Here is a 558,932-nt window from a genome sequence, read left to right as displayed (position 1 = left end):
CAGACAATATTGCTACTCATGTTCCATAATCCTAACGACCCCCTTTCCCATTGTATTATGGCACTAAGTCTATTTCTCAATATGGTGTACAACAACAGTGAACAGACTTCTAAGCACTGTGGAAACAAGGGCAAGATTCCAGAAAGGAAATCAGAAGACTGATGACAACAAGCATGGGCCACACCCTGCCCCAAATGATTAAAATGCTCCCTTATAATAAAGAGGTCATCTGAGAAGTTCTGTGCAACAGCGGTGGAGGCCTGGCTCTTGGGCCAACTCTGTTTTCCCCTGGGATGGCTCCTCACTCATAAAATGAATTTTGCTTGTAATAATGAAAATGCTCAGACCATTTCCAGAAAGAAGAAACTGGGAAGAACCCAGACACTGTTCTGGAATCTCCTTTACAAAAGTAAGGTAAACAGTAAGTACACAAAGACCACATAGACTAGACCTGATTTATTGCTTCCCCTCTGAATGCTTTTTCCTTGTCCACTCCCTACACACACCCACTTTGGATGTTTGAGACTTAAGATCAATGCTCTTTCTTTAAATTCAGTGATCACTGGAAAGAGTCAAAGAAGACCCAATAACTGGTCTGAGTTACTCATTTTCCCAAAAACCTAGAGATAATGCATTAATGGAATCAAAAAAGAAAAGGGGAAAATGGGATGGAGGCACCAGCAGAGCCAGACACGATGCCTCAGGATGAACTTGCAGAGGGCCTCTCCTACCAGGGCCATCTGTTTCCCCTGATGTCTGTGTCCCTTGGCCATCAGGATGGGGCCTGTGGCTGAAGAAGCAGGGCATGAAGAAGACACTGGCTCCAGCTCGATACTAAGGCAAAGATGGAAATGAGGAAATGCAGGGCTAGAGCAGCTCAATACAAACAAGATGCTATGATTATGTGCCCTTAAAACGTAATAGTCATGTTTTCCACAGCAAAAAAAGAAGTCACACTAATCCCATTAGCACCAATGCTTTCTCAATATCCTTCATCCAACTTCTCCTTAACATGAAATTTAGTGCTAAACATATATATGGATTTACTCACACGAGTTTTAAACACCCCACTGAAAGTTAAAGAATGCCATAATTGTACTGAAATAGCAGAATTAAGTGTAGTATACACATACAATGGACTATTATTTAGCTTTAGAAAGGAATAAAATTCTGATACATTCTACAACATGAATAACTGAGGGCATTATGCCAAGTGAAATAAGCCAGTCACAAGAACACAAATACTGTATGACTCTACTTATGTGAGGTAACTACAGCGATCAAATTCATAGAAACAGAATGTGTAATAGAGGTTACTGGCAGCTGGGGGAGAAGAAGTTAGAAGGTACAAAATTTTCTGTTTAGGATGATAAGTTCTGGAAATAGGTACTAGTGATAGTTGTACAACATTGCATATATTCTTAGTGCCACTGGATTTTCCCTGACTCCATCAGAGACAGTTTTAACCTCGAGGGCTTTTTATTTTTTATCCTCTTGTTATTTTAGAAAGATGTAGCTGGCTTACAACTTTGCTAGATACCTTTAAGGTTGGTGAGCACAATCAGACAAACAATGTTACTTAGAAGAGGCTTTTAAAATTAACTTAGTTCCTGGCTGGTGTGGCTCAGTGGACTGAGTGTTGGCCTGCAAACTGAAAGGTCGCCAGTTCAATTCCCAGTCAGGGCACATGCCTGGGTTGTGGGTCAGGTTCCAGTAGGGGGTATGCAAGAGGCAACTGATCAATATTTCTCTCACACATTGATGTCTCTCTCCCTCTCCCTGCCCCCCTCTAAAAATAAATTAAAATATTTTAAATAAAACAAATTTAAGAAAAGACAGACATTAAAATAATATTTAGGGAGGTGTGATCCCAGGTTGTCCGAAAACAAAAAAAGGGGCGGGGGACTTTTAGAGTTTAGTGTCATAAAAATCTTTAGCTAAACAATGATCATCTGTCTGGTTTCCTCTCAAAGACTAGTGAATTTCTTCCTGCCTATGTGACTTTTCCCACTTCCTTCAAATATGAGTACATAATAACTGACTTTGGAATTGGAAAAAAATACCTGTCCCCTAAGGCAGTAGAGTTCATTTGCAGAAGCTGACCTTGATAAACTTGAACAGAAATTTATCTATTTATGCACACACAAAAACAAGTTCTTTTAAAAGGAACCTTCAATCTCATTACCACTGCAGGCCAAAAATGACTTATCAAGATCTAATTTTCACTTTAAAATTCCAGACAGAAGAGTAATAAATTTTTTCTTTCCTTTTTAAAATTTTAATTTAATACTAGGTAGTTTATAATACAGAACAGAACACCATAGTTTTATGAAAACAGAATTTTACATATGAAAGGTAGTTAAAGTTCACTTTGTCCATTCTTAATTTTCAAGATAAGGACACTAGAAGTTATGTAGTTAGAAAAGTCACAAGGTCAAGAACAATTCTTTAGCAGAGAATACCCTCCTCGTTTGATTAGTAGTGATTAAAAACCTGTAAAGCACTAGCAGTGACTGGCACACAACAGTTACTCCATGAGCCTGAAATATCACCATCTCTTCTTTCAGCACTTAATTCCCCATAACCATCTCTGTGAACAAACCCACGCATGTGCTTGGTGAACTCCTAGTACTGGGGGTCTAGTCTTGGGCTTCTTACCCTCCACCATCTGCCCACACTGCTCCCTGGGCCCAGCTCAGGCTTATTCAATGGGAAGTCCAAGTATTTCAAAATCCACTCCCTTCCCCCCACCCTCCACCCCCCAAATGTAGGGAAGTATCTTGGATGCTTTTGTTAAATGTGCCTTCAGGCTCATAGGCTTTTCCAGATAAGGACACTACAGTACAGTACTTAAATGCTCCAAATTATAGTGTGTCAGGGACTGTACCGTGAATTCAGAGCACTCTGTGTTGGGTCTTAGAAGATATCTATACAGAAACCCAAAATGACTAGCCTCATATTGGGTGATTCTCATCCTGTCTTTATGATTGCCCTCACCTTTCTTAACCTGTCTGCACTTTGTCTCCACACCTGTGCACAAGAGGGATTGGCATCAGGAGATTTCCCAGCTCCTGAGTGACAAAGCACTGTGCTATTTTACTTAGCAGAGGGGTGATGGACAGGGACAGGGGAGGCTGAGTAGTCAGGAAAGTGGAGGATGATGGGGGAGCCCTGCTACAAGACAAAATACTAATTAGACAATATTTCCACAAGTGTGGGACAGGACTCAGGGTAGGACTCCCCAAGATGTGCCTTTTCGGCATGTGAATTATTTTGAGCTAAAGGCAAGGGAGATGCCAGTTTCCTGAGAAACTTCCACCTCTCCCTTAGAATTTAAATTAGGGGACTTTTATCGCCAGATAATATTTTATGACCCAGCTGCAGGACCGTACAAATAACTAATTAGTGAACATCTGTTCTTCCTCCTCTCTAAAGCTCCAAAGTAGCCTACCTCACCCCTAGCTCAAAACGCCATATATACACCTCATTTTTCCATTCTCTCTCTGAAGCTCTTACATATGTGGGGTCTCTAACTCTCTCATGTCTGAGTTTCCCATACATACATATGTTATTAAATTTGTTCATTTTCTCTTTTATTTCATTATTAAACCAGCAGGAAGAACCCAGAACATTTCTTCCTCTCTCACACATGAAAACTTAACTTTTTCTTATACTGACATTTTTAAGTTGATAGGCATTTGATGCACTGATATAATATGTGTTCGTTACTATGGTGGTGTTGCTTTTTCAAAAAAATTTCCTTAAAAGTTGATATTAAATTGATGGTGCTTTTATAATCAAAGTTATCTCAGAATTAAGGATATTGTTAATGTTAGCAGTTAGCACACACTTTGCCAAACATTTTACATATATTTTCTCTTTAATTTGCACAACCCTGTGAGTAGCTATTTTTATTCTCACTTACCAGTAAGGAAACTGAGACTTTCAGCTGCTTTGAAAATGGTCATTTGCTCCAGTTTACCAGCAGGAAAGAAGTGGGGTGGGGTTCAACCCTGGACTGACTCCCCAGGGGACAGAGGGAACAGGGCAGTCTCACTTTCTGGCCAGGAACAACACTGGATCCAGTTATTAACACCTTTGAATTATACCTCACCCTACCTCCTAACCTGTCAAGGAGCCTCAGAACCTTCCAAACCATCCTGAGGGTATAAATAAGACAGACTCTCCTCCTGAAGGCTTCAGCCTTAAGATACATCACAGCAACTCCTTTAACCCTTTAAGAAGCTTCACTTAAGTGGCAAACTTTAACATTTTCATTTTATCTAAATTACACTTAGGCATACTGTTTGAATTTAAAACACTTGCTAAGGCCAAGAATGAAGGAATTCTCTGTGTCAAGGTTCTGGAGATGAAATAGCATTCAGAGATGAGCTGCATTTCAGTCTGTACAGAATAAAACAAAACAAGTCTCCAAATAAATTGTAACATTTTCATACTATTTGAATTTTTAATTGTCACTTCATGAATTCTTTTTAATTGCAAATTGAGATAAAATGGCTCCAATGTTCCAAAATAAGCTCCAGTGAAATATGTTTGAAAGCATTAAAGATTATTTCCAAACAAACAGAAAGCCATTTACAGCCCGGGTCCAGAGACACTACCGACTTACATTTGTGCTCAGATTTCAGAGCAGCAGGGATTTGGTTTTCTATTTTGCTTTTTCCATTTAACAGATATCTAAGTGTCGTCTTTTTTCTTTTCTTTTCTTTTTTCTTTTTTTGCCACAATTAGTTTGCACCTCAGTATTTGGATACGATGGGTATTTCCAAATGTATTGTTATAAACATGAGCCACAAACACTTTTCAATATACTCATTGCTTTGTTTCCTTTAGGTTTTTAAAAAATTTCCTTGGGATTCCCAGGAAAGGGATTCTTGGATCAAAACATATAAATTTCTAAGCTCTTGATTGCTTTCTAAATGTTTGAGTACCATTTTCTCTACATTCACTATATAATTATCTTAATTATGTACTACATATTTATATACCATATAATTATTTCCATCATTATTGCAACAGTAAAATTATAAATAACTGAGGTTTCATTCTTTGTTTTTTTGATTACTAGTGGCTCAGTATTTTCTCTTAATTATGTTTATAGAGAAGAGGAAAGATGGTTTGTTAGCAATGATTTCAGTTCTAGCACCAGACAGCCTAGGTCAAAAACTGGCCTCTTCCCAAGCTTCAGCTTCTTCATTGGTTAAGAAATTAATTAATCAACTAATTAATTAATTTTAAGTTATTTGTTATCCACTCAGACCTCTCTCAAAGCTTCAGCTTCTTCATTGGTTAAAAAAATTAATTAATTAATTTTAAGTGATTTAATTGGAATATGGGTCATATATATCTTAGTTTTTATAAAGAATAAGTGAGCCAACCTGTAACATGCTTACACTGTATTTGATACATAAAGAGTTCAAAGGATCAGTAGCAATTTATTCATTATTATTGTTCATATTTTCTCCTTGTCTGGACTTTGTTCAAATCTTTAATTCATGTCTTAATGCAACTTTTTCAGACCCCCAAAATGAGAAACTGTATTTCAGTTTACTAACAAAAATACCTGTGTACACACAATTTAATTCCACACCAAGCATCTACTATACAAAACAGAATCCTTGGTTGTGGGGAAAAAACTCAGTCATAAATAATGCATCTCCCAAGTATCAAGGAATTCACACAATGGTTATTTCCTGAGCCTTCTCGGAGAAATTACAGGCTTGGTCAATATAATTAAAAATTATTTTCGGAACAATGCATCTATTGTAAAGCAGAAGGGAACTTTGGAGAATATCTAGTCCTGCTAGAAACAGCTCTGGGGGTAGTTACTAGGTCGTGGGGGTGGGGTGATCCAATATTAAGAGAAATGTGGTCATAAAGAAAGAGAATTCTGCATTCATGGGTCTCTTATTTCTTGGCCTTTAAGACAATAATGCTCACTGTGAGTAAAGACAGGTACATGGTATTCAGCATTTCTCAAACTGATTTGATCAAGAAAATACTTTAGAGAGGAGCATATTACTAGACCATACAGGAAAACTTCATCTAGTCCCAAGTCCTCCTCTCCTCTTTAACTCATAAAGAAGCTGCAGCCCAGGGTGGGTCCAAGCAACTTTTCTCAGGGTCAACAATGAGTGAGAGGCTGATGCTAACCAGAGCCTGAAACTTCAGCCAGTCAGAATGTCAGAATGTGTCCTTTCACAGTATATGGCATTGCATTGCCTCAACTTAATTCTTATTTTTTTTCCTGGGGTGTGGAGGGTGGGAGGACTGCCCAAAGAACCCCAGGCAAGAAATCTCACATTCCTTAGTGGTCCACGTCCATCAGCTATTGCTTCCCTTTACCCCACTCCCTCTTTCAATACAGATCAAATTTCATAACCAAAAAGAAAAAAGAAAAAAAAAACCTGTATGGGTCAAATATAAAATCTAATATTGACACTTAATTTTTAACCCCTTCCCCAAAAAGGCATGACTGAGCATGATCAATCTACCCTTTAAGGCTGACTAATGCTGTGTTCCAAAAATCACACCCTGCATCAAACACTGGCCCCTTTCCTAATGGGTCCAACTTGGCACAGAAGACAATCCTCAAAATGGTCAGAAATGTCTATACCAAACAAGTGTTTACTTTGAAGGCACTTCAATTTGCACTTTTTTTAAAAAAAAATCCTGTACTTTTAACAGCAATGTCTCCCACTTTCAGGGAATTCAAAAGTTCTTTGATAAAAGGCAATCAGAACAACACTGTGAGGTTGTTTATAATGCGCTTTTAAAATGCTTCCACATTCAGTAAGATGTAAGTGTGTCAGGTTTCATCTATACCCTGGGGGCTGAGAGACTGAGAGCCCCAAACAGGAACCCATGCTTGGGATCCTGGGACAGCCGCACAGCCCAGGCAGCTACTGCTGTAGCTGTGCCTGTGCCTCAGGTCCTTTCCCTGCAAACCAGATATTTAATCTAATTAGCAGGAGTGTTATAACTAGATCTCCTTAGGTGATTTTAATGACTTTGATTAGCGTAACAGATGTGAGAAAAGAGTGAAAGAAGGTGAGATCACGTGTTCCATCCATGTGGATGGGTTAGGGACATTCTAGAAGCACATCCTGAACTTATATCAAAAGAACAAACAAGTCCGTCAAGTCTAATAGCTTGGGATGGTGTCCTAGGAGCACACCTAGGTGAAACTGCTGATTCCAGAAAATTCATGTTTATCTGCCTCCAACCCAATGGTCAGCTGACTCTTGCTGCTGGAAATACGACCTGGATGCCTCAGGTGAGCCTTTGGTGGGAGAAGCAATCCAAGCTGCTAGGCAGAGCTGACCTGAGAAATATGTGCCCTGAGAACCGTGGCCCTCACCAACCTGTTTACCAAAAAACCCAAATTGGCTTGTGCAGGTTCATAGGCAAGAGCCCCGAGGTGGCTAGCAGACAAAAGACTGAGAAAGCACGTGGCCTGTGTTTCAGTGACTTATAGCATTTATTCACCTGTCTGGGAACAAAGGCCTGACCACCTGAGCTCTGGAAGTTACTTCTTTAAAGTAGCTTATTTAAAGGAAGTTTACATGCACATTTCAAAAGAAATCACACACGCACGCACTGTATTCATTACTTTTCAGAGTGTGAGTACTGATTTTTATTCTAGTAGCAATTTTATTTTCAGCTGAATGAAGCACAGGAGCATACCATGGGGAAGAGGCAGTTTTAGATTAAATTTTATGAGGAAAACAAGTTCTCAAATTTTCATATCTATAATGTTTCTATTAAAGGTGCTTTGACTCAAAAATTTTAATGATAAGCTTGCAAAAGTTTTAGTATAAACAACTAAGCTTTGAGGGAGTACCCTCAATATATGTATATTCCTTTAACTACTATATGTACTACTGTACATTTGTACTACGATGCTAATAAGTTATATGCATTACAAAACAAAAAGATGGGGGAAAGAGGAAATGAACTTATTAGTTTAAATCACAGTACAAAACTTGCTCACTACAAATTGTTAATATTTGTAATAAAAGCAGTATATTAAATATGCTTTATTATTTTTGGAAACTCTTCATTGTTACTTTGAGCCTCCTTCCAAACTCAGTATATTCTAGCATTTTGTTTCAATGGGACAAACAGTAAGGCACCCTTCTTTCTACTACCTAAATACGTAAGTGTTCAATTTAGCTACCAAGTGTACAAAAATATGTGGTAAATTCAGATGGTAAGTTTCAATTACCCATTCTTACAAATTAGTCAGTAGGTGTTACATCTTTATAAATTAACAAATGGATTCAAAAGTCATTAATACTCCTTACTTAAAAGATTGTAATAGACAATTCTGTTCCCAAGTTTTTAAAGGGATTTTTTTTAAAGAATTTTGATGAATCACAAATGTACTATATTTCTTGGCAACACGTTCACATCACTATGAAAACATCTTCAAACAGCTTTTCCGTAGCAAAAATTTCTTTAGAAAAGCTGTCACTCTCCCTCTCACCGTGAGAACTTCACATTTATCTTGGAGTGTTACTTTCTCCAAAGTGTGACTGCTAGTAGGCACGGCAATGTATTGAAAGAAGACAGTGAACTTAGAAAACTTACTATTAAAGAAAATGCTTGTTACCTGTAAACTCAACTGCTCTTGGGTGCTGCCTACAAGAGCACCAGGGATGCTCTGGGCAGTATAAAAAATGGCCATGCTTCCTCCTGAAGCATTACAAAGGACTGGACAGTTTTCTACCGTCTGAAGCAGCAATTTTCATGTCACGACCTACATCCCAAAAGGCTACTGTTAAACTTCAGCTTGCCTGGTTGAATGGAGAGGGCTGAGAAAGAATCAATATCTCAGTACGCCTATAACTCTTTCAGGAACATGTCTAAATATGCCAAATGAGAGATGCTCTGATTTAAAGCCTTTCTAACAAATTAAAATCGTTCAGTGCTACCCTGCACTTTTTAAATTGTTAAGCATATTGTAACATTTCACAATACGCTTAACAGCCAGATGAGCAAGGCCTCACCTGGCCAAAGAATTTCCACTTCCTTCTCTGCCTCAGGAAATCACTCACATTACAGTACACAAGACTGAGGAGCTACCACTGGCAATAGCCTTTATTTATTGATTTCATGCTTTAATGCTTATAAATGACCAATAGAAGATCTTATACTTTAAATATTCCAAAAGATTTTCATTTACACCCTGCTTTGAATGTCAATGTATTTCATTCACAATGATCTCAATCTCACTTTCATACATAGTTGGCAAATACAGTCAACTCCACATAACAAGCTAGGGCTCCATAGGGCAGAATGGCCTTAACAGGTCCCGGGGCCACCCCCGGGTGAGTGGTTCTAACCTTGGCTGTACATTGACACTACCAAGGAGCTTTCAAAAAAGACCACTACCTTAGTCCCCCTACCAGAGACATGATAGACTTGGTCTGGATCTTGACTTGAATAGCAAGAACTTTAAAAACTCCCAATGTGTGTAGTCAACATTGAGAATCTGGACTTGCCAACCTGTGTGGTGAGGAGGGAGTCTGAAAATGCTCTTCTCTTCTAAAGGCTTTGACATACATCGGAGAAGTAAGCTCTCAGTTCAGCATTACTGCCTTAGTCTTCAAGTGCAAGGTCAAAGGTGGGAAATAATTATAGAAAAGATGGTGAGGGGCTTTCAGGTGTATAGAGCTGAGCTGTTTTTACAACACTTGACACCAATGGGGTATCCCACCATCCAATTCCATTCTGTCACTAACTACCCAGATATAGCGCAGACTCCACAGATTAAGGAACCAATCACAGTCACAGTCACATAAGGCTGCCCCCCTTCAGATGTCAACTGCAAATGAGGTGCTCATTACCCCCCTCCCTTAAGGTCAGATATATTTGCTAGCACAGGTAAGACTCCTGAAATCACTTTAGTTACTAATACCAGTTTATTAGAAAGGATATAATTCAGGAACAGCCAATGGAAGGGGTTGCATAGGGCGTGGTATGGGGAAGGGAGCACAGGGCTTCACAGCCGTCTTGTGGCACATCACGCTCTCAGCCCTTGAGATGTTCATCTACCCAGAAGCTCTGCAATTAGGACTGTTCAAGAGTTTTTATAACCCAATCTCTAGGCACACCCTCCCCTTTCCAGAGATCCTGGGGTAGGGCTGAAAATTCCAACCCTCTTATCTGATGACCAACCTCATCCTGAGGCTACCTTGGGGCCCCCACACCTAAGTCACTTCATTAGCTTAAATTCAGTTATGGAAAGGGGCTCCTTTATGAATAACAAGAGATGTTCCTGTCATTCAGGAAATTCCAAGGGTTTTAGAGGCTCTGTGTCAGGAACCAGGGACAAAGATCAAATATATCACAAAGGCCAAGCCTACTTGTAATGAACACCATTTGTAAAACTTTCCAAGGTGCCTACCACAATGTTTGGCACTCAAAAATGCTCAATAAACATTGGTTGATGAAATACCTGAACGCACACACACATACCCCAAACTGAGATGATTCTGCCTCCTCCTTCAGAAAAATGAGAAGTCCTTGAAATTCTGGTCCCTGCATCTAAGACTTCTTCACCCAATCTTTCTCTCCTTCTTTCCATCAAAGACCAATGCCCCCAGCTATATTCTGAAATCCATCCACTTTCAGCTTCTCTGAAACCTGGACCTATCATTTATTTCTCACTCCCAAATTTTTAACCTTGTCCTCTCTACCAGAAACTTTCCAGCAACATTAGAACACATGCAAGTCTCTCCAATGTCAAGTGGGGTAAAAAAAGTTCCTCCCTATCCGGCATGCATATCTGGCTTCTAAGTAGCCTTAACCAGCTTCTCTTCTTCCAAATACAATGCTCTTACTGTCTGTGATCAGCCCTCTGTCTTCTCTGACAGCCCAGTTTGGATAATCATTTGTTATATGTATATTTTTATGTAACAGCTCCCAAACATGTATCTGCACCAATTGCCTACTCCTCAGTTCCACTTGGATGTCTCCGAGCAAACATGTCCAAGTGGATTTATCTCCCTCGCCACCTCTTGCCAACCTGCTCCTCCTCCAGTGTTCTCTAACTCTATAAATGGTTTTACCACTCTGTCCCACTCAGTTATTAACGCCAGAAAATTTTGAATCATCCTTGATACCTCCATCTCCAACAACTACAGCCAAATAATCACTACCTTCTTACTAAGTTAAACTACAAACTTAAGCTCTCTCTCTGCCCTCGACAGATTCAGTGTCACCCACGATTTCTGGATGACAGGGAAAGCCTCTGCGCTCTTGGCCTACACCCCATTCTCGCCCTCCCGGGGTGGCAGCATATAATTTCACAGGCTATGCCTGTGCAAACTGACTGGCTCAGGGGGCTGAAGCCTTTGGCCTGGCCTAGTTGGGACAAAGCAGGGCATCTTTTCTCATTGGTCCACCCAGAAGGGAAGCCTTTTTCTAGTTTGCAAAGGCACTGTGTATGCTAACACAGACCTGCCCCTCCAGTCCCTTCTCCATAGAGCAATGATGTTCATTTAAAAAACCCAAACCTAATCATTTCATCTCCCATGGAAAACTGTTCAATGGGTTCCCATTACCTTTTTGTTAAAGTCCAAAACCCTGAAAAAAACGCAGGCAGTCTCACCCCTAAGCCACATTCCTGCCTTGGTCTCAACCCCTTCAGCTAGGAACGTCAACCCCTAATTCACCTATGTCTTACTCACTTTTCAGGTCTCATTTTAAATATCTATTTTTAGGGAGACCTACACTGAGTAATCCCTTCCCCTGAACTAGGTTAGGTTCCCAGGTTAAATGCTCCCTAGACAACGTGTGCTTTCCTGAATTATCACTTCTAATGTGATAGCCTGTGTGACTATGCACTTGTCTGCCCCTCCCTCCTGCCACTAGACTAAATTTCTCATAAAGGTAGGGACCTTCCATCCTGTTCCCAGCTGTAACCCCAGAGCTGACAATGTGTGACATCTAACAGGTGCACGGTAAATAGCTGTTTAATGAGTGCATAGTAGGTCACTCAGATACCCAGGGCCCTCACAATTTAGCTATCTCATTAACAAAAAAAAAAAAAAAAAAAAAATCATGAGAAATTTCTAAGTATATTTAGTGCATTGATTACCAAATACATGTAGGGCTCCTGGTTGGAAATATTAGTAATGATCAATGCATTAGAAACTCTGGGTGCTTTGTGGCAGCAGTAACATTTCCTTCTTTGGATTTGCATTTGAGATCACAGTCGTCTTTTGAGCTGTGGACACAGAGTTTTACCAAGGCCAGCTTCATGGGTCTGTACAGTCACATAAGACCCTGCACTTTGCTTAATGCTCATCTGTCTGTTGCCATCTTGAAATTCTTATTAAGTTTTAAACAAGGGATCTCACAAATTATATAACTTGTCCTGAGCCTTACAAATTAGTTTTATTTCTAGAAGGGACACAATGGATAGGCAATCTCTAGTTAAGGATGCATCTTTTATAACCAGGGGTATGTTTTTAGCCTCCCAAGTTTAAGGTCTAAATAAAGAGGGTTATAATTTCAGGATACTTTTTCTTTGGAGGTATTACCATGTATTATGTAGGGATATATTTAATAAACTTAGGATTTTTAAGGTTACAGAAATACATGTTTGTCTTTGTTCTTACTGTTAGGTAAAAAGCTTTTTAATTTTTCCTACAACTAAATTCTAGGCTGAGCATGATTTACACTAAGTCTCATTATTAAAATTTTTGCTTAGAATTTTTTGTTTGAGATTCTAATGTCAGAGATTATGTTGTTTCCCAAATCAACAGGCATGGCCCACTGATACTCCATCCATCACCTTAAAAAAATAGGAGGACATCAAGTATACTAAAAGCAGAAAAATGAAAACCACTGTAGAATTCCTTCTCAGTTTCCAACATTTTAAACTTTAAAAATGCCATAACAAAATTTCTTTGGAGATAAAATCTGGCTGGACACATGTGGCCATTCACAAGGAACACTGCTTTAGTCATCTTTCTTGTAAAAATATTTTTAAATGTCAGGTGTTCGGTTAAACTTTACAAAAAGTTCCTCTAGTCATTAGAACTTTAAAGTTAATTGTATGTACTTAATGTTTAGTTCATAAACGTCTAGAGCATTATAAATATTGTCTCTTTTCTTTTTTCTCAACTGGATGACTTTGTCTTGCAGGGGACATTTGCCAATGTCTGGAGACAGTTTTAGTGTTATAACTGGAGGGAGAGATCTACTGGCAGCTACTGAGGCGAGGTCATGAAAGCTGCTACACATCTTACAATGCACAGGACAGTCTCCACAACAAATGGTTATTCTGGCCAAATGTGTCAAAAGTGCCAAAGTTGAGAAGCGCTGGTCTAAACATACATGGCGTTTGCCACAAATAGGCTACAAGGACACATGACAACCATTAAGCCATGCCTCCTGTGTCAAAGCCAGTCCCCAGGAGAAATACACTTGATTTATATGAAAGCAATTTGGGAACTGATTTATGGGAACTGTCATTTGGGAACTGATTTATATGAACAGCCATTTGGGAACTGATTATATGAACAGTCATTTGGGAACTAGGGAATTAGGTATTTGACATCCTGAGCTAAAATTATAAATACATTTTCATTAGACGGAATATTAAAAACATTGACACAATTCCTTGGGTAGACCATAAAGGACTCAATGCACTGAAAATAATGTACACATCGAGAATCAAAAGATCATTTTCTGAGTGGACAAAACAATTAGGAAACATTTACACAATGGAATACCACTCAGCCATAAAAAAGAAGTTTTACCCTTTGCGACAGCATGGATGGACCTGGAACACATTAAGCTAAGTGAAATAAGCCAGTCAGAGAAAGACAAATACCATACAAGTTCACTCATAAGTGGAATCTAATGAACAAACTGAACTAACAAGCAAAACAGAAGACAGACTCAGATAGAGAGCAGGATGACAGCTAACGGTGGGGGGGGGGGGGGAGTACTGAGCAAAGAGGAAAAAGGACTCATGGACATGGACAACAGTGCAATTGTGGAGAGGGAGGGAAAGGGGATATAAGGGGACTAAATAACAGAAAAAATACAAGTAAAAAAAAAGAGATCACTTTCAATAGTATTAATTTGTTTCCTACCACCTCATTTCATGAAAAAGTGTACATTACCTACATTATAGGTCAGAATTTTTCATTTGCCCAAGAATGCATTTACCAGGTATAGCAGTTTCTAAGAGAGACATTTGAAGATGGATGATGCCCCTGGGCCAAGTAGCTCAGTAGGTCAGAGTGCCATCCTATAGGCCAAGGTTGTTCAATTCCCAGTCAGGGCATCTATAAGAATCAATAGATGAACACATAAATAAGTGGAACAACTAAAATCAATGTTTCTCTCCCTGTCTCTCAAATCAATAAATAAAATTTTTTAAATGAATGATGCACGAACCAAATTTGATTTGATTCCTTGTGTTTAAAAAAAGAAAAATTGAGTCAATATTTATATTAAATCAGGTTTTACATTTTTTGACATTTTTGTTTTATTTTGCTTAAATTAGTTTTATTATTTATCAACTTAAGCTTTTTAATATAATTTATGGATGTGAAATTTACCTAACAACAAATTAACCATTTTAAAGTGAACAATCCAGTAACATTTAGTACATTCATAATGTTGTGCAACTACCACCTTTATGTAGTTACCAAAAATGTTTCCATCACTCCAGAGTAAAAAACTGTCCCCATTAAGCAGTTTCTCCCATCCCCCCTCCTGGTTTTACTTTATTTTTAAAATAAAAGTTTTTCAGCTATTTTTGGGGAGGAAAGAAAAAAAGCTCTGGGCCAAAGTTCCTGCATGGTTATGTGGAGGAAATGACTGAATGAAGCCCACTCAGATTTTAGCAAGTCCTCTGTAGGTCACCAGAGACCAACCATGTCCCATTCAGCTCTCTAGTGCATTCCTCAGTCCCTGTAGATAGCTGATTTTGTAGATGGTTAATAAGTCTCAGGGAAAACATTTTTCTTAGTGTTTAGCAACTAAATTAGAAATGGGAAGAAGCAAATTGTGACTAGAAGTATTCACATAATCAAGAGTTTACTACAATTAGTGAAGGATGGAATCTAGTACATATTCTGGGCCAAGGTTAAGGAGGTTCTTGCCAGTGACAGGCTGAAGGAAGGGCAGGAAGCTGACAGATAATCTTCAAACCCTGACCATAGAATGGGGGTGGGGGGAATCTTATCTGATCCACCAAAAAAACTTTGTAAAAGTAGAGAAGTCAGCCATTTCTAAGATCTCAAAGTTTCCCAAGACTACCAACTTGAAGGCTTGCCTGCACAAAACTCATTAAGCAATAGTCAGATATTCACAGGGCATTTCCTTCTTGCCAGAACTGAAATCTGTTACCAAATCCTCTGGCAGAGGGGCTTGCCTGGAACTGTCCGGGCTCCTCGCAGATAATTTACACTGATCTTTGAAAACCATTCACTGCTCCACCTCCCCTCTATAAAACAAACCTGCCTTTCAGAACAGCTCTGAAAGGGGGGCAGAACGCCCAGAGGAGGGGAGCAGTCCCTGACCAAGTCTCTCACCTACCACTAACCGAATTCAGGCCACAAATAGCTGTGGCAGTTCTCATCAGACACCATTCCTTTCTCTCAACACCATATATCTTCCTCCCAATTCGTCTCTTGTACTATTCATGAAACTAAGACTCTCCTCCCTCCCTATAGAAAGAAATAACAAAGCAAAGACTGCGAAGGATGTCAGGTGACTACAAAACTGACCTCCACTGGGCCGCCCATTAGGTTGAGCCTGGATCTGCAGGCGACCTCATCCACCATGAAAGATGAGAAGTGTGTGGAAGGCAATGTTGCCTGTATTTTGCTCTGCAACTGATATAAATCGCTACACCAGGAGGAAAAGTGCTCTCAGTGAGAGCTAACACCTCAAAAGCTAATGGCCAAAAGCTGGAAGAATTGGAATCAGAAATTGGGTGGGGGGAAAAAAAGGAAGGAAGGGAGGAAAGAAGGAAGGAAAAGAGAAAAAAAAGGAAAAGAAAAGGAAAGAAAAAAGAAAAGAAAAAAAAAAAAACATAGGAAGAGAAGAGGGACTGTTTAAGAAGGATCACCCGATCACCTGTTTCCATAAAAGACCCAGCAGCGCGACTTGCCTAGCCTTGCGCGTTAAGGACAGGGAAGAAGCAGGAAGACTGGGAGAAGCCTAAGGGCTCCTGAGCTCTCTCCCACCCCCTCACTACCGTCTCTTTTCCAGCGATTCCAGTCTCCCAGAGTGAACCATTTGTCATCCTGACGTCGGCTTCTTCACCAGTAAAAAGAGGGTAAAGTTTTTTCGCAGGGCTATGGTTACAATTAAATAAAGTTAAAGCCGCTAGTACCCCGGGGACCGCAGTGAATGACTGCTCGCTTCCAGCCTATCCACGCCCGCAGCCAACTCTTCCGATTTCTAAGCTTATACTCCCCTTGCGAACCAGGATTAAAGGGGCCAGGAAAAGGGGCTTGCAGGTGAAACTGGGCACTAGCGTGTTGTCCCCCACGTCACCACTGATCGGACCGAAGAGTAGGATCGATGCAGTGTGCCCTGCGCCATCCCCGGCCCTCGGCACACACGCTTGCAGTGGGTTCCCACCGCGCGTCCTCTTTTCCTGCCCCAACTCTGCTTCCTCTACCCCGGCGGAGCCCAGTTGGCGCTGGGAAGCGGGACTCTAGCTAGGTAGGAGCCGGCTACTCTTCCCATCCTTTTCATCCCTCTCCGGCCGCCCGGCAGCGGAACAGCGAAGTCGGTAGGGAGTTGGTAGGGAGTTGGTTACCTGCACCGAGAGTCTCGCCCCGGGGGCGCAGGAGAATACGGTCCAGCGTGGCACCCCAGAGAAGCCAAACAGTGTCGTTACTTTCCAGGGGCGCACTCCTCCGGTTCTGGGCTGAGTTCAGGTTGGTCTGGTACCTCAACCCCGGCCTCCCGAGCCCAACCCGCACGCCACGCCCCTGGAGCCGCCCCCTAGGCTCCGCCCCCCACCTCGTTGCCTAGCCTACCTCAGCGAGTGCTGGGCCTGGGGCTAGCTACTCTTGGCGAAGGTCATTGCGCCCTCTGGGCGTCACCACCTTTCCGGAGGAGTCTCTCTCCTTGCTTCCTCAGGTTCGTCTTGGTTCTTAGTTACGCGAAGGGCATAAGGTCTGGGCATATGAGTGGGGTCATTTTCAAAATTTTATGTCCCTTTCCTCAGAGGCAGGAAATGCAAGAAGTACTGCCCTTTCTGTTTTTAAAAATGAAAATGTCTTATAACAACAACAACAAAAATATCAAAGTTCTTTATATCATACAATGTTAAGAGATGACCACATATTTCCTGCCCCCCACCCCGCATGAGCCTTGTGTACCAAATGTAGCATTTGATAACTCATTACGTTAGCTTTAACTTCTGTGGCTCAGTTGGGGGGCATGGGTTCCCGTGGAGCACGTGCTAGGGGCAACCAATCAATGTTTCTCACACATACATGTTTCTCTCCCTTTCTTTCTCCCTCCTGTCCCCTCTATAAATAAATAAGCATAAAGTTAATGTGTATGTTCACGTAAAAACTAAGATTAAGTGTGAAACAAGCCATAGTGCCATGCAAAGTAGTAAATACCTCTCTCCCGCCCTTGCAGCATAGAGCACTGTGTCATTTACAAGAGTTGACAGTCACCTTTGTAACAAGAGTAAGGTTGTGTATTTGTCTTCTGTCGGATTTGTTACCTCTGGTAGAGCAAAACAGATTCTTCTTCGTCTTTGTATCATTTATGTAAGAAACGCTCACAATAAAAACCGGGACACAGGATTTGAGCAGCAAATCTAGGCGGTTATTCACGAGTCTGCAGAGTCAGGTGCACCCTCAACCAGGAGAATGTGCGCGCCAAGTACACAAAGAAAGCTGGTTTTATAGTAAAGTGCCCCACCCTAAAGTGAAATTGCCACTCTAAAGTGAAATTGATTAGCTCTCCCAACCCTTTCCTACTTCCCCATTTCTCCATTACTGGTTACTCTGGAGTTACAGTCTCACCGCTCATCTAAATGCCCCTATTGTGATTTGTAAATATGCTAATGCTGTCAACTCCCTTCTCAGAGATCCTCTAATTACATTTGCTCCTGAGACCCTTTAATTACATTTGCCCTTTGTTACTAATGACTTTCTACTGGTTTGGGAGTCACTATGTCCTTGTTTCTTACATTTATTAACTTAACGTACATGTCTTGAATGAAGGAACCTACACAATACTCACCCACCATGTTTGGCTGGGTCTGTAGGGTAAAGCTGAGACCCTGTGAGTAGGTGGGTTTCTCTGTAACTGGAAGCTTACTTGCTGACCATCATTCTAACAAAAGAAGGTCATTCATTGCTCTAGGAATGCAGAAAGCAGGGTTGGGCTGGTCTGGAGGACACCACTGAGTCTCTGAATTTCACCGTCTTGGGCTTTGTACCTGATGAAGTTAAATGGCATTCTTGGGTCCACACTGAGGAGAGGTTGACAGTGCCACCTAAGTGGAGCTGTTACAGAGCTGAGCCCCAAAATTCCCCAGAGCCTGTGGTTGGGGGATGGGAGAACGGAACACCATTCAAGATGCCTTTGCATGTCTATGGCTGGTAGCTAGTGCCTTAGTTATGCAAATAGTTGGTTCTTCCAAGGCCCCAAGGAGATGGGAGGGGTTTTAACTATAGACTGGAGAGGAAAGAGCATATGGGGCCCGTGCAAGGCTCTGTGAATGGTCAGAACAGGTTACCCTGCCCACTGCGTCTCAGGCCATGGTCAGGGATTTAAAAATAAGGTGGCAGCCATTTTGCAAAGAGAGCACCACGCAGTTTTATGAGGAAAGGAAGCACCGTGTGGCTTTGAAAAGGAAAGGGAGCTACATGGGGCTTTGAAAGGGAAAGGTGAGAACCATGTGGTTTTGAAAGGAAAATAGAGAACCATGCAGCTTTGAAGGGAAAGGCAGTAGAGAACCATGTGTGATCCAGTGCAGCATAGAATATGTTTTCCTGGACTGTTATATGGAGGCTGATGACATCGTACCCCAGATCCTGAAGGAGAGAGCTGACAGATCAGGAATGGAGGGCTATTGGGCTTGGTTTTGGCTTATACCCTTTTGAGGAGCAAGGGAAGTGCTGGGTCCCAAAGGAGAACAGAGCTTTGAGCTAAAGTGCTCACTGCCCTCCCCAGGTTGGAATATTGTAAATAAAGACCTGTTTTCCTCAACACTAATTGTTGGGTTTTACACCAAGGCACCATGTGAACAAACTCCCTTTTGATAGGTAACAGAGCTAATGAAATATTGGTGGGTGAAGGTAAATCTTGCCTCTTTCCCAAGGAGATTTCTCCTCCAATGACAATCTTGGAACATCTAAGAAAACAGTCTGATAATACATTATGTGTAGGACCTAGAACACATCAGCTACTTTTAAACTGTGATTTTTCTTTTTCTGTCATGGAAATAAAAGTGTGAACCCAAAATACCTTCGGAAAATATACACAGAATTTGCATTTCAATTGCAATTTGTTTTCTCCATCTATTGCTAATCCAGATGACCTTTTTGACTAAGGGACATAATGAAATATTAAAATTCCTTAAATAAAGACATTGTGAAGTCAAGTATGTTGCAAAAACCTTCACAAAGCATTATGAAATCAGATTCATGAAGTTTATTCATTTGATGTTTGAAACTAAGCCTTTCACTTCTTTCCACTAGACTAACTATATTTCCTCCATTCTCACTTGATCAGTTTTTTGTTTTTTGTTTTTCCCTTCCTGGGTTTATAGCAAGGATATTTTAAGTTTTTTTTAACCATCAATACTTTGTATGCCTGCAAGAATACTCTTGTTGATTTCTAAAGGGGTGTTCAGAATTGCTTGCTTTTGGTTACCTCAGTGGTTCTCAACCTTCCTAATGCTGCGACCCTTTAATACAGTTCCTCATATTGTGGTGACCTCCAACCATAAAATTATTTCCATTGCTACTTTATAACTGTAATTTTGCTACTGTTATGAATTGTAATGTAAATATCTGATATGCAGGATGTATTTTCATTGTTACAAATTGAACATAATTAAAGCATAGTCATTAATCACAAAAACAATATGTAATTATATATGTGTTTTCCAATGGTCTTAAGCGACCCCTGTGAAAGGGTTGTTCAACCCCCAAAGGGGTCGCAACCCACAAGTTGAGAGTTGCTGGGTTACCTACTCATATTGTTAAACATTTGCATCTGAAAAAAGAAAAGAAAGTGTGCACATCCTATGCTCTTTGGCATATGCTCAACAGTTGTATTGTCTCATGAAGTAGCCACTAGACATATGCAGCTATTGAGCCAATGAAATGTGCCTAGACGGACTTCCGGCCAAGATGGAGGCTTAGACGGACACGCTCGGTCTCCCTCTACAACTACAGAGGAATACAACTACTTCGAAACAAACGATAACTAGAAATTCCAGAAAATAAAACTACACAGAAGCCCAATGTACAAAGTTATAAACCAGCGGCGCCCTTTGGGCAGGTAAGAAGAGCGAAAGTGGGTGGTGCTGTTTGCGGTCGCACCAGGGACAGCGGCAGGGAGGACAATCCCGGCTGCAGTCAAACCCCGGCAGCTTGCAACCCCAACACTGGGGAAAGCAGCCACCACATCACCTTGAACAGTGAGGCCCAGAGGGCGGGAGGACGGATCCCGGTCTCCTAGTGGAATAACTGTGTGAATCCATCTTGGACCCCTGCTCCCACACAACACGCCACAGCGCTGCGAAATAGGTTGCGGAACGGCGCTGGTTGCTGGGTTGTGATGACAAAGGACCACAGTGCAGCAAGAAAGGTTGCGGATTGCCGCCGGTCACTGGGTTGTGACAAGTACACAGGCACTGCCCCCTATAGCCAGCCCAAGAAAACAAAACGCATCTGTCAAAATGAGGCAGACAACTATAGAAATCCCGGTGGCGCAGCTCACCAGGCAGCAGATGAAGAACCTGACAGATGAACAAATAAGAAACCTGTCAGAGGCTCAGTTCAGGGCCATTGTTATCAGGTGACTTACAGAATTAACAAAAGATCTGGAAAAAGATGAGAAAGAATTGAAAAACACTCATACTGAAAGGAACAAAACCACATACGAGACAGATGGTGAGGAAATAAAATCCAGAGTTCAAATCAATAAACCAGAACACAGAGAAGGAACAAACAGTCAACCAGTGCAGAGAGAAAAAACGGGAAGCAAGGAAAATGATGAGAGGATCAGAAACCTCTGGGACAGCTATAAAAGGCCCAACATAAGAATCATTGGTTTGCCAGAGGGCGAAGAAGATGAACTAGAAATTGAAAAATTAAGTGAAAATATAATAAAGCAGAACTTCCCAAACTTGGGGAAGGAAATAGACGTACAGGTCCAGGAAGCACAGAGAGTTCCAAAAAAACTGGACCCAGGGAGAACCACTACAAGACACATTATAATCAAAATGTCAAAAGTTAAAGATAAAGAGAGAATCTTAAAAGCAGCAAGAGAGAAGAAAAGAATCATGTATAAAGGGGTCCCAATTAGACTATCAGCTGACTTCTCAAGGGAGACCCTGCAGGCAAGAAGGGACTGGCAAGAAATATTCAAAGTAATGAAAAGCAAAAACCTACAACCACAAATACTCTATCCAGCAAAATTGTCATTCAGAATAGAAGGGCAGAGAAAGTGTTTCCAGGACAAAACAAAACTGAAAGAGTTCATTAGATCCAAACCACTGTTATATGAGATGTTAAAGGGACTGGTTTAGAAAAATGAGGATCAAAACTATGAAATCTAAAATGAAAACTGCATCACAAGAAACAACAACAGAAGCTAGGGAATTGAAACAAAGGCAAACTAAACAGGCAACGAGAGTGGAAAAAGAATTATAGGTATGGGGAACATATTGAGGGGAGGTCAGCAGGGAGGGGGAAGGGAGAGAGGGAGGGAGATGATATAGGAATTAAGATCATGGTAGGAGGGAATGGAATAGACAGAGAGAGGTTGAGAAGAACTATATGCGTAACTAATGGACATGGTCTAAAAGGGGGGGGACAACTGGAGGGAGGGGGGGGCCACTGGGTGGAGGGGAGAAGAGGAAAGGGAAATTGGAACAAATGTAACATTATAATCAATAAAACACATTAAAAAAAAATAAATAAATGTGCCTAGACCACACTGTTAATGTGTAGGAAGTGTAAAATACACAGATTTTGATGGTTTCGTATAAAAAAAGAAAAAAAAACTTATTTAAATTTATTTTAAATTTTTTATTGTAGTTAAAGCAGTAATATTTTATAAATAATTTAATAATTTAAATATTATTAAAATTTTTTAATCAAAAATGAGAAAGTAGAAAGGTGAATACAATTTGTCCCTGTAACAGTAGAAAATTGTAACAGTAGGAAATTGTAACCCATCCACCGTTCTTTTGCATTGTTTCTGTAAGTGCCGACTCTGACTAACATGTAGGTTGTAGATGAACAGCATGCTTGTATAAGAATCCTAGGAACTAACTTCGAAAGATACAGACCCTGACCTTCAAGCATCCTAGCTCCAGGAGATTTGCTGACCTTCATCCTTGGTGCCAGGATGATGTGAAGCCAGGATGATTGTGAATCCAGGATGCATAAACCAGGATGATGCACACTGGACCATCACTTGCCTTATAGGAATGGAATGTGCTCATCTTCACATAGAGAACTTAGCAACCCCCTCCTTTGATCTCTTTGTTCTGTTCCCCTCTCCCTCCTTATAAAAAGCCTTTGTTTCCAATGAGAGGTAGAGATGGGCTTTGTGACACGGGTCCCCCATCTTCCAGATGACCAGCATCTGCAAATACATCAGCACCTGCCTCTCAAGTATTGGCTTTCTTAGCGGCAGGCATTGGATCTGCTTTTAGTTAGATTATTAGCACAGTCATTGAAAATTTGAATATATGTTGCTGTTAGAAAAAGAAACAAGCCACCCTGGCTGGTGTGGCTCAGTGGATTGAGCACTGGCCTGCAAACCAAAGGGTCGCCGGTTACACGCCTGGGTTGCGGGCCAAGTTCCCACTTGTGGGCGCGTGAGAGGCAACCACACATTGATGTTTCTCTCCCTCTCTTTCTCCCTCCCTTCCCCTCTCTCTAAAAATAAATAAATAAGATCTTTAAAAAAGAGAAGAAAGAAACAAGGCAAATGGAGTCATTTTACTAAGCCATGTCACCAAACCAAAGCTTAATAACTAATCTAATTGTGGTTTCAGCCTCTCCCAAAAGTGGAATTTTAAACCAATCACTCTGTAATTTCCTGGTGAAATAGTGAAGTAAGTTGTCTGATCAAATCTACCTTCCCATTAGGGAAGGTGTCCTTGCCTGAAATAATCTACTCTTTTAGCTTCTTTCTGCCTATAAAAACCTTCCATTTTATACATCTCATGGAGTTCCCCTTCTAGTTGCTGGGTGGGATGCTGCCCAATTCATGAATTACTTTAATAAAGCCAATTAGATCTTCAAATCTCTTTTGATTTTGCTTTGTTGAATTCTGTTCTTTAACATTACCAAAACAATGTTAATTCTGTTCCCTAACACAATTTGTACCATATTGTGCTTCAGATATATTGTGAGAATTAATGGCTTCAGCTGATCACCTAATTTTAATGTGTAATATTGCTTTGACAGGAAAATTAATTTCAAGATCCAAACAATGGATTTATAAATTAACTTTTAGAATACTATATATCTTTTGTCAGTTGGATACTGTGTGTATCCCATAAATGTGATTTAATTGCCACAGTAACATATACCCATCATAAATCTATACAAGTGGTTCAAAAGTTATGTGGGTTTTTGTTGTTGTTGTTGTTGTTGTTTTAGGAGGGTCAGCGTCCAGTCAGAAAACAAATCTCAGCAGTTACTTTTACAGACTTTAAGGAATTGCTTAAACAGGCAGTGGAGGGTTGGAAACGCACGAAGGAAAACATTGCAACAGAGAGATAGTAACTGCAGGAAGCATCTGGCACAGAGAGATCTGGAGGGAGAAGTATTCAGATTATCAGAAACTAAGAGCTGGAAAGGGTACCCGAGGGAGCTGGGAAGGGGCTGTACCCAGCCAGATTTGAGAAGGTAGATTAAAAACTAGAAATTGGAACCAACTGCTGCAGCCAGGTTAAAGAACCATTGCTGGGTGACGCTGGCAGTTAATGGCACAATAATATTAAGAAGCAAGTCCTTTCTCCCTCCTCCGGGCTTTCTGTCTCCTCAAACACCCACTAATGGCAAAACCTAATAGGAAATTTGGTTTGCTGAGTCACAGCCACAGCATCACCAAACGGAGTACAGAAGAAGGGGTATGAACTTCAAGATATGCCATATTAACCAGCATAGGGCGTAAACTCATGATTTAGAATACCAAGTATCCTAATATTATAGATGCAGGGAAGTACTGGTAAACACTGCTATTATAGTGATAATTGATAGGCTTATAATATATTTTTTAAATGTCATAAAACTGTGGCTAAAAGTACAACTCAAGTAAGAAGACAATGTTGAACTTGACCCAAGCCCTGTGTTCTCAGAAGATAGTGATGGCTAAAGAAACCCCCACTCTCACACCATTTTGTGTTCCAGAAAACAGCTTACTGCAGGAAAACCACCACCTTTGCTCAAGTGACTTAGAGAAGATTCACAGAGAGCCCACTTGTTCATCTGTGACGAGGCTAGACACAGACCCTCCAAATTATCTTTTTGGTCTCATAAATAATTAGCTGAGCTATTTGTGCCCCCTGACCAATATGCACACAAAATACCTGCTAACTTCACTTGATCAATGTTTATTCTGGCTTCCCTTCTTCCCTAAGCCTTTGGGCTTTTATACCACCCTCAGCCTAAGCCAACATTGGGTGACAGAATAAACTCCTAATGGTTCCTCTTAGGCATAAGACCTGGGTTCCTGGAATTCAGGTCAAATTTTAGCAAGCCCCCAATAGATCTGTTGCCCGACAGTAACTGCTGGCACCAGTGTCTGCCTGTGCCCTTCAAAGTTATCTTTATCTGCAGACAGGAATTTAGCAACGTCTCTGTTCTCAGAAGCAACTCCCACCCCTAATCAACTCCCCCATCGAATCATCTGCAAGGAGTCCTGCCAACTCCCACTGCCCTTAAAAACCCCTGCCTTGCCCTGGCTGGTGTAGCTCAGTGGACTAAGTGCCAGCCTCAGAACCAAAGGGTTGCCGATTCAATTCCCAGTCAGATCACATACTTGCATTGCAGGCCAGGTCCCTCGTTGGGGGCATGCAAGAGGAAACCACACATTGATGTTTCTCTCCTTCTCTTTCTCCCTCCCTTCCCCTCTCTCTAAAAATAAATACAATCTTTAAAAAAAAAACAAAAAAAAAAACCCTGCCTTGTTGCTGTTCAGGGCTGACAACATTTTGGTCTCAGCCTGCCTATTCACAGCTGGCCAGATAAATCTTAAACTCATTGCTTGTTCTCCTGTCATTTCTCCTCTCACTTTGTTGAACCTTAGAGCCCCTTCCTTGCTGATCTCAAAGAAAATCAGTTCTGTCCAAACTGTCTGATCATAACACCTGCTCTTCCCAGTCCCTGAGACAGGTTCTTTCTAGCCATTGGACTCCTACCTATAAAAGAAGAGCACTTTTCTGCCTGACCTTTCAAAATCTTGCAGATCTTCCTTGATTGTTGAGTTTTTTAAAAGAGAGAGAACCATTGATTTGTTGTTCTACCCATTTATGCATTCATTGGTTGCTCCTGGTATGTGCCTTGATGGGGGATCGAACCTTCAACCTTGGCATTTTGGGATGATGCTCTAACCCAGAGGTCCCCAACCTTTCTGGCACCAGGGACCGGTTTCATGGAAGACAATTTTCCATGGACCCAGAGTGGGAGATGGTTTTTGGTATGATTCAAGTGCATTGCATTTATTGTGCACTTTATTTCTATTATTACATTGTAATATATAGTGAACTAATTATACAACTCACCATAATGCAGAATCAATGGGAGCTCTGAGCTTGTTTCCCTGCAACTAGATGGTCCCATCTGGGGGTGATGGGAGATAGTGACACCCGAAGTGTGTTCCTGCATCCAGTCTACCCTGTAATCTTGTTTTGGTTGCTGTCACTGCAGAAAACCCTGCTCCACAAAGATAGGATGTTGGAAATGGAAGCAGAATTTTCAGTGCTTTTGTGGCAATCTCAGGGTATTCTATCTTGACTTTAATCCAGAATGTATGGAGATTTGAAGTTGGCTCAAACACACTTTTAAGGCCACCATCATTTGTGATCTCAAGCAGCTGACCCTCTTCTAGCACAGACAAAGTGGATTCACCTGGGAACTTATTCACTAATGGGTCATGGGTCCATTCCTTCCCTGTTCAGGGGTCTTTTGTGGTTGGGAAGTAATGCTCAAACTCTTTTGAAAGCTAAGATTGTAATGGAGTGCAGAGGGGCATCCCTAAAATAGAGTATATTTTCCACTGCCCTTGGTTGAGGGAGGCAGAAACAGATGATATGGCTTAAGATACCTTGCATATAACTATGGCAAGTTGGTAGCTAGTTGGTAGCTGTGCTACCACCCTCGGCAAAAGACCTATGTGACTCTGAAAGCATTCAGTGGCTTGTGATGTAGCCAGGGGTTTATATAGTACCTATTCAAGAGGCAGAGATATGGAGGTCCATGTATCACTGAGAACACTTGCCCTGACTGAAGATGGCAGCTGAAAGAAGGTAAAAGATATGGGGGCGGGGGGACTGGCAAAAGTAGCTTAGTGTAGGAGAAGCCAGATTTGAGGTCATGTAGTAAGCTCTGGGTCAGCATTTAAAATAAGGGCAGGCAGAGGGAGACAGACGGTCTGGTCCACCAAGAGGGCTGAGAGGGAAACAGATTCTGCCATGCTGCCTGCAGTGAGGAAGGACCTACATCTGCTCTTCTGAGGATTCAGCCATGCGGCCTGGGCTAGCAAGAGAGAAGAGGGCCATGTGGAAAGAGCCATGAAGTAGGGGGATTCAGCCATGAGGTCTGAGAGAGGAAGCAGCAGACAGCTGTGCAGTTTGTCGTCAGGATTCCGCCATGCGGACTGCTGTAGTGAAGAAGGTGGGAATTCCGCCATGCGATCTGTAGTGAGGAAGGCAGCCATGTGGGCTGAGGAAAGTGTGAAAGAAGAGAGCTGATGGAGCTGTGCGAGAACCTGCCCAACCAAGCATGGATTCATGGGAGATGCCTGGAATGCTGCACTGTGGCTGGAATGCTGAGAATGCTGACTGCAACTTCTCTGAAGGGCGTACTGTCTTGGGACTTGTGCCTTCCTAGACTCTGCCATGATCCAGTGTAACATGGTACATGTTTTCCTCGACTGCTGCATGGAGGCTGAGGACAACACACCCCAGATCCTGAAGGAGGGATCTGCTGCGAGAGGATGGTGACTCTGAAACCCACAAGTGCACCTTTCAAAGGGAATGGAGATCTGTTTGTGCGGCCAGCTTAAGAACAGATAAAGATATAAAGAACTTTTGGGCATGGTTTTGGCTTATTGCCTGGTGGGGCATAAGGGAAGTGCTGGGTCTCGTGGGAGAGCAGGGCTCCTAGCAGAGTGCTCCCAGCCTTCCTGAGGTTGGAATCCTGTAAATAAAAACCTGTTTCCTTCAACACTAGTTATTGGGTCATGCATCAATGCGACACATGAATGAGCCCCAGTTTGCTTGGTTACAAGATAAATGATCATGCACTGGCTGGGAGAAAGAAGGCCCTGGCTCAGTCTCTTTCCAAATCTCTGCTAATGTTTGAAACATGTCAAAAGTCCAAATGTTCCTTCATCGCACCACAATTCCCGTTTGGCTTTGAAAGCAGTCACTTTGTCTGCCGACTTGAACACACTCGTCACTCTCCCCTGAGGTGACAGATGGAATTCATTGAGCAGGTTGAATATGTCACACAAGTAAGCAAGTTTTGTGACCCATTCTGTGTCACTGACATGTGCTGCCAGTGGTGACTGTTCTTCTAAAAGAAATCTCTGGAGTGGCTCTCATAACTCAAAAACTCTGACCAGTGATCTATCTTTAGAAAGACATCTCACTTCTGTGTATTAGAGAAGACGTGTGTGCTCTGCGTCCATCTCCTCACAGAGCTGCCTGAACAGACATGATTTAAGGGCATGTACTTACCAGTGTTGGTAATTTTAATCACATCCTGCAAAACATTAAGTTCAGGTGACATTTTTCGGCTAGCCAGCATTTTTCTACAGATGACAAAGTGCATAGAGTCACATTCAGAAGTGACCTCTTTGATCCAAGCAGTGAAACCAGAAAACCATCCAATCATGGCAGCAGCTCCATCTGTGCATATACCGACACAAAATGATCAATTCAGTTTTCCTGATATGTAGTCAGTCATTCAAAGACTTGAATCATTGGATAGCCGGTCACCACATATTATACAAAGAGGGCTTGGAGAATGTGAATCACCTGTTGAAATGAACCTGTAATTTAAGCAGGACTCTTGGTATTTTCTTTTAAATGCAGCTTTCCTTTTGTTGAGAGTCTTAGAGTCTTCTGCTGTCTCATCATTGGGTCTTTCCTCCTTTTCAAAGAAGCTCTCCAGTGACATTTGTTTTTAACTCATTTGGGCTGGGGTTAGCTTGTGGGCTCACCAAAACTGTGACTGAGACAAGTGCTCAGTGCAGGAAAGAGGCACGGATGGAAGTGGTAAATAAAATAATAGGTGGGCCACGTGCAAGCTAAAATAAGTGTCAGGTTCTGACTTAAAGCCTGCCACCAGATGCAGCTGTACCATTGAAGTACATCAACTTATTTGCCACTATAAAGCCTGTCACCAGATACAGCTTAATTGTCACTTAACACACACTGATAAGGTTTTGAGATGAGTCTGCAAGCAATTGATTTATTATGGTCTCTGTGCAGTCAAACCTCTCTGCTAATGATGCTCTGTATTTGCAGCCGCTCCCCAGCGCTAGCATCACCGTCTCAGCTCCACCTCAGATCATCAGGCATTCGATTCTCAGAAGGAGCATGCAACGTAGATATCTTGCATGAGCAATTCACTGTAGGGTTCATGCCCCTATGAGCATCTAGTGCCACTGCTGATCTGACAGGAGGCGGAGCTTGGGCAGTAATGTGAGCAATGGGGACCCGCTGTAAATACAGATGAAGTTTCACTCTCTCACTTGCCACTCACCTCCTTCTGTGCAGCCTGGTTCCTAACAGGCCACAAACCGGTATCAGGTATATGGCCTGGAGGTTGGTGACTTCTGCTCTAACCAACTGAACTACCTGGCCAGGGCTCAAAAGCTTGAAGCATTTTCCTTATTACACTCCCCTTCCCTTAGACCAATACACCTCTCCCCTGGTTGCAATAATCCTTTTGAACAAGTCTTCCCTTTACCTAAATCCAGATTTGGTTTTTATTTGACAGTTTAATGGTGCTGTGACTTGGATCAAGATTGGACCACACCTAGGGATGGACCTCCATCACCCCCACATAGGTAATGGTACCACGTTCAGCCATTCGAGGGTCCATTGGTGAGCTCAGTTCTTGAGCTAGTGCTCTGGGCATCTTGTCTGTTGAAGTTACTTTAATTCTTTCTAGAAAAGAGAGAATATTTTCCAACAAAGATTCTTTCTTCGGCCCTTTCGTAAGACCTCTTCTGTTTTTCCTTTGTTCCTCAACCCAGGGATTAGGCCAGTGAATTAATTAAGTGGGACTCTCCTTTAAAGTTTATTTTGGGGGGTTAACTGTCCATTAACTCTTACTCTATCAGGTACTCTCCCTCCTTTTCTCCCACTGGTTGCCTGCCATTATGGCACTAAGTTAGTTTAATATCTTCAAGATCTGGCAACATTTACTAAAGGCAAGTCAGGACTTCAAAGGCCATTTTGGAAAATTTGGTATCTTCCCAAACTGGCTCATCTGAGACCTTTCCCTTCCCACTATGTCCATTTCTCCTTTTCACCACCTTAACCTTCTCTTTAGCTGTCTTGAATCCTGTATTCTGTCCACTTTCAACATCTCTCTTGATTCTGCCTCCTATACACACCTGTGCTACCCTTTCTTGCCCACTCCAGCCCCTTGAGATTTAGGCCCCTCTATTATGATCACCTCCTCTTCACCCCACTGGTGAAGGAAGAATGATCCCCTGATGTCAAAGTGTATGAGATGGTAGAACACACAACACTGACACTGGACAGATGAGACTGATAACAGTTCATTAGTCACAGAGACTCACAGCCTGGGGAGGAGGACACTGCCCGCCTTCAGAAGGGCCACCTGGGAGTTACCTTCATGGGCAGAGTGAATCAGCAGGGCCTGTGGGAGGCAGGCTTTATAGTAGTGGCACCAGGGGTGGGTGACTCTTGGCTCCCACGGGAACAGGTGATAGCTCACTGAAATAACTTTGTGGGTTGGCAGAAAAGTAAAACTCCTTAAATTGAAAATCAAGAGGGTGCCTCTGATCTGGCTGATAGGGGAACCAGGTAAGTGGGAGCCATTCTTACTGGGTGTGGGCATCTCTGGCAAGAGCAAGGTAACTCACAGTAAGCCTTTGGAACCCTACAAGGATCAAAGATCTCAAGGCAGCACTTGAAATTTCAGGCCTTACAATATACCCTCCCATGATCAGGGGCTCTTGAGGGCTCAGGGATCTCATCAACAACCTATTGAGCCTGAAAAAGCCATTGGAAACACAACAGATATTTTAGGATATTTTATCCACTCATATAGGCTTTGGAGACACATGGATGGCCACTATGCCTGTCTTCAATTCCTTGCCTAAATTCAGTCCACAGACTCTAAGATCGCAGAGGAAATCTTAGAGTCTGCTCCGTAAATATTGGTGGAGACGCTTATGCCTCATGATGAACAAGTAACCACCTACCAGAAACACAAGCCTGGTAAAAATATAAAGATGGCAAAAGGATGAGCAAGCCAGCTCTTTTATATAATCAATGGGTTGAAATTTCAAAGTTAAAGTTATAAACTTTCTATCTATGTCCGCCTCTGTTTATGTACGTATGTTTATGTATCTGTATGTATATATGTTTTATGTATGTAACATTTTCCTACTATGAGATGGTATCACCAAATTAAATTATAAAATTCCTTAAAGGTCTTCAATTCTGATAGACTTAGAGATAAGTACTTATATAAATTAAATATTCCTAAAATTCTCAGAAGTTAAGGAAATTAAACTTCTAATTTTTTTTGTTAATTTTTTAACTTTTTAAATGAACTGCTAACACTTTCAAAAGTATTTTCATGGAAACCATCCCAAATATTTAAAAAAATCAAGTTCACATAATTTAGGTAAATGTTTGGCAGATGAGAATAGCATATATAATATTGTTGGTTTAATAAAAACAGCTACATCTTCTGTGTTGTTAGCATTAAGTATAAGACAAGGATACAGTTTTTATACCACTTGGGTATGTTCTTCCTAAACTTATACAAGTTTACTGATCAATAAGCTAGTGTTACACCTACTATATGTTTAACATTATAAAAAATTTAAATTTGGTTAATTGAACTGAATCATTATTTGGACAATAATTTTAACAATAATTATATCTTGTTACATGTCAGCTTAAATATAGTTTCCAAGATCTTTTATGTATTTTAAAACCTTAGGCTTATGCTATATAAATTAACTGATTAATATTCATTAAATACCTAGATCATTTTAAGTTTATGTAAATTTAAACATTTTTGTTTTATGTAAACTTAAAATTTTTGCCTCTTATTTTATGGTATGGAAAGGCTGACTATATTTTTAATCTGTTAATGAACACGTTTCTTTTCTGCCATATTGCATAATTAATTGTATAAGGAAGTGTATGACTATAAAAAATAATCATGAGAAGTATATATATATTTAATCCTCACCCAAGGATATGTTTATTGATTTTTAGAGAGAGTAGAAAGGAGAGAGAGAGAGAAAGAGAGAGAGAGAAACACCCATTGAGAGAGAAACATCAATCGGCTGCCTTATGCATATGCACCAACTGGAGGTCGAACCACAACCTAGGTATTGTCCTGATCAGGAATCAAACCCTCAACCCTTTGGTACAGGGGACGATGTTCCAACTAACTCAGCCACCCAGCCAGGGCAAGCAAAGTATATTCTTAAGCGTCATTAACCTGCTACAATATGCAGGTATATAACAGACAGGTCACAATTATGTACCTTACAGTTTTCTTGGTGAGTGTATTGGTTTGCTAGGGCTGCCATAACAAAGAACGAGACACTGGATGGCTTAAAGGACAGAAATTTATTTTCTCACAGTTCTGGAGGCCAGAAGTCCAAAATCAGTGTATCAGCTGGGTTGGTTTCTCCTGAGGCCTCTCTCCTTGCCTTGTAGATTACTGTCTTCTCCCTATGTTTTTGCATGGTTTTCCCTTTGTTGTATGTGTGCTCTTTTCTCCTCTTCTTATAAGAACACTTGTCATACTAGATTAGTGCCCACCTCAATGACCTTATTTAACTTAAGGACCTTTTTAGAGACCCTATTTCTAAGTACATTCACATTCTGAGGTACTGGGGGTTAAGACTTCAACATATGAATTTTAGAAGGACACAATTTCAGTCCATAACAGTAGATGAGACTCTACTTGGAGAAATACGCCAGAAAGGAACAACTTTGTATGCATCGGAAGCTATTCAGTTAAAAAACAAAAACAAAAAACGGATTCACACAACGGTGTGGATGAATCTCACAAACCTTATGCTAAGGGAATGACACCAAACATGTAAAAGCACATAGTGTTTGATTCATATTTATATATTTGGAATTCTGAACTGGTAAATCTAATCAGCAGCGACAGAAAGGAGAGCAGTTATTGCCTGAGGCTGAAGGGGATGGACTTACTTTTGGGGGTGATCTTTATCTTGCCCTGGCCAGCATGGATCAATTGGTTGGAGTGTCATCCTGTAAACCAAAAGGTCGTGGGTTTGATTCCTGGTAAGAGCACATGCCTGGGTTGGGGTTCAGTCCCAGGTTGGGGTTTGTGTGGGAGGCAACCAATTGATGTTTTTCTCTCACATCAATGTTTCTCTCCCTGTCACTCTTCTTTCCTTCCCCTCTTTCTAAATCAATAAGCATATCCTCCAGTGAAGATTTTTAAAAACGTTTATCTTGATCATGGTAGTAATTACATGGGTACCTACATTTCTCAAAACTCAGTGAACTATACACTTAAAATGTATACATTTTATTGTATGTGTTGAGGAGAAAAAATAATTTAATCTCTATCCTTCTAGGTTCTTGGTTGATATACCCCTGTCAAAAAAAAAAAAAAAAAAAGACAAATTAACAGGAGAAAAACAAACAGAAGTGTAATGACATACCTCCTGTAGATGTGAGAGATGCCCAGGGAAACTGAGGAACTCCCTGAAATGGCCCAAGCCACCACCTTAAATACCAACTCCAGCTAAAGACAGAAGAAGATGGGTGGACAGAAGAGTTATGAGAGGTTACAAGAAAAGCACAGTAAACTGGGTTATGGTTGTTATGCAGAGTTAAGTCTTTAAGTTGTTATATTCTCCACTGATAATTGTTTCTAGAGTTGTAGTCACCCCCTTTTCCTGGTACAGAGGAAACACTTTTACAAATGGACGTTTTGTTACCAAGCAGAAGGGGGTTCTTTCGTGTGGTGTATTGGTGTAAAACCCAACAACTCGTGTTGAGGAAAACAGGTCTTTATTTACACTATTCCCACCTGGGGAGGGCAGTGAGCACTCCCGCTTATATCCCTGTTCTCCCACGGGACCCAGCACTTCCCTTGCTCCCCAAAAGGGTATAAGCCGAAACCAAGCTCAATAGCTCCCCATTCCTGATCTGTCAGCTCTCTCCTTCAGGCTCTGGGGTACGATGTCATCAGCCTCTGTATAACAGTCCAGGAAAACATGTGCCGTGTTGCACTGGATCACGCATGATTCTCTCCTGTCTTTCAAAGCCGCATGGTTCATTCTTTCCTTCTAAAACTACATGGTGCTCTCTCTGCTAAATGGCTGCCATTTTATTTTTAAATCCCTAACCATGGCCTGTGATGCAGTGGGCAGGGTAACTGGTTCTGACCATTTACAGAACTTTGTGCAGGCCCAGGTCCCATATGTTCTTTCCTCACCATTCTATGGTGGAAAGCCCTCTCAACTCCTTGGGGCTTTGGAAGAACCAAAGTCATTTGCATAATAAGACACTAGCTACCAGCCACAGGTATGCAAAGGCATCCTGAAAGCTGTCCCCTTCCCCCACCCCGCAACTGCAGGCTCTGGAGAATTTTGGGGACCTCACTCTATCACAATTTCCCTTGCAAATTTAAATATTGTTACAAAGGGATAACTTCTCCTCAGTTTTTAGAACTTCTCCTTTTTATTGTTTCTTAAAAATAATGAGCTCTGGATTATCCTTATGCCAAACAGGCTTATTTTGGGGTGGCAAATTCTGTTCTCCTTCATATGTAAACTATACCTCAATAAAATTGAGTTTTTAAAATGTCTTTAAAAATATTAGAAGGGTTAAACAGAAAAGAGAGAGCATATGTTGGGCAAGATCTGGACACAATGACGATGAACTCCTAAGGAGCGGGGGAGCTCTAGCTTTTCCTACATATGCCTGGACTCCAGCAATTCCTGCCTGAAAGCCACCTGGGAAGGGATGGCTGGTACAGCAAGGACACAAAATGCACTTTTTGAGGGTTAAAAGGCCTAGGAGAAACCGTGGAGTATGTTTAGTTATGAGGCACTGAAAGAGCCAAGGAAGGGGAAAGCGTCGGAGAGGGTGGAGGAGAAACGCTGAGTGCTGGACAGCAGGGAGAGAGGGCCGAGTGTTCCAGGGCGCGGAAGTCAGGTAGGCTCACAGAGCATTTCAAGCTGGGCACTAAACTTCTCATGCTGAAGTACAGACGTGCTAGATACAAACAGATTTAATACGGACTGACTTAAAGTAGAGGTGGAACTGTGGCTGAGGTGCCATCTTGTGGTGGAATCCAAAACCAAATGTATAAATGGAAAATAGTTGAGAAACATGAAAATCTGCTCTAGTTTTTATACACATTAGATGGGAAACGTACATATCATTCATTTGTACCATGGGAAAAACCACTACAATTATCTAGCATTATCTAAAATAAACATAACAGATAGACTTACATGACAAACTTTCATGTCCAGTCAAGAGGGAATAATAGGAATCAGATTTACCTTCTCTTAAAAACAAGACAATAGGCCCCAAATCCAGTTTTTATGCTAACTCCAAGGTCATTAAACCAAGACTTGATTTCAGTTCTCCCAGCAGTGGAATCTTAAACAAGTATAGAGCTGGAAAATTCTTCTTTCTACCCTCTTGGTTCTTTAGCTGGTCTAATAATCAAATTGGCATAGGACAGATAAAAAGGAGAAAGACAAATTTAATTCCATACATAATAGACCCAAAGGGAGCCAGGTAATTGAAGCTTATAGAACGTCCCAGCTAAGAAACTGAGTGGAGGTATGGGGATACAAAGGAGAGGAAGGTGATTCACAGGAAGGGGAAGAGATATTTGGAAAACAAAGGTTACTCTGTCATGCAGGTAAGACTCTTAGGTAATAAGGTATTTTCGGTAATAGCTTTCTTCTTGGTATAGGTTCCCTTTCCAATGTAAATTTAAGCAGTTGAGGGAGAGGTCAAGAGCTTTCTTGAATCTGCTGAGTTTTGATTTCCTTTAGCCCAAAATAATCCCCATGCCAAAGAGCTGTATTTGGGGGGTAGCAAATTTGTTCCCTTTCACTCATCAATCAGGTATTAACAGATCAGCACTAGTTAGGTAATCTGTCTGATACATCCCTGCCATCCCCTAAAGCAGTGGTTCTCAACCTTCTTAATGCCGTGACCCTTTAATACAGTCCTCATGTTGTGGTGACCCCCAACCATAACAAAAGTATAGTGATTAATCACAAAAACAATATGTAATTATATGTGTGTTTTCCGATGGTCTTAGGCGACTCCTGTGAAAGAGTCATTTGACCCTCAAAGGGGTCGCGACCCACAGTTGCTGCCCTAAAGGAAAGCAACTTTGCAATAACCAATCTGCTTTTATGTCTAGTATACCTTTCTTGTTCCTCCTCCCTTCTGCCTATAAATCTCCCATTTTATACACCTCTTTGGAGATCTTTTTATGGAAAAAGCCAGAGAGTAAATATTTTAATCATGGTGGGCTATGTGGTCTCTGTTGCAGCTGCTTAACTCTGCCCCTGCAGGGTGACAGCAGCCCCAGAAAACATATAAGTAAGTGGGCATGGTCATCATTTGCCTTAGTTTACTGACCCCTGCTTTGCAGAGAGTTGCCCACCAGTTCACCCTCACAGGGATCATCAGGACAGAGCACTGCGCAGGCATCTAGCTGGGATCTCCAGCACAGTGCAGAGTCTCACGGGGCACAAACCTCCTGTGAGTACCGCCAGGGGAATTTCTGGGAGAAACTTTCCAAATTCTCTTAAACCCTCCCTAATCTAGCGCTTTGTGGCGTGCTGCTACAAAAACTGTTCTTAATAAATTCAGCTTCAGTGCAATACATCCAGAAGGCATTTATCTGAACTCATCTTACTTGTCATCTCAGCAACGTTTCAGACAGTCACTTTGTCCTTGAAAACCTTTTGTTAACTGGACACTGAACCCTCCCGGACTTTCTCCTGACACCCGATCTAAGCCTGCTCCTTCCTGGTCTTCCGGTCTCTTATGCCGCAGAGCCTTGAGACTCGGGCCTCGGCTCTCATCTCCTTTCTCTACGCTGTTTCCTTATGACCTCATCCAGCCTCATGCTGTTAAATAGACCTCTACTTCTCATTTATATTTTTAACATTGACAGTACCTAATTTCCATCTCTGGTCTGGACCTCTCTTCTGACTCCATCTTCTCCTTTTAAGGACCCTGTGGTGTTACCGGGCCCAGACAGATACCTGAGGGTAACCTCTCAATGTTAAAGTTAGCTGATTAGAGACCTTAGTTTCATCTGCTGTCTTAGTTCCTCTTAACCATATAATGTAATGTATTAACAGGTCCCAGGAATTAGGACGTGGGCGTTTTGGGGGACAAGGTATTATTCTGCTCACTGCAGGCAGGAATCTGTAAGAATTCCCCAGGAGCCAGAGCTCCACCCAAATCAACCAAGGGCGTAGCAGACTGAGGTTACTAAGAGACCAAAGGTTTGTGAAGGAGGTTTTCCTGGAGGAGCAAAATGCTCTCAGTGTCTTCTGCGGGCAGCTCATTCTACTCCAGACCAATGGCACATCCCAGTGGTCACTCAATCAAAACTCCCTCTCAGTACTGTCAGCTGACAAGATGGTAACAGATGCCTTCATATCAAGATATGGATAATAAGGTTCCCTCTTGTGAGAAACGCTCACAATAAATCACCAGGACACAGGACTTCATCAGCAAGATGAGGCGTTTATTCACGAGTCTCCAGAGTCAGGCGCACCACCAGCCAGGAGCATGTGTGGGCGAAGTAGAGAAAGTAAACTGGTTTTATAGTAATGCGATTAGCTCCCTCTCGCTAACATGATTAGCTTGCCCTCTCCTTTCCTTCTCCCTTGTTTCTCTATTACTGGTTAATCTGGGTTCACAATCTAATGTGATTAACTAAGGGTAATCTAGTTATAGGTCTATCTGTAACTTATTTGCAAAGTTATCTAGCTACATCTTCCCATTTCTCTGTGTTTGGTGACAACAATCTTCCTCCTTTTCATCCCAGAGATATGTGTGAGGAGCTGTGGAATGTCATTTTCTCACCCCTTTTCCACGATTCATCTATTAATTATCTCCTACTGGTTCGAGAGTCACTGGCTTCTTTATCCCTAACACTCTCCCATGGGAAGATGAGTTTTTTCACCTGTAAGCCACAGAAAATATGTGGTTTGTACAACTAAACATTTTGTTTTCACAGACAAGACCTCTGGAGGTAGCAGCGGCTGGCTTGAGGACTTAATGGCAGTACCAGTGTCAGCAGTTGTCTTGGTTTGTCCTCGTACTCAGGAGGGGCTCCTGCGCCCCAGCATCACATCCACATTCTAGGCAAGAAGGGACGCAGCAAAAATGGCAGCACTAGTCATGTCTCTCTCCCTTAATGTCTCAGTTGCCTGAACTAGTCACACAAACACTCCCAGCTGCAAGAAATTCTGGAGAAAATGAGGGACTGTTTTAGTTTTTTTTAGTATAAGTATGTAATATGTTGGACATATTTATGCTCACAATTATCCACTGTTCATTTGGAATTTAAATTGAACTGGGCATCCTGTGTTTTACCTGGTAAAACACTAAGTTAGCCAGAGAAAGGGAGGATGTTGAGTGGGGAACTCACACAATCTGTCATGAAGGAGATGGCATTTTATCCCAGTTATGTTGGAAGAATTTCAGGCCTCAACCACAGGCCAGTGGAAAAAGTCTTCTGTGACATAGCGTTTAGGCGCATGTTGGCCTTGCATTTATATGGTTATAGAAGATCCTGTGCAATCTCCAGGCAAGACAGGTCTCCAGTGGGATTGACAGGAGGTGTCTACTCTGATCACCCCAAATCACATGACTTCTCCTTTCTAGCAAATGTCTGTCCTGCCCATCTCAGTGCAGAAACTGTTCAACAGTGGAAAGCAGAATAGAAAAGTGACAGAAGCAGCCAACATACAGGTCTGCTCATATTAATCTATGCCTTCTTTTGACTGATTTACCTTCCGGTAATGATGGAGTTAGTAATTTCTAACTTCAGCCCTCAATTAATCAGAAAAAGGTCAATTAAAAAATATGAAATTTAATTTAAAACATTAGTTTTTAGAATAAAAACTCTTTCCCTATCAACGCCTTTCCTCCTATTTTTCCCCACTGCAATTTAAATATTCTTTAAACACCAGGATATGGGTTTTGTAGCCTGAAAGTGCCTTCTGTCTGATTTGTGTTGAGTCAGAGCTGTGAACAGAAGTATCTCCAGAATCACACAGTGTCAATTGCTGCAGAACAAGGTTAAACTATTTTGATGTTGATTCTGACCACAGGTGGGCATTTCCCAGAGCTCTGAGTCAGATTTTATTATTAAAACCCAAACCATATTATTACTTTTTAAAAATAGCCTGATCATTTTACCTCTTCAAATTTCAGGTTTCTCAGATGTAAAACATTCAGAAATTAATACATAAATTAAATGAATACATGGTGATTCCATTCAAATTGCCTGTATCACCCATTAAGATTCTCGTTTTGGTCCCAGGAAACCTCAGAGAATAATACAGCATTTACCAGGACTTGTGCTTTCATGGGAACATCATCTTTGGAGCATGACGCCTCCTCCACACCTTTATTTAACAGTTCGTCTGTGGTCTTCCTTGTATGAGTCACATTTTCTCTTTGGGTCTCAAATTTATCACCTGTTGAGGCAGAGGGTGTAATGGAAACATAACCCGTTATTTGAAGCACTTTGAACAAAATAGTTCTAACATCTTAGCATACTGTGTGACTTTATCCACCATATAGCCCAGCAGTTCCCAAATGGCTGCACATGGGAATTAGTTAGGGACCTTTAAAAAATACTAGTACCCAGAGTCTGCACCAAGGATTCTGATCTAACTGGTGTAGGGTGTGACCTCGGTGTTGGCATTTTTAAAAGCTTCCCAGATGATTCTAATGTGCCACAAAGTCTGACACCAGGGAACACCAGGTAGCTATAAACAGGCTTCTTTGGGATGTGCTGCCTCCTGGACCAAGTCCCTGAATCCTCATTGCCAGCAGGGAGGCAGGTGAATGGTGTACAGGACCCGAGCCGTGCCAAGGGGGACTCAGGTTGGAACTCCGATCTAGAAGGGACCCTGGAATCTGACCCAAACGAATTGGAAACATGATACCATTGTAACTTAGGTTTCCTCCCTGCCAAGATGTGGAAATATAAATTGATGTCACCTTCACTCAGCACAGCCTTGGTGGGGTCTGGGAACAGGCGATGCTTTTGTTCACAAGACAAACAAAGTCTTCAGCCACAATATAAGTTCTTTCAATTTCTTTCAAGAAGGTATTGCCTAGTAGGTGGAGTAAAGACTTTTGAAACTTTTGTGGAACTTGAACAGTTTTGAGAAGAAAAGATCAGAGAGGTGTGGAGTCAGGGGCAGGAAGAGGACAGAACAGCTGCCCAGCCAGTGCCAAGTCAAGAAAAGGGGTTCCAGAGAAGAGAAATCTCAAGTCGGGGGAGGGTATGTTTTTAAAAGCAAAGTCCTGATAATATTTTATCCAGCCACTCTCCTCTGGCTCCCCTTTAAAATCCTGAGTAAATTATATATTCCTCACTAATATACTAATACTAGTACAAGGAGAGTATTGTTTTCAAAGAGCTCAAAAAAGAGATGAGACTACCAGAGTATGAGTCACACTATAAAAAAAGGGGTACACAGCTTTTTCAAAAAAATAAAGGTGTTTGCCCCCATCTAAGGACATGCTGACAAATAATAAAAGACTATCTCCTTGAAAGGATACTAGGCATTAGCCTGCTTAGACACCAACATGTTTCAATTCTGCAAAACAAAAAGAGGAGAGGGAAGTTTGAGTTTTAAGAAAGCTTCCAGCGCTGGTTCTCAAGCTTTAACATGCATCAGAGTCCCCAGGAGAGTGGATTAAAACATATTGCTAACCTCACCCCCAGAGTTTCTGGTTTAGTAGGTGGGGCCCATTTCTAACTAGTTCCCAAGTGATGCTGATGTTGCTGGTCTGGGGACCATCCTTTGAGAATCACCATTTCACAGTGCTCTCATAGAAACTATTTCCTAGTCTAATGCTTAGTATGGTCTGTTCTTTAAAATTTTAACAGGTTTTATGAGAAAAGAAGAGTGACATGGTTGAATGAGTTGGGAAAATACTGGATTAAATAAAATTAAAGGAGGTTTCTTATGAGAAATTAAAGTAACTTACTGTTATCTGATGTAACTGTTCCAGGAAATTCTTACCCAGAAAGATGAAATGGCAAATAATTGGGGTGTTTGTTCTAGGAACTTCCTGAAAACCTATTTATCTGAATGCTAGACTATTCAACTCACCCGCATTAAAGTAAATATAGTTCCCCAGGAAAGACTCACGTGGAAATTGTAACCTTGCTGTGTCCAAGTGTGTCAGAATCTTGCCCAGTATTTATCAAGCTCTACATCAAAATAGTCACCTTAATCTAGACCCCAAACCCTCATAAGTAATCTGCCTTTGCCCTTATCCTTCTGAGAAACTGTGAGTCTGTGATGATAGTGATCTCCCTTATCTCAACAAGTACTGATCTTAATAGTTATTTTGGTGGCATTGTGAGGCAGCCAGCATTCAACAACCTAGTTTGAACATTCCTAAAAGATTAAATCTCTCTAAAAGTTTATTTATTTTTAGAGAGAAGAAGGGAGAGAAACATTGATTTGTTGTTCTACTCATACATTCATGAGTTGATTCTTGTATGTGCCCTGACTGGGAATTGAACCTACAACCTTGGTGTACCAGGATGATGCTCTAACCAACTGAGCTACCCAGCCAGGACTCAAGAGAATAAACCTTAAAAATTGCAACTATGTGAGGTAATGGATTAACTAAACTCATTGTGGTAACCATTTTGCAACATATACATATATCAATCATTATGTTGTATTCCTTAAACTTATACAATATTGTATATCAATCGTATCTTAAGAAAATGGAAAAAGAGAAGATTAATAACAACAACAAAGTCAACTTGTTGCCTTAACTTCTTACACTAGGTTAAGTATCCCCCTTGTACTCCCTGTCTTATTCACAGCCTAGCATAGTGCCCAGAAAATAATAAACATCCAATGAATATTATTTGAGTAAATAAATGTACTTTTTATGCTATTCTGCATTGTGACTTTCTAACTAGGAAAAGATGTAACTGTCCCAGTCATCATGGAAGTAGTACTCCTCAGAATACTTTCTGGAAAATTCTGTCCTAATTTTGTCTCACAGATGTCTTTTTTGAAAGACATGGGAACTACTGATTAAAACTGCCATTCTTTTTTTTAAATTATTTTAAGTTAAGGTATATTATATTTAAGCTCTTCCATCCAGCAAGATACACCCCTTGCCTTTTTATTTACATGAGCCAACAAATCTCCTTTGTTCTTTTTTTAATATTATAGATTAAAAAAATGATTTTCCAATTATAGTTGACATATATTATAGTAGTTTCAGATCTACAATGTAGTAATTAGACATTTTAATACTTTACAAAGTGATCACCATAAGTTTAGTACCCACCTTGCACCACACATAGTTATAATAATATTATCCACTATATTCCTTATGCTGTACTTTCTATCTCAGAGAAGGAAAACTCTGACTCCAAAAAACCTCCGCTGCCTTGCGGCACACCTCTTCAGAGGAAAGGCTAAGGGAGTAAACCCCGACAGAAAATCCGGAGCCGGAGTCCCCAAGGCGGTTCGACGTTGTAGTCAACACCGGCAACTCCTGCGGCGCACCTGAAGCCAAGCTGTATTGACTCCGTCTTTCCCTTGGACCCTTCAGCTGCGAAGAGAGGGGGGGGTCTGCTGCATGGGCAACAGCAGACCCTCCATATCACCCTGCCCAGGCTCTGTAGCTTCAGCTTCACTGGAGAGGACACTCCAGCGTCATCGCAAGATGTCGATTCAACACGGGAGGAGACAGATACCGTGTCACTCCCAAGTCGGACTGCACAGCCATTCTCGGCGGTGCAGATAGACTCTTAAGAAGCTACACCATCGTCTCTCGAGACGGACGGCTGCCGACTCGACTCTCGACTTTCTATCCTCATGACTATTCTGTAACTACCAATTTGTACTTCTTAATTCCTTTCATCTTTTTCACCCATTTCCCAAACCCCTCTCCCATCTGGGAACCAACAGTTTATTCCCTGTATCTATGAGTTTGTTTCTGTTTTGTTTATCTTGTTTTGTGATTCCACATAGAAATTAAATCATATAGTATTTGTCTTTCTCTATCTGACTTATTAACATAATACCCTCTAGGTCCATTTTGTTGCAAATGGCAAGATTTCATTCTTTTTTGTGGCTGAGTAATATTCCATTGTATATATGCACTACTTCTTTGTACATTTGTCTATCAATGGACACCTAAGTTGCTTCCGTATCTTAGCTATTGTAAAAATGCCGCAGTGAACAAAGGGGTGTACATATCTTTTTGAATCAGTGTTTTTTATTTTTTTTTGGATAAATACTCAGAAGTGGAATTGCTGGGTTATATGTTAGTTCTATTTTTAATTTTGGGGGGAACTTCCATACTGTTTTTCATAATGGCTACACCTACATACATTCCCACCAACAGTGCATGAGAGTTCTCTTTTCTCCACATCCTTGACAACATTTGTTGTTTGTTGAACACTGCCATTTTTATTCCTAAAAGCAGTGATATGGAGGTTGAATTTAATGAAAAATTTAAGACCCTCTTCTGTTTGAAAACCCAGATCTCAGTAGCTTCTTTCCACTTAAGATTACAGTCTTTATTATGGACCAAATTGTGACCCCCAAAATTAATATGTTGAATCTCAAACCCCTAATGCGACTGTATTTTGCGATAGGGCCGTTAAGAAGATAATTAACATAAAATGATGTAATAAGGTTGGGGTTCTAATTCAACAGGACTGGTGTTTTTATAAGAGGAAGATCAACAACAGAGCTCTCTCTGTTAACATACAGAGGAAAGGTCATTTGAGGACACAGCAAGAAGGCAGCTCTCTACAAGCCAGACCGAGAAGATCTTACCAGAAACAGCCTTGGCAGCACCTGATTTTGGACTTCCAGCTTCCAAACTGTGAGGAGATAACATTTCTGTTGTTTAAGTCAACTAGTCTGTGTGTATCTTGTTGTGGTGGCAGCCTAAGCTGAAACAATTTTCTTTCTTTGCTATTTTTTTCTTTTTAATATCATTTCTTAGGGCTGAACTTGGAACCAGTGAGTCATGAACATGACCCCTGACCTAGACGGTTCAGGGAACGCCTTTTACTCCAGTTTATCTTTGGTGTTGTAGTTTTCGTCAATGATGATAATTATATTACTTTTGTTACTTCGCATTTTACCAAGTTCTTCCACAGTCACAAGCTCACTGGTACTTCCCAACAATTGAGGAATTTAAATAGTTTTACCAATGGACTGGAAACTGAAGACTTACTTAAGAATCACAGACACTAGAAATGGAAGGGCCAAACTCCTGTGTTGTTTAAAATCTATCACACATCATCCTGTCTGGTACATGAAAGGGAATATTAAACAAGATACTAAACATTTGAAAAACAATTGCTGGTATCTTTACTAGGTAATTTAGTTTTGATTAACCACATCTGGGGGAGGTGGCAGATGTAATTTATGTTATGTTATATAATAAATAATTTGTCTAGTCTTTATCCCAGGTTCCTGGCACAGAGCTTCTAAAACCATTGGAATTTCTGGGTTATAGAAGTATCTTTGTTATACTAATGATATGACTCCTTCTTTATTTAATATTATAAATTTTTAAAATTTTATTTTTTAATTATAGTTGACATATATTATAGTAGTTTCAGATCTACAACATAGATCTGATCTCCAGTGAGGAGCGAGGGGCTGCAGATTAAGTTCAATCATGTGATTAAACCAGTCATGCTTCCATATTGAAACCCCAATAAAAACTTTGGATGTGGAAGCTCAGTGGAGCTTCCTGGTTGGTGAACACATTGATGTGCAGAAAGGCTGACATGCCTTGATTCTACAATGAGAGGGCACAAAAGCTCCGTATTCCCTCCCATACCTCACTCTATGTGTATCTTTAATAATAGAACTAAAATAATAAATAGAGCTTTTTTTTTTTTTAGTTCTATGAGTCGATCTAGCAAATTATTAAACTTAAGTGGGTCATGGAAACTTGTAAATATATAGACAGTAGGTCAGAAGTGAGGGTGGCTGAGGACCTTGTTTGGGACTGGCATCTGAAATTAAGCAGCCTTGTGGAGACAGAGACTAATTTGTGGACTCTGATGCTAACTCCAGGTGATCAGTGTCGAAAATAAATCGCAGTATACCTAATTGGTATTAGTCCAGTTGGGGACTTTACCAAAATATTTTAACATGCAAATTTACTTTCCTAACCATTTTTCCAATGTTAATTTTAGAAAATACAGACAAAAGAAGATAAAAATAATTTGTAATTTCACTACCCAATTGGAACTATTTTAATATATATATATTTTTAATAATGTTATAAAAAGATGTAAAACCTCACTAAGAATCAAACAAATACAAATGAAAATGGAAACTGATAGGATCCTACTTTATTCTTCTCATATTGGCCAAAAATTAAAAAGTTACATAACACAAATGCTGTTAAGAATGTGGGGAAATGGCAACTTTCATCCACTGCAGTAAATTGCAAAAAAAAAGAAAACACAAAAAACGCTACATATTTATCGCATTCCTGTATGCATGACCCTTTTCAATGTAACTTTGCTACTCCTCCCATCAGGTGATAGAGTATAATTCTCCATGCCTTGAATCTGGACTTGGTCCTCTGACTTGCTTTGACTAATGGGACGTTCATAAATGTGATGAAGGAAGAAGCTTGAAAGTTTCTGTTCTTTAGGACTTGCCCTTTCCTGTTGCCAGGAACCTAGTTCTGCCTCTACGTGAATAAGCTGGAGCTAGCCTCTTGAATGATGAGAGGCCATGTGAAGAGACGAAACAGCTTCTCCAGCTGCCTAGTCATCACGGATGTGGACTTGGACATATGAGTAGGTCCATCCTAGAAAATCCAGCCCCATCCAATTTGACCAGAACAGAAGAACTGGCTGCCAACCTAAAGAATCAGGGGGGAAAAAATAAATGTTTGTTTCTAAGCCATTGAGTTAAGGAATGGTTTGTTACACAGAAAAAACTAACTGATACACAATGGGAGTGTAAATTGATAGAACTGCTTTCAAAAGCCTTGAGGCACTATTTAGTGAAGTTAAAATACATTATTCAATGCCCTAGAAGTTCAAATATTAAATATACACCTGAGAAAAACTTCACAAATGTATCCAAGAAGATATATACAAGAATGTTTATTGCAGCCTTGTATATGTCATAGGAAAAAAGTTAGAAAAATTCAAGGGATTCGCCAAAAGGAAAAGACAAATTTATATTATAACATATTCATATAACAAAACACAATGTCACAACTGGAAGGACTAAGTTAGAGCTAAATAAAAGTTGAATGAAATTAATTTTTGAGAGTGGTTACCTTTCAGGGGATGAGGATGGTGGTGGGTAGGAATTACTATTGAAGAGGGGCAGAAAGATCATTATCCCTTTGAAGACCTTATCTTCAGGTTGTCTCATTCTAGGGTATGGAGGTTTAGGACTTCAATATATAAATTTGGGGGTGACACAATTCAGCCTATAAGAGAGAGTCATTAGTTTTTCATAATTTTATTATCCAAATGAATTTTTCTATCACAAATTTTCATATTTGTGTCCTTTGACCTTTTATTGAATCCTCTTATTGGGACTTTTGCTTATTGACTAATAAGAATTTATTATATATTAAACTATTTATCATAAAAAATGAATGTTATAAAAAATTATCAGAGAAGACAATTTAGGCGATACCAACAAACTTTATTTAACAGTCATGAAGTGGACAGTCTCCTTTTGGAGAAATGCAAACAGGGACAAAAGCAGGAAGTTTTTACAGAATATAAAGAATAAAGAATGAGAGAAAAAGTATCTTCTTGACTGGGGTCACATAGTCAAGCTTGTTTGGGGCAACAAGGAAGAAGGCAGGAAGTATAGAACCCAGTGTGGGCTTGGCATTCAGGGATTGGCTGACTGGTTATGCTGAGTTCCAAGTTATATCAGTTTTGGTTTGCAAGCATGGCACCCAGGGCAGGAGTGGCTCCATCTGGGCCTAGGAAGTTATTTCAACAATGTATTTTTTGCAGCTTGTCATTAGTTATTTAATTTACATAAGAGAAAGTTTAGGATTTTGTTTCTTGACAGAGTTTTATGTAGTCAAATAAAACAATCTTTTTCCTGCAGTGAGTATCCCAAAATTTTAATAGATATCTATAGACTTAGCATACACTAAGAGAATTTTACTTATAATTTGTAGATACATTTTACATATAATTTACATTACTTTTATAGTTTTTACATGTAAACACTTGAAATTTTGATATTTAAATATTTCATCCACATGGAATTCACTTAGTATAACTTACAGAGTATGAAACTAATTTTATTTTTTTCTAAATTTTTAGTCAGTTGCCTAAACTTGGTAGCCCAGCTTTTCAGTAAATATTAAGTATATTAAAAATAAAATTAAAATAAAATTACTCTCCCTTATTAGTCTTTTGATAAAGTTTTTCATGTGAACTTTCATGGTGATTCAATGTCCTTTTTTCATTACATGTTCTGGAAAAAAGTACATTTTACTGTTGATTTTACTTGTAGTTTGGGCTGATTTCACTTTTACTGTTTTCTGAGATGGGGCAAATGAATCACGTTTGCCTTAATACCAATATGTAACTTTTGGCCTTTCATTTTGATTAAGGCACAAAAACGAGATCTAGCTACCTATCACCCAGTTCTATATTATTCATAGAGCTCTGGAACACACAAATGCTTCATTTTATACGTTCTGTTTAGCTTTTAAAGAAAGGAAGGACTTTTTCAGAACTGAAGTATTGTATACTTCTCATAACATTAAACAAGATAGTAAAGGCTGGTTTTTTCTACGATGAAGATGATTATTAATTTCACTCAGATGAGAAAGCACCCCTCCATTGCTCATGCCCTCCAGGCCCCCCACAAGTGGCTCTTAGAAACCACCACAGTTCAGAAAATATGTACGCAGTCCACTGCTATCACCTTTGATTCAAAGGTAAACCACTTTTTGAAATCTCTACCACCTAGCGTGGAATGCAAGGAAGAGAGGAAAATGTCCACAAGTAGTTCTAATGAGGTAAATTTCACTGTGAACCTACTGTCAGAAAGCAAACCTTTGATCAAATTATTTCAGAAACAAACAAACAAACAAGTATTCTAGCTCCATAAACACATTGCCATTCTACACTGGAAAGTTTAATGATCACCTCACATTGATGGTTTTCACTGAACTGCCTTAGAACTTATGTTATTCTTAGAAGAGTTGTTGAACCCTCATCTCATTGAGGCATGAAAAAAAAAAAACAAAAACCAGTCACATTATCTGTCCCTTTCTTGTTGGAGATCTGCAAGGAACATGTTATGTTGGGGGACAAAGCTCATAATTCATTAAGATCTTTTTGAAACTGGCAAGTGTGATGACCCTGAAAGAGGAAAAGGGTGTCTAGAGGCAAGGCAGTAGTGGTGGCGGGAACTTCCTCTTCACTCCATACCTTCTGTACCTTTTCAATGTTGTACCTTGTGCATGTATCATATATTCAAACTAATTAGCTCTTTTATTTATTTATTTTTAAAGATTTTACTTATTTTCAGAGAGAAGGGAAGGAAAGGAGATGGAGAGAAACATTGATCGGTTGTCTCTCTCACACCCCCACCCAGAATCCTGACCCACAACCCAGGCAAGTGCCCTGACTAGGAATCAAACGGGCGACATTTCGGCTTGCAAGATGATGCCCAACCCACTGAGCCGCACCAGTCATGGCTGTCACGTATTTTTATCTGCTGTAGAGATGGCATTTTTCATCCATATGCTTCTTTTGCTGTTGCCCTAAATTATAATCCTTGTTTTATAGTTTGAAGAGGGATACAAGTGAGGATTCAAATTATTTTACTAACAGTTTTCAAGGCAATGAATTTCATAAGTCACTTTTTATTAATGATTCATTTAATGAAAATTGTTTTTTACCTTTTTGTTTAGATTTGAGGCAGATAAAGAACAAATTCATGACATTTTCCTCATACTCAATTGTTAAATGCTAAAGAAGCATTCTCATTCTCTTTAGAACCTAAAAAAAAAAAAAACCCAAGGTTTACAATTCCAGTGTAAACAAGCAGAACACTCTGCAAGGCTTCTTTTAGTTAAATACTGAGTAGTTGCTATTGCTTCAGTAACTGTTATTGCCAGGATACAGAAGGTTAAGCTTGCAGATGAAACTCAAAACACTGAGGAACAATGATTTGAGGGCAGAGCATAGTAAATCACAATGGAAAGACAAACAGGAAATCTCAGGGTTGGTTTCCTTCTTTTATTTTAGTATCTGTTTGTCTTACTCAATAATTGTTAGAGTTTATCTTCTATTTGTTTTCAAAACCAAGACACATTTCCATTTCATTAAAAACTGCTCAATCTTCTAAGCAAAGCCCAAAGGCTCTGAATGAAATTTTTAAAAAGGATTTTTATTTTTATTTCTTTTTAGAGAAAAAGGAAGGAGGGGAGAAAGAGAGGGAGGGAAATATTGACATGCGAGAGAAACATCTATTGGTTGTCTCTTGCAGTCCCCAACTGGGGACATGGCCTGCAACCCAAGCATGTGACATAACTGGGAATTGAACCAGCCACCTTACAGTTTGCAGGCTGGCACTCAATCCACTGAGCCACACCAGCCAGGGCTCTGTATGAAATTTGACACATTTTTTTCACATTTTAATAAAATTCTAAAATTCAGAACAGTTAGTTAAGTAAACTTTTTAGACAAAATTTGCAGAAATTTTACATCAAAAGGGTCTTTTGATAGCATAATATAACTTTATTTTTTTTTTAAGGTTACAGATTTAATAGGGATCTCTTATCCATCCCAGTAATACAAGGAAACTAATTTACTTTCCTTTTATGTATTAGAGTTTGCATTTCAGTACCGATGAGTCACATTACATTGCCAGCTGAAGAATTAGAACAGCTTGGTATGTACTATAGGAACCAAATAAAGTAAAAAAGGGCCAAGTTCTCAACTAAGCATCTAATATTAATAATATGAAGATATTAACTATATTTTTTCAAGCCAGAGCTTTTCTTACTCTAAAGTAGAGAAACAGAAGTGGTATGATTTGCAAAACACAGTGTTGCTAAATACAATAAGTATTCCAATTCCATTCAAGAAGAAGCTTAGTTTGCTTCAGTCAAATGACAAAAATAATACAGTTTAGTAAAAAGTTTGATTTCCCATATTCAAGGGAAAACAATCCATGGGCTGGGGGAGCACAGTGTCTCCACCTTCAGTGGAACACTGGCGGATTTAGGGCAACAGCGAGTTGTATAGAGCCCCAGAAGGGGCAAAGAAGAGATGGTGTGACTGGCTAGGAGGTCAAGGATTTCCTTATAAGGCTAGCAGGTCCTATTTTCTAGGGTAAGGTAAGATAAGTAAAGCTGAATTGGAGGATTGTGACTGGTCTATGTTGTGTTTTCTTGACAGGTGTTTCCTGTTAAGTACAGGTTGACTTTAGGCTTAGATTTGTGATGTGGGCTGGGACACTGAGCCTCCACATTTTAGGTCCCTATATACAAATTAACTTTATCACTTCAATGTTTACTCGATAACAACCTACCTTGTGGTATTAGCTGTCAACATAACATAAAGAGCAAACAATTTTGGGGACCCACACAAAACTCTGTAACAATGCATAAAATTTTATAGAATGTTTACTCTCATATATTACATATTTAAATATATCCTTAATACAGTTTATTTTCAGAGCTATATTTTGAAAAATAATCAAAGTTTTTAAAACTAACTCTGATAGGAAATACCTGCTCAGGGAAAAATTCATTTTCCACCTCTTTTCCTTCCCTCTCCACCCTGCTCTGGTCCTCAATACAACAAGTGTTTTGTGTAAGAAGTTCTACACATATCTAAGTATGATATATGTATCTGACACCATGGATTCTGGGGCTCTGATTAAACTTTGTATCTGCCTCCTCTTGCCCATTTAAAATGAATTCAACAGGGTTCACTTTCCAGCTCTAGGAGAACCCTTGACAGGTTTGTGAAGCTCAGCCCACATGTAGCTAACATGGGACACACCCTCAGGTCAGTAATTTGCTTGTTCAGTCACATGCATTAACAAACTCCAGTACTAATTGAAGGCTTCTCACTGCCACCCCAATTCCCTTTGGAAGTAGTAGTTTCTGAGAGGACCACTATAGCCCTCTTCAAACAAACTATACACCCTCCCTTCTCTCAATATTCTACTTTTAAACTTTGGTTTACCTAAGGGATCCAAGGGTTGTATAACTGTCGACAATTTCCTTTGTGATTTCTACATAGTGGGAGGGGGATGAGAATAATGTTCCACCCCCCAAATGTCTCTGGCATATGCATTATTTTGAGCTAAAGGCCATTGAGAACCAGCAGATGCAAGAAAAGCTTTAAAAACTGGGCACAAGTTTCCCTTTTGTAGAGGAAATTTACATTTGCAAAGGAAATTTTCATTCACAAAAAGTGTCTCCCTCTCCTTTGCTAGGAAGAAAAAAAGTCTTGAGAATTCTTATCAATGGAGAAAGCATTTTCATAGCCTTGTTTATGGTACTTTTCTTGGTTCACCTTTCTGTAACTTGCCTCTCCAGCCAGAACCCCCAAACTCCTTTTTCTTTACCTTAGCCTGAGATTGTATAAAAACCTGAGTTCTAACCACCCGTTTGGGTTACTCATTGCTGGCTACTCTCATGGGGACCTGTGCAGCAAATATGTTGATAAACTTCTGTTTGTTTCTGTTGGTAATGGGTCTTTGGCCACTCTCACGTGTGTTCCTCAGATGAAGAACCTGAGATGGGTAGAGGAAAAAAATTTTTTTCCTTCCCTACAATATAGAAGGTCTATTTCACATATGCTTTTGTATTGAATAGTTTATTGATGGTTCATTTAAAAAGAGACAGAGTTCCATTTTTTAATAGTGTTATGTAAACAGAAAACTGTACATACTGTCCTGCATCTTGCTTTGTCATTTAATAATAAAGCCTTCAAAATTATTTGGAGGTTGAAAACACTTGGGGTGGTGTAGTTCTAAGCCTTAAGCAATAATGGAAGTATCATCTTTTTTTTTTAACCTTTAAAAGTCATAGAAAATTATTACATGGCACATTGTAGAGAAAATCCCCACCTGCCTCCTGTCCCCTTTACCCCATTTGATCTTTTATAGTAACTGAGTTTATGTGTCTGTAGTCAGAATACTACATTTTAAACACAAGTGTTGTCATTCACAGGTCCATGTAGGGGAATTTTTCTTACCTGACAATCTTTGGCCCCATCTACTAAAATAGACTTCTTTGTGTTTTGGAATGAAGGGTGGGGCAAGGAGAGCTAAACCCTGCATTGATAGACTTCAAATTTTTTCACAACAGCATCACAGCTACTCTGGGTAGAGTTGGAGGAAAAGGAGATGACGTAAAGATTCTTAAGAGATACACTTTATAATGATGTATATTCACAATGTTCTTCTGCAGTTGCTCACACAGTGATATTAGGCACTGAACATGAATTTGACTAACACTACTTCGGCCACACATCACATTTCCATTCTATTTTAAAAAATATTGAATCATCAGAGAGACTTTGGTTTCTGGTCAGGCACGTAAGTAGATTAGAAGTTGCCATTCCACCTGATCAACAAGTAAAAAGCTAAACAAACTGAAGATTAACTAACTCTTCTTAGATCTGTCAGAGAATTGAGGTTACAGTGGCAAATGACTGCTCCCAAAATTAGAAGAACAGATAGGCAAATACAGACGATTACAACTTACTGACTCAGAAACCTCTTCAGAACCCTTGCTGGGGTAGAAAAATCTGAACTGAAATTGATGAATTGCTAGAGGCTCGGTGTGGAAAAGACTGAGAGATAATCTCCAGTAGGAGAGGAGAGTTTTTCCTGGAGTTCTACAGGGAAGGTGTTCACAGAGAACATCAGAGAAAAATCCCCTTGGGCTTTGTCAGGGTGAGAAAAAAGTATCAGTTTTAAATATGACAGAGAAGTCTGTTCTTCTTTACAGGGTCTGCCCTCAAGAGAAGCTATTTTACCAGAAGTCTAACTTATTGTGATTTTATCAGAGTCCCACTGACCTGGGTGTCAGGAAATACCCAACTCCATCACTTTCTAACCATCCTGACTCACCTACTGGGGAAAAATCTAAGAGGCAATTCTGAAAGTCATACCCTTTGGGTACAGGTCACCAAAACGTCAGAGATCTAATCATAGAACTATAAAATGCCCCGTCTTACCATTACATTACTAAAGGCCCATTTACAACAGTTTCTTTTACTCAGTATATTATGTCTTACTGTCACCCAAGGGGGGGAAAAAAAGCAAGGAATACTAAAAGGCAACAAACAATAAACAAAAGAAGTTTGGAGAGACAATACAATCATCTGAATTAGACTGAAGGCAGGAATGTTGGCATTATTGGACTGTGAATTTAAAACAACTGTGATTAATATGCTAAGGGCTATAATAAAAAAGGTGGACCGTATGTAAGAGTAGGCAGGCAATTTAAGCAGACAGATGGAAACTCTAAGAAGGAATCAGAAAGAAATAATAGAGCTCCAAAAAACTGATTAGAAATGAAGAATATCTTTCATGGCCTAACGAAAGGATCCCTGTGCTTGAGGATATGTCAAAAGAAACTTCCAAAACAGAAAAGCAAAGAAAAAAAAAAAAAACCGGAAAGAACACCCCAAAAAGGGGGGGGGGAACAACTACAAAAGCTGTAACATATGCTTGATGGGACTACCAGAAGTAGAAGAAAGGAAAAGAAGAATATAAAAGAATAGATAATGGCTGAGAATTTCCCAAAGTTAATGTCAGACACCAAACCACAGATCCAGAAATCTCAGAGAGCACTAGGCAAGATGAACATCAAAAGAACTAAGCCTAGGCATGTCACATTCAAAACCCTAGAAAACCAAAGACAAAGAAAAAAACTGGAATGAAGCTAGAGGGAAAGACATCTTACATATAGAGGTGCAAAAATAAGAATTACATCCAACTTTTCAGAACCATGCAAATGAGAAGATAGTGGAGTGAAATATTTAAAGTGTTAAAAGGAAAAACCACCAACCTAGAATTCTGTATCCTATGAAATTATCTTTCAAAAGTGTAGGGGAAATAAAGACTTTCTTAAGCAAATAAAAGTTGAGGAAATCTGTTGTCAGTACATTTGCCTTTTAAAAACTGTTAAAATAAATTTTTAAAGAGAAGGAAAATTATATACATCAGAAACTTGCATATGCATAAAGAAAGGAAAAGCATTAGAGAAGGAATAAGTAAAAGTAAATAATTCTTAATTTTTAATTGATCAAATAGATAATAGTTTGTTTCAAATAATGATAACAACAATGTATTTAATACATATGTGTGTAGATATATTTATTCATGTATAAGTGAAATAAATGACAGCAAGGATACACAGGACAGGAAGGAAGAATAATTAGAAACATTTTGTTCTTATATAGTACTTGTGCTACCAGTGAAGAAATATAGTGTTATTTGAAAGTGGACTTGAATTAGTTGTTAATGTATATTACAAACTCTATGGAAATTGCTCAATTTTTTAAAAGGCATATAATAGCTATGCTAAAGAAGAAGAAAATGGAATATAAAATTCTCAACTAAAGCTAAAAATGGTAGAAAAATGCAAGGCAAATATAGTAACAAAGAATGGATACAATAGAATAGAAAACCATCAAATATAATAGATTTAAAGCCAACTATATCAATAACCACTGTAAATATCAGTAGTCTAAATGCACCAGCTAAAAGATTATCAGAGCAATTAAAAAATAAGATCCAGTTGTATGTCTATAAAAACCCAGTTTAAATATAAATACACACATGGATTAAAAGTAAAAGGATAGAATCCTGGCTGGCATGGCTCAGTTGTCTAGAGCATCGTCTAGTAACTGAAGGCTTGTGGGCTTAATTTCTAGTCAAGGCACATGTCTAAGTTGTGGATTCGATCCCCAGACTGGTGTGTATACAGTAATCCCTGGTCAAGGCACATATAGGAGGCAACTGATTGATGCTTCTCTTTGCCATTGAATGTTTCTCTCTCTCCCTTCCTGTCTCTTTAAAAGCAATGAAAAATGTCCTTGGGAGAGGGGTACAAAAAAAAAAAAGGTAAAAGGATGGAGAAACATATATCATGCAAATACTAATTAAAAGAGAGTGGGAGTAGTTAGATTAATGTGAGACAGAGCAGACTTCAGAGCAGGGAAAATGATCAGGGATAACGATGGGTATGACATAATGACAAAGGGGTCAATTTTCTAAGAAGACCTAACAATCTTTAATGTATATGTAGAGAATTTTTATGAGGTTATTTGAGCCAGATGGACAACAATTGCCAGAAAGCAAAATCTCAAGGAATTGAGAAAATGTTCTGGTTGAATGGAAATTTTACAGCTCATTTTTTATACATTAGAATAGAAAGAGGCGACATCAAAGGGAAGGGGTGTTACATAACATTCATTGGTGGTAGAATAAGGAGGTGGGAGAAAGCGAATGGGTAATCTCTGAGATTGGATCAAGAGTAAAATAGAGATACACACTTCTTTTACATTGGTGGGTATAAGATAGTTAACAGTTACTATTTACAATCTCTGAGATTGGATCAAGAGTAAAATAGAGATACACACTTCTTTTACATTGGTGGGTATAAGATAGTTAACAGTTACTATTTACAAATGTCCCTGGCTGGTTTGGCTCAGTGGATTGAGCGTCGGCCTGCGAGCCAAGTGTCGCTGGTTCGATCTTCCAGTCAGGGCACATCAGAGAAGGAAAACTCTGATTCCAAAAAACCTCCGCTGCCTTGCGGCATACCTCTTCAGGGGAAGGCTAAGGGAGTAAACCCCGACAGAAAATCCGGAGCTGGAGTCCCTAAGGCGGTTTGACGTTGTAGTCAACACCGGCAACTCCTGCGGCGCACCTGAAGCCAAGCTGTATTGACTCCGTCTTTCCCTTGGACCCTTCAGCTGCGAAGAGAGGGGGGGTCTGCTGCATGGGCAACAGCAGACCCTCCATATCACCCTGCCCAGGCTCTGTAGCTTCAGCTTCACTGGAGAGGACACTCCAGCGTCATCGCAAGATGTCGATTCAACACGGGAGGAGACAGATACCGTGTCACTCCCGAGTCGGACTGCACAACCATTCTCGGCGGTGCAGATAGACTCTTAAGAAGCTACACCATCGTCTCTCGAGACGGACGGCTGCCGATACGATACGATACGATACGATATGATACTATTTACAAAACACAGAAATGGTATTCAGGGAATGAGATAACAATGTGTGGGGTTCTGTGGTCTCATACTCTGGTTTGGTGGGTGTGCCTAGAAGGGTCTGGAAAAGAAGATTACTTTGACATTTTAAAGTTATGTTATCTTAGATGCAAAAAGATAACAGACAGGCTCACTTAAGGTAAAGACTGACCTTTGTCACAAAAGCTACAGGCCCAGGACATGACTACCTGTCGTGGTTGCTTTTAGTTAGGAATTTTTATGTTCAGACCACCCTGTGTGGTTACTTTCAGTCTGAGTATGTAAGGCTGCCGTGCAGGCCTCCCCTGAGCTAGTCAGGTTTCACTTTTGAAAAAAAGTGAAAGTTTTTCTCCAGAATCTGAGAAGTACTTACTAATTATTGTGAAAATATTCCAGTGCCCTAGAAAGGTTTTTTGTTTTTTTTTTACTTCTTCTCACAATTTTTTGGCATATTTTTTTCCTATGCCATCTTTGCACCAAGTATAGAGTTAAAAACATTTTTTTAATGGGAAAGAAGTCTGCATTTTTCCATTGTATAATTCTGACTTCTCTTTTCTCCCACTCCATCTTTGTTAATCAAACATATTTTTCAAAGAAAGCTTCAAAAATCCTAACTTTTCAAATTAGAACAATCTATTATCAAATACTTTTGTATTGAGAACAGGTAGTGAGCGATGATCACGCCTCACCAATAAAACAAATCTAAGTGCATGAAGCAGTGAGTAAAATAAACACTTCTACTAAGTGTAGCATTATCCTCTGCCTTGAGAAGTGCCCGAAGTGACATTATTCCTTAACTGATTTTTCAGTTTGCCTTTCTAATTTCAAGCATCAGTGAAGTAAAAATAAAGTGTTAATGTGCCACCTTGTGGATATATGAAGAATGGATTTATGTAGGGTTTTTCATTTTGTGGTGAGAATTTAATTGTATTTTTATGTTTTCTTCCAATATTGCAAGCAATAATTGTCCAGTGAAAAATACACTGGAAAAACATAAAGAACAGTGAATACTCAAATATTACTGGATTATGCGAAAAAACATTAGTAATCATCTTAATCTTGGTTTGGAGTGTACCTTATTGAAGGCGCACAATGAATTAACAAATAACTTTTCCTAAAAATATCTTATTTTTCAGGTCATCTGTTGGCCTCAAGGCCTGGCCTAACAGGATCTTTCAGAAATATTAATGTTCTATTTGGCTAGAATGTAACAAAATTTTATTTATATTTCATACAGGTATAAAAATTTTTTAGTCCCAACATGTGTGGCTCAGTTGGTTGGGCATCATCCCTCAAAGCAAAATGTCACTGGTTAAATTCCCGGTCAAGGCTGGTGCCTGGGTTGTGGGTGGGGTCATGTACAAGAAGCAAATGGTCTATGTTTCTGTCTCATACCAATGTTCCTCTCCCTTTCTTTGTCCCTCGCTTCCCTTCTTTCTAAAAATAAATAAATAAAATCATCTTAAAAATTTTATTATACCATTGACAATAATTTTATTTCTGTATGTGGAGTGCATTTATTAAACACTCAACCAAAAAATCATTTCACTATGGATTATTTTGAGGTAGTTTGATACAGAAGACCAGGAGATCAGTTAACTCTTCCAGTAAAGGTTATCATAGGTTCACTGTCAAAGACAGAATATAGTCTGGCACCCTAATATTTTATAGATTTTCATGTTCTTTTGGGTTTAGTAAGTCTCAGGCTTTAGAACTCAGTTTTATTTTCTGTAAAATGATAGTGTTAGACTAGATTAGTAGTTTTCCAACTGTGTGCTTCAAGGGATTCCAAAAATATTTATCCAAATTTTATTGTAAACATATTTTATAAATTTATTTTATATACTACAGTACTAAAATGTATATTTCCTGAATTTAGTATGTTAAAAACTTATATACAGTGATATGAACCAAAAGAGGATGTATTAGAGACTGTCTATATATTGTTAAAGAGGAAAATCACAGGCCCAAAAAGGCATCACTGGTGCTAAAAACATATGATTCCAAACTTAGATTTAATATCTGATCTAATTGCACTGTAATCTTAATCAATCAGTCTGGAATTTTCTGATCAAGCACCAGTAAATTAGTATGTGTCTATGGGCCTCCTATCTTGTGTTCTCTCAACTTCCTGTGAAAACCACAACAAAAATATCGTTACCAAACATAATTAGATATTTAATTATTTCAGTTTGTTTCTAAAAGTACTGGTATTTCCTCTCTCCTTTTTCACAATTAAGATATGAAACTTTAGAATCTGTCATTTTTTTTCCTGCCCAATATATAAATAATACAGCTTGTTTATGGCATGGACTGTAAGAAACAAGGACATAGTGACTCCCAAACCAGTAGAAAGTCATTAGGAACAAAGGGCAAATGTAATTAAAGGGTCTTAAGGGGACATCCTGAAGAGGGAAAGATAGTCATCACCAGACAAAGGAAAATTGGGAGAAGAGAGTTGACAGTAGTAACATATTTACAAATCACAATAGGGGCATTTAGATAATCCTGTTAGATTGTAACTCGGAGTAACCAGTAATGGAGAAACAGGGAAGAAGGAGAGGGGAGGGGAAGCTAATTGCGTTAGGGAGGGGGAGCTAATCACATTGCTATAAAACCAGTTTCCTTTGTCTACTTGGGGCGCACATTCTCCTGGCTGAGGGTGTGCCCGACTCTGCAGACTCATGAATAAACGCCTCGCTTTGCTGCTCAAGTCTTGTGTCCCGGTTTTTATTGTGAGCGTTTCTCACATGGACTATAGCTAGATTTTGAAGAGAAGAAAAAAGTATATGTGGTATGGTTTAAATTGAGAAGTTGTCACTGGTTCAGTAAAAGATAGTGTGGTCAGTTTAAACTGTTCACAAATTCTTTGCCACTACTTCTGTTGAGGGTGGAACCTATTTCCTCTTCCTATTAGCTGGCCTGGGCCTGTAATTTTAGACCATCCTCTGTGGCTATTTTAGATCTCCAAGTTTGCAAGGCTGTCACACAGGTATCCCACCGAGCTTGCCAGGCTTAGCACCTTTGCCCCTTTTCTTTCACTGTAGTATTGAGGAGAAAAAGTTTCCTCTACCCTCTAAGGTTCTTCTGGCTGGTCTAATGATTAAATAGACATGAGACAGATTAACAAGGGAAAAATTAAAAATTTAATATAAACAATCAAATGGCAATAAATACGATCTATCAACAATTGAATCTAAAAAACAAAATAAGCAAGCAAAACAGAAGCAGTATCACAGATAGAGGTTTCGATGGTTGCCACATGGGCAAGGGGGTTAGGGGGAATGGACAAAAAAAGGTGAAGGGATTAAGAAGTACAAATTGGTTGTTACAGTATAGTTACATGTATGTAAAGTACAGCATAGGGAATATAGTCAATAATAGTCTAACAACTATGCATGGTGTTGATACAGAGAGTTCTGATCAGACCACTGGGGAGGAGTAGAGTGGGGTTGTAGGAGGCAGTTGCCAGAGGCAATGGTAGCCAGAGGCAATGGTAAACAGTCTAGGATGGGATGAGCTGAGAAGCTGAAAGCCTCCAGAGCTCAGGGAATTATGTGCCAGAAATTTTAAAATGAAAGGAGGCAGATACTGGCTCTCTTGCTTTGTTTTCTTTGGAGATTCTTGGATGATCACGCTGCAGCTGCCTGCTGAGGGTATTTTTTTGGACAGTAGAAGGAAGTCGGGGCACAGCCTAGGATCGGGCTGACCTTGCGGAGGGTGGCAGGGTTATTCTTTGGGTTTTCTAGAGGGGACAGGCTCTGAGGCAGAAGCCTACCATTCTAAAATTATGTAGCTTTTGTATTTTATGTTGTTTTAGTTTGTAAACCTATCCTATAGAAGTAAGGTAATTAAAAACTAACATGGGGAATGATAGGGGAAGGAGTTAAAGAGTTTAGCCTTAATCGATGGACTTAAGTGATTAAAACTGTAACTAAAGAGTTAAAGAGTTTACCCTTAATTGACAGGCTTAAGTGATTAATGCATGTGGGAAGCTGTTATTCCAAAATTGTGTAGCTTTGAAAAAGATTTCTTTCCTTATCACCACACATTTGCCTCTGGAATTTTGCCTAAAGGGTGACGGCAGGGGGCAGTGGGACCTCACTTGCTGTTTGCGAACAGTGTCAGATGGGTGGAAGACTTTGCTGGATGATCGCTTATTAATTTATGTAATATCTAATCACTGGGGTCATATGAGTCCAAATTTTTTACATTACTTTTCAGTGAAGATCAGTAGAAAATAAAAAATTAATGTTAGTGTGCTTATATGATTTATTTTTTCTTACAATTTACATATTTAATTTTTATAAAACCAGTGAATAAATAAAAAAATTTATACCCCTGTATTCAAGGAGGTTCATCCTTCCCATTTTGTGCCTATTGCTTTCTGCTATATTGCTTGTTATACATTTAATATATACTGGCTCACAGTATCTATTTATAATCCCCAAATTATAAAACTCCAAAAATCAAAAAAAAAATTGACTTATTTGGTAGAAAAACCAATTTTAGCCAAATAAATCATTTGATTATATTTGATTGCAAAACATGATCTGAAATAACATGACATTTATGGTCATTTTTTGTTCACTTAGTATGAATGCTTATGTGTATTATTAGGATGAATTAGGTTATGCTGTGTAGTATTAAACAGCCTCTAAATACAGCAGTTTAAATTAACCTGTCCACTACAGTTGGGCATAGTCACTCAAGATCCTGGGCTGATACAACATCCACCATCTCAAATATTACTGCTAGCTGTCATGACAGAGGGGTAGAGGGCTTTCATGAGCTTGTATTAAAAATTAATACTTCAAGCTCTAGCCACATAACTCACTTGGTCAGAGCATCATTCCAATATGACAAGGTTGCTGTTCAATCCTCAGTCAGGGCACAAACAAAAATCAGCCAATGAATGCATTAATGAGTGAAACAAGAAAGTGACACCTCTTCTCTCTCCTTCTCTCTCCCCCTCTCCCCATCCTCTCTCTCTAAAACAAACAAAACATCTGTAAAAAAAAAAAGAACTTCAATTTAGAAATAACAGAAGTTATTATACTCAAAAAACATCTTATACTCAAAAAACTACTGGCTACATGGCTTCTCCCAACCACAAGTATAATCCTACTGTATGCCTGGAAGAAAGAGAACTGGAAATATATTTTGCAAATAGCACTAATGACTACCACATTATGTTTCATTGCAGAAATATTGTGGTGATTATCCGGTGTGGTCTTATAGATTATGTGTCATACACACCATAATATTTTTCTAAAATTCAAAAGATTTTTGGATTGCACCAAAAGTGTTTTAGATATATAATTAAGAATTAGTATATAATAAGCTCTATGGTATTAAAAAAAGATAAATCATGATCCCCTTTTTATACAACTCACAGCCCAACTAGAAAGAAAGACATGTAGCCATAAATTTTCAATGCAATAGATAAAGTATTATATTAGAGATTTCATGGCAGTGTGATTAAGCATGGAGGAGGAGGTGAGTAATTAGGCCTAGACCAAATGGAATGGCTTCAAATAGAGGCTGTATTTAGGCTGAAGTTTGAATATGATCAATAGGTCAGTAAGCATTCAAGGGGATAATAAGCAATTCTGATAGATTTTAATAAAAAACATTTTTATTATTGGTAGGCTTTACTCCTTGCTTGTACAGCATGCACATAACTTGATTGCAAGTGGCATGTTTGGGGTATAGCAAGTAAATATAATGGTGGTCCCACCATGGGGAAAAGATAAGAAATGTTTGAAATAAAAATTCATACCTGATCATGAAGGATTTTGGATGTGGTAGTAAAGCAGTTTTAATGTCCATCTGTGGGTTGCAAAGGCAGTCAACCAATTTTTTGAAAGGAACCACGAAATGTTCTGTTTTATGAAGAGATGCTTTTGAACCAAAGGATGGGCTCTAGGAATGTCATATTCATTGGAAACAATGATTTGTGAAAAGAGAAGTAAATTTCCTGTTTTTATCGTTTTTTAAAAAATAATGTCTTTTCGATATAGAGCTTATATTCTATATTAAACCTAGCTGGGAACTAAAATCTTAAATATCCATACACTCATTTGAACAAAGGTCATACAGAGGTATTCCTCATATTTATTTTAGATGTGGTTGACTTCAACCTTTCCTTATGTATGTTGCATTTCTGGAGCCCTATGCTGTGTCAATGAATTTACCACTGTTATTCTATATTTTAATTCTTGAAATGTGTGAGTAGAATATGATGGAAAAACTCTGTACAAAAAGTGGTGTAAACACCTCCTTAAAAACCACAGCTGCACTTGCATCAATTCTTGAAGTGAAATTGCAGGAATATCTCTGAAAATGAGGAAAACATGAAAAAAAGTAGTTTACATTTATAGAGGAAACACTTCATTTAGAAAAAGATGGAATATTTGACAAATATTTAAGTCAGAATTTATTATTATATTTTGCACATTTTATATAATTATAGCATTTAAAAATCTATAGTGCAGTAAAATCATGTGTTACTAACTTATGGAGACTATTTCAAAGTATTTATGAGTTTGTATATATGTGTGTGTGTGTGTGTGTATATATACATATATATATATACATATATATATATGTGTATATATATATATATATATGACCCTGGCTGGTTTGGCTCAGTGGATTGAGCGTCGGCCTGCGAGCCAAGTGTCGCTGGTTCGATCTTCCAGTCAGGGCACATCAGAGAAGGAAAACTCTGACTCCAAAAAACCTCTGCTGCCTTGTGGCATACCTCTTCAGGGGAAAGGCTAGGGGAGTAAACCCCGACAGAAAATCCGGAGCCGGAGTCCCTAAGGCGGTTTGACGTTGTAGTCAACACCGGCAACTCCTGCGGCGCACCTGAAGCCAAGCTGTATTGACTCCGTCTTTCCCTTGGACCCTTCAGCTGCGAAGAGAGGGGGGGTCTCCTGCATGGGCAACAGCAGACCCTCCATATCACCCTGCCCAGGCTCTGTAGCTTCAGCTTCACTGGAGAGGACACTCCAGCGTCATCGCAAGATGTCGATTCAACACGGGAGGAGACAGATACCGTGTCACTCCCGAGTCGGACTGCACAGCCATTCTTGGCGGTGCAGATAGACTCTGAAGAAGCTACACCATCGTCTCTCGAGACGGACGGCTGCCAAAGAAAGAAATCACTGGGGTGTACACCTGAAACTATTATAACAATATATGTCAACTGTAATTGAAAATAAAAATGATTTTTAAAAATTTAATAACATGTATGCCTCCGGTGTACACAGGAGATACTCAGGAACACCAAGTAACTCAGCAAACTGGTAGAAGTCATCACCTTAAATGCCACCTTCAGCTAAAGACAAAAGATGTTGGGAGTAGGGAGTCAGTTATGGGAGGTTACCAGGAAAAGCACAAGTTAACAAGGGGAAGATGCTTATGCAAAGTTCTTCATCATTAACAACAGATGCCTGGTACAGTGAGGGAAGCATCCTTGCAAATGGAGCTGCCCCTCACAAATGTGAATGTCCTTTTATAAAGGGGAACTTGTACTTGGTTTTCAGAGCTTCTCCCACCTCTGCTGTTTCTTTATATTAACCAGCCAAAAATAATCCGTATCCCCAAGAGGCATCTTTTGGGGTGGCAAGCTGTGCTCCCCTTTGATAGAGAAAGGTAAAAGAATAATTAAAACTTCTTTCTCAAAACCAAGACAGGAGGGTGACCTTGTGATCGACTCCCATACATATCTGGCGAGCTATACGTCCGGAGGTAATGTTTGCAGTTCCAAGGGTCAGAAGGCGCGCTAGATTGCAGTGCAGTGGGGATGGAGCCTTTAATCGGGTTTATGAGGTTCTCGGGAACACTCACTGCCTAGGGCGGGAGGGTGGGGGGGCTGCTTCCCTCCTGGGGTGGGAGGGTGATTACATCATTGCAACCTTCCGCTGGACACAGACAAGGGTTTCTATTGTGATATAACATTAGACCAAGGTCAAATGGAGGGTCTCTTCCGGCAGGCAGACATGAAAAGCCTCTAGGTAGGGATGGTGTCTGAGCGGAAATTTTGGAACTTTAATAAATGTTTAAGAGCAGAATGAGTGATCAATGACAAGCAACCTACCGATTGCCAAGTACCTAAGAAGGTTTCGATTTGGCCTCAGGAACTTACTAAAAACGAGGAAGGGAAAAGAAACACTTAGGAAAGCCCCAAGGATGGCGCTTTCATAGACCCTAGGCTGAAAAACGGGTTGCCCTTCATTGTTCAAAACGCCTGGGCCGGTAAAAATCCAAGGGGTGATGGACCGGTCAGGGGCGGGGCCACGCTGGGGGCGGGGCTACGGAAGCCGAACGACCTCCGGGTCAATGAGCCGAGGAAGTGAGCGCAGGCCCGTGGCGTTCGGAGGTTTGGGGGCCCTTCCAAGCCAGTCCCGCCCCATCACACTCCACGCCCACAGTCGCGTCTATTTCCGCCCTCACCGCTACCCGCCTTGATTCCAAGGCGGAGACGCATCCTCCGAGTTGCCAGGCAGCTTCTGTTGGGTCAGCAGCGTGAGGAGATAGCTTCAGCGTGTTCCCGACCGTTGCTGGTCTGTTGTGCTCCCGCCCGGCGCGCCGGCCGAGCTCCTGCCCGTGTGCCCCGGCTGGTCCGGGGGATCCGGGCACTACCTCCACGGCGGCTCCGCCGGACCTGCGGACTGGGCCGCAGCCCGTACCCCGAGCGGACGGTGCCATGAAGCATCTGCCGTATTTCTGCCGTGGCGAAGTGGTGCGGGGCTTTGGCCGCGGTTCCAAGCAACTGGGCATCCCCACAGGTGAGCGCGGGAGGGCGCGGAGCCGCAGAGGCCGGGCCACGTGGGGCGGGGACGTCAGCCGGGGCTTAGGACGCGGGTCTTGGGGCTGCAGACAGAGGGAACACTGTCCCCTCTGCCCGTTCCTACTCCGTGGAGGCAGAGGATCTTCGATCGGGCTGAGGGAGCAGGTCCTGGCAGGTGGCTTCGAGTTTCCAGGGAACTGCCTTGAGAAGTTCTGCGGGTAGGAAGCCGGAGCCGAGTTTGCGGGCCTCGTTTGCCGCCTCTACCCGGCTGTGATAGAACTGCCAAGCTTGGCCCGAGGCTTGCCCATTAGAAAACGTAATGTGGGCCGATTGGCTAAGTTTTCATGCCAACGGTAGGGTTTAAAAAAAATCTTATTAGATTGTGTCCAAGTGATCACACAGGCAGCTGAATGAGAACCAGATCTCTTTTTTGGTTTGTCTACATTCGTTTTAGTAGTCCGAACTTGAAGGTAAGCGTAATTCATTCTTAAAAATGCATCCAGGGCTGACCCGAGATGTGTTTAAGCAGCTTTGAGTTTGGGGACCAGTTGTGTGTATTTCCAAAACAAGAATCTTGCCAAGTGATTCCAAAAGACCAGGTCTAATAATTCCAACTGTTCATATACTTGTCGTCTTCTGCCTGGAGAGTGTGATCTGGTACCTTGTTTCTAAGCTAGTCCCATAAAGAGGAGAAATTCGATCCAGAATACGGAATGGTGGGATCGATTATCATAGGAGAAGTCCTAGCAATCTTGTGAGTCCAGTTATTTAGACTAGCTGTGCGTGCTCTGTTCTGTAAGTAATATGGCACTCTTAACACTTAGAGTCTTTACTTCTGTTTTTAAGCTAACTTTCCTGAACAAGTAGTAGATAGCCTTCCAGCTGACATATCCACTGGCATTTATTATGGATGGGCCAGTGTGGGAAGTGGAGACGTCCATAAGATGGTGGTGAGCATAGGATGGAACCCATACTACAAGAATACAAAAAAGTCTGTGGTAAGAATGTGTTTTGCTTTGTAACTGAAAATGGGATGATGATATGCAGTACATATTAGAAGTACATACATGGTATAGATTACATCAGTGGCAATCACAACATAGTCTAAATTCTAGAATTTTTTTGCAGCATACTTGAAGGATTTTAAAGTGAAGTATTTAGTTACTATTGGAATGGAATAACTTTCCATCCTTTCACTTTCAATCTGTTTGTGTCTGAATCTAAAGTGAATCTCTTTTAAGTGTATAGTTGAATCCTTTCTATTTAATCATTCTGCTAACCCATTTACATTTAAACTAATTACTGATAAGGAGGGAGTTACGCTATTTTTCTATTTGTTTTCTATATGCCTTATAACTTTTTCGTTCATTATTTTCTCCCATTACTGCCTTTTGGGTTGAATTGATTTTTTTTTTTTTTTTTTTGGTAGAGACATTTGGATTCCCTTCTGATTTCCTTTTGTGTATTTTCTATAGATATTCTTTGTGGTTACCATGGGAATTCCATTTAACATCCTAAAGTTATAAAAATGTAATTTAAATTTATACCAACTTTAATAGCATATACAAACTTTTTTTGGTAAATCCTCACTGGTGGTATAACATCTACATTATTCAGTAATGTTTACATGTAAGGTCAGGGGCAGGAATGGGAGCAATGGAAGAATTCAGGAAAAGCTGCATTTAGATTTTAACCTGTCTTTCAAAATTTCACAAGGGTTGATTATTTCATATACATGTATACTTCAAATTTTAAGGTATTCTGCAATCTGATGGTAGTCTGCATTTTTTTTTAAACATTTCTTCACTGTAGGAAACTCATATCATGCATACTTTCAAAGAGGACTTTTATGGAGAAATCCTCAATGTGGCCATTGTTGGCTACCTCAGACCAGAAAAGAACTTTGACTCTCTAGGTAAGTTCTTAGTTAGATGATCTTAAGTATTACTGTAACTACTTTTGCTTCTACTAGTAACAACCATAGCAGTACAGATAATATTTGAGCATTTAATGTGTGTCAGGTACTGCTTAAAGTGCCTTAAATGAATTAACTCATTCCATCCCTACAACAACTTTGTGAGGAATTATTCTGCCCATTTGACAGCTGAGGAAGTTGGCACAGAGAGGTTACATAATTTTCCCAGGATCACATAGTAAGTGATGGACCATAGATTCAAACCCAGCAGGCTGGCTGCCTGCCTCTCCAACAGCATGAAGTTAATAAAATCTTTATTTCCTTTTCATATTTTAAGGAACAAGTAAGAATTAATAAACTGTAATGAATAAAGGCTGCTTTGCAGTCCTTGGTGTAAGAAACAATCAAAACATTGTATCAGGTATGTTAATGTGGTGTGATAGTTTTACTTGTAGAGTTTTGTTTACAAGTGTAAATGCTGAAGAGAATTAATAGTGAATATTTGTTTCTTCCATTGGGTATTTGCAATGTACTTTTTTATTCATCCCTTTCTCTAAGAAATTGGAATAAGATTATAGACATATTTTGTGTGCTATTGACTTTTTTACTTAAGTCTCTGAGAATGATAGAACAATTACTGAATAACCACTCTGTTCCAGAAACACTGCCAGCTTTGGAGGTGTCTTTAGGACAGGGTGAGCAAAGGAGTAGTAAACGGCATAGCAGCAGTTCCATCATCTTTACCTGGTATTTTCTCTCTACAGAGTCACTTATTTCAGCAATTCATGGTGATATTGAGGAAGCAAAGAAGCGGCTAGATTTACCAGAACATTTGAAACTCAAAGAAGACAATTTCTTCCAGGTTCCTAAAAGCAAAATAATGAATGGCCACTGATGAAAAGTCATTTCCTTATTCATTCACTGTTTTCTAGTATTTTACTGCTAATAACTATGCAGTCTCATCTTGGTTAAAACCCAAACATTCTCCTACAGCTGTAAACTAAACACTACAACGTAATTATCATTATGCTTTAACTGTCTAGTACAATGTAATTGTCATTATGCTTTAACTGTTTGATTAAACCCATCATGTTCTAGTACTAAAAAGATTCATTTTAAAAATCAAGATTCTTTTTGTGTAATATGTTGACTAAAATTTAACACTAGAAAGATCTTAAGTATCTTATAAGGGAAATGAAATGTGCATAGCTATGGGTAAAAAGGCAGGTCACTAGTTTGAAATGAAAACTAATTCTCATGGTAAAATACTAGCATGTATGTACTTGTATAGCATGTGCTGCTAAACAGAAGGCTTATGAAAGTGAATGTAATAACCAGAGGTTTGATAGTTTATTATAAATCTAAGGGGGAAAATTCATACTTTGTGTTTTTGATATTTTGTGCATTAATATATTACTACACACATGAAGATTTGTGAAATTTTAATAGTCATTTTCTTTATGGGGTTAAATCATTGTATGTAGAGGGTTTTGTGTTTGTTTTTTTATAGCTGCCTTGGTTCTAATTGGTCTAGATTCCCTCTGCCTATCTTTTCTTTTTCTTTTAGTTTGTCTTTTAAAATGAGTGTTTTTTGAGTTTATAGTTTTGTTTTTGTGTTGTATATAGCACTTTTCTCTTTTTAAGAGTAGATAGTTGTCACCATTTAAAAAAAAATTGCCTATGTCAAGTTTTTTTTTTCCATTTAAAATATCCTATGACTTAAAAAGGCCTGGATCTATCTCTACCATTCCATCCCTTCACTATATGAAAAAACCCTGACAGCTTCATCTTTACGTTTCATCAAAGTTTAAATGAACATGTAGCAGTTCACTTTTATATACCAATTCTTAAAGAACAAAAAATACTTGCCTCCCCTCCCCCAGAAAGTGTTTTAAGAGCCGATTAAACAGTGAAATAGAAAATTATTTTTAATGTGATTGTATGTTCCTGGCAAACAAACTGTTGTAGTTATGTATGCACAATATAATTTAATGTAAGAGTTCTTGTAGCTTGGGAGAAAGGTGTAAATAATAGTTTTAGTTAATCTTCATACTATGCATTTTTTTCTTCCTGCCAACTAAGAAGTGGTTTTTGGCCACTGGAGACTTGTTTGTATAGGCAGGAAGTTGAAATCTTTGGATACTTAGGAAATTAAGATTACATGTTCTTTTGGCCTCTGAAGTACTACATTGTATTATTCACTTTGACACCAGATTTGATTTGGGGGATGGAGACAAATATATAGAGGGTATTTTTTTTCCCTCATCAGTCTGTTCCATGTATCCATTCCTCTTTTTTTTTTTTTTAATTGTACTTTTTTCCATTACCATTTAGTTCCCTTATATCCTACCCCCCCACCCCCCCGCAGTCACCACAGTTGTCCATGTCCATGTCCACGATTCTTCTTTTCCTTTTGGCTCAGTTCCTTCACCCCCTAACCTGCCCTCTTCCTTAGCCGCAGTCCTGCTCGCGTGAGTCTGTCTCTATTTTGAATGTTAGTTCAGTTTGTTCGTTAGATTGCACCTATGAGTGAAACCATGTTATTCATCTTTTCCAGACTGGCTATTTCACTTAGCATAATCTTCTCCAGGTCCATCCATACTGTCACAAAGGCTATTTAGTAGAAGGTAATTTGAAAGATAACGTATTACAAGTCATAACATATCTGCACAAATAGGGAACTGATTTTAACCAAAATATAAGATATTTAGAATAACATATAAAGTTAATCTCGGGGGAGGGGAAACATGGAAAAATTCAGTGGGATTGTTTTACTTTTTGGTGTATGAATTTGTGGCAAATAATGTAGTGTGTCTTAATTTCTTCTCTATAACAATAATTAGGAAATGTTTAATGTTAGAAATCCTATACTTGAAAAAAACCTCAATTATCAGTGGCTTTATGAAGCAAAGGTGAAAATAAACATGTTTGAATAGATTGCTGCTAGTTATGTCCTCAGTGTGAAAGATTTTTGATATTTTGTCACCTTACATTTTGTGAAATTGCCATCACTTTTGAAAGTCATATAGTGTGTGGGTTAGGAGTTAGGTAATACCGCCTAATGTTTTAGTTTAAGTATTGATGTATTAAAAGAAATTACAATAGTACTATTTTTGATTGGTCCAAATGATTTCAGGCTTTGAAATAAATCTTGACTAATTGATGTCATAATTTTGCTCACCTGTCTTATTCATTAATTCATTTACTAACAGTTGACATTTTATATTTATTTCAGGTGTATAGCACAGTGGTTAGACATTCATATAATTTACAAACTGTCCCCCCAACCCCCATCAGTCTAGTGCTCACCTGGCAACATACAGAGATTCTGGTGTTACTGACTGCATTCCCTATGCTCTGCCTTACATCCCCTTGACTGTTTGTAACTGCCAACTTCTTAATCCCTTCACCTTTTTCCCCTGGCTCCCCAACCCCCCTCCCATCTGGCAACCAGCAGTTTGTTCTCTGTATGTGTAAGTCTTTCTGTTTTGTTTGTTTATTTTGTTTCCTAGATTCCACATATAAGTAATCATATGGCATTTGTCTTTCTCTGACTGACTTATTTCAGTTAGCATACTACCCTCTAGGTCCATCATGCTGTTGCAAATGTTAAGATTTCATTTTTATGTATGTACCACATGTTTATACAATGATGGGCACTTAGGGGCACATATATCTTTTGAAGTGAGTTTTTTAGATTTTTTCAGGTGAATAACCAGAAGTGGAATTGCTGGGTCATAAGGTAGTTTTACTTTTAATTTTTGAGGATATTGCAGCGGTTCTCAACCTGTGGGTCGCGACCTCTTTGGGGGTTGAACAAACCTTTCACAGGGTCGCGTAAGACCATCGGAAAACATATATAATTACATATTGTTTTTGTGATTAATCACTATGCTTTAATTATGTTCAATTTGTAGCAATGAAAATACATCCTGCATATCATTATTTACATTATGATTCATAACATTACCAAAATTACATTTATGAAGTAGCAATGAAAGTAATCTTATGGTTGAGGGTCACCACAACATGAACTGTATTAAAGGATTGCGGCATTCGGAAGGTTGAGAACCACTGCTCTATTGTGTTTTCCATAGTGGCTAGGCCAATTAACAGTCCACCGGCATTGCACAAGAGTTCCGTTTTCTCTGTGTCACCAACACCTGTTGACTTATTTATGAGTCATTCTGACAGGAGTGAGGTGATTTTTCATTGTGGCTTTCTTTTGCATTTCTATGATTAGTGACAGTATCTTTTCAGTCATCTGTTGGTCATCTGTATGTCCTCTTTGGAGAAGTGTCTAGGTCCTCTGCCCATTTTTTAATTGAATTTTTGTTTGTTTGTTTTGGTGTTAAGTTGTATGAGTTCTTTATAGATTTGGGGCATTAATACCTGATTGGATGTATCTTTGGCAAGTATGTTCTCTTCATTTTTTTATTTATTTTTGGTGGTTTTCTTTGTTGTGCAGAAACTTTAGTTTGATATAGTCCCATTTGTTTATTTTCTCTTGTTTCCCTTGCCCATGTTGCTCACCTTTATAAGTAGTATGATGTAATCTCACTGTCCACTTGGAATGTGGATCATCCCTTAGTTCAGTGTATCCACACTGTATTGGCTCCTGGCCTGTTTGTCTCTTACTAGCCAGCAGTTTTCAGAGAGAGACATTCACATAACTTATTACAGTATATGGTTATAATTGTTCTATTTTATTATCAGTTGTTGTTAATATCTTACTGTACCTGATTTATCATTTCAACTTCATTGTCCTGACTGGGTAGCTTAGAGCATTGTCCCAATACACCACAGTTGTGGATTTGATCCCTAGTCAGAACACATACAAGAAGCAACCAATAAATGCATAAATAAGTGGAACAGCAAGTTGATGTTTCTCTCTTTCCTCCCCCACCTTCTCCACCCTCTCTCTTGAAATTAATACAAATAAATTTTAAAAATAAATGAAATGTTATTGTCAATAGGAAAAAAAAATGTAGCATATATAGGATGTGGTACTATGCAATTTCAGGCATCTGTTGGGTCTTGGAACATACTCCCCACAGATGAGGTGGGGAGGTCCTACTGTACAGTATTCAGTTAGATTGAAAGGCACTTAACAGAAGGGTGATGGGTAGATTTAAGTGACATTCATGCATACACGAACTCAACAATTCCATAATGGTCCAAAGTCTTGTATTTTTATAATCACCTTAATTTTTAGAGTATAAGCTTCCAGAGGTCTTGAACTGTATTTTAATTTCTTGAATACCTATGTATGCATAGAAAGTTCTCTGTATACATTAATTAGAAATAATTTATCTCTGATATTTGGATGTGACTACATCGATAGAATTAGAGCTTCACTAGGAAACAAGCTTGTGGGACAAATAATTTTTTAGTTTCATTTATTTTTCAAGGCAAAAATCTATGCTGTGTATGAAACCTCTAGGGCTGAATTTTGTTATCTTTTGAGGCCTAGTTAAAAATCATGGGTATTAAATGATGTTTTCCTTATGGAAAATTGTGCTTCTAAACATTCTTTTTCTAATTTTTCATGAATTAGTACTTCAAAAATATAATAAATCAGAAAAAGTCACATTTGAATACCTTGGCAATGTCAAAATGCTATAAAAGATTAATTTTAAACATTCTCAATATCAGTAGGGGACAGTTTACAGGGCCAGTAGCAGTCTATAGACCATATTTTGAGTGGCCCTGTGCTCAAGACCACAAGCTTTCCCTTTAGCTGTAGCAGGGTGGACAGATTTTTGTGTGTGTGTGTTTGTGTTTATTTTTCGTAAAGGGCCATAGAATAAATTCTTTGAATTCTGCCATGGTGGAAAAATGACCACAGACAATACATAAATAGGCATAGCGAGGTTTCAAAATTTTATAGAGGTGGCTGGAAGGATTTGGCCTACAGCTCTGTAGTTTGGCAGCTCCTGAGTTAGATTTTTAAGTCTTTATTAGAACATAGTGAGATAGTAACCTTTTTCCTAATAACTGTGCAGGTTTTATGATCATGTGCACATTTTATTTTGATATATAGGTTTTTAAATTAGGGAGGCTAGCTATGGATTTAAAGTGGTATTGGTATTTTCAAATCTGCAGTGTAGGTGAATTTAAAATGTTCACTGTTTTTTTATGCTAACACTGGATGAGAACTAAATGTGTTCCCTGCAAATTCACAGGTTGAAGTCCTGATACCCAGTATGTTAGTGGGTGGGGCCTTTGGGAGGTTATTAGGTCATGAGGATGGAGCCCTCCTCATTGGGATTAGTGTTTTTATGAAAGGACTCCAGAGAGCTCTCTAGCTCCCTTTTCACATGGGAGGATACAATGAGAAGGCAGCAGTATGAGAGGGGGAGCAGAGTTTTGCCACCCTAAAATATGCTTTTTAAATTATTTTTATTATTATTTTATTATTTTTAAAGATTTTATTTATTTGTTTATTTATTTATTTATTTTTAGAGGGGAAGAGAGGGAGAAAGAGGAGAGAAACATCAATGTGTGGTTGCCTCTCAAATGCCCCCAACCAGGGACCTGGCCTGCAACCGAGGCATGTGCTCTGACTGGGAATCGAGCCAGTGATCCTTTGGTTCGCAGGTTGGCGCTCAATCCACTGAGCCACACTAGCCAGGGCGGGGATATTTTAAATGTTATGTTTAAGAAAAGAAAGACTCAGGAAAAAGAATTTAGAGGACCTGCTCCAGAAAGGGATATATCATCAAAGATAACTATAGTTTAATGTGAACTACGTGTGGTAGACGGGAAGAAACCTAGCAAGACTCTTTGGTCAAAACGCTCCCTGTGTCCCATTTCAAGATGGCCCAACAAACATTTGTTTACTAAACATTAAGCATCTCCTTGTAAATTGCCTTACTTCCCTTTGTCGCCCTAATCCCTGGCTTCCCCTTCCTTAGTCCAGAATGAGATAGATACATACCTAATTTTGCCTTACTGTCTTTGGAATTTTCATGCTTATGTGACTCCTTGTACACACGTGTTAACACTTGATTTTCTCCTGTTAATCTGCCTAATGTCATTTTGGTTATTGGTCCAGCCAGAAGGAATTTCTAAGGGTAGGAGGAAAACATATTTTTCCTCTTCTACATCTATAGCCCAGAAGAGGGTTGTCACCAGAACTTGATCACTGGCAGCCTCATCTTGGACTTCCAGCCTCCAGAACTGTGAGAAATAAATTTCTGTTGTATATAGTCACCCAGTCTATGCCATTTTGTTATAGGAGCCCGAACAGGCTAAGACAGAAACGCTGATGTCAAACTAGACGATCTCTTCCCTCCTGTCCTCTCCCTTTCCCTTTCCTTCGTTTTCTTCTCCCTTCCCCCTCTGCTTTCCCCTCTCTCTCCTCTTTTCTCTCTAATGGAAACAGGTAAGAGCAGTGAATTAGGAGTGAAGAAAATAATTATAAAGTATATGTAATTTTCCTCTTTGGAACTAGATTTGAGATGTCAAATTGCCTGTCTCCAGGATATTGGTATTAACAGAGGTTGTTTTGGTTTTTTTGTGTGTGTTTAAAAAAAAAAAAATATCAGCACTCTAAACCAGTGCTATTTCCCTGGGTTACCCAGGACAACGAGAGGAGCCGAGCTGCTGTTTAGGGGTGTGTGGGAAGGGGGTGGGTACCAGTCCTTATACAGTTAGGAGTCTTGAGCACTCACTGTTGCTGTCTGTAGTGGAGCCTCATCCTAGGACGGGCAAGGATAACTGAACAAATGAAGGAATATTACTTTTCTCTCTTATCCTCTTGTCCAGTGAGCCCATATAGTAGAATTCTCTTAAGTTCAATATAAGTGTGCAATACACTGTGTTATCTTTTGTCTTTTCCATGGCAGATCTAAGCCTCATATGTTACCATTTGGGTTAGAAATCTAACGTTGCATGTAACACAAATGGATTTTGGCCAATTTAAGCAGGAAAGGAATTTATTGTGAGATTCATGGGTAGCTCAGAGAATGGATGGGAAAGCTGGAAACAGGATGAGAAAAAGGGACCTCTGAGCCAAAAGGTTAGAACCAGAGCCAAAAGCACACCACAGACCAGTTCATGGAGGACAGTGCCACTGGTAATGAGTAAGGAGGCTAGAAATCTACACCAAAAGCCACCAGAACCACATCCTCCACATGATTAGCATATGGCTGGCTGAGCTTCAGGCACTTGTCCATTTGTTAGCTATAAGACTGGAGAGGGTGGGGTGCTGGAAAACTGAGTACCTGGTTGTTTCAGCTTCTATACAGAGATATGCTTTTCCACCGAGATTTATATAGTGGGAAATAAATCCCTAAACATAAGGAAGGGTCAGATAACTGGGCAGTTAAAAAATGAAAAAGGACAAATATCTAGTACCATTATCTAACTAAAGGAAGTTATAATCTGAGTACATGCTGTCCATGCACTCCTTCAGCCATTCACTTATATTAAGCACCACTTACACTAAGACTGTTCCAGAGACTTGATTTGCAGGAAGCTCAGGGCTAATGTTCAATCACAGTAGCTCTAATAATCACTTAGAACTGTGATTTCTAAACGTTCTACAGAGATCTCAGGGGCCTCTTGAAAGTGCCCTGGGTGAAGCAAGGGGACCTTGGCCCCTTCCCACCCTTTAAGGTAGCTCTCTTAACTTTTTTTTTAAGATTTTATGTTTTTAGAGAGAGGAAGGGAGGGAGAAAGAGAGGGAGAGAAATACCGATGTGAGAGAGAAACATTGATCAGTTGCCCCTTACATGCATCCCAACGGGGGACTAAACCCACAACCCAGGCATGTGCCCTGACTGGGAATTGAACTGGCGACCTTTTGTTTTGCAGGACGATGCCCAACCAAATAAGCCACATGGTCAGGGCCTCTTTTAACTGTTTTATACCTTTGGGTTCTACTGAAGACTACATTTGATTAAAGGCCTCCATTGCTAAGTAATACTTAAATTTGATTAGCTCACTTGCCTCTTCTCCCTCGAGGTTCCTATTCTTTATTTCCCTGTCAACAATTTCATTTTGTACACATAATAGCAGCATAAGCACCTTTCTGGAAGCAAGTGGATATAAATTCTAAAAGAGTCGTTCCCCCTGGGGCACTGAGAAGATTTCTTGGTGTGGCTTCTGCTTGGGTCCAACTAAAATACCTGCTGCTGAGTCACTCGTAGGAATTCCTGGTGAATCTCAGGGTCCCTCTAGGCTTCTCTGAGCCTTCAAAATATTTTCTGTTGCTGCCCCAGGAATTGTTTTGCTTACAGACTTGCTGGTGTTCCAAATTTATTAAAGGTTCCCCATCTAGTACAGTACTTCTGTCAAATAGTTATTTTTTAAATTATGTTTTTGAATCTGTCTCTTGAAATCAACAAAACTTAATACTAATCTCCTGAGGTTTCCCCCATATTTTAAAACCAGGATTTTCACCTGACTCTTAGCCTGACCAGCCAGACCTGTTCTCTACTATATCCTGTAGACTTAATTTGAATTTTTTTTTAAAGTTTTAGAAGATGGAAGAAAGTGTTATCTTGGATTCAGCCCTTTTGGGACATTTTTTTTTCAGACAGTCTTGCAAAGGGATGGGTAGTATAAAATATCTATTACTGCAGCAGCTTAACTACATTGAAGGTATCATTCACATTCTTTGTAACAATACGGCTTTAGAATTCAAACAGATAACTAAGTGCACATTGAACATTCGAAAGAACAGTACGTGTCCCAAAGTTTCTGTACAGATTCAAGATGTAGGTGGTAACTGTACATCCTCTCCATTTCATCTACAGATCAGCAGTAAGCTGTAGAATTTGTAGCAACAGGAGCTTCAGTGTGCTTTTGTTTATGTCACTAGATGTTACGGTTACCACACTTGAGGTGAAGAAACTGAAAGTCAAAAATAACTCAGTGACTCAAACTGCAAAGGTAGAAAAATTCAGAGCTGAGTTGAAGCCCAGGTCTTCAGCCTATTTCAAGAGGAAAACCATCTTAGCAGCCTTAGGCTTAGCTGCCTGGCACTGTTGACATGTTACACATGGGCCCCTGGGGGCTATGGAGGTTGGGTGGTGGACAAGGATAATCCCTAGGCCTACTGTCGTCGGCAGCAGTCTGTCTCGAGAGACGATGGTGTAGCTTCTTAAGAGTCTATCTGCACCGCCGAGAATGGCTGTGCAGTCCGACTCGGGAGTGACACGGTATCTGTCTCCTCCCGTGTTGAATCGACATCTTGCGATGACGCTGGAGTGTCCTCTCCAGTGAAGCTGAAGCTACAGAGCCTGGGCAGGGTGATACGGAGGGTCTGCTGTTGCCCATGCAGCAGACTCCCCCTCTCTTCGCAGCTGAAGGGTCCAAGGGAAAGACGGAGTCAATACAGCTTGGCTTCAGGTGCGCCGCAGGAGTTGCCAGTGTTGACTACAACGTCGAACCGCCTTAGGGACTCCGGCTCCGGATTTTCTGTCGGGGTTTACTCCCTTAGCCTTTCCCCTGAAGAGGTATGCCGCAAGGCAGCGGAGGTTTTTTGGAGTCAGAGTTTTCCTTCTCTGATGTACCCTGACTGGAAGATCGAACCAGCGACACTTAGCTCGCAGGCCGACGCTCAATCCACTACCAGTTAGCAGCTTTTACAGGACATGGCAGCTCATCCTTTGCTTGTCTCTGGTCCCTACTGGCTGGAGTGTGTCAGGTGCAGGGATAGAGTTAGCAAAGCTGGAGCTCCAACTTCTAGTAGAGGCATCAAAAAAGCAGAAAGTTTGCAAACATATAAACCGTAACTGGACAACTGTGGGCAGGAATGAGGTCTCTGACCCTGGAGCAATCGGGATGTGACAAGGATCCAGTAACACAGACTGGACCAGGAGAGTCAACTAATGTCCAGAGAGAGGGCCCAGGCTTAAGCCCTAAGCCCTGGCAAGCTCCTTGGGCTACTTGTTATTTCATTGGCATCCATCTTTTTTTTTTCCCCCTGTAGAGTCCATCATACACAGATTCTCCACAGCAAGCACATGCTCCCTAGTAATCTGGAAACTCCAGGCTTTGCTCATTTTCTCCCTGTTCCCTCCACCTGTCCACAGCCCACCCATCTGTTCAGTCATGCGAATATGGAACTCTTCATATTCCTGGAAGACCCTGCCAAGGGTAAAATCTTTGCAATAGATGATGCTAAATCCCCCAATATTCCAATACTAGGTCCTAAAATATTCGGGTCATGCTAAGAGAATGTGAGGCCTGTTCTTCCCATCTCCCTCCTACTTAACAGAGGAGTGGGATTGAAGAGGGCAGAGAGGGAGAATTCCTTTGGCGATAAATATCAGTGTGTTCTGTCTGTCATCTCCAAGGGTATCCATCAGAGCTTGTGTCCACTGGGAGCGAGAACAAAAGAATTGTATGAGAAGCTGTAGATAGATTGGCTTTAGATAACAGAGCAGAGAGAGAGAGAGAGAAGGTGGCGTTCTCAGTGGAGGCAGAGAGGGAAGGAGGCAAAGGTGGGTACTTTCACTGGACCAGAAATGCAGACGTGGCTAGAGCCATACCTGAAGAGATAGAAGCCGGGAATGGTGAAGTGACCGGGAAGAGGGCAGAGGAAGGATTTCCAGGAGCCCAGGGTCTGAAGAGTCTGAAGAAGACTTGGGGCGCACTACAGACATTGCAATTGAATTGCCCCAGAAGAGAAAATTCAGAGAGACTACTTTTAAGCTCAACAAGCTCAGGGGCAGCCATGTAGGGCTGGGCTCTTTCCCCTAAGCCAAGGTTTCTAAAGCTGTGTGTTATAAAATCAAATTAGTGGGTTGTGAGCAGCTTAAAAATAATAAATCAGAACATGATAAAAGCTAGATAAGTTGGATAAGTATTTTCTGAAACTTTTGCTGCAGGTTTATAAATAGGTGTTGGCATAGATGTGGTTTTCTTTTATTGTGGCTCACAGTCAAAAAAAGTTTGAAGCCCCTGGTTGGTGTGGTTCAGTGGATTGAGTGCTGGCATGCAAACCAGTGTCACGGGTTCAATTCTCAGGGCACATGCCTGGGTTGCGGGCCAGGTCCCCAGTTGGGAGTGCATGAGAGGCAACCACACAGTGATGTTTCTCTCCCTCTCTCTAAAATAAGTAAGTAAGTAAATAAATAAATAAAATCTTTAAAAAAAAAAGGTTTGAAAGCCCCTGTTTTTACTTACTCTCCTTGTGTTTGGTTCTGGAGGGATTAGACTGCAATCTGGGAGAACAGAAACAAGATCTCAGGATCTAATTTCTAGGCTAGTTATTTTGCCCCTCTGTAGTTTAGTGTTTTGTCTGTGAATCACTGGATAACAATAGTGCCTACTGTATAGGGTTGTTATGATGATTAAAAGGATTAAACAAATTGATCCATGCAAAGTGTTTCTTTTAAATATTTTATTTATTTTTTAGAGAGAGGGGAAGGGAGGGAGAAAGAAAGGGAGAGAAACATCAATGAAAGAGAGAAACATCCATCGGTTGCCTCCCATATGCATCCTGACTGGGGACTAACCCCAAAACCCAGGCAGGTGAATTGAGTGGGAACCGAACAGGCATCTTTCACTCTGCAGGATAATGCCCAACAAACCGAACCACACTGGTCAGGGCCAAAGTGCTTCTAATAGTACCCGAAAAATTGTATGTACTTGAAAAATGCTAATTATTGTTGTAATGGTGTTCCCCAGGCCAAAAATAGCATTGTGCTTTGCTGCCATCTTGAAAGGACACAGCAAAGTGTTCCCTAGATTATACAGGGTGGAAAAAAAATAATCCAAGCATTAATAAGCAATAATCCAGGAATAAACTCTGTGTTTCTCGTACTCACAACTGCAAGCCCACTTTTGCCCCACACAGTGTGCAGAGTCCAGTTTTATTCATCTGCAGATAATGATTTCTGTGAGCAAATAGGCACTTTACAAATATTGTGGGCAAGGGGCACTCTGCTATGTGCTAGGGGTACAAAGTAGAATAAGATGATGTCTCTGATGTTGAGGAACATAGACTCCCTGAGAAATTCCAATTTATTTGGAAGGAATCAGGAACTCTCCTTATCTCACCCAGAGGCAGTAAAGAAGGGAGCATCATGCCCCTTCATTTTTTCTTGTACCTTCAAAATGTGGAGAAAAGAACAGCATAGAAGACTTTTCTGAAAATGCCAAAGGTCTCTAAAAGTCTACATTTGAGGAAAGATTAATTTGTTCTTGTAGACATGTTCTGGTGTCGACTTCATCCTCTTTACTGAAAAAAAAAATTTCAGGAAAGGAATGAGAAAGAAACATGGCTCCAAATGACAGAGAGGAACCTTACAGATTTCTTCTGTGTTTGCTGCTCAGAGCAGCTGGCAAGCAAACAGGAAGAAAGAGCAGGAGACGTGAATGTGGCCTCCTGAGTCATTCCTGTGGCCTCCTCCCTCCTTTCCAACATTGTCCATTCTTCAGCTATGCAGACAGAGCTCTGATGTCATAACTCAAGAAGGTCAGTCTGGGTGAGGGCGCCTGGCCAGCCCTTCCTCCTGCCCCCTCCTGCTCATTAGAGTGTGGCAGAGGTGTCTACAAATAACGGGGTGGTTGGTTTTTGTTCTTGTTTTTAGCCCAGAGGGAGTAGAAACCGGGAAAATGTAAAGAAAATAAAAACGACGGAATTGGGACAATGTAAAGCCCTCCCCAACTATTGCATTGCAAGGAGTATAGAGCTGCACACAGGTGAGGCCCAAGTTCAGAACGTGTGTATGTGTGTCTTATTTATTTATTAATTTTGAATTTTATAAATTTATTTGAGCCAAACTGATGACAATTCTGGGAAGCAAGATCTCAAATACTTTCGTGTATATCTTTTTAAGAGGGCTAACAGTAAAAGTTTATACTTCAGTTCTGCAGTTTACAAGCTTATATATAATACACAAGGCACAGCCTTGTACATTATCTCAAGTGACTTGGCTGTGTCACACAGAGCTAAGATGGAAAGAAAGATAGCTTGCATTTGAAGAGCAGCTCTCTGAATTAACCCTTCATGTCTCAAAAAGAATTCTTCCTTTTCCATACCAAGCCATCTTCTTCAGTGTTTTTCTCCTATCTAAATGTTTTATAGATCTTAAGAAACTCTTCATTCCTTTTCCCTAAAGCTGCCGCTTTTGGTATCTAAACTTTTCAACCCCCTTGGGAGTAGAGGTAGATGTAGTAGCTGATGCATTTTGCAAGCCTCATAGTGATCTGAATACATTAAAGTCATGGTCATGGCTGTGCCTTTTGGGCCATTGCTTGGGTCCCGATGCTTCAGCAGGGCCTCATATTTAGTTCAATGCTCCATTTCTGCCATCTTCAAATTCTTATTAATTTTTACATTGAGAGCCACAAATCATGTAGCCACCTGTGACGAACCCGATTAGTTTTCTGAGAAACCACATGCCAATGTTTGACCTGAGAATATTGTTTGATCCCTCCCAGTTTCCATGGTGTAAGTGACATACCTGCCTAGAAGGGATGACAGGGAGACAGGGAAATAACAACATTGATGTAGCTCATTGCAGTTTACAACAGACATTTACATGCATTATCTCTTAATCCTCACAAGCAAATGTCAGGAGGCAAGCCTATTTGAGGCCATTAGAAATCCATCTATAGAGGATGAAACTGATTTGACAGGCACCATCTCTTTAAAAATCAACAGAAACACAGGACAGAGAAAATATCCAGATGTTACACAGCTGTTCTGCAAAGGAAGTTACAAAGGCAGTAAAGGACTCAGCATGGAGTATGACCAAAGGAATCATGGGAGAGAGAGAGAGAGAAAGACTGTTTTTGGCACATCCTGGGAGCGTCAGGCACAAAGATCCTTCATGATCCCTCACAGGATAAGAAGTCTGGTTAAAAATCTCTTTGTCAGGATTTCTTTAACTGCCTAGTTACTTCTTGATTAGCAATTTGATTTGGTCTTTGTCCTTTTGTTTCAGGAACAGATTGATACTGAAAACACTACTCGAGCCACCTTTATAAGCTTGCTGGCCAGAGACCAGGAATCTGGAACTCAGACCAAAAACGACCTTTTGACAATCCTGCAGTGCTCTGACTGTGGGTTTTTATTTGCTTTCATCTAACTGTCTTTTAAAAAATATTTATTGATTGATTTGAGAGAGAGAGAGAGAGAGAGAGAGAGAGAGAGAGAGAGAGAGAGAGAGAGAGAACTATCACTATGTTGTTCCACTTACTTATATATTCATTGGTTGATTTTTGTGTATGCCCTGGTGGGGATTGAACCCACAACCTTGGTGTATTGGGATGATGCTCTAACCAATGGAGCCAGGGCTCTACCTGATTGTCTTGACTTTCTGATTTCCTGCTCCTGCCTGCCCCCAATCTGCTGCCTGAAGCTCAGGCCACTGCTGCTGCTGCTACTGCGCCCGAGGGCGGGCTGGATGTGACGAGAGGAGCACAGTCAGCTGCAGCCTTGTTCTTGGGGGTGGGAGAAGGCAATGAAGGGTGCTGTCATTAGTTTTTGCTTCCAAAGTTCAGACAGGCCCACTTCCCCAACTCTGTTAGCACGCCACTTTTAAATCTTGCACTGTAAGGGTTTTCCTACATGGATTCAAAGGAAAAGTGACCTAGAAAATGGTTGGATTGCCGTCTTCCTTCCTTTTCTAGTGTTCTCAGCATATTCTTAAGATCACCTATGGCTTTGTAGCCAAACTCTTAACATCTGAGTTTTCCAAGATGTGGGGGAAAAAAAAAGGAATATCTTGTAGAAGCCGAATGCTCTTGGACAATCAAGGTATAAATAGGATTTCTAGTAATAAGAAACTATTCTACTGGGGTGGGACTATGGTCGCTTTTTAGAGAATAAAAAGCTGTGGGGAGACAGACAGATGTGACTAAAGGTCAGGCATTTGGCCAATGTGTTTATTGAATGTATGGCCCTTTAACCAAAACCTTTATCATTTCAGGGAATATTGAATTTAATTTTCTCCTGGTTTTGGAGCAAATCACTGTTTGGGTTTCTGAGAGAACAATCTCCTGTTTCTCTATCTTTTGAGAAATTGTGTAAGAAAATCCAGTTAATGATCTGGTTACTTAAAACCTCTTGTTGGAGTGTTATTTGCTTTTCCAAAAAGAAGAAAACCTTGTGAACAAGCACTGAGTGGGTGTGTCTTTGATACCAGATTATGTGTACAGAGCAAGTTGTCTACTTTTTTCTCCCTCATGGAATCTTACTTCCCAAATCCTTTCAAAATAGGTTATGGGAGGGAGACTATTAAGCTGCTTTCACTGCTAGTAAAATGATATGGGAGGGAGTAGGAGAGAAGGGGTAGGGGGAAGTTAGTACTTATAGAAACACTATGTATACCAGGCACATTCATATGTAATCTTATTTATTCCTCATGGCAACCTTGGGAGAGGTGGAGTTCAAGTTTCCCACACATAGCAGAGTATCAGAGAAGTTCAGTAACTTGGCCAAGATTACAAACAAGAAAGGGTTAGAACTGGAATTCCATTCCAGGAATCTTTAACACCCTTCCTCCCCCAACTCCTGATATTTCTGTTATGTCAAACCATCTTTATATACAAATGAATACAGGAATGGTGAATCTAATCAGGGTCCCCCCTCTGCCCTGCCGCACCAAGATAAAAAAATAAGAGCTTCATACTTAGGAATAGTTAATGAATGGACAGAATGAGATACGAGATGTATTATTGAAACAGAAGTGAGGGCAAAGTTCATCAAGCTGGTGTTGAACCAATGTCTTTAAAAAAAATATTTTATTTGTTTATTTTTAGAGTGAGGGGAAAGGAGGGAGAAAGAGATGGAGAGAAACATTGATCAGTGGCCTCTCATACATACCCTGACCTGAAAACCAAACCCACAGCCCATGTGACCTGACTGGGAATCAAACCTGCAACCTTTCATTTTGAGGAACAATGCCCAACCAACTGAGCCACACTGGTCAGGGCTGAGTCAATGTATTTTACATTCATGAAACTTTACCATTTTTTAAGCTCATTAGTGCTTTGAGAGCCCTGGCTGGTTTGGCTCAGTGGATTGAGCATCGGCCTGCGAGCTAAGTGTCGCTGGTTCGATCTTCCAGTCAGGGTAAATCAGAGAAGGAAAACTCTGACTCCAAAAAAACCTCCGCTGCCTTGCGGCATACCTCTTTAGGGGAAAGGTTAAGGGAGTAAACCCCGACAGAAAATCCGGAGCCGGAGTCCCTAAGGCGGTTTGACGCTGTAGTCAACACCGGCAACTCCTGCGGCGCACCTGAAGCCAAGCTGTATTGACTCCGTCTTTCCCTTGGACCCTTCAGCTGCGAAGAGAGGGTAGGTCTGCTGCATGGGCAACAGCAGACCCTCCATATCACCCTGCCCAGGCTCTGTAGCTTCAGCTTCACTGGAGAGGACACTCCAGCGTCATCGCAAGATGTCGATTCAACACGGGAGGCGACAGATACCGTGTCACTCCCGAGTCGGACTGCACAGCCATTCTCGGCGATGCAGATAGACTCTTAAGAAGCTACACCATTGTCTCTCGAGACGGACGGCTGCCGACGAGTGCTTTGAGAACAAGAGCACAAGAAAGAAGTGATATAGTACAAGTAGGTACTTATCTGCTTGCTTTGTTTATATGGCCTCTTAGTAACTTCAAGGAGCCCAGGTTTGCCTGAGAACTAATGCTCTTTATCAAGTGTTGTGTCTTTGAAATTGAGCTGTGATTTCAAGTTCAGGTGAAAAGTGCTTGCCACTTTATAGACCATAGGCAAGTCGAGATGGAGGCTTGCTGCTTACTCTTATTGAGTTCTGCATATCATTGTAATCTTCCAAACACTTCCCTTAACTTTTATCTCAAAATATCACAAATGCAATGAATTGCTTTCCCTAATGTCTCTGTGTTCCAAAGGTTTTATTGTTTTGTTTTTTTCCCCCCTAAATTATTGCCTTCCCTGGATTCTCCTTCATTTTGTGGTTATTTGTACTGGTCTTGTTTTCAATACTGAAGCTGTTTGAGGGTAGACAATGTTGTTTATCTTTGCTTCTTACAGTTTAGCTTGCATAATTCCATAGGTTTTTAATTTCAGAAATATACTTGAAGTGGTAGTACCCATAAACTTTTATTTCTTGCTTATGTTTATATGTAACGATTATAGCATATTTTGTATAGTCTTTATAAACTTACTTTTAAAGTGTTGTGAAGTAGTTTTAAATTATAAACAAAAATGAACTTTTTTTGTTGGCACTTTGGTTCTGTTTATGTTTTCCAGAAAGGAATTAAATAATTAATGTAGAACATTGAAAAGATTCAACACTTTTTACTAAATTGATTTCCAAAAGAGTTTTGTAGACTATGGTAGTCAGAATCCTAAAATAGCCCCTCCATATTTCTCACTCGAATCCCTAGAACGGTGGATATAAAGAGATACCATGCCTTCAATTATGTTGCATTACAGCCAAAAGGAGATTTGGGTCTAATATAAAACAGAGTTTTCTCCAGCTGGTAGCAAGGGGATAAGTCTGGAAGATTCTGAGCATGAAAAGGATTCAGTGTATGAATGTCAGCTTGAAAGGAAGAAGGAGGGACCCTCATAAGACCAGAGAATGGCTTCTCAGATCTGAGAGTGACCCTGACCCACAACCAGAAAAGAAGACAGGGACCTCAATCTTATAGCTACAAGAAACTAAATTCTGCCAGCAACCTGAGTACCTTAGAAAAAAATTATTCCTCAGAGCTTCCAGGTACAAGCCAGCCTGGCTGACACTTTGATTTTGACCCTGTGAGACCCTAAGCAGAGAATGCAGTCCAGCCCACCTGGACTTTTGACCTATAAAACTGTGAGATAATAAATGGATGTTATTTAAAGCTGTTAATTTGCTGTAGGTTGTTATGCAGTAATAAAAAATGAATATATTGACTTCCTCTATAGCAAATATGTAATACATGAAATAGTCCATGTCAGTATAGGTAGCAATGAAGAAAACTCCAGAATTGGGTGCTGCACTAAAAGTCGTTGCTAAGAAAAGAAAGAAAGGAAAAGTCTTTGCTAATACATTACTGATTAAATTTGTTTTCCTTTGATTGCTGATGGAAACAAGCAAAAAAATAATAATTTTGTGGCCTTCTGATAGCATTGGAGTAGGGGGGCTAATGAAAAAGAGGGATAGGAAATTCTTGGTGAGAGACGTGATATTGAGAGAAAGAAAATAATTACAGAAGAAGCGATTTCATCTAAAAAGAGTGGCGTGTTAAATCTGGTTTGTCCCAGATTATGAAAGCCAATATTAATTTTTTAGGAATTTTATAAGTTAGTTGTTAGAGCTATTATTAAAATATAAGTTCTAAAACTTAAAAAAAATTATATTAAAAACTCAGGTAACAAATATCTAAAACTCATCACTCCCTAGTTATTTTACATTTTATGATTAGCTATACTCTTGAGGTTATTTATATTGAATGCATCTATATGGTAGAAAAGCTATAATGGTTCACTTTACATGTCTTCCCATCTTCACATCAAGAGACATCACATTTGAAGCTTGACATTGGCAATGATGTGATATTTATACCGTGGAAACTGTCAAATGCCTTTTCTGAGCCAATGAAATAACACAGAAGTTTTTCTGAGACGTGGATCAGAGATAAGGACTTTTTCCTACTGGATGTGGACCCAAGAGGATGTGAAGGCTGGCACACTGGCAGCTATCCTGCAAAAGTGAGGAGTGACCTCCAGTGAGAATGGGGCCAATGTAACAAAGGACAGGTGTGAGAGACGGCGATAAACCCATGCCTGATGCCACGGTGGGAGCCCTCTTCCTGGCAGTACCTGGTTCCACCCCTAGCCCTAGACGTTTTGGTTAAGTGAGCCAATAAATTCCTTTAGTATTTAAACTAGTTTGGATTGAGTTTTCTATCATTTTTAACTAAAAGCAGCCAAAAGGATACAATAAATTTGCAACAGGTACCAGAATCACTCGTAGCCACCAAAAAGGCTTGACTGATAAAAATAACTTAGAAGGATGGTAATATTCCTGACCTCAATCTTGTTCTGTTCTTGTATTATAATTCTGTGTTTGACAAACACATATTTACTTTATTTAAGGGTTCAATAAGCCTTATGTATATAATTTTCCTTGCAGGCTGAGATCAGTTCTTATCAATGAACAGTTAGAGTGAGAAGCATTTTTCTCAGACTAACAGCTACCCTGCTCCACTCTCCTCGTCCTCGATATTGAAAAGATTTTATTTTGGATGGCAAAGCCCCAGAAGATGAGTCATGATTTTCTAACCCCCTCACAGCCATCTCATTACCCTTTACCAGATTCAGTTGACCCTTGAACCACTTGGGGGGGGGGGGTGAAAGGGTACCAACTCCCTCAAACTTGAAAATCTGTATTTAACCTTTAATTCTACAGTAGACCCTGCCCATCTGAGGTTAGTTTAACCCACAGATGCAAAACCCACAGATACAAAGAGCCAAGTGTATTTATTGAAAAAAAAATCCATGTATATGTAGACTTGTGAAGTTCAAACCTGTGTTTTTTAAGGGTCAACTGTACTTGCTTTCAAGTGTAGGCATAGGCTAACATGTATGTTTGTGTCTTATTTTTTTTTAAATGTTTAAAAAGTAAAAAATAGTCTATAGAATAAGGATATAAAGAAAATAGTTTTGTACAGCTATACGATGTGTGTTTTAAGCTGTGTTATTACAAAAGAGTTGAAAAGTTAAAAGTTTATAATGTAAATAAGTTATGGGAGGCTAAGGTTAATTTGTTATTGAAGAAAAAATACTTTTACAAATTCAGTGTAGCCTAAGTGTACAGTGTGTATAAAGCCTGCAGTCATGTACAGTAATGTCCTAGGCCTTCACAGTCACGCACCACTCACTCCCTGACTTGCCCAGAGCAGCCTCCTGTCCTGCAAGCTCTCTTCTCGGTAAGTACCCTATACAGGTGTACCACTGTACTTTTACTGTAACTTTTCAATGTTTAGATACACAAATAGTATTGTTATAATTGCCTATAGTACTTAGTACAGTAACATGCTGTATAAACTTATAGCCTGGGAGCAATAGGCTATATCATATAGCCTAGGTGTGTAGGGTGTGTAGGAGGCTGTACCATCAAGGTTTGTGTAAGTGCATTCTGTGATGTTCACACAACAATTGCATGGCCTAAAGACACATTTCTCAGAAAGTATCTCCATCATGAAGTGGTGCATTATTGTACTAGTGCATAAAAAGTGCTCAGAAATAGTCTGTTAATAAGTCCCCATAGAATTATCTGGTCTTGATTTAATTTTATTTCCAATTTAAAAGTTATTTTCTATGAACTGGAACCCTGTTGCCCAGCTTCTTGATGTATTTTCAGTTTACAAGGATACTCTTAATATTTCCAAGTTACTTGCAAACAGAAAACCAAAAAGTGTCTATGTTTACCAATCATGTATTTACCTGTTTTGACATTTATTAGCACAGTATTCAATAGAAGTTGAGAATAATGTGATGTGACTAAAATCAAAGAAGAAAAGATGTCAAACTGAACCAATACACAGCATGAACCTTCTTTTCAGGCTCTCAAAGAGTAACAACAACATAATTGTTCTTAGTATTCAAGGTCATCCTGACCTCATTTAATCCTTAACTGTGTATCATAACCCCTCCCCCTTTTCTTTTTTGACAGAGATTTCCAGGCTACACAAAGAAATGTCAAACTCAGTCTATCAGAGCTTTAGAATCATCAGGAGAAATGAAAAACACAGTATAAACAAAGTTATTTATTTTTATAGGCTACACTTTGTAATCACACAGCAAGAGATGAAAATTCTTCCATTGATATAATGGCTATCTTACATGTATTTTAATTTTTTTCCCCAAGAATCATGAAGGGAACTAACAGAGCTTCAAAATATTTTAAAGAAATTGTTTTAAATGATCAAAAATCTTGGAAGCATATCACATCTGTATGTGATACACATGATCTCTTAAGAATTTTTTAAAGATGAGGTCAATAAACTACAGTCTATTAGCCAGTTCTGGCCCATTTCCTGTTTTTGTACTTCCCTAAGCTATGACAGGTTTTTATATTTTTAAGCGATTAAAGAAAAAAAAAATCAAAAGAAGAATAACATTTTATGACATTTAAAAACTATCTTAAATCCAAATTTTAGTGTCCATAAAGCTTTATGGGAGCACAGCCCACCCATTTGTTATAGATGGGCTTCATTCATGCCACAGTGGCAGAGTTGAGTAGTTGTGCAAAGCCTAAAGTATCTACTATTTTGCCCTTTCCAGAGAAAGTTTGCCAACCTTTAAGTTCATTCCCCTAAATAAACACTGAGGCCCTGGCTGGTATGGCTCAGTCGTTTAGAGCGTTGTCTTGTAGCTGGAAGGTTGTGGGTTCAATTCTGTGTCAGGGCACATACCTAGGTTGTGAGTTCATCCCTGGTCCAGGCACAGGTGCTTGCAACACGCCCCCAAACACCCACCTGCCACAGACAATCCCTGGTCTGGCACTGATCCCCGGTCTGGGCTTGTATGGGCATGTTGTGCCAATCACATGATGTTTCTCTCTCTTCCTCTCTCTTTCTAAAAGCAATGAAAAAAAAGTTGTTTGCTGAGGCTAAAAAAAAAAAAAAAAATTTAAATGAAAAAGAAACATTGAGGTCTTCCATAAACTGAAGACTTCACAGAAATTTTTTGTGTCAGTGACACATCATGTTTAAAAAAAGAATCAAAGAAAAGGCACAGGTTTAGTAAAGGTAATACAGATAATATCACAAAATAAAATAATAAACATGTCTTTATTAGGTTTAGAACATTTCTTTTCCCACTTTATGCCAGTGTAGCATAATTATTGAGAACATGTAATATAGGGTCATTCTTTTTCCTTGAATCTTGATTAGCTTTCTATGACCTTGAGACTAGTTACTTAACCTCTCGTAAGCCTTGAGTTTCCTATAAAAACAGAGTGATAGTAGTACCTACCCCATGAAGTTATGGTGCTATTAAGTGGGGTGATTTTTTTTGGAAAGGTATTATTTAGCTCAGTACCTGACACATAGCAGGCGTGCAATAGATTCTTTACTAATTACCATCATCATCTGAAAATGTCACTTTCTAACCAGAAAGCAGCTGTCCATTCTTGCTACTGCTTCTAACTTGTGTTTTGACAAGGAAATCCATAAAATCCTACTCAGGTAATTTCACACAGTAAAGAATCCCATTCTCTGTATTATCTGCAGGAAAACTGTCCCAGGCAGGTGCATGAATTCAAGCATGTACTTGACAGAAAAGTAGAAAAAGGGAGGCCTAGAGTATCTAGAGACAAAAATCACAGGGACAAAAATGGTTAGAAGGCTGGTCAGCAGCTGGATTAAGCTGGTGAGTAAAAAAGTTAGGATTTTCCATGTGAGACTCCATTCCAACTTTTTCTCTGGGGAGTTCACAGTTCTGTGACAGACTATTGATGAAAATTCGGATTTAGTAGCTAAACTCTTTTTTTTAAGAGTTTTGGTCATTTTATCCATTTTATGTTAGGTTAACATGGCCATTTTGTTTTTATTACTCAATGTCTTAGCTGATGTTTCCAACCAGAAATGCTCTTAGGAAATCATGAGGGTATAACGCTGCAATTCTTGGAAAGTTAGCGATTTCCTTCCTACCAGGTTTGCTGCCGTCTCCTGCCTGAGCTTGCTTTGCCCTTAGAAGCATGATGACTCTGAATTAATGCAGACAAACCAGAGCCAAGCAAACACATGATTCCTCAGCTGTGAGGCTACCCCCTTTTTCTTTCTTCATCTCTAAATAGGTTGTGACTTCCTCAGCAGCGGTGGTCTGTTTTGCTCACCAGGGGCGGTCTGGAGTCAATTGTTAAATGGCATGAGGAGGAGAATTTTCTTTCGCTGCCCTTACAGAATGGATCTCTGCCTAAAGAGAGCTATCAGGGGAGAAAAATTCCCTAAGACAAACAACTCTTTCATCTTCTCATCCCCAAAAATCATTTACAGAAACGTCAGAATTCCAGAAGGCAGTAGATATCTCACATGACAGACATAAAACAGATTTTCCATAGGTCTGCTTTCTTTTTGGAAAAACAAATCACATAAAACAGTTTGTACAAACCTTACTTGTTTTTACTTGCTCATTTTGTATTTTGACATATTGTTTTGAGGAAAATCCCTCCAGATTTTATTTGTTCTTCAATTATGGTCGAACAATTCTGGTATATTGGGTTTAGTCACTCAAAGGAAGAACAAAATATTTCAGCATTTTTACATAATCTAGTTGGAATCATGGTGAAGAAGACAAATACACCCACACATCAACCTAGTGTGTGAGGATAAAACCCAAAGCTGTATTGCTCACAGCATGCCTGTGAGTGGAATGGGGTGGGGTGGCCTCTGTTTACTGGTAGGAGTAGCTCTCATCATCGTATTCCAGCTCATCTTCATCATCGTCATCCAGCAGCCCATACTTAAATTTACGGTAGACAGTGCCATCTTGGCCCATGTAGACTATGTCATCATCGTCATCCTCATCATAGTCACGGTCCATGTACTCGATCACCTGATCCTCTTCAAAGCTGGTGCTCTCGCGATAGTTGCTCTTATAGGAGTAGGACCTGCTAGGGTCAGCCAGCTTTTCATAGCCTGCCTTCTCTGCTGGCTTGGCTGGGCCCCGCGATTTCCTCCAGATGATCACAGCTACCCCAAGCAGAAGCACCAGCATAATGAAGGAGCTGATGAGCAAGGCTGTCTTGGAATGCTCAGGGGTAGACTCGCTCTCACTTGCTCGAAGGATGCACTCATCTGTTGGAAGATGACCCCAAAGGAGGAGAGGAGAGAGAACGAATGAGAGAAAAGATGGAATGGGAAAAATTAGTTTCTGAGGTTAAGAACTTCACATCTGTCTTTTAAATCTAAAATGGTCGAATCACTCTTTGATTTTCTTAAAAGCCATGCTGCTCTGCAGAACTGCAGTGTGTATGATATGAGGGTCCCCCATCTATATCAGATGATGTCATCAAACGCTTCTGGAATGAATGTCAGTTTGAGATCCAAAGGGAGCCCTCTGCATCCCCATACCTCATGGGTCAGTTGCTAAATGTCCAACTTTACCAATCGATTCTTCTATTTTTTTCTTGCGGAAAAATATTCCATTGTGGACCATTATTCACTAAATGCTAAATAAATAACTTGGACGCTTGCTAAGACTTGAGACCTCTCCCCAGCTACTCTTAAACCCGGTCCAGCACAATTGTGTCACCATTCAAAGACAGGAGAAGGCCCTGGCTGCTGTGGCTCAGTGGATTGAGCATCGGCCTGTGAGCCAAGTGTCTCTGGTTTGATTCCCAGTCAGGGCACATGACTAGGTTGCACATCAGGTCCCCACTTGGGGGCACGAGTGAGAGGCAACCACACAGTGATGTTTCTCTCCCTCTCTCTCTCCTTTCCCTGTTCTCTAAAAATAAATAAACAAACAAATTAATTAATTAAAAAATTAAAAAAAAACAAAGACAAGAGAAGATTATTTATAAAACTATTAACTCATTTCTGTGTGGGACCTTAAATTTACTTGAGTCAGCCTGTTGCTTGACAGTTGAGAAACTGAGGCCCACAGAGAGAAAGTGAATTTTCACAATGGCAGAGCCAAGGGCTTGTTTGGGGAGCCATCAGAATTCAAACCCAGGAATCCTAACTTCATGATATAGACTGGAGATGTTAGGATAAAACACTCTGACACACTTCTGGGTGTTCTGTGGCCCTAATCTGGCAGGGAGATAAGTGCCACCTTTACATTTCTTCTATCATAATTAAGATGACTGAAGTTGAAAGCTCTGCCCGTCATTCATCAGCCTCTGTTTTGATGCCTTAATTGAGAATGTGGAATAACCAAAACTGTCACAGAAGGAGAGATGAAACCATAACTTCAGCAATGAGTTCCTTTTTCTTACTTTTCACCCATTTATTCAGGTGGTATGACTTGGGTAAGTTACCTACTTTTTTAAAATCTCTTTTTTTAACACACCAAATGGGAGTTCAAAAGAAAGTATAAGAGAACTGGAGAAAAAAACTAGCAGGCCATATTGGATGTACAACCTGAAAATACACAGTTTTCCATAAATATTTTTTGAACCATCTGAGTCTGCCTCCAGGACTATTTTATGAGAGATATTAGGTACATTCTACATACTAGTTTAATGATATAATACTGCTGCCAATTATTTTAAGGGTAATTATTTTTGCTTATTAGATATTGGCTGATTACATGCGACAGATACCGTGTCACTCCCGAGTCGGACTGCACAGCCATTCTCGGCGGTGCAGATAGACTCTTAAAGAAGCTACACCATCGTCTCTCGAGACGGACAGCTGCCGCCGCCGCCGCCGCCGCCCCCGACGACGACATGCGACTCATTTCCACTATATCTTTCTCTTTTTTCTAGTGATAAACAAGTTTTCTATTTTATTGTAACTTTCATTCTCATGGGATTTTGCCCATTAAGCAGAGTTTCTTCTTCTCAAGTAACAGCACTATCATTATGCCTTTCATTAGCAATATAGTACAGAATTTTTCCCCAGAGGAAATATTAAAGCATCAGAGGGATGGATACGAAATCGGTGTGTGGTACTTGAAGATGAATACTGCCCGAGGCAGGAGAATCAATAAAAGACCTTTCAAGGTTGGTTCAATTACTAGGGCGCCATATGAAATCATGTCTTACTGCCCTACAATCTTAGATCTGCAGAGTCAAGGGTGGCCTCTGTGATCTGGCCTCAGTAAAGAATGAGTAGGTAATCAAGAGTGTTTAGACTTTTGCAGTTGCCCCAGGTGCATCTTTGAGAGCCACAGAAGGCCCAGGAAAGCTGACTGACTAGTTTTTAATAAGAACAGGTTTCCAGAAAATCTGCACCCAACATGCACACAATTCACTTAAAGCCATCAATCTGATTAGGGTTATTATTCTTAGCTGACACAGCACGAGTATTATGCAATCAGACCCTGAAGGTGGATGTATATGAGCAGCTGGGAAAATCAGCTGTTTGTGGGGGTGGGAAAGCCAAAAGAAGGAAATCATTAGTTTTTAGAAAGATGCTATTTAGAATTTAATTGAAAAAGCTGATTAAAAAAATAAAATAGAAAGGGCTGGTAGCAGTTATGGATTTCGGATCTACTTCACTTATAAATGGACATGCTCCCATAAATATGATGTGTGTTTTTGTCAGGCCATGGTACATATGAACTCCAAGGAAATGATCTACTTCTGGACTAGCAAATCTTTTTTAAGAATTTATTTTTTATTTTTGAGGAGAAATCACTCCATTTGGAATTTTTCTAAGTCTGTAGCCAATGAGGACCAAGTACCCATATGGATAAAGTTGGGGGTGGGAGACATTTGGGGGGCTGGAAATTGGCTAAAAATGTTTATTTCTTCTTAACTTTCAATGATAGTTCATTTCTAAAATGCTTTAGGTCTCTAATGGGAAGGTTAGATTTGGGCTGATTTCCATAGAATGATTCTTTAAGATAGTATTGACATCAGCTTCCCTGATAGCTGATTCTTTTCCTTTTTTCTCAGAAGTGAAGAATGAAAAAAAGGTATAAAGTAAATATTTAAAGATAAAATTCTACATCTCTTGAGCTCTAATGTCGGAGGCAGCACCATAGCAGAAAGAATGCAGGCTTTGCAGACCAAAGGACCCATGTTCGAATTCCAGATGAAACTCTTAACACTGTTGTGGACTTGGGAATGTTAATCAAACCCTTTGAGCCTCAGTCTCCTCATCTGTAAAATGGGATTCATAATATCTATTTATGTGAGATGATGGACAGAAAGTTTAAGTACAGTAGGCCCATAGCAGGCTCTCAATAAAAAGGCAGTCATATTGATTCTCCAGAACTTTCCATTCTTCTCTCCCTTCTGCTCCCATCAGCTTCCTAGGACATGCTCTGCTTTTGCAGGCTGCTCTTCCTCCCCCCTCACCTGTGGTATCCTGGCAGTCACAGCAGTCCTGGGCATTGCTGGGATCAGAGGTGTTACAACAGTGCAGGCAGCGGCTATCATCCATGAGCAGCAGCAGGTTGGCGGGGCACACGGTACAGTTCTTGGCACCGGGTCCTTTGCATTCTACACAGCTCTCGTGGCATTTTTCACAGTTATATTTCTCCTCCTGTTAAGAACAATCAGAAAATTCCTTTTGAGTGAGGAGGGATTTACAAGGTCCTAGAAATCTCAGACAGAGTTCTATCTTATCTTCATAAAAGAGAGGCATATGGGGGACAAAAGAAAGGTGGTCTGTTCTGGGTAAAAGACAGAACCAACTCTCAACACCTGGATGGAATCACTGCTGGGCCTTTCCCTTTGAGATCCACTTGTAACAATAGTGGAAGAACAGGCCTCAAGAAAGCCCAGGTTACAGACTGATAGCTCATGCTGTACCTGGTGAAGGACAAGTTTTGTCTGGTCCATTTTATATTCACCTTCATAGATTAAAATATTTTTCATTCATTACCCATATTTAAAAATTGAGGTATTCCACATGTAAATTATCATTCCCACATGGCAATGTCACTCTTGTATTTGATACTTTTCTATTTGATATAATCCTTAGCACTTGCTCTGATGTCACCAACACATAGTGAAATATCGAATTCCACTTTTCCTCAAGCTTACACTGGGGTTTTCTTTGACAAAGCATTTTTGACTCATTATCCATCTGACCTCTTTCTTAGGATAATATAAGTTGTGATTGTTTAACTAAAGTAATTCAATCTCAATGGGAAAGGGATTGAGAGATGAGGAGAAAGTAGGCTCTCTCCTGAGAAGTTGCTCCTTCCCTGGTGCTAGAAACATAGATGAGGAAAGGTATCTTCCCATTTCACTTCTGCATACTGGAAAGATGGTATAATAGAAAAAGAAGGAATGGAAATTGTCTTCGTTGAGCACCTTGGCATGTTTTAGGCACTGATAAAGTGTTTCTCAGCTATTATTATCTCATCAAATCCTGGATTAGGAGTCAGAACCCCTGGGTTCAATTCCAGCATTGTTATAAAATTTACATACTACTCATGTGGCCTTTATCATTTAATCTCTCTGAACCTCAGTTTCACCAAAGTGTAATGAGGAATAATGTCAGAATTTAAAGAGAACTCATATGTGTATATGTTTGGTCATGTTCATTTCACCATGGAGAAATTTACTCAATTTCTAAATTTCAAAAAAACAATCAAGAAATTAGTGGATTCAGAAATCCATGGTTCTGAAGCAGGCAAATAAAAATATGTCTTAATATACTGTGAAGAGGTAGAGGAAATGAAAAAAACATCAGCTATGTAGTTCTAACATTATTTATTCAGATGTTTCATGTTATACAGCAATGGGATAAGAAAGAAGGTATTTCTAATTACTGACATAATGTTCCAATGTGGACCTGAGACTTCTAAGGTTATAAGCAATGAATGTTGAGTTAATTCTGAGACCCCCCATTACTTAACTTCCCCATTATTTATCTCATATCTTCTCAGTCCCTGAGCTACCGGTAGATAGCACCTTTACTCCTCAAAATATTACACCTGCACTACAGAGAGTATAGGAATTTTAGGCCTTTTTTTCCTTTGCCTAGAATGACGTACAGAAACCAGCTCATTTCCCTCTGTGGAATGGCAGAAGGCACACCATGCCCAGCATCAGTACCTCTCCCACTCTGTATTGCCCCACAAGACAGTCTGAGTCACACATTCCTCCCGCTAGGTGGTAACTCCACACACAGGATAAGCACTTCAACGGTCCTTTTCCTGAAAGAAACAAATGATTTTAATATGAGACTGACCTTACATTTTTGCCTTTGTCTTAGATACACAACATTTAGGAACAAGGAATATGTCAAGTAAATTGAAGTATCATAGAAAGGTGAATTGATTGAGAGTGTGAAAAAAAAAAAATCTACAAGACACCAAGTGAAGACTTGGAAATTACCCAATTAGTTCAATCAATGTAAACTTTCCATTTGGAAGTTGAGGATTAGGAGATGACAGATCTTTTATTAAAGCAAGAGGATTTTTAGAGAATGAGAAATCATATAGAACAAATGTTCTATATGATTCAATTGTTATTCTGCTTATTTTCAATTCATATAGAGGACAAGGATGAATACCAGCTGATTTTGGCAGTCCCAAAACTCAGTAACCCATGATTAGGCAGTTCCTTGAGAAATAACACGAGATGTGAAACTTAAAACACTAAGGCTAAAAGAATGTAACAAATCAGTTTGTCCAATGGTTCTTAATTATGGGAGTGGTGGTGATAGTTTCCTTTAAAATTCTCTTGAAAATGATAAACTCTCTTCTCAGAAATTTGACATCCTATTTGTTTATTATTAAACAAATAAATAAAAGTAAGGCTCAGGCATGTGACATTACTCATTCAAGGTTACATAGGTACTGGTTGAGTCATGATTCAAATTCAGGTCTGTTGACTCATACTCCAGAGCTCTCTCTAACCTACTCTCTACTTCGGCACATGCACCACCAAGTAGAAGAAGGCTGGATCTATAGACTCTCTTTGCTGTGGAGGTAATTCCCCTCTCTCCTAATTCAGAGACCCAAGGAATGACTGACCCAAGCATTTCTTTCCATGCAGATATCAAGGGATAACTTCTGGAATGAGTCTGGAGACAGGAGACCTGAGTTCTAGTTCATTCCCTTAGGAAGGCCTGAATGTTTTTGCTGAGAATGTCAAAACAGAAGCATAGAGACAAACAGGACATGGAATGTGCCTGGTACTGTGACTTGGAACTTGTATAGGTCTTCCAATCAGAAGAATATTATTGTAAAGACTGGTTAGTTACACTTGAACTAGAACTGTGAGTCCTGTCCTACAAATTCACGATGGAGTTAATGTTTTATGTCTAATCTGTGAGCTCAATCATTTATAATGTTTTCATGGAAAATGAGTTCTGAGCTATGAACATCTTAGAGAATAAACCTTTATTACTAAAATCTTTTCTTGGGGGGGGGTTGGGGGGCTGCCTGTAGTGATATAAATTCAAAGTCATTCTATATTTGTTTTACTTCTAGCTTCATACAAAATTTCCTGCATGCCTGGTACATAATTATAGTCTCTGATGAAAGAATTAATAGTCCCCTACCTTTTTCCTTCCAACCCTACATTTTTTCTAAAATGTAGCTTTCATTTCTTAGTCCAATTTTAAAACACAAAAGTGTGGAGTTTGTTTTGGTTTTCTTTATGAAGAGAAAAAAAGGTAGGAAAAATAAAAATGAAAAGAGGTTTTTATTTGCATCTCTCTGATGGCTAGTGATGTTGAGCATCCTTTCATATGCCTATGGACCCCCTGTATGTCCATTTTGGAGAAGTGTTTGTTCAGGTCTTTTGCCCACTTTTAAATTGGGTTGTCTGTCTTCTTGGTGTTGAGATGTATAAGTTCTTTATATATTTTGGAGATCAATCCCTTGTCTGAGGTATCATTGGCAAATATGTTTTCTCATATAGTTGGTTCCCTTTTCATCTTGCTGATGTTTTCTTTTGCTGAGCAGAAACTCTTTAGTTTGGTGTAGTCCCATTTGTTTATTCTTTCTTTTATTTCCCTTACCTTAGGAGATACATTGGTGAAAATATTGGTACGTGAAAATATTTGTGAAAATATCTGAAATTTTCCTGCCTATGTTTTCCTCTAGGACTTTTACGGTGTCACAGCTTACATTTAAGTCTTTGATCCATCTTGAGTTTATTCTGGTGTGTGGTGTAAGTTGGTGGTCTAGTTTCATTTTTTTGCATGTCCCTGTCCAGTTCTCCCAGCATCATTTGTTGAAGAGGCTCTTCTCACTCCATTTTATGTTCCTTCCTTTGTCAAATATTTGTTGACCATATAGACTTGGGTTTACTTCTGGGCTTTCTGCTCTGTTCCATTGATCTGTATGTCTGTTCTTATGCCAGCACCAGACTGTTTTTTTTTTTTTAAAGTATATTTTATTGATTATGTTGTTACAGTAGTCCCAATTTCTTTTCCCTTTGTTCCCCTCTTCTCAGTACCCCACTTCCCTCCAGCAATCCCATCCCCCTTAGTTCATGTCCATGGACTAAGTTCTTTGGCTTCACTCTTTCCTATATTATTCTTAACTTCCCTCTGTCTATTTTGTACCAACCAATTATGCTTCTTAGTCCCTGTACCATTTCCCTGTTTCTCCCCCTTCCCTCTCCCAGCTGATAACCCTGTCAATGATCCCCACACCTGGGATTCCATTCCTGTTCTGGTTGTTTGCTTAGTTTGTTTTTGTTTTATTTTTTAGATTCAGTTGTTGATAGTTGTAAGTTTGTTGTCATTTTAATGTTCATAATTTTGATCTTCTTTTTCTTAAATAAGTCCCTTTAACATTTTATATAATAATGGCTCGGTGATGATGAACTCCTTTAGCTTTACCTTGTCTGGGAAGCAGTTTATCTGCCCTTCCATTCTAAATGTAGCTTTGCTGGATAGAGTAGTCTTGGTTGTAGGTCCTTGCTTTTCATCACATTGAAAACTTCTTGCCAGTCTCTTCTTGCCTGCAAAGTTTCTTTTGAGAAATTAGCTGGTAGTCTTACAGGTACCCTTCGTAGGTAACTCTCTGCTTTTTTCTTGTTGCCTGTAAGATTCTCTTTTTATCTTGAACCTTTGGCATTTTAATTATTATATGTCTTGGTCTGGTCCTCTTTGGGTCTAGCTTCTTTGGGACTCTCTGTGTTTCCTGGACTTGTATGTCTATTTCCTTTGCCAAATTTGGGAAGTTTTCCTTCATTATTTTTTCACATAAGCTTTCAAATTCTTGCTCTTCCTCTTCTCCTTCTGGCACCCTTATGATTCAGATGTTGGCACGTTTAAAGTTGTCTCAGAGGTTCCTAAGCCTCTCCTCATTTTTTTTCTCCTCATTGTTTTCAATTCTTATTTCCTCATTCTGTACTGGTTGACTGTTTTTTTCTTCCTTATATTCCAAATCATTTATTTGAACCACAGTTTCCTTCTCTTCAACATTGGTTTTGTGTGGATTTTTATTTGTTTCATTTAGCATAGCCTTCACTTCTTCCCTTATGTGTTTGCCATACTTAAGCATATCTGTCAAGTCTGTGAGCATCTTTATAATCAGTGTTTTAAACTCTGCATCTGTTAGGCTGGCTATCTTCTCACCTGTTAGGTTGGCTATCTCCTCATCACTTAGTTCTCCCACTGGAACCTTGATCCATTCCCTCTTTTGGGCCATACTTCTCTGTCTCCTCATCTTGACAGGATCCTGTGTTTGTTTGCCTCTGTCTCTTTGGTAGAGCTGTCACACCTGTTACATAGTAAGGGGCAGAGCCTTAGGTATTCATTAGTACAAGGCAACCCGTTTCACCATGTTGTGGCGCTGTGTGTGAGAGAGGGGTATGAGAGGGAACAATGCCTCTTACTCAGCCCTCACTCCTTTTCCAGGCACTTCTCCCACTTCTGTATGGGCCCGATGCATCTCTAGCTGTTGCTCTGGCCGTTGTTCCCAGAATGGGTGGGCCTGGGGATGTTCTAGGACCGTGGGGGCCCTTTAAACCAGTGGAATCTGCTGAGAGACCGGCCATTTCTGCCTCTGCCCAAACCCCCACTGGTTTGCACAGTCAGAAGCAAAGAGGCTTTATTGTCCCTGGTGCTAGAATCGTGAGCTGTGCGGTCTGGTCTGGTGCTGGTAGTGCTCCCCAGATGTCCCTCTCGAGTTTTTTAAATGTTTGACTGAGCTTTCTGTCAGCCTTCCACTGCTACTGCTGCTGCCACCACCACACCACATCCTCTCCACCCCAGCTCCACACCTCCTACATGTCTGGATGAGTATTTCTTCTTTATATCTTTGTTTGTTGGACTTCCATGCAGCTCAATTTTCTGGAACTTCTGGTTGTCTCTAGTTTTGAGGTAGGTGTATTCCTTCTTAGTTTTAAAGGGAGATGCAGTGTGTCTGTCTAGGCCTTGATCTTGGCCTGAAGTCCCCAGACTGTTTTGATTACAGTGGCTTTGTAGTGTTTGATATCAGGTATTTTTATTTTTCCTACTGTGTTGTTCTGTCTCAAGATTGCTGTGGCTATTTGGGGTGTTTTTGGTTCCATATTTTGGTTCCAAATTTTTGAAGTATTTGTTCTAGGTCTGTGGAAGAATCCTGAAACCCCAATTCAAAAGAACTTATGTACCCCTATGTTCATAGCAGTGCTATTTACAATTGCCAAGTGCTGGAGACAGCCTAAGTGCCCAATCTGTAGATGAGTGGATGAAAAAACTGGTACATTTTCACAATGGAATACTGTGTAGCATAAAGAAAGAAGGAACTCCTACCATTTTTGGTAACATGGATAGAACTAGAGAGAATTATGCTTAGCGAAATAAGGCAGGCAATGAAAGAAAAATACCATATGATATCACCTAATACAGGAAACTAATGAACAACACAAACAAATGAGCAAAATTGAACCCGAGGCATGTAAACAAGGAACAGACTAACAGTTACCAGGGGGGAGGGGGGAGGGAGGGATGGAGTGTAAGTAGGAGAAGGGTTTAGTAAAGAAACTAGTATAAATAACCCATGGATATCTACAAGGAACCCCTGGCTGGTTTGGCTCAGTGGATTGAGCATCGGCCTGCGAGCTAAGTGTCGCTGGTTCGATCTTCCAGTCAGGGCACATCAGAGAAGGAAAACTCTGACTCCAAAAAACCTCCGCTGCCTTGCGGCATACCTCTTCAGGGGAAAGGCTAAGGGAGTAAACCCCGACAGAAAATCCAGAGCCGGAGTCCCTAAGGCGGTTTGACGTTGTAGTCAACACCGGCAACTCCTGCGGCGCACCTGAAGCCAAGCTGTATTGACTCCGTCTTTCCCTTGGACCCTTCAGCTGCGAAGAGAGGGGGGGTCTGCTGCATGGGCAACAGCAGACCCTCCATATCACCCTGCCCAGGCTCTGTAGCTTCAGCTTCACTGGAGAGGACACTCCAGCGTCATCGCAAGATGTCGATTCAACACGGGAGGAGACACATACCGTGTCACTCCCGAGTCGGACTGCACAACCATTTTCGGTGGTGCAGACAGACTCTTAAGAAGCTACACCATCGTCTCTCGAGACGGACGGCTGCCGACTGCGACTGGTACCAGAGATATATTCAACTTTTCAGAAAACCTAATAGAAAGCCAATATTTACCATGATATGACCATGACAATGCCAACTTTCCACCACCCTCCCACTGCACCCCCAATTCAATGTGATCTCTCATTTGTTATCTTCTTCTGATTAGAAGTTTTGAGCAGCAACTATATGTGACTCTGACATAAAAATAAAAAACACAAATTAATGATTACTTATTGTGTTTTGTTTAGAAGGGAACTTATTTCAAAAGCTGGAGTTAATTTTAAGTGAGTGAAAGGTGTGAACCACCGTTTGTAGAGATTTCTTGGAGTTGCCTGGAGGACTGTCTGGAAGTGGTGAGGAGAGGCAAATGTGGAGCATGAGCTGAAACTCTAAGATCCCTCCAAGATCCCTCCTATGCTCCAACCTGAACAGTGCTTTCTTAAAAATTTACATGATAGGATTCAGGTCAAGATTTCATTTGAAAAAGTCATCTGAAACCGCTGTTCTAAATTAGAAGTGTGTTATCCAATACATTAGCCAATAATCACCTGTGGCTATTGAGCACTTGAAATGTGGCTAGACCAACTTGAGTTGTGAATGTGCTGTAAATGTAAAATAAACATCATATTTCAAATACTTAGAACAACAAAAAAGGGAATGTAAAATATCTCAATTTTATGTTGTCTACATGATCAAATGATAATATTTTGATGTTAAAGAAAATATATTAAATACATTTTATTTTTAAAAAAAATATGACTATTAAAGTTTTTTAAATTGTATGTATGGCCTGCATTATATTTCTATTGGATATTGTCGAAACACCATGCTGTGAGTTAAAAGAAATGCTAGGGCTGTTCTGAATAGCACATGACCATTCCCACGTTAGTGTAGATTGTCCACTAGTCTAAGCACTTTCTAGCTAAGAGTAATTTAATGTGTATATTACTGAGGGTCACTCTTTCCAGTTTTTACCGCTTCTCAGTATTAAGACCTTTCTTTTGATTACGGCTGCAACCAGCAAAGGAAGTGGGGGCTGTGATTCTGGCTGCGTCTTTCAGAGAAATGCAGGGATTCTAGTTCAGGGCAGGACGAGACAGCTCCGCAGAGAAGGTCAAGACAACTATGCCCCGGGTCCAGGCGTCTCAGGCCGGCTCTGCAGCTCCGCAGTCACCATAGGGACTGCAGGTTCCTCTGGGCCAGCCGTACCTTTCAATCTTCCAGTTTCCTTTGCTCTTGTAGCTTTTTCTGCTCCTGTAACTGTAGCTTCTCGAGCCTTTTCTGATTCCGATGACGGAGTTCATGGTCGCTCTTTTTGTTCCCTTTGCAAAGCTTCTCTTCTCTTTTTTCTCTCTCCAATTCTTCTAGTTCTATTTCCTTTCCTCTGTTCTCTGCCTCCTTATCTCAGCGTTCTTGGTTCCCCTCCTGGCTGTTCTGGTTGCTGAGGTTCCCGCAACTGGGGTTGCAGTTTCCTGCTTGGGGCACCAGTCTGGTGTTGGGTCGATTGAAAGGAAGCCTCAATGCAGTGGGCCGATGGCGCCGCACCTCGCCACCCCCCCCCCCCCCCCCCCCCCCCGCTTCCTGCTGCGCAGGCGCTCTGGGTCGCACGCAGCCCACGCACTCGTGGTCTGGACATTCGCCTGCAAGTTCCGGTGCCTCACGATGCCGGAGGTGCGGGACTTCCGGCCAGTCATCGCGCGGTGGGGGTCCTGCACCGGCATGTTGTGTTCCGCATCCCTCCACACGTCGCAAACACCTTGACCAGCACCTCCTCGTTGGGCTTTTCTGAGCCTGACTCCTTCCGGGCGAACCGATTTGAGGACAGCCTCTCCAGGGAAATCGTGTCTGCCTCTCCCCCAGCAGCATCGTGGAAGAAGGAGCCCCCATCGTGGCTGGTGGGGACATCGATTTTGACCTTGGTCGCATGCACTTTGAGGATGGTCTTGGTGTCGAGGGAGGTGACTTGACCAGACTCTTGTTCTCTGTCTACCCTCGATGCAGATGAACGCCACGGTGCTCTTGGAAATCCGGAGGGCGAAGATCTTCTGGGGGTGCCCTTGCCCTCCAGTCTTTCCATCATGGCCTAGTTGGACGTGGGCGTCCCTGCTGCTTCCGCTGCGGAAGGGCCACACTGATGGTCATCTTTGGGCTGGTCTCGAGGCAGAGGCCATATAGAAGGCACAACTAGACCGTCTGAAACAAGAGGTGGACTAAGGTAGCCGCTGCCGTAGCTGGGGCGTTGGGCTGGCGCGGGCCTCTACCTGAATCCCAGGTCACTGCTGCACTGGCTGGAGCTCGCAGCTGTCCCTACGGGACTCCGGGAGGTGTGAATGACCTCCTTGCCTGGAGCTGCCACTGTCTGCTGAGGCACCCCTGATGGGACCCCTCCCCCCCACCCGCCCCGCCTCCGCCTGCCCTTGTGACAGGGCTCAGTGCTAGAGCTACAAAGGTAAGACATTACTTTGTACCTTTGATGACCTCAGTCTACAGTGAAGGACAAAGAATAAGTAAAGCATTACAAAATGTGCTTTCTGGTCTTGTTCTATTTACCCATCACTATGGACTTGGGCCATAGTGATGGGTAAATATTTGTTGCAGTAATAAATAGATGAAGAAATGAAGAGTACTGAAGGAACACAGAGTGCAGGTGGTTAGGGATGCCTTTCTAGAGGAAATGCTGATTGTAAAATTTATATAGAAAAAGGGCTGACAGAGCTCCAGCCGAAGGAAAAGGGGGGTAACTAAAGAGGTCTCTCTACCATGGCTTGTAAAAAGCAGACTGCCCACAAATCCACCAGTGGTAAAGCACTGAGGAAGCAACTGGCTACCAAAGCTGCTCGCAAGAGTGCGCCCTCTACTGGAGGGGTGAAGAAACCTCATCGTTACAGGCCTGGTACTGTGGCACGCCGTGAAATTAGACGTTATCAGAAGTCCACTGAACTTCTGATTCGCAAACTTCCCTTCCAGCGTCTGGTGTGAGAAATTGCTCAGGACTTCAAAACAGATCTGCGCTTCCAGAGCGCAGCTATTGGTGCTTTGCAGGAGGCAAGTGAAGCCTATCTGGTTGGCCTTTTTGAAGACACCAACCTGTGTGCTATCCATGCCAAACATGTAACAATTATGCCAAAAGATATCCAGCTAGCACGCCGCATACGTGAAGAACGTGCTTAAGAGTCACTATGATGGGAAACATTTCATTCTTTAAAAAAAAAAAAAAAAATTCTCTTCTTCCTGTTATTGGTAGTTCTGAACGTTAGATATTTTTTTTCCATGGGGTCAGAAGGTACCTAAGTATATGATTGCAAGTGGAAAATAGGGGACAGAAATCAGTTATTGGCAGTTTTTCCATTTTCATTTGTGTGTGAATTTTTTTAATATAAATGTGGGGACATAAAGCATTAATGCAAGTCAAGATGTTTCAGTGAACAAGTTTCAGCAGTTCAACTTTATAACAATATAAATAAACTGTTAAATTTTTCTGGACAATGCCAGCATTTGGGTTTTTTTAAAACAAGTAAATTTCTTATTGATGGCAAAAAAAAGAAAAAGGGCTAAGAATAGTCAACATAATTTTGAAAAGGATAACAGGAATGTACCTTACCAGTTATCAATATTAACCTCATAAGTTTTAACAACCGAAATATTGTAGGAGGTAGTGGCCTAAGAAACTTCCAAACCTGTATAGAATATTTATGAGTTTATTGGAGCCAAATTGACAACAACTGGCAAGAAGTAAAATCTCAATGGATTGAGAAAATGCTCTGGAGAATGGAAGTTTTGCAGCTTGTTTTATACATTAGAATAAAAGGAGGGGAAGTACGGAGGGTTAATGAAATCCACAAGTGATAGTTAAAGGGGTAGGAGAAAGCAGTGTGGGGAAATCTCTGGGTTTGGATAAAAAGGCAAAATAGAGAAACACTTCTTTTATGTTGGTGGGTATAGGATAGTTAATAATTAACATTTATAGCACATGAGATGATACTCATGGAATAAGATAAAGATGGGGGGGGGGTTCTGTGATCCCATGCTGTGGTGCAGGCAGTTGTGCCTTGAGAGGTCTGGCAACGATTACTCTGACAGTTCAAAGTTATGTTACCTTAGATGCAAAAAGACAACAGACAGGCTCACTTAAGGTAAAGACTGACCTTTATCAAGGAAGCTACAGTCCAGAACATGACTAACCCGTTATGACTCTTTTAGTTAGGAATTCTTATGTTCCTCTGTGGTTACTTTCGGTCTCTGAGTTTGTAGGGCCCTCCATACAGGCCTCCCCTGAGCTTGTCAGGTTGAGGGTGTGGCCCCTTTTTCATCCACAGAGGTATTTCTTTCCTAAATGTTGAGAAGTTATCATGATCACATTTATATGTCAAGCTATGGAGGAAAATGAGCAGATATGGATTTTAGAAAGATTACCCTGGCACTATTGTACAGGATGACCTGGGGGGAGAGCACAAGACCAGAGCCAGGGGGCCGTGCTGGCTACCTCAGAAAGTTGGTTAGGGCTACTGAGAAAGGCGAATGAGGATAGTAAGAATGCAGAAGGTAATCTGAGTACAGAAATGCTTAGGAGAGAGAATGTTTAGGAGAGAGAATGTTTAGGAGAGACAGTTAACAGACCTTGACATTTACTTTTGCTCGAGGGTAGGTGGGTTGGACAGGAGGCAAGGGGTAGATAACTTGGAGGTTTCAAACCTGGGCAGTTAGTTGGACAGTGGGTTCATTAACAGAAAGAGTGAATATCAGAGGAAACTCAGATTGTATTTGCTCTGGGACATGCTGATTTTAAGAGACAGATAAGTGGGTATCTGGAAACTAGGAATGGAGATTTGGAGAGAGTTTGAGGCAGGTATCTTAAGTAGCTGTTGAAAATATAATAAGTTTTGCTAGGCAGGAGATTCCATGCTCAACACGTAGAGAAGGAAGACAGGCTAGGTGTAAAACAGTTCCTGGAGGAGACAATCCCTGTGCCTGGATTTTGAAGGATGGGAGACTCTGAAGAGGTAGCAGTGTGGTGCAGGAGGAGCCCAGGTCAAAGGGCAGATGCAGAAATCAGAAACAGAGAGAAGACAGAGGGTGCTGATGTGGCAGAGGATTGGTTGTGAGGTTGGCAAGCAAGAGGAACCACCAGAGTTGGTGGAAAGAAAGAGAGTAGCTCAGCAGGAAGGAAGACTTTGTAGTTTTTCATTCACACATGCAAAATGATAGGTGCACCCTCACCTTGGCATTCATGGCAAGTGGGATGGCATCTCTCACAAGTCTTTGTGCTTTGATCTGCATAGTAATGCTCTGGGCAGGTGCGGCGACACTCTCCCTTGGAGTGGAGCAGAAAGAAAAACGTATCACAAGCCAGGCAGTCAGTGGGCTGTGGGCCCCGGCAGGTCTTGCAGCTCTTGTTGCACCTCTCACACCGTCCAGTGGAGTTTTCTGCATAATATCTGCAACCAAGGAGGGAAGCAAAGACTGAATTCTAAGCTTTGCTCCTAAATTGGGTGTGGTGGAAAAATCATGGTTAGTCACATGGTACCTGTTTATAACATGGATGAATTTATACTCTTACTCATTAGATTTATTACTAACTACACTAACAAATCTAATGATTCTCAGTTTTCTTACCTGTAAATTGGGCATTACAGTCTCCCCCCTGCTGTTTGTGAGGATTAAGTTAGATAACACACATGAAAGGACCTAGTTCTTATCACATGTAACAACGCCACATTAATTATTCACTGTCTTTGGCTTCTATTATGCTTCTCTGCTTGAAAAATTCAGGCTTTAAGTTGTCTTGAATGGGATCAGAGAATGGAAGACATTTTAAGTGTACCTCTGAGTGGTTCTTCCAATTTTTTAATTTAAAAACCATCTTGGAGACTTCTGACCAAGATGGAGGCGTAGACAGACATGCTGCATCTCCCTCTACAGCTAAGAAGGAATACAACTACCTCAAAAGTAGAAACAACCAGGAGTTCCAGAAAATCAAACTACATGGAAGTCCAGCAAACAAAGATATAAAGAAGAAATACTCATCCAAACAGGTAGGAGGGGCAGAGCTGGGGCGGAAAGGATGCGGTGTGATGGCGGCAGCAGCAGCATCAGTGACGGGCCGACGGAAAAAGCAGTCACACATTTTAAAAAGCCAGGAGGGACACGTGGGGAGCATTCCCAGCTCCTCACCGGACCTCGCAGCTCACCGTCCCAGCACTGGGGAAAATCAAGCCTCATTGCTTCTGACTGTGCAGATCAGTGGGGGTTGGGGTGGAGGCAGAAACTGCTGGTCTCAGCAGAGTCCGTTTGTTTAAAGGGACCCCATGGTCCTAGAACATCCGCAGACACACCCACTCTGGGAACGATGACCAGGACAGCAGCTAGAGGGACGCCAGACCGGTGTGGAAGTGGGAGAGGTACCTGGAAAAGGGGCAAGTGCTGAGCTGCAGCATTGTTCCCTCTCGTACCCCTCTGCCACATACAGTGCCACAAAGTGGTAAAACAGGTTGCCCTGTACTGACGAATCACTAAGGCTCTGCCCCTTACAACATAACAGGAGCAACAGCTCTATCTGAGACGTGGAGGCAAACAAACACAGGAGCGTGTCAGAATAAGGAGACAGAGAAGTATAGCCCAAAAGGGGAAATGGATCAAGGTTCCAGTGGGAGAACTAAGTGACAAGGAGATAGCCAACCTCACAGATGAGGAGATAGACAACCTAACAGATGAAGAATTCAAAACACTGGTGATAAAGCTGCTCACAGGCTCGACAGATATGCTTGAGTACGGTAAACACATAAAAGAAGAAGTGAAGGCTATGCTAAGCGAAATGAAGGAAAATCCACACAAAACCAATGATGAAGGGATAAAAACCGGGATTCAAATCAATGATTTGGAACATAAGGAAGAAAAAAACAGTCAACCAGTGCAGAATGAGGAAGCAAGAATAGAAAAAAATGAGGAAAAGTTCCCAAATTTTGCAAAGGAGATGGACATACAGGTCCAGGAAGCACAGAGAGTCCTGGGCGAGCTGGACCCAGAGGGGACCACACCAATGCACATCATGACTGAGATGCCAAAGGTGAAAGATAAAGAGAGAGTCCTGGGGGCAGCAAGAAAGGGGTGGAGAGTTGCCTACAAGGGGCTGCCTATAGGATTATCAGCTGATTTCTCAGAGGACCTTTGCGGGCAGGAAGGGACTGGCAAGCAGTATTCAGTGTGATGAAAGGCAACCTGCAACCAGGATTACTCTATCCAGCAAATCTATCATTTGGAATCCTAGAGCAGATGAAGTGCTACCAGACAAGGTGAAGCTAAAGGAGTTCATCATCACCAAGCCATTATTATATGACATGTCAAAGGGACTTATGTAAGAAAAAGGTCAAAACTATGAACACTAAAATCACAACAAACTCACAACTATCAACAACTGATTCTAAAAAATGAAAACAAAATCCAAGTAAGCAAACCAGAATGGGAACAGAATCATAGGAATGGGGATCATTTGGAGGGTTATCAGCTGGGAGGCAGGAGGAGGAGAAATGGGGAAATGGAGCAGGGACTAAGAAGCGTAATCGGTTGGTACAAAATAGACAGGGGGATGTTAAGAATAATATAGGAAAGGGTGAAGCCAAAGAACTTACATGCATAACCCATGGACATGAACTAAGTGGGGTGGAATTGCTGGAGGGGAGGGGGTTACTGGGCAGAGGGGAGCAAAGGGGAAAATAATTGGAACTACTATAACAACATAATCAATAAAATATACTAAAAAAAAACCATCTTGAAATAGGTGACATAAGTGATGTTGATGTTTTCATAATAATAGATGTAACTTCTATTGAAAAGACTTTTGGATGCTAAATGTAACTAATCACTGTTCATTAAGTTTCTATTATATACCTGATAGTACACTAGGACTTCATAAACTAAATATTTTATCTTATTGAACCTAAATATGAAACACTATAGAGTGTGGCAGTTAGGAACTCGAGCTTGCCCTTTGAAATAAGGTCACATGGGGTCAAAGTCCAACCATACCACTAATGAGCTGTGCGACCTTCGGCAAGTCACACACCTCTCTGTGTCTCAGGTCTATAATATGGGGCTAATGTAAGTACCTAAAATTAAGTAAATTATTACTGAAAAACTTGTTAGGACAGTGCTCAGCACATTATGAGTAATTTATATTAGTGATAATTATGAATTTTATAATTAATCCTCATAGCAAACCTTATGACTTATTTCTATTTTACATATGTAAAAACTGAGGCTCAGACAATTTAGACAATTTGCTTAAGGTGAGACAACTAGCAAAGTGAGAATTGTGAATTGAACTTATCTGTTAAGGGCCACTATAACATAGCAGTGCATTATTTGAAGGTAAATTAAAAAATTCACATAAGATAGAAGGAAGAAAAGGAATCATCATCAAAGATGAACTTCTAGGGGGTCAGCTGAGCCATGTTGGCATCTCTGGACGTCTGCACCCTAAAGCTCTCCTGGAAGTCCAAAGGTTCAACCCGTGGTTTTTCTGGCAGAAAACTATTGGGCCCATTAGTCTTTTTTAAAAAAGTTTATTTCAGTTCTACTAACTTGTCGAAAACTATACCATGGCTCCATAATGCCTCTACCTAGCCATCTGTCACTGATCTGGGTGAGTACACTTGTACTTTAGTGGCCCAGATTGTGGCAAATGAAGCCTTTCTCATTTTCTGCAGTTAGGTGAAGAACAATTACTGAAGAACAATTACAATGAGTCACCCAGTGAAATTCTGAGGTATTTGAGAGACAAGATGATCAGAGAACAGAAGAAAGCACCAACCATGAACTGAATAGTCGATAAAAATCACATAAGATTCAAAAAAGAAAGCAACAGGGAAAAGGGAAAAGCCATACAGAATGGAGGGAATATACAGAATTGAGGTCAGAAGATCTGATTTTTAGTTTTGACTCCACCATGTATAATTTGCTGTGTGACTTTGGGTAAGTCATTTAACCTCTCTGAGCCTTGCTTTCCTCAATTGTGAAGTAGAGAGAATAATATCAGCCTCATGGAATAGTTGTAGAATCAAATCATGATATAAAGATACATAGTGAGTGGAAATCCTATGTAAACTAAAGCAACCTATAAACGTTCTTTACTAATGTTATGAAGATGAAAAGAATCAATAGGATTCCATGGGGGAAAAAAGCTTATCAATTTAAAGTAGGTTTTAAAAATTATCAAAGAATAATGCTATGATGGACACAGGCTTAACTTGGGGTGCTAAACACACAATACAGTGTACCAATGATGTGTTGTAGAATTATGCACCTGAAACATGTATAATTTTGTTAACCAGTGTCACCCCAATAAATTCAGTTAAAAAAAGGGTAATGCTAAAAGAAAGAAAATGGAGAGTTTACTGGATCAGATTAAAAGAAGAGTACAGTGCCACTGCATACTTTGATGACTCTTTTGCATAAGGTTGCTGTGAAATCTCTTGAGCCTGATCTTGTGCAAAAGTTCAAACAGTAGCTGGGGACTTTAAGATCTCACTCTGAGGTCAAACACTAAAAATTGTTTGTGTTGGGACTGGGTACAGAGAATTACATACATGCCTTTCCAAGGCAAAGAGATTTAACATATGAAGTTTATGCAATGCATGCGGATCATTGATTTTACAAGAGGAACAATTTTAGTTAAATATCTCCACTTATACCTTATTATTACCCTATTTATTCTCCATTAAAAAGATTTATGGCAACCCGTGCCTCTCTTCCCAATGGGCAACTTCACACACCATGGAACAATTGTCTTCTTAAATCCATGGTCTGTAATCTATTTAAATCACAGGATTATACCCCCTTTCTTGTGCATAAGAATATAGAATGACTTGATTTGAGGAAGATGGCGAGTCTTTATATGGGATCCAGATTTTTTTCAGGCATTTATTAGGATGGCAGGGAGGGGCAAAGCCAGGCAGCCCCATCCCCTGTCTTGTCTGTTAGGGCCCTTTCTTCATTGATCTGTATGGCTCGTGTGTTTTGAGGGCTGCTAATGTGTGTGTCTCTGTGCTGAATGTTGTAGTTACATGTGTGAATAAGAGGTGTTTTCCTTCCAGGCGCTTGTAAATATTTTTGGAAAAGTTATTTATATGAGAAGAATAAGTTCTTGAATATCAAAATCTTTGACTTAACTCATCTTATACATGCAAGGTGTTCTTCATTAAGCATGTGTTGAGTGAATGAGCAAATGAATGAGGTAAGTAAAACACAAGGCAGTGTATAGTACTAAAATGACTCATACAAGCAGTGATTGCTATAGAATGGAAGAGATGTGCCAATTTGGACAAAAGCATTTGTGGAAAGTTTAAGGTTACAGCTTTTCAATTTGGATCTGGAAACTCAGTGCTCTAGGTTACTTGTTGGGAAGGAGGAGTGAGCAAAAGGCCTGTAATAAATTTTTCTCTTTGCTGGGGATGCCTGGTGGTAAAAACGGGATGACCCAGTCAAATCGTCTTCCAAATATGTTTGTCAGTGGACCTGATAAATACAGCAATAGTTTTTCTTAGCAGAAAAATAAGAGTTCTTATTTGTGAATTGCATTTAGAAGGATACACCCGTGTGTTTAGGTTGCCTATGATAACTAAACCTTAATTTGTGGGTTTAGGGGGTATGGCAGGTTAGAGAATTAGTGGAGAGTTAAATGGAGATTTTTAACTGAAATTATTCCTTTTGTGAAAGCAGTGCTTCACACACATTGCTAGACTTCACATGTTAAATGTGATCTGAACAAATCCGAAGAGAAAAAAACCTATATTCGTCGTCTTGGATTTCTCTAAGGGAAGAATGCTTCACCTCTTCCTTGTGATTGCTTGTAGCCTTTGAATTATTAGTGAAGTTTGGCATGTGAGTCTGATTTGACAATCTGACTCTGTGTTGTCTCATGGGGTCCCTGGCCTCTCCTGTTTCCTTTTCCATTACTCTGAACTGGTGGAAATCCTTTAGAGACTTAGGTCTGGGTTGTACTCTCACATTAGTCCCTTACTGGCAGTGAGACTTCAATCTGGTTGTATAAGTGTTCTGAGATTAGCTTCCTCATCTGTGAAACGGATTTGCTAATAATGTGATCTGGGTTATGGGATTCAATGAGGAAAAAGTATATTGAGCAACTTACCCTTCCCTGCACTGGGGCAGGCACTCCTTTCCCAGCTGGAACCAGCCTGGTTGGCAGGAGAGGCATTGCATACTGTGTCTCCCTTCACATGTCCTGCAGGAGCTATGGCAGGCGGCACACCGGTAGCTGTCCTCCTCAGCATAGTAGCCCTCGGGGCAGTCCTGCACGCACGTCGTGTCTGCCAAGGGAGGAAGAGTGTCTTGGTATCAAATATGACACATCTCCCAAACCTCCTCTATGTCCCCCCCTCACCCCCCATGGGGGAAAGGGAATGCAAGAGGAATGAGGCAGTGTCCCTGAGGGCTGATGGATATTTTGGGGAGCTAAGTTGAATATCGAAGAAATAGAATCCACCATAAGGCCATTAGAAGGTGAGAGAAAACAGAGGTGGACTGGCTGTGTTGGGCAGGACAGAAGCCAGTCTGTAAAAATGAGCCTGAGGATGTATGGGGCCTCCTAGGAGAGGGCGTGCATTTAAGGCAGGGGCCGAGTCAAGGATCCATTGAAGAAAGTAGAAAGTGTAATGACAGCTTCCCACAATTTCAACTTTCTAGTCTTGAATATATTGCCTCCAGTACATATCAGTCCATAGTGTGCTGTACTGTCTGCACACTATGGCTCTTGAACTTTAAGATGAAATAAAATTAAAACTTCAATTCCTCAGTTGCATGAACACAGACATAAAGCATTTCTTTCATGACAGAAAGTTCTGTTAGACAGTGAGACTCTGTTTTGCCTATGTATTTAACAGTTAAAACCTTAAATCCTCTGCTCTGTACAGAGAGTAAATTGGAGTTGAATTGTTCAGCCCCACATGACCCATGTCCTTCCTCCACCAATCCTCGTGGAGCCACTGATTCTTGTCTTTTCTTCTTCCTTAACAACATTTAGGGGTGGAAATTGAGAGTGGTTTAATTAGAAAGCAAAAAACAGAGATTTGCTGGCTTTACAGTTTAGCACGCAGTTCTTAAGGGCAACTTCTTCCACCTTCAGCTTAATCTCACTGAATGGAAGTCAGGCTCTCCTGCATTTTTAGTGTTAGCCACTGGTCAAGTCTAGACCAGCCCATAAGCCAGTCAGCATTAAGTACAGGCACTGGTGGAAAAGCTAAATCACATTAGAGCTGCTGTGGACTCAACCTCTGTGCTGGGAAACTCTCTGAGCTGCTCAAGGGCAGGGCCATGTTATTCTTTTCCAGCACTTAGCTCAGGGCCAGGTCCCCATTCAGTGTCTGTTTGGTGGCTGTTTTGTTAAAGATGGATATTGACAAAGGTTCATTGTCCAGCTGATGTATCTGGTTACCTAGGGGGAAGCCTTAATCCCTTAAAGACGAAATACCTCTGTATTTGTTTCCTACTGCTGTTGTAAAATATTACCACAAACTTAATGGCTTAAAACAGTACGATTGTATTATCTTACAGTTCTGGAGGTCATATTTCTAAAATGGGTGCACAGAGCTATGTTCCTTGTAGAGGCTCTGGAGGAGAATCTTTCTTCACCTTTTCCAGCTTCTAGAAGCCACCTGCTCTCTTTGGATTATGGCCCCTTCCTCCATCTTCAGAGTCACAACATAGCATCTTCTGTTGCTCTCTTTGTTCCTCTGCTCTGATGTCACATAACCTTGAACTACTGACTTTGACAGTCCTGCCCCCCTTTTATACAGATGCTTGTGATAATTCAGGATAATCCTCCCAAATCAAGACTGTTAGTTCCATCATATCTACAAAATCATTTTTGCCATGTTAGGTAATGTGTTCCCAGGATGTGGGGATTCGGATGTGCACATTTTTAGGGAGTTAGTGTTGTTTGGGGAGGTTTAATATTGTTCAGTCTACCATAACCTCTGGAGGAATTATCTAGTTTATACGTAACCTGACCCTAGAGAGGGTAGTGGTGAGGGATAGGGTAGAGAATATGAGAAGATCAGGCCTGAGCATATCCTATACCCAGTCCTTGGGGGACTGTGTGCCAGATTACACAGTGTGTACTGTGTTATACCTTAGCACTGAAGTCTCAGTTCTAGTCTGATTTGTATCCCTAGTTTAAGGGAAGACCACCTTGTATTGGTAATATGTCTTTCTGTCTGCGTGAAGGCACCCGAGGTGATCACTGGTAACACTCTAAGTTGAGCATTATTAGAAAAGAGGGTCTTGGTGGTTGGGATGATACAAAGATCTGGAACATTCTTAGGAAGCAGTAACTTCTGGGAAGAAAGTTCACTGAGATTTGTTTAAGTGGAGCTAAGACGGATGGTTAGAGAAAACTGCTGTCTTGGAGTGTTTTCTGTTGGGAGGTGATCAGGAATGATATGAGGATAGCTATCCTTGTGTCTTAGCTGGGGAATGGTTCCCTTGCCTATAACATCTCAACAAGAAGAGGAAAAGTTGTTACGTATTTCTACTCTGACTGTCTTGCTTCTCAGGTCTGCTCTGTGGGGTTGAGGAAATGAACTCTAACACTTTCCAGGTCTTCAGCATATTTGTCTCTTTCTTCTGTCTTTCCTACACCCTCTACTGCTCCTTCTTTCAGTTGAGTCGAGTTTTGTTTCATTTCTTTCTCCGTGGAAACCTGAGGACATTGCCTCACATTAGCAATAACCTTCATAGCTGACCTGGTGGAGGAGACCAACCCTAGACTGTGACATACTTTGTTCAAAAAGATTTATTAATCAACAGATGCTAAATCAAGGGAATTTTTTTTTTATCCTCACCCAAGGATGATTTTTCATTCCTTTTAGAGATCGAGAAAGTGAGAGAGAGAGCGAAACATTGATGTGAGAGAGAAACATTGATCGGTTGCCTCCTGTACATGCCCAGACCAAGGATTGAACCCGTGATCTAGGCATATGCCCTGACTGGGAATTGAACTCACAATCTTTCGGACACAGGGTGACGCTCCAACCAACTGAGCCACACCAGCCGGGGCAAGGGGAAATTTTGATGAGGAGCTGAATATCTGTGTGTTTCGAAAGTGTCTCTTCACAGACTGCTTTTTTAATCATGAGAGAAAACAGCGACTACAAAGTGGAGAAATTGGACAGCGCCCTGAACAGATGACCAGAATTAACATCACCAAAGAGAGGCACGTGAACATCGTGTGTCTTCAGAAGGACACAGCATCACCTGTGCAGTATTCCTCTGTGGACATGTGTCAGATTAAAGGAGGCCACAGAGACATGGCATCTAAATGCCATGACTAGACTCGACCGTTTCTAAAGGGGAATGAATACAATTATAATATGGATGGTATATTGAAGTATTATATAAATGTTAAATTACTGGAATTGACAACTATGCTGCAGTTATGTAATAAAGCACCCCTATTCTTAGGAAATAAATGCATACTAAAGTATTTGTGGGAAAGTGGCCATGATGTATATAATACATCTTCAAATGATTCAGAGAAACTTTATTGTGAATTATGTATAGATATACATTGAGAGAGAGAATGAGCACAGGAAAATTATAACGCAAATGGGGTAAAAGATTAACAGAGGATGAGGTGGGTAAAGGGCATATGTGTGGTGTTCTTGAACTATGTCAGTTTTCCATCTTTTCTGTAGGTTTGAAACTTTCTCAGTCACAAAGTAAAAAGTTAAAAAGAAGGGTACAGATATCTACTGGGCGCCAAACATTACGAAAGGTAGTTTCCGAGATAGAGGGAAAGACAAAGCCCGCCTCAGAGGAAGGTGACTCACTGAGAAGGAGGCTGTGCCTCAGGCAGGTGTGACACTGGTCCTTGGAGGGCCCCGAGCAGCGGAAGCACTTAGGGTGGCAGGGCTTGCATCCCAGAGCCTCTGCATCCCAGTACTCGGAGAGGGCACATTCCTTGTGAGGCACGCAATCCCCATGATTGTTGAGCCTCAGGCCTTCCTGACAGGTGGTGCAGGTCCCAGATGCTGAGCAGGTCTGGCAGGACCTGGGGCAATCTGTGGGTGGGGTGGGGGCAGCAGACAGAGAGTGAGAGTGGGCCAGGGCGCCCCACTAGGGAATCAGTTCCCCTGGAGAGTGTAGTCACATTGCCTTCCTCCTCTCTTCCAGAGATTTCCAGAGCTCTCTGCCAGCGGTGTGGAGCCATGAGTTGGATACAGCTCTTGGGCTGTAGGTTGAGCATTCTTATTGCAAAATGAGAAAAATTGGCTGTTTCATATTCTCTGTAATAATTACAGAGCCGCTTTCTGCAACAGCCACCTCAGAAATATTAGTAAGACTCACTGTAATTACCCAACCTGCAACAAAGTAATAATAAGCAATTCTGCAACAGAATTATAACACACTGGTTTGTGGGGTTTTCATCAGTATATTGCAATAATTCTTATTCTGTGATCCTCCAGTGATGTCTGAAAATACCTTGAGCTTATCACTAACATGGATACATATTGTAATTACCTGTTGACAAAAAGGCCTCTTTGATATTCATTTATGAAGGCACAGTGCCTAGGAGAGGGCCTGGCATATAGCAGGCACTCAGTAAATATTTGTTAGACAAATGCAATAAGAACTGTTTATTCCCATCTTGGGGTTTTAACAGTTGCTGTTTCCTCTGCCTATGATTCTTACCTCCCAGATATATGTATGCTTTACGGCCTCCATTTATCAATGGTACCTCCCAGGGCACTTTCTCTCTAATTTCAACTGCATTCTGCCCGACTTCATGCCCCCCTTCCCTGCCTATTTTCTCTTTTTTATTTATCTTGTTTAGAGTCTGCCTTCCCCAAAAGTATATAAATACCAAGAGGACGGGACTCTGTTTGCATTGTTCCCTGCTGTTCCCCAGGCCTGAAGAGCACATGGCACATAGCAGACCCCCGACAAGCACTCACTGTTTGAATAAACACACAGTGTTATCATGGTGATTATCATCATCTCATTTTATCTTTCTCAGCAAATTGAGGCTGGAGGTTCAGTCACTTGGCTGGAAAAGAGCGGGGTCAGGAGTTGAACCCAGGACCTTAACAAGAGCTCCTGCCATTTCTGCCCTACTGCTTTGGAAAAGGTGTGGGAATCTTAAAGGTGTCTATGCTGTCTCATAGGGAATAATTTGGGGTGATCAGAATGGACCCCAAGTTCTTGCAGTTCTTAGAGGAGATCCTGCTTGGAAACTGCTTGGTTCCAAATGCTTCTTGATACCTACCCAAATCTTAATTTTCAAGTCAGGTCTTTTGTTTCTTCTCTCTGGAAAGTCAAGTGGTCACCCTGTTTCTTCTAGTGCCAGCTTCCCTCAGCCTCCCTTTGGACTGGTGGAAGGTGCAGTAGTATTGCAGGGAGAGACCTCCAGTCAGTTTCCAACAGCAGAGCTAGTCTGAGTGAGCCAGGGCATCTGTATTTTTAAAAAGCTCCCCAGTTGATACCAATGGGCAAACAGGGATGAGAACCAGAGGCCATTTTCAATGAGAAAATAAGCTCAGGTAAATGAAGTACAGTAAGTACTCTTGAGACCTGTGAAGTTCTCTGTATGGCATAAAAATGCCAGAGGAAGGCCCAAAGTGGATCTCCAGTTCCTGCCCTACTACAGGCAAGATGGCACTACAGACCTTTGGTGGAGTTTCTACACTTCTCGGGGGAGCTGATCTCCCCGCTCAACAACCTGCCTCCCATGCTCACTTCCTCCCCTCTGCTACAGGGCACAGCCGCCCATCTTCAAGTCCATGTTCTTGGTGGGACAGTGACACTAAAGAGTGTACATAAACACACAAAGGTCTATCCCAATCATAAGACTGAGCAGAAAGCCTTCAGGGGTAAGATATATCTTTACCTCCTACAAAAAACATTTCCCTGGGTATCTTCTTGGATGTGAGTGGCCCAAGGTATTTCCTGCTGTGTGTGTTTACCCTCAAGCTCTCGCTATATTTACAGGGCCACCTCTGGATATGGATTTTGTGTTTACTTGGAGGCAACTCTGAGGGCTAAATCACCACTGTCTGCCTCATGGGAGTGTATCCTGTGACTATAGTTAGCAATACTGTATTGTACATTCGAAAATTGCTAAAGGAGTCGGTGTTAAATGTTCTTACAAAAAAAAAAAAAGTCATCATTTCTCAATACATACATATATCAGATTATCACATTGTACACCTTAAACTTACACAATGTTATATGTCAATTACATCTTAATAAAACTGGGGGGAGAGTTCCTTTCCCCAGAATGCCTCTATCATTTATTTGAGAATTCTTCTAGTAATGGGCAATTTATTAAAAATTCAGTACTCTAAAAAGTAATAAGAGGCAAAGAATTCATGCTTAGTCAAAACATAAGAAGGCATAAATAATAGCAGACTCTTTCTTGAATGTGTAGGAATTGAAGTGCTGAGTGGGAGATTGATTAGGGGACCCAGGCCAGGAGGAGCTAGGGGTGATGCCGAGGGACGTGGGGGGAGCTTTAAGGAGGCAAATGATGAAGGGAGATGAGAGGCACCAAGAAAATCATCTGTGGCTCAGCTCTCTTTATGCTGCTATAAACTTTTGATGGCCTAAAGTTTTTAAGAAAAAATTTTCATTTTGGGTCACTTTTGAGGATTCCTCATCTCTGGAAAATCTTCACGTAAGAATCCTTTTTGATCAGCCACTGTTGTGACAAGAGTCACCATGATTCATTGCTGATAAAAGTTATATGATCAAAGCTATGAATGATCCACTTAAAGAAGAAAGATAAACTAGAGCAGATTTAAAGTATGAGGGAAAGGGGTGGGACAGTTCTGGGGCTGGAACTGTGCAAACCCCGGATCCTGTTTCCTCTCGGTGGAAACCCATAATCCCACTAGGCTCCCTGGGATTCCACGCTCGGTCATGTGCCCCTAAGTCTTTACCTTTGCAATCCTTAGTCTCTTTTTCATAGTAAGTTCCTTCTGGACACTTGTCCAAACACTGCCCGTCATAGAAAACGAAGGCTGACTGAGCACAGGTTTCACAGTTGTCAGCTGAGGGGCCACTGCACTCTAGACAGTCTTCATGGCAGGGAAGGCACTGGCGCGCGTCCGGGTAGAAGTGGGGGGGACAGGACTGATGGCACGTGTCCTTGTATAGGAAGGATTCAGGCCTGCACTCTGGGGGAAGGGGAAACAGCAGTTATTCCCAGGGGGACAGGAGAAAGGAATTCATTCCTTCCACAGTGGCCAGCCCATCCCCAGCCATTTTGGCTCATTTCACCTGTGCGTCCATTTGCCCCATCTCCACCCAGCCAGGGCACATCTGTGCCCCCACAGCCCTGCCTTTGGATTGGAGACCACATATGGAGGCCCATTTAGATGATGCAGGGTTTACATCTTGAAATGATCTGTCCCTTGGAAGTACAAAAGATTATAGTGCTGTGGCAGAGGAGTGATGACTGAGAGCTGGAGGTATTGTTCCGAAAACCTGGAAAGCTTAACAGACTTTTCAAGATGTATTGAGCAGCTCAGGCCTTACTTAATACAAAAAGCAGTTTAGGAACTCTTGAGTTAATTATTTATTTACCGATAGTATAGACCAGTGAAATATACATGGTTAATCAGTATGAAGAATGCACTGTGGGTTTGTGTTCATTCTCTTTATTTTGAGAAATCACTTTTGTTTATGCAAAGATAATTCTTTGGATAGGATAACACCAATTAAATGAGTCTGTCTTACTCTGAAGAGGAAACTAGCTTTCGTTGAGAGGTAATTCCAGGGAAAATATTCTTAGCCAGAGTACTATTCTTAGAGTTAAGAATACTGTACAGTACAGTCACAGGATTCACCTGGGACAGTGCTTGGCATACCCTAAGTAATCAGTACATAGGTGTGGAAGAAATCATACAAAAGGTGCTCTTGTCTGTCTAAACATGCAGGATCCATACTGGAAAGGCGTTATCTCATGCTCACTCTCCTCAGTTACGTGTACAGAAGTAGATAAATTTCAGTAAAGGTAGGGAGACTGGTTCCCCCAGTTCTGCTTGGACACCCAGCCCTCAGATAGTTGGCCCCTAGCTGGGGTGGCTTGGCAGAGCCACGCTTTCCCCTGAGGTGCTCCCAGGTACCTTTGCATGTTTTCTCATGGATGCACTCCTGACACATCTCTGGGCAATGCTTGCACACCCCTTCCACCGCCACATGCCTCTCAGAGCAGGTTTTCTGACACATTCCTTGGTCCAGGACAAGGCTTCCTTCACAGGAGTGGCAGTTGGTGGCATTTCCTTCACATGTTTTGCAAGGGGAGCTACAGTGTTTACATATGCCATCTTCTGCATAGAAGCCCCTGTTGGGAGAAGAGAGAGCAACCAGGGAAGCCTCCCAAGTAAGAAAATGATTCATACCTGGTGGCACAGAACTTAGGACTGAAAACAAAAGACTACTGTTCTTGTCGATCAAAATGAACCTATCAGATTTCCTGAGGAAGTATGGTAAAAAATCAATTCTGGAAAAATAAAATAAAAGGGATACATATCATCCTTGTGAATTTGGTTTGCTTGAAAACAACTTTGGTTAATTTGTGTAAACCTTAGTCATCTTCTGATTTCTCTAGTTTTATCTCCTAATTTTTATTTATTTTCTTTTTTCTATGTTAGAGTAGAAAATGCTTTTTATTCAATTTAATACATTTTAAAATAAAAATTTAACACATTCAAAAAATTACTTTGAAAAGGCTCAAAAAATTTAATGTCCTATAAAATTGGAAGCACTTCTGTTTTGTGTGTGAGTGTGTGTGTGTTTTTGCTTTTGGATGTTCTCAGCCAACCTCTGATGGCTTTTTCAGAAACACAAAGCATTTGCACACAGCATCAAATATTTGGAGCACTGCTATTGGAGTATATATTGTGTGATTGACTTCCAGGTGGAATCTGATGTCTGTATACATTGTACCTCTGAGTAATTTAACTGTCACACCATAGAAATCACTCACTGGTGTGTGAACACAGTAAATATGAAAAATCCCAACCCTCTCAAATATATTTGGGAGATGAGGGAAATATAGACAATGTTTCTTTGAAGGGAAATGCTGAAGGGAAGAGCTGGAACTTAGAGAAGTTGTAAAATCATAAACCAGTTTAGAGACTGGTCTTCTGAAGTTCTAGGTACCTCTTCCAATTGTTTTCTATATTATCCTTCTATTAATCAGCTATCAGCCTCATAGTGCTGTGTAACAAAACAGCCTGAACTCCTTGTCACTCATATATCTGTAGGCTGAGCTTGCACTCAAAGAGGCATATATGACCATACAGGAAGAACTCAGGCATGCACTCTGGGGGAAGGAGGCTTGACTCCAAGCTGCACACTGGGTGCAGGTCTTTACTTCCCTTGATCCTCCTTGGCACATGGGACTAGTGGGATATGTTCTTCTCTTAGCCTTGACAGAAGCAAAGAAGGGCAAATTCAACAAGGCAAACACATTTAAAGCTTCAGCTTCTCTTCTGCTAACATCCCATTGACTAAAGCAAGTTAAATAACCCAGCCCAAAGTCAAGGGTAAGGGAGTCCATTCTGCCTGTCATGGCAGTTGCTGCAAAGTTATAGGCAGAGGGCATAGAAATAGGGAGGAGTGAATTGCAGCAAATAATTCAATCTATTAGAGTTCTCTTTGAATCCTAAACCCAATAAAGGGCCTATAAAGCATCTTTACTTGATGTTTTAATTAATTAATTCTCTCATTCATATCCATTTAATCATTCTTTCATTAATTTCTTGCATTTATTTAGTAAACAAAACTATCTTGAATGTGTCAGAAAGAAATAGGATAGCAGTGAAGAAAAGTCACATTTCTAATGTGGTTTCAAGAAAGAAAAATCAGAGAAAAGCAGTTTAGGTTGAAGACGGGGAAGTAAATAGTGTTGAGATTAAAGCTAAGACCAGGCTTCCTTACACATTTGGACCATGATGGAGAACACTGGAAGAACAAAGACAGTGCTGCCTTGTTCAACCAAGTCAATCTCTTAAAAGTGAATTTGACAAGACAGTGTATTTGACAAGAAATGTATTATATGTTCACCAAGAGTTTGATTGAATTTGAGAAATTGGAAATTAAGGGAATTTAGTGCATTTTTAAACATACCACATCTTCTTCTTGAATGAGAATGTGGTAGATTCCCTATTTTTATGTGTGAAGTGAAGAACTTGGCCTCACGCAAAGAGAGATCCTGGCCTGTCTTCCTAGGTAATGTCTAAACTCTTGGAATTTCCCAAGTGGCTAGAATGGCCTTGTTATTCATTGTGGGCCCCTCCAACCACGCCTGAGAGTTGATGCTAACAAAATTAGTTGGGGGTGGGGCTGGCCACGCCCTCTAGATTTAGGGTGAGGCCCCGCCTAGCCAGGAGGACCAACCTCCATTTAGAGGTTGGGGACTTTGAGCCACATGATATTTCTCCTGACTTCTGGGGAATTTTTTTTTTTAAGTATATTTTATTGATTATGTTGTTACAGTAGTTTCATTTTTTTCCCCTTTGCTCCCCTCTGCCCAGTACCCTCATTCCCTCCAGCAATCCCACCCCCCTTAGTTCATGTCCGTGGGTCATGCATATAAGTTCTTTACCTCTGGGGAATTTTTCATGCTAGGTCTGATCAAGGTCTCTCAAGAATTATTTCTGGACACTGACAATGACCAATTCTACATAGAATTTGAGAAGATGCAGCACAAAGAAACCTTCAGATTTTTGTTATAAGGGCATCAGTGGAAGTTGGGTGACATGCTAAACACAAAGGCATGGATTCAAGCAAAAAAGAAAAAAAGACCCTATTGAAGATTACTGCTAACTCAAAAACACATGAATCTCAGGAACTTGTCAGGGGCAGGCAGATGCCAACGTGAGAAAGTGTTCCTCAGGGAGCTGCTTTGTTAAAATCAGCCTTCTCCATACAGACCTGCTCAGTGAGTTGTCCTCCTGTCTTCTCCCTGCATTCGCAAAATGTATTTGTGAATGCTTTATTTCACTGTTATTTTTATTTAAGAAGATAGATGTTTCTTTTTAGAAGAAATGGCCACCTGTACTAAAATGCTACATTTAAAGTACTTTATGTTGAAGTCTTTTGGCTCAGATAAATATATATGTAATGCAAAAGCTGTATGGTTCTGGAGCTTTGTCTATATTTCAGGCACCCTAGACAGTGACAGCATTTAAAGGAAGACTGCTTTTCTTCTACCAGAGCTTCACATCTGTTCATGTTTGGTGACTATAGGTACACTTTAGGTTCTGTGTTGTCCTTTAAACAATCACCATAATGATGTATGTTACTACTTACATTTTTTTCTTTCATGAATATATACTATATTTGAAAATGCAGTGGCTACTAATGCTGACTTATAAATAATTCTGAATACCTGGATGCCATTTCATTGCAGGCGGTGTTCCTGTTATACATCTTATTGCTGTTTTAGGAGGATTGTACCCAAAAGGGCGATTTCTCAGAAATAGTAACAACTTGAAAATACTATGCTATAGAAAAGACGAGTCACAAAAGATCACATTTTGTAGTGTTCGATTTATATGAAATGTTGAAGAATAGGCAAACCTCTAGAGATAGAAAGTAAATTTGTGATTGCTTAGGGCTAGGGAAATTGGGAGTAACTGCTAAAAGGGTACAGAGTTTCTTCTCTTTTGGAATGATGGAAATATTTAAAAATCAATTATGGTGATGATCGTACAACTGAATAAGTATACGAAACACCATTGAATTGCATACATTATTTGGTGAATTGTGTGGCATATGAATTATATCTCAATAAAGCTGTTATTGAAAAAGAAAAAGGAACCCCAGTTGGATGAGAATGTGGCATCACGCAGTGGTGAAACATGGGCTAAAGAGATTTGGGTTGAAATCCTGACCATGACACATATTAGTTGTGTGATATTGGCCATACTTATCCCTTTCCTAATCTGTAAAATGGGGTGGGGGTGGGGAATAACAGTATCTGGATAAGAAGATTCATGTGAGGATTAATGGATCATACACTTGAAGTGCTTTGTGCATGCTTAGACATCACAAGCACTCAACAAGCAGCTGTTTTTAAATGGCTTCTTTGGCCTTGGAATTTCTTAGCCCTCTGTGTATTTAAGCTCTGAGAAGTATGACAGTAATTGATGTAAACTTCCCCTACTGAATTGGGGGACTTTCGCTGGCTCAGACTTCCTTCATTTGATCTTAATGTAGCTTCCAAAATCAATTGTTACACACCTAGTAGGTGCTAAATATATATCAGTAGAATTGACTTGCATACGATTGGCTTCTACACTAAATTGGAAGCTTCTTGAGGGTAAGTATCATATCATGACTTATATTTGAACCCTACAGGGTCTATCTCAGTAACGGATCCAAACAGGTCATTAGGAAATAGGTGCTGTTTTTATCATCAAGTTCTTTTAATCAGCAGGCAAATGAAATTTCTAATTCCTTAAAATAGATTTTGTTGGCTGCCTCCCCAAACCCACTTCTCGTCTCCCTCTCCAGTCGTCCTGGAGGTCAGGGTTTCCAAATCACTGCAGGAGAATGAACACCAGCCAGGAGCGAAAGGGAAGGAAACTTACCCAGGGCAGTTGGTGTGGCACCGGCCTTGGTGGAGGAAGAGAGGGTATTCCACCTGAGTCCGGCACTGTTCGCAAAGATCGGCTCCAGAGCAAGAGGCACAGTCCTCTGTACAGTTCTCACAGCTGCCACTGCTTGCTGAGGGCCACATGCCCTGGGGGCAGGAGGGGACGCAGGCCTGAGCCAACAGATATGTGCCTAGAAACCCAGGAAAGAAGTCAGGTCAGGCGGTCGTCACGTGTCTGCTTTACCAGCACATACATCCATGCAGAGAACTGATGCTCACAGCAGCTTTTATAACTGCTCCAAAGACCCGAGTATTTCAGGGTTAACAAAATATGTATTAATGATGCTAAGTCTTGCAGGATGAGTTAAATCTCTAGAAAGGAAATTGACAACAAGAGGCTTTTGCCCTGTTTCTTTTACTTTCCTACTGGTATTGGTGTGGGTCACTTTGGGGCTTCCCTTTGCCTAGTTGATCATTCTGTTAACACCTGCACCTGTCTTCCTGGTGTAAGACAGTTTATACACATCAGCTTAGTGGAGTCTATTCGGCTCCCCGAAATCTGTCTCGTTAGAACCTAACATAGCAACTCTTTCACCCAACAGATGGTTTGTTTGTTTTTTGTTTGTTTATTATTGATTGATTTGAGAGAGAGAGGGAGGAAAAGTGGGGGGAGAGAGAGAGTGAAACATCGATTTGTTGTTCCACTTATTTATGTATTCATTGGTTGATTCTTGAATGTGCCCTGACTGGGATTGAACCTGCAAACTTGGTGTATCAGGATGACGCTCTAACCAACTGAGCTACCTGGCCAGGGCAGTCCATCTATTTTTTTAATTAAAAAAATTAAATAGCACCATTATTAAAGAAAACCATTTAAAAATCACCCTCAACTCCAACATTTCCAGATAATTTCTTCAATTTGTGTATGTAAACTTTTGTATTTTGTAGGAGTAGAATTATGGCACGCCTGTCATTTTAAATTCTGTTGTTTTTGCATCCCATCTCACTGTTAACCATTGTACATTCCAGCATAATGATCCCTTTAATGGGAGCATGACATTCTTAATTCTTAATGTTAATGTACCATATGAAGAAAATATCTCCTTAATTCAGGGAAGTTGTTATTTTTGCTGTATTATTTTTGATAGATGACAAAGGAATTAATTGGTTAAGATGTTATGTATTACTCTTGTGTTTTTGCTCCTCTAAATTCAGTACCAGAGATGAAGAAAGAAATGACAGGTAGACTACTTATCCCGACCTAAATTCTCTGCTTTAAGTTCTCTTGTTTCAGTCTAATGCACTCTAGAAGAGCAGGGGAGCCCTGGCTGGAGTGGCTCAGTGGATTGAGTGCCGGCCTGCACACCAGAGGGTCGTCAGTTCAATTCCCAGTCAGGGCACATGCCTGGGTTGTGCGGTGAGCAAGAGACAACCACACATTGATGGTTCTCTCCCTTTCTTTCCCCCTCTCTTCCCCTCTCTCTAAAAATAAATAAATTAAAAAAAATATAAGAAAAGAAAAGAGCAGTTAAACCTCTTGAAATACCAAGTACCCAGATACCCTAACAAATTCTGTGGCCACAGCAATTGCTAACTTCACCATGCTTTTGGATAAGAAGCATTTCCTTTTTGTTTTGGTCCTCTGGAAGCCAGTTTTTACTATAGGTTAGTGTTTGGGCCCTGTGTTGCTCCAGAGCAGCTGCTGTGATAGGAACATGTGATTGGACTAGACCAAGTCTCGCAAACCCCTTACTTAAAGATGCTAATATATGTGTGTTACAACGCATTGGCTTGGCCACTGTCGCCTCCGGTCACGCTCCACACTAACCTTTTGGACATGAGGTGCACAGGGTTGCAGATCCATTGCAGGTTTTACAAGAAGAATGACAAGGCTCGTGTTTTCTGAAAACATCTGTGTAGGGAAAGAAACAAGAAGTCAGTCTCCTTTGAACAGGTTCATAGTTTACAGTTTTGGAAAAGATCACATGGGTTATCCCATCTCCTTTCCTGCCCAAAAGAGAAGGCCTTCACTTTTGCATTAGCTAAATGTTGGCCCCAGGCCTTGGCCTACTCTGTGCACTTCATTTGTTTTTTCTCTTACTCCTTCATTGACAATTGATTTTCAAGACTTTCTTTGCGAACTTCTAGGGACAGGATAGCTTCCAGTACTAAGGTGATATCTGAACGAACAAATATTACTTCTTTCACATCTTAAAAACGTGTGGGAGTGAGTGTATGCTTGTGTTGATGCACACATGAACAAGTTTTTGAGTCAACGGTAATCACTTATTTCCCCATGATTCTTAGATAGCCATTTCTCTTCACTCCAAGGTGATAACTGAGAATTCATTGTGTTTTTCATGAAAAACTAATTTTTTTAAAACCAGATTTCATGATTGGTCAATGTTTAGGTCTCTGTGTTCTTCAGAATAGCCATGGTGGAACACGACCCAAATTTATCTCACCTTAAATTTGGCCCGAATTGTTAAACATCACCAAAATGGAGGCGCCAGTGAGCTTTCTGGTTGGTCAGGTAATAAGCAGGCCAACCTGGGAAACATAGAGCTGTTTCCCTCTCTCCCTCCAAGGGCATTCGGTGGGCAGGCTTTCCAAGGAAGTCAGCAACACCATGGGACAGTTTCAGAGACACACGTAGTAGCCTCAGTGACATCACTCAGACAGTACACATCATGGTAGTAACTACATTTCAGGGCTAATTTCCCCTGACACGGGACAATTAGAAAAGGAAGTTCTAGCTCAGAATGTGTGATGTGAATGACCCTGACCCTCAGTCAGCTGCTGTGTTGGCATCTCGTTCCCCTTGTTTCCCTCCCTCCCTCCCTCCCTTTCTTCCTCCCTCTTGCCTTACAGCTCCTTTCTTTTCTTTCTGAGCCAGTCTGGCAGCGCTGGCTCTCTAGTCACACCTGCTTTCAGATCCCAGCTGTGCTGCTTAGGTGGAGTAACCACGGATACGGTAATTAACGTCTCAGAGTCCTATTTTTCCATGTCTCTAAAATGAGAGAGAGCGATTCTTCGCTCATAGGACTGTGGTGAAGACCCAATGAGAGAATGTGCGTAAAGCGTGCACATTGCAGGTCGTAAACGGTAGTACCTTCTGCCTCCGTGCTCCTCTCCCCTAATTTCCTTATTTGTTATCATTCCAATGCATTTCTGAAGCTTTTGTTTTAATTTTCCTCTCTTTCTTCTGTTCTGTACCTGGCATGGCACCAGGAGGCATGGCTTGGTTTCCCTGCCGGCGCTCCTGGTTAACTAGCTGGTGAGCCTTGTGCATTGAAAACTAGATTCAGAGGTGGGTGGGTGGCAATGGCGTTAGATATAGAGGTATTCGTGATTGTCTACGCGGCAGCCGTTTTCTTAGTTTGGAGAGAAGAAGTTGTCCTGGTTTTCTAGCAGACTGACAGACTGATGCAATCTCCCTGGGGAGACCTATTAAGAGCTCAGTTAGCTTTGTGCAGAGCTAGTGATGGGATTCTCATGGGAGTTAACATCGAGTCCTTCCCTGAAGGCCCTTTTAACCTGACAAATCATTTAACCCCCAAAAAGAGGGCAGCAGAGAGATGAGCAACAATCCTGTTGCTATCATCAGTTTTCACTAATCAACAGAGAAATGCAAATCAAAACCACAATGAGATATGATTCCACCCCTGTTAGAATGGCTGTTATTAAAAAGGCTTGAGACATGTGCTGGTGAAGCCTGTGGAGAAAGGGAACTTCGCATGGACTCTTGGTAGGAATGTAAATTGGTGCAGCCATTATAGAAAACAGTATGAAGTTTCCTCAAAAAGTTAAAAATAGAACTACCATGTGATCCAGCAATCCCACTTCTGGGTATATAACTGAAGGAAATGAAATCACTACCTGAAAGAGATATCTGCACACAAAGTTCATGGCAGCATTATTTAAAATAGCTAAGACATGGAAATAACCCAGGTGTCCATCAAAGGATGAATGGATGAAGAAGATACGGTATATACAGGGTGGGGAAAAAGTAGGTTTATAGTTGTGAGTATGCAAAACACAGAGTTTATTCTTATATTATTCTTGTATTATTTTCCACATGAACAGCTATAAAACCACTTTTGCCTCACCCTGTATATGCAATGGAATATTATTCACTCATAAAAAGAAGGAATTCCTGCCATTTGCAACAACATGGATGAAACTTATGGGCTTTATGCTAAGAGAAATAGAGAAAAACAAATACTGTATGATCTCATTTATATATAAAACTCTTAGAAACAGAGTAGGTTGGCGGTTGCCAGGTCCTGGGGGTTAGGGGTTGATGGAGGGAATGGATGAAGATGGTCAAAGGGTACAAACTTTCACTTATAAGATGAATAAATTCTTGGGATATAAGGTACAGCATGGTGACTATAGTTAAAAATACTGTATTGTATAATTGAAAGTTGCTAAGAGTAGATCTTAAAAATTCTCATCACAAAAAAAGCTAACTATGGAGGTGATGGGTGTGTTATCTAATCTTACTGTGGTGGTCATTTTGCAGTGTATACATATAGCAAATTTATCATGTTATATATATTGAAACTGCATGTTATATGTCAATTATAGCTCACTGAAGCTGAGGAAAATAGATGCTCACTTAATGGATGAGAGTATTTATTAAAAAACAGTAAAATAATATTTGTCAGAAATTGAGAAATTGAAAATCTTAAATATATGTCCAGGCCATGGGCTGATTTTCTTTTGATTTTATTATTTTTATGCTAAAATATTATCGTTACAAAGATATGAGTTTTATGAATTTTTAAATATTTGTAAAACATCATGTATAAATACACAAACATGTATTTGCAATTACATATTTCACATTCTGGCAATTTGATATTTTACTGCGATACACTTGGTATGAAGTTCTGTAATGTTCTTATACTTCCACTAGAGGGCACTCTGTACACACAGATAATAGCAATTAAGCACGGGCAATGGATAGTCATGCCCAGCCAGGGCTCTTGATCATGAGATTAGTGACTTAATCTCAACAAGTAAATTTTGACCTTGATCATAGTTTTTCTTTTTTTTTCTGCTCCAGAAATTATTGACTTTACAGGACCTCAAAAGCAAAAATCACCTTGACCCAGAAAATGTTGTGTCCATCCTTCAAAAATAATTATAGCTCAACTATAAAGAACACGGGTTCTTCGTATTTTATTTTATTAAATAAGCAATACTCACAGGGTTCAAAATGTACAAAAAGCATATATCATGAAGCCTCTCTCCTAATCCCTTCTCCATCTTTTTTATACAAACTATATCTATTCACACAGTTTATCACATTGCCCTTTTTTTGGTAACTCAGTGAATTTTGAAGACTATTCTTTATCAGTACATAAAGAACCTCCTCATTCTTGTTTATGGCTCCATAGTATTCCATTGCATGGCTGTATCATACTTCATTTTTCTAGTTTTTTTATTCTAACCATTTAGTTTTTTCCCCAATCATTGCTATTTCAAATAATGCTGCAGTGACTAAGGAAGTAAAAAGTGCTTTTCCAGCCTGTTAAAGAGCTGCAAGGACAGAGGCTTTTCTTCGTAGCCTCCCTCTCCCAGGCATGACCATTTAGCACATCAGGAGTGTCTTTTAAATGTTCTAGAACTCTCCACTCTTGACTTTCCTCCTGTCTTCCCCTACAGAGCACCACTTATATTTTGTGTTGTGGTCTCTCCTTTCAGGATTCCTTCATCCCACTTCCTCCTGGTCGCCCGGCTTCCTGGGTTGGTTTCAACATCACAGAGACAGACTCCTGATTCGTTGTGATTGCCTTCTCCTCCCTATTTCCCTGTTACCTCTTTTGATTTGAAACTTCCACCTTCGTTGCTCCTGCGGCAGGCTCTTCACCAAAGATGGGCTTGAAGTGAGCACAGGTTCTTTTTTATTGAAAAAAATAAAGTGTTTTATTTTTTAATGCAAAAGGATAAAGAAGATAAAATTTGCCTATCATCTTACCACCCAAAAATGTCTGCTGCATAGACTTTGGCACATAGGTTTGTCATCTTTATTGTGAATGTGGGAGTATAATTACACCTGTGTATACATGTGTAATCATTTACAACTTCTGCATATGTAATACTGACCCTACATTTTGCATTAATATGATAAATCTTATAGGCATTTTATCTTGCCATTAAAATTCTTTATAAACATCATTTTAATGGTTTGTGTACTTATTTCCATGAACCAAATTCACTTTTTTGTTATTATATTGGGTTGGCCAAAAATTTCATTTGTTTTTTTCTATAATGTGGCTGTAGTAGCGCTTAGTTGCCTTACTTCATTTGAAACAATTTTGTTAGATTGTATAGTGACAGTTGTCCTATCAGTGTGCATTTAAAAAAACATCAAAATTGGTGAATTTTTGTGTGGCCATTTTAATACTGAAGATGGAACAAAATATGCAACATTTTTAGCATATTATACTTTACTATTTCAAGAAAGGTAAAAACACCGCTGAAGTGCAACAAAAAATTTGTGCAGTGTATGGAGAAGGTACTGTGACTGAATGTGTCAAAAGTGGTTTGCGAAGTTTTGTGCTGGAGATTTCTCACTGGACGATGCTCCACAGTCAGGTAGACCAGTTGAAGTCAAGTAGAGATCAAATTGAGACATTAATTGAGAACAATCAGTGTTATACCACGTGGGAGACAGCTGACATACCCAAAATATCCAAATCAGTGAAGTTATTGGTGAAAATGAAAAATGTGTCTTTTATTTTACAGAAAAAATAAATGAATTTTTTTGTCAACCCAATCAATAAAGCTGCTATCAACACCTCTGGGAGTACACATTCTGGGATAGGTCAGGACTCTGCTTGGCTCTTGGGCATCCCAGCTGAGCATTATTTGCTGCCTTCTCTCTGGACAGTTTTCCTCAGACCTGTGTTACTCTCTAGGCCCCCACTTTCTATTTTTTATGAGCTAGGGAAGGCTGTTTCGAAAGTGACTAGGGTTTCATATGTTAAAACTGGATCACGTTAAATGTTTATGGAGTCGTCGGCAGCCGTCCGTCTCGAGAGACGATGGTGTAGCTTCTTAAGAGTCTATCTGCACCGCCGAGAATGGCTGTGCAGTCCAACTCGGGAGTGACACGGTATATGTCTCCTCCCGTGTTGAATCGACATCTTGCGATGACGCTGGAGTGTCCTCTCCAGTGAAGCTGAAGTTTATGGAGTAGATTCACTTTTATTGTGTGATATTATGTGCTTGGAGCTTTATGTGTATTCTTTCATTTATTCTCAAAGTGACCTTGTGTGAGGTAGTTTCATGTTCTCATTTTAGAGATGAGGAAACTGAGGCTCAGAGGGGATGTGTGCTTTGTTCAGGGTCACATGGCTAGTAAAGAACAGAGCCAGGATTTGAACTCAGGCATGCCTAACTCTCATCCACTAGAGAGAGGTTTTAGTCATTTACTTTGGATTGTAAACTTGTTTGGTAGATGCCAAAGCAGTGCTGTACTGGAAATATGGATCTTTGGAATACAAAACAAAGCAAAAAATTTGATTTATTTTTGGATTTGCCAATTTCTGTAGTATAAATACTTCCACCACAGCTGATTTCAAGCTGCCAACAATTTTAAAACCCACTTGTGAAATTTCTGGATATTTAACAATCAGTGCAACTGGATACACACGGCTCCTTCATACCTAGGCTAAAGGTCAAATTACCCCGACAGGTGTTTTCTGCATTCATTTCTAAGTGAGGCAGCTGTATACACCCATAAAGTCCTTCTAAAAATCAGATTTTCATGGCATCTTTAAAGTTCTCTAACATTTAGTTACTATTAGGCAACATATTTCCCACTATATGGAGATTTTTTTCTCACATATGTGTTTGTGACTGGTTCTGGGATTCCAGGCTTTCTCAGAGCACAGGAATGAAGATCAAAAGACAAGCTAGTGAAAAATTGTTAGGATGTGGTCAAAGGTAGAAGGTTAATTCACCATATCTGTGCTTTGTAGGTTAAACTACCATCCGAATATGTAATTAGAGTCTGCTACAAACATGGTTTTAATCAATGATGGCACTAGGTGGGTAGGGAAAATAGGGAGGACTTTCCAGCACCCCGGGAGGAAAAAAACCACTTAACAAAATCCAAACGATTTCACAGTATGGAATACACTGTTTCCATTCCCAGCAATGGTTTCAGGAAAGATCGTGAGGCCATGATCTTCTTTCAAAGCGGTGGCTGCCACACGTGAACATTTCCACCAGTGGCGGTTCTGTGTGATGCCTGAGTCACTGCCGAAGCCACTAGCAGCCTACTTCATATTGGTACTGTTCCTGGACCACTTGCTCCTTGTATGTTAGTGACTGGGACAGGGGACTCGGGATGATCTTTACTTCATGGAGAACAGAGAGTTGAGCAGCTGTCTTTGGAGGTTACTTGGTCTTGGCTGGAGGATTTGCCAGACCTGGTCTGCTGTGTAGGGAAGTCTCCATCCTTGTACCAGGGTGAGGGGTGTTCCCACCCTGCTGGGAGTTGACGAAGAATGATGGCCCTCTCATCCCTGTCACTCTCATCGTGAGTAGCCACCTTATTAAAAGAGGAGTTCAAGGGTATTTCCCCAGTACATGCTGACATAGACAATGGGGGTGGTCATATAGTCTTTGGATGCAAGCATGATTTTATTGTTTCTGCTAGGGCAGTGATTTTTCAACTGGTGTGCCACAAGAATTTTTAAAACATGCAATAATACCTGACTATTTAGTCAGGGGCACTGACCTCTTTTCCCTTAGATTTTAAAATAAAAAAATGAGCACAGCCAACACAACAATAGCCATCCGGTGTGAATGAACCAAAATTATACCTATATGTTTGCCATATTGGCAGAAAACCTATTTTTGGGGTGCTGGAGAATTTTGTAATTAGTTTATGTGTGCCCTGGCATGAAAAAGGTTGAACATCGCTGCACTAGGAAGTAGTGTGGGTGAAAGAAAGGACTGAAGTTTGTCTCCTCTTGCCTCCCTACCTGGATCTGCACCTGTATTTAACAATACCACCACCTTGCTGATGCCACCCAGGCAGCTACACTTCCTTATAAATACTCTAATTTGTTTGGGCTCCCTCTGAGTTGACCCAGGATGACTATATTCTGCTTCCCATCATCTTAAAGGCGTGGCTGCTTAGTGCTGGTTCTTTGGAACCCCTGCCCCCTTCTCCTGTTACACCCTTGACCTTATTTTTTAAAGGAAAAGAAGTGGGGAGAAAGATGCGGGCCTTGACTGGTCCTCCCAGGGCTTCAGGGAGTGCCTTTCCCATTTCCTGTCCATTTCCATGGTGCCTAATCTATGCTGGGGAAGCTGAGTCTTACCTCGCTCAGTGAAGGAACAGTTTTTTTCTCGCTGTTAATAGACTGCATTTCTTATTTCCTAGATCATAGAAGTGGAAAAGTGCAGCCATGTCCTTGACTTTATTGCTTTTGTCCAGCCATGAGAAACATTCTCATCTGCTTCCCAAATCCTTTATTAGTGCTAAATCCCCAAATGGACTAGTTCCTTTCTTCAGAAACAGGACATTTTGATAGTAGAAATGCAGAGCGGTGGGTGTGGTGCTGGGACAAAGGGGAGCAATCAAGGCCTGGTTTCTGCTCACAAAGTGCGTAGTCCAGTTGAAAGGGACGGGTAATCATTTGGGAGATCAAGTCTGCTCTGCCTCTTGGCTCCCTGGACTTTTTCCTCATCTGGATGCCAGATAAAATACAGATGTTCTGAACTAGAAACATAGCACCAGACTGTTTTCCCCTTGGCCCGCACTGCCTCTTACATGCCTGAATGGCAGACAAACTCGTTTTCAGCATTTTGGTTCAACTATAATTCACGGAAGATATCCCAATCCGCACTGAATGATTTTCTCCCCACCTCTGTCTCTGAAATCGGCCTGTGTTCTTCCTGTCCTTTGGCTGCTGGTTTTGTGATAGCCTCTGAGCTGCTTTTCCTTTGTCACATGCAGCGCTGTCATAGTAGACAGCAGCCACAGGTGTCCCTCCTCTGAAGCCCAGCAAGAGCCTCTTCTCCTGCCCCAGATCTGTCGCTCGCTCTGGCCTTTAGAAGACCCGTCCTGAGCAGACCTCCTTTCAGTTGCTGTTGCTTCTGCACTGAAATGACCTTTTAAACAAATCTTTGCCCTGAAATCAAACAGAGAGCATCTCTTGTTTTCATGAGAGTCTCTGCATCGAAAGTGAGTCAGATTTTCTCAGCAGGAAGAGGATTTTGTTTTCTGACCACCTCAGACGTGGAGAAGCCACCGAAGTTTGAAACTGCTTTGCAGGGAAGCCTGTGACTGAGGCTCTGAGGCCCATCCTGAAGACTCAGGTAGGAGTGAATACCTGCAGCCTTCACTGTTGGAGTCTAAGCCCCCACATTCTTTCTCACTCCTGCCCCCTCTCAGGACCCCCACTTTCCCATCTGCAACTGGAGAGGGCAACTTTTAAAAGGCAGGCTTGAATGACGGCCACTTCTAATAATCCTCCCAGACAGGTCAGCTTCTTTAGCGTAAGTTCCAGCACTCTGGAGCCGTTCTTCCTTGCTTCACTGAAATACCCTACCTGCTGGCAGTTTTCTTTACCTTAATGAAGAGACACATGAATGACAGAAGCTATCCTGACATCTTCAAGAAAGTAGGAGTCAGGCCATTTCTCTCTCTGACTCTTTATGTGCTCAGAGGTCTGCTCCACTCTGGTGGAAACTCAAGTGGCCAGACCGATCGTAAATTACTCTTTGGGTTTTCCCTCCCAGTGGAATCCCAGCTACAGCCTCCAGCATCAAAGAGATCCAATCTTGATTCTCATTCCAAGCTTTTGTTTCACTGCCCAGCCTTCATCTCCTGCTATCCCAAAAGCAAGGGTTAAAGAGGGAGGGAGGCCAAGAAGGCAGCTAGACACCTGCGATCTCTCTCAGGAGACACATACCATTCCAGAATCTGCCTTCCACGTGGGGCTGGGTGGGGCCCACGCAGGCCCCGCGCAGCAGCCGCAGCCCCGCCTGGCAGCTGCTGCACTCGTCGTGGCCGGGGCCGGTGCAGGTCTCACAGGCGCGGTGGCAGGGCTCACATTCGCCCATCTCTGGGTCGCCGTAGAAGCCAGGGCCACACTCCCCGACACAGCGGCCACCTAGGGGGGAACACAGAGAGGGCGCGTGATGGCGGGGCCCTGGCAGCTTTGGCTCAGTGCTCCGTGCAGGGCCAAGTTCTAAACAGCCTGAGGGACACTCAGGAACATTTTTGTTTGAGTTTGTTTTGAAAGAAACCAGGATGGCATTAGCTTATTTCAACCAATAGATGTGTCTTTAAAAGTCTTGACACTTAAAGCCCTCTCTTAACTGGGAATCTAAATTGGCTATCAGCTCAAAGGGTTAAGAGCATAGAATAAAAAACTTGACATTCTCGAGGCCTTGAAAAACTACAGATAATAAAATGAATCTCTGATAGAGAACAACGCGAGTCCTGTTGGGCTTTCTGCACCGTTGTCTCCCACAAGCATTCAAGAGCGCTGGTCTATTACTTCTTCATTCAGAAGCCTCACAGTCTATTTCTTTCCTAACCATCCATTTTCATCAAAGGCAATGAATTTGTCAAAACCTAAGACAAAGGATCTTGCTTAACTTTTAATGTGCTCAAAACTATGTAAAATGGATTATGTCTCAAGGAAAGAGTCATGGTTCTGAACATCCCAGGCAACTTAGAGTCCAAAGCTATCTTCAGCGTCCCCCTGCCCCCCACATTTACTCTTGCTTCCTTCAGTTGGGAGATGTTTGAGATTAATTAGTGAAGTAGGAACTATGCTTCAGTAATAGAGACAGAAGGAAGTTGTCCTGGCTAATGTTTATTTTCAAATCAAATGAACATTTCTGCTTGGACAAGAGGCGCCAGCACACACAGACCCTGAAGCCAGTCACACAGCTCTCTTATTTCTGCGTGGAGCTCTGGAGTCTTGTTTCACTTTGTCGGTGCCATTTTCAGGCTTACCCGAGAGAAAGAAGCCCTCTTCACACCAGTAACACTCATTCTGGTCACAGTTGTCACAGTTGGTATCGCACGCTTTGCATTCAAATTCTTCACTGTAGGTCTTCTCAGGACAGACTTTGTAACAGTGGTGTTCAAACCTAGGGGAGAAGATAGAGTTTCTTTCATGAGCCATGTTGATGTATTTCTCTTAACCACCATAATTTAATCTTCTTATGTGTGTCTATGCATCGTTTTTAACAGGTGTAGATATTTGGGTTTCAAGGGAGAAAACTTCCTCTTGCTCTTTGTGTGCCCTCCAAACAAATCATAAATCATCTCCTTCTGAACCTCTGAGCATCCTTATCAGGGCAGCTTAGATGAGGCTGGGGAGAAGAAAGGGGTGCTGATATTTACTTATGGAGTAGTGATTATGTGTCAGGTATTAGCTTATTTAAATCTCCACATAATCCCCATATGGTAGCTATTACTCATCTTTAATTTCCAGATCAGGGAACTGAGTCTCAGGGTTAAGTGCTCAAAGTCACATAAGTTAAAGGTAAGACTGGGATTGTAACCAAGGTCTATTTGAACAGATAGTTTGTGCGCTTTTGCCACATGGCACTCACAAGGTCTGAGCAGCTCAGTGTAACAAGATTATTAACATCAACATTGACGTGCCTTAGCTTTTATGTCTACATCCTTTTACACATACTATCCATTATTCTTATTCTACAGTAGAACACTTCACTGAGTTACAGGATCATTTGAAAGGAGAATGGAATGAAGCTGACTTTTGCCCTTTGATGAGTTTTGTAGCATCAACAAGGTACCAGAGGCAGGCTTTGATTTCTTCTATACCAACTTCTATTGTAGGGTGCTTTATTAGCTATATTCAAAGTCATTAAATATTCTAAAGGGTTATAAATGTGTGTTTCTTGAAATAAATATCACATTTTTACCCTTAATGATATTGGGAATGTCCTTTTTAGTGCACAATAGGCCCTTATTTAATGTGGTTGATAGGTTCTGTGACTTCAAGTGAAGTGATATGTAATGGAATAGACCAGTTGATATAAACGAGAGTTAAGTTCCAGTGGCATTTCATCAATGCTATAACAAAATGACATTGAACAAAAGGATGTTATTTTGGGATCTGCTGTTTTTGTTTCTCGAAGGGTTTCATGAACCATGCTCATTTGTGGGCAGTGATGAGCTGGCGAGGCTGGCTTCAAACTCTAGCAGATGATGCTCTTAGGAGACAGAGGAAGTTGGTACAGGTCAAGGGGGGTCTTCTGATGTCAAAATGAAGAAGGGTAGAGTTAGGCTGGAGGGACACAGAAGCCACCCACTTTTGCATGGTCACTATTTCTTTGGGCCTAAGTCCTCCTTCCTCAGTTCTTCAGGGAACAGTTTATGCCCCCAACCATAAGATGTCATCAAGGAATGCTTGCATTTCTGCCGTTCATCTCTGCTTGGGGTATCTCTGGCAGGCCAAATGCTGGGTAAATGCTAACTATGAACATGCTGACAAATTTCTTTCTGTTCATTTACTCTCATCTGGTCTACCTCCTAATAATCAAGTGTGGGAGCCTCTGCCCCACCCCACCTCTCCTGTTTAAATGGAACAGTGATTCATATCAGTAGGTCAGAAGTGCAGTGATGTAGAGACACAGGCAATGCGGAGGAAATAGGCCACTGTGGGGGAGTTGAGTTAAAATCATAAGGTTAAATAATGATAAGGTTAACTGGTCATTTTTAATATGTTTCAGCTGGTTGGGTTTCCCTTTCCTTCCCATCTACCTTACCCCTTTTAATGCCTTCCCACCCACTGCCACATTTCAAGCCTCTTGGAATCGAGCCCATTAAAATTGAGGTGACCCAAATATAACACCCCCGGCCCCCTCGCAATAGCTTGTGGTACATCATGAGAGAACCCACAGCCTCTCTGAGCTTCGGTTTTCTCTTCTGGTGAATGACATCAACCCTGTGTTCCTGACAATGTTTTTGGAAAGGTGAAGAGAAGAAATAAATGTGAGAGTTTGTTTTTCATAAAACTCTCTAGTTCTTCGATGACAGGGAAGAATTATGCACTCTGTGCATTATCTGGGACTTCCTTTCTTTTCATCTCCCTTTTATTTTATTAGTTTTTCTTCCAAGATAGGCACCAATGTATCCTGGAAGGAAGACCAGAGTGGGAAAGGGAGGTGATGTTGAGACATACCATGCTTGATTTGTAGATTTGAATTAGAGAACTTTGTGGGTGACGGTTTTTGTGTTTCATTTAATCTAGTGGTTCATGTCTGTCATTGCCCAGGGAATGACTGAGAGCTAATGTAGCACCTGACTTCATCCTGGACTGTCCAGCTCTTGTTAAGGACAAGGTCTCCACACAGACATCTGGAAACAGCTCTCCTGGGGTTGGGTCCATTATTAAGGTCTGTCCAGACCAGCAAGGTCTGAATCTTGGTCACCCATGGCAAGATTCCTAGACATCAGTGTCAGGTTGGGTGCCTTCCAGGACCAAGAAAGAGAAGTCCTCCTTTCCAGGCAAGAAAACAGCTGGGCTCTTATTGCTAAATCCAAGAATTGTTCATTAATAGCCTGACAGGGCAGAGTTGCTTCAGGCTGCAGGGCCTCTTTCCTTTAATCACTGAATTAGGATTAAGTCAGTAATGCTTCAACTGCAGAAAAGTTATTGCCATGAAGAAGAAGGCCAGACTTACATGTAATACCCCGTAACACATGATGTGCAGGTTCCTGGATCATCTGGAAAGAAATTATAATAATGAAAAATAATCACAAAGAGTTCATCATTTGGAAAAATGGGGTTTGGAAAAATTGTGGCTTGAGACAATCTTCTGGGATAGTTTTGTGAAATGTACCTTCCAGAAACGGTATTTGAACAGATGGCAACATTTTTAACTAGTACCAAGCTGTATGCTACGATTTATCTTTATCAAAGCTTGTAAAATAAAAATTCTCATAAATACTTGGCTCTAACTTTCAAGGAGAAATTGACCAAGCTACTGGGTACAGACCAGGAACCCTCCACTTTGAGAAACTCCTGGTCTCTGATGAGGTACAGGCATCAAGCAGATCTATACATATACACACTTGAAAAGGGGCTTCAGGTCTCTAACCCTGAGCGGCGGGTTTCCCATGAGTTACTGCAAATGCCTGCCCATGTGAGGGATTGTTATCTGGGAGGCTTCTTTGAAATTTGGACAGTTTTTTTTTTTTTTCCCAATACAGTATCCACTTGGGTTCTACATTTCACAGCCATCTTAAAGAAACTGTCTTGTTCTCCTTAAGTATAATGATTCAATGGTTCCCCATTGGCTCAGAGAAGGACTCTTTTCTACAGCTTTCAGGGGACTTAATGGGAGAGAAAGGACTTTGAGAATCACTGACTCAGCCTATTTCTCTCCCTCCTAACTCTCTAAAACATGCCAATCCCCAGATCCAATTATTAAGGGAATTCTATGACTTCTTCTGTTCTTCAATTATTGGGAGTAATAGAGGTACCTCTAGCAAGTTGGGTTATTTATTTATTTATTTATTTTTAATCTGTGATACTCCAATCTTGCTCTTTTTATTCTAATAGGAGATGGAAAACAATTGCTCTTCTTTAAAGAAGTTTTAAATCCTGGCTTAACTGTCTTGAGAACTCGCATAAACTGTGCTCTACTTGCTGGGCCCTGATTTCTGCAGCTGTGAGACAATCTGATTGGATAATATGGTTGTAAAGTCTTCCTAAAGGTCAAAGACTCTGAAGCTGAGTCTAGCAGGAGTTGGCAAACAATGGCCAACCCCAGGGCCAAATCTGGTCGTGCCCTTTCGTTTGCATATTGCATGTGAATACTTTCATGCTGCAGTGTCAGAGTAGAGCAGTTGCAACAGAGATAGAAAATATTTACGGTCACTTTGCTGTACAGAAAAATTTTCCTGGTCCCTGGCTATAGAGCACTATTGGGTCACGATGTCCACCTTTGTTAGGTAACACAGGTGTAAATGTTATTTTCTTAAGCGCTGGCCCTGGAGTTCCTCTTAGGGAGAAAACTGTCTATGTTTAGGAAAATACCTTCTACAACTTGGGGTAGAAGTAGAATAAGGTGGATTGAACAAGAGCCAAGACAGCCAGGGAGATAGCCAGGCCCTTTTGCAGAAGGCCATGATTTGTTCGTGAGAGGAAAATGGTTTTCATGTCTGGGTCAGCGTGGTTTGTGAGGATAGAGTGACTAGAGCAGGGCAGTGAAATGAACCATAAGCCAGGCTAATTAAGTAGAAGCAGGAATCTGAAGCTAGAGGAACTATGAAAAATAAAAAACCACTGAAATTCTTTGAATTCTTGGGGGAGAACTTTCTGCTTCTACAGTCTGTGGATTGGGGATCTGAATCCATTTTAAGGGGGGTGGGGTGAGTTGCAAAAGCCCCAATGAATACTAGTGATTTACTGGGTAAATTTATTTCCTGCTATTGAGTCTGTTTTTGCTTCTATATTCTTTTCAGTTCTGCTCCTAAGTAAGTAGCTACTATTCAGTTTACATTTGGACAACTTACCTTTCCCTTTTCTGTTCCCGATGAACATATTTGACTCTAACCGTTTTGCTAATTTTTCAAGGGCTTGGAAATTCTAATCCTGTTTGCTAATATTTTGGCCATCCCTCCCACCTAGGAACTTAATGAGATTGTTCTCTGCTTCTTTAAGCAGGTCAACTGATGAAAATGTTAAATAGAACCAAGCCTCAGAAATATGCATCCAATATAATCTTGAGTCCAGACACTTTTCCAGCCCAGTTGCACAGTGAATTTGGTACCTTCACCACAGTTTGCATAAATGAATAATGCACAGGACAGGAACTGTCTTAAAACAGCTTATGAATTCCCATTAGTCTTTTTTTCTCATTATTACTGGGTTTTCTACAGAGTAAGAATTATTTTGTAAAAAATTTTCACTCCAGAAGACCCACAAGTCAGACATAAGCTAAATGGATTCAGCTTGACCACTGAGAGGCGGCTGTTTTGGGATTAAGGAGACGTAACAGCCCCAAACCTAGAAGTTGACTCTAAGTCAAGTTGGCATTTGGACGGTAAGGAAGGGTGGCTTAAGGAGAAAGATGGATTTGTGTGTGGGGGGCAGGTGGGGGGTGTGGAGGGTGAGGGGTGAGGAATGGAAGAGTCTAAACAAGCTAGAATTGTTAACTGTTTTGGAAAGTGTTATCCAAAGTAGGATATTTAAATAGCTCTGGTTATTTGATCTTGTCAAACTTTTGAGCTGAGAGAGCATATTTTGAGGAGGGAGGGGGCAAACTCAGTCAGAATTCGGAGTCGCACACATTTGGAAAAAAGCCTTTAGAAACAGTTACTGGCTTCCAGCTGTTCACATCCCCGCTAAGAAGAATGTGTGTGCAGATGCCTTGTCAAAATGGGGCATGGGCATACAGTCTTTCTTTCTTGAGAACATTCATTTTTATGGTTTCATTTTTATGGGGTGGAACTGGCAGGACCACGATGTCCATTGTGTCTGGAAAGGGCTACATGATCCTCTGCATCATCTTTTTATTGTTCCCTTGGTGATCATCAGTGCTGGAACTCATTGTACACTCACTGTCACTGTCCTCAGGGAGACATTGACCCCTTTGGTACAATGTACGTCACACTCTGAGCTCAACTGACAAGAAATACCCAGAGCCTTCACCATGGACTATGGATGGATCAAGGTTACATTAGGAGTTAATGTACATCTTACTCACAAAATGGACTGCAAAAGGAATATTTAGTAATGTCCAGAGAACAACAATTTTTAAAAGTTTTCATAAATTTTGAATCACACAAATGAAGAGACATATAATCAAAATGACTGTTTTGCTTTTTCTAAATTTACTACCCTTATTGTACATTTATTTTTCATTTGCAGGAGAGAGAAGAAACTTGGTGTCTTAGGAGTAGCCCTTTATCATATAATAAGTATCTAGATGTGCCAGAATTCGCCATGGATTACATATATTGTTTAGGCAAAACCAACTGTCTGCAAAACTGTGGGGAAGAGTTAATGTTGGGGTGCACCTACCTTACCTTTGGCTATTTCTTTCGAGATTAATTTTCAGGCTTGTGGGTCTTTCATTCAGACCCCATGCTAGCCAGGCCTCCCTTTACCACGGCCTATTGAAGTCTATCTGTGCTGTGTCCCATTACTGCAAAGACCTTCCACATTGTTGCATAGGGTGCCGGCTGATGGGCATTTTAAACTTGTGCTCTTGGGGGGCTCCCGGGCTCTTACCTACCTCAGTCCCTTCTCAGGTGCCCTAGACTCATTGCGCTCCTTCTACCTTGACCTCTTAGGGCATAGCTATAAATATTTCATAAAACATCACCTACGTTATTGAACTAAATTTATATACTAAAGCTATAGAGGGTTGTAGAAAGGTGGGAAAAGTGGGATCTAGTTGTATCATTCAAACACATTCACTCATATCTATATTTTCACCTTTTCTCCCAATCTAAGAATGCTGGGTGAACAAGTTAATTAGAAACACATACTCTGTCTATAAAGAAGAGGAGCTAGAAGCCAAGGGCAGGGAGTCCTTATATACATGCAGATGAGTGAGCCCATCAGAGAGCCATTCCTTCCATTTATAAGGAACCACATGTGAAAATAAGTTTTGGAAGGTTAACATGAATTCATTAGCTTAGATGTGGCATTTTGGTTAGGTGTGGCCTGAGTCACTGGTCTCCAAAGAGAAGGGTGCAAGACAATTCATTGGGCTACAGAAAAAAAAGAACTTATGTTTCATTTATTTTTATCTTCTTAAATTTTCTACTTTAGTATCTTTTTAATATATATGTAAATTATTCATGCACTAGCACATATAAATAACTCACACACACATATATATGCATTGCAGGCACATGCTAATTTTTTTAAACCAATGGGGTAATCAAAAAAGTATGAAAACTACTGCTTTACATTTCTCTTATCATGGGGCATGGAGAGTTATTGGGGCTATAAACCTATGAAATATGGACAGAGCCATCAGTTTGGGAAGCACTGGGAAGGCGAATAAAGCCCCAAGTGTGATGAGCCTAAGTTATAGGTGATTGGACCTGGGAAGGTGACTGAGCCAAAAAGGCTGAGATCATCTGGGAAAAGCAGGGTATGTTGACTTACAATAAGGTGGGTGCTGTTTTATGATAGATATAAATGAATATGTTTGAATGATATGACTAGTTCCACTTTTCCCAACACCCTCTATGGTTTCAGTACATTCATTTGTTCCCAAAACAAACTTCTTAAGTGAAAATAACCACTGATCATGTCTCTATGAAAGAGAACCTGAAAGTTCATCTGTTGCAAATAGATTTAAAAAATATCGTAAATTTACATAAGAAGGGCTAGTACTCAGCCATTCAAATCTTGTTTCTCAAGAGTGTTTAATAACATGAAACATTTTCATGATAAATAGGCTATGTGAAAAAGAATACCTCATATCTAATAAATATGTATGTATGTTACCTGCACGCATGGATATGACTATGAAAAATCAGCAAAAAAGCTAAAACATTAACAATAATTATCTCCGTTTTTTTTCTTTTTTCCCTAATATGGAACATTGAAAAATTAATCCCTGCCTTTTGTCATCTAGTAGTTATGGATTGAATGATGTCTTTTAACCCTTTTCGCCAAATCTGTTGCCCCCAGAACACAACAAGGACACCAGCCTGTTAAACCAAGCACGCCGTTGACCGGAGACAGCCAACTGACCTGGAGTCTGCACGATCCTTCCCCATGTGGGAAGGCCACCCTCCCCTCCACACCCCCACTCTTATTAGGGTTTTCTGGACCCAAGGGTAGGTAGGACGACGACCATGTCCAGCTTGAAGCAGCTAGAGGAGCTTGAGACCTTCGCCCATTGTCCTTTACAAGATTACAAAGGGTCCTAATATCTGAGGGGGGGGTAGTTAATTTTTACGAACCAGGGGTATGGACTTGGGGCGGATTGCTGGGGGAGGGGGGTGCTGTGTGGAGGGGAGCAAGGGGGAGAAAATTGGAACTGTTGTAACAATATAATCAATAAAAAACATTTAAAAAAAACAAAAAAAAAAACAAAAACAATAATTATCTCTGGTTTGACTTTACGTATATATGTTTCTGTATTTTTTTAATAAATGCTGTTACAAAATTTATTAGAATAAAAACATACTATTAAGGAAAGGAAGAAAGTGCTCAAGTTAGGAACTCCTGGGGTCATTCGACCATGAGTTTGGAAGTAGTCTCCCCCCACAAACCTTCCCTGAGGGAGCTGGCCTTTTGGTTTTGCTCTTCATTTTCTGTCTCACTCCTGGCCACTTCTCTTTTCTTGTCTTTTCCACTTTGTTTCTCAGCACTTCCTAATCCTGCATCACTAGGACAGGACTGACATTCCTCCACAGGGTGTGGCTAAAACAGTGGCAGATATTTGTACAAACTCCTTTAAAAAAATTCACTTTTAATATGAATTGTTTTTCTGATAGGATTCTGTAAAGGAGGCAGATGACTAGACTAGGAGATGGGGTTATTCTTGGCTCTGCCTCGGACTCACTAACCAGACTAGAGGCTGTCGCTTGGGCCAAGTGTTCTTAATTCCCTTTATGAGCACCTGCAACCTTGTTGGAGCATCAGCAGGACGCTCACCCTATACTGAGGTGTACTACTGCTCCCTTAGAGGGGAGAGAAGCATTATAAGCAGCCAATACTTAAATCATTTTGGGAGATAATTAAGCACATTGTCAACAGTGCCTGTTCTCTCAGAGTAAATATGTATTTAGTTATTAGATGACACTGTACAAATTTGTAGGCGGGTCACTGACATTCTTCAGTCCACTCAAGAATAATGAACTGGGTAAGAGGTTTATGTGTCCAAAGAGTGCAACTAATTGTAAGCCCCAAACAGCACTAAAAAGTACATAATTCAAACAGGCTTTGTACTTAGAATTGCTTCAAATAATTAACACTGAAATACAAAATGGACCCTCTGATAGCTTTGCCAAAGTAGAATATTTTTCTGGAAGGTTCAGTGGTGCTGGGATACAAAGAATTTGTTGGGAGACTTTTGATGATTTCAATCCTTTTGTCCGCATTGGTGTCCAAGGACAATGAATAAATATTTGAATTGGCAGTAGTGCAAGCGGTGCAGCTGACAATGGGGCACAACCCCCTGGAGGGACACAGTAGTAGTAGAAAAGACCTGAATAAATAATCTAAATCATTGTCTGCAAATGTTGGCTAAAAGAGGGCTCAGTTTTTTATTGGACTTTGGTCTTTACCAAGTCCTCTGATGCCAACAATGGAGCACTGTAACAGGCAGGCTCTTCCTGGATTTCCATCCTTGCCTGGACTGGCTAGGAGGTGGAAGTAATGGGTGAATATATGCAGCTGAGTTCCTACAAGGATCGCTCACTGCAGCTCTGTGTTCATTCACTTATTCATTCTGGAACTTACATTTTAGGAGGAAGAAGACAGTAAAATAAAACTTAGGTAAGTATTAAATGTAAATAAATTGTAAAGCTTCAATAAGTGCACGAAACAGCCACTAAAATGCAATCCCTGGTGCATGGCATATGCTCCAGAAATATGCATTGGATGAAGAAGAAAAACACACAAATAAGTACATACATTCAGGTAAAGGGTTAGAGAACGATGAAACTTGAATGGAGAACAGAGGCCTTAATTTAGATAGGCTAGTTAGGGAGAGAATTTTTTAAGAATTGACATTTGAGTAGAGATCTGAATTATAACAAGGAGCTAGCCATGGGAAATTCTGAGGGCAGAGTGTTCCAGACAGAGGCCAAGAAGAGGCTGATCATTTCAAGGAACATCAAGAAGGTCAGTGAGGCTGGAGGGGATAGAGAAAAAGGGAGAGTCCTGAGATGAGGCCAGGGTCATGTGCAGGATCAGATCAAATATGGTATTATAGGCCAGGGTGAGAGGTTTGAATTCTAACCTACAAGTAATGAGGACCCACGAGAAGCTTTATAAAAAGGATTTGATGTGATCTGACTTAGTTGAAAACATCAGTGTGGGTGCTGTGTGGAAAATGACTTCTTTAAACTGTAGAAATGGATTCATTATTAAATTTTGCCAAACTATGATTCTGTGTAACACATTTCAGGAACTACTCTTTAAAGAAATATACTAGAGGAGAAATGACTAGGGGTAAACAGAATATGGCTGCAGTTATAAAGAAAAATCAGATTTGAAACTGAAAGGTAAAATCAAGATTAGGTAAGTGTGAGAGGTCGAGAAGCAGGATGACACCCTGATGGTGGCTTGAATACTTAGGTAGATGGAAAATGAGGAGCACTCAGCACAGTGGATTTAGGAGCAATAGAGAGATACTCAACTGATTATGTACTATAGTCCATACACTGCTTTGGAAATTATAAGGAGTATATACAGATAAGAAAGGCAATCCCTATCCTCAAGGAGTCTGCAATCTGGTGAGGGGACAGTAATTAACAAAAAGAAGAAACCATGATGTGGCAAAATGTAGAGTAGACGAGCAAACCTCTACTCTGGTACACCGCAGAAATACTTGTTTAGGGCCCCCAAAAGACTGAGTTACGATTCTCCTTCTGTCCTCCCATTTAATTAAGTTTTAATCTCTCTTTTTGAATTTAAAAATCCAAAGTACTCTTATTATAGTCAGGGTTGCCAGATAAAATACAAGACTGAAATGAGACCCAAGGGTTACAGTTTCAGTGAATGAAAAATACACTTACTAGGACAGGAAAAGAACCATTCTAGTTTTAGCCTTGGCATTGGGTAGATTAAACAAGAACAACAACAACACTTCCTCTGAGAATTTGTAACCATAAGCTGGACTGCATATACATGTACTTTTATACTCAGAATTCATGTTATTTCAGTGTTCTAGAACATCTCAAAAGGAAAAAGTCAACCTAAAGTAGTCTCAGGTAGATAGTATCCCAGGGCAATTGGTAGAAGCAAATACAAATACTCTCTGGAGACATATAATTTTAACCCAGATCTCAAAGCTTTCTCATAGGTGTTTTGTTCCCCCCCGCCCCCAAGGAATATGGTCACAGTTTAAAAACTACACAAGGAAATCAAGCACTATGAGAGAAAGCCAGCAGAAAGAACAGATAACAGAATCAGGCCCACAGGGACTATAGACTTTGAAATTATCTGACACAATAAGCAAAAATAACAAATATTAATATTTTTTAAAAAATAAAAGAGCTTCTTGAAAATAGAAACATAACCAAACAATTTGGAAAAGAACTAAGTAAATATAACCTCTGTAATAAGTGGAAGATATAAAAATTCAAATTTAAAACTAAATGGTAAAACAGTTGATTAGGTGCAGAAGAAAGCAAATTAGTAAAATCAAAGACACAAAGAAAAGATTAAAAAATTCAGTTCAGAGAGACAAAAAGGTAAAAAACATGGAAGATTGTAAGAGATATAGAGGTTAGAGAGGGTCTAATATGTGTCAAAGTTCCAAAAAAAAAAAAAGGATAATTAGAGAGTAGAAAAGGGGCAATATTCAAACACAATAGAATGCCTGAGAATATGCCAGGACTGTTAAAAGATACCAATAATTAGTCCCAAGAAACAGCAAAAACATATATTCAATTATTTTTTAATATATTTTTTCATAGTGAAATTGCAGAATAATTAAGGAAAAAAATGCTCTTAGTCTGTGCAGAAGGATAGAGACACACAGTATGTAAAAGGAAAGAAAATACCTTGAGAAAGGACTTGAAAATTTGGTGGATGAAAGAGCATTAGTCATTTCAGAAAGACACTAAAACAGTGTCAGAAAGTTCTTTGAAATTTGATGAAAGACCTGGAATCATAAAATATAAGAGCCAGAAGGGAACATTGGCTCCAGGCCCAGCTCAAATGTCCTAAGAGTATGGAAGCGTTTTTATTTGTTTGAGTCCTCTAGTTCTTCTAACAGAGAAAGACTTTTTTTTTCTGAGCTTCTGATATACTTTGTATTGATGCTGAGGCTATTATCATGGGGGTACAGTGAATTGTAACTAATCAGTCATACCCAGGAAATATATCTTACTCATCTCTGCAAACCTAGTACCTAGTGTTATGCCTACCATTATTTATTCCTTCCACAAATATGTTTTGAATCCTACAATATGCTAGGGCTACAATGATGGTTAATTCCTACTATAATATGGATCTAGACTCAGGGTCTGGGGGATGCATCAAATAAAAAGACATTGCAGTGGGTGTTGTGTGATCAGTGTCACTAATGGAATTATGGACAATTGACTAAGAAGATAATAGGGCGATACCTAAACCAGGGTGTGTGTATGGAGGGGGAGGTGCAGCAATAGGAGGGTTCCTTAAGGAAGTGAAAGCTTAGATGAGGCCTGAAAAATGAGTTTGGTGGAGAAGGGGGAGGAAAGGGTGGAATCCTTTCTATGTAAAAAGGCTGGAAGGGGAAGTGAACTAAATCCGTGGAGACAGTTTCTTTAGTAAACGGTTCATAAGATTCCCACTGAGGAAACTTAGAGAGAGTGACAAGATCTTATCAGAATACAGCATAGTTACCTTTGCCTTAAAAACATACAGGCATTTAAGGAAAAGAAGGGGAAAAATACAAAAATGGATTGCAAAGACTTTGGGGTAGCTAGAGTAAAGAGTAGATGTTGGGGCTCAAGGAAATAAAAAGGGACAGGAGAGAGAAGACCAAAGAGACCGACCAGTGGCTGGATTGTGAGAGAGGCTTTATGTCACGCTTGGGAATGCAGACTTTATCCAGAGCCCTGGGAAATTATTTTAGGTTTGTAGGAAGTTGTCACAAATTTTAGAAAGAACATTATTATTACAGTATAGGATTCTGAGAGTGAAAGAGCAGAACAAGAAGAGAATTAGGGAGACCAATTAGGAGACTGTTGCAGTATTCAGGCGAACTATATGGGTTGCATAAACTACAGTACAGTAGTGGAGATGGGTCAAAGTGGACACCGTGAAAATATTTAGGAAGAGAAATGACTTGGGACTCCTATGGGTTAAATTATGTCTCTCAAGACAATATATTCAAGTCCTAAATCCTGGTACCCTTGAATGTGACCTTACTTGGAAATGGGGTCTTTGCAGTTACAGTGAGGTTAAGATGAGGCAATAATGGATGAGTGTAGGCCCAAATCCAATGACTTATGTTCACATAAGAAGACCATATGAATTCAGACACAGACATGGAAGGAAGATGGACACGAGACCGTGGAAGCAGAGAGTAGAGTGATACAGCTACAAGCCAGGAAGGTCAAGGATTGCTGGCAATTGCCAAAAGCTAGGAAGAGGAGAGAAGGTCCTCCCTCAGAGACTCCAGAAGGAAACAGTTCTGCTGATTCTTTGATTTTGGACTTTCAGCCTCCAGTACTGTGAGAAATACAGGCATATCTCAGAGATATTGTGAGATAGGTTCCAGACCATCAGACCATTGTAATAAAGGGAATATCGACAATGATATTCACACAAATTTGGTTCCCCAGTGCATATAAAAGTTATGCATACACTAATAAAGTGTCTGTAATAGCATTATGTATAAATAACATATATCAGTTTTAAAATACATTATTGCTAAAAAATGCTAATCATCATCTGAGCTTTTAGTAAGTCATAATGTTTTTGCCAATGAAGAGTGTGGCCTCGTTGTTGGCTGCTGACTGTTCAGAGTGGTGATTGCTAAAGATGGGGATGGTGACAATTTCTTAAGATAAGACAATAATGAAGTTTGCTGCATTGATTGTTCCTTTGATAACCAGTGTCTCTGTAGCATGCAATGTTGTTTGATTGCATGCACAGTAGAATTTCTTTCAAAATTGGAGTCAATTTTATCAAATCCTGCCATGTTGCTTTATCCACTAGGTTTATGTTATATCTCTCTTGTTGTCATTTCAACAATCCTCACAGCATCTTCACCAGGAGGAGACATGCATCTCTTCCTTCACTTGAACACCTACAGGCCATTGTAGGGTTACTAACTGGCCGAATTTCAATACTGTTGTGTCTCAGGGAATAGGGAGGCCTGAGGAGAAGAAGAGAGATGGGGAAATGGCCTGCTATGGAGCAGTCAGAAGGCACACAACATTTATTGATTAAGTTTGGCATCTTACAAATACCATATATTTCACTTATAAGAGGAATCTAATGAACAATGTAAACTAATGAGCAAAATAGAACCAGAGACATGGAACAGACTAACAGTGGCCAGAGGGGAGGGGGGAGGGAGATAATGGTAGAAAGAAGGGGAAGGTGCCAGTCAAAGAACGTGTATGAATGACCCACGGACGTGGACAAGAGTGTGGGATTGACTGTGGGAGCAAGGGGTGGGATGGCAGGAAGAGGGCAAAGGGGGAAAAATTGGGACAACTGTAATAGAATAACAATAAAAAAAAAAGTTTGGCATCTTATATGGGCATGGTTCCTGGTGCCCCAAAACAATTACAATAGAAACATCAAAGATCAGATCACAGATCACTGTAACAAGTAGAGTCATGAAAAAGGTTGAAATATTTTTAGAATTACCAAAATGTGACCCAGAAATCCGAAGAGAGGAGATGCTGCTGGGAAAATGGCACTGATAGACTTGCTTGATGCATCATTGCTGCAAACATTCAGTTTGTAAAAAAATACAAGATATGTGAATGCAATTAAGCAAGGTGCAATAAAATGAGGTATGCCTGTATACATTTCTGTTGTCTTAAGCCACTCAGTTTGTGGCACTTTGTGACAGGAAACTAATACAGTGATATTGTGTATTTCGGTGACAACATTTTCCTCTTGTGTTCTGCCTTGATCTTTAACGTATCAGCAAGATAGTTACTAGAGCTTCTTTCTAATCCACCTACTTCTTTTTAATAGAGGAAAGCTTTATCCTGTGTGATTGGTGGGCTTGGGAGAAGGAACTCAGAATGCCTGCTGAGATGGGAAGTTTAATGCAAGGTCAGGGAGTGGTAAGAAGTTCCCTTTTCATAGATCCAATTCATTCTCTTACTTTAGCCTTATAAGTAATTAAGTTGATACTTTGATCCTTTTTCTTTTTTTGTATGACCCACCTACCTTCCCCAATCTTAATGTTCCCTTGGTTTTCAGTTGTGGAGAGGTATTTCTAACAAAGCCCAGAGAGAGAGGGACAAATAAAGGATATCCTAGAACTTTGGCTTCAGCAGCTGAGTGGTGCTGTGTTTGGAGCCATATAACTCAGGAGTAGGGGTTGTTGGGTACACCGGTGGGAGATGAAAGCAGGTAGGAGGTGCTTGATATGTTTGCTGAATTGAAGGGTGTCCAACTTCCTCATTTTATGGATGAGTAAACTGAGCCCCAAGGAATCTCAGTCACTTGTCCAAGGTCAGAGCGAACAAATGCAGATTTGGAAACTGATGGCTCCTATGATTGAGTGCTATCTCTGTATTCTCCACTCTGCTCCTTGAAGATTACAAATTGTTGCTAAAAGTATTCATACACCTGCCCGAAAAGACCCCGTTATGCGGTCCTACTGTGCTATTCAAGACCACTGACCGCTGTATCACTGAGCAAAAGCTGCACCGCATTGTCAGCGAAGGAATGTCTGCTCAGGACACAGGCCTTGGGACACTTCAGTTGGGCCTTAAACCAACAGTTTACCCAAATCATTCACTGAAGAGCCCTCCAGCCCCTATGTAAGGGGTCCCCAGGATATTTCATCACTGCAGTGTTCCTTTCAAGACCTTGCTTGGAATCTCCACTCTATTCAGGAGACTGTGCCAAAATTGAACTGCCTGGAGCAAAACAGAACAATTCTTTGGACCGTGAAGTAAGAGTCCAGGGCTGCAGGAGCCCAGCCGGGAAGGCGACGGGACTGGGCGACTGGGTGTGCAGTCTCCCTGAGGTCGGATTTTTTTTTTGTTTTAACCTCTTCATTCAGACAACAAGAGAAGGTTACAAAAAGCAAAATCCCTCATTTTTTGACTCTGCTTAGGTGCATTTCACATTCTCAGCATCCAAGAAAACTCTCTAGCTAAATATATTGTTAGAAAAAAGGAAAACCAAGACAACATACATTTATCTCCCTGGCTGCCTAAACAGAAACAAACTGCTGAAAAACAAAATTTATTCTCCAACAGATATTTTCTGGTCATTACTTTTTGCCCAAATTTCTGGTTAGCGTAAACAGACAAGGGCTTGTGTAACCAATTCCTTTTATCTGGGTGGATAAAATCTTAGAGCCATCCTGTGTGATATGCTCTTGAAAGAAAAAAAGAGCCTCTTACATTTTTAAGAAGATATTTTGAAAGACTCTGACTATTCATCATCAGGAATATTTTAAAGAAGTGGTGTTTTCTTTTTGTATCTTCAAGTCACTATAGCAACCGGATAACTTTGTACTCATGAATCAGGAGGCACCAGCCAGATAGTCTATCCTTCCCCCTAGGTCTGGAGTTTTTGTCTAGCACTCTACCTTTTTAAACTTCACATTTTGGAAATAGTTTTCTTCAAAAAATGTTTCCCTTGATCTGAGAGTTTTGCTGTGTGCAGTGCCTAATTCATTACTACAGATTTTCTCTTCTGTGCCATTTGATGGCTTCTGTGGACTACTAGGTATGTTTGGATGGCTCCTTTCTCGGTAGTGATGTGCTTTTATTTCTTACAGCTATGGGGGTTTTGCTAAGTCGCCAGAGCCATGAAGTAGATTATACTGAAACCCTTCCACTCTTTCTTCCTTATGTGTATTATCAGCCAGAGTGCGATGTACAATTAAAAATGGGCTTCTCCCTTTTTTAATATTCTTTCTAAGCTTCTTCCCCTTCTCAAGAGTCAGCAATCCCATCTCAGTTTTCATTAGTAACACTTGCATCTGCTGAAACAGTGATCCGTGATGAGCACAATTTGTAATCATTTCATGACGTGAGGACTCAATGACCATCTTTCCTGGGGTTCATAAACTCTTGTGAATACTTGGTTCCCATGCCAATTGCTGGATGGCTTTAAAGGTCAGACACAATAGGGACAGAGGACATCACAGTGCCTGTAGTCCAGGAGCCGCTCATGGCAATACTTAGCCAGCACACTATCGACCAATACCATGTATAAAGAAATCAAAAATATTTCCCATAAAAGTATGGATTACCTCAAGTTCTGCCTGTGACAGCTGACACAGATTGAGCAGCAAATAACTCCCCTAGATGGGGCTATCCCTGTGGGCCAGAGTCCCCAGCTGCCAGGCACCTGTAGTGTTTGAATTTAGGACCCTGTTCTTGTTTAACTTCCATCCCTGTCCCAATTTTTACAGATAAAGAAACTGAGACCTAGACGTTTCAGGACTTGACCAAAGCTAAAAGCTAATTAGTGGTAGCTTAAGAACTAAATCCAGATTTACTGACCAACTGCACAGTGCTTCAGGTTTTTGAAGGTCAAAACTAGATCCTAGAGTATTTCTCCTACAGAATGGAGTACACACTAAGTACTCAGGAAATATATTTTAAACTATGACTATAACCATACAAATGCACACAGGTGATCACCAGGAGCTGTTTCAACAACTCTTGCCATTGTGAACTTTTTGAAAAACACTATATTATTTTGAATGAGAAGGAAATTAGTTTTCAGATATAGAGAAACACATCACCAGGTACTGAGCATGGGTATATGGGGTAGGCAAGAAGAAGGGAGAGACCCTCGGAGTACATTCTCCAAATGGGGCATTTCAAGGTTTTTCAGTTGTAATAGACTGATCTGAGGGCTGGGAAATATGAACAAGTTGAAAGAATGTTAGAAGCAGCACTGTGAGCACAGCACTGATTTATTTAGAGAAGTTAGTGAAAGAATAGAAACGTTTTTGTTATTTGTTCCTCCACCAGTTACTGAGTGGCACATGTCCTGGTCTTTAGCACACAGTGAGTCTGTTTCCTCCGCATGTCAGTAAAATGCTATGCCTGAGGTGTAAGGGTGGGCCCCAAGTGTGTGTGTGTATGTGTGTGTATGCGTGTGTATGCATGCACCCACAAACATGTATGCAGGTTTTGTGAGGGTGGGCAATGAATTACTGAACAAAAGTAATACTCTTCAATTTTTGAGAGCCTTTTCTCCTTGGATCCATTCCCAAAGAAAATAGAAATTAATAAACAAATCCTGATTGTTTTGATGCCACAAGTAGTAATGAGGGAAAAGTTGGTCATCAAAGAGAACTCAGGCTATGATAATATTTAATCTAAACGATTCATAGGGAAATGAAGCCATTACCATAATAAAAATAAAAGCTTAGCACCTGCCACAGAGACATGTCTTGCAGGGACTCGAAAGGCTGGAAGTGCTCTGCTATAGAGCCTACAATGGTCTGAGAGCAGGAGGTTTGTGGTGACCGAGAAAACAGCCAAACACCCAGCGTCTTCCAAGCCACGCTCTTCTTCCTAATGACCTTCATGTGACCGCTCTAACAGCATTCCAGGGGCACTTAGGTCTGAACACAAGAGGGATTTCACAGTGTGATTTAAGTCTACACAATAACTCGTAGAAAGTGGGCTGACAGTTATCAGCCAAATCTGGGGAGAGCTCTGCCTGGCCATGGAATACCTTAGATTGGTGGTCTATGTAATGTGACTCTTTTGGATAATTGAGGTGTGTCTTCCCTCCATTTCATGTTCTATGGGACTGATTGTTCTGTGAAAGCCCTTCTATTTTCCTTTTCCATGGCATGGGAACACCCCAGGACTAGTTTGCAGGGTGCACTTAGAATAAGAGCCCCATTTTATAAGGCTGGCTCTTTTGCAGTTGGCTGATTCCTCTCTGACACCACAAAGATTCTGTCCCCAAGGCCATTGTTCTTCTTGCCATTTCATGGCTCTCTAGGGGCCTTCATTCATATGAGCAAGTGCTAAGCTATTTTCAACTCATGAGTAATCATAGTAATTCAGCATTTTTCCTTATTAGCACTTCTGAATGGAGAAAGTGCACGGATGCTGCTCATCTGTGCTGTCTCTTTTCTCTAGGTTTAGCGCTTTTATGCTCTGGATGGGCTATGTTGTTAGTCCAAAGGGATTAAATGAAAGAGCATCTACCAATCTTTCTAATGGTCACAAATTACATGGATGAGAATGCTCAGCATTTCTTTCTTTGCTTTGAGAGAAACCACCAGCGTTGTAGGAAAGCCGTTGTTATTTTCATCCCTGGTTCTTGAGACACTATTGAAGGAGACATTATTGAATGATAGACACACACATGGGGCCTACGTGCACGAGTGCGCCTTCTTGGTGATGAGGCAATTTTCCAAAGCATTGACAGAGTTTAGGAATCTTCAGTATTTTCTAAAAATTTTGACACTGGCAGAAGCTGGGCAAGTTTGACCACAGACAACTCAAAAGCTCATATTTTGGGGTATGTGTCTAGAAGGGGAACAGGATGAGGTTTCTGTAAAAATACCACTACAAACACCAATGTCCTTTACTAATGCTATAAAAGATGAAAGGGCTTATTTTGCAGTGAGAAATAAATAGGCACACATTTAGAAACATTTGGAGACACCTGTGATTTACCCAAGCCACCACAATTCCTCCTTTAGGCCCATTATTGTTAATTATGTCTACACTTAGTAAGTGCACGTAATTATTTTTCACAATGGACTATTTACTTCATTCATCTGACATTTTGGCTGATAGCTTTGCTATCTTTTTGAAGAAATTCATATATTTAGCTTACTGTGTGGATATTTCTAAGCACTATGCTAGTGTTTTACTGTCTAATATATTATTTGAGAATTGTACTTTCTTTGACCAGGGCTATATTTAATGTACCTAAAGGGAAATGTGAGAAAATTTTCTGTCTTTATGCTAATTTTAGAAGCTATACATTCTAAAAGTCTGAAAAATGGGCACTCATGATAAGACAAGTATCAGATGGAATTACAAATCAGACGAAAACTTGTGGCTTGATTAGGCACCAAGTGCTAATGTGTTCTCCTTACGGGTTGCAAACTTGCGTGGTTTTTCCTTTAACATTTTATTTAAAAGTAACTTCAAACTAAAGAAAAGTTGTAAGAATAAAACCAATCACTCTTTGCCCAGATACACCTATTAACATTCCACCCCAATTTGCTGTATCATTTGCTCACTTGCTCTGTGTGTGTGTGTTCTGAACCACTGAAAGTAAGATGCATGCATTATGGCCCTTTATTGCTAAATATTTCAGTGTAAGCTTCCTAAGAATAAGTACACTCTCTTATATAACCACTGTATAGTCATCAACTTCAGGAAGTTTAATGTTAATTAATACTCTTATCTAACCTACTGTCTATTCCAATTTTTGTTTTAATTGACCTGATTGTGTTTAATAGGGATCCATTTTAGGATCACATATTGCATTTAGTTGTCTTATCTCTTTAGTCTCCTGTAATCTGGAACAACCCCCTAGCTCTTCTTTGTCTTTTGTGACACTGACATTTTTTTAAAGGTGACAGTTTCGTTTTTATAGCATGTTTCTCACTTGGCAGTTGTCTGATATTTCCCCTTGTTAAGACTCAGGTTAAGCATTCCCAGCCAAACTACTGCACAGGTCATGTGGTGTCCTTTTCGAGATATCATGTCCAATCCCCCCTGTCCCTCTTTAGTGATATTATCTGCACTCTTGGTTTTGCATCTCAAGAAATTTCCTTGCACTTTAATCCAGCAAGACACTGAGTCCCTGAAGCTAAAAGGAAGCTGTTCCAGGAGAGGAGAGGAAGAGGTGTTTCAGAATTCAGAGTGAGCATCAAGGCAGGAAGTGACATTTGAGATAATAAAACAATATTAATAGTTATGCCATCAATACTTGTAAGAAATGCTAATTTTGAGTCCTTACCATGTGTCAAGCACTTCATTATGTACTTTAAATTATGTATTAGTTTTCTATTGCTGTCCTAACAGATAACCACATATTTAGCAGCTTACAACATTACAAATTTATTATTTTGCAGTTCTGTGGGTCAGAAGCTGCGTATGGATCTCACTGGGCTAAAATCAGAGTCCTTTCTGGAGCTCTAGGTCCTGGATCTTTGCTCATTTGGGTTGCTGGCAGGACTCAGTTGCTTGCAGTTGGAAGGCTGAGACCCATTCCCTTGCTGGCTGTCAGCTGAGAGATGTATCCAGCTTTAGAGGCCACCCACATGCCTCACCTTGGGGGGTTCCTTCAGAAACTTCAAAGCCAGCAATGATGAGTCTCTCCTCTTTTATTCTTTGACTGCAGCTGGCAAGGGTCTCCACTTTTACGGACTCATGCTTAGATTCAGCCCACCTGGATAACCTAGGATAACATCCCCATCTTAAAATCTTTAACTGTAATCACATCCTCAACCTCCCTTGTGCTGTGTAAGGCAATGCATTCAGAGGTTCCTGGATTAGGGTGTCGACATGGTTGGAAGAGCCAGTCTTCTGCCAACCACAGGTGGGTTATCTCATTTAATACAACGATGCTGTGGGGTACGTACTGAAATTATCCCTAGTATCTCTGATGTTACTGAAGTTTAGAGAAGTTAAATGAATTTCCCAGAATCACACAACTGGTAAGAGGCTGGGGCAAGATTAACTTTAGGCAGAGGGGTTTATCTAATCTCGAAGATTAAAATTTTCATTTTAGCAGCAAAATCCTTTACCAAATGGAAACTTATGAAAAATCAAATACATAGACAAGATGAAAGCAAAGCTGCTGTGACTAAATTGGGAGCAGTGGATGGTGGGGGAGCGAGAGACTTCACAGAATAGGGAGCGGACCACTGATCCACCCAGCCCTTCTATTTCCTGCTGAAGACGTGGGGTCTGGAGACAAGTATGAAATGCGTCGCCTGAAGTGAGCTCTGGGGCTGGAATCCGGCACTTTCAGTCGCCACAAGGGCTCTTTGAAACCGTGCAGCACAGATTTACCTGTTAGGAGTCCGCTCATTTATTTGTTCAAAAAATTATGTATTGAGCATCTGCATGTGGTTGGTAGGATTCTAGGTGCTGATACTACAACAATACAGATAATAAAGTCCCACCTGCTTGGAAGTTATATTTCAGCGAAGAAAGAAATATGGCAAACATGTTTTAAAAGTAAACTAAAAAATTAAAATACCAGATAATGGTATGTGATCTGCCAGAATTCAAATAAGGTGATTGATGTGTATATGTGGGGGTGAGGGGTTGGGGAGGAGACAGAGGAGAGACAGACAAAGATAGGCTGACTCCTTTAGACTGGGTGCTGAGGGGAATCCTCTTAGCAGATGACATTGAAACTGAGATGTGAAGACAGGAAGGAGCCCTCCCTGTTACTATCTTGGAAGAGCTAGGTCAGGGAAACAACAGCTATGCAGGGCCTGGGGCAAGAACTAGCTGGAAGTAATCAAGACCAGGACCCTCGAGTGTAGCTGGAGGGTGAGGATGAGGGGAGAGAGGTGGATAATGAGGTCAGAGGCGTGGAGGAGACTTAAATTAGTAAGGCTCTTTTGAGTAACATCTGTTGAGTAACCACATCTGTTGGTTGTCAAGCATTATCTACTAGTTCTAGCTTGAGCCAGAATTCTCAAGTGATGAACCTCTGGCTTGTTGGCAGCAAAAGCCTAATGCCCCATAAGATGAGGTGTTTGTTCATTGGACAGCGTTCTGATGCAAAGTTCTCAAATGGCCCATCCCATTAATGCATATTTGGGCACGAGATGTGACAGTTGGACAATGGCTTTGGGTAACTGTTATTAGCTATGGTAAAGTTAAGCTGTTACTGACTTCATGATTCTGATTTGCATTTTAATATTCAAGGGTGTAATTTCTAAACCCAGTCCAAGGAATAATTGACAGATTTTATGTTTTATATCTCAGTAGGTCACACTTCCCACTTATAAAACTTTTTAGTTGCTCCTTTGCTGAGTACATAAAATAAATTACTTCTGAACTGAGACCTTGTATGCCAAATTTTTACAGCCTTAAATATAGTATTTTGTCACTACTATAAATGGTTCTTGACTCACCTCCCACAGGCCCTTCAGTGCTAAAAGCAAGAGGCCTCCCTAATTCACTTGTTTCAATTCATAGAAGATTTCTAAGTTGAAGCCAGGTCATTTGGATAATATTTCAAATGTACAGACTGCATTTCTGCTAAACATAGTAAATCTACAATTTTACAATTGGGTTGGGCAGTTAGCATGACTGTACTGGGCTTTCCAAAAGCACCCCTTCATAGCAAGTTCCTTTCTCTTTAAAGCCTCGCCTCTAGCCCTCACCCAAAGGCTTGATGTTATCACTAAAATGTTGGGGACATGGTAATATAGAGGCTGAATTTTTAGGTTGATTTATTTTTCTAGTGGAACAACAAGGTTTCTAGCAGTCATTTTAGGGCATAAAGTTCCATCATGATGATAAATCAAGCTGTCAGCTCTTTCTGGTCTGAGTTAGAAACTGGAGAGATTGAGAAACTTTTCTACTGTAATATTCCACCCCTCTGGAGGTAATGCCACATTTGTCCTTGGGTTTTCTCTTGTCCTGGTGATCTGATTGAATGGGGACTTCTCAGGTAGAAATGCTTCTCTCCCAGTGGTCTCCTATGCCAGTCCTTAGTGGCCCTAGAACAAGGGGCTGAGAGGCAGACACCCCTGGTCTGCCTGCCTGGTTCCTACAAAACATTCAGTTGTCTTACCTAGTGGTGGATAAATTATAGGTAGTCAGAACACACTGTTTTTAGGGAAAAAATTTTGAAAAAGAAAATTGTCTGCTACAGATGGCCATAGGCACAAAGATTCTATTGACCGGGTAACATCACCAGTGAGGACATGATGGCTGTTTGGAGGTTTCAGCATGGATGCCCCCAGCCTCCCAGTGCTTCAACTTTGGGTCTTGACCAAGGGATGGAAAATTAGGCATGGCCTTGCCCAGACCCCGTCCCTGCTCCCACTACCATCTCCAGCTTGCTGTGCTGTTCAGTTCCCATCCTACTTTGCATGCCCTGGGCTGGAAGCTGAACTGAAGGCTGTTGGCAGAGTTGCAGCCAAGATTTCTCTGGTGGGAGTTGCAGGGAGACTTCATGGAAAGGATGAGTCTGGACTCCTACCAAATTACCCTTCTGTTGACTTTTAGAAGGCTGGAATTTCAGGTGCTAGAGGTGCAGAGGCTCTTCTCTTAGCTGGAGACCTGCCGATTAGCTGCTGAGTATCAACATGCAGATACTCCTGCCTCACCCGCACTCAGTTTCTCTGCATTCTGGTGTGTGCTCTGTGACTTAAATCAGCTTTTTTCTCCTTAACCAGTGGAGCTGGAAACCCTTCCTACCATCTGGTGAAGGACTGTGAAATGGCTGTGTGGCAGTGGCATCGGGAGATGGAGTGTTGGAGGTGAGATGAGGACAGCTAAGAATAGGCACAAAAACCACAGACATGTTCTGAATGCCCACCTGATGACAGGCACTATGCTAAGTGCTTGTGACACAATGGCACACAAGTTAGATGTGTGACCTCAGATACACCAACAGGGCTCTTGATGATGGCAGATACGATAGGAATGAATAAGGTTAGAAATGGAAAGAAAGCAAATGACATTTTACTTTGATATTAGTAATAGAGCTTTGTGGTTTCTCTGTCTTTGAGAGTCCAAGATATATCTTTCTAGTTTTTATTATAATCTCTAGGGTGATATTCAGAGGTAAAAGGAAGGCAACTCGTGGATGTCTTCCTTTATAAAACATGATGGAATTAACAAATTAAAAGTGTATAGGACTTGCCCCTCAATTTTTGTTGTGGTAGGGGAAGGATGGAGATAGAGGCTAAGATTTCAAACCCCATTTTCCACAGTGCCACAAAATCACATAAGACCTAACTCTCTGTAGTTATAGTCCCTAATGCTGGTCTCACTTTTAGTTTTGTTTAAAACCTGACGGACAGACGTAAGCTGAGGTCTTAGTTGCTGAGTGATTTTAGAAAAATCAAACATTTCACTGACAGAAAGTAATTTGGCAACATTTTTCCAGCTTGTTATTCTTAACCATGCAAACGAATGGTTTTCTAGATAGTTCTGTAAAGGTAAAATCCATCCCACCAGCCCAACTGCTCCCTTGGCCCCAGTCTCTGAAAGTTGACTATTGCAGACCCCACATTGCTTGCAGGAATAGCAGCCAGTCTTCTGAACCCCTGCACCCCGTATGCTGTGCTGGACCACACTCTGCGCTTGTGTTTAACTAGGTTTGTTTGGAAAGTAATTGGCTCAGTTCTCTCTCTGCCAGTATACGCGATCCAGAGAGCCTTGGCTCACCACTGGGCTTCACAGGTCAGTTACACAACAAGTAGGAGGAACTTTGATTATATCCGGCTCTGAGGGAAAATGGTGCAATAACATGAAAAGCCAAGATGATGAGCTAATTGCTCTAGAATTGAACTTAAGATACCTCACCACTATTTTCTTCTCTCCCATAACTGTAAGAACGTGAACATGAATGCAGGAGAAGGAGCAAAGGGAAATTTCACGAGCCATAACTAAGGAGCATTTAAGAATATAACCAAGAATGAAACAAATATGGCAGAATCATCTTTTCACAGAAATGATGTCCGAGTGCAATCTACTCTGGAAAAAGAGTAAATATTTGGATGTGCTGTGGGTTTGGAGCCAGATAGTTCTAAGTTTGGATTTGGCTCTAAACCTTGCTAGTTATGTAACTTTGGGCAAATTACATAAGCTCTCTGTGCCTTGGCTTTCTCATCTCTAAAATGGGGATAAGCTTTTTGAACAGAGAAGATTGTATGATAATTATAGATAATGTTTGTAAAGTGCCTACCTAGCACGAAATGGACTGTAACTTGCAATTATTCTAATATATTAAATAATGTGTCTGCCTTTGCTTCAGCTCCAGTTCTCAACGAAGTATTTTAAACATGATATTGAAATGATCAGTTTAATATACCTATCTTAATCAGTGATTTACATAACCATCTTAATGAACTCTGATTGCACATTAGAATCAGTTGTCAATTTTTAAAAAACACAGGTGCCTGAGCTTTACTCCAGCCCAATTAAATCAGAAATTTCGGGAATGGGCCCTAACTGGTGTGATTCAGTGGGTTGAATGTCTTCCTGCAAACTGAAAGGTCACTGTTTTGGTTCCTGGTCAGGGCAAATGTCTGGGTTGTGGGCTGAGTCCCCAGTTGGGGTGTGCAAGAGGCAACCAATCAAATGTTTCTTTTCCTCTTTCTCCCTCCCTTCTACTCCTTCTAAAAATAAATAAGTCAAGTCTTAAAAAAGAAATAAAGAAAGAAAAGAAAAGGAAAGAAAAGAAAAAGGAAGAAAAGAAAAGAAAAGAAAAAAAAAACTTTCGGAATGGATCCCAGGACTGCGTTTTATATCTCCCCTGGTGATTCTAACATGCACCTAGGGCTGAGAACCCCTGGCCTTTCCCATTTACATGTGAGTGAGCCCTTTGAGAACAGAAAAACATGTTTTATTTTCCTTTCTGTCCCCATGCTTACTTTGCCTGATGTAAATGCTCTGTAAATATTTCTTGCACCAAAGACACAAAATTAGAGAGATTTGTCCAAATTCTCCAAACTGGTCTCATATGGGCACTTTTCTTGGGCAGCAGATAAAGACAAGAGTGTCAGTACATTGTTATTCTCATAACAGGGACTTGAAAGAGTGGGGTAAGGAAAGGTCAGGGTCCTTTCAGCTGACAACTCACCTATTGACTACATCATTTATCATGGGTCCTCTTTTTGATTCTAGTTGCCAAGGGATTGGAGAAGTGAGGCAGCAGAATACTTTGGGAAACTCCATCAGTTAAGAAAAAAATAAAAGCAACTTCCTCAGAAAAATTTATTCGAAAGATGGAGAAAGTCAGACCCTGTCACTATATAATAATGGGCAAGATCAGAGCAGCAGAAGAGAGAAATCAGTGAAACAGAGTGGGCACATGTTCGTGACTACTTCATGTTCAAACATATGACGTGAGACCTTGGAATGTACCAGTAACAGGCTCAGTCATTACCATGGTGAGAATGTCATTAGGGTGTTCACAGGCACTTGACAAGATTGCACCTGCCCACTACATGATCATGGGCATGATCGTGTGACTTGCTTTGGCCAAAAATAAGTGAGTGGGAGTTGTAAGTGTCACATTCTGGGGAAACCTTTAAGAGCCAGTGTACTTTTCTTCTGCCATGACAAGGTAATGGCTACTCCATCAGCCTGGGTCCTGGATTGATGACTGTGCAGGGCAGGGTTCTCAGCTGGCCTGTGATGGAGATGTAGCAGGAATGAGAAATAAACCTTCGTTGTTTTAAGTTTTTGAGGATTTTGGGGTTGTTTGTTACCAAACCCTGCCTGTCATAGTGCCTACATATGACAAAAAGCTTCTAAGCCAGCTGCTTCATGTATGAAAAGAGCAAACAAAATTATGCAGAAGGTTGCTTGAAACTGTTTAACCACTCCTTCACTTCCCCTCAGCATTAAATTGGTCAAGATTCAATGCTTCTCTAATCCTCAGTTTCTCCATTTGTAAAAATCATTGGATTGTAGATGTGAAAACACATCATCTACCCTGAGTGTCAGCAGAGTACCTGGTAAATAATAATACTTGATAAATATTAGGTTATACAGCCCTATTATTTGTGGAATAAACTGAACAAATGATGGGAAATCAGAAAGCACAAAAGTCTGCAATAAATATTTGCTGAATGAATTAATGAAGAAAGACAGAATGACTAAGAGACCATAGAACTACAGAGCTTCTGCAAATTCTTCCAGTGTTGGTTTCTGTTTTTTAAGTTTCATTTCTTCTAAACCCCCATCTTTGAAATGAGGTATTATTTAGAAAATGAGGGGAGAGGGAGGCTTTAACGAATGTAAATAAAAACAATCATTTTTAGTTTTTTTGAAGATAGCACTGTCTAATGGAGCTTGCTTGTTTTTCTTTTCTTCAAACTGGTAAGAAGACGTTTAGATTCTAATTCTTCCTCTGAAACTGCCTTTTGTTTTTGTCCTTTTAAAGAAAAGAGGCTTCCTGAACTGCCCTTCCCTCTCTGTCCCTGGATACGATGGTCGTTAACTACCTGGGTCAGGCACTAAGGTCCCCGTGACTGAGGCACCGGGTCACTGAAAAGAAGGTTCTTTATGAATGTTGAGTTTCACTTTTACCATCAGCAATTTTGTTCCAGTTTAAAGGAGACACTAGCCTAGTATAAATGTTATTCTGTAATGCCTTTGGTTTAGAAGGTACACACACTTTTTAACACTGTGTTTGCTCCCTGGAAAGTTTGTGGGAAAGGTCCAACGGGAGACTTGGGTAAAGGGATATAAATAGTGATCTGTGACTATATTTGATGTGAAAAACTCTCTATGTTGCCCCATTGGAAGAGTAAAACATGAATTTTATGTCTCAGATATTTCAGTATTTTTTCTTCTATGAACAAGGTCTCACCCCATAATAGAATTATAGAATGTTTAGAAGCATCCATGACTTCTACCCACTAGATACAAGTACCTACTACCCCCACAGTCTTGACAATAAAAAATGTCTCAAAACATTGAATAATGTTCCCTGAAGTCATCCTTGCCTTTTCAATTGAGAATCATTTGTCTAGCTACTTTTGTCAGGGATACTAGGTGATACTGTGTACTTGTTAATTTATCAAATCAGGAAATACATGATATCAGTTGTACGGAACTAATGATAGTAATGCTTAATATAATAAATTGGTTAACTTGGTAACCAGCAGATCTATCCATTGTAATTAACTATTAATTATGGAGGTACTTTGAGTGTGTGTGATTATCCTGTTCTGAAACAATTTTCCACTTAATGATTTTAGCATCCACTGTCTCCCTTGAGTCAATACACCAGGGGATATAAAACACTGATTTTCTAATTCTACCCCTGCATATACCAGCTAAATTTTTCTGTAAAGAAAAGCTTTCCCCTTTATTCTATTTTCCTTCTCTCTTCCTTTCTCTCTTTAAATACCATAGAAGCATAGATTATGTTTTAAATGAATTGTAGTTCTTTATCATCAATATTTTGATGCTCATATTGCCTAAATTGGCCAGTGGGAACCCATGTACACTAAATAATGTGTCATTTGTTATGAATATCTAAACCACTTACATGGTTCAAATCAAAATGTGTAAAAAGGTATACCTAGAGAAGTCTTACTCCGACTCCCTTTACATCTTCCTCTGTAGGCAACAACTTTCATTAGTTTCTGATTTATCTTTTTTGCATTTCTTATTAAAAACTAAATGAAAAATATATGTAACTTTTTAATTTCATCATCTTTTATTACAATAAAGGTCACATACTATGTACACCTTTTTTCACTCTGCCAGTTTACATGGAATTACTGTCAGGTCATAGAGATCTTTTTTACTCTGTTTATGGCTGCATAGTACTCCACCATATATAAGTACCTGAGTTGATTCAATCAGTCTGCTATGACTGGACACTTAGATTGTTTCCAGTAGTTTATGACCACAAATAATGCCACAATGAATAACATTGTGAGTATGCTGTTCTGGATTTCGGGATGTGTATCCTCAGGGAAAATTCCTAGAAGAGATGTCATGAAGTCAAAGGATAAATGTATATGTAACTGTGTTATCTACTGTCAAATTTTCTTCAGTGATGGTTGTATCATTTTGTTTTGCCACCAGTAAGAAATAAGGGAGTTCTTCTACAGTCTTGCTTGTATGGTGTGTTGTAAGTTTTTGAATTTTTGCCAATCTGATTGGTGAGAAATGGGAAGTCACAGTAATTTTAATTTGCATTTCCCAAAATGAACAAAGTTAAGCATCTTTTCTTATGCTTAAGGGCCATTTGTTTCACGTGATTTAAGAAACCTATTTCTTCTTAATTTTCTGGCAGTTATACTTGATCAAGCTCCTGCTACTTCATACCTGGGTTTTTGTAGCTGGTTTCTTTGCCTACAGCCTTTCTCCTTTTGATGATCCTGAACACAGTTAACACAGTTACCAAATTAATATTACTAAAACACCTCTTTAAAGTACTCCTTCATTTTAAAAGAACCTTCAATTATTCCTTTTAAGCCACAGAATACTTTTAAACTCATTAGTCCAGAATTCAAGATATGATTTTCAACCACTCTCCAAACTTCTCTTTGCCTATTCCCTTATATTTATTTATGCCTTCTGCAAAAGTGATACATTTAGTGTCCTAAAACCCATGACAGAAATCTTTTCTTCCAGACCTTTCTTCCTGCTACTGTCCAGGTCAAAAGCCCCTCCGAAGCACTGTCCTGCTCTCTTATCTGTCTAAACTACAAGACTTATCTCAAGTCCCATTTTCGGGAAGCCTTCCTTAACCACTTCAGTGCCCAGAGGCTTTCTCTTTTTTAAATTCTGTTGGTACAAACCTTTCTCCCCTTATTTAGCATTCAATTTTATGGCCTTTTCTTTTCTTCTTCTTCTTCTTTTTTTTTTTTTTTTTGCAATTACTTAAAAGTTAAAATTTGTGTATATTTCCCCCCAAGACTAGGGACTATAGGAGTTTTAGTGAGCAAATGCTAATGGATTTCCAGCACCTACTTCTGAGCCAAGTTAAGGGCACACTAACCTCTCTTTTGTTGACAAGATAATGAGGTACAGAGAGATTATACAATTTAATTCAATAAATCGTTGAGTCACTGGTCATGTAGATGTGGGCCCCAATCTCAGGTGATAATTCAAGTGTTATGCTTACTACCACATGCCCTAAGTTTAAGGATGCCTTAAAACATTAAGTAAATGATTCTATGTATTAATCTTCTCAATTAATTAACAAATATAATTTAGAAGACTTAGATTTTATCTTAGTTTTACAAAATGCTATTTGTTTTCAGCCTGATAAAAGACCCATACACACTGTTAATTCAAGAAAATATCATCTAAATCCTTGTGTCTCCTAAGCCATGCATCTCTGCTTTGCATTTGGGCGACTATCAAATTCACATTTACACATTATTGTGCATTTATTAACTTACAGGCAAGCTGTTAGTTCTTGTGGGGACAGAGTGTATAAGCCACAGAGCTTGTCCTCAAGTAGTTTAATGTCTAGGCAGAAAGATGTGTGCATACCAAATATTACTGTAAAAAGTATTATTATTGGCCTATAAACAAGGCAAACAATAAAATTAATCTACAGTAGAATCACCAAAGGCTTCAGAAATAAGGTGATAATTGAGTTAAGTCAAGGCAATCCAAAAATACACAAGGCCCAATGTATACTTTATAAAGTAAGAGAAATTTTAGTATTTACCATGAGAAATTAGCAGCCTCTGACATGTTCTAGTCACCTCTCCTGTAATCCCACTGCATTTTGTACCTCTTTCTACTCTGATAGGTTGTCTTGTAGAAGATTTGGCTCCAGCTGTGTCACTTGTGACATCCAGAGAGAGCCTTACAGCTGCCATATCAACTTTCAATTCCCAGTGCAGGAACATAGGAGACAATTAAAATCATATAAAGGAATGAATGGACTAAGAATTTTGAAAGCAATTTGTGAAGTCAGCTGATCTTTCTAATTTTTGCATCTTGATTATTTTGGAGTTTGAGTCCCCAGATGGCCTCTGTGTGCTATGGTTCTGTCTTTAGCTGGGTCAGCTAAGGGAAAGGTGGGCACAATGTAGATCCCAGTGATCATGGTTGCCAGTGCTCCCACCTCCATGCCAAGATCCTCACCGATCCTGAATGGGTCCACATAGTCATACATTCCTTTAAACCTGAGAGTCAGAATCATAGAAATCACAGGTCTGAAATTTGACAGGTGCATATTGAGTGTGTGTATGTGCCTGTGCATACACATACAAACACACACCTCCAAGATGCACAAAGATGCTAGCAAGAACATATAACACACAACAGCAAAGCTACAAAAGGAGAAGACAAAAATTAGCTAGATTGTGAAACCTAATGGGCAAGTATGGCCTGAGGCGCGCAAAGAAGGAAATCAGTATAGTCAAAAACATTTATCCTTGTTCCCTGCAAGAATGCTCACCTCTTACCACTGCACAAGAGACACTAGAATTTTCTTATATTTTTAGTTTTGGTACATTATTATTTATGTTGAGGTCTAAGTTTGCTTCCCAGAAAATTAACATTTTACCCTTAACTCTCACTCTAAATATTGCCCCCTTCTTAAGTTCAGCTCCATGATTATTTTTTATTGTCCAGTAATATATACCCATTTCATAGCGGAAGATATGGGAGAATGATATGCAAGTTCCTAAAAACCTCTATTTTATAGTTACAGATATTATAAAAAATATGTCATTTCCATGTCAGGCAGAGAGAATTGGTGAGGGCCATCATATAAATTATAATTCATGTGTAATATTTAAGAATTAAAGAAACCGATTAGAAAGAGTCAATAAAAAGCCTACTTAATGCTGGCACAGTCTGACCCCTTGCAGCCTCACAAGTGCTTCACGAAGCATTGGCTTCACTGGGCAGCTTATTATAAATGCATATTCTCAGGCCCTACCTAGACCCATGAATCAGAATTTGCATTTTAACAAATTCCCCGTGGTACTTCTGTGCACATTAAAGTTTTAGAAGCATGAGTTAACCAATCACAGGCTTCATTGAAACTCCATGAAGAGAAATTATTCCATCAACCTTTAATTTAGGTTGAGTTTTCTTTCAAAGATCCACAGACCCACATGCTAATTAGTTTCAATATTGTGCCTAAATTTACATCAAAATACATTCCTGGAATTTGGTGGCCTTCCCACTTCCCATCCAATCCAATGGTGCTCTGTGGTACAGACCGTCCCTACCACCCTCCCCACAGGAGAACCAGGCATGCATGGGGAGAAAAGAGGAGCCAGTGATGTGAGTTAGAAAATTATGTGGAAGACTGACAAGTGCTTTTAATTGTATGATGGGGATTTCAATTCACTGATGCCACATTGTGTTCTTTTTTTCCACAAAGGATTGTCTTAGGCTTGAAGTCATTTTGCAGAGGAAAACCCTCAAACTCCCAACAGGCATTTATGTTTCATATACCAGTGAGTGATCAAGCATATTTCTCTCCCACCATAGTTCATTTTCAAATTTGTGATCTTGAGAAGCTAAGGAGAGGCTGAGTCCCAGGTACCTGGAAACTTGGTTGCTGTAGGTAGCCCCTGCCAACTAGCTCACAACCAGAGGAAAATATGCCTGTCCTTGAGTTTCATGAAGACTAGTGAGCTGTCCATTGCCTCAAAAGGGAGCGTCTCTCACTGCCACCCTGTTTGCATGGGAATGAGCCATGTGACACTGATGATGACAGCAATGGCAAGAGTCTCTGCTGAAGGAATGAAAGGGTGAGCATGTGTGGAAAAGGACACAACTATTTCAGCTCTTTAACCTACAAAGGAAGATGACATACCCAAGCTGCATCCCAAACATCCTTCTTCACAGGGCACACATTCTTCGTAGTCTGGGTCTTGGACTTCACCTGTACAGTGAGAAGAGTGGAAAACAATTTATTTTAATTAAGTGGAGACGTCAGTTGCTATGAAAATATGTTGGTGTGTAGCTTATTTTCAAGTAAGTCATAGGGCAATTATGAAACCCCAAGTCATCTTTAAGGATCTGCATGTCAACTCCATTTTTGTCTCCATTAAATTTAATGGATTAGATCACCTTGACTGGGTACAAATAGAACAGACTGGAACCATATGCCATGCAACTTGTATTGAAGTTAGGCTTGTAGCTTTTATTTATTAAAGAAGTAAGTTCTGGAAATATAGAATTGAGTATGTAAATAAACAGGCTCTGTCTCTTTTTATCTGTTCTAAACACTTTTTTAAAAAGTTTTAAATCCTATACTACATTAGTAAATGTTAAGAAGAAAAATGAATGTGTTTAAATTATTCTAGAAATACCTTGGTGCTCTCTTCAGCACCAGATTAGGCATAATTCTTATACAGAGCAGAGAAAGTTTGCAGTATTCTTACATGGAAGAGAACAATAATAAATTAAGTGCTGTTTTAAAACTCCCTCTTCCTATGTAAGATAAAGAATTGGGCAATAACTATAATATATGATTCACGGAACATCTTAATATTTTCAGAAGTTTTAGGAGGGTTGAGTCCCTCTGGCTCCTCACAGCAACCATTTTGGTGCTATGCTCTCACCTTTACAAATGAAGGAATCAAGCAAGAAATCATGCTGATTTTGCCAAGTCTCATAACTAGTAATTAGGAAGGAGAAAGTTGTTAGCCATGACATCCAGTTTCTAATCTAATTTTCTCTCCACTATACCTTGTCCATGAACCTTCCACTCAAGATCGATTTCTATGTGATTAGCTACACTTACTGTGCCCTAGGGTTATGTCTGGGGAAATCCAGAGAAAAAGTGTGTAGGGGAAGAGAGAGGGGCAGCTTATCACTGTTCCCACTTGATGTATAGTCATGCAAAGTCATCCCAGGCACTGACAGTAAACCAAGAAGACAATTCAAGAGTATGGGACATCTAAGGGTACAGTTCCTCCTGCCACCTCCTGGGGCAGGACAATTGGTCCCAGAGCAGCCTTACCTGGTCCACACTCTAACTTCTGGCAGGTGTGGTTGGTGGGTGCTATAAAGTAGCCATCCATGCATCGCGTGCATGTGTGTGTGCTGTGGCAAAGCTCACAGTTGTCTGGGCAGGGCAGGCAGGTGTGCCCCTCGGCAGCGTAGTGCCCCGTGGGGCAGCTCTTCTGACACTCCCCCTGGTACAGGAAGCGCTCCTGGCCATGCTTATCTGAACAGATAGAGGCAACAAAAAGAGGGGAACTGTATGCAATTAACCATGAAGCTAATATATCATAAGCCATTTTATTAAAAACAAAAAAATACAACCAAGTGCTTTGGCTCCTAGGGGGCCAGAAGTATAAGAATGGGTTTAATGAAAAGTGCAATATCTGTATACTTCTTCTTGAAAAGTTTTCCTTGGGCTCCTTTCAGTTTCTGTGGAAGCTCACAGTCTTAGGGGCTCGAGATCTCATAAGTTTAAACAAATACTGACAGACATGTTTTTTTTTAATGACAGTGCAGTCTTTTAGGATGATTTTGCATTCTGTTATTATACTCAAATGCTTGTGTTAACTGTCTGTATTTTTGCACTGCTGCCAATTCCTATAATGGCAGCCCACTGAAGCACTAGGCCAGGCACACCTCTTTGACTCCTTTACATGCATTCCTGAAAGTTCCTCAGGCTTCTGTCAAGACTGAACTCTACAAGGAAAGAATCAGCAGTACCCTAAGCATGAGACTATGGGAATTTATTCCTGGATGAAATGGAAGATTCTAATTAGTTACAAACTATTGCAATTAATAAAAAATAATATGATCAGTTACATATATTATACATATATCAAAAAAAGGAAGACGAATATTGAGGTCTCCAATCCCTACCCTCCTGGAGGTTTTGTTGGTGCTGAGTGTGTTTAAGGTATCCATCTTCTCTGAATCAGGTCTCCCATATGCTCTGTCTTCTGAAGAAGAGCTGATCTGTGCTACCCAAAATAACTGGGGTCTGCTGTTCACTCATCATGTGACCTAGCACATGAAGATCCAGAACCATTGACCTTCAAAATGCAAGGCTGCTGAATTTGTGCATAAAGATAGCAGACCTTGATGTTACCAGTACAGAAACTGAAAGTCAGTATAATGTTAGTTTGAACCACATGAAATTGCTAATGTTCAACTATTTTTTACCCATAAACTGGGCACTGTCAAATGCTTTAATTTAATGTTTCTTATTTAATTAAAGCCCTTGTTCAAATACAATTTAAAAACACTCTCTTGGATGATGGGCTCTGAAGCCACCTCTTTCCTGGTGGTGATTATGCCAGAAGTCCGTTGGTTCCTGTGGGGACAAATAAAATAAAGAGGACTTCCATAGGGGTGGTGGAAAGAGTCTGCTGTCTCCATGTTTGAAAGGAGAGTCTTTGGGAGGATATAATGTGCATTTGGTGGTTCTGCAGCTATAGACCAGTGTTGTGGAGCACAAAACCCTGATCTGGTGGAACCTGGACTCTCAGGAGACCACACAAGGGTTAACCTTACCAGTTATGTTCTGCTTAGGTGCAGTATGAAAGCCTAGCAAATGCCATTTCCCTGACTCATTCAGAATAGAGCTTTTTTTTCAGAGGGTCAGACTTCTCAGATGTAGGTAGGATGATCTAGGTAGGTGGTAAGCCTACTCTCTTTCTATGCAGCAGTTGTACAATCTCTACACCTTGACACGATGTCAACTCAGGATCCAGAGGCTTGGAGGCAGCCTGGCATAGAGTGACTTCTAAATACATATTTGCTGAATGCTTGAATGAGTGAGTGAGTGAATTAATATCTGACAGTGTTCCTATTTTCCCAACATATCCAACTGGATGTTAAAATAAAAAATTACCAACGATGGATTCAGATATCAGAGAAAATGTTTTCCAACCCCATTTTTATTGTTTATACATGACTTTACTATTTTAGACAGCTTTGGATATTATAATTTGGATTTACAGGATGGAAATTTGAAGGGTCTTGGTATTTAAAATACTCACACCCTGCATGAGGGGTCACTTGATGCCTTGACCATGGCCAGCTCTCCCCATCGGCTTGGTCCAAGAGTATGCCAAGATTTGGTCACTATTCTAATAGCCTGAGTAGTATGGCAGCTCACTAAGTTTGTTCTGATAGTTTGGATACCCCATTGATTTAAATCCCTTGCATACATTTTTGGCTACTGGCCCAGAACTTCAATACTATAATTATATGTAGGAGAAGCTGATTCTATTGTAGTAATGAAAGGGCAGAGAATTTTGTTAGTTGCCAGACCTTCCATGTGATGATATGAGACAAGGGTTAAAGTGCAGGAACTCCAAAAGGGGTTCAGATCGGCTTTCCTTTATACTGAAGAGGAATTAACTCTTTCCAGTTAATTCCATTTAACTACCAAATTAATTAATTCCAGTTAATCTCTTGGCAGCTGATTTTGTTAGAAGAGAAGGCAACCAACGTGCAGACATTGGATGTCTCCAGGGGGAAAGGAAAGTTGAGGGTTGAAGGCCTGAGGGGAGAGGATTGCTGGAAAGAATGAAAGAAAGAAAGGCTGAGAGACTCTGAAAATAAAGTGTTTACTGTAGCTGTTGGTTTCAGTTTGGTAGAGAATAAATCTGGAAGAAAATTTAGAGTGACTCTTCACGAATGTAGCTGGAGATCTGCATGTCCAAAAGGATTCAGACCTAAATTTTAACGAAGTTACAATTAAGGGGTGAACTTGCATAAAATGATGGGAGAGACTTAATGCATGTAGATGGGATTCTCTAGCCAGAGGATTTTTAGTCTTTCATGAAAGCCTTTTGATACAGAACTGTATCAGTTCAATCATCCATCTATCTTCTCTAGCACTGTCTCATGTATTAGCACAGCAAGTACATGAGCCAGGGACATTGTACTCTTCATAGGAGAGAACCCTGCTAATCAGAGCTTGCTCAACAACGGTACCCTCTGTAGGAAGCCTCCTTTGCTCACTGCAGCTGAAAGTGAGTTTTCTTCTCTGACCTGTGGGGAGGTTCCTACCATTCATTTGGTTTTCAACATTTTCTTGTTTTTAATACATGAGGACATGTATTAAATGTCCTCTGTTAGATTATAAACTCTTTGAAGGCAAGTATCATTGATTATAATTTCCATGACAATTTGTATAGCAACTTATAATGGGAGGGCACAATACATTTTCATTAACATAATGGGTTAAGGATACTTTCAAACAGAAAGAAATGTCAAAGCATTTTATGTGTGGATTGTTCCAAGTTGTGATAGGATACTTAGAACATTTTAGACATTGTTTAGCATTCGACCTACTTCTTAAGTTTGTACTATGCATAAAGAATTAGTGTGTTTTAAATGTGAAAGGGATTTCAGATGCCATCTTGTCTGTGCTTCCCTGTTTTGCAAACAAGGGGAGACTTAGAGGTGAAGTGAGGAACTAGAACCCAGGTTTTTGGACTGCTGGTGCTTATGTTTTTTCTACTCAACCATTCATTCATTCAGTTATATTGTGTGCCTTCCATATGCCAGACATGGTGCTAGTGCTCAAAATACAACAGAAAACAGATGAAACCATTCTCTGCCCTTACAGAGCATATAGTCTAATGGACACGGTAGGCATTAAGTGCGAGGAGGTCTGTAAAGTGGGAAGTACAGGGCTCCAAGCATCCCCATGTGAAGGGGGCTGAAACTAGACAAGGAGGGAAGGGCGACCCTTACTGGGGAAATAACATTGAAACTGAGACCTAAAGGATGACTAGAAATGAGTGGGGAGCATCTCAAGTGAAGTCTTTGAACAGCTGGAGAAACTCAAATGCCCATAGGAAAAAGGAAGTATAAGCAGTAACAATAGTAGTGATATTAAGCCAATATTTTATTGAGTGCCTCCTATATACCCAGTCCTGTTCTAAGTGCTTTATTATTCTATTTCATTTAGTCTTACTTCCTTTTTATAATAGTCCTAAAAAGGGGCACCCATTATCACCATCTTATAAATGAAGAAAGAAACAGAGTGAGCAGGCTGAAGATAAAATTTGGTATAGATATACTTTGTTTACTTAATAAACACAAAGAAATAATTTTAAGTTATACAGAGAAGTGTGTTACTTTCCATTTTCTACAAAAGCACGTTACTCTCAATTTGTTCATTTTTCTCGGTTTTATTTTAAGCAAAAATAAAAATAAATAATTCTCTTCCACCAGAAATGCCATGTAAGGATGATGATGGCGGTAATCGACAGCCTCAGAATCAGTGGGAAAACCGGGAGTGGTGGGGCTTGTGGAATAAATTGTCTCCAGTCGGCCATTTGGGGAATGGAGATCCAGTGTTGCCAGATTATTCAAGTTTTTAAGAGAAACAAAAACTCAGGTTTTTATTTGAAATTTCCTAATTTTAAAATTTGGCTCAAAATTTAAAAGTATGATGTAGGTCAAACAAAATGTAACTCTGTCCCACGGAGGTCAAAGCTGGGGAGAGGCCTATGAGGGGAGTCTGGACAGGAGTCAGTGGTCAAACTGCAGAGCGTCTTTGAGATTGTAGGTAATAATCCAATGACAGCATAAATTTGAGTTGTTAAAACTGGGACAGAGAAAGTCATATTTGTGTTTTGAAGTGGTTACTTTGTTCCCACAGGGCATTGACAATTTCTAAATGGCATAGCTCTTGGCTGAGGAGACCGAGACACAACCTCTATTACAATATTTCTCTTAAGGTCAGAATGTGTCTGCCTTAGTTTCCTAGCTTTTCACTTTTACTTCAACAAATCTTGGCTTTACTGTCTATCTCATGTCTGACCTCATTTTTAGATGCCCTTTCTTTCTCCTTCTCTGGAAACACATTGCTTAGCTTCTCTCTCATCTCCTCGGGGCCAGGGAGGCTACAATAATGTAAGCTTGTATCCTGACAACAAGCAGAAACTTGGTTGAACATATTGTCTAACGAACAGCTGTCTAATATCAACCCCTTTTCCATAGAGATGAAGCTTCTGACTCAAAACAAATAATGTCCCAAACCAAATAATGAAGCAACAAAGAACAAGTGACCAACCAGACTCCCTCACCTACTCCACAGGAGGTGCAGTTGGAAGGCCCGTTTCCTTGGCATTCTTGGCAGGTGTAGTGGCATAGATGGCATTGGTTCTTAAATTTAGATTTGCCTGAGGGACAGTCCAGAACACAGCGGCCATCGTCAAGAATCCTAGAGGAAAAGCAGACTTTTAGAGTTTGTAAGGGTGGCTTTCTGGAATAGCCTTAAGCTTTAGAGCATGTGGTATTTGTGCTTTTCTGCACAAGCTTGGTTTCATTGTTCTAGAAACAAGGGGGATGCCTGGGACTGATCATCTTAGACCATATGGAATATTAATCACATACCCATCCTTGGCCCAAGGTCTGGACCCAACAGCTGGCATGTCAGAAACTGGCTGGGGATGCAATTCTGATTCTGGCTGCAAATAAACTAACCAGTGCCCACAGGGATTAAACCCATATTGTAGGCCCCAGCCAAACCCAGCCCACAGTCAAATAACGGTCTTGGAACTGTGAAGATGCTAAATGGAACTTTGAATCCAGAGACCTTGGAGAATATATTCTTCCTTTAGATATGAACATGTCCACACTTTGCAAGAGAAATGTCAACTCTAAGGGCACTCAGAGGGTAGAATGAAGCACTATCCTATAGCTTCGGTACTAGTTATAAACTTGGCCTATGCATATTGCAAGTAATCAATGAGCTCTGATTTTGTGTGTCATTTTTCAAGCATTTCCTGAAGTGTAGGGTACCATGTCTTTATTTTTTGACCACGTTTTCAGTCACCTAGAAGGGCACCACAGATAGCAGGTAAGCTTCTAAAACCTTTGGTTTTATGCATATACAATATATATCATAATGTCATGGCTAATATTTTCATAGTCTTGCTTTTTTTTTCCCCTTGCAAAGTAATCCCAAGAGCAAACACGATTAAGTAAATTGTATCCAAGAATTTTGCTCTGAAGAATTCAAAATTGTTGCCCAACTGCAAGAGTCAGATAGGTAATTTGAATAGACGAGGTGAGCTCAACTCCCAGAGCTTCTAATTCAGTAGCTCCAGCGGAGAAAGAGCTGAGAAGTTGTATTTTGGACAAGTTTCTGGGTGATGCTCATGCTGCTGGTTTAGAGAACACACTTTGAGAACTGCAGCTCCACCTTCTTCTGCCCACTGATAGTCTGGATGGATTACTATGGAGTTTGCTAAATGATGCCCATGTAATACAGGTGGTACCAAATTGGTGTCTTGTAGAGCATCTTTAGAGTAGTAGTTGTTGTATCAGTTGGATGATTAACTGAGCACGTAGTACATACATGCCACTGAGGGCATAATGCTGGCACCCAAGCCTCTCTGCCAGCTCTCTTGACTCAGACTGGACGTCACATGGGAGGTCAGGCATAGGCCTCATGCCACTTGTTCCTGGGGTGCACTGGCACTGTTTGCACAGGCAGAGCCAGCCCTGATGTGGGGACAGACACTTCAATCCCAGGTTTGGAGCAAATTGGGGTGGAGCAAGGCTCGCTGAATAGTGTGCTACTTGCAGCCTTCCATCTTGTTCCTGCTCTCTGAAATCCTGTGTCACATGCATCTGTTTGCAAACAGACTGGGATTAAAGCCAACAGCATATAACAGAAGGCTACTGTGTTCCCATCCCCCTCCCTCCCCCCCAGGTTCTGGTCACCATACCCAGCACCACTGGGGAGAACAGTCCTTTTGAGCCACTGCAGAGTGTGGAGAGTAGCCCGAGCAGACAGGCACATACATCCGGTTGTCCATGTCCAAACAGATCCCCTGCCCCAGGGGGTATGATGAGAAGACTGTGCTTCCAGCCCAGACTTTAACTGATGGCATTGATGCCAACTTGGAATGTCCTGGTCCCATCCTGCTGCTGCTTTCAAGCTAGAAGATTTTCAAGGGATAATTTGGATGTGGCTGGTTAAAAAAAAACAAAAATAAAACAAAAAAGAACCCTCCCTTTAAGAAAAACTGAGCAAGAGCTTTCCGAGGTTTTTAAACAAGGAAGCTATTCGATGCTCTGCTGAAAAAAAGAATGGGGCATGTTTATTTATGAAGGTTCATTTTTTTGCTGAAAGAAAAGTACATCACCATTTTGTCCTTTATAGAAAGATATGACAGATTAGTTTAGGGAGAAATTATTTCTCTCAAGAGGGGCAACTAATACTCTTGACAATGGGAACCATTTAAAATTGTCCAGAAACTGGGGTGGGGGTGAAATCTGGTGTCATATTTTTCATGTTGGTACTGGGCTGCCTTTCTTACTTGAGGGCTTGATTTTAAGAGAGTACTAAGCACATAATAGTGCTTTCGATCACCTCCGTCCCCCTCTCCCCTAAGGAAAGCACAGGGGACGCACCCAGTTTTTGTAAGAACACAATTCCTTCTAAACCTCAAAAGGCAGAGGAAATAGTCATGCTTAAATGCAGGCACTGAATTACATCATCCCCCATGCCCCCCACCCCCTCAAGAAGACTTGCCAAAGAACTTAAAGTAAAGTACCATTTCAAGTGGCACACATTTGCACTGGCACCCACAAATCTCCCCTACTGGAGGAGAATAGATGCCTTGCCCTGGGCTCTATGGTGCTCAAGCCATCTCTGGGATCACCAGTCATCCAATTTGTGCATTTCCGAGACACGCAGGCAAGCTAATCTACCAAGGGGGAGTGCTTCTCTCCCCGAGCCACACATGCTCTTGGCCTTTCTCTAAGCAGCAAACCATTCGAGGTCCATCAGGGCTCATGGAAAGAAAGAAGGTGGCAAAACCAAGTGCTAAAGAGCTGGGCAGAGGTGATGTTCTCAACATTGGCACTGGACTCTCCAGAAGCCCCAGGGTGTGTGTGTGTGTGTGTGTGTGTGTGTGAGATGTGAACTGGAATAGAAGAGATGGCTAGTCAAGGTTACCTGGCCCTTTGTGCTGATTATTAATTTGGCCTAACTAAAGCCATCACAAGGGCACTTAATGTAACTTCTTGGTGCTTTAATGTTTTAACAGAATGAAATCTGGCAAAAAGGCTTGCTTTCCTGAATTCATTGAAACAGGTCAAATAAAACTTTTGAAGGTGGGTAAGAACAGAGTTAATTTTTAAATACTTTTAATTAGTTCATCAACTCTGTAACTGCTTCAGGGCTGGGTTGGGAGATTAGCTTGGGCAAAGTGGACCATGGTCTTATAGAGCTGTAGGTGTTATATAGCAGAGACAAATTTCCTTCACGTTTTCAATCATCTTTAAGAATTTAAACCCAATACCCTTCAAAAGCTTCATGCTTTGGATGACCAGTAGTAAAAATGCTTAGTTTGTCACTCTTGTAGCATGTCCTTCCCTGAAAATTATCCTGTCTAAATAATGCTTTTGTTTCCTGGCGTTTTGACATATTCATTATCAAGGAGATATTGGTTTACATCCTATTTGCATTGTAAGGGGACTGGAAAAATAATAGTCTTACTTGTTCTCCTTTTGTCAAGTTTTTTTTTTCTTTTTTCATTTTTATCAATACTAATTAATTCTGTAGTCCCATTCCCTTTAAATTTCAAGTAAACCTGTAATAGTATAAATACACCGAATCTTTTATGTTTAAGAATCAAACCCATAGATAAAAATATCTAAAATGAGAAGTCAGTGGAGATTAATAATTTGTCTTCTTCCCCTATGGTATAAAAGACAAAGTTTATGCATGATAAATTTATTGTGAAGAATGAAAAAAAAGAAAAAAGAATCTAAGCCCAAGAGTTGATGAAAATGTAAAGAGGAAACTAGAAGATGAATAGAGGGCCTTAAATTTTTTGATTTCCTCAAAAACAACTTCAGAGTTAAATTATAATTTTAAATTTTATTATGGAAAAATTTAAATGTAGATTAAAATAAGTATCACAGTACCCCCATTGTATTCTTCACTCAGCTTTAACAGTTATCATTAACACATGGTCAATCTTATTTCATCTCAATCCCCACTGATAACTTCCCTCCCACATGGTTTTGCAAATACCTCTAAGTTAAATTCTTTTAGGGGTGAATTTTATTCTACCAGGACTGGAGATATCCAAAAGCTTAAGAATAGGAAGAAACTCAAAGAGACCAACTCTCCTGGTTATCCTGTTTCTCTCCCCTTACCCCTGCCCAGATCTGTTTGCCAGCATTGTCTCTGCTGGAGTTGTGTTCACTAGGGACTGCATCTCCAAGCTCACTTTCTCTCACTTGCAAGTGTGTTTCCCATTGGCCTCTGGTTAGTTTCAGACCAGGGGAGACACCAGTAGGATTTGAAGGTGGAAGGAGAGATTGGGGTATTTATTCTAGCCAGAGCTACAATTCTACTTCTTCTTTCCATGGTTCTGGAGTGGCTGTGTCCCCTCCAGCTCCAGTTTCTACAAGGAGAGACCCCCCCAAAATCCAGAATTTATTTGTTAAAAAATTGTGTATTTATTCTTACATGTTTAAATTTCAGTCACCTTTAAAGTACTCTTTATGTGATGCAATACATCTACTGAGACATTTTTTCCACTGCTTAAAACAATTTTGAACTCATCAATTTTGATGCCTTTTAGTGCTTCTTCCATTTTTTGTTTTACACCTTCCACATCATGAAAACGTTTCCTTTGACTTTTTTCATTTGGTGAAACAAACAAACAAAAAAGTCACTCGGGAAGGAAATTGGGTGAATAGGGAGGTTAGGGCATGAGGCTCATGCCATTTTTGGTCAAAAACTGCTGAACACTCAGTACGGTATGGGCAGGTGCACTTGTAAATCACCCATCTTGAAATGGGCAAATGTGTTGAAAGAGTCTGCAAAAAAAATTCAGTGAAGCTGAATGCAGCCTCTCACAATAATTCCAACTGGTGCACCGATACAGATGGGTTCCTAGAACACTCCCCTAGGTGGGGGAAGCCTGTACTACAAGGGGCCTACCCTCCAGAAGATAATTCCAGTTTCTTTTGGGTTCCCCCTCGTGTAGAGTGTCCCCTCTTCCATGGTTGCAGCTTTAGCTTCAGGCCTAGGGTGTTAAAGATACCCCTCTGCTGCTTGTCTGTGTGTGTCACCATCCCTTGAGTCTGACTTCCTGAGTTACCTGTAAGAATTCATGGGCCTTAAACCTAACTCAGAGCTGGACAGAAACCAAGTGCTCAAGACTGTCTTGAGCCCTGGCCAGGTGGCTAAGTTTGTTAGAGCATCGTCTCCATGTGCCAAGGTTATGGGTTTACTCTCCAATCAGGGCACAGAGAAGAATCAACTGACGAATGCATGAAGAGGAAGAACAACAAATCGATGTCTCTCTCTCCCCTCCTCTCGCTCTCTCTCTCCCTCTCAAAATTAATCAGTGAATCAGTAAAAAGACTCTTGTATGAACCTGATTCTACTTAAGGAAATAGTTTGGCAAATACTCTGCTGCACTTTCAAGAACAAGTAAGTCGACATCATCTTTCAGAGTACTTTCTTCTCATCTTCTCAACCACCTTCCAGGAAAATGCAGGTAAGCAAAAAAGTCAGGTAATTCATCGCCATGGTATGATGCCCTTTCTTGGACATATTTGCAAGTAACTGACATCAAGGAAGAGAAATGGGGGAAGAGTTGGAATGCTCCAAGAGGTGAGAAGAAAATTGTTCCTGTGGAACAAGATTTCCTTAGGAGTACATCTTGGTTCAAGATCCATACATGTGCATTTCTTTCTTCAAAATCTAAACCCCGGGCTGCTTAAACAAGTTAAACTACCCAAATGGCCCAGGAGGCATGCCTCTGATCTTGTACCAGTGGGCTTAGATTTTTTTTAATGGCCATTCATGGTAGTAGAAATTTTTCTCACTTCTGGTGAGCCCGAGGCAGTTGTGACTTCTGGAGTGTACATGGGATGAAAGCAGCTGTTTTATTAAAGAAATCCTAAATCTTCCCTTTGTTCAAAGATGTCCAAACATGCAATGGAGTTTGATTATTGATATGGTGAGGAGTTAGAGGAGAAATAGGACCCATTTTTGTTTGAAAGCTGTCTGCATCTGATAGTATGTCCTGAAGCTGCCTTAAAGCAAATTCAGTATTTATCTCAAAGAGACACTTGGAAAATGTTATCACAGTGACCACTGAGAATACTTAAGACTGTTCTTTTGAGTCTCCCTCCCCCTGACACCTCTCTTTTTGAGGGAACTATCTGGAAATCCAAGCTCTTGATATTGATTACACACTTTATAAAGTTCAATAAAACATACATTTATCGAATTATTACTATATGTTGATCACTGTGGGGGAATAAAGAGACAAATACACCCCAGTTGCTGTTCAGGATATTACAATCCTGAGGGAGAATTAGACAAAATGACTATGTAAGGCAGAGGGAACGCCCATCCTAGAGATTCACCTGCCACTGGATCCGCCTTGTCATGCTGGTCTAGGGAGAGACCAGCATTAGCAGAGCAGTGACAGGCCATTCAAACAGCTAGTCAATCAATGAATATTAAGTGCTAGAACCAGAGGAGTGATGATTAAAAATACAAGCTCACAACTCTTTTCATTAGAAATTTTCAGTTAATTAGAAATTAATATAGAGCTCATCCCATTCAGATGCTTGTTATTTCCTCCTTCATTCAGCTACCGAACATTTATTGAGGACCTACCATTTTCCTAGCACTGTGATAGATAATAGAGATATAAAGATGATGATTTCAAGGCACATATAGTACAATGAAGGGATAGATTTATAAATGAATGTCTTAAGATGTCACAGTTGCTCTTATGGAAGTTTATACAGAGCACAGGGGAACATAAAAAGGAAGAAGTTAATTCTACTGGGAAGAAGTAAAAAACGCCTTCATAGATCAGTTTACCCATGACCTGATTCTAGAAATCTGAGTAGAAATTTGCTCAGAAGATGAGGATGATGGTGGAGCAGTGGCTGTGCAGAAAGTGATGAGATTCCAGACATCAAAGTCACCACCATCTTCATTGCTGAGAAAGGCCCTCTAGTGGCCAGTGTACTGATTCTTGCACTGGGTACTGGGCATCCTGGGGAGAAGATGCTCCAGCCCACAGAGGGTTACTATGTCAAGGAAAGAGTTTGATTCTTTCTCCTGTGGTTCCAAAATGTGCCTCTAAGGAGGTAAGCACCTTCCCTCTCCATCCTGCAACCCATGAGCTGCCAACCATAGGAGATACCGAGAGACCACTCACCTTGTGATGGGGCAGTCAGTGCAGTGTTCCTGGGTCGGCCCCCGGCACTTGGCGCACAAAGCTTCACACATCTGGCAGTGGCCGTGCTCATCAGTGTATTCTCCTGGGGAACAAAACCTAGTTGTTTACCTCCTTTCTACATGGCAGTGCTGCCTGGGCTGTCAGTCTGAGAGCAGCCAGACCTGTTTGTGGCTGCCTAACAGTAATGGAGACAACAAAGAGAGAAGGCCCTTGAATGGTTTCAGTTGCCAATCCTAAATCCTGACCTTATAATAATAACTGCTCCTCTCCCAAGGGCCCTGGAAGTTGGAACCTCGGAAAATCATGAGGCAATGACATAATTTTGGATCTAGTCAAAATGTGTTACAGATTTAATAAGTAGAGAGAAGCCAAGGGGGCTTCCTACAGGACCCCTCCACTGAGCTCCTGCTGACTTTCCAGTTTAAGGGTGAAGGCTAATGGCCCACTGAGACCCCAGTTATAGCCTTGGTTCAAGTTAAGCAACAATCTGGACCCACCTAGATCTTGTCGTATCATTCTGGGGAGGATTGTGATTACTTGTTAAGAAGGGGAGTTGAAGCTTGGCTGACATTTGACAGATGTCAGCTGCATCTCACCCTGAAAGAGTAACAATGAAAAAAGAGATAGCCAGAGAACTCTTCATTTAATTGGAAAGCTTATCTTTCCCAAGGAAAAACACACATGAGGCCTTTCCACAGAAGCAAGTCTAGCCTCACCAACTTCTGGGAGGCATTTAAGAAATTACTCCCACGACAAAGGTGGGAGAGAGAGGTGAACCTCATCATAAGTGATAATCCAATGACGGGTCTCTACTCATTGAATTCAACCTTCTACTCACAATATACTTACTCATCCTCTCCTCCCATTGTCTTAAAAGAAGTTGACATAAAAGAAACTGAAGTTTCTTCAGTCTCATCCAAAGAGACACTTTGTATGGTTTAGAAATGGACCATGCTCAGGAACTATAGATTCAGATTTCATCAGAGTCACATCTTCACTGGCCTCCCACCCTAGCTTTCACAGCCCTCTAAGCATGCCTGAATGTTGTCAATCTAAGATCCAGTGAGCATGGTGAGGTAGCAGGACTTGCCTATGGTTTAATCAAGTGGTGTTATGGAAACTCTAAGATTCACAGCCTGGTTTATTGTAGCTGTGTGGTAGAAAGCCCTGGAAACACAGATTTCACTGGTGAGGAATGGAGGGAAGTCCACTCCTCTGTCTTTCCCCATAATTTTACTGAATGAATACAGTTAAGTAAGGTAAACCTTGTATACACAAATCTTCCACCTACTAGCACTAAACCACAAAACTGAGTGAGTAACCAGTGGGGGCAAAAGGTAGAAATGTGCAAGGTGTTCACTGCACAAGGTGCCTGCCCAAACCGTCATGTGGAGTTGGAAATCCAGCCCGTGTTGATTTCACCAAGCCGTGTAAACTGGTGTTTGCTGCCTCTTTCTCTGTAGGGGCCACCTCTTACTAATTGATACAAGATTGGGCCATTCGCATTCTTGGTAATCAGTGTTCCCAAGGCAGAAAAAAAGCTGGGACTTCTGTATAGTAGGAGTGTTGATTTCAAGATGGGAAACGCACTCAGTATAGGCATCATATTTATGCAGCCTTCTTTTTATTTATTCAGGCTCCCTTATTCCACCTCTTAATTATTGCCCTTGTGTAATCTCTTCCCTTGTGTCAGGAGGCACAACCAATTGAGCAGGATGATTATCAGTCCAGGCACCAGCAAGATGAAGAGCAGAGGATCTGGGACAGACCTGGTAGGAACAAGTAGAGCTTGCCTACATTGTGAATGCTAATAATTTGTGTTAGATGACAGCTACATATCTTTCAAAATATATATGCTGAGTGGAACAGGTATGGGGGAGGGTCACAGAGGCTTCTAAACCAAAAGAAAATGTTTTCTAGAGAAATGTTTGATCACAGCTTGTTCATTCCTTCCTTCCTTCATTCCTTCCTTCCTTTCGTCATTCTTTCCTTCCTTCCTTCATTCATTCCATGGATATTTTTTGAACATCTATGTGCCAGGTACTAGATGAGATTTAGAGATATACAAATTAAAAGGGCTCTTGGGTTCTCAAAGATTTTTGAGACGAACAATTTGTAAGGTGATATTTATAATCCAGTTGCTAGCCAGGAGCCTTCAGCTTCCTTGGACAGTCTAGATTAAAGTCTAAAACAGAAGAGCAGAGGCATACACTGGACTCTGCTAGACCTAGAGGCAAGGACCATTATTTTGCCTTGATGTTGGTGCCTGTAAAAACTAGTTCTCCTAACTCTTGCTACCCATCACTTTAATCTCAGTGGTGTATTAGGTTTAAGGGGTTTAAGGCTAGGATGAGTTTTAAAACTAAATACACCTTGCTCTGTTAAATCAAGTGCTACTTAGATGGTTTGAGAGTTAAACCATAGCTATATCCAAAGTCTCCCTTGTAGTTACAGGTGATTCATGGTTATGTCAAGCAAGGGTTATTCAGCTATTACTGTGGAAATTTTCAAATGTCTTGTGTCTTTTGTTTGGCTACTTCTTGGCTTCCATAAACCAGTAGATGGCACTGATATCCTGGCCTTGGACTTCCTTGATCTGCTCAACTATCATTGCCTCTGTTGGTATTCACAAACGATATCATCACCTTAGATGTAATTATCACTTGGAATTGCCTCATCTCTGAGATTTTAAATACCCCTTCTAAATACAGTATTCCCTCACTTATCATGGGTATTATGTTCTAGACCCCCCCACAATAGGTGAAAATCCGCGAAGTAGGAACCTTACATTTATTTTAGTATTTATATATATTTTAAGGCTTTATAAACCCTTCCCACACACTTATAAACCATTCCCAGTCCCTTATTAACCTTACCCACTCCCTTATTAACCTTTTCCACACTTTTATAAACACTCCTTATGTTCTTAAACATATTCTACACTCTTAAACCTATGTAACTTTAACAACATACATATACATATACAGTACCGCAAAACCCCACGATATAGCGAAAAATCTGCAATAAGTAATTAAATATAATATTTTTAAAAATCCCGCGATACAGTGAGGCCGTGATAAGTGAACTGCGATATAGAGAGGGACTACTGTAGAACCTTCTTATGCTCCACTCTGATGAGCTCACCCCAGCCGATCATCCTTTCATTCATCTTTCTAGTTCCCTCTTGCATTTCTCACTGGAGGTAAAGTGAACCATTCTAAGACCCAAGTTCCACCCATTTTTCCTCAGGTGACCTGACCTCACTACCTAATTTGCTCATAAGATACTGAATTTCCCCAGCATCATTTTTCTCAATGTCAGTATTCCTTTCTATCTTCTCCTGACTGTTCATTTGTCTCCTGTCTCTTAAGAAGGTATGTTTCTCCTCCTGGCCATTGTCAACTCTCCATCTAATGCTCATAGTCTTTTCTCAGGATATTTCTCCACCAGTATCTCTGTCTTAAATCTTTTCTCCACATCTCTCATTATCCTCTGATCTTTAGATGTTATCCCCATATTCTCCCCAACCTAAAACGTTCCCAAGCACTTTTCTTCTTTGATAAGTGACCTTAAAACATGTTTTTTCCTGCTATCCTTTGAAAACAAAATGGAGAAAACCTCATAACCTTGAAGCTTATGTAAGCAAGTCAGCGCAGGACGCTTAACTGCACCTCTTTCCAGTCTGCATGCCTCTTAACTTCAGAGCAAACTCTGGCTTTAGAACAGATGAAAATAGAGGGACCTGCCTTAATTTTCATATTTCTGTGGATGTCCAATTAGTTATATAAACAACTGCCCCAGCCCTTGCAGGCACAAGTTTCCTACTACGCATTTGAAACCAAAAACGCCAGATTCCAAGGACATAGTGAAGTCGCTTTTTTTTTTTTTTTTTTTTTGGTTGTTGGAGCAGCAAATTTTTCTCATCTGTCTTTGTTGCACAATGAAGCTGAATGTTTATGACAGGAGTGATATACAAAATTTTTAGAGAGAAATCACTTTTAGCACAGACGTCTGGGGCCAATATTTTGTTCTCCATCTCATCCTACAAGCTCTTCCTTCTGGTGTCTTCATACATTATTATTATGTCCAAATTGTCTGTGATCAAAAATTTTTCATTCCCCTCTTAGTTCCTTTTTTATCTCATCCTATAGTAGTTTAAAGGACACTGAAGTAGTGTCTTAAGGGGAGCAACGATGTCTCAAAAGTCGAAGGAACAGCTCTGGTTGTTCCACCTCTTGAAAACGTTACAGCATGTGTTTGTGTTAATAAGTCTAAATTACAAATAAACTTTATGGAATCATCCAGAACACGTAAACATTTATTATATCATTCACAGCTACTAAACACGGTGGAGAATAACATAATAAAGGGCTTACCTATCCAGAAGAGCTTCACTTCTCTTCAGAAATACTATGCTTTCTTTTGTATCTCATACTATTTTTTTATTGATTACAGACAAATTTATTGTATATAGATTATCATGTGAGTCTAGAACAACTTCTTTTTTTTTTAGCATGAGTGATTGGTAAGAGAAGGTGGGAGGAACATTTGAAGAGAAATCAGTCATTTGGTTTTTGATCTCATTATTTCAGTGAGCAACCTTGGGGTAGACCTTGTAGACCTCTATTTATGCATTGTCACTTAGATGCCAGGAATCAGTGTGACTTTCTTGAATGACTACAACCCTAAGTGCTAATCAAATGATACTATTGTTTTTCAAGGATGCCAATACCTAGTTTCCAACCTAAGATACCACTGTGTAAAGACAGTTTTCATGAAAAGAAACCCATATATTTATTACTTTCCCCAGCTACAATAAATACTCAGTTACACTTTTAACTAGTTATATGCTAATGAAATGATTTAGTTTTAAAGCATCATTAAATGTGAAGTTTTATAGCAAGGGTCAAACTATGAGGCCATCCACTTCATATGGCCAATATCTTCACTTAAAAGTCTGCACCAGTGATTTTCAACCTTTTTCATCTCAGGTCACACATAAACTAATTACTAAAATTTTGCAGCACACCAAAAAATATATTTTTTGCCGATCTGACAAAAAATAGGTATAATTTTTCTTTATTCACATTGGACAGTTATTGTTGTGTTAGCTGTTGTCATTTTTTATTTGACAATCTAAGGGAAAAGAGGTCGGTGACCCATAGTCAGGTAATGCATACGCAGTGGTTGTAAATCTCTGGTCTACACAATTATTCAGCCTTAAAAAGGAAGGGCATCCTGACACATACAGCAAGATGGATAAACCTGGAAGACATGACATTAAGTGCCATAAACCAGTCACAAAAGGACAAATATGACATGATTCCATTTATATAAGACACCTAGAGTAGTCAAATTCAGTGGGACAGAATGTAAAATGGCAGTTGCCATTTGGAGAGGAGGGGAAAATGGGGACATACTGCTTAATGGGTACACAGTTGCACCTGGGGAAGATGAAAAAGTTCTGGAAATGGATGGTGGCAATAATTGCACTGCAATGTGAATGTAATTAATGCCATGGAACTGTATGGTTAAAATGGTAAATTTTATGTTATGAATATTTTAGGACAATTTTAAAAAGTCTACATTATGAACTTGTTTCTTTCTGCCCAAATTTAATTTTAACCAAGAAACTCAGGATTGTCTGCCCTTTGGGATGGGTCCAAAGAGCACCAACCATCTTGGAGATCCAGCCTGTTGAACTGAGGCTTAGGAGACCTGTGAGAACAGAACTAAATGGATAAATGGATAAAGCTTATGCTAATGGAGACATCTGATGGGTGGAACACTGTGCCTTTTCTTTTCATCAGGCTTTACAAAGGCAGAATGCACATCCAGCAGCTAGAGCGAGAATTCTGCTTCCAGAGACAGGAGATGTCTGGGGGCCACTGGTTTTCTATCTCATCCTCTCAGCAACTTCCCTTTTCCTCCTCCACAGGACTTATCTTTCTTAGTCTCATGGCTTTTTCATTCTTAGGTCAGGGGTGGGGGTTCATCTGTGTAATTTGTGCAGATGCCCTAAAATGCTACTCTGGCTCTGCCCCGCTGTGAGTTGGCACTCCATCAAAAAAGGATGGATTGAAGAAATTGTGGGTCCAACATACTTGTAAATTTTTAGCTTACTTTAGCCTACACATTGTCCAAAGATCAAGGAATCTTTTCATTTCCACTATTATTTTTGGCCTGACCTCAATCAGGCTACCAAAAAAAAAAAGTGTCTGAAGTGAAATATTGGCCAACACAACTCAATATAGTGGTGATGTAGCAATCAGACAGGCTCCCATTCACTGATACCTACCATGTTACAAATGCTGTTCTATATAATGTTTAACTCAACACGTTGCGTACCGGGGAATTTAAATGCCTTTTAAAAATGACAAGAATTCTCACCACCTGTACGCAATGTGTTAAACAACAGCCCCTATTATAAACGAGAGACTGAGGCTCAGAGAGATGAAAAATCTTGCATGAATTCACTCAGCTAGACAAGTGCTAGGGTTGGGCTCTGACCCAGGTGTGTCTGAGCCCATGCTCTTTCTGCAGCATTTCCCTGGTACAAACGCATTCCCCTTCGGTGTTCCAAGTAGCTTTGCTATTTATAAAAAGACAGAACTGAGCACACGCCTCGTCTAAACCACTTGGTGAGGTAACGGTATCAAAAGGGAATTCATTGTGAAGACAAATGAACTTTGAGCAGACTTAATGAACAAAAAAGATTTACTCGGTGATTGATTATACCCTCCAAATTTATATTTTCTCTGATAAAATGGTCACCATTGATTAAAAGGCAATTATATTTATCAGCTTGAGATTTTACAAGCCATTTGTTCTGTCCACTAGCTTAGAAACTCCTAAGAGGAACCCAACATTATTATTTTTAATGAATAAAGTAATTGGTTGGCGCTCTGCACAGGGATTTTCTGTTTAAGTGTTGTCTGGAAACAAAATAAACTGGCTCTTCAGAAATAACTTATTACCAGAATTATAGTAACTCTTCCTGGTCCCCCAATTTATATGAAAATCTAGTATAGATGGATTGGTTCCTGCATATCTTTTCCTCAATTAAGAGAATTTTGCATTGCCTCTATGTGAGGCATTCTAAGTCCTAGCTTTAGGATGCTAAAATTAAAAAGGTGCCGAACAGTTGGTTGCAAGATCAGACACAAGGGGGGATATGAAGCATAGTGTGATCATTATCTGCAATTAAACAAAGTTAATTTACAAAGCCTATCATCGAGTCTGTGGATGAGGAAATCATGAACACTTTCCTGGAAGCAAGGTATGGTAGGTAGAAATGCATTTATTGCCTGTCTGAGGTGTGTAAGATATCTTGCCGGTTTTTTATTTAGTAGGTTTTCTGTGCACTTCTGTAAGTGAGCCTAGCATTTCTTCCAGGTCTCCACTGCACTCAGTCCCTCTGCTCCTCAGGAGTGGGATTTTATCTCCCAATGTTTCCACTATTTGTGGCTGCAGAGGGAGCACTCTCATGGGGGAAGTTGTCCAATATCTGATGCATTCACAGTGAGGAGATGTGGGACTCAGTGCATGCTGACAGAGGAAGTGAGCAGAATTTGAGAGAGCAACTTGTTTACCTTTTGGAAAAAGCATCACTATTAACCTGAGGCAGGTTATACTTAGAAGGCACATACCAAGAAACTGAACAGCCTAAAAGGGGAGGTTGTTGATTGAGTTTCCATGAAAGCCCATGAGCGAGCACAGCACTATCGAGGACTGAAGGTGGTATCATTTCCCTCCACTTCGGAGGCAAATGACGATGGCAGGGGAAGCTCAGGATTGTAGCCCACTGGGCCACGATCCTGGCACTTTTGAACTAAACAAGAGTCCTTGAATATGGATGGGTTACAGCCCAAAGTTCTTCCCAAGTAGCTTAAAATGATCAAAATATTCTGTGTGGTGCCATAAAACTTGCTCTTAAACCCTTCACAGTGCCACTGTTCTCACTTCCCTTGTTCCAGTGCCCCGCAGGAGGGAACATCATCAAACTACCCTCCTCTTCCTCTGGATCAACACACCAAATGTCTGACTTTACCTTTCCTCTTCCACACTCCCTTCTTCTTGCCTCAAGCCCTGCCTGCTGGCGCTAAGACAGGGCAGCCTAATCACTTTAACAAACAAGCAGAACAGGAACAGAACCATAGATATGGAAATAATTTGGAGGGTTATCAGTTGGGAGGGGAATAGGGAGAAAGTTGCAGGGATTAAGAAGTACACAGTGGTAGTTACAGAATAGTCAGGGGGATGATAAGAACAGTATAGGAAATGGAGTAGTCAAAGAACTCATATGCATGACCCACGGTCGTGAACTAAGGGGGATTGCCAGAGGGAATGGAGGGTGGGGGGGGGGTGGGGGGAGGAGGGCAAAGGGGGAAAAATTGGGACAACTGCAATAGCATAATCAATAAAATATTTTTTTTTAAAAGAAAAAACATGCTCCTGGCAAGAGAAAGAAGTTGCATTCCAAGGCTCGTGACTCCGTCCGCACTGTAGTTGGTCATCATTAACCCTGCCCATGCATGAGCAGTGGGTACTGCTTCTGAAACAGGTCTGCATGGGGCAGGGCACCCAGAACGCTGTAATCCTCTAGTGACTGGGGAGGCGTCTGATTAGTCAGGCTGATGTACGTTTTACTAGGATCGTGACCAAATTGTGCTTTTTAAAAAGTCTAGGTGTGGAAGTAGAGAAGGGGCCGAAGTGTGCAGTGTTCCTCCAGAGTCCCTGCAGAATAGGAAGCGCCCTCTTGGAGCACACATTTTGGAGTCATCCCCACTTGGGTTTGAGCTTGGCTTCCTTCTCCAGCTGTTTGACATTAATTAAATCACACATTTCCCTGATGTTCCTCTTCTGTGTATTGAGGATAATACTCTCATTCTCATAGAATGTGGCTGGGATCAAATGAGAAAACAGGCCTAAAGGATAGTGGATGGCAGAATGTTAGTTACAATTACAGTATCAGGAACTTTGAATATGTCACCTCACTAATCCTCCAATAATAATGTGGGTTAGGGGCTTCAACTCCATTTGACCAAATAAGGAATTTATGCATCGAAATGATAACTCTCTGAATATCATTTGAATCCAGATTTGACTGGATTCTAAGTTGTGCCTTTTCTACTACCCCTGAGGGCACTCGAAGACTAATATATCGGCGGCATATGTTAGTAACAACGAGGCACCTGAAATTAATGACACTGGAGGCTGAGAACACAATTCACCTGCAAGACGCAGCCCATGCAAGTTAATCTTTATAATTGGCAGCTCCCTGCACCAGAGCAGAGGTAGCTTTCTTTTGCACTTCACTGTGGAGAATTTCAGAGCCATGGTGGTGCCTTTCTCAGGCTGCTGAGGTAAAAGTTTGTTAGAAATAGGTGATCCCCACCCCCCGCCCCCTGCCAAGAAAAGAAATAGGTGAATTCCTGTAAGAAGGGACATAAAAGGCTTCTTCCCAACAGTTTCTTTGAGAAGATCCAGCACATCGGGTTCTTGGACCCACTATGAAGTGGGCACTATGCTTGGACTACCTACTCCTCCTTCAGCTGAGTGGCTGGGAGGGAATTTGCTTACTTACTTGGCAGGTACTGGGACAAATTGCACAGTTTTTTCTCCCTCTGAGTGACGATCGAGCCCATAAACAGATGAAATGAAAATGGGGGCAGCGTCGCATGTTGTGAATGTGTGTGTTCTGTATTGGGGAGGGGTGGTGGTGTTATGAGGCAAGGGGTCTTGGGACCCCTGCATGTCAGCGAGAGAAAGGGTCTCGGGTGTTTCCCTTCCTACCAACCTCCTTCCTCGTGGTTTGCATCGTGTCAGAGCCTTAGACTCTGTCCAAAGCGTGGAATGTGGGACTAGAACCTCATCTGGCACCACCTTAGAGAGAATGCCTCTCCCCACCACCCCTGTAAAGATTCCTCTCATTCGCACCATGTTTGGATGGCCATGATCTGCTCTCTCCCCACTCAGGGAGGAGAAAGGCAGGACCCAGGTGAAGTGCAGAGATCTGCAACCAGATGTCCTAGGTGTGGATTCCAGCGCTGCCCTGTGCTCTCTCTGAGAACTTGCACAGTTATAAAGCCTCTCTGAGCCTCAGCCAGCTCATCTGTAAAATGGAAATGATCACAGCTATGCCATAAAATTGTCAGAGGGATTAAATTAGTTAATACGTGAAATGTGCTTTGTGAGATATGAGCACACAGTAAGTGCTTAATAGATGTTAGCTGTTGCTACTTCAGGGAGCACAAGCAGGTCCCTTGGATAAGCAGCATGAGACACTCAAACTTCAGCTCACTTCTTATCGTTTGGGTGGCTTTGCAGATTGGTTTTGCCCTCAAAGTTCTAGGTTCCCTGTTATTTTCCTGCCTGTTATCAGATAATGGCCTTTTTTATTGAGGTTGATTTAGAAATGATGGTAAATACAAATAACATATCTGGAAAAGATTTCCTTTCTCCATAATTGTTCAGGGACCACTGAGAAGAATGGACTCCAACTTTATCAACCATTTTATTAACTTTTAACAGCTCAACAGGCAAGGCTTTCTGTGATTTGTACCAAAGTGTAGTCATTTCTAGTCAGGAAAGTGGCAACCCTCTGCCCTTCCGCCCTCCACTGTAAACCCAGAGTTCTAGAATTATTAACTTGCTAAAAAATTGTGGGCACCCCAAAGCAATATTTGACAGAAAGGCAGGTCAGCTATTCCTTTATTGCCCAATATTATTCCTCTTGTGGCCTTATGGAGACATCTGTTAGGAATAACATAAAATTGTTTGTAGCTTAAACTGGTCTTTACTCAGCTCTTAGCATGCTGGTCAGGAATTGGTTATGAATTAATTTGTGTGACCTTGATATAAACCCAAGGAATGTCTCTTGGACATTAATAATTTCAGGAGACAATTCTAGCTTCATCACAACATTCCAGGATGGTATGACTCAATATGCTCTTGTCTTACTTACCTTGTACCTTAATGCCTTGCTACCTCCTTTAAATGCCATTCCTGCGTCCCTCCACCCACCCTGTGCCAATGGATATGTGGTGAAACTGCAGCCTCTGTGTCCTTCCACCTAATGGAGCTGAGAACTTCTCAACCTAGTCATACAGAGAAGTCATGTTGAGAACAGAGGAGGACCATGCACAGCACCTCTGCATTCACCAGAGACAAATATAGCTCTAGAAAGTCTACAGGAGCCTCAAGAGCAATCCAGTTCATTTGGCTAGAAGGTAGACAAGTTAGTTTTTAAGTTCAAAGTATCCTACCTTGGGCCTGAGTTCAATTTTCCATAGCCAAGCCCACCCCAAGCAGACCTTCGGCATCTCCCCAGGCTACTGTTCCTTCTTGCACTAGTTATATTGCTGTCCTGGATGGTGGGGTGGGCAGGGGGTGGGGCTCTTCAGCATTATTTCTAGGGAACAGGCAACCAAGGCAACCAGTTTTGACCCCATTTTAGGGGCACTGGGCCCTCAGAGCCCAGCCCATGGCTTAGGTCTGCAGCCACTGGGATGCAGGGTGGGGCTCCGTGTCCAGGACTGGGCAGCATGTTGCTTCCTGGGAACTCAGTTCTGTGATCCCCATAGGCAGAGCTGGTGAGTCAGGCTCTCCTCCGCTTCCCAAGCTTTCTCCAGGGCCATCTGACCTGCTTTGACTCTTTTTTGCTTTCAAGGCTACTCCTGATATTCATCTTAACCACATTTTACATGATGTGATGTGCCGGGGGCCCCCATTCCTCCATGAGAGGGCCAGTTCCCCTTTCTGCTATTCACAGTTGGCTAAGACAGGCAGGAACTGGCTGTGGAGAAGCTGCTCGTGGGCTTGGGGGACTTCAAACAGTCCTTTTGCTCATGTAATCATCTAGTGTAATTTAGGTTGTAATTTTTTCTAAGCTGAATTTGTAAGAGGCTGACATTTTCTATGGGATAAAAACAGGTGCTTACTATAGTAGCAGAAGTGATTGGCGTGTGAAACTGCTTTAATGATCAGAGGCAGGAGGAAGATATCCTCGTATTGATAGCATTTCAAGTCCAGACCTTGGGTCAAAGGTGAGGGAGCCTTTCCCGGAAAAGGTGGGCCTTCTCAGTGCTTTCACATGTAATGCTCAGAGCCAGCTTATGATGAGCACTGTTCTCATTTTAAAGATGAGCAAACTGAATCTCAGGAAATGGAAGTCATCTGAGGTCACCAAATTAGTGATAATAAGAATAGACAACACTTATTGAGAGATGACCATATGCTAGGAATTTTCTTGAGTGCTTTATTTGTATTAACTCACTCAGTCCTTACAATAATAACCCCATGGGAGACAGATGGTTCTGGATATGCTGTTTGCTATCTTCCTCATTTTTCTGTTGAGAAAGTTGAAGCAATGAGCTATTAAGTGGCTTATTAAAGTCACCTAGCTTGTTGCAGAGCTGGGACTTAAAGAGGCCAGACTCCAAATTGGTGTTCTTTAAGCCAGGCTTTGCTGCACATCTTTTCCCCAAAAGATGGGTGTATCACAGGCCCAGGTAACTTTAAGTGCCACGTGTCCCTTCCACAATGCTGGAAATTCAAATAATTGGTGGGTTGCATGTGCATTGGTGATATGTGTGGAAGGAGCAGATGAGGTGAAATCATGTAAATCTGGACACCTTACTCATGCAACCTGTAACTATTGCTTGCCTACCATTTTCTGGGGGCTATGTGAGAGAAAGCTCAGTGTCTACCCTTCGTGAGAGAGAATCAGCTCACATAAAATACAAAGAACATAAGCCGATGTAGGATCAAGTGTTCCAAATGTAATGATTGCACAAGACAGCTGATTGTACCCTCCATGAGGGCAGGGCTATTTTGGGGTCCCCATGGCCTTACTGTATGACTAGAAGATTGCCCCTAGACTTGTTTTGTGTTTGGGGGAAGGAGTTCATTAAAACTGTATTGTTGTTGTTGTTGTACTGTAATAAGATTGACTTAGGCTTGAAAAAAGAATGAGCATGTAGCTAGGTGGACAAAGGGAGAAGTGGAGAATTTCAGGAGTGAGGAACGGAGAGGGAAGCTTTTCAGGCTGATGTCTCTGTGACTCAAGTAAATGATTGGGTTGACTGAAGTAGGAACTGAGTTTGAGGGAAATGAAAAGGGAGTTTGTACAGAAGATGTAGATAAATCATGAAACATCAGACAGTGTGTCAAATGGGTGTGGCTGGCCAAAGGCAGCCATCGAAGATTTAGGAAGAAAGTCACCAATGGGAACAACTTTGGTGGTAGGTCACCCTGATCAAGGGGACTGGATGAATTGGAAAGGACAGTCCAGGAAGTCAGCTAGAAGATGGCTTGAGTAAGCCAGGAGTGAGGACGTGGAGCTGCTGCAACCAAAATGATGAAGACAGAGTGGCTCTCAGACAAGAGTCACAGGATCTCGGGAGCACATGGGTCTTAGAGCTCATCTCCTCTAACTGCCCCCTTCTCCCTTCTCCCAGGGATTGGGCATAGCTATGGTTTCCTAGTCCCATGACTGCCCAGTGTTTGAATGAAAACAGAAAGGGACAGAGGACTCCTTTCTCCTGTTATGTTTTGGGAAAACTCTGATTATGAGAAATGTCTTTGCAGAAAGCCAAAACTGGCCTCCTAGTAAATTTCATACATTGGTTATGTCAAAAGAAGAAACAGCTGCTCTGAGGAAAGAGTGTGATCTTTATGGGAATCATGAAAAGAGAAGGCCTGAGTCCAAGACTTAGGCATGGGTGGCTGTGAGTGTCATGTTAACCCCGAGTCTTGGTCGCTTCTGTGAAAATGGGGACAGGATGTATCCTGCCTAGTTCTCTTTTCTATTTGGAGGATCAAATGATATGCCTTGTAAGCATGCTTTGTAAACTTCAAAATGCCTCATAAATAAAAGATATGATTATTACTCCATAGGAGGGACTATAATACAGTTTAGTGTCAGAGAAAGCTGGATCCAAATTCCAGCTCTGCCATTTTCTAGCTATGTGAATTGAGGCTACTTCTCTAGTCCTCATTTCTACAGCTGCAAGACGGAACAAAAACAGTCCTACCTCAGAAAGCTGTAACTAAATTTGATAAAGTACTTGTACTTACAAGCACTTAGCATAGAGTCTGCCTGACATATAATAAATATGAATGAATACTATTACTATTATTGAAAAATAATGACTTCCTGCATACAGGAGGTGAGTGGAGAAAGAAGAGTCAAATCCACGGACTTGAACTTGAGCAAGTAAAGAAATGATGACTTGAGAATGTGAGGGAAGCAGGTTAGGATGATCTGGCCATTTTGAAACTGTGGCTCCTGGCATAGCTCTGTATGTTTATATACATGCCACATGCAGAATTTGACAGTGGCTGTTTTTTGGGGAGCCTGCTCAATATCAAGCAGCTGTGTTCTCTCTCTGACACACATGTAACAAGAGTTGATGCAGTGAAATAGAGTGTAGGCATTCACAGCCCATTCCGTCTAGAGCCATGCCATAAATAATCGGGAGCTCAGTGCATAGTTACCAGATAGAGTGTCATGTTTAGATGCCAAGATGGTGAAAGAAATGTCATCACCTACGCATTCCTGTGGGCGGGCCATCCCGTTCTTGGCCAGGATGACTGTTTGGCAGAAAAGTCATACATCTGTATACACTCAGATGGAAAACCCATCCAGAATGAAGGTATATTGTTACAAAGTGCTCCTATCACAGTGGTTTCAGCTGCTTACATGAATTTTGTGACCATTCTAAAAGATGCTTTACTATTAATTACCAAGACTTAGTAAAAGGTGAACTAGCATAGGCAGGTTAAAGGCACATGCAGTGGAGGCAGAGCTGCAGCAGTTGCAGTGAGGAGTGTCCTTGTACCAACAGGGCTGACTGCCTGGTAAGGTGAGAGCATCAGTTTGATGTCTTTCATGTTTGGTTTCTTCAGTTGACTATTAAACCACCACCTAGGAGATCCCCTTTTTATAGATGAAGAAGCTGACAATGAGAGTTTACAGTTATCCCCAAATCACACAATTTATCTTGTTCCCTCTTTATGTCCAACTATGCCAAGGGGTAAGAAATTATTTAGGGAAGAGATATAGAGAAATAAAGACAAAGCAATACCCAGAGATCACAGAAACCATGCCATCTCTAAGTTGGCAAAGGACTTTATACTAGAAGGCTATTGACAGTAACATTCAATTAAGTCATTACACGTGATAAACTTCTAGTTATTTATTCTGGAATTGCTTGTTTCTCTGCCTTCTATAAAGTGGTGATTCCTAAATAGCTCTTCCCAGTGCAGATCTGTCTCATGAGTTCAATAATCTTATATCCACTGCCCACTAGACCGACTGTCCACCTGGATAATGTCTAGGTGTCTCCAATTGAACATGTCCAACAAGACCTATCTTACGGAGCACTGATATTCCTCCTGAACTGCCTGTCTAGATTAGTGCCACTGCTCTCCAGTCAGGAGAGCCAGTGTAAAAACTCAGCCTGTATGCCATTCCTCCTCACATCTAATCCCTCACAGTTTCTGTCAGTTCTATATACTGAACACCTCTTAGTTCAGTCTCCTCATCCCCACCTGTAACACCGCACATGACTTCTAGCCCAGTCCTTCCCATCCTATGTGTTAAGTTTATCTTTCTCACAGGTCTCCTGGACTCCTTATCTGCCCCAACCCATAACCAGAATGATCTTTCTCAAGTTCAAAATGTATACTCTTCTTTTACTTAAAATATTCCAATATTGCTCCCTTATACGGAATAAAGCTTCAAGGAACAACTTGTAAGAACTGTTAAAACTTGGCCCTTGCCTCAATCTCTAGCCTCCTCCTCTGCTGCCCTCCTGTGAATGGTAGCAAACTCTTGGGGGCCCTGCACACATTCCTTGGCCACATCCGAGGGACCAGGGGACCAGGGGACCAGGGAACTGACCCCCAGGAGTCTTCCTCAACCAGTGATGGGGATTTTGTGTATGAAGACCATAGCTCCATTGCCCCTCCAGTGAGAACTCTTGAGGCCTGTGTTCTAGATCATTTCCCAGAGTTTCCCCGCAGGACTGAACTCCATTACCCTCTGTGGTAGCTGGCTTGATAACAGAACCTCTACTGGCTGACTTCTCTTTCTTCTTTCGCTTTTCCGCTCCACTATTAGTATGTACTTTCTTTCATCTCCCAAATAAACCTCTTGCACTTGAGTCTTTGTCTCAAGGTTGGCTCCCAGGGGCACCAACTAAGTGCTCTGGCATTTCCCTAGAGACTTCAGTCCCCCAAGCCCATCATGCATTCACTCACTTAGAATATCCTTTTGCTTATACTTAGTCTCTTCTTTCTTCTCCCAGGAAACTTGTACTCATTATTTACAACTCAAATTTGTCACCTCTATGAAGCTTATTTTCTTGAGTCTTTCCTACCACACTATTATGCAGCTCACTTGATATTTTTTTCTGTGCTCTACAGTACTTTGTACATGTTTTAAATTTATCCTACGTATCAGCTAGTATTTCTGCCCACATGTGCCTCTTTCCCAGAACTAGTACATCTTTGAGGAATAATTTTCTTTGACCTGGACCACTACTTGTTATGTGATAAAGTGGTGAAAACACTTTGGTAAATAAATAAGACTGACATGTTTGCAGTTAGGGATGAAAAAAAACCTTCACTTGATAGCTGCAAGCTCCATGGAAATGTATTAATTCAGCCAACATATAATTATTGAGCACGTACTACACAGCAGGCACTATTCCAGGAATTTGGGATACAATAGCTCTTCCTCGGTGAATCTTACATTATAGTACAGGAGGTAGAGGGCAAACCACAAATACAATAGATTAGTATATTTTATGTAATAATCTGATTAGAAGTTAGTAAATACTGTGAAAGAGAAAGACAAAGAGGGCAAGCAAATCAGGGAGTGTTGGTGAGGAGCAGTGATGAGAATGTAGATGGCAAGTAGAATGTGGTGGGATCCAGGAAGCACAGCAATAAAAACTGAGGAGAGAGTGTGTGCACCAGGCTGCAGTTGTTCTGAAAGATAGTCGACAAGGTTAATTACCAACATGCAATGCAGTATCTTCACTTCCAGGAGACTAGATACTGTATTTGTGCTTCAGAGTACACTGGTCCTATCTATCTAAACTTGTAATATCCTTAGTTAAAAATGACTGCTTTCCTGGACATGTGGTCCCCAAGGCAGATTGCCTACTGTGAATCTAGTTTTTAATGCAAAATGTCTTTCCAGCATGGTAGCGCACTGCCAGTTTATTGAAGTTCATGGAGAGGATGGTATCAATTGACAAAACATATTAGACAGGGGTGCTATGTTTCGGGAGGTAAAGTGGAGGGAGGAAGCAGACCAGGGACTACATAGCCATTCTCAACTGAAGTCACAGCACAGTTACCATCAATCCACTTTTCAACAAAACCACCCAGTTTCGAAAAAAATATTGCAGGAGCAATCATAATGATTGAGCTCTACTGGATGCACTAACAGTTAAATACAGCAAATTTACCCTTTGATCATTTTTATAAAAAAGCCAGAAGTAGTGGATTAAATGAGATATATAATAAACTACAAAAATATTTTTAGGAGTGAATGACTTAAACATGAGATTGACAGAGATTCTAAGGAGATGATGGCTCACTATAATGAGAGGCTCTAAAACTAAAATTCTGAAAATATAAATCACAAAAGGGCTCTGGCTGAGGAAGAAAAGGCAGAAGCCAGGACCACTTCACAGAGAACACTGCTGAGAGTTTATTTAAATATCTCTCAGGAGGCCTGAGCTTTCAGGATTTCCTGCTAGGAGCCCTATTACTTTTGGGGGTACAGGGATGGGGTATTAAAGAAAGCAGCTTAAACTTCAGTGGCTCCCTGGAGCACACGATACAATCCAGATCTTTAACCTGGCACAAGGGGCAGTTCACAGTCAGACCCCAGTCTGCACTGTTAGCTCGTCTCTCACTGCCCTCCCCCCACACCCCGCACCCAAAGCTGCAATGGGGTGAAATTGGCGCTTTCTAGGTACTCTAGGCTCTTTCCCACCTCCCTGTCCCTTTCCAGCCCCTTTCTCCAGCTCAGACCTTCCACTCCTGGCTCCTGCCACATCACATTGCTGATGTTGTATCCCTGTAGACCATTTGCAGAGCATTTCCCCTCCAATTTATTTTCAGAGCACATGTGGACACATCCGGGAATTTTCTCTCTAGCATTTATTTGTCTCTATTACAGTATAAAACCCATATAGGTGTGATTCCTCACTACGTTACAGCCCCTGTGCCTAGCACAATACTTGACACAGTGTTTAATAAAAGGTGAGTAAATGAACAGTTAATGACAATGTAAAATAAACACAAGAGAAGCCAGGAAGTGTTTAACAAGCCTTTGAACATTTCTTTAGAGATTTACAATGTACCACGTAGCAACATCCTCATGAGGCTATATTATTATTTCTGTTTCACTGAGAAAAAAAAAAAGGTAGTTCAGAGGGTTAGACACCCTGTGAAGATGTGGTAGGCTGAAGAAAGGCTCCTGGAGACATCTGGGTCCTCGTCCCTGGAATCTGCGTGTTACATTGTAGGGTCAAAGGGGTTTTTGTCCACATGGCTAAATTAAGGATCTTGAGATGGGGAGATTATCTCTAATTATCAAGGTGGGCCCACATATCCTTGTAGGAGGTAGAGGAAGATTTTACTATAGGTGATCTAGAGACCTCAGCAAAGAGATTTAAAAATACTACTGCTGGCTTTGAAGTTGGAGGAAGGGGCCACAGCCAAGGAGTTACCACTTAGCACAAGCAGAAGCCGTGAATATAGTGCTAGACACTGGAAGAGAAGGAGACATATTTTTCCCTAGACACTCTGGGAGGGTGGACCGAGCAACACTTTAATTGCTGCCCAGAGAGACCCATTATATACTCTGACCACCAGAACTGTAAGATCATAAACATATATTGTTTTAAGCTACCATGTGTAGTCGTCTGTTACAGCAACCAAAGGAAACGAATACACCAAGATTCCAAATGCAAGTCAGAAAAAGAGGTCAGCTGATGTATTGCCCTGAGTCAGGAGCTTCATCATTAAGAGCTGTGTGGTTTTCAATAGTCTTTTAACCTCTTAGTCTCAAGGCAGAAGGCCACATGGGGCTCCATTCTTGCAGGACAGGTGTCAGACAATGGCCTTGTTCCCTGACTGTGATGCTCCCCTTAGCACTGTCCTTGTAGGCAGGGCAGTTCTACAGAGAGGCAGCTGGAGGCTGAATTTGCTCTTTCCTGCCCACCATGCAAACATCCCAGAGCAGCCATATTGGGGAGAGTGACAGGGAGCATCCTGCAGCCCTGGGAGAGTGGGAACAGGTATGGGGCAGCCAAAGGGGTTCCGTTGGGACTGCACCGTCCTGGTTAATCCTTGCAATGGTGCCATTATTACTTTTTTCATAGATGAGGCAAGTGAGCATTAGAGAGATTAAGTCATTTATTCAAGGTTACATGGCAATTGGCTAAGCTGGGTCTGGAACCCAGCTCTTTCTAGTCGAATTATGAAGTCTTTGCCCAGCACCAGTGTCAGTGGTTCTCAGGGTGGGACCAGCAGCATCAACTCAACTGGGAACTCATTAGAAATGTAAATTCCCAGCTTCCACCTTGAACCTACTGAATCAGAGACTCTGGAGTGGGGCTAGAGGGTAGGAATCTGAACAAGCTCTCTAAGTTATGGCGAGGCCTGCGCCAGTTTGAGACCCTCTGCTTTAAGCTGTTCTTCCTAGAGTCCTTTGGAAGGACGATTGCCCTCTTGGCCCAGGCTCAGGATGCTTGCTATTTTGAGTTACCACTTAGCACGAGCAGTAGCAGGTGGCCAATGTGCAGACATTCCAGCTTTGGCATCATGAATTGTGGTTGTGGCATAAGGCCTCCTGATCAGGGGTGTAGGAGAGAGGAGGAGGAATCCAATACAAGGTGAGAAATTCTGTGTGGAGAGTGGGTTTAATATGGAACACTTAGTAAGATACAGAAAAACATCATCTCTATTCTGTTTTAAAGTTGTCTGAAAATTAGCTTGAGACAGCAAAAGGAGACAGATGTTGTTTCTGTTGACATCATTAGCTACATTTTTAAAGTGCCTGCCTTGATCTGGAATTTTTGGTGCTATCTATGGTCCCTGTGTTCTTGGAGTTTACGAGACAGAATGAACTGCTGTGATCAGAAACCCAGAGAACACGTATCACAGAATGAGGCAGTGTCTGAATTAGGTTTTAGGCCTCCATGTTCTTCCAGCTTCAGGAAGGATTTAGTGAGCTTGGACATTCCTGAATAAAATATTTATTAGTTTCTTTTCTGGCACTGATATCAGAGGTCATGTTGCCGCAGTCCACCCCCAAGAAGCCCTGCATCGTCTGTGAATGTCTGGCTACCTCCTCACACTGCGTTGTGTGGGAACAGAACAGGTGGTCTTCATTGTCCACTTCTGGATCTTTGTGTTTTACTCCCACGGAGCTGGAGTGGGGAGGGGGTGGGTTGATTTAGGGACAGGACAGTAAGGTCTAATCTAATAGTGGGATAGGATCAAATAAAGTGTATGTATATATTTTGGTGGAGAGAATCTCAAGATAAAATCTTTCTAGGCAATAGCTCTAAAGAAATAATAGACATTGAGTGGTGAGAATGTGGAAAGACTATTTTTCAACTTCTGGTTTTACATAGTCCTTGAGACGTGTGTATTTTGAAATAACACCCTTGCCACACCAACCCCTGGTTGCTGCTTCTGTTCTCGCTCAGGTGCTTCCAACATAGTTTGCAACATGCAGGCAAAGGTTACATCAACTCAACAGTTACCCAGCCTGTGACATGAAGTTTAAAAAAAAAAAAAGATTTTATTTATTTGTTAGAGGGGAGGGGAGGGAGAAAGAGAGGGAGAGAAACATCAATGTGCAAGAGAAGCATTGCTCGGTTGCCTCTTGCACACCAATGTGGGACCTGGTCTGCAACTCAGGCATGCGTCCTGACCAGAAATCAAAACTGCAACCTTTCAATTCACAGACCAGCACTCAACCCACTGAGCCATACCAGCAGGGTGACATGGAGTTTTGATTTTATGTAACTTAATCTTCACCCTACTTCACCCCAAGCAGGAGTCAAGCGAACAGAAGCACCCGTACCTTACTTGTCCTGCCTCTATATTTGTGATACTTTCTTCTTTTTGTTTTCTCTCTCTCTCCTTTCCTTCCTTCCTTCCTTCCTTCCTTCCTTCCTTCCTTCCTTCCTTCCTTCCTTCCTTCCTTCCTCCCTCCCTCCTTCCCCTCTCCCTCCCTTTGTTCCTTCCTTTTTTCCTTCCTCCCTTCCTCCCCCCTCCCTCCCTTTGTTCCTTCCTTTCAAAAACTATTGAACAAATATTATATGCCAGTAACTGTGCTAGGTACGGGGGATACAATGGTGAGAAAAGCAAATGCATTTCCTGCCCTTATGGAGCTTATGGTCTGGAATGGGAGACAGACATCAATCAAATAATCACAAAAGCAAATGTGAACCTATGATTCCGACAGTGCTGAGGCAGGAGGTAACCAGGCATGGAGGGTGGGGATGGGGAGCACAATGCCTGTGAGGTTCCACATGAGAGGAGGCTTGGCCAGTGGGAGGGACTGAAAGGTGGCCAGAGTGGGTGGAGAGAAACAGAAGAAATTGGTGGTGGGGATGGGGGTAGTTTGCAGAACTTTCAGAGTCTTGCAGTACCTAAAGTGTTCTGTATTTACCCAAAAAGCAACAGGTTTCAGCAGGGCAGTGTGATCAGATTTGCATTTTGAAAACCCCACTTCGGCTTCCTGTAAAGCAGGGACCGGTGAGGATGCAGGAGAATGGTTTGCAGACTGCTTTTGGCAAGTGATGATGGTAGCTGACCTAGTTTGGTAGTGGTGGGAACGGAGGGAAGAGGACAGGCTCATCGGATTTTCAAGAGGTAAATTAACTAAAGTTGGTGATAGATTAGATATAGGGCTAGAGGGAAGGATCAACGATGAAACCAAAGTTTTTGACTTAGGTAAAATAATAACCAACACATACAGTCATTAAGTTCTTTAATTATTTTAAGCCATCCCTAGGAAAGATGTGTGATTATCATCTTCCTTATTTTAAAAATGGGGAAGTGGAGGCGCAGAGAGATTGGGCATAATTCCTAAGATTACATGGCTATTAAGTGACAGGGCCAGGATTTGAATTCGGCCAGCCTCCCTCCAGATTCTGTGATTGTTCGATTCTATGACATTGAACTATGTCTTGGAAAGGATGGATAGAGACTCATTTAAAGAGAGATGGACAGAAACTTATTTAGTAAAATATCTAAGGTTCAACCCAGTCCCCACTCCACTACATAAATGGATGGGGCAGTAGGGGATGTACCACCTCGCTGGAAGGAAGAGGAGCAGTTAGGGGCAGCTCTGTTGTCAGAGGAAGAGCATTTGAACTCAGACCTGTCAGACCTCACTAATCACGTGAGAGCAATGGACCACTCTAATCCTCTGATTCCTCACCTTGAAATGGGGACAACCACACTTCATTGCTAAGTAATAAACACAGAAGGAGCTAGCAGAGTGCCTGACCAAAGTAGCTGATCAGTAAGTGAATGATAAATTTGAGTAAGAGAAAAAAAGAAGGCTCACACTTGTCTACCTGCCAAAACTATGGCTAACCATGCAGCTCATTTAAGAGAACAGGCATAGAAAATGCTCTCAAGGACAGGAGTAGGTTCTTCACCTCAGTGGGCACAAAGGCAGAGTTTAATAGTGAACTGGCTGGGTTGTTAAAGGAGCTAGGATAGACTTGATTGACTAATCAACTGCCGAGAGCCAGTACCGAGAGCCTCTAAACAAATCCCCAGCTCATACCTTGAGCCAGATACCCTGGTCTTTCAGACTCATGGGCTGGGAGGGTCACAACACTCTAGTTGCCCATTAGTTCTTTCTTTGACCTAATGTGTTACTAACTTGCCTCAGCTCTGCTGGTTAAGCCAAGGATTGGTTCTGAGCTGCTTAATTCCTCAGGGAGCATCCTTTAAGGACATGAAGTTTGCCATAGTGGTTCTCAGCAAATCAAGCATGGGCTTCTCAGACTGTGATGTGCTTGCAGTGGGGTCTTGCAAAAGTGCATTTCTGATTAAGTCCGGTCTAACTGTATTTTCTTTTTATTAATTTTTAAATCTTTTGGGGTCTAATTGACATATAACATTAGTTTCAGGTATATAACATAATGAGTTGATATGTGTATATATTGCAAAATGATCACCCCAATTAAGTCACATACAGTTACAAAACTTTTTCTTGCAATGTGAACTTTAAAGATCTTCCTTAGCAACTTTTAAATATGCAATACTTATACTCATCGTTCTGTATATTACATCCCCCTGACTCATTTATTTTATAATTGATAGTTTGTACTTTTTGACCCCATTCACCCATTTCACTCACTCCCTACCTCTGGCAATCACCAATCTATTCTCTGTATGTATGAATTTATTTTTTGTTTGTTTTGTTTCCAACATATACATGGGAACATATATATAATATTTGCATTTTTCTGCCTGACTTATTTTATGTAATGCAATGGCCTCAAGGTCCACACATATTATTAAAAGTCACAAGATTTTCTTCTTTTTTATCACTGAATAATATTTCATTGTGTATATTTACCACATTTACTTATTAATCCATAAATGGGCACTTAGGTTGTTTTCATGTCTTAAGCTATTGTAAATAATGATGCAATGAACATGGGAGTGCAGATATCACTTTTAGATAATGATTTCACTTCTTCCATATGTGTAGAAGTGGATCAGATCATATGGTAGTTTCATTTTTAATTTTTTTTTTATTATTATTTTTTTTTATTTTGGTTTTTCAATTACAGCTGTCCCCTTTTCCCCTAATTTCTCTCCCCCACCCAACCCACCCCCTCTCCCGCAATCATATCCCTCCCCGTTGTCCATGTCCATGAGTCTTTTATATGGGTTCTTTGACTAATCCCTTCCCTTACTTATCCCCCTTCTCTCCCTCTCCCCTCCCCCCTATTGACTGCTATTCTGCTCTTTGTTCTATTTAGTTCCTTTGTTTGTGTTGTTCTTTAGTTTCCTGTATTAGGTGATATCATATGGTATTTTTCTTTCTTTGCCTGACTTATTTCACTAAGCATAATTCTCTCTAGTTCCATCCATGTTGTTGCAAATGGCAGGAGTTCCTTCTTTCTTTCTGCTACATAGTATTCCATTGTGTAAATGTACCACAGTTTTTTGATCCACTCATCTACAGATGGGCACTTAGGCAGTTTCCAGCACTTAGCTATTGTAAACAGCACTGCTATGAACATAGGGGTGCATAAGTTCTTTTGAATTGGGATTTTGGGATTCTCCGGTAATAATCCTAGCAGTGGAATTGCTGGTTCAAAAGGCAATTCCATTTTTAGTTTTTTGAGATAATTCCATACTGTTTTCCACAGTGGCTGCACCAGTCTGCATTCCCACCAACAGTGCAGTAGGGTTCCCGTTTCTCCACATCCTCGCCAGCACTTGTTGCTTGTTGATTTGTTGATGATGGCCATTCTGACTGGTGTAAAACATTTTTAATTTTTTGAGGAAACTCCATACTGTTTTCCATAGTGACTGCGCCGATGTTCATTTCCACCAACAGTGCACAAGGGTTGTCTTTTCTGTATATCCCTCACCATCATATGTCTCGTGTCTTTTTGATAATAGCCATTCTAACAGTTGTTCAGTGATATCTCATGTAATGATTTGCATTTTCCTGATAGTTAGTGATATTGAGCACTGTTTTATGTACCTGTTTGTATGTATGTCTTTTTTGGAAAAAGGTCTGTTAGAATCTTCTGCCCATTTTTAAATTGGATTGTATAATTTTTTTGTTATTGAGTTGCGTGAGTTCTTTAATGTTTTAGATATTAACCATAATTTGCAAATATTTTCTCCCATTAGGGATGTTGCCTTTTATTTTGTTGATGGTTTCCCTTGCTGTGCAGAGGCTTTTTAGTTTGGTGCAGTCTGCTTATTTATTTTTGCTTGTATTGCCTTTGCTTTGTGGATTAAAAAAAGTCAAGAACCTTATGACCTATGTTTTCTCTTATGAGTTTTATCTTTTTCTAAATTTTTAGAAAATTTTTCAATTATAGTTGACATACAGTACTCTATTAGTTTCATGTATACAATATAATGATTAAACATTTATGTAACTTATGAAATGAGCACCCTGATAAGTCTAGTACCCTCCTGACACTATATATAGTTATTATAGTATCACTGCCTATATTCCCAGTGCTGTACTCAGCATCCCCATGACTGTTTTTATAACTCACATTTTGTGCATTTTAATTCATTTTCCTTTTTTACCCCCCCAACACTTCCTTTATATGAAAACTCTGTTTTTTCTTGTATCTATGAGTTTGCTTTTGTTTTATTTACTTTATTTAGATTCTGTGTGTAACTGAAACCAAATGGCTTTTTTCTTTCTCTGACTTATTTTACTTAATGCCCTCTAGATCCATCTATGTTGTTGTAAATGTCAAGATCTCATTTTTTATTACGGCTATGTAACATTCCATAGTATTTTTCTTTATCTATACATTTATCAATGAACACTTAGGTTACTGCCATATCTTGGCAATTGTAAATAAGGCTGCAATGAACATAGGGATGCATTTATCTTTTTAAATTAGTGTTTGTGTTTCTTCAGATAAATACCCAGAAGTGGAATTGGTAGGTGATATGGTAGTTTTATTTTTAATTTTTTGAGGAACCTCCATACTGGCTGGATCAGTTTCTAATCCCACCAACAGTGCACATTTGTTTGTTGATTTATTGATGATAGCTTTTTTGACAAATATGAGGTGATATCTCATTCTGGTTTTAATTTGCATTTCTATTGGCCATCTGTATGTCCTTTTTGGAGAATGTCGATTCAGGTCCTTTTTCCATTTTTTAAATTGGATTGGGTTTTGTTGCTGTTGTTGTTTTGGTGTTAAGTTCTATGAGTTTCTTATATATTTTGGATATTAACCTCATATGGGATAGATCATGGGAGAATATCTTCTTGCAATCAGTAGGTGTCTTTTCATTTTTTTGATGGTTTCCTTCAATGTGCAAAAACCTTTTAGTTGGATGTAGTCCCATTTGTTTATATTTACTTTAATTTTCCTTGTCTGAGGAGATATATTCAAAGAAATATTACTAAGAGTGATGTCAAAGAGTTTTTACTGCCTATGTTTTCTTCTACGAGTTTATGGTTTCGGTCTTATATTTAAGTCTTTAATCTATTTTGAGTTCTCGTATATGGTTTAAGAAAGTGATCCTGCTTCATTCTTTTGCATGTATCTGTTCAATTTTCCCAACAGTATTTACTGAAGAGACTTTACCCCACTGTACATTCTCGCCTCCTTTGTCATAGATTAATTGACCACATAGGTATGATTTCTGGGCTGTCTATTCTGTTCCATTGATCCGTGTGTCTCTTTTTATGCCAGTAGCATGCTGTTTTGATTACTATACACTTGTAGTATAGTTTGATATCAGGTAGTATGATGCTTCCAGCTTTCTTCTTTCTCCATATTGCTTTGGCTATTCATGGTCTCTGGTGGTTTCATATAAATATTAGGATTATTTGTTCTAGTTTCATGTAAAATGCCATTGGAATTTTGATGGGGATGGCTTTGAATCTGGAGATTGCTTTGGGTAGTATGCACATTTTTGCAAGGTTAATTCCTATCCATGAGCACAATATATCTTTTCATTTACTTGTATCTTCCTCAGTTTCTTTCTTCAGTATCTTATAGTTTTCCAGGTATCGATCTTTCACCTACTTGGTTAAATTGTAAATGGGGTTTTATAAATTTCTCTTTCTAATAGTTATTGGTGTATCAAAAGAAACCAATACTTGAATATTTTTTATCTTACTACTTTACTGAATTCATTTATTAGTTCTGATAATTTTTTGGTGGATTCTTTAGGGCTCTCTCCATATAATATCATGTCATCCACAAATAATGTTTTACTTCTTCCTTTCCAATTTGCATGACTTTTATTTCTTTTTCTTGTCTGATGCTGTGGCTAGGACTCCCAGTACTATATTCATTAAAGGTGGTGACAGTGGATATCCTTGTCTTGTTCTTCACTTTGCGGGCAGGCTCGCAACCCACTGAGCCATGCAGGCCAGACTTTTGTTCTTAAACTTAAAAAGCTTTCAGCTTTTCATCATTGAAGATTATGTTAGCTGTGGGTTTGTCATATATGACCTTTCTTATGTTGAGGTATGTCTCTCCTAGTCCCACTTTACTGAGAGTTTTTTGCTAGATTTCATCAAATGTTTTTGCTGTATATTGGTCATATGATTTTTATCCTTTATTTTGTTTATGTGGTTTATCACACCAGTTGATTTGTGGATACTGAAACAGCCTTGCATCCTGTAAATAAATTCCACATGCTCATGATGTAGAATCTTTTAAATGTATTGTTGAATTCAGTTTGCATCTATGTGGATCAGGGATATTGATTTATAATTTATTCTTTTTGGTACTATCTTTGGTTCTGGTATCAGGGCAGTGCTGGCCTCATAAAATGAGCTTGGGAGCATTCCGTACTCTTCAATTCTTGGAATAGTTGGAGAAGGATAGGTATTAATTATTTTTGAATCTTTGATAAAATTTATCTCTGAAGTCATCTAGTCCAGGACTTTTGTTTTGGGGAGAGTTTTTCTGATTACTGATTTGATTTTGTTAGTAGCTATTGGTCTGTTCAGATTCCCTGTTTCTTTCTGATTCAGTCTTGAAAGATTGTATGTTTCTAGGAATTTATCCATTTCCTCCAGATTATCCAATTTATTGGCATTGTTTAATATTTCCCAACAATCCTTTGTATTTTTGTGGTATTGGTTGTCACTTATGTTTCATTTATGATTTTATTTATTTGGGTCCTCCTCTTTTTCTTGATGAGTATTGCTAAAGGTTTATCAATTTTCATTATTTATTCAAAGAACCAGCTCTTAGTTTCATTGATCTTTTCTATGTTTTTAGACTTTATTTCATTTATTTCTACTCTGATCTTTAATACTTTCTTCCTTCTACTCACTTTTTTTTTTTTTTTGTTCTTTTTATGGTTGCTAGTATAAAGTTAGATTGATTGTTTGAGATTTTTCTTGTTTCTTGAGGTAGGCCTATGTATTGCTGTAAATATCCCTCTAAGGACTGCTTTAATGGTGTCTCATAGATTTTGGGTCATTGCATTTTCATTTTCATTTGTCTCAAAATATCCTATAATTTCTTTTTTGATGTTGTTGCTAACCCGTTCATTTGTTAGTAGCATGTTATTTCCCTTCATGTGTTTATGTGTTTTTCAGTTTTCTTCTTGCAATTTCTAGTTTTATAGCATTGTGGTTAGGGAAGATGCTTGATACAATTTCAGTCTTAAATTTATTGAGACTCGTTTTGTGGACTAATATGCGGTCTGTCTGGAAAATGTTTCATGTGTACTTGAAAAGAATGTATATTTTGCTTTTAGGTGAAATGTACTAAAAATATCAATAAAGTCCATCTGGTTTAATGTGTCATTTAAGGCTATTGTTTCCTTGTTGATTTTTTGTTTGGATGATCTACCCATTGATGTCAATGGGGTGTTAGTCCCCTACTTTGACTGCATTACTATCAGTTTCTCCCTTTATGACCATCAATATTTTCTTCATATATTTAGGTGCTCCTACATTGGGTGTGTGATGTCTACAAGAGTTTTATCTTCTTGTTGGATTGATCCCTTTATCATTGTGCAATGTCTTTTGTCTCTTGTTCCAGCCAGTGTTTTAAAGTCTATTGTATGACTGCTGGGGGGAATGGGGTATAAGAGGACTAATGGTAATGGAAAAATATACAGTAAAGATTCAATAAAAAATGAAGTCTATTGTGTGTTATACAGTATTGCTATCCCCCTTTTTTCATTTCCATTTGTATGAACTAGCTTTTCCATCCCTGTACTTTCAGTCTGTGTCATTCACTGTGAAGTGGGTCTCTTGTAGGCAGCATATGTATGGGTCTTGTTTTTTTTTAACCCATTCAGCCATCTTGTATCTTTTGATTGGAGTATTTAGTCCATTTAAAGTAATTATTGGTAGTTATTTACTTATTGCCTTTTTATTCATTGTTTTCTGATTGTTTTTATAGTCTTCTTCTTTCTTATTATCTTGCTCTCTTATACATTGATGACTTTATTGTATTATGTTTGGATTCCTTTCTCATTATTTTTTGTATATGTCTTATAGATTTTTAGTTTGTGGTTACCATGTGCTTCATGTATACCAAGCTATATTTATAGAAGTCTATTTTAAGTTGATGGTAGCTTACATTTGAACAATTTTAAAATCACTAACATTTTTACTCACTCCCTCTGCATTCGTATTTGTCATTATTTTTTTTACTTTTTTTGTGTGTTTTGTATGTAACTTTCAATTTATTGTAATTACATGTGCTCTTCCTTACTTCTCTTTTAACCTTTGTACTAGTGGTAAAGTTGGTTGATTCACTGCTTTTACTAAATGTTTACTTTTGTCACTGAGAATTTTTCTTTCTTATATTTTCTTATTCATATCTTGTTTTCTAAAATAAGGCTCCTTTAACATTTTAAAAATAGTACTGATTTAGTGGTGATGAACTCATTTTGTTTTTTCTTTTCTGTAAAGTTTTTATATCCTCTTCAATTCTAAATGATAACCTTGCTGGGAGAGTAATCTTGGTTGTAGGTTTTTGCCTTTCATCACTTTGAACATTTTGTGCCATTTCCTGATGACCTGAAAAAGGTTCTTCTGAGAAATCAGCTGGTAGCCTTATGTGAGCTTCCTTGTACACAATGAACTATTTTTTTTTCTTGATACTTTTAAAATTCTTTAACAAAAATGATGTGTTTTGTTGTGCACCTATTTGGGTTCATCTTGTTTGGGACTCTGTGCTTCCTGGACTTGTATGTCTATTTAATTCACCAGGTTGGGGAAGTTTTTAGTCATAATTTCTACAAATGGGTTTTAAATTTCTTGCTCTCTCACTTCTCCTTCTGGTACCCTTATGATGCACAGTATGGTACCCTTGATGTTGCTCCAGAGATCCCTTAAACTAATCTCATTTGTTGGATTTATTTTTCTTTTTTTCCTGTTCAATTGGGTGTTTGCCACTACTTTGTCTTCCACATCTCTGATTCAGTTGTCTGTTTTATCTCATATGCTATTGTTTCCCTCTACTGTATTCTTCATTGCTGTTTTCATATTCTTCATTTCTGGTTGGTTCTTTTTATGTTTTGTATCTTCTTTTTTATTTTTTCTACCTCTTTGTGTAAGAGCTCACTGAATTCATCTATATTTCCCTTAAGTTCATTAAGCATTCCTTATAACAAGTGTTTTGCACTCTGTATCTGGTGGATTGCTTGTCTATATTTTATTCAATTCTTTTTCTGGTTTTTGTCCTGTTCTTTCATTTGAGACTTTTGTGTGTGTGTGTCCTCATTTTGGCTGACTCCCTGTGTTTGTTTTTATTAGATATATCTGCTACATCTTCCTGTCTTGAGAGAATGGCCTTTATGTAGAAGGTGTCCTGCAGAGCCCCGTGGTGCAGTCTCCCTGGTCTGGGTGCTCCAGGAGTGTCCCCTGTGTGGAGTGTATGTGCCCTCCTGTCGTAGTTGTGTGTCAGTTGTTGTTAGCAGATCAGTGGGTGGGGTTGACCCTTACACTGATTGACTGTGAGGGCTAGCCATAACTACAGTGTATTAACTTTTTTGTAGAGGTGTTGCCATGGAGTGCCAGTTGTTTTTGTGTGTCAGTTATGGAGTTGGTTGGGTGGTGTTCTGGTATGGTCTTTAGATTGCCTCCAGATGTGTTTGGTCCAGAGCTTCCTTATAGCAGCTGTTGGTAGGAGCTACAAAATGATCTGTGGTTGACTGCTGCCTGTGCTGGGCTTGGAGGCAATTGGGAGGGTATGTGCCATAAAGTCTGGCTGCCCCTTGTGTCAGTCTTGGGACTCTTTGGTGGGCAACATGATGTGAGCTAAGGCTAGCTGCCACTTGTACCAGGTGTGATTGCTTAGTTGAAGCTACATTCCAGGCCAAGACTGGCTGCCACTTATGCCAGGCTTGGGGCCACCTGATAGGAGTTACAAATAAAGTTGATACTGGTTGCTGCTTGTGCTCGGATTGGGGCCACTTAGCAAGAGCTACAAGGCATGCTGATGTTGGCCGCGGCTTGTTTGGAGTTTGTGGACCTTTGAATGATTTGGGGAAAGTCTGTAGCACAAGCCAAGACAAGAAGCTTGTGTGGAAGAACTGCTGGGAGAGGCTTCAGCTGGGTGAGTGAGGTGGGTATCTTAGGGAATCACCATGGCACAGTGAATGGTGTAAACCAGATAAATGGAGAGCATTTATAGGGGTGCGTTTCAGTCTCCTCTGAACAGGTGCTCTGGAGATGGTAGCCAACCAAGTACTGTCTCTGTTAAGAGTCTGTTGGGTGGAGGAACATAAGCCCTGCTGGTCATCAGAGCTAGGTGATAAAGGGGTGTGTGTCCTCTGGGCTGCAGCCACAAAAAGAGGGGCACAAGACATGTGTAAAAGCTTTCCTCTGGGAGATAGTGGCATTCTGGAGTATAGCGGAGGGAGAACAAAAAGATCTCTGGCGATTAAAGTGGGCCCTTATATGTGTAATTAGAAGCGTGCCCCTTAGGCAGGAGTTATGAAGATATGTTAATAGGTATTAGTTTTATATTGCTGCTATAACAAGTTATGAATTTTATGGCTTAACAAAACATCTATTATTTCCCAGTTCTGTAGGACAGAAGTCAGGGCACTGTGTGGCTCAGCTGCTTCTCTACTCTGGTTTTAACAAGGTTGGAATCAAGGTATTGCAGGCTGCATTCTTCCTAGATGCTCTGGCAATAAATCTTCTCCAGGTTCATTCAGGTTGATGGCAGAATTCAGGACTAAATTCCCTGTTTTCTTGTTACCTGTTGGCTGAGGAAATGTTCCGTTTCTTGAACCTGCATGCATTTCTTGGCTCATCTCCCCCTTCCTGTATCTTCAAAGCCAGTATATGTAGGTTCAATCCTTCTCACTTCTTGAATCTCTCTGATCCCTCCTGCCTCATGCCCTCTCTGCCTCCTTCCACTGAATCTTTCTGACTGATTCTTCTGTGGGCCCACATGGGTACTTCAGGATAGTTTCCTTATTTTAAAGTCAGTTGGTAATAACCTTTCATTCCATCGGCAAAGTTCCTTCACAGCAGTGAATAAGCTGGGGACTGGAATCTTAGGGGCTCACTTTAGAACTGCTACCACAGCATCCAGCTCCCAGCTCTGTTGTCACCGCACACTTTCAATGGCAATGTGTAAAGCATTAGCTTGATGGAGTCTGTGTCTAAGGTTTCTCTGTGTGTTTTAGGGCCAGTGATAGAATCTCCATGAAATCTCCTGGGATAATCTTTTTACATTGAATAGAAGTGTTGGATGGGTCACAGGGATGAAGCCGAGGTTGGGGAAACTGAGGTGTAGCCAGCTATAGAGAGGGCTATATTGAAGTTATACAGGATCAAGATTAGAACTCAGTTGTCCCAATATCTGGCCAGGACTATTTCTCCCCTGTCATCTACTTAATTATTCACTCAATCTATTCATTCATTGACTTACTCATCTATTGATCAGTTTTCAGGTACCTATTCTATAACAGACGTTTAGCTAGGTTCATGAGCTATGACATTTACAGACTTTGCCCCCATGAGCAAACTTTGTAGTGAGAACTATATACATCAAACATATGTTCCTACAATTACCTAGATATTTAATAATGTAATTAATATGAAAGTAAGGTAGAGGCTTCCATGAGAGCTTATAATGAGATCTAACTTTGTCTATAAGGATTTGGCAATGAAGAAGTGACATTTAAATTGAGGCCCAGATAATAAATGAATGTTCCCCAGGTATAGATGATTAGGAATGGGATAACGTTAAAGTAGGGCAAATGACATATAAGAAAGTTCTAAGGTACAAAGCAAGACAGAAAAATCAGGGAAAGTCAGTGTGGCTGGGAAATATGAAGGGAGGGAGAGAATGAGATGGATTGGAGAGGTGGGATGGGTCAGATTCACCATGGCCTTGATGGTCATTGAAAGGAATTTCAATTTAGTGTCCTAAGGGAAATGGGAAGCCATAGGAGGCCTATGTGAGCTTTGAATTTTTCAAAACAACACTTTGGCTGCTGTGTAGAATAGATTGGAGGAAGGTCAGGACAGGTGGCGTGTGGACACATGGGGTATATATTCAGTGAGACTAATTAGGAGGTGTTGCAACAGCACAGGCAAGAAGTGGTTTGACCCAGGCTTGTGAGAACTAGGATAAGGGCAGTAAAGGTGAAGGACAAAATGGATCCAAGACATATTTTGGAGGTAGAATTGTCTTGACTTGCTGATGGGTCAGATGTGGGAGTGAGAGAGAATATGGTCAAGATAACTCCTGCTTTCTGTCCTATTTCTGGCTCTTCTTGTGACACAAGTCAATTAAAAATCACATTCCTATACATAAGAAAAAGCCTTACATTTTATTGACACTAAGCCTTTATAACAGTTCAACAGTTATGATTCAGGTGGCAAGAAAATCCTGTTTAATATCACCTGGAAAGAATTTGTTTTACCAGATTTGTCAAAGAAGCTCACAGGATTTGTATTATGTGATGTCTTCAGCATTGTAATGTTTCTCCGTGTTCTCTGTTTCTCCATTCTATTTCTTCCTCATTTCATCTGGGGCTAGAGAATGCAAATGATGGCTTCCCAGACAAAGAAAAATTAGCATGAAAGGAGGCATCACATCCTCACTCTTAAGAGTCACTGCCTCATTTCTTTTAGGCCCATTCTGATTTCCTTTGCCCACATGGCCCATTGGTTGCTTCGAATTCTCATGATAATATTGATCTCCATTCCTAGCTTGGTCAAAAAAGCAGTGTGTGGCTATGGTGTGTAACTCTGGATGGATGTTGCTCTGTTCACAAGTGACAACATGCATCCTGGACCAGACATCGTCAGCTAAAGTACATACAGTTGTCCCTTGATATCTGCAGAGGATTGGTTCCAGGACCCCCTTGCAGATACCAAAATTGGTGGGTGCTCAAATTCCTTATACAGAACGGCATAGTATTTACATGTAACCTACACACATTCTCCTGTATACTTTAATAAATAACCTCTCTAGGTTACTTATACTACCTAATACAGTATAAATGCCATGTAAATATTAATAGTTGTTATACTATATTGTTTAAGGAATGACAAAAAGTCTGTACATGTTCAGTACAGATACAACCATCATAGGCCTAACTACATAGTACATGTCAGCAACAATGTAACTTTTTATTTTTTAAAAATATTTTCAGTCCTTGGTTGGTTGACTCTGTGGATATGGAATCCGTGGCTATGGAGGCTAACTATAATCCTGATGCCAGCTCCAAGGTCATGGCCTAAAGTTTGTTTTGACAGACATATTCCTGGCTCTTGCATTTCTCCTTCTGGAGACTCTGATATAAGATTGGGTTTAAATTAATCCCAGTTCTTCCATTTACTATTGGAGTGCCTTAGCATTTATCTCATCTGTTTTCTCATTTGTAGGAAGAGGATAAAATTATGTTATTGGGAGTATAGAATGAAATAACCCATACAAAGCATTTAGCACAATGTTTAGCACATAAGAAGTACTTCATAATGGGAGTTACAGTATTCCCTCACTTATCGCGGGTATTATGTTCTAGACCCCCTTGTGAAGGAGGAACCTTACATTTATTCTACACTCTGAAACCTACGTAACTTTAACAACATACGTATACAGTACTGCAAAATCCTGCGATATAGCAAAAAATCCGCGATAATTAAATATAATATTTTTAAAAATCCCGCGATACAGTGAGGCCACAATAAGTGAACCGTGATATAGAGAGGGACTACTGTATTGTTGTTGTTGTTTTCATTATTAGGGACAGGAGATGCTAGCATGTCACTTGTTTTCCTTTTGCTCTTCTCTGGTACTGACAGTTTAGAGGGTTTTCTCTTGGAAGTAAAAGAAGATTCTGAGCAGACCCTTATTTCCCAAGTCTAGGCCTTGCCAAATTTGTTGCTCTAGCCACGAACATCACGGTGAAAAGAAGCTATGGTCTATCTCCCCTTTTGTGAGCTCCTCTGATAGCTAAGCTCTGCTTAGTACCATCCTTTAATTTCGCTGGCACTCCCCTGGGGACTGAAGCAAATATGGCCTCTTCAGCATTCTGTCCAAATGAATGCTGCTTGAATATGTTTGCAGGAGGCCGCGAGTTGACCTGATGCTGGGGTCCTTGAGTCAGTCAGTTATCCTCTCTGAAAAGAGTTGGTGATGCTGGTAACATGGAGGTGAAGGGAGGGCAACAGCCCATACAAAGCCCTTTACAAGTTGACCTAAGTGGCCTTTCCATCTCTTCCCTCCAGCTGCTTACCCTGCCCATTCTCTGCCATCTCAGTTCATAAGCCCTTTGATAGTTTTATGTTTGTACAGGTTTTTTCTTTCAAGATTCCGTCTTCAATATCCTTGCCTTCTTTGACTTGACTTACACATTCTTGCTTACCTTTCAAGACTCCAGTCAAATGTCATTTTTGTCTTAAGGCTTTTCATTCATTCATTCTATAAATATTTATTAAGTAAGATACTATACTAGACATATGAGATAAGATACTATACTAGACATATGAGATAAGCTGTGAACAAGATGAGCAAGGCCCCATCTCTCATGGTGCTGATGTTGTAGTGGGAGAGACTGACAATAAACAAATAAATGAACCATAGAATGTCATATCATGATATGTGCCATGAAAAGACCAAAAAAGTGCGCAGGTATGGAGTGAGTGGTGGAGGGAGCTGTTTTGCAAGGAATTGATTTTTGAATCAAGACTGGTAGGATATAAGGAAACCAGCCATGTGACGAGCAGGTGTCTTGATGCACGAACAAGTTATTTGTGTTTGAAGAACAAAAAGAAAGTTGGTAGGACTAGGACATGATGAGCAAGGGGGAAAGGGCATGAGGAGAGATCAGAGGATCTCAGTTAAGGAGTTCAGATTTTATTCTGTGTGAATAGGCAGAGGTGAAATCTGATTTTGTATTTGTAATAGCACTGTGCTGTGTGGAGAACAGATGAGGGAGGAGAGAAAAAAGAGAAAAGAGGATAGGAGGGAAAGATAAGCAGGGAGCCTAGTTAGAAGGTTCCTGCAGCAGTCTGGGATGGAGGTAGGGGTGGTTTGACCCAAAATTACAACTATGGAGTGGGGAGTAGACTATTTAGAATTTTATGGTGGAGGTGCGGTTAATGGGACTTTGCTAATGGACTGAATTTGGGGGTGAAAAAAGAGAAACCTTAGGTTTTGGATTTGAGCAACTGGGTGGATGAATTGTAATGCCATTTCCTGTGATGTCAGATATTCGGTGATGATAATGTTTAGGGGGCTGGGGAGTACTGAAGTCTATTTTGGACACATTAATTTTGAAATGGCTGTTAGACATCTGAAGGAAAATGTCAAGGAGCTATTTGATTCTACAGGTGGGACTCTTGAGGAAAGGGATCAGGAATATATAAAAATGTAATCCCCTAAGCCCCAGCATGATTAGTAAATTTCTCCCTCCTTTGCAGGGTCATATTATGATCCCAACAGAACCTAGGTTCTCATACTTCTGTAGTCCTACATCATATCAAACATTAAAATTCACCTTCATCCTACCTTAAATTTAATTGTATGTGATTCCTTAAGAGTTGAGTTGCAGTTGACTAGCTTGACATGATGCATTTTGCAGGTATTTAAAATATCATTTGACTCCTGTTCATTTTAGCGGCAACTTTTTTTGTTTCAAGCTATTTTTGGATGACCTTGGAAAATGCGAAGTGCAAGGGCATGGGACCTTTAATACTTAATTGGTAAAGTGAGCTCCTCCTCTGGACTCAAAATATGTTTTATGGCCCTTTTAAGGCACTTAAGTAGCTTCATTTTATAGCCATGTATTTTTGAGTGTGTCCCCTATTAGACTACAGACTTGCAGAGGGCAAGAACCACCCAGAGCTTGGATATTACAGGGACTCAATGCTTATTTATGGGAGCATTAATGTGAGCTCATAAGGAGAAAAAGCCAAGTCCAGGGATACAGTGTGCTTTCTCTCTGCACTGGGGGAAAAACTCTTACCTCCCGCCTTGTAACATATGTAATATAGACTTGTTTTTTCTCTGGCACTCTGAAAAAGGGAGGCAGTGTTGTGCAGAAGGTTGAGCTATGGGCTTAGATCCCAGCAAACCCTGCCTCTACCCCCCCACCCCCACCCCTTACTAGCTATAAATCTTGAATCAGAAAGTTAATCTCTATAGACCTCTGATTTTTGTGTGGGCCAAATTAAATAAAGCCATTTAAGTAAAACCCCATCAGCTGTAAAACACGGTAGTTTTAAAATAATGTATTTTCTAAAATGCAAAAAGGTGTTGTAATTCAGGCCTTAGGGAATGTTTCTGGAAATTTCTGGGAAGTGGGGATGCAAAATATCTTTTGTTGCCTGACACCTGGCCCTATAAAAAACAACAGCTGCCCCCAAACAGAGAGAAGACCTAGTAGGAGAATCCTTCAGTAACAAAATAGTGACATCCTTCTAGGTCCCTTATAGGTAAAGAGTAGGAAGGAAGTGCTGGCATTCCCGGGTCCCGGACTGGCCCTCTGAGACTCAGTGATGCTGCACAACTGCATCCTTCTTGCCCAAGAATTGACTCTGGGCCAGATTTTCAACTCTCTGGATGAAGAAGAGGCATGCTATATGGATTACAGCCCCATTTCTGGGTGCCAGGCAGCTTGAACGAGCCACAGTGAAATTAAGTCCATCTTGGCTATGCTCTGCTAAGTCTGTCAATGGCTCCAAAGTATTCTGCTACAAACTTCAGATGTTATGGGTTTGCAACAAAAATAATATTTGGAAATGGATGTCAACCAGGGAAGAGAAGCAGGTTTATACTTTCTGTCACTGACATATAGTGAGTTTGCGGCCAGGGCCGAGCTGCAGCTGGCATTTGTATGCCCTCTATTCTGTAGTAAAGGATGAAAGGAGGGAGTGTTGGACTGGCCAGGCCACGGTTTAAGACTGCCTCCAGTTTCCTTCATGTTTGTCAAGCTGCCGTCTGTCCTTGCCATTTGTGTGAAACTGAATGGTAATATAAAGCAGTTAAGAGTGCATGCCTACTTTTGTCTTAGCTGCATGATATTCTTTTCTAGATAATGTGTTAAATATTTCCATGTTCAGATGTGTCTGAAGTGTTGATCATTTGACTGAGAAACTTTAATTTGGCAGTTACTGCATCAATCACGTTCCCTTCTCTATTAATTTTGAATTCCTCAAAAATGAAGGGTTGAGTGAAAAACACTGTGTCTGATAGAAATCAGCAGGATGATAAGCTCGATGCTGGGGTAGAAAGTGAGAAGAAAATTCTGATGCATCCACAGGTGATAGTGATGAGTATAATGCAAGGTCTTCCAGGGCGTGAGAGTTGATGACAGGCATACTATTTGTCTTCTGTAAAGTGTAAAAATGTAGATTCTTCCTGACTAACCCAGCAAATGTTGACTCACTGTCCTTTGTAGCCAGGGGCTGATTAGATTAAAAACATTAAAACAATTCACTTGCTTCTCTGAACATCTCTTATGCAGCAAGTTTGCTGGTAAGTATGTACTTCTTGCGCTCTCCCTTCTGCTTAATTAAGCCTTAGCCATCCTCCAAGACCCAAGTCTACTTCCACATGCTCTAGAAAGCTCACCCTGACAGTCAGTTCAAAGGAATTTCTACCTCTGAACTTAAGTAACTTAGTGTTCCACTCATTTGAGGTTTAGAATTCACTACTTACTGTTAATTGTATTACTGTTAAATTTTATTTGTTATTTTGAGTCTGGCTATGTAACCACAATTTATTTCAAGTCCATATGACTCAGCTTTCTTATTTATAAACAGGATAATACATATATATACCTCTGCTCTACAGCTTTTGTGAGAATTAAGAGGATATGTTTACATCAATACATATATGCCCTGTATTCCCATATTGTGCAGCACATAGTAAATGGTCAATAGGGAAGTTTCTCCTCATCCCACAGTGGAACTTCACAACGGCAGAGGGTTGCTCTTATACCTTGCTGTATCTCCAGATCTTTAAACCTAAGTGGAACTCAATCTGTTTGTGGCTTCTGCTGATCTCATTTCTTTTCCCAGAAGACAGGGCATTGAATCTTCAAGGCTAAGACTGAAACTCAAGCAAGGTTCAGAAACATCTATGATCCTTTGTTGGTTCTTCTTTGTCTTTTTTATTTCTGCTAACTGTTCAGTTCTATCTTGTGGCATGTACTGAAGATTTTAGACAAAAGCTTCTTCTAGGCATCCAGGGACACAGCTACTGTCAGTTTTATACAGGATATCATTAACTTGTACAAGGCCATCTTTTAACAGCTTTCACACTCACTGCCTTGTGCCCAGCCCGCTGGTCCCTAGCCCTCCATACCTCACCGGTGAGAGTACGCAGTAGCCCACACCCTAGGCAAGTCCAGGGAAGGAGAAGGCCCAGATGGCCCACAGGCTGCATCACAGACTGCACCAAGTATTTATAGAATTTTTTTTGCAACATTTAAAAAAATGGAATTTGACATACATTTATGACCAAACCTAAACTGTTCCTTTCTAATATTGCTGTTACTTTTCCCCTCCTTTGAAATTCCCACCTCTACTCACCCTTTCTTTCCAACTTTATTTAGATACTTAATTCCCCTCTGCCCTTCCCTTCATATTCAGCTTCTTTGTGGAAACAGAGAAGTCTCACATCACCTCACCCTTTTAGAGATGTTTACACATGGGTATGGACAGATCAAATAAACAGGAACTTAGGTTAATTTAATAGAAAAAATAAAATATGGAATAACATTGATTTTGGCCAGTATCAATTACAACCATTCTACTATATTTTACAAAAAAACAACTGAACATTTTACACATGTACAGTATTTTTCAGTAAAAGTGGATTTAAATTTTAACAATGGATCACTAATTAAAAATAGACAAAAGAGAACAGAAGATAGGACTTTTGTCTCTAGGAGGTTAGAGCATTTCTTAAGTCTCCAAACTTTGTACTATCCATTACATATATATCATTATGAATATATATATTTATACATAATATATAACATTAACTTAAACTTTGAAAGCATTATGTTCTAGTTAATAATATTCTGTAGATGAACGAGGCAGTAACACACTAGTAGTTAAACCAGTATTTCCACGATGTGCGCCTGCGTGGTCAGTGGGAAACAGAACACATTTGGATGGACCCCAATGAATTTGGCTGTCATCTTGATGGTTATGTGTCTAAGAACACAGACATCATTTTTATCTTTCATATCATAATTAACTTCTGTGCCTCAAATATTATTGGATGGTTCAATTAAATGGATTCCTTAGCAGGCAAATCTGGTTTCCCCATCTGCTTGACCTTGCTTAGGTTGTGCTCACATTTGTCCATTTAAATGTAAGACTCTAGATGCCATACCCAAGATTAACTTGTTTTCTTCAGGTCAGAAGGCCTGCATCGCTATGAAGAGGAAAATTGCTCAGCAAATCACTTGATTCCCTAGTTATGTATAAATCATTATGTGACTCAGTATTACTGCAGTGCTAATTAAGAGGGTCATTATATTATTTACTTATTATTCACCTTGGGTTGAATGTTAACTCTGATGTTTAAGAATGAATATTTTCAATGTAGGCTTCTTACTAACTTATTTCTTAGATGGGGAACTTTGCATCCACTACCCAACTCCTTCCTAGGATAACCTATGTTAATATCACTTCTGTTCTCATTTGTGAGGCCAGTGATATCTTGGAAGTAAAAATAAAGTCTGTAAGATGGCTGGTCACTCCCAAAGCAAATGAGGTCACCCATGGAGCTTTGATATGAAAAGTGAGGAAACTTGATATCAGTCTATCCTCTCCTAAACAAAGGAACTCAGAAGTGGTAAAAAGATCTATCAGGCTTCCTTGTTTCTGACCACTGATCCAAAACAGTTTTCGCATAATTCAGTCTGCTAGATTCCAGGATGTGTTTAGGGAGTCACAGAATACCAGTGAAGACATTTCCAAGAAAACAGATGATCTCAATGACATTCAGTATACAGGTGTATCACAGCACAGTTATAGAGGGACAGAGGAGAGGGGAAAGAACAGAACCAGGAGGGTACAATCATGCCGCCCATATTCAATTTCCAGTTTTATTTTCTGAAAATGAGAAGATGAAAAAACTTCTAATAAGCACCATTGAAAAAACATTGCCCTGCCAAGTTGGGCACGAGCTTAAATATTATTTAAATCATTTCCATTTCTTAAAAAATACAGGACCTTTTAGAAACTTTTGACTCCAGGAAGAAATTTCCTGCATCACTTCCAAAATGCTTCCCACCTCAACAAATGGAATTTCTGATGGTCTTTAAAAACTGTTATGGGAATAATGGCTAGATAGCACCAAGAGGTTGTGCAGGGTCTACAAAGTGAACACTCTAGATTTGGGGGGAGCTGGAGCAGCCTCAGCTATTTTGTGTAATTTTGCATTCTGTCCATCACCAATCTGACTATGCAGAGCAATCCCACATGACCAGCTGTGTGTAAAATAACCCAGTCTACAATGGAAAAGCCAGTAGCAGCATGTCTATCTGATGAAACCAGTGGAGCAGACTTATCAAGTGAGTATAATGCCAACACCACATAATGCATGAAGTAAATTATGTGTAGAAAGTATCTATGTTCAACTGTGAAAAACTAAGACAAACGACACTGAGCACAACTCTGCGGGACGTTCTTAATGCCCTTAGGTCCAGTTTTCTGCCATTTCCTCCAGTGATGGACTCAAGCATGAAAAATGACTAACGCAAGAGCTTTTTGTTTCATTTTGTTCTATGGCTACTCTTGTGACTTTTTGAAAGGTATTTTTAGGCGTCTCAAAGGGGAACCAAGCAAGTAAATGCAAAAGGAAAAAAATGGACCTTCAAAATCAGGGCAGGAAATCAAATCATTATTTTAACATCAAATTTTGGCATCAAATGCTTTGGTCATACAATACTGTCTCTGTGGTCTGGCTGTTTAGCACTAAACACCCAGTTATAAAAGGTAGGCTTGTTGTAGGTTTATTTTTTTTTTCCATTTAAGTTCTGACAAAACAGTTCACCATCTCCCTGCACAAATTTGAGAGAAAAAAAAAAGAGAGCAAGAAAGAGAGGTGGCTTGCTTTTTTTTGTTTTTGTTTTTTTTTTTTCCTTTTTAATAATAATATGGAGTAATCTATAAGTCTACAGGAACAAAGAAATCTAGGATGGAAGCTCAGCCTTGGAATGTACATGTTTTGCAGCAGAGTTGTTGAAGAACCTTCCGTTGGCACAGATTGTTCTTTTTCACTAGCATACAGAAGCCTCCTTCCGCCCAGGACTCTTCCGTTGCTTTTCCAGGGAGTCAGCAAGAGAAAGGGGGAGTTGAGGACGAGAGCAGCATGATGTACACACACGGAAGAAGGTTTTGATTGGCCAGAGAGGCAGATTGGGGGATTGGAAGAGATCATTCAGGAGCAGTCAACAAGGAGGACGTTTGGTCCACCCAAAGTGATTTCAGTCAACAGCATTGTTTTTCAAGGAGAGATATTGCAGTCCAATGGTAAATGTGATTGGTATCCATTTGTGAAAGGAAAAAAAGATTAGAAAAAGAATAAATTAGAAATCAATAATAATATAAGCAAAGAACTTTCATTTTTAGAATTACCTGGAACAGAGAGTAATAGTCATTTATACTATATTTCATTGACTCTAAGACACTGGATTTAAGATGTACCACTATTTTAAGTACTACCAAGACAAAAATGCTTATTAAATGATGACACAATATTCACTTACCAGTTTTATGCTTAGTGAAAGTATTTGTTAAACTTATATAGCATGCTGTTTTGTTTCTGTGCAATAAATCTTCCTTTGAATATTGAACAAGTTTAATTTTTTGAAGCAATTTTAAACTGTTATTGAAGTCGAGATAAGAAGTAGTGACCATGTGCCTCACTTGACCAGACATCAATGTGACTATATATATATATACAGTCAATGACAACTATGTCACATCAACCTGCTGGGTCAAAAGCAGTTGTAAGGTGCCATGAATTATAAGATGCATCTGATTTCAGAGATGATAAAATGTAAAAGAGGTATGCCTTAGAGTCACTGAAATATGACAGTTGAAAAAGAATAAATGCAATTGCCATGTGATTTGAAAAGCCTGGGGAACCATTAATACTTTTTCTGTTTTCCCCCCTACAGATTAGTGGTCTTTATAATTGTAATATGTAATATCTGAGACCTACACAGAATATGTAACATAAGAATACATAATAATACCCTGATTATCCGTGAACCCAACACCCTTCAGAATGAGAGTATTTCTGATACTCTTGGATCTGCCATGTGCTTATTTTCCTTCTTCATTTCTATAAGTAAACTCTCCAAAACTTGTGGTCTTCATTCCCTTTTTTATTTTTCAGTTACAATATTAGTTTCAGGTATATAACATAGTGATTAGACATTTACATACCTTACAAAGTGATCACCCCAATAAGTCTAGTACCCAGCTGAAACTACACATAGTTGTTACAGTATTACTGACCACCCGTGCTGTATTGTATATCTCTGTGACTATTTTTATAACTGCCAGTTTGTACTTCTTAATCCTTTCACCTTTTCCACCCATCCTTCCAAACCTCTCCAAACTGGCAACCATCAATTTGCTTCCTGTACCTAAGAGTTTGTTTCTGTTTTGTTTCTTTAGTTTTTTAGATTCCACATATAAATGAGATCATATAGTATTTATTGTTTGCCCTCTTTCACTTAACATAATACCCTCTAGATCCATCCATGTTGTCACAAGTGGAAAGATTTTGTTCTTTTTTATGGCTGAGTAATATTCCATTGTGTATATATACCACATCTTTATCCCTTTGTCTATTGGCCGACACCTAGACTGCTTCCATATCTTGGCTACTGTAAATAGTGCTGCAATTAACATAGGGTGCATACCTCTTTTTGAATTAATGTTCTGCATTTCTTCAGATAAATACCCAGAGGTGGAATTGCTGTGTCATATTTTTAATTTTTTGAGGAACCTCCATACTGTTTTACATAAGTGGCTGCACCAATATACAATCCTACTGTTCCCTTTTCTCCACATCTTCACCAACACTTAAAAAAAAAATATTGATGATAGCCATTCTGACAGGTGTGAGATGATATCTCATTGTGGTTTTTATTAGCGGTTTCCTGATGATTAGTGACATTAAGCATCTTTTCATATGTCTATTGGTCATCTGTATGTGCTCTTTGGAGAAATGTGTATTCAGGTTCTCTACCCATTTTTTAACTGGCTTTTTTTTTATGTTAAGTTGTGTGAGTTCCTTGTATATTTTGGATATTAACCCCTTATTGGATATGTCATTGGCAAATATTCTACCAATTAGTAGGTTGTCTTTTTTCATGGTTTCCTTCACTATGCAAAACTCTTTAGTTTGATGTAGTCCCATTTGTTTATTTTTTCTTTGGTCTCCCTTGCTTGAGGAAATGTGAAAAAAAAAAACTTACTAAAAACAGTGTCAAAGACTTTCTTGCTTATGTTTTCCTCTAGGAGTTTTATGGTTTGGGGTCTTATATCTAAGTATTTAATCCATTTTAAGTTTATTCTTGTATATGGTGTGAGAAAGTGATCCAGTTTCATTTTTTTGTATGTGTCTGTCTAGTTTTCCCAATACCATTTATTGAAGTCTGTCTTTACCTTGTTGTATGTTCTTGCTGCCTCTGTCATAGATTAATTGACCATGTAGTTGTGGGTTTATTTCTGGGCTCTCTATTCTGTTCCATGGATCTAAGTGTCTGTTTTTATGCCAGTACCATGCTGTTCGAATTACTATTGCTTTGTAAAACAGTTTGATGTTATGTAGCATAACTCCAACTTTGTTCTTTCTCAAGATTGTGATGGCTATTTGGGGTCCTTTGTAATTCCATATAATTTTAGGATTATTTGTTCTAGTTCTTTTGAAAATGCCACTGGTGTTTTGATAAGGAATGCACTGAATCTGTAGATTGTTTTTGAGTAATATGGACATTTTTACATCGTTAATGTTTCCATTACCTGTATTTTCTTTAATTTCTTTCTTCGATGTCTTATATTTTTCTGAGGACGGTCTTTTACTTCCTTGGTTAAATTATTCTGAAGTATTTTATTCTTTTTGATGCAAGCGTAAATGGATTTTCTTAATTTTTCTTTCTGATAGTTTGTTATTGGAGTAAAAAAGTTAACTGATTTCTGAACATTATTTTTTGTATTGTGCTACTTTACTAAATTCATTAAAATAGTTTTTTAGGGTTCTGTGTACTATCATGTCCTCTGCAAATAATGGCAGTTTTATTTCTCTTATCTAATTCAAATGCCTTTTATTTCTTTTTCTTTTCTGATTGCTGTTACTAGAACTTACAATAATATGATGACTAAGAGTGGTGATAGTGGATATCCTTGCTTATCCTTGTCTTATTCTTGATGTTAAAGAAAAAGCTTTCAGGTTTTCACCACTGAGTATGATGTTAGCTCTGTGTTTGTCATATATGCTTTTATTATAATTGATGTATATAGTCCCTCTATCTCCACTTTGCTGAGAGTTTTTATCATAATTAGATGCTGATGTGGATTTTGTAAAATGCTTTTTCCTCATTTATTGATATGATTATATGATTTTTATCCTGCATTTTATATATATGGTGTATGTATCATGTTAACTGATTTGTGGATATTAAAGCAATCTTGCATGCTACAAATAAATACCACTTGATTATGGTATAAGATCTTTTTAATGTATTGCTGAATTTTTTTTGCTTATATTTGATCGAGGATTTTTGTATCTGTTTATCAGGGAAATTGTACTATAATTTTCTTTTTTTATAACGTCTTTGGTTTTGGAATCATGGCAATGAGAGCCTTATAAAATAAGTATGGGGGCTTTCCTCTTCAAGTGTCTGAAAGAGTTTGAGAATAATATGCATCAATTCTTCTTTGAATGTTTGTTAAAATTCCCCTGTGAAGTCATCTGGTCCAGGATTTTTATTTGTTGTTGAGAGTGTTTTGATTACTGATGAATTTAATTAGTAGTGATCAGTCAGTTCTGACTTTGTTTCTTTTTGATCTGGTGTTGGAAGAGTGTATGGTTCTGGCAATATATCTACTTCTTCCAAGTCGTCCAATTTTTTGGTATATAATTGTATGTAGTATTTCCTGATAATCCTGTTTGGGACTCTGTGCTTCCTGGACTTGTTTGTCCATTTTCTTCACCAGATAAGGGATGTTTTCAGTCATTATTTCTTCAAATAGGTTTTCAATCTCATGCTCTCTTTTACTTCTGGTACCCCATATGGTATCTCATATGGTAAAAATGTTGGTATGGTTGATGTTGTCCCAGAGGCTGCTTAAACTATCATCATTTTAAAAAATCCTTTTTATTTTTGGCTTCCTGATTGGGTGTTTATGCTACCTTGTCTTCCAGGTCACTGATCTGATCCTCTGCTTCATCTAATCTGTTCATCCCCTCTAATGTATTATTATTTTTTTCCTTTTTATTGTTCTATTACTGTTGTCCCATTTCCCCCGCATTGCTCTCCCTCACCCCGCCCACCTTACCCTCCCATTCAACCCCCACCCTGTTGTCCATGTCCTTGGGTCATTCATTCTAGTTCCTTGACTAGACCCTTCCCCTTCTTTTCCCCCTCCTCCCCTCCACCTTCCTCTCTGGTCACTGTCAGTCTGTTCCTTGTTTCCATGCCTCTGGTTCTGTTTTGCTCATTGTTTGTTTTGTTCATTAGGTTCCTCTATTAGGTGAGATCTTGTGGTATGATATTTGTCTTTTACTGCCTGGTTTATTTCACTAAGCATAATACGTTCTAGTTCCATCCACACTGTTGTAAAGGTAGGAGTTCCTTCTTTCTGTTGTGTAGTATTCCATTGTATAAATGTACCACAGTTTTTTTAAAAGTATATTTTATTGATTATGCTGTTCCAGTTGTCTCAATTTATTTTCTCTTTGCTCCCCTCTGCCTGATATATCCCTCTTCCCTCCAGAAATCCCACCCCACTTAGTTCATATCCATGGGTCAGACATATAAGTTCTTTGGCTTCACCCTTCCTATACTATTGTTTTTTTATTTTTTATTTTTATTGTTTTTCAATTACAGTTGTCCCCCATTGCTCCAGCCCACCCCTTCTCCCACAGTCATTCCACACCCCGTTGTCCATGTCCATGTGTCATTTACACATGTTCTTTGACTAGACCCTTCCCCTACTTATCCCCCTTCTCTCCCTCCCTCCTCTCCCCTGATAACTGTTATTCTGTTCCTTGTTCAATTTTGTTTGTGTTGTTCATTAGTCTCCTGTATCAGGTGATATCATATGGTATTTTTCTTTCTTTGCCTGGCTTATTTCACTAAGCATAATTCTCTCTAGTTCCATCCATGTTGTCGCAAATGGCAGGAGTTTTTTCTTTCTTTCTGCTGCATAGTATTCCATTGTGTAAGTGTACCACAGTTTTTTTTATCCATCCAGCCACTGATGGACACTTAAGTTGTTGCCAGCACTTGGCTATTACAAATAGCACTGCCATGAACACAGGGGTGCATAGGATCTTTTGAATTGGTGTTTCAGGATTCTTCAGGTATAATCTCAGCAGTGGAAATTGCTGGATCAAAAGGCAGTTCCATTTTTAGTTTTTTGAGGAAATTACAAACTGTTTTCCACGGTGGCTGCATCAGTCTGGATTCCCACAAACAATGCACTGGAGTTCCCTTTTCTCCACATCCTTGCCAGGACTTTTTGTTTGTTGATTTGTTAATGATGGCCATTCTGACCTGTGTGAGGTGGTATCTCATTGTTGTTTTTATTTGCATCTCTCTGATGGCCTGTGATGTTGAGCATTCTTTCATATGCCTATTGGCCCTCTATGTCCTCCTTGGAGTATTGTCTGTTCAGGTGCTTTGCCCATTTTCTAATTGGATTGCCTGTCTTCCTGGTGTTGAATCATATAAGTTCGTTATATATTTTGGAGATCAGACCCTTGTCTGAGGTATCATTGGCAAATATGTTTTCCCATACAGCTGGTTCCCTTTTCATTAGCTGAGAAGAAACTCTTTAGTTTGATGTAGTCCCATTTGTTTATTCTTTCCTTTACTTCCCTCATCCTAGGAAATATATTAGTGAAAATATTGCTGTGTGTGATATCTGAAATTTTACTGCCTATGTTTTCCTCTAGGACTAATGGTGTCATGGCTTACATTTAAGTCTTTGATCCATCTTGAATTTATTCTGGTGTGTGGTATAAGTTGGTGGTCTAGTTTCATTTTTTTGCATGTCCCTGTCCAGTACTCCCAGCACCATTTGTTGAAGAGGCTATTTTTACTCCATTTTATGCTGCTGCCCCCTTTGTCAAATATTAGTTGACCATATAGACCTGGGTTTATTTCTGGGCTCTCTATTCTGTTCCATTGATCTGTGTGTCTGTTCTTATGCCAGTACCAGGCTGTTTTGATTACAGTAGCCTTGTAGTACAGTTTGATATCAGGTATTGTGATTCCTCCTTCTTCTTTCTCATGATTGCTGAGGCTATTTGAGGTTAATGTATTCTTCATTGCTGACAGGGTTTTTTTTTTGTGGTTTCTCTCTCTTTGTGTAAGTTCTCATTGAGTTCATCTTTCACCCTCTAAGTTCACTGAACATCCTTATAACCAGTGTTTTGACCTCTATCTGGTAAAGTGCTTCCATTTGGTTTAGTTATTTTTCTGGAGTTGTGTCCTGTTATTTCATTTTGGACATGTTTCTTTGTCTCATTTTGGCAGCCTTCATTTTGGCAACCTTCATATGTTTGTTTCTACATATTATGTAGATCAGCTACTTCTTCCAGTCTTGGCAGGATGGCCTTATGAAGTAGGTGTCCCATGGGGCCCGATGGCATAGTCTCCTGGTTACCTGAGCCTGGTTCCCTTTGTTTGGGTTGTGTAACCTCCTGTTGTAGTTGAGCCTTGATTGCTGTTGGCACTTCAGTGGGTGGGATTGACCCCCAGGCTGCATGGTTGTGAAGACTGGCCAAGCAACACTGGATGAGTTGTGTGGGGCTGATTCCACAGAGAGGGAGTTGCTTTAGTGGGGCTCTGGTGCCTGCCTTGTCTGCCCTTTGGAAATGTCTTTTGAGAGACTGGTTTGGTGTCGCTTGGTGTGTTGAAGCTGGCCACTGGGTGTGTTGGTTTTGGGGCCTTCTGGATGAGTCTTTGGTATAGACCAACTTCACTGCCTGTGCCAGGCCTGAGGCCAGGTGTTAGGAGCTACAAGATGATCTGCAGTTGTTTACCACCTGTTCTGGGCGTAGACATCCCTGGGAGGGGCTGTGCTGGGTTTGGGGCAGCTTAGCAAGAGGAAGAGGGCAAGGTGAGGCTAGTTGCTCTTTGCTGTGGTTTGTGGACATTTGAAAAATTTTAAGGAAAATTTTAAGGAAGTCTGAAGTGCAACACAGGTAGAAAAAATGCTGAAAGAGGTTCAGTCCAGGTGTGTAAGTTGGGTAGGGTAGAGTCCCATGGAATCACCAGGATAGGGCAAACAGTGTTACAGTATCTAGGTTAAAGGAGACTTCAGATTCGGTGTCCACCTGCATCTGGGTTGGGGGACAGGCTCAAAAGCAACCTCCTCTGCCAGCACTTCCATCCCCAGACAGAGCTGCCCTAACCCTCCAGCCCTTGCCCTGAAGTTAGTAAGTTTATTTTCTCCCTGTATGTTCCTGATGCTTTTCGAGCTATCCCCCCTGTGCTGGAGCTCAGAGCAAGTGAGTTTGTGAGCTAGTGAATCTGTGATTAGGCCCTTCGAGATCTGTAGCACCTGGGTCTCTAGCAGCCCTTTGTCTTTCTTGGACACAACCCCCACTGTTATGAGTACTTCTCGATCCTCAGGGCAGATCTCCACAGCTGAGATATTCGTCCCGATTCTTAGTCACCAGGCTGTGAGTGTGGGACCTGTCCATTCTGTGTCTCCACCCCTCCTACCAGTCTCAATGTGATGTGGCTTCTTCTTTATATTCTTAGTTATAACTATTCAGTTTAGCTAGTCTCCAGGTGGTTCTCAATGATGGCTGTTCTATGATTTAGTTCTAATTTTGATGTGGTCATGGGAGGAGGTGAGCACGGTGTTTACCTACTCTGCCATCTTGACCAGAAGTTCAATACTTTCTTTAACTGACCTGAAAATAGATTCATTACAAATTACTGTTCCTATTCCAATACTGCCCACAATCCTGACACTCCACTTCACCAAAGTGCTATTTGGCGTAACTCATCCCATGCTTATCATGGTTTAGGAAAGTAGTCAAAGCATCACACACCTTGAAATAACTGGCACCAAGTGCTATGGGTGAAAATTTCAAGTCATAGTGGATTTCCTGGGCCAATCACTTAAAAAATCATCCTCTATTACAAACTTATGAAAATTCTGGTCATATTCAGAGATAGGAAAACCCTGGTTTCAAGTAAGGGTAAAGAGCACTTGCTGGTAATTAGAAAGTTAACACTCACATGTTCCTGGGGATGCCATCACCCAATCCTCTCACCCCAGTGTTGTGTGGTGAGAATCAGCCCTGGTCAAGGAAACCTTGGACACAGAGCCTGAGTGGGTCTGGCCTGCCCCTGGCAGACCCGTCACACATCAGAAAAGCTATGAAGATGCAAAGTCACCTATGATGCTCCATGGAAATAAGACCATAAGCGGTGTTCTGTCAGTGCCATTGCATGCCCAGTCCTTTCTGAAGTCTTTCTGAGATTCTGAATAGTCGTGAAATAACTATATGAGGTCAGTAATATTATCCTCATTTTGACAGATGAGGGAAGTGAAGCCCATAGAAAGTCAAACCTGCCCCAGGCCTGAAGCCCAGATATCAAGAGCAGCATTCTGATGCCTCAGTCCACATTCTCCCAACCAAGCACTGTGCTGCCTCTGTCAATTTCCAGAAGAGGTGCCATTCAAAGCGAGACAAAGAATTACCCCAGGGAAATGATCTTGCCAGGTAAGACTATTTCAAAGGCATACTTATTTTATTTCTGTATTTTCATAACAATCCAAAGATGTTTAGAACAACAATGGTTCAAAATAATTTCTTTCTACATCATTGACATGTACTGCTGGCATAAAATTTAGGCACAAAGTTTATGGCCCCCTCAATGTTAATTATAATGAGAGCCATAGTTCACAAAATGTTGGAGTTAGAATAATTTAAAGTCATTCATTTTATAGATTTGGGAAGCTGAAGGTAGAGAAAATGAGGGAACATGGCATTTGCCAAATTGTCAAGGGGCATGGCGTAATCAGGGTTTCCCAACCCTGCTATACATTAGAAACATTTGAGAAACTTCTAAAAATATCCATGCTCAGACTCCAACCCCAAGACCAATTTACTCTGAATCTTCAGGGAAGGTGTGGGGTCCTGGCATTTTGGTTGGGAACCACTGGTGCAAAGAAAGAAAAAGGGACCAAAATTACCTGGTTCTGTCATTAATTCCTATCCTCATGCGCTTAATGAAGATTTGGCTACCACTTGATTGTTATTTACATATCAAAATTATAAACAATCCAAATAATAGAATGGCAAAATTATAAACAATCCAAATAATAGAATGGCAATAAACTGTGGCATCTCCACGTGGATTTATATTTATGCTCTTATTAAAAATGGAGTTTCTAAAGAGTCTATAAAACTTTTTTTATATCTAATGCTGTGCTTATATATAATGCTTAGTGCAAAAAGCAGGATACAAAATTCCATGTGTATAAGACAAAAGACAGGAAAGAAATACATTAAAAACTAATTGGAAAGGGCTACATATTGTATGATTCCACATATATGACATTCTGAAAATGACAAATCTATAGAGGAGTTAAAAATGAGTGGTTTTTGAAACTGGGGAGAAGAAAGGATGGGAGGTGGAGCACAGAGAACTTTTAGGGCAGTGAAACTGTCTTGTGTGATGCTAAATGGTAGCTACACATCCTGATACATTTGTCCAAACTTGTCCAACACTAACAGTGAGCCCTGATGTAAACTATGGACTTTGGGTGATAATGGTGTGTCAATGCAGGTTTATTGATTGTAACAAATGCACCATGCTGGTGTGGATATTGATCATAGAGAAGGCTGTGCGTGAGTTCAGGGAATACATGGGAACTCTCTGTACTTTCTGCTCCATTTTTCTGTGCATTTTCCAGTGGGACTATAGGTGATTTATTCCTTCTTGCAATTAAACACATCCCCAGAACCAAAAAACAAAACCCACTGAAGGCATAAGTTCTAGATGAATGAATGCCAGATAGCAGGCACGGCCTGACTCCTGCCCGATAGTTTCTTTTTTTAAGTGGAAATGTATTGTAGGCCTTACAGTAGAAAGATCACACTTAGCTTAGAAAATGAAACTGAGCAGCTGTACTCACCATCTTTGCAGATGGCTCCCATCTGACACATTCCTAAGTCAAGGAGATACCCACTGGGGCAGCTCGTACAGTTCTTGAACCCTGGACCATTGCACGTCAAACAGCTGGTATCACACCTATCGGGAAAATGTAGACTTTATCACACTGCAGGCACAGGAAAAGATGTGTTTACTATCAACCTCTTAATGACTTAAGCTTAAATCTCTTTGAAGATGACACAAAATCTTTTCTTTAAATAACGGCTAGGTTTGGCAACATTGAAGAAAACCTAGCAGGTAAACAGTGTGATTTTAAAGGTTTTAAAGTACTTTTGAGGCAAATATATATATACATATATCAAAGATAAAGTGGGTTAAAGTCGCAGGCCAGTTTCCATAGGTAAATATTTGAACTTATTTTATCATTAATAATTTTAAGTTTCAGAGTATTTATGAAGGCAGTCAGATAAGGAAGCCAGTACCCAAATGCTAGGGCTTGGGGGGCATCCACTTACTTTTTGCAGGATCTGTGTCCATTCTCTGAAGAGTGGTCAAAGTAATGGCTGATGCTACAGCTCTGCACACATCGCCCATCTTCCATGAAGTAGCCATCTGTGCAGTTAATGCATCCGTCAGAGCCTGCCCCTTCAAAGCATGGCGATCGCAGGAGACAGAAACAGAATCTCAGCAGTTGCCTGATGGGCTGCTTCTCGTACAGTTTGTGAAAATGCCATTAATGTGTTCTAATTTTAAGAGCTATAATATTTGTGCTTTGTTACATTCTTTGGGAAAAAAATCCCCCCATTTTAAACTGAACCCGTTTTCCAAAAGCATCACATCTTTTGGAAAGAGAAGGAGGTACCACTGGGGTATTTAATTTTCTCAGTGAGGATAGGATGCTCAGGCCTGACTGTTGACGAGAGTACATGCATGATTATTGGAAGAGAAATAGATTTATCCAGCTGCTATTTTAAAAGTATCAAATGAGTTTGCATGAGTGATGGTTAAAAACAGATCAACAAAAGCTAAACCAGAGCCAGAGGAATAAACGGAAGGACTGGGGGAGAAGGTACCAGCACAAGTGGCGCAGAAGCGGTGACAGGGCTGACAGTCCTGGCCATTGAAGTACTGTCCGTCCTCACAGGCGATGGAACAGCGGGACCCCTGCAGGCTGAAGGCACAGACACAGGCTGCTATGATCAGGCAAAGAGGTACTGATGACCCAGTTCCATCTGTAACAAATGTAGTTCCTCCCCGAGGCCTGTGGATTTGGCAAAGCTTCAAAGCAGGGCAAACAGCCCTTATATCGCCTGTTTTTTGCCTCTTGATGCTACAGTGCTTCTCTGTGCCTTACTATGATGGCATCTGTATCATATATATGTGCTGCAAGCTTTGGGGACACTGCCTCTGAATTGTTCAGCTGGTTGACACACCTTGCATCCAAGAAGTTTTAAAAAGTTTTGTATTGACAAAACAATCACATTATCTAATAATATGACTAACAATTCCCCGATATCCAAACCTACCACATAATACATTTAAAAGCTGTTTCATAATTAAAAATGCAATAAGAACACAGTAGATATATTGCAACTCAGTAAGAGGGTATAACTATCCCTGCCTAAATTCTCGAAAACAAACAAAAAAAGCTACCCCTAAGTGTTTCTGATTTTAGTTCTTGTTGGTCCCCACAACATAATTTTAATATACTTTTGCCTCTTTCTTCATTTATTTTAAACCCTAATGAAAAATTTAGCACAATTTATCTACCTACTTACTCTGCTGCTTCCTCAAATATCAACTTTTCTTAGTTATATTACTATTTAGTATTTCTAGACATCATCTGTACCATATTTTTCTCTAGCTAGCACACTTAGTATCTAATGAGTTGCTAGAATGGCAAATAAGAAATCTATATATTTCTTCACTCTCCTAAATTCTGTCAGCTCTGGTATTTTTCATTGTCTAGAGATAGATTCTTAAAATTCAAAGTAAATTAATAGAATTTTCACTATTTAATATACAAATATTACTCACTTAACTAAATAGTGTGACTGGAACCAGGGAGAAGGACATGCAATCCTAGGTTACCACATAGATGATACTAGAAGGGGTATCTAAGCAACAGGGTCCAATGGGTTCTCTTCCCATAAGCTCGTTATACTGCTGCAGTTCACATCTTATTTGACTTTGCCTTAGATATGGATCATACTGATTTTACAAAGTAAAATTTATTTTGGTAAACAAAACTAAAGTAGATGAAAAGAATCCCAAACAGACTAGTTAACATTTTCATCCATTTCCTTCCAGTATTTAATGCATAGATATTTTTCCATGTTTGTTCTTAGCCATTATTCAAAAATTTACAGGTCTCAAGGTAAAATGATCAATCGAGAAGTCCCTAAGGAAAACCCAGGGAGCCTCAATGAGACCGGTGGCAGCACAGCTGCAAGTGTTCTCCATTCAGACATCCTCGCTTGCCAGAGCACCGTCGGTAAAAAAAAGACACTGCAGCACATGGGTCTCTTTGTGGGAGGAAACAGGACCCCCAAAAAACTTATCCAAGTTTTTAAAAACCTGCCTAGTTTTTCTAATGAAGGACATTACCTCTGACACTGGCATTTATCCAGCAAGAGACAGAGGCTGCACTGTGTCCTTTCTGTGATAAACCAGCTGTTAGGACCTGCACTGTCCTTCCTGCTCCAGCACTTGTGGCTCCTACTTTGGCTAAAGAATGGAATTTTAAATTCTAAATTTTAATAAATTTCAGTCTAAATTTTCACACTGACACTTACTTCAGAACTAAGTTTGGACTAAAGTTTGGAACAACTTGGTCACTTCTTCAACTGAATTTTATAAAATCTAAGTACAGATAAAAAATTATTTTCTGAATTGAGATGTGGTTTAGGGGCAAAATTCATACCAGATTTCCACGATCTGGTACAACAACAAAAGGTTGCAAAATATCTCCCTAAGAATCTCAGTAAGAGTCTTTTATACGAATTACATGCTGAAATGATAATATTTTATTAGAGTAAATGTCAGCTGTACCTTTTTAACTTCTTTTGATGTGGCTCCTGGCATAACATATGTGGCTCTCATTTCTATTGGAGAGAGCTGGTTAACTTATTTTATAAAATGTTCCCTAAGAAATATAGAAAATAATCCTAAATAATTTTATTTCTCATGAATCAATTATGTGTCAGATATTAGACTAAGGGCTTTGTAAATGTTATCATGGTTAATCCTTATCATAATCCAGAACATAGGGGTTATCACCGTTTTATAGATGAGGAAATTGAAGCTCAGAGTGGCTAAGTGACTTGGTCAACATCATCAGTTGATAATAAACAGCAGAGGCAGATCTGAGTCCACATCTTTCTTCTTTATATCTTTCTTCTTTAGTATATTATAATAATCTGTTCCTTCTCCAAAAGGAATTAGGCTGACTGGACCGATATTTGTCATGACTCTCTTGAGATGAAAGGTGCTAAGCAAACTAACACTGATTGCATTTATGAAAAATAAAGCTACATATAATTAATAAATCTTAATAAAAATGATGTTGTAATATTACCAATGTGAGGAATTACTTGCCTGTACCCTGCTTATTTCACCTCTAATCAAAGGTGGAAATAGAGGTACCATCAACACTTAAAATGAATTGAGTGTAGCAGAGCTCTAGTGCTATGTAAACCCAGAGCCCAGCTCCTCACTCAGCGTAGGATGGTGTGACCTTCTCTAATCAAGAGAGGCTACATCATTCTTTTGAGCTGCATGTATTTCTCTTACAGAATCTATCAACTCAGTAAGTCCTCACTTAATGTTGTCAATAGGTTCTGACTTTAAGCAAAACGATGTACAACAAAACCAATTTTACCACAGGCTAATTGATACAAGAGTTATAGGAGCACCTGCTGTATCTGGTTTTAGCCACAAGCAAGTCATTCATTCAAGGAAAACATCTCTAGGTGTTAAATCTATGTGCAGACCGATAGCATAATGGAATCAAGCCTGAGGTTCTTAAGATAAGGGAATGATTGGCTAGATGGAGAGAGATAATAAAGATAAGGGAAGAGTTTCTGACCCTCAAAGGAATGAACCAGGGGATTAAATATAACTCATTGGTATGACCTACACAGCAATCCTTGACTGGTGCACTGCCAGAAGCCTCTCAAATGGCCATTTTTATTTACTTGTGTCTGAGCCGTCTTTTCCAAAGAGAATTTTATTTGGTTTACAGACCTTTCTTAGCCAAGATGTCATCCATTTTTCACATATAGCGGTAGAGATAATTCAAATAGCAATCAAGTGTTCAAACGGGAGTCAAACGAAGGGCGGGGGTGAGGAGGGTATTTGCATGGAGAAGTGCCCTGGGCCTCGGCACTGACGTAGCCCCTCACTGTCTTACCTTAGCCCATCCCTGCACTCTGTGCAGTTGTGAGATTCGGTACACGTCTTGCAGTTTTCACTGCATTTCTGGCAAAGATTTTTCTCTGTTAAAAAAAAAAAGTAGTAAGGTTATAAATCAGTTGGTCAGTTGGATTCCATAAAAGTTTGTGAAGGTATTCCAATGTTTGCTAACAATGTATGCTACAGCACACATGGCCTTGAGCGGAAAATTGCAGGAAAAGCCCCAGAGTCAACATTTGCCATCACTTCTCAGCAAACCAAATACAGGTAGGAACTGCAGTGCTGGCAAGTACCTTAGAGCTACCTGCCATTTTGCAGACAAGAGAGCCACAGCCACTTAATTCTTAGTCAATAGTAATTATCGGCGTTTTTCCTCTTCTTCCCATTCTCTGACAAGCAGGGTTTCCTAACTTCCAACAATGAAAATTCCACTAATGAAGCAGGGACAATGCCACTATGTCAGGGTTGAGGAGCAATGCCTGTGTTTGTGGAAAGGAATGACAGACCCCCCCAAACTCACAGATGTTGGGACTACGATGAGGAACTCCACTATAAAAGGAAACCCACACTTAAGAACGCAAGGTAAGGATTATTTCTTGCATTGTCTAGAATAGTGTCTTATACTTTATAGTGGCTGTGAAATTGATATAAATATTATATTTCAGTGATAGCTGTATTCTGAAGATAACAATGTATTTGACTGAACAAATGTATCGTGAATACTGGCTTTCCTGTTTAGTACCAAACACAGGTCCCCAATAGGAAAAATAAAAAAGGCAACTGTATAATTGCTCTATGGTGAAAAATGATGATTTGTTTTGTTACCTTAGGTGAAATTTTTCTGGGCAGTTGATACCTTCTCTAAGTACATGAGAACCACATGTACATGTAGAATTGCATGTTCATAGGCTTCTCTTCTACCTACTGTTGAAGTTGGTGTTCTTAGGGTTCCACAGAGAAACTGCTTTAACAGGCCCTATAAGGACCTCCTGGAGACCCATCTTCTTTCTCAAGACTGAGCCCCTCAACATGAAATCCGCAGCCCTTTACAACCTTCTGGTAGTTACAAAATGCCCCGCCCGCACTGTGTCACCAAGAACACCGGTCATGGCATAGGACCTAGATGGGCGCTCTGCTTCTAGCATTTCCTGTGTGCAAGTTCAGGGCCTTTGTTCCTCCACTCATGAAGTATTAAATACATATTAGAATGATGCCTACCTCTCAGCTTATCTTGTGGGCTTAATGAAATTATTCAGGGGAACTCTATGAACGTTAAAGCACTGTAAATGTGCTAGCAATAATCATTACTAGTCATGATCACATGTGCTCACTAAGTTATACATAAGTGTACACACTGAAAGGAAACAATAACAAAAGGCAGTTACATAGGAGAGAGATGCACAAACCAGTCTTGTTAGCAAAGTAATTATTTGAACAGCCATTCTTAATTATCCTCCTGCCAGGTTCCGGAAGAACTTAGTCTCAGTTACCTTATCCTGTCATATACCATCTAAAACAAAATTTCTTTTTTCAAGGCTTAGCCTTCTTAGTAGTATTTGGACCACCCCTCACCCCCAACCCAAGGAATACCACTTATTTCTGTGGATCTCTTATTCTCCCTACCCACTTCCATTTTCTCCTTTCTCCATCAAGTTACAGCTCGTGTTCCAAAGTTTGGGAAAAATAAGAACTACATGGGAATCCTCCCCACTGATCCAAATGTTACACTCTCTCAGCTTAAGCCCATCTACCACATAGAGAAACATGTGCCTTTGAATTCAGAGAGAATCTGACTTGTTAAAAAGCAAGTGTATTCACTTCAGAATTCTTGTCTGATTTTTAAAAACACAACTCTTGTGCTCTACACTTGGGTTTTCTTCTCTTAGGTGGTACGGAAACATGAAACTTTAGTGTTGTCATACACCATGGTGTGATACCCTTGTTAAGACAAATGATTGAGAACTCAGAAATAAAGCAGAAGATACCTGCATCCCTTTTCAGGGCCACCCCAGAGCACATGCCCAAGGATTATTCCATTCTCTAGAGAATGTCCTTTTGTCTGTTTTCTAATGATGGTAATTAGTCCCCAAACTCTGTGAAGTACATATTTATAGATATTTTTTTTTTGGTTAACTTGCAAATGCTATTTGTCCATTTGAAAAAAGAACCCCAAAATTCTAGTTGTATTGATTGCCACGTAGGAAATTATTTATCTCTAACTCAGCAAATGGATTTTATTTTGCCTTCCCTAGTGGACTGTAATGCTTGATAGTCTCTGAACCCATTTGTTCTCTCGTAGGTTCCCTCATTAATGGGTTAAGTTAAGTCTTTGGCATGTGTTCATTCTACATGTACATGAAGGTCATGTTTTTTAAACTCTTTGAAAAGTATACTTTGACATCACACCGGCCTGGTTCCTTTGGTTAGTGTATAGAAAAGAACAGGCCTGGTTGTTGCCTTCTGAAAGCCTCCTTAGGTTGGGAACTTAGATTTCAGGAGAGTCTCCACCATCCTCATAGATAAGAGTGGCTCAGGATGCCTGAACTGTCTGTATAAACAGTATTATTTACACCGAACACCTGCATTCCTTCCAGGAGCTGGGGGGCGGGGGGCAGGAGTGGTTGGTAAGCCGGGCAGAGGGTGCCTTCATGACCACACCCCAGTAATAGCCCCGGGCACTGAGTCCCTAAGGAGGTTCCCTTGTGGACTATGTTTCACACATTGTCACATATTGTCACTGGGGAAACTAAATGTGTTCTTTGTGACTCCTTTGGGAGAAAACTCCTGGAAGCTTGGGCCTGGTTTCCAATGGATTTTATCCCATAAGCCTTTCCCCTTTGCTGATTTTACTTTTTACTGTTTTGCTGTAATTAATCATAACTGAATGCAAAAGCACAACTATATGCTGAGTCTTGTGGGTACTTCTAGCGAGTCACTAAATCTGGGTATGGACCTGAGGACCCCCTGACAGTTAGTGACAGGCATTTTTACATAAATTCTTTTTTACAAAACAATTTAAATTGTTCTCTTACAAAAATTGACTAGCTCCTGATTGATATTAAGCAAGGCCTAGATTTCATGGAGGAAGACTATTCCTCCCCAGCTCACGTAGATGAAAACCTTACATTTGTTCTCTAAAACTCTGATATTTAAAATCAACTCACTCGTGTCCTGATACAATCCATCAGGGCAGTGAGTAACACAGCTGTTGGTTTCTTCATTCAGGAAGTATCCATGTTTACAGGACAGGCACTGGTCCCCGTGGCTACCAAAGCAGGACTCGCAGTTGGGAACGCACTTCCTGCATCGCTTCTTGTCGGCGTGGTAGTGGCCGGGGGGACAGCTGGAGACACAGATCCTGTGTGGTGGAACGATAGGAAAGAAGGCCAGTGTCACCCACGGCCCAGTCTTCAGCATTCTCTTGGAGGCGCAGAGCAAGTAGCTGCCCTCAAAACCCTTCTTAGACCAGGCTGGTAAGTAACACTGCAGACCAACGGCCAAATTCCGCTGGTTAAAGCTTTGTCCTGTGTGGGGTCTGATGCAGCAACGCAGATATGTGTCAGTCAGCGGTGACCGACACTATACTAAACGGAAAGGAAGATAAAAGAGGCTTGGCACTTAACGTGTTAAACAATACCAGGTCCACCATGTAAGGTGTGTGTGGGTCCAAACCATTTTCTAGTTTGATTGTCACTTTTGAGTCTCAAGAGGAAGTTATGATTGTCACTTTTGAGTCTCAAGAGGAAGTTATGGCATTGAGTTGAAGGGAAAGTAGTGAGAACTGTGATTTTAAGCAAAAAGGTCACTTTTGTCATATGGATTGTGTGTAGGTGGTGGTTATGTGCTCTTGTCTACATTAATATAAATATATTTAAATGTTGCTTATGATAAACAAGGAAGTTATTTCTTAAAAAATAGTTTAATTGAAGGACAAGGCTTTATTCATTTAACAAATATTTAACAAATATTTACTAAGTACCAATTAAATAGCAGGCATTTTGCTGATAATTCTAGGACATAACAGAGGTGCTGAGTAGCCAAGGGCCTCTCCTCTAAGGAATTTAAATTTCCAGCAAGGATATAAATAGGACTTGGGACATGTTTGCATCTGTCTTGGTGACTGGAGTATGAAGTCACCACAAGCCAGATCCCAATAGCGAGTTTTCACCTGGAGGAGGAGGAGGGATGTGAATCACGGCTGGCCAGCACAGCCTCTGTTGGGACAGTCACTGTTCTATGGCCCTGCCCTTAGACATGTATCTGCACAGCTCGAGGCAGAAGCCAGGGGCACAGGGTCAAAGTAGGTCCGCCTCGGTACCCAGAGCAGAATAGTGAGGAGGAGGAGGAGGAGCAGGGTCCCTAGCGTCTTTGCCACACTGAGGCTTGAATCAGGGAGAATGTGGGAAAGCATTCATTCAGTGCACACACTGCATTTCCATGAAGGGAAAATGCAGCTGTGCCGTCAAACATCAGCAGGATGGAAAAGAATGGAGGAAAATGCCAGGCACATGCATACCCAGTCCCTCCCCACTAGCCTTCCAAATGTGAGAAAAGACATTGGCAGGTTTCATAGCATGTGTGTATTATGTTCTGTTAAGTCAGCTCTCATTCCTGCCAACCCTATGAATGAGTGATGGCCCGAGTGTCCTGTCCTGAGCAGCGCTCCTCAGCTCCTGTGGACTCCTCCCTATGGCTCCTTGTATGGAGTCGGTCCACCTTGTATGTGGTCTTCCTCTTTTTCTGCTGCCTTCTATTATTTCCTCCAGCATCACTTTCTTTTCTTAAGAACCATGCCTTCTAACAATGTACCCGAAGTAGGACAGCTTTGCCTCCTGCGATGTTTCAGGCTTCATTTGTTCTAGGACCCGTTGTTCGTCTTTCTGTTGGTTCAGGATATCTGTAGAACTCTCACCCAACAGCACATTTCAAATGAATCAATTCTTTTTTTCAGATTTGTCATTTTTTACACACATTTTCTGTGCTTTGAAGGCCTGCTGGGGGAACATCGAAAGGCCTGGCCCACAGTGACCCTGTGGGAACTCCTGGGATGCACTGTGGGGGATTTGACTTGGCCTCTCTCTTACCTTGTGTTGTTTTTCAGCTTGTAGTAGTAGTGCAGACAGTCACTGCAGTGCTCCGGGCCTGGCCCGTCACAGCCGACCTCACTGCACTCAGGGTCACAGGGGCCTTTGCCAAAAGAAATTAAAACAACACTTAGAAAAATGATTTTAAGTAGGTTGGCTTTACCTTGAATTTGGAATAAAATAATAATAATTTTTTCTTATGCGATGGGAGTTTCTTTGAGATAGAGGAATAATGTTCAGTGTGGCTATAAGCTCAGTTAACTCCCTGACTTTTTTGAGGAAAACCTCAGTTACCTAAGTATCAGGAATGTAAATCCTAGTCACAGCCTGGTGCTCAAAGCACATATGGCTGCCTTGTCGGAGATAACAGGTATTTCAGAATTCAAATGAACAATGCCACTATAGTAAACGGGAAGGAACCAACTGCAATTAAACATGCATTACATAAAAATGTTGGATTTATGGAAAAATGAGAAGTTAAGCTGTTGACAGAAAAGAAAGTTATTATTCAATGGTTGGACCAGATTGTCTGTTTCTTCCAAGGTCATTAAAGCCACTGAATACCTCTGAGATACCAAGCCCACAAGAAACAGCATTATGGCATCTGTCACAAGTTGATCAGCATCTAATCTTGGATTACAAAGCAGGTACTTCAGGCACTGATAATAGATTTAAAATTGCATGCTACCCACAGGCCAATGGGCAACCCAACAAAAGAAAACGACACATAAATTTCAAAAATGTGATCAAGCTTAAAGAATTCCAGACCTGGGATGAAGGTTTCTAATCTCTCCTGTTACATATTCTTTGGTATAGAACTAGAGAGAATGCATAGTGAGAAAACATTTCCAGATGGAACTATTTGGGGACTGATGAAAAGCTTTCTAATGAAGGGACAGTTAATAGATATTTTGCTCTATTGAACTAATTCCTTTTTTCCTTGTTCTCCATATTTTGGGACACGTGGCCTTACAATCTTCAAACTCTTTCCCATGGAACATTCATGATTTTAACTAGCAATAAACATATTGCATGAAATGTACAAACAGTTCATTAATGGTACCAGATATGTTTTCAACCATACTTATTTTTATCAAGAGGACTTACTGTTGAAACTTGGTCTCCTTTAGTCCTTATGGGACTATGTTCTATAGTTTGAGTCATGAGAACATGAAATGGCAGAACTGGTGAAGCATGACTCAGAGAAAAATTTCATAGTCAACACCCTCATTTTAATGGTGAGAAAACAGATTTCCCAAGAGCTACAATGGCTTGCCCAGCATCATACAGCTAGAAGAGTTGGGAACCACATATATCCTGATTTTTAGTCCAGGTCTCTTACTTAAGAGTAAATTGTCTATTTAGAGACGAGTATTTTTGAAATGCTGCAAACTTTATATTTCTGATTAATCGCAAGAGTCATTTGACAGCATTGTTAATCTCTTTTTCCAAAAGCCTTCATGGAAAAAGAGATAAACAATGCTGGATCTCTAACCTAAATTCAAAGGTCTAAACTAAATTCTATAGTTAGTACAACTAGGAACAGTTTAGCTGATGGTAACAAGAACAGAATGTCTCTGTTGTGTAAGGGTTGAAGTTCAGCCAGTCCTGGGTCCCACAATACAAAATGGACAATATAGGACCTGGTTAGGGTAATGCCATCTGTACCTTGAGACAGCCTGACTTCTTTACAAAGGGAACCATCACAGCTCCAAAGAAGAGGATCAGGAGTGGCCCTCTATTTTCACTAGGTGATTTCTACAATTAACCTCCCCCCATATCAAGAATAAATAAAAACACATTTATTCTTGATATGTGCCAAAGGGCTCTGAATGGTTAAGTTCCCATGCTGTGCTGTTTCTTTTAAAATTTTAAACTGTCCCAAATGCAAACGAGCATTTTAGATTTCAGGGAATAATGAAATAATTGTTTTTGTTCTCTCACAAGTGCCAAAGTGGGTATTTTGAAGATGTAAAGAGAAAAACCACAAAGATGTATAACTGTTCAGAATTTTAACATTACCAAAATTTGAACTGGAAACATACCATAAGGCACATAGTAATAGATTACTATATGCTCCATTTATGTTTTTGGATATACTTTCTCCTATCAGAGAAGACAAAACGGTTTGCTAGTTATAATATGAGTAGTGATGTTACAGGCTTCAAGCAAAATAAGAAAATCTAACACAATCTAAGCTCTCGTTAGTTCAATTTGTACTGAATTCTCTGAGCTTATTATTGATTCTGAGATACTACCTGTTTGAAATAGAAGGAACTACATACATATTTAAGATATTCTGTTAAGGTGATTACCAAAATACATTTATCTTTGGCATCTAGATATTCTGTTAACGTGATTAACAAAGTACATTAATCTTTAGTATCTACAGAAAGAATTTCAGAGAGCTGTAGGAAAAATATATTTCTCCTCTAAAGGTACGTTAAACTGTTGTTTACAGCAGGTCTGCATTAGGAGATACTTTGTTCATAAAGTGTTATATATCATATCACAGAAGGAACTGAATGATCCTGGAGTGGCAGCCAATGCAACAAGGGAGGGATCAGAACTATATTGGGAAGGAGAAAATAATTGCAGATAATATGGCTACAGTACCTACACTGTCCCAGAAGATCAACTCAAACCTATAAATTAGTAAGAGTTAAGCAAAATGGTCACACAGATATAAGATAAATATGTACCAGCCATTTTCCTAGATACCAGCATATACTAGGTAGAAAATATGGAATATTTTCCACTATAAGAGCAACAAGACCTAAAATAGTAATAACACTAACAGGAATAATACTATATAAAATTAAGATTTTGTTAAAAATGGGACATGGTCTGTTTTAGATGAAAAGAGTGTATATTGTAATTCTTTCATTATATTGCATGTAAATTCAATTTAAAGGGGAACCTAAGAATTTCAATGAAAACAAGCAGCAGATGTTCAACAGATATTAAATATATTATGAGATGAAAAAATAAAACAGTGTGGGTGCTGTTGTTCTAAGAATTATTAGATTGATAAAAGAACTTATCAAGATTATTATAAAGGAAAGATCCTACACTATTAAAAATGGATGGTAACTTAGCCAATGAGATGTTAAAGTCTGTTTGCAAAATATAGAACCTCATTTCACACTATATAGCATAAACCAAGTTCTAGATGAATTAATGGCTGAATGTAAACATCAGATATTACAAAAATTGCATATGAATATTTAGTTGCTTTTAAGGGTAAAACTTAAAAAATCAAAACTGTTATTATCTGAAAATATAAACCCTATCCTCCAGTTTTTTTTCTTCTGTTAAAACATAACACTAAACAAAAACCAAATTTCAGAAATAACTGATAACTAAGAAAATGTTTTCAGCAGATACGAGACAGTATGAGAGGCAATAACATACATGGAGTATAAACAGCTAAGAAAATTGCTGCCACTTTGCACAGAATGAGTAAAAGACAATTGTATTTAATTCAGAGAACTAGTTAAGTACTCACTTAATGCCACTGATAGATCCTTGGAACTGTAGTAAAATGATGTATAAGGAAATCAGTTTTTTTAATAATCTAGTTTATATAAACAAGAATTAAGTTCCTACAGCATCTCATCAATGTTCTATAACGTATGAAATGACATGATCTGAGGACCAGCTACACAGAGAAAAAATGTTTAGATTTACTAGTAGTCAAAGCTACAAAACTTTGAAAATATTCTTTTTTTAAAACTTTTCAATGCTGGCAGAAATGAGTGCATTAAACACTTACACAGCTAGTCACACTGTAGACTGACACATCTTTATCTGGAAAGCAATGTAACAAAACTTATCCAAGCCCTAACACTGATTAATTCCTTTGATGCGGTAATTGTCAGAACAGAACTCTAGTCTAAAAAATTAAAGATATTGACAAAGACTGGTAAATAACAATATTCATACAAACCTTGTTTAAACTTGTATAAAACTCTATGCAAACTACAGACCCCAGGTTATGGATTAAATATTACAGTACAATCATAGGACAATTACGCTGTCTTTTAAATATGTGTCCTAAGGATATCTGACAACAGGGAAATAAGCTCTTAATAGTATTTAAGGAAAAAAAGGATATGAAAACTCTATATAGAGTGTGGTCTGGCTTTGAAGAAAAAACATACAATACACACATACAAATATTTGGAGAGACAGAATACACACATACAAATATTTGGAGAGATAGAAAAGAGGAAGAAAATATATCAGAATATGGGTAGAAGTTTATCTCTGCATGGTAGGATGATGTATGAATGTTCCTTCCTTGGCATGTGTCCCTGTGGGAAGCCAGCTCACCTGCATAATCCTCTGCACCATAGTCATCGGTGGGGTCTTCAACTCGGCTGTAGCGGACGCGTTCCACTTTGGGAAACTCGTTCGTGGGTGAGTAGGGCTGCACAGAGGTGCCATACAGAACCAGAGACCATTCTTTCAATTTACCTTGGGAAACAATCATGAAACCACAGCATGACCAAGTAGTCACCCTTTAGCCTTACAATTGCTTTAATTCCTTTTCACCTAAGAGGCATCAGTAGAAGAATTGTGGGAAACAGATTCATATAAATCATTACATCAGATACAGGGCTGGAAATACACATTTCCTACTATTTGCAGAATTTACTATTTAATAATTTACACACTATATTTACTGAGCACCAACTGTGAGCTAGGTCTTGATTTAATCAGCTTTATAGGTAGACTAAGAAACAATCCCACCTCAGATTATTGGGCTGAATTTCAAATTATGAATATTTAGAAAAATCCCAGAATTTTACAGAGCTTTGGTTTTCTAGTTATCGACCTCTTATTTAAATTGAACATCTTTTCTGGTATTATCTGATTTGTTTATCAATAAAAAAACAAAAAACAAAAAACCACCCTTTGTTCCACATGATTCCTGAAGCGTCTTTATATTATCCTATAGACCTGTGCTGTTCAATGTTAGCCACTAGATACTGTGGCTATTTGAATTTACATTAACTAAAATTAAACAATTCAGTTCCTCAGTCACATGAGCTACATTTCAAGTGCTCAGCAGCCACCTGTGGCTAGTGGCCGCTACAATGCACAGCGCAGACACAGAGCGCTCCCAGCACTACAGAATGCTCTGCTGCACAGCTGCAATACAACAGTTCCTGGTTAAGGGCCTTGACGCGATACCAGTGTTTAACCTCATTTGGATGGTATGATCACAAGGAACATTTTACTTTAGTTTAGTTCATACTTATCCATTTATTTCTCTGATTCATAAAATCAAAGTCTTTAATGCAACCCCCCCCAAAAAAAACAAACTACCCCCACGCTATTGAACTTAGTAAGAATCACATAAAAAAGAATCACCCATAAGCAAAAGTGAGTAATTAACATTAAAAACACAGAATATAAAAACACTGATAGGTCTGCCCTTAGCGCCCAGCCCCCACCGTGGCCTGATACGGAGAACCCAGGTTGTGGTTCAGTGCTAGGGCTCCGCCACAGCAGGACAGTGGTGAACGTCAGGTGTCACCTAATTCAGCTCCATCCTCTGTATCACCATCTAATTGACGCTTACCATTTCTGAGTGCTTCCTATGTGCTAAGCTGTATCCCATTGTTCACAGCAACTGGGAGGTAGGTACTTGTATTCCCAATATAGTTGATACAAATAATGATGAGGAAACTGAGGCACAGAGGCTCCAGGGCAGATGGGGATGTAGGAAGATCCTCACCCATCTCCTCCAACAGAAACACCAAACTGATGGCTGTATGGAACAATTTCCTCTGAAAGAAGCCTCTAAACCAGCCAAGTGGCCCCTGCACACGGGCAAACAACAACAGCAAACGACCATATCTAAATGGGTAGGAGAGGCTGAGACACAATCTCACCATAAACCTCACCCCTGCCCGGTGTGGCGAGAAAATCTGTAGGGAACTCAAAACCCCAAGCTTCTCCCCGAGGAACAAAAAAAGGTTTAAATTCCACACTGGGCAGCCCACCTTTTAAGACCAGCACCTGAGAGATGAACCCCGCAAAATATCTGGCTTTGAAGGCCAACGAGCTCCTGCACAGAAGTTCCACAGGTGATAGCCGACTGAGAAGCAGTTCTTGTAGGGCACCCGCCCCGAGGCCTATCACAGAGGCAGCAGATTGAAAAGCACCTAGACTTTCTGTGAAACAGCCTTATTTGCTTATTTGAAAGCACCGGCAGGCATCTAATTTAACACGCATCTAGAGGCCTCCGGAAATACTCTCCAAAGTTGGAGGCCAGCAGGCACCAGCTCTGTGCTCTCCCTCTGCGTCTCTCAAGCTCACTGGTATCTTGAAGAAAGGAGCTTGTACTCCTGCCTGGCACTGCGATTTTTGTGGCTTCCACCAGGGGACACCTCCAGTGGCCAGCGGCACTTATACCTGCAGAGCCCCTAGGACTGTAAACAAAATTGATAAGCCTTTTGTTAGGCTTCACCAAGGAGAAATGAGAGAAATCAAGTAAATAAGAAATGAAAGAGGAAATGTTATAACTGATACAAAAAAAAAATTACAAAGGATCATCAAAGACTACTATGAATAACAATATGCCAATAAATTAGACAACATAAAAAAATGGATAAATTCCTACAAACATACACCATGCCAAGAATGAATCATTAAGAAATAGAATTTCTGACTGACCAATTACTGGTAAAGAGACTGAATCAGCAATCAAAAACCTCTCAACAAACAAAAGTCCAGGACCAAATGGCTTAAGTGGTGAATTCTATCAAACATTTAAAGAAAAATTAATACCACTCCTTCTCAAACACTTCCCAAAAAATAGGAAAGGAGGGAACACCTCAAAGCTCATTTTATGAGACCAGCATTACCTTGATACCAAAATCAGACAAGGACAACACAATAAAAGATTATAAGCCAATATTCTTGACAAATATAGATGTGCAAAATCTTCTGCAAAATTATTAGTAAACCAAATTCAACAGCATATTAAAAAGGTCATACATCACAATCAAGTGGGATTTATTTGAGGGCTGCCATGTTGGTTCAACATTTGCAAATCAATCAATGTCATCTACCACGTTAACAAAATGAAGAATAAAAATCATTCCTTCAAGAGATGTAGAAAAAACATTTGACAAAATTTAGCATCCATTTTTGATAACTCTCAATAAAGTAGATACAGAGGGAATGTACCTCCACATGATAAAGGCCATATGACAGCTAATAGCATACTCAATGGTGAAAAACTAAAAGATTTTCCTCTAAGATCAGGAACAAAACAAGGATGTCCACACTTGGAACTTTTAGTCAACATAGAATTGGAAGTCCTAGCCAGAGCAATTAGTCAAGAAAAAGAAACAAAAGATATACAATTTAAAAAAGAAGTAAAACTGTCACTTTTTGCAGATGACATGATATATACAGAGGGGGACAAAAGTAGATTCATAGTTGTGACTATGTGAAACACAGTTTATTCTTTAAAAAAAAAAAAATCCTCACCTGAGGACGTACTTACTGATTTTAGAGAGAGGGGATAGGAGGGGGAGAGAGAGAGTGTGTGAGATGGGAAGAGAAACATTGATGTGAGAGAGAACCATCTACTGGTTACCTCTCATATGTGCCCCAACCAGAGACCGAACTCACAATCTAGGCATGTGCCCTGACTGGGAATCAAATCCACGACCTCCTGGTTTACAGGATGATGCTCTAACCAACTGAGCCACACCAGACAAGGCTAGAGTTTATTCTTACTTATTAATTACTCTATTATTTTCCACACGGACTGTAAACCTGCTTTTGCCCACCATGAATATAAAACCCTAGACTCCACTAAAAACTTTTAGAACTAATCAACAACTTCAGTAAAGTCACAGGATACAAAATAAATATACAAAAAAATCTGTTGCTGAGTTAGCTAACTTGCCCAGACTCCCTGAAGACTGACCAATTCTCTGGTCCCATCTCCCAGCCTCTGTTTCCTTCACTCACAGTGGCTCTCAGAGAGTGGCACTAGGAGATAACTGCTTGGTCCCCATGATGGTACTCAGCGTCAGTAAGCTGCTGAGCCTCGCTACAGAGGAAACTAGATTGGTAGATAGGTGGGTAGACTGAAGATAGATGTAGATATATAGAGGATATACAAATGATTGTCCATCCAGCCATGCTGAGTGGAAGTTCCCAGGACCCCTCCGTCAGCCAGTTTGGAGATAAAACTTTGCCCTGGTTTTCTAGCAGACCGACAGACTGCTGCAGTCTCCCTGGGGGAACCTGTTAAGAGCTCAATTAGCTCTGTGCAGAGCAATGCTAGTGATGGGGTTTTCACAGAAGTAGTCCATGTGACTTAACATTGAGTCCTTCCCTGAAGGCCCTTTTAACCTGACAAAACACTTAACCCAAAAAAAGAGGGCAGCAGAGAGATGAGCAACAATTCTGTTGCCAACATCAGTTGTCACTAATCAACAGAGAAATGCAAGTCAAAATCCAATCTGATATCACCTCACCCCTGTTAGAATGGCTGTTATCAAAAAGAAATAACAAGTGTTGGCGAGGATGTGGAGAAAAGGGGTACCCTTGTGCACTGTTGGTGGGAATGTAAATTGGTGCAAGAACTATGGAAAACAGTGTGGAGGTGCCTCAAAAAATTAAAAATAGAACTACTATATGGTCTGGCTATTCCACTTTTGGGTATTTATCCATAGAAAATTAAAATACAAACTCAAAAAGATACATACACCCTCATGTTCATTGCATTATTTATAATAGCAAAGACATAGAAGCAACCTAAGGTTCCATTGATGTATGAATAGATAAATAAACTGGGAGATATATATATATTACATGTAATATATGTACGTTTATATTACATGTATATGTATATACACACACACAGTGAAATATTATTCAGCCACAAAAAGGACACCTTGCCATTTGCAACAACATGGGTGGACTTTGAGGGCATTCAGCTAAGTGAAGTAAGTTAGACAAGGACAAATACCAAATGATCTTACTTATATGTAGAACCTTAAAAAAAAAACCAAAACCAACATACACATAAGAACCAAGTTCACAGATATAGAGAACAGGTTGCTGGGTGCCAGAGGCAGGGACTAGGGGGTGGGAGAAACGAGTAAAGGGAGTCAGAAGGCACAAACATCCACTTATTATAAGTCATGGAGATGTACTGTATAGCACAGTGACTAAGTTAATAACACTGTATTTCATATTTGAAAGTTACTAAAAAAATAAATTTTAAAATTTTATATCACATGAAAAAATGTTTTAACTATGAGGTGATGAATGTTAACTAGACTTAGTGTGTTGATCATTTTGCAATATATATAAATCTTGAATCATTATGTAGGTCACCTGAAACTAGTATGCTATATGTCAATTATATCTCAATTAAAAATACATTCCGAATCCAAACCCTATGTTTTTAAACCATTATATAATGCTGCCTTCCTGTTCATTTCCAGGAGTTTAGGAACCTGACTTTAAAATTAAATATACATTATTTTGTGCCGCACTGTTTTCTGACATTTGCACTGGGTCGGCACATTGGTGTACATGTGGTTTGCCATCTGCCAGCTTTTCTTTGGACTCACTTGTTAGTGACTATTCTTTTCATAATCAGGGCACTGTTTGATCTCAGAATTCCAGGTGGCATGCATTAAGTCGAAGTAAAATGACTGCCTGAAATTGATGACCTATCTGACTGCCTATAGGAAGGCAAAAGAGGACCCATTTTCCCTGTAGCATCTCTCAATTGTACAAGTGGAACGTGTAACATAAGGACATCACAGGAAATTCAATCACCCAGTCACCCTAAAACCTGGTTCATTTAACTTATAATTATTTTACATCTAAAAATTTACCCTGAGAAGTGCTTTGAAGAGTGCTGCCTCATAATTACTTCCTTTTCTGCCATTTCTGAAGTACTTTATAAGTTCACTGAGGATATCCTTGCTGGGCAAGCCATCTCTTTCTTTTCCACTTACTATGTAATTTTATTTGCTTAGAACCTCTGCCACAATTTACATCAAATACTTCCATATTTGGGCCATCATTCTTTTCTTCCCTACCACTTTTTCTACTTGCTAAACTCTATAGGCGATCTTGCAGTTGGTACTGCAGCTTTGTGTTAATAAATAGCTGCGTAAATACAGGATGAGAAAAATCCATTCCATTTGCTAGCATAAATGCAATCTGCCCAAGATAGAAAACCCGAGATAGGTTTAATGTGCAACAAAATAAAAATCTGCTCCCAAAATCTTTAATTTGCATTTTAATAATATACAAATGGGAAGAAACAATAAACAATTATAAGCTCAGGAACCACTATACTTGCGAATAATTTTACCATTTAATTGGGCTAGAAAATTCTACATCTCTAACCGAATATCTAGTAGCTTAATAAGAAGTTCCTCATTAATTAGAGAGAAACCCTCCATAGGACTGTGCAACATAGAAATGGTAGAAATGTGTGTGTGTGCACATACATGCACATACACACACATACAGAAAAGTACAAGTCCCTTTTCAGACTTGTAACTAATCCTGAACCAAGAGGTTTGGTTGAAGGAAGAGTACCCAGAGAGCATGCGTTTTTATTAAAGCCTCCTGACCCAGGCCAGTCATAGCATTAGAGCATCTCTCTCTGGCATAAAAGAACATCTCTAAAATGATTGGAGGTGACTGGGGTTAAATGTGATCATTTAAATAGTATAAGGAGAAGCCAATGCTATGAGACAGACAATCTAGATTTTCTGGGCTACCACAGACGGCTTTCAGCATGGGGAGTCAGAGTAAATTGGATAGACTCTGAACTCCTTGAGGGCAGAAAGATTTATGTTCCCAGCCTCAGACCCTTGCACACAAACGTCAGGTCAATCAGTAATGTGCCCCCAGGGTAATTTGCTCTTGCAGGGAGGAGCTTTTTATAACAGAAAATCTGTAGAATTGCTCATTCATGGTGATAATAAAGAACAGAATCATTTTTAGTTAGTTTTATAACTGTCTTAAATTCTCAACAGAGAATGCACCCCTTCTGTCCGCACCGAGGCGGCACTGCCCAGCCCCCCCTGGGTACACAGCTGCCAGTCACAGTATTTACTGCTCTGGGATGTCTGGCCACATAAAAGCCCAGTAGTGACACCTGCTGACGGATCCCCTGGGAGCCGCCCTTTGGTTAGGACAGTGCAGCCCAGTCACCATGCTGCCCTCAGGTGACCCATGCATCTCCACAGCAGGGACAATGAGCATGGCCTCAAAACGGGAGAGGAGAGGGGCAGGTCCTGGGACTAAGTATGTGATGAACAAGTGGAAGTGCAAGGAAACCAGCATCTATAGCTTATCTGAATGTTTCCTGTTAACCTTGTCTTGTTGGCAGACATTTGATTTCTGGATAAAACTTTGGCAACCATTGTATTCAGGCTGCATGCTGGAGATGAGCTGGACCCAGATGCTCTTAAACGAAACTCATATGCTGTTAACTGTGACCTTTGCCACCATGCTGGTTTCAACTTCTCTGACTGTGGGGCCACTGTGGCAACACAGATGAACCATAGCACAGAATTAGGGAAAAGAGGTAGCCAAACTATGTGATCTGAAATGGATCTTGCCCTGATTGGGTGGCTCAGATGGTTGGAGCATCATCCCATACACCAAAAGATTGCAGGTTCGATCCCTGGTCAGGGCACATACCTAGGTTGCAAGTCTGATCCCTGGTCGGGGCGCATATGGGAGGCAACTGATCGATGTTTCTCTTTCACATCGATGTTCCTCTCTCTTTCTCTCTCACTCTAAAATAAAAAAATCAATAACATATCCTCGGGTGAGGATTAAAAAAATGGATCCCTAAGAATGAGTAACTGACTGGTAGACGAAAGTCTGGTAAATAGACGCTTGTGTTCACCTGTGACCTGCTCTGTGCCACCTCCTCCCTTCATGACCCACAGTACCTGAATGGTGTGCACCCTTACAGTTAATCACAGAAGGCCTCCGTTCATTTACTCTGCCATCAGGAGAGGGCTAGAATTGGATGTCAGTCCTAAAATCACTGAGGCCTGCTTCTTCTGCAGATGGCTTAGACAGAACATTGAGAAGCATGCATTTTTCAGACAGTCGAACATGTGTCCACAGCTGGGTGGGAAGTCGGGTTAGTTACTAAACAGATCATTAGTTACTGAGCCCCGTACTCCGCAGGCCCCATCGCAGGCAATACAAGCTGCCGCAAAAACTGTTCAATCCCATACCCCATGCTGCATCATTTGTATTCCCCCCCCCCTTCTTTTTTAAGGTTAGAAATAAGCTTCCATAAAGAGGGAACTAGGACACATGCAGCAACAAGTGTCTGAGACCTTGAAGAGACCTTTGTTAACACAGTAATTTCCACGATTTTTCTTTTTCTTTTTTAACATATCAAAGTTTTCTTTTTCCTAAGCTCTGGGTCCACGTGGGGTAGAATACCATCATTCACTTTCTTTAGTGGTAAACAGTTTAGCTGGCATAGGCCTGCACTGAAATTTGAATGTAGAATAAACTCAGAAAAAAAGATAACTAAGGAAACGTGTCTCCCCTTATGACCAGGCAATTTAACCCACTGCAGGTGGACAAGGCTGGCTTGTTTATGGACAAAGGGAAGCTGGTTAGAGATGTGGAGCCTATATTCTGAATTATTAATCAATCGGTGGTGTCATGTTTTATCCTGTACTTATATCTAAATATGTATTCTTTATTTCTTATTCTTGAATTATTACCTCTGAAATCATCTTGAGAACTGGAATACATGCAAAAAACTCAAAACACAGGATCACATGAAAAAAAATGAGGTGGTCCTGACTGGCATGGCTCAGTGGACTGAGCACCGGCCTGAGAACCAAAGGGTCACGGGTTCGATTCCTGGTCAGGGCACATGCCTGGTTGTGGGCTGAGTCCCTGGTTGGGGGTGGGCGAGAGGCAACCAATCGATGTTTCGCTCCCTCTCTTTCTCCCTCTCTTCCCTCTCTGAAAATAGATAAATAAAATCTGAAGAAAAAAAATATCTAAAAAAAAGATGTTGATATGAGTGTGAAACATTTCTTGTCCAAAATATACCCAATTTTTTCTACACAGCAAACCAGATTACAGAAAGGAAGTTCTCACCTGGAGTCTTGAAGTTCCTCAGCTGAGAGGGAGTGTCATAGACTTCAAGGATCCAGTCACCGGCGGCTCGTTCTCCCCAGCAATGAATGGTCATGAACTCCCAGTTTTTAAATCCTTCCATGGAGTGATCAAAAAGCCTGAGAGAGAACCATAAAACATTGTCTTATCTGCTATTTAAAACCTAGTGCGTGTCAAGTCAAGACCATGATCAATGATCTTTTCAAATCCATCAGCATGTTCAGCTCGACACTGGAGAATGTATTTATCCTGGACATCATTGATTAGTAGATCCAAGCCTAAGTCATTCACTGTTCTCCCACAGGGAACCAGGCATGGGGCTGGCCATGCACTAGCAAATCTAGAAGGCATAACCATTGGGGAATCAGGGAAACTAGGTTAAGACTTTCCCACAAGACAGATTGTTCCACGTGTTGAAGATGTGGTGCAACTGGAACTCCATACACTGCTGCTCTAGAAAACAATTTTTGGGTTCTTACCATGCAAAGCAACAATACCCCTTCTAGATATTTACCCAAGAGACACGAAGACATATGTCCATGCAAAAGACATCACATGCATTTGCATATAATACAATTATATGCAATTCACAGCAGCTCTATTCATAGTTTACCACTCAAATGTCCTTCACTGGGTGAATGTATAAATTATGGTATATTCATATTGAAATACTACCCCACAGTAAAAACTAATGAACTAGTAATGCCATGAATGAATTTCAGAAGCACTAAGGTGAGTGAAAGAAGTCAGACACAAAAGATGACATTCTAGAAAAGGTAACAAACAGAAACGGATCAGTGGTTGTCAGACACTGGGTGGTGGGGGGAGTAGGAAGGCTATGGTGGAAGTTTTAGGGATGATGGAACTGTTTCATATCTTGAAAGTAATGGTGTATGGTTAGTATGGTTATACAACCATATAGATATGTTAAAGCTCACTGAATTGGTTGCATTAAAAAGAAGGGGAAGGGACTAGTCTAGGAACATGACAACTGACCCATGGACATGGACAGCAGGGTGGGGGATTGACTGTGGGAGTGGGGGGTGGGCTGGGTGGAGGAGAGCAAAGGGGGAAAATTGGGACAATTGTAATAGAAAAACAATAAAATATTTAATTAAAAAAGTGAACTGTATTATATGCAAATTGCACCTCAGTAAAAAAGACTGCCCACTAATCTCATCCAGCCCTTCCAAGGATTTTTCTAAGTTTTAATTCCCTGCATGAAATCTCCTCCTGCCTAAAATAGCTAGAATTATTTGTTTCCTGTGATGTAAATCCTGAGGGATACAAATATGAGGAAAATAAGGCAATAGAATCCCATCAAGATTAGATATATCAATAATGTATAAAATTAGCACATTAAGAAATTGGCCTGTCATTTCTGTAGGTGTGTGATGTACACTTGACTGCCTGAAGATATAGCCAGAAGATTCCCGTAGAGGTGGGACCTAGAGGGGAAAGTAAAAGACAGGGGAAGTGGCAGATTTTTAACAAATACCCTTTTCTTTTTAAAATTATGTGCATCTATTATTTTTATTGAAAAAATTACAAAATAAGAAAAATAATTTGAGAGCCAGAGGTGAACAGAGAGGGAAAAATGTGTCTAGCATTGTTTTAGGAGCAACCATGTCCAGGTACTGAGACACATCTGTTCTTCAGTGGCAACAAATGCAAAGGTGTGCACATTGATGGCATTTTCATGCTCACCAAGCAAACTGCTGGTTGTAAATTTATCCTTCTATGTAGCTCTTCCCATGGGGATAAAATGTGCCCTTTTAAAAACAAAAAATAACTAATTTAAGCTCCTTATAACTTGATACATTAAATTTCTAATTAAAAAATATATACTATCAAAAATAAAAGAGAAAAAAGAACAAAAATAAAAAATAAAAATACACTATCAATGTGTTGGAGGCTCCCCCTAAAATGCCAGCTGGCTTCTAAAGCTGCAAGGTTGGGTGACACAGCTGTGGGCTATGCTAGCTAAACCGCCGACACTCAGCAGTATTCCCAGGAGAAAAACAATCGACAGGAGCATCACTAGCTACACGTTCCTGAGATCTTGAAAGAAGAAAAATAAAAATAATTTAGCAACATTCTCAAAGTGTCCCATGTCAGAAAATTTGGGAAAGGCTGAGTTAAAGTTTAACAGATCTGATCACTGGAGAACATCTTAGATCTTTGGGATATTCAAATATGGTAATCTCTATAGTGGGGTTAACGATAGGCCGTGATTTCCAAACCTCACATGGCCACAAAGCCCCTTTCCTCTTTAAAGCATATCTGTATATTATCTGTCAAATTTACCTCTGAACAGAGGAGTGTGGTATTTCAATGAGGACTTCATTGGATCTGGCAGCTTTCCCTCTTGATAACAGGGGTGGGATTAGTGGCTCTTGTATGAATGTTTCCACACCTATAACTGGTCTTCAATAGAGTAAGGGGGTGGGGGGGATACATTTTATGGAGATGAGATCCTACAATTCCTGTGCTTCCATAACAGGGCTCATTTCACAAGCTTATGGCTTGAAACTGGACTTGGCCAGGAAGAAATTGCTGGAACATTATATAATTGACTTACACACAGAGTTCTTCACATTAAACCCAGGAAGGATGTATGTGGGGTGAAAGGGAGACGCAGAGTTGGGGGAAGAGTAACTTTTTCACATTTCCCTTCCTGCCTGAGACATGTTACTAAAGGGAATATGTTGACACAGAAATGGATGGAAGCGGAAAACCATTCTAGAACCACTTCTGAGCCCCCGATTCTAATTCCGGCTCTAATTCGTGGAGGTCACTATGCCATCTGATGGCGCTGAAGCAGTAACTCGTCACATAATACCTTTCTAATAGTGCCCAACTTGAAAGCAATTCCCAAACAGTTTAGACAGAACATTTGACTCCTTGCCTCATGTCCAAAAACTACAAAGGACACTTGAGGCTGCCATCACTTGAGGGCCAGTCTTGTTTCCATGACCCCAGCCAACTTTTAATTACTCATGGGTCAATTATTTGACTGCTGGATTAGCAGATCCTATGTTTCTTCCCTTCCACCCTTTCCTGTCCACCTTTCAAAATCATTCCATTGTTACCAATCATTTTTAAATCACATTTGAAACAAAAATTAAATATAAACTGGGTTCCAAGAAAAAATATTCATAATTCAGCAAACAAGTGTTTCAAAGCTCAAATATAAACGGGCTTTGTCTATCTGGCTAATGAGTTACCTCCTGGTCTCTTCACTATATGCAGAGCTGAAATGATCATTTAATTTCATGGGAACGTTAAAGTTGAGGAGAGGAATTAAAATACAGCCAAACTTGCCCTGGCTGGTGTGGCTCAGTGGATTGAACTCAAGTTGGGAACCAAAGGGTCATCAGTTGAATTCCCAGTCAGGGCACATGCGTGGGTTGTGGGCCAGGTCCCTGGATGGGGACGTGCGAGAGGCAACCACACATTGATGTTTCTCTCCCTCTCTTTCTCCCTCCCTTCCCCTCTCTCTAAAAATAAATAAAATCTTTAAAAAAAAAAATGCAGCCTAATTCAATCATTACGTTTTGCTAGAAGAGTTGAGGTGGAGAGAAATAGACACTGATTACTGTTGTTTCAACTAGCTGGGCATTCAGTTTTCTAATTTTACCCTTTTATTTTAATTCTGATTCAACACGAAGTATTCCTTATTTTTAGCACTGTACCATTTAAAAACACTGAGTCACCTGCTCAAAACAAAAAGTAACATCGGTAGACTAGATTTGTGTTGCAAAGAACATACTTGCTCAAGACAATCCAGTGTCACACTGCTGGACACCTGCTAAGGAAGTTTTAATTGTGTGGTCTCTGCATATCTGCTAAAAAGTACAATGCCCAGTTTGAACGTTTGTGCTCTGCCAACAGTGGAGAAACCAGACACATGCCAACATTATCATTATGGATAAAATGTCAATAAAACAAGGCCGGTGTGTTGGAAGCTGGGACAGATTAGCTCTATGCCCATATCCACATCTCCTGTGGCAGTGACACACTGTTCTGTCAGAGCCGACTTTATAACCATGTGCTTGGTGAAATGATACATGCATACGGTGGCAGAAATCACACATCCAGTTATTAAAATGGTGCCCTGCAATCTTATCCCTCTGAGCAATTTTTAAGTGAATTACTTTAGACGAAGCCTGGCAGTACATCCTTTTGAGGAATTAACTCAGAAAATAACTCATATAATTATTATAAGTTTTTTTGCCCCCTTTCTCCCTTAAAGAATCTAGCAAATCTGTTAAGGCTACAACGTTCTTCTTTGATGTTATGGCAATTTAACAAGACATAAATACTGACAGTTATATGTTACAGAATGTTACAGAGTTATTTCTAAATTTGCAAATGGATCTTACTTTCAGAATCATCCACTACTAAGCAAACAGTATTTATGTTCACTATAGAATTAGACATTAGACCAATTATTTTTGGAAGTTTTCTCTATTTTTAAACTTTTAAGTGCTTCATCAGAGTTTAAGGTAGAGCTTATATAATGCTTAAAGCACTCACCAGGCTCAATTGTATTTTAGTTTTTTATTTCCTTTAGATGTTGGCTTTTGTAAGTCTTAAATAATTTGCTTCTGATATAGGGTTTTGAAAACACAACATTAGGTTTTCTGTTTCCTAAAGCACTTCTCTAGGAAAGGTTGTGAGAAAGGTATTGTTTCTAGAGGCTTTAAATACCTTAAAAGATAAGTTTTTAAAAAACTTCCAACATGCGTACTATTACTAACTTCCTCATCAACCCCAAAATGCATTTGTTCTTGTGGGTATATGATGTAAGTGCTTAATCTTCTTGAAGGTTTATTCTATTTTAGAGCTGATGGCTTTTATCTAAGTATCTGCTTTATATTTTAAACTCCTTTTTGAATTACCTGCACAGCATCCAGCATACACGGCTCACAAGTCTTGATGACATGAAAATAACAGGAATGTGTATGAAAACGCTGGACGATCTTTTAAATCAATGCTATTTAAAGTGTGGTGTGTGGACAAGCAGCTTCAGCATCACCTGGGAGCTTATTAGAAATGCAAATTAATGGACCTCACCCCAGACCTACAGAATTAGAATCTCTGGGAGAGGGCCCAGCCACGTGTGTGTGACTGAGTCATTCACCAGGTGCTTTCAGGAGCACAGCGTAAATAAAGGTTAGCATTTATTAGGTACTTACTATGCCAGGGGCTGTGCTGAGGACTTGCTTTATGGTATCTTATTTAATACTTGTAATAACCCTGTGAGGCAGATACTATTAGGTCTGTTTTCCAGATGAGAGAATCACTCTTCCAAAGTTAAACATAAAAATCAGTGAAACCAAGACAAACCCAGTTCTGTCTAAGTCCAAGGCCATATCTTCTTCTCAATGAAGGGAGGAGGTTCCCAGGGGGAGGCCTATTGGAATGAAAAACTTTCACTATGAAAGTATAATTTGTACTGCAAGTCACAAATGCGTTTATATAGCATGACACTTTACAAATGTCAGTAGTCTGTTGTTGAATATTTGGGTAGGGCAGTGACAAAAATGACTCAGATATAAACACCACATTTAACCCGAGTTATGGAATTCTATAGGTTTTGCAGTTTAAAAAGTGTACCTCCCCTGTACTTAAGATCCTAATTAGAAGCAGAGATATTCAGCTGTAATCAAATTTAGACAGGGAGGCAAAGTTTCAGCTTACAGTCAGAGGCCAAAATTTGGAACAGAGAGCCAGTACAGCGAAACTAAATCCACACCTCAGTGAGCTGGGGGAGGGGGAGATTTAGGGGGAAGATGATGACAGCTTTTCATAATTCCACAACAAATGCACTTGGAGGAAGAATCTGATGAGACAAACGTTTTTCTGACAAATTTTACACAGGCAGATTTTGAATATGTCATAGAACAAAAGCTTCCACCTAAAGTTGCTCTTGTCTAAGAACATCTGAAGGGACCCAAGCCCACCTAGCTTCCCCCGACGATGCTGGGCCTCCATATTCTCCCCAGAAGTAAACAATTCGTGCTGATTATTCAGCTTGGCTTTCGTTAGGCAGGGTGTGCGGGCCAAGAGGAGGACCGAAAGGGCGGGAGGGAAGGGGAACACAAAGGGGAGAGGGGAACTAAGCATCTGTCCATTCAGGAGCCACTGTTTATACAGGGCTTCCACCGACCCACTAAATTATCAACCTGGCTTGCCAGGGGTGCTTGCCTGCTGGGCGACTGGGGCGCTGAGCTCCGTCGGGGTGCACTAGCTGAATGCCGCTGAGTGCCTTCCAGGGCTGAGCACCTGCGGATCCTGGGCTAACTGTTCTTCCCCAACAGCTGTTCTCCACAGGAGGTCCAGCAAGTGCTGGGCTGCGTGGCCCGGCCGGGGAGGCACTGAGGGGCTCCAGACGGCCCACACAGGCTTCGTGTTCAGCGACTGTGGAAAGCTGATTCCCAAGGAACTGCCGTGTTGAGAGGAAACACAATACTGAAGAAACGCCCCACAGAAATGTCTAGGAAAATGAGACCTTCTTGAAAGCTGACCATCGCCCTTTTATATTTTCTTTGGGAGTTTACCCTTATGGATAATATTTCCAGGACCCAGGACTATGACACCTGCTTAAAAGGAGAACAGTCACAGGTGGTAAGAGGGGCAAGTCACCCCCCCGCCCCCCGCTTTGCCCTCACTGTCCACAGTGTCTGTTTTGGCATCATCAAGGGGGGTGCGAACTGGCTCTCAGCACGTTCCCTTCTCACAGTAGCTGACGCAGTCCATGTTGAAGGCACACCTCACAGAGGCGCGCAGGAGGGACCAAATGGGGATGACTCTGCCACCACAGCTCTACCTCTTCGTCTCAAATGAGCCCCATGAGGGAAACTTTATGTTTTATTCCTTTCAGAATTCCTATCTTAAAAAAAAAAAACCCTCACCAGAGAGTATGTTTTTACTGATTTTAGAGAGAGAGGAAGTGAGAGAGAGATCAATGTGAGAGAGAAATATCGATTGGTTGCCTCCCATACGCGCCCCAACCAGGGCTCGAACCCACAACCGAAGTATGTGCCCTGAATGAGGATCAAACCCGCAACCTTTTGGTTTATGGAACGATGCTCCAACCAACCAAGCCAATTGGCTAGGGCAGAATTCCTGTCTTAATTGCACAGTGTTCTTTGCTTTATGTGGTCCTCAGAAATCTTGACTTCTTTGAAGGAAAGATAAGTCTCCAACAGGGGAACTATTTATTGCTCTCATTAATAATCTTTGATGCACAAATTCCTTCTAAAACCCGACCTACACACCTTTTCCTTGACGTAAAATGTTTTGCCCTGCAGACCAACATGAGGGACACCAGGAGCAACGTGGGCCTTCCCTCACCCCCGCCCCCCCTTTTTTCTATGCTTCTTGCCCTCAGCTCCCAACCCTGAAAATGTGTTTTGAAACAGGGCCAAGGTGACAAGACACGAGGATTCCTTGCAAACTAGGTCTGAGACAGAGGGGTTTTGAGTAGAGATTTCCTCTCATAAAATTAAAGCTTCAGAATATGCCAGAAGGAGGAAATGTCAAAAGAAACCGTCTTTCCCAAGCTGCCTCAGTAGGAGGGATGCTACTAGTGTCAAGCACAGCAAGGACAGGGGAGCCAGGCCCTGGCACGTGGCCCTGGGTGGATTTGGGACCTGGTGCAGCTGGTACCATTTAAGGAGTCAGCTGCTCAGAGCGATGTTTTGGGGGAGCTGTAGACAAATGAACTCATAACGTCCTTTACATCTCTCGGTGCCTCCAGCCTCCTTCCTCCACTCCAGTCCGTCTGCCTCTTTTTGGTGCCTGCTTATTTTCCTGAGATGGAAGATAAACAAAAGAGCAGCAGTTTTAAGAAATGCTCCAGAGCCAGAAGATGCACTTGGGGGGGTGCAAACCTGATTCCCAGGTGTCCTTGATTAGGGAAATTGAGTGTCCGCTAGTCACCGAGTGTCTGAAATGTCTGTTTCTTTTTCCCCAACACAATTCATGCAGCACTCTGGGGTTCAGCACTTTGCAAAGAGCAAAGCAGATGCTGGCGGCTCAGGAATGCGTGTGCAACTGACGCCAGTGACCTTGTCATCCACCAATCGTCTGTGACGGATAGACAAGTTTCCCCACTGAAGTCATTTTGGGGGAAGCCAACAAAAAGTATCAAAATATGCAGGAAGAGCCCAGAAAGGCCGAGAAGGCCGAGTGTTCCAAGCAAACAGCAACTGCAAAGGATTATTTATCTGCAATGGAAGGGGCTCAAGGCGTGAGCCGCACATGTATGAGGCAAACCTTTGCACTTCACAATCAGTGTTTCGCCCAGACAGTCTTTCACGTTTGACACAGATGAATGATGGTAAACAAAGAAAACAACAACAACAGAGAGAAATGTCTTTGCTGGCTTCGGTAACAACAGCGAGTGTGACCTCCATCACGCAGTTGTGCATCTGAAGGCCTTGCTGATGAAAGGAAGCATCAGGCAGGTACAGTATTCCCTCCCTCATCGCGGGTATTACGTTCCAGACAGCCCACCCCCTCACCCCGCGATAGGTGAAAATCTGTGAAGTAGGAACCTTACATTTATTTTAGTATTTTATATATTTTAAGGCTTTATAAACCCTTCCTACACACTTATAAACCGTTCCCAGTCCCTTATTAACCTTTTCCACACTTTTATAAACACTACTTATGTTCTTAAACATATTCTACACTCTTAAACCTACGTAACTTTAACAACATACGTATACAGTACTGCAAAATCCTGCGATATAGTGAAAAATTCACGATAATTAAATATAATATTTTTAAAAATCCCGCAATACAGTGAGGCCGAGATAAGTAAACCACGATACAGAGAGGGACTACTGTACTTGCAATTACTTGGCAGGCAACAGCTGAGAGCCTGTTTGCAGACGGAGGAGGGCATGCCCAGCTACCTGAGGCCAAAGTGCCCTTCTGTTCTTTGCACCTGCACACACTTATCCTGGCTAAGTTGCGCTTCATAAAGTACTCAACCCAGCTTTCCCACGCCTGAATGGAAGCAGTTAGGTTTTAAAGAACACAGCAAGTCTTCTGAGCACAGAAGTGAAATGCACTTGAAGATTTTGGAGTCTGTACTCCTAGTCACCTAGAAGTGCTATTTACTGTTCTCCCTTTTCCTCACTGTCCTATAGCAGATGGAGTTTGCAGATTTTGAAAAGCAACTGGCAGCTGCTCAGTCTTCCTTGCGGTTCTGCAGGCTTGCATTGGCTCTTGGTCTCACAACTCCTCAGGCCTGTTGTTAGTATTCTAACAAAGGTCATCGGTGCCATGGTCACCTGGCATGTGGACAGTGGCTATGTCTACATAAAAGGTTGGCTTTCATTTTGCACTATTATGTGTCATTGATGATAAGCTTTTTGCTCCCACTAAATGTTCCCCTTGGAGAAAAATATCAAATTAAGAGAATCTTTTAGGCTTCCTTCTGGTTGTGGTTTGTATTTTAGGATCATAATGGGAATGAGGTGAATAGGGTAACCTGACGTTTTCCTGTCTGGTCCCCCTTGTTGACAAGCACTCCCTGTCCATGCTCCCAGCCACTCACAAAGCCAGTGGGGCAGAAAGCCAGTGCTAGAACATTCTGGTCTTTCATCAGGATCCTGGCAGTACAATCACCTGCTGGAGAAATGTGTGGAGGGAGTGGGTAGAAGGGAAGAGTCTAAGAAGAGAAACTACACTGAGTGTCCTCTTGGGCAACAAAGACTAAAGGGCCAACCTTTAAAATAGGGGTCAGCAAACTACATAGTCCATCCTCAAGCCAAATCTGGCCCTCTGCTTACTCTATAAATAAAGTCTGATTGGAACATAGCCAGGCCCATTCATTTATATTGCCTTCACTGTAATGGCAAAGTTGAGTAGTTGCAACGGAAACATGGCCTGCAAAGCTCAAAACATTTACTAATTGACTGTCTGCAGAAAAAAAAAAAAAAAGCCAATACCTGTTTTAAAACAAATAGAATTTCCTTGAACTTCAGAAAGTGCTTGGGCAAGACAATTCAGTTAATCGGTACCAAATGCCAGCAGACATTTAAGTACAGGGGAGAGAATGTCAGAGGCCTAAGGAATCAGTACTCTACATTTCAGTTTTAGAATAAGGAACAACAGATGGCCTTCACTTTTTTGCAGCATCCTTTAATATTACCCAACTATTATGTTATACTGTTCTTTGCAGCTTCACACTCTCTTATTGATGTGTGATCAGTGAGTGCTATGACCATCCTGTCACGACATCTATGTGCCCCTTAGTTCTTGCGATAGTTAGTAAGGAGCAGCTGGCCCTTTCTTCCCTAAAGAATAGCTGAGTGTCAGTGTGACCCCTACACACTGGTGGGCAGAGGCCATCACTGTACCTGTTGGCCAACAGCTGGGACCTGGTTCCGGAGGGCGAGGTCAGGTAGATGGCCAGGTCACCCCTCCTGGGATGGGTGATGGTTATGCGCACAACTACATGTTCCAGGTAGTTGACATGGTGGTTGGGGTTATCGGAGCAGCCCGAAGCTTTGTAGATGGAGCGCACCGCGCTGTTGGGGCGAATGGTCCTGCAACAGAGAGAGGGTGAGTTGAAGTGAAGTGCGTGGCATAGCTCGGCTGAGACCCTGCAGGCCTGAAGTGACATCTCGAGGTAATGCAAGCAGCCTGTCACTGGACTCTAATGGATACAGTGCTGTCACCAAATGACTGGGTTGTTTAAAGGATTAACACTGGTCAGGTAGTGGGAAAGATGTAAGTGAGAGGAAAGGGGGAATTAAGGATCTTTTATCTTTGCACAGGTAGTGAGCTGGTCTCTAACTTGAGAATCTCACCTTGTTAAAACACAGATTGCTGGGCCCTGGCCCCAGAGTGTCTGATTCAGTAAGGCTGGGGTAGATCCCAAGAATCAGCATTTCTAACAAGTTTGCAGGTGAAAGTGATGTTGCTGATCTATGGAATCTACTTTGAGGGCCACTGATATAGGGTACTGTGGTACAGTGAAAACTTGGGGGTTAGTATGACCTTGGGATTTGACCCTGGTCCGCTCTTTCCTTGCTCTATTGCCCTGGGCACACACCCTCTTGTTTTCTTCACTAGCTCCCCCTGTGTGGTTGTCTCCCTGAACCCGGGGCTGCAGCCGCACTGGCAGCAGTTCAGGTGTTGTGATAATTCAAGTTTCCCACCTCAGGGCTTTTGCGTACACTACTCTGCCTCAAGTGTGTCAGAAATTTTTTTTTTTTTTGCTACTGACTCTGACTCTCCATGGTCAGAGCTTAAATTTCACTCTCTGGGACTGATTGAACCACAGGAAAACCATGCTTCCACCTCTTATTTTCTACCCTTTGTATTTCCAACGTTAACTTATTGTAATTTGCAATTATTTACTCACATTTTTTGGCTTGACTGCCCCTAGACTGTAAGCTCCACAAGGGCAGGAAGCATTTCTTATTCCCTTTTCTATCCTTAATATCTGTCTTGATATTTAGTAAGTGCAAGAAAAATAGTTGCCGAGCTGGTAAATAAATTATGAATGAATAAACAAATATTTTCACTGATCTAATTTCTTTATTTGTCAAATGAGAATAATACCTGCATTTTTATGAACTTTTAATAAGAAAACATACATGAAGTTTCTAGCACTTGGACTAGGCCCTTAATCAGTGTTCCATAAATGCTGGTTAACTTTTCACTCCTTTATCTTTTTTGTTTTTCTTTGCCACAAAATAACAGAATAAAAAAAAAAATTTTTTTTTCTTTAGTTCATTATTTCTGCCTTTCCCACGAATCTTTTCAAGAATTATAATGGCTCTAGTTTCATCACAACCAAAGTTCAGAAATATTTTCTCTGAGAGCCAATGCTCTAAAAAGAAAGCCAAAAGCAAAATACCAATGAAATCACAAAGATGAATCCAGTTCTTTGGGCTCAGCAGCTCTGAGACACTTCTCACTATCGCTTGGTAAGCCCTGTCAGCACAGCCTCTAAGTCTGTGCAGCTGGAACATGTGGATGGGCCCTGAGATCTCTAAATAAACTGCAATCTCATTTACTGTGAGTTCTGCATCACTCCGGAGAACTACATGATATGTAGTTAAGTTTCCAGACATATGGTTTATTCTTTTGGAGTACACTCACTTATGGAGAATACTTGTGCCATCAATAGATATATTGACAATCAGAACCTTAAGAATGCCCATCAAGGGTCCCCCCAAGTCCCCTTTTAAGAGTTGTTTTTCTTTTAAGGATCCTTGGGTTCTACTAATTATGGATTTAACAGCTTAACATCCTAGACATTCTTTTAGAATTTTATAATTACATTAGAAAAAACTGTGCAAGGTTTTAGCTTCCACATGTAATACAGAGCTATCCTGAGCACTTGCGCCAGCCTGTTCTCTTTCAAGGCACTGACATGCTATCTGTTGGCAGCAAACATTACTTGATTTGTCGGTCTGTGCTCTCCACACACACGTGCTGCTGGGGAACAGTGGTCCACTTCTCTGCCTCCATCACCATGGCTTCTGCATCCATCAGTCCAAATCCATAGAGATGGCTCACTGCAAAAGGCAAGAGGCTGGTCAGCTTTGCTGTGGTTATGAGCAACCTAAGCTCTATATATCAAGTTATAGTTTCATTTAAAAGAGAACACAGACGCATCCCTAAGGGATCCTAGCTTTCTTTAGAGCAATGATTTTAAAACAAATAAAACAAAACAAGTAAAAATTCACAATAAGAAAGATGAACGTATATCACTCATTGATTATTATTACAAGTAACATGACTATCTTTCATGAATTGTTACTACATGGCAGGCACTGGTACATATTTTTACATTTAATCTTCCCAACAACCTTAAGATGTTAGTGTTATTATTATCATCATCCATGGATGAGAAAATTGAGGACAGAGAGACACTTGGCTGGGATTGCCTAGCAATTCAGTGGCTGGGCTGGAGTCTAACCCACAAGGTTTGCTCAAAGGCCTCACTGTTAACCACCTGTATTCAAGTGATGATATCATCAATTTTGTAAGATAAAATAAAAGGTTTAAAGAGAAGGGACAATGTATATAGCTTCTCCTAGTGCAATAAGAACTTACATTTAAAAAAATACCAATTTTCTGACATGCCTAGGATTTAGGTTGAATATCCCAGAAAATACAAATTATTACCTTTCCTCTAGCATATGAAAATATTTGGAGGCTTGAAATATTATATTTATGCATGAAATATTTGGAGGCTTCTAGACTTTTATGCCAGCTTATCATCCTCACATGTTGTAATCTTTTAGTCCTCAATGAGAAAACCTATTGATCTAAGCTGAAGTCGAACTAGCTGTCTCAGAAACTTCAATTACATGTAGGAATAGTTTAATGATGATACAGCAAGATCAACATGTACAGTTCTTTCTGAAAATACCTTATATTCCCAGTTGAATACTTCAAATATTCACCTTGTATTAAACTCTCATTTCTTTATATTTAATACAAAGTCATATTTCTATCAGATTTGTTGCCTAAAACATTAATTACTTTATTCAAAAATTTCTACAGCTGTGCAGGCTCATGGATGATTTAAGTACTCCAGCTTGAAATTCAAGATGTTCTATGATATAGTACCATTCAACTTTCAAAACAAACTCCTCACCAAACCTTTTGCTTTAGAAAAGGCATTCATCGTGTCATGTCATGCTCTTTCTGTTTCACTGCCTTCGCTCATTCTGGGACGTCAGCTGGGAACTCCTTCACTACTCCTAGGTGAAAAGTCAGATACTATTCTTACAAGTTCCTGAAGGCCAGGCTAATCTATCTTCTCTTTCTTGAAATATTCTCTGGCCTATAAAAATCAATAGATAGTTAACTGAATTCAATCATCTGTGATGAGTGAATTGTTCTCCTTTATAGTCCTATACTGCTAATTAATATGTCAATCTATTTGCCCTTCTGCCCATCCATCCATGCAACCATCCACCCAGCCACCCACTGACCCATCTTTTCATCCATTTATTCATCCATCCATCCAACCATCCACCAACCATCCATCCATCCACTCATCCACCCACAATTTCCTGAGTGCCTTATATGTGCCAGCACTGTATTATGCACTGAACATTGTATCTGTGCCATCAACTGAATTGATAAGTAACTGTCAGTGTCCGTATTTTTAGCCCAACTGTATTATAAACTGCTGATGGCAGGAACTGGGTCTTATATTTCTTTCTATGTTTCATGGGATTGAGCAGGCCATTATATAGAGCAAAGGAAAAATATATTATTGTATATAAAAAATTATCCTAGAATTCAGAAATATTGCTCTATTTCTGCTATTTGCTAATTATATAATCTTGGCCAACGAGATAAAATATCTAACCCACAATTTCCTCATTTTGTGATATTATTATCTATCCCATTACCATTACTAAATTAAGTATATGTCCCACATGAGAAAATCTGTGTAAGAACTCTACAAATGGAAGAGCTCATTATTATAATATCAGGTTCAGCTAGTCAGAACATCCTGAATGAAATCACTTGGCTATAAAAAAAGACATGTAGGATTTTTATACATGCACTTTTGTAACATATTAGGATATTTTTCTTGATTAAAAAGCAATTCATGTTCACTATAACAACTTGTAAATAAATCCAGAAAAGAAGAAGATAAAACTCACCAAATACCTCATCACAAACTGTTAATTGCCATTAGCAATTGTTAGTTTTGTTTTAGTTACATAATATGTGAAAGCAATTTTGTTTCCTTAGTTAAATAAGAGACTGAGTGGCGCACATGATCCAGGAGAAATGTCTAGTCTGGGCTTAAGGAAACCAATGGTGGAGATCTTTTGTTAAAGTTCATGTAAACCCTATGTTTTCACTCCTGCCTATATCATTTCATCATGAACAGTCTAAGGTATTTCTTTCCCCGGGGGAACTGAAATTGTTGCCAGGGATGCTATGGCAGGCTCTCTTAACTCTATGCAGTATGCAAACAACCCCATGCTAGTGTTAAGTGGTTTCCAACCAGCAAAACTTATCATTTTATCTCAGTTTTGGGGGAAAAGATGACAGACTTGACAGGTGTATGAGCGGGTGGGGAAAAGGGTTGGCAGAGGCTTGGGGAGGATAAGGGCTTCCAGTGGTCTGCGGGATGGGCTGCACTCTGCTCCCACCACTCCCACCAACTGTCAACCTAACAACCATTAGGACATAAATTAACACACAGAGTCACCAAACACAACAAACACTTCATGCCCGTTAAACACTTGAGTTAAGCAGAAAAGCACCTTGAGTATTTATGAAGGCCATAAATCTGTTTCCTTTTCCAGTTCAACAGAGACTGTCTGTCCATGCAGCACTCTAAGTAGATGTTCAGAAAGGGGCCTCACTAGTTCCACTTAATTAGACTGGCAAGTCAACAGAAAACAATGTATATTGCTAAAATATTCATAATGAGAGAATCAGATTAGATCAGTGAAGGGCATTGAGTCAGTAGGGAGATTTTTAGTATTTTAAAATACTGGAAATTATATATCTGTCCACTATCATGTTACACATCCTAAGAAAAAATGAAATAAATTTCTTTCCTTTTTTGGTGGGGGAAGGGGTTGCTGGCACTATATCAGCTCCATGTATTCTGACGGACACTTACTTGGTTTCTGGTAAAAACTAATGAGGAAATAATTGCACGGTGAATGTGTTGGGAAGATGAACTCTTTTAAAAACATGGTGTCACCCTGACTGGTGTGGCTCAGTTGGTTGAGTGTTGTCTCGAAAGCTAAAGGTTGCTGGTTTGATTCCTGGTCAGGGAATATGCCTGGGTTGTGGGTTCAGTCCCTGGCTGGGGCATGTACAAAAAGCAACTGATTGGTTTTTCTCTCTTATATAGATGTTTCTCTCCCACTTCTTCTCCCTTCCTTCCCCTCTCTCTAAAAATAAATAAATAAAATCTTAACAAACAACATGGTGTCAGCAGGGGAAATAGCCATTAAATAGTTTTAAGGCACTAATTATTTTTTGAAATATAATTAGAATTGACATAATTTTAAAAATACAACATAAAGTTTTCACTGTAAATGATCTATACATTTAGAAACACTGATCTTTCTCTTGGTGATCATGTGAGTTGCCTGTCTTGCCCCGCACATTGGTACCATGATGGGCCACAAGGAGTATGATCGCCCTCCAGTGGCCACAGAGCACCAGGTCTAGAGGAGAGCTTCCATAAATATTTGTGAAGTGACTAAACAGAATGCAATTGATAGAAGTTTTATTTAATTCACCAAGTGGCATAAAGTGTCTACAAGAGAATTGTAAGGGGAAATGGAGATCTATTTTTTTTTATTACTGACTCCTATAAAGTTATCTCTAACATTAAAAAAAATTTATTCCACTATAGAACCTATATTCACATTTTAGAAATTGATGAGTATAGCAAATATACCATACAAACAACTGTATGTGATATGGCCATTCCACAACTAAAGTAGTTTTATTTATGCACATTTCTCATGCCAAGCTCAGAGCAAAACCTGAGCCTGAAAATCACTTTATGCTGATCAAGTGAGAGCCTCTCCATGCAAGCACAGAGTAAAGCACGGAATTCTATGGCGTTAGAATACCGTAACACTGGTTTGTAAGTATCTGACCAGTTCACCAGAATTTTTCATTCTTATGTGTGTTGGCAGTAAATATGGAAGTCATAGTTTTAACATTAGGTAAGATTCAAAAATCAATAGTCAGAAAGATATTGAGGAAAACAGATGTATATGGAGTAATTAATCATCTCAAAATGTTATTAAAGTATATTTCAGGAAATAAAACTTATTTCTTGGTAGAATGATGTGGCACAAACTTAATAAATGGAATTTGAAAAACCTGCATAACATTATATTGGTTTTATTAGGCTGCATGATTGTTTATGCAGGTAAGCTATAAAAAAAAAAAAGCAGAATTATCTTATACCAGAAGTATAGCTAGCTTTTGTTCAAAGGTATCTAAAGGTGTCTCAGCTTGGACCAGTCAGATGGACCAGAAAAGGCAGGAAAATAGATAGTGCCCTCTACCAGGTATATTTTCATTTTTTGATGGGATCAGAAGTGCTAAGAGAGAAGTTAATCATTAAGCCCACAAGTAAATGACTGTAGAGTTTGAAAGCAGACACAGTTAATTTAAATAACAGTTCTAGCTAGGAGACTAAGAACTCAATTCTAAAGAAAATCTAGAAAGCTCAGCAGAAAAACAATATAAAAGTTTCTGAGCATAGGAAGCTGTAACCAGGGAAATCTGATATATTTTCTTTTCTTTCTTTTTTAAAAATATATTTTACTTATTTATTTTTAGATAGGGAGAGAAACATCCATTGGCTGCTTCTTACACACACCCCTACTGGGGACCAAACTCACAACCCAGGCATGTGCCCTGATGGGGAATCAAACCGGCAACCCTTTGGTTCACAGGCCGGCACCCAATCTATTGAGCCACACCAGCCAGGATAAATCTGGTATATTTTCATCTCTTTCAGTGGACTATCTTCACTGGAGCTGGTTACTTTTAACTTTTATTTCTTTTTAAATATTAGACTGAATGGACATTTCATGATGACTCTAAAGTGACTGTTAGTAAAGCACTTTATATATAATAAAGGAATTGGTTTAAAAAGGATTTTTAAGAGTTTTTGCGTTTCCTGAAGTAAGCCTTTCTGCTAGCAGCTGTCAGATGTACAAACATTTTTCAGTGTAAAACTGGGCGAGGAAGCACAACAAAAACTGCATAAGGCGCCTATGAGGAATATGAAGTTTTGCCTGTAACTGAAAAAAATGCAACTATCATAAATGACAGCTATCCCTTACTGAGTATTTAACATGAAAGTCCAGCCAATTTCTTCTACTGAGGAAATCATGTCTTATGACTGGCGTGCCGAAATGCCTGGGTTTGTCTAGAGTTGTGCTGGGGACAGCAGTGCAAGTCCTGTGTCCCCAGGAGCCCCCCATTCATGGTCAAACCAGGAGAGCGGCCACCCTAATTGGAACTGAGACAGTAGTGTGATGCCATTAGGAGTGGCACCTAGCTGATGTCCTTTAATATTACTGGAGGGTTTACAGACATCCTTAACTTAGATTCATGTTTGCTAAGATGAACATAATCACCAAACTATGGAAAAGGGTCGATAAATTTGGTTAAATTATTTGATTATTAGAAAGTATCAATTTCAGTACACTTCACCATGTAAGTAACTAACTTATCCCATTACCTTACCATGCATGGGCATTGTGGAACACCTACTGTGTATTCAACACAGTGAGGATCCAAAAGAAAGAGAAAAATGATTTGTGTTCTCAGGCAGGGGGTGAGACAAGAATAAGTTTATGATTTTACCAAGAAATAATTAAAAGCACTAACTGTAATCACTGCCAGGATAAAAAAAGACTTCAAAAGAGTAAGAAATCAGTAACAAGGACAATGGATGTGAAGAAACCTAAAAGAGCTGGGTGCACACAGAGTACTCAGTAAACGTTAGCCCACGTTCAGAGGCAGGTAAGATGACCTATGAGGGGAAAGCAATTATTTAATTTGAGCTTTGGTGTACGTGTGGCTTTCAAAACACTCCAGAGGCCAGGATGGAGCCTTCTGGTTAAATAATCATCAGGCCTGCTTGTGGTTCACTGGGCAGCAAGGAACCCAGCAGCCCTGGAGTGGGCGGCGTGTGAGTGAGGGGTCAGCAGGGGATGGGCGTCAGTGGGAATAAAGGGGTGATGGTGAACCTGGGGAGAACTAAAAGCCAACCAGGACTGATTGTTCTTATGTCCTCTGCCATCACGCAGGCTGTGGTTATTCTCATCTACCTACAAGCAAACGCCAGACGAAAAGGTAGTTTTGCAAATGCCTTTCTTGAGGGGGCTGCCTGACCTGCGGGTGGGTAGGGACTCCAACCCGAGATCAAAGGGCCCCTGCACCTGTGCAGTCCTTGCAGCTTTGGGTTCTTTGATCCTCAACGTTCCGAACGACCTGCTCTGAAATAACAGCTCCCACCAGGGACCCTGGGCCTCCCCCACCCATTCATCAAGCCAGCCAAGTGTGCAGACTAGCAGGAGGGGTGAAACGTGAGAGGGCCCGCGACACTTCCCTTGGGTCACCCTGTCCCACATGTGTAACGTAAACACGAGTCCCGCCTTTTGAAAGTAAAATTAAACCGCTAAATAGCACAACATAAAATGGAGATTTGTAAAGATGACAAGTGGCAAGTAATGCTCTTCGGTCTCCTGTGTCAGCACTTCTTCGCCTAAACATCTCAGGCAGAGGAAGGCCAGGCTGCCTCCTGAACGGCCCGTTCTTTTCCTCACTCCCTTTCTCCAGCCTCTGTCTCTTCACTACTAGGCGCCCATTTAGATTTCAGTGTGAAAGGCACACGCTAAGCTTCTTCTTGGTGGCCACGCTGTCTCCCCCCTGCAGCACAGTGCAAAACGCAGGCTCCCTCAGGGCAGAAAAACGGAGCGGCCGGCACCTGCCTCCTTCTGCACGTTTGTTTTTATTTTTCCCTTGCTCTTTCTAAAATCTCAGCTCTGGTAACAACTCCAGCCAGATCTGAACGTGCCAGCCATCACCAGCGCTACTGAGGACTTGCACGTGGAAAGTTTCCAGATACTGATACTTGGCTGTCTGCAGGGTCTGTACTTCAAAGCTCCTCTGGGGATGGGTTTGGTCAGCAGCTGTAGGTAGTCAGACAGGCTAGTCATTACAGAGACGGATGGAGGAGATTTGGGGAAAACACTGCTCAGTCCTCCTTTTCCATGTACTTCCTTACACATGGATGCAGATACACACTATTATATAAACATATAAAATATATATTTACTATTTTTTTTCATTTTCAGAGTTCAGATAAGGAGATCTGCCTGCCTTCTCCCAAGGGCCTCCTTCCATTGTAATAAAAAGAATGTCAAATTATTTTCTTCTTTCTCTGGACATTCCATCCCTCTTTTATTTGCTTTCAATATGGTTATAATAAGCAAGAAATTTGCTCAAGGTAATTGACTAGTATTTCTTGAATGGAGGCAGCAAAACTATTTTGCCTACTTGGGGAGACCTAGCCATGGATCACAGGGCATACGCAGATCACAACGTGCTTGTGTTTAGGAAACTAAGCGTGTCTGGACAGAGATGAGAACAAGATAAAAAATGTACTATAAGGGCCTTTGGGTAGAAGTTAATTGAAGGTTGGTTTGACCACATGTCAACTCCCCAAGCCTAGATCTTGGTGTGAAACCTGAGCAAACAGTGACCAGGCTGGGATTCTGATGAGCCAGCAGTCAGATTCTTATTTGCGAATTATTCACTTTTTAAAATCCTCACCCCACCCAAGGACATGCTTATTGATTTTAGAGAGAAGGGAAGGGAGGGAAAAAGAGAGGAAGAGAAACATCGATGTGAGAGAGAAATACCTTATATGTGCCCTGACTAGGGACTGAACCCGCAACCTAGGCCTGTGCCCTGACTGGGAATCAAACCCGTGATCTTTCAGTTTATGGGACGACACTCCAGCCAACTGAGCCCCACCAGCCAGGGCTGAATCGTTCACTTTTTAGATAAGTCTTCATTTAATTTGCCCTTACTTTTGTTTTTTCCTTAAATTCTCATAAAAAGAAAGAAATAGAAAATCTAGTTGATATTTATTTCAGGTGAGTGCCTTTTCATACTCAGCGGTTAACAGTAGTTGCAAAGATATGGTTATTTTTCATCCGTCCACACAACTATGGCTCACCTGATATGGAACCAACACCCAGTGTGGATGTGATGATCACAAGAAGAGTGACAGCAAAGAAGAAATGATGCCTTGCAAATGAAAGTGTCACCACTTAAGTGGGAGGAAAGCTAACACTTATCCTTAGAAGTTTCAGGTACTACATAAGGCTTATCATCTTAGCATAGTAGTCCTTTTCATTTACCTAAAACTCAAGTAGGTTTTTGGCTTAAGGGACAATAAGAAGGAAATTTTTGTAGCATCTCAGAAAAACAGGCCATTAATGAGGACTGTATATGCTCTTAGCAGAAATAAGACTTGGGATGCTTCTTAAATTCTTAAGTAAGACTTGATTTGCAGAGGCATAATTGGAGGTCACTGATGAAAAGAGGACACTGGGACCAGTGGCCTCCTCAGGGAAGCGGTGTGGGCTGAAGTCACATGGATGGATTTAATCGGAGGCAATGAGAACCCAATGATCAAGGAAAGGACATAATTTAAATGATATTCTACAACACTTTAGAAAGATGCTTTGTAAAACGATTCACAGATTATTTTGGAAGTCCTGAGTTTTAAATGTCTCTTCTCCAGAAGAGCCTTATGCAGAGATTCAAGATGCGTAACAGATGAAGTTGGTGTTGAAGATGTAGAGCTGAAAATCATTAAGAAGGGGGTGATACTTGTCATTGAAAGGAAGGCAGGGATGTGAAAGGAAAGCAGTGAAATTAGGAGGATGTGTGCGGGAGAGCGAGCAGGAGGTGCTCCTGCCCTGGCCCCGCCGCTTCAGCAGCTGATCCCAGGGAGTGGCTAAGGGAAAAGGAGGGGTGAGAAAAGTATCAGTGAGTGTCAAGGAAGAATGGGGGCTATCGGTTTGCATCACAAAAGGCAAGGAAAGGGATCTGGACTGGGTAGATCAAAAGCATAAAGTCCCGGAGAAAAACAGGCGGCAGCCTTCTGATTTGGCAAGTAGGAATGGTTGTAGTCTCAGAGTAATTTCACTTCAAAGGTGGAAGTGGAAAAAAATTGCAGAGAGAATTACAGAGGGACTGAACAGTAAGGAAATGGAAGCGGCTAATTTAGACTACATGGAAATTTTTAGTTGTGCAAGGAAGGAGAGATTTAAGGCAGGAGGATAATGGAAAAGTTTGGGTCCTCCCAGCCCCAAGATGAGGGATGCGAAGTTTGAAAACAGAGGATTATGGCCTAATTGACAGAAAGCAGAAAGAGCGCTGCTGGGAACACATGACTAAGTGATTGACAAGGAATGGGATTTTTTTGAGAGTACCTTTCACAAATAGGATTCATTACCTGAACTACAAAAACAAACAACCCAGCAAACCCCACTGATTTGAGAAACTGGTTCTTTTTTTCATTTCTTCTAAGGATGGTACTTCATTGGCACCATTCATTCAAGTGCACAAGAAAGATGTTAACTCAATACATACAGTGGATGACTCGGGTCAGTGTTCCCAAACTTAATGTGAAAGCACACATTGCTAAGTCCCACTGCTGAGTAGTTTTGAGGGAAGGTTCAGAATTTGCGATTTTAACAAGTTCTGGGTGATGCTGATATTGTTGTTCCAGGGACCTGACTCTGAGAACCATTTCCTAAGGGTATTAGGGCTACTTAGCATCTCTTCTGGAAGACCAGTCGATAAAGCCTGGTTAACAAGCCTGTCGCCTCCAACACATGGGCAGAGTCTCTGTAGGCATGATTCACAAATACCCTTCCCTCATGCCAACATTTTTTGTATGTCACACACATTTTTGCTTCTCTTATTAAGATATTTTAAAAAATACAGTTCTCATAATTAACCTATGGATATGTTATCCTGCACTCTTAAGCACAGGCTGGCCTAGATACTTCCTTTTTTGGGGATGCATTTTAGTCAAGGAATTAAGTTCTATTTATTGGTAATACAGAAAAAGGGTTTGACTGAGCTGAGATACAAAATCATGTTTAGTTAAAATGTTGACAGCAGTAAATGTACTAAAGTTTCCATTTAATCTATTTTATCTAATCTTTTACGGTTGAAGTGCATTGAATGTATCAAGCATGCTTCCCAAAATAAGATGCCTAGTAGAAATATTTTGGGGGGGGGGTGTAAAAATAGTATCTTAGATTTGCACTTTATTATATATTAGATAATGAAGTCTTTATAACTGTCCTATTGACAAGATAGTATTATTTGCATTTTACAGCTAAAAAACCCTTAAGTCTCAGAACCTTAAAAGAACTCACCCAAAGTCATAGGGACTCAGTCCCAAGTGTTCAGAATCTCCTTGAATTATATATGTATTTATTGCTTACTGTTGTAGAAGACAAACAGTATTTATTTCAACTGATTTCTCAAATCAAGTATTAGCTTCAGAATAACAAGGTGGCAAAGAGGGTAAACCATGTCAGGCATTTATCTATATATCACAAATGAACAGTGTACCATTTTTATCTACTCCCCTTTTTGTTTCCAGATCAGCTGCCTAAAATCTGCTGTGTCCTTCAAAACTCATTAAAATATCATGCGCAGAAAAAGAAATGTGTGGGGTTTGGAAGGAAAGTTAACATCTGGCCCATAACCCTTCTCCCTGTTCTTGCTGAGAAATAACCTTCTTTAGTCATTTCTGTCAGGGGTTTTTCCTGAGTGTGGAGATCTTATTAATATGGAAAAGATACTTTATTTTCTGTTCATGCTTAGGCCATTTTTTTAATGAGAGCTAACCAGTCACGCACAGATGCAAGAATGGCACTGAGTGGCAAAGAAAACTTCCCATTTGTTGACATCCAGCAGCAATCACAATATCCTTCTTTTTGGCTCTTTCAAAGATGACTCTGGAAACTTATGGGTGTACCTTGTCTTCTGGTATAACACCGTAAAATGAAGTCTGCTGAAGCCATTATGGGGATGTGTGATATAAGTTTAATTGCTTTAAAATGCCTAAGGCTAGCAAGATGTGAACATGTGTAAGGAGTATGAACTGAGATTCTAAGAGAAGTAGAAGTCTGAACCTATTTATTTCACAGAAGATGGACCCAGATGGATTCTACACAGCAGTTGCCTGGCACGTTAACTGTCCTCACTAGATGCAGTGGCCTTAGGAAGTCATGCATAGAGCTAGGGCAGAATTAATTTTCAGGATTTCTTTTTGAGTCTTTGGGTCTGGTTTATATTATAGACACTGGAACCAATCTAAAGATCTCTTCTGGGAAGAAAAAAGGATGGGCTAAGGCATGTTTAGTAAAATTTCACTTTAAAAAGATGTAATCATGAGGCTCTTTTGTCTCTCGTTCATTTGGGCTATCTTGTTCCTCCTGAGCCAGTTTTCAGAGCTAGAGCAGCATCCATTTTCCACACTCTAGAGTGGTCCCAGCAAATGAGAGCCCTCTGTCCCTGGTGGGCAACAGAGACCTGGTGCTGCAGTCTGTGCTGGGAATACTGATGTCAGGGTCCAAACTGCTAATGCATCTACTCACTTGATAGCAGTTTCTCCTAAGCACCTCAATCATAGTTTCCCCTTTCACATTTAAAGCTCTATTCTTTGGAGGAAAATATGTTCTGTTGGGAGTAGCTTCACAAGATAGCTTGATGATTACCCCCGAAGCTTCAAGTAAAGCCTTTCCCACAGCCTTATGTTTGTGCTGATGTAGCCCACATATGTCAATATTTATAAGGCCTCTTCACTCCAAACTTAAATATACTGGCCCCCAATGAAATACCTATACACTCAAATTCATGAAGCTTCAATCATTTTTGGTCATAAAAAAGGGAGAATGTAAAAAGAATATGAAAAGAATAATAGATTTGTGCTCAGCACTCACTTCAAATTCTAATGTTTTACCTAAAACTTTGTCTAGAACACTAGCGATAAAGACAGTGATGAAATCATCACAGACAATTGGAAAACTGATAACACTGAGCTACTTTGCTAGCAAAGTTTCTGTGTGTGTCAAGGTCAACGTAATAAGTAAAGGTGACAGTGAACAAAATCATCTCTCAATAGATACCATTAAAAATATGCCTGTGCTTTTGATAATTGTGGGGAGAAATGATAACAGAATTCCATGCACATAGGGCTACTCAGGTGGGACCTATAGGAATTAAGAGTACCGTTCCTCTTTCTTTAAGGTGGACTTCATCCCACTCTGGGGCACATGGCTCAGTGAGTGGGTCACAGGCTTGATTTCAGTGCAAACAACTGTGGCTGCCCTATCACATAATCATTGACATTTCCTGGTGTTTATAACCATCTCCTCTGATTCTTTCGTCACATGTGGCTGGAATTCAGTGAGGCGGGGTGGGTGGTGGTGGTTAGGCTTCTAAGATGCACAATATTGAATTCTAGAACAAAGCTGGATGCATATCTTTTGCCTTGGCTCTGAAGATACTTCTGAGGGTAAAAGATGAAAAGAAGCAAACGATTTCCAGACAAAACCATCTCAAACACTACATTAAGAAAACATACACATTGTAGCCTCTGGCGGGTTCAGAAAAGCAATGCAGCTTCCTAGAACTATTGACGATTATAAGTTTGCTTCGTGGCCAAGAAAAAGAATATGTAGGCGAACCTTAAAGAACAGAAAAAGTAATCCATAAACTGGAAATGCCTTTGTCACACGACCTGCAACAGCCGTATAGCAACTCAAGTGGTTCTCCAGAATTATGTTACTTGCTTTCTTTAAATCTCTGCAAAGTCACTTGGCAAATACAAAGCCTGCAACTGTATGTGAAAAATAATTCAAAGATTGGAAGTTAAGCGGCTTCCTGAAGGTCACAGAGAACAAGAACAACCAGCAAAAAGACTTTGGTCAAGGGAAATTTGTGAGCCTTCTCAGAGAATAATTTCTGGCCTGACATTTTTCAAGAAGCAATAATGTCGCCACACCCTTTGCCCTGGGTTTATTAAAAAGCCATTTCAAAAAGCATTTCTTTCTCTTCTTTGGAAAAAAAAAAGAATTTAGCAGAGATGATTATATACCCCAATTCCATAACTCTCCTCATTTAGGAGGCAGCCAAGAGATGATAAAAAATTTTGCTGACTGTCACAGTCCTTCAGTCAGAAATACATAATTGCAAACCAAGATCTTATAAAATGATCACTGTAAGTCCATTTCTTACAGATATGTCATTTGGTAGCACATATCGTAGGATCACTGGATTTACACCAGCAGTTTAAGAAATGAAACTCTTTCTGACATCAGACAAGCAACTAGAATCCACTTGCTTGAAAGTCACTACCATACTCCAACTCCCTCTCTCAAAATCACAGCAGTGGCTCAGAAATGTTTTTCAAGCCAGAAGAGAACGCCTCACTCTAGGATTCAAGGAGCTTTGCTGTCAGTTCTTTTAAATTACTTTCCTCATCACTCTATACCTGCCCTTCTGCACACTGGGCCCTTTTCTCTCTTACCCAGACCATGGCTTTTACCATAGCTGTCTCATCCAGTTTTGGTCCCCAATCCTCCAAGAAATACAAATAAACAAAATAATGCATTTGTTTAAACTGAGTAACCATTCTAGAAACAAACTTCAGTTCCCAAGAGTATATCTCAAGTTCTCAAACATCTTCCACCCTCTTATGTTTATGTTTCTGACCTACATTATGTAGGTGACATTAATGTAATTCATTAATGATCAACAGGTTATGTTTTTTTTTCAATACTTTTGAACCTGTTTATTGTTTATTGAAATCTAAGTCTTACAGAAAAACAGAGATCAGAACTAAGGAAGTTAACCCTTTAACCAGAATCATCAGCTAAAACCATGGACAAATGAACACTATAATTCACAGTAGCTAAAAGGGACCACAAAGGCGGGAATAGAAGTGTCCCAAGAAATGTGAGAATATAAAGTAGTAAGTCTAATATTTGAAAGTAGCAGGGAACTAGTTTCATTTCTCAGCTACACACAGCATGTTAATGGCCACAGCTCTATGCACATCTACACATACATATGTTCATTTTATCATACAAAAATCTTAATGGAACATTAACTGTTTATTAACTCAGTACTAAATACTGTATGAGAATGATGCTGGGCATGTAGGCGATAATCTGACCTGAGTACATGTTGTGAATGAAGAGCTGTGCTAAATTCTGTATTTGATGCTGTTTTCCTCCTTCTTCCCTTTGTCCACACCACCCCAGCTGTGGCAGCCTTCGAGCTCTTCCTTGGCCACGTGCTTGTGCGTGCTGTGGGCCTGGCCTGCAATGCTCTACATCTGAGTAGGCACTGGATCGGTCCCTCGCTCCTCAGGGTCTCTGTTAAATGAGAGGGCCCTCTTCTGACTCTCTATTGTTTATGAACTTATAATTTGTCCACATAAATACCTGTACATGAATAGTCACACCAGTTTTACAACAACCCCAAACTGGAAACAATAAACCCACCCATGGAAAAGTAAGCACACAAATTGTGGTATAGTCTTACAATGAAATACTATTTAGCAATTAAAAGGAATGAACTCATATACTTAATGTATGGATAAACCTTAAAAATATTACATGAGACAAAAGAAGCCAGTTTCAAATGATTCTACTTACAGCAAAGTCTACAAAAGACAGCCTGATCTACAGTGACAGAACGTGTATCTGGTTGCATGGGGGTGGGGTAAGGGGTGAGAAAGGGGCACAAAAGAAATTTTGGGGGTGACAAATGTTCGGTACCTTGACTGTGGTGATGGTTACATGGATGTACATATTTGTACAGTTAAAATGTGCTTTTGTTACATGTAAATTCACTCAAATAAAGTTGATTAAGAATGTATGTAAGCCCTGGCTGCTGTGGCTCAGTGGATTGAGCGGTGGCCTGCAAGCCAAGTGTCGCTGGTTCGATTCCCAGTCAGGGCACATGACTAGGTTGCACGTCAGGTCCCTAGTTGGGGGCGCGAGTGAGAGGCAACCACACAGTGATATTTCTCTCCCACTCCCCACCACCAAAATAAATAAATAAATAAGTAAATAAATAAATAATAATTAAAAAAAAAAAAAGAATGTATGTAGATTACCAGGCTCTGAAACAATATGCTGAGTTTTTTGTTTTAAATAAATGTAAAACCTCAAATAAGAAAATGATTGTTGAAATTTAAGTCTCTGTAAGAGAATGAGAGAGAGAGAGAGAGAGAGGAAGAATATTTTGATAAGACTGTCTTGGTTTAAATCCTTTGTATCCTATTTTGGAACAGGACTCAGAATCCAGTCATTAGTGATTCAAAGAAATCCATTCATTACTTTATAGTCACAATATACTTTTGACCTGAGGACAGCATTGGCCCTCACTGATCACCCTCTGTAATCACTGGGTTTAGGGCTTGATAACTTTTATCTTTGCCTAAAATATCAATTGTAACCACAAAATACCAAGATTTTCTGCCATTAAGAAGAGCCAGACTCATGTGCTGAAAGAATTTTAAGGATACCCAGGAAGTCCAGCCTCACTAGAATTCATAAAATCCAGTTCCATCAGGTGATCACACAAAAAGATACATCAATTTTCTGTTAAGTATACAGGCTTTGGCATATTGTTGAAAATCCTATTTTATATGCATAGCTTTTATATTGTTTATTAATGACTAGAGAGTTGATAGAACATTGATAACTGCAATCAGTTCAGATTTCTATCATTAGTTCCTAAGCTGAAGCAACTGATTACAAATTTTAAGATTTAGTAGGTCAAATTCAAGGTGACATTTAGACATTAAAACTAATTTTCAAAAGAGTTATCAGTATAGTTGTTTGACATGTGATTATAGTCACTGATATGTGATTACTAGATAAAAAAGTGTAAAGACATATTATTGATAAGTTTGTTACAAAGTCATTAATACATTTTCTCTGGCCCACGCAGGGTAATTTAATTATCTTCAACCCCCAAACAGCATTCTCATTCACAATACAGGTCCACACCTTTATCCTCAGTCCAGGGAGTGGAAAGCTCTGTTGTATGAAAAGATACTTTTTAAGACTCTTTAGGTTTGGTGTTTTCCATTTTCAAAGCACTTCTTATTCAACTCAGTCTTTTCATTATGTTTGGTAGTAGTCACTCACATTCAAAAAAACCAGGAACAAATATTTTCTTTCATTGGCTTTCTCAAAGGCCAAAAAAATTTTCAATAACAAACAGACTCTCTACTAGAATTTAAAGGTTCTAAAGACTGTGGCAAAACCACGAAACTACTCCAAATGTAACTCTCTTCATTAACTAATTATATCTGATATAGAGTAATAATCAAATAGTGCAACAGTCATTTTAATTCTATTTTGAAGGTGGATTTTAAGTCTGACACCACATGCACACTTATATATAAACTTAATGTACTTATTGGGGATGAAAAAAATATAACAAGACAAAACACCCCAAAGTGTAACGAAACTATCATTCAAAGACCAGCATGAAGAAAACTACATTCCTCATCTGTAGAAAATATTTTTAACGCTCACATATTGGAAGACAGAGCTGAACACTGATGGAACAAGTGGATATTTTGGATACAAGACTCTAGATTAAGTCATGATCAAGCTGGTCACTGTCAGAGTTTCTTTATTACTGTTCCCACATAGATGTTTAAGTGAATCATCCACCAGACAGAAGAATAAAGGTAAAATCTCTAAATTATGTGTGAGTCACATCTTTTCTGTAAGTAAATGAGAAGATAAGCTCATATATACAATGGTCAATAAATACAAAATGAAAGATTTTAAGTTAATATATAGTAAATGAATATGAGTTCATAGAGCACAACGGTATTGCAGGAAAACCAGGTGCCACTTGCAGCGAGCATGTTCTGTTAGGCAGAATCAAATGTGTTGACCCTATTCCCCTTTTCCTTTGCATCATAGAAGAGAAGAAAGAGGGCGTATTTCTGCAGATGAGATCGGGACTGGAGGGAAGCATCTGATTCTATAAAATCTCTGACACTGACCAGATGAGCAACATTTCACTCTGACCTTTCTTCAGAAAGATAATGTGCAGATTACCATAAGATACATTGTGTAGCTTTGATTATAGCTACCAACATCATATCAACATGCTAGGCAGCAAAGATGAAATGCTATTTGTACAGCGAAATAATAAAATATAGCTTAGCTTTTACCCTTTCAAATGGTAACACATCACTTTATACACTCAAACCACATTTCAAAATCTTTAGTTTCAATTCAACACATGACATGCTTAATAGTTTCGGCACTTCTGATTCTATTTAATAAGAGTTACGAACTGAAAGTAAGACAGGTAGGTATTAAAAATATATTGGAACATCTTAAAATTACCAGCCCTACCAGTGGAAATAAAATGATGGCAATTAAAAGTAATAAAGGTTATTAAAAGTTAAGGCCTTGGAGGCTAAGAAGTCATGTTAGACTGTCAATTGTTTTCCCCATGGTGGGAAATCAGTTAGAAATTAAAAAAAAAAAAATCTAGTAGTTTAGTTGTGGTCAAAGAAAGGGTCAGTGGGGATGGGGAGGTTTCAGCAACATGCTGGTAGAAAAAAAGAGACTTACATAGTCTGGGAGGGCAGTGAAATGGAAGGCGTGGTAACCTCGCTCACTTAGTTGTCATTTTTGATTTTCAATGACATTTTTTTCATTCTTTCGCCTAGTAAAGATGACAGAAGGTCCTAATTTATTATCTGATGTCTATTCCTGTTGCTAGATTTAAGAGCGTTTAACTGTATACAGTCATATAATCCAAATACAGACACTTTGAAAAAAAAGAAAAACCTAAAGCACTTATGTTGCATGCATTCAATTATAAATATAACTGTACCCACAAACCAGAGATAAGGACCTGCGGAAGTCAGCTCTCACAGCCCAAGCGACTGGGGGTGGGGGATTGGGGGACTGGCAGAGCCCTCAGATTAAAGCAGGAGAAAGAAGAGAGTAGGTCGTAACAAATAGCTACCTGAAATAATACTGGTTATGGATTCTAGAAGAATGTAGAATTAAAGTCCTCAGCAGGGCTCCGCACATTCTACATCACAAACAGAGCCGGTCAAAAGGCACATCACAAGTCACGGAAGAGAGTCTACATTAGAGGCCTGCTGAGGTTAGGGTGCATTTTACAGGATGAGAAAACAATCATCCACAGTGAAGGAGACCTGGCCCTTCCCTGGGCTTGACTGAAGGGGAAATAAAGGTGCAGCGTAAATTTGTTTCTGTATGTAAATCGCACCGCAGCCAGATCAGATTAGGCAATGCCTCGCGGCCTCTGACATCTCCTTCCGCTTCTGCTGCTTGGGTGCACTTCAGCGTGTGCACGCCTGGCATGCTGACCGTGCTCAGGACATAGCTGTGAGTAAATAAATGAAGAGACCACTAAATTAAACTCTACGAAGAAAACCACCCAGATAGCAAAAGCCCTCCCTTCTACAGCTGATTTGTACGTTTTAAGGAGCACGGAGGAGAACTGAAAAGAAAAGAAACAAAAGACTTTTTATAAGAGGAAAGGGAAGGGATCAAGGGAAAAAGAAAGAACACTGGAAAAAAACAAAACAAAACAAAAAAACCCAAACAATTCAATGCCAAAGTCAACCCGTGGCATAGCAAATGTGGCTCAGTAGGAAAATATCAGAATTTGGAGTTTAGTTCTCCAGTGGTGACTATCGCATCTGTTCATCTGGTCTCATACAAATACTTTCCTATTCTCATGTACAGCCTCAGGTAGGTTCTTTGATAGGCGTGTGATATTTATTCCATTTTTTTTTTTTAAAGAAACTATATCTGGGGGAGGTGTAAAGTCAAAAGGTGTCTGAAATTTATCTGGGATTATTCACAACATGAACAAGCAAAATAATGTTTAGTCTGTTTTCATAAGAATGTATTCATTGGTTTATGTTTATTTTGAAAACCAAATCTTCAAAAGACCCCTACACTCTAATAGGTGGTTATTATTACTATTTAAGAAGCAGGACAGAATAATCTTAGTTCAATTAAAATAGTTAAAAATTAAAATGTATAAAAATGTTGATGAGTGGCTTCAATCTTCAGGGCTCCCTTTACTGTGAACTGATCTCACTGTAGGACTGTTGAGAGAGCATAAGGAGATCATAGAGAAGAGAAGCACCTGGCTCATCAACTCCAGGGTGATCCCACTCAGGGAAACCAACAGACCAATTAGTAGAGAGCCACATACTTCATTCATTTTTTCAAGGCACACCTCTGAGCCTGAATGAGAACCTATTCATGCCAGTCAACAGGGAGCCAGCAGCCGCTTCTGGAGGGAATCTTTTCCATTTTCCAGGTAATGGTGGATCAAGGCTGCCTTGGGGAGAGGCCCACACCAGCCTAGATCATCTGGCTGTGTTCTCTGCCTAGCATGTACTATACATATGGGTACATCTGCAGAAATGTAAGAACTTCGTGTGGCATGGCCTTGGCAGTGTTTTGTGAGAGGTTATTCTTTAGGGTATTACCTTCTCTACAGTTATGAGGGATAAAGTAGGACTCTTGAGCCTATCGATGGCAAGACCCCAAACCAAGTTGGTTGCTACTCTGAGCTGCTTCTAATTTACCAGATGAGAAGGAAATCCTATTGATACTGACAGACCCATTGCAGAAGAGCACCTACCAAGCAACTTGTGAAATGAGTCTCATTAAAAAAAAACAACAAAAAAACTCTTCAAACATGTTAAATTGCTCAACAGTAGGGCATAAAAAACACGCCCCAGGAAGCACAGGTGTTTGCAAATTCATTTCATGTGCACGTCCCACTGAGCTTTAGGACTGAACCACATGGGAAGAAGGAGAGTACCTGTGGCTACACGCTTCTGTTTGGAGGCGACTTTCGTTTTCCTCTAAGGAGAAATGTTTGGCCATGTGTTCCTGCTAAGGAAGGCCTGCAAAAGCCGGCTGACCTAATTTAAAATATGAGCTCTTGCTGAGCTCTCATTGCATGAACCTCTTCCAAGAATTAACATTTTTTTTTTTTTTTTAGTTCTTATTTCATAAAAAAGTCAGCCCATCTTTCTCCAGTTCTAGTGACCTGCCTTCTCTCCTTCCCCAAAGCACATCACTTCTCCTGCCTTAATCACTTTTATTTGTGGGACACTAGGGAGGGAATGGTAATGCTTAGAGTAGGAAAGAAAATAACTCCTTTAAAAAAAAATCTTCTTATTATGATCATGTTTGGATGAAATATGGGGCTTGCCAGCAACAAAATTACAAAACAATTCCACTGGGAGTTCAGACCATTCAGGGTAATTCATCTATGAAAAAGTGAACTTTAATTGTTACTCTTGGCAGCAATCTAAGAGAAGAGTGAAATATTATACTAAATATTGCCACGTGCAATAGTAAAACGCTCTTTCCTCCCTGCCAGAATGAGTGTACAGCCCCCTTCAGAATCAGGTTTGGATCTAGCGATTTAGTCTAAATCCTCTGTTTCCCCCTTTCCAAAACCAACAGAGGTTTTCAAAAGAGTTGCGTTTTTTATTAGAACCATTTGCTCTTTCTAGGTTCCCAAAAAGGAATATGTAAAAACTAAGACTTTTATTTGGGCTAAAGTTGATTCCTCAGCTTCATGGAGGTCAATACACTTCGTCTGTGAACCTTCTGCTAAGAAGTTCATTGCAGTGTTGACCTAGCCAAGGTTATGTTTTGGCCCCTCCTTCCCCAGAACCTCCATCCTCCAGCCTCAGAGATTTATATAGTAGGAGCTGGAAGCATGGGGAAGCTAATCAAAATGAAACGTACATTTGTCAGATTACATCCTGAATTTCTAGAATAATAGAAATTTCAAATATTTTTGATGCCGCACGCAACAATTGCTACTTTGGGATCAAGCGTCCTGATCTGGGCTTCAGAAAATGTGATCCCAACAAGCTCGACTTTTTAGATTAAAAGCTCATTGAACACTGCTGTGTTACATAGTTTACAAGCATGGAAAGGTATTCGATAGTACTCAAAAGCAAAGGGATATTGTTGTAACCAATAATCTGAAGAAGAGAAGCTCAATTTTTAAGTAGATATTTTCCATGCTATGAGATGTTTTCCATCCATAGGGATATATAATGACACTAAGATTATTTGGGAGCAAATTTAAGTCTGCAGATAGGACAAAAGTAATCTTTGTTGTAACTTAATTAATGGATACAAATTTAGGTCACTTAAAACCTAAGTAAATATACTAACCTCTAGGACATCTACTTTATCTAATTATTTTCTTTTTATAACATATGTTATGAACAAACAAACAAAATGGCTACCATTAGTTTAAGGAAACTATAAGCTCTATCAGTCATGGGAAACATAGTCAGCAGTTATTATATATTATGCACAATTTCATATAGACTGCACATTATAAAGCTTCATAAAATCTTTAGTTTATTTAATGTCTTAGAAGTATGCCTGTTTTTCTGTTTGTGAAAGTTGAAACAAAAGAAAATGTAGAGAAAGGATGGCCTAGCAACTAACAGTGCTACACTCAAGTGAACAAAATTTACCATTTATAATTTAAATGAAGGCCAGTAACTATAGAAGGTGAGGAATTTTTAAATACATTCTTACAAATAGCACTCAGATAATCAATGATAGCAAATAAACTAATTAGGAGCCCCACAGGTCAACTATACCTGGAAGTTGGTTATCGTTTAAGAAATTGACATATGACATGGGAAGCCAAGGAAATTTGCCTTATATGTATTGTTTAATTTTTTAAAAAATAATCTGCCTTTTATTTACTAAAAGACCAAGCTTTTTGTGTGTCAGCACAAAATTTAAAGTTTCTTTTGAGGGGTTCTATCTAGTTCCTGCTGTCCATTTAAAATGGGGGAAAAATAAAAATATTTTGCCTGTGACAGAATATGAAAGAAGTTCTCACCCTTAAAACCAGCAGCATTGGTTTTCCAGTCATTAGCGTTCAAATGTCCTGCACGGGAAGTCCTGACAATAACATGCTGCACGTCTCTCCAGGTCAGAAACGGACTGGGGAAAGACAAGGTAAGAATCATTGTACCAAAAAAAAAAAAAAGATGGGGGCAGCAGAGTCACAAGCAAATTTAAAAAGCGAAAGCAAAATGGCAAAGTACTAAAAACAAAGGGTCAGCGATTTGGGTTTGGGGTAAACAAATGCCAAATGCCACTCTTGTTCTCGACATGGAGAAGTGACATTAGTCTGAGGGAGGCAGAAAATCTAACCCTGACGTTAATAAATAATGTGATATTAGTCGGTATAATTTAGTTTTTAAAAGGGTGAGTATTTCCAGTTTCCTCAACAAAATGGCTTCCAGTTCCGACAATACTGTCCTTTGTGTGAGAGCTTGCATCATCATCGGAAAATTACAATAAGCTCAAGTCAAAACTGAAGGCCTCTGGAACATTCCTCGTTCAGATGCATAGCCAGGCAATTGATTTGTAATTTAACAAAGAACTTAGCAATGTTTAAAACTCTGCATGTATGTGTGGGATATAGAAAAATTGTCAGCTACAACCAAATCCCCATTTTCAGTTTCTTAAAAGAAGAGAACACGGTACAGGGCCCAAAGCTGGCCTCCATGGCACAGACACGATGGGAGTATTCTGAATTTGCAATAAGTAGTTATAATATTACATTATTGGCTACCTATTTCTCATGGCTGTTAGCATTTAAAGGCACAACGGAACTATCAAACAGAAGATACTTTCACTGGAGAACTGCAATGCTGAACTCTAAACACACAGAACACAAATCCAAGCACATAGACACAGATTTGTTTTTTTGTTTTTTGTTTTTTATTTTTTCCCCAAAGAATATATTGATACCAGAAGGCATCTGACTCAGTGCATGTATGAAATTCTAATCATGACACTTATTCAATTTAGTCTTGAATGTGAGATGTGACAGGCTTTCACCTAACTAGGAACTATGACAATTACCATGCAACTTGTGTAGTTATTTTGTTTCTTGTCCACTACCTTCATTTTAGGAGCACATTTGCAAAGGATGGGTCAGAACATTTGGGGGAAAGGAGACAATGACTCTACCTTCCTTGAGGTGTGACAGGGCATGTGGTAGTCTCTGTTCCCCATCATATGCACACGGAGGGACACTGGCATCCCCTGGGCAGCAGGAGACTCTCGTACTGTCATTATAGCTAATTTTCTTTTTACTTACTTATTTATTTATTTAATTTTCCAATTAACAGTTGGCATTCAATATTTTATATTAGTTTCAAGTGTATGGCATAGTAATTAGACAATTATATAATTTACTAAGTGAGTCCCCACAACAATTCAATTATAGCTAATTTTAAATGCTCCACTCTATCCTACATTTTTCCCCATCACAATCACCATGTACATGTGTTTGTGGGTGGTCTCCTAACAAGAGAGGGCCCAATGATCAGATTCTGGCTCCTTCATTTTCTACCTATGTAATATTCACTTCTCAAAGTTTCTCCATTTAGAATGTGGATGCTAATACCTACTGTATCTCATCATACTGACGGAATCAAAGGAATGCCAAGTACTTAATCTAGTTTTTGGTGCATAATAAGTCATGAAGAAGTGGTAAGATGGTGCAATATTTTGCTAAATTATGAACCACAACCCTACTTGGTGGCTTGAAAATGAAAGAGACAGGAAAAGTACGAGAGAACTGAGATACCTATTGTTTTATGACCTCAGATTAAAAATGAAAGGAAAGTTATTACTGTCATTTTCAAAGTTTTCAGAGGGGGCAAGACTAGATCTAAACTATTTCGTAAGGTTGCATTAACAAAAGAATTTAATATTAAGGAAATTAAAACCCAACCACATGAATTTTTAACATATGAGAACAATGCAAACATAATCATTTTTGTTTTGTTTTAATACAATACTCGTTATGAACCAATTTAGAGCGTGGTAAGGCACAGAGCTCTGAAGAAAGGGAGGGGGAGTGTGTGAGGGAACCCAGGAAGCAGGGAAGTTCTGCTTCTACAACAAATAGCATGAGGTGTCCCTTTGCTCACTAGTACAGAATCCACATAATAATTGAGTAGACTCGAGGTACTACTGCAAGGGAAATTAGAAGTGGGTCTGGGATAATTCTAAATGGTAGTCTCAACACGAGCTGCTCTAGCTCTGCCTGTCTGCTCTTTCCCAGGCATGTACTGGATGAGGGGCAAAAGCAACAACGATGACCAAAGCTCAGTCTGGAAAACATTCCAGCCACGTATGGTAAAGCAGGATCCGTGAAAATGTTTTCATTTTATCATGAATAAATGGCAAGATACCTAGAAGTATGCTAGGATTTGATAAATATCTCTAAATCAACCTAGTGATTTAAAAATAACATTTAACGTACAGTTGAAACTTCCCTATTTTAAATCTTACCCTTGGCAGGGGGCGGGGTGGGGGGGGGAGAGAAGAAAAACAAGTTTCCCATGTTACCCTACATACCAAGACAGGATCCCGCAGAAATATGAAGTACAAGGTTTTGACTCTTGGGAACCTTAGCACTAAAAATATAACAATAGTAACAGAACAGGGAACATTTATTTTGTACCTTAAGCAGTTGTATTCAGGCAGATCCGGGAAGCCTTCTGCATTCAACTCAGCCTGAAGAAATAAGAGTTACTTGCTCTCATGCTGAGCTGCAAAAGCTAGTTCTTCTTGGAGTGCTTGTAATTAGAGGGAAGAAATTAGCTCCAGGAAATTGGAACTACACAGGGAACGAAGCAGGCATTCAGATAATTCTACTCTGACATTTGATAACGTACAACTTCAGAAATGATTTAATTTCAAAAATTTCCTGAATTTCACCAAAATAAAGTGAGGAAGATAATATGAAAAACCAGTGGATTTGGAATCAGTGTTTGTTTTTTCCTACCTGTGGAGGGTAAATAACTAGCTCAGGAAAAGGCCATAAGAGAATCTGCTAGTATCCTGGGAGAACTTTTATTTATGGAGAAGCCTGGTTCGTGTTATATAACATGTTTGTATTTATGCTCACAGGGATGATGTAGCAGTTAAGTCAAACTATCGGACATCTGGTAAACCATATACAGAGTGAAAGCAGAGAAGAGAAGTGCCAGGAACTCTGCAGTTCACAACAGTAGTGAGGTCCCCACTGAAACTTACCCCCTTCTGCCAGATTCCCTGGACTCGCACTTCACTGGCCTCTGAAAACCAAGACCCCTTTTATCTCCAAGAAAAGGAACACTGAGTACGGAGAGCTTTGGGGCAAGAAATAATCTAGAGGCTGAAGGTCTAACCAACATGGAAAAAAGAGCAGTTTCTCTCAGCCTTGAACCCGGTGACCACTGTCCCATAATGCCACAAGAAGTTATGCCACACATCTCTCAGGTTTCTTCTTGGAATTACTGACAATTTCCCTTCAATAACAATACACACTAAAGGGTAACATTTATAAATGCCTGCAAGATGTGACCTTTCAAGGCAATAAAATATACACGATTTTCTGGGAAGTCCTGCATATGTTATCTTATCCTGTTAGGAAGTTTTACATCCTTTAATGACTTTATAATAATAACCAACATTAAGTAAGTAGTTGGCCAGGGCCAGGCACTGCATGTTATATAAGCATTACTAGTTGTAATCTGAAAAACTGTATGATATAGGTAAAACTTTTATTCCCATTTCATAGATGACAAGACAGAGACTTTGAGTTACACACAGTAAGTCAAGTACACACACAGATAGTAAGTGGTAGTGCTGCAATTCAAACTGGCCATACCTGGCTGCAGAACGCACGCTATCAATCACTATTTAACATCATCTCCAGATGGACCCGCAGAGGTGAAACAGATATACACGCAGTGGATTGTCGCATGGTTCTTTGACAAATTGGATGAGGAAGCTAAGTGTGGCATATTATGTTCTCATGGTCACATGATTTTTGTACTTGCACTGTCTCTCTCAACTCAGTGGGCTAATTGTTGTTTACTGCAGAATTCAGGAGATACTTGAGACTTAATTTCACTTTAAGGTTCCAAAAGCCCAACATGAGCACACTCCATCAAAAGTAAACAGAAAGACATCAAACTAGAAAAAATCATGTTATTTTTATAATATTTTATCCTTATACCATGCCAAAGTATTATTTCATTTTTCCCTAATATTATTGTTATGAACTTGTTACCTTGCCTGACATGCTCCCATTTTGAACCTTAAGTGAACTGCAGCCCAAACACTTCTAGTTTCCAGACGCAAAAGCACAAATAATTGACGACACTATCACTACCTAGTGTTTGCATTACATTTTTGTTCTGAGCAGTTCACAGTACTTCCTGGGCCCAATGATAGCTTTAGAAGAAGTAGAATGTATCCCAAGGGAGACATTTTATCTAGAGCTTCTTGTTGGGCTTCTAAGAACTACTGCTAGCATTTAAATTTAAAAAAAAAAAATTCAGTCCCAAAGAGCTTCCCCAGATAATTCTGCATGTTTGAGGGCTGGAAATAAATCTGTGCTTGGTGGTCCTTAAAAATAAGACCAATTCTGAATCTTGAGTGACTGATTCACCTGTGTTTTTTAAAAAGAAAAAAGTAACTAACCTTCCCTTTACCAGCGCCCTCCACTGAAACTAGATGGATTTATCAACATAAGCATTTAAGAAGCAACTGAGAAAAAGGGCAGCACAAACACATTTTATTACAGAAAGAGAATTTATCAACAAAAGGAGTGACAGGAAATCCTGATAATGAAAACTGTTTCCTAATCTTTAACTACAAGAATGACTCCAGCTAATGCAACGATGAGCAATCACGTGGACTAGACCTATGGGGAAACTGCATGACCCAATCAGCAATCATCCAAATTGAATATTCATCAAAACATCCCAGACAAAATCAGTCTCTTTTTATGTTTCTTAACACGTTGTGTACCGCGGTATTTAAATGCCTTTTAGAAATGATGAGAATTCTTGCCACCCGTACGCAATGTGTTAAGAATGTGTAAAATAGGAATGGGAACAAATAGCCAGTATTTGTGGAAAAAAAGAATTGGTTGTGAGCTGGAACAACAAAGATGAGACAGAAAGTGTTTAAAGCTGCTGGATTGGTAAAAAAAAACATTATTCTGGCTATAGCCAGTGCGTGCCAATGATGATTCAAGAATAAAATATAGACCATCTGACAAAGAAAACCAATCTCCTTTTGTCAGTTAATGAAGATCCTGAATGGACTGTCAGTCCCACTGTGTGCAGGAGTATGTATCACTAATGGGAGCACATCCATTTTGCTATGTGTTCTACATTAATTCAAAAGTTCCTGGGCTGAAACTGGGTTGTGTAACAGGAAACATAGTTAATACCACCTCCAGATTTAGAATGTGACTTATATTGGTATCACCTGGACACTTAGTTAGGCCCATCCACAACTGGACCAAAGTAGAAATGATAAAAGAAAAAAACTGGTTTGTGACCACCCACATCAAATTTTTATTACACTCTCTTATGAAAGCACTCATCAATTCCATGAATTTAGTATAAACCAAATATACAGAGATTTGGTCTCTAAGCACGCTTAAGAGAAGACAGCCTCTAATTTACAAGGGACATTTCTGTCATTTAAACTGAAGTGCCTTATCTGTTTAATGAGTCCTGGCTTATCTGCAGGATTTGTCATTACACCTAAAACACATCAGCTTTACAAACAAATGATAATTTGTTTGAAGCACTTTGCTAGGCAAGCTCTTGTGGAATACAATTTGATGAATCGTCAGAGGTACACTAACTTGAGATCACATGCATTGAAATCAAGTCACAATAATGAAAGTTTCCACCAGCTATCCTGTACACTCCATTTCCTCCAACAATATTACTCCGGGACACTAAATTCTGGCCATTCTAAGGGTCTCTCTCTTCACGCAACCCACAATTTGGAATATAAACCTGATTCTCATTCCCCACCCCCACCAAATTTGCCATCTTTTGTGGTAGATAAAAATGTGACCGTAAGAGAGCTGCCACCTGAAGCTTATCCCAGTCAAGCAGTGGGAAACCCAAGTCTAGGAAAGAAGCCAGAGGCCACTGACTTTCCCTTTGCTGCTATTTTTTTGGAGGTGGTCCAGCATGACTAAATAGGCAATTTTAAGCTAATTGACCTGGGCCTGCAAGAAGACACTGTCACTCCTGTTATTTCTATTTCTAATCTACATTTGTTCTCCAAACAATAATAAATGTAGTCTCTAATCCTGTCCGTCGTCGGCAGCCGTCCGTCTCGAGAGACGATGGCGTAGCTTCTTGAGAGTCTATCTGCACCACCGAGAATGGCTGTGCAGTCCGACTCGGGAGTGACAATCCCTGCCGCACTTGTTACAGGTGAAGGCAGATGGCTGTTGTTGCTGCTGTTGACGCTGCTTCCGCCTCGATCTTTTCTGGACCGTCTCAAGAATAGTGTAAATTGTGCGTAAGGGTCAGGAAGACTTGGGGTAAATCATGACCTGCTACCTAATAATTCTATAACCCTGGACAATTTACCAAACCTCTCTGGGACTCATTTTTTTTTCAAATGAAACGTGCAGACATATTCTGCAGGGTGGCTCCATGAATTTCAGGTAATGCATATAAAGTGCCAGGCAGAAGATAGGCTCTCAAAGACCACAGTTATTATGATTTATTGAAATGACCAACCTATCATTAAGAATCCAGAAGGGCAACTGGTGAATCCCCATTTAATTGAGCTTTCTTCTATGCTTCTAAATTTCAATAGCTTGTTTTTTAGCTTCTGAAACAGATGAACATTTGTAGCATTTTTAACACCTTCATATATTTCTGCTTAGTGAAACAATAATGCTACCAAGATCTGTCAGAAAGATTGGTTTTAACAAGCCAATGGCGTAGGCAGAGAGCTGACTGAGGAAGATACTATTTTTACCCATTTTAACAAATCCTCTTAGTTTGTAGGCAAGATCTTCCCTCTTAATGGCTGGTCATTAATGGGATGAGGAGGATGGTGAACTGTTCTTTGGTTTGATAGCAGAGTGCTTTATAATACTAAATACATATTAGAATGAGGACTTTGAGCATACTTAATCGCTTCGCTGAACGGCCAGATGGATATGTTTTTGAAACTTTGCTACACAGTTCAGGGATTTGCAGAGTTCTCATCCCAAGAGCCAGCAGTTGGACCAGTGGACAGGCAATAAAAATAGTTAGTTGCATCTCTATTATTACTGTTATCCTAAATTATTTGACAGTATATCCCTTTTTAAAATAATTAAATACAAAGAATTAAAATAATGATTATTTTTAAATAAGGATTTTCAACACTCCACCTTAATTTTCAACTTTTTAATGACAATCGCTAAACATTTTGGATTCTAGAATTTTAAGTAAGTGTTACTCTATTTTAGAAACTCCTGGGTTATTATGTCAACTCCTAATAGTCTTTCTAATTAGACATCAATAATAACAAAAAATATTTTTTAAAAAATTACATGCTACACACACACATGAAAAGATTGACTAAGGTTAACAAATCTATTACACAATTTCTGGAGGTATTTCAAATAACTCTACGGCTGATATGACTGGAATGAGAAAATAATTTTTAACTGTGCTGTACTTTACATTAAGAAAACAAAGTCGGACTTCTGGCCAAGAGGGAGGCCTAGACAGACATGCTGTGTCTCCCTCCACAACTAAGAAGGAATACCTCAAAACTAGAGACAACCAGAAGTTCCAGAAAATCGAGCTGCATGGAAGTCCAACAAACAAAGATATAAAGAAGAAATACTCATTCAGACAGGTAGGAGGGGTGGAGCTGGGGCGGAGAGGATGCGGTGTGGTGGCAGCAGGAGCGGTGGCAACAGGAGCGGTGGCAACGGCAGGCCGGTGGAAAACGCAGTCACATGTTTTAAAAAGTAGGGAGGGACACCTGGGGAGCACTCCGAGCACCAGACAAGACAGCGCAGCTCATGGTCCCAGCTCCAGGGAAAATAAAGCTTCATTGCTTTTGACTGTGCAAACCAGTGGGGGCTGGGTGGAGGAAGAAACTGCCAGTCTCTCAGCAGAGTCCACTTTTTTAAAGGGCCCCCACGGTCCTAAAACATCTGCAGATCCACTCACTTTGGGAACGACAGCCAGGGCAACAACTAGAGGCACCAGATCCATACGAAGTGGGAGAAGTGCCTGGAACAGGGGTGAGTGCTGAGCAAGCGGCATTGTTCCCTCTCTGACCCCCTCCCACATACAGCATCACAATGTGGTGAAACGAGTTGCCCCGTACTGACAAATACCTAAGGCTCCACCCCTTACAACATAACAGGAGCGACAGCTCTGCCTAAGACACAGAGACAAACACAGGAGCCTGTCAAGATGAGGAGACAGAGCAGTATGGCTCAAAAGGGGGAACGGATCAAAGTTCCAGTGGGAGAACTAAGCGACAAGGAGAGGCCAACCTAACAGACAAGGAGAGAGCCAGCCTAACAGATGCAGAGTTCAAAACACTAGTGATAAAGATGCTCACAGGCTTGACAGATATGCTTAAGTATGGCAAATGCATAAGTAGAGAAATGAAGGCTATGATAAATGAAATGAAGGAAAATCCACACAAAACCAATGGTGAAGGGAAAGAAACCGGAGTTCAAATCAATGATTTGGAACATAAGGAAGAAAAAAACAGTCAACCAGTACAGAATGAGGAAACAAGAATTGAAAAAAAATGAGGAGAGGCGTAGGAACGTCTGGGACAACTTTAAACATGCCAACATCCAAACCATAGGTGTGCCAGAAAGAGAAGAGGAAGAGCAACAAATTGAAAACTTATGTGAGAAAATAATGAAGGAAAACTCCCCATATATGGCAAAGGAAATAGACATACAAGTCCAGGAAGCACAGAGTCCCAAACAAGCTAGACCCAAAAAGGACCACACCAAGACACATCATCATTAAAATGCCAAAGGTTCAAGATAAAGAGAGAATCTTAAAAGCAGCCAGAGAAAAGCAGAGAATTCCCTACAAAGGGGTGCCTATAAGACTTTCAGCTGATTTCTCAAAAGAAACTTTGCAGGCAAGAAGGGACTGGCAAGAAGTATTCAAGGTGATGAAAATCAAGGACTTACAACCAAGATTACTCTATCCAGCAAAGCTATCACTTAGAATCAAAGGGCAGATAAAGGGTTTCCCAGACAAGGTAAAGCTAAAGGAGCTCATCATCACCAAGCTATTATTATGTGAAATGTCAAAGGGACTTACTTAAGAAAAAGAAGATCAAAATTATGAACATTAAAATGACAACAAAGTTGCAACTATCAACAACTGACTCTAAAAAATAAAAACAAAATCCAACTAAGCAAACCAGAAAAGAAACAGAATCACAGGTATGGGGATCATTTGGAGTGTTATCAGCTGGGAGGGAGGAGGGGGAGAAATGGGGAAATGGTGCAGGGATTAAGAAGCATGATTGGTTGGTACAAAATAGACAGGGGGAAGTTAAGAATAATATAGGAAAGGGTGAAGCCAAATAACTTATATGCAGGACCCATGGACATGAACTAAGGGGGGTGGGATTGCTGGAGGGAAGGGGGGTACTGAGCGGAGGGGAGCAAAGGGAAAAAAATTTGGGACTACTATAACAACATAATCAATAAAATATACTTAAAAAAAAAAGAAAAGAAAGAAAACAAAACTGGCTTGTCGCTTAAAGAAAAGGAAGGGTGAGGAATTAACAACCTGCACCCCCCCCAAAAAACCCCTCAGCTTTGTTTCTCTGTCTCCTCAATTAAAGACCCAAGATATTCATGGGCTAAAAAAGCAGGCACATAGTTCTCTACTGAACAAATACTCCTTTTATATTTTTAAGGTAGCCCACATATTAACTCTGATATCTCTTCTGTCCCTGTTTTCAGAGTCTCAACTCCCAGAAACTAGGCAAGAAATAGGGAGCAAATTCCAACTTTCTTTCTCATTGTCTCTCTTACTCTATATGTTGGGACACCAAAATCATGTTTTCTCAGACTCCCTGATAGTGCGCAGTGCACAAGAGACAGTTTTGATGAATAAATTGTAAGTGGAACTCTTGTGGGCATCTTTGAGAAAACTTCTGCTTTACTGCTTTAGGCATTGCCTAATCCTCCTTCATTCTTTCCTGCCTCCTGCTGCCTGATCATGGATATGATGGCTGGAGCTGCAGCAGCCATCACGAAAAGATAGAGAACACCAAAGATGCTGGCATCGACAGCCTTGAGCTTCTGAACCAGCATCTTGACTTGTGGATTTCCTGTTGTACCAGCGCCCTTTCTTGCTACTGAATATAATTCCTAAAAAATGTATCTCCAAAAGTTTAGAGTATTAGATAGCATTTCCTGAGGGCTCACTGTGTACCAGGCATACTGTGAAAAATATTCTATATTCATTATTTCACTTATTTCTCATGACAGTCTTGTGAGATGGGTACTGTTATTACTTTTATTACCACAACAAAGACCATCAAAGCACAGAAAGTGTAATGACCCCACCCAGCGTCACGTGACTAGCAAGAGCTGAAATTGGCCAGAGGCAGTCTGACTGCAGAGCCCCACCTCTGACCAGCTCCACCAACGTCTTGTACTAGAGAGGCCACAAGGGGAAGGGTCAGGTTAGCAGTGCTTGTAGGAACTGGCCTGCAAGCCCCAGTTTTGACAGTAGGGTAGGAAATGCTACCATCCTCACCCAGCATACTCACTTTGGAAGGTCTGGGGGTTTTGCCCATCACCCCACCCCCTTCAATAGCAGGTGTGCTTGGATGCTAAGCAGAGCAGGGTCAGCATCATACCATTTATGAAGCCAGAGTTTCTCATTAGGAATCGATAATTGGAAAAAGTAAAAAATGGAAACAAAGGAAGAAAGGGAGAAGAAAGAAAAGGGAAAACATAAAAGGAGAGTACAAGGGGCAGGAGGAAAAAGGGTAAAGAGAGAAAAAGAGAAGACAGCAGAGAAGAAAAACAATAATGTGCAGCCTATGGAAAAGAGAATGGATAAAAAAGTAATAAGTCAATAAATAAAGCAAGCTGAGAGAAAGAAAGACTATAAGAATGGTAGGATGATATTAGCAAAAACAATGTTTGCACTGGAGAAAGTAAACTGACATTGACCCTGTGGAATATTGAGTTAATGGTGTGGAAGATGTGAGAACTTCCTGCATATTTTTTTTTTTTAAATAATTAAGAGATGATAAGGAAAGACAAGATGATAGATTTGGAGGGCAGAAAACAGAAACCTACTTTCGGATACTAGCTTTGTCTTCCTCCAAGGACTACTACCACTTACCGAGTCCTTCCTATTCACTCATTAGGGGCTCTACTGGGTGCCTCACATACTGCATTATTTCACTTAATGGACACAAAAAAATCCCATGAGGTACACAGCATTATTATTCCCTTTTTACAGATGGAGAATCTAAAGCTAGGAAGGTTAAATACCTTTCCCCAGGTCACAACAGTGAGAACTGGAAAGGGGCTTTGACTCCAGGGCCCAAGCTCTGAGGTGTCATGGTAGACTTTGTTAGTAATCAAAATCACATCTGATTAAAAATGTTTCAGGTAGGCTGAAAGAACTCAATATGTTTCAGGAAATATTAAAAGTTGCATTCCCTAGACTCATCCTTACATACATATACTTTCATTACAAAATCAAAGAAAAATATCCTAAAAGCTACTTTTCAGGATTAATCAAAACAAAACAAAACAGGATTTCTGCCTTAAGACTTTCTCTGCAAAGCTAATTTTAGCGGAAAGTGAAAGAATAAAAACGAGCCCAAGAATCTTATACTAAGCTCCTTTTCCTCCATGAGTAAATGCAGAAGACACACATCTGCAGGAGTGAGAAAGTATACTAACCTGTCTCTCTACAATCACACACTCTGAAAACCAAAATAAAACAAATAACTTAAAGATCTATTTCAGCAGGTGAATAAATAAGTCGAAATTAAAAACCCTAGATGTGTAGTTGTTCTGAACCTATTGATGGCTTCTAAAATAGATTAAGCATAGAGGTAAGATTTAACAAATGCTTTAACACAATTCTTCAGAAAAGAAAAAAGAATGGTAAGAAATAAATTAACTAAAATAGTCAGTTGCATAAATCCTGATTATAGTATTAAAGACAGAGAAATAAGTATAAATAGGAACAGTAAGTACATGTAAGCCAAGTTTATATAGCAAGTTGCTAAAAGGGATAAGTCCCTTTTATAATATATATTTATTTTGAAATATCAGCTTTAAAAAACCGAACATTTTAAAGTTATCAAAATTATTAAAAAATAAACATTTTACCTAAAGACATGAAATATATAAATTAAAAATTAAAGTTTTCATAGACTTTTCCACAACACAATATAAATTCATGAATAGCAAAATCAATTGCAAACATTATAACATTTGAGACAAAAAACACTGTAAAGGACAAAGAAGCACAATTTGGCTGAAAGATAAAATGTTATCTATAATAAATATCTGACTGCATGAAATTTGTGCATCAAAATGTATATAGATCAAGGACTTGAAGAAAAAAGAAGTAACTGATGGAAACGCACTAGTGTTCAGATAGTGTAACACATCTATTTTAGGACAAAGAATACAGAGGATTTGTTTACATAGTAGATATAATTTAATAATATTATATGCCCTACAAAGAGTAATTTTTAAAAAAAGAATTCATGTGTCAACACAAGAGTTTTGAAAGAAGATCTGAAGCTCTATTGGGCCAAAGGGAAATCTCATCAACTGCCCTAAGGAAAAACCATGCCTCACAAACCACCAGTGTGGTTGATGATATCACCTTATTGTCTGACCACAGTGAAGTGGAAAAATAAAAGTCAATAATAAATCTCAATAAAGTTTGTTAAACACTTAAAAGTACTATTCTCAATTGTTCTTGTATCAAGAGGAAGCCAAAACATCATTAGAAAATAATCACAGAAAAAAGTGTGAGCAGAGTTAAATGCATATCTTTTAAAAATTGTATTACTGTAAAAGGAAAAATAAGCCATGATTCAATGAACAAGATTCATAAAAGAACAAAGAGTTATCCTAAAGAAAACAGGAAATGTATCAATATGATTTTTAAAAAACACCTAATAAAGAAAAAAAAAAAAAAAGAACACCGATGAAATAAATTCTAAATATTAAGGCAGTTATAAAAACTAATACAAGGAACTTTTATACTATTAGGAAATCTATATCTAATTTATACCTATATAACTATTTTGATGGTTGCCAGATGGGAGGGGGATTGAGGGGATTGGATGAAGAGGTGAGGGGATTAAGAAGTACAAATAGGTAGTTATAGAATAGCCATGAGGATGTAAAGTACAATATAGGAAATGGAGTAGCCAAAGAACTTATACTCATAAGCCATGGACATGAACAATAGTATGGGGATTGCCTGAGGAAGTGGGGATTGCTCAGTGGAGGGGGGCAAAAAAGGAAAAATTTGGACAACTCTAATAGCATAATCAATAAAATATAATAAAAATTACATTAAAAATAATTATGTTGTAGTTATATATAAAACTATATATAATAATTGGTCAATAAATTTGAAAATCTTATGAAGTGGACATGGTTCTGGAGAATATAAATGAAAAAATTAAAATTAAAAACATTTATCAAAGAATTACCTCTCAAAAGGCATGCGAGCCACATGGTTTCCCTCAAACTTACAAGGAGAGTGATCCTAAGTTGCAGAATTTTAAATTTCTTTTTTGACTTTAACTTCACTTGATACCAAAAACTGGCAGTTAGAGGCCAATTTCAAGGTCAAACCAATCTGGGTTAGGAAGCCTGACTCTTTATTTACTATCTATGCTATCTTATACATGAGAAATAAATTAAATAAACCATAAAGTTAAAAGAAGCTACTTATTTGCCATAAGTACATAATTAATGTTAGCTAGCTTCTGTAACAATAATATAGAATGAACACATGCACATATAAACACTATTCAGTAAAAAAACCTAAAATTCTTAATCAGAAAAATAAACATCAAGGCATAAAGTTTCCTAAAACTAAACCAATAGCTTATTAAAGAAACAAATTTGTCATTAATATTAACAGAAAATAAGAAATCTATTATTCTGTCATTTCAACAATTATATTATGAGAAACTATTAATCTCAACAGATACTGAGAAAATACCCAAAACACATTCCTAACAAACCTTTATCAAACCAAAAATGACGCATAGGTTCAACATGGAAAAGCAAGCATCAATAAAAAGTGGAACAGAAGGTTAGAAAAATATCCTGAGAAAACCAGGACCTAGAGATGAAACCTTCCTCTCACTCTTGATACTTAATCCTTTTGAATGGCTGGCTAATATAATAGAAATACTATTTTATTTTTAATACATTCCATAAGTCTAAAGTCATTTAATCCTAGCAACAATCTGGTGATTCTAGATTGTTACTCCAAATTTCAGATAAAGGAACTGAAGCTCAACAAGATTCCAGGCACTGAGTTATACCCCAATGTGAATTAAAGAGGCTAAAGGAAAACACACAAACACAATAGCTCTGGTGTAAATACACAGTAACCAATTAAAGGCATCATGGTAATAGCAAAACAAACAGATATTTACTATTTCAAAAAAAAACCCCAAAAATCTAAACCTAAAAGTATAGAACTAAAGACATGCCTAAAACTTTATTACACCAGAGATGGATTTTCTTGAAGGAAAACCAACTGTTATAGAGAAGCCAAGATTCATACAATTGATATAAATTGTCACTTGGGGTTGTTTTTGGAACATGGCAAAATGTTTCTAAAATTTCTCTGGAAAAATGAACTGGGAAGAACATTTAAAAAAATGAAAGTGGAGTGATACTGTAATGTCAAAAGAATTTACAGATTAATAGTAAAGGAAACTCTAAAAGAGACCTTCATAAATGCAACAACTTAAAGAATGCAAAACAAAATGTTTTTGGAGGTAGTAAGTTACTTAACAAACGACATTGGGCAAATGGGACCCCTATAAAAATACAATTTAGATCCTCACACTGAACACCAAAGTAAATGCTAGTTGCTTAGACTTTAATGCTGAAAAATGAAAGGAGAAAACACAAGATGAAAATGTTAGTTGGTAATTAATAGATTTTGAGATAGGGAAGGACTTTCTAACCTAAGGGTTCTTGGTTCTTAACCCCACGGGGTTCATGGATTACAGCAAAATTTGGGCTCATTTTAGGGGGAAAGTGTACAAAGTTTTCATCAGCATACATAAAATTCAGCAGGAAGTACCAAAAGATGAGGTATGATTAATTGAAGAATCAATAAAGGACAAATATATTTGACTAATAATTAAAAATAAAGAAAAATGTTCTCCATGTCAAAATGGTATGAAGAAAGCTTGTAAGCATATGACAAATTGATAAAATATTCATAATAACTATGGTAAATGGGCAATATAGTGAGTATTTATATGCTGATAAGAAACATTAACAACATAAATGATTAGCAGGTGATCTGTAAAGGATTGGTATCCTTTTGAGTAACTTTGAAATATATTTCTGAAATTTAATTTGAATATTAGTTCTTACAATTCATGAATTTCTCAATACCCAATTTCCAACAACTGTACAGAGACCACACCCACAAAGACCTGAAGACTTCTTTAATCTAATCTTGCTTGGTTGCAGGTTGAGTAAAATGGTTTTTGGTTAAAAAGGAGATGAAAACTAATGAGGGAGGGATAACAAAAGGAACAACAGGATCTGAAGGAAAAGCAACATGCAGATTGAAGATAATAACGCAGAAAATATTTTTGCAATAAAAACATTGCATATGTTAAAAATAGTATTAGCTATTACACTATTCAAGCATAAAACAGCCACTGAAAGGTGACTGTCAGAGAAGTTTTTGATTTTTGTGTATATATTTCTGTGTAATTTATATTCCTTTCTACAAAGAGTATGAATTTTTTTTAGTAATAATCTAATTTTAAAAATGGTTCTATTGCTGACGCTATTGTTGGTTATGAGACTGCTCTTGTCAGGGCATCCCAGTGTTAAATATTTATTTGCTTCCAAGAAGTTAGTGGCAAATGGAATTAGTGGGTTGTTTGCAAGCACCACTACAGTGAAAAAGGATCTTAACTTCTGAATTTCAAAGACCAGCGCATTCTTTTTTATTTGGAAATCAGTGCAAGATTGGTAACTTTTAATTTGGGCAAATAAGGAAGCATTGTTTCATATGATCCAGGAAATTTTATAGCAAAAATAGTACACGATTTTCAAACGAGCTGCTTTAAAATTTAAAAAAGAAAACTACAAAATACAGTTTCATTTATAAAATAACCTACATTATATTACCATTATTATTCTTTGCCTGGAGATCCTTGAACACTCTCACTCAATAGCATCTCTATAGACCAGATGGTCTCTGGGCAACCTTCCAATGTTATGATTTCTCAGACAAACTGAAAACAATTATTTTATATTCCAGGTAGGGTATCACATGTAATTGAGAGTTTTAGCACAATGACAATTATAAAATTGAATACATCTGCTATGGAAAATGAGGCTATTAGATGTCAACTCCAATGGCACCTAAATTCAGAGCAATGCAGAAGAATTCAGCATGACTAATACGATCACTCCCATATCATGCTCTCCCCAGGAAGCTCTCTACAATATCCTTTCAAGTCGGTTGTAAAAGTTTCCAATAGCGAAATAACAGGCAGACTGTTCTGAAAGCCTATCTTAAATTTCACTCAATTCTCTTTCCTCCTCCCAACATTCCTTGGTTGTGTACCGAGTTTTTCAGATTAAACTAGAGTATCCATGAAAGATAGAAAAATAAGGTTTTTATTGAATTCTTTTGGACAGGATGAACAATTTCATCTTTGAAGTGATCGACCCAGTTTTCAATCACATACAGGCCTGCTCCTAAACTTGTTGTAGAAATAAAAAAAATTATGGCTCACTTAGGCTTCTTCCTTTTCATTTGGCCTTGTACTACCCAAGGCTTGGCCATAATTGCAGGAACTTATTGGATGAAAGAAGGTGAAACTTGGTTAACATTGTGATCAGAGAACAACTCAGTAAAAACTCATGAAAACCAAGTATAAGTTGGATCTCTACTATATGAGTCCAATTTCAGCCAAGAATGCCATTATTTTATTAATGATAGCCTTATGCTTTTCTCACTTGCCCTTATTCACCCTTTCCCCACCATCACTTTCTATCACAATTATCACGCTGTTTTATTTCCTTCTTTCATTGCACCTCACTTCAAGTGTAATTATGTCTATGCCTGCCTTAACTGCAATATATGCTTTATTGGAGGTAGGTTCAAAGCATACTTTACATTTATGCTCAGCCTGCACTACCACTCCTGGCTGCCCTGGCACGGAACAGGCATGTTTGCTCACTGATGCATTCTGATCTAAGCACAGTGCCAGAGACACACTGAATTACATAAAAACTATGATGCTAATGGCTGTAACTATGACTGGAAGATTTATTCAACCATTTCAGAGATGTGAAAGTCTATTTTAAAATAAAGAAATGACAGTAACAAGCATGACTCAATAAACATTTTTTGAATTAATCAGTCAACATTTAGAGTTAAGACTAACCTTGTTAGCATTATACCCCATTAACTACAAACCACAGTTACCTGAATAGCTGCCCATACTTATGAGTACCGAAGGGACAGCTCCTTCTCTCCAATTATTCATTTGTTCATGATATAAATATTTGATTGCTTACTATGTGCCATTGTTCTTGGTGCTGTATACCCATTCTCAAGACAGCTTACAGTCTAAGGGGGTTTCTAATTGTGATCTATGGGCTACTTGCAATTAGATCCCCAGATTATTTGAGGGCTTTGAAATATGCACTTTACAACAAGATTCCTCTCTATGACTCCCACCCAATGAAAGCTGAGAAAAGAATCTGGAAAATACAGATCCCTTTTCTTCTGTCAAATCTTCCTAAATCATCTCTGTTCAAAGTTTTGTCACCTTTCTCCAGCCTCGTGGCCCTGATAATTCATAGCATCCATTTCTAATTAACCATGACTTCCTATAGCCCTTAAAAGAGCAAGGTGATGTAGTGTGATGGTGGCAATGTCACATTGCCTTAGTTCAACTTCCAGATCTATAGTTTACTTACTACCTGTGCAAATTGCTAAGCCTCACTTTCCACATCGGAAATATGGTGATAATGCCTACTGTACAGTATTGCTTTGAGGATTAAATGAGATAACCGATGAAAGCACTCAGCTCAGTATTTGGCAGAGTAAGCATTCAATGAAAGCTGACCACTCTTTGGTTTATTTCATCGTTTTTATTTTCTACTTTACCATTTTGCATTAATAAGCACTATTCTCACACTCAATTTGGGGCCAATGGCAAGAAGAATTTTTTTGTCTCATCCACTGCAAGTCACATCCATGTGGCATGATCTTTATTGGCTAGAATGACACCACCAGGTTTCATAGGCATATTGTTTTTCTGGGATGTGCAAAGAATATAAAAGTTTACTTCATCTTAGTCACACATCTGGTTACTTAATAAGATTCAGAATCATCATGAAGAGAGAAATGAAAACTTCATCCAAGATGGTAAGAAATAACCCAGCCATCTAAACACAGAATGTCTTTCTTTTGTGTTGCATGTTCTATTTCAGGTATCGATTCATTCACTATGAAGTTGTTGCCTGGAGCATTTGACACATCAAATGCCATAATCAACTTGTTGATGTCAGGCTGAATAAATATTTTATGCTAGTGAAATGACATGCTTTCTAATCTGTCATTTATATTTCTCTTATTTACTTCTCTCTCATGCTGATGGAAAAATATGTTGTGATTAAAAACTGTTAAAGGGAGAGAAATGAAAGAATGCTGGAATCAGCTAAAAACAAAAACTAGATTCTAATGTAACTAGGAACAATTATGTTCTTCTGACAAATGACACAAAAATGCCCCAGAAGTAAAAAATTACAGGTCAAGGCAATGTGGGCATAGGCAAAACAGACTCTAAACTGAACTCAAGATCACTTGGTATAAAAATAGATTTGAATTTTATCTGAGTTTCAATACAGAGCTCAGGAATACATCTGAGAATCTTCAAATACAAAGACAGTGGTATTTGTTGAAGCCACATAAGTCATTTTGCTGAGATGTACTGAAACATGCTTTGAACTAAGGTAATTAAGAAGCAGACAATGATATAAAACTATAATGGACCCTGAAATATATCAGCTTCTCTTATTCCTAGCAAGGAAAATTATATTTGATAGTATTTGGGGTGTTACCATAGACACTATCAAGAACAAAACTTTCCTGGCAATAAATAAAGTCCACAAACTCTCAAGAGACTAAATTTTACATACTTCTTGCAAACCCACTAATACTAAGTAGATTTTCTAAGTAATCTTATGGGAAAAAACTGCTTAAAGGTTAATTTGCTATTAACACCCTAAAGGACATGGCAGTAGATGAGCAATTTATAATGTAAATAAATCCATAACTTTATTTTCTTTTTATTAAAAAAAAATGTAAACTGTTACAGTCATTTACAGCAATCACAATCTCAGTGAAAAGCATTCTCTAAGGATCAGTTAAGTAAACCACTGGGGGAGCACAACCAGGGATGGATCTTGTCCCACTTAGTTATGTTTCTTTTAATTCTCAGAATCCCATGGGAAGAACAAAGGGTATCTATTTCAAAAAATGGTGCACAACCTACCCAAGAATTCAGCTAAGAAACTAGAACTCAGCCTTGAGTTTTTCCTTTCCCTTAAGACACACTATCTTATTTTCTCTGTTTGCTGTACCTGAAAAACAGACATCAGATCTATCTACTTCTAGCCCCCTTATCATCACCTTGATCAGGCTACCCTAATCTCTCCTGAACCAGCTTCCAAAATGCTTCATCTGCCTTGCATGCATGTCGGTACGTCTCCAAGGAGAGGCTAGAATGATCTTTAAAAAATTCAATCAAGTTGCCCTGGCCAGGTGGCTCAGTTGTTGGAGCGTTGTCCTGTGCGCCAAAAGGTTGCAGCTTAGGTCCCCGATTGGGGCATGTACAGGAGGCAGCCAATGGATGTTTCTATCTCACATTGATGTTTCTTTTTCTTTCTTTAAAATCAATAAAAATATCAGACGAAGATTTAAAAAGTTGAAAAAAATTAATCAAGTCATGTCTCCCTCCTTAAAAGACTTGGTAGATCTCTATCATGCTTACTAACTAGGATGCCCTATGTGATCTGGACTCTTGCAGCCCCTCAGTTCACACTAGTCATAGATATCTTTCTATTTCTCAAATCCAGTAATCTCTTCCAACTATGTGGTCTTCCCCACTTGCTCCTCCCTCTCCCTGGAATGCTCAGTCCAGTTCCTTACAATGCTCCTTCTCACATCTCAGATCTCAGCTCAAATGTCACTTTCTCTACAAGGTCCTGCCACACCACTCTATATAAAATAGCTCCATTATTCTACTTATGTTTTTCTTAGTACTTATCATTTGCTTTTTTACAGATTGCCTCACCAAATAGGATGAAAGTTCTCTGTCAATCCACCAATCAATTCACAATGTGTAGCACGGAAACCAACCATTGATACATGTCTTCTGAATGAATGAATGATTCCATCTAAGGTTTATGTTAGCAAAACCCATATTCTCTTCATACGCCTTTCAGTGGTGAGGAAAATGAGATTAGGAGTTTCCTTCTAAAATCCCTTCTTATATACTTTTTTTTTTTTTTTTTAAAGCTGGACTTAAACTGGAAGAAGCTTCCTCCCTTTTGTATTTTCTCAGAGTGTAATCATTGTTTATTGAATTTTCAGGTATGATGTCCTTTGAAATAGCATTCTTGTCAAGGTAGTAGAGAGGACGACATATAATGGATAATGATATCATTGCTATGAAATTAATTACATCCCAGAGGGCACTGTAAAGGTCCTCACCCCAGACCCCTCATTTTAAGCATTTCTAATTTATGACTTAACATAAGACAATTCTAATGTATAACATAGAACAATTGAAAATGACATCTGACCAGGAAGAACTCTAGGGATTGCAAAAAACAGAATTACTCTTAAGAAACAATCTTAATTATTACAGTAATAAGAGCAAAATACTCTCAGGGGAAAAAAAATCTATTTTAAAAAAACACAGCTAAGCAAAAAGAAGCAGATAACAATGGCCTAATAACTCTCTGTCCTCTGTTTAGTCCCCGGGCAACTCAACTACACATCAGTCTCATCATCTCAGGAAGAAGATGAAAAACACTGGCTGAATCTCAAGATAATACAAGGTGAATGAGTGTGTTGACCAAGGCCTTTCCAATAATACAGGGCACCTCTGGAAGCTGCATTGTTTTAAACTATTAGTTAAGGTACAAAGTTGAGTCCAGTGAAAATTGGCTTCTAAAGAATTTGAACTTGAAAAGTGTTAGAGGACACAGTGTATTGTCTGTGTGTATGTAGACATAACAAAGCTATTTTCATGCACAGTCCTGGCAGAAGGCCCATGGTAACTGCTCTGTGGGTCTGGTTACAATTATTTCACTATAGGGAATATTCCAGGACAGTACATCCCTTCTCTGTCCGCTCAGCCTCCAGTGGAAATGTGTGCTGTTTTTGCCTCACAAACCTTTTCAGCTCTCCTCCCTGATTGCATTTTAATTCTCCTCAAGCTATATATCCCAACCATTCATGCCAGAAATCTCAACTAAATTCTAAGTCCAATCTACAACGTTATTAAACTCTAAGAGTATGTGAAAGGAAACACGTGTGATAACTTCTTTACCCTTGTCATATAGACAGAATCTGGGCCTGTATTTTCACTGTGTGCATGTACTTTAAAAAAAAGTATTGATGAACTAAAGAAAACTCTCCTAAAAGAAAAGAGTTGGGATGTTAACACTCTGCTATTTTACCTCAAAATCAAATGTATTTGTGTTCCCCACCCACTGCAACATTTCATACAGATGAATGTGGTGGCCCTTGGGAGAAATTTTAATGGAACATTTTATACTGAAATGTGTTTTTAATTAAAACAAAAAAATTAAGATAAGAATTGTTTACAAGCTATCAGGACTAAGATGCTAATCACAATACTTAGAAATGTTTAGGTCTGTCAAGTCCTTGTGTGGCCTCCCTTCAAGATAGTTCTAGGACTTGGAAGCCCTTTGATTACTGACTTCAACTCACCTTGTTAAAGATTCCAGACTCCCTCTCAACTGTCCTAGAAATTAACTTTCCACAAGAATTGCATCCCCAGTATTTTTGCCATTTCCCCATATTTTGCATGGACATAGACCGTGTAAGAGAGAAATTACAATGAAATGTGAAGAAAAGGCATAAAGTGGCTGATCAATAGGAACAACTTAAAGTTGATATAGATGGACTTTTTTTGAGGTGGATAAGAAATGCAGATGGTAAGTTTAATTTTCCCCAGTAAGAGACTATTTGGGTATAGTTTTTTGAAATCAACAGCAAATGGTGTAAATCGTCCTGTGGCTCAACATGTCTTAATTCTTCACACTTTGACCTTTCCATTTCTGGAAGTATCCCTTTCACTCAAGTTCAAAGCTAAAGGAACTACATTGGGAAGCTAAGGGGGGGAATAACACCATGTCTTTATTTTACCCAGGTTAAGCCCAGTTCTAAAGAATGGTAAGTAAATGAGAGATAAGTTGAGGCAGTGTGGGGAGGTCACTAAGCATTTAGAGACACTGAAAGGAAAAAATAATATATTAAATTGAACTAATCTGTTGACTTCATGTCCCTTGTACAAAAAATAAGAAGGTTGGACTAAATGGGCTGATTTCATGTTTGTTTAGAATTGACCTTGTTCAGAACATTGTGCTTAGGTGTCACGGGAGATAAAAGAGCCATGGCACTCATCTTCCACTTTGGATTGTGGAGGCCGACCATCTCTATTTTCATCCGAGTCCTGCATTCTCCACTACCTTTCCCCACAAACTATTTCACTGACTTTCTTAAATAATTTGCACATGTGGGAAATGTACACTAGCACACATACACTTGTTAGTGTACATTTGCCTCTCTAAGGAGATTCTTTGAAGGCAAGTGAAATATTTTGCAGATATTTGAATTATGCCCTGCCTAATTCACTTAGCTCCTAGCATGATGCTTTAAAACATTTTTTAAAATGTGCAACAGATATTTTTATATACACATAAATAAAGACTGTAAGTAAAATCCTTTGTCTCTACAAGTTTAAGCCTCGTTTGGAAGATAATCCATATAAAACACCTGTAGTAAAATAATAGAAATCATCTAAATTATCAAAACTATATTCACTTTCTATGTATTCTATAACTTTTGTTCTACATATACTGATATGGTATATTTTATACACCAGTGGTAACAGGATATTTGAAATAGGAGAAAACAGAGAGGTAATAAGAAAGTAGATAAGCCTACCTAGAAATGTGTGTGCATGTATGTACACACCACATAACACAGCAGAGACAGGTGTTTATTAGGCACCAGGTATGTTTCTAGTACAGAAGAACAGCTGCCACCCCAATTTGTTTATTTTCTAATTTTAGATCAAGATATACTAGGTGTTCTCAAGGGAAGGTGTATCCCTGTGTCCCCGAGATATGAAATCGAGGAAAAGGCTTTCGGGTCATTTAAAAACAAGGATTTGTGGATGATACTTCACATCAATATCTTCTTTCTATGTCCTAAATAATTTCAGAAGTTTCTACCCAACTCCCTTTTACATACCATTCACCATGCAATATTCTGTGATTGCTGAATATTATTCAATTTTCCAGTGAGAGACTATTTGCAATTCAAGGCTAAAAGGTTTCTTTGGTGAACTTAAATTTTGAATTTCCTGAGCTAATGCTGATAATTTAACATATAAAATATTCTACTCACATAGGTTTTCATTGCTAATAGTTGCAGACTCAGATCAAGAAAACTTTCAGTAAAACATCGTTTACGATTCTAAACACTTATGAATGTCAGTTATTTCAACTTTACAGACCATTTTGTAAGAAACATCCTTTGTTAGCAACTTTTTTCCCTTTCCACGGGTCTTGAGTACTGGTGATACATAGTAGCAACGAAACATAAGGCACCTTACAAATGTGACTTGACACTTCTAGAAAGCTCATCTAAAACTATTAGTCATGTTTCACTATTTCTTTCCTTTAAGAAAACTGCACCCACTCATTTGTTTTGAACTTTTTGAGTTATGCTATAAAAGCACATCATTACCAAGTGGTAATTAGTTCCCTCATAATCACTGACTACATATTCCTTATTCATTCAGCTGAATATTACCCCCAAATCCAAATACCTGAAATACTATAAACCTCTGAACCAAGACACATGTGATGAGAGTACCCCAACACAAAAAGTTTGCTCCCCCTCTAAGATGACAGTGTTTTCTCTTATTCTAAAATTGCTCATGATTTTTCAGAAGGGTAAAGGATTTAGAGCTTTCTGCACCCAGGAAACACCTTTGGGAACAGGAAGAAATTGCCTAATTGACTAACGAGGCAAAGTTCAGATTAGACTGTCAGAGACGGTTGTAGAGCTTAAAATGGCTCCAACCCCGGGCAAAAAAAGGAAAGGAGGCAGATTTTTAGAGGCACTAAGAATGCTTCCGGTCTTGGGAGCACCACACTTTGACCCCAGCATCCGAGGGTGTGTTACAGTGGAGTTTGTTGCAACCCATGTCCTTGCAGGCCCCATAGGAAAAGGATGGCCTGGGATTCCTAGCAGATGTCACAGCAGAGGTCATTCATGACCAATCTTTTCTTGAATCCAGATAACAGATCTGGATACTTGAAGCTTATCTGTTTCTATGTTTGTTTTCTTTTTTCTTAGTTTCCTAAGAAGGTGTTTTTGGAAAAGCTCCCACCTTAGGAGGGCAAGAAGAAATATAGAATGGCAGAGAGGTCGATGGTTGCAATGCATCCTGGGTAGGACCCATAATTTCATGACCCAGGCAAATTGACTAGGGCAGGCAAACACCTGGGGACACAAAGGCTGGGGGAAGCTGTGGATGTGGGTGTTTCCCCTGATAAAATTCTGTAACCTAGTGGTATTAGGAGAAACAATGCATTTCTCCTTGTGGAAAGATAGCTGGGACACACAGTTAACTGGGGCTGGCAGCTCCTGCCTGCAGCTTTTCACCTGAACTCTCACCCTCATTCACTGAGTCATGTGACCTGAGCAGAGGTGCATATCTGAGGTGCTGGCAGTGTCCTGAGCCATGATTCCGGCCAGCTGTGGCTTGCTCACCTCTCTCCTTACAAGGCAGTATCTTGTAGATCAGGTTGTACATCTCGTGAGAGTCAAGGTTGAAGCTAAAAATGCCACGGTTCAAGTGTTGTTGAGAAGTTCTATAGTGTAAAAGGAGGTTGGCAGGGGTGGGGACTAGGTGACTGGGTAAAGCATCTTTGCCAGCGTTAGACTTAGCTGTAGAACAACCATAACCTTTGTACACTGTTCTGTGACAGCCTTGCTCCAATCTATTAGTTCCATATCCTTTTTACTCATGCCGGAGGCCCACTGCTTACTGATCCTAGTGTAGTAACACCAATGCCTGACCCATTCTTAGTTTTCCAACCTCTTTCCCCTAATTTACAGGTTCAGAATAGGCAAAGATTCGCCTGTAGCACAAACCAATGGAGTTATGAGTAAAGGTTTATTGTTTCTCATTCTATCAGATGAGTTACCATGTACTTTGGCTCCACAGTCAAACTTGACTATTTAAAATCTTAAAATGCAGTGGATTTTCCAGGTAACTTTATCTCGGGACCTTCTTTCCACCCATCACAGTTTTGGCAAAAACCAATCTTAAAAAATGCTAAAAAGCAAGAGAAAAGAAAACAGATGCAGCCTGTCAGAGTTCCCAGCCCCAACATGATCTTATCCAAGTGAGTGGGACATTGGAGGAACAGAGTAAAAATTTTTCATTGCAACTTAAATAGTAGTTAAAATAATTACAAAAAAAATTGGTGTTATAGTAATATCTCAAGGAACTGAGTATCATATAGCCACAGTTATGGTACTAAATTGCCAAGTTTGAGATTATAGCCTTTTGGGGCAGAGGGTATGGGGAAGTGCAGGAAGAATTCCTGATTTTTTTCCTTCAATATTTTGTGGACAGGAAAATATTCCACAAAAGCAATCTAGAATTTCAGAATGAAGATGAGATATTTTTTAAAATACCAGTTTACAATAACCAAATTAAAAACACAGACATTTAAGATTTCTGTCAGAACAGTTCAGTGAAAAGTTGTAAAGTGAGACTTTAATAGGATAAGAGCCAGTTCCTTGCTAAACCCAAACTTTTTTAACACTTGAAAAGATATGTTGAAATGTTTTAATATTTAACCTTGTCAAAAAGAAAGAAATCCAAACATTCACGGGAGTCAAATGATATGACACCTGCTATGGTCTAAATATTTGTGCTCCCCAATCCATGTGTTGAAGACTAACACCCAATGCCCCCTTCCTTCTGTAATGTGAAGCCATCTACAAAGCAGGTTCTCAGCAGACACTCCTGGCTGCTTGGTCTTGAACTTTCCAGCCTCTACAACCATGATAAATAAATGTTTGTTGTGTGTAAGCGACTTAGTTTATGATATTTTGTTGTAGCAGCCCAATGGGCTAAGATAAGATAGATAGCCCATTTCCAAAGCCTGTGTTGGTCTACCTATCTCAGTCCAAGGAGTTACATGGCTTAGCAATTCATTGTATCCATATTACATTAATGCCCAACTGCCTTCACTTAAGTCCCCTGCCTTACAGAGAGGCAGCTGTAAATGTTGCGAGGTCACCTGTGTACCAAGAAGAAAAGTACCTTTGTGCTGTAATACCTGAGTATAGTTAGGATTCTTGTATTCTTTCCCTGGTACCTGCTATTGTTCTACATCTTTCCATTCCTCCTTAGGGCTGGGTATAAGGCTATTTTTGGAAAAACACTTACGTCATTACTTCAATTCCTTTCTGTTATGATTGTCTTGTAAGGAGGGCCTTAGACTACAGGCCTACAACCCCTTTTTTAATGTACTTGCACCAAATGTATTTAAAATTCAAATTTTTTTCAGATACTTCGTCTAAAGCACATACTACACAAACTTCCAATGGGTTCTGAGCCAGCACCTCGTAATCAAATATGTTAATATTTCTGCAGTGAAACATAGGCATTTTCACAATAAATAAAGACTGTCAATAGCCTCAAATCAAATCAGGACAAGCGTTGCCATTAAATGAGTTTTGGTGTTAATTTTGCAAAAGAACTTTCAATTTTCTCGGCATTTGGATTTTGAAATTGAGAGTAAGAGAGTGTAGATTTACATTGGGTTTCCAAAGAGTTCAAGAAAATTGATCTATTGATGCTTAGAGAAAGAAGAGATGGGATGCATTGTAAATAACCTAAGGGGACTTTTCAAAGGGATCTTTAGACACAGAATTTGACTATATTACACAGGATGTAAGGTATAAGTGGGTTGTCCTATTTCCTGGGCTCCTGTCATATAACCTTGAACTATTCTGTCCCCCAGAATGAGTCTGTGACAGTACTGTTGTCATGGAATCTGAGTGGCCTCACTGTTCTGTAGGGAGAGGGCCCAGAAGTGGGCAGTCCTGACCACTCTGAGACTCCCAGGAACATTCCCAGACTAGAATGAAAACCTCAACAAGGCACGAGTGTTGGAGCCAACTGGCATGCTTGCACATGACTCCATGATAAAGTAATGACACAGTTTGTTTTTTTTAGGGAGTATAAAAACAAAAAAACAAAAAAAAGTTGCCTTTTTCCTTAATATAGGAAAAAAAATTTAAAGCCTTAATCTTTGAAGTTTTCAAGTTGGGACTGGGAAGATTATATTCTGGGTTATTGTGCTAGGGGTTATATACTAGGGAAGGGGTAGTTGTCCTTGAGATAAGGGGCTGTCGTCAGTGCAGACAGATGGAGAGAAAGGCTTACTTGGCTTCCAGGGCCAGTGCAATGATGCCTGCAGCCATGGGGGCCGAGGCTGAGGTCCCAGTGTGGTTGTCCGTGCACCGCTGCCTCAGATCCGTAGTGATCTAGAAGACAGAAGGGAGAAATTTTAGGGCTTTCCAGTCAACGTGAATCATATGCAAGTAGAAAGAAATTTACTCATAAAAGTGGAATGGAGGGGTGTTGACATAGTTGTTTTAAATTCCTTGTTCCAGCGCTCCTATGGCCCTTTGACTTTCAGAGAATCGCTGGTGTAAATCAACTTTGAAAAGGGAAGGGTTTGGAAATTGGACTAAGGGTTGGGCAAGTTTCTCCTTAATTTTACGCCCTAGACACCCCACTTGCCTCACCCTAGTCCCAGCTGTAGTTAAAGCTAACATTCTTTCATTACCCCACCAGTTTTAAGAATCCAGACATGTTGCAGCAGCAACCAGACACTGAGTTAGACATTGGCAGCATAAGGAATAAAAGCACACAGCCTATCCCCTGCCTTCTCAGAACTGCTACACTGGGGGAGCCGCAGATTTTAAGCAAAAGGTGTGCTCTGCCACAGAAGGAACATTTGTTTATGGACTCCTTAGAATTCATAGCAATGTTACATGGAAGAACCAAGGATTTCTCAAAGATCTAACACAAATACTAAAACACCAGATTCAACCCAGTGTGCCTGATATGAAATTACAGCCCTAAGTGTGGCATGCCTGCATATTATAGAAGGAAATTAGCTATTTCTCTATTTTCTTTAATCAAAATGTGAGAACTAGATCAATTTTTGCCCTGTTGGTTTGACTCCAGTTCACTTCAGCTGTGGCTCAGTAACATTCCCATCCACGTGGTTGGTGCTTCTCACCCTTTGTTTCATGACTGTTTCACTAAGGAAAAAAAATTATATTCAGATCCTCCTTAAGAGAAATTAAAACACTATGGGTTAAAATTTTGCAAACCATTGTAATACGTATCTAAAAAAATTTTAACCCCTTCTTCCTGACAAGCATTCACCTGTGCCGCACTGGGACTGATATCACTCCCACTGGAGATGCAAGACGCTTGTGAAATGAGCTGGTGGTACCACTGCAGGTTTTGGAGACATCAGTAAAGCTTTCTTCAACATCAAGACAAACCTATTCCCCACATCTTACAGGTAAGAACACCGAGGTGAAAGGCCATCAGAAAGGCGTAGGAGGATAGAGGCGGCTGAACACAAAGTCCTGCTGTTCTAAGGTGTACCCTTTAAGAAGAGTCTGAAGGTTAGGTGACTTGGAAAGAAACTTGATCTTCGCAGGAAGAAAGAGCTGCATACCTCCTTAGAAGCAAATCCTCCCCTAAACATTTCCTCAGTGTCATGTGAGGATGCCTGAGTGGACTCTTCATTATTTGTTATGGATCTAGATTGACATCCTGGCTGATTGAGCTTCCTAAGAGGCCATCGGTTCTCATTGTCCTTCCTTTGTTCCTTTGATACCTCTAATGTTACCAGATTATTCATACCAGATTGGGACCAATGCACAAGAGGTGGGGGTATAAACAAAAATGTACAGAACCACATAGATACAGTGATGGGAGAGAGGAGACCAGCCTTGAACTCTTGTCCTAAGTAACTGAAAGGTGTGCGAGAGCCCTGACAGCGTGCTTGGGAGGCAGGGAAGATTGTTTCTTGATTCACAGATGGTACTAGACATCTTCTGAACCTCCACACTGGGATGCTTACAAGTTATCTGGGTAGACAGAGCCCTACTCACTTCTACATTCAAAAACTTTCTATATTTTTAATTGTAGACTTTGAAAAGGTATTTATTTATTTTTCATTGTGGTAAAAATCATATTGCACAGATTTACCCTTTTAACAACTTTTAAGTGTACAACACAGTGTTGTTAACTATTGCACACTGCCACACAACAGGTCTCTAGAACTTTTCATTTTGCATGACTGAAACGCTACCCATTGAGTAACTCCCCATTCTCCTCCTCCCAAACCCTGGCAACAACCTTTCTATTTTGTGCTTCTGTGAGTGTGACTACTCTAGGTACCTCTTATGGGTGGAATTATACAGCATTTTGTCTTTCTTTGTGACTGGCTTATTTCACTTAAAATTATATCCTCAAGGCTCATTATGTTGTAGGATTTCCTTCTTTTTAGGCTGCATAGTATTCCATTGCATATACAGTAGTCCCTCGCTATATTGCGGTTCACTTATCACGGCCTCACTGTATTGCGGGATTTTAAAAAATAATATATTTAATTATTTATCGCAGATTTTTCGCTGTATCACGGGATTTTGCAATACTGTATATGTATGTTGTTAAAGTTACGTAGGTTTAAGAGTATACACACCACACTTTCTTTGTTAATTTATTTGTCATTAGACATGTGGGTTGTTTCTACCTCTTGGCTATTGTGAATAACACTGCAATGAACATGGGTGTGCAAATATCTCTTTGAGACTGTTTTCAACTCCTTTGGATATATATCCAGAAGTGGGATTTCTGGAACATTAAAAAGGTTATTTCTATTTCATTTGAAATCATGGGTAAATTTGCAGTCTTATTTTCCAAAGGCCTGATCCCTAAACAATGCATAAACAGCCCAGAAGCAGCCTGTTTCCATGTTTTCAGACACGCTATTGTTGAGAGATGGCCTTGCTGCATTCTTCCCATTTTACCTCACCCTCATGGTCATGTTCCTTTGCCAAGTTCTATTTTTTCAATGACTTGTGCCTGGATTCAAGATTTTTCATGATGTTTTCCCACTTGGCTCACTTTGCGTATTCTTCAGCTGCACCAGACACTTTCAATGCACAGAAACAAATCCAGAATAAACACTCCAAGTGTGTGTAGCATTTCTGAATCTAATAAATAACCATCTCCTGCCAACCTCAAATATGAACAATAAAAATTTTAGGATGTCGGGTTTGCAATGGGAATTTGCTCCATTTATATACAGACACCAGGTATAGACACCTCTATATTATATTATACATTTAATAATAGACTTAAACAAAAAGCTGCTCAGTGTTTTTATATATAAACACCAATTTAGAGGTAAACGCTATTGATATAAGCAAGCCTGCAGAATTCCAAATCAGCATTGTGCTTTTATTTTTTTTCCAACTGCTTTAACTAAGAAACTTGAGTAGTGAGCAGGGGTGGAAAGGGAGTGGAACAGGAAGGTGCTGGAGAGGGGGAAGGTTGAAAGGAATGGAGAGAAAAGAAACAAAAACATCCTCACTTCCTTAAGTGGAAATTCCAGCTGGGTCATTTCAAGAGGAAGTTACTGCCAGTGGTAAAGATATTTAGGTGTAAATTACCAGAAAGATCTAAGGCAGGGTTTTCATCATTAAGAGAAGCCCCGGTATCAGAGAATTTTTTTGTCTATCTTTAGAAAGAGAAGGCAAAGACCACCAAAGAGCATGCAACTTCAAGAAAAATGATGTTCCGAAAACTGGAACCACATGGGGTGACCCCATTAATCATAATGCGTGCATAAAAGATCTGACACTGTAATTTAAAGGAAAAGTTGCATTTGGTCCACATCATAAGGCAGGGAGTCAAGGGATTCTGTATGTGAAAAGGGAACAATAAAGCACCGTAAGATGAGATTCTATTTTAAAGAATGCCTCAGAATCTGGTTTCAAGTCCGGTGGCACATCTTGCATGCTCCAAATTCCCTCAATTCACCTCCCAAATCAGAAACAGAATTTTTCTCCTCAGAACTTCTCAGATTGCTCAAGAAAATATCATTTCTGTCCATCAGAGTGAAGAAAACAGGAGGTGACACCAGGCCCCCAAGCCAGATCAAAGCTGTCCTGATCAGCAAATTAGATTTTCAGTCTGTCCCAGGATGAGTAGCAGATGGCTTTTTTGGACTTCACAAAGTCAGGGATGCCATCTTTATATGGTGAGAAGGGGTGGGTATTACTCAGGTCCGGTCGGCCTCCTCTGAGAAGAACCATCACGTTTTCTCATCCTAAGCTCTTATTTCCTAATATTTCAGATTTCATTACTTGAGCTGATTGAATCTTTTATTCCTGCCTGTTGACGCAATTCTCCGGGGAATCTCAGTTCAGATTGACTTTGGCTGTAGTGACAAGCCTTTATAGCAACCTTCCAGTTAAGAGTTTCTAGCTCCCTGATCTTGTGATCTGTTTTATTTTGAAGGTGCCATATTGTCTCATATCTATTAAAAGAGCAACTGAACAGATAGTTTTAAAACACAAAATGATTTTACTGTCTGTTAGGTTGAATTTGTTTCTGCTGCTGATTTTCATTTGGATTAGAAATGCACCCAAAAAGCTGTTTCAGACACAACTAAGAGCGATAAGCAGAGAAATGAAATCTTAAATGTGTCAATGAATAAAACGGAAGAAGCTGATTTATTAAAGCACAGCAAAATAAAAAAGAACTGAGGACCAATTAATGCTTTCTGTGTTCACTGAAGTCACAAAGACTGGGGTAAAATTCAATCATTATTGACAAGTCCACACACAATTGCACTCCTGTATTGCCAAAAGAATCTATAAATGTAAAGCGCGAAAGTAAGGTTTTGCTTACAAATAAATGCGAGACTACTATAACTAAAGAGAGATGCTATCTCCCATCACTTTTGCATCTCCGTAAGGTCCGCTCAGTGCTTGGCACAAAGCAGAGGCACAGTATTTGCTAAGTTGAATTGCTAAAGTCAAGCTCCTTTGTACTCATTTCGTCTACACTTTAAACTCTCCCTCTTATTAGGAAAGACTTCAAGGTCACTCCTTTATTGACCCTCCGAACAGAACTCACATACACTTAGAAGAGCAACCTACAAAAATTATCCAAGTATATGTGTATATACAATCCAAGGGCTAAAGAAAGTAGAGCAACTCCGCTCACAGCTACTACGTATTGCTCTCACCAGGTCCCTGGCTTTTCTAAAGCTATCACTATGAGTAACTTGCAATGAGCAAGGCAGTGTGCAATAGGAGTGTGTGCGCGCTTGCGTGTGTGCATAAAATTACATCTAATCCCACGAGGAAGACACACTAGTCATTAATGTAGGAAACGGAGGCTTGGAGACAGTAACTTGCCCAAGAATGTGCAGCTACTAGAGAGATGTTAAGTGGTGAAGTATTAAACCCTGAAACAGCAGCAAAAGAAAAAAAGTAACAGAGTACGGTCATCCGTGAGAGCAAGGGCGACGGTTCCAGACCACTGCCAGCAATGATGGTGGAACTTGGGGTCCAGCCCAACTCAACAAGTGGGCATAGTGATTCTCCTTCCGGCCACAATCAAAATCAGAACCTTTCAGGAACTTTCCTTTCTCTCTTTAAACATCTCAAGAGAGTATGTGTCGAACTTCCAAACAAACTAAACACATCTGGATTTGCTAGTCTTTTGCTCATGAAAAGTAATGACATTTCCCAAATCAGAAGGGGAAACAGAGAGATGATAGAGTAGTGGCTGCACTTGAATAATGAAATGAATTGAGTAGTGGGGGAGGCTGGGAGAGGGAGCATGATGTTTCTGTAAAAGGAAATGTGTAGCTCCTAAGGAACACTGAAAGCAATAAGATAATTCCTCCACATGGAATCGGTGGTTCAGGCCAACCCTGAGATACCCCAGGCAGCAAGTTTGTTTTGAACACAAATGAAGAAAATGACATCAGGAGAGGGCTGAGTTGAGCATATATTCTCTCAACCTTGGCTCACAAAACCCATCCTGAGAGGAATACCATGGCCCCCGAATTCCAATCACTGAGCCAAATTACTGCAGGAAAAAAAAGAAGAGGCAAAGGCTTAACTAGTCCCAAAGGAAAGAGATAATTTAATGATGGGAGTGATTGGGAAGAAAGGGGAGCTTTATCTCCAAAACAGAACTTGGCAGAAATTTTGGGATGTAGTGAAGGGTATAAACTGATCTTAAAGGGTCTTTGACACTGAGAAAGGTAGTATGTACAACTTTATCATGCAGCAAGATAGAGAACTGACTCGAGGCAATTTTCTATACTAAATATATTGTCAAATACCCTTTGCCTCTTACCAACCTATCAGTAGAAGGAGTATCTCTTAAAGAAACAGAACACCTCTCTGTCTTAATAAAAACTCCAAAGCTTCCATCCTCCCCCGTGTCTGATTAGTCATCTATGCCTATTATTTATTAAGCGCAGGCTCTGGGAAGGAACAAAACAAAGCCTTCAACCTCAAGTAGTTTCCATTATAGCGTGAAAAAAGAGTCAATATGAAAATGTGTAATCTCCTGTTAAGTAGCTCTGAGGACACTAGAAAGAAAACTCAGTGGGCTAAGAGCAGAGCATGGTGGAGGGAAGAGCCGCAATTGCAGAGGAGGTGAGGAAGAATATCTTCTCTGAGATGAAATTTGAGAACAGACACAATAAATGAAGTGGTTTCTGGCCTAACAGACCTCTCTTCTCCCAGGACAGAGCCTGGATGCGAACGTCAAGCCAACAACACCCGCTTGGGCAGTCAGGCGCTGACACTGTGCCACAGGAACCAGCAGCTCAGATTTGCGAAGAGCTTTAGGTTTTTGCAAGAGGACCGATCGTCTGAGGGAGTTATGAAATTCAAAATAAGTGGGCTAAGTTCTAAAAATTAATGGACACATAGATCCCAAATACTTTATACTTAAAAAAAAAAAAACACTGTGAATAAAACCCAAAAGAGGCAAACAAATAAACAAACAAAAAACACCACCATGTTTCATGTAGCCCTATATTGGACATCTCTGAAAGGTACTCAGCATATGACAGCTCATGGGTATGAAATGGGTTTGGGGCATCGATGTGACTTTGGTTGGAATCTAGGCTCTACCACTTACTAGCTGTATTTCTCTTAATCTTTCCAGCTTTAATGTTCTCATCTGCAAAGGACGGAAAATACCTGATCTTCCTGCATAGTGTCCTGAGGATGCAACGAGACAATGCATTTGATGTACATGTGTCAGGCCAGACACACGTTAGAAGGGCAAGGATGTTACATGTTCAACATGGAATAAGATGGATATAATATTGTTAATAAAACATTGTTTCATAATATGGTTTTATAATAACCAGTCATTTCAACTGGCTTCTCTTTAGCTTATAGAGGAGCTTCTTATTGTCATAATCTTGATATTTTGGGTGCTTCGTTTGCTGTTGTAAGATATAAGGCTGTCTCTGATATGATCTATTAAAGCATGAATGGAATACCAAGGCCCACAATTATCCTAATAGTAGTGGCAGGAAACCAAGAGATGGAGACCTAGCTATGTTTTGAAACCCAGGGTAGGATTTTCCAGCTTGCATACCAGGAAAAGGAATTTATTGAGGACAAGTAAAATTTATTTAACAAAAGTGCTTTCCCAGAAGCAGAGAGGAGATGTTTCCTCTCTTCTGGATCCTCAGCAGCTGCCTTGTTCAAATCACAAAGGTGCTTTATGAATGAGGAATGACAAGTGTGCCCTTCTGGAGAAGCTGCAAATGACAAAAGAAAATGAATGACCCAGGGAAGAGAGCCCCGAGTACAAAGGAAGACACTGCCATTCCTGTAACACTCAATCACAGATGCCACTAACAGGATGTGGGCATCTCCGAGGGACCACAGGTGTCTGGTTCAAAGCCTGATGAAGAAAAGGTCCCAGGCACAACACAGGACTATTTGTCATTCTGACATCTAGAAGGAAAAGGGGTCAGCTGGGCCATAAAAGGCTGATGTTGTTGCCAACTCTATTCCTGTTCAAACTGTTAACATGTTCACGATCAAAGTGCCTTTCCTTATGGGACGGGGGGAACAGATTTGCAGTATTTTTAGAGACTGGTAAAATGGAGGTGCAACAAGCACCTCTATTAACAATAGCTGAAAAATGACCACCCCGGCCTCCCAGGATGCAGAAAGTGACAATGACCTAGGGAATGGCTCTCTGTGCCAGGTGCTGGGTAAACACCTACACTTCACAGCTCATTTTCTTCATGAAAATCTGTGAAGTTGGTGCTGGTCTTACCTCCCTTGTACAGATGAAGAAACCAAAACTCTGTGAAGGTTGCTTAGCCACTGAGCAGTCTGAAGCTTGAGATTATAGCTGAAACAGCTATCAAACTTCCTCTCCAACTGTGGGTAATTTGGATATTTAGGCAAAATAAGAGAATCTGAGAGCAAGATAAAGAACATTACTTAACAAGTTGCTGCAATGAAACTAGGAGAGACTCAATAAGATGTAGAAACAAGTTAATGTTAAATATACACAAGGAGTCAATAAAGGTTTTGATAGCAGAAACACTAACTAGGGAAAAGTAAGATACAGAACCTGAATCAAGGATTATGTCATGGTCCTCTACCTTCCCTCTCAAGCCCTATCCTGGACCACCGAATGGGTCAATTTGTCCATTCACAGGAGAATCCTAAATGACCACCCCATCCTGGTATCATAAAAGCTACCACACAATCATAGCAAATAGTGATGAAGGGACCAGGAAGGTCAGGTCTAAGGAGTACATCCTGTAGCAATTTTGAGGTTCCTCTGCCCACTCGTGTTCATTTGGGACACAGGCAACCCTTACTTCCTCTTTGATATTTTGCCCATTGGATTATAAGTTTACCTTAAGGAAGACAGTTATGGAACTCCCCATCCTCTCCCCACCAGTGATCACCCTACAGGGATAAATTGGATTAGCTGGGCATATTTGATCTGAAGCAGTGGTGAGTTTGCTTTAAAATGCCTTCAGACTTGAGAGGTACAGGAAGAGAACTTTTATTCCAGAGAGTTTTCATCAAGATTTTCATGATGCAGAACTGACTGACACCATTCATTACTAGTGGACATTGACCTAAGAGTCAATTAGTTCTGGAAAACAAGGTCTTCATATTTGAAAGCTGAAGGAACATCACTAGATGATAACATTTCCATAATGAAGGTATCAAACACATCACAGAAGATCACTTTCCCATTAAGAAAGCTGTGAAACTTCAGAACTTGCTTATGTCCGTATTTTCTCCTTTTATAGTTCCCTCTGTATCGTGGAGTTATGTTTATTGATGATTAATGGAGGTACTTCCAATTATTGTGGAGAAACTAAAGAAAGAAGGGACGAACGGGATCTGTATACGGGTAGGCAGCTTTCATTTAAATCAATCTGAAAAACGTGACTAGAGAAGGTCTTAAAAAGTAACTGAGAAATAGAGTAAAACATTAAATCACATAATAACCAGGAATCAATGCAAATGGATGTGAGCAAAGAATTACATGAATAAGGAGTGTCCTGTCACTGCCTGGAAAAGTCAGAGGCAGCAGTAGCAGAGGGATCCAAACCTTCATGAATCGAAAAGGCCTGAAAGCAAGGTCTTGGCTAAATGCTAAAAGGTGACAGGTATAGCAGCGTAACTCCGCTTTAGTAAGACAAATCCCAAGACAATTTACAAAACCATGATCAGGAAAAGAGCAAAGTAAAAAGATGTTGGACATTCAGAGTCAGCAGTGCAGGGCTGGGTACCCCCAGAGTTAGACCTTTCTTGAACACAAATGGGTCAGACAGTACACAAAGTACTTTTGATTTGCTTCCTCATAATCTTTGTAAGAACTCAACACAAAATGTATTATTACATGTCCCTGTTTTACAAGTAAGGGCATTAAGACAGAAAATTAAGTAATGTGTCTAAAGTTGCCGAGCTAGTAAACAGTTCAACACCCAATGAAACCGTTGCAGGCTAGTCCTGCAACCTGAACTCTTCCTAGTCACTTTGCTGTCTGCATGGTGAGCAGGGCATGTTAGTAAGTGGCAGATCACACAGGATGCCTCTGTTTTTCATTCAGGCAACAAAGTTTGTCAGGAAATATTAGAAAAGCACCTTTTGTACAGGGTTAGTTTATGTTAAATAACTAAGTTTAAATGGAATTCTGGGTTTCCTTATGTACTTTGTTTTTCACTCTGAATTAATTAGCTGCCTTCGGAAAACAAATCACAGAAGCTAAGGCTCAAAGACAGCCTGGGAACAGAGGGTCAAAGGCACTGGCCTGAGAGTCAGATCTAGGTTCTAGTCTCTTTGCTGCCACTAACTTCCCAGGTGAAGGTGGATCATTCATTTGTCCTCAATAAAACTGAAGCTTAACCATGTCTAAGGCCTTATTAAATGCTGGAATGTCATGATCTGGATAGGCTTTTTCAATGAAATGGTAACATTTACAAATACTTGTGTTAAGTAAGTAATCAGCTAATAGGACTTTCTTTTTTCATATATTACTTGTGCATATGAATTTGTGATTTTCCCCTCTGTATGTCAAAGTGAAAAACAGATAAATAAAGCATGGCAGGCATGCAAATGGCACATACTATTTTCTTATCATAGGACTCTCCGCTGCTATAGGTAGTGGCCAGGGTGGAAGAACACTCCTCCAGGTACCAAGGCTTCTTTCCGCTTTCGGCCGTGCTGCTGATGGAGATGGTGTAGATGCTGTTGGTGTAGCCGTCACAGGAGCAGTGGTCTTTGCTCCTCCCGCCATTTCCCGATGCCCAGACAAAAACAGAGCCCAGGCCTCTCCGCCCCTGTTCACACACAGAAAAAGTCACAAAGTTAAATGATGGAAGACAAGGATCACAGACTCTAGATGAAGAGAAGACAAAACCAACAAGGCAGAATCAAATATTTGCAGGTGTGATACTATTTTAATAACACGCTGGACTTAAGTTGTTTTTTGAGGTAAAAAAAGTTGCTTTTACAAATTAAAATAATCTGAGAAAGCTGTCAAGATGAGGAGACAGAGAAGTACAGCCCAGAATGGAGAACAGATCAAGGTCCTAGTGACACAACTAAAAAACCAGCAGATAGCACACCTAACAGATGAGGAGATAGAGAACTTAACAGATGCACAGTTTAAGGCATTGGTGATAAAGATGCTCACAGACTTGATAGAAAAAGTTAAACAGGATGGGGAAAGAATGAGGGCTATTCTGGCTGAAATGAAGTAAAATTCACATGAAAAAAATGGTGAAGGAAAGGAAACCAGGGTTCAATTCAACAAGTTGGAACACAAGGAAGAAACAGTCAACCATTACAGAAGGAGGAAACAAGAATTGAAAAAAATGAGGAGAGTTTAGAAACATCTGGGATAGTTTTAAATGTGTCAACATATGAATCATAGGGTGCCAGAAAGTTAAGAGGGATAGCAAGAAATTGAAAAATTGTGCAAAAAAAAAAAAAAAACAAACAAATTAAAATAATCCAAGTAATGTACAGCATGGTGACAATGGTTAACAATACTGTATTATTTATTTAAAAGTTGCTAAGAGTAGATCTTAAAAGTTCTTATCTCAAGAAAAAAATTGGTACCTATGCGAGGTGATAGAAGTCAACTTGAGTCACTAATGTGATCATTTCACAATATCTACAAATACTGAATCATGACTGCTGTTCATTTGAAAGTAATATAATGTTATATGTCAATTACACCCCCCCCCCCCAAAAGAAACTAAAATAGTCATAGAAGTAACAAGAGCACCAAGGATGACAATAATAAGGGCTAACATTTATTAGGGACCCATCATGGGCCAAGCACAACTGTAAATGTTTTTCATAAATCAGAATGAATTCTTCTCATAATCTGTGAGAACAGTACAATTTGTATTCCCATTATACAGATGAATAATTGAGATACGGAAGTCCAGTAATATTCCTAAGGTCATATAGCCAGTAGGAGGAAGAACAAAATTTGATCTTAGACAGCCAGACCCCAGAGTTGTGATATTATTAATCATAAAACACCATAGTCATATAATAGTGCCTTAATATTTACATCCATCATGAAGGGGGTGCTATTTGTGCACCCTTATTTGACATGTGAGGAACATGAGGTGTAGAGAGGTTATGCGTCTATCCTGAGATCACATCGTCAGCGAGTGGCAGAATTAGGTACTATGTTCTTCCTTCTAGAGCTGTGCTTCCACTGTGCATGGTGTGGGCACAATAATGAAGGGATGTTAATAGATGCAACCAGAAACAAAAGGATTTCAAGATCAAAACTGTTTGGAAAGTCTTGAGTTAAGCAAAAATAAACAGGTTCCCTTATTGCAAAACTTCTAGAGTCTTTAATAAGTGGTCAGTCATTGGAAAGCTCTAAGAGAGGGACCCAATCTGAAGTAATTTCCAACACATTTGACAGTAGATACCTTCTGAAATCACAGTCTTTGGGCCAAACTTTGACACAGATTCAAAGATTTTCCTAAAGTCATAAAATAACCAAGAAGAAGCAAAGTATAACGTAGTGACTATTTGATTCTATAAGAGAGGTCTTTGGGAGAAAACAGAAATAAGACTAAGTGAAGAGTACTTCCTGGAACAGTTATAGCTGAGTTCGTGAGACATTTTATTATTTTTTATTTTAAAACTAGAAGGCTCCCTGGAGGGCACCTGAACCAAATCCATCACTTTGTAATTAGGAAGTGAGAACCAAAGTCACACAGGAATGGTGGAGACTTTTCTTCCTTCCAGGCCCTAACTTTTTGGTCTTAGGTGTAGGCAAAAGTATTCGGGATGTTGCCTTGGAATTTCTGGAAAAAGAGGCAAGAAAAGAGAGACAAGAAAGAATCTGGAGAGCCTGTTAAACCAAGCATGCCATTGTCTGGGGACAGCCAACTGACCTGGAGTCTGCACGATCCTTCCCCATGTGGGAAGGCCACCCTCCCCTCCACACCCCCACTCTTATTAGGGATTTCTGGACCCAAGGGTAGGTAGGACGACGACCATGTCCAGCTTGAAGCAGTTAGAGGAGCTTGAGACCTTCGCCCATTGTCCTTTATAAGATTATAAAGGGTCTTAATATCTGAGAGGGAGGGATTATTTTTTATTATTAAAATAATTAATCATTTATTTATTAAAAAAAGAAGAATATATGAAAGGGTGAAATGGGAGAGCTTGTATGTACAAACCATGGGCATGGATTTTGGGGGGGGGATTGCTGGGGGAGGGGGGTGCTGGGTGGAGGGTAGCAAAGGGGAAATATTGGAACTATTGTAACAATATAATCAATAAAATATACTTTAAAAATAAATAAATAAATATGATGCAGCTAAAAAAATTAGTTAATTAAAAAAAGAAAGAAAGAAAGAATCTGGAGTATCTGTGATAAACTGTCTCTGATCTTGAACCCTTAAGGAGCAGAATATTTATGACATGATTTGACTGATGTGAACACAGATTTCCTTTTGTCCTTCAATGTGGAAAAAATGCAGTATGATTACATCGGAGTGGGAAAAATTCACGAAGAGAGAGAAAAAGAAACTTCTGGATGCTATTGCTTGAGACAATTGGGCATGGTTTACTTTCCCATCAAAATATTCATGAGGGAGGGGAGAGGGAGAGAAGGGGGATAAGTAAGGGAAGGGATTAATTAAAGAGCCTGTATGAAAGACTCATGGACATGGACAACGGGGAGGGATATGATTGTGGGAGAGGGGGTGGGTTGGGTGGGGGAGAGAAATTGGGGGAAAAGGGGACAACTGTAATTGAAAAACTAAAATAAAAAAATTAAAAAAAAAAATAAAATAAAATAAAATTGACCAAATAAAGAGGAGTTAATACAAAAAAAAAAAATATTCATGAAACATAGAAAAAGACGCAAAAGTCACCAAGCCGTTATAAACCAAGGATTATGTCAATCTGTCAAACCTCCGCTGCCTTGTGGCATACCTCTTCAGGGGAAAGGCTAAGGGAGTAAACCCCGACAGAAAATCCAGAGCCGGAGTCCCTAAGGCGGTTTGACGTTGTAGTCAACACCGGCAACTCCTGCGGCGCACCTGAAGCCAAGCTGTATTGACTCCGTCTTTCCCTTGGACCCTTCAGCTGCAAAGAGAGGGGGGTGTCTGCTGCATGGGCAACAGCAGACCCTCCATATCACCCTGCCCAGGCTCTGTAGCTTCAGCTTCACTGGAGAGGACACTCCAGCGTCATCGCAAGATGTCGATTCAACACAGGAGGAGACAGATACCGTGTCACTCCCGAGTCGGACTGCACAGCCATTCTCGGCGGTGCAGATAGACTCTTAAGAAGCTACACCATCGTCTCTCGAGACGGACGGCTGCCGACGATGTCAATCTGTAGACGGAACTGCCCCTTATAGTATGGGTGGCCAGATCAAAACTCTAGCAACTGACCTATATCTAGACTTGACAAATAAAACATCATAGCCAGAGAAGGAAGAAGGTTCGAGTTCATCACCAAAATGTATGCTATTACACACTGAGGAGCTGTACTGTAGGCAAAAAGCCACTGGATCCTTGCCTAACAACATGTCAACAGAAACTGTGAAATAATGCAAAACGCCATCTTGGTTTAAACAGCACCACGAGAGATCACAGATTGAGAACCACAAAACAGTGATGAAGCACACCTAACACAATCACATTTATATATATATCTGTGTAAAATTATGACCGTGCCTGTGTATAAATTCAGAAAAGATCTTTAAAAACTAATTCAATTTTAAAAGAATATTTAATAAGAAAATATTCAGGTGGTATTTTTATGTTCACAATGTAGTGACAAATGCAGGATACAAAATGATATAGTATGGTCTCAGTTTAGAAAAAAATGTATGTGTATGTAAAGAAGTAATGTGTATAAAGGTATATGCATAAAGCTACCATAAAGTGACAATGTAATAGAACTACACTCTTTGGTAAGATTAGGAAAGGTTTTTATTTTATTTTCATACCATCTTCTGGTGACCGTGTATTAGTTCTATAAACAAAAACAAACACATTTATTCCTCTATTAAGAGGGAAAACACAGGACCAATTCTTAAAAAATAATGTTACTTTATGATCAAGAGGAGTTTTACAAATAGGTCCATCGTATGCTAAAACGAACAGAGGCTAACATTTATAGAAACTTACTATGCACCAAGCAATGTCCAAACATTATTCTGCACAATTTAAGTCAACATCATCATCATTTTACAGATGAGCAAACAGGTTCAGAAATGCTCACTAATGCCAGAGCCAGAGCTTGGAATCCAACTGGAACTAAAGCCTGAAACTTAGCCCTTACAGCTGCCTTCTTTTGGGCAGAAAGAGAGTTTATGTTTGCTCTACTGTTTTTAGCTGAAACTCCAATGTCTTCACTGAAGTTTGGCATTAGGATCTAAGAGCAGACCAGCCTCCAAGTTCTCTTCAGACTTGCAGAATCAGGAGTCAGGATTTGTCCCCCGAATGTCCTCAAGGGAAGTGACACAGGTTCTGACACCAAAGTCCTCTCTCAACCCCCCCCCCTCAAGAAATCCCAATCTGGCAAAGGTTCCACCAGAAGTATGACCACAAGCCATTCTATTCTGCCAGCATCCACAGATGACACCATTCTGGAGGACAGTGACATTGCTAAGGGGCCTTCTGGAATTCTGCTGGGTTGAGATAACAGTTGGTTAATAGGATAGTGGGTTTCTGTTGCCTTGGAAACATCCCTTCCAGAGAGAGGTGACATCCTTGTATTAAACAGGTAATTTGATACAAGGGCATGGTGAAGGGAAACTAGAGAGAATAGTGTTGGGTCAATAATCCATCTCCGCACCAGACCCACAAGGAGCTGGGGAGAGGGGAGTCCCCGGAGGTGAAGAGAGAGAGACTAATAGCTGAGAGTTGCTCAGGGGACACACCACCCCATATCAGCCCTTCAGGGAGGGGCCAAGGGAATACATACTGAGACCCAGTCTCCTCCTCTCTCTCCCGTTTCTTGCCAGTGTATGCATTTCACTGGCCAAACCCTAGCAGAAGCCAGAGGACCTGGGACACCATAGACAGAGAACACAGAGGTCAGTATCCCTCAGCACAGAGCACGTGGAGAGAAGGGGAAAGGGGACAGAGAGGGTCGAATGGGGGACGTCAGGCATCATCCTTAAGGTGTGTAATGGACTGAATTATGTCCCACATCTCCAAAATCATATGTTGAAACTAACTCCTCAATGTGGCTGTATTTGAAGCTATGTCCTTTAAGGAGGTAATGAAGGTTAAATGAGGTCATAGGAGTGGGATCCTAATCTAATAGGACTGGTGTCCTTATGAGAAAAGGAAAAGGTGCCAGAAGGGCACCTACAGAGGAAAGGTTATGTGAAGACTCAATGAGAAGGTGGCCATCTGCAAAGTGAGGAGATGTGACACCAGAACTCAACCCCACGGGCACATTGATTGTGGACTTCTAAACGTTTAGCCTCCAGAACTAACAGAAAATACATTTCTGTTGTTTAAACCACCCAGACTGTTAATCTGTTATGGCAGCCGAGTTTACTAATACAAGGTGAGAGAAGATAAAGGCTGACCTGCCCCCATGGATATGCAGAATATACTGATGCTGCCCTCATTCTACCCACAAGACAACCTGACCTTTATGCCTGTGTGTATGGTTTATGATTAAAGACCCAGAAATAAACAGGCTGAATTTGTGGGCTGAAAATGACATAAAGACAGCTGCTAAAGACCTATGAGGTTAATCTGAAACAATTAGCAATTCAAAGATTTATTTACTACAGATGCACGGGGAATTTTCATTAGTGTGCAATATTCAGAAAACCAAAACATATGTGGTTAAAAAAAATCTGGACATTTTTCCAAAATTCAGAGTGATTTAAACTATAATGTGGGATGTAGGAAGGAGGGAGGCTGGGCAGATTATTGCAAAGAGAAAGGAATCTTGAGATATATATTTTCCCAAAATGTAGGAAATAACATTTTCTAGTTTGGTAAAGTATTGTGAAAATTGGTTATTTAAATATGGCTTTGGATGAGAAAGAAATCCTCCAATTTAATTGAATACTAAGTTAAAAGTTAGTAAACTAACTTAAGGGAAAATATATTGTGAAATCCACCCAGGACCCATTTGGTCAAACTCTAAATACTCTCTTTCATTGTGTATTTAATTGTGCATGTGTTTCTTCTTATGTATGCCCTACAAAAATCAATTTATAATTCCCTGTAGAGTTTTTATTAAAGGTGAAAGGAACTGGATTTTCTTGTGGTTCAGGAGGTCAGAAAAGGCTACTTTATGCTAGGTTACCAATTAAATCATATACTCCAAGCCAGGTTTTGAGAGCTGTAGTTTGACGGAACTAAATTTCTTACTTTAAAATGGTGTCATGACTTTTCAGCCAATGCAGTTAGATGTTATTTTGGAATTTTAATATTATTTTCTTCTCCCATTTTACATAGAAAGTATTCTTAAAGGGCCATGAGTAAGTAACTGGAGACATCTTGGGGGCAGAAAAATTAATTATATGAGACAGAATTGGACCCAGAGAATGGAGTGGGCCACTCCCCACCAAAACCCAAGGAAACTGAATAAGACAGATATGAGATGATTTTAAAGGAGTAAAAAAAAGAGATGTGGCCTCTGGGGGTTAGGAACCCAGAGGTTAAGTGCTGCTTTTGTCAGAACAATCCTCTACAAAGTGCTAAATTTATTAGGCCACGGTACCCTCACCTGGAAAATAAGCTTGCCTGCCTCTTATTTTATGATCTACTCCACAAGTCGGAATGTTCACCATAAGGAGTACACAGGTTTCACCTGACTTTACTTCTGCTCTCAGAATATTAAATTACTGTATTCTCAGAACCACTTTATGTACTTTAAAACAAAACTGTCATTAATTATGGTTTACATGATGATTTGAGTGCATCCCACAGCTGGGTAATTCCACTTGTTTCTAAGCAAAAATTCCAGGACTGAAAATGGTTAACAATGGAAAGTAACAGCTTTCCGAAAATGACTTCATCAGGTAGCCAACACAAGAGTGTCCTCTAGCAATACCTGCTGATGGTCAGCCTTTCATTGGCCTGGAGCCTCCCCCCTTCACTGTTCTCAGTGTTTTACTCCTGCCTTAACACGTCCGCTGCCAGAGCTGCCCGTGTGGCACAAAATCAGACTTGGAGGGACTGTCTGAACATCCGCACACTGACTTACAAAAATCACTCAATGGGAGTCTTCACCATTCTCATTCTATGGAACTTAACCCAGCAAAGGATGGCTGAAGAGAGAAAAAGATTAAAAAAAGAAATGCATCTTTTTCTGAAGTACTTCAAGTGAAAGAAGCAAGGCAGTCTTCAGTGAATAGTACTAATCTATTGGGTTGGCCAAAAAGTCTGTATGGTTTTTTTCCATAAAATAAAAGACACATTTTTAATTTTCACCAATAACTTGATTAATTTGGATAATTTGAGAATGTCGGCCGGCTCCTGCTGTTGGCTTCTACAGGGTAGAGGCCAGGGTGCTGCTAAACATCTTCCAATGCATAAGGCAACTCCACAGCAAAGAATTATTTGGCCAAAATGTCAGTAGTGCCAAGAAACTCTGCAAACCACTTTTGACACATTTGGTCAGTCACAGCACCTTCTCCATACTCTGTACAAATCTTTTCTTTGTGTGTTTCGGTTGTGTTTTTACCTTTCTTGAAATAATAGATCCTAATATGCTGAAAATGCTGCACATTTTCTTGCATCTTCAATATTAAAATGGCTGTGCAAAAATTCATCAATTTTGATGTTTTGTTTTTTTTTAAATGCATGCTGAGATGACGGCTGTCACAACACAGTCTAACAAAATTGTTTCGAATGAAGTTAAAGGTAACTAAGTGCTACTAGAGCCATCGTATGGGAAAAAACTAAATAAACTTTTTGCCCAACCCAATATTTCTCCCCACTTTCGTCTTCCACCTTTTCTCATGTTACTTCACTTCCTTTCCACCTCAACCTCACCCATCTTTTCCACCCCACTCCACGTCAGGTTTGCTGTAATCGAATCTGCTGTATACACAACAGGTCTCTAGGCCATGTATACTAAGCAATTTTTTATGTCCTGTTGACTTTTTAATAATACACTGAAAATATTAGTTGCAGTTATCAGCGATCTTATTAATTTTACCATGCACACATGAAAATCCATTTTATATGCTTCCTGATCATAGCATATGCAGTGACTTCTGTTTTAAAGGAATAGAGAGCCTGACAGTAATTACAACTGTTGGGGATGATCGTTGCAAGCACTTCTGGTAAAATGACAAAGTTTTACAGCCATGTATAACCTTCATTTAGGGTCTTTTCATGTTATACATGTTCTTGTATGTGAATGAGCAGCATGATGCACTGAATTCAAGGGACCTACAGGTGACTTTAGCTTGGTTTTCTAAAAGGACCTGTTGAGTAATGGGACCAAAGACTAGTGAAAAGAATAATTAATCAATGCTGCAGATGCAAACCTTCCCCAGGCCCAGGTTCCTGATAAAAAGGTACTGTTATGTTTATTGTATGACTAGAAAAACAAATAAACAAAGTTGCTCAGCTGCCACATCTGCCAGGATGTACACTCAGGACTACATCACCTAGGCAGAGGCTCGGGAGACTCAATCCTGTTATCAGAGCTTCAGAAGGGCTGGGCTGAGCTCCTGCACTCATAATACAGTTCCTTACACTTTATCACCCAAGGGCACAATGGTGTGACACTTGGCTCCTGACAGCAGTATTGCAACAGTGGAGATTTCTTTTTCTCTATCTATTTTAAAAATACAGCTGAAAGAAGAAAATCAGTCTTTCATGGAGAAAGTGTAGTAGACTATCTAGTGGGAAATAAAAACCAGGTGTGTTTACTAATGGAAGTAAATATGCTTTCAAGTCAAGAAGTTTATTCCTATTAATCTTTAGATATTCTGTACATTTAGGAATTTCACATAATAAACATTTGGAGCTGAATAAAGTGCTACAGATATTATTTAAAACTGGACACATAAGAGGTTCATGCAGTGAAATTTTAGATTTCTACTTAATGAAACTGAGGAAATGAAGTTATTAGCAGAACCAGTTAGTGGCAGGGCTAGAACTAGATGGATTCAGTCTCCCCTCAACCACCATAGGTCCCCACTGACCAGCATGGACACTGAATGTTTCTAAAAATGCTTAACAACATAGTGTAGGGAAATACTGCTTAATTAACAACAGTGGATTAGAGGGAAAATACCCCCAAAATCCTGCCTGCTTTTGCTAATTCAACAACCCCAAAATAATTGTCTGCTTTGTATATTCTATCTATGACTAATTCATATTGCTCAAACCCTGTCTTCCTCATCACTCACTGTAGCCTTAGCAAGACTCAGGTGATTTGCTCTCAGTCACTCCCGCTGCCCTCCCAGCTTTGAGCCCTGTCCCAGCTGTTTTCCCATGGCCTAGAGACTGCTAATATGGGCTGGGAGGAGGGATGTGCAGATTAGGTGTCTCAATTCCTCATTCCAAGCAGCTAAAATGGTACATGCGAGTCCCCTGTACTCTCTGAAATAAGCACAATCAATAATTAACAGTACCGATACAGCTGCCCTTGGTATAGCCAGGGAATCCCATTTGGGGGGAGAAAAAAAAGACATACCTGTCAAAAGTTTCTACATCTTGGATCATCCCAGAGGAATGGCAAAGCCATCTCAGATGTTCAGGAGAGCCAGGTTTATGAAATTGAGGAGCACAGGTCCAATATCAACATTAATTGTTTAATTTGAAACTACTCAGAAAGATACCCATCACCTTGAAATTTATATTGAAGGAGAATTTGAAAAATTCCTTTCACAGAGAATAAACACATCATCACAAGGGTTATGAAAGGAATTTCTTATAAATGTTAGGAAAGGAACTAAGAAAGGAGGATAGAGGGATACTCCAGCAATAATGAAAAGTTTATACTCTTTTTTAACTGAGTTCTAGGTGACATTATGCCTCCTATGGACTGGTTCCAAGTGTCAGCTCAACTCTAGAAGGGTGAGAAGTAAGCTGCTCCTCTCCAAAGCCCACCATGGGGCCTCCACACCATGAAGCAATAACATTTACCTTTTGTGGAGTAGCTCATAATATATATATAAAAAAAAAAATAGCCCTGTACATTTTCCTCCCATAAACACAATCCCGATTTAAAGCAATTATATTTTTGAAAAAATTACAGCCAATATGAGGTTCACATAATTTACAAGATTCTGTGGTCCTAATGATGCATCAGATGTGGCCCTCCCTCTGAGGAGAACAGCAGCTGGGCTGAGCACTTTACATGTGAGGTCGCAGTCAGTTTTCATGACAGCTTCATAAACTAGTATCATAGCCTTTTCTCAGGGAAACGGAAGCTCTGATAACTTAGTTACTTGTCGCAGGTCAACACTCTAGAGACACACCTGAGATTTCAACTTAGGTCTCTTCGACTTTAAGGTCAGTACTTTCTACACCATCACAGGCTGCATCCGGAGGGGAAGAGAAAGAGAAAATCTAGTAGTGAAGTTCAGAATATGCCAAATCAGTTGCCTAGATGATAAGTCCTCTAAGAGTTCGGGGAAGAGAGAGGCCCCTGTTGCAGTGGTCACTTTCATATGACCATTGACTAAAGCTGAGTGAGCACAGACAGGCCTGTCTGAGGCACCTGCCAGGCACAGATGTCACACATGGAGGCGAAGAGCACAGGCTTGAAATATGACAGACCCAGGTTGGAACCGCAGCCTTGCTTCCTAATGGCCAGGTTGCCAACTTTGCCAAGACTTAGTTTTCAGCTCTACCAACTGGTTTAGGTCCAATCAGAATTATTCTGACTCCCAATTTAAAAATATTAAGTTTTATTGTTCTCATCCTAAAGATGAAGGCTCTAGGCTCAGGTTAAGTGGAAAAAAAAAAAAAACTCTACAGAAGCCATATAAACTTTAAAATCACTTGATATTATCAACTCAGTTCAGTTTATCCCTGTTTATGACTGAGTGGCCTTTTCCAGCTACTGCCATGTTTCGCTGCAGAATATTGATCGGTCTGTCCTCTCCATGAGCTTTCTCAAATCTATGTTTAGAATCACAGAAACTCAGGATTGGAAGGGACCTTAACTTGGCCTAATCCAACTCCTGTATGATTCTGCATCTTCTCTATAACAGGGGCATCCAGAACCTACTAGAACAACCCCTGTGGTAAGGACTTCACTTACTCCCCAGGTGGCCCAGTAGTCACTAGAAATAAACTAAAGAAAACTAAAAGAAAAGAGAACTGCTGACACTTACTTAATCCATGAGTAGAACACAGGGATTTAACATGGAATTTACAAAAGTCAGTATCGACTATTTACAGAGGCAAGAATGAATCGCTAAACTAAAACTGAAAACAAGGTGACAATATATCTTTAACCTTTGCACCTACACAAAGCTAGAGACGATTTGTGCTCCTTCCCATAAAAATGCATTACATTCACAATCACAATCTAAATCTGACACTTGGCAATCAGATAACTTTGTGAAGATTACAGAATGTGAAACCGCATGTCTTTATGAGAGGCATACATTCCTTTGTTTCAAAAATAGATAATCATATATTGGGTCCACTTGGCAAGTCACTTCATAGCTTTGTTAGAACTCTTAAGAAACAGAGTTCCACCAGCATATAGTTAGATCCTAAGGGAAGATTATAAAAACAAACTTCAGTTAAAATAAATTTTCATTAAGTGGAACCAATACGAAATAAACTCCCTTGTTTATCTTTGCCTACCCATATAGCATTCCAAAGTTTTACAACATGTGCCAACTAATTTAACAGCAATCTGTCATTTATTAAAATGTAAACTGGCACCAATGCTGCTACAGCTGGGTGTATAGCAGATATAAACATATCCCTCCTGAATGAAATTGGTTGATTTTATTATGATTATTATTACTGCTTTATTATATAGGCTGATTATACCCCTTCTCCCCCTCCTGGTAAACACATGTCTTTAAGGCGTGTGTGTTTGTGTGTGTGTGTGTGTGTGCACGCACATATGCATCAGAGACAATTATGATTATAAAGCAACATTGTGCTTTCAGCAAATATTCTAAATATCTAATCAGTTGTAAAATCTGGTGACTCAAAAGGAAACTGATCATGGGAAGGGCATATACTAATCAGATCTCCTAAGAGACTCAACAGCCAGGGATGTGCCAATAGATGCTCACCAAATGTCCTGTTTTCATCTGGACCCCTAAATGGAAGAGTGAAATGAAAAAAAACAAACAAACAAAAAAAACCCCGACGACACAGTTCCAACAAGGAGATTAGGACCAGTGATTGTGATTTCACCTATTTTTATCCCTAGCCTTGACATTGGTTCTGTATTGAATGCTTTAATCCCAAAGTCTAAAAAGCTCAAAGAATAAGAACCTGAAATTCAAAGTTTACTTGTAGATAAAACTACACAGAAAACTCTGTAAGCTGTTATCCTACAATATCTATGAGCTATGCGATTTCTCCGGATAAAGGATTAAGGTAAATGCCAAACCAGTGCACATTATATAGTGGGTACTTAAGAAATACTTCTTGAGTACAATAATAAGGGAAGTACTGGGAACCTTAACATAGAATTGTCTGATTATGGGAAAAAAGAAAGATTTGATTCCAAGTTTTTCACTAATTTTCTGTAGGATATTATTAACCATAGTTGTCGGGAAACTGTAAAATGTTGTCAATGCATTTGATACCTGCTGATGAATATCAAATGCACCAAGTATTATTAAAGTTTAATAACCCAAATGGGACCAAAAAGATGATTGCAAGGTAACTAGACTGCATACAATAGGTTTTGTTATTGTGTGGTGTTTCGTTTGTCCCCCTTGTTGCTTACCAGATTCTATTCACAGAAGGGACTTTGGGAGTTTCCTTGCACTTGACTTAGGACATTTATTTATCATTATATGGTGGGCTCCCCAAAGACAAGTGCCGTGCTATTCATCTTTCACTATCACCTTGCAAAGTGCCTGGAATATTATAACCACCCAGGGAATGTCTCCTGAATGCAAACAAGAAGAAGTGAATGCCACAGTTCACTCTTTTAACTATGCTACCACTGCTCAAAATACCTTAAAAACTCTTTTGGGATTGCCTCCAAAGCCAGCTGCATACTTTCTATGATTACCTCAAAGATTTATTTAATTTTTGGAAACTGTTAAAAGTCCTTTGGTGCCAAATAATGGTGGCCTTCCAAAATGACTACCTTAAAGGAGACGCAGCTTATTTGAGTGTATTGAGTTTTGGATGTATTTGTTTCATTAAAAAAAAAAAAATTCACATTATTTTATAGTGTCAAAAGGAAGAGCTTAGATTAAGATAATTTCTTTGGTTTTTCTATTGCTTATTATTATGTAAAAAGAAGTGAGTGGCAATTCAGAAAGAAGACTGTTGTAACTGAAGAATGGCAACCAAGAATATTTGATCATTAAATCAGATTTTATATACAGTGGAAGGAGCATGGACTTAAAACAAGGCATGCTTATTTGGTTTTGTCAAAATTTTATGAAAATATGTGATATCTGTTTATACTAAAACTATAATCCTTAGATTTAGGATAGCAATCAGTTAATGTCTTCAGCAGATTAAAGCAGTATTAAGTAACAGGTGCAAGTTGGAAATTGTAGAAAACAAAAGACAAAATTAATGTCTTTAGTGGGGAATAAAAAATAAGATATATAAAAAAAGAGAATAAGTGAATGAATAAAGAACCTGTCAAAGAAAACTTTGGGCAATTAGCTTCTTATTTCAACACCAAACCTTAGGTCACGTATATCTGAAACGCTGTCAACTGACTCACTCGTTTTTTAAAATTGCTTTCCTATTTAGAACTGCCTGGGTTGATGAAGTCAAGAGTTTCCCCTGAGAGAAGTCTTTGCCAGTCATACGAAGGAGCCAGGCCAAAGGATCCCGGTGGTTAAGTAGAATCATGTCATTTTGAACGAGAGCAACTTTAAAACTGTCCTTTCCTAAGATGACATGTAAGAATGCGATTCCGAGACCCCTGGTAAAATTGTGAGAGATCTACATTCCCTTCCAAGAAGCTTAGAATGTTCCTTGTCGGTCATCCAGATTGGTGATGAGTTTTAAGAGAAGACAGATGACAAGATTTACATATAAGAAATACTTTCCTGGCTGCAGTGTTAATGCTAATCTGAAAGTTGAAGCTCAAACTGGGAAGATGGAAGCTTTGGAAGTATGCTATTGCCTGAGTCTGTGTGAGACATGTTCGTTCTAACTCTGAGGACAAGAGGGCAGATTCCATAGACTTTTAGGAAGCAGGAGAGCAAAGAAAGAGCTGTTGGAACTAGGATGAGGAAAAGAAGAAATCACAAGTTTTAGGAAGGGAGGATGGGTGAATGGTAGTAACACCCACAAGTAAATAAATAAAGGTTGGTAAAAACAACTCAACCACTAAAATTATTTTCAGTTCTAACATTCTGATTCTAAAAGTCTCGTGAGTTTAGCTGAACTTTCATAAAGTAGCTCCAAAGAATTTAAAATGAAATTAACAGCAGTTTTTAAGAAATCATGAAAATAAAAGCTTCTGCGTGCTCAAAGTTTAGAACATTGATTAAATAAAGTTAAGCTTTACTGCAGGAGTTCTCAGAGCCTTTAATATACTTTTAAATTTCCAAAGGGAGCATATAATGAGTGGTGTTTTTCAAGCTATTTGATAGCAAAATTTACCCCCCCTCCTTTTTTTTTTTTTTTTAGCATTTTATTTAGTGTGTTATGGATTAAACTTTAGGAAATACCCTTTTGGATACTTTGTCCCATTTATTTTGTCCATTCTTTAATAATAATCACAAGATCATATATTTACCTTCCCAAAGGATCACTCAGTAATATGGACTTGATTAAACCCAGAAATTTTGAACAATCAAGACTTTTTACAGTATTTTGTATGATTAATCAGTATTTCACTTAAACTACCCCTGTCTTTGCAGTGGTGATAATGACTAAGGTTTATAACAGGAGGCTTCACTATGTTTAAGGACATACTTTTTAGTAAAAAGTAATTACTAGTATTTAGCTCCATTTTATAGAGAAACAAACTGATCCTCATAGAGGCTAATTAACTTAAACAAGGTAAGAATGTATTAGAACCCACTGCAGAGTCTGAGTACATTAATCACCAGACTATATATACCATATATGTTAATGACTCATTTCCAAATTATTAATCAAAAACAATGCAAGTGTAATCCTTAAGTAAATTCATTCAATATATGCAGCAAACTGGCATGGAAGTCATTCACACATTCATTCATACATTTGTTCCCTAACTCTCTAAACAGACACTGTTTTAGGTACCTGAAATACACAGAGAACAAAACAGTTGACACTATGTTCCTTTCTGGAGGGGAAAATTAATCACAAGACAATTAAATCTAATAAATAAAAGAAGGGATAATAATTGCCAAGAAAGGGTTCTGAAGGGTTGGGAGTACATGTTTTATATTGTAGATGGGAAGAACCAGGCTGGTCTTGTTAGTACAAATTATAGCAGAGTTCAGACAAGAGCACCGGGCTTTTACATAGGAGGTCACTCTGACCTTGACAAGAACAGCTTCAGGGGAGTAACAGGTCAGAGCCATGATGTAGTGGCATCAAGAGGTAATGGAAAAAGAGAGCTTGTAGAGGGGCAAGTATGAACAATGTTTTCAAGGAATTTTGTTCTAATGGGAAAAAGGGAAATGAGGCCATAATTGGAAGGATAGAAGGAGACGAAGAGGGATCCTCTTTTCTTTCTCTCTTAGGCGTTTAACAGTATGAATATATGTGAATGGCAATAGCAAAGTTGAGAGGGAAATTCTGATGATGCAGGGACAGAGTTAATTGGGCAATATCTTTGATGAAGTGAGGAAGAGTAGCATCAGTGAAGAAGTGGAGGAAGTGGACAAAGGCAGAACATGAGCAATTAATTCACCACAGGAATAGGAGGAAAGCTAAAGTACATGGTCACAGATGAAGGAAGGAGGTCGGATGTGACAAATAAAATAGAAATGACAACATGTAAAAAATTTTATTAGATTTCTTAGAGGCCCACATTTTGATTTCCTTGGCTATGCTTAGTATTTTCTGTAAAATTGGGGAAAACAGTATCTATTTTATGAGATGATTGTGAGGTTAAAAGCTACCTATTTTAGGGATTCACAGAATCACTATAGTATAACAGACTGGCAAATGTCAAATGTTGCTGCTGTATCTTCATCATAATCGTTAAGTGTAAGATGCCCAGATTATATACCTCTAATTCTCGCATTTAATCTTACAGCTCTTCGGCATCACATAAAATGCAACCTTTGGAAGAAAAAGCAAGTTGTCAATCGTGATGTGGTCTGTTCAGCATAGTTTCTTTAATACAATTTTGGTACATTAATTCTAAAGGGGCTATAAATGGAATCGATTCTGATTTTGTTAAAATCTTTGAAAACAGTGTTATATTCTACTGAGCCAAATGCTTATCTTATAGTAAACAAATAGAAAGAATTTTGAAATCCAGTATTTGCTACATTTTTTAATTAGGAAGCAGAAAGAATGGATGCAATCAATACTTGGAGTCCCTGAGCAATATTTATTTCCCTTGTGAAAATCTCTCCTGATATTTATGCTTCTCTCTCTTGCCACCGATCTCTCTAGTTGTCTCGATATCACTGCCACCCTAATCCAACTCATTATCAACTCTTTGTTGGACCATTTCAACCTCCCACTCTTGCCTCCTCATCCCTCGCCCCATGTACAGTCCATTCTCTACACAGCAATTATCTTCTAAAACTGTGTATCCCTGCAGGCCACAACTCTACTGAAAACCGCCAATGGTTTTCTGTAACAGAACAAAATGCAAACACCTTGCGTGGTTTAGACAGCCCTGCTGAGCTGGCCCGTGCCCACTCTCCAACCCACCTCCTACCATCTGCTGTCTGTCCATGTCGCCCCCAAAGCCCAGATTAGCATCTGTTCTGTGAGTACACCCATGCCATTCTCCAATCATGGTGCTTTGCTCTCGCTGTTTCTTCTGCACAGAACACTCCTTCCACGTTACTTCCCATGACTGGTCTTGTGTCATTTATGTCTCCATTCATGCATCACCTCCTCCAAGAAGACTCTCCATCCTAACAACAAAGCAGTTCCGTCCTTGCCAAGTCATTGGTTTTATGCCTTTCATAACACCAATCCTTAGCTCAAATAACCTTGTCTCTCTCTGTTTTCTGTCACGCTGCTAAAATGTCGGGACTTCTATGTATTGCATATAAAACTTAGATGCCTTCTTTACTCTTTTATCTATAGTGTACCGAAAGTGAGAGTTCAATAAATTTAATAGAAAAAATAAATTTCAACTGTTATATTTTTGTAGATGATGTAGTTAAAACCCAATGATGCTAGAGCAACTTCGAACTGTCACATAGATTATTCTAACTTGTGTTCTTTATATAATATGCATTATCAAATGTATAAAGAATTGGATAAATACTTTATATGAAGTTATATTACAGCGTGCAATAAAGAAATAAATTATTTATTAGTTGAGTGATTTAAGAAATGAAGGAATAAATGACTAATAAAATAATTCTTTTAGGTAGCGAGCGGTTTCTTTTTCTTGAGAAGGAACCTCTAATATACTGCTTTAAAATACTAAATTATGTATTTATAGATATTTAGAGAACCATCCCTTTGGAAATATAAATAAAGTTCAAGACTACAAACATGTATAACTGACGTGAATTTGTATATCAAGAGGTTATCTCAATGAAATTGCAGATATGCTTTTAAGGACAAATGAAACTGAAGGTGAGGACAGATATAGGGAGGACAAAGTAGGTGACAGTATAGGACTCAGAAAGTCTATGCAGACTTCTACCATATTATTTTTAATCTACCACTGCAAGCAACTCGATGGAATATTCTAGAACTCTACAGTGTGGAAATGGTAGGGGAGAGAAGACTGAGGAGAAATACAGTGTTTTGGGAGACCATGATTTTTCTATGGTGGAAAAATTATACATAAATAAAAGGTATTTTATTAAATAAGATATTTTAACATGTTATTAACATACTGTCTCATTTGATGCCTGATAACAAGAGGAATAAAAGGTATTCATTTTATTTAACACTCATAGTATTCCTGTAAGTACCATTATTGCCCTATTTCAGATGAGGAAATGGAAGCAGAGAGGTAATTTGGTCTATATCAGATCAGAGAGCAGTAAATAGAAGATGCTGGAGTCAACCCAAGTTTAAGTCTGAATGAAGCCTATGTGTATTAAAACACGTAAAAACCCTACCCTTTTGAAATTATCATATTTATATGATCATTGCTGCTTTTCAACAATTGGATGTACAATGCTAGGAGCCAGAAAATAACTTGTCTTTAAGAGTTTTGTTGTTGTTAGATACTACCTTAACTCTAAAAATAAATGGGTCATTTATACTATGGACATAGACAACAGGGTGGGATTGACTGTGGGAGAGGGGCGGGCCAGGGGAGAGCAACAGGGCAATAGAACAATAAAAAAGGAAATTTAAAAAAAAAAAAAAGTAAATGGTTTGTTCTAAAACTAATAAGACTCCTTTTACCCCCCAGATTAAAATCTTGAAAGATTCTCAGTGGAATGTTGATGAATTATGAGATTTCCATATGCCCATAATTTTGCAACATTAAAATAAATGAGTTATGTCCTCATGAATTTTCCTGGAAGGATTGCCCATAATACACTGTTAGGTGAAAACAGCAACCTGCAGAGGCAAGCAATCTGCATTTGGAATATGAATGTGCTAGGACTGTGAGAAGATATAGTCCAAGCCTTTAACACTGGTTACCTAGTGTTAGGTAGGATATCTATTTTTAATTTAATCTTTAGAGTATAATTGATTAAAATAAGCATTGGTTGTTTTTGTAATTAATTATGAGTTTGGGCACTGGCTGGGTAGCACAGTTGGTTGGAACGTTGTCCTGATATTCGAAGGTTGTAGGTTTGATCCCCAGGGGACATATAAGAAACAACCAGTGAATGCATAAATTAGTGAAAAAAAAATGATGTTTCTCTCTTTCTTTCTCCCTCTATCTAAAATGAACAAATTAAAAAAAAATTAAAACTAATGAGCTTGGAACAAATTTTCTCAAAATTATTTATTCCTAAATATAATCTTCCTACATAACTTTGAATAACTTTCTCAGATGATGTTTCTAATCTTAACATTTTTTCCTTCAACCAGAATACCATATTTTTATGTTTTACACAATGAGCTTTCAGTTAAGATTCCCATTGAATGAAAGATTCCCTAGTTAGAAAAAGAATTTAAATCATTGGTCCATATCATCTGTTTTAATGATAGCCATTGAATATGGACATTTTCTCTCTATGTGTATAATCATGAGATTATGTGCACTAGTAATATAAGTATATATTATTCATGAGAAATTCCAGATTGCTGTTATATCAAGAGCCATACACATATAATTTGAAAATCAAATATTAACTAAGCTTGATTTATTTAACTTGAATGACAGTTCTATTGATGGCACAGAGGGAAAGAACAGTAATCTGCAGTCCAGAGCTTTGGTAATGAAATCACCAGATTACTTGGAGTACATTCATTTGGTATTCTGATACCTTGAAAGGAAAATACTAGGCAACAATTTAAAACATTATCCTATTGTTCAAAAGGGCTCCAATGTAGCTGAAAATTGTCAGAGCTAAAAAGTATGTCTTCCCCAAATCCAAACTATCTTTTAGTTAGAAAGTACATTCATAACAAGTTCATAAGCTTTTCCCTCCAGTCTATTCCAGTGCAACCAGGGGACAATTTAGCTCAGTCTGCTGATTAAAGCCCTAACACCAAGTCCATAAAGGTGGTATCATTAGTATTTATATTCCAGCTGCAACATTACATTTATCAACTGCATGCATTCCATGCCAAAATCTGGGCTGAATATATAACAACCCTATGGTTAGCACAATTTGTGGTCAATTAAATTAAATTCAACAAACAATTTCCTGAGTAGTGACTGAAGTTCAGTGTACAGTACTCTATGTGTTTTGAAAAGCCCATAAAGGAGGGTAGAGCACAAAGTCTGCTCTCTAGGAACTAACAATTTAGTGAGGAAGACGCATGCAAAACTGACTCTGATGTAAGGCACAGTATGGTAAAGACAGTATGTAACAACAGTAGGAATATAAAGCATAGGGGTACACAGTAGGGATTGCTCATACTTACTTCTAGTCTAGGCAGTGAGAAGGCTTCTGGGAAGAGGTGACACTTTAGCTAAGACTTGATGGTAAAACAGGACGGCTGTATAGTAGGAAATGGGAGTGGGGCAGGGATGCGCAGGGCAAGCAGTGCGCGCTGATGGATAGTAAGAGGATTGCTTGCATTACAAAAAAGTACAAAGAGATAACGAAGGGAAAGGAAGTCAGGCCCAGCTCATGATTAAATGGATGTTTTAAGTCCTCCAAAGTTTCATTCATGAGTAAGAAGGAGAAAGAGGTGCTCCTGGTAGAGCTCTCCTCCTTCCATGAGTACAAGCATACAGCGTCCTTATTATTTTTTTAAATAAATTTATTTGTTTATTTACTTTGTTTTTAGAGAGAGGGGAAAGGAGAAGGAGAGGGAGGGAAACATACTGTGTGGTTGCCTCTCACTCGCACCCCCAACTGGGGACCTGATGTGCAACCTAGTCATGTGCCCTGACTGGGAATCGAACCAGCGACACTTGGATCGCAGGCCGACGCTCAATCCACTGAGCCACAACAGCCAGGGCTTAGCGTCCTTATTTTTTACTTAACTAAAAGAAGGCAGGATTTTTTAAGATCTGTAATTTGAAACAGATGTTTTATTACATTAGATTATGTGCTCAGTTTTTCGGGGGAGGAGTAGTCATGATTTCTTTGGTGAAATCAAGGAAATCAAGTGACCTCCAGGGGTAGGCTGCCTAGTGAGGGAAACTGGGGGCGGGGCGAGGTGCAGGTCAGCATAAAAATCACATTGTCCTGGGACAAAGGTGGAACTAGGGAAGGCACTACGAAAGAGGGATGGCTCCAAGGGCATTGCGGGATGATCTAGTCACATCAACTGGAGAGTTTCAATATCTCCATTTCTTCTGAATCTCACAGTCCTGGGAATTTATCTCTCTAAATGCATGATTAACATATAAATGAATATATTTCCTTTGAAAACATCTAAGCATCCAAATATATCTCTGTTCTTATCAAGGGAAACTCTCTACCATTTAACTCATTTGCAGAACCGATACAACATCCAAGCTCAAAGCTTCCCCATCTCGTTCTATTAACCTGTTTCCTGAGTTCTATCTATTCCTTTAGACTGGAGGACTGGAATCCCCAGTTTCAAAGACGGTTTCATATGAGAACCATCACTGACTGACACAGTCTGAGCCAAGGTGCTTCTGACACCTACCATTCTAACGCCGTTCTCAAAGGCTTGCCGGGTGAGCGGAGCTGGCCCGTCCACAGTCTTGCCATCATCGTCGGGGCCCCAGCTTGCACTGTAGATGTGCACGTGCTGGGGATTGAAGCTAACGGACTTGGCCTCGACCATGTCTGTGACGTCTCCATCCAGCATTCGAACTCCTTCAAGACAGATGGGAAGTAGCTTAATCAGAGCCTTTGCTATATAACACCCAAACAGCCCAAGACTTACTGCAGTTACAACATTTGGGGGAAAAGAAATAAATTTTGAATCAACACTTAAGTGAGCATATTTCCCCCAGAAAAGGGTAATTCAGACTTCTCTGAAGCTTCCTTTGGAAGAAAGGCAGATACAGTGCATGTAAAAGAGCAATACCTCTTTTAAAATCTTTTTTTTAATCCATTGTTCTCATTTCCTAGGTTTCCACAATCTTTCCCTTTTCTTTATCCCTGTCTTAATTGAGTAGTTGGCAAGCAGCGCCTCAAGCAATCCATCTTCCCTAAATTTCTCTTCATTAGATCACTTGTGCTCATAATTGGTATAAAACATTCTGACCTTAGCATGCTTACAAAAGTTGGAAAGCTGCCAAGTGAGGTTGGTCTAATTTCCTCCGTATTTAATATCATATCCTAATCTGTAAGACTGATGTGAATTTAATATATTACTTCTTTGTCAAGTTATTTATAAGTCAAATAATAAATGAGAATGCTCTCTATGCATGTAACACATCAAATGATTCTCTAAGGGTTTTAGCAATGTTCAGTTATTAATCTTTATTTAAGTATATTCCTGCTACACAGATAGGAATTTATTACTAACCTTAATATGCAAAATAGACACAGATATTAAAAAATAAATTATATGTCAAATGCCAGGCTTTCCTTTTTTTCCTTTTATTTTGGAGATGTACAACAAATAATTGTTAAGGAAACATAACAGCTTCAGCTTAAGCTAAATACCAGCAATGGGGGAAAAATTGGGACAACTGTAATAAAACGACAATAAAAAGAAGTAAACAAACAAATAAATAAATAAATCTCTCTACAGCCCAAACTTACTCCTTAGGAAAACATTGTTATCTAATAGGATTTCAAACTTTTATTGATTACCACTGAATGGGGATTAAGTAATAAAACCTCAAATCAGGCAGCATTAGATACTACATGGCATTAGGTGGGACTTCTGATAGAAAATTTAAAAGAATTATTTAAGAAACTATATCTTCTTTGTTCTTTAAAAAGTGTTAAACTTTTAACTATAAAACTCACAAACACATAAAAATAGAAAGAATGGCAATAAATACTGATCTAGCCAGTACTCAACAACTGTTAACATTTTACCACATTTTCTTCAACTAAAAATATAAAATTTGGGCTGAGCCATTTTAAGTTACATGACAGATATGATACTATGTTCCTTTAGTGTTTGTTACCAAAAAAATAATAGAAATAATCAATATTAAATTTCCCCAAAGCATCCCTAAAGACATTCCATTTGGTTGTTATATCGTGACTGTCTTTTCCTTTAGACTTTTGGATTTTTAAAAGAGATGTAAGTGAACAGGTGATGAGAAGAACAAAGGTTATGAACAGTCCCTTTAAAAATTGGAAATGGGGCCCTGGCTGGGTAGCTCAGTTGGTTAGAGCATTGTCCTGATACACCAAGGTTGCAGGTTTAATCCCCGGTCAGGGCACATACAAGAATCAACCAATGAATCCATAAAAAAATGGAACAATAAATTTCTCTCTCTCAAAACAAAAATCAATAAATAAAAATTAGGAAATGGGAACTACATTTAGAAAGTTTGTCAGCAGTTTCTGTGGGAACACAATACCCAGCATGGTGCTCTGCATGTCCTGGGTCCTAAGAAGTCAATGGTTTTCACTTGACATGAATATTCAAAATTCATCTGCATGGTTTTTACCAGAGAAAGATGAACTATGTCATACTCTTACTTTCTATTTAAAAGCATACAATGAAACTATTTTACCACTACAGAGAGGTCTGAAAATAACATTGGACTAACCAGAATCTCTAAATTCCAACATGTAGGAGTATCTACAGAATACCTGAATTCAGTTTCTACATTGTGTAATTTATGTGAAGTCCACACACACATAAACAAAATGTTGGATAAAAGCGTATCTAGAGGGTAATATTAATTTTTTGATCAAAAACTGACAAATAAGAATTTTGTTTCCTCAAGTTTAAAGATGAATGGTTGCTTTTTCTTCATTTAACTGCAAGCCTTCATTCTTTAGGTGTGGGGGTTAAATTTATAATTCAGAATGTTGTTTTCGGGATGATGGAACATTTATGAGTCATTGCCATTACACTCCTTTTTATACTGAGGTACTTGTTCAGCCAGGTCAGCCAGCAGCTTATCTGTGAGGTTCACAAGTTCATCTCTTCATTCCCTCAAGGTCAGTGAGTGCTGGGTTAGCACTGGAGAGTAATGACAGAGATACAGATGTGTGTCAGTGTATGTGAGAGACTGTGTGTGTACTGCAGAGCAAGAAGGACTGAGCAGGCAGCCACTGGAGTCAGGTGAGTCTCTTGAGAAGAGCAGGGGCCTCTAGCACCCTCATGATTCTCAGAGGGAAGTCTCTGTCTCCTTTCCTAGATCCTTCATGAACTTCCCTCCTTGACACACAGCACATGCTCTCAGAGTGTAGCTAATTGTTGCTTAATAAGCTGCCACACTAAAAATACAGGGTGATAAAAGGAAAGAGGTCAAATTTACTGATGGCTAACATTCAAAGTGGTATCTGAAAACCTTAGCAGCGTTATTATATATCCCAAATACGTCATATTACAAGACCTCTGCATTAATCCTAGAAAGAACTGTCAATTTAATTTTTTAGATCCAACCTTATTTACCATTTGGAAACAGTGTATTAGGAACAAGGATGTCATCCTGGTTTCAGGAACTTCATTCATCTCATGACACCCTTTTAAGAGGCCCCCAGGGGACATCCTCAAAGCCACTAGGATCTATACCATCTCTTACAATATTTTCCCTCCATTTGCATGTGGCTGTGGCACCAGGCTATACTAACAAAAATGTCTACAGATGGGAAAGTTAGGAGTTTTCTTTTATTAATGCCTGGATTTAAACTGCTGTGATTGGGTCCTTGTAGTAAGATGATATACTTTGAGTTAGTGCATGTGTGTGCATATAATCTGAAATTATGAGTGATGACAGTCTTAAACATTATGGGACTACAAAAGAAGTTTACCATTTATCATTTTAATTTCAATTAAAAGGAAATTTTTATAAAACCTAAAGAAAAAGGAAAGAAAAGATATTCTGCTTTAACATAATTTCAAATCATTCTTTCCATACAGACATTGTGGCTTGGTCTGGTGTTTATATTATTAGTTCTTTCTGACTCAAGCACCAATGGTACATTTCTGTACAGATGTTAACAACCCCATTTTCAGTACTGGACGACCTTTTTTAACATACTGGACAACACATTAGGGGTAATGCTTCTGAAGTCCTTAACTGTATTCAATAACACATGTTAACACGGTCATTTTGCTGTCAGCAACAGTTGAACACTATTATGCAAACACATGCCTGTCTTTAGTTCCAAGAGGGTTCTGAAAGCCAGTTAGCACAAGAGCTTTTGGCTCATTTCTATACCTAAGTAACTTTGTTTCCCATACCTCCGATCTTGGCGTTGAAAGCGATTCCGACTGTGCAGTGAGAGTTGTTTGCTGCGGCCGCCACTTCCCCAGCACAGCGGGTCCCATGCCTGCAGGGAGAACACACACACACTTTCTAAGTGAGACACTCCATTGTCACACACTCAGCACCCCACTGGCACCGCTCAGACTCCCAAGGGCTGAAGGATGCATCAGGCTGGGGTCGTTCTGCAACTTCCTACCCAAGCAGTACTTAATCTGTTCACAGAAAATTGTTAGCACTTAATTACATTCTGCTTTGGATTATATTTCTGATATGTTTATTTTTCATATCTTGTTTTCCCAAATGGAAAATATACTTGAAGGCTAAAATTAAATTGTATGTGTCTATGTAGTCCCTAAGTACCACTGTCAATATGGAACCACCAGCCATATATGGCTTTTGGGTACTTGAAATGTGGCTTGTTAGACTTTACCTTAACTTTTAATTAATTAATTAATTTATTTATTTAAGTATATTTTACTGATTATGTTGTTACAGTAGTCCCAATTTCTTTTCCCTTTGTTCCCCTCTTCCCAGTAACCCCCTTCCCTCCAACAATCCCACCCCCCCTTAGTTTATGTCTAATTTAGTTTTAACTAATTAAAAAAAATGAGTATTCAATTCAATTATTAGAAAATTCAAGACTGCAGTATGACTCTACTTTTTGGACTGTAAATTTAAATGTAGATCAAATATCTCCAATGAAAATTGATCACCTAAAATGGGATTGCTGAAAATACACACCGGATTTCAAAGATTTTATATTAAATAACAAGAATGTGAAGTGTCCAATTAACAATTGTCTTCAGTTGAGGACATGTTTAAATATCTTATTTAATAAAATATATTATCAAAAGTTAAGGTAAACTTTTTTTTTTTTTTTTCTGAAAGATATTCCCTGTTTGTTTTCACCACAGTAACTTAGTTCCTTGGTCATAAAATGTTTTTAGTTGAAAAGACCTCTAAGATCACCTTATGCTAAGCTGGCAAAGAAGTTTCAAGTATAAAGAACAATCTGCTTAGAAATGATGGCCTGAAACAGTATGTAGAGAAGAATTCTAAGGCCTGGATAAGGCCACAGAAAGAACACTAAGACCAATGACCAATGTCTGCCATGGACACAGAAGGAGGAGGTGGTCGCCATGATGGTCTGTCATTGCTAATCAAGTCCAATGCCCACCTCCCTTCCCTCATTTTTAGAGAAGGAGGCCCTGTTTGTAAAGAGATTTGTCAAAAGCAGCCAAAGAGTGACTAAAACTCAGGCCCACAGAATTCCATTTCAATGTTTTTATTTTACAGCACAGGGGCCTCAGACCACACTTATCATGGGATATGACTCCCATCTGTGCAGCTATAAACAGGTCACTGCTTACATCTGATAGGTATACAGTTCACACAAAGGTGACATTATATCCTGCTTTTTCCACTTAGTAATGTCATGTATATGTTTCTCTGTAAATATTAATCTATATATAATTTGAAATGTTAGTTATACACAATCTTTCAACTTTTATATATATCTGTTGAGTATATATACACACCAGAGTCTCTTCATAAGGCTCTCTATTCCTGGAAATTTGCCCAGTTTCTCATGTGTGTATATGTGTGTGTGTGTGTGTGTGTGTGTGTATGTATATATTTTTTATACTTTGTGACAAATTCCTAGAAGTGGAATTACCAGATTAAAGAGTACAGAATATATTGTTAAACTGTTAACAGCAGATGAAAGTAATATAATCAAATCTCATAAAAACTGCAAGATTAATAAATATTACTGCACATCATTAAATTTTGTGCACGGCCAAAAAATAAATAAAAAAAGACCATAGGCTACACTGAATGACATTATGAAGAATGGAGAAAATATCTGGGCAAACCCCTGTGTACCTAAATCCCTATGTATGATTTTTTCAATCTTTGTCATTCAACAATAAAAATGGTATCTCATTGCTGCTTCTCTTTTTATTCCCTATGATTACATTTGATGTACATCTTTTCAAATATTTCATAGCTAAGTCTATTTCTTGCTGTAAATAATCTTTTCATACCCTTTGTCTAAATTTCTTATTGCCCTTCCATCATATCTGTTATGTATATGCTTCCAAATGTATTATTTGGAACATAACCATTTACGGCAATTTTAGGTTGTCATACACAGTCCTTAATTTTGATATATTTGTAATTATCTTGCCCTTCTGATATATTTGGTTGTGTCACTTTAATCATCAGACAATTGATAACTTTGTAAAAGAAACATTTCTTTTGTAAGCCCCAAGCTAAAATATTTTCCCCTAACCCTAACAATCATCTGTGATAATTCTTCATTGTTCTTATTACCACATTTCTTCCTGATATATAAGTTATTTTTACTCAAATATCAAATTCCCTTTATGATTTCATTGTTCTTATACTTTATTTTATCTATTTAAATAATGCAAGTGCTACTGGAACATGTAGATTTTTGTTTTTAATTCTGCTCTAGTTTACTCTTTGGCCTGTGGGTTATTAGAAGTATTTAAAATTTTCAAATGTTTATGGGTGTTTTTTGTATCAGTCAATAACTTGATTACATAGTGATAAAAGAATATTATTATATGAAGCAATTATTCAAATTTTGTGAGATTCACACAATGGCTAAATATGTGATCAATTTTTATAAATGTTCCACATGCTTGGAAGGATGTAAATTCTTCAATTGTTTTTTGTCAGTCCATTATGTCAAGCTTGTTCATTATATTGTGGATTTGTTAATGTTCTTTGTAGTTCTATTGATTTTTATTTTTTTAGAATGGAATTATTTTATCTATCTAGTGAAACAAACTATGTAGTAACACTCTATGCCCTATGATTCAAGTATCTGGATAATTTAAGGGTTTTACCTGCTTGCACCTTTTACTTTCAAACATTCTGTGTTCGTTTTAGTTATATCTCTTATAAATAGATTGTAATTGTTTTTTTCAAGCTAGGCTAACTATCTTTGTCTTTAACCCAAGAGTCCATGTACAGTGACTGTATCTATTAACATACTGATTGTCATTTCTGTATATTTTCCCCCTTTACTAGTTTAGATTTTATATATTCTGTTACTTAGCGGTTATTCTAGATATTTGATCATAGGTACCTAATATCAGAAAGTCTAGAGTCAGCAATACTTTTTCAACTTTCCTCAAATAATATTGACCTTAGGATGTTTTAACTCTGGGGTTACCCACCTCTGGACATGAGTTCCCCATGATTATAGTTATAATTTCGAATTTTTTTTTTAAGTATATTTTATTGATTATATTGTTACAATAGTTCCAATTTTTTTTCCCCTTTGCTCCCCTCCGCCCAGCACCCCCCTTCCCCAACAATCCCCTCTCCAAGTCCATGCCCATGGGTCGTACATACAAGCTCTCCCGCCTCACCCTTTCATATATTCTTCTTCTTCTTTTTTTAAAATTAATTAATTAATTAGTTAAATATTTTAACAATAAAAAATAACAATTCCTCCCTCTCAGACTTAAGACCCTTTACAATCTTATAAAGGACAATGGATGAAGGTCTCGAGCTCCTCTAGCTGCTTCAAGCTGGACATGGTCGTCGTCCTACCTACCCGTGGGTCAAGAAATCCCTAATAAGAGTGGGGATGTGGAGGGGAGGGTGGCCTTCCCACAAGGGGAAGGATCGTGCAGACTCCAGGTTGGTTGGCTGTCTCTGGACAACGGCATGCTTGGTTTGACAGGCTGGCATCCTTGTTGTATTCTGGGGGCAACAGGGTTAAAGGACCTCATTTAATCCGTAACCACTAGATGACAAAAGACAGGTATTAATTTTTCAATGTCCCACATTAGGGAAAAGAAGGGCTTCTTTGGAGGAAGGTGTGCCAGGTACATCTCACCTGTCCAAAACCCTTTTGCCCATTATACTTATTTTGGACTGAGGGAAATATTTTAGGTTTCCCCCATCTCAGGCCTCTGGGCTTTTTCTGTCCAAGCCATTAGGATAGAAAAGAGAAACCAGTTTTAAAGTGAAGCCCACAGACCACCCCGTTCTTCACCAACCCAGCCACTTAGTTCAGCCAAACCATTGAGTCTCAGGAGGCAGCAATGCAGACAGGATTAAGTGAGGCCTATGCATACAGATAATCACTCAGGTAATGAGATTGTAGGCTTATGCCCTTTGAAAACAGAAAACACATGTTAATTTATGTAACATAACCCACATACAAGTCTCTAAATCTGTAGGACTGTCTTATCGGAAGGAAAATCCTTGTCCTTCTAATATTCACTGAACTTGCATTTCTATTCTTTATATTTTTATTCCCCCCCCACTAAAAAATTTTCTGTTTGTTTGTTTTTCCACTACAGTTGTCTCACTTTTTTTCCCCCTCTTGCTTCCCTGCACCCTGCCCCCCCCCCACAGTCAGTCCCCACCCAGTTGTCCATGTCCATGGGTCATTCATACATGTTCTTTGACTAGACCCTTCCCCTTCTTACCCCTTCTCTCCCTCCCATCTCCCCCTTTGTTACTGTTAGTTTATTCCTTGTTTACATACCTCTGGTTCAATTTTGCTCATTTGTTTGTGTTGTTCATTAGTTTCCTGTAACAGGTGACAGCATAAGGTAATTTTCTTTTGTTGCCTGGCTTATTTCGCTAAGCATAATTCTCTCTAGTTCCAATCATGTTGTTGCAAATGGTAGAAGTTCCTTCTTTCTTTCAGTACTTATTCATTGTCATTTTCCCCCTTTGTACTCGTGTTCCTCTCTGTCTCTCTGTTTCTTCATCTTCTTAAAGCAGACCCTTTAGCATCTCTTGCAATGCTGGTTTGGTGGAGATGTATTCTTTTAGCCTTCTTTTGTCTTGGAAACTCCTTATTTCACCTTCCATTTTGAATGAAAGCCTTGCTGGGTAGAGTATTCTTGGTTGTAGGCCTTTGTTTTTCATTGCTTGGAATATTTTTTGCCATTCCCTTCTGGCTTGTAGTGTTTCTGCTGAGAAATCTGATGATAGCCTTATTGGAGCTCCCTTGTATGTTATTAGTTGTTTCTCTCTTGCTGCTTTTAGGATTCTCTCTTTGTCTTTGAATGTTGGCATTTTAATTATGATGTGTCTTGAAGTGGGCCTGTTGGGGTTCATCTTCATTGGGACCCTCTGTGCTTCCTGGACTTGCGTGACTCTTTCTCTCGTCATGTTAGGAAAGTTTTCTGTCATTAGTTTTTCAAAGAGGTTTTCTATCCCTTGCTCTTCTTCTTCTCCTTCTGGAATTCCTATGATACGGATATTATTACGTTTCATGTTGTCCTGCAGCTGTCTTAGAACCTCTTCAGTCTTGTTCAGTCTTTTTTCATTTTGTTGCATTGTCTGGGAGTTTTTGTGTAGGTTGTCCTCCAGCTCGCTGATCCGATCTTCTGCTTCCTCTAGCCTGCTTTTAATTCCTTCTACTGTGTTCTTCAGTTCAGAGATCGTATTTTTCATTTCCTCCTGGCTCTTATTGATAGCTTCTATGTCCTTTTTCATGCTCACGTAATTTTCTGTGAGTTCCTTGTAGTTTTTCTGGAGTTCTTTGAAGTTTCCGCTGAGCTCATTCAGCTTCTCCATAATCCATGTTTTGAATTCCATATCTGATAGTTCGCTCCCCTCTATTTCATTTAGCACTCTTTCTGGGGATTCTACCTTTCCTTTTGATGGGAGGTTGTTTCTCTGTCTCCCCATTTTTTTGACTCCTATTGTTTGTTGGTGCTTCTTGGAATGATCTGCACTTCCTGGATCTGCCTCTGGTGGCGTCAGATCATGTACCAGTCTGGCCCTAGGCTGCCTGTTGGAGACTTCCAGGGATCTACTGCTGTTGTCTGTCTTCTTTGATTGTTAATCTATTCAATCTGTGATTAGCTGTCAGGCTTAAGGACTGTGGGTGTGGCAGCTTAATTCCTGTAGGCAGGGCTTTTGCTTCCCCTCAGGCTGACGCCACTTGGGGGGGAATGGTCTACCCGCAGTACTGGGGATGAGTCAGCACTGGGACCCAGTCAGCTGCTCCTCCAGTTCTCCCCTCAAAGCCACCGTGCCAAATTCTCCCCAAGTGTCTCCAGTCCTCTCTGCCTTCCCTCTGCTTGAGCCCAGGGTAAGTGGTGGCCAAAATATTTTCGTATGTGATCCACTTAAGAGCTCTTTTTCTCCTGCTGTTTCTCTCCGGCTAGCAAGAAAGCCTGTGGCTTTTCGCTTTTCACAGCTGATACTATTTTACTTTCCACTCTGTCGCTGTAGGCTGGGAAGCCCAGCTGGGGGTTTAGACCCTGCCCTTCTCAGGGGGAATCCCCGGCTGCTGAGCTGTTTCTCAGCCCCTTCAGCTGCCACCCGTGGGAGCCCAGCCAGCCCTTCCACGTCTCCGCACTCCCTACCGGTCACGTTGTGATGTAGCGGCCTTTTCTGTCTCTCCGTGGTTATAAGACTTCTCTCCAGCTGGTGTTCGGTTCGTTATTCCAGATGATTTCTCCAAAATTACATTGTAAATCCCGACTAGTTCTAGGAGGAAGTTAGTGTAGCTTCCACTTACTCCTCCGCCATCTTGTTTCTCCTAATTTCGAATTTTTTAACTCTAGAAATTACCCATTTCTCTTATTACTTTAAAAAAATCAATGTTTGTTTAGATTTATAAATATAGTTTTGTTCTATTTTTTCTTTTGTAGCTCATACTTTCTTATGAGATCATTGATTACTCTTTGAAGAATATTCTATAAATGTAACCTTCAGAGAGTCCTTAGGTAGACCAAAGTCTTTTGGTAGTCTTAGAAAATGACTTTTATTTTACTATCATGCTTGAAAAATAATTTCTTTGAGTATAGAATTTCAGAGTAACAGCACTTCAAAGTTGCCACTCTACTATCTCCTGGATCTGATTGTTTCTGGTGAGAAATCAGGCATTTTGGCAATCTAGTTCCTGTTGAATGCTCTTCAGATGTTCTCCTTGCCTTTTCTGTTCTATAGGTTCATTAGGCAGTCATACTATTTGAGGTCTGTCCAGAAAGTATCAGCCATGCACTACAAATGAGAAATTTATTGAAGTTATAGGATACAAGAAACATCGTACATAGGACAATGATGCCTCAGTCACCTTCAAAGCAGGCACCTTGGGACCTCACACAGTTCTCCTAATCACTATCAGCTACTCCGTCATAAAGGCAGGAAAAGGCAGTAGTTGCAGGGCACCAAATTTGGGCTGTGGTGGGGCTGAGTCACCTGGGTGATTTGATGTTTCATTAAAAAACTCTGCAGGAGATGTGATGCATGAGTGGGTGTGTTGTCGTGATCAAGCTGCCAATCACCAGTTACCCATAGCTGCGGCCTTCTGAATCATATGAATAGTTTCCACAGAGGAATGTTCAAGCTTACCGCAAAATTGGATGCAGATTTCTTGATCTACTCAATCAGTCATTTTGAATGGGATGTCCACATAGTACACATGCTCACGCAAGGCTGTCTTACTGCCCCCCTCTGACTAGTACAGTGAATTCATTATTGTTCACACACGAGCATTCCAGTCCACTCTCCTTGTCTGCCAGGTTACACTGATGTTGTGCAAATGGTTCTCGTTTTATTAACAATGGCTAGATTTTTTCTGGTCAGACCTCGTATATATGGATTTAAAAAAATTCTTTCTTAGAATTCCTAAACCCATAGTTTAATATTTAAATCTTCAGCAGTCTTAGCTAGTACCTTTGAAAACTGCTTTTAACATTACTCTCTAGTTCTTTCCATCAGAATCCCAATTCAACATACATAGGACCTTTTCACACTCTCTTAATCTTTAATCTCACCTTCAGGCTTTCCTGTCCTTTTCTCTCTGTGTGATTTTGCTCAGTTCTACATTTCACTTTTTCTGTCTTCAGTCATGATTAATCTGCCATTTAATCAATTCACTGCATTAATCACTTCAATTATTACAGGTTTCAGTTTTTTGAAGTTCTTTTTCAAATGTGTCTGGTTAATTCTGATCTTTTTCTTAAAATATTTTTCAATATTCATTCCTCGATATACATGAATTATATCTAACAATTTGAAAATATGTGAATCTAGTTCTGGTCTTTTTCTGCTGGCTTCTCATGGTGATATTTTTCACATGTAGTTGGTAAACCATCCATTTGGAAGGTCATGTTCCTTGGACTTTTATCTGTGTGAATTCCTTGAGGCTGGTATGGAAAGCTCATTATTCTAAAGAAGATTTAAAATTTGTTTCTATCACATATCTGGGTGTACACTCACCAGGACCTCTTCAACCAAATTTAAAACTTGGTCCATACAAGTAATATGAATTATTAGTACAAATCCCATGAGTACATTTAGTAATTTTTAAAAAGTAGGTAGTTATTTATTCTCCTGTCCCATCTCTTACCTAGGTTGAAAAGTCAAATATGTTCTCTGTCCCTCTGTGTAGGTTTTCATATATATATAGTTAATGTACTCAAGCAGTGCCTCAGGGGTTCTGTTTTATGCAGAAGTCTTATTTCACCCCACTGGACCAAGGCCTTGTCTCCTCCCATCCCTGAGATTTTTAAAATCCAGCTCCAGGCTGAATTGGTTGCTCATCCTGAAAAATGCCTAGTGCCCACCTATTTGGCCCCCCAAGTTTATAGATCTGCACTTTCTCAGAGAAATACTCTTGGTGTCTTGTTAGCTCAACCATGCACTAAAAAGTTCTTCAATATTTCCTGAGGAGTTTTATATGCCGTATAGTAGAAGACATTTAGTTGAATATCTATTCTACCATATTATTAAAAACAAGAACTAACTTGGTTCTGGACTCCTAAAATGCTGTAAAGCCTGTACATGTTACGTGCACCACTAATATACATTGAATGCTCCTAAGTGAAGAACAGAGTGACTATTTCCTCATAAAAATTTCTGTACATTGTTCCACATCTTGATATATAAACCATTTGGGGGAAAAAGGAAGTGAGTACTCTACTGATGATGCATATATTTTAAATATCAGGTTAATAATATATTGCACTATATGGCAATTGAGGGTCCAAATTGCTAGCTCAACTACATTTCAGTAGCCAACTACTTTAGATGACAATGATGATTATCCCAAGTAAAGTACCAATCCTTTTTTAATTTTTATATCTTAGTTGGATTCACTGTTTTGACATGGATTTAAAATAGATCATAGAACAATAGATACCATCATGACCCATTAAGTATGCAAACAAGATTCAATTTCTTCCTTCTACCAATGAACAATCATTATAGTCTGCAACAACAATCATGATGTCAGTTACATAAAAAGGTCATAAAACAGAAAAAGTCTGCGTTTATTTAAGATCTATTTTCCTTGAGAGTCAACAGAGTATAAGCATTTAGTGTATTTTTAGCATAAGGAGAACATTTTTGTAGATTTTAGTCCAGAAAACAATATATTCTTTATAGTACATTCTGCCTGACATGCACCCAAATATGAACTTTATGTAACGTCTCTTGTAAAATTAATCACCTGTGTATTTTCTGCATATATTCACAATATTACTGAGACATTTATTTTCTGTGACCCCAGAAGATAACCCAATTCAGTAAATTATAAGGATATATAGAACAATAACTGGACATCACATCAAATAAAGTGGGTGCAGACAAACTAAGAACTAAAAATGTATCACTTCTCTAATTCTCTTAAGGATACTATCATACTACCTCTAATTTTCTTAAGGATACTATTATTGCAGCCATGGGTACAGTAAGTTTAAGATCTTTTATCACATAATTTTTGCTTCGGGAAATTTTTTGTCTCTTTAAGAGCATTTTCATGTAAAAATCATTTCTGATTTTGTCCTACTGCTTGTTTTTACTGGAAAATAAAAGGTTTTTCCATCCGCTTCATTACCTATTTCCAACAATACATCATTGTAATTAAAGTTCTCAGGAAGTTTTACCTCGGTTACCTGATTGAAAAACTGGAAAATCAGAGAGTATCTGTTAATCCATTTCTGTAATGTTGAGAACCCTGGCTGGTTTGGCTCAGTGGATTGAGCGTCGGCCTACGAGCTAAGTGTCGCTGGTTCGATCTTCCAGTCAGGGCACATCAGAGAAGGAAAACTCTGACTCCAAAAAACCTCCGCTGCCTTGCGGCATACCTCTTCAGGGGAAAGGCTAAGGGAGTAAACCCCGACAGAAAATCCGGAGCCGGAGTCCCTAAGGCGGTTTGACGTTGTAGTCAACACCGGCAACTCCTGCGGCGCACCTGAAGCCAAGCTGTATTGACTCCGTCTTTCCCTTGGACCCTTCAGCTGCGAAGAGAGGGGGGGTCTGCTGCATGGGCAACAGCAGACCCTCCATATCACCCTGCCCAGGCTCTGTAGCTTCAGCTTCACTGGAGAGGACACTCCAGCGTCATCGCAAGATGTCGATTCAACACGGGAGGAGACAGATACCGTGTCACTCCCGAGTCGGACTGCACAGCCATTCTCGGCGGTGCAGATAGACTCTTAAGAAGCTACACCATCGTCTCTCGAGACCGACGGCTGCGGACAATGTTGAGAACACATAACAAATTAGCTGGAGTACAGAATATATGTTCCTGCTCTCTATTATATCCTGCCAGGTGGTAAATTACTGCCTTCACTCATTTTACTTTGTCCCACTCCTCCAGCCACACTCCTCTGGGCATCTTTTTCTTCCACATGAGCTGGTGGGGATGGTAATATTATCTTCTTTGAGCTCCACCAAAGATCTGCAGACAAGATGCTAATAAACTCAGCAATGAACCCGAGATAACAGACACTTGTAGGAGGTTACCCTAACAATCACTACTGAACTGCTTGAAAGTCAAAATTGGACTTGTACAGAATTAAGCAATGGCAACTTGGAGAAAGATGGCTTTCTATTTCCTTTCTTTCTCAGAGCAAACATCAGTAGCTGTTCATGGATCCCATCTACACCCCCACTGTTTCGATTCTCTTTTGACATCTGCTGGGCCTGTTCTCTTTGGTATATTTCGATTTGGTTTAAATCTAAATGAAAATCTTCCATTTAAGTCTACCTCCAAAGTCCTGCGAGAAAAATAGGAAAGTAAGAAATAATGTGTTTGATGTGTTTTCCAATATCTCACCTAGAATTGATGTTTCTCCCTGCTCCTGTTATTCTGATAATATTGCCACTTGATGTTTATACCACACTCTCCACTTCACAAACTATTTTAGCCTCATCTGATTGTAACTTCAACCCTGAGAAGTAAGCAAAACAGATATTACTTCTCTTATTTTACAAATGAGAAAATTCAGTCAGTCAGAGGGTGATCAGAGGGCATAAATGCACAGGGCAAAGACTCCATCTGAGTCTTCTGGGTCCTAGCATGATGACTCTTCACTTCCAGCAAGACTCACAAGGGCCCACATTCCTACGTCTTTGAATGACTGCCAAGATTTCATGACTTCTTTGCCTGCTACCCTACTTATTTTGTGAGATAGAGGCAGCTTTATTCCTTCATCACTATTAATGCAGCATATTTGCAGCATGTTTTACAGAATCTCCACAATAAATTATTCAACTTGAGTTAAAAGGAGGAAATTCTGGGATTCTTAAAAATAAAAACTTTAAAAGAATAGAAAATAGCTAAAGATGAATTTTCACCGTCTGTAGTAAGAAGCTTACAAAAGCTCAAAAAATTAGGAAAAAAATAAAAAGGTAAATTAAAAAAATTTTAATGCAAAAAAGAAATTACATAGTCCATTTTTTTGGTGATTAGTTTTCCTGAGACAATTAAGAAAATAGCTTCTGAAGTGACTACAATTACACAAGGTCCCTGAGGCACCAATATTATTAAAAAATTTTTATGATACTACGAAGAAATTCAGGAAAAGTCACTGAAAATAACTGCTATGGACTGAGTGTCTGTGGCACTCTCCCCAATCCCACCCAATTCATATGTTGAAACCCTAACTCCCAATGTGACAGTATGTGGAGGTGGAGCCTTGGGGTCATAAGAGTACAGCCCTCATAAAACTAGTGCCCTTAAAAGAAGAGATAGGGGAGAACTTGCTTCCTTTCTCTCTGCCATGTGAGGATACAGTAAGAAGGAGGCTACTTACAAGCCAGGAAGAGAGACCTTACCAAAACCAACTCTTCCAGTACCTTGAACTTAAGACTTCCTAGCCTCCAGAACTGAGAAAAATAAATATTTGTTGTTTAAGCTACTCAGTCTATTGTTTTCTGTTATTGTTAGCATTCTGTTATTGTTAGCAGCCTGAACTGACTAATGCAACATCAAATAAATAGATATACAAAATGACACCAGATTATGTTCAGAGGCCCTTTAAATAGCCTGATATTGAAAAACCATTAAGCATGAACTTTAAACTCTGACAGTATTTATACTTGGCTAGACACTGTGAATCTTCTTTTTAGCCTTCAGGGATAGGTAAAAAATAATTATAAAAGCTAGCATTTGTCAACTGCTCAAAAGTAACAGAATATATTGTAGACAAGAAAAGAAAAGGGAAGAGACTTCTGGCCAAGATGGAGGCCTAGACTGACATGCTCTGTCTCCCTCCACAACTAAGAAGGACTACAACTACTGCAAAACCAGAAATAACCAGAAGTTCCAGAAAATAAAGCTACATGGAATTTTAATGTATGAAGTTATAAACAAGTGGTGCTCGTCTGGACGAGTAGGAGGGGCAAAGCCGGGGAGGAGAGATCAAGCTGTGCTGGCAGTGATGAGCGGCAGGACTGCGGTAAGCACAGGTGCCTGTATTTTGGGGGAGGCAAGAAGCACCAGTGGAGCACCCCCGGCTGCAGAGCAAACCCGTCAGCTTGTGATTCCAACGCTGGGGACGGTAGACCCCCATTGCCTCAGACTGTGAGACCCAGAGTGCGTGGGGACAGAGGAGGAGGTTCCCGGTCTCTCAGTGGAGAGTGAACGGCAGGAATCCTTCTTAGACCCCCTCCCCCACACAAAGCGCCACAGTGTGGTGAAAAGAATCACCTGGTAGTGACAAGTGCACAGGGCTCCGCCTATTATAGTGTAGGAGGTGTGACAGCCCCGCCGAAGGAGGAGAGGTAAAACAAAAACTATCAGGATGGCAAGGATAATGATAGAGATCCCAATCACGCAGCTGACCAGAAAGCAAATACATGAATTAATGGATGAACAGATACATAATCTTTCTGAGGCTCATTTCGGAGCTATAGTTATAAGATAGCTTACAGAAATAACTTCGGGACTTAATCAAGACGGGGAAGGAATGAAGGCTAGTCCTATTGAAATGAGCAAAAACACATCGAAACAAGTGGTGAGGGAAGGAAAACTAGGGATCAAATCGACAAATTGGAACATAGGGAAGGAACAAACAGTCAACCAGTGCAGAAAGAGGAAACAAAAAGTGAGGAAAATGAGAAGCTCAGAAACCTCTAGGACAACTATAAGTGAGCGAACATCCAAATTATAGGGTTGCCAGAAGGTAAAGAAGAAGAACTAGAAATGGAAAAATTATGTGAAAAAATAATGAAGCAGAACTTTCCTAACTTGGGGAAGGAAATAGACTTACAGGTCTGGGAAGAACAGAGAGTTCCAAAACAACTGGACCCATGGAGAACCACACCAAGGCACATTATAATCAAAATGTCAAAAATCAAAGATAGAGAGAATCTTAAAAGCAGCAAGAGAGAAGAACAGAATCATGTACAAAGGAGCCCCAATAAGACTATCAGCTGATTTCTCAAAGGACACTCTGCAGGCAAGAAGGGACTGCCAAGAAATATTCAAAGTAATGAAAAGCAATAACCTACAACAATGATTACTCTATCCAGCGAAGCTGTCATTCATAATAGAAGGGCAGAGAAAGTGCTTCCAGGACAAAGTAAAACTGAAGGAGTTCATCAGATCCAAACTACTGTTATATGACATGTTAAAGGGACTTGCTTAGAAGAAGGAGGATCAAAACTTTGAACATTAAAATAAAAACTGCATCACAAGAACCAACAACAGAAGCTAGGGAATCGAAACAAAGGCAAACTAAGTAGGCAACGAGAGTGGGAAAAGAATTATAGGTATGGGGAACATTTTGGGGGGAGGCCAGTGGGGAAGGGAAAGGGGGAAAGAGGGAGGGAGATGGTGCAGGAATTAGGAAGCATAGTAGGAGGAAGTGGAGTAGACAGGAAGATGTTGAGAAGAACTATATGCACACCCAATGGGCATGAACTAATGGGGGGGACAACTAGAGAGGGGCGTCATCACTGGGTGGAAGGGAGCAGTGGGGAAAGAAATTGGGACAACTGTAACAGCATAATCAATAAAACATATTAAAAAAAGAAAAAATGTGTTTTATAGTGTTAACTAGTAATTGGTCAGTGCTGAGAATGAGCATCAGAAATATCATATGTAAATGACTAATATTTAAAAGCAGAATATTATTTATTTTGGAGGGTGAAAAATGTTGTTAGTCTGACATGTACATATACACACATACACAAGTGCATGTAAAAACTGATAAAATTTTAATAAGATCTGTACATTGTATTAATATCAGTTTCCTGGTTTTTATATTTTCCTATAATTTAATAAATTGTTACCATTGGGGGAGCCTAGATGAAGGGTATGGGGATCTCTACTATTTTTGCAACTTTCTGTGAGTTTATATATTTTTTTACGTTTTAAAACATCATGTGAGTCTGAAGAATTTATAGAATTATTTGTAGTACTGGTTGTAATTCAAGAAGGATATTTCACTCAGAACACAATTGATAGTAAAATAAATAAAACTCAAGTGATCAATATTCTGCTTTAAAGGTATTTTCTTACCTCTGCCATTTTCCCTCTTCCTTATCCTCCCCAGCCTGGACCATTGGCATCGTTTTTCCTTCTCCTCCTTCTATCCACCCAGCTTAGGAAAATGGCTAATTTATTATTTTTTTTCTTAGTTGGATTTTATTATGTTTTAGATTCAGTTGTTGATATTTGTAAGTTTGTTGTCATTTTAATGTTCATAATTTTGATCTTTTTCTTCAATAAGTCCCTTTGACATTTCATATAATAATAGCTTGGTGATGATGAACTCCTTTAGCTTTACCTTGTCTGGGAAGCACTTTATCTGCCCTTCCATTCTAAATGACAGCTTTGCTGGATAGAGTAATCTTGGTTGTAGGTCCTTGCTTTTCATTACCTTGAATACTTCTTGCCAGTCCCTCCTTGCCTGCAAAGTTTCTTTTGAGAAATCAGCTGAAAGTCTTATAGGCACCCCTTTGTAGGTAACTCTCTTTTTCTCTTGCTACTTTTAAGATACTATTTATCTTCAATCTTCAGCATTTTAATTATGATGTGTCTTGGTGTGGTCCTTTTTGGGTCTAGCTTGTTTGGGACTCTCTGTGCTTCCTGGACTTGTATGTCTATTTCCTTTGCTATATATATGGGGAGTTTTCCCTCATTATTTCTCACATAAGTTTTCAATTTCTTGCTCTTCCTCTTCTCCTTCTCGCACCCCAATGGTTTAGTTGTTGGCATGTTTAAAGCTGTCCCAGAGGTTCCTAAGCCTCTCCTCATTTTTTTCATTTCTTGTTTCCTCATTCTGTACTGGTTGACTGTTGTTTTCCTTCTTATGTTCCAAATCATTGATTAGAACCCCTGTTTCTTTCCCTTCACCATTGGTTTTGTGTGGATTTTCCTTCCTTTCATTTAGCATAGCCTTCAGTTCTTCTCTTATGTGTTTGCCATACTTAAGCGTATCTGTCTCACCCTGGCTGCTGTGGCTCAGTGGATTGAGCATCAGCCTGCGAGCCAAGTGTCGCTGGTTCGATTCCCAGTCAGGGCACATGACTAGGTTGCATGTCAGGTCCCCAGTTGGGGGCGCGAGTGAGAGGCAACCATACAGTGATGTTTCTCTCTTTCTCTTTCTCCTTTCCCTTCTCTCTAAAAATAAAATAAACAAACAAACAAAAGAGCTTATCTATCAAGCCTGTGAGCATCTTTATCACCAGTATTTTGAACTCTGCATCTGTTAGGTTGGCTATATCCTTGTTTGTTAGGTTGGTCATCTCCTCGTTGCTTAGTTCTCACACTGGAACCTTGATCCACTCCCCCTTTTGGGCCATACTTCTCTGTCTCCTCATTTTGACAGGCTCCTGTGTTTGTTTGCCTCCGTGTCTTAGGTAGAGTTGTCACTCCTGTTATGTTGTAAGGAGTGGAGCCTTAGGTTTTCTCGTCAGTAGGGGGCGACCTATGTCACCACATTGTGGCGCTGTATGTGGGGGAGGGGTCTGAGAGTGAACTATGCTGCTTGCTCAGCACTTGCCCCTTTTTCCAGGCAGTTCTCCCACTTTGTATGGGATTGGGGCCTCTCTACTTGTTGCCCTGGCTATAGTCCCCAGAGTGGGTGGGTCTGTGAACGATCTAGAACTGTGGGGGCTCTTTAAACAAGCCAGAAAATAGCTAATTTATGGTTAACTGAATTCATTGTTAACTATGCTATTTCATGTCAAAAGAAAAAAAAATGTATTCGAGATCCCTGTTGATGAAATATACCAATCATGGCAATAGAACAAGGTCGTTTTTCTTGGCTCCCTGATTAATATACTATATTTCCCCTCTCATGGTTTTTGACTCATCTTTTTTGCCTTTAATAGTTTTCCATGTGTTACTTGTGCTTGTTTCTATGAATTCAGATTGTCCTAAACAGTCTACATCCCTAGTGATTCCATGATTCTATTCCTGCACCCCTCCCCAACCCTGGGTTTATTAAGAGCCCATACATAATGTGGCTCTTCAAGCTCCTTAACCTCTATCACAGGGCCCTGCTTAGTCTTTGAAACTTAGATCTACTAGGATTTACCTGATGTAGTTGGGTCTTTGTAAACAGCCTGACTTCATTTTCCACCACAAATAGAAGAATGAAAAATTGCCTCCTTTACCTTTTGACTATGAATAGACAGAAATAAGTTATTCCTGCTGATTCATTTTAGGTCTGTTTTTAGTGATCTGGAAGTCAAGTGTTTTCTCTTAAACATTTATAAACGTGGATATGGAGGACCCAGGTCTCCCCTGGAATTGTAGAGTACAACACAATGCCCATCTTCTCCATTGAACAACTATCTGCTTTACTGGGATAAGTATTACCTACAATTTTAGAAAAAGGAAATGCTATTGTCATTTTCTAGAAATTATCAAAGTACCTCTCAAGAAATATTTTATTTAATAATATTAGTCCCTTCCCCTCCCCCTCCCTTCCCTGCCTCCCTCCTTCCTTTCTTAAGTCCATAATTCACATCCTATGTCCTAGGGATATTCTAAGCAAGGAGCACACAAAGTTGAAAATTTTTAATCTATGGTGCTTACAATCTTGGCGGAGAAGATTCTAAGTAAAGGATTAACAAAACTTCTTTTCCTTATCTGTGGCAAATTACTTTGGTTTAACTTTCTAGCTGTTCTGATAAAGTTGAGGTGTTAGCTACCAAGCAATGTTTTTTAAGGGTAAAAACAAACCCTGGTTGGTGTGTTGCCATGAACTGGGAGGTGTGTTGCCAGAACTATAAATAGCTGGTAAGAAGTCGGCTTTGAGCTTCTATGAGTAGACCCTGGAAGTGAACATGCCTTTCCTTGGGTGGCCCTGGAAAATATCATCGGCTATTGCAAGGAAAATTATTCCTAAAGTATGGAGCTTATAAGGCAAAATGACTCTCATATCCACCATGTGGCTTACTCTTGCACAATTGATGTTTCAGTTATGGTGGTGATGGGACAGGGGAAAGTAGAAAATAGTCCTGGAACTGGTGAGCACTCTTGCAAAAGAAATACAGCTGATGTTTCCGTGCTAGTACACTGTATCTCTAGCTCCTAATTATAGTTGTTGCCTAATGAGTTCTATGAGTTTGACTGACCAGTTGAACCTAAGACCACTGTGTTCTGGTACTTATGAAAATAATTATCTAGTATTGAGGTACATACTAATCAAGGTTTATATACAAAGTGTTACAGGAATTTCTCCTCCAAAAGTTCTGGCTTAAGGTTGGTGTTAGCAAAACTGCTTGGTATGCAATCTAAAGAAGTTTCTCTTCCTCACACCTGAACTGATTTTCCTGTAATTTCCCATCATCATAATTAAAATAAAATTTCATAATTAGAACCCACTAAAGCATGAAATACAAAGTATGTACTCAGTGTATACGCCGAGAGACCGAAAAAAGATCTATAAAGATAATTAAAGAAATAATGACCTGTATCAAATTGTAATTTTGATTTTTGTGGTCTATTTCTTTCTATACACATTTCTGTTCTGCAAATATATACTAAAAACCACCTCATACAAATAATTCTAAAATAGCAAAAACAAGAGACCGGATGCCAGAATGTACCCCACATAGACAATTATTTCAACTTTACCTGTATTCCTACATTTTGTAAGCTCCCTTTTATGAATATTATTATAATGACCTAGTTTACTATACATAATGAGACTACTTCCATGTCTTGGCCCATAATTAACTAATTTTTCTGAATCATTAGTTCAATAAATATTTGTTGAGTACCAACCACTCACTAAAGATTCAATAGAAAGAAAACTAAATATGATATGATGTAGTAGTTTCAATGAACTCCATTGGCCCGCAAATCCTGAATAAGAGGCAATAATTCACAAGTCCGTGTCCATTTAGCAGTAATCTCTTTAATGGTAATGCTTCCATTTGCTTTTGTGACAATACCATATTTAGGTAAAGATACCATTCAATATCTATACACCATAAAATAGGCTCAAAATACCTGTTGTTTTCACAAATCTGTTAAGGACTGATGGAAAAAGGTGGTACTTTAAATGTCTGACTTCATTCACTTTGAGACTGCTTCCAGGTCATCAACAAACTGTCAAAACACTTCTAAAGATGTGAGTCTTACCTTTGTAGTGGGTAAGGACCTAAAATTGGTGACTCTTACATAATCCTATTTGTCTAAAATACAGGTAAATTGAGGTCACAAAATTCTTATCCAAGGGCTACCCTGGTGTCCCTTCTGCAATACACTGGGGTTTGAGAAGTTGGATGATGCTTGGGCCCAGCATCCGTTTGCACTTTGAGACAGAAATCCTAAAGTAAAGTAACTCAAACAATTTCTATTTACTAAGCTATCATCATTTCAGTCTTTCTGTTTATTGATAGCTGTTCCCCATTCTCCTTGCAGGGTTCATCAGAGCCATTTCCTCACATATTGAAAGGTTCTCAACATTATGGAAGTATGAAATCTACAATTAAGGAATGCCTCCGTGCAAAATATGTAATTTATCATAATCCCTAATAAACATTTTAGCATATCATATTTCATTCAGCAATAACATGGATGGGTTTTTATTATGATCATATTTGCCTAAGTTTATAAGTAGGCATTGGCAAGCATTTTCTGTTATGGGCTAAACAGTAAATATTTTAGGCTTTACAGAGCCACACAGAGTCTCTGTCACATATTCCCTTTTTAAAAAACCCTTTGAGGTACTTCTGGTCAAGATGGTGGCATAGGCAGACATGGCTCACCTCTTTGCACAATCACATTAAAATTACAACTCAAATATAGAACAACCATCACTCAGAACTGTCAGAAATTGAGTTGAATGGAAGTCTGGCAACTATGGAGTTTAAGAAACCACATGCATCCAGACTGGTAGAGGGGCACAGATGCAGAATGGGCTGATCCCTTCACCCACAAGTGGTGGATAAAAATTCAGGAGGGATATCTCAGAGCAAGGAGTTCCAGCCCCATACTGGATCCCCCCAACCCAGGGTTCCAGTGCCAGGAAGATAAGTCCCCACAACTTCTGTCTATAAAAACCAGCGGGAACTGAGTCCAAGGAAGAAACTTCTGGAGTCCCAAGCTGTTCCTCTTAAAGAACCCACACATGAACTCACCTACTCAGACTCCCTCCCTCTGAGCTTCAGCACCAGGGTAGCATCTTGAAATGCACCAGTGGCATACAGGGAGGAACTGAAGTGTCATTGTCCCTTTTCTAAACCCTCCTCCTAGAGCAGGCAAGCTGGTGTCATATCTGAGACTCCATCACCTGGCTAACACTGTTTTATCCCCAGAGACTCTGCTTCACCCAACCTACTTACTCACCCAAGCTGTTTTTCCATATGATTAGCTGGTCTTGGCTCATGCTTCACAACTTCCTGAATCCTATCAAACAATCAACAACTGGCTTCAGTGAGCCCCAGGCCCGGCATTAGCAGCAGTCAGCTGAGATTCACAGCTTGGCTTCACCTGGGAATCTCCAAGCCCAGCACAAGCAGCAGCCATTTCAGATTGCTTTATAGCTCAGGGAGGGCAGCTTGGGAAAAATACAGATAGGGAGTGATCTTGGCCTGCACCACCCAGGAAACCGCAGGGCCAGCGCACCCAGCGGAAAGCTACAGACCACATCAGAGCATACCACCCTGCCTCTACACAGCAGATCCTCCACAGAGGGCAGAGGTTGGGGGTCAGTGGTCACAGCCAATCCTTGCAGCTGACTTGCTTGAGTAAATCCCTCCCATTGACCTAACAACAGCAACCAAGGCTCAACTACAAGAGGAGGGTGTACTCAGCCCACATGAAGGGTGCACCTCGAGTAACCCAGCTTGGCTGATAGGGGAGGCTGTGCCACTGGACACTACGGGACAACTATTCATAACATTAGTCCACAGTACCAACACATGGGGTCAAAGCAGCTCTACCTAAAACATAGAAACAAACACCAGGAGACTGCCAAAATGAGGAGACAAAGATACAGGGCCCAAATGAAAGAATAGATCAAAACTCCAGGAAAAGAACTAAACAATTAGCAATCTATCATATGTAGAGTTCAAAACACTGGTTATAATGATGCTCAAAGAACTTAGTGAGTACCTCAACAGCATAAAAAAGATCCAGTCAGAAATGAAGGATTCACTAATTGAAATAAAGAACAATTTACAGGGAAACAACAGCAGAGTGAATGAAGCTAAGAATCGCATCAATGGTTTGGAACAGAATGAAGCAAAAATAACCAATCAGAACAACAGGATGAAAAAAGAATCCAAAAAAATGAGGATAGTATAAGCAGCGTCTGTGAAAACTTCAAGTGTGCAACATTTGCATCAACATTTGCCAGAAGGAGAAGAGAGAGAGCAACAAATTGGAAATCTATTTGAAAAAATAATGAAAGAAAATTTCCCTAATTTGGTGAAGGAAATAGAGACGCAAGTCCAGGAAGCACAGAGTCCCAAACAAGATGATGCAAAGAGGCCCACTCCAAGACACACCATAATTAAAATGCCAAAGGTTAACAATAAAGAAAGGATCTTGAAAGCAGCAAGAGAAAAGTAGTTAGTTACCTACAGGGGAGTCCCCATAAGACTGTCAGCTGATTTCTTAAAAGAAACTTTGCAGGCTAAAAGGAATTGGCAAGAAAGATTTAAAGTCATGAAAAGCAGGGACCTACAGCCAAGATTGCTCTAACCAGCAAAGCTACCATTTAGAATGGAAGGGCAGATAAAGAGCTTCCCAAACAAGAAAAAACTAAGAGTTCCTTATCACCAAACCATTATATATGAAATGTTAAAGGGACTTAGGAAGGTCAAAACTATGAACAATAAAATGGCGATAAATACAAATCTATCAACAATTGAATCTAAAAAACAAACTAAGCAAAAAAGAACAGAGACAGAATCATGGATACAGAGAGCGTTTTGATGGTTGCCAGATGGGCGATGGAGGAGAATGGGTAAAGAAGTGAAGAGATTAAGAAGTACAAATAGGTAGGTACAGAAATGCCATGGGGATGTAAAGTAGAGTATAGGAAATTGAGTAGCCAAGGAACTTATAAGCATGACCCAAGGACATGAACAATGGTGGGGAGATTGCCTGAGGGAGTAGGGGGTGCTGGATGGAGGGGGGACCAGGGAGGAAAATCAGGACAGCTGTAAAATATTACTTAAAAATAAAATAAGTGTAAAAACCTTTTGAAAACATAAAAACCATTCTTAGCTAAAGTCAATGGCAGATATGACCTGTGATCTGTAGTTTGCCATCCTGTGGTTTCTAGACATGAAGGGTAAATACAGTCATAGCTCAGTATGCCTTCTTGGAGACCGAAAAAAAACAAGCACATGCTTCTACATTTTCTCCTCCTACTTTCTATGTTTTAATATTGATACCAAATTTTGTTTTTTATGTAAATTAATCAACTCAACAAATATCAATGCATAAGAATTTCCATTTGAAAGAATGCTTTATTCTATTTGCAGTTTAGACATCAAATCAATGAAGATGGCAAGGATCACTTATGTATTATTTGCCAGATAGTTTCACCTAGGTTCTCATATTAAATTAATTTGATCTCTTCAATAGTCTTATATTACATGTACTTTTATCCCTATTTTATAAGCAAGGAAACTGAGATTCTTATGGGTGACCACCAAGATAATATGACCAGTTTACTGCACAAGGACTTGAACCCACATCTCCTGACAACAAGTCCTAGTGTTTCCACAGAGTAAATGAAAATATATTGATGGAAGAACATGATGCATCCTCAGGCACACACACACTTGGCAGGACCAGAACAAAGTAATGATGTTTTGATACCTTTCCTGAGAGAAATGCTCAGAAGTTGCACCTTTGAAGCTATTTAGATCACTGTCCACAGGTTCTTTTTTTGACAGGATGCCATAACTATTAGGTTTCCTAACTAAGCAAGTAAGAAAGATATCAACAAATGATCCTACCACCAATTAAATTACTTCCAACTCAAGCATCCTGTCCTTTTCAGTGCCAGAACTTCATGTCTCTGTGCAAATATAAAATGCAAACAAACAATACACAGCCTTTCCAGCAAATCAATTGCCTAATGAATTTTCAAAAGACACAAGATTTTATGCAATCAATGAAAATAATATTTGAGAATAGTTTCCATTAAAATGAAAACCATTGTTGAAAGAGGAGACAGAAGAATGCATTTAGCAAAAATGGAACAGGGCTGGCGACACAACAGTGGCTTTAAATGAGGATGATTTGTCAATAAAATGATTCCAAGTGGCTCTTGGAAGAACCAGTAGAAATTTTTACAAACTGAATCCATTGGTTACTACTAAAATTCAAATTTCATAACATTACAGAAAAACTACATGTTTAAATATGATTCATTTTTATTTGATGTAATTGCCTGTTCTGCTAGATAATAAACTACATGTAATTCACCATTTTAGTTTTATCGTTAAAATAAAACACCATTTGCATCATTCATTACAAGACCGGCCACAATTTAAGTGGATTCCTTTTTAACGTTTTCTACCACCAATACTCATTTATTCCAATAATGAATCCTTCCTGCCCTGTTTCCCCAAATCAAGAAGGTTGTAGATTAAGAGAATAAGACACTTGCTTCTCTCTCTTGAGAGAGCAGAAGCAGCCACAGAGGCTGAGTCACCGCCATGTCCACAACTGGTCTGCTACCTTGTATACTCTATGACAGTCCCTTTCCATATCCTAAGCACTTTTTGCTGAAGTCACTAGAATGCAAAATCTGTTTATACCAAAAGTCTTCAAAGGGATATTTTTCCATGAATACAATGTGATTATAGAAAACGTCAGGTCTTCCATTGCATACTCAGCCTCAGTAAGATTTCTCTTGCGGTATTCACACAGTTTCCTAAGACTAGGATAAGAATCTTATTTCCTTACTTGACACAGTCCTTGCTTTGGCTAGCTGTGAGACCACACTTAGAAACACAGTGGCAGCCCATGGCTGGAGGCCATCATGTCTGGTTTTCTTTATTTAAGTTAGACATTGGGACACAGATAAACTCCTTTTTATACCCCGAGAGAAGTGTGCTCGTAGAACTTCACTGTGTGATATTTAAGAACTAGAATCACATTCCTTCTTGATCTAGTCTCTGAACATCTTAAAATATAAAAGAAAACATTATGTACTAAAGCTACTAAAGTTTTATTTTAATTCGGACTTATTCAATTTTTCAGACTCCAAAACACAAGACAATAGAAAACCACTACACTGACACTCAAACATTGTATGTTAAAGCATTTATTTATAGTTTTCTTCATTATCTTCCCTATTAAGTAGCTCCAGAAAGTGTATAGTTATAGGTGATAATTTCAGAAACAGAAAATCCTTATGGCAATATTAACTAACATTCTCTCATCAGAGAGAATTTTCCAGCTCACCCCTTCCTATGCCTTTTATCAACATTTCCCCCCCTTCAGGTTGCAGGTCATTGAGGTCACCCAGTTGTCTCCTTTCAACATTTTGACCACTTTCCTGTTCAGTGCCCATCACTGGGACAGCAGGTAGACAAGTGGGAAGGCAATTATAGGCCAGTTAAATCATAATGAGTTAAGAAACTTCGTGAAGGGTGGAAAAGAGATTTAAATTGATCAGCCAGAAGAGGCACTCCGGGAAGTTGCATGTGTCCGATAAACGTCAGTCAATAGCTCAGACAATCATAAAACTGCGTCCTTTTCAAAGGGAGAAAAAAATAAAATGACTTGGCCAACATTTTCTTTTCCTCTCCCTCCGCCACTTTAAAATGGAAGAATTCTGGATCCTTGCTGTTAACCAAATGGCATTTACAGCTCTCAGTTGGCATGGGGCAGCTGAGAATCTAAAATGAGGAATGCTTATTCCATTTCCATTTCCATGGAAACCAGTCACCAACTGGTGAAAATAAGGTAGATCAAATTTTGAACAAGAATGTTGAAATAATCATGGTTTTAAAACTTTTCTCTTGCATCAGGATGGAGAGCACAGTGTAATCTCAGGAACACACACAGACGCCTGGGTGGAGAGAGACTCCGCACTGCTTTATTGCTGCAACTCTTCATAATGAAAATAATTACTGTAATCATATGAGTTTTTGGTTTGAAGAACAAATTGGTATAAATCTAATAAATATATCATATAGTAAAATGTGAAAATTTAATGAGCTTTTAAGAGATTTTGCTAAGAAAACCTAGGAATAATCAAGTAAACCTAAGAACTCCTTTCAAAATTTATGATGTTTCTCTTCCTCTATGTTCTCTTAGCAGATGCATGAGGAAAGACATGTGGTTTCTTCCCATAGACTGGGTGAACTATGATCATTTTTCTTGTCAGGACTTAGAAGGAGTATTCCATTTTTGAAACTGTATTTATTAAAATCCAACTTTGAAAAGGACATTGAAATAACCCGTTGTTACAGAGTGGAAATGACCGTTGTAGCTCTGAGATCCATTTACCTTTCCAAGAGACTTTCAGACCCATGCCCTCCCCTAACAAAAAATAAAGAAAAAAAAAATCCACATGCCACTTCTCCTGTTTGCACATTTAGAATATAAATGTTATAAATTGGGTGGAAATAATTTCCTGTAGACAAATGACAGGATGAAATGTGCCAATGACTCATTTCACTTGCAGCTCGGTCTCTAGGCATTCCTGGTGACAAAATCTCTGAGTTAACTCTAATACCATGAGTTATTATCCGGGCTAGTAGGGCCTAGGGTATCTTGGACATTCAGAATGCATTATCTGCAATTCTCACAAACAACTGCAAGTAGTGATTTTTGTCTGCATTTTATACAAAAGACAATAAAGTCTCCCAGGGGCAAAAAGAATTACTTCAAGTTATTCCTACTGTCATTTAGCTGATTTCTCCATATCAGATTTTCATATTCACAGTCGTCCTGCTCAGATATACTTCCCTATTTCTAGCTTGTAACACCAATTCAAAAACAGTACCATGTCTATTTTCCCTTCTCATTAATTCTAATATCATCATATTAGTAAAAGATAAATATATGCAGAAATGTCTGACCTCAATCATTGCTGTTTTGAGTATGCACAATTCATTAGATTGTTATTTCTAACTTTTCAGCTAAGTTCTAATCTAAGTTGTTTCTTAAGTTATCCAATTATTTCTGATTGGTTTACTTCCTACACATGCTAAATGTTTAAGAGGTTTGACCTTATAATTACTATTTTTAATCCTCACCTGAGGATGTTTATTGATTTTAGAGAGAGAGGAAGGGAGGGAGAAAGAGAGGGAGAGAAACATCGATGTGTGAGAGAAACATTGGATTGGTTGCCTCCCGCATGCACCCCAACTAGGAAGCAAACCTATAACCTTGGTATATGCCCTGACCAGGGATCAAACCCACAAACTTTCTTTGGTGTATAGGACGATGCTCCAACCAACCAAGCCACCCAGCCAGGGCTGACCTTATTTTTAAGATCAACATTATAGTTAATAAATCAGAATATAATAATAATAAAGGTGTGTTTATATGTATGAGACAGAGAGGAAGATTGATTTTCTTTTGATTTCAAATTACTCAAGGAATTTTCTGAGAAGGTTTGCTCATCGTAATTATATGTACATGGCCGTTTTTCTCCTTTTTACCCTAAAATCACTTATTGAAAACAAGTTTTTAAAGCTTATACTACTCAGTTTACATTCTTATTTCAAGAAAGCCCAGCACATAATACCTGGAAAAAAAGAACTGAAATCAAAGGTCAGTTTATAATTTCCCTTCTCATGGCTGAGAATGAGAATCAGCTGATGTTAACGAACACAGCCCCAGGTAACTAGCAAAGCAAATTGTACTCCATTTTCAAAGTTGAATGGAAGCTTCTTACTGTTAGCTATGAAAAAGACTCACAAAAACAATACAATATAAAGGAAAGTTTTTCTCACTGTTACTGAAACTGTTAGTTATTTATATTCATTTAAGACAAATAGAAACAAAAATAAAAATGGCAGGGCAATTTTATACAATTATTTGGAATACTAGAATAGGAACAAATTAAATTCATTTCAAACTTTTATTTCTGATTGGGTTTAAAGTCATCCATAATATTTGCATATTCTGCATGTCATGGCCTTTTTTCCTTCCCTGGTTTTCTCCAGTAAAAATGGGGCAATAATCCTGCCACAGAGCAGGGAGGTAGTGATATTCAGCTTCCAAATGGATTAAATGAGTAATAATCACAATGAACATCAGGATCCACATCCTATATTTAACAATCTCAAAGCACAATGGAATAACAATATAATCACTTACTGAGTGCCTACTACTAACCAGTCTCCAGCACAAATGAAAAATGCTATCTTTAGAAAACTGTAAAAAAAAAGCTAAAATTAAGAGTGTAATGCGCTGTGAGTTAAGTGGTGAGGCTAAAAGACAGTGGACATAGTATGAAGTTTTGGTATACATCTAAAGAGTTTAGACTTGGTCATGAAGATAGAGGAAAATATGTTTAGATTTGAGTGTTCTGATAAAGGAAGAGCTCTAGGGAAAATAAGAAATTTCTGTCTATTGTTCATACAAAAAAGGAAAAACCAAAATGACTAATACCAAGATGCTTTCAGCCATCACAGACATTCTCTCAGTAATGATTATTTCCTCTAATTAGTCATTTTCCAAGACTCACAAACGCTACCACCTCCAGAAGCCCCCCCGGCCCGATTTCTGCCTACCTCCGCGACCACTCCTCTGAACCCCCCTGCCATGGTCTGCGGCCCTGGCCCACAGCAGTTTGCTTTGTTTTGTATCGACAGAACTTACTTCAAATCCACTTTAAGGAGAACTCCCACCCTCTACAGTAATTATGAAATAGATTTTAAAAAGGGGTTTCATTGTGGAAGAGGGAGCTACTGCCACTCCACACGGCCTCCTCAGCGACCCTGGGCAGTCTGTGAGATCCATCGGCAGACGCTATGTTTTCATGAAATACTTTTGGAAAACCAATGGCCTCCCAATCACATCCTGCCTAATGGTTTATTTTAATTATTGTACTGTATTAGTTAAGAGATGGATCAAATATTAATTTCTACATACCATATGTATATTACCAGTTTTATTTTTAAGTGTTACCCTCCTGGGAGGTATTCAAATAATCTTTTCTGAATGAAACTACATCCCATGAAAAAAGCACAAAACTCACATAAACTACAATTATTTCCATGAATTACAAAGTGTCTACTGCTTATGAACAATATACAGTCATTGCTGTTTAAAGATAGGGATTCAATCTGAGAAATGCAATTTTGGGCCAGCAGTTTGATTATGGAAGCATGAGAGAGCACACTTACACCTACCTAGATGGTGTAGCCTGCTGCTGCTGGACTACAGCCTGGAGAGCATGCTATCGTACAAAAGAACACAGGGCTGAATCAAGCACGAGAGAAAATGAGGCAATCAAGAGATATGGTAAACATGGTATGTGTGAAGTGGCTGCTGGAATACACAGCATACTCTTTTTATGTGAGTAAAGAGTACACAATAAAAGAATGATAAAAAGTAGAGTACAGTCAATACATGAATCAGTAACATAATTGTTTATTATCATTATCAATATTATGTAGCACATAACTGTATATGCTATACTTTCACATGACTGCAGCACGGTGTCTACACCAGCATCACCACAACATGTAAGTAATGCATTGCATGACAATGTTATGACAGCTATGACATGACTAGGCAGTAGGAATTTTTGAGCTCCAATATAATCTTATGCAACCACCATCATATGTGCTGTCTGTTATTGACTGCAATGTCATTGACTGTATTCAAAAGAGCATCTAGCACTGTGGTCCAAATTAGAGTGTATTATGTGCATAATCTGGAAGCCAGATTCACTTTCATCAGCTATGGAACCTGCAGTGAATTTTACTTTCTTCCTCTGGAAAGAGAGGGCTCCAATAACTTTTAATTTCAGGTTCTTTCCTGGAACTGAGTGAAGCACAAACGTGGTTTATTAAATGGCTAAGGGGGGTCTCAGAACTGTGGGAGCACAGAATATGAAGGGTGGTGCCTGAGGATCAAAAAAAGCACCCAGCTTCTCTATAAGTAATGACGTACTGAGAGGGAGAGGGAGAAAAACACATGCGAGTGAGTGAGAGCTTACCTGGCCTCTTCTGTTACTAACCTGCAGAGGTGCTACTGGTTTTCAGAATCTAGACCACATAGCCTATGTCCTCATTAGAGCAAGGGATGATGAGCCAGTTCATAGGATCTGGCACTTTCAGCCGCCATTTTGGACAGTAGTCTTGGCTCTCCCCCAAGACCCCTAAGACAGACAATCCTTACACATAAAAAAGAATTCAGATACTGGGGGACCAAAAGAATTACCCACTACCTATCTGGCATGAACTGTTACAATTCAAGTGAGAATATATGTAAAAATGCTTTGTGAATTCTAAATTCAAGATAAATTATTATTCTTAGTCTATGGCTCTTCTGTATTTGAGAAGGTGAGATCTGAGATGACTTGGAGGGACTAATGTCAGACAAGAGAGCCAGAAAACCTGCTCTTTTTTTCTCTTTCTCTCATGGAAAACCTGTCCTGACCCCACTGAACTCTATTTAGACTTTGCTGAGTTTATAGCCCAAGGCCAAACCAGCGAAGGTTTCTTTGGGAAACAAAGTTGTTCTCCACTCTGCCACCAAAATCAAGTCAATAGAAGTGTTCACAGAAAAACCACATAGGCAGCTCTTGTAAATTGATTTTTAAAAATTATTACAATGAGATAGCATGTAGTGTTTGTCCATGTATCAGTGTAAGCATGCTTTTACAGGGCATTGCTCAAAACATTCTCTCAGTGTATAAGAGGATCGTTCAGTTTTATTTAACTTATCTGGCAGTTACTTGGGTCTCCCATCCCCACACACATTTTCCCATTTCACTCCAAACATATGTGGGAAATCCATATCTGTTATATTCATACAGATTTCAGAAATCTACAAATCTTATAAGAAAAAAGTGAACTTAAGATATGAGTACCATTGTTAACAAACATCTCCCTAATCAAGAACAAGGTAAAATCATAACAGATGTGAAGTTATGAGTATTCTGTTTCAACCAGGATGAATTAAACGTGAGTTAGTGTCCCTTATAAATAGAAATAAGTTTTACGATAGGGATTCTAACAGAAGCTCATAGAAACACAACGGGGAAATTAGACAAATTGAATCAACTGATATAAAAACAGCATATATGATGATAAAATATAAAGGAAAGAATTTTCATATAACTTGCAATAGCTTATCTGAATGCCTTCTCATATTTGTATTGGAGTTGCAAAGATTGCAACAAATAAGAACAAACACTCCTACAAACACAACAGTGGAAAAAATAGGCCTTATCTGTATATATCCATGTTGTAGAATGTGGTTCCACCAAAATAATGTCACTTGTCTCACTCCCCGTAGACACTGAACAATTTGACACAATTCTGCCTATTTATGTATTAAGTCCAGTTGCTGTGGCATTGCTATATTGGGAAAAACTACAGTTACCATAACAGGGGCCTCTCCTGTCCCATAGATAGTACGCTTCAAAGTGTAGATGTTATGGCACATGCAAAAAGTTTAGATAGATAAGGAGCTGCTTCTGAGATTGTCCTTCACTTTGGGGACCCCTTTTGCCTCCATTTGACTTGAAGTTCAACAAAGTCCTGTAATTCTTAGACTGCTTTTCATTCAAATCCCAGTCCCTTTAAATGCTCTTCTACTCAATCTCCCCCCAAACTCCCTATGTGATGCAGAACGGGTGGATAAAAGACAGAAAAAACCAATCAAGTGTTTTTGTTTCAAGTATTTCCCACTCTGAAAACCATGAAAGGAACTTGTCACTTATTTAGGGAAGAAATAAACAAGTTTTATGAAAGAGCCTGATATCCAATACAATTAACAACACAAGTCACAATTAAAGCCACTGCACAACTCAAGTTCTAGTCAGATCAACTAGTGCAAACTCTGCAAACTGGTGCCAAGGGCGGGCAATTGCTAGACACAAATGTGTGCTTCTTTCTCTGCATGATGATAACATTATACTAGAGCCTGTGGAAAGATCGAGGTAGCAGGATGGTGGAAAAAGAAGGGACCTGTGACAACCTGATACGGGGGCTGCTGGAGGGTGGGGAGAAAATAAGAGTCTCTATTTGGCAGTTGGGACAGGCATTGAAGTGGGGAGGGCAGAAATCCTGTGAAGATGCACCTCAGAGAAGGAAAAAACCAACCAAAGGCAAAAAGGTCACACAAAAATCTTTGGCCATCAGCTAATCTCAGCCCAGGATGTCATCACAAGGTATTTTCTCTGTAGTCCATGCAAATTCAAGTGCATTTGCTAGCATATATAAATTATATGCAGATGGTGTAGGGTTGTCTAAAAATAGAGAGAGGTAAACTCATCTAAGAAAGGTCAATCTTTCTCAAAAATTCATGAGAGGGCAGCTTGTGATGGGAAAAGGCGGTGGAGAAAGGGGGGATTTGGGAGATGACAGAAGAATCACAAGTAGCACTGCTCGTCTCAATTCCTCTGAGCCCTTTTCAGTGTTCTAGAGACCAGAGAACGCGCCACAAATCCCCAAAACGGGGCACAAGACTAGAAACCCTTCCTAGGGAAGGAGATTTCCAATGCCCGTAGCTTTCCAGAGGCACAGTCTTTTCCTCCTACCAGGAATCTTTCTGTCACAGCCCACTTAGCGCTTTCAGGGGCTGTCGTTTAAGTGCAAACACATTGGGAAGTATCTCTTTGTTTATATGATTTCAACCTCAAACAGTCCATTACTTCATACAGAGAAATGTGAAAACTAACTACCTGCCCTCTAAGAATTAGACTAAAATTTTATTTTATTACTTACTATAACCTTTAAAATAATAGTAATGACATTCGTACCTTTGGCACATTTATGTAGTTTCCAAAATATTATGACCACCTGATACTTACTCAAATTTAATGACAATAAACAAAAAACCCTATTAATACATACTAGTAGAATTATTTGAGAACAGACACCCAAGCTCCAGTTTTCCCATGCCAATCACTGATCAAACCATACCTGAAGTCTTCTTTTTTTTTTAAACTATAAAGCTTCTCAGTCCTGTGTCTTCAAGTGATGGTAGCTGACTCCCTTGCTAGGGTAAGCTCTGATAAATAGCATCTAGTCTCACTTGGGTGGCCTTCATTTATTTCCACAAAACAGTACCATGTGAAGTTAGATCTATATAATAATTTTCTGTAACAAATGATCTTTGTGACTTGTTCAAAGTCATATGTACATAAAATGAGGGTGACCTTTGTGGACCCACCCCCATTCTCTGCAGAAACAGGGCCCTGAGTAGCAGCACTGGGTAGAGCCAGGCTCTTGAGTGTGTACTGATCACAGCAGGGCACGAATCAGGTATCACAGTTCTCCCAAAGTAGTAAACTTACTGAAGCATGTGCTCAACACAGGAATTAATTTCTCATCTACTTGACCACAGAGTAATTTAGCTATGAAAGTATATGGATGGCATGGGAACAACGAGCTGAAATTCTGAATGCCACTCGGTGACATCAGGGCCCATCACCTCTCTGTCTAGGCATTATCTCTAATGTGGGTTGTTGTGAGCAGTAATGACAAAACATACAGATATGCTCATTTTATTAGCAGTTGCTTACGTTGCATTCAAATACAGTCAAATAGCAAGCTGGCAGGTTTCTAGATGTTTTGGTTGTTTGTTTAAGTTAAACAGGGGCATTCAGATGTTAATGTGGCAAGACTGGCTCTGATAAGAACATTTCTCCAAGGCCACAGAAAGAGGGAACAACACAGTTTGGATGGGTACCAGGTCTCATCTGAAAGCAGAGCATTTTTTCCCATATCACTTTGCCTTCTGTGGTGACCTACTCCGTGAGAACTAATCGAATATGTTCTGATCTAAAGGACATATTTTCTACCTATTCACTTTTATTAAGGATTGCAGCTGAAATGCACATTTACCACTGATACTAAACACACACACTGGTACAACAGACTTCTACTGTAATTAACTGAATTACTAAAACATAAAAATTTTGACATGTCTGCTAGCTTGTAATAACATAATTCTAACTTTAGTTCCTTAACATATAAGACATTTGATTTGAAGGCAGCCAGTATCTAAATAATACCCTGATAATACTAAAATAAACAATCTACCAGTTTGCAGTTTGATTATATCTTCAGCATGTTCTTCTTCTGTTATCTGTACAGGGGGTGAGGTACATAAAACACGGGCTCTTTTATCCCCTCAGTTTGCCTTCTTGTTCAGCATCTAACACGAGTTTCCAATCTGGCTGATCACATTTGCAAAGTCTTGGATGCCTTGTCTAATGCTCTGAAATAACACATAATAACCTAGCATTGATTTCTCAAGGTCTTCCTGCTCTAAATTTTACATATGTCTAGGCATTAAAAAAAAAAAAAAAGAAAATATAAGGTCCAAGGTGGAGTTTAGAGGAGATTAAAAGAGAGACAAATAAATACACCTGTCTGGAAACCCTGCTCAAATGCTTAATTCATTATTTAAAAAGGATAGTTGATACTTATCTCTATCCCTTACTGCAATTTCCATCTGCTTTAGAGGCCTCAGGAATTTTTGAGTTTGTTTTTTAAATAAGATATTTAAATTGAAGCAACTATCAATTATTCATGTCAATAGTACAGTGGATTTGCATAAATTATACCCAAATTGCATCAGACCTTTTATCAAAACTGTAACTGAGAGCCCCAAGAGAGTCAGTCCCCAAATCCTTGAGAACACTGAAACTGACAAAGGGAACAAAGGGGCCTGAAGACTACATTATCATGATCATAAGCCCCAGAATAATGAATGCAGTGCTTTATAAAAATGAATATTTACGCTTCAGGTGACAAGTATATATTCTAGGTTAGATAACCACTTTCCATATTTATTCAGCTCTCATTAGAGAATAAACAGCCATTTAGATGAACCCTATTTATGTACCTAAGTCCTTTCTTTCTTAGAGGTGTCTAAACATTTTTTCAATTACTGAAGATACTAGGCTAAAGGACTAACATATCTGTCAGTTAAGGGCTAACCAGGAAACATGGAGCTCCTTTATTCTGAGCAACATGAGAAAAATGTATGCAAGGGACCCATAAAAGAATGCAGATGGGGTTTGGGGAAATAACTAGGGAATAGGGCAATGTTCCAGACAAGTGCCAGTGGAACACTTAGCTTTAAAGAGCCTTGGGGAGGAAGTGGTTGTTGATATCCAGAAAGGGCCGCTCTTAGGAGGTCAGTCCTAGGGTCACCTGCCAGGAATTATAATCTTTAGGGATGCAGCTAACCTCCCGTGCCCCAGCAAGGAGGGAGGAAAGAATAAATACTGCTTCTTCCCTCTTGTGCATCCCACCGATCTCCTGCATAAGTTTTCCAATGGCCAAACCCAATTGGAACCCAGAAGGCAAGGGAGCCCATTAATGCAGTCCCCAGAAATCAGCTTTCTGGGGTAAAGAGTAGGGTGAAGGGTAAAAAATAAAAAATAATAAAAAAAAGGAATGCAACCACTATATGAGAAAATACCATTTAAAAGGTTACCACTTCGATTGGGACACATTTTGTTAATTCAGGTAGATGAGTCAACCAAGGAAGATCCTCTTATAACTCATATTATCGTATTATAAGTAAGACCAAACTTTCTATATCCCCAACTAAACCGGAAATCCTCTTCTCAGTATCTGGTCTTGCCTCTCTATTTCCCACCTTGGTAAATATGATCGCATCCACAGCAGAGCAGATTTTATAAAAGAAGTCCACAGGTGCTGTGAAGGCCCACTGGAGGCAGCCAGCTGGGACAAGGGAGGCTGAGAGCAGGCATCACAGGGGAACCAGGAACTGCAGCAGGTGCAGGAAGTAGGTGTGTGTGGTGGTGGGAGGCTGAACAGTTGTGGTACATTCAGGGAACTCCTCGGGCTAATAAATAAAACAGGAGGGGGAGTGGACGCATGGAGCACAGCAGACTTACCGATGAGGAAGGAGTAGGGTCCTGAAGGGGCTTGTATTTTTAACAACACATCGAGGCACTAAAGGATTTTAATGTTCTTATTTTGGTTCAGAAAGATCACTCGGCAGGATAGGGTGAGACTGGAGACAGGGAAACCTTTTAGGAGATTTTTATAAGGATGCAGGTGACAGAAGGAGGTAGACTAAGAGAAGGCTAGTGCGGAGGGAGGATGGGGGTGTGTCTCGGGAGAGCAATTACAGAGGAGGACTTCAATGGTGAGAACAGTTAGGACGGTCAGGACACTGTGACCAGCGGCTGTTGAGGGGAGGGAGGGATGGCGGGCTTCTGGTTTGAGAGCAGACTTGTCCTATTGTACCAAACCTTTGGTAAGGCCCCTGCACATGGATAGCCTTCCCAGAACCTAAAAGATGATCAAAATTGTTAACTTATCTCAATGTATTGATTGTATGACGAACCCATATGAACGAATTTTCTAAAGTAGTCGTTGCACGTTCTTTCTATATGAGAAGTGTCATATATTTTTCACAGCTTTTTGTATATATTCAGTACCTCATCTGTACATTTATAGAGATGTTAAATATATTTGATAATCACTGATGTGGTGACTACTATGTAGTATATTGTAGTTATTATCTTAAAAGTATTTAGAAAACAAATCAGCTTCTTCTAAAAGCCCTATGTTGTTGTTGTGGTTTTTATTTTTTTTGGTTTTTTTGGGGGGGGGGTAGGTTTTGCCTGATCTACTTAGCTATAAGGTAATTTTATCTTAATATATTTGGCTAAATCCTAAGTAGGAAGGAACAATGCTTCTACATTAAGAAGTATTAAGGTCATAGAGATAAAAGTCACAGATCTAAAGTGTTTTTTTTCTTTCCTCTCAGATTGAATTAAAATATTTCATATAATCAGAAAACACTGTCTACATTCATTGGCTTGGTTTCAGAACGCTCCCTCCTGACAACAGTCCTCATCTACAAGAATAATAAAGTCAGACCACACATACTTCATTTTCTGCAATGTGGCAACATTCTTAAAACCAGAGATTCTGTGTGAAAGGAGACTAAAGAACCACCCCAGTTACATCTTCCTAGAAACAGAGATAAGAAACAAAATGAAAAAGCCATTCCTTTTGGAAAATGAGTCTTTAACCTATGGGTTGGTTTATTTTGAAAAGGAGCTAGATTCTGGGCCCATATACAACACATTCAAAGTATAATGCCATGGTCTCATCTCCTACTAAATATGTTGCTATGACTTAAGCAGAGGGAACATTTAACGAGAAGCAACCTAGGGAAGGGACAATCTAACTCAGATATCAATAATTCATTTATCAGAACTAGGAGTAGTGATATGAAATGCCAGGAGGCTGTTTCATTTACAGAAGCATTTTCTATTTTAAGCCTAGAACAACGCAGTCAGCTTTATTCAGAAAGCTAATATGTGTGGCAGCGAAACTGAATTGGAGGACCAGTTGTATGATCTCCCCTAATAATGCTATTTCTTTAGCATCAATTATTTAGGTCAAGCACACTACCATTTGGGGACTTGAGAAAGTGACAAGAAAGAAATTTTATAACTTTTGTACTTTAGATGTGATTACTTTCACCCCAAAGCTTTGGCACTAGAAATGTAGTCATTTAGGTCTAAGAGAAATGATGTGCATAAAAATGTCACAGCACATTCTCTCTTAGTACTAGAAACCCTTCAGGCATTACAGCTTCTCACCAAGTCCTCTCCCAATCAACCCATTAGTTAGTAGCCTCTATTATTCACCACTGCATTCCCCCAGCACTCAGCACAGCATCACCGCTCACAAAGTGGGGTATCAATGAACACCTGTTGAAGGAATGAACCAATGCCACCACATAGGAAATAATTGCAAATACACTCTGACGCCTAGTGGTCAGATAGTAACAAGGAAAAGGCACTTGCGTAGCCAATTCAGCTTCCTTATTCTGATGATTAGAAATTCCTCCCCTTCACTATCTTACATCAAATTCAAGGATTCATGCTCCGCCAAGGGAGGTGGGAAAATGGAATTAATGAAAAACAGATTTCCTGTAGACAATGATTCAGAAAGACCTAACTGAACCTCTAACCATGGTAAAAAAAGACCTTCAAGTCTTACTTTAAATTTTAAGTGTTCATATGCATATGTATTTTGAGATAATTATAAATTTAACCCCTTATTTATCAAGAACTGGATAAAGGAATAAAACACAATGTTAATAACAGCTATAATTATTTACCACCAGTCAGCAGTATGCTTGGTGTTTTACATACTTTATTGCTACCCTTTAGAAGTATCATTATGCCCATTTGAGAGATTTAAAAATTACTAAAACTCAGAGTAGTTAAGTTGAAAGAATATGAAGCTAATCAAGGAGAACCAAAGCAAGTCAACTCTTCTAAACTACAAACCCATTCTTATTCCCTGATGCCAAGTGACCTCTGTTCAAACAGAATTATCTGTCTATGGATCCATGCTTAAAGACAGGTCCATCAATCCTATCTATAGCTATGATATAATAGAGAGGATACTTTAACCGTAAATGTCTGAATACATGCTTATGGTGGGCCAATAAAAATAAAAAAAGCAGGCAGCACTACTGAGAGGAGATAGAGGGACATCTGATGCCCCAGGTGACTGCTGACTGTCATAAAACAGAGGTAGGCAATGCTGGTGCTGAGCCTCTGGAAATGCCATATTTCACTCTCAAGATGACAAACGTAAGCACATATCTGGAACAATCCCTGTGTCCCCCAGTAATCAGACTCACACCATACTCGATGAACCATGGACTGTGCTTGGAATGGGTCAAAACAGGTCACACCAGAATACCCCGGAGTGAGAAAGACCACAGTGATGTTTCTTAAGAAAAGTCTTGGGGAGTGGTCAAGTGTAAAATAAATTCTCACAAAGTATAATTTTTAAAAGGCAGACAGTAAAAAGCCATCAAAGCAAATACACAAAGAACTGTCTTTACACATAGGCTTTGTGGTTAGCCAAGTTAGTCATAGGTCAGATCCCCCTTGGAGAACAGGCTCTATTACCACTAAGAGTTTCAGTGCAAAAACTGAGCACATGTAGATTCACAGAGAACTGATTAGAGAGCACGATGCATTTTCATTTTCTGCCGATAGACCCTCCTGTTCCTTGACATCCTGTACAAGGATATTTTGGGTGTTAACATAATCTAGACTTTCCTAAAGCTTTCCTGTTTCTCTTTTTTCTATACAAATGTTGATGGGATAAATTTAGCTAATGGCCCTGGCCCATGTGGCTCAGTTGAGTGGAGTGTCTTCCCGTAAACTGAAAGGTCCCAGGATGTTTCCCAGTCAGGGCACATGACTGGGTTGCAGGTTTGGTCCCGTCAGGGCGCATGCGGGAGACAGCTGATGGATGTTTCTCTCCCTCTCTCTCTCCCTCTTTTCCCTTCTCTCTCCCTCCTTTCCCTTCTGTCTAAAATCAGTAAGCATGTCCTGGAGTGAGAATTAAAAAAAAAATTTTAGCTAATGGACATAGTACGGTCAATTCTGCTATATTGCTCGCCTTGAAAATACATTTTTGATTGATATAGCTAAGCAATCAATCAACAATGGCTGATATATAAGGGAATAATTTCAACATAATGTGAAGTTTGCATGTTTATACACAATTTTGTCCCCCAAACTCTAGGTAAATGCAGAAAACACACCCAGTGGTACTAAGCCCTGTACAGATACTGCACAGATACACAGAGCTACACGCCACAGGAGCACAGCGGTCCATACTTGACCACATCAGGGGCTGCTACTTCCCATGGGATTTCAGATCCTCCTCTGCCATGTCACAGTGACTTGCATGCTGCGGCGTCCTTCCCTCTGCTTAACTGTTCCCCTTTGCCTCCCAGCCCACTTTGTAATTTTCTTCTCTATTCTCTGTTCTTAGTAAAAATTTTAATCATTATCTCTATTTTTCTCTATCGTTCTTTTACTTTTGCACACAGGAGAACAGGAATGTGAGAAGGAATTGATCTAATGGGCACACACTTCCACAAACAAACTTCAGGTCTTTTCGCAGGTCAAGTGCCATTGTGACTGTAGTTTTATGTTTCCTAACCACTTTACATGGATAAAATTGGGATTTTTTAAAATCATATTTTGTGTGTGTTCCTGATGAAGTTTTTCAGTGTTGAGCTCCATCTCCATTTGCTTATTCATCTGTGGTTTTAGACTTTGCAGAGTGCAAGTATTTTTAGGAATGCATATGTCACATTATAGCAGAATAGACCGTATACTGATATTTATTAGTGATGACTTCACTGAAGCTTCAATTTTTTCTTCAGTGTTTCATGTGAACTTGGACATTAGGTTAAATACATTAGCTCATGTTTCAAATTACAATCCTTTGTGTGAAATTCACCATAACTTTTAAACAGTGTAATCTAGATGGCAATGACCAGGTCTGAAAGAAAACTGTCCAGTTTAATTTAGTTCCCTCTCTCTTTAGAAAGCTCTAGAAAATTCTATCTATTGATACATCAATTTGCATATTAATGATTTTGCCACTAAATCTGGTCTACAATATTTACTCAGTTGTTAATATTAATAATCAGCATATTTTCCAAAGTAACTTTTTTGAGGCTTCTTGGTAGATTGTGAAAAGAAAAAAAGGTAAAAAATCCCATGTATTGTCACAATTATCTATATCATATAGTTTTATCTAAAATTAATGACTCAAATAATACTAGCTTGGAAATTTTTCCCTATAGAAAAAACACAGTTTTGAAGTAGTACATAATAAATAGATGCAACACCACTCTCTGGAGCTTCTGTGATCCCGAACTAAAACATGTAAATAAAAATTCAAGTGATAATATCTAAATCACACCATTATGGCTGGAGGAGCTTCTCAGTAAAAGGAAAAACGTTAATGCAATCTAGAGATTAGAAATATCCATAACCTTAAAAAAAAAACTTACATCATCAAAAGCAAGAAATACCATTTTCATTTACTTTCTAAAGAATGTTAAGATACTCTGCCTTATCAAATAGATGTGCATTTTCAATTGCTTTCACAAAAACTACTGTACTAAATGGAAAGTGTCAATGTGGTTATATGTGTTTCTGTGGCTCTTGACTGTGGAGATAAGAAATGTAATGTGTTCCACACACAGCAAGCCTTATAAGTATTTCACATATATTAGTGGGAAACACCATCACTACAGGGAGGAGGGGAGGAAAGAGACCCCAAGTACAACGTTCAATCAAATTTGTCGAATTTAACAAATCAACTCTTTTGGGGGCTACTTTGTTTGCCTAAACAAATGGGTCCCAGGTCAGTTACCATCTGAAAGGCAATTTTCCCCAGTTCCACTCTCAAAATTTGAAAATGTTGTCATTCTCTTGAGTGTTTTCTCTTTCGCTCTGCAACGATCCTTACTAAGTGGACCACTCCTTTTTATTTCCCAGAAGCTTCAGTGGAAAGACACTTATCTTGGAGCAAATTAAGGATTTGTTATCAAGTATTTCTAAGAAAAAAATATTTCCCTCAGCAAAAGCAGGAAGCAAGGCCCCACGCCAGCCCCACGCCAGCCACCCTTCCCTTGGGCCTTACTTGTTCTCGTTGCTTGCATCGTAACGTGGCATTGGGTCCAAGTCATTCCCATTCACGTCAAAACTGGCCAGAGCATCCTATGGCCACAGAGGAGGGCGAGAGAGAGAGACAGACGGTCATTAATTAGCCATTAACCTGAAAGCTCATGCATTCTTAAACACATTTCTGCAAAAGAGTAATTAGATTAAATAATACATTCATGGTTCAGTGGTGTCAGGATGCCTTGCTCAGGATTAATCAGTGTTGTTTTTTCTACCCCCCTTAGGGTGAAGAAGTACTCTCCACAGACCAAAGAAGTGCACAGTCCATTCTTACTAGCACTCTTTCTCTTAGACCAAGAACTGGCCTCCCACCCCATTTCTTCAAATATGTCCTCAATTACCATCTTTTCTGAGAGGCACTCCTGACAGCCTAAACACAGAGCAATTTATTCTCCATGGACTTTCTATCTTCATTTCTTCAGTGTCAAATACCTTACCATAATTCAAAAAATTTTAAAGGTAAGTACCGTTCACAAATAACTGGCAGGTCAATGAAATGTCAGTATTTGAAATGTGTTATACCAGGTATTTTAGGATCTCTATTGGGCAATATCTGTCTGGTTTCAAATGTTTTATCTACTATAAAAGAATCTACAATTCAGCCTTTTGGCTAATATCAATGGCCTTGTGCACCAGTCAGAATAACGAACGAAGTTTTATTCTATGTCAAGATTCAAAATGACACAAAAGTACCTCTGAAAGTAAATTTATGCCACTACAGACAGAAGTAATTTAGAATGTTTTGAATTTTATGATACTTTATAATAATGCCTGATTTTAGTTTTAGTGAAAGTAAATGTTATTTTTGTTTTCTATCTTTATCAAAGGCTCTGTGTCTAAAAATAATTTATGGTAAATAGAGTCTGCAATGTTCGGGGGAAATTCAGCAAAATATGCAATTACATATAAAGGTAGTCAGTGCCTGCTTCCTATACAAAGAGGGCCATGCAGCCTTCCTTAGTGGTCATGAGAGCACAAAGGGAGTGCAGCTAGTGTAACCTACTAATTTAACTGATAAGGAAACAGAGGCCTACACAGGTTAAGTAAGTTGGCCAGAGGCATGCAACAAACCACCCGTGGAACCAAGTCTGGAACCCAGGCCGTCTGTCACCCCATCTACTGTGCTTTTCTCCACTCTTCATGGTTCTGACATTAGGAGAACTGAGAGGGTACTAGTACTGCTAAGGACACATACATTCTGGAATGTTCTTTCAAGGAGGGGGGAAAAAAATGAAGAAAATAAAGAATGCAATCACAATTAGGTTAGAGCTATTTGTATTTTATCGAATACATTCCAATGCAGTGGGGAGCAGGAATACACCATAAGAACAGCAAGGCATATGACAAGGAGGACTTATTTGCTAGAAGATATGTAGCCACGTTTCTGTTCTATATATGGCCTGGGTTAACTAATTTTAGTCATCAGGCCTCATCTTCTACCCTATCAAACTGAAGTTCCTTTTTAGCTCTAAAGTCCATGCCGTGAAGAGACATGGGTTTATCTGAGTGTGTTCAGATACAGGGTGACAGAGACCACTCCCATGCTGTGCTCAAATGACAACCAAATCAACGTCCAGTTCCTTCTCTCACTCCCTTCTCTTTAAACCTTAGGGGAAAGCATCAAGTTTGGGGGAAATAACTTCAATATTTAATTGCAAAAATTCACTTGTGAAGATTTTTCACTGAATTTTTGAAACAAAAAGGTCAATGAAGAAAAGTGGTTGAAGTGGCCAGAAGTGTGTGTGATGCTAGGTGTCCTTTATGAAGGAAGGTCCTCAAGGTCAGACACATGGGCGACTGTGGGAGACAGTGAATGGGAAAAGGAAAATTATTTTAAAAGAAATTGTCACTAAGTGAGACTGAACAAATGAGAAACACTGGAGAAAACAGATGGCAATTTCCACCATCTATTTCATGAGAAGCATGCAAGTGCTTGAAGTTAAAGTGGGTATGTAGTGATATCAGTGCTTCTGGGCTTCCAGAAACAGCTGCCAACAGAAAAGTCGTCAGAGGAGAAGTCGGGAGACATGGGTGTGAGTGGGGTCCCTGAGGAGTTTCTGTTAGGCTCTGACAGGAATCAAGAGAGTTGTCATTTGCAGACAATAGGGAGTCACTGCAGGCTCTTTAGCAACAACAAAAAATATATTTAGGGAGAACACCAAGGTGTCAGGAAGCAGGAATTTGGAGCAGAGAGGGAATGGCACATTAGGAAATAACTATAGCACTTTTCACCCAACTTAGGGAGGAGAAGCACAGGAAGGGACCATTCTGGAGAGAAGACAGAGGAGGGGTCATTGGCATATTTCCAGGCAGTGAATATCATGGTGGCAGAGGGGGACCGGAGGCCCCTGGAGCAAAAGATAACAGTGTCCGGAAACAGGTGATCCAATCCCTTCAGCCCCAACGTGGCCACTGGGTATCAAGACCATAGTTTTCAGTGAAAGTACTGAGTTTCAGCACTTTTGGTTGTTCTGTAATCTTGGGCTCATCGTATGTTCTCTCTGAGTCCTGGAATTGTGATGCCTTAAGAAAAAGAATTCACTGGTTCTGCAGGATCATTACTATCCTTTAAAAAAGGAGAGAAATAGACCAACATAGAGCAACTTGAGAAAAGCTCTAAGCACACTGTTCTCCATAAAAGAAACAGCACTGCCTGGCTATGTGGATGAGCTGTTGAGATTAGCGATTGTTGCTGGTAGCAGGTGGTGTTGGTGATGGGGTTTCTGCTTATCACCTGCTGTTTGACCTCAGAACATCAAAGGCACTCAAAAGCTAAAAGCGTTAGCTCATGCTTCCTGGACTCTAAGTACATCTCTTAGAAGACTGGAGCAATACACAGAGAATATTGGGTCTGTCTACTGCATTTTTCAGTTGTTTTCCCCCTTTTTAATAATTCTACCATGAGTTTACTTGCCTCCAAGGAGGCAAGGCGTTCGACCACAGCAAACACTCACATAGTTCTGCATCAGATCCGGGTGGGTTCTCTCAATGCCATCATCCAGGATAGTGACCACGACGTTCTTCCCCGTGTAGCCTCTCTTCCAGGCTCCTTCAATGTTCATGTCTGACTGGCAGGGATGCGTGTTGTCACTGCAGTGCTAGAGGGGGAAGAGGGAGCAATGGACATTGCAGATTACTAAATAGTAAGCAGAAGGGAGAATTACCTACGTGTTAAGATAATGCATTAAAAATTAACAGCAATTTGGTGGATTGCCTGTTAGAGTAGAAGCATGGATCTCTAGCATAATTAACAGGGGAAAGGCAGGAAGTCTAGATGTGGGAAAGGCAAATGAAATCTCTTCTGCCATCTCTGACTTGTTCAAATTGATCCTTTGGGAAAACATAATAAAATAATGGATATTTCAACAGCAGAATTATGATGTACCATTTTATTGTTAGCATGAATTAATGACACACAAAAAGGCACTGTGACATTTAATTTATAAATCACACTAGGTAACTGAAGAATGTATACTTTATAATTCCAGCCACCAGCAAGCCAATGCAGCTATAAATGAGAAGCAATGCAGGCAGCTTTTGTACAGTGTCAGCCAAAGGTGTGCTGCTATGAGAAACCCATGAACAAGAAAATAAAACAAGTTTTTTAAATCTTCTGCCAATAAATTAACAATGGCTGCTGTAGCATAGTTTGTAGTAGATAGACACTCATTTGGCACTACTTTGAGAAGGAAACGAAGAGCAGGACATAGTCCAGAAAGGTGACGTACACAGGAAAATGTGTGAGGGCTTCAAGGGTCGGGCTGCAGAAACTTTGAACCTTAGCTCGTCATGTGCTATAATTTCATTCCACAACAGCTACCACATGCAAACATATCAAGAAATGAATTAATCAGCAGCTCTTCCGGATATAATTTACTAGCATTCATCAACCCACATAATTATTCCTTCCAAGTCCATCTTTTTAAAATATCCCTGAGTGGTGTTGATTTTCAGTGTAAGAGACTCAGTGGAGAAATGAAGGAAAAGATATGCACTGTAACACAATGCCAGAGCGACATGAGCCCCCCAGGCCTTTCACCATTCTCTATTCTCTTTCTGCTCTGTAACAGTTCAGTACATCGGGACACAAGCTTTGTATGCGCTAAGCATGATGGAGGCCTGACTGCCAATGATTCATCGAACACTTACTTTATTGAGCATCTACTACATGCTGGGTCTGACAGGGAACAAGGCAGATGAGGTCTCTGTCTTAATGATCCCTCTAAAGGGGTGACACAGATAATAAACAAACAAGATCATTCAGAGCACTCCTTCTGCTTTAAGGGAATTAAACAGGGTGATAGGTTGGTGAACACTGAGGGGTCTGAGTTCACCATCTTAGGTGGGATGGTCAGAAAAAGACTCCAGTCTCTGAGAAAGTGAAATGCGAGCTGAGGCATGACTGATGAGGAAGAGCTGGTCTGCCCAAGGGCATAGAGACTGGTGTCTTGGCAGAGGACACAGCAAATGCAGTAACCAAAAGGTAGGAGACAACTTAGCGCACTGAGGAAAGAGAAAGGTGGGGTATTGCTGAAGCTTAGTGAACAAGGGAGAGAATGGCACGCAAGGCAGCAAATCAGAACGCAAAATGCAATGAGATCATCCAGGGCTTTGTAGCCATGTCTTGGCTTTCATTTGCAGTACAACCTAAATGGAAGCTCATATCTCTCCAAACTTGATCACTCATAGTAAAATGCTAACTAGCAACAGATACTTCTAATGCTCCCCGACATGAATTTATGAATGTGTTTTCCAAATGAGACTGCCTTTTGTTAATATTACAAACACATTTGAGTTGTTTCAAGAATTTATTCTAAACAAAGGGTGAACCCATTTTTCACCATGGGTAATATCTAGAAAATAGGGACTTAGATATTTTTATGAACACTTGTATCTTTTTCTCATCTTCTTGTCCTTTGTCTGACACTGAGGCCCTACAGACACAGGCACACACAGGCGCACGCACACACACTATTACTACACTGACCTAAATTCCACTCTTCCCACCTCTCCCCAATTTTGGGGGCACAGCTCAGGACCTACCCCTCTGTAAAGTTGTCTCATGTTCTTCAGCCTATTCATGCTTCATCCCTTTCCTGAAATTAGGGACAGACACACATACATACACCCTCTATTCTACACATACAACCTTTACTCATTGAATTCTATTGAACTGTTGTTGACTATTGAATCTTGTCTGTGAATTTTGTCTTGACTGTAATCCCGTAGAAGACTGTGCATTAAATTAAGTCTAACTAGGATTTCAGTAAATATTAGCTGATTGACTGCATGCCAAAATGTGGGCATAATTCTCAACTTTATTTCCAAGTTCACAACTGCCATTATGCTTAGTCCTCCTACTTCATCAGAGATATCTGGCCAGCTAATGCTTGGTTAACAGAGATGATCATGAAAGAAATAGTATAAATTTCCAAAAAGCCTATGTTTTTCAGAAGTCTCACTCTGGTTGAGAGTAAGTTTGGGCCTCTCCTCACCATATGCTTTAATTTAACACAAAGCAATCTTGACAGGTTTCCATTTCATATTTTTCTTTTTCCAAACCTGCTCTGGCCACCTGTGGTATCGTTTCTGACATGCAGCAATGTTAATGTGGCCAAGAGGTGGGCCGGAGGAAGGAAATGCACAGGAAATGGGTAACCCACAAATGGGATAACCGTTCTGGAGTGGAGGGATGCTGCCTGAAATTGTAATTATGAAAACTGAAGAAAACCAGCAGTCTATGGAAAACACGTGTGTTAAAAGTGGAGCAATTAGGTTTCTTTCTTCCAAGTCTGCTTCTGGTGAATCTGACTTCACCATTAAATATTTATGTCCCACCCTTTTTTCCCCTCTTTTCATCCACCAACATGGTATTGGTGGAGGGGGAAGCAGGGGAAATATCAAACTGATACTTTCACTTGGATAATCTATTGTGGTGAGTAGCCAAAAGGTCAAAGGAAAAAAATACTCAGAGCCTGAGGTGTTTCTTGAAAAGACTAATAAGGTCAGAGGACCCTTAAATCAGAACCCTAAATCCTGAATATGAATCTTAAGATTTTATACACATATTTCAAGGGGTTTAGGCTTCCAAAGTTGTTTTTAATATAGTGGTTTCATATACCCAAGGTATCTAAAGAGCAAAGTCTATGGAAAATATTGATGCCAGTCAACACTAAGCAAAGGAGGGGAATGAATTAATCATTTCCTTAACTGTCTGATTGAAAGAGTTTTTAAACTGGGCTCTACTCACTTGACAGGAATCTGTATTAATAGCATCACCCAGAAGCAAAAGCGACACATACACAGTCATTGTTGAAAAGATCTCAGCCAGAGCTGGGACTAAAGACTAGTTTCTGGAATTGTGTTACCATATATATCTAGTCCATAGACTGGTATTCACAGAAGGGGCTAGTCAGAAACATCCAGCATTGTTGAAGCTGATGAAAAATGTGTGTACACAATATATACAAGATAAATAATGTACTATATTTCAATGATGGTATATGCATGGTGGCTAACTATTGAGAAGCAACACAAAACAGAAAATATCTGCAGAAACAATGGATACCACTTAGATCTCCCACATCCTCATCCATAAAAGCTTGAATTCTTTTTAGGAATGAAGTTTTAGAGAAACTGTTCTGTGAGTTCTAGAAAGGGCCTTTTCCATGTGAGGGTTATGAGTTGTTATTCTGCTTATGAACTATCGCTTTGGGTGTGCTCACTTTTCATGTGTCTCCATCAATATGTCACAGTGTTTGTTGTTCAATGAAAGAATAGTCTATACCCCAAATAAACACCTTTGTTATATTTTAAGTATCATTTTCTTCTAATCTGGTTGGGGGGGCGGGGCAGCTTCAATGTCATTCTTCTTAAATTTTTCCAAGTTCTGAGCAGTTTATATGCTGCCAATAGCCTGCTTGTACACTGAAAACATCTGTTGTTCATTGTTATTAATACAGTGGCTCCTAAGACTGCATCACTGACTATACAGTGTTCATAAGAAAGCAGAATACATAAAAAGTCTGTTTTATAGATGGATTCAGAAACAAGCCAGTCAACTTAGTAAAGTGTATAAATACTTGAAATTCTTTATAAAATGTGGAGTCCAAGAGTTCTAAGAAATTGCAAAAAATAAAACTGATACTCCCTTAAGTGAAAATACAATTGACATCTACTAGATCCTTACCATAGCCAAATGTACTAGTCACTTCATATGGACTAGCTTACTTTAAGACTCAGAACAACTATTTGACAGAGGTGCTTCTATCATCTTTTTATCTCCTTTTAAGAGATAAAGAAAATAAGTTTGTTCTTTTTCTTTGTTGCTTTTGTTTGTTCACTTGTTGTTTTTTGCAGTGGTGGGCACAGGACAGAGCATACAGATGTCATTCAATAAGGCTGTATACCTGATATTTACATAATGTGATTAACCAATGGTACCCTGAAAATTCAATTAAGAAAAAAAGATGAGACTTGATCAGCCTGGGTAACCTTTCAGAATTCAAACAGCTGGTCAAAAGTCAAACACCAGACCAAAGAGCTATGGAAACTCATCTGTTAAAGTTGAAACAGAAAAGGCTTAGAAGGAGGGCAAACTACAAGCAAATTCAGATGAGGAGTAGATAAGGAGTAGATGTTGGACAACAGAGCACCAGTAAAAAAAATCAAATAACAGAAATTTCAATGGCCTGTGCATCCAGGTGATCAAGTGAAATATACTTGGATAAGACTTGAGAGACTTTCTAATCTTTCCTTATTCCATTTATTGCAACTCAACTTTTAGGAAATCAGCAAGTTTCTACTTGAATAGTTTCAACGACAGGGAGTTCATGTCTTTACTGAATAGCCAATGATGTGTTGGTAAACCAGGTCTTAAAAAAAAAAAAGTCCCTTATTTATAGTGTTTGCTCATTTTCATGGTGTAAATACTCACATCATGGCCAATTTCAAACTACCACGCTCACAAAATTCTTGAATGTCTAACAATAAGCTTTCATGAGCTGTTAGAAGGCAGATCCAGCATACCACTGGAAACAACTCACTCCATTGTTAGTCTTGCTCCATTTCTGATGAAGTCATTCCTTCCAATGGGTCTGACATCTGCTCCTCAGTACTTGGAACTTCTGGGAAGTATCTAGGCTTAGTTCTCTCCGTCACAGTTTCAGACAATAGCTCTACTTCCTTTTGCTTTTATTTGGAGAAGTTCTTTCTTTAACTTTTCTTTTTTCAAGGCCCCTAAAGAAATTGGACTTAGAGCTTTTGTGAGACCATAAGCTGATGGGCACCTCTTGGGACACAAAAGTAGATTCTGTGACTCCAAAACTAAAGATTCCTTCACTGATTTTTGAAAATTTAAATCAAGGTAGGGAGGTTCTAAGACATTCACAATTATATTTATGGGTCAATTTGATGGACTTCTTATCCTTTGTTATCACACACATGCAAAAAATAAGACACCTATGGCCAAAATAGACCCAGTGTCCAATTATTCAAGAATATTATCCAGTTTGTGAGTTTTGCAGGAATTCCAAGATAGCCCAGTATGTTTCAAAATACCAAATTATCAGCATTAGTAGCAAAGGACACTAGTTAGGAGAATCAGGCAGAGAGATATTTAAATCCCACCTCTGCTACTTTCCAGTTGTATGACTGTTAAGTCACATAAATTCTTAAAGCCTGATCAGCAGTTTGAATGTAGAGATTTGCTATCAAGATTGAAGATGATAAAGTATACAAGAAATGACTGCTGTTATGATGATCATATTGTTGTTGATGATAGTACATTCATGGGAGGCATCATGTTTCTAATAGTTTATAGAAGACGGCTCTGGTGTTAAAAACATAAAGGAGAGATAGATTACTACAAAATAAAGAGATGATGGCTTTCTTTATTGTCTGGCAAATGTGAAAGGGCAATTTATCATTTGTAAAAGTAGCTGAGATGACATGAATGTTTTATATCTGGGGCTGGTGCCGGAGGCTGGGGATGGGTATAGGAGGAGAGAATAGTATCCACCTGTTTTCTGGTACATTGGTTAAATGGCATCCTGTGAATCACCGTGCTTTACTCCACACATTTGTGCCTACGATTCTGACTCTGCTAGAATCATGGTTCACATCTACTATAATTTTGACAGAGGATGATTTCTCAGTTACAAAAGTTTAAAAATGTCCCATGTAATATTAGAAAATAGCAGATGTTAGGAAGAGAAAGGCCATGGTGTACAAAATATGCCTATATGGAGCAAAGTAAGACTAAATCCACTTCCTAATATTTGGTTCAAAACTGAGGATCAAGAAATCGAGGCAATATAGTGAAAGGCAATCAATGAGCCAAAGGTAATCTTTTCAACAAGTGGTATTGTACAACTGGATGTCCACATGCACAAGGAAGGAAGAAAGGAACGAAGAAATCAAGATGCAAAACTCACTCCCTTCACAAAATTTAACTCAAAATGGATCATAGACCCAAATGTAAAATGCAAAACTAAAGCTCTTGAAAGATAACATAGGATAAAACCTAGGTGACCCTTGATATGGTGATGACTTTTTAGATACAACACCAAATGCATACTCTGTGAAAGAAATAATTGAAAAGCTGGACTTCATTAAAATTCAAAACTTCTGCTCTCTGAAAGACAATGTCAAGAGACTAAGAAAATAAGACCTGAACTGGGAGAAAACTATTTGCAAAAGACCATCTGCTAAAGGACCATTATCTAAAATATACAAAGAACTTTTAACAAACTAAGAAAACAAACAAACTTATTAAAAAACTGGCCAGAGCTCAATAGATACCTCACCGAAGAAGATATACAGAGGGCAAGGAAGCATATTAAAAGATGCTCTATATTGTACATCATCAGGAAAATGCAAATTCAAACAACAAGGACAAAACACTACATGGTCATTAGAATGGCCAAAATCCAGAACAGTGACAACAGCGAACGCTGGGGAGGGTTCAGAGCAACAGGGACTCTCATTCATTGCTGCTGAGCACTCAGGATGGTACAGCCACTTTGGAAGACGGTTTGGCTATTTCTTACAACACTGAATATACTTTTATCATACATTCCAGCAATAGCACTCCTAAATGAGTTGAAAACTTGTGCCCATACAAAAACCTGCATATGGATATATTTAGCTGCTTTATTCATAACTGCCCAACTTGGAAACAATCATGATGTCTTTCAGTAGGTGACTGGACAATGGAATATTATTCAGCACTAAAAAGAAATGAGCTATCAAGCCATGAAAAGACATAAAGGAAACTTAAATGCATATTACTAAGTGAAAGAAGCCAATCTCACAAGGCTAAATACTGTCTGATTCCAACTATATGACATTCTGGAAAAGGAAAAACTATGGTGATAGTAAAAAGTTCAGTGGTTGCCAGGGACTGGAGATGAGGGAAGGGAGGATGAATAGGCTGAGCACAGAGGATTTTAGGGCAGAGAAAATATTCTGTATGATACTATAATGATAGATACATGTCATTATACATTTGCCCAAACCCATATAAATGCACAACATCAACAATGAACCAAAAGGTACACTATGGACTGCAGGTGTATGGCTGTCAATACAGGTTTATCAACTGTAATAATCATACCCCTCTGGTGACAGTGCTGATAATGGGGGTGACCCTGAATGGATGGGGGCTGGAGGGAGATGGGAAACCTCTGTACTTCCTTTAAATTTTGCTGAGAAAATAAAATTGCTCTAAAAAAAGTCTTTAAAAAAAGGAACTGAGGCAAAGCAGCCAAATATCTAGATGCTCTATGGATTTAGTTAAGTGAACAACATTCCTCTTATTTGTAAATTGTGTGGTCCTCTTTTAATCTTTCCAAATGAATTAGAGACTTTCAGTCCTAAAAATACTTAATAATGTAAAAATCAATAAGCCATAACAAAATAAAAATCTTGTCTCCTTTAAAGAATCCCTACATGTCTCACGCCTTGCTGCTACAGGTTAGCCAGGGGCTCTGAAACTTACTGGACATTTCAGAGACACTAATACCAAGCTTTATCTGTGCAGCCACTGCACCTGCCAGGGTTCACACCATCCTCAAAGACCTCAGGTCCAAAGACTGAGTCGGGTTTTGGAAATCTGGGTCTGAAACCAGCACATTCCTTCCATTTTGACAGCATCCTGAGGATCAACTTTGATCCATTACATTTAACCTAACTCAACGTACGCTTCCAATCTATCCCTGTTTCAGTCAGAAAAAAATGTTATCAAGTACTTGCTGCATTCTGGTCACTACACGGGGCTTGACACTCTTCCTGTGCTCAAGTCCTTGAGGTCTACTCTGTGACAGGCAAGGATTTTACACATACACACGTGAAGTAATTGCAATGGGGGTTCTCAGGGTACTGCGGGAACACGGAACCTAGTCAGGGGAAGGCATGAGAAGGCTGAGGGCCCTTCTAGAGAAAACAGCATTTCAGTTTAGCCCTCCAATATGAATTGACTAGCCAAAGGGAAAATGGGATGAAGAGGATATGTTTATTTTTGGTAAGGTACAGAATAATTAGAGAGAGACTGGAGTATCAAAGGAATCAAAAGAAACTCAGTGCAGCTGTCTGATACAAGATGAGAGATGGTGGGAGATAAGAAAAATGGATATGAGATTAGAGATAGAGCCATAAGCAAGACTATAAATGTTCTTATAAGCCATTTTTTAAAAGTTTGAGCTTTATCATAATTCAATGTGAAGCTATTTAAGGGTTCTAAGACAGTGACTGGCATGGTTTGGTTGTCTAAAATCCACTTCAAACTTTAATTCCCAAAACAACAACAACAACTTGATCTCCCCCTCTCTGATTCTTACCAAGGTGCCCATGTCCAGGATCTCTGTGGCCCCCACACCAATATACGGCATCTATGGCTCCCCTCATTCCCTATAAACATTCACCAGCAAGTCCTTCAAAATTAGTTCTTGAACCTCTTGCCTCTCCATATGATCTTCACGGCTGGCTACACACTCACTCAGGCCACTATCATCTCCTGTTTTTCTGTTGTCTCTTCTCCATACAGCAAAGTAGTTGTTGTAAACTATGTAAGATTTACTTTCAATAAATATTTCCAATAATTCCCAAGCTGCAATGGCATTCCCTCACACTTTCAATAATATCACAAGTCTGTTTAATGGCCTATGAAGAGCTTCATGACCTGAATGGAAAGCTGTCTCCCTCACCTTCTGACCTATCCCCTCTGTCCCTTACTCAATTCAATTCCTTTTCCCTCTGATGCCAATCCTACCTCGAGGCCTTGATACTTGCTATTCTCTCACCCTAGAATGTTCTTCCTCAGATATCCACATAGCTCTTTCTCTTATGCTTAAATTTCACCTCCCAAGAGAGGCTTTTTCTAATCTATTTATTTGAAATAGCATTCTGGATCACAGTCTATTCTCCATTATATGTCTCTCACACTGGACTGTAAACTCCATGAAGGCAGCCACTTTGCTTTATTTCTGTATCCACAGAGTGTAACACATAGCAGAAGTTCAATAATTACATGCCAACTGAATAAACAGATTGAGTTATAAAGTCATGCTGGGTTCTGTAGGACACGAAGGAAAGCATGGAGACTGATTAATTGGGACATAGGTCTAGTGTCAAGAGATGACAATGGTCTAGTGACAAGAGCAAAAACTACAGTACTTGATGCATAGCAGGCATTCTATATTATTTGTTGTTAATAACAATGAATTAATATGCTGAGAGGATAGAAGCCAAGAACTATCAAATATCTTAGACTACATAACAAATGGTAGAATCACTTACTGAGAAGAAAAACATAGGAAGAAGAAAACAACTGGTTGTAGAATGAATATATTGAGTTCAGTTTTAGAAATATGGGAGTTGAAGTAACATCCACATAGGAGTTACTGTAGCAATTAAATATGTGGATCTAAACCTTCTTTCTGCACAGATCCACAACTGAATTCTTCCTAAAATTTTAGAATCATGCTATTTCCCATCTCAAATCTTCCTGATGTCTATAAAATGCTAATACTCTGGTCCCCAAGATACTCTACAATCTGGCAATGAACCTACATTGTCTGGTGCCATGTGTTTCCTCAAAGTTAAAAAATTCCTAAGGAGAGCACATAGTATATAAATTTGATGACCTCAGAAAAATTAAGGGTTACTATAAAATGAGGCTGATAAAAGAAAAATGGGCACAAGTCTCCACCGCTGCCTGTACCTATGGTACTTGGAATTTATCCCATCAAGCAATGAGGTTATTTCTTCACCCTTTGATTCTGGCCTGGGTTTACTTGCTTTGGCCAAAAGAATGTGGCAAAAGTAACAGTGGTCCAGCTCCATTCTTCTTCACTCTTTCTCTTGTAAACATTCCTGGTTGTCCTGTGAACAAGCCAAGGTACCCTGCTAGAAGATGACAGACCTCATGTAACAAATAGAAGCCGTTCCCAGCTGAAAACACATGTTAGTGACTAGCCCCCTACTAACCCAGAATGGCTCACAGATGCATTAGTGAGTCCACGTGAGACCAGAGAACTGTTAGCTGAGCTTAGCCCAGACTGTGAACATGCAGTCATAAATCTAATAAATAGCTTTGCTTCAAGCCACAGATTCTTAGGGGTGGTTTGCGCTATAGCAAAGCTAACTAACAGAGAAGATTATCATCAGTCTGAGTAAAGCTAGCCAAACCAGAAAAATAGAAAAAAAATCTCTATGTCAAGTTGATGCAGCCTATTTAGAAGAGAAGAGAGTAACCTGTATAATTAGGAAAGAAGGGCAGTAAGGACATCCAAATGTATGAAATACATGGTTCTAAAGCAAATTCTAAGATCACTATGCATTCTTCTTTCCTTTTCCTCATGGGAAGCTCAGTGTTTTTCTGCTCACCCCATCCAGCATTCATATCAGCAACCTCTGATTATACATGGGTTTTATTTCCCAATGAAATGACAACTTGTGGTAATGGAGGCTACACTATGTATCCTCTAGAGTTCATAGTAAAAATGCTCAATAATTTGTAAATTGATATTTGTTTATGAGGAAAGGCAGAAGTAAATTCTGAGATAAAATGCAGAAGGAGATAATTTACATAGTAAGACATGCAATGCAGGCGACAGAAAATGTTCAGTTCATATCTAGAACTCTGTCTTCTGCACTTTGGCTTAGAATAGAGCACCTGTTTATTCAACTTTGCCAATAAAAAGATTCAAGAAATAAAACAGGGAATGTGTAGGGAATGAAAGCTTCACATGGAGTTATGTAAGAATAGAAGACGGCATTCATTTGGGGGTGCTGATTATCCTAATGATGTTCAATAAATGGCAGGATAAGTTAGAAGAGATACAACATAGTAACAGGTGAGCTATTATCTCAACAGGTATGGTGGGAAATTTCTCCTGGCTTGAGAGCAGCTCAGGGGTGCAGGACTGTTTTCTTTGGAACAACACGGCATGATAAAAGTGACCACTTTTCATCTCTTCTCTGATTTTAGCCAATGGCTTAGTTTCAATATTGTCTTCTATAAATACTTCAGTTTCAATATTGTCTTCAGTAAATACTTCCATGAGCTTAAAACTTGGTTTTACCAGATGACTTTCTTCCTGGCTGACTATGAATCAAGAGCCAAATAATAGTAATATACTACTCTTTGTCCAAATTATGCAATTAGTTAATTAGTAAGTTGTGTTTGCTTAGGAATGATCTCAATTAAAATGTCTTCCTTAAGTGCCTATAAAGCCAAGAAACAATTCCTACATTGAGCTCATGAAAATGAATTTTAGAAGCAACTGAGCTGCATTATTTAACATTGGAGCTCATGAAAATAAATTTTATAAGCAAATGAGCTGCATTATTTAGTAGTTATGTGAACATCAGCAAGAAGCAAACCTAGTTCTTTTCCAAAATGTAATTCCTTTGTTTACATTGTTTACAAAATTCTTCTTGCATAGAATTCTTCACCCTCTTTGTCTACTCTATGCATAATCTGGCTCAGAGAGCCTCCTCTTTTTTCACTACAGTCTCAGGAAATAGAGCTAATGGGTTAAAGGATATTTCCCTTTCTTTCAAATGATTAGCATGAAGTATAGTTTGGAGAAACACAACCAGTTAGCTTTGGCACTAAATTGCCCCACTACTTTTATTTTTTCAAAGTCACAAAAGAAATTTTAGGAAAAAGATAGAATTTTTTTTTTCTAGTATTGGAGACATTTAATATCAGGGAGGAAGAATTTGAATATCAATGGAAAATATATTAATACAACCTTACCTAATACATGTTTCTTCACATATATTACTTATAAGAATGGTAATATTCTATAAAACATAATGGCAGAAGTAGCTATTTTTCAGGTAGAGAAAAAATCCACTGTCAGTTGAAGATATAATGAAGAACAGGAATATACTTATACAAATCCTAAGCCCTCAACAATTCTGCAATCAGGTTTCAGCAACATAATCATTTCTTAAATAGATAGATGGATGGGCAGACAGGGGGATGGTGGGAGTACATAGATGGAGGGACAGATAAGCAAACAAATAGACAAATAATATACATAGTTTTACCTTCCAAGCCCTATTACATTTTGGTTTTTCTTAAATTATTATTGAAGGATTTTCCTCTTTCTGGAACTCTACAAAACTTTTGAACAGTAAAAGCCACTTTAACCTCCATTAGCCAACTCCTCACACTCCCATAGATTAGATACTCCCCCAAATTATTTTCAATTAAGATCAAGCCACAAAAAGATGTCAAGGGATGGAAGAGAGAATCAAATCCACAGAAGAGTGAAACATGTATATTCGAGTGATGTTCAAAACTGTTAGATAGCTCATCTCCTTCCAGAACAAGAAAGCCTTGAACTATCCTAATAGCACCAAGCTTAACTTGTTTAAATTTAACATATAGAGCAACAGAAATATGGTCTTAAACATTAACAGTAGTTCCTCCTATTTTTGTCTCAAAAATGCCATCAAAATAGATACCCTTAAAGGCAGAAAAGATGTTAGTCTTCTGGAATTGCATATAAAATTAATGGGATGTGAAATTTCAAACTTTTGTTTCTTAGATCCAGGAGATTAGTGATCAACCTTCTGAGTATTCTAAAGGTTCTGAAGTGTTTTTGCCATGCTCTCTAGTAAGTTATTTCCTCAAATACTATTATCACTATAAGAAACCTATAATAATTGTGGTGCAGAAATTCTGAAGAGTAATGTTATCAGTGTGTCAAAATTCTTATTCTTAAAATTAAACAATTGTATAAGAAGAGACAGGCTGGCCAAAATCCCATGTGGGTCATAAGTAGCTGCAAACAAGATCTGAATTCAATTTTGTCTTTCTATCAACACACTAGCCCTCTCTGACACCCACAAATCTTTTCTTTTACCCACTAACATGAATCCTTCAGGGATACTCTTTACATTTTTACATAATCAAAAAATAGGCCTAGTATATAGTGGCACCAAAAAGAAATTGTGCTGCTTAGAAAAAAAGAGAATTCCTTAGTATTAATAAATGTAGTATATATTGCAAGCTTTTTCTTTTCCCTGTGCAGTGCAAACCAACCACAAAACAACAATTATCACAGCTCACAGTTCTGTGGGTTGACAAAGCTCAGCTGCGTGGCTCTCATCGGGCCTCCATGTAGCTGCCGACAGATGTACACTGGGGTTGGACGCATGTGAAGGCTTGACTGACACGCAAGTTTAAGATGGTTTCATCATTTACATGAACAGCTGGAGAATTTTCAACCTTATGCATAAGATTTAATTATTAATGTATATTTGTCCCAGTTATCTGCAAGTCCTTCTGAAGAAACCAGACCTAGCATATAATGATTTTATCCCATAATAGTTTGAAGAATGACAGTTGTATTACAGTTTCTCTACATCTGTTAACTGTCAAAACATTTCATTTATCCACTTGTGTTTTATTAGTTTGTTTTTAATTTTCTAACCAATATTGATTAAATGCTTTTTAAATGCTGAGTCTGCATCAGAGAACAAAAACACATGGTCTGGACTTCATTGAGTTTACATTCAAGTTGGAGCACATAAATAATATATAGACAAATGAAACATATAATGCAATTAGAGATTATGGTAACAGTTATGAAGGAAATAAAAAAGAGGCCTTGGATAACATCAAGGGAAATATGTTATTAAATTTATACCTCGAGTTCTTTACAATTCTGCTATTATTGAGCTGACCTTTATTCAATGAACACAGAAAACTTCATTTTGAAAAGAGACATTTATTGGTATTAGACAATAAACCTTAGCCTTAAAAGAGCAAATCAGAGCACAATTGAGGTTCCAGACCTATTGGCATTTAAAATTTAAAAACAAAGAAAAAACCCATTTTCACATTTTAAATAAAATATAAAAACAAAAAATTTCCCAAGACAAAGCCCCCCTAGTGTGATATGTGCTATTACTGAGATGTAACCACATAAAAATAAATCTATCTACAATGCAAAGTAAAAACAGTCTCACCTCCGACAATCAGCAAAATCAATTTAGATAGCTACTAAAAATCCTGCTTTCATATCATTTCTTCTACACTGAGTACAAATAAGTGTCTAAATCTACCTGACATCTTTGCTTTCATTGTCCACTTGCAGATGTACACTAGTATAAAATCTAGAAGTTGCACGCCAAGAAAAATGAAACATTTTACTTGAACAGACCAATAGTAAGTCTAGAGCTTCTTCTACTGTAGCAAGTAATAGATGCTTCAGAAAAGATCAAGGTTTCCAAAACGCATTTGGTTAGCCACTCAATAAAGGAACCTAAGCAACAGATTGCCTCTTTGACCTGCGAGATCCTCTCCAGACCCCGAAGTAGATGGAGCAAGAAAACAAAGTCATTTTTATCCTACGCTAACAAGTGTAATTACAAATGCTTCCCTTATTAATAAAAAAATAGAATCCTTTCAAGAATCTAACCAAGCAACTTGCTTTAATAGCATCCTACAGCATTTCATCTGTTAAAGAAAAATAGTAATTCAGAAAAGTATGGCTATCTAAACAGAGTGGCCCATATTCATTTATAGAATATGCACAGTGAACTCTGTAGTAACTTTTGTAATGGTATGCTCAGGGTAGACTGCTCTGCAACCCAAATCACATTTTTTTCCCATTCACTAATGAAAGGAATAATGCTAACACAATTAACTTCAACACTAGTGTTCCAGCTTTCCCCGGCCACACTCACCAGAACTACACACATAGTTTAGAACAGTTTCCCACACAGCTGTTGTCTTTTCTACCTGTCTAATTAGCAAGCTCTTCATGGGTAACTAATATAATTAGTTCACAGATGATCATGGCCCAAACATTCCTATTCTAATAAGAGTATGCTTTCCCCTATGATTTGAGATAGGGCTTTCCAAAGTGGAAAAAGTAGGGACAGTGTTGAAAGATGCTGAACTGGAGTTGCCGAAATTCAAACAGCTGCTCAGCTGACACGGCAGAAAAGCCTCCCCGCTCCATTTCATTCTGTGACACCTTATTTGCAGAAGGGAAAAAAGGTCCCAGTGAACAATAAATTGACAGATCACTATACCCAAAAGACTAACTAAAACAAATAAACAAAAAAACTTCCTTTAAAAAGATGGTTTCAGTCTGTAAATTCCTGAAGTTAACTTTCTAATGAGGAGGAGTCATATTAATTTGGAAGGTTTTCAGCTGTGAGGAAAAGAAAACTCAATGAACCATAGTCAGAAAATGTTTAATTATTGCCCAAGAAATTTGGAAGTAGGTGATTCCAAGTTTGGCACACCAGCTTAATGACATTAGAGCACCAGATGCTTGCTTGGTACCTTCTCAGTCACCATGGTTAGCTGAGCTTTGTCCTCTGAAAGTGCCTCCCTGCTGTGAGATAACTGTCACACCTCCCCATATTATGTCCCTCACATCCCAAGCTGGAAGAAAGGAGACGTCACCAAAGGCTTTTCCTCTTGAGAAGGCAACCTCTGGGTCACACCCATCAGTAGATGCTTACTTGACATACTAAATACAAAAGTTATTTACTGTTTATCTGAAATTCAAATTTAGCTGGGTGTCCTGTATTTTTATTTGCTAAAGCTGGCAACCATTAGTACCATCAATCTAACAGATGGTAACTTTGTGGAATAATAACAACTTGTCTCTTATAGACTATGGGGTCTCCTAGTTTAACCAATGGCATCTGTCTCTTAGGAAAGAGTTAAGATTGCTACAGGAGGAACGCAAAGAGAAGGAAATGTTCCGTGTTCCATTTTCTTCATATCCAGAATAGGCTCTGGAGCCTCTAATCCTGATTCCAGTAGCCTCTTCATGCAGCCTTCAAAAACACTTAGAGATCAGCCAAAGAAAAAAATACTAAAATGTTGATAACACACACCTATCACACATCACAACTAGGACAAAAAGAATACAATGAACCTCAAATTACACATAAATAGAAGAAAAACACTCTAAACACCTTTCTAACAGAAATAGCTCTGGAGACCACTCTGGAACAGGAAGTCAGGCAGGCGAAGCCAAGAAGTAGAGGGGGAGCAGAATCTGGAGGGTGGTGGACATATAAGGAGAAAGCTTCACCCTCAGTAGGGAAAGACTGAGAACACACCCAAGACTTGGGCTGCGCACAGAGATGGCAGCCACGGGAAGGCACTGCTTCTGGGGGAGAGGGAGCAGTGTGGAAGGGGCACTCCTTGAAGGCTTGATGGAGAAAAAGGTAAGAAAATATAAAAAGTAGAAGTTAAAAAGACTGCAAAGAAAGGAAATCATTAAAACATGAGACTAACTCCCTCCAAAACCATTAACCAAAATAAATGAATGTAACTGTATCAAACTGGTACACTTTTGAACTATAAAACTTAATGTCATCCTAACTCTTACATCTTTATATACACAACTACTACTAATGGTCTAAGAAAATAAAACATTTCAAAATGAATGGAAATCAGTAGTCAAATATCCATTCAATGTTTCTATAATAACAAAATATAAAGTGAATCAAAATATTGCAACTTATAGAAATTTTGCTCAAAAATATGCAACAGAACAAAACTGTATCACAATATCTAAACCTAAATGAAATGCATGAAATTAAACTATGTAGATATAAACAAATAGGTCAGATAAAAAAAAAATTTAAAAACATACATGGACAGAAAAAAACCAGAATGATATGAAACTAGAGTTGACTAAACCCTGAAAATAAATCAAAGACCAAATTAAATTAAAAATAAAAGCTAAATTACAAGGTGTCCATGAGAGAATTGATTCAACTGAAATATAATCAGAAGCATTGAGGAAAGGCATAAATATATAAAAAGAACAAAAAACAAAGTAGAGGTCAAAAGGCTCCCAGAGCAGCTAACTTATAAAGAAAATAGGCAAAGGAGACCCAATATGCATAAAACTGTGTCAATTCTCAACAGTACAGAAAGTCCTCACTTAGACATTGTTGACAGGTTCTGTGATGTTAAGTGAAACAATGTACAATGAAACTAGTTTTATCACATACTGGCTGACATAAAGGAGAGTTAAGTTCCTGTGGAATCACATCAAGGTTACAATGAAACGATGTTGAACAAAACGCGTTATTCCAGGACCTGCTGTGCATCTTTAAAAAAGAAAAAAAAAATCCCTTGATCCTCTAGACTAAAATAAATAAAAATTTAAAAAAAATGAATTCACTCACATGTTAAGCAAAATCAACCAAGGTATCCTTCATGTATCAAAACTACAGAATAGCTTTTATATAACCAAGAACTTGGGGAAGAAAGACTGCACTTGCAAGCCCTTTTTATGTATCCTAACAGAGAATGTGCTTCTTTCAAGTAAGATCTAACTGGCAGAAAAACTAAAGGTTATTGTGAAATATATTTAATTATAAATCTAAGATTAAAGTAAAGGTGGAAAACCAAGGGTAGGAAAAGAGTAAGTATACAACGGGGTCTGTCCAGAAAGTATCCAGCCATGTAATGAAAAATAGACCTTTACTAAAGACAATAAAAGATACAAGAAACATTGTATATAGGACAATGACACTTTGGTCCCATTCAAAGTAGGCACCTTGGGACCTCACACAGTTCTCCCCATCACTATCAGCTGCCCTGTCATATCTTCCTGAATTTCACTGACGGTCTGAAATCTCTTCCCTTTCAAAAGGGATTTTAGTTTTGGGAAGAGCCAGAAGTCCTAGGGTGCTAAATCTGGGCAGTAGAGAGGCTGAGTCACCTGGATAATTTGATGTTTTGCCAAAGAACTCTGCACGAGACGTGATGCATGAGCAGGCACACTGTCGTGATGAAGCTGCCAATCACCAGTTGCCCAAATTATGGCCTTCAGAATCACCCGAATAGTTTCCATGGAGAAACTTTAAAGCTTAACACAAAATTTCATGCAGATTGGTTGCTCTATTTGCTCATTTATTTTTATTTTTTGAAATTATATTATTATTATTTTTAATTTTATTTTTTGGTTATTCAATTACAGTTGTCCCATTTTTCCCCCATTGCTCCCCCCTCCCAGCCCATCCCTTCTCCCACAATTGTATCCCTCCCTGTTGTCCATGTCCACTGATTATGCTATGACAGCAGTCCTAATTTTTCCCTCCTTGCCACCCTTCACCCAGTATCCCCCACTCCCTCAGGCAATCCCCACACCATTGTTCATGCCCATGGGTCATGCATATAAGTTCTTTGGCTACTCCATTTCCTATACTGTACTTTACATCCCCATGGCTATTCTGTAAATGCCAATTTGTACTTCTTAACCCCCTCACCACCTCAGCATTCCCCTATACCACTTTCCCATCTGGCAATAATCAGAATGTTCTCTGTATACATGATTCTGTCTCTGTTCACCTTGATTGCTTAGTTTGTTTTTTAGATTCAATTGTTGACAGATATGTATTTATTGCAATTTTATTATTCATAGTTTTGATCTTCTTTTTCTTAATTAAGTCCCTTTAACATTTCATATAATAATGGTTTGGTGATGATGAACTCCTTTAGTTTTTTCTTGTCTGGAAGCTCTTTATCTGCCCCTGGATTCTAAAAGATAGCTTTGCTGGGTAGAGCAGTCTTGGCTGTAGGTCCCTGCTTTTCATGACTTTAAAGATTTCTTGCCAATCCCTCCTAGATTGAAAAGTTTCTTTTGAGAAATCAGCTGACAGTCTTATGGGGACTCCCCTGTAGGTAACTTACTTCTCTCTTGCTGCTTTTAAGATCCTCTCTTTATCTTTAACCTTTGGCATTTTAATTATGGTGTGTCTTGGAGTGACCCTCTTTGCATCCATCTTGTTTGGGACTCTCTGTGCTTCCTGGACTTGCATGTCTATTTCCTTCACCAAAGTAGGAAAGTTTTCTTTCACTATTTTTTCAAATAGACTTCCAATTTCCTGCTCTTTCTCTTCTCCTTCTGGCACCCCTATGATATTGGAATACTTGAAGTTGTCCCACAGGCTGCTTATACTATCCTCGTTTTGGGGGGAGGGGGTTCTTTTCTCTTCTTGTTGTTCTGATTGGTTGTTTATTTGATTCCTTATGTTCCAAATCATTGATTTGATTCTCAGCTTTATCCACTCTACTGTTGCTTCCCTGTAAATTGTTCTTTATTTCAATTAGTGAATCCTTCATTTCTGACTGGATCCTTTTTATGCTGTTGAGGTCCTCAGTAAGTTCCCTGAGCATCCTTATAACCAGCGTTTTGAACTCTGCATCTGATAGGTTGTTAATCTCCATTTTGTTTAGTTTTTTATCTGGAGTTTTGATCTGTTCTTTCATTTGGGCCATGTTTCTTTGTAGCCTCCCTGTGTTTGTTTCTGTGTATTAGGTAGAGGTGCTTTGACTCCATGTCTTGGTAGTGTTGCATAATGTAGTAGATGTCCTATAGTGTCCAGTGGCACAGCCTCCCCTATCAGCCAAGCAGTGTATTCAAGGTATACCCTCCTCTTGTAGTTGAGCCTTGATTGCTGTTGGCAGGTCAATGGGAGGGGTTTACCCAAGCAAGTCAGCTGCAAGGGCTGGCTGTGAGCACTGACCACCAACCTCCACCCTCTCTCTGTGCAGGGGCAGTGTGGTGGTACTCTGACATGGTCTGTAATTGTCCACTGGTGTGCAGACTCTGGGATTTCCCGGGTGGTGCAAGCCAAGGTCAGCCCCCACCTGTGTTCTGCCAGGGGTCACCTTGCATGAGCTATAAAGCAGTCTGAGATGGCTGCTGCTTGTGCTGGGCTTGGAGATCCCCAGGCAAAGCCAAACTGTGAATCTAGGCTGTCTACTGCTAATGCTGGACCTGGGGCCACTTAACGAGAGGATGGGGGTTGGAGGCTCACTGAGGCTGGCAGTTATTTGTTTGATATGATTTAGGAAGTTGTGAAGCATGAGCCAAGACCAGCCATTCATATGGAAAAGTTAGGATTAACATTTGGGTGGGTCCATAAGTTGGGTGGGTGGAATCTCAGGGCATCTCCAGAGTGGGGCAAATATTTTAGCCAAGTAGATGGACTCTCAGATATGGCACCAGCCTGCTGGCTCTGGAGCTCTGTGGGGAGACAGCTCAGAAAGGGACAATGGCTTCTGACCACCTTTCTGTCTGAGAGAAGACGGTTCCCTCAGCTCTTGCCTTGATTCAGTCATTTCAGTTCTTCCCTGTATGCCATTGGTGACTCTTAAGCTGCTACCCCAGTGATAGAGCTAGAGATAGTGAATCTGACTAAGTCCGTGTTTGGGTTCTTTAAGGGGAACTCCTTGGGACTCTAGAAGATCTTCCACCGACTCTATCCCCACTGGTTTTTACAGCCAGAAGTTGGAGGGACTTTTCTTCCTGGCACTGGAACCCTGGGCTGGGGGGCCTGGTATGGGACTGGGACACTTTACTCCCAAGATAGTCCTCCCAAATTTTTATCCTCCACACATGGATTGGGACCAGCCTGTTCTTTGTGTTCATCACTCCTACCAGTCTGGATGATGTGGTTTCTTTAATTCTGTAATTGTCAGACTTCCATTCAACTTGATTCTGACAGTTCTGAGTAATGTCTGTTCCGTATTTTAGTTCTAATTTTGATGTGGTTGTGTGAGGCGGCAAGCTGTGTTTACCTCTGTTGCCATTCTGACTGGAGATCATTCATTCTGAATGTGACAGCCACACAGTGCACATGCTCACTCAACAGCATTCTACCACCCCCACTAACTAGTACAGTGAAGTCATCATTGTTCACACATGCACATTCCAGTCCACTCTCCTTGGCTCCCAGGTTACACTGATGTCACGCAAACCATTCTCATTATACTAACAATGGCTGGACTTTTTCCAGACAGACCTCGTATGCTATGTGTTCTGACAAAGTAGGAATAATGAACTTAAAATGGAAATGGTAAAATACAATGTGATAATGAATAGCTGGATAGCTAAGAGCCAAAGGATTTTGTTTAAAGCTGACAAACCAAGTATAGAAGGAGAAGTGAGAAAAGGAACTTAGAGGATATAAAAGTTATTATAATAATTACTAAAATAATAATACAAACCTTCTCAAAAGTCAAAGACATTATTTTAAAAGAACAAAAAGAAACCACATAATCAAACAGTAAAAAGTAATACAAATCACAAATTACACATAAACTCACATATAATAAAATAATATGACAGAGTTGAGACTTTTTGGTCATATCGATCAATGTAAATGAGCTTAACAGTCTCCCTCCACTAAATTATTTTTTAAAAAGCATTAAAATTGAGTAACAAGAAAGAATCTAATTCCTACTATAGAGTAATCCAAATGGCTAAGAATAAAGGGTAAAGGTACTTTAAATGATACAAAAGCAGGCATTATGATTCTGAAATCAGATAAAAGGCACAGAAATACTATTTCTTGCCTACTAAACTACTAGCATTCAACAATGGCCAAGGAGGCAAGGCAAGGGGAGCAGGCCTCTCAAACATGGTTGATGGAGACATGAACTGTTCTGGCCTCTACTCAGGGTATTAGGCATGATCTAAGGAAATTGCATTTGCTTCTGTTTTTTAACTGAGCAATCCCACAGCTACAAATTTACTCTGAGAGTATATCTCTAACACCACACAAAAATATATGCACCAGGTTATTCAGTATGGAGTTATTTGTGAAAACAAAATATTGGAAAGAATCTAACTGCAATTTATCTTTGTCTAAATAAATTACAATAACTCTCCCATAATACAGCTGTAACAAAAAGAATAAAGCACTCTGCAAACTAATATGGAGTGATTTCCAAGCTATATTAAGCAATAAAAGCAAAAAGGAAAAAATGCATTTATAGTATTCTATGAATTTTACTATGAACCATATGTTTTACCTGTGCCAAAATAAAATTAAGTAAACTAATAAAATTAAATATATAAAGATGAAGGAGGGAACTCTAAAATTGGAAAGGAGAAAAACAAATGAATCATTAACCATATCAAATTGATGATATAATCATACAGAAAAAAAATTTATTCAAGCAACTTTTTATTCAAGTATTCAGATTGTATCACCTCGATGAGAAATATTCTAAGAACAGAAAGAAATCTTAAATTTTATATCAGTAAGTCTGTTGGTAGTAGTGATTTGGTGTAGTAACGCCAATACTTTTTGTGTGTATGGAAGTGAATTTATTGACACTGATGAGAATCATGATAGAAATATGAAATAGGCTAAGAAGAGGATGAACCTGTACTATTATTGGATTGGAATGGTAGGCTCCATTATGAACTCCAGATATGTAAGCTAGGCTCTGTCCACAGAAAAACTGCCTAGAACCAAGGACACCCCTTACCCCCCAAATCTTGCCATATAAATAGCATTCCTTACTAAAGAAACTATAGACTTGGAGAAATGGCTATCTCTAGCCATATCTCTAGGTGTGAGGCAGAGAAAACACATGGCAAACATCTGTTGTGCCATAAAGGAGAAAGTGCTAAAACTGAGTGGAGACCTCTCAAAAGGACACAGGAGTCAACTTGAAAGGTCACCTAACTCATCAAAGAGGAGGCAATTTAATAACTAAAAAGGAATAATGTCAGTAATGAGTCATTACATTTGAAAAGAATTCATGAATTCATAATATTAAAAGGAAGAGTAGCGAACAAGGAATTACGAATAAGAAAATCATTGTCTTGCAACCACTGATCTAATGATTAATTAGATCAGGAATCATCATAGATGCTAAATTATTGGGAAGATGTTAAGGAATTAGACATTCACAAGTCTCAAAATATTACTTATCAAATTTATTATTAATTAGCTGGATAAAATATGCCTGTACAATGGAGAAATCTAGCAGAAACCTCAACCAAGAAAATAAATTTAACATCACCAAAAATAGGACTTCTAACATGAACCACTAAAAAGGGTACAATCTCACCTGGGCAGTTTTGTACCAAAAATGTTTAAGTACTTCTATAGTCCTGAGAAACCATCAAACCCAAAGGGTGAGCTATTCTAAAACCACCAGCCTGGACTCATTGAAATCATCAACATAAAAGATCACTCCTTCCCACCCAACCTTCACTCTCAACCCCCATAGAAGTAGGGAAACTTCTAGATTAAAGGAGGTAGCACATTGGAACAATTAATGGCAATGTATGATTCTGGGTTCTAGACCAAAAGGGACAGATATATAAAAAATATTTTTGTGACTATTGGGGAAATTTGAATACACACAGTAAATTGGGTAAGATTGCTATTAACTGTCTTAGTAGTAAAAATAGTGTTTTTGTCATATAGAAAAACATTCTTAAGAGTGGCATCCTAAAATATTTAGGGGTGCATTTTTACAATGTTTGCAAGTTACTTGCAAAATCCAGGGGACCAAAGCGTATACATCTGTCTGTGTGTGTAAAGAGAGAAAGAAGATTAACTTTTGGTAAAGCAAGGTGAATGAAAAGTCTATGTTCCTACTGTTATTTCAACTTGTCCATAGACTTCAAATATAACAAAACCAAACATTGGGTAGAAAACATTACAGGCACAATTTAAAATATGATCAAGTGTTAGGTCCCAAAAGACACAGAGCATAGAGCTCATGCCATAATGACAGACTTCGGAATGATTCAGGGAGAGACAGTAGGTATCTGGCAGCATCAGGGGCCATGTGGAAGCCATCGCTGCGCCCCGCAGACCAGCCACTGCCCTCCCAACTCTGTGCTCTGGCTGAGGTAGCACATCAACTACAGCTTCTTTGAAGTTGTCTGGCAAGGGCTTTTTATCAACAGCTTGCCTTTACTCTGCCCAGGAATACACATGACAAGAATGCCTATCCATGCCCGAAGATTGCTTCTGGGGTGGCGTGACCCCCGTTCCCGAGCCTCAAGCTTCTCTGTGGACTCTTGCCCACAACTCTCCCCCTAAATCATTTTGTCCCAAAGGTATCGTACAAGGCAGACAAAGCTCAGTAGTCAGCAAACAAGAACAGACCAGGAGAGGAAGTGAAAAGTGGTAGAAGAGAAGGTATGTGCCCCCAAGGATTTTTCTCAGAAGACCAAAGCAAAGCCTTACTTTCTCTATTAAGTAAGATCTGAACAAGGAACCACTGATTGCTATCTTGCAACCATGAGCAGAAAGCTTGTTTGAGAATGAGACCAATAATTGGAGAGATCAGAGCTACACTGGGGGCAGAACAAACTGGGTTCCTAAAGACCTGCTTTACTCTCTGAATCAAGTGAGGCTTGCCAGTCTGGACTTACATGAGCCAATAAACTACCTCCCTTCTACTATCTTTTTTCTTCTCCTTCCCCCAGTTTGGATTGAATTTCCTGATCTCTTATAACTCAAACAATCGCAACTGACACAACATTTCATTTAAAAATATACTGGACAAATAAACTAGAGAAACAACTATTTGTTTACAGTTACATGTCCCTTTCATCAATTGACAAAGCATAATAGGGTAAGAAAGGCTCTGAGAAGTCCTGCATTAAAGAAACTTCTTTAAAGTTTGTTCAAACCAATATGGCCCGAACTACTCAACTTTGGAGATGCCTATTAACAATCCTAAGTAGTGTTCCATGGCAAACAATTTTTGGAATAACTGTGTGGAAATTATTCAGTTGCCTACCAAGAAATTGTGTCATGTGCCATCACCTAATTTCAGTATCACTTAATTTCCACACTAGAAATTTGAGGTCCAGGTAATCAAACCAAAGATTATAATTTAATGTAAAAAATATACTTGCAGGGGTCTCACAGTACTTTTGTACATAGTATTATACTATCTGATATTACAGAAAATTAGTGATTTCCTGATTTCCTAGCTTGCTTATGACCTGGTTAGGGAGCAGAGCATACAACCTTTTCCTACCTGTATCCCCAGCATGTTGAATTATACAGGATACACAGGAGGAGTTCCATAAATGTTGCTGAATGAACAAAATTATTACCGATATACTTTTTCCTGTAATGTTTTTATTGAGCAGTCTGTGGTAACTCCAAGTTCCTAAGTCCTAGGAGGACAGAAGTAATTCAATGCTCATTAGTGTGTACAACTAGTTTAAATGATTTGTTCACAGCACATTCCCTTTTACTTGTCCTGAATAAATCAGGTTTGATCATTACGGATCTCTTTCATCTTTCATTTTCTTGGACAACCCTCTACAATTAGATGTTTCTAGTTTTGTTTTACTTCATCTTTCAGACTAATAAAGAATGGCAAGCTTTAACACACTCTTTTCTAAAGTAGGCACATTAGGGGAAATAATTATATGCTATTTTGCATAGACCTAGTAGAGTTAATGTCATCCCTTCAAAACAGAATATTAACTTTCAGGCATCAAGTTGTTAAAACAGATGGTTTTACTCCTCTCCATCTATTGCTTGGACAAGCTAGAGCAATGTATGTCTTTGTAATATTTTCTGTTCTTCCAACAACAGTGCAAAATGTGAAATACACTGAAACATGTTGAAAAACAACTATGATGGTAGAACAGACTTAAAACCATGTAATATTAATATAAAGATTTTTATTTTTAAGGAACTGAGGACCGTTAATCTTGAGAAGATTCTGGGGCAGCATGAGAGCTATTTAATAATGTTAGTAGAAAGAGAAATATTTGACCATGTGACATGTGTGGAGTATATTTTTAAGGACAGAAAGAACTATATACAATTTAAATTGTTTCCTATTATCATAGTGCTGGTGGTAGTTTTGTTATTCTGAGGTAGTGTTGCATGTAGTGTGAGATATAACTGATGAATTGAGAACAAGATTTTCAGAATAGGAATAGATACATATGTAACTGATGAGGGTAAATAAACTCAGTAGAATTGATTTTAAAGTGCAAATATCTGTATAAATTCATGGTATATTATATATTTATATGTATATGTGTTTTTATGTATAAATATAATGCATATGTATGTGTGTCTGTTCCTAAAAAAGCCTAAAGACTAACCCAACAGTAATGAGAATCTCAACACTTACGTTGTGATTCCTAAATATCAATAAAAATAAATAAAAAATTTAAAAAAAGAAGCCCTGGCTGCTGTGGCTCAGTGGATTGAGCGTCAGCCTGCGAGCCAAGTGTCACTGGTTCAATTCCCAGTCAGGGCACATGACTAGGTTGCACGTCAGGTCCCCAGTTGGGGGTGCAAGTGAGAGACAACCACACAGTGATGTTTTTCTCCCTCTCTTTCTCCTTTCCCCTCTCTCTAAAAATAAATAAATAAATAATAAATTTAAAAAAAAAGGAACAAGGGGTTTATGGAGAAGTGATAGATTCTATGCCTGAAAAAGGAAATCTATAAGGTCAGTGTAGGACAATTTGTCACGCCAGAAAAAAAGAAAAAAGGAATATTGAAGTCATATCAAAAGAAACTCGGAGCTAATTTGAATGGGGTCTTACTGACCAAAAATGGGCAATTTAAGCAAGAACAGGTTTATAACTTCAAGGAAACCCAACATGTCAGATATATCTAAATCGAATTTGTAATAAAACAAAACAAAATCTCATTAGAGGCTTTTGCTGAATGCTAGGGAAGGAACCTCTAATAAATGAAAAAACTGACCATTAATCTCACCTTTCCTGTAGGAACTGTACCTCATTATACCAAATAATTGATGAGAGTCCCTCTTCATGAAAGAATTCCAGCCAATAAATGAAAAAGTCACAGAAAGAGCAGATCACTATTTTGCAAGCCCTAATGAATAATTAAAAGATTTGCACAATGGTAGCTGCTAATATCACAAACAGAGACAAGCAGACATTGTATCTCCTGATGGAAGTACCCATACCAACTAGGCAGGAAGTGGTTTCACCCTGATGCTCTTAAAAATAAACTTGACCTTCAATCTGATTGAAACTTTAGCTCTTACTACTTATCAATTCATTGATATATTGGAAATAAAACATGCTAAATGACCCTGTGAAAATGCAGTCGGCAAAATCCAGACCATGTGAAGTTCTAAATAACCTAAATTCTTCCACCAAAAATTTCCACAGGAAAAAAATGGAGGTGATGTACACAAAGAAGTTTAAATGACAGCAATTACTCACAATGTGTGAGTTTTGTTTAGATCTTGACTCAAATAAGTTACAAAGAAAAAGTTATGGGACAGTAGAGAATATTTGAAAACTGACTAGATATTTGATAATATAAAGAAATTATCATTAAATAATTATAAGTGATAATATGGTTTTATTAAAAAATGGACCTTATAGAGATAACTAATAAAACATTCAGGAATTAAATAAAATGAGGTGTGTGAATCTCTTTTATATAATCAGAGTGGAGGGGACAATAAATGAAAGAATACAGGCTTTGAATTGATAATTACTGAAGTTGGAGATGGAGACATGGGTGTTCATTATATGATTCTCCCTAATTTTGCTTTAAATTTCCAAAATGTTTCTGTAATGTTTGCAGTGAAAGCTGGTAAAATACGGATTAGACGTGATCCTTAACCTGGTGTGTGGAATGACAGGGACATAAGTTTCTGGTAAAGCACAAGGAAGTGTTTTTGAATGGAATTGTTCATTAGGGAAAGAAAGGGCTAAGAAGAGTGTATTTCTGGTTACAGAAAATATATAAGGTGGATATTGAGCATGAGCTGAAGAATCAAATCAAGTTATTTTTCAGAACCATTCAAATTTAGCATTCTGTGAGCTTTTTCTCAATATCTTCTGAAAGACCACCTGATTCAAAGCACTAATTACAAAAACATGCATAGCATTTGTTGCTGTGTGCTTGCGTAGCATGCACGGATGTGAAGCAGAGGGCCAGGGAGACAGAGCACAGGCATGAACGAAGACTGGGAACGGGCATATAGAACATTTCAGCACAACAGGCTTGATTTAAAATATTATGTAGACCTGCTATGTTTATCTTATTACTCCTGAGAGTCTTGTTGAATTTCTTTTCACTGAGAGATAAAGATGGCTTCTCTGTCACTGGGTAACAAACCCACACATCAAGTTTTTAAGACACTAATTTAACTAAGTTTCAGGAAGCCCTGCAAAGAGATCATTAGGAGAACACAGGCCTGTGCTACCTGGGCATAATTTTCTTTCCTCTGCTTCAGACATGCCAATTTAGAACGTCTGAATCTGAACTTCTATCCCAGTAGGGTTTTTACAAGAGTCAAAATTCAACTCACCAGGAAACTAAAAGAAAAAAGACCAAAAAAAAAAAAAAAAAAAAAAAAGCAACGTTTCTACCAAGTAGTCTTGAAGATTATTCTGTAGGTCTTGTACCAAATACATGAATAATCATCATCAAACTAGCTGTTATTTTTTTTTAAGCATAAAAGAAGAAATTAGGTTTCTTATCAGGTTCTTTTAATCAAGGAAAAAATAATCAGTGAATGCAGTTTTCGCTAAGTCCACATCACCTACTATTAAGAATAGCACCTCTGCATTATGAACCCAATTTTGATTCTGACCTACACAATTAAATAACCAAATCCTACTTCTGGAAATTATAGTTTTATTCTACACGTCTCATTCTAATTTGGCGTCACCTGGGGTGCAGCAGCCCTTCCAGCTTGCACCATTTACCTACTGGTGTATCCGTCACTGGCCTGAAATACGAGCTCCAGCCTGAGACAGTCTTGCATTATTTATTTATTTTTTATTTAACATGTGAGAACTGAAAAAGTCACAGTGGTGTGCATGTGCATTCTGTCTGAAGATGGTTACTACTTTCTTCTCCCAGGCAATCTAGGCATTTTTGTCTTTTGGATTCTTGTCATCACTGGATTGCTAAGAATAATTTCTTTTACTCCATTAATTTCCTGGCCAAGTTCACTGTCCACCAAAATTAAGAAAAAACAGTATTCTAGAGGCCTCAGGAATTTCAGAATTTGAATTCTCAATGCAAAATATTTAAAGGCACCATCATCTTTTAGAAATAGCCAAATTCGTTTCTGTGAATCTGGAAAATGATTAAGTCTATATGACCAACTCTCTCTTCACTTTATATCAACAAACATTTATTGAGTACTTACAAAAAACGCTACTTTTGGTTAAAGTAAGCCAAAAATGTTCCCTAATCACCAGAACTAACCCCAATACTAGGTGAAAAGTAAATGGAAAATGAGTAATTCAGAGAAACCGTTTGATAAAAGAACTTGGATCAGCCTGTTAAGAAAACAACCACAGATTAAGTGAGCTCAAGGGTCAATGCTCTCTGCTCGCCAACACAAAATGAGTTACTAATTAAAAAAAAATAGTGACTAAAAATCTTGATAAAAATACCTTTGTTTCTGTTCACAGACCCTTCATCATGTTAGAGTCAGGCCCAAAGGGCCAGATTACCCATATATTTTTACTCTTTGAAAGTGAAGCTGAGAAGATAAATTACCGGTATGGAATACGTTATATCATGCTCAAGAAAATTCATGAAGGTTGTAATAATTTGTATTGGGCAAGAAATGAGTATTATCTGAAGTAATTTTTCCAAGTGGATCATTAATTGCTGGCCTTTTCTAGAAGCACTTTGACTAGTTAATTATAGGTTAAGATTCCTAACATACTGACTTCCATCACAACCATCATGTGGGACAATAAAGTCATTAAAATCATCATAAGTTAATCAGCAAGTTCCAATTAGGGTTCTGTTATGGTACCCTCAGTGAATTACCATCAACTGATTAGGCCAAAGAACTAAAATTAACCAAACTTCTGCCCATTAAATGCTCCACTTACTCATCAGCAAAGAAGGTACCATTTACTGTTCTATCTTTGGTGTCAAGAACACTGTAAATGCTGGGGAAAATTTTGTTAAATATGAATGAATGCATACATGTATGCATGCATGAATCAATACCTGCCTCATAGGAACTTGGAGTCAGTTGGGATTTTCTAGGCTGCAAAACAAATATGGACCATACTTAGGATTCAAGTTCGCTTTTTTCTCGGAATGATCGCTTTGAGAGTTTTTCTTTGTATTAATTTATTCATTCAGCGAATACAATGTTTTAATAAAGGAGAGTTATTACTCCAACTCAGCCATTCATGTGTTTGGACCCCTAATACTCTTGGATGGCACCTCGGAACCTGAATATGGGGAGAGCTTCTCACCAGTCCCTCTAAGAATGTGTAAGAATGGCTTGCTGTGCTTAAACTATGCAAACAAGATGGCTTCTGCTGAAAACCCCCTGAGGGTATGGAATTTGGGTACAGGGTAGGCACTGAATAGCTACTATGATCATTCCCTGTGAAAAACCCTGAGCACCGAGTCCTTGAGGAGCTACCCTGAGACAGCATTTCACACATGTCACAATTCATTACTGGAAGAATTAAGTGCTCTCTGTGCGACCCCACCAAGGGAAGTCTCTTGGAACCTTAAGCCTGGTTTCCCCTGCACTTCACCCCATATAGCTTTTCTTGTGGCTGATTTGTGTTACATCCTTTCAATGAAATAAAACATAGCCATGCATATGCCTAATTGTGAATCACGTTGAGTCCTCCTAGTGAGTCACCAAATCTGAGGGGTGGTCTTGGGGAACCCCTACACACGCGACACAGTGAATTTGAAGTAGTCATGAAACGAAACTGCACTTGGGAGCACATGGGGTGGGACTGAGCTGGAAATCAAGATGCGGGTCTGTTGGTAGCATGTGCTCTCCCTAAACTCAATATCCAGGTCCACTTGCCATGTGGAAGGAGAGGCAGTTCAAGCAGGAATAAATTTAAGAAAGCATCTAATCCAGAATCCTCCTTTTTTTCAGATGAGCTAAGGTTGAGAGCTAAAATAACTTTCTATAAGACACAGAGCTAGTTCAAAGCAAATACTAGCACGCCAAAACCACATTCAAACCCCCAGTAGTTCCTACCAGTAAATCATTTGCTGCCTGGCTGGAGTCTGTCCTTTCTCAGAAGGCCTCCTGCTTGCATCAAGATGTGCCACATGGTTGCAGATTCGCACCATGTTGCATTTTCAATTAAAACAGCTAAATGCGGTGTTTTAAAAGGATGACTTCCAAGCTGCCAGGACAATAACGCCACAAACTCCACCAGATTTTATTAGAGTCAAATGACAGCATAAATCATTAGGAAAATGTGTGCCAACTGGAGAAACAGCAATACCTCAAACTCTTGGAGTACTGAACACCATCCAGTTGGCCGAGAAAAAACCATGTGGCTTAAAATCATTTTTTGCAATTACTATACTAGCTAGTTCATAGTTTTTGGCAGATATTTCCCACATGCATAGCAGAACTCAGCTAATTTTCACTCTGCTGATCGACAAATGTTTTTTTTTTCCCCCCTCAGAAAAACCACCCAGAGAGCTTTTATGAAATCTGAGGAAGTGCATCAATAAGGGAGCCCATTTGTTACAGCCTGGCTTTAAATAATACGTATTAAATAGGCCACCCAATATTCATCACAAAATATTCTACTGTGCTAAGATGATGAGTTAAGAATATCAATCATACTAATTACTAGAGTCTGAAATTCAAACAGCAAGATTTCCGGAGTCCTTACTTTTCTCTCTTGAATTGAGCTTGCCTTTTGGAAAGCAGGGGGAAAAATTTTAACTTATCTACTATAAACTTCTCCAAAATCATTATTCGTTCTTAACAGTTAGACAAGAAATACCATACCATGCTACATCCATTTCTTAAAGCAATAAAATATTTATATGACCAAAGGAATGAATGAGCTTTCATATTAAATTTTTTTCATCCACGTTGCATTTCCAAGTTGTCTTCTTGGGACTTCATCAATAGGCCAAATGTTGAATTCCATCTACGAATGTGCTGTCTGATGATTTCAAAAAATGGTAATCTATTCTGAATTGAATAACTTCCCTCAAAGAGAAGCATCCTGCCAACAAGGGGGAACTCCCTGCTGCATTTTAAACCCCACATCTGTGCTCTCTCTGCAGGGCATGCAGGGACACTTTTAGGACAGGGCTCACAGGCAGCTTCAACTATACAGATAGATGATGGTCCATGCCCTAGCTTGGGGGTTGATGGGCAAACCTTTGTAGTATTCTTTAAACTTTTTGTACGTTTCAAACATTTTATAATAATTTCAAAAATATTTAACTCCCTACATTTGCTTGAGTGGCATTCCCAGGCCCTCAAGGGGGCATCTTACTCAGCCTTGCTGTCTCCAGAATCAAACTGAATTTACTTTAGTCGGATCAAAACGGTCCATCAAAATTATTTCTATGACACCGAGTTCCCAAAGACTTGGCCAAATTTTCATGGCCTTTCCTATCAGACATCCTTTGTCTGTGAAGCATCCTGAATATATAAGCCATGGGTATTTTCAATCTGTGCAAGGAAAGTGATACTATCTCATATTAAAGCTGCCAGCTTCCCAGATATAAAATTTTGTAAGTAAAAGATATAAGATCAGGAAAAACAAGATAAACTGACCAAGTGTGCTTTAAAATGTCCCATAAATTTAAAATCCCTTCTTCCCCCAACTGATAATGGGAAGATGGAAGCCAGCTGCGTCCACAGAAACCTCATGTTTAATGTATGGAAGCACGGAGGGATCTCAAATGGGACTCTGAATTCTAGCATCAGCATCAGTTGTAAACTTGTTAAAAATGCAAATTCCCAGCTCTCTGCTGGGGGAACACAAGAGGAATGGGCACTAATTCGTCCCAATGATTCTGATGACTGATAGTTTGAGAAGCAGGGATGCACCAGTTGGAAGTCTGGCCTCTGGAGTCAGAGAGACTGGGTTCAAATACTAGGATCTGCCCTGGCTAAATGCTATGACTTTGACCAAGTTATTTAACTTGTCTATGCTTTAATTTCCTCATCTATAAAATGATGGTAATAGTTCCTAACTCATCAAACACTGGCAATAAGATAATAATACATGTAAAAGTTTGGCAGAATGCTTGACACATACTAAGTACTCAATAAATGTGAGCGTTATTTTTCTCTACTATAGAGATTATAACAGATTTGCTTTTATTCCACTTTACTCATCCATTTATTCGATTAGCATTTATTGAGCATTTACCACATGCCAGACTTGGACACTCGACTACACAGGATTTCTGGCTGCACATCAGAAACATCAAGGAATTCTGAAGGAGCTCTGCTCCTTGACCCCTGCTCTACAACAAAACAAAGACTCTCGGATGGTGCTGCTCAAGCTGGGCTATGTTTTAAAAGCTACTCAGCATGTTTTAATGGAAGAAGCAAACTGCATGCAAAAATTACTGCCCAAAGCCCAAGGAGCAGAGGCTTGCTGGATGCACATGATCTCAAAAAACTTTTAGGAGCGGTTGTTTGCCCAGCAAATTTCCATAGGCACTTATATAGCCCTCTCCTGCTTTACAGATCTTCTTAGGAAGTACAAATCATGTTTTCCTAAATCTTCAGGGCTGCCTACCACACCAACGACGAGTAGGTGCTGAAGCTGGTTGATACTTTAAGACGTGAGTTTTATTCCTGGGCCCTCCCAACACCCTGAAGCCTGAGTGCAGCGGTTCAGGACAGAGGAGTAATTATAAAGCCATTATCTCCATAACCAACTCTTATAAGAGCACATTTCCCTAAATATATTGTCCAAGCCTAAAGGCTAGACATAACGGTTTCACACACCAGTCTCCAAGGGGAGGAGAGAGAGGAACAAGGCTTTTAAATTAATTAAAAGAGACACTCAGGCACACTTCATGCCATTCTTTAATCTCCATTCTCCTGTGGTAAATACAGAATGACAGGACTAGGACCAGGCTAACAGCTGAAGGCAGGACCCCACAGAGGCTCATCAAACAGCCTTGAAACACTCTGCAGAAGGGCCTGTGCTCACAAAAAGAAGGGAGGAGGCGATCGGCACCTGGCCTCGCTGTGTCACCAGGGTGCGTGCACCCCACCCTGCTTGGACTAGTAGCAATTTAAAGAACACATAAAAAGGAAATAGCATGTATTATAATTTAGGAGTCAGAGAACAGTGATAAAAACAATGATGATTGACTGAGGGTTTTCTAGTGTCAGGCACTGTGCTATAGGCTTCTCATGTAGTATTTTATTTAATTGTGGTAACCAGATTCCTAACAACCCTTGCGTCCTGGTATATGCCCCCTGTGGAGTGCCTTTCGTTCATTGACTCAGAGCTAGGACAATGTGACCAACAGAAAAGTCCAGAACTAACTGTGACTTCTAAGATTAGATCACAAAGGGCATCATCACTTCCAACACGACCTCTTGAATCACTTGCTCTGAGGGAAGTCGGAGCCATATCACATGGACACTCAAGCAGCCCCGTGAGGCCACCCACGTGGAAAGGACCCATCCCTGTGACCAGACCACCTTGGAAGTGACCTGCCAGCTCCATTCAAGCCATTAAGTTCTCCAACTGAAGCCCCAGACATTACAGAACAGAGAAGCCTTCACCCCTGGGCCCTGTCTGAAGGGCTGACCCATGAAGCTCATGAGATAATTGTTTTAAAAACTTAGCTCTGTGATTCATTAGGCAGCAGAGCAAACTCACACCTAAGAGCTAAACACTCTCCGAGCTGAGAGAGTTGAAGTGATTCAGTCATGAGCACAGCCAGCGAAGCTGTAGGGATCTGAATCCATGTTCTCGGATTTGAAGTTGTGGCTCTCACTCTGTCAAACTACACCTGACACCTGAAAGCAGGCGAGAGCAATGGGACGGGGAATGGGACAACTGTAACAGAACAATAAAAAGTGGAAAAAAACTTAAAGTGAAAAATGTGTTTTAAAAAAATGAAAATTACCAAATTGGAAAAAAAAAGAAAAGAAAAGAAAAGGTGTGGAACCAATTTCCAACCCCTTTTATTCAGGGAAAAGTAATCATTTAACAGGAAGCTTTCAAGCCCTTTGGTTGTTCCCAATACACTTTGTTCATCCTACATGGCAGCCACCATCCTACCATCCTGCCTTGTATTCCAGCCATTTCTCTATCAATAGAAGTTCCTGGGAGGTTGGAGAATGTCTTCCTATGTCGTCGTAGGCAGCCGTCCGTCTCGAGAGACGATGGTGTAGCTTCTTAAGAGTCTATCTGCACCGCCGAGAATGGCTGTGCAGTCCGACTCAGGAGTGACACGGTATCTGTCTCCTCCCGTGTTGAATCGACATCTTGCGATGACGCTGGAGTGTCCTCTCCAGTGAAGCTGAAGCTACAGAGCCTGGGCAGGGTGATATGGAGGGTCTGCTGTTGCCCATGCAGCAGACCCCCCCTCTCTTCGCAGCTGAAGGGTCCAAGGGAAAGACGGAGTCAATACAGCTTGGCTTCAGGTGCGCCGCAGGAGTTGCCGGTGTTGACTACAACGTCAAACCGCCTTAGGGACTCCGGCTCCGGATTTTCTGTCGGGGTTTACTCCCTTAGCCTTTCCCCTGAAGAGGTATGCCGCAAGGCAGCGGAGGTTTTTTGGAGTCAGAGTTTTCCTTCTCTGATTTTGTAGTACTTGAAGATTTTTATTGGTAGATTTGAGTTTTGACCAAGTCGATGCCCCAACCCAGCCCTGTGTACCCCGAGGCCATGCTGCTGGGAGGGTGAGCAGCTGCCTGAGTAGGGAGCAGACACAGCAGCCCCAGCCACCAGTCTGCGCTCCCCAGAGGCCACACTTGCTCAGGCTGCTCCAGCCACAGACCAGCCTTGTAAACAGTAGAAGGGTGTGGTTAGGACGTTACTCGACTCCTGTGGGCTCCACAGCTCTGCTCTGCCATTGCCAGGCCAGGTGATCTTAGGCCAAGTACCTGAATGCTATGAGCCTCCATCCCTCACTCTTATAACAGGGCCAGTATTAACACACACTTCTGTTTGCACCTCATTAGAAAAATACTCAAAGTATTTAGCATATTGACTAGCACACAGTAAGTGTTCAGTAACTGTTACTTATTTGAATTATTATCAAAATATGTTGAAAAATATCCCACATTTTAAGTGGCCAAACAAAAGCTCTTCCCTTGACCTATCCGCCTACGTAAAGAGACGTTCCAAAGATACAGCAGTGGTTCTGGGAGTGAAGAGATTTCACTGTACAGGCACGGAAGCCTTTGGAGACATCTTGGCCATGTTCCTACAAGAGCCCAGCCTGCCCTGCTGGAGTGATGAGAACATCGGGAAAGCTGCCCTTTGCTTCCACCATCCAGCGGGACACATGCAGACAGCAATCTGGCTCTTCCTTGCAAGAAGCAAAGTAAGGCAGGAGGGTCTCCCTCCCCCAGGCCTTAATAAACAAGGGAGAAGAGGGATCTTGCTTCCACCCTATTCCTTAATCCTATTACATTCTTATCATTTTGTCAGACAAAGCTCCTTAGCTCCTGCCAATATTCCCTCTCAGGCCTTCCCCTGTGCTTCAGTCTTGCTTGGTCTCAGAGGTAACAGGCTGTCAAGTGCCTTATTGTCCCCTCAGGTGATTTCTACTTAAATGCTGCTCAGAGTTCCACCTCCCTTCGAACTTAGCTTTATGGATTCTTTTTTTTTCCTTATGTATGAAAAAGTTTTCTGTGTAAAACTCTGTTTAGGGTCCAAAATGTTTCCATAACCTTCTACTTCTGGGTAAGACTAAGGAATGGGGAAGTGGGGGTGATGCCAGCCACATTCACACATCTCCAAATAAACACGTATTCCTAGCACTGCAAAGTGAAGGGTTATCTAAGTTCTTGGGCAGAGGTGGGGGATACAAGCAACTTGTCCACTGGAAGAGAGAAGGTTTTTAGAGGTATTAATAACTAGGAAACAAAGGGCCAAGTGAAGAATGCCATGAGCAGTAGGAACAGCAGGCCCAGGAGAGGAGAGGAAGAAAAAATAGATAAGGACACAGGGGAGCTGGAGCAGGAAGCCTGGGTGCTGGGTGGGGGCTCTGAAGGGTGGGGGAATCCTGACCTAGGAGGTGAGGAAGGGCAGGAAGAGCACTCAAGGCAGAGGAAGGAGAGGCAAGGAGGCAGCTATGCAAAACACTACAGATTTATAGAGAAGCAGGGACAGGGGCTGCCAAAAATAAAGCTGGTTGGGGGTAAATACACAGCCAAAAATTAGCGATAAAAATCTTTAAAAGCCAGAAGACTAAAGGTCTTTTAGCAGATTATAGAGCAAATTGATGGCACATGGATTTCATGATTAAGAATAAGTAACATATTCTAATCAATTCCTCAGGGATCATGAACATAAAACTCTGAGACCAGAGAAGTATATTTTCAAAGGAGGCAAGGCTGAGTGAACTGGCAGATCACTCTCCCCATATGTTAAGTAAGTTTCCCTCACTGAAAGTTTCACTTGAGCCACTGAACTAGTTATAGGTCAAATATCTTCCAACAAGCTTTTGTTGTTATTTGTTTTTTAAGTCTAGTTTTAAAAACTATTACCTGAAGTGAGAAGGCACATATTAGATGACTTAAGTCAGGAATCTGTTATTTATCAGCAGTCATTTCAATGATTTCCAAGAGCCAGCATCCACTAACCAGGCTGGTTTCAAGGTGCAATAAATGTGTATCAGCAGTAAATGTGATTATTGACAGGTCTAATGGTGTCTGCACCTTGGTTCATTTTTCTATCCTCTGGCTCAATCTTAGAAAGCTACTACACAGAGTAGGCACTCAAATAAATTCTGTGAATCAGGATTCACTTCATGTCCTCCTTAACCACCAGAGCACTCAGTTCAAAACAGATCCAGAAAACATGACAGGATATCAACCAATTTCACACGGTGACTCCTTGAAACGGGAAAAAGTCCCTGGGCACTGTTCGCTCTCTTGCAGTCCCAACAGCTGCTCCCTGCACAATAGGAAATTGGACCGCACGGGCCGAGGCCCAGGGCAGGCGAGCTTACCATATACCACATGCTTGGCCACTTGGGGTCATTGAAGTACGTAGACTGGGCACGACTGAAGTCATAATCCCTCTTGGTCCGCTTTTTTACCACTTGCTGTTGGATCCACTCCACCTGTCAAGGAGAAGGACATGGTGAGTGTTTGAGTTCCATCAGGGTTAGCATGACCTAAATAACAGTCTGAAGCATTTCCCATATTTAGTCAATGCTGTTTAAGTCATTGGCTTCATTCTGGCAACTAGAATCTCAGAAATTCTAGTTCTGTTTTATTATACACAGGTCAGCTTTTTTGTGTGTGTGTGTGTGTGTGCCTTTTATGACAGATCATTCAAATCTCTCAATAATATGTTAACCTTTTAGTGTTTTCAGAAAGCATACACCATTCACAATTTATTGCAAATTGATAGTGTGAATTTTTAAGGTAAATTTTTCATTCTTGCCTTATACTAAAGAAAGGTCAGCAAACTTTTTCTATAAAGCTCCAAATAATGTTTTAGGCTTTGCAGGTCATATGATCTCTGTTACCACTACTCATTCTGACATTGTAGCGCCACAGGCAACATATAAATGTATGGGAGTGACTGTGCTCCCAATAAAACTTTATACACAAAAACAGATGGCAGGCTAGATTAGGCCAGAGTTTTTTGATCCTTGCCTTACATCAAAATTTTTACATGCTCTGAGATTAAACATCAAATTTAAAAGTCATCCTGGGATCAAATGCCCTAGGATCACAAATTTTAAAAAAATGGCTTTCTACAACATAGTATGGTGGGAAAAGTTTCAATTTGTAGAATCAGAAAACTAACGTCCTAGATCTGTCTCTGGCAAAAGATTGGAAAAGTCACCCAATTTCCTGAGCCATAGGCTCCTTGCTGGCTCTAAAATTCAATTGAAAAACACCACCTTTGAGAAAGTCTTAATATTTCACTGCAACTCTTGCTTACACAGAACCTTGAACTTTGAGTTTAATACAGGATTGTAACCTAAATGGTAAAGGTATAAATAGGGGTATTTTTAAAAATAGGTAATCATTATATCAACATAAAAAAATGGGTTCCATTTTGAACTGAGCATCTCAAATGCAGTATCAGCCCTAATGGCATTCTATAATTTGCTCCTAAATTTTCTTTTAATTTCCTCTGGTCATAGCTAACTTAGTCACAATACTCTAAAATCTTCTGTTCCACCACTTATCCCTACTCCTCACAAAGGAATGACAAATTGGGAGGGGGAATGCACTTTGTAGTCTACTGCTGTGAATCCAAACCCACCCCATTCAGTAAGGATTTCAAAACCTCTCTTGTGTAACTGATTAAAGATTACTGGAGAAGGGATACTAAAATATTGATTAACAAATTCAAAATGCATAGCTGTAAATAAGATAGTGAAGGCCAAAAAGCCAAACTAACAAATTTCTATGATTCTCATATTGAGAACTATATTCAACAGGAATATTGGTGTGCAAGATGAATTTAAACAGTGCATTCCTAACATCACTAACAAAGCAAACTGAAGCACATGGCCCCCTAAATAAATATAAGTCTACTTATGATTAGGATCACAACTAAGCATCATATATGTGCCTGCTCTGATAGGTAATTTAAGCAAAATTATTACAAAAAAAAAAAAAACAAGCCAATAAATGAAAAATAATATCCTGGAAAACAAAACTTTTTCTCATCCTGTTTTAATTAATCTAGACCAGGTGACTCTCTGGCAGAGAATCGTTCTACACAACACACACATATGCACATGTGCCCACACTGCATAAAAGGTATTACATTTTATGTCTTCAAACTACTGGACAACAGTTGTCAGTAAAACTAATAGAAATCTTGTTTTTTCTTTAATTAAGGAAACTACTTTTTAGGAATTCCACAGAAACTAATGTGGCATTAAAAACGTGTGTAAGTTTATTTTTAATGAGAATAATTTTTAAGTGACTGTATTTCTAAGAATATAGGGGGAAAAAAATTTCCTTCTCAATCAAAGTAGAACAGCAAACATGGGCAGGCTTATGCTTTTCTATTTCCAGAAAACATTTTACTCTCTCAATTCCAATCTTTATATGGCGTGTTTCATTCACTCATTTATTCATTCAAAAAAAGCAATAAGTGCCAATTCTATACCAGACACGGTGCAGGGAATACAAAATGAGTAAGAACAGCCTTTGCCTTTGAAGGACTTAATATTTTACCAAGGAGTATTTCACAATTATTCCACTATTCCGCATTTCATAAAAATGAAATTATCACCATGACTGACATCTGATGCAGGCCCTATTACTGTATTAATTAGACCACTCATGAAAATTTTGACTATGCAAATTACATTTGCAGTCCTTACATTACTGTCTACATGACTTATCCTAATAAGATTGAACCATTTCATATTTGCATGCTCAGTAAAAGATGGCTGCATTGTCCTTTATAAGATTATAAAGGGTCTTAAGTCTGAGAGGGAGGAATTGTTACAGAGCAGTGATCACCCCCAAAATTAATTAATTAAAAAAAAACGGTGGCTTCAGATCTGTTTAGACAGGACTCTTTTCAAACTAATCCTGTATTGGCAGTGATCTTTCCTAACAGAGTGTCCATAAATTCCGGAACTGCCAACATGTGTGTCCAAAAACCAGAAAGTGTCAAACTTCCCCCAGTGTGGACTCAATAAAAAGATTGTTAGCGATCAGGACAAGTCAATACTGAAGTGGGGGTGGACAACTGTTTCTACAATGATGCTTCTGCAATACATGATACCCTCTACACACCACACACCATACCCTGTACACCCACATCCCATACCCTATACATACACACCATACGCTGTACCCTCTACACACCACATGCTGTACTCTCTACACACCACACACTGTACCCTTTACACACCACACGCTGTACCCTATACACATCACACACCAGACCCTTTACACACCACACACACATAAAGAGAAAAATGGTATAAATATGTGAGAAAACCAAGGGGCAGCCATTTCCTAGATGAACTATACGTACAAAAATAGAACAAAATATCTTACCAAACAGCATCTCTTCTGTAATTTTACCAAACAAAAATGCTTATTTACAGGGCTTGGTGGCTAGGAGGAGGTGGTACAGCAACTTGGCATCTAGTTTTGACTATAAGCCACTCTGTCTGATCACAAGGCTGCAATACGCAAGAAAAGTACAGTGGGGATATTTTTAGAGTCGGATACCATGTATTTTGCCTCAGTGCTTTATGAGCATGTATATATAGCCCTACAATTTTTGGAAAGTGGGTAAAGCACCTCTTGGAGCAGAAGGTTTCTATGACTGGAAAGACCATATTTATATTTTTAAACTACTACCCATATGTCTGTCCTCAAGCACTTGAAGAAAAAGCTTAGACATAATGCAATATATAGATTTCATTTCTTGCCAAGAAGCTCAATGCAAAAAGAAAAAAAAAAAGAAAAAAACAATTAGAAATTCATTTTTATAAAACTATGGTCAGCCCACTAGAATAAAAAAACTGTGCTTTCCCTCACTGGTTTAACTTCTAAAAATGTGATTTCCTATATATTGCAAAACTACAGTTAACCTAGAGTATAAAAACCACAGGAGCTTTGACATCTTCAGTCTATCCTTCATTAATTTCAACAGATGTGTGCTTCTTGGTCTTAAGGCCATTCCCTGAGTTCACTCACAGAGCTCTTCCTTCTCCCTACATGGCCCAAGTGAACATCAAGCATTTGCCTCTTCAGAATCTTTGCTAAAGATGTTTCCTTTCATCAGATTTCATTTATCAAGGAAAACACATTAACTGGTAATTATGGGACAGCTACCCCCACAATCTTAGCTGAACTCATATGTCACCATTTTGGAACTTACCAGCTTTCTGATACCCTATACATGGGGAAGGCAATTTGCCAGCAATAGGGAAAAAATGTAATCATATGAATATATATGTTATTACATAAGTATCATGAGAAAGACAAATACTGCATGGTATCACATGGAAACTTAAAAGTCAAATTCATGGAAAGCTGGAGGGGCAGGTGACAGGAGAAGCTGGTAAAAGGACAAATTTTCAGCTATGAGTAAGGTCTGAGGATCTAATTAATGTATAACATGGTGACTATAGTTGATAACACTGTATTGTAAAACTGAAATCTGCTGAGAGTAAAACAAATATGTTCTCACACACACAAATATGTGAGGTGATGAATATGCTAATTAAGTAGCTGGGGGGAATTTTTTCACAATGTGTGTGTGTGTGTGTGTATATATCACATTATCATGATGTACACTTAAAATATCTTACAACTTTATGTCAATTATGCCTCAACAAAGCTGAAATTTAAAAAAAATTAGTGTGTCACTTTAAAAATGTGCCCCAAAGTGAGGAGGAATCAGCCTTTTAGCTATTAAAATATAACAAAGCTAATAATTCAAATATATCCTGGTAGCAAATATCTACAGATATGTCAATAACATGGAATGGAAAGTCAAAAAACTGACCCTCAAATATATAGAACACAATATACGATAAGGGTGCTATCCTAAATCAGTGGGGGGAAAATTACTTCATAAATGATGGTGGAACAAGAACCAACTGAAGAGAAAAAATAAAACTGAAGCCCTTCTCACACCTTACATCAAGATCAATTCCAAATATATCATATTTAAATGTAAAAGTAAACAAATAAAATAATAAGAGTACCATGAGAAATATGGGAGATTTTAAAAGATAATCTAAGAGTAAAAAGTACTTGTCTAGGTAACAGAACCCCAACCTCCCCTAAAAGTGATTCAAAAACTGATAAATTCAACTACATAAAAAATAAATCTGGCATGGCAAAAACAAACAAACAAACAAAACCCTTTGAAATCAAAGTAAAAGACAAACCGGGGAAATGTTTACAGTTTCTATCTTGGACAAAAGGCTCCTTTCCTAATATATAAAGAGTTCCTACAATCAATAAGGGAAAAATTCAATTGGAACACAGGCTGAAAAGGTAAATCAAGTTTCTTAAACATAGAAAAATATGCCTCATTTCATGTATGTAAAGACAAAATTAAACTAATACTACACTAAGAAAACACTTTCCACCTTTCAAATATGAATCTAAATATTGATAACATACGTACTAGCAAAGGGGTTAGAAAACAGTCTTCCTCCTATACAGGTGATGGGAATGTAAATCTCTACAACACTATAAAGACTAACGGGACAATATCTATAGATGTCTAAAAGAAGTAATTCTACCATAAGAAATTTATCCTACCTATTTATTTACACATGTAAATATGTACGGTTATTTACTGAAGCACTGCTAGCAATAACTAAAAGTTGTAAGCAACCTGAATATATACAGTATTCCTTCACTTATCACAGGTATTACGTTCTAGACCCCCCTGCGATAGGTGAAAATCCACAAAGTAGGAACCTTACATTTATTTTAGTATTTATATATATTTTAAGGCTTTATAAACCCTTCCCACACACTTATAAACTGTTCCCAGTCTCTTATTAACCTTTCCCATTCCCTTATTAACCTTTTCCACACTTTTATAAACACTACTTATGTTCTTAAACATATTCTACTTTTAAACCTACGTAACTTTAACAACATACATATACAGTACCGCAAAATCCTGTGATATAGCAAAAAATCTGCGATAATTAAATATTTTTTTAAAATCCCGTGATACAGTGAGGCTGCGATAAGTGAACCACGATATAGAGAGGGACCACTGTATTGAGAGATATTAAATAAATAATAACCTATCAATACAATGGAGCACATGCAACCATAAGAGAGAATGAAATGGACTTCATGCTCTGTCAGAGAATAATCTCCATGATGTAGTATTTAAAAAAAAAAAAGTAAGGTACAGTCTATACAGGATACTACAATTTTTTTATCTCTCTGAAGTGATTATACACAATAAACTTTAACAACATTGGTTGGTTTCTGGGGAATAATTAGGTAACTGGGATATAGGACAGAAGGAAAACTTTTTACTGTCCTTTAATACCTTGTTACTTTTGAACTATGTAAATATGTCACCTATACAATTTAAAATTTCTTTGAAGTTAATATATTCCATTGGTTAAATCTCACCATATAATCCAATGATTTCAAATGTGACAAAAGGTCTGCATTACAACATATTTTTAAAAAGCAATAATGAGAAAAATACGATATAAAAATGTGTCTTAGGTGGTTTTATATTATGTTCTAACATCACAATTATTGAGAAAAGATGGAAAAACAAAAAGTGGCTGGAATTTGGGGAACTTGGTTTATAATCTTAGATTTGCTACCAGCCACCTGTGTAACCTTGTAAAATCTTTGTAGGCCTCTTTTATCTGTAAAATGAGAGAAAACAGACTAAACATGCTATCTCGTCTCTTTCTTCTAGCTTTGGAATTTTATCTACATAGTCTCTTCTCTGAGTTGACCAGGGATAGAAAGTTTGTATGAAATGCAATAGAGAGGTGAGGTAGGTGCTTCAGTTGATAAATGATCTTAAATCATTCTGTGAAGAAGCAAGATTAATACTTAGAAAGGAGGGTAGTAAATTGTACTACTCCTTTTGTGATTTGAATGAAGCTGTTACCAGAAAACAAAATATATGAGATTCCACGTTTCATATTTTTTTATTAACTTTGACAAAAATGGGAAAAAAGAACATGAAGAGATTTCTCCTTCTGTTTTCTTCTCTGAAAACAAAATAAAGTGGCCCTGATTTAAAAAATAAAAATAAAACTGAGCCCTGGCTGGTGTGGCAAACCAAAAGTTCACCGGTTTGATTCCCGGTCAGGGCACATGTCTGGGTTGCAGGTTCAGAGCCCTTCTCCTGTCAGGGAGCTTGCAGGAGGCAAGAGGCAGCCAATCAATACTTCTCTCCTCTTTCTCCCTCCCTTCCCTTCTCCCTAAAATAATAATATACTTTTTAAAATTACAAGTTAAGTGTATAAAGGCCATGTACTTTTTGCTATAGGACAGAAAAAGGATGATGAAGACAATTTAGTACCACCAACAAGCTGCTCCCAAGTCCTAAACCTGAAGCCAATATAGCCCAAGTTTTCTAAAATTCTGGTCAAGAAATCAATATTAATCAGTGCAAGAATCTAGAGGATCTACTAAAAGTATATGTTTAGATGAGAGTAGGTTTGAGAAATCTTGCTCCATCTAGAAAGTGGTAGTTATTGAGTTAGTAAATATCGGCATTGTTATATGATTTGTTACTCTATTTGATGAGTTATTCTTTTTAAAGAAAAGCACTAATTGTTTGAATTCTGCCTATTTTAAAGATAGCTACTTGTGAACAAAATGTGCACTACTTTTTATTTGATAGAGAATTTGCTTGAGATAGACACTTTGAATTTTAATGACTGCAAACATCAGAGACTTATATTAGAAAGTCATCTAGTCAGGAAAATGAAAGATCATACAATTTTTGAAGTCATTGAGAAGAAAGTTGAAAATACATACCACATGTATATTCAGAGCAGTAAAACAGAAGACAATACATGCCAAAGTAGAGAACTTAAACTGCCGTAAAATTTTATAATTAGTTGGCTTTCTCCAACAGAACCAAAACTTTAGAAATGTGTCATCAATTTAATCTTGTTTCATTTTGTTTAGTGAAAAACTCATAGCATTATTATTCTAACTGTATTACTTACTTTTAGAAAATTAAAGTCATATTTCTCCCCTTAAACTATTCCACAGTGTTCTGCATGCTTCTAAAACTTTAATTTCCTAATTTGTTGCCTGTTTTTTCTCCCACTTCTAATAAGATGACACATAAATGGGAAAAATAAATGGTTACATCCAATTAAAGCAGAAAATGTATTCCCCACCCTCAAGTCCCTTTTTTTCATTTGTCTGTTTACTCTAAAAAAAAATTATATTGAATATCTATTATGTGGTAAACTGCTCTGGATGGGACCAAATAACCAATTTCCTGACTTCAGGCAGTTTACATTCTTGTGGGAGCTAGACAATAAGCATGTGAATAAATAAAAGATTATACAATAGCCTTTCATAGCGTTAAATGGTGTAAGAAGTAAATAACATAAAGAGGTAAAGAGTGATTATGGGGAGTAGTCTATTTTACATAAGGTGATCAAGAAAGGCCTCTTTGAAAGATGTGATATTTTAGTAGAATCCAGAATAATAAGGAACCAGCTGCATAAACATCTAAAAAGAAATATTTTATAGGCAACAAAGGTAGCTAATGCAATAGCCCTAGAATGACCACATCTTTATTTTTGTCTATAGTTCATCCATGGGCCAGAGGCCCATGGCAATCTCTCAAGGCCTAGGGGTGGGTATATGAGGAGGGCATTTCAGTCTCCAGTGGACAGATCAGTAAAGAGACTCACACAAATCAGGGAAGCAGAGTCCCAGATATCTGGTCAACTAATTCCAGGCTCCTGGCTACCAGGAATATCATCCAGATGGGGACACAGGTTCAGGGTGGGCATGTTTCCAACTCCAGGTGATGGGGACAAACTCAGCTGAAAGAAGGCTTAACAAGACCCTCTAGAGCATAGGGACCCTCTTGCCAGATAGTATCCTTGTGCTGCTAGCCACTATCAACTAGTACAGTAAGGGGTTTTGATGCAGATTCTGTCCTTTCAATTCTATAGTAAAAATCCCAGTTTCAATCCCATCTAAACAGCAGAGAAACTATAAAATTATTTCTAGAATAGAAACATGAAGCATTAAAGCATAAGAAAAGGTAGGGGCATACAATGCTATTTAGCGTAGTAGCAGGTGTCAACACTGTATGGTACTGGGAGTCAGAAGACATAGTTTCTTAACCCTGAGATCTCGGACATATCAGTTACCACCTCTGCAACTCCATCAACAAAGGACATAGTATCTTTGCTATACTTCTCTTGTAAAGCAATTTTAATGTTAGGTTGTATTAAAAAAGCAAGGTTCTGTTGAACTGAACAACACAAGTTTAAACAGCACTGGTCCTCCTTGCTTATGTCTAGTGTTAGTAAATACATGTAATAGCTACAATGTTTTGTATCATTTAAAACATTGATGTAGGTACTGACAAACAATCTTATAAACAGACAACGTATCTCTTGTAAACTTACAATATCAATATAGTAAAATACTCTAAAAGTATTTTCTCTTATGATTTTCTTAATAACTTTTCTCTAGCTTACTTTATTGTAAAGACAGTATATAATACATATAACATACAAGATTATGTGTTAATCGACTGTTTATGTTATCGTAAGGCTTCCGGTCAACAGTGAGCTATTAGTGGTTAAGTTTATGGGAAGTCAAAAGTTATACGCAGATTTTCAGCTGTGCAGGGCTGGGGGTGGAGGGTTGATTCAAGGGTCAACTGTAAGAAGAAGGTAAAGGGGTAATAAATGGTAAAGAACTTTGAGTGATAAAATATAATACAATATACAGATGATGTATTACAGTATTGTACATCTAAGATCTATAAATTTTACTAACCAATTTCACTCCAATACATTCAATAAAAATTTTTTTAAAGGATCAATTGTAGTTATTTCTGGGTTATATGTAACAATATCTAGAGTGTGCTTTTTGTAGGTACAGAGGGGTTGAGCTGGGCTAGGCTATGCCCTTGATAGCCAGTGCAGAGTAACGAAATGAGAAAGTATGCTCCGTGAGTTCCTGGTAGAATACCACCAATCACGAGCCTGGCCACTCCGGGCAAAGCACATTATGTCTTGGCATTCTATAGTCTCATCTATAAAATGACATTATTGTTGTGAGGCTCAAAATAGAATGTGCTCTACAAATGGAGACTCCTGAAGGACTTAGTACCTTGTATAGCAACTGCGTTTCTTCCTACTTCCTTGGAAGAAACTAGGTTTTAGTGTTCCTAATAACAAGGGCAAAGCTTGGCAGTAAGTCTACAAAAAATAGGTACAGATGAATGGACAATATTTTTACATTGCTTTAATATGTTTTAATAGGCATGTCTAAGTTTTCTAGTTATTGAAAAATAACAGGAAATTTTAAATAGGAGAGGATGCAAAAAAAGGGTGAATGCTTAACCCTACCAAGTACAAAAAAATATTTTGCATTTCAATAGAAAGATGTTAGCACATGGATGACTACATTACTAGCAACAAATGTATTAGTGAAGGATGTGTTCATTTTATGTGTAACTCTCTCTCTATATATATATTTTTAAATTTTATTTATTTATTTAGAGAGAGAGGGAGGGAGAAAGAGAGGGAGAGAAATACCGATATGTGAGAGATACATCACTTGGTTGCCTCACACACCCCCAACTGGGGGCGTGGCCCGCAACCCAGGCGTGTGCCCTGACTGGGAATTGAACCAGTAACCTGGTTCCGAGGCCAGCACTCAATCCACTGAGCCACACCAGCCAGGGCAACTCTCTATTTTTAAAATATCACAGAACCCTTCTCAGTTTGACCCCACCACTTGAAACCTACTGTTGTACAGGTTTTTCTTTTTTGAGAAGGGACCATTTCCCCCACCTTACCATTCTAAACCTCAGAAGCAACAAAAGATGAAGTCTACAATAAAGTGGATAAACACAGAAGGATAAAGTAGTTGTTGACACAGGTCAAGAACCTGGAATTCTATTGCAGATGCCAGCACTTAATTCATAAACTGCATGGGCCCCAAGTTACATACAGCCAAGGAATCCCACAAGCTCAGTGTTGCCTTCTCCCAGACTAAAAAGGAATATTCCAACATAGGGGTCAATGACTGGTCCATAATCAAAGCACACAGTAGAAGTACAATTTTAAAAGCAGATATTGGAAAGAGAAATATAAAGATCAAGGAAATTCCTGAAATCCAACTTAAATCTAAGCAGAAAAAGGTATTAAACTGATAAAAAAATTTAGGGCATTTTTTTAAAAAGAAAAGTTATTTTTTAACATTTAAATTTAAGATTTGCCTATTCTGGCCACTAGTAATAATAATACCCATAACCTATAGATTTTTTCCCTTTCTATGAGTTTTTCTTTCTTTTTTTTTTTTTTTTTGGCTTTACCTTTATCTTCCCAGAAAAGATAATCTCAAAAGATTTTAGGTTCATTTTCCCATTGATGTGTCACCCCCTAAACTTTCCTAAAATCTTTTGAAGACAGGGCACTTATTTTATATTTGTTTCAAATGTGATATTTTGTCTTCTGAGACAAGTTTAATTTGGCTTCTAGAAAAAAATGTAGCTCCCTATTCCTAGTCATGCCAAAGTGCCTTCAAGTGGGTAAAACTGAATTCAAAAAAAGTGTGGGGGGGGCGGGCTTGTTTGCAGGTGCATGCACACAGCTGCACTCAGCACATGGAGCAGGGGCATTGAAAGGAAAAACAGGTGATATAAACTCAACAGATACTTGTTGAATGGCAAATTTACACCCAAAGAATCTTGCATTTTCTAACTTGAATTGTAGGTTTTTCTATTTTAAACTTTAGGACAATTAATTTAAGCAACAAGAGGAAATTTGAAAACTGTTTTGATTGCTTAGAAGTATTGAAAGGAAATGGAATTCTGAAGTACCTAAAACTAATTCCACAGTCTGAATGCCACCTGAGGTTAAATTCACACTTTTGATTAAATGCAATCTTAATGCAGGGATTAAATTGGGACAGTACTAATTCCCTCCAGCTTCAGTGTAGGATCAAGATTATCACTGCATGAAAAACACAATGGCATGACTTCATGCTATGTACATCTGTCTTTTGAATAATCATCCACTAAGCAATTTGAAAGCCAAGGCAATGAAATTAATAAAATCCATTCAACATTTCAAGATAACTTGTGTCCCATTCTGTCCGTAGAATAGCTGAAGCTGAGATATCTGCAAGAATGCCCATTTTCCCTTAAAACAAAATGTTAATCACTTAATTGATTTTGGTTCTCTTGGACCAATCCCACAATTCTGCGTACAAATCATTCAAGATATTCCCAGACTTGTAGTTGCAAAAACTGGATGCCCTTAAATTGTATAGCAAGTAAAAACAAAGATGGGCATTATTTTGTACAGAGTGGAGAAATGGTTCAATTCAGCTGAGATTAATATAAAAAGAGGCAAAAGCTGGCAAAGGAAAGGTCAGTCATTCTCATGATTTCTCCAAGCAGAGGACCTGGGGTAATCCACTAAATATCAAATGTATGTCAGCATCTGCCTCTTGATGTAACATAGCACTTAGTTCCATGGCTCACAAGCAATGATCATGAAAGTTAGGTTTATATACGGAGGAACACTCTTTCCTCGTGACTAATTCAGCTCCACCGCATATTGTCTCATTCTTCCAGCCACTTCAACATAAATGGCAATGACTTTTGTTTTAAAATTTCCATGGAACCTACTGTTATGATTTTGATTGGAATGGAAAATTGTGGGGAAGGTGAGTACATAAATTCAGAACTAAACACCCTAACGTTTTCATGTCATCCATTTCAGTCTTCCTTCAGTGTGAGCCATTCTCAATACTGCTTCAGTTTTTTTTTTTTTTTATCTTTCCAACATCTTTAAATCTCTTTATTGTCAAGATTTCAAATCTGGGAATCAAGACATTACCAGTTGTTACGCTGGCAAGCTCTAGGTCTATGAATCAAATGGGGTTGGGTTAAAAATCAGTGTCTTTTCTTTCTCCTATTACTATAAGACAAATATGCAACTTCAGGGGTGAATGCAATGAAGTATGCACACGTGTTCTATGTACTTTTGTGGCCGGCCCACATTTTAATGAGCACAAAAATCCCTAAATTGCATGAAGTCACTGGTGGGAAGAAGCCTGAACAAAGAAACCCTCCCCCTTGCCATGTTGGGCTCCCAAATTGCAGAGAGAAATGTGAAATGTTGGACTTTGGGGAGGGTCTCTGATTTGGGTTTCCATTATATTCCCCTGTTTTTTCCCTGAACTCTAACCTTATTCTTGGCAGGGAGGGCAGGGGTGTTTTGCAACCAAAACACTGGAATTGTGGCAGCTCTTAAACACCATCATCACCCTTTGAAATATTTAGCAAAACAGCTACTTCGGTCAGGGTTGGGGAGAAGCATGCCTTTCAGCCTCAGGAAAAAAAAAAAATACTGTCCAAAATCCCTGAGCCAGCAGCAAAGGGGCTCGCATTTCTCACCTAAATCCAGTTGCCCAAAGCAAACCAAATGTTTTCTCAGTTTCAGTGCTGTTCCCTCACCTCAGAAACCACTGCTGAGGCTTCCAGCAAGGTGGTACTTGACAAAACTTGCAGGTCAGAGCACATCAAAATCTGGGACAGGGCCTGATGAATGCCAGCCCCAGCCAGGATGTCCACCTGCCCGCTGCGCAGGCAGCGCCCAGCTCCCAGCTTCCTGGCGGTCTTCATGTCACGGCACAGGAGTGCCAAGTCACTCCACTGGGCCTCCCTCTCTCTGAACTCATAATTCATACCCACCACAGTCAATTATAAGAGCCCTGGAGCCCAGGCTGGAGGAAGGAAAGAGAAAACACATTTTCATCACTGTCATCAAACCTGACACATTTTCAGTATGAAGACCCAGAAACTGTATCTCCCCCCCATCAAGCTATCTTCTTTCCTGCTGTGTGTTTTGGACAGCTTACCCTGGAGTCTGTTGTGTCAATGTTCATGGAAATGTGATGCATTCACTGCACCTTGGGGCTGTCAGCAATTCTCTCCATGCGCCCCCACCTCCTCCACTGCGTTCCACTCTGGCATGCTGGGGCCCAGCACTGGAGTGAGAGCTGGCCTGGGCCACTGGTCCCAGCGACCCTACTGAGTCCTGGCTACTTGAGAAAGGGCTGTCAAAAGTGCAACACCTGCTGAGTACACTCCTCACAGACTTGGTTCAGCGTAACACTTAGCCACTCAGGATCTAGGCGAGGGAGGATGAAAACAAACTACAGGCTAGAGAGAGTAGGAAGATTAATGCCTAGATTTCATGAAGGTTTAGTGGAGGAGGGTGTGGGCCACGTCTAGTCCCCATAGCAGCCATGCTGTGCCTTGCCTAGAGCATGCACCCAGTAAGAATTCACAGAATGAATGAATGAATTAGCTACTCTTCCAGTGAAAGAATAATTGGTAGTATGTAAGGGAGAGCAGAAAAGCAAAGTCCAGTAGCACAGGAGTTTTCAGTCTCCGGAGAGAGGAGGAAATAATCTTGTGACATTTTCAGATAGGAGCCTCTGGGGTTTTGCCCAGGAGAGACCAATGAAGACCTTGTTGCTGAGCCAAGGAATGAATCACAGAGGTGATGGTGGGTTTTTCTGTTACTTTGACTTCCAATCAGGAGGAAAAAAAAAATCATTGTTTATGATTTTTTTGAAAGCACAACTATTTGATTTTTTTTCATGGTTTGTGCAAAATAAAATCTACCTATTTTTTCTTTAATGCCTCCAAACTGTCCCATGAAAAGATCATTTTTTACCAGTGGGGGGAGCCTGAGGCACAGTGAGGTCAAGTGACTTGATCCAGTCACAGGACACTAACAGATGTGGAACAAGAATCCTGATTTTTTTAAAAATCAATGTCCCTGTTTTTTCCCATTGAGCAGAGTCACTGTCTTCTAAAACATCTTCTCGACTGATGAAGTGAGGTGGGGAGCACATCTATTATTCTCCACATCACATTGCTATTTCTAGAAATTAGTCAGAGCTGATAACTTTATGATACCAGAAGCTTTACTGGGTGAAAGGTGAGGGAAGGAGAAAAAAAGTAGGATAGAAAATGGCATATTACTGGAGCTTTTTTTCATCTACGCAAGGAATTTTGTGGAGGTTCTCAATTACTCAGCTGAAAGCATTTTTAAATGGGTTAGGAAACTCAGTCTACAAATGGCAAAAGAGCTGTCTGATGAGTGAAAAATAAAATCTGAATCAGAAAAAGGATTCTTAGCACAGCCTTGGCAATGATGACAGAAATCCTTTTTCCCTTAAGGGCACTTTCTGACCTGTAATTTAAGAGCACATAAAGTGCAAGGCCTGAAAATTTCCCAAATTAAAAAAAACAAACAAAAAAAAACCACAAAACTGACTCATTATAGCCAAAATCCTTAGCTACCCAGCTGCTCCGAGTTAGACTGAACTGACAAGAAGAGACAAAAGAAGACATGACGGTTACTGATTAAAAGCTGGTTTCTGGAGTCCAAAGAACGTGTGTTTGGGAATTCTTGCTCACCCACTGAGAAGCAGGCTAACCTCAGACAAGTTACTTACACTCTGAATGTCAAATGGGGAAGATAATTGAATCTGAAGACTAAATGAGCTGACTCACATCAAATAATTTACCATAGTTCCTGGAACAAGAAAACCCGCCATGCAACCATGGTGATGTGATAGTGTGCCAAACTATGCCCAGTAGGAGTTTACTTCTTCCATTAGCCCAAGAGCTTCAAGAGGTTAGGCCCAATTGACCAGCATGTGATAGAGAAGGCGGAAGTTCTAGAAAGGCACCCTGGGCTAGAAATCAGGAAATTGCTAGTATCCAGCTTTCAGTTCCCCTTGCTATAGCTTCACGGGTTAGCTAGATCAGTGATTATATCCCAGGGGTTCAGGAAGTTGCCTCCAAGACCAAGGAGTGGGTTAAGCTGTAATGCCAATGTTCCTTGGCCCCTCCTTCCTGCCCACCAAAATAGGCCATCTCTTGAACCAAGTGTTCTGCTTCAAACCAGAAAAGACAATCCCAAAGGTCTTAAGATCCCATGTGGCTAAATTCTACTGAGCTTGAAATTTTTAGACCTACTTTTCGTCTAGCATTAGGACAATTTACATTAACCTCTGAGAACTGGCATCCAGATAATTTTTTAAAAATAGAGCTGTTTTAAAATCTTTTCATTGTTTGTTTTGTGCATATAAGCTTTCCCCTTTTTTTCTTTTAAAGGAGTAATCAGCAGTAGCCTTGGGTTGAAGACTGAAACCAAGGAAAGCTATGTTGATGCTGGAATTCCACCTAAGTTAGCCATGATGTTTCCCCATTCAAGCTATCTAAAATCTTCTGTAGAAGAAGTGTAACGTCTTAAGAGTTTACCAAAGTCATGCTTAGAAAAGGAAGTAGATGACTTCCGGCCAAGATGAAGGCGTAGACAGACATGCTGCATCTCCCTCGACAACTAAGAAGGAATACAACTACCTCTAAACTAGAGACAACCAGAAGTTCCAGAAAATCAAGCTGCGTCGAAGTCCAACAAAGATATAAAGAAGAAATATTCATCCAGACAGGTAGGAGAGGCAGAGGTGGGGCTGAGAGGATGTGGTGTGGTGGCGACAACAGATGCAACAGCAGCAGCAGTCTGGTGGAAAACAGTCACACATTTTAAAATGTTGGGAGGGACACCTGAGGAGCATTCCCAGCCCCAGACCAGACCACGCAGGTATCATTGCTTCTGACTGTGCAAACCAGTGAGGGTTGGAGCGGAGGAAGAAACTGCTGGTCTCTCAGCAGAGTCTGCTTGTTTAAAGGGCCCCCATGATCCTAGAACCTCTGCAGACCCACCCATTCTGGGAATGATGGCCAGGGAAACAGCTAGAGAGGCACCAGTCCATACGGAGGGGGGAGAAGTGCCTGGAAAAGGGTCAAGTGCTGAACAAGTGGCATTGTTCCCTCTTAGACCCCCTCCCCCCACACAGCACCACAAGGTGGTGAAATGGGTCGCTCATACTGAGGAATCCCTAAGGCTCTGCCCCTTACAACATAACAGGTGTGACAGCTCTACCTAAGACAAAGAGGCAAACAAACACAGAAGCCTGTCAAGATGAGGAGACAGAGAAGTATGGCCCAAAAGGGGGAACGAATCAAAGTTCCAGTGGGAGAACTAAGCAACTAGGAGTAGCCAGCCTAAGAGATGAGAAGATAGTCAACCTTACAGATGCAGAGTTCAAAACACAGTGATAAAGATGCTCACAGGCTTAACAGATATGCTTGAGTACAGCAGACGCATAAGGGAAAAAGTGAAGGGTATGCTAAATGAAACAAAGGATAATCCACACAAAACCAATGGTGAAGGGAAGGAAACTGGGGTTCAAATCAATGACTTGGAACATAAGGAAGAAATAGTCAACCAGTACAGAATGAGGAAATGAGAATTGAAAAAAATGAGTAGAAGCTTAGGAACCTCTGGGACAACTTTAAACATGCCAACATCCGAATCATAGGGGTGCCAGAAGAATGGAAAGAGCAAGGAATTGAAAGCTTATGTCAAAAAATAATGAAGGAAAACTTCCCTAATTTGGCAAAGGAAATAGACACACAAGTCCAGGAAGCACAGAGAGTCCCAAACAAGCTAAACCCAAAGATAACCACACCAAGACACATCATAATTAAAATGCCAAAGGTTCAAGATAAAGAGAGAATCTTAAAAGCAGCAAGAGAGTTACCTATAAAGGGGTGCCTATAAGACTGTCAGCTGATTCCTCAAAATAAACTTTGCCGGCAAGAAGGGACTGGCAAGAAGTATTCAATGTGATGAAAAGCAAGGACCTACAACCAGGATTACTCTATCCAAAAAAGGTATCATTTAGAATGAAAGGGCAGATGAAGTGCTTCCGAGACAAGGTAAAGCTAAAAGAGTTCATCATCACCAAGCCATTATTATATGAAATGTTAAAGGGACATATTTAAGAAAAAGAAGATCAAAACTATGAACACTAAAATGATAACAAACTCACAGCTATCAACAACTGAATCTAAAAAATAAAAACAAAATCCAACTAAGCAAACCAGAAAAGGAACAGAATCACAGGTATGGGGAGCATTTGGAAGGTTATCAGCTGGGAGGGGGGAGGGGGAGAAATGGGGAAATGGTGCAGGGATTAAGAAGCATAATTGGCTGGTACAAAATAGACCGGGGATGTTAAGAATAATATAGGAAAGGGTGAAGCCAAAGAACTTATATGCATGACCCATGGACATGAACTGAGGGGGTGGGATTGCTGGAGGGAAGGAAGGTAGTGGGCAGAGGGGAGCACAGGGAAAAAATATTGAAACTACTGTAACAACATAATCAATAAAATATACTTAGAAAAAAAAGGAAGTAGGTAATGTACATAATAATGTCTATAATAATATAATTAAGTTCAATAAGGAAGGTCACAAAAAGATTCTGCAAACCATATCAAATGTCCCTACCATTGACAAGGGACCTTGGTCTTTCTCTGTGAGATGGATCTGACCTGACCGCTTTTCAGCATTTCCACAGCCATAACCTTAACTCAGACCCTAATTTTCTGATATCTTGCTCACTGAAATCCCTAATAATGTCCTGTTTGGGTTTCTATAAAGTTTTGTTTTCGATTCGTCTATTTTCCAAGTTCTTGCCAGGAGACCACAGCAGATAAGTTCTTTTATCCTAGCACCCTCTTGGTGAGGGTGTCTTCTGCTCCATAGTGCTTTATGAGCACCCTATGCTTGATTCTACCACAACCATTGGTAAAAGTATTTTCACTATTTATTACCATGCTTCTCCATGAAAGCATACTTTCCTAGAAGGAGGAGACTCTATTTTCCATATTGGGGTCCCTACCATTTGACAGATTACCTGGTTGACAGTGGATGTGCTGTAAGTATTTGCTAATTGAATTAATTTGCCTGTTAACGCATGAAGAATATAATATAGCAGGACTTTGTAACAGACTGGTGTTCCAGCCCTTGTATCAACTGGCCTCGTTTCTGAGACTGACCTCGACACATCCGACGTAAGTGGTACTTGCTAAGCTTTCAAATCAATTTGATTAAACACACCTTTATTGAGCTCTGATTAGGTACCAGGCATTGATATTTTATCAGTGAATCCACCAACTTGCCTCTGACTTCTGGGCCAGGGAAGACAATTTAGTCCATTGCTGGCCATAACTAAAAGGCTGGCCCTTGACCTTCGGGTGTTCACCGCCCAGTGGGTGGAGTTACTACAATATAATACCAAGTAGCATGGGCAAATGTGTTAGCAAAAGAGGATTTCCCTTGGTCCCTTCTAGCTCAGAAATGTTCTATCTTGCAATCCTTAGAAAGCTTCAGCATGTTCTTAACCTCTACACTATGCTGTATGAAGTGGATCAACAAAACAGAAAAGAGGAACCCTAACCTTAAAGGAGCATTGGTGAAAGCTGTACCTCTAAAGCGCACCAAAGATGCTTCCAGGCTCTGGCTAAAAACTGTCACTTTGTACTTGCAGTAAGACAAGAGAAAATGAATTACCTCCTTCCTTCAGGAATCCTTCTGTTTACTGAAACTGACTGGGACTCAGAAGGAGCGGACCAAAGGCCACAGAGAGGCAAAACTAGTTTTCCTTTATGTAAAGACATAACTTCCAGTGATGAATGGTTTCACAGTATTTGTTGTGTAGAAATAGGATGGACAAAACTAGATGGCTCTAGACTTAATTCTAGGAAGCAACACTTACAATGGGAGTCTGCCTGAGCGATTGGCTGTATCTTATTATTGGCTACCTCATTTTGTTGTGAGCTGAAATGCAGGGCGCGTGGTAGGTACTTGGTACAAAACAGTTCCTTTCCAGTCCCCCCATCACTCTTGGGGCAAATTTGTCAGATATGTTTATTGGCAGGTCAAAAGGACACACTGGGGATTCAAACATGGATAGATCCAACTGCGATTGATTTAAAACCTTTAAACGTCAACACTCCTGCCCCCCCCCCCCACAACTATTTTTACTGCCAAGAAGAGATTTTTTTTTCAAGAGCACATTCCCATGAGGTTGGGATGAGGAGTTGCTCTTTGAGTGGTGTAGCCAATAAATTTCCTATTTGTAAGTAGATATTAAAAAGCCATTTTCAAGGGACGCACTGCAGGTGACAACCCTGAGGTCGTTATTCACGTCCTAGCTATTCCACGCCCTTCAGAATGAGTAAATTGTAAGAGTTTTTGTTCCCCAGTCACCACTGTAAGCAACCTCTGCTAGGCATTTTGGCCAGTTCCCAGCCAGGAAACCACCTGCTGAGCCTAACTTCCATGGAGGACATCTGGGGAGATTTCTCCTTTCTCTGTCATACGTCCAAGGTGAAGAAACATCGCCCTTCCCAGTGGTAGCTCAGCTCAGCACAGGCTGATACACACCCAAGGCGTTAACCCTGGAGTAACTTCTTGATGCCCTGGCTTATGCGGGGGGCATGGGGCATCACAGGGAAAACCCCCTGAGGGCAGGGACCGGGTCCGTGTTTCTGTACTTGCACACCTTCCCGTACCTGTCATCCACCCCCTGCCGCCTCTCTCTAATGTGCCCTCTCTAGCGCACATGCTGGATTCTACCTCCTAACTGCAAACCACATCGCAATTGGGAATCTGTGGCCCTCAGGTGGCAGGTGCAGAGATCAGGATATTGTTCCCTCCTAAGTGGGTATCTGGGACCGTAAAGCAGACAGCTGGCTAGCTTTCTGCACCATCAGTGTTCAATTCACACACCTGAAAAAGGGGAAACAGCCTTAGCAAACAGTCACCAATAAGCAGGTGATAAAGGCCTATGGTATGTATGCTCCAGTTAGCAGCCCTGTGTTATGCCACAGATTCTTTGCCTTTTGGGCTGAGATCTTAGAGATCATTGCTCTCATTTTACAAATAAGGAACTTGAATCCAAGTGAGGTTACAATTTACTTGTGATTAAAAAATAATAATAATAAGGCTTCCTCCTTGCAGGCCTGCCCTTTGACCACCTTTACAGAGTCTAATATTCAATGCTTGGCAAAGTTTAAGTGTAATTGAGCCAATATAGATAATGACCCTCCACATGGGCAAGAAGAGACAAGGTGCTATTTAACAAAAACTACAGGTTTTCTAAAATCTGATAATGAATGGCAGATCTGGAACATGGGGCTATGAGGAAACAGCCTTATTACATATCGTATTGGCAGCCGTCTGTCTCGAGAGATGATGGTGTAGCTTCTTAAGAGTCTATCTGCACCGCCGAGAATGGTTGTGCAGTCTGACTCGGGAGTGACACGGTATCTGTCTCCTCCCGTGTTGAATCGGCATCTTGCGATGACGCTGGAGTGTCCTCTCCAGTGAAGCTGAAGCTACAGAGCCTGGGCAGGGTGATATGGAGGGTCTGCTGTTGCCCATGCAGCAGACCCCCCCTCTCTTCGCAGCTGAAGGGTCCAAGGGAAAGACGGAGTCAATACAGCTTGGCTTCAGGTGCGCCGCAGGAGTTGCCGGTGTTGACTACAACGTCAAACCGCCTTAGGGACTCCGGCTCCGGATTTTCTGTCGGGGTTTACTCCCTTAGCCTTTCCCCTGAAGAGGTATGCCGCAAGGCAGCGGAGGTTTTTTGGAGTCAGAGTTTTCCTTCTCTGATGTGCCCTGACTGGAAGATCGAACCAGCGACACTTAGCTCGCAGGCCGACGCTCAATCCACTGAGCCAAACCAGCCAGGACCTTATTACATATATACAGCAGATAAACAGTGAGGACTTAAAATATGAAGTTGCACTGAACCATAAAGTAATAATGGCATTCATCAAGCTGCAGTTCTACTGTGCTTAGTCATGCATCGGCATTTGTGAGCTTGATTCCTCAGTTATACATAAACACGCACACACCTAGTAACCATCAAATATCAAGGGCAAACATCCCAGGTGCAAAAGCAGCACTGATTCTGGGCTTACTGAAGACAGGGTCTTTGGTGGGGTTGTGCTGGCCGAACCATTAATCTTTCCACTGCTGGCACTTATTTTTTTCCAGTTACGTTCGACATCCAAGTTTTATTTTATTGCTTTTATCTCAAGAAGTGTTGACAATTTTGAAGAAAACTGAGATAATGTCAGAAAGAGCGTTCCAAGAACACTATCAAAGTTATCAAACACATTAGTCAAGTAGTGCAAATATTCAGTCTCAGGGAAAGCACATCTAGAAAAACACTGAAATATAAGGAATTCTTAGAACCCTGACTTGCTTGTGTTCTGGCCAAAGGACTTCCACCCTCTGGTGATCTGATCTACCTAAGTATGGAATTTAGATTTTCCTGCTCTCCTGGCCTTGTCACTCCAACCCACACACCAGTAAACATTCTCTCTTGAGACAGGACAACAACGTAGCTAGCGCCAGTGTCAGCCGATTTGCTCACCAGAAACCATAATGTTGGTCCCACATACTCCACCTGTATAGTCACTAATCCTCTCAACAAAAGGTTGGATGTTATTTTCATTGTCCAGATTTAAAACAAAAACAGATTCAAAAGGCTAAGCACGGTGTCCAAGGTTACCCATTCAACCATGTAGAGCTGGAATTTTAGACCGGCTCCTAAACCCATGCTCTTATGCCCACTACGTTATAATCATTGAATTATCCTTCAACCAAAACTAAAAATGTATTCAAACAAATGCTCTTATACTACCTGCCCCTCCCTCACCTGGCACAAAGTCTACACCTCTTTAAGCTGGCTAAGAAACACACGAAAACTAAATGTTATGACACTCTGTGTGGTGGACATTGTCAACAAGATGATTCAGGTCATGATGCCTCCTTCTCGTTCTTACAAGTTGCTTATTTTAAACAAAAACTCCTTAGATTTTCACTGTAAATTGTGAGAATTGGAAATGTGAGGATAATTTCAGAGGAAAGCTGGTTTCCTTGGGGTTGCCAAAGTCTGCAGCCCAGAAGAGCCAAGATTATGTTATTTTTCCCCAGAGTGGTGTAGAAGAATGATCTCTCTCTTGATGGTGTCAAAAAAAGTACCCCCCAAATGCTAACCCATGGACCATGCCCAATCTGATCTTTTAACTTTGCTTTTACATGGTAATTTTTTAGAAGAAAAGGGGAACAATAAAGATAATGCCAATGATAATAATAGCCACAATTTATCGGACATTTTCTATGAGGGAGACACTGTATAAACTTTCTAATTTAATCCTCATAACAACCCTAGGAGGTTGGTTGGCATCATGTAAATGACATCATTCCAGATGAGGAAACTGGGACTCAGAAAGATCTAGTTTGTTGCCCATGTTTCCATAGCCAGTAATCGACAAGATCTGCATCCAGAACCCACAAGATTAACCTTGACACAGTTTCTTATGAAGCAAGGTGGGATCAGCACTGGATCCCTCAAGAGGCCCATTCAGGACTCTCATCATTCGTCACTTTTGTTGGTCCCATTTCAATTTGAGCCAGTCAGGGGTGATGCCTTACCAGCTCCCTGACACTGTCTGAAAGGACCAATCTCTACAGATGAGGCAAATTACGTGTGCCCATCACGAATACTGGTTCTCAATCCACTTCCCAGTCTCCGCTGAGACCTCCAAGATCAGATGACAGTGAGTGTATGTCCCACTGCATTCTGTCCCTTTTCAAGGTTAGGCAGCATGGTGGAGCCACACACACAGAGCAGCACCACAATTTAAAACCTACTGTGCAATCTGCTGTCAATTCCCAGTTGTGAAACTGAAAGTTTTTTGATTCCGATGGAACAGCCACCCTGTCTCATTGCTAGCCCCGAATGTCCAGCTGGCTCCAGGATGATGAATGTACCACAGACTCTCTTCCCAAGTGCTGGCTGACTGCTTGGGTGCCCGCCCAACTGGATCTGAGCCGTCGGAGTTGCTAGCCTGATCTCAAGCCAGGAGCTTTCTTTACATCCTCGTTTTGACCCAGTAGCCCAATAAGTCTTTCTGAATGAGCCCAGGGAAGCACAGTATACCCACCCTTCAGGCCCAGGTCAAAGACCTCATCTTCCAAGAAACCTTCCATAATCCCTCCCAGCTCCTTCTTATCTTTCCAGGTCATGGTCCAATTGCCATTTCATTCAGGGAAGGCTCCCCTGACCACAGTCTAAATGTGGCTCCCCTCCACTAATTACTGCAGCATCACCCTTCATAACTGCTTCCCAGAACTTACCACAATCTGAATTCATGCTGATTATTTATTTGTATTGGTTCACTTTCCGTCCTCCCCACAGGAACTCTGTGCTCTACCAGGACAGTAAGCTCACAATGCCCGTGCCTGTTGTCTGTGCTGAGCACAATGCCAGAGACACTGCAGGTAATTAATCCCTGAATCAGAGCAATCCAATAGAAAGAATGCAAGCCACGTGGGTCATCTTAAATTTGCACGTGGCCACATTAAAGAGGCAAAAAGAAACGGGTTAAGTAAATTTAAATAACATCCTTTAACTCAGTACAGGCATATCTTGTTTCAGTGCACGTTGCTTTATTGTGCTACCGAGCCGTTCCATTTTTTACAACAATCTTTACCAGCAAAAAGATTACTACTCGCTTTATTGGTACACTCATTGTATCATGGTGGTCTGGAGCTGAACCCACAATATCTCCAAGGTATCTCAGTACATCCAAAATGTTATCATTTCATCATGTAAGCAATATAAAAATTATGAATATTTTATGTTTTTTTTTTTTTTTTTGGTTCTAAAACACATCTTAATTCAGATGCCAAATTTTATTGGAAATACTTGATCTGTATTTATACTCCATAAAATTGACAGTTGAAATAATAGATTCATTTAAATTCTTTCTGAATAACTGAGTCCAGTTCTAAAATTTAACTCTAAAGTTAATAAAATTAATTTAGTATAATGAAAAATTTATTTCCACAGATGTACCGGCCACATGCCAAGGGCCCAGTGGCCCCATGTGGCTCATGGCTGCCATGTTGGAGAGTTAGATTTAAATGATTAAATGAGAGAATAAAATCTAAAATACTGATGGACCAATTTTAATTCACTATAAAGAAAATGTTGGTGGCACCAATTCCTTGGAAAGTCTTATATTTCTTGGATTTATTCTGAAGCTTAAATTCCTCTGTAGCAACTCAGTGCAATCTTGAATCACGTGCGTGTAGGGCTACAGCAAGTGGGAGAGAAGGCTAGTAGGAGGCACTGGATGCCTTTGGGAGGCCTGGGCTTCAGGCTCAGCCCCATCACAAAGACTCAATTCAGTTCAGCTACAGCAGTAACTGGTGGAATCAGGGACACTACGAAGCCGCAGAGCTCTTTTGCTTGATTAACAAAAAGCCGTTCTCCTTCTGGCGTTTGCTGCCTGATACAGTCCTCTGGCATGTTCTTACTTTTCCACTATTCATTTTAATTGTGTACATATTTCAGTTTCCTTTATAGGCCAGTCAACAACTTGGGGCTGGAGAGAGCCTTATTCCTCACTGAGCAGAGTGACTACATGTTCCCATTGGACCAGGCCCATGGCAATGCAAATCTGTTGTTTTGGTGTCATCTGCACCTATTTTCACTCTCAAAATTCTGGGAGATTCCGCTTTATCTTGGAGCCCTTCAGAGAACTGAGCTCCTAGCAGGCACCTGGGAAAACAGCTGTGGGATGAAAGTGAGCAGAGCGTGACAGGGGTCCTGAGGATGCCTGAGTCTCACCCGTGGCCTCCTTTGCTCCTCTAAACAGGTTTGGGGAATAATACACAAAAGGAAACCTGTGATATCTCAAAAGTATGAACCGGCCTACAAACTAACATGGCTAGATTTGTAATCATTGGCATTTTAAATTTGCATTTGCTCTTTTTCAATCATGCTACGATCACATTCCCTGTTTTTCCTGAGTATTAAAATTAGTTTGTTTTCCCTCTGATGGTTTTTCTCTATTGCCTTGCCTTTTTCCCATTTTCTCTTTTCCCCACATCTTGTCTTTCCCTTTATAAGTATTTTAAGTATATTTTATTGATTATGCTGTTACAGTTGTCCCAATTTCATTTCCCTTTGCTCCCCTCTGCCCAGCACCCCCTTCCCTCCAGCAACACCCCCCTTTAGTCCATGGGTCGTGCATGTAAGTTCTTTGGTTTTACTCTTTCCTGTACTATTTTTAATATCCCCCTGTCTATTCTGCATCCTCCTACTATGCTTCTTAATCCCTGCACCATTTCCCTCTTTCTCCCCCTTCCCCCTCCCAGCTGAAACCCCTCCGAATGCTCCCCATACCTATGATTCTGTTCCCACTCTGGTTGTCTGCTTAGTTTATTTTTATTTTTAAATCCTGTTGTTGATAGTTGTGAGTTTGTTGTCATTTTAATGTTTATAGTTTTGATCTTCTTTTTCCTAAGTAAGTCCCTTTAACATTTCACATAATAATGGTTTGGTGATGATGTACTCCTTTAGCTTTACCTTTTAATGATTAGCAGTCCACAGAGCTTTGGGAGATCTCTGAGATTTCTCACTCCTTTGGAAGTCTGATCCAGTGAACTGCCCTGACCTCTGGTTCTTTCAAACTAATCCTATGCCTTCCCACTCCTTCATTTCCCCTTCAGTTTACTAGCTTGTTAGAATGTGACAACTGCTCTGATTGATTCTTCTGATAGATGATTTTAAAAATGTAAGAAAAAAAAAATCTTGTCATTTTTACTATTTTACGGTTGGAAAATGACCCTAACTCTTGCCCATGTTATTTGCTAAAATCTCCTTCACTCTCCAAGTCTTCATCTTAGATACTGTTTATCATATATGCATCTGTCTCCATCATACTCTAAAACCAGGAGTTTGAGCATGGACTTTGGTGCTGGGCATACATCTGAATCCTAGCTCCTCAAAAAACTAGCTGTGTGTGCAAAATGGCTTATTTTGGTCTATACAGAATAGGGATTACAACACCCAACTCAAAGTGCTTTGGAACTTTCAAATGAATTAATACAAGTAAAGCACTTACAACCATGCCAAACCCGTACCAGTGCTCAAGAAAAGGCAGCTTTGTTATTACTCTTTATTCCTTCCCTGCACTTAGCACAGCGCTGTGCCCTGTGTACAGTGAGTGCTGAATAAATGGTCTTTCAAGTTGAATGTTTATTGCTGCAAATGAGACCAATGGGAGTTTACTCTCATAAGGACTCTTAAGCTTTGCCTGGCAAATATCTCAGTTTTCGCCATAGCCACAGGGTCGGCTCCAAGCCCAGCCACCACTGGAATGCAGACAACTGCTGCACGTGGGTGCTACGTAAGAAGTTAGCTGGAGCAGGAGGGGAGTATCTGATTTCATGTGCAGCTCATGGTGGCTCAGTAGTATCACCTTTTAATATTCTATAATTTTATATATATAAATATACACAGTCTGTCTGCAAAAAGTCCAGCCATTATTAATATTACAAGAATGGTTTACACAACATTGATGTAACCCAGCAGCCAAGAAGAGTGAACTGAAATGCGCATGTGTGAACAATGACGACTTCACTTTACTAGTCAGTGGGAGTGGTACATGTTGTTGAGTGAGCATGTGTACTGTGTGGCCATTGCATTCAAAATGACTGAGCAAGCAGAGCAACAAATCTGCATCAAATTTTCCATTAAGCTTGAACATTCCTCCATAGAAACTATTCAGATAATTCAGAAGGTGACAGCTATGGCCAACTGGTGATTGGCAACTTTATCACAATAAATTACCTGCTCATGCATCACGTCTCGTGCAGAGTTTTTTGGCAAAACATCAAATCACTCAGGTGACTCAGCCCCCCTACAGCTCAGATTTGGTGCCCTAAGATTTCTGGCTTCTCCCAAAACTAAAATCACCTTTGAAAGGGAAGAGATTTCAGACCATCATGGGAATCAGGAAAATATGACAGGGCAGCTGATGGCAATGGGGAGAACTGTGTGAGGTTCCAAAGTGCCTACTTTGAAGGGGACTGAGACCTGATTGTCCTATGTACATGTTTCTTGTATCTTTTATCTTCTTCATTAAATGTGTCTATTTTTCATATTACATGGCTGGATACCTTCTGGATAGACTGTTACATGTATATAAAATAAGGCATACCAACACATGTAAGATGAAGCCAAAATGCTTCAGCACAGAATAAGCAGTGCACTGAGACCTGGTTCCTAGGGTACCTATCTTATCAGCCTCTTTCCCTATACCTCCCCACTTTACCTGCTGCCCTGCCCACCTAAGCTCCAGCCAAAATGAAATGTGGCCTAAACAATGCCATTCTCTGTCACACAGCTGAAGCTTCACCAACCTTCTCCCTTAGAATGTCTTGTACCACTTCAATTTTCTTGTCCACAGGCCAACTTCTCTTCCTTAAGGGTTGACTCAAGGGTCTCACCTCCTCTTGGAAGATACTCTAGATTCCCCAAATAATTACACTCTTTTCTCAACGTTCCCTCTGTGTTGTGGGCACACGTCCACCAAAGGTTGAACAATAGTGTTCCGTAATTATCAACTTCCATAACAACCTGCCCTCTAGATTAATAAGTCACAAGTAGAAATGTAGTGTTGACTGAATGAACAAATGAATCAATATACTGTTTCCAAGTTTATGTCTTTTGCATAAATTTACCTCTAACTTTCTTGCCACTTCAAGCTCTTATCATTTCCATTTTATACAGAAAACCCTTGCTCATAGAACTAACATCATTTGCCAAAGTGTTCACTGTAAACCAAAAAATTTGTTTTCTGACTCCAAGTCAAAGGCCCAGAGACTTCCATAAGCATTAATTATCTCAATCTCCAAAACAGTTCTGCAAAACGGAATAAACTGAGGCACAAAGTGTCTCAAGCTTATGAATCTTATTTAGTATGTAGTGGTCTGGTGCCTGAACATATGTTCTGGGCCTCTAAAGCTCATGCCTTTCCATTCAACCAAGCTGTCTCCATACTGCACAATCCATGGATGTGCCTGGGTACTCAGAAAGCAGAATTTCCGCCAGCTGTTGTTTATAGTCAGGCTGAGCAAACCACTGTTAAGTATACAGAGTGAAATGTACTAATAAACTTGCTTGCTTCATTCTCCACTATTGAATTATATTCTATTCCAAGTGGGACAGGACCTAGGAGAGATCCTGGACTGGGTCAAAGCTCAGTGTATTCCAAGCCAGTTTCAGCGGGTTGATATCACCCAGGCATCACAGAAAGCGCAGTAGGTTCACCCCGATTTAGATCTTGCACTTAGGTTGTTAATGTGTTACTTTCACATAATCTTTTCAAGTTTACAAAATAGTTTCAAATCTCATTTGAGCTTCACAACAATCCAGTCAGACAGGGCAGACCCTGTTCCTAATAAACTTATGCACACTTCATGGGACAAATCTAAGATCTAGATGTGAAGTCACTGTTATTTCCTCTGTTTCATCAACAATCACTCTCAGGTGAGAGAGGAGGCTTGCTTGGCCTGCTCCTGGATTCTCAGTAAGATGCTGAGAACAGAATCTCTCAAAACAGAACCACCTAAGAGAAACAGTCATGCTATAAAACTACCAGCAAGCAATTATTCTCAACATGTCCATGATGTTTGTTTGGAAGCTAGACAATTAATGACATTTTCATCTCTTCTTGCCTAACAGGAATGGCTAATATTAATACTGCAATGTATTGAAGAGAATATTTTAAATTTAAAAAAAAATGAGGTTTGTGAAATTTAGAAACTAAAAAGCTAGACACGCAGGTTAGAAACCTTGAGGCAGATATTAACAAGCCACATAATTAGGGGGATGGCACACTCTACTGCGGTCACCAATCAGCCTTCTGAAGGGAGGAGCAGGAATGTGTTTCTCAACAGATGGGAGCTGAAATCCTAAAAGTCTCTTTTTGTCATAAAATAGGAAGAAGGATTTTTTTCCTAGTGACAGTTTCTGATTCTTTGGTACACCTACAAGTCATCAAGAGTAAGAAATTTAAGCTAGAGTCACTTTTGCTATTTATTGTAACAACACTGCTTGATGTTTATACAGCACACTCCCTTCTGCGATCTCCAGGAATGTGACAATCCTTTCCACTCAAACAGATGGAGAAACTAAGGCACGCGAGACCACCCACTGCACCCCGGAATCGCCAAGAGCAGAAGCCATTTCATTCAGCACCCGGCCCACATCCTTCTGCCAGAATTGAGTCAAGACTTGGTTTCATAACAAGACACACTAACCAGAAAACAGTGGGCTTCATCTAGCACAGGAGCTCCTGTCTTGGAAAAGGTGTGTATATACGACATCCCCCAAACCCAACATTCAGTTTGACTTACAAGCTGAGAAACAGGTCTATGACTGAATCTACAGACAACATCTACATGGCAGGATGCCAGGGAATCAAGTGAGGCCCTCCTATGAACTTCCCCACCTCAGGTCTAAACTGACTTCTCTAAATTTTATCCCCTGGGCTTCTACATCTGCCAAATTGCATATCCTCTGGGGAGAAATAATGCTTTAAGCTATTATTGATCTTTTATAACTTGTGAATTAAGACTTTGGGAATCAGTCTGAGATTTGCTGAGGAAGAGAATATGAAGACGCTGAGAACAGAAAGATGCAAAAACACAGGAGAGGAGACATCAAAGAAGCAGGCTACCAATAAAAACACGGCATCTCTTTTGTAATCCTGCCCAAGTTCTAAGATACTTTATCTTCCTTTTTAATTGCGCTGCAGGCAGCTGTGCCTTCTAACTAGCGTTCCAATATTTCTATGTAGCTTGTACCTTAAATTATGCACAACTCTTTCTATAAATCTCTTAGGTTTTGCAGAAGGTAAGTTTGAGTTCTATTTTGTCCATGGACCTAGAATTATTTCAAAGAAGCATTTGAATAATATTAATATGCGTCCAAATGTGTGATGAGATGCTGAAAGTCCACCGAGAGTTTACACTGCGGCAGAAACTGCCTGGGAAGTGACTGAGGACAAGCATGAGCTTTGGGATGTAACCGGTCTGGGCAGTAGTTTACTAGCCCTGGAGCTCTGGGCAGGTTTCCCAATCTGGTGGCTCCTTTCTGACCTCTCTGTAAAATGAGGGTAATAACACCTACTCACTCCACAGGTTATCAAGGGGATTAAAGTAGATAACACAGTGAAGAGCTTAGAAAAGGGCTGAGCCAGGAGAAAGAGTCAAGGACTCATGTGGAGAATTACAAACAATGTCAAAGCCAGAACTCAAATGTATGTTCACTAGGAGGTAACAAATAAGGCAACTGGGACAGGATTGATTGTGGTGCCACAAAGATTACTATTTTGGATGTAAAATGTGTGTTATAGGCAGCCGCCATTACGAATGACTAAGGAATTAGAGGGAATATTGTGTGTAGTGGTGAAGAAGGTAGAGCCTGAAAACTTTAGCTATTACTTGTGCCTTGAGCAAGCCACTTAATCACTCAGGGTCTCTGGTTTCTCATTTGTAAAATGGGTACACTAATAACACTACCTAACTCCTAGGGTTTTCAGGATTTTCAGAAGCATCAAATTATTTGAATTAGTACACATATTCTCAGTAAGAATGATAGGCTCTTGGAGGGTGAAAAAAAATCTTAAGACGTTAGAATGGTTTGTGTCCCTTTAAAACTTAACTGTCTGAAAACTTATTCCTTAGTATTTCATTTTTCTTGTTATAGAGAAATTAAATTAATTTTTTCTCCTGAGGGGGACAATAATGAAAGAAAAGGTTGAGAAACACTGAATTAACACCTATAAAGCAGGGCCTTGTCACATGATTAGCATGAAAAAGTATTGGTTATGATTTTTATTCTCATTTTTAGTAGTAGCAGTAGTATCCTGGCTCCGATTAAGTATTAATAATGGAGTTAATTATAAGCTACAGTTTAAAACTAAAGTTTAAATGTTTTAAGCTCTTTAGAATTACTTAAATCGTTAAAAATGACTTTAAAGTGTGTCTTGATGAGAGGAGATTTGAAGAGTGGGAGAAAGGAAGCTGATTTTTCAGCCATGCCTGCAAATTCCAGCCTAAATAATGTTAATCTTTTTTAATTGCTACTTTTCATCCTCCTACTTTTCCTACTTGTCAGAAAGAAGAAAAATAAACCCACAAGAGAGCATGGTATAGTGAAACCAGCAAATCCTTTGCAAGGCTACCTAGCCTCTCTGGGTCTGTTTCCTGAAATGAAGTAAATCTTCAAAACTTTGTCAAGAGCGTGAAATGATGGAATGATCCTGCATCCCATAGCACTGGTAGTCAGAAGATTGCAGGGGCTTCATAAATGTTAGCTTTTCCTTCTAATTATGTATTTTGAATGACCCTGAACCATACAATGTAAGTTTTCATTAGGATGCAGTCAGTATTTAGTGTAGAACTTAGAACATTTCCAGCCCACTTTTAAAGAAGGATGGAAGAAGGAAGGAAGGGAGGGAGGGAGGAGGAGAAACTTCATAGATCAGATAGAATATGCAAAGAGCATTTCAGAGATGTAGAGGCAATCACGACTAAGTAAAATTTCAGTGTGCGTTCTCATAATTTTCCTTTGTCCCTGGTAAGTATTGCTGAGCTGGTCTCCAGTGGAGAAAGCCCTAGAGCAAGAGAGTAGGGCAGCTTTTGAGGCCACACTCCCCATGTGCTGGATCGATTAGGCTGCTGCAAGCTTCCGTAGGGTATGCATGTCTATTTCCCTTCCCCTTCCGTTTTCCTGAGGTCTGAATCCTCTTGATCCTGCAGCGAAACTCTCACTTCACTCTTGTTAAAAGTGAGCTCTGGAAAGCAAGCATTTTAAGTGTAACAAATTGCCATTGTAACTGTTGCAATTATGAGTAAATTTGACCTTGAAAGAAGCCAAGGCACTGTAACTCAGTAACTTTGTAGCAAAGCTATCCTTCTAATAAGGATAAAGTACCACAGTGTTTTCCTGGGCGCTTCATCAACTTCCTTTAACACAGGAGCGGGGGAGGATGCACTTACCCTCCTTCCCAGGAGATTCATTAACCAACATGTGTGCTTGTAAATTCATAAGCAACATCAAGGTTTACTAACACAGATACATTATTGGTGCTGTTTTGAGTGTAGAGTGACTGATGAACCTCATCTGAACAATAATGTACCTAAAAAGAAAAATACTTCCCTGAAGACTATTTCAGAATCCATGTACAAATTTTGCATGAGAGAGAAAATAGGTCTATTTCCAGAAACAAAATATCGGGTATGTTGCAAACTCACTTGGTTTTCTATATGTTTCCATATACTGTTCAGCCACACAATTACCAGGTATTAACCTATTCAGATGGCCTTTTATTCTTATTTGAAGTTTATCAGTTTAATATCTTCCAGTGCAATGCTGAACACAGAGTTTTCTATAATATTAATAGCATTTCCTTCTCTATTCTTAGCTCAAAGAAGGGAAGGAAGCTTATCCCATAGGACTTTACTAGGGCTTCTAAAATTCCATCCCTGCCCTGAATTCATATAATAGTGACAAAACCACATTATTTTTCCTTTTACTAAGGTCTGCTTATTCTGACTACAGTTTCAAAAGGGTAGGGATTTGAGAGGTGTTTAATACATTCTGTTGAATAATTGAGTGAATAAATAAAGCAAGTACTTTTTTTTTTGCTATCTCCAACACAATTATAATTGAGCATATACACATGTCCGCATGCATGTAAATAAAACTACCAAATTGTTCTGCTTTCACAGAAAATGCAGGCAGGAGGAAGAGACAAGCAGGTTTCATTCTAGTAGGTACCTGGCAGCAGCTTCTTACATTTGGCACTGATCTCTGGTCCAAACAAAAGCACAATCTCGTGAAATTCAACCTCTCATCAGTTTCTCAGCTAACTACACCCTGCACCAAGCTGACTTGCTGTACAGCAGCTTGACCTGGTGTAACCACTGTCACACAGCCACTTGATAAAATATTTATTGGTGAGCTGTTACTGTTCCTCGGAGCCCTCCCCTCTCCCATATCCCACCCCCCCAATCTCACTTTTGTTGCTTCTTCCCCACCAACTCTTTATCCCTGGTGCTCAGAGCATAAGGGTGGATTATATATACTTGCTTCCTAGATGATACTGGGGAACTTTTTAGTTTCCTTTTCTGCCCAGGAAGGGAAAATGCTCCAAACCCACTCAAAAACAAAATCGCCCGTGAGACAGACATTTGAGATGATGAAATTCAGTTAATGATATTTTTCTCAGGTTCCCAAAGTCAAAATGCAAAATGCACTGTAATGCATACTGACAACGTGGATTTACAAGCTGCAAGTTTCAGAGCAGGGAAATAGCTAAACACTGTTCTTCTAAATCATACAGTTCATACTTCCAGCAACCCCTGATTGTGCATTTGTTTTGTATCTGGTAGTCAACTGAGAATTTACAAATAAACACACCAAAAGCTGAACAGTGCAAGTCCACCTTATAGCACACTTAAAAACATATTCCATTCAGTTTATAGCAGCTTTACTCATTATCACCCACAGCAGATATAACCCAACTGCCCTTCAGCTGGTGAACAGACAAACTGCAGCATATCCATACAAGAGAGCACCACTCGGCAATAAAAAGGAACCAGCCACTGACACACACCCTCCTGGATGAAATCACAAAAGCATTATGCTAAATTAAAAAATTCAGACTCAGAAGGCTACATATTTTATTATTCCAGTCATAGGATATTCTAAAAAAGGCAAAACTATAAGGGGAAAAAACAGACCAGTGGTCATCAGAGGCTGGGCATGGGGGGAAGGGTTGATTATAAAGCCCAGAATTTTTAGAGGTGATGAAATTGTTCCATACCTTGATTGTGGTGGTGGTTACACAACTGTATGCATTTACCAACATTAACTGAACTGTACACCATAAAGGACAGATGTTACTCTATGTAAATTATACCATAAGTAAAAAACTAAACCCTTCAAAACTAATTGATGGCAGAAAAAATAAAAGTGATTGCCTCTGCGTGGAGAAAACTGGGAAGGGGCTTGAGGGAACCTTGTAGGGTGATGGGAATAAGCTATATCTTGAAAGGGATCCAGGTTACACATGTGTATGCATTTGTCAAAACTCAAGGACTATATATTTTACACTGGTGAGTTTTATTGTATGTAAATTTTACAACAAAACACTGAAAACAAATATATTAATGGCATACATGTATCTGGGAGGCAGAATGGACTGATGTCTGTGATTTGGCTTGAAATACATCAAACAATTAGATGGATTAATAGCTGAATAAAGACTGATAGGTTCACAGATATGTAATAAAGGAAGTATGTAACTGTTAATGGTAGGATCTAGATGATAAGTATTGTGGTGTTCATTTTAAATTCCTAAATTTTGCTGTATGCTTAAAAACTATTTTAATGACATGCTTAGAAATCAAATCTAATTAAAAAATATATATAATACAATGAAGATTTTAGAGTATTTAATAAAAACCATATGCCATTAACTCTTTAAAAAGATGTGAGGTATCATTTGCCTCGGACTCTCCTTTTCTGGTCATATCCCATATTATTCAGACTCAAAGCTTGTAAATTATTCCACAAATGCAGAGCTGTGCCTGTTACTTCATAGTGTTTGTTCAACTGCTACCTGAATCAGACACACCAGGCTGCACACGAGCCCAACTCACACACCAGCAATAAGAGACGCCGGCCCTCACAGATGGCATCATGCCGTGTTACTCACAGTGCAGGTGCTGGAACTGGTGCACAGGGGCAAACTGTCTGTCTCCAATGGTGTAATCTCAGTGCTCCCCAAATCTGAGCTGTAGTCATGAAATCGGAAAAAGCTAGTTTTATGTACTGGTGATTCATCTTGTTATCTGCACTGGCGTCCACATGCGGAGCCTTTGCCCTCCGGCGTAATTCAGCCCTGTGCGATTCGGTGCCAGGCTGGACTTCTGACTCTGCTCTAATCAGTTAATACTAACTACTGGCTAGAACTTACGCCTGTGGAGTTGGAACCTTCTCTGGTGAAGGAGCGCTGCTATGAGCACAGAGCCTGTAATACTTCCGATATTGACAGATCTTCACATTGTGTTGCTTTGCCTGTAAGCAGACAATCTGAAAGCTGACTGCTGATCAGAAGGCTGCTAAATAGATGCTTTCATTTGAAATATCCTAGGTTGGCTGTAGTGCCCCCTCATCTCCAAAACACACACACACACACACACACACCATTGTAGAGGTTTAAGGGTCAGGAACACAGAGCAAATAGGTTTTGTCTCTTGGAATCAAGGACAGTATATGTAGAGCATGGTGACTACAGTTAACAAGACTGTATTGCACATTTAAAAGTTGCCAAGAGAGTAGATCTTAAAAATTCTCATCACAAGAAATAAATTGTAACTATGTGTGGTGATGGATGTTAACTAGAGCTAATTGTGGTGATAATTTTGCAAGGTATACAAATAGTGAATCATTATTTACACCTGAAACTAATATAATGTTATAGTTAATTGTAGTTCAATAAAAAGGGTGAAGAGGAAGAAGAGGAGGAGGGAGAGGAGGGAGAGGAAGAAGAGGAAGAGCAGGAAGAGAAGGAAGAGGAGGAGGAGGAGGCATGGGAAGAGGAAGAGGAGGAGGAGGAAAAGAAACAGCAGCAGTAGTTTATGAAATGTCTTATAAGGGGCTGAAAGTCTGTCTTTCTATCAAACAACAAAGGAGCAATTTTCATGGGTGCAGGCACTTTAACAGTGGAATTACGGATACTGTTATATGCTGGGAAACCAATCTAAATGTCCCAACATACGTACATGATAAAATAAATGGGGATTATTCCATATTGGTTCCTTCACACTGATGATGTTTTCAAGGAATACTTCACGGTATAGGGAACATGGGAACTCTCTTGACTTACTTTTGTCATGGCATACTGGGACTTCAGTCTGCCCTTAGCCTTGCCTCAACACCTGTACCAATGTCTCAGCATTGGTATATTTTTTTTCCTAATTCTAATCTCCAAATGATTTAAGTATAAAATAGGGTTGACAGACTTACTAATAACACAGGATACTCAGTTAAATTTGTATTTCACAATATCAAATAATGTTTTATAAGTATGTCCCATGCAGTATTTGGAACATGCCCATACTAAAATTTTGGTTTTTTATCTGGCAGCCATAGGTATAACCATAAACTTGGGATGTGTCAGTGAAAAGCTTTTTAAAAAGATATCGATACCTTCAAAAGTTGTTGCTAACACTGGGTATGGGTATGGAAACGAATTACCAATAAAGACACTGAAACTGTTGAAGACTTTCCCTACCTTGGTTCACTCATCAATTCAAATAGCAAATCGGGGGTGGGGAGCAATGGAAGAATCAGGAGAAAGTTTGCGAGCAAGGATGTGGCATTAGAGACCAGGGCTAAGATCATCCACACCCTCATATTCCCAGTCACTATACAGAGATGTGATGTCAAAGCTGCGTCGTCGGTGAAGAGCATCTCACGGACGACGCAGCTTTGACATCACACTCCGAAGAGGGACTCCAGCAGCTAGTCACTTGCCTTTCCCACGCATGCAAGGAGTTCGGACTAGCCATCAGCCTGACGAAGACGAATGTTATGGCTCAAGGCACGGGGACTCCCCCATGCATCACCATCGACGGATACACCCTGGAGGTTGTCAACGACTTCACTTACCTCGGGTCCACCATCTCGAGCTCTCTGTCAGTCGACTTGGAGGTCAACCGGAGAATCGCCAGGGCAGCCACAGTTATGGCCAGACTGAACCGGCGAGCGTGGAACAATTCCAGCCTCACTGAGAAAACCAGACTGCGCATCTACCAAGCCTGCGTACTCAGCACTCTCCTCTATGGCAGCGAGACGTGGACCACCTACGCAAGGCACGAAAGGAAACTCAACAGCTTCCACATGAGGTGCCTGCGACGCGTCCTGCATGTCGCCTGGCAGGATAAGGTCCCCAACACCGAGGTGCTGAAGCGAGCCAATATGAGCAGTTTGCATGCAGTTCTTAGCGAGAGACGCCTCAGGTGGCTCGGCCATGTCAAAAGAATGGATGCAGGCCGTATCCCCAAAGACCTCCTCTACGGCGAGCTAGCAGAAGGCCAGAGGATGACAGGGCGCCCAAAACTGCGGTTCAAAGACATCTGCAAAAAGGACATGACACAATGCTCCATCAATCTCAACACATGGGAAGTTCAAGCAGACGACCGCCTAGCCTGGAGGCTCGCGGTCAGGCAAGGTACGTCACGTGCAGAGGCTGCGCGCAACGAGGAGGCGGCCCAGAAAAGATCGAGGCGGAAGCAGCGTCAGCAGCAGCAACAACAGCCATCTGCCTTCACCTGTACCAAGTGCGGCAGGGATTGTCACTCCCGAATCGGACTGCACAGCCATTCTCGGCGGTGCAGATAGACTCTCAAGAAGCTACGCCATCGTCTCTCGAGACGGACGGCTGCCGACGACGACGACGACGACGATACAGAGATGTGAAAGCTGGACAGTGAGGAAGAAGGCTGATTAAAAAAATCAATTTATTTGAAATATGGTGTTGGAGGAGAGCTCTACAGATATGCCAGAAAGACGAACAAGTGAGTCTTCGAGTAAATTAAGCCTGAAACATTACTGGAGGCAAAAATGACACAACTGAAGCTGCCCTACTTTGGGCACATCATCATGAGAAGGCAGGGTTCTTTGGAAAAGGCCAAGGTGCTGGGAAAAACAGAAGGCGGCAAGAAAGGGGAAGACCGCGTATGAGCTGGACTGACTCCATACAAGATGCCACGGCAGGAGCCCAGCGGAGCTGAGCGGGGCTACTGAGGACAGGACACCGTGGGCATCACTGCTTCAAAGGGTCCCCAGGAGTCAGAACAAACTGAACACCACACAACACACAGAAACTGAGGCTGAAAAATGCCTTTTTTGTGTTTGTTTTTTTGCTCAGGCCTGGACTTTAGATTTTATGGTAAGCTCTGTAAGGGCAATGACTAGGTCTGCTTTTTTAGTTTTATCTCTGGCGTCTAGCTCAGAAAGTACTCAAAATTATCCATGGAGAAAGCAAACGAATGAATGGTTGAACTCCAGATCTCTCTCTCGTGCTACTTCATTCCTGGGAGACTGACGTTTTCCCTGCATTAAGAAATGAATCCATTTTTTCCCAATCCCCCAAGAAGTCTCCATTTTGATCATTTTTTCTCTGTGGATGGACAGGTTGAAAAAGGGCTTCTGAGTCTGGAAAGCCCGTCCACACCTTAAGGGACATTATTGTAATATTCCATCAGAGCAAAGGCTGCCCTTGAGCTGGGGCCTGGCAGATGTGCCCCACGGACACAGTCCAGTGACTCAGCTGCTCACTCTGCGGCTCTTTTGTACTTTATTGGGGGAGGGGGCGGTGGTTGGCAGGCCGGGCTTGACAAACTCATAGAGGAAAATGCTTGCTTAGCTTTGCCAATGAGTTAAAAAGTATATACATATCCACCTAGACCTTTTGTCAATTGTGTCCATCTTTGATTCCATCTGATTTTAGTTTTGGCCTTTTCTATTTCCCAGCTCCACCACCACCACCCTCCTACTAGATTTCTATTTTCTAATTTCCCTGGCCAGGCTTTTTAAAACTTGTGCTATTGTTTCTGAAGAACTTGTGTTAAGTACAACTTTTTTGCTCTTTAGAACTGCCTTCTAGAATTCATGAACATCAGTAATAATAATTACTGGGTTCACTATCACACTCCTGTATCAGCGAGAGGCATGGGCTGTGAAAACAAAGCAGCAGTATTACTTGTTCCTCATTTATCAGGAGCATTGCTGAGTAGGTAAAGCCTGTATCCATTTCAAGAATGACCAGGTTAATTTCAAGTCTAACTGCAAGATCAGCTCTTTCAGGCAAAACAGTGTCTAGCGGGATAAGAGAATATGCTATGAAATATTCTCAGTTTGAGGCAGAAAGGTATGAAAAGGAAGTTTGAAAAGACACTGGAATGGAGAATGTAAGAAGGGCACATATGATGGGCAACCTGGGCCAACAGTAAAATCACAAGTGACCCTGGTTCAAGATGGTAATTAATGGATTGGAAGGAACATTAGAAACTAGTTCATCTGCTCATGATTTTACAAGTGCAATAAGCCCAACGAGGAGTGACATGCTAATAGGAACTGAGTAGTGAAGCTGAGACCAGAATCCAAATATGTATCCAGTCCAGTATATGCAGCTCTCACTTTATCACAGTGTCTCTCCAACTGGTTGCTCCCATGTCCGCAGTAAAATGAGACAGTACCACGCATGTCACCACAAAATGATTTATGTTTCAAGGGAATTCAAGATAAAAATTATAGTTGCTGTTTTTATTATTGCCTTCATCATTTATTTTCTGATAAAAATTAATTTTAAAACATCATTCATTTATGTATCAATTCATTCATTCTTCTATGGAAGGTTTTCTATGGCTCAGATATGATTCAAAGTCAAGGAAATACCACAGTTAACCCAATGCATGGAGCTATTGACCCCAACGAGTGTCTATCTTAGATGGGAAAACCAACAACAATCAAATAAAGAAACAATATGGTTTTGAATTCAGATAGGCAACAAAGATAAAAGTAACACATTAAAGTAGTTAGGCAGATGAAATGAAGATTCTATTTTAGTTAGCAAAAGTTCTTCAAAGGACGTGACATTTGCTTTAACGTATGAAGGATGAGATGGTAGCTACCATTCAAAAACAAAGGAAGTACAATATATTCTGGGCGAAGGGAATACGGGAAAGAAGTACTGTTTCAAGAGATAGAGAGAGACCACTGTGGCTGAGCGAAATAAGCAAAATGGAGGAAATCAAAGACTAAATAAAGTAGCTAGGAAGAGGCCAGATCATGATGGCCCTTGAATATCATTAAGAAAAAAACTGGATTTTATTTTAAAGTCAATGGAAAGTCATTGAAAGACTTGATCTTGTTATATCTTAAGAAGCTTAATCTGCGTGGAGAATAGCTGTGCAAGAACAAGCGTGGAAGGGCAGGCAGCTTCTGTGGTCCAGGTCCAAGCTGGATTAACTAGGCTGGTGGCAGAGTAGGACAAGAAAGTCCACAGATTCACAGCTTCGAGATAAATTTTGTGGTGAACCCAATAGGACCTCTTGATTGTTCCATGTGGAGAAAATAAGGAAAGGGGTGAGAACTGAGAATGGATTGTTCTAATCTTGGCTTGAACAACTGGATAAATCAGAGTACCATTAATGGGGAAGGAAAAGGCTTGAGGGCCATGATGATGAGTAGAAATTAAAAGTACTGTATATGCTGTATTATGTTATAGATGCTTACTAGACATATGATTGGAGAATGTAAGGTACATGAGAGAGGAAGATATAAATTTAATGCAAGGACACCAGCAAAATGGTAAGCACTGGGCTCTCCAAAATTTACAGGTGAGGTGGAGGAGGTGCCATCAATGAAGAAAGAAGGTGCAGGAGACGTAAGGAAAATAAAACTGGGAGAATGTGGTCTCAAGAAACTGAGAGTCATTTTTCAAGAAGGACAAAATGACTGACCACCATGTCAAGTAAAGGGTAGAATCCAGTGAGAATAGAGATGTATCCACTGGATTTGAAATATCAAAGCATTGTTGACATCAACAAAAGCAGTTTCACTATAAATAGTGTGTTTTTTTTTAAAATCATACAGTGTGGAAAGCTAATTAACAGTTTAAAATGTGTTTGTGTATCCTTCCAAATCTATCCTGTATACAACCACACACATATACACGGGTCTTCTTCTTTTTTTTTAACACAAATGGGAACACATGTTCTTTTTATATTGCTTTTTTTTTTTTTACTTTACATACTATTTTAGAGACCTTTCTTATGGGTATGTATAAATTTATAACATCATTTTAATAGCCACTTACTATTTTGTTATAAGAATTTAACCTATACTTTTGATCTTTACATATATATAATTCATTATACTATGTGCTTTTCTAAGTACATGCATGAACAATTATGGGTCTTCAAATAGAAAAAGACTTGACTGACAGACCAGTTAAGTGTTCACCCCACAGAGATCACAGCAGGAACCAAAATCCAAAAGTTCTTTCTGCATGCACCATATTGCCTCCTTTTATATTGTAAGAATTGATTGACATTTGGCAGAACTTAGCAGAAAAACAAAGCTCACAATATTACTAACAAATACTGATGCTTTAATTAGATTTCTTATTTATTCTTGCATTCATTACAATAAATACATGAATCAGTATAATTTCTCTTCAAAACCAGACAACACAGTTTTGGGTTTTAGTGTTGTTGCTGGGTGGTTGTTGTTTTTTCCTTTGCTGTTTTCTCTTATTCGGTAGGTTTGCTTACTTATTTTATTCTGCTTTCCCCAAAAGCTCAGTAGGACTTGTGGTTCCAAAACTCCTTTCTTAAGTCCTGCTGAATGTTTGTATTCCTTCAAACCCAGAAATTGAAACCTAACCCCCCATAGGATGATATTGGGAGGTCAGGCTTTGGTGTTGATTAGGTCATGAGGGTGGAGCCCTCGTGAATGGGATTAGAACCCCCTTGCTCCTTCTGCCAGGGGAAGTTGAAACATGAAAACAGCCACCTATGAACCAGGAAGCAGGTGCTCACCAGACACCAAATCTGCCAGCACCCTGCTCTTGCACTTCCTAGCCTCCAAAATTATGAGAAATAAATTTCTATTGTTTGCAAACCACTCAGTCTATGGTATTCTGTTGGAAGTAAGCCAAACTAACACAAAACCTATCTAGACCTTTAGAATGTTGTCATTACCCTACATTCTCTAGATCCAGCACGTACTTTTTTAGAATTTGACACCTTAGAGATATTATATAAACTAAACAAGTTACAAAGCTTTTACATTTAGTACCTTTCCTTCAACTGGCTAGAATAACACGTAAAATCCATAATCTCTCCCTGCCCCCAACAAATCCCTCTTCCTATTTTCACACAGCAATCCCTCTGGCTTGCCATTTGAAATCCTGTGACTTATCCTGTTTCCTCCAACCTTCATTTTCAGTTAAGACTGTCTCAGTGCAGTAATAGATGTCAGTGGAAAACTGGACAAAACATAAAAAAAAGCTAGAATGAGCCCCTCCACCTTGTCTTTGCCCACAGCCGCTTTCGCTTCAGAAGTGAAATAACCTGAGCCTATTATTTTTGCCTACGAGACATTTGTAGTTCAGTTGGGACACTAGGGTACAGGGAGCGATCACACCTGCACCACTCAATGCGAGTGTCAGGTGAGGGGGTGGACAAAGTCAAGGTAGAAAGTGCTGACATCCATCTTCTGTGTCTTCCTTTCCCTTGACACAGCCAACTCAAGGGGTCACAAATGGGGAGGCCCCTCAGATGTGTTTTCTCTGGTCCACACAAATATTTCAAAATTTTCTAATTCTTTGCTACACTTAAAATTGGGAAATGTTATGTAAAAACCCAGATGTGACGGTTCTTTTGAACTAGCAACACTGAGCCAGTCTGCCAACAGGACGAAAACAGGTAGCGCACAGTGGCATCTCTTCCCTTATGCACACAAAGGGCCCTGCACTTTCCCATGTGCCCAGTTATTTCATATCTACCCATCTCATTCATTCTTGCTATTGGCACTCTCGCTGGAGGCATCTGAGTTTATAACCTCTCAAAATGAAGTATTGCTAAGTACTCTAATAAAGATTTGGCAACCTTTACAAAGTAGCTGAGAATTTATTTAGTTATTTTTAATTCACTCCTAACTATAAGGGATTTGGGTCATGATCCAAACTTTCCCATCAGATAACCCAGCCGTGTACAAACGGACGACTCTCTGGTTTCTGACCAACCAGGCAATTGGGAGGTAGGGAACCACACAGAAAAAGAAGGGGAGGTGAAGAACATGGTGGAATCTGCGCCCACATACTTCCTTCTATCTCTCCCACACCCCTAGCTATCTTGCCACCATAAACATATCAAAGGTTGCAAACTTAGGGCTAATGTGCTTCCCCCAAGGGTGTATACATTCTAGTGAGGTTTTTAAAGATGCAGAAATGCTATCAAAAGCAAAAGATAGAAAATTGTAGTAGTTGCATTTCATTGCTGGTAAAAGTGGTACCAGAAAGTAGCCTAGAACAAGACAGACCCTCCCAATAAGCCCCTTGGCAGCCATGTCCATGTTCTTTCTGCTCATCGCTGGAAGCCCACACCGCTTCCAGAAGAACTCAAGATACTTGGTAACTACTTTCATTTACTGGTGAAATGCTAAGGGGCAAATGTACAACCACGCAGTTAAGATATATATGAGAACACAAAGCCTCAAGCACCTGCCTGAGAGAACACAGCCTCCCTCATCCCATCTCAACACACTAGGATCATCCCACAGGCTGGATGAGCACAGATCCTGGAATCCTATGTTGTAAGACTGCACTTCACAAAACAAAGTCAAACCATTAAGTTTTTACCATATTAAAACTGAAGAGCAGAAAATTCACCTGCTAGGAAAAGCAGCCCCCAGAAGCACCAGCTGGAATGAGGGCAGGTGGGGTGAGAGGAAATCAGGGTGAAACAGAATGAGCAGCTGCATCAGGCCACATGGAATCGGATTAATAAAAAAGCGTGGCTGCACCTGATGCACAGGAGCCAGTAAGACTGACCCCAGACCCTTCTGAGCATTTATGTCCAAGTAGATGCCGTTTCTTTACCTCCAAACATCCCCTAGTAGGTCAGGTATATGTTACTAACTTATAAATGGCTTATCTCAGGGTTAAGAAAAAGAAATTAACAAATATGCTGGTTGTCTCCACAGATCAATCAGCAGTGGAGAATAAAATCATTCTGAAATTATAAAGGAATTCGTGGGATGTGATTTGTCTGATAAGAAGTGGATTTGCACAGCTTCTCAGGAACATGGACTTTATGTACAGTGAGGTACTCCTGTACTCCATCCATCACATGCCCTTCACTCTGGGGGCAAGAAGAGAAACTCCAGTCATCTGAAAATCCAGTCTTCAGCACAATAGGTACTAACCTGGATTAGTAAAGAACTTGAACTTGACTTTCTTCTTTCATAGTCTGATTTCATCTGGTCTTGCTAACTCCCTCCAGTCACTTCATTTCTCTGCTCCTGTCCTTTTCCTATACCCCGTTATTTGTCATTCTACAAATGCTCTGCTTTAAAATTCTCTTCAGAGTCAAAGGCTTATATATAAATGTAATAAACAGGTAACATCTCTCTGAGCTAAAGCCTTGCACTTAACTCTGAGCCACATGTTCTGAGGGACAATTGCCGCTTCAGAAGAATAAGTAAAGGGTTTCAAATATTTAAAGAGCTGTTACGCATAAGCCTGGATAGCAAGAGTAGATCCAATGGGTAAAAGTTACAGGCAGATTATAACTCAACAAATTAAATCTCTTCCATTATAGAAAAGTTTGCCTTGTTCAGTATGGTACACTTTGTCGCTGGCCACACTTAACAAATCTGAAACAATTCCTCTTAGGTGTAAGATGGGGAATATGCTAGCATTGGATAGGAAAGAGATAAGTCTAATTCTCAGGAGCCTATGATTCTGCAATAAATAACATTATAGGTACAGTTTTTTTCCATAATTGAGATACACAGCCATTCACATCCATGTGGTGGGGTGAACTGACTGAAGATGGACTTTAAAAAGAAACAAGATAGGAGAGGTGCTCATCTCTGATCCCATAGCAAGACATGGTTCTACCCTGGATTTAGGGGAAAAAATGAACCTGAAAATAGAGTTGAAGATAGAAAATATTTTGGCAAAGATAAGAGGCTGAAAAGCCAGAACCTTCAAGATAAATATAATGATCAAAAGAAGGTATGCTTGCATAACTACTCTCAGAAAGGGCATGGGTGCCTAAGTTAATGACAGCATATGTTTTTTTATTTTTAAAAGCCCACTGTAATAGGAAATTTAGTATTCTGGTAAGAAGGCTATTGAAAGAAAATTATCTCCTCTGCACCCACCGAGATTTGCATGGGCAGCTAAAGAGCTATAAAGAACTTCCATTCCAGAACACACATATGGGTAACACCTTCCCTGACAAAAATGCCACAGAGCCAGCATAGACTTCTGAACAGATTAATGAGGGGCTCCTGAGCATATGAACTCAAGGCTATTGTTTCTGAAATTTAGCTTAGGTCTCTTAGAGAAAAGCTGGTCAGTTAAAGAGCAAGATCATATAGATAAGAAAATTGTAAGACCTACTCGTCCGACTGCTATAATATTGTACCAATACTATCTGCAACACTGTCATTACTGTCCTAGTGATGCTACTTAGATGGCTGTGAATCACTGTCATTTCAGAAGCTAATCATAACATAATGCTCACCTACGGGAAGCAGGCTATTCTTGCTCTCCTGGCTCATGTGCCCCAACTGACCCAGTGCTTTCTTAGCACCAGGAGGGCTGTTCTTACTTTTGGATTTCCTTCTTTAGAGCCCTCTAAGAAAAAACAAAAGCAGTGGGGAAAGGAGCCACACAATTTCCTACAGCAAGAAAGATCCAGGATCTGTTTAGTGTGTGTTTTCCGTTTCTTGAGAAAATGGCAACCAAAAACAACTCCATACTTTGCCATTTTCCCCACCAAGCCATTTCACATGGTCCCATCACCCCAAATCACATACATGCCCCAGATTAAAGAAAAGAAGACCTGCTTAAGAAAGCCAGTCACACTGACACTTGCTTTTTACATCCCCAGTGGGGTGGCTGGGAGTGAAAAGCACAAAGTCAGCCTGTGGAAATGTACATAATCTCAAAGTATCTGCCCATGAACCACTAATTAATTAGGAAGGGGAAAATAGTCATTTTAAAGAAGAGAAAGCCAAGTGACCAAAGTGAAGATCATAAGTGAAAAACAAATCAGCATCAGGTTCCTCCTGATCTGATTCACTGAGAAGGACATACCATTTCTCTGATGTTCTTGCTAAACCAGAACCTAATTGTCAGATTAGATATGCTACAAAATAACTGGCCTGGAATCTTCAAAGAAGTTCTAGCTCATAGAAAGAAAAAAAAACAAAACAAAAAAAAGAAGGAAGGATGACAGAGTACATACAAAGGGGACTTAAGCAAAGTGAAAACTACATGTGATCCGGGCTAAGAAAAGAGACAACTGGAAAAATGTGCATAAAATCTATTGATTAGATAATAATATTGTTGTTAATATTCAGATTTTTATCAATGTTAACTGTGGTATTTCTGGTTATATAAAGAATGTTCTTGGACTTAGTAAATATGCAGTGAAATATTTAGACTTAAAGGGGCATCATGTCTATAATTTGTTTCCAAATTTTCAGAAAAAAATGTATATACATACCTATACATATATGTGTATGCATGCATGTGCATCTGTGTGTGTAGATAGAAGAGAGAGAATATAATCAAGTAAATATGGTAAAATGTAAATGTTTACATTTGGGGGATCTGGGAAGAACATATAGGAATGCTTCATAACATTTTTGTAACTTCTCAGTAAATGAAAAATTTTTCAGAATTAGAAAGGAAAAATAACCTAAGTGGGTATGAGCTTTTTGAGGAGGGCATGGAGAAGGAGAAGGAATGTAGTGGACCCCATCTCCCCTGCCCCTGATCTCCAACACTGAGAAGCACTGTAATGCCCTGAGGTTCCCTAAAAGCTAGTGTAGGAGACCCCGCAGTGAGCTCGCTCCCCAAGGGTACCACTATATCTCCAAGTGTCCAGAGCCTAATACAGTACCTGATATTGACACACACACACACACACACACACACACACACACACTAGGGGCTCAAGATAGGGCCAACAAATGAATGAATAGACTTAATGAAACATTTGAAAGAAATTGTGGGCAAACCCCAATCTGTGGTGCTCAGTCTGCAAAGCTGGTAGAATTATGGCCCTTTTGTATAAATGGCTGGGTGTGAATGAGGGGCAGGAGCATCAGAATGAAGAGTCAGACACAGTTCTTCCCTGGGTGTTCTTTTTATTGAGGAGGAAGGGGGACTGAGCATGTCCCCTAGGGCTGGCCTGAAATGATCCTGCCCCCCTGGACTGAGTGAAGCAGGGCATACATTCCACGTGGTGTGTGTCCCAGCATCCACAGTCTCTACTGGATCCTGCATAAGCTATTTAATGCACTGAGATAAGAAGAAATTTAGACCAAGATCCCCCGGATAGCATTAAGGTTTGGGTAGCTCCATATTCAGTAAGTCCTCCATCATGAATGCAGTATCTCGTTACATTCTGTTCTTACTTCCCAAACTAACTAGTGCTTGCTTTTTTCAAGTTCATATTGACTATGCACATGAGGTCTGAAGTTAGAATCATTTTAATTACTAAAGTTCTAGAAAGCTTCAAAAAAGTTACTTAACATAAAAAGAAAGCATGACTTTGCTTCGAAAGCTTAGCTAATTCAAGAACATCATAACAGATTGCTTTTCCAAAAACATTTAATTGTGAATAGAGATGAAGGGGGAAAAATTACAATCCACAAGCAACCAGAATGTAATTATTAGGTGAAGTTCCTATAACCCACAGAAAATTGAGATCTACGACAAATGGACTTTTTCTAACCACCACCAAGATACAATTTCATAATCATAAATATTGTGTGATAATATTCCAGAAGAAAATTAAATAAGGCAAACCAAGGTAAATAACAGAGGGCAGGACTCCAAACTGCAAAACTGATTTGCATATTAATTCAAATAGGGACCTTGTTGCTTTAAAAAAGTAATACAATATTTAAGAATATCCAGGTGAAACTTCTATGTTCACTGGGAGGGACTTGTTCACCAATTTATCTGAAAATAAGCAAATATGACAAACACAAATCATAATGGAGAAAAATATCCTTTCCTAATCAGTAAATAATAAAGCAAGCCCACAGAGGAACTGAGGCAGGCTGGTACAGCTACTCTTCCTATTTACTGGCCACATCTGGGAGGCCAATAAGTTCTCTGTCAGAGTCAGTCCCTCTCTCCAACTTAATAAGGACAGATATTTAACTCACCCTCAGAGTTTCAGATTCCAGTTGCTAGTTTATTACTCCCCAACACCCTTCAGCTGCCTATCGCCCAGTTCAAAGCTGTTCCATTTCTCTAAAATGGGGTGGGAGGGCCTGAACATATCCTATCTTCTCTTAGGTTCTCCCAGGGATATGTCGTCTATAAAACCCAAATGGACTTGGAGTAAAGACAGCATGTAAGAAAGATACCTGATGAGCCCCCAAGAGCAGGAGCCAGCTCCTATCCCTGCTGTGCTTAGCATCCCTGTTGTCCCAGGCACGGACTAGTCCTTGGGCTGCCAATGGCATGGCTCTATCAGTTCCAGCGGAAATTGTGAGGATTCATGGAGACCTCAGGGCTGACCTAAGGGTTTTGGAGGAGACCCCTCTATGCACTTCAGATAGAGACTCAGCTCTGTATGTAAATGGGTAAGACAGCATGTGGTATTCTTGTACTTCAATACTTCTCATTTAGTCTCTATTTCTCCTACACACATTCCTTCTCACTCCTCCACGAGAACCCATACTTACAATATACTTGGGCTGCTCTACAACTGGAAGAATAATGGCACTTCAAAAAAAAAAGAAAAAGAAATCAAACCATTGCCTATTTTTGTCTAAAGAGAAAGCACAGCCACTGGCAAAGGATAATATGACCAGCCCTTGAAATATTAGCCTTCCTACTGGTCATCAGTTCCTAGTGTGATATTACCAATGAAAAATGCAGAAGCCTGGCTTATTGGTCCCCACCCAACTGGTTCTTCTTACCTTTGGTTCCATTGAAATGAAACTGTGGGTTCCTCTGCTTGAGAGAACTGACCTTTTAATCGTCCTGCTGTGGTAGAAGTGGTAATAGTCCTTCAGGGCCCCAATCTGCAAGGACAAGAGGGAAAGAGCAGAAGAAAGAAATTTAATGTATGAAAAGTCTTGTTTTCCTGTTTTTCATTAAAATAAGAACACAAAACAAAAAAGCAGTCCATAAATTATGCAGTTGCCTGCTCTGCTTAAATGTTACTTGAACCTTGGTGATCACTTTCCAGAGGAAGGACATGTGATATGAAATGGAGTGTCCTTCAGGCACTGACTACAGAACTGACGATTATAATGGGGCAGCTAAGCCTCTCCATAGCTCCCTCTTAATGTTTAATTTATATGCAGCATTTTAAGTAATTCTATATCGGTCTATATCCAAATGTGGGAAAGAAAAAAGTCAAATAGCTATCTGGTTATAAAAACACACTGCATTCTATTTGCTCTGAGAAATGTACAGTGAAGGACCTTGTTAGATTATTTATATCATTAATTTGAAACAAGTCCCAAGCAATTGATCACTCACAAAGAAAACACTACTTTTTTTCCCTGAATTCAGTAGAAGGTATAAATACATAGCATTTTTTCATTTAACGCAAAACTAAAAGTTGAATGGCAATTTCAAAAACAAAGAAAAGATCATACATTCTACTAATCAACTAAGCTTCCTGTGTAAAAGCAGTGTAATCCACTTTATCTCAACCATTTCTTATTAATAAGTTAGTCTTCTTATGTGAGTACACCATGCTGTCTTTTAAAAAAAATTTTGTTTCAATTAATTTTTAGAGAGAGGGGAAGGGAGGGAGAAAGACAGAGAGAAACATCGATGTGAGAGAAAAACATGGGTCAGTTGCCTCTCATATGTGCCCTGACCAGAGACCGAATCCACAATCCAGGCAGGTGCCCTGACCCAAAATTGCACCGGCGACCTCTCGCTTTGCGGAACAATGCCCAGCCAACTGAGCCACAACAGGGCTAGCTACTGCCTTCTCCAGTTAAAAACAGTGAGCTCTGTTTAGGATAGCTTTGAAATCAAGTCCCTGTCCACTACAGGAAAACAAATAAACAACATCCCAAATAATCATATTCTTTTGGAAAATTATGAAATGTGACCGCATCATATTGGAAGTTGAACAACACGACGAATGAAGACAGGAGAGCGTGGTTTGAGGTCCAGCTGACACGCCCCAGCTGTAGCCTCTTGGCTAAATCATATATACTTCATATGTCCCAGCTTCCGTTTCTGTAAAATTGGACTTTGGGCTAGTTAATCTCTAAGATCACTGCTTTTCTCAGATTCCCTTCTTTGATAGTGACACTTTCCTTGCTTTGGGCAAATACAATACATTAAGTGGCTCTTTCTTCAGAACACCATGGCTTTGCCCTAAAAAAAGGTGACCATCATCAGGATGTTTTCAAATTGGGACAAGTCAAAACTTGGGCCTTTTCTAATTGGGGGTGGGGGGAGTCATTGGCCCAGTTTAATTTTTCCAGATAAAAGGTTTATTTCTTATTCCCTTGTTCCATCACACTCTCAGTCACTGCCCATCCCTCCTAAGAAGGATGATCAACCTAGTTTCTCTGCCATTTAAGAGTCGTCTCCCCATTGAGACTTTATGCACTAATTGAATGTCCCTAATCCTCACTAAATTTGGAGGTCTGAGGTCTCACACTCACATTTTTTGTTCAAGTGGAAATTGCTCAGATGTACCCAGAAAAGATCCTGGACTCTGAACACAAATATGGAACAAAGACAAGGAAATCCCAGCTGACACCTCTCAGCTCAATGACCCTGGACTCTGAAATAGCAGCAAACCAGGAGGAAGAGTGCACCAATGCCAGCCCTTGTTTCCAACAGTGTTTTAAGGAGGGGTTTATGGGCCAATGTTAAGATGCCAGAGGACTAAGGGTAGAATTCAAGGGGGTGTGTTATTCGTTATAAGAATCTTAAAATCCCAAGCAGCTTAGAGTTTTCACCTCATGTAGCTTTTGTCAAGAGTGTGCCATGGTAAAAACAGTAGTTCTTACGGAAAGGAACTTAGAATCGCTGAGGAAGAACTCCACACAAAACCTATCTCCAGTGTGAAAATTGCCGGTGTGTTTAAGATCATGTCCACTCAAATACCATGGAACCTCTCTGATGATAGGAAATGAGTGAATTCAACTTAACTATTAAGCTTAAACTACGGATGAAATACACCCTTTAGATCTATTCAGATCCTTTGTGGCCTCATTGGTACACAATGGAATCATGGTCTAATGTAGTATATAGGAAGGAACAAAACGGAACCTTTGTCCTGACTTAACTTGCTCTGGGATCTTGGGTACATCACTTACCCTCTTTGGGCCAAGGTCTCCTCAACTGTAAAAAAAAAGAACACAGAATGTATAGTGGACAAACTGGGTGTCAGAGTCAAATGGGGGTTAATAATATTTATGGGTTAGTGTAGTTATATGGACTGACTGTAGTAACTGGTGAACTGCCCAGTCAGTCATTGCCTGGTACCTAGTAAATGTTTCCCTTATAAATGTTGCCTCCTACCCTCTAATTAATCCCTCACCCCAAGTCCTTGGTTAGGATTCTTCTTGGCCTACCCTGGTATCACTTCTCTACTTCCCCTATTTCACTGGCAAAAATCAAGAGCTGAGGACACACTATTGGCAAGGATGGAGGCACAAACGCAGCTTCTGCATTGATTGGTAAAGAGCATGACCTGGGACAAGGGTTGTGAGAGCAAGTTGGTAATATCAGTAAAATTATAAACAGTAACTAACCTTTGACTCACCCTTTCCACATCTAAAAATTTATTCTACAAATATAGTCACTTAATTATTAGATTGGCCAAAAAGTTCATTTGGCTTTTTTCCTTAAGATGGCTTAGTTGTCCTTAACCTCATTCAAAAATTGTTTGTTAGATTATATTGTGACAGCTGGCACATCAGCATGCATTAAAAAAAACATCAAAATTGGTGAATTTTTGTGTAGCCATTTTAATATTGAAGATGGAAGAAAATAAGCAATATTTTTGGCATATTATGCTTTATTATTTCAAGAAAGGTAAAAACGCAACTGAAACGCAAAAAAAGGTTTGTGCAGTGTATGCAGAAGGTGCTGTGACTTTTCAAACGCATCAAAAGTGGTTTGTGAAGTTTCATACTAGAGATTTCTTGCTGGATGATGCTCCATGGTCAGGGAGACTAGTTGAAGTTGATAGCAATCAAATCGAGACATTAATTGAGAATAATCAATGTTATACCATGCAGGAGATAGCTGACGTGCTCAAAATATCCAAGTCAATAAAATTATTGGTGAAAAAGAAAAATGTGTCTTTTATAGAAAAAATATATGAACTTTTTGGCCAACCCAATACAAGAATGGATATTAGAGCAAATTTTGTAAAAGCAAAAAAAAAAAAAAAAAAAGTGCATATATATATATATATATATTTTTTTTTTTTTTAAACTGATGGCAACTAGCTGCCATCAATAGGTGACTAGTCCTACATGAACTAAAAATAAGTTGATCTCCAATATAGTGAGTCGGCAGCCATCCGTCTCGAGAGACGATGGTGTAGCTTCTTAAGAGTCTATCTGCACCGCCGAGAATGGTTGTGCAGTCCGACTCGGGAGTGACACGGTATCTGTCTCCTCCCGTGTTGAATTGACATCTTGCGATGACGCTGGAGTGTCCTCTCCAGTGAAGCTGAAGCTACAGAGCCTGGGCAGGGTGATATGGAGGGTCTGCTGTTGCCCATGCAGCAGACCCCCCCTCTCTTCGCAGCTGAAGGATCCAAGGGAAAGACGGAGTCAATACAGTTTGGCTTCAGGTGCGCCGCAGGAGTTGCCGGTGTTGACTACAACGTCAAACCGCCTTAGGGACTCCGGCTCCGGATTTTCTGTCGGGGTTTACTCCCTGAAGAGGTATGCCACAAGGCAGCAGAGGTTTTTTGGAATCAGAGTTTTCCTTCTCTGATGTGCCCTGACTGGAGGATCGAACCAGCGACACTTAGCTCGCAGGCCGACGCTCAATCCACTGAGCCAAACCAGCCAGGGTCAATATAGTGAGTAAGTAATAAATAAATAAAGGCGCAAAATGGGTATGTAATCTGACCTATTTTTGTAGAGGAAAAAAAAGAAGAATCTATAGTACATTTATGCTTCTATGCACAGGTCACTTCAGGAAGGGCACTTGAGAAACTGAAAAGAGGAAATTTCTTTTCATTGTTTATGTGCATCCATTATTTTAAAAATTAAACTAATTAAAGTGAAAGAAATAACACCGACAAATAAGTGACATAGCACAAACACCAATCCCACCTACTTTTCCAAGGGCAGATACGCTCCCAAAGGTCAATTTACTGGCACAAGGGCCACATCTATTCAGGCCACTAAATTTCAATAGCAGTGAGCACCACCACATCTCCATCCTTCAGGGATTCCATTTCCTTTATGGAGTTATGCAATGCTGTTCATGGGTTGATTGATCCCTCATTTACTGAACGCCTGCCATGTGCTAGGCATCTTACTGGTCTTCTGCGGGTTATCTTATTTAACTTCATTCCCCCAAGAGCCCCAGAGGATGCATATCATTACCTCCAATTTGACATACAAGGCTACTGAGGCTCTGAAAGTGCCCAACTGTATAAGGCTAGTATTAGGAGGTGGTAAAATGTAAATCTTTGTTGAATATCTAGCATTGGGGTGAGTTAAGTTTCATGGTGCATCCTATGGATGGGCTCAAAAGAGACATTCCAACATCCTTCTGGTGCATCTTCCCATGCTGCAGAGCTAAAAAGCTAAAATCAATGAAGCTAGGGTTCTGAACATGATTAAGGTTCTACCAGTCAAAGGTGGACTACAGAATCATGGGGCATGCTCTTGGAGGCGTGTGTAATGGCAGTTGTAGCACAGGTCTTAGTGTCTGGTTGCTAGCTTCTGTGCATCCATTTATACATCCATGCTGTTGATAAGTTGGTAAGAGATTATAGAGGAGCTACAGTGGCATCAGAGGGTAGCTTCCTCATTCCTCAGTTACCTGATTGAGGCAGAAGCAGCATCCCTTATGGAGGCCCATTCTGGGGTATGGCTTTGGGGGCTGTTTCTGAAAGCTTGGCCCTCCTGATTGATTCTACAAGCTATTTAAAAGTCTACACTGAACGCCTTCCAAAGTAGACCAAGTAGTAGATTCGGTATTGGGCTCCCTTGAATATCCATTGAAAACTGAATTGATCAGAACTTCTGAAAAATCCCCCATGCATTTACACAATACTGTACAACTTAGAGATCCTCTAAGTAGCTCTTGAGTCATGGGCTGCACGCACTAATGATGTGTTCATTCTGACATCCCGGTGGATGACCACATACTTGCTTCACCTTCTCAGAGTCACGTGCACCACTCTCTGTTCTCCTGTCTTCTACACAGTAGCCAGAATAATTACAAAAATTGGCTATGTCATGTGTCATACCCCTGCCTAAAATGCTTTCATGGCTTTCCTTTGCTCTTAAGTAGTAATAGTTAACATTTAATATTATTTATTAATATACTTGTAAAACGAAATCAGAATAATAATATGATCTTAACATTTATCCTGCACCAGGAACTATTCTATACGATTTACTGAACACATTGAATAAAGACCGTTAGCCTCCTCTGACCTCCAGGGCCTGCATGATGTCGCCCAGCCTCCCTTTCCAACCTCTCCTCACATCAGACCTGCTCCCAATGCGCTGGACCCAGCAATGCTTGCCTCTTTGCAGTTCCAGGACTGTTGTTATGCCCAGCTGCTTCCTCTACCTACAGAACGCTCTCCTGCCTCCACCCTCTCCGCCTCTCTTCCTCTTCCTCATCTTTTGGGTCTCACCGCAAGTAGGAAGTCTTCAGAACTCCCCAGACCAGGCCAGGTTCCTTTATTGCATCATCTCAAAGGTGACAGTAGATATACTTTGATTAGTAAAATTATCTGTTTCATGTCTGTGTTGCCAACTGCATGCTCCAATGAAGCAGGGTCACACCTGTTTTGTTCACCAGTTTGGTCCTAGCTCCTAGTGCATGGCTTGACACATAGTAGGTTCAGAGAAAAGTCTGATGAATTAATGATATGAAAATCAGATTCCTTGAACTGCTAAAATTAAAACATTAGAGCTCTATGTGATTCAAAATCTTTGGCATGAGTATCACAGAACTAAGGTTCATTTTGGCAAAAAAATGGTTGAATTCTGCTTTAAATGAAGTACCAACTGTTCCAGGCTTATGATCCTGAAGGTTATAGGTTGAGACATCTCTATGCTTTGCTTTGTTTTTTGTTTTTTTTTCTTTTTGGCAAGACAATAGATAAGGAGTAGTGTGCATTAGTTCAATTATTCTACCTCATCCAAACAAAAGAATCTGTCACCTCCCAGGATTTCATATATATTTAAAAGCATGTTTATGTATCTCATCTATTAATATGCATGTCCCTCATTGGCAAGAATTGCATCTTTCATATTCTTTCAAGAGCACTGAGCATGCTGAGGGCATTTAATAAACATTAAGAAGAAAAATGTCATAACATGTTGGGAGTTACGCAAAAAGAAAGACAGTGTATGGAAACAGAGCAGTAATATTATCTATAAGCAGGCATTCCATCTAGCTCCTCCAGGGCAATGTACAACAAAAGATGACTGTGTTTACATGTTATGCAATAGCAGCAAGGGCTAAAACGAGGCACAATATATAACTAACATAGGGACATTTTATAAATAAATCAGGAACCATAGAATATATGAAGTACAAAATCAATAGCAAATAAATCAAAGCTCGACCTCGCCCTTAATACCACATAAAGGAAGGAGAATACTTCCATCCCTCTTGGCCCTCTTAAGCTCCTTAAGCGATGACACACAGACACTCTGCCCTGCCTAGCAACACAACTCCATTCACAATACTAAGTCGATGGATTTCTTCTTTCAATCCCAAATCTGTCACCTGTTTATGCTATTTCTTATTTAGTGGTAGCCCCTCAGCCTTATACCCCAACTTTTCCTATTACTAGCCTTTCTCAAACCAAATCGTGTTCTACGATAAGGCCTTTTTTTTATAAGCTGTTTTATACCAAGGTGTCAATGACTGGTAAGACTATGTCTTAGTTCTTCCAGGGACAACTACATGGATCAGAAAAGTAAAATCTCAGCCAAATAAATGAGTCCACAGTGCATGTATTTTCAAAAAACAATCATTGGAGGGTGTTTTTGTTTTTCCCCCCCTGGCAGCAGGAGGCAACTCTCCCTGTGTTCCTAAATTTTTATCTCAAAAGTGAGCTAGTGACTTCTGAGCAGAGGGCTAGGAGCTAGAGGACCCACATTTAACACTGGCGTTGCCCCTAATGAGGAGCTGTGTGGCCTTTCAGAATTCATTCACCACCAACAGTTTCTCCTGTGCTTGCAGCTAAAACAATCACCAGTCCCACGGCTCCAGGCAGAGAGTGTACAAGCTACACATAGTTCTGTAAGGTGATCAGCCATGCCAGTGTGCCCAGGAATGAGGTGTTTCCAGACACTCGGGACTGTTTATTTCTTTAACTAGGCAGTCCCAGGCACACTGGGACATTTAGTCACCCTGGTTATAAAGTGCCAAGGTCATGGGCACTGCAGCCACCTCAATGAACCTATCAGCTTTCTCAAACTGCTTGTCTGTCTTGTTTTCCTTCTTACCCTCTCCAACTTACAGATGTCTCCAAATTCTGTACTCCTTTTTCAAAAGTTATTTACCTCCAATCTACAAACATTTTTTACTGGACAAAAATCTAAATGGACATCTTACAAAAGAAAATATACAGATGGCCAATGAGTACATGAAAAGACGCTCAAATGCAAATTAAAATCATAATAGCACTATATAGTCACCAGAATGCCTAAAATTTAAAAGACTCCAAGTTCTAATGAGACTGTGGAGCATCAGGCTCTCATACTTTGCTAGTGGAAATATAAAATAGTTCAATATCTTTGGGAAATCATTTGGTAATTTCTTATGAAACATACACCCTCCTCATGATGCAGACATTTCATTTCTATGTATTTACCACCCCACCCCCCAAATAAAAACCCATTTCCAAACAAAAACCACGCACAAATGTTTATAGCGGCTTCCTTAATAACAGCCCCAAGCTAGAAACAATGCAAATGTTCCATCAACAGGTGAATGCATAAATAAATTATGGTATATCCATATAATGGAATGTTCAGCAATAAAAAGGAACAAACTATTCTACTTATCAATGTAAGAGAATTTCAAACCTCATTCTGACTCACACAAAAAGTTCATATGGAATGACGACACTGATATGAAATTCTCAGACAGTGACAGAAAACAGATCAGTGATAAGCTGGGTATAAGGTGGGGATTGACTGGGCAAAGCCTGAAGAAACTCGGAGTGTTAGGAACGTTCTGTATCATGACTGTGGTGGCAATTACGTCAGTGGTAAGTGCTTGGGTATGCTGGAGCCAGCTCTTCATAGGCTTGCGAGATCCAATTTCATCTTTTTCCCAACACCCTGTTCCATGATATCATGTTGATAACTTGAAATCAAAAATGATAGAAATATTTACATATCAGGAAAAATCAGCAAAAGTCACAAATTAGCACTTCTTTCTTTCCCTGAAGAGTCACCTGTTTAGTATTTTTATCAGCACACCACGGGGTATATACATTTGTCAATATTCACCCAACCTTATACAAAAATGGCTGCTTTGGGGGGAGACATAGATCACATCTCAATAACAATGATTTCAAAAGTCATAAATTCCCTTTTTCTGATTTCTTGTGTTCCCCCAGCTGTAAGATGACTTGGAGATTGGGAAACTCAAGAACCCAGTTACCTGGGGCTAGAATTCATCCCCCAGCTCCCACTTCTTCACATCCTCTCAGGTGAGGAAAGAACCAAGTCACCAAAACCATAATTCTGGCTGACCAACCTCTTTCCAACAGCCAGGCTGACAAGTTCAAACTTTCCACGCCCTGGTTGGTGTGGCTCAGTGAATTGAGCACCAGCCTGGGAACTGTAAGGTCACAGGTTCGATTCCCTGTCAGGGCACATGCCTGGGTTGTAGGCCAGGTCCCTGGCTGGGGGGTGCGAGAGGCAGCCGACTGATGTCTCTCTAGCACATCAGTTTTCTCTCCCTCTCTTTCTCCCTCCCTTCTCCTCTCTCTGAAAATTAATAAATAAAATCTTAAAAACAAAAACAAAAGACTTCCACTTGTTAAATTCATTTAGACAGAAAGTTAAGCTACAGAGGCAGCGCTGGATACACTGTTTTACCTTCATTAAACTGCCATGTGATTCCTCCTTGGTGCTTCCCTGTGAATGCTAAAACAATTGTAACACTTGCCTTCTGTGGTCCAGACTCTGTAACATTCAAAGGAGAACCAATGGGAAGGTGACCATGATTGCCTTCCTCAAAGGCACCAAGAATATCCCCAACCTGAGGACCTTGGCACCTGCTTTTCTTCTGCCTGAAATGCTCTTCTAGAAATCTCTCTGACTCACATCCTCACCACTTTCAGATCTTTGTTCAAATGCCGCTTTCTCAGGGAGGCTGTCTCTGACCATTCAATTGTAAATTGCCATTACCCCCTCTGGCAAACTCCATTTCCCTTCCCTTGATTCATTTTTCTCCTTTACACTTAGTGTCACTTAACACATTATATATTCTCTTTATTTAGCCCATTTATTGTTTGCTTTCCCTCACTACAATGTAACTCCGTAAGTGCAGAGATTTCTATTTTATTTACTGCTGGATTAGCCTTGGCTCCTATCAACAGGGCCAGGCATACTCAATACATGTGCAGAATAAAGAAATGAGTGAAAGGCCCTTGAAAAAAAAACCAAAGCCAACAGTGAGCATGTCTCCCAACCTTAGGGAAGGTTTCTTTATAACCATTCCTGTCATATAACATTGACATGTTATGTATTATATACTTTATGTTTAATAAGTGTTGAATGAATGAAATGATCACATATAAACATAGTCTGAAAATTGAGAACTTACCACCAATAACCACGTAATTACCCAAATCTGCCTTTGTATTTTTTAGTTCCTTTCCTTGTTGGAATCACTGACCAAAAGTGATATTTATAACAAAGCTGCTGTTACAAGGTTGTTGAAGCCATTTTGAAATGTTAAACTAGAAGGCATGGAAATGCAGAAATCTGATGAACTGCTAACATTTATGGAGCACAAACTGCGTGCCCCACATTGTTGCACTGCATCTTCACAATAATAGGAAGCAGGTGTCATTATTACCATTTTACATGCAAGAAAGCAGAAATTCACAAGGTTTAAGAACTTGCCCTGGGCCACACAGCTAGTTGAGGATGGGGCGCAGGTTGATTCCAGATGGCCTAACTCCAGAGCATATGTTCTTAACTACTCTAAAGATGCTTAAAACAAACAGTTTTTCAGGAAGAATATAAAACCACCACTACCCAGAGATCTCAATTATCCACAGACTGTGCTCCTACGAGTTGCACAGAGGGGCTGATTTTCTAGGGATATTTCTGCCTACCTTCAGCAGATGCAAAAAATAAGTGTTGACAAGTATCTGAGAGGAAGAGAGAGCTAATTCCTGCCCTCAAAGAAGGCAAGAAACCTGGTCTCTATTTCCAAACCTACCACAGCCTAACCCCAGGGAATGTACAGCAGTACCTTCATGTTAGTGAGAAAGTATCTTTAAGGCACACCTTCACCTTGTTAGCATTGTCTTGTTTATCTTGCTGAACAAGATCATCTTGTTTAATCCTCAAAATAAAATGAAGTTCAAGATTAAGCAGCTTGCCCAGCAAAACGGAACTAGTAAATGGCTTGTTTATTCAAAGCCATCATGTAATTAATACCACTAATAACCATAGCTAACATTTCATGATTTCCTACATTATATCTAATCTTTCCGACATCCCTGAAAATGAAGAATTATTCCAATTTTATGGACAAGAAAACTGAGTCTAAAACCAGGTCAGTCTGACTCCAAAAACCTAAGCTTTTTCTAGTCACAGCACTTTGATTTTATTTAAAAGTTACTCAAAGGGTTTTGTAGCACCCCATGCAATTCTGTTGGCACACTCAAATAAATATCTTTACCCTATTCCACTTTCTTGCCCTCACCAATATGAGGCCCTATTATTTTGTCCTAAAGCTGCCTGATCAGCAGACCATGGAAGAACCTAGGTCCCTGTAGTTTATTTTAAAAGCAATAATCAAAAACATCTTGTCTACAATTTCTGAGAAAGCAAGAAACTGATACAATTTCACCAAGGAAACATGAAACACAGCAAATAAGGTAAGCATTGAATATTCCCAGGTTCAAGTGAAAAATCTATAGTCTGACCCATTTCATGCGACAAGAGATTTGCCTCAAAGCAAATCATAGACTCTCAGAGTTGGAAAAGACAAAAACAGGATTTTAGTCTGATTTTCCCCACTGGATGCAGGAATCCATCCTTCAAACTGGCACAGAGCACAGCATTTTCTAGGAAGCCCATCTGTTAGAAACTTCTTCCAGATAATCAGCCTAAATCCACTCACCACTCCTGGTTCTGACCCAGAGAGCCAACCCATGCCATGCCAGACAGCCAACACGACCTGCTGGGTCTCCCCTATTCTTGGCTGAACATGCAAAGTTTTTCATTCTATGCTCCTGTGATGAGCCTTCACAGGGTTGCTTCCCCTAGATAAGACAACAACTGTAAAGTCTCCCCAGAAAACTTGGAGCCTAGAATACAACACATCTCAACTCCAGGAAGAGTGGAGCCAAGATGGAGTCTCTGATCCCATGATCTCCCTTGGCAATGTACTTCTAATAGAAATAACTTAAAATAAAAATAAAAATAAATAGCAGAATGAACTTGACTGACTTAAAAAAAAAAAACAAAAATCCTCAAAAACGGTTTTTTTTTGTTTTTTTTTTCTGTGAAATTTCTTTTTTTTTTTTTAAGTATATTTTATTGATTATATTGTTACAATAGTTCCAATTTTTTTTTCCCTTTGCTCCCCTCCGCCCAGCACCCCCCTTCCCCAACAATTCCCTCTCCAAGTCCATGCCCATGGGTCGTACATACAAGCTCTCCCGCCTCACCCTTTCATATATTCTTCTTCTTCTTTTTTTAAAATTAATTAATTAATTAGTTAAATATTTTAACAATAAAAAATAACAATTCCTCCCTCTCAGACTTAAGACCCTTTACAATCTTATAAAGGACAATGGATGAAGGTCTCGAGCTCCTCTAGCTGCTTCAAGCTGGACATGGTCGTCGTCCTACCTACCCGTGGGTCAAGAAATCCCTAATAAGAGTGGGGATGTGGAGGGGAGGGTGGCCTTCCCACAAGGGGAAGGATCGTGCAGACTCCAGGTTGGTTGGCTGTCTCTGGACAACGGCATGCTTGGTTTGACAGGCTGGCATCCTTGTTGTATTCTGGGGGCAACAGGGTTAAAGGACATCATTTAATCCGTAACCACTAGATGACAAAAGACAGGTATTAATTTTTCAATGTCCCACATTAGGGAAAAGAAGGGCTTCTTTGGAGGAAGGTGTGCCAGGTACATCTCACCTGTCCAAAACCCTTTTGCCCATTATACTTATTTTGGACTGAGGGAAATATTTTAGGTTTCCCCCATCTCAGGCCTCTGGGCTTTTTCTGTCCAAGCCATTAGGATAGAAAAGAGAAACCAGTTTTAAAGTGAAGCCCACAGACCACCCCGTTCTTCACCAACCCAGCCACTTAGTTCAGCCAAACCATTGAGTCTCAGGAGGCAGCAATGCAGACAGGATTAAGTGAGGCCTATGCATACAGATATTCACTCAGGTAATGAGATTGTAGGCTTATGCCCTTTGAAAACAGAAAACACATGTTAATTTATGTAACATAACCCACATACAAGTCTCTAAATCTGTAGGACTGTCTTATCGGAAGGAAAATCCTTGTCCTTCTAATATTCACTGAACTTGCATTTCTATTCTTTATATTTTTATTCCCCCCCCCACTAAAAAATTTTCTGTTTGTTTTTCCACTACAGTTGTCTCACTTTTTTTCCCCCTCTTGCTTCCCTGCACCCTGCCCCCCCCTTCTTCCACATTCAGTCTCCACCCAGTTGTCCATGTCCATGGGTCATTCATACATGTTCTTTGACTAGACCCTTCCCCTTCTTACCCCTTCTCTCCCTCCCATCTCCCCCTTTGTTACTGTTAGTTTATTCCTTGTTTACATACCTCTGGTTCAATTTTGCTCATTTGTTTGTGTTGTTCATTAGTTTCCTGTAACAGGTGACAGCATAAGGTAATTTTCTTTTGTTGCCTGGCTTATTTCGCTAAGCATAATTCTCTCTAGTTCCAATCATGTTGTTGCAAATGGTAGAAGTTCCTTCTTTCTTTCAGTACTTATTCATTGTCATTTTCCCCCTTTGTACTCGTGTTCCTCTCTGTCTCTCTGTTTCTTCATCTTCTTAAAGCAGACCCTTTAGCATCTCTTGCAATGCTGGTTTGGTGGAGATGTATTCTTTTAGCCTTCTTTTGTCTTGGAAACTCCTTATTTCACCTTCCATTTTGAATGAAAGCCTTGCTGGGTAGAGTATTCTTGGTTGTAGGCCTTTGTTTTTCATTGCTTGGAATATTTTTTGCCATTCCCTTCTGGCTTGTAGTGTTTCTGCTGAGAAATCTGATGATAGCCTTATTGGAGCTCCCTTGTATGTTATTAGTTGTTTCTCTCTTGCTGCTTTTAGGATTCTCTCTTTGTCTTTGAATGTTGGCATTTTAATTATGATGTGTCTTGAAGTGGGCCTGTTGGGGTTCATCTTCATTGGGACCCTCTGTGCTTCCTGGACTTGCGTGACTCTTTCTCTCGTCATGTTAGGAAAGTTTTCTGTCATTAGTTTTTCAAAGAGGTTTTCTATCCCTTGCTCTTCTTCTTCTCCTTCTGGAATTCCTATGATACGGATATTATTACGTTTCATGTTGTCCTGCAGCTGTCTTAGAACCTCTTCAGTCTTGTTCAGTCTTTTTTCATTTTGTTGCATTGTCTGGGAGTTTTTGTGTAGGTTGTCCTCCAGCTCGCTGATCCGATCTTCTGCTTCCTCTTAGCCTGCTTTTAATTCCTTCTACTGTGTTCTTCAATTCAGAGATCGTATTTTTCATTTCCTCCTGGCTCTTATTGATAGCTTCTATGTCCTTTTTCATGCTCACGTAATTTTCTGTGAGTTCCTTGTAGTTTTTCTGGAGTTCTTTGAAGTTTCCGCTGAGCTCATTCAGCTTCTCCATAATCCATGTTTTGAATTCCATATCTGATAGTTCGCTCCCCTCTATTTCATTTAGCACTCTTTCTGGGGATTCTACCTTTCCTTTTGATGGGAGGTTGTTTCTCTGTCTCCCCATTTTTTTGACTCCTATTGTTTGTTGGTGCTTCTTGGAATGATCTGCACTTCCTGGATCTGCCTCTGGTGGCGTCAGATCATGTACCAGTCTGGCCCTAGGCAGCCTGTTGGAGACTTCCAGGGATCTACTGCTGTTGTCTGTCTTCTTTGATTGTTAATCTATTCAATCTGTGATTAGCTGTCAGGCTTAAGGACTGTGGGTGTGGCAGCTTAATTCCTGTAGGCAGGGCTTTTGCTTCCCCTCAGGCTGACGCCACTTGGGGGGGAATGGTCTACCCGCAGTACTGGGGATGAGTCAGCACTGGGACCCAGTCAGCTGCTCCTCCAGTTCTCCCCTCAAAGCCACCGTGCCAAATTCTCCCCAAGTGTCTCCAGTCCTCTCTGCCTTCCCTCTGCTTGAGCCCAGGGTAAGTGGTGGCCAAAATATTTTCGTATGTGATCCACTTAAGAGCTCTTTTTCTCCTGCTGTTTCTCTCCGGCTAGCAAGAAAGCCTGTGGCTTTTCGCTTTTCACAGCTGATACTATTTTACTTTCCACTCTGTCGCTGTAGGCTGGGAAGCCCAGCTGGGGGTTTAGACCCTGCCCTTCTCAGGGGGAATCCCCGGCTGCTGAGCTGTTTCTCAGCCCCTTCAGCTGCCACCCGTGGGAGCCCAGCCAGCCCTTCCACGTCTCCGCACTCCCTACCGGTCACGTTGTGATGTAGCGGCCTTTTCTGTCTCTCCGTGGTTATAAGACTTCTCTCCAGCTGGTGTTCGGTTCGTTATTCCAGATGATTTCTCCAAAATTACATTGTAAATCCAGACTAGTTCTAGGAGGAAGTTAGTGTAGCTTCCACTTACTCCTCCGCCATCTTGTTTCTCCAAAAACGGTTTTTAATTTGGTTCTCCTCCAGCCTGTATTTTAATATCTTAAGTGTAAGTGATAGAAATTTACATTTCTGTTGAATGTCATCTTCTATATTCTACTCTATGCTTTTACAGCCTGCCTTGACATTAATTTATTGAGTGTGTAGTATGTGCCAAGTACCGATCCAAAGATACTACAGATCAAGTGAACAAGAAAAAGTTCCTGCAAACGTGGAGATAATGCTCTGACTCGATTCCAACAACCTCCACCTTGTATTAACTGCAAGTTTAAAATTTGGGCCATCTCTGCTGAATCAGAATATTTCTCTCGAGTACTCAAATAATTTTTTATATTACTATATTACAGATAAGGATTGGGTTAAACATTCAACCTATATATGTCTGTAATAGTTAAGAATGAACTGTAAATGGCATTAGAATCTGATTTTCTTCAACCCATTTTTGTCCAAAATGAATAATTACATCCTTAATGTAAAATAATCCTTATACTATATTCCTTAGATAAGAACATTTATTACTGCTATTTATAGTCAGCTATTCTTTTAAAAAGTTTTCAAAAGCCATCTGTAAGTAATTTCTGGAGAAACTAAAAGAAATTATTGTTTCATATTTAAGCTATTCCACCTGCTTTTGTAAGATACACATCACACACACAGCGAATAGAGTCCAGGAGAGGCTGAGAGAGAAAGAGAACACATAGCCTGCATGTAGGCTATACTCTTTTCATTATATTTGCAACTTGAAGCATTTTCACATACATGGAAATAAAGAGCAAGCAGTACATATTTTGATAAGAGGAAACATTTTAAAATTACCCCTGGAACAGTACATTTTCTCTTTAGGGCCAATGACTCTCAATCCTTGCTATCCATTAGAATTGTACATCAACTTAAAAAAATACTAATGGCAGGAGCCCCATGCCTACCCCAGAGATTCTAACTCGTAAGGGCTGGGTTAAGGCCAAGGCATCAGTATTTTCTTTTTAAAATGATTTCTAGGTGATTCTAATGTTCACCAAGGTGAAACACCAGTTTTATTCCATCCATCTCATTCTGCAGACATCGAACAATTTACCCTGAATTCTGCAATCTCCATTCTAATATTTCTATCAGCTTAAGTTTAAATTAGAAAATCTTCAATTAATTTTAGTATTACTGTAACTGCCATGTTTTGTTCTTCAGTTCATTCTTTTAATTATTTCAAAAGACTTCCTCCTCCCCCCAAATTTAGAAAAGTCTATTTAGCATAACCAGATTCAGATTTTCCAACATTTTCTCAACAAACAGCAGCCATTTTGAGCACTACAGCATTTGAAATGATCTGTTCTATTCTTTAAAAGCAAGATTCCGAGGGTAAACATTGTGAACATTGAAAACACGGGAAAGGACTTAGGTGTGCTCAGGACAATTAAAGGCCTTGTCACCTCAGTTTTAAAAAAGTTATCTTTGCTGATAGCTGATGCTTTGTTCATTTGTCACTATCTTGGTTTTTCCTGAGGATTATGCAGGTTAGCACTTGGAGGATAGTGACTGCAAAGCTGGGCCCTGGTCAGGGCATAAACAAAGCAGCTATGGCCCAATGGCAGAGGGGGGATGGGTGAGCTGTGAAGCTCTGCATCTAGGCTGATGTGAAGTAGGGTCCTAGTTTAATGGGTCCTGAGGCTCTGCCACTGCAGGCAGCTACTGGACACTTGTACTAATTAAAGATGTCACAGATACAGCAGATACAAATCTGTTAGAATAGATAAAAGAAAAATGGAAATACCCAGTGATGGTGAGTATGTGAGTTTATAGTAAAACTAAACATCCACTTACACTATGACCCAGTCCTAAATAGTTTCCTCAAGAAAAATAAAAACTTACATTCACACAAAAACTTTACATGAATTACTGTATTTTTCACACTATAAGACGCACCTGACCATAAGACGCATCTAGGTTTAGAGGAGGAAAACAAGAAAAAAAAATATTCTGAACAAAATGGTGTACTAAAATATTTAATAAAATATAACAGAATAATATTTCAACCATGTAAAGTGAGCAGCAGTCAACAGCGGTATTAAGAACCATCATCACTGTCATTAACAAATGAGGAGAGACTTTAACATTCAAGCACTCTTCTAGTTTTCTGGGAACCCCAAGAACTCATCATCACAGTGTCAGAATTTATGAAGCTCAGTTACTCACAATCACTGATATCACTTTCTTTGCTACCTTCATACTGACCAGACACCCTGAGATTCAGCAGTAAAGTGGGACATTTAAGCATCCCCAGGGCTTTCGCATGGGCCCACCGCTTCCTCTTCTAACAGCTGTCGCCCCGCTGACAGGTCAGGTAATACACGTCACGGTCTGTGATGCAATATTCGCTCCATAAGACGCACAGACATTTTCCGCCCACTTTTGGGGGAAAAAAAGTGCATTTTATGGAGCGAGAAATACGATATTTAGAGTGGTTTTAGTCACATAATCACTCAAAACTGGAAACAACCCAATATCCTACAACTGGTGAATGGATAAACAAACTGGTACATCCAGACAGTAGCATTTTACTGTGTGGATGTAATTAATTAATCAGGGATGAATCTCAAATTTATGACCAGGGAAAGAAGCCAAGCTCAAAAAGGTTTCATGCTGTACTATTCCATTTACGAGACATGCAAGAAAAGGTAATATAGACCCCAAAATGCATTAGCAGTTGGGGGTGCAGCAAGAGGCTGATTACAAGACAGCACTAGAGAATTTTTTTTGAGGTGATGGAATTATTCTATATATTTATTATGGAGGTGGTTCTATGATGACACATAGTTTCAAAACTTATGGAACTACACAGTGAATTTTACTGTATGCAAATTTACTGTATGTATGATCACTGAGGTTTATGATACCTCAATAAACTTGATCTCGCCCCCCCCCCCCCCCAAAATGAGTCCATAAGGAAAAACTCAGTCATCAAAGTGAGTAAACTGGAAAGGTGATACAAATGAAAAAGCCAAAAATTATAAAGTTGTTTGGATTAAAATATATTTCAATGGCTTTATTCAATTAAAGAGCTTCCCTAAAGCCATAGCAACCACCTCAACATTTGCAATTACACAGTGTAACAGAGACCCTGAGAATCATTACAATATGTGAGGCTTTCCTTTTATCAAAAAAAGTATTTTCACATTTCTTAGTAAAGCACTACTTTCACTAAAATGACCACCATAGCAAGGACAAAATACAACTGATTATGCTAAGTGATGGAGTCGTTGGAAACTACTGTAACCTCTGAAAATATGGGTGGTAATTCTGAAACAAAGATGAGAATGGCTCAGGGTCTCCTAAGTGCTGCTAACCACACACCTAATATAGATGCTTTGAAAGTTAAGTAAAAATCCGTAAGTCAGTGATTCTCAAAGTGTGCTCCTAGAACTAGAAGCATCAGACCAGCAGTACCTATGAACTGAGGAGAAATGAACATTCACATGCCCCACCCCAACCTGAATCAGAATCTAGTCACTGCCACGCTCAGCCAACTCTTAGTTCAAGAGGTGACGAAGTAGCCACCATGAATGACTGATGAAGCCACATTCCAAAAGGGGTGCAAGCACATTGTTGATTATCTTGACCTGTGCAGTCAAGATGAAGTACAAACCTACCTCTCCATATACCCATACAATAACATAATAAAAAGGGGTTTTAATTCTAGGTTTTACCATTTTTATAATGCTATAAGCCCAATCTATGTTTAAAATAAAATTAGATGTCAAGTAGAATTTTTCAAAACTTAATTCTAGAAGAAAATTTAAAATGTTAGTAATGTTCACAGTACTAACAGAGGGGTAGTTATCTATGATAGATCAGTTCATTTCTTGTCCAAGGGAATACAATTTTCAGATCTAGAATTTCACAGGTGACATACATGCTAATAATTGTAACTATTAAAACTTAAAAGTTGTCTTCCACTAAACATTAGGTCCTGCCGTATTTTAATTTATGTGGACTACATCTCCTTAGCTGCTGCTTCCCATGTGGAAGGATCAGTAATGATTTGTGAATTTTCAATAAACATCTCAGCCATAAAGATCAGAACATGTTTTTCTTCCTCTTCTCAAGTAAAATATTTTGATATCTTAAGAGATGTCTAGTAGAAAAATGTTATTTTCATCTAGCACAGGGAAAATAAATAATGAAGTCCCAAAAATCATAATTTGATAGGTTCAAGTCATGAAACAAAGCTTTATTTGCATTAAATTGTCAATGGCTTCTCTTAGAGTCCTGCTTTATTGACAGTGTCTGTCCATGTTCTCCAAAGACTATAAATTCATAATGCTGCACAAATGGACTGTCTACTCTGTCAGCCATCTGGGAACAGATATTTAATCTGATGCTAGTTCCCAGGAGGCATCTAGTTCTTCAGTAGATGTTTGCTCACAGGGAACAAATATTTGAACATTAGGTTAAGCAAAATACTACTTAGGTAGGGCTGTTGCCTCTCACCTGCAAAACATGTAAAAATAATGCCAGTGTTTTGGACAATGTGCATGTTTTAGCGCCATTCATAATTGCCCACTTTCAGAATTTTACAACCTCCTAAGCAGGATAAATAATAACTCATCTGACCACATGTTTTTGTCTCGTTGCTTTATTCTGTGTAACAGCAAAATTAATTGTTCACATAATATATTCTTTCATCCTTAAACTGTTTTCCTATACATTTTTATATGAGCAATTAAGATAATTTCATTCCCCTTTATAAAACTGATCAATTGTTTCTTATTACTTTTGTATAATCAATTTAAAAAGGTCTTTATTTGATCCGTGAAGAACTACCAGATCTGCCTTCCGCTAACCTTTCTAACACCATCTCCGAATACCTCCCCCTCACTCACCACTCTCTAACCCCACTAGTTCTTTCCAGCTTCAGGACCTCTGTCCTTGAGTTCCCATCTGCCTGGTATTCCCTTTTTTCACTCTCCCATTGCCTAATTCATTCTCATTTTTTAGATCTTCACTCAAACATTCCTTTGTCAGAAAAAGTGTTCTCTGACCTCCCTAACTGACCTTCCCCAGTTACTCTCTGGCCAAACCATTGATCTCCTTACTAACTTAAATCTGGCTATACATATTGCTTGCACCCAGCATAGCACCTGGCATACACTGGTAGGCCAATCGGCATTTACAGCATGAATGAATGAATGAAAGAACAAATACTGCAGAATAAGAATTATTATACTGATTTTTCAAATAATAAAACTGAGTTCCAGCTAAATTCAGCAACTTACCCAACTTTACACCATGCGCAAGTGATAGAAACAAGATTTTTCTAGCACGAAGCTTGGTGCTATTTTTCACTATTTTATATGAAACCTAAATAAGCTAAAGAACATCATAATTTGTGCTTGGAGTCATGTTTTCAATTGTTATTAAAGTTGCAGTTCCAATCTAATTAACTTTAGGATTAATCTTTATCTCAATATCTGAATGTGACTGAAGTGACAAGCTTTTAATTCTTTTCTTAACATAAAAAGTCTATTGACCTTTATCTCAGCAGCTTACTTAGTCTCAAATATGCATCAAATAAACCCAAAAAGAGAGTTTAAATAACCATTATGCCCATCAAGTAAATGTTTGTATCCATAAAATAGAAAGTTAGAAGTGATGTTTAAGAAAATGTACTTGGTACAGCATATCGAGTTTAAGTATCTCTCTTTTATCATTCCTAAGTACTTACTGTTGACATAAAATATAAACCCAATATAGTGTTTTACCAAAAGAATCATTGCAATGTTTACAGATTTTTGCAGTAACTGAAGTAACAGCCTTATCTGGACAGATACCTCATATCTGGATAAATGAAGAAAAAGTAACTGTATTTAATATATTTTAAACTTTTCTCTGAGGCTTCCACAGGACTGAAATTAATCCATGAATTACTTTAATGTTCCAAACACTGGATATTGCCTGACTGCTACATTTGTATTGCTCAAACAGATTCAAGCAATTTAGTAGAACAGGGCTTTGCAAGTTTTTCTCCCTCTTAGTTCAAACATGTCAACATTCTGTAGTTACACTGTGAAATAAGTTTAAAGCCCCAATAAACTAGAGAGATAAAGACCCAAGGCGAAGAATGGTTTGGGCAGCCACAGGCATTGACTCCTGTCTCAAATGCATCATGTTAATTTTAATTCTCATGGTTTCTGCATGAAATATGCTGATGTCTCTATTCTGTTATTTTAGTTACTGTACAGACCTTTCACAGTCCCATAAATGGAACTTACACGCTCAGTGTGATATATAAAACAACTAATCCTTCATCTCACAGTTTAACAACTAGATCAGCCAAGGAAAGCTGTTTAGCTTGCAGTCATAGGTAAAGGTACCCCCTTGATACATGGTCATAGTTGTACTTGCAAAAGTAATTACTATGGTCACCTTTCCCAATATGAGCCTCTAACTTTCCTTAGGAAAGAGTTTTGTAGTTCCCAGGGACCTACCAAAATGTTCATGCTTCTAATGCCATTAGATCAATCATTCACTTATTACTAAGCAGCTACTACATAGAACTGACCTTTTGCTGTATCAAACTCAGTAATAAAAAAAAAAAATCTAGCATTTCTTATCAATGTAGTTTTTTTTAAAGAGTGTAAAAGTCAGATTTTCACAGAACAAGGAAAAAAAGACTGTCTCCAAAATCAAGTTATTCATATACCCCATACCTACATATACAAATTCCCTAGACTCAACTTTCTCCACAAACTATACTGTCTCCTAAAGAAACACAGGCCCTGATAAATACAAAAATTATTAGCAAGAATTAGGGAAGAAATATATATACTTCCTACAAACGATCAAGATGACTGGAAAACCTCCTTTATATTATTAATAAAGTAACTCTCAGGAGCTACTTTTATCATAAGAGCTTAAAGGCACTGGAACTCAGGTTTGCTAAATACCAGGTCAGTGCATTATCCACACCTCCACGTTCTAGGCCTCAGTTTCTTCATCTTCATAATTAGGGGACTACGTGACACCTTTGTCCAAACTCTAAAACCCAACAGGTCTAACTACCTGAGGGCTATTTATATTTTAGGAGACATTAGTTGACTCTTCCAAAGTCATGGACTATTTGTTAGAAGTGGCATTTCTTTCAAGACAAATAAATGACCATAGATTAAAACACCCCCCCCCCCCCAACACACACATACTTTCTTTCCAACAATAAGGACAAACCAAATCCAACGTGGTGACAAGGGGGCAAAAGGCAGTGCCTTAATGGAATGCTGCATCCAGCAAGCCTCAGCAATAAATTTTATGGAACTTCATCATACTCTCCCATGACAGAGACCTTTATGATAACACTCAAGTAAACTCATCTGGTTGAGTTAATAATTAGTTTACATCTGTTACAAGTAAATTATTCATTAACTTGTCATTCCTAGTACCTGATGATACAGCGGATTTGGCACAATTTACAGATAATATTTTGCACTGCCTTTTATTTTTCTTTATTTCTTACACTGATTAGAAAACAATAGTCATTAAAGAATAGGGCCTTCAAATAAGACCTATCTACATATAGGCTAGATTAAACGGGGAAGAAAAAAACACTGTCCTAAGAAATCACATAGGGTTTCGGAAGGACCTCTCAAAGGTTGACACAGATCCCAGGCCATTTCTGTATTTTGCAATGCCCGGTGTACTATAAAATAAAGAAATGCTAAAAATATATAGCATGTTTATTTAAATGTTTACATGTAATACCAAAATATAACTATGCTATTCACCAGATAGTTTCAGAATGCACAATGCTTACTATGTAAGTAGTGAAATGCAGTAATAAGACATGATATAAGTTTTCAAATGAACATTGTACTTCAATCCAGCCAGGGCATAAAGCTGTACCTATAAGCTCACTGGTAGATATTTTGTAATTTTGAAACTCAGAGTTAAATGATCTTGCAGGCTGTGTTCCTGGTATCCTGTCCTCTGGGTAACATCCTGCAGTTCATTTAATGATCTGTGGTGTGGACAGAGCCTTTCAGTATCAATTACACACAAAAAGCACAAGTATGTGACATGAAACATCAAGGAATACCTAAATGCTCATATATTTGTAGCTATACAAAGAATACCCCTACCCCAAATGTAAATAGGCTGTATAAGCAAACTCTGACTACTGAGGCTGAAATCATCAAAATGCAAATAAGGCTGAAAATGAGCCCATGATTGCCGGGCTTTGATGGTAATGAAAAGAGAGAAGGCTGAGAGCACAGCGAAGGGAGAGTGGGTTCCTCGGGGAGAAGAGAAGCTCAGTCTGGGGCAACAGCCGGCCAGCACATCAGGTGCCGAAGAAGAACTGGGCAGTGGCTGTTCTTGACTGGGCTGCTTACTGAAGGCTGCTGACACCCAGGCCCCACTCAAAGCAAAGTAATCAGAATCGCTCAAGGTATCGAGGGTCCCAGGTGACAGGAATGTGTAGCCAGGACTTGAAGCCACTGAGTCAAGGCAACTGAGGATCAGGGAAAGAAAAGACCAGTGAGAACAGCTCCAGTAATCAGGATCTGGGTGACCACAAGGAGACAGAGCAGGTTTGTTCTAGAATGGATATGCTGTGGGAGTGCAGGAGGGTTGGGGGATGTCCCATTCTCATTCACCAACGGAGTAAAGGAAATAGCTCTGAAGAGGAAAGGACATTCAGATGACTGAAGTTGCAGCAAGCTAAATTCAGACAATGTTCTGTTTCACATTAGACTGCATGATGTCTCCAACCCCTCACGCCGGGTGTGTGTATTTAAACATTTTAAACAATGACCTTCTCTTTCACGTAGTAGAGGACAGGTAACATCTCTGTGCAAAACTGTCTAAATGGCCTTTCTGTTCCCTCAGAGAAAATCCCAAGTCCTTACTGTGCATGACCTGCAAAGACTTACAGTCTTGGTCCTCAAAGTCTGGTACCAAGTCCAGCAGCATCAGTACTGCCTGGGATCTTGTCAGAACTGCAGAACTTCTGGCCCTACTAAACCAGGATCTTACAATTTAATAAGATCCCCAAGTGACTTAAATGCACACTCAAGCTTGAGAATGCCCAACCTACAGGATTTACCTCACCGCTCCAATCCACCCTAATTACCTCTCTGGCCCATGTGCTAAGCGACTTTTCAGCATCACCGGTCTTTTTATTCCTTCAACATATCAGGTCCTCTCCTGTCCGGGGCCTTTGTATTGACTGTTCTCTCTACTAGAATGTGCTTCTTCCAGATGTCTGTACACCTCATTTCTTTACCTCAACTTCTTCAGATCTTTACTCATGTAAATTTCTCTAGTAATCTGGTTCACAAGTGAAAAAAATTTTTTTCCAGACATTCCCTCTTCTCTGCTTTTTTCCTCCCCCCTCCTCTAATTTCTATCCATAGCACTTACCACCAACTGACATACTTTTTGTTTTCTATTCAATTGTTTATTAACAGTTTTCCTGTGGTAAACTGCAATTTATGGCCATAAATTCTTTGCATCTACTTCTATCAATGGGTGAGAGATATGTTTCAATCTCTTGAAGCTGGTGGGCTTAGTCATACGACATGTTTTGACTTATGGAATGCTCGTAAACAGGACACAAGCAGAAAATTGAAAGGGGCTTGTAGATTGAAGAGTCCTCTCTCTCTGACTGCTGGCATATTCCTGTCACTATGGGAAGAAGCCCCAGCCAGCCTGCTGAATGATGACCAGTTACACATGACCAGTTACCCTCATGATCCAAGCAAGCAGCCTGCACCAACCAACAGCAACATGAGTGAAGCCTCCCTAGACCAACCAGGCCCTAGCTAACCCATCAATTGACTGAAGAACCTACAAGTTAACTCACAGACTCACAGCAATACAATGATTGCTTTTGCAGGAGGGAGAAGAGGGTAAATGGGGGATAAATGGTGATAGAAGGAGATTCGACTTGGGATGGTGAAAGCACAATACAATATACAGATGATGCATTATAGAACTGTATACATGAAACCTATATAATTTCATTAACCAATATCACTCCAATAAATTCAATAAAAAGTTGTTATTATTATTATTGTTTTAAGTCACTGAATTTTGGGTGATTGTCTATGAAGCAAGCTGGTACACTCCTCCTATGAGTATATGTTTCAAGAAGGTAGGAATTTTGCCCCCTGCTGCATTTCCAGGGCTCAGTAGAGTACTTAGCATAGTGTGGATATTCTAAAAACATCTGCGGTGAATGTTGAAGGACAGAATGATGTCAAAGAGAACACCCACAAGTAAAAGAAATAAATGCCATAAATGGCCTCTGTAGTTGAGAGACAAGAAAAGGTGGCAGAAGCACCTTCTGGGTTCACTATAACCTTTGTCTTTCAGAGTTAGGGCGAATTAAACAAGATTTTGACTATTTTGGTAACAGAATATTTTAGCAAAAGAAAAATACCCATGTTCACATGCAGTGTTTCAAATTTATTCAAAATAGGTCCAGTTTCATGGTGCTTAACTTGTCTAAGACTGCACAACCATGTGACCTTTAGAATATTTTTCATATTATGCAGCACCTTACTCTTCTCGTTTTGAGTTATTCTGATTTTTAACAGCTCGCAAATCGGTGAACCAAATCATGCATGTTGCTTCAATTCTGTCCTGCCAAAGAAGAAAAATCTGCTGCTTTGGACTCATTTCAACAGTTGGAAATTCCGGCCATAGCATTTTAAATCTCAGATGTTCCCTGCTGTGTCCACATCACATAAATCACACAAGTGCACAGATACCCACATGTTGTGAAGCCAGTTCTCTGAAAACTGAGGCATAACATCCACTGGAATGGGCGGCAGGTTTAAGTAGGCTCTGCAGCAGCGGGTGTTGCCATTCTGCAAGCACAGCCTGGCCCTCAGAGGAGGCACAAGCCAGTGCTATTGGCAAACAGAAAGCAAGTCCTCTATTAAACAAGGATTCAAGGTGCAGAGTTAACATGTTATTTTCATTTGATGGGGAAAAAAATAAAAGACAAACTGCAATACACTAAGTTCCTATCATCTTGGAAAACAGAATAACCCTCAATTCTCTCAAGGCTTACCAGGCATGAACGGATATATCCGAACTCATGGAACAAGTCTTATCTGCACAGGTGCTGAGGCCAGAGAGAAGCAACTCAGTGCAATCAGGCTCTGGGATCTTCAGGATTTTAGTTGTTTTTGTTTTTGTTGTTGTTGTTTTTTCAGGAAATGCAAATCTCTAAGCAACAGAACCTATCGCAAATGCACATTTGAGAATACCTGTTATCTGGTTTCTGACTTTTTTAAGCACATATAATTATCACTCACATAATGAGCAAAATGTACACTGGAGATCACGGAGGCCTTCCTATTAAGTCACAAGGTCCTATTCAGAGTATCACAGAACCCTTTCTCCCGCTTCCATCACATCTCTTAGTCAGTCTATACTGTGTGCGAGGCTAAGGAGAAAGAACGCTGCACTACTGTATTAGTCAGATGGGCAAGGTTCCAGAGTGGAAGCAAAGGAACCCAAGAAGCTCAGTGACTTAAAACAACAAAGGCTTGTTTCTAGTTCATGTTACATGTCCATCGTGCATGGACAGGGAGCGCTGCTCATCATACACTGCAAGGACCCAGACTAATGGAGCATCTAGAGCCTGGAGCTCTGCAGATCATTGCAAATTGTCCACTGATGGTTACAGAAGGGACGTGTGTCACTCCTGCTCACATTTCGTAGGCCAACAGAAGTTACAGGGTTGCCCTTAACACCCCAAATAAATGCTGTCCCATGGCTAGGTGGAGAACCAGAAATATTCAGTGGACAGTACTAATGGCTACTTTTATACCCTGCCTCTTATTTACTCACAGCCATGTATCCACTGCAGAATATTTTTCTGAGAGCACTCTTCTAGGTGCCATGTGCGATACAAAGATGAACCAGACAGAACTCCTGTCTTTAAGGGGATTACTATCAAGCAGAGGAGATAAGATATATACAGAATACAAAATGAAAATCACCAAATGCCAACAAAAGGAAGCATACAAAGTTCTGAGAGTCTAAACAAGAGAGGTTTTAGCTATAGGCAGTTCTATTTAAGGAAATGACGCATGAGAAGGGCCCTGCAGAATGAGTGAGAACTGAGCACGAGGCTGTCCAGGCAGTGGGGACCACAGGGGCAGGACGGGAAAGTAGGGCATGCAGTTCATGTGCAAGGAACGGTAAAATGCTTAGGCTGAACCTTTGGAATAGAGAAGGCGCAGATGAGGAAGAGGAAGAAAGCGGGAGGGGAAGGAGAAAAGGCATGGGGAGCGAGAGAAGGGGGGGTGATGGGGAAGAAGGAACAATAAGAAGAGAAAGAAGTAGTCTTTTCAACCAGAGTAGGTGCTGAGAAAATTAATCTGTCTTATGTGGCAAGCTCTGAAGGGGAAGGCAATGAGGAATGGGTAGACCTAGTGCAACAGTCCTCAAAAAGAAGTAACAAAGGACTTGCCTACAGTAGACCTATCACAACTGACAGGAGGGAACAGTTCTTCTCTAGCACTGTATACATCATGAGAACTCTCAGCTTCCCATCTCCCCTTCATCTGACCCAGAAAATATAACTCACCTTTCCCTTTATCTGCCTGAACCTGAAGGACTGGTCATTCGAGACCTAGATCTGATAAAAGTGAAGAGGTCAGATGGGGAGACCCATCTCCGCTGAGAGACTGGCTTCTGGCCATGTCACCCAATCAAGAGAGCATTCCTTTTATAATTAAGGGGTTAGTTGCTCTATTTTTCCTGAGTTTATTTCCTATCTCCAAAGATATTTTTGAAGATGCTCCTTACAGATGAAGCTGTAAGGTTTAATTTATGTCAGTTCGTCCTGGGACCTGCAATTCTTCCTCTCATGCAGATTTCACTTCAAAATCCAAGTAGGCACTGCCATGAGCCTCTGGCCAACCCAAGACTCTACTACTTACACTACACAGAGCTTTAGGACCTTTCATGTGTACCAAATCTGCTTATTGTTCAGTTCCCCCTGATTCTACACAAACAGTAAAAATTGCCTGTGATCTGAGACATCTTTTTACTGACCAAGTCCTTCACTGGGGGCCTTTGTGCCTTTCTTTTCACTGTTCCAATAGACACAGACTTTGCCTGCCACCCCTGGGGAGGTGATCACAGCCACCAGGGTCTTTGAGCTTCCCTACACATCCTGTTCTAGGATGATCTGGAACTTGGCACTCAGAATGGACAATGTCACGCTATGTACTCTGACTCTCACACTAAGAATTCTCGTGGAAGCCAAAGCCAGGAGAATGGCCCTGTTGATCATGCCAAGGTCTGAAACACTTCAAGATAAGGATTAGGCTGTTTCCTAGGAAGCCCTGGACTTTAGAATTCCACACAAATGACTTACCAATCCCAGATTATACTGCTTTTGACCACACTCCTTTATAAAATATACTACTCGCTATAAGCCTTCCTTATCGACTGGAGAGAATGTTTGGTAATTCTCTAATATTCAGATTTATTTTTTATTTTATATACATAGAATGCTGTGAAATACTTCAGGATTCAACAACATTAATCATTACTTATCTAGAGTAAGACAGCATGCTACATGCTACAAAATAGTTACGTTCCACAAAAGAGGGAAATTTTTTTTTTACTAAATCCCCTAAGAGAATTTTGGGCTAACTATACCTATATTTTACCTATATCTATACTTCCAGAGCAAAGTAAGGAAGTGACATTGAGATGTGTCTACAAGCAGAGATAGAATTTCCAGAAGAGCAAGGGGTCAGGTGAATATTCCAGGTGGAAAGATTGGCACGGAGACAGGAAAACATGGAGTATAATATCTGGGGAACAATGGGAAGTCCTGTTTGGCTTTGTTAAGGAGAGACAATGGAAAAAGTATTTCAGGACGAGTAGTTGGACGCCTTTAAAACTCAGAGGAGACATTTGTTTAAATGCCATAGGCAAATGAGAGCTACTAATGGCTTCTGAAAGGGAGACGGCATCATCAAAGTGATACTTAAAGATCGTTGTCTCCAGCTTCAAGCTCAGCCACTTCTTTCAAGTTAACTAGATTCCACAGAGGCCAGCCGTTTTCTGTTCCTCTGGGGCCTTTGTACTGGCTGTCCCCTCTGCATGGACCTCACCGCTCCCCACCTCCAGAGGGTTGCTCCTTTGTAACATCCAGGTCTCTGCTTGTTTCCTCCTCAGTGAGCCTCCCTGACCAGCCTATCTAAAGGAGCTCTCCACCCTCAGTCACTTTTTCTTTTTTTTTTGGATTTTTATTTATTTACTTTTAGAGAGATGGGAAGGGGGTTGAGAAACATGGATGTGTGAGAGAAACATCCATTGGTTGCCTCTCGCACACTCCCAACCATGAACATGGCCCACAACCCCGGCATGTGCCCTGACCAGGAATCCAACAAGCAACCTGTTGCTTTCTGGGATGACACCCAGTCCACTGACCCACACCAGGCAGGGCCGTCAGTCACTTTTTACACAACTAATATATTTTGCTGTCCAACAACACTTATAATTTGCAATGATTTTATTCATTTCATTACCAGTTCATAGCTTGACTCCTCCCACGACAATATAAGCTCCATATGAGCACAAAGATTATTAAAGACAAATGTTATAGTTTTGTGCCTATTTAGAATGGCCAATAAACAACAGGGACTCCATACCTATTTTTAATAGCTTTATTGAGATATAATTCATACATCATGCATTTCACCTACTTAAAGTATACTACTCAAATCCTTTTTTTAAAATCCTCACCTGAGGATGTTTCCATTGATTTTAGAGAGAGAGGAAGGGAGAGAGAGTGTGAGACAGAGAAACATCAATGTAAGAGAGAAATGTCTATTGGTTGTCTCCAGTATGTACCCCAACCAGGGATCGAACCTACAACAGAGGCATGTGCCATGACTAGGAATGGAACCGGGAACCTTTTCAGTGCATGAAACGACACTCCAACCAACTGAGCCATGTGACCAGGGCTCAAACGTTTTTAGCATAGTCACAGAGTTGTACAAAAATCACCACAATCAACTTTGGATATTTTCATCACCCACAAGTACATACCCATTAGAAGTCCCTCTCAGTTTCCCCCAACCCTTTCAGCCCTAGGTGACCGCTAACCTATTACTTCCTGTCTCTATAGATTTGCTCATTCTGCACATTTGATACAAACAGAATCATAGTCTATATGGCCTTTTGTGACTGGTTCCTTTCACTTAGGACAGCGTTTTCAAGATTCATACACATTGTAGCACGTGTCAGTTCATTCACTTTTATTGCCCAATAATATTCTATTCTATGGATATACTAATTTGTTCATCCATTCGTCACTTGATAGACATTTGAGTTGTTTCCACGTTTTTGGCTCTTACAAAGAATACTGCCATGAACTTCTGTCTGCAAGTTTTAGTGTGAACAAATGTTTTCATTTCTCTTAGGTATATACTTAGGAGCAGAATTGCTGGATTACATGGTGACTCTATTTAACCAGACTGTTTTCCAGAGTGGTTACACCACTTTACATTCCCAGCCGCAGTGTAGGAGGGTCCCAATTTCACTACGTCCTTGCCAATACTGCCATTATCTGTCTTTTTGATTATTGCAAGTCTGGTGAATGTGAACTAGTATCTATCTCATTGCATTTCCCTGATGACTAATGATGTTGGGCATCTTCTCATGCGTTTATTTGCCATGTGTATATCTTCCTTGGGGAAATGTTTATTTGGATCCTTTGTGCCCATTTTTAGTTGGGTTATTATTGAGTATAGGGGTTCTTGATATATTCTGGATACAAGTCTCTCATCAGACATGATTTAAAATATTTTCTCCCATTCACTTTCTTGATGGTGTCCTTCAATAATTATTTTTTAAATAAAATAATGAATAAGATTAGTCCTGTGATACAGAGAAAACCCATGACAAGCTCATAAGTAAGTGGCAAATTGGTGGCTGGGCAGGACCTAGAAGGAAATTCAAGTCACCTCTTTTCAGCTTTGAGGTTTTTTTTTAAAGCTTCTTAGCATTATCCAACTAGCCCAGAAGAAATGACATCACCCAAAGATGAGTCAAAGAATGCAGTATTTGGCAAATTGGCTCACAAGCACTAACCAAATTGAAAGCTGCCCCAGAATTACAAAAAAAATAGAGAAAAAAGTTTTGATGAAAGCTAGGCTGTAATAAATCGTAAAAGGCCTACAATTTAGTTTTCTCTTGAAAAACTTTGAAATTGATGAATGAGGTCCTCCACACACAGAGAAAAAAAATCATATTAGTTAAATTCAGCTAAAACAGGTCCAGGATAAGTAAGCAGTAAACTTCTAAACTTAGAGTTATGAATACCTGTTTATAAGATTAAAGGCCCTGGAATTGTGTCCCCTCCCTGCACTGCATTCCCTCTAGAGAGAGCACTGCCCAGTTTTATTTTGGTTGAGAAACTTCAACTAGTGAAAACAAGGTATAAGCCCTGCAAAGACCGATATGGAGAGAATTGGTATATTTTTACAGCTGGAAAAGCTTCTCCGAGTAGAAAAATACCAGACCTTAAGTACTTATTACAAAGATATCAGACCTTAAGTGCTTAGTACAAATACATATATGGTGGGTGAGTACGTATGAGTGCTTTTAATAAAGTTAACTGGTTTCAAGGCTGGCAGGGTATCCACAATATAATTTTCCCAGGACAGAAATCACCTCTTAGATAATGGCAGAGGATTAAACTAGAAGCTTAATGCTCCCTTTGTAATGCTAACCTTAAATTAACAATCAGATTAACATACAAATGCAAACAAAAGTAATCTATTATATAGAGCAATCTAAAAATATTATATAATAGAGAGAAATCTATAAATAATTTTTAAAATGCATTTTAAACTATATCTATATTCCTATAAGGCAGTAAAGTTTAGACGAATAACCTAGAAGACATGTTCAGAATCTAGCTTCATTTTACTGTAGAAAACAATGTATGTAAGGGGCAGAATACATGACGTGAATAAATTACAGGTTTAATTATTACAACAGAAAGTAGGCGAGAGGACAACTTTAGGTGGAGGTCAATATAAAATGTGACATGGCACATACCATTTTAAAATCATCCTTAAATATCATTTCTGGTTTCACATTCTCTGTTTATATTCTTCACTCTATATTCAGTGCCCAGTGCAATCTTCAGTTTTCAAATTAAACATGGGAAGGCACATTTGGGAGTTAAAAGCAATCACCCATGTATCTATCTTTATCCCTTAAGTTGATACAGGCCCTGCAGTGCAAATAAGAGTGCACAGATGTGTAAAGTAGAGATAATAACTAAATTTATCCAAGGAGAATTGAAGTATGGAGCAAACTTCATATTTATCTGCCTAGTGTGTATGCGCCCCCAAATTACCTGGAATCTTCATTGTGTCCAAACTGATAACCCTTTCATTCTCCCAGCCTTACAGTTTCTTAACTCCATCTGACCTGCTGCCCTTCACCTGTCCTCCAACTGGTCAATCCACCAGCATGTCCTCACTTTGGACCTTATCATCATGTAGAATAGCTCTAACCTGGAGAAAGAAATACCTTCTGGGATGGCTCCCATCTTTCCACTTCTACTGCTTTCACCAAACTACCCTTACATCATATTTTGAACTCATCACCCCTACACGTGCCCCATTCCTTCGGTCCACCAGTCCTGCTTTGACCCCATCACCTTCCTTAAAAAGCCTGGACACTGTGGTCAAGCATTTCCAAGGTGGTACCTCTTGTATTCAGGAACCATTCTTCCCCCACCACTCCCATTCCCAGCTTTTCCCAGTCTCTTTTTACCTTCTCTCTCCCCCTGGTAAATTCTAACTCCCCGTTTTACCCTTTCTAACCTCAAATTACTGAGCATTAGGAACAAAAGCACAAAATAATACAACTAGTTTGTTTTTCCACTCACTCATTTAACCACTAGTTACTTAGCAATCACTGAGTATAAGCAGCAAATAACCTCATTCTATTTCGCAATTCTTAGTCATTGATCATTGATTCTTATCAGAATTCCCTAAAAAGGTTCCAAAACACTGGAACACCCAGACATAAATTTCACGCAGGTTCCCACTCTCTCTGCAGGTGGCCTTCACCTCTGAGTAACTGATGAGATCCAGGCTCCCTTGCTTTCCTCCCAACTTGAACCCCCGGAACCTCTACTTCACTCCTCTTTAGTCTCAAGACACCCATGTTCCTCTCCTTTCCAAACCCATCCCTCTCTACATAAGCCCTTTAAGCTTCCTATCCCAAGTGCCCACTGTGCTTCTCCTATGCTACCCACTGTGCTGGGTGCTGGGGATATAAACAGGAATGAGATACCACCCTGCATGAAAAAGGAGCTCACCAAGTAACAGAAGGATATGATGCTACACACACACACACACACACACACACACACACACACACACACAAATATGCGTACAGTTAGAGTGACCAAACATGTCTTCCAAATTCAGACATGTATGAAAGTCAAAGGGGATGCAAAAAATACTTAATGGAGGTGAACTGATTTACCACAGGCATAAATCAGGACTATCTCAGGCAAAATATGATATATGGTCACAACAATTATGACATAGAATGGTGCTTTCAATTATGCGGCCATTAAAATTTGTCTAAGATGATTTAATAACATTGGAAAAAGGCTCACAATATAATGTTAAGTGAAAACAGTATATGAAAACATTGGTTTAAAAAAGCAAGATATAATAACTGACATGTATTGAGTATATAGTACATGCCAGGTATTATTTTAACTACTTTGAACTAATCCTCATGGCAATTCCATCAGGGAAATACTATTCGATCTTTTTTAACACGTGAAGAAACTGAGGCACAGAGAGCTTAAGACACTTGTCTAGGGTCCCCAACTAGAAAGTAGCAGTATTAGGTGGAGTCAAACCCACTGGCTCCAGACCAGTGAACTTAACTACCCGAGTACATTGATGAGAAAGAGATTAAGGGAGAGAATGTAGGTGGGTGGGCAGATGTGCAATGAAAACTTGTCCTCATTTCCTCTACTTCCCCTCAACCCCAACTCCAACTCTCCCTTCAGGCAAGCATTAATGCTCAGAGCACTGCTCACCTCCTCATCACCCAATCTGTCAGTCCAGGTTCAGTTCTCATCTCTCCAGATTCTACAGCACTTCTCACTACTGCACACCCTCTAAAGGGTGTCCAGTGCTTCCTGCAGCTTTCTGACCCTATCTTCAGGGCCTTCTCACTCCCCTCCTCTGCTCCCTTTACCTCCCCCTCTCCCTCTAGGTGCAGACACTGCAGGTTCCATTCCCAGCCCTCCTCTGTCTTCTGCTTCATGTCTTAGCAATCCTGTGCACTTCCACAGCTTCACTGATATGGAGGATGGGTGTGCCAGTCTTGACGTCTTTCCCATCCTAAATTCTCTTATGTCTAATGGACATTTCTATCTGTGTGGCCTTCTAGCTCAACTGCATTAAGGCTCAACTGATGCTCCCACAGACTGTTCTAATCCACAAATGAGTCCACCATTCTCCTGGTCCCAGAGCTACAAACTCTGCAGTCCTCTTCACCTTCCCCTCCACCTTCCACTTCCATTTAGTGACCAAGCCAGACTGAACCCATCTCTGCAAGAGCTTCCAAATCTATTTCAGCTCCATTTTCACAGCTTCTGTGCTCATTACCAATAATCTACCAACACAATAGCCTCTCTGCCTCTTCTAGCTCATTATGCACACTGCTACCAATGGACACCCCTCAGGCATGACTGAACATACTGTACCGCATATAACTCCATTAGTATTTGTCTTGCTGAACAATAGTTATGGGTAAAAATGTCCTGGCTCCTTGAGAGCAGAGAATGTCTTATATACGGTATGTGGCGGATTCCCATGTTTGATCAATTAATCGGTCGTTGCCTCCTTCTCAGAGACCTTTAATATAATTCTTTAGTCTACATAATAATGTTGACACTCCCTAGCCTAGGCATTTAAGGCCTTATATAATCTGATCTGTAGTGCGTTTTACTCTTGTCCTGCATCTGCTTTCCCTTATTCTAGTAAAAGCATGCCCTTTCCCTTTGGGGGAAAGGTCCTTTCCCAGCTGGCGCATTGCCTATCAAAGGTCAACATCTTCCTCACTTTAAAAGTGGACATGTGAGCCAAGCTGACTTACCTACATACTGCCACACCCATGAACAAAGCAACTGGCCCAGGAGTAAAGATATGACCCAATCAGGACAAAGTGGAGTCTTTTTCATGGGTTAATTCCAATGCTAGTAATAGAGGTACTAAGTATCGTATAAGCTTAACGCCTTGTGGAAAAGCTCTGTCTGAGAATGAAGCTGGTATAGGGAAACAGGAATACATGACATTAGCACTACCTCTGGCTTTCAGCTGGACAGGCTACCATCACTTTGCTAAAATCCTTGGATCTAGATGTGTTTCAGACTTCAGCATTCTTCAGGTGAAAAAGTACAATGGGGCACATACTGGAGTGTATTATACATACCTCCACCTGGCTCAAGAACAACATCCCCATAATCAAACTCATGAATAGTTCTGCAAAAATAAATAAATAAGTAAATAAAGCCCTAATTAATGCTGATGCATGTCAAGATAGGTTTTGCCACAAAGAAAGTACAGATCAGGTAAGGTCTGGCTCCAAAAAGATTCAGTTTCTGTTTTCATAAATGCACATAAAGGCATGTGAATCTGTTTGAACAAACAGATTCCCTGTTTTCTTATTTGCTTCTTTATCAGTTTTATTTAAGCAGTATGAGCTGGGTTTCCAACACTTGCACCAAAAAGGGTCCCATCTCTATTCCTTGTGGGCCTGTCTGTATTTCAGTTTTAGCTCCCAATACTCTTCCACAGCAACTCACATTTGAATCAAACCTAAGAGGCTATGTTGGATTCTTTAAATTTAAAATCTTGCAATGCTATGTTGAAAATACCTCTATAAACCAAAGCTGACCAGCCAGGAGATGGGGAACCTTAGCTGGTTGGTTTTCTACTCAGTTGTTCCAACCCTAAACCTTCTCCATGGCTCAGGCTATGCTCTAATGGGAGAATCCGAATTTACACTGACTCTTCCCCCTTTCAGCCCTCACTAGACCACAAGCAGTCACAGAATCTGGAAAACCACAAGTTGCTCTGCTAACCAGGGCACTCCCTGACTTTCTTTTATGCAGCCTTTCATTTCCTTGGGTCTCTTCTTGATCAGAGGGTGTTTCCTAAGTCTAATTTTATTTATATATTCATGTTCATTTTAAGGGCACGTGAAACAATGCTGTAAGGTGTATGGAGCAGGAATTAAGGCCTCCTATTTGAAAAATGAGGCACTGATAGTCAAGTTGACCAACAAAAGGCAAACCCTGAAGTTTCACTCAAACCTTTGATTCCTAGTCTTGTTTTCTTTCTGGTCTCATTTTTCTCCTAGGATTAATCCAAACTGCAGAGTTTATTTGCATTGATTGGTCCTTACTGGTCCCCTTAGTGTAGAGATGTAATCTGTCGGAACTAGTAAGAATACTGCATGAGTAATTTCACTCTAAAGTATGTACAAACTTCACTTTGATAAAAATAATAATTTGCAGATATACATCTATATATACAAACACACATATATCCATATATATCTTCTTGCACACAGGAATGTCTACAAGCATTCATTTTTACCATCCAGGAAGCCACGGTCAGCTTCGTTGTCAACAAATCCAACCTGAATTTAGCCAAGTGATGAAGTCCCAAGGCAGAGTGATGCCTGGAGATACTTCAGCCTTGGGTAAACCCAGACACTACTTCACATAACTTGAACCGACAACACAAATACCCCTCCCTGCCCAGGGGATGTCTTTGGGTCAGGACTCCCTCCCTTAACCAAAGAGTCAGACATCCCTGGACATTTTCCCAGCACACTACCCTGCTTCTCTGGCTGACCTTTAAGGTTAGGACCTCTGGATATAAGCTCATGAAAGATAGCAGTAAGGCAAATTCAGCTGCCTTGAGGCTCATAAGAATGTAGTTTTCATTTCAAATAGACCCCCAAAATCCCAATGGCCACATACAAGCCATTCCTAGTCTATGAGATTAACGCAACAGATCTGCCATTATTAGGCCAAGCAGTCTGAATGGCTTTTTGTCATGAAAGGTTCCCCTACTCATGAGAACTATACCTGTGAGAATGGCCAGCAGAGGTTGGGGCTAAGGTTCTTGGGTGTGAAGGGCTGCCCTGTGCAAAGCCAGATGTATCACACAGGGCTCAACCTTGGACTCCCACATCAAGTTACTTTCCTGTTTACAAAATGCCTACAGATTTAACTTGGGGAAGCACAGTTCACTCCCATAAACCCATCAAACTTGCCATGTCTCCTATTTCCATTGCCATCCCCAGCTGTACCCAGAACTCCCTCTCCACTGTTTATCAACCTCTCAATCATCCCACATCACTCACACGTCAAAATTAATCAGCAGAGTGGGAGACCTTCAGGCTCTTCCTGCTAAAGTATCTCTTCCTATTGACTTAGAAAATGTTGCTTCTAACTTCCCTCATACAAACTATATTCAGAATTCAATAAAACATAAAAACAAACATGATCTGACATAATGTACCAACGTAAGATACTTTATAAAATAATCAGTCTTCCGATATTTTTCATCACTTTCTTACATCTCCAACAAGCTCATCCTATAATATTTAACAGGTGGCAACAAGAATCCACCAGAGAGGTGAGCACTGCCATGGGAAATCAGCCAGAACTCTTTAGAATCCAATAGAGAACGAGTTTAAGTTGTGAGTTGAAATCGAAAACCATTTTCCCTGTCTACAAAGCTCTGGTTTAGCTTTTTACTCAGCCACCATCCAAAATTTATTTTCCTGATCTTCACATTTTGCATCTCCCATTTTAAAAAATGTCCTCCTTTCTCCCTACCTAAATCAAGTTTGAATCCCACTTATTTCACAGTCAGAATCAACACAACTTTCACTGCAAACTATGTACTGAGTCCACTCACTCTATAATCCAGAGATTTATATTTTACAGATGAAGGAAAAGGGGATCCATTAAGTTCGATGACTTTTCTGCTTTCAAAGACCTTGCAAGTGGCATCACTGGAGTTTCCAAGTTGAGGTTTTCAATGGGAACACCAGGTAAAATATTTCCCCAGGACTGCCTGAATCTGTCTTGATCATTCTGAGATCTTGCTTAAGGTAAGTTACATGGTTTGGGGGGGAACTTCTGCTATTGGCAATCTGAGCTTGGAGCCAAGGAGTAGAAGCAATTTGCAGAAGGATAAATACAGCTACTGCACATTGCAAACAACCTTCACAGGGGACCTTCTTCCTGGGTTCAAATAACCTAGTTTGTGGATTTAGTCCAAAGGTTTACAATTAACATTATGCCAGGTATTATTCCTTTATGTTGTTTCTATTATCTCATCACTAAACTGTTAGTTGAGAGGGTCAGAGTACATGATTAGCGAGGGAGAACTAAGCCCTCTGTTCCATACCAGTGCAGGCCAATAGTCAGGCACACCTACCCTGGGCTGGCCCAGCAGGTGTTGGTCCTACTAAGGAGGCTAGGAGTCAAGGCCTATAGTGGAAGAAAGGGCACTCCACAGCTGACACTAATACCAAGCAAAAGACGATATATGCCGACATGACAACTACTACTAATAATTATGGTATAATTTCAGAATTTCAAGGCATAGCCATGACAAAACAAAAACGTTATATGAAAACCGACCAAAACATAATGTATTTCTATAACCAAAGGGGAAGAAACCCCTCCTTATTGTTCCTTCCAGGAAGTCAAGCATGTTCTGCTTGCCCATTTGTTTGCCTGCTTGCTCTTGGGTTTCTCTGCACATCCTATCTTTCATGAACACAAGAGGCACACCCATTCTTTTCTGTAGAAATCTCCAGGCCAGAAACTTTATCTCTTGTGGCTTTTAAATGCTAAGATGCGATACAAAACATTACACTGAAATTCTGACAGTCAAAAACTGCACCAACACTGCCTTACTCACCTAAAATAGTATACTGAAGATATCAAAAATACTTCCAGGACTTCAGAAACAACAACAGGTCTCAGTTCCAATTTGTGACACATGAGGAGGAACCCCAAGCCCAAATGGGAAAAAACAGGAGAACATTCCAGGGAAGTCTGCAAATTAGTTACTGGCCTCAAGTGAACCACAGCTGGTTTATTGATGAAAAGAAAGAATAACAAAAGGAGGTCTAAAGTGTTAAAAGGTCAGAGCAGTTAAGAATGGATAAGAAATACATTTGGCCCTTACAGTGCAATGATATTGCAGGTGTGAACTCAATTTACCACCCCAAAGACTTAGCATAGGGTTAATCTCCTTTGATCTGCAAAGGAAATGCCTTACACTGTAAGAATAGCTGATCTTTTTGCACTGCTTATGGCTTCAGTTCAAGGGATCCTCAGTAACCTCTGTAAGCCCTAAATTTCCTCATTGGCCTTGTAAAAAAAAAAAAAAAAAAACCCACCATAAACAGTGTTGGGCATTATTTGTATGTAAACTTTCTTAGTATTACTTTTTAAATGAAAATCCATAGTCGAAGGCTTTGTAAAAGTCAGGCGACGTTGCAGGACACTGCCAATATTGCTTGTTCAAAAGCAAGTTCGGTGACAAAAGCTCCTCTTTCACTTTGCCATGTTCTACAATATCTAAGTTCTATGTAATGAATTCATTCAGATACAAGTCTTTTGGTCCTTGCAAGTCATGAAGCTTCTTAGGTTCAAGAAGTCCAGGTCTGTTTGAACTAAAGACTAGATATTTGCATTCAGTCTACTGAGCCATTAAGTCAGAATACAGGGAAACAGGAATTTCGCTTTCTTCCTCCTTCCCCTGTGGGATGGAGGGATTCTCTAAAAAGCAGGAGTCAGGCAGGAATACACCTGGACAAGAGAGAACTAGGTCTCAATCATAGCTGGGTGATCCTGTGTGTGTCAGCTTCTCCAGTCTGGTTTTCTCTTTGCTGTATGTGAAGTAATATCAACCAAAATGGTCGTTTTTTTTTTTTTTTTTTGTATTATGAAAGCAGTGTATGTTCAAGAACTTATTCTTCCAAATATGCCTGGTACATGGGAGACGCTCGTGGTTGGCTGAACCCAAAAGACGTGTCCCTGGAAAGATTAGCATGACTACTTTCAGTGTTAACCTTCCCAGTTACACCTGAGTCACATGCAGCACCCAACTTTAAGCTCATGTAAAAAGACAGTGTTTTCTACCAGCAGAATTGAACAAGCCATTTGAATTGAACTCTTCTAAAGATGACAGGCACTCAGGCAACAAAATCTGGCTGGCTTCCCTGACTTCCTTCCAGGTGTGTGTTTGGGGTGGGGCAGGGGAGGTGGTACGAACTGTGTCCCTTGCCCTGGTCTTAGTCCTCCACAGGACTGGCTTCTCTGGAACCTGTCTTCCTTCTGAAGCAGCCAAGTGTAAGACCTCCTGCTCCTGCTCTTCCAAACCCCCAGCACTCCCGAGCTCTTTCTAGATGGGGAGACAACAGCTCTGGAGTCTCCGGGCTCTAGGGCTCACAGTCCTGGATGTGGAGCTGAAGGGCACCAGAAATCGCCAGTGCTGTCTCTCTTGCTTCTGCGGCCGCCCTCAGCTGGCCCTCCGGTTCACTTCACCCAAGCAGGGCATGCAGAGCGCGTGCATGCCCAGCAGTCCCAGAAGCGCATCTGCTGCGAGGGTGCCCCCACCACCCTCACCTCCCACCCCCAGCAGTCTTCACAGGGTCTGGCCAAGGCTTCCTTCTCCGGCCAGTAAGGGAGAAGCGAGTGGGGGTGTGAGTATTTAGGAAGGGGGACACTTTCTGGGACCACTTCTTCAGTCCTCTCCACCCCATTTCTTGCAGGAAAGGGATAGAGAAAGCCGAGATCATTTAGCCCAGAGGTGCCCCCTAATCTGTTGCGCTAAGAGTCATCCCCATAACACCATTCAATTCATTGTCCCACAGCGAGGCAGCTCTGAGGAAAGCCCTCGAGAGGTACCCCACACAAAAATCCGCGACCCGCCACCCGCCAAACTCGCACCCAGCGCCACCTCCGGGCTCCGCTCAACCCTCTAGGGAAGATTCGCCCTTTTCCCAGAGCAGAAAACCCAGTCGGCGGGTCCGGGACATTTCTGCTCCCTTTCTGACCCCTCTCCGGGAGCCCACACGCAAATCCTGCGCGAGAGGCCAAGAAGCCGGGAGGGCTCCTCCAAAATCTGCGCTCACGCCGCCGGGTCTGGCCCCCTTTCCCTCCCTCCACCTCCCCCCTTCCTTCCAGTTCCAGTCCCGTAGCCTCCAGCGCCTCCTGCGCCTCCAGCGCCCAGCATCTCTTCTGCCCCAAAAGAGGAAACTTCTTTCTGGGCTAAATTCAGATCCGAGGAGGAAAGGCTTTCCCTTCCCCGCGTCCTTCTAACTCCAGCTCTCAGAAACCACAAGGAGCCGGCACCAGGGCCGTGCTTGCCCCCTACACCCTATAAGAGCTCAGGCTACTAGTGCTCCCCGACTTCTGATGTCAAAAGGTCCGGTCAGCTCTGAAACCACCACGGAGGTATGCACATTCATGATTTTTCCAGAGATCCTACCTGTCCCTCGTGTCTTTCAAGAAACAAGTAAACAAAACGCAAACCCCAGCAACTTTGGGGAGTGAGTGTGTATATGTGTGTAAGAGAAAGGGGCGGGGGAGTATCACTTAAGAGTTGCAAGAGCACATCTGGAAGAGGGGGAAGGGAGGTTGCCTAGAAGGGGACAAGAAGCGCGATGTCGAAGAGGAACACTACCCCTGCCCAGGGCCACCCTGTTGTTACCTGCCCTATGTTGATGAAGCCGTACTTGCTGGCGATGCGGTTGGCCTCCGGGAAGCCGCCGGCGATTTTGACTGCCCAGTGGTTAGTGTAGACGCGCGTCCGGCACACCGGGAGCAGACAGCCCCCGAGCAGCGCCAGCACGCACAGCAGGTCCAGCCGTCCTGGGCAGCAGCAGCGGCTCCCCCAGCCCATGGCTCCGGTGCTTTGCTGCCTCACTCGCTCGCTCGCTCGGCGCACTAAGCGGAGCGCGCACAACTAACTTCTCCGGCCTGTGCTGCCCAGGCGCGCAGCCCCCGGCAGCCGCTGCTCGCAGCCTTGGGAGATCGGAAGGAGGCAGTGAGTCCCGACTGGGAGCGGAGCAGCGAGCCTCGCGCCGGCTCTTAGACCATCCCTGGGGCTGCAGGGACCAGTGCTCCCAGCCCTCTGGCCCACGGGGCAAACGGCCGGGCTCTCCTGCTCCCGGGCAGGACGCGGCTGAGCCGAGTAGGCGCTCTCCTGCAGTTGGATCTCACCGAGCTCGGCTACCGGACTCTTCCACTCGCCCTCGCCCCTCCCGGGGCCCCAGTGCGCAGCGGAGGCGGCGGTACAGGCAGCGGCCAGGCGCCCCCTCTGCTGGCTTGGGCTCCGAGCGCTTGCTAGCTTGCTCCCTGCGCTTCCTCCGGCACCAAACAGCGCGCGGGGAGAGTGAGAGGGAATGGCAGCAGCGCCTGCTCTGCATAAATGACTCCCTCCGCCCCCCTAACACTCCTCCTTTCCCACATCCCCCTCCTCCGCCTGCCCGCCCGACAGCGGCCCCAGCCAGGCGCCAACCAGGTCCTAGCGCCGCCCTGTTTTCTCGGCTGCAAACTCCAGGGTCCCCGGCAGTAAAAGCGAGACTTCCCAAAGAGATGGGAGGAGAGCTCTGGTCTTGGCATCTTGGTTTACCGTCTTCTCTCTCCTCCCTCCTAAATTTGTATTAATTTGCCTCCACTTCCCAAAAGACTAAGGAGATTTACACACTGGTGCGAGTCAAGCGCCCCGAAGATTCATTCATCCTCACTCAGAACCTTAAACAACTAAGTATTTAAGAAGGTCACTCGCTGTCAATTGTCAACAAATAACCCTCGGTTTTCACTTTATTAATTCTTCATGCTATTTAGCTTCATGCTCCCTGGAGAAGCTACCACACCATAAGGCTCATCGACTCTTGCAAAAGCCAACCACGGCGGCTCCAAAGCCAAGTCTGTTGCCTGCTGACTTTCGAAATCTGTGCATCCGATCCTAGGCAACAGCACGGGAGAGTAAAGTTCCAGTCACGGAGCTGAGGAAAGCTGTTTCTGTGAATATTTGATAAGAAAGTGAATGGAGATGCTGAGCCAAGGGAATAACTTCATTCATTAGTTCCATGGAGTCTGATGCGGGCTTCTTTTTCTTCACCAAGGAAAAAGTTGTCCAACTTTTCCAAGCACAGCCCTGAAACGGTGAGAGACTTCAATATAAAAAGGACCACAGAGGAAGTTCAGATGCAATGTGATTATGCCGCCTTCATTATTGTATCATGAACTGTGACTGCAGCCAGCAGGAGGGCGCTCAGAATTCCCCGATTCTTCTGAATCGCCGCCACATTTTTTGGCGCAGGATGATTTCTTGTGAAAATAAAATTTAACGTTTATGAAGTAGATCAATTGACCTTAAAAGTATTCACTATATCCCTAACTCCTTCACCCCTTTCCTCCCCTCTCTTTTTCAGCCCCCCATTAGCTTTCTTGCTAAGCATTGGTTAAATGCATTCGATATTAACTAATCCTCCCACCTATAGCTTTGGGCAGTGATTCTTTTATCTGCCTAGAGCTTTACTCCCACCCCCCTCTTAGCTGAACCATAACTGCAAACTCAATATTCATAAATTTAAAGGTCATAAAATACGGTTATATTCATAACTCATAAAGTTATCATTTTATGACATTTACACATCACATAAAGTATGCTATGTTATTTAATCTTGAAAACAAACCCACCAAATAACATTATCCCCCAATTACTGATGAAGCGAAAGATCAGAAGAATTAAATCACTTGCAGAAGGGCACATATTCTACTCATTTATTTGACTGATTCGACACATCTCTTTTGAGCACCTAGAAGGTGCCAGAAATTGTGCTGGCTACTGGAAAAAGAGGAGGAGGCAGAGGGTGAGAAGGCACAAAGGATTAGTGGAATTCAGACTCTGTGAATAGCTAGAGTAAATGTGGTTTGTTATTGTTATTTATAAGTGGAAACGCATAAGCATTACACTTGGACTTCGGAGTTTTGGTAGTCTCACTACTGGCCAGTCCCTTTGTACATATCTTTTCTCCCCCCGACCCCACCCCCCAACCCAGAGTCCAGAAAGTTTATATCTATTAGATAACAATTAATTGCTACCCAGACCACATGCATCTATGGATAGGGACATTGGAATATTCCTCTAGAAGCTGATGGATTTCAGATGGAATAAGAAGATCTGTCAAACTCCAAATCTCAATATACATCAGTCCATCTTTCTTTCCTTCACAGTTGTGGGCATTTGCTGTCAGATGGGAGAGAAAGCACACCACCACTGTGAGGACTACACAAGCTACTTCCTGAGTCAAATTTGAAGAATAGCCTGTAGGTTTCTTTGGGACTCTGGGGCCATCATTGTTTAGGACTGCAAAGGCAGTGCAAAATGCTTCTCTTTGAAAGATATGTCGCCTCTGGGCTTCAGCCTCTAACAAGATGAAGAGGAATCACGGCACTAGATCTCTTGAGGCCTGGAGGTCATCTCCTAAGAGCAGCAAAATTGCTCACTGATATTTTTTCTCCATGGTGTCTTTCTTTTTTTTCCTTTTCACTAATACTCTTGCCTTCTGTGAGCGTGCCCTGCTTGGCACACACACACAGCATTCACTGCACTGAGCATGAGAGAGAATTGGAAAGTGAGGTAGGAAATGAATGGGCAAATCACCTTTCTGCTTTGTAAACCAATCCCTGAGCCAGCATTTAGCTTACTCAAAGGGAATATTCTTCCATTTGGATGCTTATGTCTTTAGAAGGAAAAAAATGTAGCTCTGTTTTAAAATTTTTAAAAAAGATTTGGAACCTCATTCATCTTTCATATCAAACATATGAATATAAATTTATTCATCTTTTTAATTCAATCTTTATTGTACTTTTCATTACCATCTAATCCCCTTCTACCCCCTCCCCTCTGCAATCACACTGTTGTCCTGTTCATGAGTCCTTTTTCCTTTTTGCTCAGTCCCTCCACCTTACTGTCCATTGCTTCTATAGTTATCTTCCACTTCAATTTTGTATGTATTCGGGAAGAGTATGGTTCTTAAACCTAAATAATACCAAAAAGCTCCTCTCCCATTGATGCACAGGCATGTCCTGCCTCCTGCTTTGGGATCTACCTTGATGAACTCATTCGCTTCCTTGTTAGAGCCAATTGGGCAGAATGAAGCCATCAGATAAGGATCAATAGGTGCTGCAAAAAACATCTTTCATGGCCTTAAGCTCTGCTGGTTATCACAGTCAGCCCTATTATAAAGGCCTCAGTAGCCAGAGGCACAAGGAACCGATAGAGTAGTAGTGGTTAGTGCAAAAGCATTGCTGAATTGGAATAGAAGCTGTTCCAAATCTTGCACAAATGCTCCTTTTTTGTACACGAAAAGTAGCACTGCAAGATTTGACCCTGGACTCTCCCTCTGTAACGTGCCATGTGGCAGGAAACCAGGCGGTGTGAAGTTCTACTCTGCCTCATACTTAGCAACATATTACTTGATAATGAGGCCCCACTAGTGTTTGGCCTCTCTGCCAAGGTCCTTCATAGCTCTAAGAGAAAATTTCAGTGAACTGTAATGAACAGCAATCCAGGCAGTTTAGTAGAGGGAGAAGTGAACAGGAACTCCATAGGACTCATCCTGAAACTCTGCAAATGGGAATTATTTGGGGAAGGGTTTGCCTCCTTTCTTTCTCTGCTACATCCTTTGCTGGAAATTGATCTTTAACTGTTATACCCTGAGATTCTTGAAAATAGAGTTTGGTACTAACCAATGAATGGGGAAGAATGCTCCTAGAAATTTTACTGCTCCTATAAATTTTACAGTAGAAGAATCACCGAATTCATGGGGAGTCTAGTCCATTTTTCAGTATATCAAGTTTAGAATCAGGAGTGAAAATTTATCAAATTTAATAATGATAGTAACAAACTACCATTTATTAAGGACTAGTTATAAGCCAGGCACATATCTAAGGGTATTTCAAGTCTTAACTTTCACAGAGCATCAGAGCTGAAAGAGACCCTAGACACCACAAGCTCTGAAGCTTCTCTAACAGGAAAGAAAACTGAGACCAATAGCAAACTAATTTGGAAAGCAGTGGGTCTATCATGAAAAAATTAAGATGCATAATATAAGTAAAAGAAAGAAAGGGCTGCATTGACCACAGATTATAGTGCATTGACCACAGATTATAGTGCACTATAAACCTAGGATTAAGAGTAATCTAATCTGCATACCTGGATTAAAAAAATAAATTAAATCTGGAGAATGGGAACTTTACTTACTATTTCAGGTGATTCATGAGACATGATGAGTCCAGGACAAGAGTGAACTCAGGGCTTGATATTACCCTACTTGTATGGTATTCCTATAATGGGACACTAACAGGTGGCTAAAATCCTGCAGATTTCAGGAAGCTTTTTGTCTGTCTTGGACCTGTTTGAAGTTGACTTAGATTAGCACAATTCACTCCCTTCGGTAAACATTTAAGTCTTACATGACAAAATGGTCCCCAGAACGCTTTCCAGCTGGAAGCCAAGTGTAAAGGTTGCAGGTGACTTGCTTCACATATATGTAAAGGAAGTGACACCGTCTGTTACCTTTTAGCTTCTACACCTCAGAGTAGTATACCCTTCAGGATGGATATGGTGGATAGATGTGATGTTTCCCCTCCCCACCTCAGTCTCAGGGAAAGCAGGTAGGAAAGAGTGGGGAAAATAAAAACAGTAGTCTTGGGTCTTGGATCTGCACCCACCAGAAGAAAAACCCTATGTCATTGGCAGCAGCCCACCCCCCAGAGTCAAGACTTGCTCTTTTTGTACTGTCTCTGGATCCCTTTCTCCAAAATATTTTGCTGGCTCCTTTATTTTTAAATCTCTCAGAGAATTGGGGGTTGAATAACTGCTGACTCAACAATTTGATTTTGCTTAGGAAGACCAAATTAAATGGACTCAAGGAATGAAAACATTTTTTGAGTCCAGGCAGTAGCTCTAATTCATTGATGCCAGATGATACATTATAATTCAAAACATATTCAGTATGACTCTTGCTTGTTTATCTGAAGCAAGATAAATTATGACAAAGTTATTCTGTAAATACATCCTTTAGGCTCATTCCATTCCGTCATTTCCAAATCTGTATATCTAGACCACTCATCACTCACTGTGGATGACATAACTTCATTCTTTTCATGGTGTATTCAGGATGTAGTTATTACACAACCATTATGTAGCTATTGCTCCAGCACCTCCCTAGTAACCTTCCCTCCCCCGACTTCAGATTTCAGTAATGTATGAAGAAAAAGACATCTTTTGTTGCCCTTAACCCTCAGATGCAATGGAAAGGTATTTGTCAGTGAGATACTCCCCAGCCAAGATTCATTGCAATACTTTTTCTGAAAGAGAAGTTCAGTTTAAACTTATGCCAAAGAGCCCCTTCTATTCTTTCCTATAATATACATAGAATGGCAGGAAAGTTCTATTTTCAAAAAGGTTACCATACTTACAAAAAATTCACTGATTTAATTTTATTTTTCTAAAGGCAGTGGAATACAATTCAACAGGAAGCTTTTCAGGACTTTCTAATTTTAAAAAGTGTAAGATTTCCCTGGCTCTGTGTTTGCAAGTTCCCTGTGACAGCTCAAAGCCAGACAACACATAAAGAAAAAACAGACTCTGATGTAAACTCTGCAAGAGCCACCCTTTTATGCCCTAGGAGAGTCCCCAGAATATCAAGAATATCAAGAACTAAGAGCCCACGAAATCACTGGAGACCCCAAGGCAGATTCTCTCTTTAATTTTCTCTAAATATGAACAGTGAAAACCAAGTTTTTAGACATGCTAAATAAAGCTATAAAATATAGTCATTATATTAAGGCTAAATAGTATCTTCTGTGAGTAAAGATGAGACCAAATTTTAGGAAAATACTCTGATCATGGTTCTAAAGTTGGATGAGGAAAACATCTTTCTCTAATATTGCTGTACTGCTATTTATTTATTTAAAAAATAATTAGAGCTTTGTTTTGAGATCTGGTAACATATTGAACTGCAAAAGGTAAGCACAGATTGAATCTTGTGCAGAAAGAACTGGCAATTTATTTAGTATCATTAATCATTTCTTATTCTAGTCTTTGTCATACATTATTTTCTGTGTGTGTCCATACAGAGACAAGTTGGCAAATTCATAAAATATTTGCATGTTGACATTTTCGCAGCAAAATGAAAAGAATTCTGTAGAAAATGTCAGCAATGCAAAACTAGTGACATTCTATAAAAGTGGGCTAAGCATTATTAGAAAACAAAATCTTAAGTGATGGTGGAAGTTAAGACTTCTAGACCCAAGAGCTCTGTTGGCTGCTAGATGCTAGGTGGAAAGAAAAAGTTAAAACTTGTAGGTAAAAAGCTGACCACCTATAGGTCAGTGAAATATTCAAAGACATACCATTGACCAAATGAAAGAATTGGATCCACAGGGAATTGATGTTGCATTTAATGCCCTGGACAGTTTGGAAAACATGTTTTCTACCCAACTGTGTGTGTGTGTGGTGGGGGCGGGGAGCTCTGGATTTAGCAGGTAGAGTCTCATGAGGTGGAAGATGTGAAGTTACAGAGGTGGTCCAGTTATGTGTGGAAGCTAATGACTCTGAAGCAAATTACCTAATCAATATTCTATTATCCAGTAGCCCTTTTTACTTACATTGGGCCTAGTATACTGCAATTTCTCCTGTGTTAGTCATGTTCTTTGTATGTTTAATGATAAACTCTGCTGAATGGAGTCTAGGCAGGAACAGGCCTTTTTCTTTCTATAAATTCAAAGTAAAATGCCCTAAAAATATCTGGATCAAAGGAAAAGAAGAAAGTAGTGAATCTACATGGTAAGGGGGAGAATACCCTGTCTCACTGATTGAATAATGACCAGGGGTAATCTTGGTGCCTATTACTGACAGATACAGCATTTCCACAGACATTTCAAAGTATTTTTGTACTTTCTGTTTATTACCATATTTACTCTTCACAGTAACATGCCAAATAAATGGGGACATAGGCATTATATTAACACTATCATAGTCATTGCAGTCACTTTACAGATATGGCAAGTGGGTGCTCATGTTATTTCTCCAGTGGCACACAGCTTAGTGAGTGATAGGACTTGGACTGGAACTCGGGTTTTCTGAACCTTGTTTTTGTGCTAGTTTCACCATCCCAGAGTTATGACAAAGTCTCTACAAAGACATGCCCTCTAAAATACATATTTCTGTCCTGTCCCTTTGTGCATTTACCAGTCATTCACTGTGGACAATTCTTGTGTTGTTAGCTGAGGAGGAGGGACTGGAGAATTCAAAGCTAAGGGCTTCCTGAGTCTGTCTTCAAGTAGCAGTTACCTCTCACCTCCTCCCTCACCTCTCTTCACCTCAAAGTCCATTCATTTCTCAGCTCCATCCCCAGGCACATACCCAAAAGTTTCTAGGAAGAAAGCATGTCTATGGCTCATTGTGTCTAAGATGCTTTTCTCCTTTCCTGACTGAACTCAGGTTTTCTTTTCACTTGCTAATTATCCACATCCCAGAAACTGCAGATGTGATTAATTGCAATGTACTCATGATGATGAAATTCCACCAGTTTTATGAGATGCAATTGTGCGGTCTTGTTGGAGTTTATTATAATGAACATGCTTATAAAGGATCGTCTCAAGGATCCTAGTAACATGGTTATTTTATAATTGGGTTCAGCTGTCAGGGCAGTTTTTACTTAATGTCCAAAGGCAGATTTTTAAAATTAGACCCTCTCCTTATATCAATTACACCTCAATAAAACTAATTTTAAAATTGTGTCCTCCTACCACACAAACCGAACATAAGTAATTATCAGTAGAATTCTGAGAAGTACAGAAAAAGACTCATGCAAAAGTAAATAGATAGGTGACAGATGCCACAAGTAAAATTCATCATGGGTGAGGAGGCATTAACTAATCTCCTTCTTCCCTTTATGGAAAATTTAATTTCTTCACCCCCACATTATCCCTATTTTTCCTCCCATATCTCCCTTTTTCCAAGTTTCCCACCAATTTCTTTATTCATCACATATTGTCTTTCATCACCCTGATCTTTATAAATAATAATAAAGAAAAGTATTTAGGACATCTTTGAAAAAGGAAAAATAGAGTAATATTTCCATTGCTTGAACATAGCTATTTTTGTATTTACATATTCTCTCCTAGTATTGGTCTGAAAACAACCATATCTTTATTAAGTTATAAACCTAACACACACACACTTTTCTATTATGCATTTTTTCACATAATATATACTATAAATATGTCTCCACTGTCTTTGTAATTATCATTTTAATGACCATACTCCATTGGGTTGATGTATCATAATTTACTAAACTCTATTGTAAGACATTTTAATTGTTTCCAATTTTTTATTGTTGTAAATAATGCTGCAGAGAACATTCTTCATGAGTAAAGACTGTGTATTTTATATTTTTTTCCTTAGGATGAATTAATATCCTTTAGGTCTCGCTCCAAAAATTAGAAAATAATTTGCAGCTTTAAGCTCTAGAGGGACCAGGCACATAATTTAAACAAGGGAAGTCGGCCAATAAATATTCTGAGTGAATCAGCTCTTACCTCAACTCTGACAGCATTCCCCAAATCGACTACCCTAAAAACTATCTCTATTGCTGCATCCATCCATCTATTCATCCATCCATCCATCCTCCCAGCCAGCTTTTCATCAGCAAGTCAGTCAGCCACTCCATCAATACTGGTGTTGAAAACAAGAAAACAGGCCCTAAATGGACTCACTTATGCTAAGCCCCACACACCAGCCAATCAGGAATTGCCTGATCCCCGCATTAGTTAGGTAATCTGCCTGATAACCCTTTGCCATCCCCTATGGGGAAAGTAAACTTACAATAATCAATCTGCTATTTTGTCTAGTATAACTTCCTTCTTCCTGCTCCCTTCTGCTTATAAAAGTCTTTCCTTCCGTACAGCTCCTTTCTATCTGCTAGACTGGGTGCTGCCTAAGCCAATAAGATATTTGAAATGTCCTCAGTTGAGTTTTGATTTTTTGAACCCTGGACTAGGTACTGTGATTAATGATTAATATAGAAGGCCCACTTTTACAAAGTGTTAGGCCGTCTGGTGAAACTCTTGAAACATTACATTATTATTTAATTTGTCTAATTGTCAATGCTATGTGCTGACACTAAGAGAGTGAAGGTGGAGGCGGGGAGGATGATGCCGCTGAAGTAAACTAAGCAATTTCATGGAGAAAACAATGCTGGAGATAAATTTTAAAAGCTGGGTTGAATAGAATGAAAATGCATTTTGATTCTAATATTTGATACACTTCTCAGTGCCATTTTTTAGGGATCTTAAGATTTTAGAAAAAATTTTATACTATTGACGTAAGAAACATCCCAACCTGTAGAGAATTTTTATGAGTTTATTTGAACCAAACTGACCACAATTGCCAGGAAGCAAAATCTCAATGGAACGAAAAATGCTCTTGAGAATGGCAGTTTTGCAGCTTATTTTATACATTAGAACAAAAGGAGGAAACATAAGGAGGGTTATATGAAAGTCATTGGTGTGGGAGAACGCAAAGTCGGGAAATCGCTGAGATTGGATTAAGAGTAAAATGGAGAGACACATACTTCCTTTACACTAGTGGGTACAGGATAGTTAATAAGTAACATTTCCAGCACGCAGAGGTGGTATTCTGGGAATGAAATTACAATGAAGAGTCCTGTGGTCTCCAGCTCTGTTGCAATGGGTGTGCCCTGAGGGATATGGAGAAGATTACTCTGACATTTCAAAAGTATGTTAGTGTAGACGCAAAAAGATACTATACACGCTCACATACAGTAAAGATTGACCTTTGTCAAGGAAGATACAAGCCTAGAACACAACTACCCGCCATGACTTGTTTTAGTTAGGAATCCTTTTTTATTCAGACTATCCTGTGTGGTTACTTTAGGTCTCTGAGTTGGTAGGGCCCTCCATGCAGGCCTTCCCTGAGCTTGTCAGGTTTAGTGTGTGGCCCCCTTTTTGTCCACCATACCTTTAACCAAAGTTCTTCAGCTCCTCCGGTTGAAAAATATCAATTAATCCCTCTTCAGCCAATATGAATCATTATGACTTTGTGTCTTCCCCTAAGCACAAAAGTCAATTTCTGAGGAAAATATCAGGTTCTGGGCTCTTGATAGGACTAGGGAAAAGTGCTCTGTTCTCTGAGCCATTTAAAATCCATTCAAAATAATCTCCTAGTCTTCAGCATATGGAGAAAACCAGGCTGGGTAGGGAAATGGAATACCATTAACTTTCCCCATAAATGGTGCCATTTAGCCAACAGCATCCCCAGAATGCACCTTTTGCTTCCACAGAAACCAGAGAACAGGGAGGGGCAAGTTTCCAGTGAGTCTAAGCATCCTGACCAGTGCTTGATAGGTCTATAATTTAAAATTTACCGGAAACTCTGCAATCTAACCAATAATACTAGAGACCTTACTCAAACAAGACAATCAGAGACAATCAATAAAAATCACCAATTTGCTCTCTAACAAAGAATGGCCATTTCCCCTATCCCTTTGGATCTCATTCAAGTTGGTTTTCTTTTTAAATAGCAGATGCTTTAGAGGTCCAAAGTCTTTTCTCTAAAAATGTTCATTTCTTACCTTTCACTCTTTCCTCCTTTTCTGTTTAAAGTCTTTAATACTTCTTGTCTGCAGCTTCAATTATTTAATTTTTTCATTCCATTATTTAAAGAAAATACAGGATGTAATATGCATGAAGCATGAATCCATTCCAAATGCAAGAAAACTATAATACTGAACTACAGATTATTTAATACAGAATATTTTTGCAATCTCTAATCATCATTTATATTAACATTTACTCCTGCAAATATAGATTAAATGATCATTTTTATCACTATATCAGGTAAATATCAGTGAAGAAAAGACCTTCAGGAGCTTGAAGAAAGGTGACATATATGAAAGGATATCATCATATTTTGTTAAAAGCATTTAGAAATGGGTCAAGATAGAGACAAGACAAGAATGCTTATCACAGCATTTCTATATAGAGTTTGCTTTAAATTTTCCTCCCAACATAAAAATAAAATGGAATAGCAGTAGCATCGTAACAGAAACACAATTTGTAGAAGTGCATGATTCTCTTATATTTATAAAACATTCTTCAATCAAAATTTTAATTATGTCAAAGATAGAGATAAATATACATACACATAAAAAAGCCCTTTTCTGATTGGATCAATATAAGTTTATTGTAGAAAACAGTAAAATAAATAGAAATATTCTACACCCTCACCCCAAACACAGCTAACCTAATCACTATCTTGGCATATAAAATATATTCCTCTGTCTCTGTATATTTAGATATAGATGTAGATATAAACATATATATATATAATTTTTTAATGAAAGACCTAAATAGGTGCCTATTTTTGCTAACCAAGAGAAATCTGAAGAAGATTTTTCCTTTTACGTTATCATACTATGTAGGTTTCCATAAAAGCAAAGTGGTATAACTCAGACTTTCAGATGTAGGGGGAACCTGTGTGTGTGTGCATTAGGCAAATTATATATATGCATATGTATATGTATAATATATACATCTATATATGCACATACATATATAAGCAGACATAGTTTTTTTATCCTAATTTAATATTTCAGTTATTTTCACTAACATATTTCAAATATATTCTATTTCTCCATTTATTTTTACGTATATCTTTTCATGACCACAAAAGAGTCTAGCATATGAATGTAATACACATACAAAACCCCACTGTATATCCAAACACACATAACCATTACTCTGTTGTAGACAATATAAGCAGCTTCCAATTTGGGGGAGTGGTTATTACAGATAATACTGTATTGACATCTATATAGAGGCACATCTTCTTGTTCATAAACTATCAGGGTCAAATAATTTTTACAGAGCAAGCTTCATAGGTCTCAAAATGACCTATGACATAGTCTGGCTCTACATGAACTTCATAAAATGTCAAAAAATCTATAATGATGGTATATTACATAGTGTGGACTTCAAAATCACACTAGGTTTAAACACCAGATTTACTGCTTGTATGATCTTGGCTAAATTCCTTAAACTTTTTATGTCTGTATCTTTATCTGTAAAATGGGTATAATTCTAGCATCTATTTCATAAGTCTGTTATGAAGATTAAATAAAATCTATAGAAAGGATTTAGCATGTTACTTCACAGAGTAATTTCTTAGAAGTTATCGGTAAATGTTATTTTTATTAATATCATAAATAGTCTACGAAATAGTGTACATATACCAAAATGCCTCTGAATACAGACTGTCCAGTGGTATTCCAATTTTTCTCTGTAAATATTTTAACAATTTTTTCATTGGCACGCATGTAAGAAAAGAACAATTCAACATTCAGAGATTCTATTTAATTGATTTTGTTGGCATGCCAGCCTTTTCACGTTACATCACAAAAACTAAATCCTATTGACCCACTGGGTAATGTCGTGCAGATATGATGGCACTGAATTATCCTGTGTAGAATATGCCTTCTGATCTGCCCAGATCCATATATATATATCCCCTTCCATACAGTATCCACAAAGAATTCTTCTAGGCGGGCTAGCAGGATCTAAGATATAAATGCTAGGACAGCATGTTGAAGAGGTCATAGATAAGTAGACCTGCTCTCTCTGACTGGATTCATTTGGGAGGTTCTGTTGGGAATAAGAGTAGCTGTCAGTTGTCAAATGTCAGAGTGTTGCTAAACAGCCCTCTAGGAAAGCTGGTAGGAGAGAGCAATTTCAACAGATGGGAACACAGGCATGAGCATGTTATAGAATTAGGAGTTTCATAGAGTTCTTCCCATTGTCTAGAACTTCCTTCAAACTCCAAGTCATTATTTGTTTATAAATCTTCAAAATTAAATCAAGAAATCAGCTTTGTCAGAAAGTTTTTCCAAGAGCTCTGTCCTCCCTTGCCTACAGGTCACAAATTGCACTGTAGCCAACTCTATGCTTTTATTTTCCTGCTTCTCTCTCCAGCTACACACACACACACACACACACACACACACACACACACACTGAACTTAAAGCTCCTGAAGGCAAATACTATGCCCAATTCTATTCTCTATCCCAAGTAATAAGCATGGGTTAGGTGCCCAGTATCTGTCTGTTGAATGAGTAATTATGTAGTCTTCCACTTCTGATATAGACTGATGGCTCACATCAACTCCAGGAGATGTGTTGATGAATTAGTAATAGTGACAAGGTTTAAAAAGCCTGTCTCTTCTGAAGTATTTATGAGTGAAATGATATACCTGGCATCTGCCTCAAAAGAACCCAGGTTTTGTGGGGGAGGCGGGGGGGGAGCAGAAATTATAGATATTAATGAAAAGAAAAGGTCACATAATAATAACTGCTTAAGCTAGGTGATGAATAAGGAAGAGTCAAATATACTATTTTTTCTACATATCTATTTGAAAATTTCTCTTTGTATATTTGAATATTTTCATGATACAAAATAAATATATATATACACACACATAACCATAAGACAGAACACAGAAAAGCATATCCTAGTAATGCTGACTTTGTAAAGCTGATATCTTAGAGTAGGGCCTGCATTGATGGAATTTTTTTTACAGCACATGACTGTTATGTTTGGGGGCATATGATTTGAATGAGGCTCCATGCATAGTTTGTTCAGCTATTAAAGGCTAGCAACCACTGTACGTCAGCCAAAACTGGTGGGATTACAAGAGCTAGGTGGATAAAAGTCTCCTTTATACGAGGACCCAAAGGCAGACATTGAACCAAAAATAAGAAGAAAGAGAAACAAACTATGAGCTACAGCAAGAAAAAGAAACAAACTATAAGCTTCAAGCGTTTAAAATCTAGCCAATAAAACTCATCTGTAAAGTCCTGGGAGATGGCAGCATGACCGAGGTGCTAGTATATGTGTTTACGTTGGCCGCTTCATTCCCCTAAACACCTCAGACATCTCTAATTAATCCCTTTGGAGCGGTGGTGGCTGGAATTCTCAGCTTGCACAGTCTTGCCCCATGCCAGCCACATGCAATCCTGAGACACAGCATGCACATGTTAAGGGACACGAGTGTCCTTCAGATTTGAGTCTGATATATTAGACCTAGAGATCTCAACCCTGGCTGCACGTTAAAATCAGTTCAATCACAGAGTAGGAATAGGGTACAGGCATTTTTTAAAGTTGCCCTGGTTAATTCTTTGTTAGACAAATATCCCCAAAGCTGAAAGACAGCTTCTTCAAGACAGCAATGGTATTGGGGAGTAAGAAGATGAAACCTGGTAAATGGTCACTGACGTGGATGCTGGGGTGTGCTGTTCGTGTGTGTGTGTGTGTGCGCGCACGCGTGTGTGTATTCCCTCTTTACTCTTTCAGGACCCTGGCTCTCATTCCCTGGCTGTCCTTTCCAAGACCGTTGGCTGCTGTAGGCTCCCTTCACCCCTAATTCCTGCCTGGAAATTGTTGCAATTCCAGGAATCTCCTCATGCAGGTTTATTCCCCTCCCCAGGGACAGTCCCTACCCGGTGCTTGCACAGCTAAAAATGCATGCTCCCCTAGCTTCAGTCTGTGACATTTATGAAAGCCCATCCCTGCTTCAGAGATCCCTGTGGGATCGGCTGAGCTTCTCATGTAACTGCATTGCAGGTTAATCGTTCCTCTAACCAGTTCTTCTTGGGAGAGTCTCTGCTTCCCAAGCCTTCCTAATTCTCTTACAGGTGTGGTTCTATATAGTGCTCCCCGGGAAACCAGCTGCCTGGAAATCTCCCTTCCAGAGGCTGTTTCCAAGGGCAGCTGACCAAGATGGTAACGGAGGCTTCCCTCGGGCGCTACTCAGCCTTGGTGCTTACTTATCTACATTTCTAGAGTGGGAACAAGAAGTCTTGGTGTTTGCTTTGCTAGGGGTGATTATTTACAAAATCAATTCAGAAATAGATGGGAGCTCCTTTCCAAAAGTCTCATCATTTCTACTAGTCACAGTAGACAAAAGCTCAAGGCTATGGTCCCTCATTAATGTATCCAAAATATTGTAAGGGTGAAACACATTTATCTCAATGTTCCAAAACAGTCAAAGTAAAGTAATGTGAACAATTATGAATGTCATTTTTCTCGGACGTCACCAGCATCATTGCAGGAATATCTGGGTGGGTTTTTTTGGATCGTTCAGTTTACTGGTGCTGCTTTGTTTTTCTCCAAACACCCTCACCTCCTGGATTTTTTTTTTTTTTTTTTTTTGCTGCATGGTCAGTGCAGGCAGACTGATATGTGCTTCTACCGGGAAGGTCTGTTAGGAATAGATCATTTAGTTCATGGAAACTTAATGAGTTATTCATAGAGAGCAGAGATTGAGTGTGTAAATCTGCTGAACTCAAATCTGATCCTGAGCAGAACCTCTCTGACTTGCAGAGCTGAGGTTTTATGATAGACTGAGAGGTGAGATGCTTTGGCAAGAGAAGAAGTGTCTTTGGGGATCTGAGAATTAAAGTCTTTCTCTAGTCCCCAGTGACTAAAATCTCCATGGAGCGGACCACCATTTTTTAGGCTGCGTCGGTGGTGACTCTCTTCACAAGCTTATGACATCCCAGAGTTTGTAATTTCCTTCACTTTGATAAGCAAGTTTCAAGTGTTACCCAGTTACAGAACAAACAGGACTGTGATTTGTGTTTCGCCTGCTGGGTAGGTGACATCTTTTACTCTTGCTGACCAATGTGTGGCCTAGGAAACGAGCAGCATTGACATCATCTGTGAGCTTGAGAGAAATGCAGGATTTTGGCTTCTTGCTCTACTAAGTCAGAATGTGCTTTCTAACAAGATGATTCTGTATTTCTGGGGGACGTCCAGGTGATATGGATGCTACTGGTCTACAGAACAGTTTCAGTGGCAAGGCTCAAGAGAGGTCTATTCTATTCCTAGTAGTTATGAATTTTAGCCCTTCTAGGAGGCTGGCTTGTGGGTGTGTCATCTCTATCCTCCCAGTGCTGTGTCTGGCCCTACTCATTGTCCCCACAAGCCAAACACTGACAGAAGACAGTTAGACAAGATGCAGTGTCCAGGTGATGATAGACGATGGCTGTTCCCCAAAAGATTTGGGGAGTCCTTGTCTTATGGGTCACGCTGCTGTCAGGCACAAGACCTAGAGCTTATAACCCAGGTCTGAGAAATAGTTTATTGCCCCATAGAGAAAAATTCACCAAGAAGCACCTTTCACGTGGAGGACCATGTTGCCTGCCAAGGCTGAGAAGGGCATCCCTACCAGGTGTTCAGGGGCAGCAGAAAGTGGAACCTTGAGAAAAGACATCACACCAGAGTGTAATTAAACTTTGAAAATCTAGAGAAAAGGCCCTTCTCTGGGAAACAGGAGACCTGGTTACTGGATCTGACGCAGTCATCAGCCAGAGGCAAACACTGAAATGGAGTTGTCCTCACTGAGTTTCATCAGGAAAATCTTACCCAGCTCTTTAGTACCCAAGAACTCCTTCTCTAGAATTTGCTGCAAAAACTGCTCTTGCCACAAGAGGGAGTTCTCTTTCTGAAATCACAGACATTCTACGTTTTTTAGTGAAATGATTTAGGCAAACACCATTTGAGCATGCAGAACAGTCTTTCATAAACAATTAAATCAGATTTAAAGATTCATTAATTTTTAAACTTAAATTATAACTAATTCTTTGCTTGAATAAAGCAAAAAAGGAGACTAAGAGAGACAGACAAAGGCAGTCAGCAAAAACATTCATTGAGAGTCTGTAAATATAACCCAGTGGGATGTCCCGACTTTTCTCCTCAGTTTTCTTAAAAATGCCATGCCTGTTCAGTGCTTCTCTGCTTCTTCATAAACAGGCAAATCCGGGGGGTGTCCAGGCTCTAAGATAAGGGTTTTATGTGTCTGAGAATATGTATGGGACTCAAGGTGTGTCTAAACGACAGTAAATAATTCGGGCAGGGAATAAACTGGTACACAAGGTGATAGGAGGCACTGCTTATAGAGCTGCAAACATGAAAAGTCAAATATTCCATTAAGACTTATCATATGACCTCTACAAGAGATGTCTCAAATACCCAAATGTTAGGTGTCATGGGAGCTCAACTCTTAGCTGTGGAGCTAAGATTTTCTTCCATTTGTCCTGTATCACAAAGAGCCCTAGTTACATAACTGATCTCACCCCTTTTTTTTCTGTGTTGTTAGAGTTTTCCAATCAGTTGACCTGCCTTCAACTGATGGAAGGCAGAGGACAGAAAATGGGATGTGACATTTTGGTGAGGGCTGAGAAAAGTGGAAGCATCAGCTGACTTTCAGTGGGCTTCCAACGGCACCTCTCCCCTCTGCCTCTGACTAGATGGTGTGTCTGAGGGTGTTGTGCCATCTAAGTGCGGGAAGGCAACTCTCAAGGCCATCAGTTCAATGTTTCCCAAAGTGTAGGTGGTCTTTCATTCATAGAACCAGATGTTATTTAAGCTTATCCATAGCCATGATAATAACATTGAATCACACAGGGAGAAAGGTAATTCCCTTTTCAGGCATTTCTTCTAATGGCCTCAAGAAAGATGCCTCACTCTTATGCTGGAATGTCTCTAAAACGCCCTCTAACAGTTGTTGGTTTCCCCTTCTAACAAAGAAGGAGACCTCAGGAATCAGAGCCTTCAGCAGGTAACACTATCTAGCTAGGTTATGAGGGTGTTGCTTCATTTATTGTATTGATTTTTATGATTGTGTTCTATTTATGGCAATTAAATTGGTTTTCCATCCATGGTGAGATCAGATTTGATTTTTAGGTAAAAATGTGAGCTGACTTATAGAAAAATATTACGTCATAGTCCAGGTGGTGCACAAATACATCAAAAATTGAGCAGATGGTACAAAAAAAGGAGAGGGACTTGACCAATGAATGCCCTGCTCTATCTTCTGACTCTGATCATTTCTCACTTGTGTGTATCTGGTTCTATGATGGAATTGACCACTAATGGGTTACTTCAGTCAGGCTGACACAGAAAAACAAAAGTACACAAATTTTCTTTGAACTCGTCAAGCTTTTACTTCGTTACATATATTAAACAACCAATATGACTCCTTGGAGACAAACAGGGCAAAGAGGGAAATTCCTTTTGTGCCAAATAATACAGTTCCATGTTAAATCCCGTTGCAGCCCACAGGCAAAAATCCCATAGCTGCCAATGCCATTTCAAAGAAGTTTCTCCAGAGTTAATAGTACTTGGTTTACCTAATTACAACAAATTCTTTACAATAATAATCCTTGCAACTAGTGCTTTCTCTGGCCCTGAGCCAGACACTCAGTAAAGCAAAGACCTAACTGTTATTTCCTTTAGTCAGGAAATCCTTTTTCTATTACCCTGGATATTTCTTGTAATTTGTATGTTTATCATCAACCAGTACAATCATACTCCTTGAATTCTGTGAGTGCCTTGAAGTCTCTCTTTCTCTCTCTCTCATTTGTTTACTGCTTGGAATAGTGCCAGCTCTTTAATAAACATTTGTTGATTAACTGACAGATTAATTAACTGCACTGGCGGGAAAAAGTCTTAATTTCAGGGCTGGCTTGTGTACGTAAAGGCAACTGGAATATCTGCTTTGGGTAGGTGCACATCACAGAAGTGGCTTGATCTTCAAGAGGGAGGTGAAGGACATACTAGCAGACTATGGCCAGCTTGAGAAGTGATAGATTCCAAAGAGTGCCAGAGGTTATCTACTCACATTGAACAGTGGAACCATCCCAGGTGGGAAAAGGCCTAATCATTGTCCAAGGCCATCAGGAAAGCAGATTGGTTGGCAACTCACTGTATGTCGCTAACAGGTAAGTGTTCTTCTTGTGAAATAACACAGTGTTTTCAAAATCTCCTGAGGTTATCATGCTTTCTTGCTTTTGTTTTGTTTTAAACATTCAATTGGTTTAATGCTCACTTCAGGTTTCATTTTGCCAACAAAAACAGTTCACTTTAGTTCAGTGGAAAATATTAAATCAACAGGAAAATTCACAGATAGAATTGTTGGTTTAGAAGACTGGTCCCTTGAGTCTCACCTGCAACTACAACACTTTGTTTTCTTAACGGATATTTACCTGTTGGAGAGCACTGGCAATACAATATGTAGTTCTTGCCCTCAAGGATTGGAATCACAGCTGAACAGGGAAGACAAACAGGTGAGCCAGTAACTGCAATTCATATGTGTCATAGGTCCTCTAAGAGGAGAAAGGGCAGGGTGCTGGTCTAGCATGGGGGAGGGGCATGTACCCAGTCTCTAAATGAATAGTGGGGGCTGGGGTCAGGGAGAGCTTCTGGTGTGAGGTTAATAACCTAAAGGTCTTATAGGACTTAGTCAGTGAAGATGAGTAAAATGTCCCATGAAGAAGCAAGAGCATGCTTTCCTTAAACAGGCCTCATTATGTTTCCGTTCTTAGATTGCCTTTTTCTTTGCTCTGCACCGTTTCTCTCTGTACAAGTCTTGGTAAGTCATTACAAAAGGTCATTGCTATGGACTGAACGTGTGTCCCTCCCAAAGTCATATGTTGAAGCAATGACATTTGGATGTGGGGCCTTTGAAGGTAACTAGGTTGTGAGGTGGAGCCCTCGTGAATGGGATTAGTGTCCTTAAAAGAAGACATGCAAGAGATGATCTCTCTCCACTGTGTGAAGGCACAGCAAGAAGGCAGCCATTTGCCAACCAGGAAGCATGTCCTTACTACACAATAAATCTGTGGCCACCTTGATCTTGAACTTCCCAGCTTCCAGAACTGTGAGAAATAATTGTTGGCTGGTTAACAGACTATCTGCGGCATTTATTATTGCAGCCCAGGCTGACTAAGATGGTGGTGATAAACTTCAGTCCATAACCCTGTAAGAGTGTAATCTGACCTGCTCCTTCCAGCCTAAGAGATCCATAGTGCCTCCTTTGTTATCCCAATAAAACCTATAAATGGAGAGTAAAGTTTGGTCGGGGACCCTAAAACTGCCCTTGAGCCAGGTGACTGGGTGGTAAATTGAAAACCTACAAAAGTTCCCCTCCTCTAGCTAACATTGGAGCTAATGTTGCTGTCAGTGGTTTGCACAGTACATTGCAATGTCCAACTTTTAGAGTGCTCATATTTTTCAAACGTGGTTCCAGTTCTCAGATGACAAGAGAAAGAAGTCTTCTTGAATTATAGGCTGTCTTTGGACAAAGAAAATGACAAATGCCTCTGGCTGGCAGTGGGAGGGGAGAAGTAGGTGACAATGACCAAAATGCCTTCTAAGTTTTCCTAAGACTCTCAGAAGATGCCATCTATTCTTCTTTAGGGGAAAATAGAAAAACCAATTTTAATTTTTTTAAAGCATGCTGATTTTTTAATAACTTAAAAGAAATTAAATGCTGCACAAATTCTTTTGCTTAGATTTTTAAAAGATATTTTATATTTTGAATATCTTAAAACTCACAGAAATTGCAAAAATAGCACAAAGCATCCCCAAATACCCTTCACCCAGTTGCTGCCATAGAAAACACGTACACAACCATAGTACATTGTCAAAACCAGTTTTTCTTAGTTTTAAAGCTGTTAACTTTCTAAAATAGAAATTTAATTTGTTATACATTTGTTCATTTTTCAACTCATTAATTCCACAAATGTTTAACAAAGCTTTCTTTTGTTTCAAACATTGTGCCAGGCCTAGTGATTAAAAGTTGACTAAAACAGGGTTCATTCCCTCAGGGAACTGATAATCCGGAGAATGGGCCAGACCATGGTAGTTCCTGAGTCTGGAGACACAGAAGCATTATACTACCAGAGAACAGAGGAGAGGCATCTCCATAAGACTGCTGGCCCAGGAAGACTCCTCAAAGACAAGCCAGACTGGACTTCTAAGGGGTAAGGAATCTTTAATTATCCAAAGGGATCAAAAAATATTTGAGGCAGAGGAATTGCATGTATTAAGTCCCAGAAATATAAAACAGCAGGATTCATTTAGCGAACCAAACTATATCAGTTTGGATGGATCAAAAAGCACGTATGTACTTTGGGTATGTGGAGGTGGGGAAGGGAAAGAAGGAACAGCAGATAAGTTATGATGGGCAGTCAGGGGTCAGATCATGAAAGGCCTGCTTGCTAAACTACTTTTGAAAGTTAACTTACAGTTTAGGGTGAACCATTGGTGGGCTTTGAGCTGAGCATGAATATTACTATATTTGCACTTGGGAATAAATACTTGCTCTCACAGCATTGTGGAGGATGCATTTAAGGGAAAAAAAATCCAAAGGCAGGGAGATGGGAATCAGGAGACCCCGTTCAATATAGAGCTGAGGAGAAGGACAAGGCTAGGGGCAATAGGAAAGAGAGGAGGAAGAATCAACAGAATACAGTGACAGGTTGGCTATTGGGGTTGAGGTCTGAGTGAGAGCAAAAGGCTAGGCTGACTTTTAGGTCTCTGTATCTGACCACTGGGTGGTATTAATGGAGACAGAAAAATAAAGGAAGAAGGAGAGTGGAGAAGAAACTTAAGTTTGAACACATTATACTGATATGAAGTTATCCAATTGGCAATCATTTATACTGCAGGGTCCTCCAATAACGTCATTTGATGCCATTTTCTTGTAATGTTGATGAAATGCCATAGGAACTTAGCCTATGGTAAAACTGGTTTTGTTGTTATACATCATTTCACTTAAAGCCACAGAACCTATTGGTGACATTGGTAAAGAATTACTGTATAAGGCTGATATTAGTGATGAAATATTACTAATTTATTATAGCTTACATTTTTCAGTACCTGGTTAGAGCTGCAAACTTGTCTGAGGTGAAAGAACCAAGGTAAAGTGGAGTTCCCCTCTGTTCATTCGTTTTGTTCCTTAGACAATAGCATCTTCATCAAAACAACAGTTCAGTGGCCATCATCTTTGTTCCCCCAGAGTCACGCACATAGTAGGTGCTCAGTGTTTTCTATATGAACACATCACCACTCCTTTGGTTTCTTAGACTATGTAAATACTTTCTACCTTAATCGCTTTCCCCTCACTGGCTGACATTCCATCAGTGTGACCCCAATAACCATTGATTTCCTCCTCTTCCCTTTCTTGGAGCTTTGACAGAAGCCACTAGAGGGTGACATGACAACACCCACTTAAGTGGCTCAATGGAGAAATCCTTCCTTATCCAGAAGTCAGAATGGCAGGGGATACTCAGCTGCCCAAGTCCTTGGAAAAAAGAGGGAGGTGATGTCGCCAAGAGGCAAAGCATGTGATTGTCACCCTATCAATGCTACCGCAACACCAGAGACAAGAAACTTCACATCTCTGGACTCTGTTTTCTCACTTATAGAAGGGAATACAATACCTATTTTGGCACACCATTTCTAGCTTTATGAAGTTTAAAATATTATACAATATCTGTACTCCAATAAAAACAGCATGGCAAACAGTAATTATTTTTCAAGTGCACTCTTCAATTAGTTAAGAGCATAAAGGTTTCCAACTGAAAAGGATTGATTGGTGAGGATTTTGGTAAATAAACACCTTATGTTGATATTATTAAATTATAAGTAAATAGGAAACAACTTGGCAGCCCATATGAAACATTAATTCACTCTTTTACTTATTAAACAAATACCTCTTGGTGACTGGTGATACAGCAACAAAATAAAGAACTCACTTTCCTGGAGCTTTAGTTCTCATGGGGTTGGAGAGTCAAGCACACCTTGTCAGAGGGTGCTAAGCATTGTGGGGGTGGAGTGTCTGGCACCGCATCCCTGTGTTTGTACCACACTTGGTGGCTTCCAAAGCACTTTCCCACTCATTGTTTCGTTCTTCACATCAGAGGGAGGACAGATGGTTCAGGAGATAGGGAAATGGGAGTTCAGAGAGGTCAAGCTCAGGAGGCAAGGCATGCAGGTGGGTGTGGTCCAGTGGTAACACACAAGGTTTTGACTCTGGAAACACTAGTGCCAGAGTCACTAGTGATAAAGAGGTAAGTACTTGTGGATTGACAAACTGATTGCATTTACAGGAAAACCTTTGTAACTGTCAAGCAACTATTTACATTTTTCCACTTATCTAACATTGGTAGGAAGGGCTTTGTTCACAATAAAAGGAGTTGCAGGAAGAAGCAGCAAGGTAAGGAGAGGATCCTTTGTCTGAAAAGTCCTTGAAAAACTTGGCCTCTTCTTGTGAGCCTAGAGAGATACTCCCCAGGAAATCCTGTGGGGTGGGGTGGGGCACAAAGAGACCCCTAGATGGATTTCTCACTCTATACCCCCAAGTGCCATCACCACCCCGAGGAACTCTCTTAAGAGAGCTGCCTAAAAGTTTCAGGACCTGTACTCCTTCAACAGTAACTTCTTCAGCAACTAATTCTAAGTACCACAAAGGGTAAGCCATCAAATATTCATCAACTAGCTAGATAAGGGAATGGTTTTCATAATATAAAACTCATTTTACATTACATTGCTGCCTGTGTTATTTCTGGACTTGTTTTCCAGATTTATGTTAATAAAAATGTGTTTCGCTAGAGCACATCCACTTTGTTAACAGAAAACTATTTCCTTATTTTTAGAAAACAGACAGAGCTTGGTGACTGCAGGAAGCTTCTTACAACTACTAATTATATGTGACCAACCATTTGTTGAGGTAGATAATGTAACTTTAAAACGCTGGCATTGGAGACTTGCAGTCCCATCTCACACACTTGATTTTAAGGACAGCAAAAGGCTGTTGAATTTAAAAGCGACAAATTCTAACCCCAAGGTCTGCCTGAAGTCCAGCACCAAATATGCTACAATACTGATATTATAATACTATATTCCCTTAAAATCAGATAAATACATTTTCATTTGATTCAGACAATACTTTCTGAGTCCTTGTATGTGTCAGGCTTGTTGGTTTTGTTTGGAAATGTAATCTTGGAAATTGTTGTGAGGATGATTTGCAGGATAGTAAAAGAAATGAAGATCCTGACACTTCAGCCACCTTCTCTATTCTTTGGATCACATGATATTAGGAGATTGTCTCCCTGGATAGCTGTTATACTACTTTGCACATCTAAAACATATGATTACTGTTGCTTATGTTTTGTGCTGATTGAGTTTGAAAAAAATAAACACAGAGAGGAAATTAAATTGGCAATAGAATCCTAGCAAGGAGAAGCAAAAGTAATATCTGAGGAATGCTGTTGCCCCCTTAATACAGAGAGGTGTCAAGGAGGAAGAAAAAAATATCTCTTTTGATACATATCTATGCTCACTTTTGTTGTTGCAAATATGACTATAATTATGGCTATGTTTCTGTCTTTCCAGACACCTCTCAGGGAGATGACAATGTATTTTGCATAGTGTCAGAGCAGCTGAAGCCATGGTTTAGCAATGATTTTCTCAGGCCATCCAGGCCTGGGATTGAATGAATGGGTACTGGGGCTACTGATTTTCGGAAGCTGGCCCTTCCCTTCTGGCTGGCATGTTTCAGAATGGTTGTTATCTGGGAGAGACCTATTCATCTGATGGAAGTGTGAGGTCATTGAGATGTCTCCACCCTTCCTACATTTACAATGCTGAGACCTTTACTACCAGTGTCCCCTGCCAAAACCTGGTGAGGGGTGGAGTCCACCAACCAAACTGAACCAGGAGACTTGTCTTCAGGAGAAAGTTGATTTCCGTGACTGTGTGTGGGAGACTGCTGTGGGTTAGGAAAATTTCACATGCACAGTATAGTCAAATAAACAAGGAAGTAAGGACTCACCCAAATCAACCCAATAGTGTACTAATAGTAAAAAACTTATAAGTTATATAACCTTGTTTTTCTAACTTATACCCAATAATGAAGAAAATAAGATTGTTTTAAAGAAGTTAAACATCAAATACAATACTCATGAGATTTATATGATTCAGCGATTTCCTGGTCTGACTCAAATTATGTAAGCAAGTGCTTTTCCCAAATTCTAATCCCCAAATCCTGATGTATTTATTACATATGCAGAGAACATGCCTCGTACATCGTAGGTGATCAATGCATGTTTTTGAATGAATTAATCAGTGACTTAGAAGGTTAATGCCTTCTTTGTGCTAGGCATCTGAGGGTCATTAAGATTAATCCACTAGAGTTTTCATTCCTAATGAAGCTATAGCTTAATAGGATAAATAATATCCCTAAATAAATTAGTAACATACAAAATAAAAGGTAACTTATAGCACTTATACTTTTCTTCTTTTCACCTGAACAACAACCTGAATAGGTAGATATTATTATTATCTCTATTTTACATTGGAGCAAAAACTAATCAAGAAATCTTTACGAAGGAGAGGAATTTGAAGTAATATTTAAAAGATAAGCTGGATCTAGGTATTTAGGGATAAATTTTGTGTCAAGAACTTTGGAGCATATGAGGTTTTACCTACTTGAAAGCTAACAAGTTAGTCTGTTCCAGTTTCATGGGTGCTGTTGGAAGATGTGAGACTTAAGGTTTATTATTCATAGAAATAGCAGTATACAGAGTATTAGCATCTTTAAATGTTTGTTCCTTGAGTCCTATTTCCCACAGGGCAACGTAAAGTGGGCCAGATAATACCTGCACATTCAGTGGGTTGTGTTAGAAAAGAGAAACCCTGAGTTTAGGGAACTCAAATCTTTTATAATGGGCAGTAGGTGCCTTTAGTCTTGAAGAAGACATTATTATCTTCCAAGGCTGCTTTCTACACAGACATCTTTAAAAAGATAATACAGAAAAAGAATAGTTAGCAGAAACATGAGAACCATGGAGAAATGTGTCCCAACAATAGGCTGGGGATAAAGAATTCCAAGGAGAGGGAATGAGATGAGCAAAAAGTAGAAGGAGCAAAGTATGGGGCACTTATGGCAACTAGTAAGTAGCTGAATGCCTGGAGGGAAGAAAGAAGTAGTCACAAAAAATTAAAAAGCAATTGGCGGGGGGGGGGGGGCAGATAAAGACATTTAAACATTTGGGAGAAAGAATTTTTTAAATTGCCTTTCATTCTTTTGCACTCATCTTGCTGCTCATAATAGCAAATGATTCACCCTTTTGTTGGGAGATCCAGGCTTCAGCTCACTGAGCAGAGAAATCCTTCCAAAAGAGACATCATTTCTTGAGGGAAAACTTGCTTCCTCCTCTGAGACAGGAGGCAGCTTCATAGGGTCCAACACTGTCCTCCCTTGGACAAGAGGTAATTTTTCAGCCAGGACCATCTCCATTGGATGACAATGTGAGTGTGAAAAATTTGAATGTGTCTAAGTGGATTACAAATCCACGTATGCTTGCTTCTATGCCTGCATATGGGCGTCACTTAGTAGTTCTGCCACTTGTCTACTTTAGGGTGCCAACTGCAGGTGGCAGTAGTGAAGAGGCCCAGCTTCATTTGCCTTGCATGGATATTTTATCCTCTCACATCTACTTCCATGTGGGGAACCCCAGAACATGGGTCTAGACACATATCACTCCAGCACTTGGAAGGAAGTATGCAGGTAAAATTATATTCCTAGTGGCAAGGAAAGTACTTTGGGTTAATTCTAACTTACTCCAGAATTGAGTTAAACTCCTACTAATAATAATTTTAACATTCTTTTTATTGGAATAGGGGAAATGAGAAAGAGAACTTTTCCAAAGTCCTGGTGGGGCTTTATGTACATATTGTTATGATATTTGTATTAGCCTCCTTGGGCTGCCATAACAAAATACCATGGACGGGGGGGCTTAAACAACAGAAATGTTTTTCCCGCAGTTCTTGAGATCAGAAGTCTGAGATCAGGGTACCAGCATGGTTGGTGTCTGGTGAGAGAGCTCTGCCCATAGACTGCAGATGGCTGACTTCTTGCTGTCTGCTCATGTGGCCTTTCCTTGGTGCCTAAGCACTTGGCAGGGCGCACTTTTTGGTGTATTTTCCTATTAGATCAGGGCCTCACTTTTATGACCTCATTTAACCTTAATTACCTCCTAAAGACCCTTTCTCCAAATACAGTAACATTGGGGGTCAGGGCTTCCACATATGAATTCAGAGGGTGGGGGAGGAGGCAGGGGACACAATTTAGTCCATAGCAATATCATTTAATTCTTTTTTTAAAGTATATTTTATTATGTTGTTACAGTAGTTCCAATTTTTCCCCCTTTGCTCCCTTCTGCCAAGTACCCCCCTTCCCTCCAGCAATCCCACCTCCTTAGTTCATGTCCATGGGTCATGCATATAAGTTCTTTGGCATCACCCTTTCCTATATTATTTTTAACTATCTTCTGTCTATTTTGTACCAACTGATTATGCTTCTTAGTCCCTGTGCCATTTCTCCATTACTCCCCCTCCCCCCTCCCTGCTGATAACCCTCCAAATGATCTCTATACCTATGATTCTGTTCCTGCTCTGGTTTGCTTAGTTGGATTTTGTTTTTATTTTTTAGATTCAGTTGTTGATAGTTGTGAATTTGTTGTCATTTTAGTGTTCATAGTTATGATCTTCTTTTTCTTAAGTAAGTCCCTTTGACATTTCATATAATAATGGCTTGGTGATGATGAACTCCCTTAGCTTTACCTTGTTTGGGAAGCACTTCATCTGCCCTTCCATTACAAATGATAGCTTTGCTGGATAGAGTAATCCTGGT

The 558,932-nt window shown here is 39.8% G+C and overlaps 2 protein-coding genes and 2 long non-coding RNA genes across 5 annotated transcripts; 3 read left to right on the top strand and 1 right to left on the bottom strand.

The window, feature by feature from the left end:
• The first annotated feature begins 64,765 nt into the window (after positions 1-64,765).
• On the top strand, positions 64,766-69,235 carry RFK (riboflavin kinase). The gene is made up of 4 exons (XM_090275870.1): positions 64,766-65,014; positions 65,863-66,014; positions 66,829-66,931; positions 67,696-69,235. Exons 1-4 carry the CDS (start codon positions 64,933-64,935, stop codon positions 67,824-67,826), a joined length of 468 nt encoding a protein of 155 aa, XP_090131996.1. The 5' UTR covers positions 64,766-64,932; the 3' UTR covers positions 67,827-69,235.
• A 20,412-nt stretch (positions 69,236-89,647) lies between these two features.
• Positions 89,648-531,229, bottom strand: PCSK5 (proprotein convertase subtilisin/kexin type 5). 2 transcript variants are annotated; one of them, XM_090274186.1, is made up of 38 exons: positions 531,005-531,229; positions 488,877-488,981; positions 439,581-439,694; positions 401,318-401,461; positions 398,323-398,399; positions 357,951-358,039; positions 354,267-354,439; positions 332,388-332,600; positions 322,082-322,182; positions 294,066-294,169; positions 271,960-272,077; positions 269,906-270,094; positions 259,506-259,642; positions 250,689-250,832; positions 246,354-246,456; positions 244,434-244,627; positions 241,268-241,352; positions 237,930-238,027; positions 237,372-237,501; positions 236,879-236,994; positions 184,255-184,357; positions 177,121-177,257; positions 172,071-172,277; positions 170,919-170,987; positions 140,305-140,347; positions 137,603-137,739; positions 136,548-136,748; positions 131,431-131,511; positions 127,433-127,516; positions 125,600-125,795; positions 121,124-121,341; positions 119,936-120,172; positions 116,828-117,058; positions 113,131-113,308; positions 107,205-107,422; positions 96,560-96,660; positions 94,850-95,036; positions 89,648-91,673 (listed from the first exon to the last, which is right to left on the bottom strand). In XM_090274186.1, exons 1-38 carry the CDS (start codon positions 531,194-531,196, stop codon positions 91,270-91,272), a joined length of 5,658 nt encoding a protein of 1,885 aa, XP_090130312.1. In that variant the 5' UTR covers positions 531,197-531,229; the 3' UTR covers positions 89,648-91,269. The 2 variants fall into 2 exon arrangements, with proteins under 2 accessions (XP_090130312.1, XP_090130311.1); XM_090274185.1 differs by lacking the exons at positions 89,648-91,673; positions 94,850-95,036; positions 96,560-96,660; ... (13 more) ...; positions 177,121-177,257; positions 184,255-184,357 and adding an exon at positions 226,578-226,794.
• On the top strand, positions 204,132-260,522 carry LOC150013187 (uncharacterized). Its single transcript, XR_016510551.1, has 3 exons — positions 204,132-204,197; positions 235,275-235,460; positions 259,476-260,522. It is a non-coding gene; the product is annotated as an uncharacterized LOC150013187 (long non-coding RNA).
• On the top strand, positions 530,694-532,662 carry LOC150013185 (uncharacterized). The gene is made up of 2 exons (XR_016510552.1): positions 530,694-530,748; positions 532,144-532,662. It is a non-coding gene; the product is annotated as an uncharacterized LOC150013185 (long non-coding RNA).
• The last annotated feature ends 26,270 nt before the right edge of the window (positions 532,663-558,932 follow it).

The sequence above is a fragment of the Furipterus horrens genome, unplaced genomic scaffold, assembly GCF_987537825.1.
Source record: "Furipterus horrens unplaced genomic scaffold, mFurHor1.1.pri manual_scaffold_4, whole genome shotgun sequence".
Classification (NCBI taxonomy): domain Eukaryota; kingdom Metazoa; phylum Chordata; class Mammalia; order Chiroptera; family Furipteridae; genus Furipterus; species Furipterus horrens.
Note: the sequence above shows the minus strand (reverse complement) of the source record. Positions and strands in the feature narration are given on the sequence as shown.

Coding starts and splice junctions, on each gene's coding strand:
- PCSK5 (XM_090274186.1), bottom strand. CDS start 531,196: ATGGGCTGGGGGAGCCGCTGCTGCTGCCCAGGACGGCTGGACCTGCTG. Junction 270,095..271,959: donor AGCACAGACCGACAAATCAA/GTAATGTTTGCT, acceptor TCTCTGTTGCAG/GACCATTCGCCCCAACAGCG. Junction 172,278..177,120: donor CTGCACCTCCTGTGGAGTAG/GTGAGGGAGTCT, acceptor CTATCTGTTCAG/ATAAGCATGGCCAGGAGCGC.
- RFK (XM_090275870.1), top strand. CDS start 64,933: ATGAAGCATCTGCCGTATTTCTGCCGTGGCGAAGTGGTGCGGGGCTTT. Junction 65,015..65,862: donor GCAACTGGGCATCCCCACAG/GTGAGCGCGGGA, acceptor TCTGTTTTTAAG/CTAACTTTCCTGAACAAGTA. Junction 66,932..67,695: donor AAAGAACTTTGACTCTCTAG/GTAAGTTCTTAG, acceptor TTCTCTCTACAG/AGTCACTTATTTCAGCAATT.